The 558418-nt window shown below is 49.5% G+C and overlaps 27 protein-coding genes and 1 long non-coding RNA gene across 47 annotated transcripts; 12 read left to right on the top strand and 16 right to left on the bottom strand.

Moving 5' to 3' along the window:
* Window positions 1-5064: 5064 nt before the first annotated feature.
* EEF1AKMT2 (EEF1A lysine methyltransferase 2) lies at window positions 5065-13075 on the bottom strand. Its single transcript, XM_069863670.1, has 6 exons — window positions 12976-13075; window positions 11635-11700; window positions 10987-11101; window positions 7207-7314; window positions 6101-6317; window positions 5065-5318 (listed from the first exon to the last, which is right to left on the bottom strand). The coding sequence occupies exons 1-6, from the start codon at window positions 13026-13028 to the stop codon at window positions 5200-5202; spliced, it is 678 nt and encodes a 225-aa protein (XP_069719771.1). The 5' UTR covers window positions 13029-13075; the 3' UTR covers window positions 5065-5199.
* Window positions 13076-13193: 118 nt separating this feature from the next.
* Window positions 13194-31008, top strand: ABRAXAS2 (abraxas 2, BRISC complex subunit). The gene is made up of 9 exons (XM_069863555.1): window positions 13194-13332; window positions 14634-14724; window positions 17663-17699; window positions 20235-20301; window positions 23125-23315; window positions 23906-24025; window positions 24658-24742; window positions 26682-26796; window positions 28783-31008. Exons 1-9 carry the CDS (start codon window positions 13261-13263, stop codon window positions 29247-29249), a joined length of 1245 nt encoding a protein of 414 aa, XP_069719656.1. The 5' UTR covers window positions 13194-13260; the 3' UTR covers window positions 29250-31008.
* Window positions 31009-35187: 4179 nt separating this feature from the next.
* PI4K2A (phosphatidylinositol 4-kinase type 2 alpha) lies at window positions 35188-42316 on the top strand. Its single transcript, XM_069863553.1, has 9 exons — window positions 35188-35611; window positions 37990-38190; window positions 38443-38574; window positions 38651-38804; window positions 39369-39430; window positions 39857-39956; window positions 40159-40292; window positions 40581-40640; window positions 40771-42316. The coding sequence occupies exons 1-9, from the start codon at window positions 35216-35218 to the stop codon at window positions 40930-40932; spliced, it is 1401 nt and encodes a 466-aa protein (XP_069719654.1). The 5' UTR covers window positions 35188-35215; the 3' UTR covers window positions 40933-42316.
* A 17-nt stretch (window positions 42317-42333) lies between these two features.
* AVPI1 (arginine vasopressin induced 1) lies at window positions 42334-43108 on the bottom strand. The gene is made up of 2 exons (XM_069863566.1): window positions 42667-43108; window positions 42334-42591 (listed from the first exon to the last, which is right to left on the bottom strand). Exons 1-2 carry the CDS (start codon window positions 42948-42950, stop codon window positions 42486-42488), a joined length of 390 nt encoding a protein of 129 aa, XP_069719667.1. The 5' UTR covers window positions 42951-43108; the 3' UTR covers window positions 42334-42485.
* Window positions 43109-43533: 425 nt separating this feature from the next.
* MARVELD1 (MARVEL domain containing 1) lies at window positions 43534-46070 on the top strand. Of its 2 annotated transcripts, XM_069864031.1 has the most exons (3): window positions 43568-44578; window positions 44767-44853; window positions 44934-46070. In XM_069864031.1, the coding sequence occupies exon 1, from the start codon at window positions 43691-43693 to the stop codon at window positions 44216-44218; it is 528 nt and encodes a 175-aa protein (XP_069720132.1). In that variant the 5' UTR covers window positions 43568-43690; the 3' UTR covers window positions 44219-44578; window positions 44767-44853; window positions 44934-46070. The 2 variants fall into 2 exon arrangements, with proteins under 2 accessions (XP_069720133.1, XP_069720132.1); XM_069864032.1 differs by having other exon boundaries at window positions 43534-44853.
* Window positions 46071-46757: 687 nt separating this feature from the next.
* Window positions 46758-52410, top strand: ZFYVE27 (zinc finger FYVE-type containing 27). Its single transcript, XM_069863838.1, has 11 exons — window positions 46758-47002; window positions 47076-47146; window positions 47747-47933; window positions 48103-48198; window positions 48362-48474; window positions 49199-49332; window positions 49669-49740; window positions 50105-50249; window positions 50532-50578; window positions 51290-51371; window positions 51580-52410. Exons 1-11 carry the CDS (start codon window positions 46758-46760, stop codon window positions 51642-51644), a joined length of 1257 nt encoding a protein of 418 aa, XP_069719939.1. The 3' UTR covers window positions 51645-52410.
* Window positions 52411-53989: 1579 nt separating this feature from the next.
* Window positions 53990-57554, bottom strand: SFRP5 (secreted frizzled related protein 5). Its single transcript, XM_069863224.1, has 3 exons — window positions 57000-57554; window positions 56160-56237; window positions 53990-55778 (listed from the first exon to the last, which is right to left on the bottom strand). Exons 1-3 carry the CDS (start codon window positions 57511-57513, stop codon window positions 55438-55440), a joined length of 933 nt encoding a protein of 310 aa, XP_069719325.1. The 5' UTR covers window positions 57514-57554; the 3' UTR covers window positions 53990-55437.
* Window positions 57555-64597: 7043 nt separating this feature from the next.
* On the top strand, window positions 64598-67221 carry GOLGA7B (golgin A7 family member B). Its single transcript, XM_069863565.1, has 5 exons — window positions 64598-64611; window positions 65409-65534; window positions 65911-66063; window positions 66174-66275; window positions 66402-67221. The coding sequence occupies exons 1-5, from the start codon at window positions 64600-64602 to the stop codon at window positions 66504-66506; spliced, it is 498 nt and encodes a 165-aa protein (XP_069719666.1). The 5' UTR covers window positions 64598-64599; the 3' UTR covers window positions 66507-67221.
* An 850-nt stretch (window positions 67222-68071) lies between these two features.
* On the bottom strand, window positions 68072-81928 carry CRTAC1 (cartilage acidic protein 1). Of its 4 annotated transcripts, XM_069863547.1 has the most exons (16): window positions 81866-81928; window positions 77775-77971; window positions 76312-76508; window positions 75231-75361; window positions 74473-74629; window positions 73747-73881; window positions 73314-73459; window positions 72987-73123; window positions 72230-72312; window positions 71664-71764; window positions 71419-71587; window positions 70787-70932; window positions 70612-70654; window positions 69984-70127; window positions 68657-68782; window positions 68072-68273 (listed from the first exon to the last, which is right to left on the bottom strand). In XM_069863547.1, the coding sequence occupies exons 1-16, from the start codon at window positions 81908-81910 to the stop codon at window positions 68146-68148; spliced, it is 2085 nt and encodes a 694-aa protein (XP_069719648.1). In that variant the 5' UTR covers window positions 81911-81928; the 3' UTR covers window positions 68072-68145. The 4 variants fall into 4 exon arrangements, with proteins under 4 accessions (XP_069719648.1, XP_069719650.1, XP_069719649.1 ...); XM_069863549.1 differs by lacking the exon at window positions 70612-70654 and having other exon boundaries at window positions 68141-68273; XM_069863548.1 differs by lacking the exons at window positions 68072-68273; window positions 68657-68782 and adding an exon at window positions 69271-69701.
* A 168-nt stretch (window positions 81929-82096) lies between these two features.
* Window positions 82097-104324, top strand: R3HCC1L (R3H domain and coiled-coil containing 1 like). Its single transcript, XM_069864139.1, has 8 exons — window positions 82097-82254; window positions 92104-92258; window positions 97583-99030; window positions 102898-103073; window positions 103187-103257; window positions 103360-103455; window positions 103602-103742; window positions 103919-104324. Exons 1-8 carry the CDS (start codon window positions 82097-82099, stop codon window positions 103972-103974), a joined length of 2301 nt encoding a protein of 766 aa, XP_069720240.1. The 3' UTR covers window positions 103975-104324.
* Window positions 104325-105550: 1226 nt separating this feature from the next.
* LOXL4 (lysyl oxidase like 4) lies at window positions 105551-112210 on the bottom strand. Its single transcript, XM_069863223.1, has 15 exons — window positions 112130-112210; window positions 111300-111595; window positions 110614-110792; window positions 110245-110456; window positions 109667-109705; window positions 109338-109554; window positions 109000-109183; window positions 108576-108730; window positions 108106-108273; window positions 107742-107904; window positions 107391-107634; window positions 107023-107138; window positions 106796-106932; window positions 106512-106623; window positions 105551-106406 (listed from the first exon to the last, which is right to left on the bottom strand). Exons 2-15 carry the CDS (start codon window positions 111571-111573, stop codon window positions 106336-106338), a joined length of 2271 nt encoding a protein of 756 aa, XP_069719324.1. The 5' UTR covers window positions 111574-111595; window positions 112130-112210; the 3' UTR covers window positions 105551-106335.
* Window positions 112211-114847: 2637 nt separating this feature from the next.
* On the bottom strand, window positions 114848-119766 carry PYROXD2 (pyridine nucleotide-disulphide oxidoreductase domain 2). Of its 3 annotated transcripts, none has more exons than XM_069863246.1 (16): window positions 119543-119766; window positions 118709-118728; window positions 118375-118468; window positions 118221-118294; window positions 117963-118109; window positions 117666-117819; window positions 117402-117463; window positions 117192-117289; window positions 116647-116788; window positions 116430-116456; window positions 116264-116336; window positions 116010-116166; window positions 115723-115877; window positions 115470-115576; window positions 115248-115368; window positions 114848-115060 (listed from the first exon to the last, which is right to left on the bottom strand). In XM_069863246.1, the coding sequence occupies exons 1-16, from the start codon at window positions 119697-119699 to the stop codon at window positions 114987-114989; spliced, it is 1662 nt and encodes a 553-aa protein (XP_069719347.1). In that variant the 5' UTR covers window positions 119700-119766; the 3' UTR covers window positions 114848-114986. The 3 variants fall into 3 exon arrangements, with proteins under 3 accessions (XP_069719347.1, XP_069719346.1, XP_069719348.1); XM_069863245.1 differs by having other exon boundaries at window positions 114849-115060; window positions 116430-116564; window positions 119543-119764; XM_069863247.1 differs by lacking the exons at window positions 118221-118294; window positions 118375-118468 and having other exon boundaries at window positions 114849-115060; window positions 116430-116564; window positions 119543-119764.
* Window positions 119767-120619: 853 nt separating this feature from the next.
* HPS1 (HPS1 biogenesis of lysosomal organelles complex 3 subunit 1) lies at window positions 120620-126688 on the bottom strand. Of its 2 annotated transcripts, none has more exons than XM_069863976.1 (18): window positions 126568-126688; window positions 125149-125286; window positions 124940-125082; window positions 124603-124711; window positions 124281-124441; window positions 124102-124204; window positions 123897-124001; window positions 123734-123806; window positions 123558-123625; window positions 122807-122974; window positions 122556-122732; window positions 122418-122485; window positions 122171-122293; window positions 122000-122068; window positions 121656-121797; window positions 121445-121558; window positions 121225-121307; window positions 120620-120967 (listed from the first exon to the last, which is right to left on the bottom strand). In XM_069863976.1, the coding sequence occupies exons 1-18, from the start codon at window positions 126664-126666 to the stop codon at window positions 120805-120807; spliced, it is 2106 nt and encodes a 701-aa protein (XP_069720077.1). In that variant the 5' UTR covers window positions 126667-126688; the 3' UTR covers window positions 120620-120804. The 2 variants fall into 2 exon arrangements, with proteins under 2 accessions (XP_069720077.1, XP_069720078.1); XM_069863977.1 differs by having other exon boundaries at window positions 120622-120967; window positions 121656-121800; window positions 122003-122068; window positions 123734-123803.
* Window positions 126689-127398: 710 nt separating this feature from the next.
* Window positions 127399-239679, bottom strand: HPSE2 (heparanase 2 (inactive)). Of its 2 annotated transcripts, XM_069863551.1 has the most exons (12): window positions 238986-239679; window positions 238050-238207; window positions 225246-225407; window positions 166112-166285; window positions 165367-165538; window positions 154997-155044; window positions 145958-146051; window positions 143350-143456; window positions 142153-142267; window positions 129353-129498; window positions 127712-127858; window positions 127399-127635 (listed from the first exon to the last, which is right to left on the bottom strand). In XM_069863551.1, exons 1-12 carry the CDS (start codon window positions 239243-239245, stop codon window positions 127470-127472), a joined length of 1749 nt encoding a protein of 582 aa, XP_069719652.1. In that variant the 5' UTR covers window positions 239246-239679; the 3' UTR covers window positions 127399-127469. The 2 variants fall into 2 exon arrangements, with proteins under 2 accessions (XP_069719652.1, XP_069719653.1); XM_069863552.1 differs by lacking the exon at window positions 225246-225407.
* Window positions 239680-250419: 10740 nt separating this feature from the next.
* Window positions 250420-270307, top strand: CNNM1 (cyclin and CBS domain divalent metal cation transport mediator 1). Of its 6 annotated transcripts, none has more exons than XM_069863539.1 (13): window positions 250420-251974; window positions 261924-262067; window positions 262631-262771; window positions 263058-263227; window positions 263421-263520; window positions 263676-263723; window positions 266599-266661; window positions 267611-267774; window positions 267941-268118; window positions 268453-268566; window positions 268664-268780; window positions 269053-269180; window positions 269545-270307. In XM_069863539.1, exons 1-12 carry the CDS (start codon window positions 250468-250470, stop codon window positions 269130-269132), a joined length of 2826 nt encoding a protein of 941 aa, XP_069719640.1. In that variant the 5' UTR covers window positions 250420-250467; the 3' UTR covers window positions 269133-269180; window positions 269545-270307. The 6 variants fall into 6 exon arrangements, 5 of the variants coding, with proteins under 5 accessions (XP_069719640.1, XP_069719641.1, XP_069719643.1 ...); XM_069863540.1 differs by having other exon boundaries at window positions 262634-262771; XR_011337961.1 differs by lacking the exon at window positions 268664-268780 and having other exon boundaries at window positions 268457-268566.
* Window positions 270308-271968: 1661 nt separating this feature from the next.
* On the bottom strand, window positions 271969-276541 carry GOT1 (glutamic-oxaloacetic transaminase 1). Its single transcript, XM_069864024.1, has 9 exons — window positions 276356-276541; window positions 275754-275935; window positions 274836-274959; window positions 274478-274590; window positions 274205-274309; window positions 273521-273671; window positions 273220-273385; window positions 272945-273087; window positions 271969-272653 (listed from the first exon to the last, which is right to left on the bottom strand). Exons 1-9 carry the CDS (start codon window positions 276468-276470, stop codon window positions 272514-272516), a joined length of 1239 nt encoding a protein of 412 aa, XP_069720125.1. The 5' UTR covers window positions 276471-276541; the 3' UTR covers window positions 271969-272513.
* A 9016-nt stretch (window positions 276542-285557) lies between these two features.
* Window positions 285558-299843, bottom strand: LOC138723913 (uncharacterized). The gene is made up of 3 exons (XR_011337945.1): window positions 299686-299843; window positions 298809-298864; window positions 285558-286197 (listed from the first exon to the last, which is right to left on the bottom strand). It is a non-coding gene; the product is annotated as an uncharacterized lncRNA (long non-coding RNA).
* A 134-nt stretch (window positions 299844-299977) lies between these two features.
* NKX2-3 (NK2 homeobox 3) lies at window positions 299978-301781 on the top strand. The gene is made up of 2 exons (XM_069863411.1): window positions 299978-300516; window positions 301093-301781. The coding sequence occupies exons 1-2, from the start codon at window positions 300174-300176 to the stop codon at window positions 301731-301733; spliced, it is 984 nt and encodes a 327-aa protein (XP_069719512.1). The 5' UTR covers window positions 299978-300173; the 3' UTR covers window positions 301734-301781.
* Window positions 301782-310670: 8889 nt separating this feature from the next.
* Window positions 310671-314628, bottom strand: SLC25A28 (solute carrier family 25 member 28). The gene is made up of 4 exons (XM_069863810.1): window positions 314305-314628; window positions 313880-314108; window positions 313123-313179; window positions 310671-311759 (listed from the first exon to the last, which is right to left on the bottom strand). The coding sequence occupies exons 1-4, from the start codon at window positions 314611-314613 to the stop codon at window positions 311242-311244; spliced, it is 1113 nt and encodes a 370-aa protein (XP_069719911.1). The 5' UTR covers window positions 314614-314628; the 3' UTR covers window positions 310671-311241.
* Window positions 314629-315604: 976 nt separating this feature from the next.
* On the top strand, window positions 315605-320328 carry ENTPD7 (ectonucleoside triphosphate diphosphohydrolase 7). Its single transcript, XM_069864023.1, has 12 exons — window positions 315605-315689; window positions 315760-315924; window positions 316000-316205; window positions 316310-316460; window positions 317406-317509; window positions 317583-317639; window positions 318001-318149; window positions 318233-318399; window positions 319126-319450; window positions 319538-319623; window positions 319703-319864; window positions 320030-320328. The coding sequence occupies exons 1-12, from the start codon at window positions 315682-315684 to the stop codon at window positions 320247-320249; spliced, it is 1800 nt and encodes a 599-aa protein (XP_069720124.1). The 5' UTR covers window positions 315605-315681; the 3' UTR covers window positions 320250-320328.
* A 1489-nt stretch (window positions 320329-321817) lies between these two features.
* ATP6V0E2 (ATPase H+ transporting V0 subunit e2) lies at window positions 321818-323372 on the bottom strand. Its single transcript, XM_069864028.1, has 4 exons — window positions 323210-323372; window positions 323071-323118; window positions 322865-322994; window positions 321818-322643 (listed from the first exon to the last, which is right to left on the bottom strand). Exons 1-3 carry the CDS (start codon window positions 323311-323313, stop codon window positions 322901-322903), a joined length of 246 nt encoding a protein of 81 aa, XP_069720129.1. The 5' UTR covers window positions 323314-323372; the 3' UTR covers window positions 321818-322643; window positions 322865-322900.
* Window positions 323373-323593: 221 nt separating this feature from the next.
* COX15 (cytochrome c oxidase assembly homolog COX15) lies at window positions 323594-328852 on the bottom strand. Its single transcript, XM_069864025.1, has 8 exons — window positions 328575-328852; window positions 327242-327364; window positions 326460-326646; window positions 326016-326183; window positions 325449-325530; window positions 325040-325194; window positions 324085-324198; window positions 323594-323816 (listed from the first exon to the last, which is right to left on the bottom strand). Exons 1-8 carry the CDS (start codon window positions 328850-328852, stop codon window positions 323685-323687), a joined length of 1239 nt encoding a protein of 412 aa, XP_069720126.1. The 3' UTR covers window positions 323594-323684.
* CUTC (cutC copper transporter) lies at window positions 328839-333932 on the top strand. 2 transcript variants are annotated; one of them, XM_069864027.1, is made up of 9 exons: window positions 328839-328910; window positions 329227-329298; window positions 329366-329425; window positions 330037-330246; window positions 331356-331391; window positions 331792-331925; window positions 332510-332537; window positions 332932-333037; window positions 333613-333932. In XM_069864027.1, exons 2-9 carry the CDS (start codon window positions 329229-329231, stop codon window positions 333722-333724), a joined length of 756 nt encoding a protein of 251 aa, XP_069720128.1. In that variant the 5' UTR covers window positions 328839-328910; window positions 329227-329228; the 3' UTR covers window positions 333725-333932. The 2 variants fall into 2 exon arrangements, with proteins under 2 accessions (XP_069720128.1, XP_069720127.1); XM_069864026.1 differs by lacking the exons at window positions 328839-328910; window positions 329366-329425 and having other exon boundaries at window positions 329149-329298.
* Window positions 333933-337118: 3186 nt separating this feature from the next.
* Window positions 337119-354088, top strand: ABCC2 (ATP binding cassette subfamily C member 2). The gene is made up of 32 exons (XM_069864018.1): window positions 337119-337275; window positions 337826-337999; window positions 338478-338603; window positions 339666-339800; window positions 340185-340307; window positions 340640-340695; window positions 340945-341176; window positions 341803-341984; window positions 342569-342746; window positions 343213-343467; window positions 343932-343997; window positions 344511-344648; window positions 344975-345121; window positions 345409-345493; window positions 345579-345645; window positions 345839-345965; window positions 346112-346288; window positions 346391-346558; window positions 346851-347037; window positions 347479-347611; window positions 348047-348152; window positions 348384-348603; window positions 349064-349218; window positions 350163-350318; window positions 350421-350620; window positions 351310-351436; window positions 351814-351915; window positions 352010-352153; window positions 352429-352587; window positions 352796-352962; window positions 353295-353489; window positions 353921-354088. The coding sequence occupies exons 1-32, from the start codon at window positions 337234-337236 to the stop codon at window positions 354048-354050; spliced, it is 4659 nt and encodes a 1552-aa protein (XP_069720119.1). The 5' UTR covers window positions 337119-337233; the 3' UTR covers window positions 354051-354088.
* Window positions 354089-355004: 916 nt separating this feature from the next.
* DNMBP (dynamin binding protein) lies at window positions 355005-388538 on the bottom strand. 4 transcript variants are annotated; one of them, XM_069864019.1, is made up of 17 exons: window positions 388500-388538; window positions 379910-380073; window positions 377447-377569; window positions 374958-376877; window positions 363309-363496; window positions 362623-362722; window positions 361941-362088; window positions 361389-361406; window positions 360631-360830; window positions 359521-359651; window positions 359176-359280; window positions 358840-358968; window positions 358032-358364; window positions 357420-357602; window positions 357142-357340; window positions 356599-357053; window positions 355005-356232 (listed from the first exon to the last, which is right to left on the bottom strand). In XM_069864019.1, the coding sequence occupies exons 2-17, from the start codon at window positions 380052-380054 to the stop codon at window positions 356047-356049; spliced, it is 4563 nt and encodes a 1520-aa protein (XP_069720120.1). In that variant the 5' UTR covers window positions 380055-380073; window positions 388500-388538; the 3' UTR covers window positions 355005-356046. The 4 variants fall into 4 exon arrangements, with proteins under 4 accessions (XP_069720120.1, XP_069720121.1, XP_069720122.1 ...); XM_069864020.1 differs by lacking the exon at window positions 361389-361406; XM_069864021.1 differs by lacking the exons at window positions 374958-376877; window positions 377447-377569; window positions 379910-380073; window positions 388500-388538 and adding an exon at window positions 370728-371374 and having other exon boundaries at window positions 355006-356232.
* Window positions 388539-393316: 4778 nt separating this feature from the next.
* On the bottom strand, window positions 393317-405987 carry CPN1 (carboxypeptidase N subunit 1). Its single transcript, XM_069863952.1, has 9 exons — window positions 405625-405987; window positions 402182-402378; window positions 401344-401499; window positions 400900-401082; window positions 399281-399392; window positions 397892-398031; window positions 397483-397582; window positions 395491-395609; window positions 393317-393598 (listed from the first exon to the last, which is right to left on the bottom strand). The coding sequence occupies exons 1-9, from the start codon at window positions 405845-405847 to the stop codon at window positions 393467-393469; spliced, it is 1362 nt and encodes a 453-aa protein (XP_069720053.1). The 5' UTR covers window positions 405848-405987; the 3' UTR covers window positions 393317-393466.
* Window positions 405988-409579: 3592 nt separating this feature from the next.
* On the bottom strand, window positions 409580-442339 carry ENTPD1 (ectonucleoside triphosphate diphosphohydrolase 1). Its single transcript, XM_069863236.1, has 10 exons — window positions 442272-442339; window positions 420636-420773; window positions 420122-420239; window positions 418744-418894; window positions 417697-417856; window positions 416847-417083; window positions 416066-416326; window positions 414889-415008; window positions 414554-414691; window positions 409580-414403 (listed from the first exon to the last, which is right to left on the bottom strand). The coding sequence occupies exons 2-10, from the start codon at window positions 420747-420749 to the stop codon at window positions 414197-414199; spliced, it is 1506 nt and encodes a 501-aa protein (XP_069719337.1). The 5' UTR covers window positions 420750-420773; window positions 442272-442339; the 3' UTR covers window positions 409580-414196.
* Window positions 442340-466823: 24484 nt separating this feature from the next.
* LOC138724208 (gamma-aminobutyric acid receptor subunit pi-like) lies at window positions 466824-511124 on the top strand. 3 transcript variants are annotated; one of them, XM_069864063.1, is made up of 10 exons: window positions 466824-466864; window positions 473957-474045; window positions 479852-479955; window positions 485440-485507; window positions 486853-487070; window positions 487721-487803; window positions 492224-492361; window positions 503033-503185; window positions 504054-504247; window positions 510473-511124. In XM_069864063.1, exons 2-10 carry the CDS (start codon window positions 473990-473992, stop codon window positions 510782-510784), a joined length of 1326 nt encoding a protein of 441 aa, XP_069720164.1. In that variant the 5' UTR covers window positions 466824-466864; window positions 473957-473989; the 3' UTR covers window positions 510785-511124. The 3 variants fall into 3 exon arrangements, with proteins under 3 accessions (XP_069720164.1, XP_069720166.1, XP_069720165.1); XM_069864064.1 differs by lacking the exons at window positions 466824-466864; window positions 473957-474045 and adding an exon at window positions 484625-484779 and having other exon boundaries at window positions 479937-479955; XM_069864065.1 differs by lacking the exons at window positions 466824-466864; window positions 479852-479955 and having other exon boundaries at window positions 474023-474045.
* Window positions 511125-558418: the final 47294 nt, after the last annotated feature.

Raw genomic sequence — 558418 nt, forward strand, 5'->3', positions numbered from 1 at the left:
GAGCAGACACAGTTTCATTCACTTCCAGTGCACAGGATTTGTTTGCTCAGCTACAATCTGCTTTCTGTGTAGACCTCCTAGTGCTTCAGTATCTACTCCAGTTTGTTGCTATTCGTGTCATGTGCACCATGGTTGCTAACAATTTCAGAAGCGTCCTTTTCATGATGACCTACAACTCTGTGCTGTTCTGAGCACCTGGGCAATCCCAGTTATTCATTATTTTATCCTTGTTTCTCCTACCAGGCAAGGAGCACCAGTAAGGGTGCTCGCCTCACCCAAGGCCACGCAGAGACTCCAAGCATCCCAGTCAGAGGCTGATGTCCCAGCCAGCTGTGCTGTGTACCACGTACTCACAGGGACATCTCAGCTCCACTGAAGGTCTCCAACAGCACAAAATGGAGACTGGTTTCAGAATCCATACTCCCATTTCAGGGGAATCACGAAATTCACAGTATCTAAATAACAATGAGAAGTATTTTTAACAAATATTTCATGCCCAGAGAACTGTGTCGCTGTAATATGATCAAGGTGTTCTAGGTCAGAGAGTATCTGAATCAAGGAGACCAGATACCCTAAACAAGTGAAGGGTTGCAATGCGGAGAGGATTGTAATGAGGACTGTGTACATTTGGCATACAATGGGATTTGCACCAAATCTAAGAATCCTCCTGTTTCATGGATAATTTGCTGTGCACATGCAACAGCTTTGTATTTCAGCTCCCTGCTTCACTCGCTGCCCCCATGCCTGCCTTGGGCTACACACAACTGCTGAGCTATGGGCTGCCCGAGACTAGATGAAATGGAAACAGTAAATGGATAAAATAAATAGACCATGAAATACATACGTGAGCCCTCCTCCACTTTGTCAGCCACGCTTGTGCCTGAATCGTCTGAAGATAAGCCAGGAGTTACTTGTCCAAAAGCCAGGAGTTACTTGTCCAAGGCCAAGTGCCGGGTCCTGCACTTGGGGCACAACAACCCTATGCAGTGCTACAGACTAGGAGAAGTCTGGCTAGAAAGCTGCCTGGAGGAGAGGGACCTGGGGGTGTTGGCTGACAGCCGACTGAACATGAGCCAGCAGTGTGCCCAGGTGGCCAAGAAGGCCAATGGCATCTTGGCTTGTATCAGAAACGGCATGACCAGCAGGTCCAGGGAGGTTATTCTCCCTCTGTACTCGGCACTGGTGAGACTGCTCCTCAAATACTGTGTTCAGTTCTGGGCCCCTCACCACAAGAAGGATGTCGAGGCTCTGGAGCGAGTCCAGAGAAGAGCAACAAAGCTGGTGAGGGGGCTGGAGAACAGGCCTTATGAGGAACGGCTGAGAGAGCTGGGGTTGTTTAGCCTGGAGAAGAGGAGGCTGAGGGGAGACCTCATTGCTCTCTATAACTACCTGAAAGGAGGTTGTGGAGAGGAGGGTGCTGGCCTCTTCTCCCAAGTGACAGGGGACAGGACAAGAGGGAATGGCCTCAAGCTCCACCAGGGGAGGTTTAGGCTGGACATTAGGAAAAATATTTTCACAGAAAGGGTCATTGGGCACTGGAACAGGCTGCCCAGGGAGGTGGTTGATTCACCTTCCCTGGAGGTGTTTAAGGCACGGGTGGACAAGGTGCTAAAGGGCATGGTTTATTGTTTGATAGGAATGGTTGGACTCGATGATCCAGTGGGTCTCTTCCAACCTGGTTATTCTATGATTCTATGATTCACAAAGCCCAAGGCAGCCTTGGACATGCACAGAAGCAGCACACTACTCTAGATAAACAGAAATGCAGTATCCATGGAGTTCAAACGCCTCAGGGTTGGGCAGCAGTCAATGAGGATAATTACTGCTGCAAACTGGGGCAAAAGAGCCTAGATACTTCTGTTTGAAACACCAACTCATTTTTTAGGGAAGATCTACTTGACAAACCTTCAGCCTGCCTTTTCTCAGTCAGTGTTTCAGGCTCAATGCAAGCTTATCACACCACATATGCACGTCTCTGTGCTGCTAATGAGAGGTTTCACAACCCTATCAACATTTCAAATTACCCAATAAATGCACATTGCCTCCACCTCTGCTTGACATGTGACAGTCCACAAATACTTGGCCACAGGAGTGACTGTGCTGAGGTTTGTTTCTGTTCCCCTACTAGTGTTTATTAGCTCTAGCTCTCCAGCACAGGCTTATGCACTTGCAGTTATCGAGAATTTACATGCTACCTTGCAGCTACGTAATTTGTTTGCCTGACAGCACTCAGTTTAATTTCCAGTAACCTAGAAATGGGCTCATTTCAAGCTACACTGTTACCTAACACATTGGCTTTTCCCTTATTTGTGTGAAATAAAACGTGCCAGTGTTCCTTTCAGTCCTGGGTCTTGAGGCTATAACACCTCATCCCCTTTCACTGGAAGCCTTAGGTATCCCTTAACTGTTCCTCACTTTAGCTGCTACCCACAAGGGTGAGGTCACGCTCAATGTCTTCCAGCCAGGCATAGAACAGCCATCCCCTCCACAGGCATCCATACACCCGTTCTGCCAAGGTGCAGGCAACACTGTGCAGCACAGCGTTCATCTTCTCTTACCACAGGAAAGGCAGTGAGCAACGGGAATGCAGAGGCAGGTCTCCTTATAGCCACACAAAGCCCTGGTCCATTTATTTTCTATGTGCTTTCTACATATTTTACAGAAGATGCTTTGATATGTTAAAATGCTTAGAGGGCCTATAAAATAAAGCAGTTATTGTTGTAGCAAGTCATGTTCTTTACCTTTCAGCATGCCAAGACTGGGAAAGCATTCCGAGTGCCAAAACACTGAAAATTTTGCTGTGTGTTGCTAAATACCATACTTCAAGATTTTGTCTGGTATGAAATAACATAAATTTTGGCAGTCTTCTACCAGGCACCCTGGAACACAGTAGAATGGACATAGCAGAGTATATATACACAGATTTTCCTTACAATGGCTACAGTGGTGCCAGTGCATTCCTGGAACATGGAAATACATGGAAACCAGTGTCAGCAATGAAGAAAAGCTCGCTGTGCCTAACATACCAGAAAAGCTATTCAAGAACTCGACCTTACGTAAAAATAACTCCAAAAAAGCTGCCAAGATCAGCATTGGCCCAGCTTTGTAGCTTCACAGGTACCATTTAACTTGCACACATGGCTTCACCTTGTATGCCCATACATAAAGTCCAGTTGCTCTAAGTGAACAGTTTCAGTTCATTACCTCATTTGCCCACTCAGGCCTTTGGTCCTACAGATGTCACAGCCTGCACCAGAAACCTATGCAGAACTGGAGTAATTTGGATACAAAACACATGAGAAAGCATCTCCATTTCTAGCCACAGGCATGTCCCCTCAGACAGGAATCTTTTTTATTGCCTAAAGACCAGGACAATGCAAGCCCTCTGAAGATGTCAGCCCAACCTCTGAAAACACTCTGGTTCTGGACAGCAATCCTGAGCCACAGGTACAGCTTCCATATTGGTATCCTCTGGTCAGTCTTTGAAATACCTTATTATTGCACGGAAGGTGCAGGGCAGACTCCTCACAGCACTGTTATTACACACTTTATTTGCTCTCCTGAGACTTGCACCAGAGACCAGTGCGGTGGGGGACGCACTTCTTAGTTCAGATATAACCAGCTGTCCTGTAGATAGCAATGGCAGGATTAAAAACTCAACATTCGAAAGCTCCTTTTAAAAACTGTTTTGAAAAATAAATAAAAAAGAAAGCAGAGACTCTCCTTTTGCTATAGCCATCAAATACCCCAAATGCTATGATACAAGCAAGGCAGTCTGCCATTCCTGGTTTTCAGAAATGGTGCTGCAACACTGGTTTTGAAATAGAGAGGGTAGGCCCATAATGCAGTTATTTCCACCTGATGCTTTCGATAATGATTTGAAGAAATATTCTCCTGATGGGACAGAAAACTTGTAATTACACATTTCATCATTGCCGGCCCTGTCTAAAAGAGCAGCTGCCATAATTCTGTTAGTGTTTCTGATGTAACCCAACAGCTTTTCAAAATAAACCCTGTAGCTCCCAGAAATTCTTCATTTTAGACCACTGAATTATATAGAATTTCAAGAATAGAATATTAATTCCGTATCTTCTAAGCCTTCCATAAAAACTAACATTTAAAAAAGAGCGTACAGACAGCACTGCAGTGGATTATTCCTCCTCCTTAATGAAAATACTTTCTTATAAATAACAAGCTGATCACCAAAAGGGAAGCCAAGGAGTAAAGGAACATTGTTCTTCCCTCTGAGTTTTCTCTTTTCAGTCAGTTGTGTCATGATTTTCGTGTCTGGCATTTCTCAGTTTTTCATTTATATAAACATGATTACAGAATTATTTACTTCAAGAAAGTACTGTGATGCTGAAAGCAGAAAGACCTTTTGTCTTGAGAGCCTATTTACTCTACACTCTAGCAAAGTGCCATGTGTAGAAACTCCTCTAGATCTGACATCTCAAAGCTATACTTATTCCACTGATTTCAATTGGTCTCCTCATTCAGATATTTCATCCTGACAGGTCACTTCCCTAATACAGCCCATAAAAATCCAGGGTAAAATGCTCCAAGCCCTTTCAGTAGTACAAGCCCCACAATAAATACAATGGACTCTACCAGTAAATACCTCATAAAAGAATCCCTAAACGCAGTTTGCTTGGCAATAGCCAGAGTCAGGTATCGGATGTCTGAGCTGCACAGAACACAGATGTTGGTGGAGGTGCTGCTTGTTAGGGCTTATGTACTAAAAGCCATCCTCCATGTACATTCATGTATCTAAGGAAAAAATAAAAGATCCAGCACTTGAATTGCAAAAGCTTGTTCTCAATCGCACTGCACAACTAAGAAATTAAATGTTTGCTCTGTAGAATACCTTTACCTCTACTGGTCACCAATTATCAATTACAGAAATTACATACCAGGTAATTTTTATGTTCCAAACACAACTATTATTCAGTTATATTAGTCTCCGTATTTGGAATGCCTTATTTCTCTCTCCCTTACAAACCTGCAGCTTCTCTAAAACAAGCGAGGTTGTAGCAAGGACAACATTTACAGGCAAGTTATGCGAAGTTGGAATGTTTCTATCGTGATATTTTATAGTCCCTTAGAGTTCCATACATAGTATTTTACTGTGTACTCAAAGAGCATTTATTTACACACGTGTCTGAGGTTTTCTGTCAGGTTTAAAGTTCAGACTTTCTTCAGCTAATCTAATTTGGATGGCCTGGTTTTTTTCCTTTGGAAAACCAATGTTGTTACAGTGTTGCCAATTCTTCCTCCAAAGCAAAACTTGGGTGTTGGCAGCTCCTCCAGAATCTCAAATCCTGCCAGACAGAAATTGAAATACTTTTATTAGAAGGAAGTAATTTTATTTTCCTTTTGGATAACCCTTTGCAAACCATTCTTTATTCTTCTGGAAAATTTGCAAGTCAGTTACTCTGTAAGTTTATAGGACTGGATCATTACACCACGTCGCTGCTTTACAGCTGAAATTCTTCCACGGATAATAAAAATCTCAGCCGGCTGACTCACACAAATTAACGGCAGAAAAGATGCTAACTTGCCAATATTTTCAGTTCCCCAGAAGGGAAAATTGGTTTAGAGCCACACCAAGTTTCAAGCCCCAGGCATGAGATTCAAGAGCTAACCGGCACATAAAAACATTCCACCAAGTGGATCAGAAATGTCACCGAGGAGGTGACAAGAGGTCACATCCACAGATTTGCCAGTTCCCCTGAATACAGGTAACAACGTTACCCCAGTTTCAAAGCAATCAGATAGCGGAACTGGATCTGATAATAAAGGGCTCAAAGAAGAAAAAGTAACCCAAGTACAAAACTTCTTCCTTTCCCAGTGTAACCAGACTGAAGTCCTCATCCTCCAAAGCATAACAAAACCTTTTCTCCCTGCCATGCTGGCACTGGCAAATGCAGAAGCTGCAATTCCTGAGGGAAACAGAAGGAAGACAGACTGCAGCATTCACTAGTTGCTTTACCTTGTCTAATCATGATCTGAGAAAGCCAATACACTAACATGGACATTAAAATTTACTCATTGCATCTTTGAACAACTCTAAGTTGGCAGATGGTTCTGTCCAACTGCTTACCTTCTCTGAACTCATCCAACAGCTCCTCCTTGGTCCAGTTGCAAGATGTTATGAGGAAAAAGCCCTCTGGTTTCAATACACTCCAGAGGGATTCCACATACTGCTTCCTCTTCCCCACCGCGTTATCAGGATTAAGGCTTATGGCATCAAAAGTCCCCTTGTCAATACAGATCTCAAATCCTGACAGCTCAGCTGATGGAGCCAGGAAGTCTTCTACCTAAACCAGAAATCTACAACTGTGAAATCAATCTTCTACTCAGGAGCTCCCAAATCTTTAATGCAAACTAATACTTTAAAATAAAAAGCCTCAAACCCAACAATAGGTCTGATCAGAAAGGGTAACTCGCAGGCTTTTCACTTTCATAAAGCCAAGTCAGCATCTTTCTTCTCTATGCATTATGTGATGATCTATTCGATGTAAAGCCTGTGTATATATCTACCCGTGTAAAGCTCAAGTTAACATACCTTAAGTTCATTCTTTAAATCATTGTTTGTACTTTGATCCCTGCATCCCAGCAGCTGTGTGCTAGGCACTGTACAAATACAGCATAGACAGTGCCTGCCACAAAAAGATGACAACTGACATACAAGAACAGAGACATCATACAGGTACAGGGATGGAAGATAAAAGAGCGTGGAAGAGAATGAGCTCAGAATGAAAGGCAGTCACAAAATCACAGGATGGCTGAAGGACCCTCTGGAAGTAATCTGGTCCTAACCCCTGCTCTAGCAGGTCCTCTCAAACTTCTTGCTGCACAGCTACTGGTAAGGATTCTATCACTTAAGGATTTCATCCTCTATCTCAAATCTGAAATTCAAAATATAGCAGTGAAAATACAGAACTCCTCAAACAGCGAAACTCTATTCTGCTCCCTGCGAGAAGCAGGAAAATCTTTTTAGCTGTTATGACTGTTACAATCAGAAAAAAAAGTAGACCAAAAATCTTCTTGTAAATACAGATTTATTTGGTTAGAATTCTCTCACAAATGAATGTCAAAACACATCATTAATATAGAACACTGAGCACATCTGAATATCTATCGGTTCATTTAATCTTGTGTTTAATTGTTTACTATTCCCTCAGTAAACTTTCTCTCAAAACTTACCTTCAATTTAATGTTAGGCATGCCTTCTTTCTCTCTTACTTTTTCTGAAAGTTGTATTGCAGAAGGAGAGTAATCAATCCCTGTGAGATCAGTGTAGCCAGACTTTGCCTAGACAGAAGCAGAGAATCTTAATCAGTGTGCCAGCAAGTTTTAGTCCAACAAATATATTCTGTATGTATAAGTCATCTCATCTCTCTTCCTATTAATGACAGAAAAAAACCCAACCTTTTACTCATTTTTTTATTCCTGTTGGCATTACAAGAGCTAAATAGCTAGGGGAATTAGCTAAAATAATTCCATTCTGCCCAATATCTCACCAAAAGAATTGTTGACTGAAAGCTGGTTTATGTCAACAAGTGGAAAACTGAGCAGAACTGGGAAAAGCAATACCCTGGAGGGGAACAGGCTCTATTATCTGCACCAAAAGTAACCTAGAAAACCTAGGAATTTTCAGTGATGAGAACACGTGCTAATGCCAGATGCTTCACAGTAAGAAAAACTCTCTGACATAGAACATTTGAGATTGAGCAATTATTTGGTTTATAACCCAAACTGTAAGAGCCAAAATACGTAATACATTTTATTAGTACAGAAATCCACTGCAAAAACTTGCATTTTTCTAATTATTCATGCTAATGTCTATTTGAACGCAACTGTTTGCATGCTACAAGGTCTTTGTATCAGCAATTTTCAGTCAGGTTATGCATCACATAAGAACACACAGAGACTTTCTGTTAATCTAAGTTTCGAGTAGATAACAATAACCCAGTTTAGCTGACTCGGGCAGCGAGACCCTAGCAACCCTTCTGCAAAGCAGGTGGGCACCTTGTATCGGCTGGAGCTGGGCACATGCAAGGGGGGCAATGACACATTTTCACTCCAAGATAGAAGCTGAAGCGACCAGACCTGGGTACCACATGTGTCAGTTGGTCTGGCTAAACCCAAACCTAACAGAAAGAGCTATGATTTTATGGCCAGCTGCAGGTAACACCAGCAGAGAGAGGGAGGAGGCTTGGGTTTGTTTTGTTCTTGAACAATACATGGACTTGCTGTAGGCACAGTGATGTTGGGCTAATGGTTGGACCTGATGATCTTAGAGGTTTTTCCAACCTTAATGATTCTGTGACTTTAACTAGCCTTACGCAATCAGTTGTGTATCTGCTTGTTCCAAAGACTGATACCACGACATGGAGAAATAACAATTTTTTAAAATGGCCTCTCCTCCTTCCAGCAGCCCTTCAGCCCATGTGAGCTCAGGGGTAGCCAGCTGTTCTTAATTGAGGACTAATTTCAGCTAAACACAAAGACTGTGTTGTTTTCATTTTATGAAGAACAGCATATTGCTCAGGCTTCTGCCCACATCCCTCCCCAGAGCAAACTGAGCTTCCCAACATGCCTGTGCTGAAAACTTGGGGGTGGAAGAGTAGTTCCCACAACAACTCCTCTGTTTGAAAAGAAAGAGCTTGAGTCACTTCAGGGAGCTCCCATTCACTCCTATAGTCTCTGGGACAGAGATGGAAAGTTTAAGGATAAACAACATTAAATGCTGCTAAACCTGTACAGCCTGACTGCATTGGGACAGGAAGGGATCGTTCACTCAAGTGCCAAACATCATCAAGCTGCATCCTGCAACTGGACTCTAGTTCTGGACGTGGTATTTATAAGCAGTCTCCAGCCGCTTCTTGAAAAGCAAATTAAAGAGCAGAAGGCAGCTGGCAATGCTATCCATACTGTCCTATATGTCACCTCTGGTGCTGCAAGGCAGACACCCTCATCTAGGTGGTGAAGACCCCTCACTTCAGAGACAGTTGGCTCTCACAATACTTGCAGGGGGGTGGGGGTGGGAGGAAAGAGAAGGTCAAAGCTCTATGTGGCAGCAACATTTCCATAGAAGAGCTAGAAGTTTTGGAGGGCAAAACAATTCAGTCACCAATGCCACCTACCAGAAAAGGGTCTCACTTGCGTATCCAAGACCCTCAAAACAAGCAGAAAGAGAAGAGGCTCCAGACACATTTCTCTTGGAGCTTACAGATGGGCAGATCCCTGCAGCGTGTGTCTAGCTTACATTTCGCAGCACGCTGAATGTTTTGCCATCCAGCTGGGTAGTTGGGCCAGTTTACGCAGGATACAGTAGTCTCCCCTGGTTTCACTTTATTCCCTGCTTCTCAGGTGGCTATTCCACCTCCTTTTTGTGCCCTATTCCCTGCTGGAACTAATAACGTCTCACTTAGACCTAGCTGCATTTAAGAGCAATTTTCTCACTCCACTTCCATTTTCTATTCTTGACTGCTAATGGCATGGCCAGGGCCCAGTATTCCCCAAGGAAATGTGCTCTGTGGCACCTCTTCCTGTTCTGACAGTGGTACGATACGTACCCTCAGCAGCTGCCTTTCACAGAGGTGCTGCTAATGTCCCAGATGATGGAAGTCTGACTACCTTTTCCAATACTGCCATTTCCGTCACATAATCAAGTTCAGCTCCAACAGCAGAACTGTTCCACAGTAGCTGACGTGCTTGTTAAAAGAATCCTGACTTGGTTTTCAAAGCCTGGCAGCTAACACATACAAAAAATCCTTTTGCATTAACTAAGCAAGCGAGATCCTGAATTATTTAGAAACAAGAAACAATGTCATTTTTGAAGTCACTTTTTAAATGGAAACCAGACTGAAAATCTCCTATTAAAGAAACCACAGTACTTTGAGGAGTTTGATGTAAGGGGAGGGTGCTCTTATTGCAATTTATTAGTTTTTAAAAGCTAACAGGCTGTCATTTGCCCATCAGAGAATGAAAATTGATTTCAGATTTGTAAGTGGTGCCAGTATAAAACTGAAGTCATACAAATAAGGCTTTTCTGCTGGGTGCTTCAGCAGCAACGGAGCTAGGTAACAGTATATTTCACAAACATTATCAGGCTTCAAAATTAATTTCTTTTAATGAGATGAGCAATCTCTACCATTCATCATAAGACTTCTCCTGCATTGAGGCATGGCGGCCAGTCCCCATAAAGACTTAGTAACACTAAGGACAGATGTGGTAAGGGTTTTCCACCCTAACGGAAATGGACACTTCCTGGAAAGAAGCCTTAACAACTTCTTAAGATCTTTCATAGACAAATCAGGTTTAATCAAATTTTTACATCAAAAATGAGTATTATTATCAGAACTGAGCATGGAGAAACGGCCTGGTTTTGCACATGCAAGTACTTTGTGTATTACTCAATTTCCTTACCTGCGGGTGTTTTACACAACGATGGGAAGAAAAGTGTTTTTAAGTACAGCAAAATATAAAGGTAAAGTCAAAACAAGGGCCATTCAGGCTGACTGCTTTAAAGAAATACTGTGAAGTTCAAAAGCTGAAGCACTGACAATGTGGGCAGCACCAAGAAACCAGAAGTTTCAGCATGCCTAGCAAAACAATAGATGTTTCCATTTGGCAGAACAACAGTTCTATGCTGACGGCATTACTGGATCAAGGAGTTAGGCTGCCAAGCAGCCCATGGCAATTACACCTTGTCTTTCTGACAGCATGGTCTTTAAGGCATATCAACAGCACTGAGCTAACTTCACTTATATTCTTAAATCAAATGAAAAAAACCTGTAGCACAGCAACCAGCATGCTGTTGACAGGAAAAAAAACACAATGTAGGTTGCTTGCTTTTTGTCTTTCACCTAAGTTACAGCTTGCCATGGTTATGACTGTCACCTCTGAGAAGCGTATTTAAATTACTGCACACAAAATATTTGTTCTGCACCAAAAGCACAAACTTCACAATATACCAACCAATTCGATCAGTAAAACACCATTTCCAGTCCCAATATCAAGCACACAGCTGTCAAGGGGAACCTTTTGTTTTTCCAACCATCTGATTATGCGAACCATGCTTTCTTCTCCAAACCTGTGAAAAACAAGAGCTCGGGTAATGAAGACAGTGAAAAAGTACAAAAGGCACAGCAAATTTATTTCATCACTCCCTCCAGCTTTTGCAAAATACTTCTTAGTGAAACACATGGGTAACAACTGACATAGTTCATATTCCATGTTTGTTTTGTTTAAACTTAAATGACTCAAATGACCTTAAAATTCACTAGAACAGCAGCTCTGGGAGATGAAGCCCTGCATATATTAAAAAAAGATGTCAGCAGCGGCAACTTGTGTAGCTAAACCTGAGCTCAGGGAGGATAAAATGGTTATTAATAATATGCCTTACAACTCACTTTCTGTGTAAAGACAGTTGCCCAAGTGCGACTTAGAAATCCGCACTGCAATACTGGGCAAGAGAGGAAATGGTGACTTCAGGATTAAAATTTCCCATCATTTTGCCAACATCCAGAACCATTCAGTAACCCGCAAAGCTGCTGGCTGCGCTCTTGCAATGCCCACTTTAAAAACAAAATAACACAAACGCTCCAGTGGAGAGATTTTATTTACCAAATTTCCCCAGCATCTCCAATGTCTTGAAAAGTTTGTAGTTCTCTCTCATATGCAGAGTCCCAGCTAGAGGAAAGGAGAGAACATTGCAATTAACATTGGAAAAGACTTAAAGAGTGAGGGGAAGAAAGGGTGGGGAGGCTGTTTCTGTTGGGTTGGTGTAAAAATAATTGTCATTGTTGTCATCATAAACCTTGATGCTTATTTTAGATTAACTGTGTTCATGCAGTATAACACTGCAAAACATTTAATTCACTCTATTTATTTATGCTAATGGCTTTGGTTTCACAGTTTGTTCTTTTTTTATTTTATGCTGTAAAATCAAAGGTGGTCAAAAAAGCAAATTCAAGAAGCAGAAACTGCCAGGAATATCAGCTAAGCATTTTGCTGGGGGACTGGTAATGAACATCCAGCTCGTCATTGGTGTCAAAAATTTTATAATGGAATTGCAAGCCTTCAAGACAAGGAGGGTCATGGGAGTCTGTCTGTGAGATGACAACCAGCTGAGGGCCAGTATTAAAGCAGCACTTCTTTTGCACCACAAAAATGATCCATTGCATTGCGACACGTGACAAAATCCCATAAGACAACCCAATGGCATTCCACACATTGCCTTGGTCTCAGTGATGCACCAAACCACTTCACCAGACCAAAGCTACATCAAAAGAAGGTCATGGTCACTGTTTGTAGGTCAGCAGCCAAGTAGAATCATTCCACTATTTCTTGAGTCCTGGTGAAACCTTCCCATCAGAGAGGGATTGCCAGGAAACACCCAAAACACACCAAGAACTGCAGCATTTACATCTAACACTGGTCAATCCAAAAGGGCTAGTCCTCCACAGTAACGCCGCACCACGTCTTGCAAACGTCTCTGCAGAAATTGCACGAACCGGTCTACAGAACTCTCCTTCACTCCACTCCCTCTCAGCCCTCTCTACCACCCATTTCCACATTTTCAAGCGACCGGATAACTTTTTGCAAGAGGCTTTCTGCAACCAAGCAGCAGCTCAAAACACAATCAGAATTCTATAGTAAGGGAATAAACGGACTTGTGTCTTGTTGCAAACAAACGTGTAGATTCTAACGGTTCTTATTCCGATTAATTAGCTCTATTCTAGACTGAAACAGCTCCAGGATGGGGAAAGGCCGATGGTGCTAGCACCGACCTAACGAGCTGCAGCGCCACTTCGTGCCTTCCGCTGCCTCCGCTGATTGACTGCAGGCAGCACCCTGTCCCCCAGGCACCGACTGCCGAGGCCCAGGGAGGCGGCAGACGGGGTCACCGAGGCCCAGCACGGGCCACCCGCCCCAAGGCCCCCCGCCTGCCCCCGCCACACTCACTGCGCCCGCGTGCCCAGCGCCGAGGGGCCGAAGAGCCGCTCCCCCGCCGCCATGCCCGGCCGGAAGCGCCCGCCACCACAGAGCGCGGCGGCCAGAGCGCCTACGGCGTTGCCGCTCTAGGTGCTCGGAGGACTCGCGCTCGCTGCTCAGACCGAAACACCCGGCTGGTGCCAGGTGCCGAGCGGGACGGAACTACAGCTCCCAGCGGCCCCCGCGCGGCGCCAGAAGCGGGGCCAGGGCCTGGCGCGGTGCATTGTGGGCGCGGCGGCGGCGGTGGTGTCCGTCATGGCGGCGTCCATCTCGGGATACACGTTCAGTTCCGTCTGCTACTACAGCGCCAACAGCAGCACCGACCACGTAGGTGCCCAGAGGGGCGCGGCGCGGCGTGGCGTCTCCTGAGCTGCGGGACTCGCGTCGCTCCCTGAGCGATGCCGCTGTTGGGCCGGCCGGGGCGGTGCCGCTCGGCGGCTGCCGGTGATGCGGCCCCTCCCACCGCTGAGGGGGCGCGGGCCAGGCCTCCGCCGAGGGGGCGGCTAGCGGTACCGGCCCCGTGGCCTGGGGGGGCTCTGGCTGCGGCAGCGACCGCCTCTGCCCGCTCACGGGCATCCATCGCTCTCCCCCGCCGGCAGCGGACCCTGGTGACAGTGTGGAAGGCGGCTGCTCCTGCTCCCTCTCCTCCGTCGGTGGGCTCTGGCTCTGAGCCTGTGCCCTTATTACTGCACCTGCCGCTTCAGTGCTCGCGCCCAAACCACCCGCTTTCTGCATATTCTCCTTTCTCGTTTTCATAGAATCCTAGAACGGTTTGAGTTGGAAGGGGCCTCAAAGCCCATCCTGTTCCAGCCCTCTGCCGTGGGCAGGGAGACTTCCCACTGGATCAAAGCCCCATGCAGCCTGGCCTTGAACACCTCCAGGGAGTGGGCATTGGCAACTTCCCTGGGCAACATGGGCCAGGGCCTCCCCACCCTCATCGTGAAGAATTTCTTCCTTATGTGTCATGTAAACCTCCACCTTCCAATGTAGTGCTATTCCCCTTTGTCCTATTGCTACATGCCCTTGTAAAAAGCCACTCCTCAGCCTTCTTGTAAGTCCCCTTCTGGTACTGGAAGGTTGCTATAAGGTCTTCCCAGAGCCTTCTCCAGGCTGAACAACTCCAACTCTCTCAGCTTATCATTATAGTGGAGGTGCTCTAACCCTCTGAGAATCAAAGACTTTAAGTTGCCTTGTGAGTTCAGAGTCCAGCCCAGTCCCCACATGTCAGTTTGAGTGTGCCTCTGCAGGTGTAAACTCCACTATCCATTGGCTTTGAAGCACTCTGATGGCGCCTTCTCCTCATCCACCTACTGTAGCTGGGACTGGAGGCACTCCTTTAACGTGGTCTCTGTTTGCCTCATGTGTGTTGTGTAGTACTTATGGAAGCTTTCAATAGGATGTTATTTTTGGACAGGCCGTTCCTATGGTGGTGTGAAAGAATGCTGGTAAATCAGAAAATCAATCTCAGTAAACCTAAGGATGCATTATACCCTACTGCAGCTCAGATATGTATTTAAAACTAAATCTTTGTTTTAATTCTTCTGTCTAATGCTAAGAAAGTTACAGTAAATGACTATGTAGTGGGTTTTTTTCTATTTTTAGTCTTTTTTTTGCCTTTGAAATTTTAGGAAGGCTTTCTGCTGGGAGAGGTGAGACAAGAAGAGACCTTCAGCATTAGCGATTCACAGATCAGCAACACTGAATTTCTACAAGTGATTGGTGAGTAATAGAACTTTGAGTCTTTCTGACTGAAGCACTGTTGGGTTTTTCAATTTTCAGTACAGCAATTCTGTAATAATTACTTCACTTGTGAGACTAGCAGACAGTGTTACAGTGTTTCAGAATCACATTTGCTACTGTATTTGTGTGTTCATGGTTGAAATGTGAGAAAAAGAAACAGACCTTTGCTAGATATGGAGACTTCATGCATCTCCTTTTATGGAGAAAAGATCACTCATTGAAGACGTCTATCTGCGTTTCATGATGGAGAAATTTTGTATTTGGCATTTGGTCCTGTAAGGAGTTTCCACACTTCACATGGTTGCCTAAATACAACCACGTGCTCAAAATAAAATAAATAAATTGCTTGATTTACTAATGCTAAAAGGGGGGGAATTTCCAGTAGAGGATTTGGATAGTTGACATTATAGGCTGTCACAGCAAGCTTTGCCAAGGAATATTTGTCAGACAACTTGCTTTATTGATAAGTGCAAAGACTGTACAGCTGACTTGTTGGTATAAAGTGAAAGAAGACCCAATGTCTTGTTGTTAAGCTTTGTTGGTTGAAGCAGATATTTTTATACATGAGTGGGAAGGTTTTACATGTTTTTAGCTCTATGGTTTATAGAAAACAGGAATCCCCTGAAAGAAAATGCCTCTTTTGTTTACACTTGTGTAATGTGATGTTAAAATACACCTAAACCTTCTTCAAAAACCTGGATATGTACATACCTGGTTTTGTGGATCTGATTCCAGATAATATAGTGGGGTCTGCTTAAAGCCTTGCTAATACGCAAGCATCTGTAATTGCCTTTCCAGCGTATTTCTGACACAGAACTAAAGTCTGTGAAAGTGTGTACTATGTCATGTTGTATCTCACAAAACCTGCCACCTTGAAGTAGTGATGGTGGCATATACAACAATCCAGAAAGTTAAGTAGTTTCTTCTTCCAGTTATTCTGAAGGGCACATGGGTGATAAATGGACTGTGTGAAAGGTCAGTTAATTACAATAAATTAATGAGTTAAGTAACAAAAATAAAGGTGTAGGATTTTTTGTTTGTGTCTGTGATTGCTGTCAAAGTATTGCGGAAAGGCAGCAGCTGTTAGCTGTGTCTGCTCAGGCAAAACTATTTGAGGTAACTGATCTTAGGCTCTCAGTGTAACACGGCCATGTCAACAAGGGCAGCCTCTGCGTGGTTCCATAAACCAAGTGCTTGTGGTGTTACAAGTTATTCCCCTTTTAGACATTGTTTTGTAACATTCCTGGTTACAGTTATGTTTTGAAAAGGGAAGCTAGGTACAATCATAGGCCTCCAACTACACATACACACACTCCCACTTGGGTATTTTTTGTTTACCAAATTTTGACTTAAGTATTTATTCATCAATATTAACTCCTGAATTCCCAGTTCACACCATGAACTGAGAGTGACGTTTTTGTGGCACTGTTGTTACAGATGAGCTTTAGCATTCTTGGGTGTCTGCTGTCCCAAAGCTTAAGTGGTATTATCTGAGTGTGTATATATATATGTGTGTGTGTGTGTATATATATATATATTATGTGTGCTCTCTGTATGTAAAAAAATAAGTCAATGTGCAAAACGTATTCAGAATAATGGCTGCTTTCTGCATTCTGAGCTTGTTGCTTCCTGGTTTTCAGAAGGTGAGGCCTCTGTAGCAACATACTCAGCAGAGAATCAAGTGTGTATTCTCGGTAGTTGTAATCAGGGTATCTGCTGGAAGGAATTGGTCCAGTGTGGAATAATTAAACTTACGAAATTGCTTCCACAGATTCCAGTATGCCTTGAGAATACAAGGATTTTACACTTTCAAGCAATTCCACATAAAGAAAGTCAGTAACTGTCGGAGCAGCACTACGAGGGGATCTTGCCAGTGACAAGGCACAGTTTTTTGGGCAGTACTCCTGCTGTGGGCATCCAGGTGGCTGAACATGCTGAGATGCCAATATGTGTCTATTGTTCTTGAGAACTGTGATCCAATTCTGAACTGATCGCAGCCTATGGCTGTCAGAATGGCAGGTGGTGAGTCACTCCACAAGAAGTAAGATGCCAAAGCTGTTGCTAAACACTCCAGCAGGGTTCTAATACAGAAGCTGGAAGTACTATTGCTACACAAGTTCTGTTCAGTCTGTGCAAGTAGTTTAAGATTAAAGCTGTGGATCAAATTATAATAATATGAATAAACGTTAATCTCTATTTGGTGAAAGGTCAGAGTAGATGAGAACTTTAAAAAAGTACTAAAAGCCGCAAAAAAATAAGTTATGCTCGGTGTTAGATAATGTAACATGTTACAACTTTGCTGCTTAAATAGTATTTAGTATTTGTTACAACTCTTTACTGGAATAAAAATGCTGCTGTGATTTCTTAATACTTCATGTAACAGAATTATAAATTGCAGCTAACTGTTTTGGCATGGTGTTTAATCCCTTTTCTCATCATAAATTGTTTGCCTTGCCTGATTAAATACTCCAATGTGTAGTATTTCAGTGATTCCCTTCACTGCCCCCTTTTATATTCATTGCTGCTGTAATAAACGGTGTATGTGGATGCCAGTAAACTGTTGTGCCAAGGTGTATAAAAAATTTTAAAATTCATAAATGCCTTTGTGAGGAGGATGCAACCATAAAATAGTATGAGAAGTCATCTGAGGCTCAGAGATATGTGTGTATCCAAGCAAATGTATGTCTTACTTATTGGTAAAATAATTTCCTTTGTGAAATGGCAGATGAGAAAGAGAAGCTGGTTTCCTGGGTGTGGTGCTGTGTCATCAAATGTTGTTGAAATATTAAGGGCACTGTGCAGTCTGACACAAATGTTTATTTGCTCAGTAGCTGAGATGTGGGAAGTTCATGCTGCTGTAATTTCTCTTTGCCTTGAGGAGTTGAACATACGTCTTTTTTTTTGTTTGTTGTTGCAGAAATCCATAACCATGAGCCTTGTTCAAAACTTTTTAGGTAAGCGTTTTATGTTGTCTTCCTGTGTTGGCTGCAGAATGTAGAAATAGGAAGCCCACTGAAATGTATTAGTATTTCAGATGTACCTACCAATGTCTGCATTGCTCACTCATCTGATGGTTTTAAGGGAACGTGTGTAAATGGCACCAGCCCTGACAATGCAAGTGTGAATGTACAGTTTTAATAGCCTTACTGTAAAATGTTAGGTTAGAAAGTGTGCTGAGGGAGCTAGTACAGGCTTATTTTTCTGTCTCTCTGAATTTCCACCTCATATAGTTAGTGGAGGTAGGAGACCAGTCAGATCAAGTCATATCACCGATAACTGGGATGTTGTCAAAAGCAATGTGAATGTTTGTAGTCTTAGGTCAGCTCTGCTTGGGCCTGGTTGGCTCACAGGACACCTTGTGTGCCCGAACCTCGGGAACTTGCTGTGTTAACAAGCTGTTTTGTAGTTAGTTGTACTGACTTGCACCGACTAATTATTCTGAAACTTTTAGCTTACTGGACTTTTTTGCCTTCTGGTCTCCTGTACTTCAGAATTTAAATTAAATACAAGTCAAATATATTTTGTTTAGTGGCATCCATCTCTTTATATGTAGCTTTTCTTTATAGTCTTCACTTGTTATGCAGTGATGGCTTCTAAATTACTGTCTACAAATTCTTCTTGGAAGGAATTCCCAGCTGATCTCCTCTTGTCTTTATTTAGAGATTTCCAGACCATTAAGAACACACAGTGCCTTAGGTATTATGATTGACATTAGTTACATTAAAGAGAAAAGCTGCGGTCTATCATTTGCTGTCTGGTAATCACAGAGAGGGTACTCAGCGCAGGGATTTAAATGCTAGTGACTCCACACATCAAGATAATATCCCAGTGTCTAGTAGGCTCTTCCTGATTCCTGGTGGTGCGTTGTACAGCACATATCAAAACCAATCGCATTTAATTCTTCTCCCCAGTGAAGAAATGAGTTGTTAGTAATTGAGCTGATGGAAGGAAGGGAAGAAGGCTGTATTTCACTACATGCTTTCTGTGCAAGCAAACTGCTGCATTTATTTACGTCAGAGCACCAGGGAAACTCTCACAGCTTGTGTAGCCTTTATCGGTACTGGAGCAGGCTGTTGCAGACACTGATTTTGGGACATTCTCCCTTATCTTATGACTGAAGTGCTGCCCGCCTGAGGAGGCCTAACCCTCATCCTCGGTTCTTGTCAGCTGGCACTGCTGGTGTTTAGTGTAACAGGCTTGGTCCCAGGGCTTTTACTGACATGGAGGAAGTGAATAAGAAGCAAAGATTTTAAAAGGACTAATTTCTCTGTGCAGTTTTCAAATGGAGCTGTTTCACTACATACTGGTTGCTCATCTCATAAGAAAATTATTCTTACAAAGTGTACAAAGAGAAATAATTGGATATCCACTATTTACAAGAATATATAAATACTGTGAACATGAATTGAATAAATTATGCAAATATTATGTGTATATATCTCAAATTAGTAGTTAGTTGTGGTCTTAATATTCAAAATAACTTAAATCTGAAAACAAATTTTACTCCCACCCTTATTTACCAGCCAAGTACTGAGCACAGGACTGTCTGTTTCTTTTACCCCGCACACAAAAGCTGAGATCATAGAACTCTAAAACAGAGTGTTTCCGTGCACTGCTTTAGGTTTTAGTGATATCAGCTCTTGAAAGAGACTGAGGACTTGGCAGGTAGGTCAAGGAGGAATCTGTTTTCAACTGTTTTTTCTTTTTATCATGACGCATGATCTACTTGAATTTATAAACCTGTGTAGACAGATTTATAAATTCTTAAATCTGTCGTGTCCTCACGATAACAACTTGTCAGGGCTTGGGCCTCAGTTCTGTAAGCAGAGCCATATGGAGAGACATAATAATTGAGATCGTTACTGACCTCAGTAAAACTGTTCTGGCTTCAAGTGTCCAATCATGTGAGTCTGGTTGCAGGACTGGGGCTCAAGGAACTAATTTGTAGTTGCACGTCCTGCTTTCCTTTCCTATTTGGCAGGTAGGGCTCTTCTAATCAAAGCAGGGTTTCAGAGCATGCTGGTCAAAATGAAATTACACAGTCCCTTTATGTACAGACTCCTTGTTGTAGGGGCTGGCAGTGAAATACTGGGCACCAGACTAATGTGTGCAATGAAAGCATTTTACAGCTCATCATTACAGGCATGTTGTATTTCATTACTAGTGGCTTAAAGGGGGATAGAGTTTTCATGGCAGCTACTCTTATGCGCTCTGCCTCTTCCTCTGTGAGCAGCTGCCCCTCTCTGTCAGCTATGCAGGCTGCTGAGGCTTCTGACTCTGCTCCTAAGTAGTTATCTTTTCCATGTTCTATAGGTAGGTGGTGCAGATACTGACCTGTGTTGATTAAGGAGAAACTGCAGAAGTTGCTTTGTAATGTGCAGAATACCGTATATTTGAAGAATACTCAATGTATAAATTATTTATTTTGTGTATAGTGCGCGTGTGTACACTGTGTACCTACTTTTCTCTCTTCCTTTTTTTGGTTCCAGCTTTTACGACTATGCAGGCAAGGTTAATGAGGAGAGTTTGGACAGGATTCTTAAAGACCGAAGAAAAGTAAGTTTTCTATCTTTTCCTCCTCTCTCATTAGAGCCTATAGTTAGAAAGAGCAGTTTTTGAAAATAAATGAAAGAAGTAGTTAACCAAAAGAAAATATTTCTTCCACAGATCTGATGGTTTGTTTTGACCCAAGGCTTATTCTGTACAGAAAATTTGTGATTCTTAGGTTAAACTGGGAGCAATGTCTAAATTAAGGATTTAACTTCAGGCCTCCAAGAAGGAAGGGCCTATATTAACCCACTCAAATTTCTAAGCTAAAGATATAGCGTAACAATTGTGATGTTGAAACCAAGAAAAATGTAGCTGATATGAAAATCTATTCTGAAGAGCTCATTTAGAAGAGTTGTCAAGATATAGCCTCATAATTGCAATTTTTGCATGGTCAGTTTTAAACTGGTAAAGCTGTTCTATCAGTTACGTCAGATGTTGTCATCGCTTTATCACACATTGTTAGCAGCGCAGCTAGCATTAAGCAGCTTAAATTTCAGCAGTTACTTGGAGACGAGCCAAACCTTTTTTCAATGTTTCGTCTCATTCCATACTTGCAGTGCACTGTCTTTCTAATTATTGAATAATTGCTTCAAAGTTCTCATGGACTGATGCCTCGACAAGCAGACCTGAAAGTGTGGTCCCTGCCTGTAGAGTTGCCAGAGCATTTCACCAATAGCAATGCTAATGGTTGAGGCATGAGCGACCTCTTGGGCTTTTGGGATTTCTGTCCTCTGCAAGGAACTGGGGTGTAACTTCCTACTCTAGTCTGAGTAGGAATGCCTGCTGTGTGAACTGATCATCGCTACACAGAGTGTGATGACAGTTGCCTAATTGCCAATTGAATTTGCAGTCTTGACTTTCTGTTCAGCTTACCCACCTGAACTGTAGACTTTTGCCTACAGGCAAAGCTTAAGTTGGGGAGGGATCTTTAGGGAAGCAAATCCTAAATCTGTGCAACTTCTGCAATACTCATCATTGTAATGTTTTTTTATTGTCTGTTTTTTCCAGCAAATGCTCTCAGAATAAACTCCTCTGTGTATGCTAATGTATTTGTGCCTAGTGTATACGTGCTTTATGTGCATATTTATATATACAGACATGCACATCTTTATGTTGCTGATGGAGTGATGATGTGATGATGCAGATCCTGAATTCTGTAACCCTGTACCTCTACTCTTGAACACTGCAGAGTGTGTGACATTCCCCTTCAGGAGACAAAGCTAAAAATGTGATTTAGAAATGCTTCTCTCCTGCTAGGTTTCAGTCGGATTTTATTTTGTATGGGCCTGTCTTGCAGGGGAGCTCTGGCAGGATGATTATCTGTGCTGGGAAAGCAGGCAGAACTGGAGAAATTAAAGCTTACAAGTGTCATATGATTAAATCACTTCATATCTAATGATGTTAAGTGTCATAATGACAAAAAAGAAATAAATACTGCTGTCTGGGAAGCAAGACAGTCTTGTATTCTCTTTTGTTACCAAATAAGCACATTTTATTACATTCAGCCTAAGTAATTGTGGAAATTTACCATAAAAAGTTAACAACAATGCTTCCTTGTTTAGTATGTAGAATCTGCTCTATTCCGCTAAATATATACATGCATCGCTACATAATGGTGCCTGTTCCTGGGACTCGGCACTGGTGAGACTGCTCCTCGAATACTGTGTTCAGTTCTGGGCCCCTCACCACAAGAAGGATGTTGAGGCTCTGGAGTGAGTCCGGAGAAGAGCAACCAAGCTGGTGAGGGGGCTGGAGAGCAGGTCTTACGAGAAGCGGCTGAGAGAGCTGGGGTTGTTTAGCCTGGAGAAGAGGAGGCTGAGGGGAGACCTCATTGCTCTCTATAACTACCTGAAGGGAGGTTGTGGAGAGGAGGGTGCTGGCCTCTTCTCCCAAGTGACAGGGGACAGGACAAGAGGGAATGGCCTCAAGCTCCACCAGGGGAGGTTTAGGCTGGACATTAGGAAAAAATTCTTCACAGAAAGGGTCATTGGGCATTGGAACAGGCTGCCCAGGGAGGTGGTTGATTCACCTTCCCTGGAGGTGTTTAAGGCATGGGTGGACGAGGTGCTAAGGGGCATGGTTTATTGTTTGATAGGAATGGTTGGACTCGATGATCCGGTGGGTCTCTTCCAACCTGGTTATTCTGTGATTCTGCGACTCTTCCTACACCAAATCATTAATGATGTAGCCTTTTACATTAACCTCTTCAATTAAATGTCAGTTTACATGAAGTAAAGCTGTTTAATGCATGCTGTATTCAAAATCATTCTTGAGCTGGAATGAGTCTTATCTGATGTGCATGCACATCTTTCACCGTTAAATACACACCGAGATGATTTTATCGCTGTACACAGCATGTTGGTCCCATGTGTCTTGTAAACAGATGTGAATCTGCAAAATGTTTGTGAAGCGCTGGAAATCTCTTACAAATCAATGCAAGTGAATAGGCAGTTTTAGTATTTAGGCTAAAGAAACGCCACATCTGCTATGTTTGAAAACAGCTCAAGTCTTGTCATTGGAAGATCCTCCAGCATTTGTTGCGGAGATTAAACAGTAGAAGTATATTGGAAGTGGGATCTTGCGTGCCATTTAAGGACACAGGAGTGTTTGTAACACGATAAGGCTGAGTAATCAGTTGTCATGTTGTATGAGGATGTCCTTGTTTCAGGTTATTTAATAGATGAGAGCCTCTAGTAATTCAGTCTGCTTTTGTTGTAATAAAGCTATTGGATAATCCGCACAATACCACAGTGTTAGCAACTTTATTGTCAGTAGGAAAATCGGTATCTCAGTTTATACCTTGTTTTTTTTGATGTACTTTGATTACAGAATGTTATTGGATGGTACAGATTTAGGAGAAACACGCAGCAGCAAATGTCATATAGAGAACACATCATTCATAAACAGCTGACACACATTCTTGGAGTGCCTGATCTTGTCTTCCTTCTCTTCAGCTTCATTTCCACTGCAAACAACTCAACGCATGCTTTAGAATACGTGCTTTTTAGACCAAACCGAAGGTAAACAATCTCTGTATATGAACCAATATTCATTTTTTGTTCTGCTTCTTATTGCTGTTCTTTATACTCTAATCTGTTTTGAAGCTTATACAGTGACACTTAAAGAAGGCTTTGTATTTGGCAAATGATGCCTTGGTGTACAACTGTTACTGATGACTGCTTTTTTTTTTTTTTTCCGTGCAAGTATTTTATGAATTAAAGTTTTGGTGTCAGCAAAAGTTTTTTTCCAGTCTTTAAATCTTCAGACAACAAAAAAAAAAATATCTTTTAAGAGAAATCAGGTGTCAGTGCCATCTTTCTTGTAAAAGGCCTGAATGTAGTGTAGCTTCACTCTTCTTGTGTCTGTCGTAGTTTGAATGCGCTACTGTCATGTTCTAAGCAGTACAGAGGTAGATCCATCTCAGAGGAACTTTTGATTAGGTGTTTATTTTGAACACAACTTCTAATATCTAGCAGCTCTATAATAAACCTAATGCAGAAGCTTTAAAATTAGATGAGTCGTGGTCATCAGAGAGGTGAGATAATATCAAGGATATTATAAATAATCTTTTGAATATGAATTAAGAACTCTTTCTAAACTTTCTCTGCAGGTATAATCAAAGAGTGTCACTTACTATTCCTAATCTAGGCAACACTAGTCAACAGGAATACAAAGTTTCTTCAGTGCCAAATACTTCGCAGAATTATGCCAAAGTTATTAAGGAACACGGGTAAGGATTTTTTCCTTTGCAGATGAAGTACAGTCATCAAGCTCTGCCTTCTTTACCTTCCAAAGCATAGTATAAATATACAATTCAAGCTGTGAAACCTAGTTCTGGAGGAGAATGAGTTGTTCCTAGTGCACTTTTTCTGCTTAGAATGAAATCTTTCAGAAACAGAAAGGGAACTCAATGTGCTAATGAGAAGAGCAGAGTTACTATGTCCAGTTGGTGCTGTGGGCATTCTGGATGAAGGATTCTTACTTGATTTCCCACCCATCCTGGGAAATTTTGTGTGCAAGCTTGATTTAAAACTTGAACTCTGATTTGGAAGTCTCATTGTTTCTTTTAAGTAATTTTAATTAAATGCTGCAAATGCAAAGTAGCTCTTCTGACTGTTAACTGTGAAATTATGCGAGGTAAGGATTTCTGCACAAATTTCATATCATTTGTTGTTCCAGAGGGAATTTGGGTATTGAATATGCTGCTGTCCAAATTCTAGATCTTGGAGTATAATATATCTTTAGCTGGATAAAATAAAATAGATTTCAGAAACATAGTAATTAACTGCTTAGCAGCAAGTCAAAGAGAGAATGAGATAGAAACTTGTCTTTTCTAACTAATTATTTCTACTTTTTTTTTAGTACTGATTTTTTTGACAAAGATGGAGTGATGAAGGACATCAGGGCTATATATCAGGTTTATAATGCACTTCAGGAAAAAGTGCAGGTAACTTCCTTTATTTAATACTGGTCAGTATGTACGTGGCATCTTTTGTTCATCCTTTGGATAAACTGTAAGTGGAGAAGTTGGAGATTTTTGGAGGTCATGAACTGCAGGGAATTAAGTCTGACTTTAATAATGAAATGTGTCAGTTTCTATTTAACATGCATTTGCAGTGGCTGCTGTAAATGTGGTTGATACAAGTACCATCAATTCTTTCTCTTTTGCAAGTAATTGTGACTTAATTCTTTGTGATTTCTGAGAGACTTCAGCTATTTCCAAGAGTGTGCAGAAAAGCCTTGCAGTGGGCTGTAGGGTTTTGCACAGGTTTAAAGGCTTGCCTGTGTGAGTTCAAGCATGACTGCTGGCTCTCAGTGTGTAGCATGCAGGAAAGAGCTCCATCTGTTAGGTGAATGTTTTGTGTAGAGCATGAGTGAGTTCTGCTCCAAATGTGGGAAAACATCCAAAAGTGCCTTGTGTGTCAAATCTGCTAAATGTAAGCTTGTTGATTCACTAGCTTGTCCCATGTGAAGAGCCAGTAAGTTCGCTAATTGTGCTGTAATCACAGCTGATTTCCAGGCTTTCCCCTTACATCTGCCCTGGAGGGATTTGTGTCTCCGCTCCAGCTTAGCTTGGCTGGTTGGTGCATGCAAGGCAGTAGTTGCTCCAGCCATACCCTTACTTTGCCTGCACAGGAGAACTTCTGTTTTGCTGTGGAAGCTGCCACTTTCTAACCTGCCTTGTAAGATGGGAACCTGGCGTTGGGAAGGCAGAGAGCTTTCATGCCAGCTTCAGGAGACATGAAAATGTGTTTTCAGAACTCTATCCCGTTAGCTAATGCTGTTATTCTGTGATACTGGTTTTTCCAAGAGCCTATATATCCTTTGGTGCTCCTGATTTGTTTGAATTAGTGGCTGGAAAACTGGATAATGTGACATCATCAGGGAGTTGTCTTCCTACCTATCAGAAGTATGGCCCTGATGATTTTCACCATGTAAATCGTGCTGCTGTACATTGTTTACAGCACTTAAAAGTAATTTAGTTGTTAGCCAACTTGAGAAACTTTTACCTTTAAAGTGACTGCTTTACAGGGAATGTTGCAGTTTTCCAGTAAGGCAGCCAAGACGTATATTTGCATGGGGAGGGTTTAAACTTTGATGACTTCTAAATAATGTTTTTCAGCTCTGTAGGTGTGATCGCTAATAGTAACCTTTTGGAGCAGGAACAGTAAGTGGCTTCTGACTTACTGTCTAAGACTTACCAGTGCCTTTAGAAAGTTCTGTACTCTTCAGAACTGATTGTGTTTAATGATAGTGACAAGTACTTAATTTCTGAAGAAGTAAACAATATCCACTGTAACATGTTTAGATTTAAAAAGAAATCAATGTTATCCAGAACCAGATTTAAACTTGGATCCTTCTATGAAAATGTCACCTTAATTTCCTAATATAGGGAAATCTTAGGTCTTGTTTATTTAATAGAGGTATCGGTTAGGAGATCAACTTGGGACAGTTGTCTCTCTAGTCAACTGTTTCATACCCCAATTCAAATTTGGTCTAGCACAGAAGTATGTACCTTTATGCTAGATTTTAAAACCATGCTACTGTAGTATCATTATTGTGCTAACAACAGTGTATATAAAAAAAAATAAATGGTCATGTCTCTTTCACCAAATGGAAGAACTCGCTTTGGATATATTACAAATCTTCCTGCAATGATGAATTATTTGGAGATCCTTTTACTGTAGTACAGCCATTGAGAACTGGCAACAGCCAGTAAAGAAAATGATCTTCAGGTTGAATATTATGCTCTGATATAGTTAAATCTTGCTCTTAGTTTTGTGCTTTTAATGGCTTCTTGTCTGGTAGTAGCTTTATTAAAGTTGTCATGGAAGTCTTTCCTGTATTTTTGCAAAATCTTAGCATGTCTTACGTTTTTCTCCTAGGCAGTATGTATAGATGTAGAAAAAAGTGAACGTGTTGTTGAATCTTTTCAAGCTGATGTAAACAAGTTAAAAAGGCAAATCGCACAAAAGAAGAATGAAAAAGAGCAAGAAATAAGTAAGTTGCCTTTTAATTTTTTTTTTGTTTCAGAAGCAGATGTTGTAAGAAGAGAATACTTTGTGGCATTATTTTGAGTTTTATTTGCTCATAGAAAAAGAAAAAAACCCCATCACATTGGGAAGGATATCTGGTGGATTTACATTGAATGATACCTGAACTGTGAAAGCATGTGTGCTGCAGGTATTTCCATAGGAGTCATCCATTGTGAGCGAATTTAAAACATAGGTGAGAGACGAAGCTGTAGAGCAAAACCAAGAAACTCAGTTCTGGAAATAACAAAGGAAAAGATCAGTTGTAGGAAAGAAAAAGTGGAGCCAAGTCAGGAATGGAAAAAGCAAAACTAAGCAGTGGAGGGATTCCTTTTGGAGTATTACATAGAAACAGGGCACTGTGTTTACAGTAGCAATCAGTAGTGTTACCTAAAGCTGTGTCGTTTGGATGGGTTAACACCCTAAGCTGTGCGATAGGGCCCTCTGCTGCTGTGACTGGGTATTTTATTTTCTCCAGGCAGCCAGGTACTGTTACCACAAGAGCATTTTAGTGCAAAGTTTGAACTGTCAGCGCATTTCTCTAAGGTTCTTCCTTCTCTGAACCTCAAAGATAAGGTAAAGAGCCAGTATCAGCCACAGACCATTTCAAAGATGGAAATGGCATGAGTCACTGCTGTTTCCTGCTTGGCTGTAGATGAGACAGCTACTAGATGAGCTAGCAAGAAGTAGAGATGGGTATTTAGAGTGACTGGAGCTGATCCCAGTCCATACAGCAAAAGATGGAGAAGGAGAAGGAAGGGCAGTTGGTGCTAGCCTCTAGGTACTGCCAGTGAGGTGCAAATGCTGGGCTGGAAGTTTATGCCAGAGCAAATAATCATGTGAGAAGGCTGAAACAGGAAAACACGCGGCTTGTATCTCTGTAATATTTTTAGATATGAGTAGCTAAATACTGAAGCTGGCCTTCTGTTCTCTGGGTTTCTCCACATTGGGAGCATTTTCTTGGTTTTAGTGAGTTAAATGTTCCAATTAATCATTCTCTGAGCGGGTGGAAAAGGAGGCATTTGATTCAAATCCCTGCAGTAGTGTTGTGTGAGAGCTTGTCATCTGACAAGCTTTTGGTTAACAAGTTATGACTTTAACGCTATAGCATAAAAGTCAGTTGAGACTTTACTTACCACATTGCTGCAATGATTTGTACATGTAGCAGCATGTTCGAGGGAACAGCAAGTGCCGGGTACCAGGAATCTCCCACCACAGTTCTTAATTTATGGGTTGATAATGAAGTGCCATTATGTAGCCACTTGAGAGGAATACTCTTTTTATTACTAAAGAGATGTCTAATTTGCTTGATTGAAGGAACTTTTTAGCCTTGATTTTTTGCTTTTGCTAGAAGGATGGTGTTACAGTAAGTAGAGCTGATGGCATTTTGTCTGTCCCCTAGCTGATGGGTGTTTGAAGGTTAAGAACCAGTTAGAAACCAGTCAAAAACTTTAGTCTCTCCCAGTGCTTAACAGACCTGTGTTTTTAGGGTACTTAAACGAGAGGAAATGACCTGTACAGGATGACTACTTGCACAAATACGTACTTAGATAGTTCATTTGCATTCTAACACATTTTGGGTTTTAAATGAGATCATTAGGATAATCAACTTTTGCTAATTCTAATGAGTTTCATGGATGTACTGCTAAATTTAGGGAGATATTGTTTGTCAGGCTCAAAGAGTAAGGTGTAGTAATAAGCAAGACTCGAAACAATGGCGAGGGCTAGCATCTTACATAGTCATCAATACAAAAATTGCTGAAAGTGAGTAGTGGAGACTGAGGGGAAAAGTTCTAGCGCTGGAGTTTGAAAGCAGTGCCCAGAATGGGCATTTAATAATAATGACAAGAGGTAAAAAGAAGAGCGAAGGTCTGGGTGGGTGTGGTATGTTATCACTAGATAAACTACATTGCAAAGTAAGTATTCAGTACAGCGATGTTCTCTGCTTTTGTAGGAATGCAGCAAGCAATTTTAAGCAGGCAAATGACAACAGATAACTTGGAACCTATGTTTGTTCCACGAATGTCCTACACTGGATTTGCTGTGGAAGGCTGCCCACTTGACGATTCAGATGTCTCTGATCCTCCCCCTCCATATTCTGATTTCAATGCAACCAATCAAGAAAGTACTGTCGGTCATGGTCTTCTAGAAAGCAATGTTTTCATGCCTCGACCTCAAGCAGTAGGTTCTTCCAGTTATGTTTCCACAAATGCAGGATTGAAATATTCTGGCAATGGAGCATCCACGCCATCTTCCCAAAGAGCGGTTGGTGACAATGTTGATGAATCAGAAGACAGTGATTATGAAAATTTGCTTGAACCTACAGAGTCATCTGACAGTGAATACTCGCAGACAAGGGATTCACGACCTTCAGCACATCCTGATGGCGATTCCAGGAACACTCAAACTTCTCAGATTTGACGGGGGGTGAAAATCCACATGACGCTGTTTTTTCATAGTTGTTACACAGACATTTTGGGGATTTAACCTGGAGGAAATGAACTACACAGGATTACTGTGCACACAAAATGTAGAAGACTTGCACTAGATGGTTTATTCACCTTGTGATACATTTTGCAAGTTTTATAATGGAATCATTAGGATAATCAAGTTGTACTAATACTGATGAGGTTCATGGATGTACTGGTAAATTTAGGCAAGATGAAATTTTTAGAGGTCTTGTAGCTTTTGTTGCCGTATTTTCTTTAAAACAATAAATTGGGATGTAGTAACTAAGCACAGTTAGTCTACAAGTAATGTTCTCAAATCAAAACTTACCTCTTGCACTATCATGCCTTGAATTATGATTTTTGAAAGGGAAAGATATATCAGCCGCCTTGGAAACAGCTTTCTGTGGCAAGCCAAAGTGGCCTCTGCAAGCAAAGAAATTTTGATAATTCTGAGAAGCCCGATTGGAACACATGGGGTCTACCTTCTATTGGCATGCTCTTTTAACAGAGAAGGGGGTTGTTTCAACTTTTTTTACTAGCAGAATGTGTGTATCACTTAAAACGATGGTTGCCTTTTTTTCTGTAAAGTCGGGGGGGGTTTGGAATGACTGGTAAATGATCCAAATGAATGTCATAAATGTAATTAATCTGGTTTCACTGGGTTTACAATGACTTTATGCCACACTAGCCTCATTTATTGTCTCTTTTGTTATTTTAGCATAAATATGAAGTGCACATACAGGAGTAGATGACTGACAGAAGTAGTAAATTCCATCATGATTGGACTTTGGAGTCTGCAAATTACAAACATCAGAGACTGCTTCTTGCATTTTATTTGTATCTGAATACTGGATTTACACTTCTAGATGAATTATTTTATGTAATGAATGGGGGATAGAGTAGGAGGAGATTGTTTGGAGAGTCCCCTGGATTTATTACCTCTTTTCCTCTGAGTGAAATGTGTAAATGATAATGATCATTTGAATTACTGCTCACATTAGAAAATTGCCATTTGGGATAAATGAAGTGTGGTATATTTAGAGAATGTCATGTTTGGATGCACTTATTTTCACTTAAATTCTGCTTGTATGCTAACATTGCCCAAAATATGTGGAATCGTGCCACTAAGAATTTTGTATTATTGGACTTTATCCCTGATCTGTAAATGAGAAAAAAATCTTCCTCTTAAAATGTGTAATCTTAAGCATTGTTGTTTGAGGTGTCAATAACCACTTCTCTGGTTTACGCTCAGAATAACAAAGCAGTTGCTTCAAAGTTTAAATATATCAGATTTAGAAAGGCCCAAATGTCAGTATGTATTGTATGCCTAGGCAAGAGTCTGTTCATTAGCCTGTCCTTACCTGTACTAAATGAAGAAAAATTACTTTGGAAAATATGAGATGTTACAATTGCCACTCTTCTATCATGTGTTTCCACCCCTAGATGCCTAGTGGTCTGTTTTAACTATTTTACATTATTCTCATTAGCCTTAACTTGATGCATTTTTGTCTGTGAGTGTTGCGATCCATTTAACAGCAAACTCGCTCGTGTGTTATCGCTGGCACTCCACAAGCACCCGTGGTTCGGGTGGTGTAGCTGTGTGTATGCCGACATCAGAATTGACAAGACGGTAACTCCTGTTTTTATTTTTATTCCACATAGAAACCTGCAAAATGTACATCTCTGACAAAGCAGTTAATGTGACAATAAAATCTTATTTAATCCTGTAACTTATATTCTAATATTTGTCAGGTTCTACATCAGTAAAATAACTCGCCGTGATACAGAAACGCAGCCGATTTGTTGGAGCAGGTCTGAAGAGTGGGTTTGGCAGCAAGGGGAGGAGGTAGCGCTATGCTGTATGTATTGCAGACCAGCCACGCATTCCTACCATTATGTTGAGACTTAGATACTTCACTTCTAAAATCTTTTAATAACCAAAAATATCTTAAATTCTTCTTGATTTTACGTGTGACCTGTAGTTGGTTGGAGGTGGAGTAGGTATGTGGTCATGCCCTCTAGACAGTGCCTATTCCAGATACTTTCATTAACTGTAACAGCTTACTGAAAGGAAGAAAGGGTGGGAGTTTTTTGCTGTGGTTGGTTGTTTTTTTAAATCGGATAATATTCTGGAAAAATACCTGTGCACAGACTTTGCACGCTTTTCATCACAGTCCTGTTAAAAATAATGGTGTTGGGTTGTGATCTGTATGAAGACAATAAGGAACAGGCGTAATCCTAAAGAAAGCCAGAGCTTTGTACCCATGAAGCACTGGGTTTCCATGTCTGACTCATGAAGAGTTTCTTCTGGTGACCCTCAGGCACACAAAACCCAGCAGCAAGGTGGGTGGTGTTGAAGAAAAGCCAGTAAGAACTGGGTTCTGTGCCTTTTAGTTCAAAATCCTGTAGTTTCTCTGGTACAATTAAATATTTTCTTCTGCTTATTGTTGTAAGAAACCTAGAATTGCTGTTTCCTTTATTTCCAAATTTACTTCAACACCCACCGCCCCCTCATTGTTTACAGGCATGTACTATATGGAATGTCTTGATAAGTTAGCATCACCAAGTCTTTCTGAGATTGGCTGTGGCTGAAACTATGGGATTCTCCAAGTCCTGTATTTGCTTATGGAATGGTGCATGTTGGCAGAAAGAAGCGTGAGCATCTTTAATTTTGACATATTCACTATTTTGCAGATTTCTAGCATCTCCTCAGGGACTTTGCACTGGCTCTAACCTGTCCCAGGTTAAAATGTAAACGGTATCTCTTACAGTTATATGTAGCAGCAAAGAAGACAAGCAAGCAAAGCAGATTTCCTGCTAAGTGGGAAGTTGCTTCGGACCATCCTTAAGACAACCGGTATCAGATCAGTGCACGTCATAGTCTGTTGTTTAGCTCCTTTTATTTAGACTTAGTACCTTTGTTTATAGCAGGCTTTCTCTTGGTGTGTAAAATTACTGTGCGTGTAAAATTACTGTGATTCCACATGCACATTTCTCTATCATATGGACTTGTGTGTGTATTTGCATATACATATGCCTTTATACTGCTCACTCTTAGAGCTTACAGTTAGGAAGAAAACAGAAGCTTAATTACAGATGTTCATGAGTAAATTGCTAAATACTTGGACACCTATCCCAGACTGCAGTTAGAAAAGACGGTGACCCTGATATCACATTGCTCAAATTAGCATTTGTCACCTTCCAGAACTTCAAAGCTCTCACCTCCCTCATGTTTCACACCTCATCTAGCGAGGTGTCAGAATGTTAATTCAAATTGTTCACTCCTGTGCTTTACTTTTCACTCTTGCTTACCTGTAAACAACCTTCTATTGCATAGTAGGAAAAAGAAGAGATTCCCTTGTGAACAAAAATACCTGTGGATTCCTCACTGGGAATGGCTTGTGTTATTCTCAACAGTGGAATCTGAGAGTGCTATCTCCTGTGCCCACTAGCTTCAAACAGAATTGAGGAGAGTGGACCTGATCACTGTTAATGAGGGACAGAGGCGCTAGGAAAGGTGAAAAATCTCAGTCCTATTAGGAAACCAGGCTGCAGTTCTCAGATGTGGCTGCAAGTTCTCCAGCTTCTTCTGCCTCAGTGTAGAGTGCATTAGGAGCTCAACCTTGTCCTTATTTTGAGAGACTTTGCAGGTTCAAGTCCTGCAAATGGAGATGAATGTTAAGGTGCGTCAGCTGAATCACTAAGAGTTACGTTCATGGAAGAGGGGAGCGTAATCTCCAGCACATCAGCATTTCTTGGCACCTACCATCAGAATCAGGTGGGGTTGGGATTAAATCCTGCTGTGTGCCAGCGGTAAACACAGCAGGCAGGTTTTTCCTCTTCCTGACCTTTTGACAAGTAGTTAACTCGCAGGTCCTTGCCTTTTCCCTAGACGTTTTCCAATGAGAAGAAAATACCTTACTGTCTTTTCTAGGCTCATTGGGGAAGGATGCTTGCTGAGCTCTGAGATCAAGGCCAGGAAAACTGCGGCTTCTGCAGCACGTGCAGACCTGCAGGGGTTTGGGTTAATTATCTCCAGCCCTCCTGAGGCCTCATGGTGTACAAGGGATGCTGGGTGGCAACCTGTATTCCCATGATACGGAAGAGAATCATCTCCCTCATGGATTTGTGTGGCTTATTTATTTCCTCTGGCTTTCCTGGAGAGGGTGTTAGGAAGGAAAATCTGAAAATCCTCAAGAGACAAGTCAGTAATAGAATAAATTTACAGGTGCCTAAAGATTCTTCCATTAAAAGCAAATTTAAAAAAACCCCAAACACACAAACCTTTATCATAGTTATTTTCCCACTTGGCGCATTTTTTTCAGGCAAAAGTTTTTTTCCCAAAAGAGAGAAAATAGTACTGCTAATGCTTTTCCCTACAGGGATTGTTCCAACAATTTCTTTCTTGCTGGTTTGAGATTTCTAGCACATTTTTCAAGAGGAGAAGCCGCTATCGTTTCCAACTCAAAGCTGTGAGCAGAGATGATTGGTGTGGAACATCCCTTGTGTAGCGGTCACCGCAATGAAATAATAAAAAGGTTTGGTGTGCAGGAATACTAATGCCTTGCTGACTGTGAGTGTATTAAACTAACTCTCACTTTCTAATAATAACTCTTAACGTAGTGACGTCGAGATGAATACAGTCTGCGCCCTGCAAAGACAGAGCCGAACTCCCAAACACGACAACGCTCTTTGTGGATCTCCCTGGCAGCCAATCAGCGGGGGCGGGCCCTGCAGCGAGCGCTCCCATTGGCTGGGACCCCTTCCCTCGGGATGAATGGGGCGGGCGCTCAGTGCTGCCGCGCCGTGGCCGCGGGGCGGTACTGCAGCCGGGGCGGGGGGTGCACGGGGCCGGGCGGCTCCGCTCGGCTTCTCTCGGCTCTGCTCTTCGCTGCCTTTCCGCCCGCCTCCAGCCGTGGCCAACGCGCTGCAGGCTGGGGCCGGGAGAGGGACAGCGCCCCGTCCTCCCCGAGCCCCCCTGGCCCTGCCTGGGGTGCCTGCGTCCCCGGTGTCCCCTGACAGCCCCGTGTGTCCCGGCTCGGCTCCGCTCGGCTGTGCGGGGCTCGGGTGAGTCAGAGGCGCCCAGCGAGGCTCCTCCGGCCAGCAGCCCGGACCTGCGAATCCATCAGGGAGCGGGCAGCGCTCCTCCCATGAGCAACCCGGCCTGCCCAGCGCCTGCCAGTCCCCCGCCTGGCACCCGCACACCCAGAGCCAGCTCTGAGCCCACGACCTGCTCCAGCCACGCACGGGGACGAGGGGTGCGCGACCCAGCTGGGCCCCACGCGCCTGGGCAATGCACCCACGGGGGACACGCGGACACCGCACCTGGGTAGTGAGCCCAGAGGCGGTGCTTGCACCGTGGCTGCTGTACCTCCGGCTGATGCCCCCACACCTCACTGTGTCCCCACACCGCGTTGTGCCCCTGCACCCACGGCTGATGCCCCCACGTCCCCCGGGCCGGGCGCCCACCGGGTCCTACCGAGGGGCGATGGCTCCGCCCCGCCCCGCCCGGCCCCCGCCCCCCGGCCCCGCGGCTGCTCATTGGCCGCACCTCCCTTCACGCTCTCGCCGGCCGCCATCTTGGTGCGGGGCACGTGGGCGTGCACACTGCCCCGCCCCGCCGCCATCTTTGCGAAGGGCAGCGGCGGGCGCTGACGCTCCCTGGCCGCCATCTTTGTGTGAGGCACGGCGGGGACTGCGGACCCTCCACCGCCCCCAGAGGTGAGCGAGCAGGGTGGAACAGCCAACGGGGCTGGGTGGGGGCGGGGCCTAGCAGCGGCAGCCAATGGGGCAGGTTGAGGGGCGGGGCCGTGCCGCGGCAGCCAATGGGGCGGGGCTGGGGGCGGGGCCGTGCCGCGGTAGCCAATGGGGCGGGGCAGCGCGGTGACGCGGACGGAAGTGGCGGCGCGGGCGGCGCGGCGGGTCCGGGCGGGCGCGATGGACGAGACGAGCCCGCTGGTGTCGCCGGAGCGGGCGCAGGCCCCGGACTACGGGCTGCCGGGGGGCGCCGTGCGCGCGGCCCCGCCTGCCGCGCCTCCGCCTCCTCCTCCTCCCACCCCCCCGGGCTCCCCCGGCGGCCGCGACCGCGAGCGGCAGCCGCTGCTGGAGCGCGGGGCGCGGGGCCCGGCGGCGGCGCAGGCCCAGGCGCAGGCCCAGGCGGCGGCTCAGGCTCAGGCGGCGGCGGCGGCGCAGCGGGAGCGGAACGAGTTCCCCGAGGACCCCGAGTTCGCCGAGGTGGTGCGGCGCGCCGAGCTGGCCAGCGAGCGCGGCATCTTCCCCGAGCGCATCTCGCAGGGCTCCAGCGGCAGCTACTTCGTCAAGGACCCGCAGGGGGTGAGCCCGGCCCGCCCCGGGGAGCTCCTGGCGCTGGCCCCGGCGTGAGCCGTCGCGGGGGGGCCGGTGGGAGCGGCTGGAGCCGCCCCGGGCTTCCCTGGGGAGAAGCGCGGTGGGACGCCGGTGTCCGAGTGCTGCTTCGGGCTCTTGGCCAGGAGACGAAGGGTCGCTCTCTCCCCCAGGCCTGCGCGTCAGCATCTCCTGGTCGCGGTGGCTTCAGCCCCAGGCAGAGCTGAGCTGGGTTTTAGCCTGTGAGACGCCTCCTCTGTGGCTGCGCGGTTGATAGAACCGGGGCCAAGTTCTTGACACGTAGCTGCTCCCCTATAGATGTGGTTTGCTGCGTGACGACCATTTCCACGCTGCTGAGAAGATGCGTGCCTGTCTTGTGACCTGCACTGCCCTGCCCAATTACCCGAGCTGTTGCTGTTTCCTGTGACTCCCTCACCCAGAGTGTGCTGGGAAGCAGCTCTAGGCTTGCTGGTCTCTGCTGTGCCCTAATTTTCCTGCTCCGGGTGGGTCTGGCTCCTGGGGGCTGTGGTAGGCAGGTCCCAGGTGAGCTGGTGGGCTGTGGGGCAATAAGTGTTTCCTCTGGCCACCTTCCTCCCCCCTGCAGTTGCCCAATACAAGATACGGTGTTGCTGGGGCGAGTAGCTGAGTGAGATCCTTGGGGGTGGAAAGGCAAAGGCTACCTGGCTGTAGGAGACCCGACCTTTGTGAGGGCTGGTGGAGAATACACATGAGGAGCCATATTATGAAGTCTACGCTCTCCTGGCCATGCCACCTGGCAGTTCCTCTGGCTGGCCTTGCCATCAGTGAATGTTGTGTGATTTCTGTGGCTTCCTGCCCAGGGTCACCAAAACCTCCCTGCTGCCAGCACAGGAGGGAGCGCAGCACGCTGCTCTGCAAGGGCATCAGAGAAAACTCTTCTCTTTTGTCTGCTTCCTTCTGGGCTGTTAGGGGCTCAGCTGTCCCAGCTGGGGTGTCCTTCCCCAGCCTCTGTGGCTGTGATTACCCCAAGTGCCGACTGCGCCTCCGGTCTGGCCTGGCTCCTGCTGCCCTGCTGCTGGCACCAAGCAGACCTGTTTTCCTGCCAGCGCTGCTCCCAGCACAAGTCTGTCTGGAAGCGGACGCGGTGCTGCTGGGCTTCTGGCCTCTGCACCTGCGCTGTCCTTGCCTGGCTGGGCATTGCTTTATTAGATTGAGTCTGTGGAACACAGGGCTCAATGCCGCCAGAGCTCCCGTCAAGCCTCTTGCAGGCTCAAATCTAAAGACCTGTTAGCAGCCGCGTGCCTTCGTGTGGGGCTTCAAATGGCTCCTCTGTGTGATCTAGGGATGTCTGAAGTGTTCCTATTCCCTCAAACCTTTCTTCTCCTTCTTTCTGGTGGACAAAAGCTTTCTCCTGCCTGCCCTAGGGTGGTGTCTGGCCCCTGACAGACTGGGATTGCACTGGGGTTCCCCACTGAGGTACTGGACATGTGTCCCACTTCCCCATTGTGGCAAGAGCTTGGCTTGGGGAAGTGCCACCCACTCGGACTGGGGCTGGTAGCAGCCATGGGGAGGAGGGCTGGTCGCTTGTGCTGCTGAGTCACCCCAGAGCAGGGGCTGCGGGTGGCCCTGCTCCTGCCTCAGCCCTTGCTCAGCTCTGTGGTTGGCAATGCTGCCGCTGATGCAGTGCCCGGTGAAGGCATCCACATTCTTAGCAGCAGTGGATGCCTGTGCTGCTGTCCCTGCTGATGGGTCAGTGTGCGTGAGGCTGGATCAGAGGGGCTGGGGGTGCTGCTGGTACCAGCTGGTGGTCAGTTTGGAGCTGCCTGTGCCCTCTTGCTCACAGTGTATCCAGAGAGTCTCTGCTGTCTCTAGCTGGACCCCCAGCACAGAGCCCTGGGCTCCTCAGGGATCCTCCAGCTGCTCGGCTGCTTTGACCCCTTTTCCTCTGGGCAGTTTGGAATCTGCTCCACCCAATGGATTTTGGATCCAGGGTAGGGATTGCTCTCCCCCTCCCCCTTCTGCATGGAGGTAATGAGGGACTGTCAGCAGTTCCAAAGGTCTCTGGGATGTTTACTTGGGGACAGCATCATTGCTGCTGTCTTTTGGGACAAAGAGAGTGGTTTCCAGGTGTGTGAGCTGCATATGAAGGTCATTGGGCAGCATCCTTTTCTCATGGAATGGGGTGCTGGTTGGGGAAAGGTCCTTTGCAGACCTTGCCTGCCTTTCTTCCTGGGAGCTGTGGGTCTGCCTGGTCCAAGGGTCTGGTTATTGCCCCAGTGAGGAGCTGTTCTGGGCCCATTCCCCAATGTCCCCACCACGGGCTGGCTTGAGGTAGAGTGTCCTGACTCTGCCAACTGCCTTGAGTCAGCCCTCCTCTCTCCTGCACACAGAAAATCATTGGTGTATTCAAGCCCAAGAATGAGGAGCCATACGGGCATCTGAACCCCAAATGGACCAAGTGGCTGCAGAAGCTGTGCTGCCCATGCTGCTTCGGGAGAGACTGCCTCGTCCTCAACCAGGGCTATTTGTCAGAGGCAGGCGCCAGCCTGGTGGACCAGAAACTGGAACTCAACATTGTTCCCCGTACAAAGGTGAGGGGACAGCTGCTGATCCTGGGGAGGCTTTTATGTAGTCCTGCCTGGTTCCACTTGCTCCCTGTCTTGTGGCACTGCTGACTTTGGAGATGTTGAGTTGAGAGCTCTTGACCAGGACTGCTCCTGCCCAAGCTGTGGGGATCCTTGTGTTGGGCAGAGCTGTGGGAAACGCAGTATCTTGGCTTTATCAGTCAGTCCTGTGACAGCTGCCAGGTGCTCCTGCTGACTTCTGTGCTCCTGTCCCCCTAGGTGGTGTATTTGGCCAGTGAGACCTTCAACTACAGCGCTATTGACAGGGTGAAGTCCCGAGGAAAGAGGCTGGCCCTGGAGAAGGTGCCGAAAGTCGGCCAGCGCTTCAACCGCATTGGTCTGCCGCCCAAGGTAGGGCTCCTGACCTGCCCGGTGCTGCTTCACCGTCCTCTGCAGCCCTCTGTAACACAGCCTCTCCTTGCTTCAGGTGGGCTCCTTCCAGCTCTTTGTGGAAGGCTACAAGGATGCTGACTACTGGTTGCGACGGTTTGAAGCTGAGCCGCTCCCAGAGAACACCAACCGGCAGCTGCTGCTGCAGTTCGAGCGGCTGGTGGTGCTGGACTACATCATCAGGAACACAGGTAAGGCCGGCTGCCCGGCTTGGGATGCTGTCTGCTCCTTCATGTCCTGCCAGCTGGAGAGAAGGATGACAACAAGGGTTTGGCATCTCTTCCGAGCACCCAAAATTTCTCTTGACACCGACTGGTTGCTGTCAGGCTGCAACTGCTGTGGCTGCCCACTGCCTTGGCTATGCTGGGGCTTCTGGCCTGTCTTCTTGGAGACCTGGATCTGCCAGCTGCAAGGAACCAGGGGTGTCTGCAGACCCAGCACCTGACTCTGCTGCTATATCCCATCTCGTGCTGGGCTTCTGGATTCCTGCCAGGCTGGAAGGGATCAGAGTAGCACTCTGGGGCTTGCAGGCTGACTGGTCTCTTGCGAGCTGGGAATATGTGGACCTTTACAGTCTCTAGGGCTGGCTGTGTGTGGGTTGATGTGGCTTCCCAGGCCTGCAGCAAGCTCGAGGACTCCAGGGTAGAGTTTGGGGCTAAAATGGGTCTGTCTCACCTATGGGTCAGAGGAGGACTCTGCCTGGTGTGGTGCAGGTAGGCCCTGGTGCTGACACTGCTGGTTTTATCTCCCCGCAGATCGTGGCAATGACAACTGGCTCATCAAGTACGACTGTCCCCTGGACAGCGCGGGTGTGCGGGTGAGTGGCTCTTCCCAGGCAAGGGCTCTGTGGGGGGCTCTGCTCCTGCAAGCTGGCCGCCTGGCAGGCAGGCCAGGGATTTCCCAGCCAGCTTGGTTTTCCGAGCGTGCGGAGGCCTGATCTTATGTGCTGTGCCTTTCATTGTCCTCTGTGTTGGTGATCTTTGGCCTAGTGGGACTTTTGAGGATGCAGCTGGGCACTGTGAGGGAAACCGATGTGGCTAGTCTCATGTGTCCTCGGGGTGAGGGCTGATGGGGGGCAGCTTTGTCCCCTTCCCACCTGAAGCAGATGGTGCTCTCTGCGGGCAAGGGTCCACACTACAGGCCTCTATGGTAGCCAGGGCAAAGATCCTGGGCTACAGGGAGCGGGAGAGGGCCTGTTGCTGCTGGGCAGGGCCTCCTTGTGACATCTTCCACTTCCTTCCAGGACAGTGACTGGGTGGTGGTGAAGGAGCCCATCATCAAGCTGGCTGCTATAGACAATGGTTTGGCCTTTCCTTTGAAACACCCGGACTCCTGGAGAGCATGTGAGTCCCTCAAGGGCTGGCAAGGCAAGGGCTAGGGCTGTCTCTTTGCAAGCCCTGGTGTGTGGTCCGCTCTGTCCCAGCAGGGGCTCTAGGAAGTGAGTGCTGGACCCTGTATCCCAGCTACCGATGATCTGGCACATGGGGGCATGTGGCACCGTCCTTTGCTTTCTGCGGCTCTAATGTCTCGTGCTTCCTCCCACAGATCCCTTCTACTGGGCTTGGCTGCCCCAGGCCAAAGTACCCTTTTCGCAGGAGATCAAGGACCTGATTCTTCCCAAAATCTCAGACCCCAACTTTGTCAAGGACCTGGAGGAAGATCTATATGAGCTCTTCAAGGTGAGTGGGTGGGTGTGGGTGAGGATGGCTTGGGAGGAGTTAAAAAAGGGCTTGTGTTGGGGAGTTCCTTGTCTGTGCTGCAGGGGACAGAAAGGTGGCCAAGCTCCTGGCAGTGTTTCTCAGCTGAGGCAAAGCAGGGTTATCCCTCTGCCAGGAGCTGAAAATTCAGTGTGGGGAGAAGCAGGAAATCTGTGGGACAGAAAGAGAGGCTTGCTTGGGAAATAGGTATCTCTTAAATGGTGGGGGAGAAAGGGTAGATCACATCGTGTTCTCTGCTTTCTCTTGCAGAAAGACCCTGGCTTTGACAGGGGACAGTTTCACAAGCAGATTGCTGTCATGAGAGGCCAGGTAAACTGTGTAAGGAGGGCAGATGGGTGAGGCATGGAGCCTCATCCTGCCTGGGAGGCTGGAAGGTGCCGGGGTGGACACTCTCTGCTCTGGTGGGATAGCTCAGCCATTGCTCTGTTGTGCCATACAGATCCTGAACCTGACTCAGGCGCTGAAAGATGGGAAGAGTCCCCTGCACCTGGTTCAGATGCCACCTGTGATTGTGGAAACGGCACGTTCCCACCAGCGCACCTCCAGCGAGTCCTACACGCAGAGCTTCCAGAGCCGGAAGCCTTTCTTCTCATGGTGGTAGCTGTTGGAGCTGCAGGCAGGTCTTGGCCGTCTTGGACTAGCACTGCGAGAGGAGCCAGGCCACCACCGGCTCCTGTGGCCAGGACTCTACCTTCTGGATAGAGCGAGTAGGTGTGGAAGGAGGAACCTGCAGCTGAGCTGGAGGAGCCAGGCAGGTCAGGCACAGTCCTTCCCCAGCTTTGTGTGAGCTCAGTGCTCTGCCTGGGGCAGAGCTCAGGGGGAAGTGTGGGAATCTGCCAGGAGCTGTGGTGTGGCTGGGACCCTGCCTCTGCCTCCTCTCCTTGGCCCACATGCAGTTCTGAGCACCCCTGCTTGAGGCTGAGGTGAGCAGGCTGCCCAGACCAGGATCCGTCCAGCCCTTAACACCAGCCACTGGCCCGTTTCTTGCCTGCCATGCTGGCGGGGAAGGCCTGTAGTGGGTTATACCCCCTTCTTTTCCCTGAGGGTGTGCCGTACTCCTCCACTGTCCCTCCTTTGCCTCTCCCCATGCACGCTGCTTTCCTCAGGGGGAGTTCCTGCTGCTCGCTGGTGCAGCGGGGACCACAATGAACGGCTGTTCTCTGGCTGGTGGCTGGAGGAGGGGGCATACGAGGGACAACTCACGGGCCTGGCTTGGGTGCAGGTAGACACAAAGGGGAAAGAGGTGCTGCCTTGTCTTTGTGAAGATCAGGTGGCTCTGGGATGGGCTGTAGCTTAGAGCCCCCTCTCAGGCAGAGAGGGCTGAGGGGTGAGTACAAGCACCCTCTCCCCCCCTGCTGCCTCAGTCCACCCTTCCTGCCCAGTCTCCACAGCTGCTCTTGCTTGGCTTTTGCTCCCAGCAAGCTCCCTGGCTGCTATGCAGCCAGCCTAGTCAGCCTTGTCTGTGCCCCGGGCCCCCGTGAGGGGCAGGGGCTGCCAGGGAAGGGCTGGAGGGGCTCTCCTGCTGCATGGCTGGGAGGTGTGATGGGAGCGTGGGTCCCAGTGTGGGCCCCTGGCTGCCCCAGTGCCGACAATCTTGCAGGCTTGCGGTGGGAGGTGGAGGCGGCGAGCCCCTCTCCCCAGAAGCTGCTCAGCTTGTGTTGTCTAAAACGGTTCCGGGGCTGCTGCCTGCATCTGCTTGCCTTGAGCTGCAGCTTCTCCTGCTGCTGGGGTAAACCAGTATTGGGTCTCGCTGTCCCGTTAGCCCATCTTTGGGGGGGTAGGAGGGAAGGAAGGCAAGGTGGGGGCTCTGTTGCTGGAGCCTGGGAGGGAAGAGCGCCTGCCTCAACCCCTGTGTGGGAAGGGGGCTCTGCACAGGGTGGGCGGCAAGTGAGACCCCAGCTCCCCAGCCAGGTCCAGCTGCATCTTTGACTGACCCGAAATGTATTGTTCTAATGCACTGTAGAAATGTATGTAATGTATTTAAACACGCAGCCGTCTCAATAACAGAGCTAGCTGCCGTTCAGCCGGTCACCTCCACCTCTCCGCAGCCCCCGGGAGCCGGTGGGGTCCGTTCGCTCTGCGCAGGGACGGCGGGGACCGGTAGGACACAGCCGGAGCCTCCCGCAGCCACCGCCGTCCAGCTTTTATTCACCATTACACCCCGCCCGGTAAACTCGGTGTCCTCGGAGAGCCCGGCCTCCCCGCGGCAGGCCCGCTCCTCCACGTCCCGGGGCCGCCCTCCGCTTCGTCCTCCGTGATCCTGCCGGGAAGAGGCGCCAGCGTTACCGGCCCGGCCGCGCCGCCCCCGCCCCGCGCCGGCCCCGCCCGCACCTACCGGAGGCGGCCGAAGCTCCGCAGCGCTGCCAGCGCGGGGCCGGGCCGGGCCGGGCGCCGCCGCCGGAGCCGCCGCAGCGCCCTCTCCATGCGCCGCTGCCCCCCGTACCGCCAGACCAGGCGGGCGCGCTCCTCGGGCCGCTCGGCGCCGCCGCTCCGGAACAGGCTCCGCAGCTCGGGCAGCCCCACGCCGTGGAAGATGTTGGCCGAGGCCCGTTTGCGGCCGCGGGAGGCCGGCGCCGCCCGCCCCGGAGGGTCGCTCACTACCGAGGCCGGCGTGCCCATGGGTTCCCCCCGCCCCGCACTCCTTCTCCCTTCCCCCGCCGCGGCCACCGGAGAGACGCCGGCGTCGGGCTCGGCTCCCGCGGATGCGCGGCGAGGAAGGGCGGGCCGGGGCGCCGTGCGGGCGGGGAACGCGGGAGGCGCCCGGCTGGGGCCGCGCACGCAGGTCCGGGCCCGCCCCGCCGTGACCCGTTTTCCCCTCCACGCGCCGCCGGGGCCACCCCCTCGCTCAGACGTGGCTGGGGCGGGCCCGCCCGGGGCCCTCTGCCCGCCGGGGCCCCGCGCCCCGTTCATTCAACCCGCGCCGCCAATCCGCGCCCTCCCCGCCGCGGGGACCAATCAGCGCCGAGGGGCGCGCCCGCCCCGCCCCTCGCGGGTGGGGGACACGTGGCGCCACTGACGTCACCGGGCGGGGGGGCGCGCGTCAGAGCGCGAGGGAATCCCGCGTGACGTAGGGGGAGCCCTGGCGCGCGGGGTCCTGGTGCGGTTCGCGGCCCCCCCAGCCCCCACACCGGCCGCCCCGCCGCCAACACCCTACCCCCCCCCCAGTCCCAGCGGTAGCGGGACGGGAGGAGCCCGGCGGGGCGCGGAGGCGGGGCGGGGAGGAGGGGAGAGGGGCCCCGCGCGGGGCGGGAGGGAGGAAGGACCGCGAGGCTCCAGATGTTTGGCAGCGGCCGCCGAGGGGGCGGCTGCCGGGGCCCCGAGTCCCGCCCGAGCCGCGCCGCCGCAGGCACGGCCCCGCCATGGCCCGCACGGCTCCCCCGGCAGCGCCGCCGCCCCCGGGGCCGCCGGCCCGCGGCTCCCTCGGCATCCACCGCGCCTTCCTGCGGAGCCCGCTGGGGCCGCTGCGGCTCGGGCAGCTGGCGCTGGGCGCTGCCTGCTGGGTGACGGTGGCCGCTCACCGGTACGAGGGGGCGGCCCACTTCGCCCTCTTTGCCGCCGTGCTGGTGTGGCTCCTCACCCTGGCCCTCTTCGGGCTGAGCGTGCTGGGCCGCTGGGCGCTGGTGCCCTGGCTGGGCTCCCGGTGGCTCCTCGCCAACCTGCTGCACGACCTGGCGCTGGGCGTGGGGCTGTACGCGGCCGCCACCGGCATCATGGGCTACAAGGCCAGGCAGAAAAGCTATTGCAACCTGCCGGGGTACAGCCAGCACTGCCCCTACAGCGCCTACCTGAGCGCCTCCGTCTGCGGGGGCATCACCGCCTGCCTGTACCTCTTGTCCGGGCTCTACTGCCTGTCGCGGCGCTGCCGGGACCAGCGCGACATCATCTGAGACCCCTCGGCTCGCCTTCTCCTCGCCCGTGGCCGGAGCGCAGTCCCCTCTTTAGGATGAAGTGACCCTGCCACCCCATCCCCTCCCAGCTCGCTGCGTCGCTCTTGCTCCAGAGATTTCTGCGCAGACAGATGGACAGACAGAAGCCTTCCCCGAGCACGGCTTCCCCTGCACCCCGCCGAGACAGCGTGGACACCCAGCTGCTGCACAGGCCCCTCTCCCACTCCTGGACAGATGTAGGCTATGGCAAGTGGAAGGACCCAAGCGGAGAGTCCCTAAGAGGGACCCCAGTTTCTTGGAGGCCCCCAAAACCCCTGGCCAATGCTCCTGCCCCTGGCCTTGCAGATGCTGCGTGTGCAGGTGGGTGCCAACCTTTCCCTAGGGCAGAGGGGGGCTGACCCGGGGGAGCTGAGCAGGGGCAGTGGTGCCTAGTGGGGTCGCGTGGGCATACTGCCCCCCCCAGCCCACTGGCAGCCACCTCCTGCCATTCCCAACTACAAGGCGCTTCCGCAATTTCCTAACGGAGGCTCTGATCTCAACTTCCCCAGCCTGGGCCCCTCCTGTCTGCTCTGAACACATCCACTGTCTTGCCGGAGCGCCATGGGGCTCAGCCCCTCCCTGCCCTGTGCTGCGGGGTGTGTGGAAACCCCAGTCTTGTGCACCCTGTGTTTTGGGGTGAGTGGAAACCCCAGTCTTGTGCACCCTGTGTTTTGAGGTGTGTGGAAACCCCATGCAGCCCAGCCTGGTGTCACCCTGGACCTCCAATCATGCTGTCCTACTTGGGATCCAAGCCTGTGCAGAGCAGCAAGGCCTCCATCGCCACAGAGTGAGGGGAAGAGCAAGTGGGGACCATAGCATGGTCCTGTGACCCTGGGCCTGGGGTGAATTCCTTCAGCTTTGGGGTTCATCTTGCCCTGGGATGGGGCCAGGTGCCCCGGAGCCCAACTGCTGTGGGAGGGACAGGCGTGACCTCACCAACAGTGATGGAGACTAGCCCTGCGGCGCTTGGTTTATTATCCCAGAAAACTCTCGTCTTTAGACTCTCCAGCTCCATCTTGGGGCCCTGTGCTCTCTGAAGACGGCGGTGAGGCGGAGGGGAAGGGGAAGCACATGGCAGTGCGGGGCTGCTGCCAGCACCCTGGCTGCAGAGGAGCTGGGGCCAGGCATCGCGGGGATACAGCCCGTCTCGGGAACAGAAGAAGGGGACGCTGGCAGCGCAGCCAGACTGGCCCTGGATCAGCCCCCACTGCCCGCTGGGTGCCGAGCCCTAACGGGGCCATGCAAGGCAGATGGGAGCAACGGGCAGCCAGAGACTGGGAATTTTTGGAGGAGCATCACGCTGGGGCTGCCCTGCCGGGAGCTCTCCCTGCCCTGCCTGGGGGCAGGTCCTCTCCACGGCTCGTAGCATGAGGGAAAAGCCTCCCCCAGTCTCTGGGCTCAGATTGGTGGAACGAGTGACCCCAGCAGCTGGCCGCAGCTGGCTATCACCTGGGGTTCCCTAGTGCCTTTTTTTGGGGTGGAGAGACGCAGCCGGAGCACAGAGGGGTCCAAAGATGGCACTTGGGTCACCACTTCCATCAAGAGGTGCTGTCCCAGCCGATGTTCCCTCATGCCTGGGGCTGTGTCAGCTTCCTGGTCATCTACTTGTCGCTGGGCAGGATGTGCTGTCCCTACCCTGTGTCAGGGCCGGTCCCTGACAGCACCTGCCCCCGCCTGCTCAGGCTGCCCCAGGTGCCCAGCGGGGCTTCTGCCACAAGTGCCTTTCCCCACGTACCCACAGCCCTGTTTGTCGTGCCGGCTCTGTCCCACTCTCTAGTGCCTATGGATTCACCTTCCAAATAAAGCAATGTTGGCGCACACCGGGTGTCTGGAGCTTTCTGTCGCGGCTGAGACCCGCTGGGGACTGTGTCTGAGCTGAGCTCACAGCTCGCTCTGCACCCCTGGAGCTTTGTCTACGGTCACAACTCCCTGCTGTGCTCTGGGGTCCCGGGCAGGCCCCCGGTCCCGGCAGAGAGGCTTAAACCCCAGCCCACGGGGACGTCCCCGCCTTGGGACACCCGCATCGTCGGGGTCCCCAGAGCATCCCCGGGAGCCAGCAGCTCCACACGGCGCCTGGCGGGGGCGGGGAGGGCGGCAGGTCGCGGTGCCGGGGGCTCGGGGAGCACCGGGAGCAGCGGGGGAGCTGCCAGCACCGCTCACGGGACCGGGGGACCCCTGACCCTCCGCAGCAATGGAGCCCACGGGGCCAAGCCCGCAGTGCCCCGCCGCAACCGGGTCGGCACCGAGCCCTAGATCTGGAATGGATCCACACCGGGACCGCGCCCAGGGCCGGGAGCAGAGCGGTCCCCGTGCCCCGCCTCGCCCCGGGGCTCCCCCGGACCCCCCACCCCCCCGCCCTCTCCCGCGGGGCGAGGCCCTGCGCGCGCGGCACCCTCCGGCGCCGCTGATTGGCTGCGCGGCGCGCGCGGTGACGTCACGCACGCGACGCCCCCCGGAAGCGGCGCGCCGGGCCCTCGGGGCGGCTGCGGCCCCGGCCGCGATGCAGGCGGCGGAGCGGGACGCGGTGGCCGGCGGCCCCGAGGCGGCGGCGGCGGCTGGGGGAGCGGAGGCCCCACCGGAGCTGCCGTCGCCGCCGCTTCCTCCACCTCCTCCTCCTCCGTCTCCCCCCCACACCAAGGCCGCCGCGGCGTTCGATCTGCTGGAGCTGGTGCTGAGCTACCGGCGGCTGGAACTGTACCTGGCGCCGCTGCGCGACGCCGCCGGGGCCGTCCGAGCACTCCTCCGGTAGGGGCGGGCCGGGCCGGGACTGTCCCCGTCCCCGCGGCCCGGCGCGCCTCACCGTCGCTCCCCTCCGCAGGTGGCAACGGCCGCTGTGCTCCCTCCTCACCTGTCTCGGCCTCAACGTCCTCCTGCTCACCCTCGGGCGAGGTGCGTGGGGCCCCGGGGTCACGGAGTCATGGGCCGGTCTGGGTTGGGAGGGACCTTAAAGATCATCCGGTTCCAACCCCCTGTGATGGGCAGGGACACCTCCCACCAGACCCGGCTGCTCAAGTCTCCATGCAGCCTGGCCTTGAACACTTCCAGGGATGGAGAAGCCACAGTTTCCCTGGGCAACCTGTTTCAGAGCCTCACCACCCTCATAGTGAATAAATTCTTCTTTATGTCTAGTCTAAATCTGTCCCTCTCCAGTTTATAGCTGTTGCCCGTAGTCCTATCACTACGAGTCTTTGTAAACGGTGCCTCCCTAGCTTTCTTGTAGCCCCTTCAGGTACTGGAAGGTCGCTATAAGATCTCCTTGGAGCCTTCTCTTCTCCAGCCAGAACAAGCCCAACTCTCTCAGCTTGTCCTTGTATGGGTGGAGCTCCAGCCCTCTGATCATCCTTGTAGCCTCTTCTGGACCTCTTCCAACAGTTCCATATCCTTCTTATGTTGAGGATTCCAGAACTGGACACAATACTCCAGATGAGGTCTCACAAGAAGTCCCGCCCCTCCTGTGCCCCCATCCTGATGCTGTCCCATCCCTTCCAGCTGCCTGGTATTCGATGCTTGCCCTCTTGGTCCTGGTGCCAGCCCTGCTGGGCTACATGCAGGAGACGTGCCGGACTCGGCCCTCGGAGTCTGAGCTGCTGCGCAGGAGGCACTACAGTGTCCGCCGGGAGGACCTGCGCAAGGTGCAGCTCTCGCGGCAGGAGGCCATTGCCCAGGTCAAGAGCTTGTGAGTCTCAGGACCCCTCCCTGCCGTGGGGTTCCTGCAGCTGCAAAGCATTCTCCATGGTCTTGGAAGGCTGGGGTTCACACCAGCCTGGCCGGTGTGAAGTGTATGGGTGTGGGAGAGCCAGGGGGTGTTTGTGGGGCTTTTTGCGACTATAAGATCTCATTCGCAGCCTGATCCAGCTGGAGGGCTTCCTGAGTGGGATGTGCTACAGCTGTGAAGCAGTATACCGTGTGCTGTACTGGGAGAACCCTGCTGTCTCTTCCCAGTGAGTAGTACCGGGTGAGGTATCCTGTGTCAGGGAGAGGGGCCTGGCTTCTGGAGCTGCATTTGATGTGTTTGGTGCCTGCAGAGTGCAGGTGGAGGAATGGGGCTCGTGCTTGTGGCGTGAGTTGCTGTCTTGACCACACTGTCCTGCTGCTCTTTCCCAGGTTTTATGGGGTGCTGCTGGGCTCTGTCTGCATGCTTTATCTGCTGCCACTCTGCTGGGTCCTGGCCATCCTCAACAGCACCCTCTTCCTGGGCAACTCCCAGTTCTACCATGGTAAGAGACTTCCCTGGAAGTGGCCTGTGTGGGATGGGTTGGGGAAAGACCCTCTGAAGCCAGGGATTCTGCATCTGTCCTCTCCTAGCACCCGTCATGTGAGCCCAGTGTCCCACGTCAGGCTCTGCTGTGGAAACTGGACCCCCAGAGGACAATGATATCCTGGGGTTGGTGGTTGGCACCTCATATTGGGTGGTGGACTTCAGATGTGCGAGGCAAGCTCTCTCCTGATGTGTGTTCTGGCCTGGTGCTCTTTCCTGCTCTCCTCTGCACTGTGGCAAACCAGGACCTGACAACACACCCTGTGCATGAGCACTACAATGCTGCTCAGTCCCTGAGCCTATAGGACTGCAATACTTTTGGTGCTTCTGGCAGTGTATGACACAGGCTCAAAAACATGTTGTCAAAGGGGAGGAGAAGGGCTCGAGGCACTCTCTGTTCTGTGGCATGTGCTGGAGAAGAGTTGGACTGTTGGACTGGAGAAGAAGTGTGACTGAGCTGTGACTGAGGCCTCTGTTGTTCCCTAGCCTGAGCAGGGGCAGATGGTGGTTTCCTGCTGCCCTGACTTTGCATGAGCAGAGGAGGGCTCAGAGTGCCTGATGGGTGAAGTTTATATGTGCCCATGTCTGAGCCCTGAAGATTGGCTCTTGCAGCTGTTTTTTGTGTGGCAGGTGTGGGGGAAGGTAAGTGCCACCCCGCTCTGGCCATGTTCCCTTTTTACCAGTGATAATGGAGCTCAAGTCCTCGATCGAGCAGTGTGTGGGCACCAAAACGGTTGAGAGTGTTCCAGAGCCCACTGAACCCCTGCCAGCTGCTGCTGCCCCCCCGGATCGAACACCCACCCCCACCAGCACCGAGGTGAGAGTGAGGCAGGGCTGGCAGTTGTGGGTGGGATGCAGGTCTTGTGCCTGTGTCCCTCTATCCCTAAGATTTTCCCAGCTGCTAGCTTTGCTGGAAGCTTGTGAGCTGCTTCTGAGTTACTGGGGGACTGCCCTGCTGTGCTGGGGTCTTGGCTCAGTCTTTTTGCTGCTGCATGTGATGCTGCAATCTGGGGAGGCAGGGGCTCACCTCACCTTCTGGGACTCATGTCTTCTCATGGGGCTGCCAGAATCCTGTAAACTGTCACAGAAGTGCAGGCCCCACTTTGGACAGAGGTGAGGGTACAGAAGGACTTGCTGTGTGAATCTCTTGCAGGACCTTACCCCTGGCAGTGTGGAGGAGGCAGAGGAAGCAGAGCCTGATGAAGAGTTCAAAGATGCTATCGAGGTTTGAGGCTGGTGGGGGCAGGCTACGCCTGCAGGTTGGCTGAGGTGGGAAGGGGCAAGGGCCTTGGTGGGCAAGCTGGGTGCTCAGGGAGGGCGGCTGTGGGGCTGGGCACCTCTGACTCCATCTGTACTGCCTCTCCTCTCTGTCTCATGCCGCGGGAGAAGGAGAACCAGCTGCTCGTCCTGGTGAGTACTGCTGTGCCAAGGTGTATGAGAGGAGTATTTCCTCCTAGCTAGAGCTGGCAGCCTTTGCTGGATATGCTGCTAGTTTGTGGAGCATCCTGTTCATTGGATGCCCCTCTCTGGGGTGCCCTGGGTATGCTGCCAGCCACTCCTCTGTGCTCAGCTGGCTCTGCTCTCTGCAGGAGGATGATGAGAGCTCTCAGTGCTCATCAGAATTAGACCTCAACCTCCCAGACAATGGTTTTATGAGCAAAAACGAGGTGATCCGCAGCAAGGTGTCACGCCTGACTGAGCGCCTGCGCAAGCGCTACCCTAGCAACAACTTTGGTAAGGCTGGGAGTGGGTACTGCCTGGGGGAGCTCAGCAGGGTGGGCCATGGCACTGGGAATGGGCAGAATGGTGTGGTGCCTGCTAAGGCTGTGCCGACACCTCCAGCGACCCCCTTCCTCCATGGAATGGACGTTCCCAGCTGTCCTGGGAAGGGCAGGAATGAGATGGTGGAGCAGTGTGGTCGCCAAGCTGAGCCTTTGCAACAGGCGTGAATGCCTCTGTGCCTCTCACAATCCCAGGCAGCAGAGTCCTGCCTGACCTCCACTCTCTTTCTTCCAGGAACCTGCACGGGCTGCTCAGCTACTTTCTCTGTGCTCAAGAAGAGGGTGAGTGGTTTCTGCCCCAGCTTGCTACCTGCACTGGGGCAGAGATGTTGCATCGATCTGACTTGCTCTGGGTTTCTCTGGCAGCTCAAGTGATGCCTCAGTCACAGCCCAGAAGCAAATGACCTCAGCTGGGTGTTGTCACATGCCTAATGGTGCCAGGAATCCCTTGTTCTGTGGAGCCTTTGTGACTTTTGCTCCCTTGGAAGCTGCCTGCAGCCAAACCTGCAGGTGCTCACATACAAGACACCTGCTCTGTGCCCTCATTTAACCTATTTATTATGGCCCGAGAGCTTCCTGGTGAAGCAGAGCATGGCCCTGCTTGTGGGAATTAGGGGAGCAACAGCTGCCCCTGTTGTCTTGTATGAGCCCCTGTGTGTGATGCCCGATGGTCCTGTCAAGGCTGTGTATCCTACCCACTCCTGGATTAGTCTGATACACGTCTGGGACTCTGGAGTTTACTTCCCTCCAGAGTGAGTGTCCCTGAACCTCCTGGAGCCTGTGCTCCTGTGCTTTCTTAGGCTGGACATGGGCTGCCTGTGATGTTAGAGCATATTCACTTACAGATCCAGATGGCCCATCTGCCATCACAGTGGGGGCTTAGGGCTTGTGCCCACTCCCCCTCAGCAGGGAATGCTGTTAGCAGTGCTCCAGCACTGGAGTTTGCTGGGAAGGGTTGGGAGCGTAATATCTCACTTCCATCTCTCTCTACAGCGGAGCTGCAGTAACTGTGGGAACAGCTTCTGCTCCAGGTGTTGCTCCTTCAAAGTCCCCAAGGCTGTGATGGGAGCCACGGGTAAGTGGAAGGTGGAGGAGGGCAGGGCTCCTGGGATTTGCCCTGGCCCTGGGAGGGGTTGACAGGACCTGCCCAGCACAGCCTGGCTCGGGACAGAGTGGTGATGGGCTCGCAGCTTTTGGAGCAGCTCTGTGGCTGGGGTCCATAGCCTGTGGTGGGTGATGTGATGGGGAAGGGGAGCATCTCTGACATCTGCTTTCCTTTCTAGCCCCGGAGGCTCAGAGGGAGACGGTGTTTGTGTGTGCTCTGTGCAACCAGGTGCTCATCAAGTGATGGAAACAGGCCCAGCCAGCTCCTGGATGTCCTGCACCGCCTGACACTTACAACAGCGGGAGCCCTGCCCTGGCTCTCTAGGAGCCTGGGCTGCTTGGTTCTCAGCATGGTGTCACCCTGCCAGAGGGTGCTTGTGCTCCCCACAGCTGTCAGCAGCAGGCTGGGGGCAGACCAGCCCTCCATGCCCTGTAGCATCTGCCACACCAGCTCTGTCCCTGAGGTGCAGCATTGCCCACAGCCATGTCCCCATCCCTGCGGCTGCGTCCTGGCAGCTGCTCCAAACTCTGGGCGCTCCTTGGCACTCGCTGTGCCCTGCCACATACTTGCTCAGGCCCTGTGGCCTGGCTTAGTGATAGAGGAGCCATCCTTCCCACCTGTGGTCCTGGGTGGGGCAGAACAACCTCAGGGCTCTGTCCCTACTTTTGCCAGCACTGTGCTAAGTGACTGTATTTTTGGCGTCAGGTCGGAGCTCTACCTGCATACCTGGGAGATGTGGTCTTTTCTTCTGTCTCAGCTAAGACCCTGCTAGTCATTCCTATGCTCCTCAGTCTTGCTACCTGCAAGTTTAGTCTTTCCCCCTATGCCTGGCTGTAGCGCGGAGGAGGCACCGAGGGCAAGTTTGGGCTGGGCTGTGTGCTCCTGTCTTTGTCTGCAGTGTGAGAAGAGGCAGGAGTTGGTGCTGCTATGTGCACTTAGTGACTGCTGCTTTCTACTACAGATTAATATATAAGTGTATAGAGAATGATCAATAAATCTCTTGCCCTCAGTTGGCTCTTGTCTTACCCTGGCAAAAGCTGTCCCAGTCCTGGGTCACCCTGGCACCTCTGTGGCCTTGGACCTGCTCTCCTGCAGGTGATTAGGGAGAAATGGCGTGTTTCTTGCATCTTGGCTTGTATCAGAAACGGCGTGACCAGCAGGTCCAGGGAGGTTATTCTCCCTCTGTACTCAGCACTGGTGAGACCGCACATTGAATCCTGTGTTCAGTTCTGGGCCCCTCACCACAAGAAGGATGTTGAGGCTCTGGAGTGAGTCCAGAGAAGAGCAACAAAGCTGGTGAAGGGGCTGGAGAACAGGCCTTATGAGGAACAGCTGAGAGAGCTGGGGTTGTTTAGCCTGGAGAAGAGGAGGCTGAGGGGAGACCTCATTGCTCTCTACAACTGCCTAAAAGGAGGTTGTGGAGAGGAGGGTGCTGGCCTCTTCTCCCAAGTGACAGGGGACAGGACAAGAGGGAATGGCCTTAAGCTCCGCCAGGGGAGATTTAGGCTGATCATTAGGAAAAAATTTTTCACAGAAAGGGTCATTGGGCACTGGCAGAGGCTGCCCAGGGAGGTGGTTGAGTCACCTTCCCTGGAGGTGTTTAAGGGACAGGTGGATGAGGCGCTGAGGGGCATGGTTTAGTATTTGATAGGAATGGTTGGACTCGATGATCTGGTGGGTCTTTTCCAACCTGGTGATTCTATGATTTTATCCTCAGCTTCCCTTGCTTATTGAGGTTTCCATCTTCTGCCATCCTGTGGCCTTGTTTGTCCCTGCTTGGGGCTGTGAGCAGCTGCCTGTCCTTGTCTGTGCCAGGGCTGGATCCTGCTAGGCTGGAGCCAGGGAGAAGCTCAGTTCTGGCAGGAGCTGGAGCTGCTCCTTCCCCTTGCTTGCCCCGGCGGTGGTCCCGGCAGCTGCAGGCGCACACAAGAGTGACCTTTCCCTGTGTGAACAGCAAAGCTCCCAGCTATCCTAGGAATGTGACCCTGGCTGCCGCGCAGCTGGGAATGGCTATGACCTGGTTCTCTGCCAGCCAGCTGCAGCTCTCTCCCGGCCAGGGGGACTCTGGGCTGGCAGTGCCCACTGCTGTGACACCCACCAGCCTGAGAAGGTGCGGGAGGCTCCCAGCGGAGAGCCTGAGCCCTCCTCTTGGCCATTGGCTCACAGACCCTTCCCTTAAGCTGTGCCCTATGGAAATGTGGGGAAAAGCTGGGCTCGGTGACAATGAGGGTGCCCGAGTTGTACTGGGTGTTCTCCAAGGCCAGGGTGGGTGGTGGGCTCGCTGTGCAGTTACTGGCTGTGGTGGAGCAGCCACAGCATTGAGGTGGCACCCCAAGAGCTGGGAGATTGTGTTTGTGGGTGGGGAATGTCTGGAGTGGGGTGAGCGCTGGTTGGGGGGTGGAATTGCTGTCTGCGGGGGGTGGGGGGAGTTACAGAGCTCAGACAGCCGGTGGGAGGCAGAGAGAAGTTACTTGTCTTTCTAGAGAAAACAGTCGGAGCAATGAGTGCTGTGGCCATGTATGTCCAAATGCTCCATGGAAAGATGCTAATGACGCAAAATACAGAGAGCTACAGATAAACTTGGGCTGAAGGAGATGGGGGTTTTATTTGCACACTTTAAGTTTCGCAGTAAAATGACTTAATTGGCGATGTTTATTCCTATGGCAGCGTGCTCAGCAGCCTCACTCTAAACATGCCTTCTGACAGGATTTGATTCTTTTTCCCCTATTTTTTTTCCGATATTGGCCAGGGTGGGGGCAGTAACCACCTGTCCCCGGTGTGAGGCTGTGGCAGGGGCATGCAGCCCCGTGTCCCTGCCCAGCTGTGGGTAAGGGATGCCCCTCTGGGAGCTGTGGGGCAGCCAGTGGGGCTAAGGTCATGCCCAAGGCAGGCAGAGGGAGAGGGAATCTCTGTGGTGCAGGGCAGGTGCCTGGTGGCCTCATCAGCTGGGGAGGAGGTTGGGCTTAGGCATCCTGCAGCCTCAATTCCCCTCTTGTCCTGGGAGGGTCCCCTGTGACTGGGCCAGCTCCGGTGAGAAGCCACAGTGTCAGGCAGCCAGGTGCTGAGTAAACATCCCAGCAGCTGCCTTCGTGCCCCCCTCGCCCGGAGAGATGGGCGAAGGCAAGAATGTGCTGGATAAACAGGGCTGAAGTGGGACAGAAGTGGGCAGGCTGCCCACCTCGCCAGCTGGAACTGGGGGGCTGCTGGGACAGGGGCAGCTCCTGCTCCAGGACTGAAGGAGCTGAGCGGAGGGGCAACACCCCGGGGCCATCGGAGGGGCCAGGCTGAGGGCTGCCCCTGTCCTGGTGCTGCTGCGGTGTCCTGGATGGTGCATGTGGGTGGCCCTGGGGAGGCTCTGTGGAGGAGGCTGGAGGTTCTGGGATGGGAAGTCTGGCAGCCAGGAAGGACTGTCTGGGAGGTGCAGACAGGGCTCTCGGGTGGTGTGGACGTGGGGTGCCGAGGGATCCTGGGTCAGTGCCACCCTCCCAACACGTGCTGCCAACTCCCAGCCTGCAAACCTGTGTCCCAGGGGCGATAGAGGGAGAAGCCTGTCTGGAAAACACCTTCAGACACAGCTGTGGGGCTCCAGCAGCAGCGATGTCCCTGTCCCCTCATCCTCCCCATCTTACCATCCTCCCTGGCTGGAGTCTTGCAGAGGTGGCAGGGATGCCTGAGTCTCCAGCGATGCCTGTGACCACTGGGAACTTTGTCCCTTGGCCATTCGCATCCTTCCTGGGATCTCTGAGGGGTGGTGTAAGCATGCAGAGTAGGGGTCCTGGGTGCCGCCCAAGCTCCTGAGCATGGGCGAGGGTCCTGGGAGGAGGACAGGAGTCCTGGGGGTGCAGAGCACGCTTCTGCAGAAGGGACAGGGGTTCTGGCTGTGGATAAAAGCTCCCATGAATGCAGCTGGGAATCCTGTGTGTGCAGGGCAGGATCATGGGGCGCAGCTAAAGGCTGAGGGGAGCAACCAGGGATGCCAGCAGTGCAGCGTTGGGCCAGCGCAGGAGTCCTGAGACAGGGCAGGGTGGGCAGAGCCCTAGTGCTGCCCGGCCCCATAGAGCAAGGGGTGGTAGAGGGGGCAGGGGTAGGAGAACATGAACTTGACAGCAAACTTCATCTCCTTGTTGTGCTTCTGCCAGGGGTAGATGGCGAGGAGGAGCAGGCGGCCTCCCACCTTGCGGCCCATCACCAGGAAGCTGCCGCTGAGGCTGTCGAGCTGGGGGCAGGGGCAGGCGCCTGCGTTCCTCATATGCAGCACCATCTTCTTGGTGTCCTTGCGCTTGAGCGGGCCCAGCTTCAGCACCTTCTTCTTCTGGGCAGCCACCAGCCGCCTCTCCCCATTCTCCTCTGTCACCTCCTTGATGCGCATCTTCACCACTGTGTGGGGCAGCCGTGGGGCATGGTTGCAGGGGGAGTGCCCTGGGGCACTGCTTGGGGGGGTCTGGGCTAGGCACCTGTGCAGGACAGGGCGCAGCCTGTCCCTGGGTGGGACCCAGAGGAAGGGTCCCTGGGGATGTTACTGTATGGGGAGAAGAAGGGGCTGTTGCGGGAGGTTCAGCAGAGCCCTCCGGTGACCCTCCCAGATGTCCTGGTCTGCCTGTCCCATCCACAACATCTTTTTCTGTGGTACACCCGCCCAAGGGAATGGCTTGAGGGATCTCCCATGGGGCTTTCCCAACCCCCAACCTGGGCTGTCAGAGCTGGGGGAGGGCATGTCATTGTCTGGGGAGGGGCAAGGAAAAGGACTGCAGCACTCACCAAAGTCGCTGGAGCACATCTGCTCCATCATGCCATCTGCCTTGTGCTCCATCTCGCACTGGGTGCAGATCTTGGACACTGCAGTGAGAGACCCCCTGCTGTCACAGCTCTCTGCTGGTGACACCTGTCACCCATGCCAGCTCCGCTGGGATGTGGTGGGAGAGCCCCAGCAGACCCTCTGCTTCCTGGGCAACTGTGCTGGGGTGATGCCAGGAGCACTGAGCACCCTGCGGTCCAGTGTCCCAGTGCTCCCAGGATGGATGGGATATGGAGACACCTCCTCCTCCAGCTGCCGATGCTTTGGGCATAGCAGCAACCGTGAGGGTGGCCCCAGCCAAAGGGTGTCAAAGCCCCGTTCCTGACCCTGGTCTGCCTGTGAGTGATGTCCCCACCCCTGCCCGAGAGGTCACCCACCCCACAGCAGGGACATGATAACACGCAGGTGCAGGATGCTGGATGCTCTTTGCTGCTGGGATGGGACTCAGAGGAAGGAGAGGGACACAGCTCTGCCGTGGGTTCCCTAGCGGCTCCCACCTCATCCCATGTCCATCACCAGTGCTGCTGGCACGGCTGCTCCACTCTGCACTGCCCCGGGGCAGCTCTGTGCAGGCAGCTGGGTGCCTGGCTCCCCCACCAGCAAAGGGTGTCCAGCAGAGCAGATGCTGCTGCTAGTGCTGCGCCCGCTCGTGCTCTGCTGCAGACGGAGAGTCCTCAACAGGCACCAGCACCCCATGCCCCGCATGAAGGGGCTCACAGCTGAGTGCGTGGGGGTCCGTGGGTTCCCGAAGGAAGGTGTCCTGCGAGCGCGTCCCATCCCACCACAGAACTCTTCCCGCTTACCTGGCGGCGGTGTGGCCTTGCTGTTCCCGAACTGGACGGCAATGCAGAGCTCATGGTCGGAGGGGAACTTGCCGCAGTGGAGCATCTCGGGCCAGGGGAAGCCGTAGGACTCCATGACGGGGGCGCAGGAGTCACGCACCACCTCGCAGAGAGAGCGGCACGGGTAGACGGGTCGGTCGAGGCAGACGGGGGCGAAGAGGGAGCAGAGGAAGAGCTGGGTGTCGGTGTGGCATTGCTTGGCTAGCAGGGGCACCCAGCTGCTGGCCTGCTGCTTGGCCTCGGCCATGCTCTCGTGCTCCAGCAGGTTGGGCAGCCGCATGCGCTTGTAGCCCACGTCGCGGCAGAGCTGCATGTCGGGAGGGATGTCGAGGCACTGCGGCTCCCGCCCGTAGAAGCGCCCGTGGGCCGGGCCCTCGGGCTGCCACCCGTAGTACTCGTAGTGCTGCCCGCGGCTCGGGGCCGGCAGCAGCAGCGCCAGGGCGAGCAGCCACGGGGCTCCGCTCGCCGCCGGCATCGCCGCTGTCCGTGCCGAGCGGGACGGGGCTGCCGCTCCCTTAGCGCCTCCCACGCCCGCAGCGCTGCCTAAGGAGCCCGGGGACGCCTCGCCGGCAGCCAATCTTCTCCGCCTGCCGCCCCCCCGGGGCTGCCCCCCCCCCGGGGCTGCCCCCCGGCCCCTCGCCAGCCTGCCCCGACGGCCGCCACCATGCCCCTTTCCTCCCCCTGCCCACCTGCCCCACGGCCCCTGCCCTCCTGATGCCCTCCTGCATCGCAGTCCCTACCCTCCTGCTGTCCCTGCCCTCCCCCAGCCCTCCTGCCCCGACGGCCACCATGATGCCCCTGCCCTCCCGCTGCCCTCCTGCATAGTTGCCCTCCTGCTCCGCTTGCCCCTTTCCTCCCCCTGCCCTTCTGCCCTGCTGCCCCGAAAACTGCCCCGCTGCCCCGACAACTGCCCCGCTGCCCCGACAACTGCCCCGCTGCCCCTGCCCTCCTGCCCCACTGCCCCTGCCCTTCTGTCCTGCTGCCCCAATGACTGACCCGCTGCCCCTCCCCTGGCCCCCCTGCCCCTGTCCTCTTCCTCCTGCCCTTCTGTCCTTCTGCACTACTGGCCGCTCCACTGCCCCTGCCCTACTCCTGCCCCACTGCCCCTGCCCTCCTGCCCTGACAACCATCCAGCTGCCCCTGCCCTCCCACCCTGCTGCCCCTCCAGTCCCGCTGCCCCAGCCCCTGGACCCCACTCCCCCTGCCCTCCTTTTCTGCTGCCACATGCCCCGCTCCCCCAGCCCTCCCAACCCAGGCAACCAGGGTGTGCAGGGCTCTGCACACCCCTTGCCCTCCCAGGGAGCCCACTGCGCACAGCCCCCAGCCCGCACTGGCCCGCGGGATGGTGTACTCTGCTACTGTGGGTGCAAGGCATCCCCGTTATCCACCACGCTCTCTGCCCCAGTCCCACACTCTGCTCTCAGACAGGGGACCCTGGGTCCTGCCCTGTGCCTTCCCTCCAGTCTCCTGTGCCTTATGGGTTTGGGGGTGCAGGAGGTGGAGAAGCAGGACACCCCCAAGGCTTCACGGGTGGACAAGGTGCTGAGGGGCATGGTTTAGTGAGTGATAGGAATGGTTGGACTCGATGATCCAGTGGGTCTTTTCCAGCCTGGTGGTTCTATGATTCACACTGCAGCACTGGGGGCAGCAAGGGAAAGAAGGTGCCATGGGATCTTTATTCCTTGTGGACAGCCCTGCCAGCATCCCCCCAGGCACCCCATCATCTGCTGGGCACGGGTGGAACTGGGGTGACACCTCCCAGCAAAGAGCTCGCATGCAGGCGCTGCCAGTGCCCAGGGCACCCGAAGAGCCTGATCCTGAGTGGGGTGAGGGAGAACTGCAGGTCCTGCCAGGACCACATTCCCCCATCCCCTTGGAGATGGGCTGGGCTGGGGGGCACAAGGCTCAAGAACCCATCAGAAACCCATTTGTCTGCAGGGGTTATCTGGGGCAACCCCTCCCCTTCCCACGATCGATTCCCCTGCCTGGCCAACAGGCTCTGGGCCACCCCTGGCCCCTGCCCGCTGGATAAGTGGCTCTGTTAATGGGCCACAGAGCAAACAGCCCAGTGCAGGCTGGTGATAGCAGCTGCCCTTTGCCTGGGCTGGGGGCAGGGACTGTTCCTTCAGCCCCAGCGGGATCTCTCTGCTTTGGGCCATGCTGGAAACCTGCATGATCTGCACCTGCCTGCAGCCTGCCTGCCCTCCCCATGCCCTCCACACGGGGCATTGCTCGGGGATGCTTCGTGCCAGACCAAGGGTGGGCTGAGCTCATCCCACCTTGGCCAAGCCCTAGAGATGGCACCATTAATGTATAACTGCTGGGGAGCACGATAAGATAGAGGGGCCCTTTATCAGGGCTGCCCAGTAGCAGGAGGGAAGGTGCTGGAGGCACCAGGCTGTCACAGCAGAAGTGAGATTGCCTGGAGATAGACGCTAATAGAAAATAGCTAATCCGTGATGGATGGGCTGGGGCAGGGCAGTCGGAGATCTCTGCTAATTGCCATGGGAGCTGGGCTGGGAAGGGGCTGGCAGGGCCTGGGAACGGGAGTGGGGAGGTGGAGGCAGAGGGAGCCTATGTGTACAGGATGGAGCTGCCAGTGTGCAGGATGCTGAGCACACCTTGCCCCACAGGTGTGCAGCATCCCTGGGCTGTCCCCATGGCCCTGCCAGCATTGGTGCTGCCCTGCTCTTGCTACAGACCAGCTCTCAGCTCACATTGTCTCCCAGCCTGGTGCAGCCCCCTGCACCCATAGTCCCTCCCAGGATGGTGCTGGGAATGCTGAGCACCCTGCACCATCTGGAACCCTACCGTGAGGGCACTGGTGGGAGAGGAAGGAGCTCCCTGCCAGCTGGTCTGGTGTCCCCTTCTGTCACTATGCCCTCATTACAGCCACTGAGTCACCTCCTGGCAGTGGGGACCATGCTGTGGGGAGCAGGGCTGTGCCCAGGAGAAGGGTATCCGGCCCCTGCTCCTGCCCTGCCAGTTGTCCTGAGATGAGACCCTGTCTCTGCTCTGCAGGGTCTTTGCTGCACCCCATTGCTTCCTTAACCCTTCCCCACCCGGATTGTTACAGTGGTTGGGGGGTGACAGCCTGGGGGAGGCAGATCTGGGCTGTACCCTGCAGAGGGGGATGGTCCCAGGGCAGCTGGAGCTGGCACCCTCCCCTGTCTCCAGTCTGCACGGGCTGCTCCCGTGCCTGCATCCTTGTCCTGCGCCCACGCAGCTGGCTGGGGGCTGACATATGTGCCTGTCACTCTGGGGAGCTGGCAGTGCCACCATCTGTGTCACCTGTCACGGCAGCAAGAGCAGAAGCGAGGCCATGGGGGCTGCCACCTCCACTGTGGGGACCGCAGAGCCAGCCAGCCAGGGTAACACGGTAAGAGGACATCCCCTACTTGTGTCCCCTGCCACTCTGACTCCTCCCAGGGCACCTGTGCACCGGTGTAGCACAGAGTGAATCTGAGCCAGGGGAGCAGGAGGCTCCTGGAAAATGAGGTCTGGGTCACCTCTTCCTGTCCTCTCCCACTGTGTCCCCAGTCCATCTCCTATCACAGCTTTGGGTCACCCCCCAGGCCTGGGTAAGCTCCTTCCCATCCTCCCGCCTGCCCCGTGTGTTTGTCCTGTCCCAGCCCCATCCCAGGCATCTGGGACTCCTGGCTTTTGGGCGGCATCAGTGCTGGTAGTGAGGACTCCACACAGGGAGTGGCTGTGCTGGGCTGAGAGTTCCAAGGTGCCTGGCAGCTCCTGGGGGAGAGAGCACCCCAGCACAAGGGCAATGTGGGGGTGCAGCGTGGCTCTGCAGGGGTTGCCCTGCCTGGGGGCATCTGAGGGAGGCTGGGGCATAGCTGAGGGTACCCTGGGGCCAGGATGGCCCTGGGGAAGCAGGACTGGCAGGCTGGGCAGAAGGCAGCGGCAGCAGTAGCCATACACTTGCCCTACGCCTCCCACTTTCCTGCATCCCCAGGAATGCTGCTGGCAGCACTCCCGGTCCAGCTGCAGGGCCGAGTCTGCCCTGGCACCCTTCCAGCCCTTTGGCAGCTCCTGGCCCTGCCCAGCACCCTCCCGCCCGCACACAGACCCCCTGTTTGCCGCTGGCCCCTGGCCCTGGCCTCCAGCCCCCCTCTGCAGGGCAGGGAGGGGGAATGTCCTGCACGGTGACACCCTGGGGAAGAGTCTCTTTGCCTTGCAACATAGCACTGTGCATGGGGACATGGGGGACCCTCTCTTTAGTGCTGCTACCTCCATGTGCTGCTGGGGAGCTAGGGAAATCCACCCATGTCTGCGATGGACACAGCCAGACCTGGCGGTGCTGCGGGCACCGTGGAGGGGAGCCCATCCTCAGGGGGTGCCCAAGCTGTAGGACAGGTGGGCCTGGTTTGGAGCACTCTCCTCATCCTTTGCAAAGGCGCAAACTGGAGTGCTTGGAACTGTTTTCCAGCAGCTCCCAGTGTGGGGGACCTGTCCCCCCCCATATTGGTGCACACACCTGGCGTCTCTCAGGAAAGGTTATCAGCTAATCACCCTGCCCCACTGTCTCTCCGTGCCTCCCAAATGTCACTGTTATCCTCGCTGGGGTGGTGAGCTCATGCTCCCCTCCCATTATTGAAAGCCCCCCCAGCCCCGTGTGAAGCAGCTGCCAGGCGCAGCTCCTTTGAAGCGGAGCCAGAGCTGCTGACAGCCCTGATGGGCTGGGGAGGGGGCTTGGCAAGCAGTGGGTGCAGGATAGGGCCCTGGGTGCTGGTCCTGGGCTAGAGGCAGAACTTTTGCCAGGAGGACAGGGGTGCAGGGAGGAGGTGCGGCAGCACCCACCTGGGGACACGCTGGGAATACCCCCATGATGGGAGTCAAAGGCAGGGGCTGGACAAGAGGCATTGCTGAGGCATGGTTGCCGTGGTGCGATGGGCACGCTGGCTGCACGGGGCTGTCTGTAGGGCTCCAAGCGTGCCCCATGCATGACCTTTGGGGCCAGGGGTGGGGGTCTGGGTGGTCAGCCAGAGCCAGGGGCAAGGGGAGGTCTGTGGAGCCTGTTTGCAGGACAGCTCAGAGCCCCCTCACTATGGGCACAGGGGAGGACCCAGGCAGGGGAGTAAAGGCAGCTCTGACAGCAGACGTGCACGGTGCTCACCCCTGCTGCCAGACAGCCTAAAAATAGCCCCTTGGGGCTCAGCAGATGGAGCAGAAGGGCCAGAGCCTTGTTGCTGCAGGCACCTTGCCAGCCCCTTGCACAGGGCTGGAGTCTGGGGGGCTGTCAGGGCCGTGCAGCACTTTGGGGTGGCCCAACCACCCACTGGCTCTGCTCCTACTGCCTAGGATCTCATCAGCTATGCCATCCCCGCTCCATCTCTGCCCTGCCTTGCTGGGAGCCATGGAATGGTGAGGTGTAGAGTGGCATGGCATGGCACGGCACGGCATGGCACAGCCTGTTCCCTCTGCACGGGAGCAGCAGGGTCTGTCCCTGCTCTGGTTAGAACTGGGAAGTCCACGATGGTGTATCCTGCATGGAAGAGGTTACCTCCAGTGGATTCTGGAGGTGTTGGGGGCTGCGGGCACCACAAGCAGGTCCAGGGGATCTATGGGGATGGGGAACACTGTGGGGCAGGTCCAGGCTCTCCGTGTCCTGTCTGCCACCGGGCAAGGTTTGCTCTTGAGTAGTGTGGCTGGCAGAAGGTGGATCCCCATGATGGCGTGAAGACGTCCCACCAAAGGACACTCCTTGACACGTGCCCTGGTCTTGCAGGCAGCAGGTCCGTGGCTTGTGAAGCAGCTGGAGCCCAGAATCAAGGGTCCAGTGCCTGGGCTCCGTTGGTGCAGCCAGAGAAAGAATATCCTTGGTGCAGCACCATAGGGTGCAGGCAGGTGGGCAGACCCCCGGGGTGGCAGGGACAGTTGGGCCTCTCCAGCCCCATGCTGCAGCGTGGGAGAGCAAACTTTATCTCCTGGCAGGCACAGCATTGCCATGGCAACCAGCAGGGCACTGCCAGGCAGGCGGTGAGCCCTGACGTGGTGGCAACACACAGCGCGGGAAGAGCTGGGATGCAGTGCCCGGGCTTGGGGGCATCCAGGGACGCACTTGGGTTTGGGAATGTGTGCATGGAGGTGCTTGAGGGGTGCAGGCAGGTGTGGGCATCCGAGTGCATGCATGAATGGCTGTGTCTGTGTGCAGCATGTGTGTACATGGGAGAGTTGACATCCTCCACAAGGGTGTCCTTTGGCTCCACGGCACTGTTTGAGCAGCCTGTACCCCATTCCTCTGGGGAGTGGGTTGTCACGGCTGCTTAGCAAGTTCCCCTGAAAGCTATGAGATCTGTATCCTTGTGTTTGTGGGGGATATAAGCCCTCTGACTCCTGTCCCTGCCTGCACACGTCCTTTGGTCCCTTGCTCATAAACCCTGCACACTCCAGAGCATAGGAGCTTCCTGCATTTGCTCTGCCCAAAGCCTCGGATGCTCCTCAGGGTAGGGAGTGGGAAGTCAGATAAAGGTGCCCCTGTTTTCTCAGCGCTCCTGTGCCACAGGCAGCTGGCCGTGCTGTGTTAGCAGCCTGAGCAGAAGAGCTGGCAGGGCCCCAGCTCCTTCTGCTTCTCTCAGGTGTTGAGGGAAGGGCCGGCTGCTCTCCCGCCCACGGAGGGCCCTGTGCCCAGCAGCCCCAGCTGTGAGCATCCCCTCCTCTGCCTCTCGGGAGAGCCTCTGTTCTCCCCGTATGGCATTTCTCCGGCTCTAATTGAGCTGTCAGTGGGCAGAGATAACAGGGAATTCGTTAGCTCTCCTCTTTGATGCCTGCCAGCTGCAAATCCTTTGCACACAAACACCTCCAGACGCGGTCCCTCGGCACGGCAGGCTGTCAGCCGCACGGCCGACCCCACAGATCCCCCCGGTTCCCCCGGCCCCGCACCCCGTGCCAGCTCCTCCGCTTCGGCTGCCAGTGCTGCACAGCGCCGCTGCCAGCGCCGCTTTTCCCACAGTGCTGCACAGCGGACCCGCATGGGTCCCCCCCGGCACTCAGGGGGCTCCGACCCGTCCTGCACAGAGACCTCACACACGCCCCCTCGCCCCCGGCCCCGGCTGAGTGCCCGGAGCCCCCGCATCGCCCCCGAGCATCCTTAGCCTGGAAAAGAGCCTTGAGCTCACCGAGCCCAACCGTAAGGTGCATCCCCTCGGCAGCCGGGGCCCTGCCAGCCCCTCCGCTCGCGCTGCTCAGGCACAGGGCCGGCTGCCCGCGGCACCGGGGCGTGAGGAAACCGGGGGGCAGCTTCCCCTGACTCCCGCTCCCCCGCCCCGAGCAGCGGCGGCAAACGCCCCGTGCTCTGAATGGCAGTACGGCCCGGTACCGCCGTCCGCAGCGGAGAGGAGGCGAGGGGTGCCGCACACCGGTGCCGGCGGGCGCCCATCCCCGGCGCCTCGGGGCGGGCCGGGCGGCTGCGCACATGGGGGCGGGCGGCCCCGCCTCCGCCGCGGTTCGGCAGCACCGCGGACAGCGCCGCTCCCGCGGGCCCCGCGCACCCCGGCCCCGCCCCGCTCCCCGGTAACGGCGGCACCGGCGGCACCGGCACAGCCCCGCCATGGCCACGGAGGTGGGTGGGTGCGCGGCGGGGGCACCAGAGGCGCGGTCGTTGGAGGGAGCAGCGAGGGGCTGGGGTGCCCCGGGAGGAGGGGGATGTGGGTCTCTCTGCCGGGTGCTGTGAGCGGGGTCCGGGACAGGGGGTCTGTGTGGCCACAGCGGGTGGTGGCCCCGTGTCACTCAAGGGGGGCCGCAGGGAGGGGTCTGACACCTGCCCTTGGCACAACCTGGTCCCTCCTTCCCTCCCCGCTGCAGCGCGGATCCTAGGGGCCGGCGTGGGCCCGTGTACCCTGGGGGTGTCAGGGCTGGCGGTGCCGGGCTGAGTGCCTGCTGCCGGGGCTGCTGATCCCTTTTCTGCAGCCGCTCTGCTGCATCCTGCCTGCCCGCTGCAGACCTGCTGCCTGGTCCCCTGCTCCTGCTCTAGCTGGCTTCCCTCCTCCTGCCTGGGAGCTGCTGGGGATAGGGGTCTGTGTCCTCCCCAGCAGGGACACACGCATGCAGGAGCCAGTGCAGGTGAGGCCAGGCACCAGCGAGGAGAACACACACGAGACCGCACTGAGCAGAGGGTTGTTGTGGCATCCTCTCCTTGCCACCATCCCCCCCTCACCCCTGGCCTCGCACCTCCTGTGCCAATCAGTGCTCCTGGCATGACACAGCCTGTGCCAGGACCTTCCTGCCCTGGGATGTGCCAGCCTGCAGCACCCATGCCCCGATGCTGGGGGAACAGCTCTGCTCCCCGCACCCCCTGCCCCCCAGGAGTGATGCCCAGCACCCGACGGCTGCAGCTTCCTGGCTCCTGCTGCCCCCCAGGTGCACAGCCTGCAGGAGCTCCGGCGCAGCGCATCCCTGGCCACCAAGGTCTTTGTGCAGCGGGATTACAGCGACGGGACCACGTGCCAGTTCCAAACAAAATTCCCTCCTGAGCTGGAGAGCCGGGTAGGCAGCCCAGTAGGCCCACGGTGGGGGGAAAGGCGTACCCTATGTCAGTGCCCTGTTGGGCCTCAGGTGGGAAAGGTGGGTGGGAAGGTGTGGGGTGTTATATGGCTCTAGGCCAGCCAGTGCTTCTAGGTGCATGCAATCACAACCACCTTGCCCAGTGTGCCAGTGCCTGGGTGCTCCTGGGGACCAGGAAGCTCTGGTGACGGTCTCTGCAGATCTTGACATGGGTGGGCAGTGGGCAGGGATCAGGGAGCTGAGGTACCATCTGGGCAGGGAGGAGGGGCTTGAGTGCTCCCCAGGTTGCCCCGGGGATGGGGCAGTGCAGGGGGTCAGCCTCTGCCCAGACTCCTCTTCACCCTGGTTTCTGCTCTAGATTGAGCGGCAGCTCTTCGAGGAAACTGTGAAAACTCTTAATGGCTTCTATGCTGAGGCAGAGAAGATCGGGGGCAGCTCATACCTGGAGGGGTGCCTGGCCTGTGCCACTGCCTATTTCATCTTCCTCTGCATGGAGACACACTATGAGAAGGTGCTGAGGTCCAGAGGAGGCCTTGGGGGTGGGCACGGGGCGGGGGCATTGGAGCTGGAGGCCAGAGCAGTGCTGGCAGCCCCGCCGAGTGTCCCTCTGTGTGCTGGCAGGTCCTGAAGAAGATCTCCAAGTACATCCAGGAGCAGAACGAGAAGATCTATGCACCGCGGGGGCTGCTGCTCACCGACCCCCTGGAGCGTGGCATGAGGGTCGTATCCTCTGGGCAGTGGGGTGCTGCGAGGATGACAAGGGTGAGGGGGGTGTGACACTGGGAGTGGGTGCCAGGAAACTGGATTTGTGGCTGGCAGATGCTACTAATGATCCTTAGCAGGGCCCAGATTGAGATCTCCATCTACGAGGACCGGTGCAGCAGCGGCAGCTCCAGCAGCGGCAGCTCCAGCAGCAGCAGCAGTGGCGGGGGTGGTGGGGTTGGGAGCCGGTGACTGGCAGGGAGTCCCTGCAGGGACTCGTACTGCCGGGACAGTGGCCTCTCCGAGCTCCGCAGGCTGCACTACCAGAGCACCCGATTCTGAGCACGGGGCGGGTGGGAGGGGAAGGCTGAGGGCTGCCCACCCCCCTCTGCCCTGTGCCCCCCACTGTGGCTCTGCCCCTGCTCAGACCCGCTGCGGGCAGGGGCTGGGTCAGCCCAGGTGCTTCCCACTGAGCCAAACTGGTGCCAAGGGGCACCCGCAGCCCGCTGTGTGCCTCTGCTTGCCCCTGCCCCAAGCGAAGGAACTTGCCCTGACGCAGGCAACCCCAACTGGCAGTGCCCTGTGTCCCATGTGTAGGGAGGCAGTGGGACCGGCAAAGCCCAAGTAGTGGTAAGGGGAGGGGGGCTTAGCCCCATGCTGGTGGGCACAGCCAGCCCTTGCTGGCTCTCCTCTCTGGGGCGATGCCACTCTTGGTGCTGTAGGGTGGGCTCAGCCACTGCGTGCCTGCTGCCCAGGGTGCCTGGCAGAGCCCTGGTGCTGCTTCATCTGCATGATGGTGCCATGCAATCACTGCTGCTGTGTCCCACGTGCTACCTTTTCCTGCTCCTCAGCCCTCGCCAGATGCCCTGACCCATGTGGCAGCAGTGTCCTTTCCTGCAGCATCCTTCAGCACTGCCCTCATCACTGAGTGCTTGCTTCTGCTCCCTGTCCAAGCCAGTGCCATCCCCAGCAAGCTCCCCAGTCCCAAGCCCCAGTGCCCAGATGGGGTGCTGGGTAGGCTCCTGCCCCTCTGCTGCTTGCCTCAGGCTCGTGCATGGCCCAATGTGATAGCCTGAGCTGTGGCGTCAGTGAGCCAGGCTCCCTGCTGAGTCCAAGCAGATCCTGCCTGCACCCGGCTGCTGGCAGCCCCTTGACTGTTCTGCCCCACGACCTCCCCCTGTGCATGGAGGATGCCCAGTAGAGCAGCTCCACCAGAATCCTCTCCCTGCTGCTGAGCCCTCCCCTGCCCTCATGTCCTGCATGCATCTGCCACCAGCACCCCAATACTCAACCTGGCCTGCAGTGGAGACCCCAAGGGGCACCTGGGTCCAGCTGCAAGCTGTGTGGGTCCATAGGCCAGGGTCAGATGAGGGGGGGAACAGGAAGGTCCCTGTGACATCCAGCATCCTGCAGAGATAAGTCCCTGCCTGGGTGCAGGGCTATATGGAGCCAGTGTTGCTTTTCTAGGGTCCTGGAGGGAGGAACCTGTCCCCTGGGACTCCCTTTGGCTCAGTCTTGGTCTGTGTGCCGGGTGGCCTTGGCCCTGCTGTTCCCACAAGGGGGCCCCTGCCTGGAGACCTTTCTCAATAAATCCCATGCTTCATCCACTGCTGCCTGTCCTGCATCCTCCTGCATCAGAGGGAGAGGGGTGAGGGACATCCCCCAGCACACCAGGGTGCACAGAGCCCCCTCAAGGAGGGTAAGAATGGGCAAAAATAAGAAGGAAGGATGGGGGAATGCATGAGGGTTCAGAGACAGCCCTGTGTGGCAGCCACATGGCCCCAGTGACAGGGACCCACAGGGAAATCAGTGCAGGAAAGGGTTTATTCAGTTTGCACTAGGCTCAAGGGGCTGGGGAGGAGCAGGGGGCACCTGGCTGTGCCAGAGCAGGCTAGCTGCGTCTGCAACGCCCACCTGTGCCCAGGGAGAAGCCGTGGTGGCAGTGGCAGTGGAAGGAGCCATGGCTGTTGTGGCAGATGTGATCACAGGGTCTGGGATGTGCCTGGCACTCATCTATGTCTGGAAAAGAAGGGGAGAGGGTCAGAGCCATAACAAGGGTAGGGGGCTGGTCTGGCGTGGGCAGACAGGGGGTAGAGAGGGCATAGGGGGTAGTTCTGGGGCTGGGTGAAGCTGGGACATGAAGGCATCTCGAATGCCTGCAGGTACACAACTATGGTCCTGCCGCTGCTTGTCCCCAAGGCTGTCAGGTGGCAGATGCCTCCTCACCCCATCGAGTCCTGCACAGCCAGTCTGTCCATCCTGCCCTCCTGTGTTTTGAGTTGACAGGGACCAGGGCTGTGAGCACAACAAGGCACCCCAGGAAACAGTATCCCTTGCTGCCCGGGCAGCATGGCCGTGCCGGGCAGCAGCGGGAGGCTGGGCACCTGCCTGCAGGTACTCACCCAGGCACTGGCTGGCAGCGGGATCAAGGGGGCGGAAGCCCAGGCGGCAGTGGCAGGCGTGTGCCCCAGGGGTGTTGGTGCAGAGCTGGCTGCAGTTGTGCAAGCCCTGGGCACACTCGTTGATGTCTGGCGGTGAGGAAGAGAGCAGCGTGGTTTTACATCAGGCAGTGGGAAGGTGGCACAGCCCTGTTGTTGCTGCAAGGGTAGGGGAGCCTGCTATACCCCAGCTCCTCTGGTACTGCAGGTATGGCCACGCTCCCAGGGCTGGGAGAAGGCGTGGGGAGAGCCAAAGCTCTCCAGGACCACAGTGCACCCTCCAGTTATCTCCTGGCCCAGGGGCAGGGAGAGCTGGGGTATACTGGGGGTGTTCCCTAACCGTAAGCCCTCTCCCTGTACAGCCCCAGGGCAAGATGGGCAGAAGCAAGAGCACAGCCCTGCCACACAGCTCAGCAGGCTGGGCTAGTAGGATACAGTTTATTGGGGGCGAGAGGGTTCTCTGGGAGAAGGGCTGGAAGACTGAGCAGGGTCCAGCTCCAAACAGTAGGGTCAATACATTAAAAAACAGACCAGGAGGGTCCTATTCCCCACAGGGCTTTCCTCCTGCTGAGGAGGGGGCAGACGAAGCACACACGTCGCAGGCCAAACCAGCAGGCACATGGTACGGTATCGAGGAGAAAGAGCAAGCAACCGGGCAGGGAGGTGCCGGCAAAGGGGCGCTGCCCCGGGGCTGCTTTTCCAGACATGGTGCCAGGAGTGAGCCCACCGCGGCCAGGCAGCTGGGCTCCGTGCCCATCTCACCGTGGGCCGCCCCAGGAGGGCACCGGCGGCACTTCCAGGGCAGTTCAACATGAGGAGAGAGAGAAAAAAAGAGAGACAGGCAGAGGCTGGCCAGTCCTTCCACCAAGGCTGCTCTGGCGTGCTACGGGCAGGGGTTAAAGTGCATAGAGGCAAAGGCAGAGTGCGAGGACTAGAGGGAGGAGGGCACCATGGGGGGGCCCAGGCCAACTCCCAGTGGAAGGATATCCCCCAAAAAATGCCACTTGAGCTGCACAGAGAAAGAGAGAATAAGCAAGAGAGAAAAAGAGAGAGAAAGAGAGAGAAAGAGAGAAGGCAAGTCAGTGGAACCTCAGCAAAAGATGCAGGATGAACAGATATGGAGCTGGGGGGGCAAAGGGTGGGGTAGCTGTGTGGCAGGTGGCAGGATGTGGCCAGGCCTTTGTCAGGGGTGCAACAGCATCCCAAGGTTTGGAGCAGCTTTGGAGCTGCTGCCCACCAGCCTGGTCAGGCTGCGTTGGCCAAGGGTCAGAGCATCCCTGCCATCACTCACCCACACAAGCTGTGCCGTCCTCATTGGGCTCGAAGCCCCGGCTGCAGCGCTTGTTGCTGCGGCAGCGGTACCCGCCATAGGTGTTGATGCATATGGGCTTGTCCCGCGGGCAGACAAAGGGGAACTTGGTACACTCGTCTGTGTCTGCAAGCAGGAGGGCCTTGGGGTGAGATGGTTGGTCTTGGAGCTTCGGGCTGCAGACCTTCCACCTCCCCAAGCACGTGCTGCTCTGGGGCCCAGAGTGACTCCACACACAAGCCATGCGACTGCCTGGGAGGCTCCCAACACAGCCACGGCCACCCTGCTGCACCTCTGTTGCTTGTAGCTCAAGCACAAAGTCTGCCACACGCCAGCCATGCCTCCTGCCCTGGCACAGCACTCTGCCCCCTCCCCAGGACACTGCGGTTCCCTTCCAGGGCTGTCCTGCCCCTCTCATTCCCAGGGCACAGGCAGACAGCTGTAGCCCACACTGAGCCATACAGCAGCCCTGCCTGCGTGCCCAGCTGCCTCCCCGGCTGCCACCTCGCTGTACAGCAGGGTGCTGCCCTCGTGTCCCTTGAGGCGCCCTCGAGGCCATGCTGCAGCATCCCGGGTGCAGGCAAAACCTGTGCCCCCAGCAGCCACTCACCTACGCAGCGTCCGTTCTCGTGCTGGGAGAATCCCTGCCCACACTGCATTTGGGGAGAAGCAGAGACCGCCGGGATAGGGAGGAATCAGCCCTGAGCAGCCACTGAGCCAGCAGAGCTCAGCCCCTCATTCCTGCCCACAAAGCATCCCGCCCTGTTCCCACACTTAGCTCTTACCTCCAGGAGGGCAGGAATAAGTGGCTCCTCCACATCCAGAGGGTAGGGGACCTCCAGGACGGAATTGATCTCACTGCTGGCCACGGCTCGTGCTATGAGGCGGCCGTCTGGCCAGGTCACCTCCAGGCTGCTGGCTTCATCATGCCCTGCAGGCGGGCAGTCTGTCAGAGGGAGGGTTTCTGGGGGTACGTGGGGGCTGAAAGGAGGCTACGGGGTGGTAGGAATGGAGGGGAAAACCCTCCCTTTGCTCCCTAAACCAGGTCCTAGGTGCCCGTGCTGACAGCCTGCGCTTAGGGGTGCAGCCTGAGGGTGATGACGGACTACCCTGTCAGCAGGCAGGGATGCTCCTGCAGCCTTGCTGCCAGCTGTTCTGATCCAGGGGAGGGTTAATGGGCAGGTAAAGCCCTGATACCTGGGCAAAGCAGCAGGGAAGGTGTGGAGAAGGGGGCAGAAACCCCCCACAGCAGGGCTGCAGGGGCTGGGCACCCTGCCTGCATCCCTTGGATGACTGCTGCAGGGCACTGAGGGAGCAGAGGTGACTCCTGCCCAGGAAGGATGCGGGACTCAGGACTCCATCAAAAGGGTACTAGGAGGGCTGAGGGTAGAGGCAGCGTCTTTGGCCCCTGGCTCACCCAGTCCGAAGTGTGCCACGGGCTCCATCTCACAGAGGTACCCTGAGCCACCGTCGATGATGCGCAGGTGAGCCCCGCTGTGCCGTGTGAACAGCACCACTTTGGCCCCCCGTGCAAAGGCGCCGAAGCGGGTGCGGGGGATGACACGCAGCCAGTTGTTGCTGGTGCCCTGTGAAGGAGCAGAGAGGTTGAATGGGGAGAAGCAGAAGGGATGGGGACAACAGGAAGCCCCCTGCTTGACTCACCTGGATGCCTTTGAAGATGGAGATGGGCTGTGCCATGGACTCGCCGTGGGACAGGATCAGGTCCAGCAACCCATCACCATCGAAATCTGTCACTGCACCCCCTACAAGAACAGGATCAGGTCATGGGGTCTGGCCTCGTGTCTTTAAGCACTACCACAGCTGGCAGCAGTGGTAGCAGTGATGCAGGGGCATTAGGGAAGATGAGGTGGCTGCAAGCACAGGTTTTGGGGTCCAGTCTGGGTGGCACCCTGCAGTCAGGTGGGTCAGCTCTCTCAGCAGAGTGGGGACAGGAACAGGCAATGCCTGGGGTCTATGGGACACAGGAGACTGCTTGCCCCCATCCCCCCAAGCACAGATGTTTGCTTTGAACAGTGGGTGCACAGGAAGAAGCTCCCTGAGAGCTGGGAACAACTGGAGATACACCCTTAGTCGGGTATGGGTGGAGAGAGGTTGGGGCTTCTCCTGGGCCATGGGGGCTCCAGTGAGCTGGTGGGGAGTGGGCAGGTGACCAGGCTAGGCACGCAGCATCCCCAGGCACAGAGGGTACCAAGCGGTGCTGGACTCACCTGTCCCCCGTCCCTCTGGCTCCAGTGCATCCCCTGGATTCAGCTCTTCCACTATGGGGTCCGAATGCTCTCTGCGGATGAGCCTGCTCGGCACAGATGGGGTGTCAGTGCAGACCCTGTGGCCCCTGGCAATTCCCAGAAGTGTCTGTCCTGCCCTAAGCAGCCTGGCAGAGGGGTGACAGTCCCAGGGGCACCCACGGGTGATGCTGGTGGCTTTACAGGGTGCATGGTGGACTGGACTGTCCCCTGCCTGTTGTCCCTGGCACCTCATGTCCCTGCTTTATGGAGAGGTGACAGGGGTGTCATGAGAGCCTGGCTCATACTGGTATGAACTGCACAGCAGCAGCACCATCTCCAAACACTGCTGCATCCCTCTGAGACCAGAGCCCCCCTGAGGGGCTCCCCACCATGCCACCACCTCTACCAACCTATGAGTGAAGGAACCAGGCCAGAGAACCTGCTCCCACCATCCTGCATGCCAGGAAAGGAGGTGCTGCACAGCGGTAATGAGGAATTGACCCCCACGATTAACAGGAGTCACAAACAAGCTTCCATGTGGCTGCTAATCAGCAGTGCTGGGGATCCTAGGGGCTGCTGCAAGCACGATCGCTGCAGTTGGTAATGATTCCAGGAAAGGCTCAGTCACGGTGCCTTTTTATTAGCTGAGCCTGAGCAGTGGCACTGCTGGAGAGGAGTCCCGTGAGCCTGGCTGTGCCGTGAGGGCTGCTCAGCCTCCCTGGTACCCGCAGGCTCCTACCGGAAGAGGCGGTTGGCAGAAGAGCCACGGTAGGCGATATTGTTGAAGAAAACCTCCAGCTCCTGGTCATTGTCGAAGTCAGCTGCGATGACAGTGCGGACAGGGGATGGCATGGAGAACTTGGGGGTGGCGATGTCCTGCGTGAGGGATGGGCATGGTGTGACAAGGGCACATAAAATGGGACATGGGGTTCCGCTTTGGTGCTTTGCATCCCCTCCCTGCTGGAAACTGGGACTCAAAGCCAAATTGGAGCGAAGCCAGGTCCCCCAGCCCAGGAGGCTCAGCGGCAAAGCTGGTAGCAGAGGAGGTCTCAGCCTCAGCCCTCACCCGGAATCGGACATGGCCAGGGGTGCCACTCTGCAGGTAGAGGCGGTGAGGCCCATTCCAGTTGCCGTAGACGATGTCCACCCGACCATCACGGTTGAAGTCAGCCAGTGCCACACCACGTCCATGCTGGTAGGGGTCATCCAGCCCTGGGGAGCCGCAAGGGGACGGGGGGAAACCGGGACCCCCTCCCTGCGCCCATCTCCTCGGGATGCGCCCCGCGGTCCCTAGATGGGTCCTCCCCGTGCAGGGCTGCATCCCTGCCCTGACAGATGCCCCGGTGCACCTCAGCCACCCCCGGCTGTCAGCGGGGCTCTGAGCCCCAGGGCTGTCCTTCCACCCTGTGCTCAGCCTGCCCTGAGCAGGCAGGGATGGGCAGAGCCAGCCCTGACCCTGGGGTCCCCGATGCCTGCGATGCCCTGCTCCCTCTACTCACCCACAGCAGCTGCCACATCCCGGTACGTCCCATCCCCACGGTTGTGGAAGAGGAAATTGGGGCTGTTCTCATTACCGCAGAATATGTCAGAGGCGCTGTCGCTCAGGATGGGTCCTACGGCCACCCCACGTCCCCCTGGGAACAGCAGCCTGGCATGAGGGCGCAGCTGGCACCCTGCCCCAGGGGGTTGTGCCCCCCCGTCCCCTTTAGTTCTTGCCCACCTAGTGCTCCCAGGACCCCTGGACTCTCCTCCTCACCCACCTCCTTCCTTCAGTCCCTCTCATCAGGAGCTAATTGGGTTCGGCAGCAGCTTGTGTCACTCCCGCCCATAATCACTGTCATCGCCATGGTGACAGTACTCCTAATTAGTGACAATTTACTGCTGGGGAGCTGGGGCACCGCAGCGGTCCCTGCAGTGATGGGGCAGCATGGGGCAAAGGCTGGCATGCTCCCTGCTGCCCTGCTCGTGTGCCCATGTCTCCGTGCTCCACTGCCAGCCCCGCGGATGCTGCGGGCTAACGGTGTGGCTGCAGGCAGGGTGACAGTGGGCATGGGGGTCCTGGTGAGCATCGTGGCTCTGGCCCCTTCCCCTCGCCGTGGGGTTGCCACTAGGTGGGGCAGTCAGGCAGCCTAACGCATGGCACGGGCACTGCCCACAGCACGGTGCCGGCTCATCGTGCTCAGCAGTGCCCTGTCCCCTCCGTGGGGTCGCGGCAGCCTGGGTACCTGTGTACTTGCTGACACCAGCCTGGGCAGCCACGTCCACCAACACCACGACACCACGAGCAGGGTCACTGGCAGCCACATCCATCTCAAGCAGGGCATGGGGGCCCACATTGCCGCTGGCGTAGTTGGCGATGTAGATGGAGTACCTGCCGGAGCCCTGTGGCCGGCAGCACCTCCTCAGCACCCACCCACCCAAAACCCAGCTCCACAGGGACCATGGGATCCTTGCCATAGGGCTGGATGCTCTCATGGCTCCATGGGACCAGGAACGGCTGCCGTGTGCTGAGCAAGTGCTCTGAAAAACCCATGGTGAAAAGCACCCTGTGCCCCATTGCCTCCAGGACCTCTGTGGTCCCCAGGCTTACAATACAAGCACAGAGCACCCTGCCCCCCAGAACATCCCCAGCGTGCCAAGTCCCCCTCATCCCCACCACCCCTCTTGTCCCATGCAGCAGCTGGACCCTGATTTAGCAATAATCGTTTGGAAACAAACCGCTGGGGGAGGAGGAAGAAGAAAGCACAGGTGACAGGAACATAAATCACCTCGACAGGCACGTTTATCAGCTGGCAGCAACCATGTGGACAGGTGCCCGCGGTCCCCGTGGCTGGGGGGCTGCCAGCTCTTACAGCCATGGGCTGCTGGAGGGCACTCCCGGCAAAGGAAGAGGAACCCTGGGACCCCACAGAGGAGGGCTGGGGGGTATGTGGGGTGAGAAGGTTGGAGAGGTGCCCCCGCTCGCCGTGCCCTGCCTGCTCACCATCCGGTCCACACAGGCCACAGAGCGCCCAGCGAAGCGGCTGGCCACCTCTCGGTTCACCTCATCGCTCAACAGGTCCTCCCAGCGCCCGTTGCGGAGCTTGAAGAGCTTGTCTGTGTAGGTGGCCATGCCTGGGGGAAGGACGGGTCAGGAGGGTCAGGGTCAGGAGGCTGCAGCACCTCCTCCTGAGACAAATGCCCTGCTGCAAGAAGGAAGGGGTAACCTTCTCCTGGAGCATCCCAAACCCCTGCTCTTTTCTTCCACCCAAGCCCGCAGCAGTGCCACAGGGCCAGGCTGCTGCTGCAAGAACCCCTGTGACCTGTAAAAGCTGCCAGAAGACATGCAGAAGGATCAACTTATTAATGTAAAATGTGTCCCAATGGGGCACAGTCCCATAGATCATCCCAGGGAAGGTAAAAAATCGATGCGCTGCCAGGCACAGGCAGCAAACTGTGCTACCCGTGACAGCACCGATAGCAGCACCTGATTTAGGGACAGATGTGCCAGCGGCCACTGCTGGCCTGGGTAATTAGGAGCATCAGGAAGACAGATCCATTGCGTGGAGGTCAGGGCGGTGGGACAGGGACACAGAGTGGAGCTGGGCTAGAGCTGGTCAGCTGGGCTGACCCAGGGAGCTGTGGGGATGCTTGGTGCCAGGCTGGGGCACACTAGTCCCCTCCCCAGGAAAGGCATCCCAGGAACTGGGACTGCACCACCAGGGCAGGACCTGGCTTGGTCTAGGTGGCACAGAGGAACCACAGCACTGAGGGACATGCCTGCTGCAGGGCACAGCTGGGATTTGCAGCACAGGGTCCCCGTGGCGGGGCAGCCTTGGGGGTGTCAGGGAAGCTTCTGTCCTGCTTGGGGTGTTGCAGGGAGGTCGTTGGGCAGCTGGAAGTGCTGACTTGGCGGCTGGCTGGGCTTGGCGTCCCACCCGTGCTGCCATCAATCAATGGAGCCACTCAACTGAGAAATTAACTCCAGCCCGCACACATCCCTCAAGCGCCGAAGGTCGCAGGCAACCATGCTGGGAGCTCCCCCTGCATCCAGGGCTCGGGGCACAGCTGCCAACAGGGCTCACCAGAGAAGGCGTTGTTGGTGTTGAGGAAGTAGATCTCCTCACGGCCGTCCCCGTCGATGTCGCAGGCTGTTACACCAATGGCGTTGCCTTGCCGGTCCCGCAGTGCGTAGTACGGGGAGCCCCGCTCATCCTCTGCCACGTTCACTAGCCGCCTCCGTGCCTTGTCGTACTTGAGCACCAGGTTGGGGCCATTGTACCTATGTGTGTGAGCAGGGTGTGATGGCTCCCTGAGGCTCGGGGACAGGAGGAAAGCTCCTGTCTCATCCTTGGGCAGACACTGGATGTGACACCAGGCTTGCCCCATGGTGGGCACATCAGAGATCCACATGGTGCATAGAAGCCAGGGACCCCAGGCTGCCCTCAGAACCTGAATGTGGGGCTGGGTCCTGGCTGCAACAGGGGAAGGCTCAGCCTGGACCTGTTCAAGCCCATGTCAGGCATCCCCCAGGGCAATGCCAGGGCAGGGGCTGGGTTTGGGTCTGGGCAGCTAGCAGGGCAGGATGAGGCACAGGTCCCTGCTTGCAGCCCTTTCCCAGGGCACGGAAACCAGCACGGAACACAAATCCTCTTGACATGCTGCTCCCTACAACCTCCCCACCCACTCTTGCCCCATGTACCAGTAAACAAGTTATACAACGGGAACTGCGGGTGCTTACAAAACCCCTTGCTGGCTGCCTGGCTCAGCCCTGCTGGGAGTGGTGGCTCCCCCAGTGCTGCCCGTGTTTTGCTGCCCCATGATGGTGCTCAGAGCAGTGGTGGAGCTGTATTCTGCCCGCCACCGTGGTGCTCTGGCTGCTGCAGACCCCCAGGTAAGCTCGGTGAGGGGTCTCCTCCAGGAGAGCACTCCTGCGAGCATAAGCCTCCCTCAGGGGTGAGCATAGTGATGCATGCACGGCCACGCAGTGCTGGCAGCTCACAGCCGTGCCAGCACACACATGCAGACCTTGTGCCGTGGTCCCTGCTGTCCCCAGCCAGGGTCAGACCTGCTGGCAGCAGCTGCTCTGTGTCCAGCCCTGCTTGGGCAGTGCAGCACACGGCTCCCTGCCTCCCTGGCTCCTGCCAGCCCTTCCAAGCCATCACTCCAAAAAAAGGCTACAAAAAACCCTCCAGCCAATTAACCAAATCTCTGGAGAGCGCTGAGTCCTGTCAGCGGAGCTGAGCTGGCTTGGGGACACACTGGCTCTGCACTGCAGGGTGGACCCTGACCACAGGGCAGCTGCCACTGCCCCGCAGAGGGGTCCCTGGCACAGGGATGAAGGTACTCACATGGCCTCATGCAGGTGCCCCGCTGACATCAACACCCTCTGTGGGTGCACACACACACACACACGAGTGGGTACATGCACCCTCCAACCTCATCACTCTTGTGCACAACCCCACATGTCCATGGAGACGCAAAGAGCTCTTGGCCCTGCAAGACTAGCAGGTCCCACTGTCACCGAGGCACTGGGTGCACCACTCACCCTGCCACCACGATCTCAAAGTCACCATCATCGTCCAGGTCAGTGACTGCCACACCATAGTTGAGCTGCGTCGGGTTGCTGTCATAGTCAGGTGGGAGGAGGTGGTGGGTGACGGCTGCGAACATGGGCTCACTGCGCTGGGAGCCCTCGCTGAGGCAGGCCAGGGACAGCAGGCACAGCACCAGCATCCTGGGCACCTGGGAGAGACCTGCAGCCCATCAGTGCCAGGAAGAGACCCTGCTCTACAGTGCTCAAGCATCCTCATCACCCTTGCATGGAAGATGCTCTTTTTCCATCCCTTTTTACACATCTTAGTTTGTGCCACCCCACCAGCCCCAAGACCCCTGGGCACTGCCACAGCTCCAGCATCCCCAGACAGGGACCCTCCTGGATGCAGCTCAACTTTGGGGATTCCCTGGGACGGGACCATACTCCAGTGACCCGGGAGCCAAGGCTGAGTATGAACAGGACCTTGGGAGCCTGTCCCTTGGGAGGCACCCAGGAGGCAGCAGGAGGGCTGCAGGGTGCTGACAAAGCTGGGCTCAGCCCCAGCTTGCCCTGCCCCAAGGGGCCACAGGCATGCAAGATCCTGCCAAGTCACAATGCCAATCACTGCTCCCTTGGCAGGGCCAGAGGAAGCAGGCAGTCACTTGGCTGGGGAGCTTGTTCAGTGCTCAGCTGGTCCTCTGGTACTGGGGAAGGCCATGGGGAGAACATGGGGATACTCTGCTGGGTGATTCTAGTGTTCCTCAGTTTCTCCATCCTGCTGGTGCTGTTCCTGCCAGGGCCTCTGCAGGGTGAGCTCCTCCCTGGCTGGCTGGAGAAGGTGTCTGCACAGGGATGTGGTCACGGGAAGGAGATGCTGGGAAGAGCAGGAGACTGGGAGGAGAGGCTCAATTAACCTAGACTGCGGAGGATAGTGTCTGCCAACACTGCTAGCAAGGCTGTGGCGATTTTGGAGCTGGCTCTGACCTGGCTGTAGCACGGGTGGTGAGCAAGGTGGCACGCGGAACGGCCACCCTTTGCCCCAGGTCTGGCAGTCACCTCTAGAAGGGAAAAGCCCAGCACAGAGCTGTGCGACCCCAGGCTGTGGGCATGAACCCACTTGCCAGTGCTCCAGCTGAGAGCAAAAGCAACCTATGCCAAGCTCTCAGACTGCAGGGATAGCACAGCCACGTGGAACAGTGTCCCCCACCTTGCTGTCTGGGTGTCCCCAAGCAGCAGCTTCCGAGGGCTCCAAGAACAACACTGGAAGGGCAACAGGGGTGAACGGCCCCTCTGCTACCACATCCCCATGCCATGCACCCTGCCAGTGAGCAAAGGAAGCAGTGGCAGCTGCATGGTGACACGCTTGCCCATCTTGGAGAGGGGGAAGGTGCCTGATGATTTAGATCCTGTCCAGCCCACCAGGCTGCAGGAGCAGAATGCTGATTCCTCCCCTGGCAATAGGAATGGTCCCAACAGCCTTCAGGGATGGGTGCGTGGGTGAGGTGGGGTAGAATTCTCCCACCACAAGTAAATATCTTTCTTGCCCACCTTGCTAGGCAGGAAGGGGCTGTCCTCCAGCTGCAGAGGAGACCTTGAGCTGCCACTGCCCAGCACACCCAGAGCCCCGAATCTCTTTGCATAAGCCATGCTCTCCTTTCCTCTCCAATGCCGTTCATTCCCTAACCCCAGCTGCAAGGGTGGATGTGTGCGCGTCCTCAGCTCTGCTTTGCGCTGCTCCCATTCTCTCCCTGGCCTGACTCACATCCAGGTGCCCAGGTGCAGCTGGAGACCCCCAGTACCTTCTCCCCACCACCCAGCCAGACTTGGAGCACTCTGCCCTTTACGCTGCTGTCCTGTCTGGAGTTCCAGGGGCAGGAGACTGGGTATTTCCTGATGCACGTGGCTCATGCAAGGCACTGGGGATGGGGATGCACTGGGTTGCGCAGGGATGGGACAGTCCCTGTGTGTCACTCTGCAGTGCCAGGCAGTGAAGGAGGGGGAGCCTTTGCCAAAGCTGCACGCTGGGCTCACCAAAGAAAGGGTGGGCAAGAGCCATGTAGACATACGGTTGCAGGGCTGCCATGTGAGCCCCTGCTGATGCAGAGCGGTGCCTCTTCAGCCACAGCCAGGTGATGGGTGACTGTTGCTGGGCCGCTGGCATGGCTCTCTCTGCTCTGCTCTTCCTCCAGCTCCCGATCCCTGCAGCTTGGCCTGTTCCCCAGGTGCCCCCCCATCCTATCCAGCTGCAGCCAAAAATCCCTCCAGGCTGGATGGAGCCTTTCCAGGAGGAAACAATGTTCCTGATTGGACACAAAGGGCTTTTCCCAGCAGATCCGGTGTTTGGTGCCATGGGGAAGGGATGCATAGCCCGGAGCCAAGCCATTTTGGGAAAGGGGAAGGAAGGAGGCTCAGGCACTGCCTGGCACATGGAAAAGGCCTTGTTTTCCCCAGCATGCAGCTGATGGCACTGAGGCCACAGTGTGAAGCTCCACGTGAGGTGTGAAGCTATGGCATCCTGCTTGTACACAAGGCAGAGCTCAGCCTGTCTTTTCCCAGCAGAGCCACATCTTGGCTTGCATTGTGGCATCTGGTGGCAAGGTCACCGCAGGACCTGCGGTCACCACAGAGTGCCTGCTCAGCATGGCTAAGCCTGGTGACACGAAGCCAATGTGCCAGGCAGGGGTAAAGGCAGTGAGAAGAGAAAAAGGCAGCTGATGCCATGGGCCAAGCGGTGCAAGGACAGGGTACTGGCCCCATGGTAGGGAAGCAGTGTGTAGAGCTCATCTGTCCTCATGCACGGCTGTGGCTGGCAATGTCCTGTGGGGAGGGTGGGATGGGACTGAGAAGGGAGCCATGGGGCAGGCAGGCAGTTGTGCCACAGAACCCTTACCACGGGTGGGGAGATAATGTCCACAAAGCTTCTCATGTGTCAACATGCACATCCCCAGCCTTTGCCCCACATCATGGGGAAGGTGGGAGCTGCCAGTCTGGGTGGCTGCCCCATCCTGCATACCACTGTGACATTGCCACCCACTGCGCCATGTACACCAGCGATGTCACATTTCGCCACTGCAGTGGCATCTCATCCCATGGCGCAGCCACCTCCACCACTGCTATGACATTGCGCAACATCGTGCAGCAGGGGCCTCATCACACCCCGAAGGTACCCCAGAGCAGTGACAACATGGTGACATCACAGCACCCCTTGATATCATGCTACATATGCCCCAGTAGCACCATATTCCTGTTCCTGCTGTTCCCAGGCTGCCACGGCTGTACTTGCTAGAGCAGAGGACAGGCAGGAGATGTCCCGCAAACACAGCAGCCCCTTTCCTGAAGCAGCTGAGCTGCCCAGGGCTGCCAGCAGTGCCCCTCCACAGCACCTCAGCCTTAAGCAGCCCAGGCCCTGCAGTGCCTCTACTGTGGTCAAAGCCTATAAGCCCCAGTCCAGCTGCCCCAGCTGCGCAGTTGCTGCCATGGGCTCTGAACCACTCGCACCCACATTGCTCTGGCAAAGCCTCCCATGCCTGCGCATCCCATCTCAGATGCTTCTGATGGGCCCAAAGCCCCCTGCTACCGGCTGGCTGGTCCCTGTCCCTCCCATGCAGGACTCCCAGCGCCGGACCCGACAGGCTAGGGCTCAGCCAGCAGCAGCTAACGCAGTGTGGAGATGAGCAGTCACCTTAGTCACGAAGGGACACCGGGTCCTTGGGGAGCTCAGACCCACCAGCTCGCAGCCAGCCCTTTCCCTCTCAGGCAGAAGCGCTGCTGGACCCCTCTCCCCGCAGCCCCCAGCCCCTCCCCGGGCTCCGGAACAGCCGAGCGCAGGTGAACCTGCAAACAGGAGCCGTCCCTTGCTCCTCACCACCCGGACACTCCTCTCAGCGCTCCCTCAGTCCCCACTCGCACGCCCATCCCCGCCTCATCCTCCCGAGCCCGGTTCCCCCCATCCCGGCATCCTCCCTCCCGCATCCCCTTCGCGCTGCGGGACCCGCTGCCTGCCCGCTCCCCCCGCCAACTTCTCTCCGGGCCGGTGCCGGACTTGTAACCCGCCCCGGAGCCCCCGGGAAACTCGAAGGAGCAGCGAAGCGTCCCGTACTCACGGGCCAGGGGGGCTGCCCGCCGCCCCCGCGGCTGCGGGACCGCATCCCGCACCGCCCGCCGCTCCCGGGCTGCCGACGGGGCCAGCCCCGCCGAACGGCGCGTTATGTAGGGCCGGGGGCGGCGGCGGCAGCGCCAATGAGCGGGGCGAGGGGCGCCGCTGCCAATGGGGAGCGGGGAGGTGGGGCCGCGCCGCGCTGATTTACTGTCCCCATCACCGGAGGCGGGGGGGGATGCTGCGGGGGGAGGACCCGCCGGGGGGCATCGCCCCGGGCCCCGAGCCCGCCGGGGCTGGAACCGGCAGAGAGGGCTCCGCGATGGGCGAGGTGTCGCTCGCCGGGAGCTGCGGGGCCGGCAGGAGGGGAGCTGCGCCCCCCGAGCGCACCCCTGGGTGCGAGGGTGTGGGTGGCACTGGGGACACGGCCGGGAGCGGGTCCTCACCGCCTGCAAGGGCAGCTGGAGCGATGGGACGAGCAGAGTCGAGGATTTGCCCCGGGGCGGCAGGGGTTTGTCCCGCAGAGCAGTGGCAACTGCGGGGGCGGGAGGGGAAAAGGGAGCGAAGCTGGACAGCCCCCACAGTACGACACCCAGACACCCCCCGAGGGCGCAGCGCCCTCCCCTGTGCCATCGCCCCATGAGGTCACATCGCTCTGCGGGGACTCGGGGTGGGGTTGTGCCCCGGCAGCCTGTCCAAACCGTGAGAAAACCCCCATCTCAGGCCACACGAGGCACTGACTTGCTCAGAACCTGGTAGCCAGTGGGTGCCGGAGACAGGATCTCACTCAGCCCACAAGCCTGCATTCCCTGACATGGTTTTCTCCTTCGTGGTCACTGCAGGGTTGGACACAAAGCTCTTCGTGCATCTTTGGATGCAGAAAGTGGCTGTGGCAGGGAGTAGGACACCACTGGCAAGGCTACCAGGTCATCCCAGTGGAGTGTGTTTGCAGACACCCCAGCAGAGAGCCTTGGGCTGTGGCCACCAGGAGAGACCACAGGAGATGCCAGGAGGTACGTACAGGATCCATAGGAGCCAATGCTATTTGGGCTCTTCTGAGCTGCAAATCACCTGTCCTGCTATCCTCCTTATTTCTCTTCTAAAAGAGAGGCTACAGCTTTTGCCTGTTGCTCCTGGTTCTTATCTGCTTGCTGAATTTGAGAGCTCTTCAGTCCCAGTGATTGTCTTCCATGAAGGTGCTTCCACATGGCCATCAAGGACCCCTCAACTTAATATCCGCTGACCCCTTCTCACAGGTTGCCTGGCTGAGAACCGAGCTTGCTGCATGCTGCCTTCTGCAAGGTCCTCACAGAGAGCACAATGGTGTCTGGATAGGGAGGACCTGCTTGGGGCAGCAACCACCCCTGCTCTCTAAATTTGCCATGGGGAAGCCCGGATGCTGAGCAAACCCACAGGGCTGGGAGGCTGGTGTGACTGTCATATATATACAGTGCTACACTCGTGTGTCCTTGTGCACATTAGAGCCATATATGCACTCTGCCTCGCGATGGCCCATGGCCCCAGTGACTGGCTGCAGCCTTGCACATGTGTGTGCGCTCAGCACCTCCTCTGCTGAGTCGTGAGCTCATCCCTGACTTAGTAACCATCTGGGTAATTATTAGCACAAACTGCAAGCCGGCTTCCAGAGCCTTCTCTTGTGTCCAGCAGGTACAGAACACGAACAGCACCAGGAAGCCAGCTCGAGCATGCCGAGACTGCGAATGGTTCTGGGCACACCAGCTCCCTGGGCCTGCAAACCTGGCATGCCAGCACACTGGGGCTTGGCCCCGGCCCCAAGGACATGCACACCCACTGGCAGACACAGGCAGGCCTGCCGGCACACACCACACTGCACACACGCACCTGTACACGCCTGTGCCTGCATAGGTGCGCATGCATTGTGCACAGGTAGATGTGCAGCGGGGTGCACACTCACGCAGCTTCACAGGTGCACGCGCTGTGTCAGCAGGGATGTGGTCACACCACGATGCCCCATGTGTACACGCACTCTGCACACATGCAGGGCACACGTGCCGAGAGGACCTCGTGTGCTGCAGCCCCCAGCCCACGGTATTGGAACCCAGCAGGGTGATTTTCCGCTAGTGGGGCTGCAAATAGCTCCACAATATCCATAGTAGGAGACCCTCAGTGTCTTTCCCATGGATGCTGCCACCCTGATGGGCTGGGAAGTTTCCCTGGGGAATGAGAGCAGCCAGCAGGCACTTTACTATAACAATTACCATGATGTAAACCAGAGTCCTGCAGCCACCCCTTTGCCCTGTACTGGCCCAGCCATCTCCATCCCACACCTCTGCTTGTACCCACGTGTGGGGCACAGTGGGGTGAGCACTGTGAGCCAGGGCACGGATCTTGGGAAGAAGCTATGGAGGGGAGTGCAGAGCTTCAGTGAAATGAGCTGGGGTGTACATGGGGATGTCCATGGGGCAGTGAGGCAGGGTGCAGGTGCCAGGCATGGGAAGCCTGGCTGTACAGCACACGTTGCGAGGGATGTGCAGGGGACGGTGGCGGCGGCAGTGGGGACACAATGCACAGGAAATTAGAGCGAGCAGCAGCCAGACATGCTGCAGGGGGAAGGGAGCCACTGCGCACCATGGAGGGCTGCACGCAGGCAGCAGGAGGCTGTTCTGCTGAGCTGGGGCCAACGTGAGCACCTCCTCAGCCAGCTAGGGCCTTCCTTTCCTATCGCCAGGGCAGAGGTTCCCTGGCTTTCCCTGGCCCTGGTTCCTGAGGTGCTTGTCCCATCCATGCCAACTCAGACCCTGGGGATAGGGGACCCCCTTGCATCCAGCAGCCCTGACCGTCTGTGTCCCCATGCCTGGGTAGAACGGAGCAGGATGCTAAGGACCAGCCTGCCCCTTACTTGCACTTCAGTGGGCAGAGGGATGGCACAGGGCTGTGAGCTGACAGCACCAAGTACTCTGGCCAGACAGGGTGAGCCTGTGGGGTGACAGTGCAAGGAGCCCCCATGGCCCTCACAGGCACAGCAGTGTTCTGGGAGCTGGGGGAGCCTCAGCAGGATAGGAATCTGCCCAGGATCAGCTGGATTCATGGAGCCCCCACTCTGTCCCCTCCAGCAAATTCCAGATGATGCAACACAAACTGGGTGCAGGTGAGCAGAGCAGTGCTGACACAAGGCACTAACCTCCAGGATACATCACCAGGGCTTTTGTTTTTCTTTCTAGGGCATCATGAAGGCTGAGGCACCTGCACATAACCTGGTGGGTATGCAGCACACACACACACGTGCGCACACACACACACACACACACACTGGCAGTACACTCACACGCACTTACATGCCCACATGCAACAGTCTGTGTGCAGCTGCTCTGTCTGCACACACTCTCTGTGCACACACATGGGCTACAAGCACTCAAAGTGCTGCCCAAACATGCGCACAGCCCATGAACACATAAACATCTGCACTCACATGCGCATGCAGTTATGTGTGTGCACTGCACCACACACACTGCCCTGCACACCGCTGCTTGCTACACCCACCAGCACTGCCGAGTGGGCACCCTTTGCTGTTTTTCAACGCTAGAAGAGGATACATGCTGTTGCTGCAGCACGCTGTGGGATCCCTCAGCTGCTGAGCTGACCCTGGCTCCCGCCTGGCACTGCTTCCTTCTCTTGAGGGGCTGTGCTGGGACTTCCCTGCTCTGAGGGTCTAATTTCCACTATAAATGTATTCATGGATAATTTATCCTCAGTCATTCCTGTGCTAACATTGTCTTTTAGCTGAAATAGCTCTTCTCCTCCCTGATGTTTATCCAGTTGATGTATTTATAGTGAGCGCTCCATTCCCCCACAGCCTGTCCTGTGCTGGGCAGGAGCTGCTGTCCTCCCATCAAGCATCTCCTGAGCTCTGTCTCCCCTGGCAATCTCTGCTCCTCCCCCAGGCTGGCTCCAGCAAAAGCAGGTCCCCTGGGGCCCATGCAGGGTCTCAAGCAAGATCCCAGCCCTGCCAGAAATGCCTCTCCTGGTTCCTCCTAGGATTGTTTTTGCCTTTCCCATGACTGCACGCCTGTCGTGCGCTGGCTCATAGTGATGGACTCCCATGCTCAGCTGGCTGCTTGCTCAGTCCTTCTTCTTCCTGCTGTCCCCTCCCTGTCACTGTTCTGCAGTCACTAACCCCTGCCCACTCCGGTTCTGCACCCTGGGCCAGCTCACTGCTCCCTGTGCCTGGACACCTCCCAGCTCAGGGGGTTCTTTGTGCCAGGGCAAACAGTGACCTGGAAACTGCCAACTACTCTGGCAGCTCCCCGTGAGCTTCTGCTTTCCAGCACCCCTCTCCAGCTCCCACTGCCTGCCAGGTCCATTTCAGGTACTTGCTGGGCACAGGAACTCCTGGCAAGATGTTATCACAGAGGCGAGGTCAGACCTGAGGTGTGTTTATCTCAGTCTTTATCACAGGTTTATCACACCCCGGCAGCAGCAGGGTGTGAAGGCTGGGCCCAAGGCGCTGCCCACCCAGGGATGCCCAGTGCCTGCCTTGGTAGCCGCAGTCCCATGGTTCTCTCCCATGCCTGTCCCTGCCTCTGCAGAGCCTCCCCAGTCCCCATGGTCCCCAGCCATTCCTGTCGCTGTGCACAGTGCCCCTGGGTCCCTGCTTGGACTCTTCCTGTCGCCGGGACATCATTAGAAATGTTAATTATTAATTATCACTAAAAGCCCTTTTTGCTGCATTGCTGTTCTCTGCCTATCTCTCTGCCCTGTGCTGCCTGTAACCGGATCTGCCCACGCTTGCCTCCTGCCTCGCTGTCCCCATCCATGCTTTCCCTTCCTGGGGCGCAGGATGCGGGAGTGAGTTCCCCATCCCCCTGCAGGACATGGTCCCATGGGACAAGCTCAGCTTGTTCCCCTGGGATCTCAGAGTTGTGACTGGAATGTAAATGCACCAGTGCCAGCACTCAGTCTGGGGACTGCCCTGTCCCATGTGAAGAGAGGGGACAGGCAGCCAGAGAAGGCACCTGGCTTGCGCTGCGATGGAGCCAGGGACCATCAGCTCTTCTTGGCGAGGGACGATGGGGTCCCTGGTGAAAGGAGCACTGGAACAGGACTCCCTTGCTGGGAGGTCTGGCAGGACCCGTGGGGCTGGTATGCACCCAGGGTAGCCGGCTGCTTCAAAGGAGCTTTGCAGCTGCAGGGAGGCAGGGGGATGCCCAGCCTGCCTGGCTCAGCCTCCTCTGGCAGGGGTCCTGAAAGGTTTATCAGTTCCAAGCGGATCGCACTGATGAATCAATTCAAATCACAGTGTATCAAAAGCAGCTGGATTCCTTCCCATGGGGCAGTGGCTGTCACCTGACACAGCAGCACTGGGAGAGACTGGGAGTTGCTTCCCGTCTCAGCACGCCTGAGTGCTGTGTGCTGGGCAGAAACTGCCTCCTGGCAGCATCCCTGCCCTCCAGCGCCAGACACGGCACCCTGGTACCTCTTAGGGTCTGCAGCAGGATGGGCCACGATGGAGCAGGCTGCAACACGGTGCCAGTGCGTGGTACCTTGAGTCAGGATAAAACCCAGATCCCCTCCAAGAGGTCTCTCCTGCTTATTCCCCGATCATCCAGGTCAGCAAGCTTCTCAGCCCCGGGGCTGTCACTGGCCAGCCCCTGCTGCTGCTCGGTCCTGCTGAGAGTGCTGGAAAGAGAGACAATTGCGGATGAGAGACATCGGCGATAGCTCAGGGAGAAGCGTTCCAGGGGGCAGGCTCCTGAGGGAGCGCAGGGAGGAGCACCCAGGCAGCTCCTGGAGTAGTATTGATTCCTGCAGCACAAACGCTGCCTTCTGTGCCTATTAATTGTAGATATGCAGGAAGACAGAGAGAAAGAGACCCCGGTACCCCCCTCCACAGCCAGCCTATGCTCACAGGGACACAGTCCCATTGCCTCCCTGCCCGGGAGCCTCTGGCAGCGTTGGCGCTTGCCGGCACCGCAGGCTGCTTCCTCACTTTATACATCATGTCACGAACCGATGACTCCCCAGGTGTTTGGTGCAATAATGCAAAGCAGATATAATCCACACCAGCCCTGGGCTCTCCACAGTCCCCTCCCTGCAGGCTGACTGTGTCCCCAGGCTGGTTGTAGGGGAGAGACCCAGGGCAGTGGGTGCTCTGGGTGCCCTGGCACACTGCAGCTGATGGGTGATTCCCCCGTTGTCTCTGTGTGCCAATTACAGCTCCCCAGGGCCTTTCTCTGCCAAAAGCACCCCATAAGCATTTGCTCCATGGCAATAAATCAGAGGGATGCTCACACGGGCATGGGCTGGTGCTGGGATCCCCAGGACTGGGGCGCAGCAAGACGTCTGATGTGATGCTCGGCCTCAGAAGGCGACTAATTTATTCCCTGGCATTTCAGTGGCATTTCAGTGCCCACTGCCCACTGCTTGGGGCATCCTGGGCTAAGCTGGCAGTTCTCTGAGATCCCAGAGATGTCTGGTTCCTTCAGAGTCAGAGCAGAGCAAGCAGGGACTCCTTTGCACACTGTGTGCATTCCCAGAGGGTCCCCCAGGGCTGGCTAGGGGATGACATGGCTGCAGCAGCCTCAGTATCCCAGGATGAGGTGGTTCCCTGTCCCTGGACTGTGCCTGGCTGTTGGTGCTCCTCCTGCTAGTGGCCTGGCAGGGAGGTGGGGGGGCAGCCAAACTCCCCTGCCCCCTTTGACACCCACATGTGTGCATTGAGCCAGCAAGTTCTCAGCTCCCTGAGACCCCTGGGAACCACACAGTGTGACAGCCTCTCTGGAGGCTCCGAGGCAGGGCTGGGGGAAACAAGGCTGCTGGCAGAGCCAGAGCGGAGCTGAGTTTACCCCATGCTTACTCTCCTTCCCATCCCAAGGGCCAGGGCTCAGTCTTGTGCAGGATGCTGCACAAGCAGGAGATGGACATGTGGTTCGCCTGTGATCAGACTCAGATCTGGGGCTGCTGACAGCTCCTTTCTCTTACACACTGCTCCTTTCAGGCTGTGCTTCCCCGTGGCACTGGCTGACGCAGCTGCAGATGAAGTGACAAGGAGTCAGGCAGCACTCCCGTCCCACTCTGCTGTCCTCTGGGAGGCACAGACATTCAAGCTTTAGATCAAGACTCAAAAGCAGCCCCAGCTATCAGCAGAAAGCAGCCAGCCTGCTCCCAGCACTCACTCCAGCTGGTTGCACAGCATGGGCAGCAGGTTTTAGGGTGCCAAGACAGGCAGAACTGGGGTGCTAGACCCTCTGACGTTTAGCCATGGAGAGCTGCATCTCCCACCAGCACTAAGCTGAGTGCCTGGGGAACGGCTGGGCTGGGGCAGACCTGCTAGCAACAACCAACCTCCCTGCCCCAGCACTGGAAGCAGTGAGAGACCAGTGCCACCCTGCTCTGCACAGAATATCAGTCACCCCTTGGAGAATGGGATGTCCAGGCCTGGGAAGACCCCTAGGACCCTTGAGACTCCCCCTAACCCAGGAGAAGATAGGCCACAGCTATGCAAAGTCCTGCAGCCCCACTCTGGGCTGGTGCAAGCAGGATGCCTTTACACTGCGCTCTTGCCCACATCCTCTTTCCTGGGGAGCATGGGGATGACAGCATTGTGACAGGTCCCTGTCCCTTGTGGTGGCAGTCTGGAGGGTATCACGGTGTCCCTTGTGGGAGGCAGGAGCACAGACATGGCTAATGGGGCTGAAAGGGACATGTGAAGTTTTCTCCAGTGGAGGAAAGTGAGCGTGTCCTTCTGTAGCCCGCACCTCTCAGCGCTCGGATTATGCTGCCGCTGCCATGGAAACTGCTGTGGAGCATCATCCTGCTGCACTGGCCAGAACAACCAGACCACAGTGGTCCCCAGCCTTCCTCAGGCTCTGCCCACAGGCACCTGGGTTGACAGAGTGGAAGAGGCTGGGTGCTCCCTGCCAGCCACCATCCCAGGGTCACTCCGAGGCTGTGACTGGATGGAGGTACCCCTGGGTGGGACACCCAGAGCGTGCCAAGGTTGAAGAAGCTGGGGTAGAGCTGGCAGGGGGTGTCTGGTGCCATTCCCAGACAAATCCAGCTCCCATGTGGCCAGGGGCTCCACGCTGCTTGGCCTCCCACAAACATAAATCATTTTCTAATTTATAACATGAATAATTGATTTTGCCTCCATAGCTGGCGATAAATCTCCTGTGCACACATGCATAAGAAAATAATAATAATGAAAGTGATCAGGATCTGCTGCCATTGATTACCTGTGAGAGGGACCATGGTACCCTCTGTGCCCTGGTGGGCTGGGTCAGGGGCTGCCCACCCCCGCGGGGTGACAGGTGGCCCTTCCCAGTGTGAGCCTTCCTTGTCCCACAGAGGGCACATAGCCCTCCGTTCTCGGTCCACAGGACTGCAGTGATGGAGTGCAGCTTCCTTCCCAGGGTCCTGCCTTGTTCACACTTGCACCCAAATAAAGGCAAAACACATTGCTAGGAGCCACCACTCAGCACAGAAGAACCAGGTCTCTGGGACTGATGTTCCCTCTGTGATGAGCCTCTTTGGCTGTACTGGGACCCACACTGGGCAGTCAGGAATGTCTGAGTACTTCACAGCATCCCAGACTGCAGGCATCAGCAGTCCCAGCCTTGTAGCTGCACCTGAGGAGGGATAAGATGCTTGGCACAGCCCCACGCACTGATGCCCCATGCAGTGCTCAGTGACACCTTGGCAGGGTCACGACAGCTCTGAGGAGCTGCAGAAGCTGCAGTGGCTGTTGGCTGCTGGGGCATCAGCCTCCAGTCCCACACAGAGGTGATGTGCATGCTCTGGGGCAGCGCTCCTCCCTCACCCGCACTGTGAGGATGCTTGGGAAGCAGCTGCTTGGGAATTACACGGCTTTAGTTCATTAGGAAGCTAGTTTGGAGGAGGGAGGAGGGCTTTAGAGACCCGTTATCCACCGGCCAGACAAACCAGGGTGGCTGCAGCAGCCTGCCCAAACCCTTCACAGCCCTGTGTCCCAGTGAGCCGGGTCACGACCTACAGTGATAGCTGGCACCTGCACGCCTGTCTGCATCCCCTGGGCCACCCCCTTTCCCCACCAGCCCTCACCCTGTCTGTGGGAGAATCCAGCCCTCTTCCCCAAGGTGCTACATCCTTTCTTGCAGGCTCTGGCTCAGGAGTGCTGCTCAGCATCAGTGCTCCATTAGCAGCTGGTGGTCCTGCCCGTGCTGTCCCGTTCATCAGCTGCTGGGCACAGGCAGCCCCCTCCTCACCAGACACCAGGAAAGAAGAGGAGCCAACCTGCCAGGCACAGGCACCTTCCCCTGATGTGGGGTCTGCACAGGATGCAGCCTGGGGATGCCTGAGCCCCTGGTGCCCCTGAGCCTCTGGTGCCCCTGAGTGCCCGGTGCCCCCTGATATCCCTGAGTCCCTGGTGCCCCTTGATGTCCCTGAGCTTCCGGTGCCCCCAGTGCCCCACGATGTCCCTGACCTCCAGGTGCCCCCAGTGTCCCCCGGTGCCCCCAGCCCCAGGTCCCTCCAGCTGCCCCCGAGCCCCCAGTGCTGCTGAGCCTCGGGTGCCCCAGGTACCCCCAAGCCCCTGGCACCCCTCTGTGCCCCTGAGTCCCTGGTGCCCCCTGGCGTCATAGAATCATAAAATCATCAGGTTGGAAAAGACCGCCTGGATCAAGTCCAACCAGTCCTATGTGCCACTAAACCATGTCCCTAAGCATCTTATCTACTGGTCTTCTAAACGCTTGCAGGGATGGTGACTCAACCACCTCCCTGGGCAGCCTCTGCCAGTGCCCAATGACCCTTTCTGTGAAGAATTTTTTCCTAATATCCAGTCTGAACCTCTCCTGGCAGAGCTTGAGGCCATTCCCTCTTATCCTGTCCCCTGGGAGAAGAGGCCAGCACCCTCCTCTCCACAACCTCCTTTCAGGTAGTTGGAGAGAGCAATGAGGTCTCCCCTCAGCCTCCTCTTCTCCAGGCTAAACACCCCCAGCTCTCTCAGCCGTTCCTCATAAGGCCTGTTCTCCAGCCCCCTCACCAGCTTTGTTGCTCTTCTCTTCTCCGGAGCCTCAACATCCTTCTTGTGGTGAGGGGCCCAGAACTGAACACAGGATTCGAGGAGCGGTCTCACCAGTGCTGAGTACAGAGGGAGAATAACCTCCCTGGACCTGCTGGTCACGCCGTTTCTGATACAAGCCAAGATGCCACTGCCCTCCTTGCCCCCGGACACACTGCTGGCTCACGTTCAGCCGCTGCCAACCAGCTCCCCAGCTCCTTCTCCCCCAGGTGTCCCCGAGCCCCGTGTCCCCGCTGTCCCCGAGCCCCCAGCCCGGCTCTGGCGGGGGCGGTGCCGCCCTGGCACTACAGGGCCCGGCGCTCCCCGCGGCGGGGCGGGACCGGCAGGCGGAAGCGGCGGCGCCGAGCGGAGCGGCGGGACCGGGGTACGGTAACGGCGGGGCCTGCGCTGTGCCCCCCGCTCCCCTCCCGACCCCCCGACCCAGTCCTGCCCCTGGTCTCAGCCCTGACCCCCAGCCCCGCCCCCTTCCCCGTATCCCAGCCCCGTCCCTCACCCCCTATCCCAGCCCCGTCCCCTTCCCCCTATTCCAGCCCTGTCCCTCAACCCCATTCCAGCCCTGTCCCCTTCCCTCTATCCAAGCCCCGTCCCTCACCCCCTATCCCAGCCCTGTCCCTCACCCCCTATTCCAGCCCTGTCTCCGCCCCCCCCATTCCAGCCCTGTCCCCTATCCCCTATTCTAACCCTGTCCCCCACTTCATGTCCCAGCCCTGTCCCCCACCCCGCGTCCCAGCCCAGACCCCCCGCCCCCCCATCCCATTCCGGACCCCCACCCCACGTCCCAGCCCTGTACCCTCCCCACTGTCCCAGCCCTGACCCCTATTCCATGTCCCAGTGCTGATCCTGACTCCCTGTCCCAGCCCTGACCCCTAGTCTGCTGGCACAAATGTCCTGGGGCACCCTGGTAACATGGCACATTGCACCCCATAACTCTCTGCAGCTTATTGAGTCACGGGGCAATGCCACTGGTGACAACACTCAAGGGCAGGGGAGTTATGTGGCGTTCCCAGGTGCTCGGTGTGCTGGGCTCCCATGCCTAGTAAAACATGTGCCCTGTGCTCCCAGGCGATGGACACTGTTTTTCGTGGTTGCCCGCCTGCCCTCCGTGTCTCCTCCATCCTTCACGCTGCATGCTGTGGGCCTAGCGTGGCCCCCGGGTGGCCTGTGGCACGATGCCGGTGTCCAGCTTTTGCCCCTTGCACTTTTTGGAGTCGTCACCCCAGCACCTGCTTTGTGGTTTGAGCACATCTAGGCCGTGCTTTCTAGGCTGCTCCTGCCCTCTGAGTGGCTGCTTTGGGTTATTTTACCTTCATTTTCCCAGGCTGGGTCTCATTTTGATGTTTCCTGCCTATGTTTCTGAGGTCCTTTGAATGATTTGTTTGCTTTTTGCAACACTTCTCTGCTCAGTAACATCTACAAATATGAGTAATTACATTTGTAATTCACTTTTCAAGTGAAAATTTGAGAGTAGGTGTAAAACTGAAGTTCAACTGAATTGCATCTAATTTACTTTATTAAAAAAATTTGCCCCGCAATTCTTTGGAAATAACTCCCACTGGGAAGCCAGCATCCTTCATCCCCCGCACTGCCCCTCGTGGGACAGGAGCTGTTTGGTTCTTCTTCCTCTGGCCATCATGTGCTGCTCTAAGGATGTACACTAGGTTTGTCCTGCACCCAGGTCCAGTTTTGTTGTCCTTTCTTGTAAAGAAATTCAGCATCTAGTTTGCTCTGCCTGTCACCAATACCCTAGTTTCTTCCTGGCACTGCTTATGTGTCGGTGGATTAATCAGTTCATCTCAGTGCTGGTCACGCTGGTCAGTTGTCCATGTCTCTGTGGAGATGCTGTTTTTGCTTTCTCCGCAGCTGTGTTTTGTGAGTCCTCTGCCTCATTTGCATTTTTTTCTGGTTAAAAACAGTAATTTTGCTCTTTTGAGTCATCTTTATTTTTGAGCCATCATTAATTTTCTCTCCTTGTTTATTAATAGACCTTTTCACTTCCGTGCTGATTCTGCTTAGGTATATTTGTAAAGTCCTTTGTATTCTCTTTAGCCCTCCAGCTGTTAACTCCTGCTGATCTCTTGTCCCTTTCCATTCCTTTTTCCCAGTACAGCTGCAAGGGGACCTTCTCAACTAACAAATCTCCCTCCTGTCTGAAACACTCCCCTTTTCTTTTTCCAGGTATCTCCTGAGAGCATCGCATGTGAAAGGCATGTTTGAAATCTCTCTCTTTCCTCAACGCCTTTGCTGTCTGTTTGTGTAGCCAGTGTTTGCTCCGGCTGCTGGAGAGCATCTTTCTCCTGGCAGCAGGGGACACGGATGCCCTACAGCCTGTGGGGCTGCAGGCAGGTGTTGGACAGGACGCAGCTCTCTGGTCCTTGAAGCACTTTGCTTTGCCTTGTGCCAGTGGCTCTCTGTTCTTTCCTTTGCTCTGCCTCTCTGTACCAGGTATCTCGGTCCTTCTCTGGCCCTGTCACCTGCTGTGTGAGCTTGGCGGGCTGGGCTGGAGCTCTGCTGAGAGCAGGAGAGGAGCAGGGTAGCCCAAACCTCTGACAATCCTTACCCAGGCTGCGGGGTGCTGGCATTGTGCAGTCGGTGAGCGTGCATGGCACGTGCCTGGCATGGGATGAGTTCTGCAAGCAGCAAGTTCCCCAGTGGGGCTGTTTAGAATCTCCTTGTACCTGCCTTTTTATTAGTCTTGTTATTATATTTACTTTTTTTTTGCCTTCAAAGAGCTCAGTCTGTGGCAGGCTGTAAAGAGTGACATTGCGGGTGTGCGAGCTGCATGCTGAGGTTTTGTGTGGTCCCTCAATGCTCCTGGTCCCCTGGTGCTGCTGTCCCTGTTCACCATCAAGGCTCTAAGGTTATCTGCTCTATCGACGGCAGTATGGATTGAGTGGAATTAGAAACCTCGAAAGCTAAAAATACAGCTCCCTGCCAGGAAATGCGGCAGCCTGCTGGGAGGGCGCTGGGTGGCATCAAAACTTTTCCGGGAACTGGCACACTCCATATGAGCCCCACAGCCCAGCATCTGTGCCCGTTCTTGGGCTCCTCTCACAGGGCTCTGGCTGACATCTTTGCCCACGGTGGGAGAAGGTGACAGGGGCCCTAACTTTGCTATCGGAGCCACATCATAGGTGTCCTCTCTTGCTGGGTAGGGCAGATGATGGAGGAATTTGACAATGCAAGGGGGAAAAGAAAGTAGGGAGAAAACATCCGTCTATGCTGCAGGTGGTTGCTACAGGAGAGATGCAGGCTGACCCATTGCTCTGAGACCTCACAAACTCACGAGCTCAAGCTCCTCATGAGCTTCCTGGGGACAGTGCGAGGGGAGTCTGTGTTGGTGGGGAGCTCTTGCTGCCTCCCAGCTGATGCTCCAGCATCCACCTTGGCCACACCATGGTGTGTTCTGCCGGTCCCCACTGCCACTTTTACCATGGCATACCCAGTCCAGGGCTGCCTTTTCTTACTTGGTGCCGCAATGCTGAGCTGTTTTGCTAGTTGGCTCCAAAAAGCGGGGCAGCACAGGCCCTTTTGGGGATGCACTGCCCCTCACCGCTTGGCTTTGTGAAGTTGGTTCTGAAGTCCTGAAGCAGCAGGGTTGCCCTGCCCAGCATAGTGTGAATGAGACCCCAAAGCCAGGGCTGTTGCTTTGCCTCCCAGAGCGTGAAATCAGTTGGTGCTGATGCGTGGCTGTGGCATCGATGAAGTGTGTAATAGGCTGGGGGCAGGAGCTGTGCTGCCTTGTGGGGAAAAAACAAAGTGCTGCAGCATCCTTGACAGCGTGGGCCAGCCACCACCTTGCTGTGCTTCTCTCCAGCTTTCAGAAAGTGTCTCTTTCCTGGCAGTGCACAGCAGGCAGAGGCGAAGCGGTGCAGGGAGAGGATGCTCCCAGCACCAGCCGTCTAGCTAATGCTGCACCATCTGCTTTGGAGGGTGAGGCAAGGTGAACAGCAAGCTTTCGAGGAGCCCATAAATCCTGTGTGTGAAAGCTCTTGGAGGTGACTCTGGATGTGTGTGGAGCAAGGCTGCTTCTGGCTGCTCCAGGTGCTGGAAATTCTTGGGAAGCAGAGCCTGGGGGGGAGATCAGTGACATCCCCTCCCCCAAGGATGTCCCATGGGCTGAGACTCAGGGCTTGGCTGGAAAAGTCCTTTAGGACAGTGTGCTTCGGTGCTCTGCGTGGTTGGAAATAGTGGTGCTGGGTGGGGGGGCTCCCTGTGCCCCCTCCACTCCAGCAGCGAGGCTGCTGCTCAGTGAGAAAATATATAATGCCTCGGTGTTGAAAAATGACTAATCCAGACCTCTGAGGGTTTGTAGGATACGTTCTTTTCTTGTGGTCGATAAAGATAAAGGGGATCGTTCTGCCAGCAAAATTAGCGTATCATAGAGGGAGAAAAAATGACAAGAGCTGCGGAGACAGAAAAATGGTTGGGGCAGCCCCAGGACAGTGCCCGGCATTACCTTGGTGCCTGTGTCTGTGCCTCGTGCCACGGAGGTGGGCAGGCGTGCACTGCGCTCTGCAGCACAGGTACAGGCACCATGGTGATGCTGGGGAGCACTACCCTGCCCAGGCTTGCCGGCAGTTTCCAGAGAGCCGTGAGAGACCCATCCATCACACTGAGGTAGCCATCTGTCCATCAGGAGGAGGGGATGATGCCATGCAGCACGGGCAGCCCCAGCCACTTTCCAGCCAGTGGTTGGCCTCCCTTTGCCTTCCCGGCACCGCTGCCGGCTGTTGGTGAGGGGCCGCGGGGACCGTTCGCGCCTCGGTTGGGGGCTGCGTGGAGGGGAGGCTAATGTACCGGAGGTGCCTCGGAAATGAGAGCCTTGGATGGGTTCCTGGCCCTATTGATCTGCCGGCAGTTTATGCATCCTGACATTCATAATCTCGGTCGGCGCTGATGGTCCAGATTAATGGGCCCGGGGCTGTCCATCCGTCACTTCACATTAATTACTGAAGAGGTGTTTTTCCAGTGATTTACCTGACAGTGGCCCGTGATGAATCCCCCTAAACGGAGTGGGCAGTGATTAATCACGGGGCCCCAGCCCGGCCCTGCTCTGCCTTCCCCTCAACCACAGCACAGCCCCCTGCACCATCCGTCTCCATAAACCCTGCCTGATGCATATTTATAGGGGCAGGGGGCCTGGCAGCTTGCGGCATGCCTGTTGCTGCCAAAGATGATGAAAAATAAATCTCTGCCAGGATGGGGCAGCAGGTGAGCAGGGCTGTGCCATGCTGGGTTGGCAGCCGTGGTCCTGTGCTGGGTGTCTCTGTGCTGGGGTTTGGTTTCTGGTGCTACATTGCTGCTGCGGGCCACTTTGCGGTTTTTGATGTGTGAATGGTGCAAGGACGCTCTGTTCTGCTTCAGCTGTGGCTGAGGGGTCCCAGGCAGCAGCTGCTGGAGCAGTGAATGCACCTTGGTGATGCTGGCAGGGTTTCCCTGCTTCCCCCATAGCCTGGTACATCCCACTGAAGGCTCTAGGGGTGCTCCGGGCGCCAAACCCCATCTGCAGAGCTGCTACTGCTGGGACAAAATTGGGGCTCTGCTGTCCTTTGCTGTGTGCCAGCTGCCATGGGAGCAAGAATGGGTGCCAGGCTGGGACCCCAACCCACCAACCGGGGCAGGGGCCGCCCACCATGTGCGGGCTTGTTGGGATGTGGGCAGGGCACTGACGCTGTCTCTTCTCAGCAGGTGGTGGTGGCACCATGCAGCAGGAGGCAGAGGGTTGCCGGTCCCGACGAAGGAAGCCTGACATGGCCTTATATGTGCCCAGAGCTCGGCGGGAGAGAGCAGCACAAGCAGCGGCCGACACGCCAGCTGTGCACCACCGGGAGCCTGAGAACCACCATCTCCTGCAGGACACTTGCCGGGGTAGTGGTGACGGGCAGAGGCAGAGCCCTCGTGCCAGAACGAAGGCAGGCAGATTGTTGAGGAGGGAGAACAAGGTGGATACTACCCCGAAGGAGACACGGGCAGCCTCTGCTGGGCACTGCCAGAGGCTGGAAGGCAGCTGCTCCGTAGCATTGGAGAGCCTGGGGGCATCACACAGCATGTTTGAGCCGTGCCTGGATCCAACTGTTGCCCAGCCCTTGGATGGGCAGGACAAAACATCCCGTGATGAAGGACTCGGGGAACTCAGCTGTGGCTGCCAGATGCTGAGGACCGAGCATGAACCTCCATCCCTACCAAGTGCCCAGCCTGGAGCCAGGGAGGCTGCCTCTGAGGCCAACCCTGCTAGCCCAATACTCCCCACTAGTTCAGTGCTGGCATATCGGACAGGACCAAGTGGCGTGTCAGAGCATTTGGGGGACAGCACCCTGGATCCAGCCAGGGACCTCTCCCAGTGCCCAGGAGAGGGTGTCCTGCAACTGGCAGGGGAACATGAGTGGAACAGCATGCCCGGACTGATGTGGGAGGCTGCAGGTTCAAAAATTGAGGAGGAGGAGGGGGAGCCTGGGGGGTTTCTCCTGGCAGGGCAGAGTGAGGGCTGTGCTGCTGGAGTGCTGTCAGAGGATGAGGAAGAGGAGAAGCAGGGAGGCATAGCTGAGCTTGTCCAGGAGAGCACCTTGGATGTATCAGGCGCTGGCTGCAAACCTGGGTGCTCGACGGGTGGTTTGAGTGATGCACTGGTGCTCCCTGAGGAGAATACCTTGAATCAGGATGTGGGCAGCCCATCCCAGCTCCCACCTGGCAAGGAGGAGAGTGCTTCTGGGGCTGGGCATCCTGGTGAGGAGGTCATCTCCGTGCCAGCTGCAGAGGGAGCAGATAGCAACACCAGGGTTGGGAGCAGCCTGCTGGGTGCTGACGAGGAGCTGTCGAGCAGTGCATGGGAGGGGGCACCCCTGGGGAGCCACGAGCCCCCGCCACCCCTGGATCTGCTGTGCAGTGGGGTAGAGGGTCTCTTGCCCACTGTCTGGGCTGAGGAGTCAGTGGGGGCAGACAGGGATTCGGGCCCACTGCAGCATCACTGCTGCAACCAGGAGGTCAAGGAAGAAGAGGGAGGTCTCTGCCACAGCTCCGCAAAGACAGAGCAAGCCAGTGCTGGGACGCCAGGCCATGCCAGCCCTGCTGCTGAGGAGAGCTGGGACACGCTGTTCAATGACGACGGGGACTGCCTGGACCCACGCCTGCTGGAGGAGGTACGTCCTTGTGAACCTGCGCCTGCGGGAACTTGCAGGAACAGTGGCTGTCACCTGCTGGGATTTGGGGGTCTGTGGGGGTCAGCTGTCCCCATGTCCACTAGGGTGGGCTGGGCTGCACCCAGGGCACATGGACCGGCCTGGCTGTGCTGCCTGCTGTCACCGCCATTCGTCCACAGGGACACGAGCTGCCTGTGGTGCAAAAACACCTGGGATCTCCCTCTTCCACCCTGGCTGGTTCCCATCCCGTCTCACAGTGGTGGTGAAGGCTGGGGGAGATCTTCCCTCTATAGTACATAAAATGCACCCAGTAAATCCTGCTCGAGCGTCATAAACCGCAACTGCACCCTTGTGAAATGAGGGCTGGTGATAAAGAAATGGGCTGAGACGTATGAGCTGTCATTGAAATAGCAATGGGATGTTTCCTTGAAACTACAGCTTCTTAATCAGCTGTGGCTCATTACTGTCCCCTCCTGCACGCGTGTAGCTGAATTTACTACAAATAGCTGCTTAACACCCAGACCCACACTGTTTTCCTGCCGTTCGCCGGCTTCTGCGGCGAGGCTGGATATCCCTTATTGCATTTTAAATCAGTAACACCAAAATGGTAATTTTCCAAATGGCATTAATGAGCCCAAAGTAACAAACAGCACTAATATTGTTACAGCCAGTGTCTGTCCACCCTGGGCTGGAAACAGGGTGTGAAGTGGTGAGTGGTGCCTGTTTACAGCTTCTGGGAAGGGAACAAGATTAACTCGAGAGCATTGTTACTGAGGAGCACTGGGACCCACCTCATCCATGGGACTGTGCTTGGGCTGGTGTGCCCTTGTCAGGCCTGGTGTGGGGCTGGGACAGGGTATGAGGGATGGAGGGCTCGCCTTTGGGGGTGCTCGGAGGGAGATGTGGAAGGGCTTTGGGGACCCCCATCCTTGCCTTGCTGTGCTCCATGCAGCGGCAGTCCCCCACCCTCCAGGCGGGAGGTTGCTGATAGCACTGGTGCGAGAGGGTTGAGAGTCCTGCTCCGGTGGCAGGTGGTGCATGTGGTGCTGGCGCTGGCTTTCTGTGGGCTGGCACGGGGGCACGGCTTCGTCCTTGGGTAGAGTGGGGAGGCTGCCGGGCCCCATCAAGGAGGCAGGTCAGAGAGAGCCTGTGTTGTGGTGCAGCCATAGGCTGTCAAAGGCTTTGCAGAAGTCCAGATAGATCACATCCATTGGTTTACCTGTGTCCACTGCTGTGGTCACCTCTTCATAGAGAGACGTCTAGTTGGTCATACAGGACTTGCCCCTGGTGAAGCCATGCTGGCTGTCATTAATCACCTCCATGCCTTCTAGGAGGATCTGTTCCATGATCTTCCCAGGCACGGAGGTGAGGCTGACAGCTCGGTGGTTCCCAGGGTCGCCTTTTCTACCCTTTTAAAAAATGGGCACAACGTTACCCTTCTTCCAGTCACCAGGGGCTTCTCCCGATTGCCATGACTTTTCAGATATCTTGGAGAGTGGCTTGGCAACCACATTGGCCAGTTCCCTCAGAACTCTGGGATGCATCTCATGAGGTCCCATAGACTTATTTGTTTTCAGGTTCCTCAGGTGGTCATGAACTTGATTCTCCTCTACAGTGGGAGGGGATTTACCCCCCTGGCCCTCATCTTGCTGTCCCATGACCCAGGACAGGTGATGAGAGTGGTTGTCAGTGAAAAGTGAGGCAAAAATATTGTTAAGTACCTCAGCCTTGATTAGTAACATTCTTCCTTGTAACTGAATCCTTATGCACTGTGGATAGCTGACAGAGAGCAAGGTTTGTGATGTTCTGTGTGGAGGAGAGATTTCTGATAGGGGATAGCTCTTTAATCTAGCAGGAAAAAAAACACCATAGGGAGATCAACTGGCTGAAACCTGAAACTAGACAGGTTCAGAGTAGGAATCAGTTTGAACGCAGTGGGTAATTAAGCACTGCAACCATTTCCTTGCAGGCTTGGTGGACTCCCTGTCAGCCAGTGTGGCGGGGCAGGGGCTGCAGTGCATGCATGCTGGCACATGCTTCCCCTCCAGCTCTGGAGGTGCACTCTTATCAAGTGAGCAAGAGCATCCTGTGGACCCCTCTAACATGCTCAGGCAAGGCTACATTGTTATAGAGCAGTGAGGTGTGATGGATAGGCTTTGTCTCCTGCCTCTGCCATCTGTCTGTACGACCCTTGGCAGACCCTTCCCAGTGCCAGGTGCCTGCCAGGGCGGGGATCTGTCCCCAGCTCCCTGCCCTGCCCCACGGATAGGGGTCTGCGAGCATCCAGCATGCCCCAGCTGGCAGTGTAGGGGCACCTGTTGAGCTGTGCCTGCCGTGTGGCTGAGCCTGGCTGCCAGGCGGCTCCCGTCCTTGCCGCCCCGCCACACTCCGTGATTTGTGAAGGTCAAGGACCGCTCCAGCACTCTGTGCTCCTGCTCTGTAATCATCTTCCTGGCGCCTGGCACTACCTGAGCGCTTTGCTCCCTCAAGCGGCACCAGAGGGCTTCATTCTGCCTGGAGATAGCTCCTACGCCTCCCCTGAGCAGGTAAGGGGTGCTGGAGGAGCTCGCTGCTCCTCATGGGGTGTGCTCCATTAATGGTTGATAGTGGCAGGGCAGACAACTCTGCCGGCAGCGCTAGCCTGTCCTGTGAGCTCCATAACTCAGCTCTCCCCTCCACCAGCATCCAGCCACCCTGGCAGCACCCCCTCACCTGCTGTGAATCCATCTTCCCCATAAAATTGTCAGAATGTGCACTTTTTATTGACTGAGCTGGCTGGGATTTATGGACTCTAACCTTCCAGCCATGGTAAACTCTGCTACAGTCACTTGGGGGATCGGGCTGAGAACCTAGCTAAGTTATGTACCTGCTCCCCAGCACCCCACACTCTGGCAAGGATGGGGGAGCTGCTACCAGCTTGGGGCTGCTCCTGGGCTTGTGTCACAGCTGAAGTGGTGCCAGGGGTCCCCACAGCACAGTTTGGAAGGCAGAGGTGCAGCAAGTGGTGGCAACCGGCGCTGATGCTGCGGGGCAGAGGGGAGCAGACGGTGGCTGCGCCCCCACGTTGTGGCTGGCAGTCTTTTAGAATGAAGGCTGCAAAATGGGAGAGCTGGAAAAGCGCTACAAAAGTCATCTTTTAGGGCTGGAGAAAGTGCCCTGCTGTGAGATACTAAACACGCACAACCCGTTTAGCTTATCAAGAAGAAGATTGAGAAGGGACTTGATTAGCATAAGTGCCATCATGGGGAGGGGACCAGGGTCTGAGTGCTCTTTAATCCAGCAGAGAGGCAGAACAAGAACCGCCGTGTGGAAATCAAAGCCAGACAAATTCAAATGAGAAAGAAGGCATAAATTTTTAGCTGCACGGGTGATTAAACACCAGAACCTATTCCTCAGGGGAACACTGACTTTTCCATCTCAGCATCTGGGGTGCCAACAGGCTGCTCTGGTGCATGTGCTGCAGCTGGACATGCCGAGCCCAGTGGTCCTGCACAGCAGGCAGACATCAGTCTTTCCTCTTGGCTTTGCTGTCCTGCTCCATGTTCCTCAAACATATTTTGGGTGCACCTCACTGTGGAAGGACGGGTGCTCTTGGGGCTGCACCTGCTGCCTCGCTGGTGCTGTTCTTATTGTGTCCCCGATGGGACTGCAGAACGCGACAAGTGAAGGAATGCTGGTAATGGGAAAAGCAAGTGTGTGGTGTGAGAGCCCTGGTCGATAACTCCTAATATCTCAACACCATGAATCCATCTGCAGTGCTGGGGCGGGGCTGGACCGCTTCCCTGGGAGCGCTTGCAATGGAGCAGAAGCTGGTGTGGGGCAGGTGGGCATGGGTTGTTCAGTGCTGTCTCTCTTCCACCCCTGCAGCTCTCAGGGGGTGAGAAGTGCCGGGAGAGCCAGCAGTCACCCTGCTTCAACTACTACAGGGCTGAGCCTGCTGCACCAGACCTCAGTGATGATGAGCTGCCCCACGTCATTGAGATCTATGATTTCCCCTCAGATTTCCGCACTGAGGACCTGATGCGTGTCTTCTGCAGCTATCAGTGAGTCTGCCAGCAATGCCTCGTCCCTGGCACTGGGGTCCTCTGCCTGGGCTCTGCTCTGGACCCCTGCCCACCCAGTGCCGATCTTTGTTGAGCTTTTCTTTCTCTGGCAGGAAAAAAGGCTTTGATATTAAGTGGGTGGACAATACACACGCCCTAGGCATCTTCTGCAGCCCCATAACAGGTACTGCTCCTAGTTCAGCTGGGGATGAGCAGAGGGATCTGCGGCCAGATTCTGAGCATGGGGCTTGCCTTGTACACGCATGCCACTGCTTTCTCCCCGCAGCACGTGACGCCCTTAGCACCAAGCACCTGATGGTGAAGACACGTCCGCTTTCCCAAGCCACCCGTGCCTCTAAAGCCAAAGCCAGGGCGTATGCTGGTGAGTGATACTGCCCTGTGCTGTGATGCAGCATCTTCATCGTGGTAAGTGGAGACGGACGAGGCAGCTGGCAGAGCTCTGCAATGCTAGCTGCCCCGTCCCTCCCAGGATACTCCTACTGATATCCCGCATCTCCACTTACCTAGACTACCTACAGCCTGCCAAGGAGCGCCCTGAAACATCAGCTGCCCTGGCCCGGCGGCTGGTGATCGGTGCCCTAGGGGTACGCAGCAATCAGACACCAGCCCAGCGAAATGCAGAGCGGAGGAAGCTGCAAGAAGCCCGGGGTGAGGTTTGGATTGCTGGGGGGCTGCATCACGGGGGGACCATCCCTATGGATGCCCCTTCTTACAAGGTGCTGGGAAGGAAGATGCACCAGGGCGGGCTCTGGCCACATCCATGGGGAAATAGGTGGCTGTGGGGTGTTGAGGATGTAGGGTTGACCTTCTTCTTGTCTCTGCAGAGAGGAAACGCCTGGAGAACAAGCAGCGGGAAGATGCCTGGGAGGGCCGGGAGTGAGCTGGGAGGCTGCACCTTACCCTGGCTGGGAACCCCCTTGGGGATCCTGGGTCCATCTCTGTGGGCAGGCAGAGCACCCTGCATCTTGGAGTGGGGATGGATCCTGCACCACATCCCAAAGCACTGGGCTGCTGCTCTGAAAGCACTGAGCAGTGTACAGGCTGGTTGGTACCATGTGGATGCTGTCACCACCAGCCAGTCCTGCCTATCCTGCCCAGTGCAGGACCCCGGTGCTGCCTGCTGCGGCGGAAGCAACAGTGGGATGGGGGGAGCTCGGCAGTGAGCAAGTGGGGCTGTATGGGGACACCCTGGCAGTGCCTTGCGAGTGAGAATTTGTCCTTTATTTTGCTAATAAATATCATTTATTTTATTTCCTTGGCCAGGCTGTGGCTCTCCGTGCCCCCGCGTGCCAGGGGAGTGGGGTGCGTGCTGGGGGTTGCTGCTCATGGTTCCCCCTGCATGGCAATGCCCACCCCTCCCAGGTGGTCGGTGTCCCCAGTGGTTGGGTGGGGGGCACAGGCAGGAGAGGGGGTCGGGTGGGGCAGCAAGCAGGAATGTGCTGACAGGAATCCTGTTTACTTCCGCGGAGCAGCTGTGGCCCCGAACAGTGAGGCCCTTGTTGGTGTGCGGGCAGGGCCATGTTCTCGGCTCTGTGCGGGGCTGTGATGTGGCTGCGCTGCCAGCCCCAGTGGGCTGTGGGCTTCCTGCCCTGCCCCGGGGCGGGGGAGCAAGTGGATGGCTGGGATCTGCCTTTGGCCCCTCTGCTTTGCATCGTCTCAACAGCTGAAAACCAGCCCTCTGTGCCCTTGTACTTCAGCCCTGCAGCCCTCAGCCTCTCAAGGCTGTGGTTTGTGGGGCTTCTCTGCCCTTCGCAGCAGGTGAGGATGGTGACAGTGCGTTTATGTCGCCGCTGCCAGGGGTTTGTTTGTTTTCGGTAGTGGCTGCCTCACACCAGCCAGCACTAGAGGGTTTGTGTGGCTGCCCTGTGTCCCCTGGCTGTTCCCCAGCTTGGCGGCGGTGGAGCTGGTCACGACCCTGCATCGGCAGTGCTGCCAGCTGGGAGTCCTCTTGGCTGCCGCTCCCAGCCACTCGTGGCTTGGCCACTGGAAATTTTAGGGCATGAAGCTTCTCTCATGTGCAAAGCATCTTCCCCACTGTCCAGCACCAACTTTGACCACAGTCAAGTGAGCCTCTGCTGGCATGCACCTTACCATGGAGTCTGGCCTTGGGTGACCTCAGGGCATCATCACCATCCTTGGCAGCTCCTCCAGGTGTGGGGACTGTCACGTGTGGGTACAACTCTGCCTCACCCCAGCTGTGTGTGTGGGTACAAGGCAGCCCGTCCCAGCTGTGCGGGGCCAAGATGGGCGCTGGCAGGTGGGAATAGGCAGGGGTGTGCAAGGAGAAGGGTGGCACTGCCCTGAAGCTGACTTGCCAGGGGCCAGGGAGTCCAGAGTGGGGGTTGGTGGTGAATATTCCCATTTATTTCCTTTAAGAAAAAATTGCTAGAAACCACAGGAGGAAAGAAACACAGAGAGCAAGGGCACGGTGTTCCGTGTTCCCACCCTGTTCCCGGGAGCAAGGGTTTCAAGGGACAGAGTGGCCCCATCCCTGCTTTGAGGGCTGGGAAGCTGCCAGGGCAGCCTGGGAAAGCCCAGCACGGTGGCTGCAGCTGCGGCGGCCAGTGGGCTGGCTGCTGGCCGGCGACGTGACGGAGCTGCCTCGGTCTCTTTTGTCTCATGGGGTCAGCCAGTTCAGGGCCAGGCTGCCCTGGCCAGCGGACACCACCGGTGGCAAGCTGGAGCCACTTGGCATCAGCCAGAGTGAGCAGGTGGTCCTAAGTGGCAGCAGGGGGATGATACTGCCCAGCCAGGGGCATGATGCTGAGATCAGGGTTGTTCCTGGGCGGGGAGTGGCTTTGTGGGGAAAAGAGCAGGGGAAAGAGGCAGGGATGGCATTGATAAAGGGGTACCTCCTCTCCAATAGCACGACATCCCTCTCCTACAGCACCTTTATTGAGGACAGGACTGGTGCACAGGTGGCAGTGGCTGGGGTCTGCCCTGAGCCTGCTGGGGCGGAGAGGCAGGGTGGGCAGGCTGAGGTAGTCGTGCTGTGGTCACTGGAGCCACGGAGATGGGGGCTGCTGCTGTACTCGGGCCCCTCTTGCAAGTCCTACCAGCCATGTGAGGCTGGAGGCACCAGGCATTCCCCACAGGTCCTCGCACTCATCGTCATCCTGTGCAGCAGCATCAATAAATACAGAAGTCGTTGAGTCCCTGAGCTCAGTCTGGTGCTGCTGGGGTGCAGGTGCTGGGGTGCGGTAGCCGGGCTGCCTCGGAGGACTGTGCCAGTGCCGGGGGTTCACACGAGGTTGTTGGCCAGGCGCTCCCGTCGCTCCAGATCGTTCACCACATCAGCACCGTAGGCATCACCTGGGGAAGAGCGAGGTGTGGGTGGAGGGGCCGTGTGAGCTGCAGACCCCCTGGCACTTGCCCTGCCGTGCCCACTGTGTCCCCTCTACCACTGTCCCTTCATACTTGTGTGGCAGCCGTGCATCCAGACGCGCTGCCCATCGTACTTGCACTGGCACCGCATCACGTTGTTAGAGAAGTCTGACTCGGCCACCTCGTGTTTGGGGTTCACAACCACCTGGAGAGGGTGAGGGTCAGGGCTGGGGCCACAGCTTCCTTGCCCAGGCAGAGCCACGGGGTGCAGAGCAGCACACCAATGTGCAGGGTGAGGGGTGCTGGTGGTGCCCACCAAGGGTGGCCCCCAGCCCTGAGCTTGGTCGCTTGGTGCCCTCTCCCCTCCATTCCCATACCTGGAAGGTGTAGCTGCCCGGCGGCACATCGGTGATGTCGATCCACTGGCAATCGATGTCGTGGCGGTAGGTGTCCCAGCACCCCACACTTACGCCCTGCTCCCCAAAGTTGGCACAGGCAAAGCGTCGCTGCAGCCCTGTGGGAGGGAGGAGAGGGGAGGGCAGGCACAGCCACCCCTGGGGAGCAGGATGGGGGGGTCACTGGCCGCTCTGTGGCTCATACCTACCTTCTGGGCAGTTGGTGTCCTCCAGGCAAAAGCTGGCTTTGTGCCCTTCAGCCACCTTGGAGCCGTTGAGCGTCAGCAGGTCGTAGTGTGTGAAGACCTCGATGCTGTGGAAGTGCCTGTGGGAACAGGGGCTGAGCGCAGGGCCAGTGCCCAGCAGGGAGCACGTGGCCGATCCAGCTGGGAGCGGGCAGCACCCAGAGGCTCTGAGCAAATTACAGCCTTGAAGCCAAATAAAGCTGTAATGACAGTGCTGGCACAGCCACTAATTAACCAGGGCAGCCCAGCCTCTGCGGGGTGGGTGCCACTGTGCCCTGTCTGGTACAGGGAGAGGGCAGCCCCCTGCCAGCTCCTGCCCACGGGCCACTCACCGGTGGCACTGGTGCCAGGTCCAGGCGTGGCGCCCCATCCTGGGTCGGAAATCAGCTCTGCCTAGGTTGTGGATCTGGGAGGAGAAGCGGAGGAGGCGGCGGTGGCCGTAAGGCCACTGCATGTGGTCAGCAGAGCCGGAGAGGCAGCGCTCCTCGTGGGCACAATATAGCAACTCCAGTGGCCGATCCTCCAGGTAGGCTGTCTCCTGCACTAGCTGCGCATTCATCACCAGGTCCGGGGCATCTGGGAAGGAGGAGGATGGAGCAGGTGGTCCCCACCTTCCATAGCCCCTACTCCCCTAGTGCCAGAAGAAGGGGGGTACCCCTCTCCCTGCCCTCCCTGGTACTCACGGGCAGTGCAGGTGACCCCCGCCGAGAAGCGTCCCCCGCCGCTGGGGCAGTGGATGGGGCCGTGGCGCTGGCACTGCTGGAGGGCCAGCTCGGTGCCGGCACAGCGCACCCCGCTCATCACCACCCGGGTGGCATCAGGGCTGCCTGCCCAGTACCACGTCTCCTGGGCAGAGGAGGAGCACAGCGCTTGCACCAACCCTCACACCCACTGCCAGCCCTCAGCCAGCCTCCCCTGCCCCAGCACTGCCTCCAGGGCTTGTCCCCTTGTTCCATCCCACCCCAGAGCCCTTGGCTGTGCCATGCCTGTGTCAGACATCCCACAGAACCCCTCACAGCCCAGGCCCCAGGCTAGGGTTCTGCTTACCTGGAGGGCATGGCTGGCAAATCCCAGTCCCAGCTGCCTGCAGACGACCATGGCCTCATTCAGCCCCCACTGTGCGCCGCACACCGCGCCCCACTGCAGCCGCCCCTGCACGGGCACCAGCACCTCCACCACCCCCTCCTCGGGGCTGCGGCCCCCAGCCAGCCGCACCTGCGGGCAAAGAGGGGCTGAGCCAGGGCACAGGGCAGATCCCCAGCCCTACCACTCGGTGCTGCAGTGGAAAGGCAGCCTCATACATCCAGACTAACATCCCCACCTTGTTCTCCTTCCTGTCCTCTCCACAAGACCACTTTTGCCACCAGCTCATCCTGCACACCCCCACATCGGCGCGCTGCTCTGTGTCCTTCCCACGGGCTGTTCCAAGCACCCAGACTAGACACAGAGCTCGTGGGGCAGGGGCTGTGTGATGGAGCTGGTGCTCCACAGCATCTGGGGAGGAGGAAGGGGCTCACCTGGCTCTGGAAGTCCGTGTGCGGCATGTGGCAGCGGACAGCAGCATCATCCTCATGCCGGCACCCACTCTGCTTTGGATCCTGGAAGTGGCACTCGCCCAGGGAGCGCTCATGGCCCGTGCACCGCACCTCACTCATGTGGATGGGCCCCAGGCCTGAAGCAGAGGGAGGGTCAGTACTCTCTGCTCCATGCTTATCCTAAAGCAGGGAAGTCCTCAACTCTCCTTCCCCTGATCTGGGGCTTCCCTCTGGGCACAGTGATGCCCTTGGCAGTAGGAGTGTGGGAAGCCCCATCCCAGTACAGGCTGGAGCTGCCTGGATGCGCCATGATGCTCCAGCAGCACCCAGTAAAACAGGGGGTTTCCCCATTGTGCCACACCAAGCCCAGCAATGCCCCGAGCCCCTGCGGCACCACCTGCCTCACCTTGGCCCATCTGGGCTCCCAGCATGGCCTGCTTTGCTGTCCCGTAGCCCAGCTGCCGGCACACCACGCTGGCCGCAGCCAGGTCCCACTGCTTGTCACACACGGTGCCCCACTGCCCGTGGTGCAGCACCTCCACTCGGCCCTCACCAGCATGAGTGCCTGCTCGCAGCCGCACCGGGAGCACCTGAGCACAGGGAGCAGACAGTCAGTGGCCCTAGGGCAGAGCCACCTGCCTGCACCATGGGCTTGTGTGCAAACAGGGTGGCTGGATGCTCCTCAGCTCCAGGATCCTCCATTGGCAGGATGGGTTGTGGTGCCGTGCCATTCCCAGGACTCACCTTTCGTGGGGAGGTCTTGCTCCTGCCTTTGCCTGCGCCCTTCTGGAAGGCAGGACCAGGGAGGCAGCTGACGATGGCGTGCATGCCACGCGGGCAGGCGCGCCGGCGGGGGGACAGCGGGGCCACCTGTATGGGGCAGTGGGCTAGGTGGGGCTCCAGGCCCTGGCACTGCACCCTGTGCACCCAGAAGCTGTTCTTCTGGCTGAGGGTCTTCAGGCTATCAAGGGAAAAGAGCAGTGGCTGGCATCACATGCTGGAGACTCTCCCCAACCCAGTGCCAGCAGCGGGTGCCAACACAGGTTGCCCCTGCCCACCCTGCTGAGCCATACCTGGATTTGGGGTCCTTCAGTTTCATGTTCCAGAGCTTCCTGTGAGTGCACAGAGCCAAGAGGTTGGAGGGGGATGGCTGCATCAGCTCTACAAGGCTCTGGACCCCCACCCCATCATCCCTGCCCTCCCTGGAGGCATGGGGTCCTCTCATGACATGGCAGGGTGAGGAAAGGTCCTGTCCCCACTGGCAATTACTGTGCCAAGCCCGGCAGTGCCACGTGGCCCTACGGGACTGTGTGACTCCTGGCACTGGCAGGGTCTCATTATAGGCTGTATTTATAGCCCCAGTCTGAGGCGGATGGACGGGCCAAAGGCTGCTTGCCTCTCCTCTCCTTCCACCCACGCTTTGCTGGCCATGGCTGGTGACTATCCTCATAGCCCCTTGGCTGCTGCCAAGCCCTACTTTGCCCTCATTGAGGCCTCAAGGAGGGGATCTAGGCACGGCCAGGCCACACCAGCACCCCACAGGTCCATTCGTGTGCATCATTTCCCTGACACTCCCAGTATCTTGCCCCCATCGCGTGTCCAGCCAGGCACCCTTCCCCACAGCTGCAACATGGCTGTCCCACAGCCCTACCGGTAGAAGTTGGTGTTGATGTGCTTCTCCTGGGGGAAGCCCAGCATCCCGCAGACCACACGGCTGTTGTTTCTGGTCCAGCCAGCATCGCACACCTGCCTCCATCGCCCATTGTGTTTCACTTCCACAGCACCTTCCGTCACCGGCATGCTCAGCTTGGCCCGCGCAAGGATGGGCTTGAGTCGCACCTCCTCCAGGCTCAGCCCCGGCACCTGCCAAGCCATCAATCAGTCGAGTGGGCACAGGAGTGGGCAAGGGGGCTCCAGCACCAAGGGCAGGATGTGGAGAATAGGGACAGCGGGAAGGATCAGAATGAGCTGCTCCAGCCTCCTGCATCCATCCCACTCATCACAGGGGAGCACCACTCACCTCTCCTAGGTGACCAGAGGTTGTGGCTTGGGGGGAGCTGCCAGGGAGGCGCTGTCCTGAGCACACCACACCAGCATCCTCGCTGTGGTGGCAGTCGCTGATGCCCCAGCCGTTGTGGATGCATTCTGCCAGGGAGCCCTCGCTGCCCCCACACCGCACATTGTCCAGCCAGATGGGGCCTGGGGACACACACACAGAGCTGCCAGTCACCACTGCAAGGGTCCCCATCTCCCTCCCCAGCACCATGGACCCCATTCAGCCTGGAGAAGAGAAGGCTGAGGGGAGACCTCATTGCTCTCTACAACTACTTAAAAGGAAGTTGTGGAGAGGAGGGTGCTGGCCTCTTCTCCCAAGTGAGAGGGGACAGGACAAGAGGGAATGGCCTCAAGCTCTGCCAGGGGAGGTTCAGATGGAACATTAGGAAAAAATTTTTCACAGAAAGGGTCATTGGGCACTGGAACAGGCTGCCCAGGGAGGTGGTTGAGTCACCTTCCCTGGGGGTGTTTAAGGGATGGGTGGATGAGGTGCTGAGGGGCATGGTTAGTGATTGATAGGAATGGTTGGACTCGATGGTCTGATGGGTCTTTTCCAAGCTGGTGATTCTATGATTCTATGACCCAGTGTCCCCCTGGGGGCTGCCTGCACCCACAGCCCCCCGTGCCCCTCATTCCCCACCTGCTTCCTACCTTCCCCTTGGCCATAGGTCGCACTGTGTGTCCAAGTGACAGCGGCAGGATAGCCCAGTTGCCGGCAGGCGACGGTGGCCGTGTGGAAGTCGAAGCCATCATCGCAGACGGTGCCCCAGCGCCCCTGGTACAACACCTCGAGCCGACCCTCCCCAGCTGGTCCTCGGGGTCCCGCCAGCCGCAGCTGCACCAGGGCTGGCTCCTGCCCACTGGGGGCCACCCAGCACAGCAGCAGCACCAGCAGGATGGTGCTCACACCAGCTGGGATCACCATCGTGGTTCTGGGGGTGTGATGCCTACGGATAATGCAGCACGGAGCTTCTGGGGACCACGGCAGGGTGGCAGGTGCTGCTATAGCCGCCCTGTGCCCCAGCGGCTATGCGATGGTGGAGGGGCATCGTGCCCCCTTGCACAGCAATGACACCCCTTGTCCTTGTGCTGTGAGCGATGCAGGGGCTGGTCCCTGCCAGGCACAGCTCACAGCATACCCCACTCCAGGGCTCACCAAGCCCTGGCACAGCCCCCCAGGCGCCCACAGCCCCACGCTAAGGCTGTCAAAGAGCCACGGGCAGCCTCAGGAAAACTGCCCCGTCCCTGCTGCTTCCTGCCTGCTCCCTGCTTTGGGCCATGGGTGGGGGTCCCAGAGAGCCCCCCTGCTGTCCCCCACCTGAACCCTGTGCCGGACACCAGGGTCCCCTCCGCATCCTGCCCGCAGCCCCTGTCCCCCATCACCCCACCTCTCCCCCCGCACCCCCACTCAGAGCCCCACGGGGGTCGCTCTCCCGTATCATCCCAGACTCCCACCCCCCCGGGCTCCCCCTGGCACTCACCCTGGCACTGGGGACGGCGCGGGGCAGGCGGCGGCAGGGGACACGGCTCTGGCTCCAGCAGCTTCCCCTGCTGCCGAGCACCGCCTGCCGCAGCTTTTATGGTGCAGCGGGGGGGCCGCCCCGGGTGGGGGCTCACACTGCCCAGCCCAAACCCAGCCCCCTCACCGTGCCAGCAGCCCAGCCCTACATCCTGCCCCTCTTCCCTGCACTCTCCTTTAACACCCCGGGACAAACCTGCCCCGAACCCTGCCCCCCAGCTTAGGGATGCTGAGCACCCCTGACACTCCCTCCTGGCCCCAGAAGGAACCCACTGCCCTCCTAGTCAGGGACATTAGGAAAAAATTTTTCACGGAAGGGGTCATTGGGCACTGGCACAGGCTGCCCAGGGAGGTGGTTGAGTGACCTTCCCTGGAGGTGTTTAAGGGACGGGTGGACGAGGTGCTGAGGGGCATGGTTTAGTGTTTGACAGGAATGGTTGGACTCGATGATCGTGGGTCTTTTCCAACCTGATGATTCTATGCTTCTAGGGATGTCCCCCACCTTGGCACCACCACGCCGTGGGGCTGACCCCCAGCCAGCCAGAGTGCAGGCTTTCTGGTGGTGTCTGCCACACCAGGACACCCCAAAAGGATGCCCCTTGTCCCTTTCCACCCTACGCAAGAATTAAATTGGGTGTGCAGGCGTGGTGTGCTTGGGGCTGCTGCCATGGGGCCAGGACTCGGGGGGGACACAGAGACCGGGGCGGGGGGAGGGGGGTGCTGTCAGGTGGCACCGGGAGCCCTGAGCAGGGTCCTACCTGGGGTCCGAGCATCACCTGGGCCATCCCTCATCCAGGCTACCTGCGGGGGTCCCCAGGTACGGTCCCTGCTCCATGGCGTGCGGAGATGGGGGATAATCCCCCCCGACCTGCCCCGGGAGCATCCTCTGTCTTGGGGCGCTGCCAGTCCCCGGGGCACGCACTGCCCACCCGCCGCACCGAGCCGTGGGTCGCGGATAAACAGGAAACCCTCTGCCCTCTCCACGGCCAGGAATGTGCCGGTGGCCACCGGGCTGTTTGTTTGGAGGCCAAGCAGCTGGTTCCTGCCGGGAGGAGCCAGGATCAACACGGCCGGGAATAACCGGTGAGCTCATTGCCACGTCCTGCCAGAGCTTCCAGCGCACCTGGGCATGCAGGGGGGCACGACCCTAGGACCTCCTCACACCCAGGGCACCCCTGTCCCTGCCCCATGGCCCAGCGGGGCTTGGGGCACGCGCTGGAGCTTCTCCTGGGGTGGCAGTCCCCAGGCAGACCCTGTCATGGGCACCACGGAAAGCCCTGGGGAAGGGCAGGGCTGGGGCCAGCAGTGGAGCCCATGACTCACTTGTGTCTCAACGTTTTGGTGCTCAGTTACTCAAGTGTGAAGCTAAGAAGCCTCCTGCCTGCCCGCTCCGGTCACCCCCAAAGCAGATACCAGCAGGGGTGCTGGGTCCTGCTCTCAGCTCTGCTCCTGGAGGCAGCGAGCAGAGGTCAGCAGGGGGCCCAATGGCTTTTCCCACACCTGGGACCTGCCAGCCTCAAGCAGCAGCAGCGAGGCATCGTGTCCTCTCGCTCAGTGTGACCGTGGCAGGCTGCGGGTGTCCCTCCTCACTGTCATCCCCCTCCAGCCCAGCCCTCTGGTTTCCAGCCAGAAATTGCAGAGGCTTAAAAATCTTAAAAATCTAAAAATACACTGCCGGCAGCAGGGCAGCCCCGTGCGCGGGAAGCTGTGGGCAGCGGGGCAGGCGTGCGGGGCTATTCTCAGAGGACTGCGGGACTATTCCTGGCCAGTCAATATTGATTCAGCCAGCTCAGGTGCAACAGCTCAGCCTGGCAGCACCGTATTTAGGCCCCGTCGGGAGGCGAGGTGGGCGGCTGAATCGGGAGCATTGTCCTAGGGAGGAAGAGGGCAGGGAGAGGATGTGAGCTCTGTAATCTGCAGCGAGCAGCTCCCAGCAGCAGCCTGGGAGAAGGGCACACCCGGGGCCTGCTGCCCTTGGTTGAGGGGTGGCCAGCGAGAGCCGCTGGGCTGGACGGAGCATGTGCCTTGGGGATGGAGGGATGGGGCCAGGACACGTGCAGGCAGTTCCTGGAAGGAATTACGGGGTGTGTGGGACACGGAGGGCAGCTGCCAATCCTGACTCCTGCAGTGTCTGAGCTGCTGGGCGTGTGGCTGCTGTACACAGGCAGCAAGGGCTGGTGGGACAGAGAGCAGTTTGGGAGCCCCAGGTAGCAAAGTGGGTCTCAAGTAGTAACCTGTTTCCCTGCTTTTTCTAGGTACCTTGGGGTGGTCTGGGACAGCCTGGGTCTGGGTAGCTCCATCCAAATAGCCCTGCATACACCTGAGCCTGCATCAGTGAGTGGAGGAGAGGGCAAGGGGCAAGTTGTCCCCATGCGCTGCTCTGGGACACACCTGTGCCCTTTGAGAGCCCTTCAGGGGCTGCAGCACCAGGCACACTGCAGATGGCTTAGTGCAGACCCCGCATGCTGGCACTTCGGAAGCCACACAAAGTGCTGAAAAACAACAGTGCAAGTACACAAGGCAGAGCCCAGGACAGGATTTATAGCTACGGGTGCAGGCAAGGACTGAGAAAGGCTCGCCCTGTCTGCCCGGTGGCCAGGAGACACCTGGGCAAGGCTGGACTGTGGCAGGCTGGGAGCAGCCGCGTGTTCAAGATGACAGTGGCAGCTGGAAGCACAAGGGACCCTGCTTGCCTGTGCCCCTGGCTCTCTGTCCTGATGTGCCCACGAAGCAAGTTAGGGACGTGCAGAGCTCTTGATGGGGACAACATGGTTCACTGCAGCTGCAGCCCTGCACAGGTGGAGTTGATGTCACCAGTGTCATCGCAAGCGCCTGAAGTCCTCAAGGGCCACCCGGGCGGCATTGCGTCCTGCTGCTCCCATCACTCCTCCTCCTGCAAGAGAGCAGAAATGGGGAGGAGATGGGCCCCAGGGCTGACCCATCTCCCTGCCTATGTGAGGGCAGAGAGGAGAGTGGACACTCCCTCTGCCCTCCATCCTGTATTGCCCTTGCACGTCTTCCATGCACACTGCTCTCCTCTTGCAGCCCCCAGGAGGGTCATGATTCCCAGCCCTACTCACCAGGGTGGGCTCCACTTCCACAAAGGTACAAGCCAGGGATTGGGGAGCGGTACCCTGAGTAGGATGGTGCTGGCCGGGCAAAGTACAGCTGGTCCAGAGACATCCCTCCATGGAAGATATTCTGCAAGCAGGGCTCTGTGTGACCTGGCTGTGCCTGGACCAGGGCTGTGTGCGCACCAGTGCTGCCACTGGTGGAATGAGCTGAGCCCATGTGGTACCCACCCCACCAGGCAGCCCAAAGATCCTCTCCATGTCTGGTGGTGTCAGGATGTCCCTGCCAATGACGGATGCCTTGAATCCCGGGGCATAGGCTTCAATGCAGTCAAATACTAGAGAGGGATGGAGGGACCGATGGGCTGCTTGGGGGGGACATGGTAGCCAGCCCTGAGCTCCAGGGCATCTCAGCCCAACTCAGCACTCCTGGTGTAACCACCGGCCCATGTATTTATTACAAATCCACGTGCACATTCCATACCTGTGTCTGCATATGCATTCTTGGCCTGCTCATCCCAGGACCGACCACCCGCCAGCACGGAGGGGGTGTACTGGGTGAAGAGGGACACAACGTGGCAGCCCTCTGGGGCCAGCCCTGGGTCTAGAGCCGAGGGGATGCAGAGCTCGATCATGGGCCTGGGGGAGCAGCACATGAGCTGGTCAGGCAGAGGGGGACCCCGACACCCCAAATCTCTTCCGCCAGCACCACCGATCATGGCTGCCCTGCCACTTGCATGGGGCACTGAGCTATGCTGGCAAAGCTCCTACCTGCTGGAGGGGTGCCCATGGGTGGCCTCTGTGAAGGCTTGGTGCAGGAGATGGGTGCTTTCGCAGTTGAGATGGATGGAGCACTGGTGGTGAGGCAGGGGCCGGCCGTCGTGGGTGTTGGGAGCAGCCAGGAAGCTGGGCAGCTGATCCACGGCCACTGGGCATGGGAAAGGGGATGAGGGAGGCAGGGTGCAGCCTCTCACTGAGCCCTGCAGACTGGCACCTGTTCCTCCAGTGGTCCCGCCAGTACCTACCATTGATCTTGGTGACGGGGGAGACTGTGTCAACCTGCCGGATCCGCTGGACAAAATCCTTTGGCAGCTGCTCCTAGGGTGGGAGAGACCAGGGCAGAGCCCAGCAGTAATGAGGGCAGTGCGGCCAGGGGACATCAAGCTCCTGCTAGCCCCATGTGCCCCATACCTGGGGGGTGAGCTCCAGGAAGGTGATCTGGGGGGAGGCATTGGACAACACCAGTTTGCTCTTCACCTCTGTCCCATCCTGTAGCACAACACCCTGTGCCTGCCCATCCCTGCCCAGCAGCACGTGGCACACTGCCTGGGTGAGTGGAGCAGAGAGGACCTCACCGAGACTGTCCCCACTTCCTGGAGGCAGCTCCCCACGCCCTGATACCCCATACCTTCTCAGCAAAGATGTGGGCTCCTCGGGCAGCTGCTGAACGGGCGATGGCTTGGGACAGGGCCCCCATTCCACCAGCCACGTAGCCCCAGGCCCCCCGCTGTCCCTCCAGCTCACCCATCACATGGTGCAGCAGCACATACCTGCGGTGGCAGGACCCCAGATTAGCCACCAGCCCAAGGGACAAGCGTGTCCCCTGTGTGGGCATGGTCAGCATGGTGCCACGGCCCCCACGGAGGGGATCCTGCCAGCTTGTAGGACATTGAATCAGTATAGAGAGCATCCACTGGCCAGGACTTGACCTGACCTGGGGACAGAGGTATCCAAAGAGCAAAGGGACAGTGGGGGCTAAGGAGAGCCATGTGGCAGGGATAGAGGGCAGCCCCTTGCCCAGCCCCAACCCCTGAGCCACCCCAGCAAGGCAGAGCGGGTGGTGGGAGGGAAAAGCAGGGATGCCAGGGTGCAGCAGAGTCCAGGAGCTGCCAGCACAGAAGGTGACATGAGGGTAGAGTGCGGCAATGAGCCCTGGACATGAGTGACCCTCACCCGCTGCCGGGGGTGTGGGGGCTGGCCATGGCTCCAATCACTGCATCAGTAGCAAGAGTGGCCTTCAGGGGCTCCGACTCAAACCAATGATCGAGGATCTGTCCCAAGAGAAAAAGAGAGTGCCAGGTTGAGGGTGGGGGCTGCTGCAGCCCACTCGCCTGCAGCCAGTGAGGCACCTCGTGGCTCTGCACCACTGCTGCCAGCGCTTACCTTGGAGATGGGGGCTGTGAGCACCTCGTAGTAGCGGGGCAGCTGCCGCCCCAGAGCCCACCCTGGGGGCAGAGAGGTGGTGTGAGACCTGCCCTGCACCACAGCTAGCTGCCTGCAGCCACTTGGGTTTGGAAGCAGGCAGTGGGCAAGTATGCCAGAGCCTGCCAGGGTGCTGTGTTCTGGGAGGGAGCAGCTCTGTTTTGCCTGCCTCAGGTGCAGGGGAACACCTGTTGTCATCACAGTCCTCCCACATCTCTGACGCACCTGCCTGCAGGAGGGGACGCAGGGTTTGCAGAGCCCTGAGCCGCTGCAGCAGGGACCCCTGCCCTAGGGCAGCTGTATCCACTGGGGGGGCATCCAGCAGTGGATTGAGAGCTGATACCAAGCCCCCCATGAAAGCCTCGTACTCAGGGTAAGCCTGAAAGCAGACAGGGTAGGGGCAAGAGGAACTGCACCATGGTGGGTGCAGTGGATATCCCGCCCAGTAGCATCCCTGCCACTCTGCTGGGCCCAGCAGCTCCCTGGGGGCTTTGACATGCCAGGCGCTAGCCCCCACCATACCTGTGCATCCTTCTGGGAGAACTGAGCAATCTGCCACTGGGTCTGAGCCACATCACGCCCCAGCAGGAGGGAGCGAGGAGGGCTCCTGTCCTCCAGCAGTGGAGTGAAGGAGTAGGGATCCCTTGGGAACACCCTCAGACCATGCCGCTGCAAGACAGGAATGGCAGGATCCATCCTGCGCAGATGGTCCCACAGCGGGCTCACTGTGCCTGTGTGCCAGGAGGTGCCAGCAGCCCAGCGAGGGATGGGCACTGGTACCTGCAGATCCAACTCGGTGTAGATCTGTGGCCGCAGCAGGCTGAGCAGGTACGATGCCCGAGAGAACTTGAAGCCTGTAAGGTGTAGGGCGGTGGGAGGGTGCTCACACCCATGGCTGGCAAGGGACAGGGGGACATGGGATGCACAGGGGTACCTGGCACAATCTCCTCTGTGACAGCCGCACCACCCAGCACGTGGCGTTTCTCCAGCACAGCTGTGCGAATCCCTGCCTGCTGCAGGTAGGCAGCCTGGGGGAAATGAGGCATCACACTGCCCATCCCTCCGGGTGGGATGTGTCCTCCCCACCCCAAGCACCCTCTTGCACACGGATTCCCCCTGACCAAGGAAGGCTCCACTCCCCCGGGGGAGCCCCTAGTGCCATGGTGGCCCTGCCACCAACACCCACCCTTGCCCACAGAGCAGACCTTCCCAGGTCCCCCAGCATCCCCCAGAAATGGAGGTGACAGCACCCCACTCTTGGTACTCACTGCCACCAGCCCGTTGTGTCCTGCAAGGAGAGAGGGAGGTAAGCCAAGCCTGGTAGTGGGGTGGTCCCACAGTGCAGGTCACGCTGCCATGCCTGGGACCTGGGACTGCCACAACCACCCACATAACTGAGTTCTGGACATGGGAATGTGAGGAATGTTCCTTATGAGGAGCGGCTGAGAGAGCTGGGGTTGTTTAGCCTGGAGAACAGGAGGCTGAGGGGAGACCTCATTGCTCTCTACAACTGCCTAAAAGGAGGTTCTGAAGAGGAGGGAGCTGGCCTCTTCTCCCAAGTGACAGGGGACAGGGTGAGAGGGAATAGCCTCAAGCTCTGCCAGGGGAGATTTAGGCTGGACATTAGGAAAAAATTCTTCACAGAAAGGGTCATTGGGCACTGACACAGGCTGCCCAGGGAGGTGGTTGAGTCACCTTCCCTGGAGGTGTTTAAGGGACGGGTGGACAAGGTGCTGAGGGGCATGGTTTAGTATTTGATAGGAATGGTTGGACTCGATGATCCATTAGGTCTTTTCCAACCTGGTGATTCTATGAATACAGGTGACAAGGAGCATCCTCCCCCTGTCCCTATAGCTCTGGTCTAACGTGCAGGGCAGGGGAACAGAGCTGGTCAAAGCAGATGCTCCATCTGTGCCCTCATAAGCAGCATGTTGGGGGGGCTGCAATGTGTGGCCAGCTGCACAAGACCCTTGTACCCTCCCTGGCATGTCAGGGGGCTGCAACACTGTGGTCCCACCCGGCCACCCCCCACCTGCCCTGGGGGAAGAGCAGCTGGATGTCCCCGCTGGTGCCCTCACACTGCCGCCCTCACACTGCGTTACCTGCCCCGATTACCACTGCGTCGTATTCCCTCTGCAGCTGCTCCGCAGCCCCGGCGTGGGCCAGCCGCACTCCTGGCAGCCACGGGGAGCGATGCCAGCCCCACAGCCTGTGGGAAGGGCAGCCCATGCCCAGCTTTGCCTGGAGCCTGCCTGCCATTATGCTGCAGTTCCTGCCCACAGCTGCCCCCGTGTCCCGGACTTTGCTTTCCTGGTGGAGCTTTTCCCAGACATTCCAGGCACAGGGAGAGGATGAGGGGGCCAGGGCAGGGTACGCCTCGGCACAGGGCTTGGCTGCATACCAGGGATCACAGTGAGGCTGGGCAGAATAGGGGCTCTCCCCGCCCCCCTCACTGCACTGACTCTAGCAGTTTGTATGCCAGGCAGGCGGGAGCCCAAGAGCTCCCTCAGCCCCTGCTCTGCTCCAAGAACGACCCACAGGCACGTGGTTGGGGTGATGGGACAAGCACTGTGGAATGGAAACTCAACCCCCTGAGGAGACTAGCCCCAAGCACAGCACTGGGAGCAGTGGGAAAAGTGCAGCTTGGGTGTGAGCTTGGTCCTGAAGCCAGCACTGTTGCTCAACAGAGCAATTTCTCACCCAGCAGGACGGAGCAAAGGCCCTGCCACGGTCCAGTGCTCCCTGAACTGCTGTCCCCTGCCCCAGAAAGTAGCACAGAGTGACATGCAGCTGCTGGAGCTGGCCCCATCCCTAGCTGTGCCACCCATGGGGGTCTGCACATGCACCAAGTCCAAACAGGCCTAGGAAACACATGAAATGCCTTGGTTTTACCCCATGTTCACAGCTGAGCTCAGCCCAAACAGCTGACTGGCGTCTGGGAGCCTGGGGACAGTGAACTGGGGAGGAGCTCGATTGAGCGAGGGGAAAGGGGGATGCACTTGGGGTCACTCCTCCATGCAGGTTTGGCTACACCATTCTGTTCTCCAGCCAAAGCCTGGCAGCCACGCCAAGCCAACGTTGTAAATCTTGCTTTGGAAATGTACTTTTCAGCAAAATGGTGATTTGCCAGCAACCTCCCAGCTCTATTCGCCACCTGTTCCTGGAGGCTGCTGGGTGCCAATGAAGTCAGTGGGGAGTGGGGAGGCGAGCAGCACAAGCCCCAACCAGGCTGTAGGGCGCGAAGGCTGCCCGTGGCTGCCTGCAGGCACAGTCGATGGCACGCAGACACCAAGAAAGCAGCCCAGGCACCAGGAACACCCCATACACCTGCTTTAATCCCAGCCCCAAGGTGGCTGGAAGCAGCTCAGAGCAGGGGAATGCGGGAGGGCTCCCAGAGACGCCGGGCTAGGTCACAGGCCTGCTGGACCACAAGCTCAGAAGGGATGATGCCTAGGTGCACGGTCAGCAGCTCGTAGCACTTCACCACCTCTGCCTGGTGGTTCTTGCTGTAGTAACGCAGAAGCTTTCTAGGAAGGAGAAGACAGGGGCTCAGTAGGTACTGCACAGACTGGCACCCTGTTTCTAACCACCTCGCCCCTCAAAAGTCTCTGGCAAGGACACATCACCTATCCACCAGCAGGACCATGGCACCAGGCTGGGGAGATGGGCTGGTGCAAACCCAGTAACCGGCACCACCCTGGGACGACTGACTCACTCACAGGGACTCCCACACCAGCACAGTCCCAGGTCCTGCTGCCAGACGTCAAGGCTGGGGACTGCTTACCTGTAGTAGTCTCCTGCCAGCATCCCAATGGGAGCAGAATCATCAGAGAGAACTGGTACCTCCATCACCTCCAGCTTGTAGCCCTGGGGAAGAGATGACAGCAGAGGGCAGGAGCAGGGAAGTGACCACCAAGGAGCAAGGGCTGGCTGTGCCTACACCCCTGCTCCCAGAAGGTGCAAAGGGAGAAGATGAGCTCAGACCCTTCCCTCGCCCCATATACCAGCTCGTTCTCAAACCACAGGAAGTAGGAGCAACAGTAATCGCCATCCTGCAGCACAAGGGTTGTGTAGCCCTTCTGCAGGTATCGCCGGGCCAATGTGATCAGTGACCAGACCTGGGGAACAAGGGCGACCTGAAGCCTGAGCAGAAAACCCCCTAGCTGCCCCGCCATCCTCTGTTCTCCATCCCATCCCTTGCCCCACAAGCAGTACCTTCCTCTTGATGAAGGTGGCCAGGGGGCCCTTGCCCAGCTCCGAGCTGGATTTGTCTGTCACGCTGAGTGATGGTGCCATCATCTGCCCAGCTGTGCGATCCACATAGATGAAGTGCACCAGGCCAGGAAAGTCCTCCAGGTATGTGGGGTGGGTTAAGGGTGTCCCAACAATTTTTGGTGCCCTTCCAGAACAGTCTCTGAGCCTTGAGGAAACCTCTTTTGCCCACCACACTTGTCCTCTTGAACATGGTGCTGGAAGGAACAGGATCCACCCCCCTCCCACCTCTGCTGTCCCCCCAGGGACCTCTGCTTGCCAGGCTGGGCTCCCCGTTCAGGGATGGATATGACACCATGGTGATATTACGCCTGCTCTTCACCAGCAGAAAGTCTCGCCAGTCCAGCAGCTTCTCCCTGTCGATAAGAACCACGGTGAAAGGCCAGGACCCCCCAAGCCCCAGCACAGCTGGGTGTGGAGGAGTCCCCTGTGGATGCTGGCCACCTCCATGCACTCACCTCATCAGCTTCTGGGCACGGTCCCGCAGCCCCTGGGACAGGCTGTGGCCAGTGGAGGCCAGGAAGAGCTGGCGGTACATGGAGCAGAGCTGCCGCTTCACGTTGGCCACTGCCTGCAGCAGCCTGAGCCAGAAGACACCAACCGCATGGAGTTTGGTCCCTTGGTCTCCAGTGCCACAGGGCACCCCCAGGGCTGGGAAAGGCCCCCACCTGTCCCCAAGACTTTCCCTGGCTACCCCATACTCACTCCAAGGAGCTCACAGGCTCACTCCGGGAAAATATCTTGTTCTTGAAGTCCATCCAGGCGTTCTGCAACTAAAGAGACAGGGCTCAATGTCAGGCTGTGGCGACAACAGGACAGGGGTCCTTGTGTCTCCGCTCCCACCTGGATGTCCTGCCCACTCAGCTTCTTCACAAACTTGTCCATGCGTTGCCGCAATTCGGCGAGGAATGGGTAGGAACGTGGGGCTCCCACCTCTGGTCCCTCTTCCAGCTTCTTCTCCAGCACCAAGAAACCATCAAGCAGCTGGTACAAGGTGACAGCCACCTGGGTCGTGGGGCCCTGCCAGGGAGGGGAGAGATGAGTCAGCCCGGGCCCAGTCCACCATCACTTCCCACACCTCAGAGGAAGCTCACCTTGGTCAGAAGAACAAGGGAGATGCCCGGCCAGAGCGGGAGGCAGTGCATGGTGTGTGGCAGCAAGGGGCAGTAACCTTCCCGCAGGTTGGCATCCAGGAAGATCCTTCTGGGGTTTGAAGCTTCAGGGACCAGAGGCCCCAAGGTCTGGAGCAAGTCTTCTGCCATCTGGGGAGAAAGGGGAGATGCTTAGTCCTCTGCGGGGCCAAGACAGCCTGCATTGATCGCAGACACTCTGGAAGAACACAACGCCTTGAAAGCTGCAGTCAGGCACACCTGAAACAATGGAGCTGGAGGGGCCATGTGACAAAAGATCAGCAGCAAGAGAAGTGCCCAGGGATGCCAAAAGAGCAGCAGATAGAGGGGAAGCTGCTTGCAAAGACACAGGCTGCAAACACCTTGCACCAAGACCAGCACTTGCTTGCAGACAGTGTGTGAGGTTCTTTAGCAGCTGGCAGCCCAGAAAGCCCAGAGGCAGCAGAGGGAGACACCAGACTGCTCTAAGGCAGCCCTGGACCCTCTGACAGCTCCGGACAGAGAAACTGTAGGCAGAGCCCTAGAGAGGGGGTGCAGAGCTATCACAGTTATGCACAGCACGGGGGACACAGGGCACACTCCCAGCCCTAGAGCGCAGAGCACTCACAGCCACAGCACAGCAAGGGACAAGTGACAGGGACCAGTGACTGCAAAGAACACCAGCACAGGGCGAGGAGGTGTGGAGTCAGGAGGGACTACTGAACCCCTTGCTCACCTGGACATCAGCAGCGTCTGCCTCCTCGGTGCCCAGCGTCTCAGTGCCCTCCGACCAGCTCTCGCTGCCTGCAGGGAGCACGGCAGGTCGCCCTCCCCGCCAGGCCCCCAGGCAGCCCCAGAGCCTCTGCAGGGCTGGGGGGCGTGGGCAAGGCTGCTACCCAGCCGGGCACTCACCCGTGCTGTGTGTGCCCGGTGAGGGCTCGGGCGTGTAGTAGACCTCGGGCACGGAGAGATCGTCTGTGTCCTGCTGGCAAGAATGGCTGTGTCAACAATGGAAGTGGTGCGGACAGCCCAGCCAGCACCCCATTCCACAGTTCCTGACCCCAGGGACTCTCACCTGGTCATCCGAGTCTTTCCCTAAAGTTCCATGCGAGCTAGGGCTGCTCACGGGGATGCTCTCGCTTCTGTTGGGCCCCTGGGGAACCACCTTCCCTGCTGCGGGCTTCCAAAAAGAGGGAAAAGAAATTAAGCCCTGGCTCCCAAGACATCACCCTGTGGGGGAACCGTGACCCACTGCCACCCCACACCCTGCACTGGACCACCTGGGTGCCGAGCTCCTCCTCGGCACTCTGGCTGGGGTACAGGTCCTGCACCAGGAGGATGAGGATGAGCAGGTCAGCGGGGCGGATGGAGCTGGCGTTGCGGCTGTGAGCCAGAGAAGGGAAGTGTCAGCCAGGAAGGTGAGCAGCTGCCCCGGGGAGGGCGGCGGGGCCAGGCGCACCTGGAGTAGAAGGCCAGCAGCTTGGTATGCACCAGGAGGAAGGCATGGCCCACCTCATCCCCACCACGCTCAGGGCTGGCATTGATGTATTGCACCACCTGCCGCTCCAGGAACTCGATGCACTGCTCACATAGCTGAGGATGGATTAACCGCTCCACTGCCTGAAAGGCAGACAGAGGGACAGCTGCTGAGCTCCCACAGACCCAGCCACAGCCCCTGAGCTGCCCCGAAGTTCCCATCACAGAGCCCATCCCACATCCCAGGGCTCCATGCAGTCTCACACCTCTGGGACGCCCTGAAAGGACCCTCCAGAGTACAGTACCTCCACTGCAAAGCTTTGGTCCTCCTCCTGCAGGCGGCTGTAGGTCTCCAGCAGGCCACGCAGCAAGCTCCAGACACGCTCCCGCTGCTCCGAATCAGCTGGCCGCAACCTGCAACAGCCACAGAGCAGACAGCAGAGAGCCAGCTGTCACCTCCCAGAGTGGGACCAGCACCGAAACCCCAGCTGCAGCCCAGCAGGCACGGGTCCCACTGCAAAGGGAGAGTTCCAGCTTGAAGACACCCACGCCCACAGCCCAGGGTCTGCACGAAGGTGTCACCTGGCAGCTGCCCCAGTGCCCCTGCGTGCCAGCCCACGCCGGCCAGCCGTGCCCACTTACTCCTTGCGGATGAGATGAGAGTCAAGTGTGACAAGGCCACAGTGAGCCTCCACCAAGCGCCGCAGCACGAACAGCGTCCGGCGCAGATCATCCTCGCTCTCTGTCCCGTCGCCGTTCACCGCGATGTAGAGGCAGTCCCCGAACTGTAATGGGCAGCAGGGTCAGGCGGGAGCCGGCCAGGGTGCCCCAGTGCCCGGTGCCTGTCTTACCATGTGCAGGACATGCAGGTGCTGTCCGTGTTCGGTGGCGAAGCAGGTGTAGGTGTCGCCGAGCTTCTCCAGCAGCGCCGTGCAGGAGATGATGAGGGGGGCAAAGAGGGTGTTGAGGCTGTCCTCCAGCGCCGGGCCCTGGGGTACACACACGCTGGGTCAGCACCCACGTGTGACCACGCACCTATGTGACCGCACATCACACACCATGTGCCCACACATGACCGTGTACCAACGCGTGGGGGTGTGATTGCATACCACTTGTGACTGTGCACCCACACATGATGTGCACCACGAGTGGCCGTGAACACACGCGTGGCTGCGCACCGTGCACCCTAGGTGACCACACATCGTGCGTGACAGCACACCCAGGTGTGACCGCACAGCCCGCACCTGGCGTGACTGTGCTTTGTGTGTGACCTCGCACCCACGTGTGACCTCGCACCCACGTGTGACCGTGCATCGTGCATGACCCTGCACTCATGTGTGACCACGCACCGTGCTTGGCCATGCACCCACTCGTGACTGTGCACCCTTGTGTAACCATGCACTGTGAGTGGCCATGAACCCACTTGTGACCGCACACCACTTGTGACTGTGTGTGATGTGCACTGTGCACCCCCGTGTAACCATACACCACAGTGGCTGTGAACCCACGGGTGGCTGCACACCGTGCACCCCGGGTGACCGTGCAGTGTGCACAACTGCACACCCACGTGTGACCACACAGCCTGCATCTGGCGTGACTGTGCATTGTGCATGACCATGCACCCACCTGTGATTGCGCACCCCCCGTGACCAGGAATCGTGCGTGACTGCATCCCACGTGTGACTGCATCCCATACATTGGCTGTGCACCCACTCGTGACCACACACCACTCGCGACTGTACACCTGTGCATGATGTGCACTATGCACCTTGCCTAACAATGCACCGCGAGTGGCCATGAACCCACGGGTGGCTGCACCCCGCGTGCCCCAGGTGACCATGCATCATGCGTGACAGCACATCCACGTGTGACCCCACAGCCCGCAGCTGGTGTTACCTTGCACCCAAGTGTGACTGCACACCGTGCTTGGCCGTGCACTCACTCATGACCGCACACCACTCGTGACCGTGCACCCGCGCACGATGTGCGCTGTGCACCCCCGTGTAACCATGCACGAGTGGCCCTTAACCCACGCAGGGCTGCACACCGTGCACCCCGGGTGACCACACATCATGTGTGACGGCACACCCACGTGGGACCGCACAGCCCGCACCTGGCGTTACCGTGCACCGTGCGTGGCCGTGCACCCACCTGTGATCGCGCACGCTGTGTGACCACGAATCATGTGTGACCGCGCACCCACTCGTGACCGCGCACTGTGCTTGGCCGCCCCCCCCGCGTGCCCGCGCCCCCCCGCCCCCGCGCCCTACCTGCCCGCCCTGGGGGACCCGCAGCCGGCGGAGGAAGGCGGCATCGGCGCGGTAGAAGAGCAGCTCCGCCGCGGCGCTGGCGATCAGGACGCAGCGCATCGCCCCGCCGGGCACCGGCACCGCGCGGCTCCGCCCCCCCCGCCCCGCGCCGCTTCCTGCCCCGCCGCGCGTGACCGCCGCGCCCCAGCAGCGCCCCCGGCGGCCCGGGGCGGTACTGCTGCCCCGTTCCCCGCCCCGGTGCCGCTCCCACCCTACCCGCTTCCAGTCCCGGTGCCGCTCCCACCCTGCCCGCCCCGCCCCCAGTCCCACTCCCGGTCCCGGTTCCACTCCATCCCCAGTCCCACTCCCACGCCCGGTCCCGGTGCCAGTGCCGCTCCCACCCTGCTCGCCCCGCTCCCGGTTCCGCTCCCGGTTCCGCTCCCGTCCCGCTCCCGCAGCAGACAGCACCGCCGGCCCGGTCGACAGCCCAGCTTTATTACAGCTCCGGTGGCGCCGCCGCCGCCCCACGCCGCTCCGCTCCCCGCGATTGAGTTACGAGCGTGTCCACCCCCCGAGCCCCCGGTCCCGGTCCCGGCGGCAGCAGAGGGAGCTGCTTCCATGCGCTTCCCGCACCGGCCACGGGAGGAGAGGAGTCCGGGCGGTGGAGAGGTCACCCCGCGGGGCAGAGGGACCGGGGGGGCTCCCCGCACCGGGGCTCGGCTCCCGGCCCACCCCGGGGGCGGCGGGCACCGCACCCCGGGCACTTCCCGCAGCTCGTGGGTCGCTCCGGCGGGACGGTGGAGCTCGGCGGTGGCCGCTGGTGGCAATCTGGGGTGCGAGGCCGAGGACACGGCCCGGCCGTGCCACCCGCCGAGGAGGCAGCGTGTCCTGGGCACGACGGTGGGTCCGTTCTGTGCCGCGGGCTACCGGTACCGGCAGGCCAACGCGTTCACGTTCTTCACCACGTAGAAACTCATGGTCAATGGAGGGATGACCAGGGTGCGGCCGGCCCGCAGCGGACGAGGCTTCAGCTCGGGGAGGGTCCCGTCATCCACCATGGCCAGTGGCTGCCCGTTGAGTTGGACTGACCTGTGGGACCGGGAGAGGGTCAGGGTGATGGCATTGGGGACCCGGTGGCAGCCCCAGCCAGCGGCATCGCACTTACTTGGAGTGGAGCCCATCTTTGCCGTAGGGCTGCAGCAGGTACTGGTGGACAATCTTATCCCGCAGTGTCCCCGCCAACTTGATTTTCTTCCGGGAGCGATGCAGGTTGATGATGTAAAGGGTGATGGACCCCCGGACGTAGTTGTGGCTGCAGAGGAAGGAGGGGAGCTTAGGGGTGTGTGGGAGTGTCACCTCCAAGAAAGGGCACTGGTGGTCTCTGCAAGAACTAGCCTTCTCCCTCTGTACTCGGCACTGGTGAGACTGCTTCTCAAATCCTGTGTTCAGTTCTGGGTCCCTCACCACAAGAAGGATGTTGAGGCTCTGGAGCGAGTCCAGAGAAGAGCAACGAAGCTGGTGAAGGGGCTGGAGAACAGGCCTTATGAGGAACGGCTGAGAGAGCTGGGGTTGTTTAGCCTGAAGGAGGCTAAGGGGAGACCTCATTGCTCTCTCTAACTACCTGAAAGGAGGTTGTGGAGAGGAGGGAGCTGGCCTCTTCTCCTAAGTGAGAGGGGACAGGACAAGAGGGAATGGCCTCAAGCTCTGCCAGGGGAGGTTTAGGCTGGACATTAGGAAAAAGTTTTTCATGGAAAGGGTCATTGGGCACTGGCACAGGCTGCCCAGGGAGGTGGTTGAGTCACCTTCCCTGGAGGTGTTTAAGGCACGGGTGGATGAGGCACTGAGGGGCATGGTTTAGTGTTTGATAGGAATGGTTGGACTCGATGATCCGATGGGTCTTTTTCAACCTAGTGATTCTATGATTCATGCAGCCATCTGGAAGGGACTTCACTGTCCCGGCTGCCCCTCCACAGGAAGATGTCACCTCCCCATCACAAAGCCTGGCTCTGCGATGACACCTTCCCAATCTCCCCCTTCCTTTATTGGCCAGGGCTGGCATGGCTCGAGGGGGTTCTGTGCCAGTCCAGAGCCAGGGTAGGTGTTCCAGCTTAGCCCCCAGGGCCTCACAAGGAGGCGGCTCAGAACTGAGAGGAGCTCTGTGCATGAGTGGTGTCTATCCCCACCACCCTGGGCACCTAACTGACAGGCCCAGACACTGATACTCTGTCCTTGCCTAATCAGACAGCCCCAAACAAAGGCTATAAAGCACTTTGCACCTGTCAGTTACTGGACAAGGTTTCCTACCAAGCTGGAGGCGTGTTGAAAGCATCTGGACTGTGTAAAGAAACAGCCTCTCCTCCTCCACAATAGGAACTTGTGTCTGCAGAGAAGGTGGCTGCCCCCCCCACCCCGGAATGCTGGGGCGCTTTCAAAGACCTTATCAGCGAAACAATAACCAGGCCGGGCTCCCCGGCAGCGCAGCCCGGCGGGTAACCCGACCGACCAGGGGCCCCTTGTGTGAAATCCACTCCCTTGATCTCTGCTGCTGGGGCTGCCCGCCGACCACCACACCAGCCTCGTCCGGCCCCGTTCCCAGGCACGGGCTTGCCACGACTTTCATCGGCGGCATCACCATTCCTGTGTGCTCCCTTCACCACCACAGCAATCAGAGCAGCACCCAAGTGTGCACCTGGGAAGCCAACCTGCCTTGCTAGAGTCAAACCTCCTCCTCCTGCCCCAGCATGTCCTTGGTGGCCTCCATCTCCTGTGGGACCACTTATCCCCCAGCCTCCTTCACTCCACTTACTTGTGGTAGCTGGTGCAGTGGGCGTAAATGCGGAGCTTGTCACGAATTACCCTGCCGGGCCGGTGTTTCCTCTGGAGACCGGCCATGTGGATTGCCAGGACCTTGGGACCGATGAGGCGCTTGTAGAGCAGGGACAGCCAGTAGTCCTGAGGAGCAGAGGGGACAGTCAGCAGCACAACGGTCCCCCAACTCACAGCAGGAGTGGGCAGGAGAGACTGGCTTCCCTGCAAACACCCTAGTGAAAGTCTGGCTGTTGGGGTGAAAATGTTTTGTGCCAGAGGTCTGCCTTGGTGTGAGCTCTGTTTTTGCAGCCCAAGCTGAAATGGCATAGCTGCTTCCAGGAAAGGGTTTAAGGGAAGAATACATTGCTCTGCCCATGCTGAGAGACACCAATACCCTCTAAAGGAGCTTGGATTTTGGCTGGGCTGTGGAGCACGAGGAGCAGCATCAATACCCTTGCACCTTCCCACAGACTCACATGTAATCACGCCGTGGACCTGTGCACCAGGTCCAACTCATGCACATGGGATGGTGGTGTCTCTGGAGCAGGTAGGTCACCCACCAGTCCACTCTCTACACAGGGCTGGAGCACACTAAAGCTCTTCTGGCCTCTCAAGCTCTGTTCATGGCTTTGATGACCAAGGTGCTCCACTTCCCAGAGGAAGTTTCTCCTGTTTTAAAGCCTCCTGTGGAGTTAAGCACCCATGAACATAGTGCGAGGAAGCTAAGCACTCCAGAAGTAGGAAATGTTCAGCCGCAGCACACATGCGTTAATGATGCAGCCTTTAATTACGTCAGCAGATACTACTTTTTCCCACAGGGCATAGCCTCGCTCGGCACACAGGATGGGCCCCGAGCCCTGGGGAGGGAGGCTAGGCTGTGTGGTGATGGAGGTTGCTGCCGGCAGGGCCCCCCCTCATCCGCTGCAGAAGCCGGGAGGTGTGCTGTAAATGAAGCAGGGTTGTGGGAAGGGAAAGGGCAGGCTCAGGCGCTCATCTACTATTCTGCAGGATGACGATCTAGCCCTGCCACTGCTCTGAGTACCCTGGGCGACACTGGGAAGATGGAGCCTCTCGTGCCATTTCTCTGGGTGCTGCCTGTGCGCACGGGGCACCTTCGTGTACGCAAGCACCCTGGATAACCCCCTCTGTGCAGCCTGAACTGGCTGCCCTAGAGGGACTACATGCCCCAGGGCAATTGGGATGATCCCCCCAACCCACTGGCAATGTCCCAGCAGTGATGGTCACGCTGGCATCATGGGCTGCTCTGCCTGGCAGCATCTGACGTACACAGTGAGGAATATCTGCTGCTGATGTGGAAAGGAGCGTGGATCAAACACCCCGTGACTCTGCACACTGCCTGGGGAGGCATGAAGAAAGCCTTGTGTGGTCAAGATAGTGCCAGGAAGCTATCTGCCACCCCAGAGGGGCCTGGGAGGGTCTTCAGGACCCAGGCCACAGGGCAGGATGGGCAAGTGGAAGCATAGACCTTTCACATAGCTATAGGTATCCATCCTGTGGTTGGGAAGACCTCACACAGCTCCCAGTTAACCTACATTTTGGATGAAGGAGCCAGCAGATGAAACACAGCAGTGCTGCAGCAATGACCAACGCAAGGTAAATACCGACCAGCCAGACTGGACTGCCAGCCCCATCCTGTCTCCAGCTCAGCTCAGCAGAAGCTGACCAGTTCCAGCAGCACTGAGTTGGACTGGCAAAGGGAGATCCAAATCCACTTCCCACTTTCTGTGTAAGCTTTCGCCACAGTGCTGGAGGAAAACCTGCCTCCTTCCCTCCTCTCACTGCTCCCAGCCAAAACCACGGGGCTTTGTGCCACACCAGCCTGGTAAATGTTTCCCCTGCAAACCCTGTTCCCCAGCAGAGATGCAAGGCTGAAAAGAGGCACTTGTGCACCCCAAGCAGGCTCAGCCCGCAAGGCGAAAACTCCCAGGGAGGATGAGCTGTAGTTGCTCAACACTGCAGACATGTGCCGTCCCTACAGTGCATGCCATCATTCCCATCGTTGCTGGCTGGCAGTGCTGCCCCACACCCTGGGGACACCCTGCTGGCACTGTGCTGCAGGGGCTGTGCCAGCCTTCCCCCACAGTGGGAAGCTGTGCCAGCCCACCCTGCTTGGGCTCATGGCAGGTGGGGAAACAGTGCCCAGCACGCTGCCAGCTCCCCAGTGAGCCACACCGATTAGCAAGTGTCATTAGAAGAGTAATTACTCGAGTTTACAGTGTGGCCAAACATGAGCACAGATTGCAGCGAGTTAAAAATAAATGAGTTCAGTGCCCCAAGCTACCTGTCAGCTCAGGCTCTTAAGTCTTTCTACCCCTCCGGGTTCCTGGTCTCCTCTCTGTATTTCCACTGACAAGATGTTGCTTTTGCCCCAAAATAACAGGAAGGATAGAGGACAGAGACTTGGTCACCACCCCTGAAATTGCCGTATGGATTTCAAGAGCTGATTTGCAGAGGACTCGCAATGGCTCTTTTTGTGATGGGGAGCTGGCATCAGCACCCCATCATCTGACTGAGCACCCACCTCTCCAGGCATGATGGTCCTGGTGGGTTTGCTGCTTCGATGTTGATGCCCCTCTGGTCTCAAGGCTCAGCAGCAGCAAGGTTTGCAGTGTGGGGATGCAGGGAGCTGCTCAGCTCTGCAACCTGTCCCAGCTGCTGCCAAATCTCAAGTCTTGGCATACATTCTTCCCATGGATGGTCTGGCAAACCCTGCTCCTCTGCCTGGTCTCCAGCCATGGTGGGTCACTGGCAGAGCTGTGCCATTCAGCATCTTCTGCGCTGTACGCGAGGAGAGATGCTTATCTCTCTGGGAAGCAGTGGCCACATTTTGTGAGTTTCTGATCCACTCAAAAGAGTCCACAGCTTTTCTTGAGATAAACTGTGGAGATGCCATCAAGACAGGTAAGGCAGTCAGCAGTGATGCAACGTGAGCCGTTTCGCAAAGCATGAGATGACCACGACTGAGCATAAAGTGCTTTGGTGCAAACAGTTTCCCCCAGGGCACCATCTGCAGGAGGTGAGGGGAGAGCAGTGATTTTGCCTTGCCTTTGCTGGTAAGGCTAGCTCCAAAGTCTCTGTTTCAAGAAGAATGTGGATATACCAGAAAGAGTTCAAAGGAGGGCCAGGAAAATGACCCACGGCTGCAAAAGGAGCCATTTAGCACCATCCTCAAAGCACTCAAGCTCTTGGGTTTACTGCAGGGAAGCTCTGAAGGCAGCTGCAGCTTTTCGCATCATTGCAAGCCCACTTGTGGCAGGGGCAATATAGCACCAGGAGCTGGTGACACTGAACATTTGGATGATGAATTTACGCACCCAGCACGATGGAAACAAACGTGCTGGGTATGGACACTTCCACTAGCTGGGTTAGTGCTCTAGGGCTGCTCCGACTACTGCCATGAATGGACCCCAGTTAAAATCACCCCGGGGCTTCTGGGCACCTGGAGCTACTGGCTTCTCTTCAAATGGTGACCAGCTTGGGAAACAGTTGCTCTTGAAATCCAGCTTGGCTGCAACTGGGGCAGCTTTTCCATTGACCAGTGACCTCTCTCCAGACATGTGGCAGCATCTGGCACCCTGTCCCCTATGGCAAACCCTGTGCAAGCGTGGCCCAGGCTATTAGAGCCCACATTTCCCTTGCAAAGACAAATGTCTGCTTTGCAGCACGGTGCCAGGCATTCCAGAGGAGGCAGCCCCAGTGATCCTGAGGAAGATGCATGGCTTCCACCAGCACAACCTCAGAAAGGATTTGGCTTTTGGAGTCATGGAGGGCTCCTGTTGTGAGGTCTCAGCCAGCAGTACAGCTGTAGTGGTAGAGGAGAAATAACAGACAGGAATCTGGTCCGCTATTAGTCCCCTGAGAATCAAGGGAGCTTTCTTGCTTTAATTGCTTTGCAAATCCATTAAGCAGTGCCACCACTGCAGCCCTCAGAGCTGCAGGCAAGGAGCACCTGAAGGCAGAGCCATCCTGCACCTCAGGAGGTCTCCTGGTCAGGACCCTTGATTTACGGGCAGAGAGGGCGCTTGTCTCAAGTGAGCTGATGTGCAGAGCTCAGGCCAACCACATCTTCTGAGCACCAAGGGGCTAGTGAAGATCCATGAGCTTTCCACTAGACAGGGAAAGCCCAAAAGGTCCCACTTGACCTCTTTGCACATTTTAATTCATTGCAGGAGCTTTTAGAGGCTTCAGCTTTTGGAAACAAGGCTGATTAGGCAGACCTTCTGACAGACCTATTAACCAGATGCTCTTGTCTCCAGAGCCATTAGAAAAAGTACAGGAACGTATCCCCATGCTCTTTCCTGGAGGCAGCAAAGCAGCTTTGCAGTCTCCCTGAGTTTGTTCAATTCCATATTTACCATGTGTGGGAAGACGTTGCCATAACCAGAAAACCAGAGTAACAAAGCTGTGGCCCTTCACTGCCCTGGGGTCTGTAACCAGCAAAACCAGTCGTATTTCAAATGAACAGGCTGCCAGCCCTGCGGTGCACATCCTCCTCCGGCTGGGGCTGCCAAGGCATGGCTCTGTGTCACTGGCACCATGAGCTCGCTGCTGCCCACTCTCCTCCTCTTCCTCTTGCTCCCTCCCTCTTCTGAAGCTCCCCAAGCTCTTTCTCCACTGCTCAGGGACACCTGAGTTTCAACAATCTGTTATGGGTTGCTCCGTTCCTGCACCTTCATCTGCATTTTTCCATAGTCCAGGCAACCCGTATGGATGCAAGGGCTGGCTGGTATGCCTTCCCATACACCATGGGACAGAGAGCTTCACTCTTTTATCTCTCTGTTGTGCCTGATGGCTCAGTTTTGGCAAAAACATTTTCCAGAAAAGTAGTGACTGTGGTTGTGATGGCTTAGAGGGTTGGAGAAGTTGCCACTTCCCAGGGAGTCTGTTCCAGCAGTTAAACATCCGCATTCTTAATAATTCCACTCCTTCTTTTCAGCTTGAATTTGTCTGGCTTCAGCTTCCAACCAGTGGTTCTTCTTTCTTTTTCCACTACATTAAAGAGATCTTCAGCATCCAAAGCTTTTTCCCTGCAGAGGTCCTTACATCCTGTTCAAGCCACGGCTGGTTGTTCCTCCGGCAAGGCTGGACTGATGCCGCTTTTAACATTATCCCTGAGTTTTATGTTCTTCTTGGACTGTGAGAGTTCAATGCTTTCTTGCCCAAATCCTGTGCAAGGTCCTGCAACAAGCAGAGCAGGGCAGAGCCTCTCCCCAAAGGGAACATTTGCTAATGTCAAAATGATCAGCTCTGGGAGTGGGCTGTGATGCTGTCCTCACGAGCTACACGCACATATCCTCAGGGACATGAGCTGTTTGCCATTTCGCACGTGCACCCTCCTTGCATGGAGATCCTGAAGAGCTGAGGACTTGTGTGAGCTGTCTGCTACAGCATTTGCTGTCCTTCTGCTGTACTGAAGAAATTTGTGGGTGTGCCCTGAGCACCACAGATGGACATTGCAGAGAGGGTCTACGAACACACAAAGGGCCAGGGAGAAGCACGCAGGGAACAAAGTTCCTCTGAGTCCCAAACAGGGAGGGGTTCAGGTGATCCAGGTTGCCAGGAGCCAGAATCATCATCAGGAGAGGATAGATCTTTGCTTTGATCCAGGCACCTGCACCTATCAAAGAACTAGCTGTTGCTGCCCAATTCCTTTCTTGCTTTCGGTCTTTCTTGTCTCGGTCTTCGCAGTTGCCCACCAGCAGTCCCTTGAAGATGATGATATTTCTACCAGGGCATCCATTGCTTTCATCATACCGATCCTCTTCCTTCCTGCTCTAATGGCTGCAAATGCCTCATCTCCCATCACTCTTTCCTGCATCGCCTTCTGCCCTCACATCTTCCCAGCAGATTTCTCTGCCAGTAATTGGTTTACATGACGAGACAGACTTCCAGCCCTGCACCTCAGTGGTTTTTGGCTAAGGAGGGAGAGGAGGCAGCCATGGTGAGGGAGGACAATGATACCTTAGCCAGTGCAGGAGCAGCTCAGTAGAGCAGATCAGTTGCTGCTGTGGCCACATTGTGCACTTTGTGCACTTAGGGGGGCTTATGGCAGGCTGGGCCTTGTCTGGCCCTGTAGACTGAATATCTACTCATGGTTAAGGAAAGGAAACTAGATCACATTTTGCAACAGCTCTGCAATTAGTTCCAAAGTGCACCATGTGGGGACAGCCAGGGGAGTCGCTCTCATCCCAAATAACCAATTAATGTGTGTGCACCCAGAAGCTTGGAGAGCAGCATCCTCATTCACTGGTGCCGGCAGCACAGCACCTGCACTGAGCACCAGCCATTCGCCCTGCAGCCCAGGGTCTCCCCAGTCATACCAGCTGCACAACCCCTCAAGCCTCAAATGAGCATCACATCCTCCAGCCTTCGAGCCACTGCACCCTTTGCTCAACCCCTCTCCCTTGTCTCTGCCTCTTCTGCGCTTTTTCTCCATGCTGGAGAAAGGCCAAAAACAGACATTAAGGCAAAATTCTTGCTGTGGGAGCAGCAGCCACAGGAATCACTGCCAGACACTGGTGGCACAAATGGGACAGCCTGCCTGGGCACCAGGAAAGTGGCGTGTGGGAAGTGGCTCCTGCCTACTGCTGCCCTTTGCAAGCTGGTCCCCAGCCAGCAGCCTCCACCTTCCCACAAAGCTGAGCAGATGGAGGAAGAGCCAAACTTCTCTTTTGTCATCACCTCTCCCTAACAGGGTCCAGGCGATGGAGGCCACAGGAAGGGAGCAGAGCTGCTGGATCAGAGGGCTTGGAAACCAAATGCAATTTCTTTGCTGTTTTCCATTCTTCTGCTGCTTTTCACCATGATGCTACTTCCCTCTGCTCTCCTGGCAAGCATCAACCCACCCTGGGAAGGATTTTGCTGTCCCACCTCCTCCACAGCCCCAGCATAGTTCTGTCAGCAAGGTGGGCAGGTCTGTCGCTAGCACGGTGCCTCTGGGAGATGTGGGCAGTAGCTGTGTTCATCCTTCCAAGTACCAGCCACCACTGCCAATCCCCATCAGTGCATGTCTCTGCCCCAGTCTCCGGTGCAGGAGGAGCATCCTGGCTCCAGATTTGCATGTCTTGCAGCTCCAGCAGGTGGGTGCCAGAGCTGCTGGCTGCAGGACAGCTTTGATGTGTTTGAGAAGCCAAGCACACACAATTCTGATATGTTTTTTATGGTGCAGTAAGAGGGAAAGGCCCCTTAACCTGTTGTGACAGCAAGTAGAGTTTAGGCACTTTAAATCTAGTTCCTTATTCACAAACAAGTTTCAGAGCAGACTTACATCTCCTGCAAGGCTGAACTCAGTGAGAGTGGAGTATGCCACAGTCCTCAGGACATGGTACAACCATGGCTGAAAGGACAAGGCAGCAGAGGGGATGCCCCACTTAGACCTGCTTCAGCCGGTCATGCTGAGGCTGGCTGGGAGGATACCTGCAGGGTACCATTTCCACTCTGCCCTTCAGTGGGCCATGCTCGTGACTTCTCCTAGGAGAGCTTTTCCCCTTCACACATCTGAACTGCCTGGAATTTCATCCCTCTCTTCCATGGCCAGAGCAAACAGCTCCTGCCTGTCCCGGCCTCTGCTGCCCCTTCTCCGTCTGCAGGCGTCGCTCCCACCAGAGCCAGTGCTCCAGCGTGCAGGGCAGATGGAGGTGCCAGAAGCCTGCGTGGCAGATTTATGGTCATCAGGAACAGTTTCCATGTGTGTGCAAACTCCACTGGACCTGCTCCCTTTCCCCACCCTTTGTTGCTCCCAGGCTTGGGATTGTGGCTTTGCCAGCGGCAGGGCATGGCACGCTGCAGCCCAATCCAGCCGCCCTCGCCCTGACAGCGATCCCAAAGCTGAGGGTCCCCGCTGTGGGGAAGAGCAGCCTCAGTCCTACCCCTGGCAGCTTGGCCAGCTGCGTGTGTGCAGCACGGTGACTCAGTGCTGGGCGTGCAGATGGGCCGGCGCAGCAGTGGGCTGAATTCCCCTGGCCCCACAGCCAGCTGGCCGGGCTCTGCAGTGGGAGCGTGAGGGCTTGTGGGAAAGACCCCTCTGTATAGTTCCACCTATGGATGCCAGGTCTCATCTTCACCTCTGGACAGGGCAAGCAGCAAGGTGGGGACGGGCGCAGGTGGGCAAGGACCCAGCCTACGCAGCCTCGGCTTGGGGAGAGCCACCTCCCGCCCAGTGCAGGGGTGGAAGAAACACTGTCGAGGGAGACGGCTGGGACCTCCAGCTGCAATTAGCAGCGCATCCAGCCAAGCCAGCTCAGCTAATGAGTGCACTGGGGACTGCATACGTGCAGCAGGTGGGAGCATGGCTGGGGCACCTGCTCTTGGCCCTGGCACCCGGTGCAGCACCTTGCCAGTTGGCCCCTTGCCTCACCTGGCGCGCAGGGACCCGGCCCATGCCCCACTGGAGCAGGAGCCATTCGTACGGAGTCCCCAGGTGCAGCCCAAGGGCACAGCTCACACCACAGCTCTGCCAGCCACAGCCTGGCACTGAACTTGTTCACAACAGGGCTTTTATGAAAGCCCATGTAGGAAGGGGACAGATGACTAAGAACAGACCTGAAATGAGCCCAGGCTCCTCCCTCCTCCAGGGCTAAGAGTAACTTTCCCATCGAGTTCCTCATTGTCTTTGGGCTAAGCAAAAGAGGTGAAAAATCACTCACAGCATCTAAGCATCCAACCACAGCACTGTCAGGCAAAGACCTCTGCTCTGCTGTGATGCTTTCTCAAGGACGCCATCAATTCACAGGCAATATCATACTGTCTTCTACTACCACAGCTGAGCAGGCAGACCCTGCCATTGTTTCGCCCTGTGATCTCCCGGGGTCCTTCTCATGCTGCATATGAAGGAGAGTTTTATAATAGCATCTACCTAACCCAGGAGAATCAAGTATCTTGCCATCTACAGTCTTTAGGAGAAGATAGAAGAGGAACCAGGATAGCCAGGAAATGGAAGCGTGGATTTCACCTTTGTTTTTTTCCACGGGGTTTGCATTGCTCTGGCCCTACCTATGAACATGCCCAATTTTTTCCATGCATAGGCATAACCTTACAGCACCGTGCATTAAGAGAGCAGAAATCACTACAAAAAGACAAAAATAGACAAGTACAACATGTAAGAGCATGCAGAAAGGTCTTTAACATACTCTAACAATCTGAAGAGAAAGCTCACTTTGACCTGGGGGGCCTCTCCAATGAAATAAATGTATTGCATCCCTCTAGACTGTTTCAGAGCGATATTAATGAAGAAGAGATGGAGTGTGTACACTGCACACCTGAAATAAGCCTAGAACTACTACATGCCAGAGCAACATTTCAAAGGCACTGCCTTGTGAAGGATGAATATCAGTGCTGCTCCTGCCCTCCTTTCCTCTTCTCCTCGCAAATGTACAGAGGAGTTGAGATGCAGGCAGACAGACTGTCATATTGTGGGGATACCTTTGAGATGCTTCGTTTGAAAGGCTTCTCAAGCACCAGCCATGCAGTCAAGCCCTGATTATTATATAGCCGGCTGCCCCAGTCGCTCAGGAAGAAAAAGCACTCTGGTGATACATGGAAAACTTATCTCAAAAATAACAGGGCAAAAAATAACAGTTGAGATAAGTTGCATTAAGGTTGGCAGGGGAACATTTCTATTCTCCAGCATGACTGCACCTATGCCCAAGTCAGGGAGCTGCACATTGCCTAGTTTCTCCTGCTTTGCTCCCCATTAGTCCAGCAAGAGAAACCTCTTCCCTTGGATCTGCACTTGGAAGGAGGCTCAGAGACATGGCCTTGCTTCCCCCTCTGCAGCACCCGTCTCTTACATGGGACATTGATGCCACCACCTCTGAGGAGAGGTGGGATGGGCTGTTCTGGCAGCCAGGACAGGTGCCCAGAGCTGCTCTCTAGCATGGATGAAGGACCTGGATGGGGGTGCACAGGCCATACCCTTTGTAAGGTGTGCCAGAAGCCACAGGATGCTGCTTAGGTCATGAGCCAGTTGTGTGCGGGAAGCCCAGCAGAGACACAAGCATCTCCCTAATTTCTCCATGAAGCTGCAGTGCCCCTTGGCTGTGCAGCTGCCACCTGAGACCATTTCTGGGGAACCATGCTGTACACACCACAGCACAAAGCTGGGGATAGACCAGCTTCAATCCCAACTTTCAAGGTTTCATTGCATCTCTGCCTGCAAGCAGCTACTCCCATGTGCTCTTGTGTTTCCCATCGAAACGGCCAGAGTTCCTGAATTTATTTTCAAGCCAAAGGTAACCCCCCAAAACCATGAAGCAAGCTGCACCAGGCTGCCTGGCTTTGCTGCCCAGCACCTGTGTCCATAGAGCAGCTGTGCTCTCTTCTCACCGGATATACCAGTACCCCTCGCTAGCTCCTTCTCCTGTACGTAACAAATCCCCCCAGTGCTGCAGTCATAGGGGAGAGGCAGAAAGAAATGTGATGATTTAGAAGCTGACTCCCATGGTGGTGCCCACCAAGTGACTCCCATTACCTGCATTCTCTGATCCCCACATGTGGCGCACACACCGTATTTCATGAGCTTCCTCAAGCCACTTGCTGCCACATGCCCTAACAGAGAGAGTACTAACATAAACAAGATCAGCAGCACCTGAGGGGACCAGCTGAAGGACAGGGAGGAGGGCTCGCATGACAGCAGCACAGTGTTCATACAGTGATGGACTACAAATCACTTGTTTTTTTATGGGAAGCTCTTCAGCACAAGGATGGAGAGCTGTACTTGCACTGCTGCACCATCCCAGGACCATGCAGGAAACTCTCGCTGGATCATGCAGCTCCTTGGCACCCAAGGACACTGCTGGAAAAGGCTCAGATTCAGCTCAGCATCCTTAAACATGCTGTCCTCTTATCTGGTAAGCAGGGATCAGTAGTGGCAGGGGAGGAGAAGGAGGTGCAAAGGCTGCTCTGGGGAGCCCACCCCTGGCTCCCAGCACCCCAAGAAGCTGCCAGCTGGAGCTGCTATTGATTCAGCAAGCAGCTGCCTCACACCCAGCCCGTGTGCAGAAACCTCTTTGTCATGGTAGCTAATGAGCAGATTGTATTTCACAGCCCTGTGCAGGTACAGCCAGCAGCTTTCATCTCCCTGATAGCTCCCACGGGAAAAGAGCAGCCGCCGCCCCACCGAGTAGGTCATGATCTGGTCTCACTGGGCTTTTTGGTGTTTGCAGTTTTTAACCCCTCTATCGGTTTGCACCTGCCCATGGCTCTTCTACAGCAAAGGAATGAGGGAAAGTGGTTGGGGAAGCACCCACTGGAGTTTCTGCAGGAACACAGTGGTGGGAAACAGATCAGCTCAGAAGCACGTGGGAGAACAAGGCAACAATCATGAGCAGGGTGGCATCTAGCTTATTGGGAGAGTTATCTTTGAAACACCAGCAACATCTATTTTTAAAGACTTCCATTTTTAACAGTCCAGGGTTTATTCCTCAAACTCCTCCCCTGGCTTTAATCCTGCTCGTAACAATATGCCTCCTCCAGGGCTACTGCCATCGCTGTGCTGGGAGAGCTGCCTGTGGGTCACCCGCTGCCCCTGCGTGCCTGGTGGGCAGGAGCTGGCCGGTACCCATCCAGCCAGCAGCAATCCTGGGGGCCCCCCGAGGCCCCGGGGAGGGAGGGGATGTGGCTTGGCCAGGGGAACTGGCTCTTCAGAAGAAATCCATCAAGTGCTTGCTGTAGGCTCAGATTCGTCTCAGATAAGGTTCAAAACCCCCCAGCCCCTCCCAGCCTGGGCCCCCAGAGCTGGCAGGTACTCTTGCAGGAGGGGTGCGTACTGAGGCAGCCTGGGGTGCTCTGGGAGACACCTGGAGCAGCACAGGCAGGGAACTGTGCTCTCCTACTCACTGCTTTGCTTTCTGGAGCCACTCACCAGGCCTTGCTGGGGGGAACAACACAGACCTTGTGTGACCAGCAACTCCTGTGTCCTGCTCCGATGCTCAGGGATGCTGTTGTGAGGATGCTGTTTTCACTGGCTGAGTAGGTAGAGCTGACTGAGATGCGGCTCCCTCAGCCTCTGCCCCACTACAGCTGCCCTCTGAGATCCCAGCACAGCATCAAAGGCAGGTTTGCAGGGGCAGGGTTGTGCACCTCCCTGACGCAGATCCCTGGCCTGCCGGCAGTGTCTGCTGGATCACAGCCCTGTAAATCCCCTCCTGGGGTGATGCAGAGCATCCAACTGCTCTGCCAAGCTCTCCACTTACAAGGCAGGGTAGTTAGTAGCCCCCTCCAAAAAAGATGAAAAGGAAACCTGCTACTTTTAACAGGTTTTTTCATACAGTTTCTTTATCAGCACCATGTGTGTTGGGAGTCTGTCCAGGCGTTTTTGAAGAGCAAGGGATGCTGTGGGGCACCAGTGAGGACCGCTGCTCCCTATGAAGCCGGGAATGCCTTTCAAATGTCCTTCACCTCAGTTTCTAGGATCTGAAGTCAGGTGCTGAGGTACCAGCCCGGGTTCTCCTGGGCCAGCTCACCACTAGTGATCCAGCTGCCCGCTCCAAGCTGTGTGTGGTGGTCCTGCCATGTACCTCCCTCCCTCCAACTCTGCCACACTGGCACCCCTTGGTGGCACCATCCTCCCCTCCATACTACCAGCCCTGGGCACTACATGAAATTTCAGCTACAGTGGTATTGCTCTCCTATCTGCCTCTAACATGTTGTGTTTGACATGAACTAACGAATCCTATTAATACTACAAGAGACAGATCTGGAAAAACTCATTTTCAAGCAGAGCTGGGACAGGCCACAAGGAAAGAAACCTCCCCGCAAATAAGCAGGGAGAAGTCCTACCGGCAAGGGGTTGAAGTTCTGGTCCACCAGGTGGTTGTGGCCATGGTCGAGGAAGGAATGCCGCACCACCACATCAATGCCCTGGCTGGCCAGCAAGCCCAGGGTGTTCAGCCACCTGGGGATGGAGAAAGCAGAGTCAGGCTGTTGCAAAGGGACCACCTTTGCAACTGCCTCAGTGGCACAGCTGTGCTCTGGCACACAGCATCGCTCTTGTGCACCTGATATGGAGCCTGTTCCCAGCACTGGAGCCAAAGCCTCCAGATTGTTTCACATTGTGGGTGTTAACCAGCTCACACCACCCCTGCCCTGGCAAACCTGCATGCCTCTCTCCCTGCTGCAGCCAGCTGTGCCCCAGCTGTGCCCGCCTTGCATGTCCCTATAGCACCCCAGCGTCGCAGCACTGCACCCAAAACCTAGGGTGCCCCCCATCCTCCCAGCACTCTGCACCTACCATCTCAGCAGTGGGGACTGGAGCATCGCAGCAGCCTGTTTCCTTACACCCCACTGGGCAAAATCTTCAACTCTCACAGCCTGCCACAACCCAGGTATCCCAGGGATGTCCCCATGCCTCCCAACAAAGCCCAGATATCATGATCACGGCCAGCTCTGAAGATGTGAACTGGTTTTTTTTGTGAACTGGATGCTTATTTCACTGGGCTGTGACAATAGTCAAGCCCCGGGAACCAGGAATGGTTGTGACTTTGAAGGAGAGAAAATGGTTCCCAGAGCAGAGTCCTGCTGAGCACTTCCCTGGGCAGGTGCCCTGGGGGTGAATGCATCCAAGGATGCATGACTGCAGCCTGAATCAAAAACACAGAGCAAGAGGAGAGCCAGGTGATCCCAAGCTGCAGAGAGAGGCAAGCCTGTTGGCACGCCAGACTGGGATCCCAGAGCTGGTGTGGTTGGATCACACCTCCCCTTCCATGCCCATGTCCTGTGGACACACCATGGGTACTTGTGCAGGATCCCAAGTGGTCCCTTCCTTGCTCTACGCCAGAGACTGGGTCACCTACAGGAAAGGACAGCTGAGGAGGGGTGATAGGGATGCCATGGGGAAAATAACATTGCCTAGACTGCCAGAGGAGTACTGAGGAGGTTCAGATGGGGCCGCTGGGCACAGAGCTGACTTTACAGCACCCAACCCCACAGAACCCATGGGTATCAGTGCCCTGGCACCAGGGAGCTGGGGTAACTCACAGGAAGCCAGCTGCATAGGAATCGGAGAGGTTGTTCATGCCTCCGGATGAGGTCGCACCAATGCCTTCTAGCCAGATCTTCTTCCCTGGCGTGTACATGCTCACTACCTGCATAGGAGACAAAAGCAACCAAAATGACTCTTGTGAATCTATGATTTAAAGCCAAGGCAGACATCTCCTGTGCTATGCCCTGGGAAAGCATATAGAGACTTTTGGTAATGGTGCTGCTGGGCAGTCACTGCCTGCCTCACTCTGTCATGGTCACTAGGTATCTTCACCACGACCAGGTGGTGGGAGACAGTTTCTCAACCTCTCCTGGCACTGCCACATGTCCACTACCCACCTTCTGGAGCTGCTCCAAACACATCCCTCCAAATGTGCTCATACGTTCCCAAACCCAGACCCTGCTCTTTCCCTGTGATCTCCTCACCTGCAGGCTGTCCTGCCACATCCCTCCAGCTCTCCATGTCCCCATGCGGGGTGCCTGCCAGCCTGAGCCCTGATGGCTCTGCAGTGTGGGAGCCCTGGAGAAACAGTGGGCACCTGAGAAGAAAGCAGTGGATGTCCCATGCCTTGGGCAGAGCCAACCCCATGGCTGAGCAGGGGATTCAATATCTCTGTGCTTCAATATCCACAGGGTCCCAGGCACAGGCAGGATCTGCAGGTCTGAACACACAGGCCTCCCCTTACAAGGCTCCAGATGGCACCACAGACACCTGTGAGATGCGAGGTGGGATGGGAGGGCTCGGATGGCCAGAGCAGCAATCTCCCAGCACAAGTGACCTCCAGCACTGTGCAATGCCCTATCCTCCCTTCTGCAATTGCACTTCTCCAGGCTGGGTGATGAGCTCCCATGACCAGATGTCTGCAAACCCAGCAGTCCGAGGAGTGCTCTGTGCAGCCTGATGAATCCTGCCCCATTAGTGAGGAGCACTGGAATGTGCTGGATGGACTGGGATCCCTCAAAGATGTTAAATACGCCAGCTCTGGGCTGCCTCCCACTCACAGCCTGTGAGAGTCGACATCTCTGACTGAAGCCCCAGAGGTGTTGGCATCCTGCCTGTAATTATCTAAGCCCACCACCTTCCCCCCGTCAGAGAGGAAGCAATAAAACAGGGAAGTGGACAAGCCCAGCTGCTCTAATCAGCCCCGGCAGGATGCACAGACTCAAAGCCAAGCTGGAGGCTATTAGCACCCAGCGCTGTGCTTTTGCTCAGCCACACTGGCATTCCCGGGAGAGACCTTCCCCGGCCCTGCCTCATGCAGACCAAATCCTGCCCCGTGGGTGCGAGGGTTCTCCCAAATGCATCTTCTTTCTGCCTCTGGTCTGGGGACGGATGGGATCCTGCTCCCTTTCCAGCAGATTCTCAACCTGCAGCACTGGTGCTGCCACTTTTTGTGGGTTATTGTACCCATAGTGGGAGCGGGTTCAGCCAGTGCCTCTTGCTTGCCCCTGCACTATCCCACCAGCCACCCTATAGCAGAAGGATCATCCTCACACACGGATGATTCCCAGCTTATGCCAGAGGACTCAGCAAGTGGCTCCTCTCCTCCAGTTTTGCTGTGCCGACCCTCACATCCCCTTTCTCAGGGCCTCTTTCAGCTGTTTATTCATCCTACGGTTTCTCCCTGCAGGAATTACAACAGTAAGGCATTGTGGTGACTGGTATGGTGTGAAAACCTGGACAAGACAGATGGATGGACATCTCATCTAGTCCCTAAAGCCTCCCCTGCTCACTAGGTGTTTCTTATTTCTTCTGGGATTGACAGCTGAGCAGGCCGGTCACAGCCCTGGCCCTTGTATCAGCCAAAGCAGAAGTACTCTGAAATTCCTGTTCCATACCCAGTTGCTAGAGATGCGAGCTGGGTCCCTCCGACTGCTGGGGAGAGGAGCACTCACTGCAGGCTGTGCTAGCTAGGCAGAACCATGGGCTCTGACACAGCACGCCAGCAATAGCTGGGTTTTATAACACAGTCAAAACATGATAATCGGGGGAAAAACCAGTTATTCATAATGATTATGATTCTCCACTAGTGAAAATCACCCTGGAAAAGAAATTATCACAACTTTGCAAGCAACATTTTTAGGCACTGTGAACAAGTGAGGCAAGATATTGCAGCAGGAGTCCCCTCCTGAGCAGGCACAGCACCAGCTGTGCTCTGGACAGTTTGGTATTGCCTGGCTGCTCCTGCCTCTCCTAGTCCTCAAGAACCAGTTTCAGAGAATATCCATGTTACATGCTGCTCCCTTCGGGAATGGATAGATGCAAAACTCAAGCCAGCTGTCTGCTTTCAAAAGGCTCTGCATGGCAGTGTCTGCATCCAGCCTGCATTCTGGCACACCTGTGCAGCCCATGACCGCTTCCCTCCCATCCCACTGCACATCGCACCCTGAGGTCAGCTGCTGTGCTCTCTGGACTTCCCTGCCACCCCCTGGGTGAGGGCTGGCTGCATTGGGAGCACACCCGTGTCCAGCAGCAACTCTCCATCCCTGCCCCACGACAGCTTCCCTGGGAGAGCGTCAGTGAGGCCAGAGCCCCAGCCATGAGCTGTCTCAAGGCTGGGCACGGTGTCCCCTCGCCCCTTGCAGACCCCTTGCACTCACGCACTTTCTGGATTTTCCTGATCTGGTCAGAGAGTGTGTCTAACAGGCGTGTTTTCAGGAAGTCTGTCACTTTGGACACTCGGCCATCAATGTAGTAACTAAAAGGAAAATAAGAAGACAAAGATCAGACAGCTAGTAGTTGCTCTGCCCCAACCCATGTCCTCCCATCCTGCTGCTTCCCCCTCTGCTCTGGGGGAGCCCCTGCCTCCACCTTGCCCTGCCCTGGCCCTCTGGCCCTGCCTGTGTCTGGCAGATGCTTTCAGTCTCCAGAACAGGGTGTGGGGTGGATACAGCCTGAACATTGAGCATCCTGCACTGAAGAAACCACAGGAAGTTTTGCCCTTTCTTAACCATTGCTGGTGAAATGCTGGGAGCAAAATGCCATCTGCAAAACTTTTGCAGCACCATCTGTGCTGCTCTCAGGGGAACCCCATGGAAAGAGACCCTCTGACACAATGTCTGCGATAGCAGCTACTGGACTCCACAACCATGTTGATCCTGAGAGACCTTATGCTCACCTGGCTCATCCTGCCTGCACCTGTCCCCTGGTTTAGGGACTCATAGCTTCCAAAATGCAGATAAGCCAAGTCAGTTCTGGGCCTAGTATCATTGCTACTGGAAAGACTGTTTTTATGGGATGGCAAAACAGAGTTTCCAAATGAAATGAAGGGGCCCTTAGCCACAGGAAGACATTACACACACACCAGGGACAAGAAAGGGCCCAAGCAGCAAATACCCTTTGAGACACACTGGACATTGCTGCAGCAAACACCCAGAAAGGGGCTGGGGGAGGCTGTTTGTGCTCCCAGCCATAGGAGTAACTGCATTGTTCCAACCGGGTTGTGAGTCACTCGCCATTCAATGACTGGTCTTCGAGGGGGAACTGTACAGAGCCTCTCCCGGTCTGAGAACCAGAATTGCTCATGGGCATCCTGCTGCAATAAGAAGCCCCCAGGCTAAGCCCTGATGGTGTTCCTGAGCAGCCACGGGATGCACAGGCTGAAGACCTGTGGCACCAGGGCGAGCTGTGCTCCCAACACCCTGACACAACCTGCCCCTTCCTTGCTCGTTCTTCCAGCAAAGTCCACAGCCAAATGCCCCACCTGAGAAACACCTTATGCATTACCTGTAGGGGAAGTCCTACTTTCACAGAAATCCCTTCCGCCCTGGGAATGCCAAGGAGTGTTTGCCATGCAGAGGGCTGGTTTCAGCTCTCTCTGTGCCTGCTTGTGTAAAACACAGCTATAGTGCTGACAATCGTGATGTGAATCATCTGCCTCTGAGTGTGGGAAGAAGGCTCTGAAATGCCTCAATACTGTCTCCCGGCTCCAAGAGATAAGGGAAACAGTCTGTCCTGCAGAACAAATACCATGTGGCCAGAGACAATCCCAACTGGCTCCTCCTAAGGAAGTGTCTGGGGCTGGCGCCTCTGTCCCCATGCAAGGAGCAGTGAGAGCGCTTGCACAGCTCCCAGGGCCTCCTCACAGCCTTGCAGGACACCAGGACATCTATGGCATATCACTGAGACAGCTGTTTGGTTGATAAATAGGTTTTGCAAGAGAAACTTTCTGAACATCCTGTGACATGTGTCAGAGCTGTGCTGGGGGGATGGAGTTGCACAGAAATAACAGCAGCTATTGCTGTGGCTGGCAGGCCCAGCCACTGCCTCCCGTCCCTTTCTATAGCCACATCCACTGGAATTACACAGACCCTCCTGCCTCTCCATAGGCTTCAGTGCAGCTATGGGTGCCAGGATGCGTAACGGGCTGAAGAAAAGTGGATTCAGCTTTCCAGGGCTGATTTCTCCATAACATGCAGCTGTTGCGGCTGCTTCACTTCGGTGCTGGAATGCAGGAGCATCCCCAAAGGATGCTGCCAGCTACCTCAGCCTTAGCCAGAGCACCAAGAACATATGCAACATGCATGAGTGCTCAGAGAGGATTTTTACGTCTTACTGCTACAAGTCACTGTCCAGGTAACAGTAAATGCACTTGGAGCTGTGCAGGTCTGCAGTGAAGGAGGAACAATGCCAGCACTAACTGCCCCAGAACAGAAATGCATCACAGGCTCAACTTACAAACACATTAAACAAGAAGAATCTCCTCTGTCAACCCTTCCCTAGGTGTGCGGGCCCAGCTGTGTCTCCAGTGAAGCATGGGATCATGCCACTCACACCCTGTATCACCCCTGCTGTGTAACCCAGGGAAGGAGGCCAGACCCATTTCTGTATGTCCATGGCAACTGGAAATGCTAAGGGCAGAGATTATCTCTGGGGGGGGCTCATGAAGTGTTCAAAATTATTCCAATCACTTATACTCTATCGAATGACTGGCTGCCGGGAGGAGAGCAGATCTGTAAGCAGCAAGCAGCGGTGGGGTTTATGGAGATTACTTTTTAAGACAAAATTACAAAGCAATGGACTCTAGGGATGGCAGATGTTTGGATTTTAGCACAGCACTTAAGAACTGAACAGAAATGATTTTTTCAGACTGTTGTGGACTAAAAACCCCATCACCTGGGTTGAAAACTGGCTGAGAGACCATAAAAAGAAGGCTGCATTGACTGGGAAAAGATCGAGTTAAGGAGACCTCAGTTCGCATATGGCCCCTCCAACATAGCAGGCTTTCTGCTGGGTTCAGCTTGTCTGTACAAGCTGATACGGACCCAGAAAAAAAACTCAGAAAGCCAAGGAAGGCTTGTATCTCCTCATTGTCTCCTCCAAGCACAAGGTGTGCTCAGAATGCCAATGGAGAGGAACATCTCTCCAGCAGCAGCCCCAGAGGCTCTACCCTCCCAGGGACCATATGGAAGAGGCCGTCTGTGGAAGAGATGTGAAGGTGCTGTTGTGCTGAGCACAGCTGAGACCTTGGAGGGAAGAGAAATGTCCCAGGACAGTGCCACAGTCATATTTTTTGACATTTTAATTAATAGCACAGAGAAATGTGGACTGGCAGATGAATGAAAGCCAAATATAAACCTGCTTCAGTATCAGGAAATCTTGTTGGTTGCATGTTTACCAGGGGCGTGAGGAGGGGAGCACCTTGGCTTTGAGCATTTAAGTAGAGCATGAAGACAATTATAAACTTCTGTAAGATGGGCAAGGATCTATTACAGATCTGCCTGGAAAGTTCTTGGACACTAACAGGTACTCTTAACCTCCTCAAAATAGGAAAGAGGGAAAATAGCACCAGTCGCACAAAGCTTGTGAGGAGAAGAGAGGCACTGAGGTCTTCACTGATACCAGGCTGCTCAGGAAAGGGTGAGCTGTTTCCAGCTGTAGGCTTCACCACCGAGATTTGGGCACTTCCTTTTGAGAACTTTAACTGTCAGTAAAGGCAGCACAGCAATCCACAAAATGAAAACAACTGACAGGCCCTTAAAGCAGGAGAAGCTCTCATTAGGCGTGGATTACTCCCAGGGGCAAAGGCTGCAGCTTTGCTGATATTTACAATGACTCAGTGCACTTGACTTTTAAAAAAAACAACAACCCAAATAGTAACATCTTTCCAATCTCCAAAAAAGCCAGCAGCAGCTGCAGAGAGCTCCACTGCTGACAAGTCCCTCCCCAGGTGCACAGGCAGCCAGGCTGAGCCAGCCCTGGGAGCTGCAGCATCCACATCCTCCTCTCCCCATGCTGGTGACGTCTGAGTTCCAGAGAAGACGAATGGACAGACTCTCCTCCACATGGGCAGGGGTCTCTGGCAGCCACAACTTTGCAGAGGCAGAGGACATGTAGTTCATGGACAAGCTATTTGTTTCTAGCACAGGCAGACAGATTTTCCGGTGGGCTCTGGATATGATGCAGCACCAGAACTGGCCCCAAAGCCTAGGAGATACCACCATGCTTACTGTGGGCACAGACCATGCCATTTGTCATACTACAGGAGAGAACAGATATGGGCAGTTACATGCAGAACTGACTCACTGTGTCCCCCAGTTTGATGCCACTATCTCTGCAGACAGACAATCTGCAGGAACTAAAGAAGAGCCAGCCAAAGCAACTAAATTCTGGATGAGAGATATGTCTCAGAGGAGAGGCCACGTACAGACACTTTGGGTACCCTATTATACCATACAAAGCTAAGGCCAGTTCTTCCTCTTCCATTTACATTACCTCATTTCTTAACATCCCCCCTCCCCCTCCATTTGAATAAGCCCTAAAACGCTACAATGGGATCAGTGCACTTTGCAAAGTGAGTTGTGACTGTATCATTCCAGATGTGGCCAGACCAGAGCATGGCACAGGGGAGGACTCCACCGAAGACTGGGCAGGGATTAGTGCCAGTGTGAGGAAATGCACCACCCCAGTTCCTGGCCCCCATTCCTGGTTGGAACTGCAGCATCAGACTTGAGACACAAATGCAAGACCTGGGGACAGTATACCAGAAAGCTGCTACCAAAGGGTCTTCTGAGACAGGGCTGAGCACAGCTGCCAGATACAAATGCCCCTGTTCTACAAGAAAGCTGGGGAGGGCCATTTTACAAAGGCATATAGTGATGGGACAGGGGGAATGATTTTAAATTGGAAGGGGGAAGATTTGGATTAGACATTAGGAAGAAATTCTTCACTATGAGGGTGGTGAGGCACTGGAACAGGTTGCTCTGGGAAGTTGTGGCTGTTCCCTCCCTGGAGGTGTTCCAGACCAGGTTGGATGGGGTTTGAGCAGCCTGATCTAGTGGGAGGTGCCCCTGCCCATGGCAGGGGCAGTGGAACTGGATAATCTTTAAGATTCCTTCCAACCCAACCCATTCTATGATTCTATGATTCTATGATTCTATGATTCTATGATTCTATGATTCTATGATTCTATGATTCTATGATTCTTGGGCAGGCTGCAAGGCCAGGGCACGCACAGCCCTCCCAGAGAAAGGCAGTGTCTGGCACCCAGGCGCTTGGGCGAACCTGGGGCTACACATCTCTATCCTGTCACCGTCGGGACTTGTGCTACCTTTAAAATGGTTTTCTGGAAAGATCCACAATCTGCTGTGCAGGACTGTGAGCATCATCCTATATTTAATGAAGGCAGTGGCTCCCAGGCAGCTGTTTTCATTTACTTCCCCTTTCATTTTAAAGAGTAAACCTTTGCCCCTATTATCTGACCTCTTCTTCTGTTGCAGTTAATTATATTAAAGCCTACTTCCCAAATCTCAGGAATTTCCGGATCTACTTTGTTGCCTGCTGCTACAGAGAGAGTCTGCTAGGAATTAGGGCACCCGCCTGCTGGGGACGCCAAGTGGGGCAGACCCCTGCCATCAGCATGACACCCTGCTGCCACCACAGCTGTGAAACCCAGATACGTCTTCCGACAGAGGTAACCTCATCCCTGAGCATCTTCCTGAGGAGAAAGCAGAGTCCCCATCTGCAGCACAGGACACACGTAGCCTCACGGCTCCCCTTGGAGAGGAGAGGCGGGATGCAATGTGCTTCCACCAAGTAAAGACTAATAAGTGCGCTGATAAAGAATGACCAAGGGCTACTCCCTGGCCCTAAAGGCACAACTTATACTGGTGTCTTCCTTTGCCCCTCTGTCTGTTCCACTGGTGGGAGCTGTCTCTGGCCCATGCCATCTCCCCGGCTATGCCCTGGCATTGCCTGGGACTGGTGCTGGTGGCCAGGGTCATGATGCTGACAATGACTGTGCCCTCCATCAGATAGTGCAGAGCATGGTAAGCCAGTGGGAGAAGCTGTGTCTTGGCCAGGTTTATTTACAGGTGGACATGGACCAACTATTCCTTCATACAGCCTCAAGAGACACCACACTGAGCACTCGCAGCAGGCTCAGGCAAGCCCAAATATATTCCCTTTGTATACACATTGGAGGGCTGGTGGTGGTGTGCCTGCTGGGCAACACCATGCCAACATCTTTGGGAACTCTGCCTCCTGCAATTACTGCCTCATGAGCAACTCTGCCTGCACACTCAACATGTCTAAGCCAGAAGAGATGTCACCCAAACCAAGCCCAGCAAAAGCATTTTAATCAGCATTCCCTACATGCCCATGTGCCTGGCTTCTCTGGTTTGCCACATAGGGCAGATGACTTTCTATCTTGGAAGATAATCTGGCTTTTTCCAAGGAACCAAAAGGATAGATGCTCACTGGCTTTGAAGTTGCAAGCATTTACTTTCCCTTTAATTAATAGGGATTTGTGACTCAGAGGCAGCATTGCATAAAGATTTATCCATTAAATATGCAAATCTTGAAGTTTTGCACAACATTTTGGATGGAAAACCAGCCGTACAGCCTGAGAGAGCACACCTGAGGACAGTTCTGGGCATGGCTGTAAGTTTAAGTGGGCAATGAATCTTCACTGTGTGCAAGGATGCCAGTGCTGAGATGGCTGTGGGGAGGTTTCTGAGCACTGGAAATCCATATCTAAAGATAAATCCATCCACAATAAAATGATCATTTACTCATAACCAAACATAACAAACAAAGTAAACAGTAAGGGAGATGCCAAAACTCTGGGAGCCACTGTCAGTCCCACCTGCCACACCCTCGTTTAGTGGAAATTCCCTGAGCATTTTGAAGCTATTCACACATCCCTCTCCAGCAACACATTACTTTTGAAGAGGGAGGCACACATGCTGAGTTACATATGTAAGTGAAACCATACTGAGAAAGGCTGGCAAGGTTGCTTAGTTCCACCCAGTGTCACTTTTCTGTCAGCTATATTTCAGTGATGTTCTGTTTTCACACAGAGACTAGGGTTCCCTGCAATATATTCCCTTTCAATTCCCCTTCTGGATTGAGCACAGCCTTTTCAAAGGTATAACAGATTTGACAAATTTATAACAGATATCCCAGGAGAAGGCTAGGGTTTGGAACAGAAATGTTCATACTTCAAGTCAGACAACAATTTAGTTTCCTGCTAATAATTTTCTTCTTGGATACAAAGGAACTTGTTTTGTTTTGTTTTGCTGTTTGGAGCAGAGGCATGAGACACTGTTTTGACATTTATTCATAAACAGTACAGAAGCTCAGCTCAGAACTGCGGCCATTGCCAGTCCTTGCAAACGGATATGGGTGCAATCTCCAGAGCAGCAAACCTGGGCTGGGGAAGAAGTGGCGCCTGTGCTGCAGTGTAAATGGGTCAGCAAGCAGTGTCTCAGCTCTGTCAACCCTTTTGGGGAGCTGCAACAGCCCTTCTGCTCACAGGATGCTGCTTCAGCACGGCTGCCAAGCACCAGAGCTGCCAAGCGCTTTGCCCTGGTTCTGTAAGAAAAGGTTTCAAAGCAGCCATGTGGGCAAGGTCCCTGCACACCAGGATGAAACTTCACTATCTGAACCCTGAAGTTTGTTCCTTCAACACCTCCAAGTGCTTGGCCCAGTGACTAAGCCCCGTTGCAGAAAGTAAATTCCTGACCTAAGTAAATGTGATCAGCACATCATGTAATCATGAAAAGCAAGCTCCCAGCTGAGATGTAGATCATCATTGCACAGCGTGAGCCTGTAAGTAACACAAACCCTACTCCAAATGCTCTTCTACCCCACTGCTCCAAGTTGCAACCACTGCTCCCCACTGCAACCAAGTTGCTGCTGCCTGGCAAGGAAGCTGCAGGAGACAAACACCCAAGCAAGCAACACTGCAGCACAGTGTGGCTATCTAAGCTCCTCGAGGATAACGATTTTCTGGATGCTGGTGCTATAAACCACTCTGAGAAGTCAACAGTTGCTTCTGAAGGAACCTCCAAGGTTAACACACCTATGCAGAGACCCTAGGAACACCTGCAGGAAAATCTCATGTCTTAAAACCGACTAAGCTCTTCCTAAGAGCAGATCTCCAGGTGGGCTTTAAAAGAGATAGGATTTATAAACTATGCTGCTACACTTCAGCAAAGGAACCAGAGCATGCCACGAAGGGTTGCTCCAGAGGATCGGTTTGGGGAACAAGCCTTGTGGGCAGCACACACAAGTCCACCTTGGACCTGAGATCCTGGCTGCCTTGCTCAAGGCCAGTGCACCGTGGGAAGTTTAACCCAGCATCAGAGCAAATCCACTTTTTCTGGGAACAGAGGGGTGTCACCATACCTTTTGCTCCAGCGAATGCCTGTCTCTGAAATGTTCTTTATATGGCAAGAGAGAGTCCTGCCTGCCCCACAAATCCTTTTTCTATCAGTTTGAGCTTGCATGCTGCCTCACCTTTGCACTGGCATTTGTACTCCCACTGCAGAGACACATAGCCTGCCTCTCGCCACAGTGTGCAAGAGGAGGCAGCTGGAAATAAGAGCAGGAAAAAGATGTTTACAGATTTCCCCCCAAATAAGAAAACCTTTCTCATAATTGGTGCTTGTAACAGTCAATGCTACAGCTTGAGCTTGCTCTGCCTCTTCTGAACGGCAGCACGTGTAGGAACCAGGGGAAATCAGGTATCAGCATCTCTCTGGCAGCCCCAGCTGGACTTGGATCTTGGATATTCACCCCCTTTCCATTCACATCTGCTCCTGGGGCTCCATCTGCAGTGTAGGACAGTAGTGTGTCTACAGACATCTGAGTTCCTTACAAAACAAGGTGGAGTCTGAGGCATTACACATCTACCATTGGACTAAGCTGCCTCTGCCTCCTCTAAGCCAAACCAGCTTAGCTTCAGACCAGCAGTCAAAGAAAGACAGTGATTGGGGTGAAAGGAAAAGAGCTTTCAGGTGGTCCCTTACATCTGTCACATGTGGCTTTTACTTCCCTGTCATCTCCACTCAGGTCACCCCTGGAGCTGCTTGTGCTCCCACCTGTCTCTGGGGTCTCGGTGGTCCAGTGCAGGCTTTGTTTCCAGCAATCAAGCAGGCCAGGCATGCAGGCAGTGGTATTTTTAGCCTCTGTCTCAGCTGCAGTGGTAAAGGTTAATGCATTCTCTCCTCTATTTGTTCAAGAGGCTCCAGAAGGAGGGACAGAGCCTCTTTCACCTATTTAAATGCAGCAGGAGGACAGAGGAGGTGGCTATGACACATCTGCCCCCCTTCACACCCAGACAGCACATCAACTCCGCTCCCAGCATCATCTGATCACTGCGATTAGTGTTGGAAAGTAGAAGTAATGGCGAATACCTACTGTTGCCAGGTAACAGCATCCACCGTGCTGCCAGCCACTTTCATGAACCTATAGAAAACAGAGGAAGAAACCATATAAGCCTAATGTTGTCACAGGGAAAGTTCTAAAACAACCCATGCCCATCCTACATCACAGGATACCAAAGACGGCCACCACTCTCATAAACCCTTTCTAATGAAACCTTTGCATCCTTAAATAGGAGGAATAAATGATACTTAATTTAAATGCTTGTGGCAAGCAGAGCTGAGAATAATGGAGTAAAATCCAGCTGGCAGCAGAGCTCTGAGCATCATTTTGGGGCAGGCAGAGACAGCTTTCAGAGCACAACAGCATTTCAGCAACAAGGTCCTGTGGTATGTACTTAGTTCTATGACTGCAACAACTCTCAATAGTGATTAAAGGAAAAGTTTTAAATGCCTATCTTAAAAGGAGACGCTTATTCACCCAACATGTTTAAGCTGAGGAACCCTTTGCCAGTATTCAAGCAAGGGCTGGGAAAGTAGAAGAAAATGGAAATAAAAACCAGCAAAACTATTAGATGCAAAGATACCATCTCCAGCTCAGGAAGCCCCTAGGAAAGGCTAGACAACTACTGCAACGTTCTTCCCTCTTTCTGATTATCTTCAGTATTGTCTGCTAGCAAACTGATGGGATTCTGACCTGGGTGCTCTTTTGGTTTGACCCATTCCTATGACTAACTACAGCACTTCCATGCACAAGGTTACAGCAAGTTATATACATGTATTAGTCTCCTGAGGGCTTGTGACCCGAGAAAATACGCCTCTTCCAGAGAGTTCCTGTTTGAGTCAGACTTGAGTCTATGCAGGTGTATCTGCTTATGCTGCCAATGCCAATATCAAAGCAACACCTAATCATGGGGACCAAAGGCAATCACTGCAGCAGCAGCCTCTAGCACAAGCTTGTTGCCCTCCAAGATGCCCCCTCCCTGGCTCCCTGATCTGTCAATCCAAACTGCACCTTGGAAAATCACAGCTCCCATGAGGAAGCCCAAGCAGTTACTATATTCTGATACTTAAGGGCACTGATATGAAAACACAGAAAGGCACACACCAACTGGAAAAGGCCGCTTTTCTATTCAATAGTATAACATGCACTGTGTAGCTGATGCATTTTGGAAGTGATAATGCATGCGCATGACAGGATCAGGCAAGGGAATGTGATGAGAAAGAAAACAATGCTGTATTGTCTCAGGCTGCTCTTTGATGATACATAGGGATCCTGGGAACACAATAGGCATGACACAGCTGTCCTGACTCCATTGGGACATAGGGATGACTGGTTCTGGGTCTTGCGACCCCCAGCTCCCCCAGGACAGCCTGGGATTCAGGGTGGGGACGGAAAAGGTTTTTGAGGAGAGTTGAGACCTTTTATCAGGCAGGGAAGAGCAGCAAGCTTTCTGTCACACGAGCCTCTAATCAGGTCTGAAATAAAAGCAGCAAACTTCAGGCTAAATATAGCTCAGAAACAATCATTCTGACTTTAAATTAACGACGATGGTCAATTATAGACTGGGACAAAAGGGCAGCTGGACTCTGTGAAGCATAAGAGGACACTGGCAAAGGCAGCAGTAATAAATCCCTGCAGACAGAGAGGGAAGAGATACAATTAGAAATGGAAAAACAATAACATGCTGTAAAAACCCATAGCACTGATGCATGCCTGATTCTGTTGCCTAGCAGTGCTGTGAGCTTCAGTTTCCAGGCTTACCTTTCCCAAATGCTTTTATATTTCTCTTGAGGGACAGGCCGGTGCCAGGGCCATGGTTTGAGACTGGTTTCTCCTCAGCTGAGAAGGGTGAGGAGACCAGCTGGACCAGCCTCAGTGAGGTGCAAATTCCACAGAACTTACACAGCTCATCTGGCTCAAAGGGAATTTTGCCAATATTGCTATGGAGAGGCTGCCATTCTACAAAAGAGAAATACGCCAAAGGGATCAAAACCCCCAAATCCTAGGTTTTAAATGCTTGATATAGGGACTACTGCCTAAAGTGTAATGCATGGGAGCATGCAGGAGTGAACTAATGAACTCTTAGCTGAAATTATGAACACAATCTATACTGAGTTTGATGATCAATATATTGCAATTGAGTTTGAAGATTTGCCCAGTTTGCTTTCTAACCTCAAATACTTCATGTTCTGGCCACAAAAGAAACCATCCTGGATTTTAATAAATCACCTTTTCAGGCTCAGCCTGGCACTCCTCACTCACAGTCCAAAACCATGAGCAGACTGAGCTCAGAGGAAGAAGCTCTCTGGTTTTCCTCGCTGCTTCCACAGTGCCAACACCCCTGCTGCAAATGCACCCTCTACAGCAGTCTTTGTGCAGGGGCTGAAAAGCAAAGCAAACCCTTAGTATAGTTTCTAATATCCCTGGAGCAGCAGAAGCAGGACATCCAAGTGTCCCATCTCCCATGACTTTAGGAATTTAATTGACCTGTTAAAAAGTTCTTAAGAAAATGTTGTTCTAGGACCCATGCATCACCCAGGCAGTGTAGTGCAGACCAAAAGCAGGATGAAAAGCCCCTGGCTTGTTTAGTGTTCCTCTTCTGTCTTCATAAGAGTGAAATAAATCAGTTCTGGTAATTCTCAATTTTTCCTATAAAAGATGCATATCTAGCTCAAATTTTGCTTTGCTTTCCCTCCTTCCTTCCTTCCTTCCTTCCTCCCTTCCTTGCTCCTTTCCTCCCTTCCTTCCTATTTTTGCAGGATGAAGTTCAGAAGCTCCTGGTAAATCTTCCAAGTCCTGCCTTAATGGCGTAGTTGTGCCTGGAGCACCTCAGATGACTTCAGCAACAGTCTCTACCCTCCCAAAAGAACCTAGAGCAGCTCAGCAGCCAACAAGTGGTACTGCATGAGCAAGAGATGAAAGCCCAGGACAGGTGGAGATGCAGCAATGCAGAGGTATCCAAATATCCTCATTCTAGCAATACAGATGTTACTAATTCCTTTGTTCCTGTAGCACCTGTGCTGCTCAGACCACAGATTTTGAGGCCAGTGAAGATCCATATGGTCCAAATGACCAGCAGTGGCACATTTTTGTCTGGGATTTCCTGGACTGCATGATGTCCATGTGTGCAGCATGGTGTAGGCAGAGCAAACCAGATGCTTCCGGAAGGGTTCAGATCCCTGCACATGTGCGGCACAGATGGGCTGGGCTGGTGCAGTAAATCTGCCATTTTCCTGCAGATTGGCCTTTCTTTGTGAGCATCAATCGACCGTGCAGCGCATGTGCAGTAAATCGCTCCCCAGAAGCAGTTAAGATAAGCTCAGCCCTCGCTGTGTGGGCAATGTGGGCAACTGCTGTAGTGATGTCTTGTAATTCAGATGGGTGCCAGCCCCAGGGCACACCTGTGCGGTAAAAGTCCTCCAAAACTGCTGGGGCAGCACCTATAGGTGGGAAAACAACTCATCAGAGGGACACAGAGGAATAGGAACCGCAGGCAAGGAGGTTGTGATACTGAGGATGAGATAACACCACTGAGCTGGGATATGTTCTCCTCCTTACCCTTGCAGCTGCCTGTATGCCAGTATTCCATGCCAACATTACTACTTGTGGGGCCTTCCATTGATCTAGAAGTGAGGCTTGAGCTTGCTTTTAAACAAGCACTGAGAAAAACGTTATTTAACATTGATCAGTCACCCAAACCAGTTCACAGCGCTGTCCTAGAAATGGTAATACTGGAACAATATGGGACAGCACCTCAAAGGTCAGGAACGCACTGTGGAAGAGTAGGGCAGGAGGGCTGCATGACCATGAGATGGTATTGACAACTCTATAATGTGAAACCATGGCTCAAACCTGACCTCTCCCATAGCCACATCTCCCACGCCTGTAACTTCCACATGAGTGTGGGCACACCTCTGAAGAAGATCTCCTGTCCTGAGTGATACTTGCCAGTCACAGAGCACCTACTGCAACCTTAAGCAAATTGCTCCCATGGTTAATTAGCCTCCAAGTATGCTATTTCTCATCTGAATGTTTCTGGCTTCAGCTTCCAGCCACTGGAACTTCCTAGGCTTATTCCTGATACATTTAAGAGCCATCTGCATTTGGAAATCTCTTCTCCGTGCAGGTAATTGCAGATTGTCATCCTTTAAATAATAAAAAAAGTAATCCTGTAACAAAGAATGCAGCTGCAGAAAGAGGGAAGTTACCATCGCACAGGCTGGTTTAGCATCATTGTCTGGCTCCTGAGTGCTGGATTTCACATACATGTTTTTTTTAATCTGTTACTCCTTGGTGTACTATGAAAGTAAACGGCTCCCCTCTTAGTCCCAAATGTAGGAGCAATGCTGGCCTGCCTGTGGTCCTGTGATGGATCCCTAGAGCTGGGTTGCAGAACTCTGCCCTCAGAGCCAACAGTGATGAGCAGAAATAGCCTTATCTTGGGTCAGAACTGGTTGGTGAAGGGGGGACTAAGGCACAAGGTTCACTTACTAATGTTTTCAGGCTCCAGAAGCACAAATACCTGCAGCAGCAGAGACAGGTTCTGGACGCAACTCATGACACCTGCTGTAAAAACTTTGACCTGTAGATTTTAGACAAGGATTTCATGCCAGAGCAAAGACTGATGGCGACTTCCTTTCTGAACACAAACCTCTGGCCACCACAATATCTTGTGACAGTGACTTCTTCAATGCAATTCCATCCCATGTGAAAAAGCTTCATTCTTCTTCCCAAAGCTTCCTCCAAAACTGCCTTTTGCACAGTGGGAAAAACACCCCATTCATAGGCTCATGCACCTCAATAACACTGCCTCTGAGCTGTCTGTTTTCTGAGCTGAAGAGGTATAGCCTATTTAATCTCTTCTCATGTAGAAGACATTACATACATCCGCACATTCTCAGCTCCTCTCCCTGGAACTGTCCTGGTTCTATTACTCTTTTGAGACCAAATAACTAAGACTGTAGATAGCAATCAGGATGAAGGTACATTAGGTACTTATACAGTGGCACAATCTCATCTATGTCTTTTCTTACCCATTTTGTTCTTCCAATACCGGTGACTGTGATTTTGTCATTCCAGCCATCCAGATTTGCTGCAACAAGAACTATTTTAACCCTTTCCTCCTGAAAGAGCAATGGCTAAATCCTTTGCTTACATCTCAGATCCTTGACCCTACTATGTAACTAACCACAAAATGCTCCATCGCATCCTTCACGCTGCATTTCAATGTATTTATGAATGGATTCACTCATAAATTAAATTCTACCAGAGCATACTGCAATGACCTCCTCCTTTTGTATCATTAGTTTACTGTTGCTTGTCCCATGGCTTGATTTTTTTTGCACAAAATTCTTGCTCTGGACCTATTCAATGTCCCTGTACAGCTTGTGTCACAAAACTTGCAGTAGCTTGCATAAGGGTGAACCTTCTGGCTGTGCCGACTGAGACACACTTGCCTTTGCAGCAGCACTAAAAAGCCTTAGGCCAATAGAGTAAAGATTTACTTTTTAAAGCAAGTCAGTCAAAACAGAGCTTCCAAAAAAACAAAGGGTTTTATGATTCTTCCTCAAACCCACCCAAGAGTGCTTCTCTCTGCTGGATACTGAGTATTCCATGCTCACCCCAGAGCTGTCGCTTCTCTTCCCTACTTGAATTTAAACAAACAAGCTCTTTCCCCGCACTGCCTCTGGCTGCTACTCCAGCAGAGGTTGCAGATAAAAAGCAACGCTTGAACCCACTGACATGTGCTGACCTGCCCAAACAGCCACAGCTATCTTTGTCCTCATGGAGGCATGGATGCAAGCCATAGGCAGTCATCATAAAAACACTGCCACAGACTCTCCCATTTTTATCACCTTGATTTCGCTTTGGCCTCTGGCCGTGTTCGACCTGAAGCATACAGCCTATGACATTTCATGAGCTATAAGCTAACGTTGTTCTCTACCACGTAAGTACCAATACAGGGACCTAGGCTTGGAAAATTTTATGAGATGCACAGATCATCAGCCTAACCACCAAGCTGCCTAGGGTTGATTTGTGGATGCATGAAGCAGGGCTGGGGACTGAGACAGGTTTTAGCTTGTCCCCTACCTGGGCTGCCCACAGATAATCAAGACATCACCTCTGTCACCCCTCCCAACCCTGCCATGTCCACAGCTGGCAGGGAGGAAGGGCTTCATAGCCACACAAATGAGCTTCCTCACCTTTATAGGCTCCTTTCAGAGCACTGTAGAATGACATCAACACTAAAACGAGCCAAAGTCACCCAGATGGGTGGCTAACTCTCCACAGGCACAAAAAAAACAGGAGTAGGAGGAAGCAAAATCATGAAGAATGAGCAACTCTTGTGTCTTGCAAAATGAGGATTGATATGTGGGAGCTTCCTTGCCTTCTGCTGCTGGAGGTGCCTGGCTCTATGACATGCAACGGTGAAAGCAGCAGCCAAGGAGACTGGGAGACAGGCAGACAGAAAGCCGAGGAGGCAGCAGGTTTGATAGCTCAGAGCTGGGCGATGAGGCGGTAGAGAAAGGCTATAGCTCCAGACAAGATTGTCACCGCTCTGGTGACTTCAGCAGGCTCAGGAAACAAAGTGGCCACAGAGCACCCACAGCAGCTAGCCCAGCACAATGCAAGGTCCTGCCAGCTTCTATCCTCCTGGCACTGGGGCTCCCACTGTGGTGGAGGTAGCAACCAGCTGCTTGTGAGTGTCCTGTGGCTACACCAGCTGAGGAACAACAGGTCATGAGACTCCCTAGCCAAATCTGCCAAGACATGCTGGCCTAAGTCTTGTACCACATGTTCTGAGCTTTAACACGTGTTAGCATCTCCTCTTCCTAATAGTTTTCCCTTGTGTTTCTTCTCTTCCAGCACTGAATGTGTGATTCAGGCATACATTAATCTTTGTGTCTGATTCCTGATCTGCTGTTTAAATCTATGTTAATTCCTTAGAATCCCACATTTTTTCCCCAAACAAATTCTGAGCAGTTTTGGGATTCCTGTATCCAAAGACACAGTAGGTAGCTAACATGGTCTGCTCTCCAACAGCTCAGGCTGCATGAATGGTCTAATTAACACCTCATGAAACTCAACTGTTAGTTGTGTCTGGAGAAATTCCCTCTTGCACCTGTGCATTCACAAGACATCATTTCTAGCCTCCTGCACCGCAGGCCCCAGAGCAATGCTCCATCACTGCAGAACCTGTCCTTAGTTGAGCAGTAGTGGTCCAGCCTCCAGGACTAGCCAGCCCAGAGTGACTCTGAAATGCTCCCTGGTTGTTCTGAGCCATTGAGCCAGACAGGGTGGTGCACAACATCAGGAGCCATAACTCAGCAGTGATGGGTGTGTAAAGCCCGTGCTGACGTGTTTCAGGATGGGCTCTCTCCTCTCCTCACCATATCCTACTTCCATCATCAGGAATTGCATAGGTTTCACCTAGCACAGCTCAGCGTCACCTGCCATAGGGCAGCCTTGGCATTGGGACAGCATGCACACACCCCTACAGGCTGCAAACCTGTTGTTATCATCTAGCCTCTCCAGCAGGCCCCAGAGAAAGGTGGGCACCACAAGAGGGGTTCAGTCTCACCCTGTCCTGGAGGTAAAGGCCCCAGGATTGGGTCAGAATGGCTCTGGAGGAATCCACCTCTGACCAGTGAGATGGACAGAGACTGCTACACAGCAGAGAGCAATACTCAATTCATGTTCACACTACCATTGCAGCAGGACAAAGTTTAAACATAATGAATAAGTTTAGCTTGGTTGCTTGAGATAATGGTTAAACAATAGACTACAATGTTTGGAACACAGAGAATATAATAGGAAAAAGTAATTTTAGGTAAGACTTCACCATAAGACTTTTCTCTGAGTGTTTCAGGATCTCGAGTAACTAGAGACTTCCCTTGTAAAATATCTAACTCCAGCTTCTACTTTTGGAGATCATTATCTAGGTCGCTTGAAGCTCTCCTTCTCCACTTCATCTCATAACTCTCATTTCCCCCACCAAAACCTGCTTCCTCGCATTGTGTAACAGGACACTGCTTGCCTGGCAGACTAATCCACCCATACCATCCTCTGCTCTGGGCTGTCTCTTCCCTGCCATCCAGCCTTACTTAGCATCTGAGTCATAATATTCAGTTTGGCATACCTCTTCCTACCCATTTGACTTCTACTGTTCATCACATTTTTTAAAATAAGAGAAAAATTTTGCAGATTTCACATCATTGGGACTATTCACTACACATAATTTATTCACTCCGGAGCCTTCATCCTGCTGTGAGCACTATGTAGACCACTGATGGTTGTCCAGCAAGGCAGACAGCTGGCATACCATTGAGAACACCTTCCTAAATACCTTCTCCTCTCTCCTGCTTGCTGCCTGTGTGGGGCTTTCAGGATCCTGAGAGGCATGTCCTGGCTGTGACAGCCCCAGGCACATGCTGAGTCACATCCCACTGACCACTTCTGCGATGCTCCTGCAGAAGTCAGAGCTCTTGGTAGCACTGAGGGAGCTGCTAGGAATAAAGATCATGCTGTCAAGCAGCTTAGGCACCGGGGTTTATTTGTTCGTCCTTTTGCAACTCCACTGCCAAATACTGCAAAGGAGTGTTTAGCCCTTTGTCTTTGTGTAATCAGACTTGTTCCTCCTCCTTATGCCCTGTCTGGTAATAATGGGGTCTTTATGTGGGACGACAAGCAGCTCTTGTGTCACAGGACCCCATGGGCTGTAAGGCCATGCAGGCACGTGCCACCCACCAGGAGCTGCAGACACCAGGGAGTGTAGGACACAAGAGTTGGAGTGCAGGACACAAGACTTCTCCATGGGAGTGAGAGATGACTTTGACAGCCTGTGGACCGGCATCACCCTCACAGGCAGGATGGCAGCAGAGAAACAGCATATTGCTTGGAGAGCAGGCATGCTTGATACAGCTCTTCCAGACCACTGTGGGGGTCTGGAGAGCCCCACCACTCTGTCACCAGGGCTATTCAAACCCTAGCTCTTACCTGCCTTCCCTTTTATTAGAGATGATGCTTCTGCCACCCTCTCTATAAAACTGTATGTGACAGCCTCACTCCCGGAGTCATCGTCAGGCAGAGCACAGCTCCAGCAATGCAGAGCCTCTAGACCACCCTGGCCGTGCAACTTAGCTCTTCCAAACTGTCTTCCCTGGGACCCGGCTGCAGCACACGACGGGCAAACATAGCAGTAGAACTTCCTTTTCTCTAAGAGATTCTTGGCTTTCATCCCTGTTGTTTTCCTTACTCAGCCCGCTCCTCCTGGTGCTAATAGATTTCCCGCTGATCAAGGCTACTAAAACATTTTGTAAAACCCTTCCTCTTGCCGCTTTCACCGCACTGTACTGAACATGGGGGCTCCAGCTAATGATGTGCTCGTGTGGCATCAATGGCAGTCGTGGTGTGGATGCAGGGGCTGCTCCCCAACTTTCAGTGCCAGGAGGGATGCTGGCGTCACAGCTGGTTCAACCAGCTTTATGGTTTCTTTGTGCTGTTTCTGTGCTGCAACAGAGCTGAGAATCTGGCCTCGGCTCCCTCCCCACCTCGCCGGGGACTGCATCAGTGTGCTGTTTATTGTTTCTGCCAGATCATTCATGCAGATGTTAATGAATGCTAGACCCAGCTTTGCTCCCAGCAGAATCCCTTCCACACCTCCCCCTGCCCAGCCCTCTGCACTGGAGTTTCTGTTTACAGTCCTGCAGGGAATTTCCCCTCTGCTGCACAGCCTTCGAGCTGCACAGTCCCAATTCCTGCTGCCAGCAGGCTCCCACACCTCCCTGGTTCCTGTAGCTGTCCAATGTCACCTCCAGGTGTCTGCATCCCTCACTGTCACCATTGCTCCTCCCCCTCTGGCGTCCCCAAACTAGAGACATGGCAATTCTCTTAGGAGGGAGCAGAGGGCTCAGCCAGTGAAGAAAGTTGCTACAAGTTCTTCCTCTGCACAGATTGAGAAAGCACAGGGAGAAGTCACCAAATAGAAAGAGCAAAGCAACTTGTCCAGGAGGACTCTTGAGATGATACCTACACTGGTAAGTGGTGTTAGGACCCAGTTCCTGTCCCTTCAGACCTCAAGCATGCAGAAGCCAGCATCTACATCACTATCTTCATATCTCAATAAAGTGGACACCTCAGGCTGCCTATAGTTGGGAAACGCTGGGAATACTTGGGGGGAGTGTTAATCAACCCAATCCAAAAATCTCATCAAGGTCCTCTGCATAAGTTTAGCAGCATGGATGACCACGTCCCAAAGCTTCTGGTACTGTGCTGACACAGAGCCTTGCTGTCCTGGCACCTGTTGGACATTGGGAACCCAAAGAGCAAGTCTACCTGCTGCAAAGGGCATCAGTCTCAGGAAGGATTTCTGATCTCTTTTTGATCAAAGCAACACCACTTACCCTTCCAGGAGAGCAATGACGTTCTTTCTGGGCCTCCCAATGTTTGGCCCGTAGAGGTTTGCTTTGGAATAAGTGCGGATAAGCTGCAGAAGGCTTCTCAGCTGGATGTAGTCCTTCCCCAGCTGGCTGCCATTCACTGAGCGGCCAATCAGGGTCCGATAGTTATTGGGCTCTGGGAAAATAAAAATAGACAAGCAAGGCTTGCCAGCTCTGCTCCTTCATCTGCACTTCCGGAGAGAGACACACAGCTTACACGCTGTCGCACAGCTTGAGATCTGCAGAGCTGCCTGCTTGCTCTGTGGAGCAGCCTCTGAGGAGTGGATGAGGGCAATTGCTTGCCCTGTTGTGCCAGCACCTCCTCTTGTGCCCCTTTTGCTGTGTGAAAGACCCACACCTTGGTCTCATGCTCCTCTGCCCACGGAGCCCCTCACTTCTGGAACTGCTGCCACCACACAAGTCCATGTAGCTGCTCATCTAGCCACCCTGAGATCAGCTGTGCCCAGCAGCCAGGACAGAAACATTTCATGTGTTTAATATCAGCTGATGGAAACGTGCAACTAACATACACATGCCAGGTCTGCCAGGTGTGTGTTAGGGATGATGCTGCCTTGTAGCAGGGGACTTAAAATCTCTCTGAAGCTACACTGGCAAAGCATCCTGTGATCTGAAAATATCCTCTTCCAAAAGGGAAAACCTTTCTGCTATAGCAGCTCCATTCCTGTGTCTCTCCTGTTCCCACACTCACCGTTGCCCAGCTCCCAGGAGATGTTGTACTTCTTGCTGGCACTGTACTTCAGCAGGCTGAGGGCATTGGAGCTGTTCCAAGAGTTGTTGGGATTTCGGCGCAAAGCATTCAGTGCAAAGATCAGGTGAAGGCCAGAGCAGTCAGCAAAGTTATAGAGTTTGTCTAGAGACCTGGCTGGGAAGAAACAAAAAACACTTTGTAATTCAAATGAAAGCTAGTTCCAGGGAGGTTCAAAGGATCCTGCTGTCCATCAGACCTTGCCTTCTGTGTAGGATGAGCCAGGGTCAAATGCCACCCCTGTGACATCTGTAACTGCAGAAATGCACCTGACCTTTGAAACCAGGATAGTATTCCAGGTGTGGGTTCATCTCCTTCCAGCATGAAACTTGGATGCCCTCCACCACTGTGTCAGAGCTAGGGGCCATGTTACCAGAGACAGGTGACTTTATAACATTTCTTTTCATCTGTTCTTGGCAAGTAAAGGTCATCCTTTCCTGTTCTTACCCTGCCTTGCCCCTTTTTTCAGAGCAGATCCCAACAGTGCCTGAGGAGCAGAGGAGGAGATCACCACCCCAGGGCTGCCAGTTCATCACCCACCTCTCCTGCACATCACCACAGGCTGCTTTTTGATCCCATAGCCCCTTGTGCAGCAACCAAACCCCAGCAATAATCAATTAGAACCTCCAAGTTGTGCACCACACACACCCAGCTGTCCTCTGCTCTGCACACAAAGAGAGAAGCTTTGTGACATCCATTTTGCTCAGAGAGAGTGCGGGGTTCCTTGCCTGGTGACAGTCTGGCCAAGCCCTGCTGCTGGGGTCGCCCTTCTGGGGTGCTGTGGTCTTTGCAGGATTCTCATCCTACCTGCTGTCCCCACTGTTCCCCAGCTGGCATCTCCCCTGCCATGCTGAGGCCTTGATGAGCAGTGGACCACCACCCAGCAGCAAAAGTAGATATCAAAGAAAGATCTCACTATTCAGGGAGCAGTGACACTAGCATTGGACACTGCTGGGAGAGCCACAATGCTTAATGCATTTTTTTCTTGCTTCAGGCTTCCCTAAAAACTCAAACGCAGTCAAATGCCTGATGAAGGTAATGCCAGTGTTAATAGGATGCCGGCACTAACAGGATATAAACTCAAGCAACGGCAAGAGGAGATTTGGTTAGAGAGTAATTAGATAACTGTGATTTTTTTTTTTTTTAAATCATCCCTGCCTGTTGAACTGCATCCCAGGACACTCGGCGAGCTTCCTGAAGCAGCCTCGGAGAGGCAACCACTTAACTGTGAGTGGCCACCAGGGACGGGGAGGTTCCAGGAGGTTGGAAAGGGCAGAGCGAGGGCTCTGCTTTCAGAAAAGGGAAGGAGGTGCTGAGAAATTACAGAGTAAGCAGACTGGCTTCAGGTCCCAGAAAAATAGTTGGACAAATAATCAAGCTGCTTGTCAGCACTTACAAAATATAAAGAGATGATCAACAGCCACAGGAATGTGTCAAGAACAAACCACACTGAAGAAATCTACTGACAGGAGAGCAGGGCTTGCAGGCAGCAAGGAAGCCATTTAGGTCTTATACCTTGATGGTTTTTAAGGCTTTTGACATGAGTGCACATGATATTCTCTCCAGAAGGTGATCTAACCCTGATCTAGGCTGAGCCGCAGTGAGAAATACACTCACCAAGAGCAGCTACAAGTAATTTGCTATTAAACTGAAGGGTCTAGGCAGCCAGCTCTGGGTTTCTTTACACATTTCCAGTGAAGAGGTGTATAAAGTACTGGAGAATACATACATCACGTTTGCTATGGCACTAAGGTTATAGTATGCTCCACTATAGCCAAGGGAATGGCTTTAAGTCCAGGGGCAATGCTTCAAAAATCCCTGTGTCTACACTGCTAGACGAAGAGGGAAATGAGATGGTGACAGCCAGGAGCTGCTCACTCCAGTCAGGATAAGCTGCTCACAGTCTGATGTCTGCTTTATTCTGTCACCTATCCTGGCCACTGAAAGCCTCAGGGAATACAGAGCCAGATCCAAGGCCTGAGAAGAATAAACTTATTTTAAAAGCAGTGTTTTCAGGAGGGTCAAGAAAATAAGCTAACTGAATAGCTAACATTTAATAGACTGCAGCAAAGTCATGGAAAGGAGAAGAAAGGAAAAATGCGGAAAAGAAATTCCTAATCCTTTTCATGACCTTTTTCCAAATGCTACTGGTTGTTTGAGTGAAAAGTAGCTGAATTAGATTAATCTAATGTACTCATTCCATTGTTTCAGGCACATTAGCTGTTTTTCTGGATGTTTAGTGAATTAGAGACAGATACAGTTACTTAATACTCGTTTACTTCAGACCTCCAGGCAAAAAGCTGCACTTGAAATGAGACTTCTATAAAGAGGATAAGGTAGACACCAAATGACAAGATGAAGATAGAAAAAGGTGTTACCTGCAGTTCCCCTCCTAGAAATGAAACCTGTTCACAACAGTTGTAGTTCTTAAGTACTACAGGAGGGGATTCCATTCATGTTTAGGAGCCTCTGCAGAGGACTGGCAACTGATTTTCCATGCATCCACTAAAGGAAACAAGCCGCCTGTTTATCCCAGTGCAGGGCTTGCCACTGCGAAATTATATTTTCCCTGTGACACTTACTTTGTTTCTGTGTGCCTGGACACAGAGATGTCATGTATTTCATGTTATGCCATGACTTTCTGAGCTGGAAACCTTAGTGATCAGAGGAGTGAGCTAGGAGAAACACAAGAGATGTCTAGGCATTGCTCCTGTAGGTTTCCAGTGGTCTCCCAGCAAACAAACCAACCTGCAGACAGCAAGGAGGCTGCAAAGACCAGAAAACTACTTATAAACCTATCTCTGCATCAAACCATATTGTTAATATGGGCATTCTTGGTATCAAGAGCATCAGGTATCAAGCCCATTTATGTCCTTTAGCCTTGGCAACTCTCTAAGGATGGTGAGAATCTGGAATACCAGCCTCTCCGTTGACTCTAGCAGTGCCTTCACGACCACTTTGCACAAGATGTCCAACTGTTTGTGGTTAAAGGCCATGTCTGATCCCTCCTGAGGCGACCGCCTTAAACTGGACATCTCTGTTGCAGACAACTGTGGTTAGATGAGAAGAGTACTGTCATGGGTGGCTAAAGCACAAAAAGAAGCATATTTAGAAGACCTCAAGTAATGTCCAGCCCTCCATAAGTACAAACAGGGCCAAAAGAGAATGCTATAAATATTTTACTGCCATGACTAGGGATAGCCACATTACTACTCAGTAATGAGAACATGAAGAATTGCAGTATTATTAACAGCTGGGTAAAATTCACTTTGAATTCTGGATAATTGCACTGTTTTTTCTTCATCAAACACAGAAAATCTTCCAGGAATTTAACCTTTCCCCAAGCTAACAGATCATTAGGCAAGGCTTTCACAAAGCATTTCAATAGAAAAAGCCATTGTCATACCAGAATGAATCTTAATAGAGCAGAACTGGATTTATAAGATGTTCTCCCTGCCCCTCTGCCCTGTGCAGAGATGCACACACTCAGTGCTTATATGCCACTGAGCTCATGGAGAAGGAATAAAGGAAAATTTTAAAAAGGGACAAAAAAGAAGGAAGAAAAAGTTCAAGGATGCTGAGAGTCAGCTTCTACCACTTACTAATGGTCATGTAGCTGGAGCAGGGCTAACCAAGGTAGCAAAGCTATGCTCTCTGTTCCCTCACTCCCAGTGCTTGCTGGCAGGTTTCAGCAGAGATGGGCAGCTGCCTTGGTGGTTTTGGAACTAAGCAGCCAGCAGGCAGAGACAGAGGCTCCATGGCCCTGGCACAAAAAAAAAAAAAAAAAAAAAAAAGAAAATCAGAAGATATTTGTGCTTTCTCAACCTTTTGCATCCTCAGTTGAAGAAGCTTGAACACATCTGGAGAGCGAATACCGCCCAACGATGCATAGCTGGGTGCCCGCCAGTGAAGATCTGCTTGCAATCCTGCCCTCTGCACAAGAGTTAAAGATTTTGGCTGTTTGCATGGATCTCTCACAAAGGGAGACAACCAATTTCAAAATGGAGAAGGTGTCTGCAAGGCCACAAATGGTGGTGGCATTCATGGGACAAGTACATTCTTTGGGATTCTTTCTCATTTTTCTCCTTTTTATACAAGGCTAAAATTTTAAGTTATTTGAAAAATGAATGGTACTTAACTGTGTGTCATCCCAACATAAAATCTGAGGTACATTAAAAGGTCTCTGGCAGTTTAAAATAATTGGAAAGACTTTCCAGTTGCAGTTACTGTATTAAACATTATACTAGAGACTTTACAAAGAATGTAGTATTGCATGCCATTCGGTAAGAGGGACAGTTCAATAATATCTGGGTTTGAAAGTCTTCCGTATCTTTTATTCTGCCTCAGGAATTTTGCTTTGGCAGGGTTTAGCACGAAGAGTAGAAATTCACATGCATGCTGAGATCAGCGAGAGGGCTGAGGGGTAGCAGGGATGCCACAGTGTGCTGGGGGCTTTTGTAAGTCTGAGAAGTCAACCAGGAGGACAGGAAAGAAGAGCCTGTTCTCCTATCCCCACCATCCGCATCTGCCTTTTGCACGTACATCACATGCCAGCAGCAAGGAGGACAGGCTGAGAGCTGAGCATGGAGTGAGCAGCACACACTGCACTCCCCAAATTCGTAGGTTAGCTGAAAGACCAAGAAAATGCACAATGGATGAACCCTTCTGTTGATAAAGCAAAGAAATGCAGTTCTAGAGATAATGATTTCAACTAATCATGGGTTTTGTTTGACTCTGCATTCCCAATAAATTCTGAGCAATGCCCACAGCACCCTGCAAATAGCTCCTCGTACCAGCACCAAAGCTAGCAGCATCTCCTGCCCCTCAAGGATCCCGCAATGGACAGTGGAAGGAAGGAGCTGGGAAAGATCTGGCAAAGAGAAGCCCAGAGAGAGCTTTACAGGGAGGGAGCAGAAAAGGTGGTACAGAGTGTTCAGGCAGGAGATGAGTAAGATGGCTGGCGAGAGCAATGGATTGGAAAAGAAAGGAATTCCCACTTACAGAAGAACAGGTGGGTACGTGGAAAATTTATTTACGAACACATTGCCACCACAGTCAGCTGAATCCCATTTCCACTAGCTCTCTTGTGCTGAAAATCCTCATAAAACCACATGTGTGTGGCAAGGACTTAATGTTTTCTTAGCAAATAAATGTGAATCAGAAGATATGCAACAGGCAGTCAGAGTAACTCCAGGCCCATGGGACAGGTCTGCAAAACTGGCTTAAAACTTTCCCATTGATTCCACACCCAGTCACAGCAGGGTTTCAGACGTGGAAACCAGAACCCCTTCATCCACAATTTGCACAACTAGAGCACCAAAGAGTAGCCTTCACTATTACTACAAGTTCAGAGGAAAAGCAACATCCCACACCATTCAGATGCACTATAACATCCAGCTTGTTCCACTGGATCATGGGAAGATTTTCCTATTCTAGCTGCATTCTAAGCTATTCCTTCAAAGTTGCTGCTCCAAGGGAGTTTTAAAGATGTTGAAGCTACCAAGAAACCCACACAGTTGCTGGAAATTGCATTCTAATGATGACCATCCCAGCTGGGAAGGACTTTGGTTTTAATTCAGTCTTCTGAAGCATTCTGCTATGTAGTAAAACCACAGTGTGTAAAGATGCTGCAGAATTTCCAGGCAAAATTACTGGCAGGAGTGAAATGATTGCTTGCCTCAGATGCATGCTTCACCTGAAATGCTCCCTCTACCTGGTCAGGCTCCTGATTTCCCCCAAAGAGTTGTGCAGAGTCATTCCTTGCTCTCATTTACCTCCCAGGATTCCTTTTTGCTGGGGGCGTGCTGCATGTGGGAAGCACTTCCCAGGGCAAGGTGCAGTGTTGGAGGTCTGCTCTGAGTGACAAGGAGTACTTTGGCAGAGTCTAACGGTGCTATAGGAAAGGGATCTAGTCTAATCCCATCTGAAGAATACCTGAAAGTTGGAGGAATCGGCTTTAATACTGCCAGCCAGTAAAGAAATGCTGTGCACTGTGTGTTAATGAGAACCTGGATTTTTATATCCAGCTGGATGACAGATGCGGGATCTGGGGCTATTCCCCCTGAAGCATTGAGGGGGCCTTGTTCCAAGGGAATTGTTGTCATCATCCCTGGTCTTTGAGCACCTGAACATTGACCCTCAATATTCATTCAAGTCTTTAACTAGATTTTTCATTTCACTGCCAATGCAGAGGTGATTATGCTGACCACGTGAACGAGGTTTAGTCCTTAACAACGCTGTACAGAAATAGCAGTCTGGGGGCTTGCTGTCAATCTCTCGCCAATAAGGAGCTTGGCTGGCAGCCATGGATTGTGGGCTGAGTTCCCAGCTGGCATATAACTTGGAAGACAACCACGAGGCCTGGGTTCAATATCCAATTGCTAAGGAGTCTGGCTGACAGCCTCATTTTGTGGAATGAATCCCAAATTAATATAATACTTTTGATACCAGACAAGGGGCATGGCCCACTTCCAAATGCTGTAAGGGCTCAGATAAAAGCCATAGGCATTGAGTTCAGTGTGTAAATGGTATTGAGGTCGGATAACAAGTCGGGATTGGGCTTAATCCTCAGATGGTGAGAAAAAGGAATGAGCCCTGAGCCCTGCCTTCATGCAAAAAATAAAAATAAAAAAAAATAAAAGAGCTCAAATGAGCGGAATAGCTCTGTTTTCAATCCTCGCATGGTAAACAGCTCACAGGATAGTAATGGTTTCTAGGAACAAGTGTAAATTGACATGGAGCTTCAGAGGAGATGTGGGATCTGGGTTCAATTGCCAAATGCTGTAAAGCTCAGATAACGGTCAGAGGGGCAATTTCCAAACCTTCTGTTACAGCTTGGTGCTGGGGAAGGAACCAAGATCACATTACTGCTAAGAAAGCTGCTTTCTCCTGCTGCATAACTTAAGACATTGTCCTTTTCAGATTGGGATGAAACCAGCATCTTCTAAAGTTTCAGAGGGAAATGGAGGTAAATGGGAAGAGGACCACGGTTTCAGCAGAGCAGAACAGAGCAAAATCAAACAAGACTTTGAGCACCACCCACTCTTGTGCACCTTATTGGCCACCCCAGATCATTAGGCTTGAGCCTCTGAAACGGCTCCAGAGAAAACATGGGTACAGCTCATCAGCATCCTCACTGCTCTGCAGTGCCTGCACTGCTGAGTGTCCCTGGGGCCTTTGCGGGAGGCAGTTCATCACACCAAGAGATGGCAATAGCCTGTGTTGCAGCTACTTCTTACTTCCACCACTTGCACAAGGGATCGGTGTGAAACAGCGTGCATAGCAATAAATCACTCACACCCTCACAGCTCACTCATGGAGTAACCTCCTGATACAGCCAAGCTAGTTTGCGTGAAGTCATTCCACCTTCTGTAAAGGAATGTAAATAAAATGTGTATGAAAGAGTTAAATACTACTTGAAGTGAGCATTTAAAGTTCGTCTGCTGTGTAGAAAACCTACCTGGACATGGTTTTATTTAAAGTGATATTGTTCCTCTAAGAAGTTTCCAGTTTGATAAATCAGCACTATCTCCCTTCCCTTGAGGAAATCCGTTACAATCTAATTGCGGTCCTTGAGGCTCTCAGCTTTAGCTCCAAAGCCCAAACAGGATGGACCAGAGAGGACAGGGCCTGATCTGTGAGCGTTGCTGTAACAAACTGCAGTTTGTAAATCAGCCAGACTCTTGAGCAGCAAAGGCAGACTTGGGGTGACACCCCCTAAGACATCCTCTCAGGGCAGAAACTACCCACTCCTAAAGACCAGGGGTACTGAAGACAAGCCCTGTCAGCATCATTCTCTGCATGGGCAGTAGGCACAGCCCAGCATTTCGCTCTTTACGCTGTGCAAAGCTCCAATGTTGGGTACAGGTTGCAGCCCGTGCTACAAAGCTGCCTTCCTCCGCGCTTTACCTTTGCACATGGAAGGAGCGAACACGGCTGCAGATATAACCCAGCTCCGCTGCCAGACCGTTTGCTGACAGAATGACTGTTTTATATGGCTATAAGAGGAGCTATAAGCGCAGCTGTCTGAAAAGCAACAAAATCTATGATGTGTGTCTCTAAATACAATGACAGCTGGCAGTGCTGCTCTGCAATTCATTCCTTCTTTTACACAGTTTAGCTAAAACACTTCTCTGCGATCACCCCAATTTATCAACAAACAGCAGTTTCTGGAACAATTTAAAAGCATTCCGAAATAGGCAAGAAGTGGTCAGCTCTTCAAACACTCAGTGATCTGCGAGATCCCAGACAGGCAGCTGGAGCTGGATGGGAAGGACTGGTGGGAGGACTGAATGCCCTCCTTGGTCACCTCACAGGGAGGATGGGACTGTGGGATGGGACATTGAGATGGGGTGTTTTGAGGCAGGGCTACCTGGGAAGCTGCAGAGCACCACCCACAGGTGGGGGGCACAGTGATTTATCTTGTTTAAATCTGGCTTGAGGCTGAGCGATTTCTGCACTGCCAAGGAGGTGAGGTGACTTGGTACAAGCACAGTGCTGCACCCCAGCTGGAGAAGCCACGTGGAGGGACATCTCCTTATGCAATTGATTCTCACCTCCCAGGTTTGGGAAACCCCCTGTGCAGCCCAAACCCACACAGGTGTGCACAAGATAAAGCCATAGCTGCTATACAGTTGTAGAGTGGAATACGAGGCAGAGCAAGAAGATACAAGGGCAGGTGTCATGCTCAGCTTCTCCTGTCACAGGGACTGACTGCTCTGTGCATCACTTGCTGCTCAGCCAGGCTGCATCCACATAATTCTACCAAGCTGCCACTGTTGCAAGGCAGAGGTTTTCTTTAGAAATGATTTTTCCTCAACAATTCCTAAAGTGCTAATATTGCAGCAAGAAGACTGAAGTTTTCAGTGCTTTCTGCAACAAGAGAGTTGGGCAGCATGGGCTGACCGACACTGTGTGCACATGCTGCATAGCTACACTGGAATGAAAGATTTACAGGTATGAAGCATGTTTATAACATGTTCATTGAATCACAGCAAAGAGCTTAACACAGGTAAGCTGTGCACCCAGTTCACCCATTTCCTTCAGCCCAGCCAGTAGCTCCCATACTCCCATTTTTGCTGCCTGAAGTGCTGTCGTGTGGCAAACACACAGCTTGATTCAGAAGAGCCTCACACAAGGATGTGAGCCAGACCCACTCAACAGCATCCCCAGAGCCGCAGAAGTGCACACCTTGTACCAGACCTCTCTGCCTACTGCCCTCCGAGTCTTTTGCTGCTCTGAGGGAGAGTGACACTGGTCAGTCCTGCTAGAAAGCTGGAAGAGCACATCAGGACCAAATCCAGACTGAGGACTTCAACATTGCCAAGCCCCAACATTCAAAAATCGTGAGTCAAGCTCCCAAAAATCATGGGATTAGCTCAAGAAACCTGTTTTTAACAAAATTTTCATTGCCTGCTGTTTTCAAAAATTGGGGGGGTCTTTATAGGACAATTTTAAAGCTCTTCTACAAGCAGGAGAAATAAAATCTGGCTTGATTTTATTTTTCCTTTTAATGGCAGTTGATGTGCAGCAAAACTACCACTGTATTTTACAAGTTGTTAAATTGTTTGGGTTGGCCTCACTTCCCCATGGGTGGGGGCTGTGGCCAATGTCCAGGGATGACAAGGACATGCCTGATGCCCCTCACCGGCAGGTTCTGCAATGAAGATGCTCTGCCCCTAGGCAAGGATCTGCCCATCTCCTCTCACGATCTCTAGTTATTTGGGGGGCAAACCCAGAATCCACAAAAATCAGGTGCTTCATTTTATGGGTCTGAGTCAACATTTCCTGTCGTGCAAGGAGCCGCAGCCACGGTGCGTGGCTGAAAACAGCCAATTCCAGTCCCAGCCCATCATCTCCTGCCTGCTAATCCCACTCTTGCCATCGGCCGCCCTTGGCTGTTCCCGCCCTGTGGAGCAGCTTATTTCCCCGGGAGAAAGAGGGAGTGACTAGGGCTCTTTGCACACTTTGTGAGCTGGGCATCTGGTATTTTTCAAAACTCTAAGACATTTTAACTGAAAACTGTCTTAAAGAAAAAAAATCCCAACCAAAAAACAACGCATAAAACCGGAAATGTTTCAATCTGAAATCCTTAATTAAAACCACACTCTTTTAGTATATAAAGAAGGAAGTTAAAAAAAGAAATGTACTTTTGCACATTACAGACAGCATTATAACAAACACAAAGCGCTGCCAAGAAAGAGGCATTTTCAAGGCTAAAGTAGATGCCTCCAGCTGCACTCAAATAATGTCAGAGGGCTTGTCCACATTGCCGAGTGTCATTGCGTTTAAACATGATAGCGAACAACCAAGCTGGGCGGATGAGGAAGACGGCAATTGTTGGCGCAGACTGCTAGCGCTGCAGCAAGGACCATAACCCACTGGGGTCTGTGAACTCCTCTGACTTCCCACAGATCCCAGGCCCTGGTCTTAATCTGTAAAATATTTGAAAGAACCGGCCCTGGCTCTTCCTGCTCCTCTGGGCTTGCAGATACGGCTCAGCTGGAGGGACCCGGTTTGGCAGAAGCTCTCCTCCGCTAATCTTTGGGGGAATCTTCTACCAAAGCACACAGGGTGGAGTCTGAACCTGATTTTGGAGGCACAGACAAATGGCCGGAAGGCTGGCGTCATTAGCCTGATGTCCCACATTGCGCAGCCCAGGACACACACAAGGAATGCAGGAGTCAAACTCAGTCCCTCAGCAGGACAGATCAGATCTTTTGTAAAGGCACCCACCACAGGCTTAAAATTTACTGCAAGTATGGAAATCAGCCTGTCCCCATGTAGAATGTTGCAGTTATTTAATACCCACGGTCAAAACAGGCACCTGGCTTCTAGTATAAAATCACCTATTTTGTTCTGCTGGTGACTGGACCTTGCCCTGCCTACTAGGTTTTGTGTTTTTCCTGAATAGCTCAAGAGTAAGATCCAGCCTCCTCTAACTAAACTTCCAGGTCTTCAGCATCTTCACGGTAAAGCAAGTTCTTCCAGACTTCCAACCAATTCTGTATCTCTGCTGTCTTACAAGACTCACCAAGCTATGTCAACAAACGGCTGCTATGCACACCATTTAGGATCTCACAAAGTGATATTGGTGTGCTGAGGAAGGATAGGTTTGCTCAGACTCCTGCTCCTTTGCAGCAGCCACAGAGTTGTGCTTGAGTGCTCATTGTTGCCCAGGCAAGATGGTCTTCGGCAGAGAGGAGGCTGGAAAGAGTAGTATCTAGGTGAAAATTGTTGGTATCTCTCCAACCTAGTAAGAGGACTGGAAACTTGGTCTGCAGGGAACCAGTCATGAAAGCTAGTGGGTGTTCCAAAGCCAACCAAAGGCTTGGGATATGGCTGAGGGAAAGGGAAACTGCAGTAGGCTCAGAGAAAATCTTTAAGTGAGAACAACAGGGCAGCCTTCTTATCTTATTATGTCTGCGTATCATTGGCAGGAGAACAGGGAATAATCAAGATGACATTAAAGCCTTCATATACAACTACAGCATTTAGCCTCACATATACTTCATGGAAAGACATCATTGGAGGGGAATACTCAGCTTTAACTTGTTTTGGATCAGAAGAAGAAAATAAGAAGGGTTTGCTGTTCTTTCTCTGCAAGAAGAATACTTTGGGGTTCAAGAAGAGGCGAGAAACAGACTGTGTGCATGTCCCCAGGAACAGAGAAAGAGACAAGAAGCACAGATGTCCCATGGAGCTCCGTTAACTATAAAGAGGACACAGATGAGGCATTTTTGAGCATCTGACTAAAGTAGCCAAATAACTGGAGTTGGTAGGAACAGGTAATTTTAACTACCCTGGCATCTGCTAAAGGTCCCAGATGCACTAAGCTGCTAGAATGCAGAAGTTGCTCTGAAGAAGGGAAAGTAGTAAGGGAGGGGATGTTTATTACTTGGATACTATTGATATAGAAGGTTGATTAATAGTCCAAAACTGGAAGTAAACTCAAGAGCAAGTGGTTACAAAACCATGAAGTTCAGCAACTTAAAGCAGTGAAGGAACAACAAATTAAAGATAATGTATTAAAAAAAAAAAAAGCAAATTTGAACAAATTCAGGGCACAGGTCAAGAGGATCTCTGGGGAGGGAGCTTAAGACAGCATTTCCCAACCAGTGATACATAGAGAGGCCACAGCTGTGCTGTGGGTCCAGGGGAGAGAACAGCAGAAAGACCAGCAGGAAAATACCCTGCAGATACAAAAAAATAAGAAGAAGAAACAGGAAAATATCAATCCATAACTCAGTGCAAGAGAGTAAACAACATATTGACGTAAAGACAGCTCTTTCCTTTGCTTTTGACAGAAAAAAATTAACTGTGACATGCCTGTTAATTACATTAATTTTAAGTGTGAAACAAGCAGACCTGAAGAAGGAAAGAACATATGAAAGACCATTTGGGAAACCTAAACCACAAAAATGCTCAGTTCTCACTATGTAATCTGTGTCAGACTGTTTCGTCAAATACAGAAGATTAATAGGTACTCAATAAATATTTCTTCTGCATTTTCTCTCTGAATTTTGCCATTATCAGCATGCCCCCTTGCAATAATGCTGCACTTGGCTGAAACGATTTTACTTCTGGTACACTAGAAGTGTATTTATTGCTTTACTCTCCTGGACACAGATGCATCCCTGATACTCTCGGCTTCCTTTTACTGCTTGCCAGCTTTTCAGGGTACGACATCTCCAGATTTACTGCAATGGAGATATCATCATCTGAACTACGGCTCTTTATCCTTTCAAAGAGAGCAGGGAAGAACACGCGTGACTCCTTGCAAAGCAAGCACGTAAAGAGGCTCAGGTGGCCTCCATAGGAGCTCTATACCTCTTTATCTTCCCTGAGAACAGCTCAAAGCCAGCCCAGCCCTGGAGATCAACACTGCAGATATACGGACTTGGATGGGATGGATGTTAAATTTCACAACAGTTATTCTGCAGCAACTGCTGCCAGCACAACTCCTCCGCATTAGTTAGCACATCCTCGGTCACAGTGGAGATGGAGAGGGGTGCTCGTGTAGCCTGCCAGGACAGTAGCTCCAAATATCGTCCATTAATTGTATTGTGCCTAGAGGTGGCTGTCAAAAATGCAGGCAGCCACGTAGGCAGAAGAGGCAGATGAGAGCACGGCTCACTCGTGGTATGTAGGACTCAGCTAAACATGCAGCAAAAGGCTCTGCTATAAGTTACTCCAATCAATGAATGGATTTTGATGTCAGATGTTAGCTCTTTTCCAAAGAGACCCTCTGTATGTTTTTTAATACACCTGTGTACCCAACTGCTGAGTGACCTACAGCACTGCCCTCTTTTCTTCTCCGCTCTCACTACCAGAACACAAATCCTTCAACTGAAAATACATCATACTCTGAAGCTAAAGAGTCACATTAAAATCGAGTATATGAGGTGCTAGATTAAGCTAATGGTGTCATTGGCTTCCTTTGGGGAGAGGGATCTGAGATTTTTGCTATGTATTCATCAGATTTTTAAACTTACTCAGCTAAATAAATAACCACTGTTAAACCCCTGGAAGGGATTCTGCCCCTAGTCAGAGGAGACAGCCTTCCAAGTCAGTTTTGGGGGATAAAGGTTCATCTAAAGAAGAACAGTTTCTCAGGGTTTATCTGAATGTATCTCACTGGTTAAGTGAACCTTTATCTTTCCGGATATGGCATCATCTTCACTAAAAAATAAACGCTAAAAATAAATGTTAAAATCAACTTCTTAAAATAAATTCCCTCCCAAACTGCAGAGCAGTCTCTAAATAATTACACCTAAGAACCTTATCCCCTCAGATCGCATGTGGGATATGCCCACTGTCTCCCACCTTCATTAATTAGGAACCACGTGGGCAGCATTAGAAGAGAGAAGTGCAAAAAAGATGAGCTCAGCAAAAGGCAGATGAACACCTTACAGCATGTTGGGGAATATTAAAGGGAGATCAAAAATCAGGGCTGAAAATTTTCAACAGTGGAGAACAGGAAAGCCACCATATCTGAGAAAAGTTACAGGCTTGTTTTGAGGGGGAAGGAAGGTGCTAGCGGTTGGAAGAAAAGACTAGTTTTTATCCTGGGAGGAAATGCTTCAAAAGGCTTTACTTTCCAGCTTAGCAATGACTTTGCTCCATTTATTTTTGAGGGCTGTGAATGCTGGAAGCCTGATTCCACAAAATGAGGCTGGTTGTGCATTATTGTACAGCTAATAAATGTGACACGTTCAGATTTGGAAAACATATTTATGCTCACAGTACTCAGAAATGACTCAACAGATTCTCAGTCAGATTTTGGGTCATCTCCTCAAGCCCTCAGTCTGAAACTTTTGCATAAGGAGTTCTTATTTAAAGAGAGATGATTGGATAAAGTTATAAACATCCAAAGCAGATTAACAACCACCAGCCTGGGTTTCCACATGCTATATCAGCATCAATGGGACAGAGTGAGTGCTTGGACACCAGGAGGTCAAGTCAGGCACCAAGAAAACCTTGTGGAGAGAAAACACAGGCAGATGGAGGGTGCCCAGGATGAAGGGAGTAGCAGCAGCAAACTTGGGTAGCCCCAGCCTCTTCCCAGCAACCCCAAAGCTAAAGCGCACGCACTGACCAAAGCTGGTGGTGGTGTGCTGCTGAACATCACAACACCTTTAATCATTAAGACTGACAGCAATGAAGAAATAGATATCTACGGTGATTTAGGGAGGAATGTGAAACATTTTGTGTGCATATCTGCATAGAAACAGATGACTACATCTTTCTAGAGCGCTTATGGTCATCCAATCAGTACGTCACATATGCAGCACTTGTGCTAGAAGAGGAAACAGTGACGGGAAGAAATTTATCAATCTGATGCTTCAGGCCCTAGTTAATCATGATTTCTTTCTGGTGAACTTTACTGGCACCCCAGCACGTGCAAGTCCTGGCACAGCGAATGCAACATAAGTCTGTAACTATCAGAGCAGCCCAGAAAAATCTCATTAGCTTGCTGATGGATCTTTACCCAAGTGCAATCTAATCACCACAAGGCCTGAGCAGAAGGGAAACCCAGCCTCAGTGGGGCTCTGGAGGAGTTTTGGCAGTGCTGTTGATAACCACACTCCAGGACGGCATTGGCTGGGGCATTACACTGAGGGATGTGTTCTAATCAGTGTGTTTCCTTCATATCTCCTTCTTCGACACAAGAGGTGCTGCAAGTCCTATTAGTGATGATTTCCCACTTCTTGAAGGATGGAGATCTGCAAAATTGCCTTAGCCTGTAATGGCTTCTTCCCAAGAACAGACTCATTAGGAGGTGCAAGCAATTGGCAGCTCGAGGGCCCAGAGGAGCTGTTGACTGTGTTTAGGCCACAATCCAGAAGATTTGATTTCATCCAGCTTAAGTGGAGCTGGTTTATTTATTCTAACAGTCTGATGGCAAGGGAGGAGTGCTCCCTGGCTGTCTGTGACAGTCACAGCCCTGTTCCAGAAAATGCGACTCATGGGGACAAGGTGCCCATCCTCACATGCCGCTTGGAGGCAAGGTATCAGCAAACCCACACTGCTTCCACAGAGACATTTATTCTTCTCTTAGACCTTTTGTCTGGCCCTGTGCATCTTCCCCAAGCAGGTGAGCTGATGTGGTTGCTCCAAATCATGCTGGAGGACCATTTGAGCCTCTCATCTCCAGCAATAACTGAGAGGACATGCCCAGAGAAAAGCAAGAGAAGGGTAACCGTGCTGTGACACCTCCCACTCTTGGCCTGCAGGAATTGGTGGCACATGGCATCAAGCATTACAAAACATCAGGGGTCTTACATCCCAAACAAAAGCAATAGCAAAAGCTAATAAATAAAGAGCCCCAGCACTTCACATGCACCATGAGTATGATAAAACTCAACTCAGAGTAACCTGCTGCCCCATCTAAAGGTCCCAGAGCAAGATGTCCTAGTTCGCACAAAACAGCAAGAGTCTGCAGAGACCTCTGAACAAATGCTAGCCAAAGTATAAATAAAGATCCAAGAAAACTTGACACAAATACTGAGGCAATGACTAGAGAAATGACTTATGAAGTGCACAGCGAATGCCTGCAGGGCTGACTAAACAGAGGAGAAGCTTTTAAGAACTGCAGGAGCTTTCCAGAGGAACAGAATCTAAGGAGTGCCAATTTGTGTCAAAGATTTTCCATCTGCACATAAATAAGTAAATAAATAAATAAATAAATAAATAAGGAAGATGGAAGCAGACAGGGAGAAATCTGTATTGTCCATCACAGAGCCTATGTGGGTGTAGCTTCTCCAATGCAATGCTTGGATTCCAGAAAGACTGAAGCATTGCAGATGGCTGGTGACAGTCATCTGCACGAGGCCAAATTATACTTTATAGGTCCAATTCTGCCTCCAAAACCAATTGTGTCTTTTACACGTCCAAGGCGCTCTCTGGACCTGCACAGCATTCACCTGCTGGAGAAGTAACATCATCCCTGAGGCAGAGCATGTGCTAGGAGGACAACAAGAACAAAGGAGCAAGAAAAGAACATGCAGAACTATACACAGAAGGGGAAACGAAAAAAATTATTGGTCAAGCCATGACTTCCCAGGTCCCATTAATTCCCACTGCTGCTCACCACAGCATCTCAGCATAACTACACCAGTCTTGCCACTCACTGACACATTGATGGAGGGAGCAGAGAGGGAGGGATGGCAGGCAAAAAGGGGATGAAGGCAAGCCAAAGAGTGTGGGAGGGGAAAAAAAATTTGGGGGTTTATTTTTCACACAGGATTCACAACATTCCTCAGAAAACTTAATTTTGCCGTCCTGTTCTTGTTTGCTAACCAGAACCAATTTAATTTTAAAACAACACGCAGAGCCAACAGGGGGAAAAACATTTTGCAATGGCTCTTCGCTCCCACTTGGAACAATGAGTACAACTTAACTCATTCGGCTGCCACAGCCGCAACATCAGTTCACAAGGAGCTGGCCCACCAGCACGGGAAGCCTCTGGCCTGGAGGGAATAGGGGACTTCCTGGTGCCAGTAAACAAGATGCAAATGGTATTTTTTAGTAACTTGACAAATCTCACCCATGCATCTGCTGAGGCTGGTGGTGGTGGGCGAGGAGAGCAATTTGTCCATGGAACATCTTCTTGCCTCAGCTCCCCACTTGATGGCTCACTCCACAGTTTGTAGAAAAAAAAAAATCCTGTTACTGCATTTAACAGAGAGCAGAAAGCTCCTATTCCTCTTCTGCTACCAAGAACACGCACATTTCCCATATCAGCATGTGAGTCTTCTGTGGTTTTATGCCTTGTTGTGACAGTTTGGTAAACAAGCTGATAAAATCAAGCTTTTTTCAAATGCAAGATTAACACACTTATGTGCAACCTGGCTTGTCAGGGAACACCAGAAACTCCAAACACGTTGCTTCTGCTTACCATCTGCATGAGCTTATTCAGACTAAAATAACAAAGTGTGTTTCCTGATCTCTGTCAACATAAATAGAGCCATTAAGCTGCAAGGCTGTTTACATTTTGGAAAATAGTCATTGCATTCATCCTGATTGCTCCTCGTCCTGCAGCCGCGGCATCCCCATGCCGTGCTAGCAGCAGCTCTGCTGCAGACCACAGCCTCACCACCCACTGGTTAACACCAGGCACCAGGACCCACCACGTCTGTGCCACAAAGCCAACATAAAACCCTTCACAAATATTATACGTTGCTGTCCAAATTTGGTTTTTTAACTAGAAACAAGGACACACTTGAAGGATCCAACTCTCCCAGTTGTAATATCTGGCAGGCAAAAATAGGAACATTCATATTTTTTAAAAGGAGCTCTTTCGGTAGGTAGAATCATAAATATTAGAGCAGAAAAGACCTGGAGCTTGCTGGTGATTCGCTTACCACAGCTCCACCTTTTGCGTCACACAAGGACCAACACTCCAACATAAGCACGTAGAGATGGCACAGGCTCCGTCCCAGAGGATTTATGTCCTGGAAGAGGAGGGAACAGTACCATCTGTAAACTGTTGCATCCCAGAACATTGGAGCCAAATGCTGTACTCTTTTAACCTCTTTGCTCACAGAGAAGGGCTGAAAGTGAATGACCCCCAGCTCCACAGAGGTCCTGTCGCTCCGGCCAGTGCCTCTTTATGCACGTGGGAACCAGGCTCCCAGGTGCAGGCGAGGATATTTCCACTACCTGCCGGGAACATGTGCCACTCTGGATGCTGTCTGCGTTGCCAGGCTCTCTACAGCCCTAATAGGTGCTCCCTGTAATTGCTGGAGATCGTTGTTTTTTCTTGGCCTAGCTTCACCTGCAGAATTTTAAAGGAATGAGAATTCCACATTTGGAAATAATAACTAAAGGATAAAATCGGGCAAATAATGGTGCAGGCCAGGTCACACATTCCCATTTTATTAGACTCAAACCCTCCTGAAAGAATTTCCTTGACTCTGCGTGTACTACTAGCTCAGCGCAAATATTTTCTAGAGGACATTCTGTTTCACAAAATGGAAGCACTCTGTTTCTGTGAGGGTTGCATCATAAATTATCCATTATAAGTTGAGCAAGTTTTGCCTTTACACTATCTAACATAACAGTGCTGGATCTGCCCCCTTTGCTTGGCTTGGCGAGCTGGCCCTCCAGTTTCTTGGTCCCGCCAGAAAGGTTCCCCGCTGCAAGGCCAGAAAGTTGCACCTCTGTACGGCCGCTCTTCACAACTTTTGTCTTCATCTGAGTCCCAGTCCCCTTCCTGTTATGCATATAGCTCTTCCCTTCCCCTCTGCTAGCAATTAACTCACTGAAGCATTCAGGAACGAGAATAACAGACAACATGGAAGACAAAACCATGGTCCATTCTCCACAAGCTTGTGTTGAAAGGCAAAAGGCCCACACAATATGAACAAGGATGAGAAAGAATTGAGTATGAGTGTGTTTGCTTTAGCTGCTGATGTTCTGCCAACCACGTCATACGTAACCGTTTAACAATGGGGCTCATGAAATCCAGCACACTAATATTTGCTTTTACCTTGAATTTTAAGGCATTCGAGCTATGCAAGTGCTATTTTTAAGAGTGTAAAGCAAGTAGAGTTTTGCACTTGTACAGGAGCAACAGGAAGGCTGGATACACCACAGGAATGCCATTGCCCTTGGCAGAGCTGGCATGTCCAAGGGAACTGTCCTGCCTTGATTCAGAGCTGTTAACCATGTGCCAGGAACCATCGCTGGTTCCAGAGCTACGCACCCGCTGGGAGAAAGTCTTTCATCACAGCCCTGTAATTAAGGGGCAATGTTAATTTTACATGTTAATAGCTTGGAACGTCAGTTATCCTGGGAGTTTGGAGAATTTAAAAAATGTAAGTATTTTGATAAAGCTAATCAGTTTACATACCAACTTTAATTTAACTCCAAATAAATAAGGAAGGTCTGAGTGGTTTTATGCTAAGACATTCCTGCAGAAATAGAAAGTGCCTTGGTGCAAGCATAGCAGGTCTCCTCTGTGATATTGGTAGGCATAGCATGCCAGCACGCAGTACCTTACATCTGTCCCTCTGCATCAAAAACAGTTAAAGAATTATTCAATACTTTGCACAATAAACTCTAAATACCCTTACAATCCCTCAGGTTTGCTGAAGTGGGGCATTGAGTGAATAAAAAGGATGCCTGTGGCTGGACTGCATGTTTTAATTACGTCCAACCCTTCCAATTTGAGGTGTATGTATCAAGTATCTGTCCAAACAGGAAGGACACACACACGAGACAGTCAGAACGGCTGAAGCTCATGCACTCAAGAAGGAAAACATCTCCCAGTTGTGCGTGGGTTGGCTCTGAGGATCAGGAAACACACAGGAGAGGGTGCCCAGGGATGAGAGCGGAGGTCTTAGCCACAGGATGCGCTTGGACACGTTGTGGTAGGGTCACTGGGGGAAATGGGCTGTTCTGGGTTGGGGCTAGAGAGGATGCCACCCCTCCCCCAGGTTGGGTCCTGCTCAGAAGCCTCCGAACCGAGATAGGAGAGGTGAAAGCTGCAGCCACAGTCTTTTTTCAAGCGTGTGGCAATGTTTCATTGTCAAAAAGACTGTGCTGGCCAGAAATGTTACTACATTATTCAGCATTAAGAAACATTTTCCACTTAAGAACAGACACAAGATTGAAGCCAGCGTAAAAGCACCCTTTCAATCAGTAGTAACAATAGTATCATTCAGTTCTCCTGATGCTTCAGTCGAGATCAGTACTTCTGCCTGTCTGGTTTTAATAAAAGCAGCCAAATAATCCAGGGATGGGCTCTCCAGAAAGCCCTACAGAGGGTTTATGTACTTGAAAATGGATCATGGGATTCATGGCCGTTAAGGTGGGACTCATATGAACACAGCCTCCCCAGGATAAAGATGTTCCCAGCACAAGCTAAAACAGTACAGAGCTGTACGCAGACAAGCCCCTGGAGAGGCAGAAGAGAATTATGGAGTGCTGAGCTAATTAAGTTCACAGTCTTAATTATTGGAGCACTACAGCTGATAATGCAAAACCAGCCTTGTAAACAAGCTTCTATTTTCAGCCACTCATGCCAACAACTTTCCTCTGAAAGCATCTGCTACAGAACTCAGACTTGTCCCATCCCAAGGGCATGTTCTGGAGAGTGTAAAAAGGCATTCTGAAGCCCTGTAGTGTCAGGTAATTAAAGCAAAAAAGATCTTGACAATTCCCATTTTTAAACAAATAATGAAAACATGATGGAACATTTCGAACTCATCTGTGGACTGGATCATGCATGGCTTAACTGCTGGTTACAAAAGAGAAAAAAAAAGAAAATAAAACATGGGAATTCAGTTATAATATATGACTTCCAAACTCATAACCTTTAGCTTCTCTTCAGAGCATCCTCTCCTGAGATCGGAGGAACAAGAGGCAGGGCCACATGCAGACCCTGTGCAAGTCCCAGATGTGCACAGATGGAGTCGCAGCCTCACACCTTAGCTGGCCCCATCCTTCCAGCCATGCTCAAACTTCTGAGAGGCTCTAAAGCCAGAGGAATCATCCTATCACCTTGTCTGACCTCCTGTACATCACACACTATAGTATTTCACTCACTTATCCATGTGCTGAGCCAAATAACTAAAATTTGGCTGAAGTATATTTTCTATAAAGGCATCCAGACTGAATGCAAAGCATTGCAAGATGAAGAAGAGAAGCCACTTTTTTTTTACTCTATTTTCTTTCCTTAGGTAGTTTATGCAGCCGGCTAAATATTTGTGTCCCATTTCTAATTGGAATTCTTTGGTTTTGGCTTCCAGTTCCTGATTCTTGTTCTGCCTCTAGCTGTTACATTATGTTGGAGATAATACTTTTTTTCCCAAGAACACAAAAATTGAGTAACTTTTTGGTCTTCTCCTTGATGCACTAAACTGACTAAATTTGTGAAGGCTCCTGCTGGAAGAAATGGACCATCCTGAGCTATCAACATGTGAACAAAGGCATCAAGTATGAGATGGGATCCTTGGACATTAAAACCTTCACAATTCCCACAGCAGACAGTGATTTATAACTCACCCAGTTATCCCTGTTTCATGATGGTGTAGAACAGAAACGTTAATGAGAGAACCAGAGCCAAGAGGAGACAAACATGCACAGATCTCCATAAGCGTGCATGATATAATGATATGACACACATTACAATATTCTAGTGCCCACCGGAGGGAACTGAGGCTGGACAAATGGAGGGAAGAAGTTAGAAGAGGACTAGATCACCTATTTCTGCTGCAAGTAGCAGTTTGAGGAACAGGAGAAGCTAAGATGCCGCACTCTGGTCCTTGGAGAGTGGCAGTGACTGATGAGCCAGCCTCAGACTTCCCAGACACTGTGACTTCAAGGACAAAATGTCATACCTTTGTCCTGCTGTTGTAAATCCATAACGTCAGGCAGGTTAATGACATACGGCATCACTTAATCCCTACCTAGGGACAAACCTTACCCCAAGGCTCCAACACTAACCACACCTGCCCTGCAGCCCCAGGAGAAGTTGTGTTGGGTGGACTACAAGCATGCTCGTCTGTCCATGCTGCACAGAAACTGTGGAGCCCCTGTCTGCCCAGGCTATACCACAGACGGAAATTGAGGGTTATTTTCATTTCTGTGCATCTTTTACTCCATAGTACTTTCCAACTTAACTCAGGCCAGTCTGCCACTTAATTGCATGAGCTTAGTCATTAAGCAAATAACATGAATTGGCAAGTTACGAGAAACATTTTCTGGGAAAGGTTAGCCTGAACTGATTAATAAATAACATGATAGCAGAGTGTCTAAGATTCAGGGGTCACCAGGCACTCATTGACAACACAAGAAGTTCTACAGGTGCTCTTGGACCTCCTAAAGAAGCCACTCAAGAAAGGTGCAAAATCAGTCACAGAGTAAGAGTGCTGCGTACCTTTCTCGCTTCAAAGCAGAGGCTATGCACCGTGCAATAAAAGAAAATAAAGAGATACAGGGCTGGTTTTATGTGCATCTTTTATACAGAGCAGGTATAAGGGCCAGGGATGGAGCAGACCCTGGGGTCCTCGATACAGCTCATCCTCAGCAGTACAGGGAGGCACCTGGAACAGGGCAGCATTTTTAATTTCCAGCATGACTTTTAACTAAAGGAAGCAAACAGACTACAATGAGATGCCCAAACAGCCAAAACATACAGTGTCTTCCTCTACAATGCATTTACAGAAACTTCCTTCAGACACCAGGAGGCACCAGCATCCTGAGAGGGATGGAATTCTTGTGGGTGATGCTCACAGCTAACTCCTAGGTATCCATATACACGCTCTTTCCAGTGGGGCAAACATCACCTTTCCCTACCCTAAGCGTAAGATTTGTATGTGCAAGTAGCCTCTGCTATCCCTTAATTTTCTCCCAGGCTTTCTAGTGTGACCTTCACTAGCTGTCATCTTTTTGCCCTCCAAATTCTTTTCGAAGACATGCACCCGTCTGTCACTTGTTGAGTTACTTTAAGTAAAATCTTGGTTTTAGTCATCAAAATATGATACTCCTCCTGCATATGCATCATAGTCCAGTGGAACTGCAGCAGCACCCACATGCCCAAGAAGCCACTAACTATTAGAAACACCAGCCCCAAGTTTCCTCTTCCCATTATCATTGTCCCCAGTACTGCCATGCCTGAACCGCCACTGGAAGGAACGTTCCTTTGCATATAACAGTTTATTTCTGAGCATATAAAATTTCATGTCTATCTCTGGTTAGTCACACATGAGGCACTCAAATGCTGAGCAAGCCAAAGCCTGCATGTCTGCGTGATGAGAGATGCACCATGGCAGCCAAATCCCCAGGGTGCAAGCAGCTCATTAGTCTTTACTTGCAAAAACCCAAAATGAGGACACACCATAAAATCTAGTGTTATTGTCCTCATCATCTCCTCCATCACCCTGCTCATCCAGGTAGATAAGCCCCTCTCAAGGACAGAAACCCACAGGAGCTCACATCCCAGCAGTAACATGGGCTGTATTTAACTTTCTGTTCAGAGTCTCCATTAGAGAGAATTGAGCCCAAGGAGGTCCTGCCAGAGGACTGTGCACCTGTGTTGAGAGCTGACAATCCAAACAGCACACAACCAAACAAAACTGAAGCTGCTGGCACTGAAATTCAGTGTTGGAGGCACTCTTCCCTCACGAAGCCACTTTGAGGAATGTGTGCCATGCAGGAGTCCGCATGCCTGGGTACCCCCGAGGCTCGCAGCCGCGCAGGAGGCAGCACTGATGCTATGATGTGCCAAAGCACACGGTGCTGCTCTGAGCCTACAGAAAGCCACCAGCATGGATCTGCCCCACAAGGTCGCAGTCAGGGTTTCTGCAAAGCATAACCCCCTTAAACCTCGTATTTCTGGAACTTAAATCTGCCATTATAAAGCAGCTTAAACGTGATGCAAGCACTAATAAAAACACCATCCACCAGCTCTGCTGCTGCAAAGCAGCTGGCTTTGAAGTTGGATAATTCACTTAGCAGGAGCTCAGCCTTGCAGTGCTCTTAAACAAGGACAGAGGGACTACAGGAGCATCGCTAACAGCAAAATCTAACTGGAAGAACTACCAGATTGTTTCTATTTACTGCTTAGGGTACTAACAAATCCAACAAGGAGAAAAGCACATGTACTTTCCTGTTACAAAGGCAATGCAGGCAGCCCAAATGCATGAGGTAACTCACACATGAGCTTTTTAAAGCAACGGCTGTAACCAGTTCTGGGCTTTGGGATGATTGCCCCAGGGGAACACATTGCTATGTGACACACAGACCCTCGCTGGGATTCACACTCTCAGGAGTTCACCGAAGCTAAAGCTTTTATTGCATATTTACTTTGTTTCAGGGCTGGCTAATTTTATGGCCATTAATAACACTTACAGTTAAGTAAGATATGCCTGTGATAAGGTAATCAAATGTCATGCATGAATCCAGAAACCAGCAGTGGTTCATTTAGAGGACTGAAAAAATGGCAAAGTAATTATCTTTGAAAGGAAAGAGGAGATGCACTTATTTATTAGCAGTTAGCAATATGTACTTACATATTAGTAACTATACACCAGTAAATTAAACAAGGGCTGGTGCTTGCAGTGGTGGGTGCATGGGCACAGCCGCTCTGAAGTGGGTTTCTGTCAGGGGCAAGATGCCCAGATGCCTAGATTACAGGCTGGAAGCACAGGACAGGATGGTTCTGAACTAAATCAGGTATCACCACGCTGCTGATGGAGGCTTCCCTATGGTGATACGGCAGAGGATTAAACTCCAGAAGTAGACAGTCCTGGGCCAAGAGGAGATAACTCGGAGCAAGGAGGCTGGAGGCCAGGAGAGGGAAAGACCCGCAGAAAGCTGGTTGTACCATGCTCACAAGCAAGAGATCCTGCTGAGCTGCCACAGCTGCCCCAGGAAGCACCTTGATGGGGATGGATAGAGGTGGTGGCAGCAGCACTGCTTGCTCTCAGCCAGGAGCATTTCTGCTCTTGTCCTACAACAGGGGTACACAGGCTGCGGTGGGGTAGCACATCCATAGCCACAGCAGCCAAGGATCACAGTATCAGTGTAACTGGTGCCCATTACATGTTTTTTTCTGAAAAGGTTTCCTGAAAGGTTAATGTGCCTCCAACAGCATCAGAGGAACATGCAGCCAATCTGTTCAGTTCAACAGAAATAATGACTGAGGGCTTGTTTGTGGAGTGACCTCCACATCCTGGTTCTGCACTAAATCACCCTCCTGATTGGTGTGTTCAGTGTGGAGAAAGCAGGCTAAGGCTGTGGCTACAGCAAGGTGTGTTACTATAGTCAGGATGCATTTCTGCACCCAGCACAGTGATGGTAGGGTGTTTTTAACTGCACATTTTCCTGCACTGGACTGGGCTATTGGGGTCCTGGGCTGAGGATGGAAAGGAAAAAGATGCCACAGTACTTGTCAGAAAAAAATTCTGGATACATGATCTTCAATCATGGAGAAGAAAGCACAGGCTGGGACAATTATATGGGAAAAAAAGCCCCAAGAACCACCTTACTGCTGGGTGAAGAACAATCTTTTTTTTGTCCAAGTTGCACACAGACTATCTTAAAAAAAAAACAACCAAAACACCACAGAAAAAGCATCGACAAGTTAAATGTAAAAAAAAAAAAAAAAAAGCAAAAGCAAATTAAATGAAAGAGCATAATAAAGCAAGTCAAAAAGATTTTAAGAAACAACTTATGAAAGCCTTAAAAACTAATAAAAAGTTTTTTCAAACACATCAAAGGGGGGAAGCCTGCCAGAGAGTCTGCGCAGCCAGTAGATGGCTGAGGCAAAAAGATAAGGCTATAGCAGAAAAGCTAAATTAATTCTTGGCATGTGTATGAAGGAGTTTAAGAAGATTCTCACAGCAGAGCTTTGCGCTACATGGGACAAGTCAGAGGAATGTGTCCAGCCACAGCATCAGAGGTGCAACAGCAGGGACTTCTAGAGGGACAGGGGAGCTTTGGTCACTGGTTCTCATTGCAAAGGGAACACCAGCACCAGGAAATCACGCGATGGAAATATTAACTCACACAAACAGTGCCAGCCGTGTAATTAAGCAGAAGAGCTTGTTACCAGAAGGGCACTGTGGGTGCCACAAGGCTGAACGGATTCCCTGAGCTCTGAGATGAATGAGCAGGAAGAAATGCACCATCAGCAATGAGCACCAAGCTGCAGGTGATGCACTGACAGTTTTTCAAGTCTCCTGTCCAGGTTCTCCATGAAAACCAAGAGATGCAGGAGATCCCTCCAAGGGAGGGAGAAGCAGTCCCCAGAGGGATGGAAGGCTGAAGGTGAACACTCAGATGAGACTTCGCCATCACCCCGATTATCACTTTAAGGCTGTTCTTTGCGAAAAGTCCCAGTAATGACGACTTATGCTTAAAGGATGACAGCAGAGAAAAGGTGAATGGTACTATGAAACAGGCCAGTCTTTTGGGGGTTCAGTAGAATTTTGCTGTGGATGCTGGACAGGTTGAGGACTGTGCCTATAACCATACTGAGAATCCTTGGTCATCATCAAACGTGAACCATCAGTAACTGGGAAATGCATTGGTTCAAGTCCCTGGCTGTTTCCAGCATAAATTAATGTGATTTGGTAGCAAACATATTCTGTCATCATCATTCATATGGCTATGAAGACTAATCACGGTACCACAAATGATGAAATTAGGACCAGGGTACTTATCCTGAGCAACGCTTTCTTGGCTTCACAGCATGCCTCCCAGGAGAAGCTGCTGCAATGCTGTCTGTAATAGGGCTCTATTATTAAGATTAATATTATTTTTACAGCAAAAAAAAAAATCACAAATATGAGAGTGGTGGAAAATTTTGGGTTGGAGATGGGAATACACTAAAGGCTATGGAAAGGTGTAATTTTATAATTGGGGATTTTTTTTTAAGGTGTAGGCTGCCCCCAGGCACTGCACAAGCCCCTTCCCCTCCCTACCCACTTGCCTCTGTGCATTTTCCAGCCTCAGGATTTCCCCCCTAAACCTTCCCAAAGGATCAGGCTACTAATCAGAGGCAAGTTCCAATCCACTTCTTAAACTAACAAAAATGAACTCAGCTTCCCAGGGCACATGGAGCCTTGTGCACAGCCCCTGCAGGTCCCTGATGCCCAGGGGAATGCAGCACCTGAGGGGGCTCTGTGGAAGCCCAGCACCTAGAGATTGAAGTTTTCTATTAACGAGCCTAATTCTCAGCCACAACCCCCTGGAAAATGTCAAGGTTCCACCAAAAAAAATAGCTTACAGATTATATATTCATATATTTAGTTCAGAAGAAAAAAGTCTCACTTTCTGTTATTCACTTAGACCGCCTTGGGGCAGGAAATGAGGGCTTTCAATCTGGCTATAACAAGGGGAAATTTGCAGATGAATGAACGATGGCTTTGCTCCTAGAAATGCTGGCATTATAACTCCACAGCGAGATACCAAAGAACTTCAAGCCATTCAATTTATTCTAGTGATAGATAGCATGTCAATCACCTCTTAAGCCCCAGAATACGTTAAAAAGATTTTTTTTTTAATTATAAGTTACACTTTAATTTATCAAAGCCAGGACAATTTTTAGAGACAGAATGAAGCAAGACAAATGCATATACTATAAATAAGCCTCCTTTCTATACATACATACAGAGAAGGCAGTTAATCATTGGAATAATTTATCTACATTCTGGAGGATTCTCCATCACATGTTATCTTTTTAAGGCAAGAATAGAAAATTTTATTAAAACTTGCTCTGGTTCAACCAGAAGTTGCAAATTGTAAGTAGGAATTTCTGAATAAGAATTTTTGTTCAATGTTATTACACAAGACAGACAAGATTTCTTTATTAGTGCCTACTGACCTTAAAATCCAAGAATGATTGTAATGAGAGTTGTTTCCCATTAAAGGAGATGATATTAAGGAAGCTAAATTGTATTTCTTTGAACTATTCTGAAAATTTTTGCTTTGATATAGATAGTCTTATTTAGTCAGTGTTTATTTTGATATCAAAAGGTACTAAAACTAATGATGGGAGTTTTCTTTAACATGTATTTAACATAGCACAACAGACTCACTGAAGCACGTCAAATATCTGAAGTATATTAGGAGTTTAAAACCTTGTAAAACTATGGATTACTAACCCAGTACTATGAATGTATTTGGGGATTTGCTGGGATGTCACAGGATATTAATTTCCACCCCCATACACCTTGTGGCAGCAGGGTGAAGAGAAAGCCCTTCCAGTCCCTCTAGCAACAGAGACAAAAATATTAGAGACCAGTAATGAATTTCTGCTGGACTCGCAGAAGTTTGGGTGCATGAAGGTCCTCCTTCTCTAGTTGTACACATGTCCTTTGCTAATACAAACAACTGCTGATGAGAAAGAATGCTCAGCTTCAAGTCAGAACTAAAATAGGTAGAATAGTCAAGTATTAAATTAACCAGAGCTCTGGATCAAACTTTTCCACATTAGATTAAGCTCCGGCTCTTGCACACCACACAACCTCTTTTAGTCAACACAGACACAATCAGATCTGATTCATATTCCAGCTAAGGATCAGCTCTTAATTCCCTCAAACAAAATCCAGACGCAAGGTACCCCACGTTCCTACACTGTGCAAATTCTTGAATAGTTTCCTCTTTCATATACACACTTGGGACACATGAGTACTCACCACCTTGGAGCAGGCAGATACACAAAAGTGGCTTTTTGCCAGGTGTTCTTCTCTACCACAAGACGTAGCAAGCATCCTCTGTACATTCCTTGCTTTGCTAAAAACAATTTGTATTTGAATTTGTCATGAAGACCTCAAAACGACAATGAAAATATCAGAAATTGCCTACAAAAGCTCTCCCAGGCAAGTTTCTGCACTGATCATGTTGTAACATCTTACATTGTGCCACCACGTTGGTAATATAAAACTGCCCTACATCTAAGAGAAATACATTTTTTTTTTTTAACAAAACTACAGCCAGATTTTCTAGTAATTCAGTCCAGCAACCTTAAATTCAAAGCTTTTATACTACCTGTAATGCAATTTGAGCTGGCTTGTCAAGACCTCTCAGTTTACGCTGGTTTTCTATGGTGCCTTGAGCAACCTGGTCTAGTGGGAAGTGCACCTGCCCATGGCAGGGAGTTGGAACTAGATGATCTTTGAAGTCCCTTCCAACCCAAACCATTCTATAATTCTTCATCTCTAAGCCCCTTCCATAGGTTACACCTATGGGGAGGGCTGCATGCACTCATCCACTGATCTCCCTTCTTCACAGCTGCCTTCATTAACAAACACACGCCTCCAGGAATCAACAATGGAAATGTGCTTGTTTGAAACCCTTCTAAACTGAATCTGAATGGAAGGAATGAAATTCAGTTAATGAAACAGCTGGATAATACTGGACTTGGCTTTTAAGGCTTCCTACATGATTTCTCTTCCCAGTCTAACAGAGAACTAGCCATAATTATTCTTGGGATTTTTTTTTAACCTATTTTGTAAGGATTTCATCCAAACCAAGTGTCCTTGGTTCGCTTTCGAGACAAATACTGCCTCATAGTCAAATGTATCACAGCTACTATTACCTTCCCAGATCAATGGATGTCAAAAAGAAAACAGATTTGTTCTTGACTGGTTTAAATTAGACCAATGTTTCTTGTCATCTTATTATCCTAGAAGCGTTTTTAAACTGGTTCATAATTTGCTCTAGCATCCTTCTCGTTATCAAAGTCAAAAGGACCAGTTTATAATTACTCAGGTCTCCTGTCTTAAAGAAGGATCATGCTTGTTTTGCCAGGACACAACCCGTCTCTAGGGACTGCTGAAGATGGTTGTTTTGGTGCAGAGACTGGATTATCCACATACTCTACAAAACCCTTTCCTAAACTTTTTAACTATCCCAGCTACATGCAAGTCCCGGATTCACAGAAGCTTTTGGAATTGCATGGCATAAATGGGGTACTCATAAATAGGGCCCAGCAGGGAAGAAGTGGACAGGCTCTGGAAGACTCATGGAAGAAAAGAGGACGAGACATGGCTGATTGTAGGTGAGGAATAAGCTGGAAAGTTATGACAGGCATCCTTATTCTGCCTTTGAAACCACCCCTCTAAGACTTGCTAGCCATTAAAAAATGCCCAGAGTCTTAAGCTCTACCCAGTGCTACTTCAACACCACAGAGGACTGGTCCTTATAACAACTACAAGTCACACTTCAACACCAGTGTCAGAAGAGACCTGCAGAAGCACCAATCCTGGACAAATAATTTCACTCTGCTGCCACTGGGTGCCACGGGCAGAGCCAACCCCAGTGCCAGCACCAGCCTGTGCTTCAGGCTAAGGGGTTTGCCAGCACACGCTCACCAGCAGTTGTTTACATGTGTTTGTCTGAAGTTAGTGGAAAGAAAAAAAAAAAAAAAAAAAAAAAAAAGGAAAGAATAAGAGAAAATGAGCGTTTTAATTTCCCAATAAAATCTATGCCACAGTATGAGTCATTGTTTGCTTTTTTACACTAGTTGGGAAAGGCCTTCTGGTTTTAATAACTAATACTGCTGAGTTCAATAAAAAGCACTTAATTTAATTTAATCCAAACCCTGATTAATGCCAGCTTCCCCTGGAATTTTATCTTTGTTTTAATTTGAGTCACTATGTTAAGGAAAAAAAGACAGAAGGGGATAGAAGTCAATTAGTTCCTGTGCTTGTTTCTGGGCAAAACACTGCAAAATGGAAGATTGACAGGTATGGTCTGAGAGTCTATTTTTCCCCATTCCTTGTGCTGACTTTCCCCTATGAATGTAATGTTTGCTTAGTCTTAAAAAAAGGAAGCTTAACGGCTCACAGCTCAGTTTGGAAAATGAAATATTCCAAGGCCAATTAGGATCAGATTTCTTTGTTGGAACTATATTGCTTTTAATGTGTTAATATTCAAGAGATATGCTACTGTTTAATTGGACACAGAGAACTTCTAAAGCTCAAGAGCTCTCACATGAAAACAGCCAGTTTCATTCATGGGCTCTGGAGTGGCTACAGAAGGAAATAATCTGGGATAAAACCTCTGATAAGAGGTTTTCATCCTTCCCCTACAATTGTCTGCACATACATTTATTCAGATTCGCATCTTATACAAATAACCAGTGCTAATGGAAAGCTGAATATTTGAAAAGCAAGAGCAGGCGAGCTCCTGATAAAGGGGTTCAACACCCTCTGTGGCTGCAGGGGGACCGGCTCTGCCCAGCATCATACAGGAATCCTGTGACAGCACCTGGGTTAGGATCCAGTTCTCCCACATCCCTCACCAGTGCTTCAGCTACAAGTAAACATTCAGGCTCTTCTTGTAGTTCTCTATCTTATTTCATGCAAGGAGCATGCCAAGGTCCTGCCAAGCCAATAGTTTTTAATTACATGATTGCATACTCTTGTAACACATATATGCAAAGAAACTGAATTAAGATTGCATGGGCCTGGGTATTTTCTAACTTTTGTATGACTGTTTTCTGCAGCTTTACAGAGGAGGCTTTGGATACATCGTCTAGGATAATCTTTCATTACAGAAATGAGAGAAATCTAAAGGAAATTAGGCAAATGTACAGGACTACTTGCAAAACATCTGTAGCAGAAACTTAACTCAAGACCTTAAAGGAGCAATGTACATATTGGTCTCTACAGCAAAGACAGCAACTGCTGGGAGCAGACGGCTGGAGCAGTAATTACATAACAGGCACTTCACCACATAGGGAGTTTAGGTCTTTTTTCTTCTTCCCCTTTAAGCAGTCAGGGACACTGGAAATGAGCAAACCTGAGCTCTTTGCTGTGCTAAAGGCATTTGGCAACACCCTGGTGTAGGCAGGCACTGCATGCTCCTTCTCATAGTCACAAGTCTGCTTGAACAAGACTTTATTTTTAGTGTGTGTTAGAGACCTGTAAATCAATGAGCAAATGGTGCACAGAAAGCAGGGAAAACATTGCTCTATTTGTTTGCTCATCCCTAGGCAGAGGGGATTCAGGCAACACCCACAACTTTGTTGGACCACAGCAGCAGGGCAGCGCCCTTGGGCATCAGTGGCATGAACCATTCCTACCAACCCCCTGCACTAATGCCTTTCCCAAGGAAACAAACTGAATAGTTAAGCATCATCTCTCTTAGGGCAGAGCCAGCCCTGTCAGGGCTTTCAGAGACTGGACCTAAGGATGGGGGACCACAGCCAGCCAGATAGCTACTTCCAAGATGCAGCAGAAGGAGTAAGATCCATCCTCCAGTGCTTCCTCCTGCCCCAGCTACACACATTGTCACCAGCCCTGGGTCAAGCACCCCCAGGACCTCTGCCCCAGCACCAGGAGAGCTGGGGTGGCTGGTGCTTGAGGGGCTCTTCTCTTCTCTGGCCCATGAAAAGCAGAGTCCTAGGATCAATTCCCTCCCTGGGAGCAAACTGCCACTCCAGGGAGCATGAGAGGTGCTGAGGCCAAGAAAGGGGCACAGACACGATCCCCCCCACTGCCCTTCACAGCCCTGGTTCCAGCACTCATCCTCCCCCTGCTAACACAGATGCAAGCAGAGAAAGGCAAAATCAGAGAAGCTACACTGGCAAAGAAAAGAGTGAACAAAATGGATGAAAGAATTAAAATGTCAATAACTATCTTCAGTGAAAAAGAAGTTGCAAAGGCAAAATGTCAATGGGGAAAGTATATACAGGACTTTGAATCCTCAGTTGTGCACAGATAAGGTAACAAAGCCCATTACTCAGAGGTACAGAGAGGGACTCATGAGAAGATGCTACCACCACCACCAGCCTGACTACCCAAGCCCATTTGCACCCTGCAGATCCCAACAGTAACATAGGCTTTCCTGCTCACACCAGCAATTAAGGGAAAGGGCTTTCAGGCACTGCCTCTGCACGTCCTAGGAAATTCATTCCCTGTGGTTGTTGGGCAACCATTCTCTAATAAAAATTAAACAAACAAACGTAATAAAGAGTTTTATTCAGAATAGAGGCCAATTTGCTCCTAATGGCAGCATTAAGGTCCTAAAAGCGTATTGAATTACAGAGCAGTAAAGCCTCAGAAAACAGCCTGTAGTTCTAAAATAACTACAGGTGCCAAAATTAAGGAGGACCAAATTACCAGTCTGTTTCCAGTGTTGGCCTGCAAACACTCAACACAAAAAATGAATGGCAACTGATTATTTTTATATCAAGAAAAAGTTGTTTGAATATATTAAATGTGCTTCATTGTGCAGTTCTTATATTTGCTCTGTTCCCAAAACAGAATTATTCACCTAATAGATTAATGAGATGACACTAAGCAGAAGGGGAAGGTCATGTATAATCAGAGCACTTTCAGACAATGTTTATAAAAGCTATTTAACAACAGCAAGGATGAGTATGTTGTACTTATGGTTAAGTGCTTCTAGGATGTGCTGAGCACCTGTGCCAATCAGAACGCACAGGGGCTTTAAGTGAAACCAAACCCACCTTTGTGTGAAGGATAGCAATTCTCCTGGATGACAGAGAATGAGATTTCCTGTCAACTGACCTCCCAGATGATAGGAAATGGAGCCAGCCATTGGCAGTATCACCAGACAATTTGATAGAGCACCTGTTCCTTGCCTGAAAACTTAAAATTTGGATTCAATGTGTTAGCTGCCTGTGCAGCCGCGTGAGGCAGTATAATGGTACATGAAAGAAGAGGTCAAATTTACTAAGTGTTGAGGAGGTGTCATCAAGAGCCGCATATTACTTCAAGATGTGTCTTCAGCAGCAGAACCCATTCAAACCCCTCTCTCATGCAGGAATCTCTTCTACCAACTGGGAGTTAGAAAATTCCTCCCCAGCTTCAGTGCTGCACAGGCTTGCATAAGATCTGGATTTTAATTCTTCTCCGTCCTACCTTAAAGAGCCACAAAATAAAACCAGGCTGATGGGAACAAGCCTCTGACAAACCTCTATGCTTCTTTCCCATTTGCAGAACTATGCACATTACCTGCAGGCAATTAGGCTTTTGCAGAGCAGTGATCATGTCACGCATCATCCAAAGAATTGCTTTCACCTTTCTCAGTTTTCACTTTGCTTCAACTTGAGTTATCGGGTTTCTCTCACACGTGGTAGTACTTCCAGAGATGGAGAAGGAAGGTTTTTGTTAAAGTCAGGGTCTCCAGCCCCTGCAGAAACACTCCAAACACCTCCAACCTGTTTGGTTCCTGACCTATTAACACAGTTCCCTGTTTCCCATAGAACAGTGCAGGTGGGAATTGCCTGCCCACAGTCAGGAAGCCCAGCTGGCAGCATTGGCTCTTTGCAGAACACCACCTCTTCTTCGCCCCTGTCTTCCTCACCCCCCTGCTACTCTCCAGATAAAACCACCATCAGCACAACTGTCAGCAGCAAGAACAATGTGCTATGGCAAGCACCAAGACAAACAGAGAAGCCATCAGGCTCTCCGTAGAGTAAACATGAGTTAAAATCTGGAGTCACATAAATCACATGGATACATGAGGTTCTGGGGGAAAAGGAGAAAAATTAAGGACTCATTTGTCTTGCACCAGCCCTAGAAGCTCCTTCCTGAGACCAGAGAACTCATCCAGAGGCACTTAAGATGCACTGCCTGCTTTGGTCAGGGCCACAGAGTTAGCTATGAAGGCAACCTTGGCAGGTATGAAGGTAACATCTGTGCAGGTATCTGGTCCTGGGCTCCTCCAGGATGGTTTTCAGCCTCACAACCAACTAATACCACCCTTCTACAGTGGGAGAGCTGCAGAGAGCATGCAGAGGCCCTCTGTCCAGTCCCTTACTTACAGTAACAGACTTTTATTCTCATCAGACAGCACATTGCAGGCCACTTCTGAGGGCAGATCTGCAGCTCCAGAACATGGTGCTGACTCCATTGGGAGGTTGACCTGGGGTAATCCCAGAGATCTGTTTGAGTATTCATGGGACAAAACTCCCCTAAGGATTACTTATATGTGCTGAATATCACAATGTATAAAGTTACTTCTGTAGGAATTCTAGTTCCCTGACAGTGCTTGGGCTAGAGGCACCAAGCAGATGGATTTCCTCATTGTCTCTTTTGCAACTTCCTTCTGAAATACAGGAGAAAAGCCACACAGGAACAAAGCAGGGGAAAGTATCTAAACTCTCTTGAGCTTCAAACAGCCTCAGACATGCCAAGGAGCCGTGGAGGGTGCAGGAGGAAGAGAAGGTGTCTTATTGCACCAACCCTTGGCCCAAGCCCAGTACAGATCACTGCGTTTGGGAGTAGAGCTGTGACTCTCCAGCTCTTCTCAGCAATACTCCAGTTACGAGCACCCAGAACACCTAGTTTATATCCTATCTGTTCATTTGAGGCAGAAACAGGATTCGCCGCAGTCTGCTGAAGATACCCTGAACTGCAGTAGCAGCCAAGAGAGCTTATCAAGATCTCTGTTCCTGATGGCACTTATTCCCCTCGAGGACAATCACTCCATCTACTAACTGCAGTCTTGCAAGATGCACTTGATGTAACATCTCAGGCTCTTCACCCAGCAATTTAGCAGCATCTCTTGCCATAAATTGTAGGACGTGGAAGCAGGAGACTTGCTATATTAGAAAATGAAAGGGCTGCCACTGAGCCTAGGACAAGAAGTCCCTTCATTCTCCAGATTATTTCTCCTTCTTCTGTACTGCACAAGCCTCACCCTGGACTGCAGTCCCAATCTGCTCAGAACTAACAATTTACTTTAAGAAATCTGCTCTACACTCCCGCTGTAAGATGAATGCATTTTTATTTCATAATATTATAATTTATTTAAATGTTAATTACATTAAATATAAATATATAATAGAAATATCTCCTTGAATATTTTGACCAATACTTCTTGGATGCATTGCAGCTGCAGCACCAAGGCACACAGGGTGGCACCTCAGCCATGGGCAAAGCACGGCAGCGCCACAGGATTAATTTTTCAGAGTCCCTAAATGAGCACGGCACAGGGCTTGAAAAATTTGATGTAGAATATTAGTGTCAAGTTTTAAACCACAAGCATTTTCATGTATTGAAGTGTCTGGTAAAGCTGGCATTTTCAGAGGACTTCAAATTCATTAGTCATACCAGACTAAATGTTTGCTTGTTCCAAATGCTAACTGAGAGCAGTGGAAATGAGTTGGCTGTGTGTACCAAAGAACAAATCTTGTGCCCAAGTTTCCAAGAAGCTAATATGCTTTGTGCTATGTATTTTTAAGTTCAGCTCTCCATTCACATTATTTAGCTGTTGAAGAGACTTTGGGCTTGCATAAACAGTAACACAGATATTTCAATACTAAACTAATTCTCAATTTTCTGATAATCTCTCCCTGGCAAAAATCACAGAGCAAATAAAGAGATAATTACAATAAGCTGCTGAAACAGTGAACAGCAGTTATTTCTTAATTCAGTAGTTTCACATTTTATGTGCGTGTCTGAGTTTATAACATCCATAAGTACTGTGTGTTGGTTTAACCCATTTTGCAAAGCTCAGGAGGAGAAATTAATTTAGCTCTCTTACAAGGCACGCCAGTGGCTGACTACGCATTGCTTCAACAAAGACATTGCAGGCAATCCAGGAAATTGAAAAAAAAAAAAAAAAAAAAAAGACATTAAGGCAATGCCACATGTGACATTTCTGATACCAGCAGAGATAAGGGGAGTTACAAACTTTCCCATCAGGAAACAGAAACAGAGGAAGGCTATTTCTTTTGTTATATAGGAAGGAAACAACTGAAAGTATTGTTCCTAAACACTCCCAAATATTAATGGTGAAATATTTGTTTTAAATTAGTAATATATTTGCACAATTTCTTCCTTCAATTTTCTCATCATTTACAATGTTAGAGTAAAATCAGGGAAGTTCTGAAAATCTTTTAAAATAGCAGTTAACAGTGGTTTTGTTCAAACCCAGTAATGTATCCTTCAAATGCAAGAAACAAGAAATGTCAAATCTGTGCACATCGCATCCCAATATAAAAAATAAAAGTTGTCTTTACCTGGTGTCACCTCCCTGCAAGAATGCTTCCAGACAGAACTGCTGACCAAACTAGCCCTGGTACTCTTGCATCCAAGCTGTGCTGCTTCCAGAGTCTTCCCAGAGCTACGTTGTCTCCTCTCAGCTTTCATATCTCTGCTTGTAAGCTTAGAAAATTATTTTCTTTTCCTGTATTTATTCAAACCCAAACTGTGTTAATTTACAGGCATGATTACTTTGCATCAGACAATGCACAAATGAAATGCCTTATTTCTTTAACAGGCACCTAAGACCCAAGGACCAGCTTAGTCAGATACCTGCTGCTCACCCCCAGACCTAGTGAGCTAAGCCTCCTCCTGCTTCTGCCCACAGTGGCCTTGGGAGGCTGCTCCTCTCCCCGTACCAGGGCAACACACGCTTGGCAACAACACAACTGCTAGTGGCAAGTACTGAAAGATCAAGAGTTGCCCTCTCACCGAGGCTGGGGATGTTAACGCACCCAGTGCACTTTGAGAAGTATTGTCTGTCCGTGCACACAGGACAGTATAAAACCCCAAAAGTGCTGCAAATAGGTGACCACATGTACAAGAAGCCATAGTCATCACCCTGTACAGTCAGACATAGTTGAAAAGGGAGTATCCCACATACCACTTTTCTTCCCACCCTAAGAAGTCAAGAGGCTCCAAAGCAGAGAAGAGGGATGGAAGGTGCTCAAAGCGCATTTGCACAGCACATTTTGAAGAATTTCATGCCAGTATGTAACCTTGTTTTTTTGCCCTTACATTGTTCACACACACATTGATAGAGTGGGCAACCCGCAAATCCCTCTCCCGGGGTACTGTCACGTTCCAGGAATAACTCTGGAGTCTTTACAAGGGCAGAGCCTGGAGGGCTGCCATGCCCAGTGCTGTATCATGCCTGGAAAAAATGAAACACCAGATCAGCACTTGGCAAAGTCATGAAAGGCCCCCCAGGCTACGCAGCAAAACATACTGACAAACATTTCTCAGAGACACCACTGGATACCAGAGTGTTGGACAACACAGGGGCAACACAACCAGTTATTATTCAACCTTGAAACACTCGCACCAAGTCCTGACACAGCCCATCCTTCAGTACAACCACCCTGCTGCTCGCGCTGCTGAACATGTGAAGCCTCATCAGGGAGGCAAAGAAAGGAAAATGCTTCCCAGAAGTTATTTTATGTAAAGATTATAAAAGTTCCCCCCAAGAATACAGAAAGGGTAGAAAGCGTTTCATTGCACACACAATACAGGGATGCTCCAAATGGGCTCCCTTTCCTCAGCTGCATGTGTGACTCAAGTACACACCCCAGAATAGCCCCCAAATCGTGACATCCCCAATGTGCACTTGGGTAGCACACACTGAGGGACTGCCAGCAATTGACCGCTGTAGCAATTCAATCCTCCCATGGAGCAGAGTATCCTTCTGCTGGCGTGCACAGGCGTCATAGTTGTCACTGGGCAGCATTTAAGGGTAAGAGTCCTTCTGCTTTATCTTACCAAGGTCAAAGCCAAAAGCACTGAACTACAATATGGAGAGTTATAAAGAAGGTGGTGTAGCAGATGCAATCAACAACTACCTGAAATTTAGATCCATGATTTGCTGTTAGCCAATTTCTTCCCTGTGGTATCACTGAGTCATTCAGGTCGAGGATGGGGCTATAGCCAAAAATCCTTTGCCAGGACATGCTCTGATAAAATAACCTCAGCTTGAAATAGAGGCTGTGAATATCCACTTGCTCAGTTTCAGTAAAATACTGAAGGGAAGTGAATCCTCAAATAATTACTGGTCTCTCCTGCTCTTTTTCTGGTTGCTCAGTTTGGAGATGGTAATATTTGAATTCCACTGCTTTTCTCCTCTTCCATCATCTGCTCAGGAGCCCCCTCTCTGCTAGCTCACACTAACACTGACGTTCACATTCTGTCCAAAAAGCCTGATGTTCACTTCTCCACACAGAAGGGGAAGGTTTGCTTGCTTCAGCACAAACATTTTTGCTGTCTGGTTTTGTGGTTTTGTTGGGGGTTTTTTTGTTTGTTTTTCCTTATTTATCTTTCCATTTTGGACAACTCCACTGATGCATTAAGCTTCCCATAAATTCACAGAAGAATCAAGAAATAATTACACTTCAGCAATCAATACACCTTTAGCTTGTTCTAAAGTTACATAACACGCAGGCAGAATAAGCAATTTCATTGGGAAGGGTTGCCTGGACCGTGCTCGTATCAGCAAGTACCCCAGCAGGGTTTTGGGCTGCCATCCCATGCTCAGGCCAGCTGAGAGGTGATGCCACCAACACACCAGGGAGAAAAGAATGAAAAGCCAGCTGGGTTACATGAGGTATTCACTCATTTTGTTCCTTATACCAGTACTCATCGCCTGGCAGGAGCTGAAGGGCTTTTCTTATTTGTGTAAGTGCAATGTCAGAATGACTCGGGTAAAGCAGGAGAAAAGAGGATGCAGGAGTGAAGACCATTCCTGCTTGTCCTGTCGTCTGCCAAAAGTTCATACAAAGCAAATAGTCTGTGATGAGCCACCAGCCATGATTTGCACCAAGTTACGCTCACAAAATGTTCCTGATGCTAGAAATGTCAGCATCAGGTCTCTTGTGGTAAGTTAATCCCACCGCATAGATCTGACTAGCATATAAACACCCTCATCTTCATGACTGCTTGGCACATCGTAAATACAACTGCCTGAAACTGCCCATTGGTCACTTGTCCAAGGGATGGTGCTGTAAATTCAGAGAGCAGAAGAGTCTGCACAGGAACAGCTCAGGATAGAGCAGGAGACAGCTGTTTCTTTTCTACATCTTACAGGAAAATATTTCCATGAAGTGTAATGTTTGGAAAATGTCTAACAACCCAGTTCATGCTTTCTACAGATTATGTGGACTTAGCATTTCTGTTTTCTATACTGGGATAGATGAACAGAGAGATAAAAGGAGGCATGAAAATACAAGACACTTGGAATGCAGGAGAATCTACAGAATGTGCGAAAAATGTAGGAAAAGCTAAATAAAAGAAGAAAAGACAAATGAGATATTGTCAAGGCAGCCAGTGAAACAGCAGAGTCCCAGTTCAGAGGTGGAATCATTACACAACAAGCAAGGCAGCTCTTACAGAAAGCCTACATGATTTTTTAACCCTGAAATTCACTAGAGGGAGTGTGTGGACAAGGCCAAATGTCAAAACAAATCTATTTTCCAGAAGAAAAAGGTAAAATCCCTGAGTTCGGTCACCCTAGAACAGGGCTTCAGGGAATGAGGCAGCTTCTGCGCTGGCCACGCTCAGGGCACATTGCCTGCCAGCACTCAGGAAGGTAAAAGGTATCCACCGCCCATCACATGTGACAGCAGCTACAAGAAAGCAGGTTCGCTCGCTTGCAGAGCAAGAACCTCATATCATGACCCTATAAAATGGGAAGTGAAAAAGTGCCACAGAGAATACCTGGTGAATTTGCTTGCAGTCTACCTGGATCTAGAAGAGAAAGGTATTACTACTTCCCTACTTCATTTTCTAGCTGGTCACACAAATCTGTGATCTTGGTCTGGAAAAGCCACAGTGCAAACAAGCAACCCATGCTCCAGTTACAGTTCTTCCACATCCCAGACGCAAGCAAGCAGCATGACTTTAAGTCAGAGTCACCGTGTCCTGCGTCCTCTGCTCCTCTCTACTGCAAGAGGAATGGGAAGATACAGATCCCTCCAGGAACGTGTGCAGAAAAAGGATGGAGCCAAGCAAGGAAGGATGAAGCTCAGGTAGAAAAAGGAATTTCAGGCATGTGACAAATACAAAGTCTTGCTTTCCTACTGATTCTGATGGAAGATACTCTCATCTAGAAAGGGAACATAAAAGACTAGCACAGTCTGGCAGGGATTTCCAAAGTATGCATGCTTGTATGGAACAACCTGTGCACGTGCAAGAAACCTCATCCTAAACCTTTAGAGAAGTACTAGGCTCGGTCACACTCAGACCAACTCCTTTTCAAGATCTTGTAATTCCTTCAAGTGCCCTAAAAGCAATTGTATAACACATGTACATTTGGCCCATTCAAAACTCCCCAAAAGTGTCCAATTTCTTGCATATGAGTGTATTAGTGATTTCCAGACAAGCAGCAGCTGAAAGCTCCTATGCATGTGGGCATATCCTACATTTCCAGGCGTTTGGCAGCCCATCAGGATTCCTACATCTGTGGACACATCTGGGCTTCCCAGACATGGGGCAGTGCATAAGAGTCTCTGCGCATGCACAGCAGCGCACAAGGCCAGCAGACACTCGAATCCCCTGAATCTGGCTGGACAGTGACAGACAAGAGGACATATCTGGGGAAATCTTGACAGATGGTCATGTGAAGAGCAGACTAACTCAGGAGATGCAGCCAGCAGAGCAAGGTGGTGGTATTGGAGGTGAAAGTCAGGCACAGCAGCCTGGCTCCCTTTCCTCAGACCTTCTACCTGGGGACAAATTAGCACTGCATCTCCCGAGGACTGGAACACAAATCTTATGCTGCTTCTGGACTATCCTGTTCTTGCAAAGAGAAACAAGAAGGATGGAGTTATTCCCAGTCCCCGTGGGGCTGCCAGAAATAACACAAACCTAACATCTCACATCAGCTGGCAAAGAGGACTAATCCAGCTTCAGAAACTGCTTGAAAAAGAGCCAAACCTCCCATCCAGTTCTCATGGCCCCCTCCACCTCTCCCCAGACCCAGTTCCTTTTCTGGCACAACAGTATCCTCAGCTCTCAGCTGATGGCAAGCTGCTCCATGCAAACTGCTCTGCCGACCCACCCTGTGGCACTGTGCTTGCCTGGGACTCCTCAGTGCTTTTGCCATCCCACACCATGGCCAGACAACAGGGCTTGGCTCTGCAGTGACCAGACCAGGGAAGATGGGACAGTAGACACAACAGGGAGCTCCACTCCTTCCTCCATCCCTGCACTCCAGACACTGGCATTGCAGCTGCAACTCTTCCCTTCAACTAGGCACCTCAAGAGTTTCCCCTGCCTGCGAACCTGTATTTCTCTCCCTCTTCCAACAGCCTGTGCCTCTTTTGAACTCCCATCTCCAAAGCCTCTCTAGAAGAGGAACTTGGTCATGTAATTGCTTCCCACTTATCAAACATTTCCATTAGATCCATGTTCCTTTCAAAGTGTGAGGGGGCTTTATTTATACTGCATTTAAAAATAGTTATTATGACTACAGCAGAAGCACCAGCATCACAGTAAGAGGATCCATCTCTATTTCTACTACCAGCTTGCAAGATAAGGGGAAAGAGTAATTTTGACAGTCACACAACTAATTCCAACATATCTGATACTTTGTTTGACGACGCTGTACAGCCCAAACCAATAGCTGTAAAATGCAGTTTGTTTGTGCTGGAAACACAAGGGTTTATTTTCATGGCTGCCATCACGTACACATCAACTCTGCTTCTGCCACCACATCCCTCCTTATAGTCCTGTCTCACTGTGGCTCCTGCATTAGAAAAGCTGCGTAAAAAATATTATATGTGAGAAAGCATTTTTCCTTGAGTGAGTGCAAAGGAAGGAGGCTGGCACACTCAGCAGCCTTCAGGCTACGTGTGAATGAGCCAAAAGATAGTTTTCAGAAAGAAAAGTCAAGTCCAAAAATGAATTTTAGAAAGTCAAGTCCCTTATGAAAAAGATACCCTACATAACAAGCGGACAGAGCTGGGCAGAGCTAAATTCAAAACATTCCTAGCCTGATTCGGTCTGCAAAGTTCCTATCTTCTTCTGTCACACATTATTAAATGTAGATCAGAAACAGCATCTGGGATTACAGAACAGACTGAACTCAGGACATCAGAAGACACCTGTCCTATAAATAGGAATCATTTACCAATTCAGAACAACACACACATGTTTTGGCAACCTCTCAGCCAATAAAAGCAGAAGCCTCAACATCAGAATTATCCAAGTGCTATTATTTTAAATGTGGAACAACGATTTACATCATAATGCCTTAACTCCTCATTTCCCAAATTCTCATCATGCACGTCTGCACTGAATTTCACCAGAAATTAATCCTTCCTGAAAGAAGCCCATTACCCAAATCCATCCCAATCCTGGAACTGGAAAATTGCCTCCTTTCAACAAAAGAGCAGCAGCAGCAACAACAACAAAAAGCAGAACTTTGGACTTGGAACTGTTAATTCCTTCAATAGATTTTTGCCTGCATCCCCATGTTCCAGGATTTCAGCTTCAAAATTCCAAAGTTGGTTCAGTCACTCAGACCACAGACTTTTCACAGCAAAGTGCTGAGAAATACACCAGTCTAGGATTTTGCAGAGTTGCAATGCAGGGGCTTCAATTTGTTGACACTTGTGTTTCTAGGAAAAATTAACAGAAACACATGCAAAGGTCTGTATAAGGGACAACGTGAAGTGCCGCTTCCAAACAGGTGCAGCCGATTATCTGAGGCAACGCTGTGCTGGAAAAAAAAAAATGCTGTTTTCTTCGCAAATTTTAAGAGCACTAAAAACTTCCAGATAATGGGAAGTCCCTGAAGCTTTTAGAAAGTGTTTTCTCATACTCTGTACCTGGTATGACAGCTGCTTCTTTGCAGCTATGGGGAGTTGTGGTTTTCCATTTGTGAAAATTCAAGTGAAATCTATCATTTTTTGGAAAGAGCCTAAGTCCAGGGGTTCTCAAATATCTTTACAGGTTGAACATTTGGAAAAGATCCAAGGCTCCAATCAGAGACTGGATATGTGGAAATATTTAACTCTCTAAGAAACAGTATATAAAATAAGCTGTTTCTCTGCTTGATGACTATTTCAGGATTGACTAATGACTTGTCGTGGTGCCAAACACCATGGGGATGACTCAAGAGGATAATTTCTGAAACTCAAATTTGTAACATTCTGTCAAATGAAGACTATTTCTGTGTCAAAATCCTAGAATCCTAGATCTGGGAATTTATATACAGCAAGGTCATAAATGAACTTTTGGGCACCAAAGTTCAGAAGTAGCTGTACTACATTTATTTAATTAAATATCTGCTAAAATTTTTTTGGGGAGGTGGTGGGGGGGAATGAACAAGCTTTAAAATACAGAAGGAAAATAAGGACTACTATATCAAAGATGGGTTCCTTCTGGGGAAGCTCTTGCATTTCAGCTGCTTGGTCTCTGGATCTCATTCCAGGGAACGTTTTGGTGGCAAGGACTGAAGACTGTCCCACTGTCCTGGTTATTGCATCTGATCCTCCTTGGAGTGGTTATAGCAAGGAGAAGCAGCTAAGCTTACCTAAAAACAACCACCTCTGGCCAAAACCCCCTGACCTAAAGATAATCATTCTTCTAGTGCCAATACACATAACACCATGAGCAGACAGGTTATGGCCTGGGCAGAGGCTAAGTTCAAGTCCTCTCTCAAGCAGGACAGAACTGGAGCCTATAGTCCAAGCTCAGCTTTGCTCCCAGCAGAGTGAAAGGTCTATTCGGCCAAGTAACTAACACAGGCTAACAAATTCAGTTTGGTTTCAGAAAGCAAGTAATTGTTGCAATCACCCCTTTTCTAGAAGGGACAACTCTCCTGCTACGTGTTTACTGAGATTGTAAAGATGGAACGGAACCATTAATATAGCATCATTTTGCTTTCTGCTTGATAGAGGTTAGAGGTTCTAACCTAGTAATTACTACTCAAAATCTGTAACTTCTGTCTGAAGCAGGTTCAGCAGGAGTCTGGCTTTCAGGCTGACAGCGGCTGTTAATCCATCTCATACCTAGGTAGAAACATTCTGGCATTTGTTCTCAGCATTATAAATCTGTGCATTATTAGCCCAAGGTTGTTCTGCGTTAGGCTTTAAATCATAGCTTCTCTTTGTACTTTTCTTTCTAACATTTTGAGTTATTTGCTCTGAACTCTTTCTTCTCCTTGTCGGTGCTTGTACATTATGATTAAGCTGGTTTTGTGGGGGTTTTTTATCCCCCTCCTTCCTCAATCAGATAAATCCTATTAAAACAGTGTCCATAGTTCTCATTACCAGGATTTGGTCACATTTATTGCTCTTTTCTGAATCTTTTCCAATCATATAGCATATTTTCTCTGTTAAAACCTACAAGAGAACCAGATATGGTCCTCAGCACCATCTCATTAATACCATTTCCAACATTAGAGATCCCCATCGACCCTTAAGAGGGCTCTGGCTGTGCCTGACCTCCCAGCTGTTGTTCTGCTCCTGTGGCTCATGCCCACCCAGCTATTTACAACATCTCCAACTCCTTTTCCATTACCTCCTTCCACCCCACAAATTTAGCCCGTGCTCTTTGACCCTGTAAAATCCAAATTTACATTTGGTATCAGAACGCATGAATGCGTGTTTACCTGCGAAATCATCAGATGCCACTTCCAAGCTCAGAGCTGCACAGGGCTTGGTGCTGCAGGAGCTTGCCAAAGCCAAGCAGCAGATTTTATACCCACCCCCTGACACACCATGCAAGATAACCATGCAAGGTAACTTTGGCACAGAGAAGATAAAGATACAGCAGGTGTTGGAGCAGTGATGTCCATTTAATATCTTACTATTCAAAAACAATCTTTCACTTGTCACCAGTATTACAGGGGAGCTCCACCAGGGTGGGTGTCATGTGGGACTTTGGGAGCTTTTACCATTGCCTGAGTGGGCTGAAACAGACCTTGACACTGGCTGGGCAGCGGACCAGGTGGAGGGAAGAAGAGAGGGCTTAGGGTCTGATTACCAAGAGTGGCTGCCATAGCACCACAGGAGGGAGAATAAGAGGGAGCTTGGAAAACAAAAATCTGCAAAAGCCTAGCAGAAGGGCCGCAAGGCTACACTGAGGATAGATAACTATCGGAACAGGCTGAGCTCCTGCACGGCAGGAGGGGACAGCAGCACAGCAGTTAGTGTGTGGGAGAAGGGGAGAGGGAGCAATGCAAGTGCGTTATGAGGCCATGGGGAGGACGCAGCTGTCAACCACAGCCCTGCAGAAAGGCATGATCGGGCTCAGCAGGGGAGACACACATGGAGTTTGGTTTTGGCCAGGCTAAGAAGAGCAGGCAGCCGTCCACTGTGGAGGCTACACACGACATGCAAATCTGGCTGGCAGAGGGAGGGAAGAGGCCCCTGTTGGGACACTCCCTACCTCAAACTGGTGAGCTGGACCCAAATCAATACAGAAACCTATAAACTTGAGGAGAGGAGAATCGGCAGCAGGATCTCATGTTTGTGCAAAGGGGCAGGCTGAGGACACCAAACCCATCCAGGAAAGGAGAAAAGCTGCATGGAAAAACATCCATGGGCGCTTCGTTCCTATATACCAGCCATGCAGGGCACTGAAAAGAGTTATGCCATGGACCACCTGGAACTGGGCCACTACCTCCAAGTGAGTACTGACATTTCCTTTTCCTTCTCCCATGTTCACCTGCTGAGGGGCTCAGAGACCTGCAGGGCAGCTGCTTGGCATGTGAGGTACCCAGAGCTGCAAACTTCCCTGCCCACATATCTCACTCCCAAGCAACATTTTCCCCTGTTTTCTTCAAAGCACCCTTCTCAAATTAACCAATTTGTTCCTTGCAACCTCAGCATGGCTAACAGAGTATCTCAGTCCATGGCTCACAGCAGCAGCATGAACAAAGTGTCCCAAGCCTGACTGACCGGCTCCTTGGGACAGTCCTCCCGCACCAACCCCTGAGGCTTTGTATCCCCCCCACACTCTCACATCACGCTCCACAGCAGACATGATACACCCCCGGAATCCTGCTCTCACGCCACCACTACCTTGGGGCACCCAGAGCACATGCTCACAGACACCAACACCCCAAGGGGACAGAAGCAAAGGTTAAATGCCATATGCGTGTGCAAAAGCAGGCGATTCTGCAAGGCATTGGTGCTGAGCAGGTCAGGCGAGAGGCAGTTCATGCCAGCAGGCTCAGACATCATGCCCTGCTGTACCCACCTGAACGCAGAGCCTCCACAGGTACACAGTTTTGCTGCCGTGCATGTACACTCCATGCTTATAAGGCTATTCCTGACCTAGGAACAGGAACCCGGGAACAGTGCCAGTCCTACGTATTACATTATAAAGGTTTAGACCCACAGCTTCCCTGGGTATGTGTGCTAGGGAAAACCTTTGAATAAGTTATGTGAGATCAAAAGGCTTCCTGAAGGACATTCTGCCAGGGGTACAACTGTTACTTTGTCAGATATCTAAGTGATTTCTTGGATTACAACCCCCTTTTTTTTCTTCCCTGACCCCACACCTTAGCCTCTAAAACTCGAGGGCTGAATCAGTTTCCCCCACTTAAAGGCTCCACTCAAATTATTTCTAGGATTCCCATCTTTCTTCCTTTTTACTTTACAAATATATAAATAGTCACACTGTCATAAGAGAAGTAGAGACTGACTCTTATGGGTAAATACCAGATGTTTCCCAATCTTCCCTAACAAAGTAATATTTTATATATGGCTCTTCAATGGATTTATAGCCAATGAAGGGATGTTACTACATTAGTTCATGGAGGGGGTGGGTGATAAAAACTGGAAAGGAAGAGCCAGACAAGGAAAAAAGAAGCTATCCAGAGCGCTGCAATTGGAGAAGCATGACAAATGGGCAGCACAGTTTTAGAGGGCTTCAACAGCAAGGCAGATTGCCTGGCTGGGAGTGATTGTCCACAGCTGGAGCATCGCAGAGACCATCTGGTATTTCTTAAACATGCTTTCCCCAGGTGATCTGATTCTTGGAGTGCCCCAGCAAAAAGAAGAAAAAAGGCTTGCAAGTCTCAGCCCCATTTCCAGGGTTCCCCTGATTACTTAATAGAATTATATTTGAACTGGTTTCAGTTTTTCCTATAAAATCTTTTCTTTTGCCACTTTTTCAATAGGATTAAAAAAAAAAGGAATTTAAATTCATGGAGTTTTTAATTTCTTTAAGAAAGATTGTGTCTCTTGGCATAGCAACCAGATATAAAAATTAATGAAGTAAAAAGAGATCCAAAATTTCTTTTGAACACCTTGTAATCTTGCTGTTCCCCACACCACTTTCAGCTGCACAAAGCATGCACTTCTACAGGCTCTCACGTGCCTCTCCCACTCCACTGTATCCCTCCCCAGCATAAGCCTCTGAAGAAGCAGAGCATAGACCACATGTGGGACTCCAAGAACCTCGTTTCCAGAATTCTGACCCTTTTGTCAACTTGGAAAAAGGTAAAAGAATATAATTAGCTGTGCATGGCACATGCTCCTGTCCCTGCAACAAGGAGACTTGGCTGAGGAACTGTACAGTGACATTCACTGTTGTCCTCATGTTCCCCATAGACAGCCCCTTCCTGAGCCAGGAGGGAGCATCAGGGACCAGCTAACGAAGAAAAGAGCAAAAGCAAGCTGTAAATAATAAATGAATGGACAGATGGAAAAGGGGTTAGAGTGAGCAAGTGGATAACAAACCTTGGGAACCAAACTGTGTTCCCACCAGCAGGCAGTGCCCCCACCGAGAAATACGGTGCATGCAGGAGCCAGAGTCCAGCCACAGAGATTATCGCCGTTGCTCCCCACAACCCAGGCTTACCGACCACATCTCTCCCTTCTCTCTGTTTTCTCCATGAGTTAGCCCAGCCACAAAGTGTGGGTCTGTACAAGATGCATCCTGTACACCACAGAGGAGGCAGCAGCCCCCCGGACACACCTCCATTCCTGGCTGCAAGCTTCCTAGCAGCATGTAAATCACGTAAATACCATTCCTGTTCTTTTTCACAGGGAGAAAATACATAGGCAGAGCAGCCAGAATTCTGAAGCTAGCAATGTTCCTCTGACTGCAGTAAAATTGAGCTATGCCACAATTTGATGGGATTTTTTTTTTTAACTGCAGGGAACTCACCAGCCACAGCGTTCTTTCTCCGTCCACATCAGCAGCTGCCTTCTCAAAGCCTGCATTTGAGAAAAACTAGTGGGATTGTAATTTGAGTGAGAAACACATACACAAGGTGCTTCAACTTCTCCAGGCTGAGAAAAGTTATCTAATTAATTTATTGGGAAGAAAATACTGGACAAAAGAGTGCAAAGGAATATTTAAAGATTGTTGGTTTGGTTTTTTTTTTTTGCTTTGTTTTTAGGTGGTTTATTCTGCCAAAATTGGCATATTTCATCACCATGCTGGAAGGGAGCTTTGGCTGGAAACTCATCCGTATGCAGCAGTATAGACAGTAATAACAAAAAACAATACAAGCCATGGTTGTAAAGCTGAAAAAATAGCAACCAATTGCAAATTACAGAGTGTAAAATATTTTTAAAAGTTTAAAAAAAAAGGATGGAAAAATTCATGCCTTGCTGAGTTAATAGTGGGAATTTAAATATTGAGAAAAGAAAGGAAATGCGAACAGTGACAGATCCATTATTGGTGCCCACAGTAAAATTACCAATGTAATTACAAAAATATAAATGTATGCACTCCGCATTTGGGAAAAAAGATATGATGATGAACTCATCATGAGATGGTCATATACTTCACAATTTATTAATGACCAAGAGATGTATTAGATAACATCTGCTTTAGATAAACACTGTTAAATTACCCGCTCTGGATAATTTGCACCTCTGAGTGCAGTAAGAAAATCTTTGACCCACTAATGCTAATTTTTAATAAATCTTGGAATGCCAAGTAATTCTAGAAGGATAAAGAAGTCCTAACCCTGTACCGGTGCTTAGGCAGGACTAGGTGATCTGGGAAACAACAGCCATTCAGCCTAACAGCAGACCTAGACAAAGTAATTAAATGCTAATATGAGAATCTACCAATAATTCATTATGTTCATGTCTCAACTAATTACCAGCCAACATATGTTGTACAGAAAAAAAGTCCTGTCTAACTGATGTCAAGGCTTGATTTAAGAACTTGCATTAATAGAAATAATTTGGCATAACTAGATGGACAGAAGTGGCTGACATAAGAATGTATCCATTGCCTGCTTCCCTTCCCACAGGATGTAGTGTTTTTACCAATCATTTAGATAAATATAAACATAAATTTAAACATAAACTTAAACATAAATATAAGACTCTTATAGGCAGCTTGCAGACAGCACAAATGTAGGTTAGTAAATAATGAACAGAACAGCCCTCATTTACCCTGTGATCCAATTTGTATGGCTAAATGGCCACCATCCAACCAAGAATGCTTTAATTCAGCCAAGCACAAGATAATATACATACGGAAAAACAATATAGAGTTCATATCTCCAGGATGGAAAAAAGTCTGTCCTACATGGCCACAGGATAAAGGAGGAGCTATGAGGGGACTCAGGCAAAGTGACACTTAAGGAGCCAAGTCTATTCAGCTTAAAAAAGAGGAAAATCCACAAGATTTGACTGCTGCTCACAAGCATTACATTAGCACGGGGGGAAAGGAAGTTTCTAAGCTCATGGTGGGAGGTAAAACAAGCTCCAGGGCTCGAGAGTTAAAGTTAAGCATGATGCTGACAAGGAGGAAAATAACCATCAGCAAAGCAGAGGATGAGAAATACCACATAAGAAGGTTTGGGTGATCTTGGGGCCCGACACAAAAGCAGGGGGTGAAATTCAGTAGTACAAAGGGCAGGTATAAAAACCTCTGCATAACGTAAGAATGGAACGAGCCCAGACACTAGCATGCTGGCAGTCTGCTTTAGGCTACAAAATCAGGGAGATCAGAAGCACGAGCTTATTGGGAGCATCTGAAACACAGAACCCACTGGTAATTAGGGACCTTTAACTGCCCACACATTTGCTGGGAAAGGAAGGCATCAGACACAGCCTTGCATCAGGTTCCTGGAATGCACCAAGAAAAAAAAATGTGAAAGAAAAGACAGGAACAAAACTAGGGAATAAAACCTAGAGGAGCCTTCTTGCATCAGCAGAGAAGAAACAGGAAAAACCACAAAGGTGGAAAATCTCATGGGCAAGGGAGCCTGAAATGAGTGGTTTTATTTGTTAGGAATAGAAGGGAAAATAGCAGCAGGGTAAAAATAGTGCTTTGTAAGGACAGAGGCTTTAGAGAACTCGGAGGGCCAGCAGGTACAATTTCAGGCAGAATTAAAAGGGAGTTCAGGAAAGATGGTATTTCATAAACACATAGCAAGATAAGGGAACAAGTGCAACTTATCTTAGCGTCAGTGTACGATATGGGTAAACCACAGACTCCTCCACAGCTTGCAGCACACAATGGAGAAATGGAAATGCCATCATGTTGATGCAGATGCACCCAGACTAACAGCACTGGGAGAGAAGGACAAACCAAAAAAATCCAAGTATTCAACAGAAACTGTTCACAGCAGGGATCACCAGCAGTAACTAGGACACATTTGATAACTACATTGGTGGGAAAAGGCAGAACAAAGAGTTCATCACCTTCCAAGCAGGTAGAAAAGGTTAATAGCTCGGTTTGTGCCACTGAACAAGCTCAAGTCCTTCCAAAGCTGTTAGTGTGTGTCAGCCCTCCCCCCTCCCACTGAAGTCTGTTTTCTGTTAGGTTTATACGTTTTCTTTATTCTCCACACAGCACCTAGAACTGGCTGGTTCTGGTAATGACATTACATATTATAACATGTGTATAATTGCTCATTTTCAGATGCACAATTTATAAAATGTCTTCTCTTGTGAGGCTAGTTAAATTGGATAGTAAATTGAATTTAATAAATACCAAACACGTCATAAGAAGCCACATTCCCCACAGTTACAAAAGTGATAACCAAACAGGATAATGAGAAAGCCAAAGTGTTGCTTAACAGACTAGGGAGTGTCACCTGAGAAAAAGATTCACCTTCATGACCTCTCTCTTGCACACACATGCTGTCAGCACACAACAAGTTGTAAAACTACTAATTAGGGTAAGAGGAGGCAGTGGATCCCAAGGGGTTGGCTCACAGCTGTCTCAGGAAACAAAGAAGTATAAATTGGGACACAGTTTCACAATAGCAAACAGCTCAGAGTTAAAGCTGGAATATTTAATGCTTTTGTTGGTTCAGGCTTCATGAAAAGGGGATAACCAAGACCACAAAGTTAATGCAATTAAAAGCAGTAGAGTAGAAGCATGCAGTACAGTAGCACATGAGCAGCATGAAGATTACTGAAGTTTGACATTTTCTAATAGCTGAGGTCCATCAGCAACTATCTCTGGGAATTTCTGGAAGACAAATGAGGTTTCAAAAGACAGGAAAAGGGCAAATATAGTAGCTATATTCAACAGGTTGAAAACTCAAGGAAATTGCAGGCCAGTTCACATAACTCCAGTTCCTGGAAAAACGTTGAAAAATCATCAAACAATCCATCTGCAAGGAAGGGCTGGAAGCAACAGCCCTGCCACATGAAGGCAACCTGCCTTCTCTTGGACAGAGCAAAAGGTCTTATATGTAGGATAGAGGCAACAGATGTTCCATACCTTTACTTTCACAAGGCTTTACCTCCAGTTTCATATCATATTTTAATAAACAAATTAAGAAAATAAAGTCTAGGTGAAATTCCACAGGGAGAATGCACAGCTGGTTGGGAAATGGTACACAAAAGTGCAGCCATGAACAAGCGATATTGTATCAAAAAATCCATGATTATATAGGAGCATACAGACAGGAGGGTCACGCAGAAGATATATGAAATAACCCTTTCAGCCAAGAAAGGCCTTGGCTACAATACTCGTCTCGTTTCAAAGCAACACACTTCAAAAACAGGCCAGACAAAGTGAAGAGAACCCAAGGGACCTCAACAAAACACAGAACCACAAAAAAACGTTAAAGAAGGTTGAAAGGGACCTCAAGAGGCAGAATCAGCCACACATGTGTCATTCAACTTGAAAATAACATGGCCATGAGGAAAGAGCAAAAGCAAGGCAGTTGTTCTGCACAGAGAACAAAAGTCTTCAGGGAAACATGATAACAAACCTCAAATATGTAAAAGATTTCTGCAAAGAGGAAAGGAGTGCTTTAAGCCGCTCTCCACTTCCACAAGGAGAGGATGTGCCATAATGGGCTTAAACCAAAGCAAGAGATTTTTGAGACACCAAATCCATCATGATATGGATAATTATGCCCTAGAGCTAATTGCTGAGAAAGGGTACATCTCTCCCATCACAGCAGGTTTAAGAACAAGGATTAAGCCACATCATTTGAATCAGTTAACAGTGTTATCCCCACAGCGTGGGCATTGCCAGTGCCCGGCTTCTAAGCCCAACAACCTGCTGGCTTTACACAGACATGGCCAGGAGCACAATATATTTCAGCCAGTATATATATATAAACACACAAAACGCCCTCAGAAAGCCACGAAGTAAATCCAAACAGGCCATATGCTTCAGCATGAGCTCATATAAACAACTGATAATGGCACAAAAATACTCTGTTACATGACATTGTTTTCTATGGTTTGATTTTCCCAGCACCATTCCTGCAGTTCTGATCCCAAGGTCTCAGAAGACACTTGCAAATCATCCCCAAAAGGGACCGGGACCAGGCTACTCCGCTGGTCATTAACTACAGGCTCGGTACAGATATTGTTTTAACAACAAATTACACATTTTCTTGTCCCTTCCCCCCTTGGAATGCTACCCCCATTCCCCCCATCCCGGCTCCTGCTAGTGCTTCACAGCAGTTCTCTCTCCCTCTCTCTCTCTCTTTCCCATTGGAGTTGATGACATTATTGTCTTCTCCTTGCTGACATGAGATTTCCACCAGTACCCTAGTTGTGCTACTCAAGGAGACAAACTCTGGGATATTATTTTCCCTGTATATTTAGCTTTCAATGCTGTTTCATCTTCTTCAACTCCAACAAAGAGTTTGGGGCCCTCAAAGTTTGTTTTTCCAACTGTATCAGCTCATCACATAAAAGATATTGTCTGTCCTTATATACCTCTCCCATGCAGAGACCAGGTATAGCTGATTTGTCACGGAAAAGGCTAGAAGATGCCCTCTTGAGGTCCTTTTCATATCTATTCATATGATGCCGTGAATACTGTGAATAATGCAAGGGATTGTAGCGGAGATGAGGGCAGACAGCCTGATCCAAAAGCCACTCACAGGCCTGTTACACAGCCCCAGAGAGCACTCTCCCTGGAGAAAAGCTAGAGAGAAAGTGCAGTGCAGATCACCCTGGTGCAGCACCCAGTAAAACAGATATACCTATCACTATTGTGCAGGCTACAAGATGTTTAGACTGCTGATTCCAAACATGCTGCCAAAAAAAGGTGAGGAAGCTGCACTTACCTCTGCAATAAATCCTCCCAGGTCCCGTCTCACAAGGTGGCCCCTGCTTCAGCCCCCTAGAGTTAGCTGTAACTGGGTATAAAGCCATATATCTGGGGAAAATTGCAGTAAAAACAAGCAGAGCGGCCTTTCTGCCCAGCAGCACAGGCACCAAAAGCACAATCACCTCATTACCCTGCTCTCTGCACAGACCCACTTGCGAGGGCAGCCTCTGAGTCACAGTTCCTTGCAAAAGCCATGGGACAGATCCCAGGCCCTATGGACTTGTCCTGCTCCAGGACTACCACCTTTCAGAGCCACAGCTTTTGGCAGGAATTGCAAAACCATTGTGGGAGGTTCACAAGTGCAGGAAACACAAATGTCACAGGTGCTCAACCTGAGCCTTGTGAATCCCTGCCAAGGAACAAGCACAACTGCAGCTCTGACAGTCTTCAGGGGACAGGAGAAAAACATTTCTGTAGGGCAGCTGCTCGCTTACAAGCTCTTCACACATACATTACCCTCATCCCTGCTCTGTGCCAACCCACACATGGTTGCTCTACAGTAGACACAGACACGCTCTGCTCTCCCATGCTCTGCATTGCTTCACTCATCCCACTATCATGCAGCACCACTTAGGAAAAGCTGGTGCGTGCCCTTCATCACCGCCACGTCACACACCCATGCCACTTACCCTGGAAGAAGATGGCCTCTGCTTGGCTGCTAACATCTCCAGGTGGGGTCTTTTCCAAGTAAAGCCTCACAGAGAGCTCACAATTGCTGTTATGGCAGAGTTTAAATTATCTAACAATCTTAACAGGGGTAATGTGATGCCAATGTAAAACACTTGATTGCAATGCTGGACACAGACAGTGAAATACATGCTTCAGCAGCTCTCAACTCTGTTCCTAGCAGCTCCCACCTGATTTTAATCTCCCCCCGCCCAAGTCTCTCCTAATGCAACTGGATGAGTCCCTCTACTAACACCTTCAGCAGGGTGGGACAAAAAGGGTCAGCTGGGGGCATTATGTACCCTGTGGGGAGGATCTCCTGCCTCAGCTGCTGCTTTTAGAGGCTGTTTCACAATTTGACAGGATGGAGGGCGTCTACTACACACTCTGTAGCCTCCTTGCTGGTTTTTCAGTGCAGGTGTGGTGGGGTAGAACAGGACAGAGAGACATCATCTGCAGTCTCTTGATGCTGTGAAGTAATCTCCATTGTAACTTCAAGCAGAAGGTGGAGTAGAAAGAAAAGATGGGTTTTCACTCTTCAGAATGAGAAGTGGGGCAGTATTCTGTTTCCTCAGGATGGGAACTCCTAGAGGCATATTTATGGTTTGTCTGTGTATCTTGGGAAGCTCAGTTACACTTAACACTTCATGTAAATACATGACGGGACAGTTTTATGCATATGTCTATTGACCTCAGCAATTCCTTCTTCTATTCAGCTTAACAGGCTTTCCTTAATAACACTGCAAAAACCTGGATATTCAGTCTCTTAAAGCATAAATGCAGTACATGAATCCAGCCCTAACTGGCACCACAAATGGAAGGCTTCAGTTTTATCTGTCAAAGCTCTGCCTCCTGCTGCCCCACTCTCACTCCCTAAAACCTGCACACACGTTGTGTCTTCATTGCACAGGCAGTTCCTTACGCCTCACCCCCTGCCAGCCCAATGCAGTACATTCACCCATCCACTCCAAGGCTCCAAAATCATCTTACTGTCACCTGGACATTTCTCCTGAGGGCTGCAAGGGACGGGAGCCTGCTGTGACAACTGCAACTTCAACTCCTGCTGATACAAGCCATAAAATTATTTTGAACCTCCTAACCCATTCAGAAAGGAGCAGAAACAAGTTTCTAGTGAAAGATTCTTCCTTCTCCTCCCCTATCCCACTGCAGGCTGAGCTGAGAGAGACAGTTCCCAGAGGAGTGTGGGGGATGCTGTGCACTCTCCTCCTGCTCTGCTATGGGCTCACCTGAGAGCATCAGAGATGCTGATACGTGAAGCAAAATACCTATCTCTGAGCACCAAGAGGGCAGCAGCAAAGATTAATAAGCCTCAAAATGTTATACAGCATTTAAATAGTACTGCCACAGATCAAAGACTATCACTCATCTCAGAGAGGAAGGCTTGGTAAGCCTAGAAAGATCATGTACAGAAAACAAACACAGGATGCAAGAGAAAGCCTGCAGACAGGAGCTGAGGAAAGCTCACACTTGTCCAGAGAAACTGAAGTGGCCTATAAGCCAGAGTCTAACGTGTTCCTGGAGGAATGAGAGCCAGAAACACTGCCTGGTTTCACTCAGTCTCAGTTCTATCTTAGCACAAAAAAAATACATTTAATTTTAAGACACCCTCTTACCTTGCAGTTACCTGCTGCTGGGAGCAGCTTAAATCCCAAAGCAAAACCACAACTCTGCCTGATTGCTGGTGTAAGGAGCACACTGGGAACCATGTGCAACTGGTGAATAGATTTTAAAAAGCCACCATTTACATTGATGCCACAGGGACAGCAGAATCACACTCCCTGTGCTCAAAAAGCTTTCATTCTTAAAGCCATGAGGATAGCGGATAGAAGTTTGACGGCAATATCACTTGCCCACACTTGTAGACAGTGTGGGAGGCCTGATCTATAGTCTTCCAAGTTGTTCATGTAACTATGTCATCTGGGAGGAGGAGGAAGGGGCTTTTTATCCAAATCACTACAGTGGTAGCAGTAGTAGCAAGAGAATAAAGGTGCCTCACGTATTCTACTCCCAAGAGTATTTCTGGTATTTCTACTCCCAAGCTCGGTTAGAGAAGCCATTCCACCACAAAGCATCTTTACTCTCACAACATTGGGCGAGATTTGCCACTTACATTTCTTTGTTACAATTAAAGTGCTGCAGGAACTTGCAACAGGAGAAGCCCCTCTCTCTTACACAGAGGTGTGGGGTTGAATATTCCTTCTGCTGGACACTGAGTACTGAGGGTCATCCACAACACATGCACTGCATGAGGCCAAAGGACTCCTTGATACAGACCTCCAGGAGGAAACTTTGTTCTCAAGGATCACTCAGCTACTCCATCCCTGTGAACTCAGTCCTTCCCTGTCCTTCCCAAAACCAGGTCTGGATCCTTGCTCCTGCACCTCGCCTCATGACCTGGGGACTCCCTGCAGCACTGTACAAAAACAGTGTGCAGAACAAAATTAGTCCTCAAGCAAACTCTGGCTGACTGAATTTTGAAGGTAAGGAATGCCCTTCTGCAGTAGATGTACAACCCCTTCTGCCCACCCCAAACACCAGATCCATCACGGAGAAGGGAAATATTTACACAAGTTAGTAGAGTTCCAGTTAAATATTATGCTTAGCTGTCTAGAGTCCATGTTCTCAGATTATGTCTATGAAATAAAAGATTAAACTTCATAACAATTATGAAGTTGCTCTGCTCACATTCAAAGGGAGTTAAAGGACATTAAAATAGTTCTTTGCGTAATACACCAGTAAAATTGCTCTCTTTTCCTCAAAGAGTTGGAGCTAAAACCTTCTGAACTATCCTATAAATACACTTGGAAAGGCTAAGAGCTGAGCTGATAACCAGGTAGCACCTCTGCTCTGTAGGTTCTGTAAAAAATGTGAGCAATGCTGGAGAACTTTTGAAGCAGCAAGGAAAGGAGGATAGGGGAGAGCAGCTTCTCTTCTCGAGGGAAGTTTGTTTAGTGGAAAGTAAGCAAGATGTCAGGGGAAAAACTGACAATGTTGATTCCAGCAGTTGTACTGGGAATAAACAGCCAAGTGGATTACATTACAGAGAATGAGAAACAGTTCTGAGGATCCCATTTAAATGCTGGGCTTTCAGGAATGATGTGATTCAGCCACATTCATGGCCCTGATGCCCACCGGCCCTGGGTTGTGCCCTCTGCCAGTCCTGGTATCACCATCTATGGGATCCCCAAGAGGCCCAGCACAGCCAATGTCCCAGGGTAGCTAGAGCTCACTGCTGCACTGGCAAGGACACAGACCTCTGCAGGCTTCAAGGCAGGGGCTGGACATCGAATTAGGGATGACAGCAGAGGAGCGGGAGGTTGCACAGGACCCACTTGCCTCTCCCAGCCCAGCAGAATGGGAAGGCCACCCTGGGGCTTGCCATCTCCTCCCCAGACAGAGCACAAGGCCCTCTCTCATAAAAATCAGATGCCTCCCTGCCTTTCACAAGAAAGGAGCCCAGAAAGAAGAGATGGGGGTCTTGCTTGATTTATTTGTCTCCTCCTCCATCCCATCGTCTGTGGCTCATCCAGCTGTAGTGATAAGGAGAACAGCTATGAAAGGACACTGCTGGCTGCTGGGATCCTGTCCTTCTGCCCACTCACTGTCTGAAGACATCAGTCCTTTACAAGCACCATTAAGTGTGTATCCAAAATGTGGCAGTCTCCTCCATCCTTTGAGATTCTGTTCCCTGGATAATACAAACAGTTGCCAGAAAAAGAGTATCCTCTCATCTCTGTCTGGGCCATTATCCCTTTATATTTGCTCTCTAATATTTACTGGGTTCACACAAAGTGCATGCTCTGGAAAGGAAAAAAAAATCAGCTGCAGCTTAAAGGACTCCAAATTTAGTAATTGCTGCAGCCCCATCAGCGTGAACAGTTAGCAGGGAGAATTCTCCAGCACTTCACGTGCTGTGGTATTCTGCTTAGGTCAGACTGTAAAAAACGTTCTGTCCAGGGACACCAAATCTGGACTGTCAGCGTAGGTGCCAGCTGCAGAGGCCTTCTGAGTCCACCATGGTTTCCTGCAGGTCCTTCCCTCCCAGCACCCAGTAATCTTTGTAAGAAACACAGGCAGCCAGGGAGATGCTGGTTCATACAGAGATGAAGCACCTGAGGGTTTTAACACACCTGTGAGTTAGCAAGAACTAGCCCCAGCTCCTGGATCCAGAGCTGGTCTTGCAGCCTTACCTGTTAATGTGAGGTTGCTGTATGTGTTTGAAAACTGCTCCTTTAACAAAACCAAGTGCATCTGAGCTGCCTTTTCCCTCTGTAGCTCCAACATTATGTCAGGATGCTGGGCGATCTTACAGCCTTTCTGCTTATCCAGGGCAATGTCACTGCGAACAATGTCTACAGCAAAAGGGAAAGAAAAAAGGGAGATGGCCAAACCTCAGCTTTCATTTTCACCAGATGCTTGGATCAGCACCAGCCAACATGACAACCACACAACCATCACTCACCATGAGCAACCCAAAAAAAGGGTCCAAACCCCTTGGATCCATCTATCCAATGAAATTCCTCTGTTTAGGCCTCCTTTCCTCCCACAGAAATCTCCAGTCATTGACTTTAATATGCAAACACCATCTACCATCCCTTGTATCCTTCACCTGCCTAGTAGTTGTTCTCTTTACAATGATGACCCCTCCCTTGCAGGGAAGTGCAAAAGTCTTCCCAACATTTATATGCTACTGTGTGTTTGATGCTAAATAATGAGATAAATAAAAAGACTAAATCCCACTCTGGTGACCCCTGGCTTCCATTTACCCTTGCCTGTCAAAGAAAATAAGAAGGCGGCTTGTTCTTGCCTTGTTTATCCTCACTGCAGCTATCACAGCTAGAGTTAGGTCAGCACAGCTTCTGACTCTCCATATCCTTCTAGCTCCTGACATTCAATTCAATTGCTATTTAACAATTGTTTTCTCTTCTTATGAGCATTTGAGAATTCATATTGTGAAATAAGAATATGGTATTCCCTGTCCTAAAACTACTCACCTGCTGGGGAAATGGAAAGGTAGGGGTAGCAGGGCAGAATAAGAATCAAGTAGGATGTGTCCAGTCTCTAAACAGAAGTGGAATGGTGCAAACTGGTCCTTGCAAGGTCACTTTCTGAATTTAATAGACTCTGTAACATGCTCAGATCCACAGGCACCAACCATATGCTGTGTCTAATTCTTAAAAAACCTTAAGCAGCCAGCACTGATAAGGAAGGACAGAAGTTGGAGTTCTTCCATCACATTGCATGAGGTCTCTCTCTGCATCACGAGGCTGCACTTTGCCTGGTTTAATTCTCATGTAGTTAGAAGTTTCTGAAGGAGCTTATTGTCAGAAGAGAGTCACGTCTTGCTCCACACACTCTCTCCAGCTCCATGATCACTATGCACATCAAGGAACACCAAAGTTGTTTCTAGTAGATGTGCTACTGTCTTTCAAGGTGTCAAACTTGAGGTTCAGCAAACCTAGATTCAAAGCTACACTATATCTTGGGCTGGTAGGGAACTCCCTCCAAAGGTGGGGAGGAAAACTGGAAGGTAGATTATCTTCCAGTCTCTAAGTCTCATCCTAAAGACACAACACTTGTCTTATCTGGGCTGTGCTCTGCCTGTCTCTTCACTGCATTGCTTGGGATTAACAAAGTTTCTCTCAATCCTGGCTAGAAAAGACTTCTCAGAACAGTAATGTCATTAAATCCCTTGTGTTCTGTAGTCAGGGACATGAGTTCTCTCCTTCACCCACAGTTAGCATGCTCAGGAGTGGAGACAGGGGCAGCATCCAGTTAGGATAAAAATATGACTCGGTATTTCCACATCCAGCATGAGGACTTCAGTGTGGAGATTTGAGATGGAGGAAGAGGAAGGAATAACGTTCCTCTGCAGACAATGAGCAGACACACCCCAACCATGTGCTTTTGGTGTGCAACCTCTTAGGTAGACACTGAGTAAGATAAGAGTGTACACAAATTGTACTCAGTGCCTGGTCACCTAGACCCCACCAGACCATACTTGGTGCAAGGGAGGAGGTGAGGGTGTCTCTGCATTGCTCTTCTGAAACTGGAACACTGAGGGAAGAGAGGTGGCAGGCCACAGCTGCTGGAGTCTCAGAGGAAATCTCAGCAAGAGCAAGGAAACAGCAAGCAGAGTTCACAGCCCTCAAATATTAAAGGATTCAACAGAAAAGAGAAAGACAGCATTGTTTATGTTGGAAAAGGCCTTTCAGATCATCAAGTCCAACTGTAAACCTAACACTGTCAAGCTGATAGGTGATATCAAATGATAGGTAATTGGATGAGAGGGATTGGCTTCAAGTTGTGCCAGAGGAGTTCAGATCAGACAACAGGAAAAATTTCTTCACTGAAATGATCATCAGACACTGGAACAGGCTGCCCAGGGAGGTAGTTGAGTCCCCATCCCTGGAGGTATTTAAAAGATGGGTAGATGAGGTGCTTGATATGATATGCTTGAGGATATGACTTAGTAGTGGACAGGTATGGTTGGGCTTAATGATCTCAAAAGTCTTTTCCAACCTAGTGACTCTGGGATTCTGTTCTATGATTCTAAGTTCACCACTATACTGTGTCCCTAAGCACCACATCTATGCATCTTTTAAACAGCTCCAGGGATGGTGACTGGGCAAGGAGCGCAAGGAGGAGAATACCCCAGGAGGCACTGTGCAGAGCAGCCCCCAAGCAGGAGCTCCAGGAGGACATTGCCTTCCCCAAAGTTGTTTGGAAATAAATAAATCACAGAATCACTAGGTTGGAAAAGACCCACTGGATCATCAAGTCCAACCATTCCTATCAAACACTAAACCATGCTCCTTAGCACCTCACCCACCCGTCTTTTAAACACCTCCAGGGAAGGTGACTCAATCCCCTCCCTGGGCAGCCTCTGCCAGTGCCCAATAACCCTTTCTGTGAAAAATTTTTTCCTGATGTCCAGCCTGAACCTCCCCCGGTGGAGCTTGAGGCCATTCCCTCTTGTGCTGTCCCCTGTCACTTGGGAGAAGAGGCCAGCACCCTCCTCTTCACAACCTCCTTTCAGGTAATTGTAGAGAGCAACGAGGTCCCCCCTCAGCCTCCTCTTCTCCAGGCTAAACAACCCCACCTCTCTCAGCCACTCCTTGCAAGACTTGTTCTCCAGCCCCTTCCCCAGCTCTGTTAGACCAGGCTGCCCAAGGCCCATCCAGCCTGGCCTTGAACACCTCCAGGGATGGGGCAGCCACAATTTCCCTGGGCAACCTGTTCCAGGGCCTCACCACTCTCACAGTGAAGGAATTCTTCCTTATGTCAAGCCTAAATCTGCCCCTCTCTGGTTTATACCCGTTGCCCCTGGTCCTATAACTACAAGCCTTTGTGAACAGCCCCTCCCCAGCTTTCTTGTAGCCCCTCCAGGTACTGGCAGGTCGCTACAAGGTCTCCTCGGAGCCTTCTCTTCTCCAGCCTGTCCTGAAACAGAACACGGCCCCGAGAGAGGCCCGAGGCGGGCCGGGGCGGGCCGGGTCAGGACCCTGGCCAGCTCAGCGCCCGCCCGGCCCGGACCCCCCGGCGGCGCTGGGAGCGGCGCGGGCCCCGCCGCGCCCGCCGTGCCGCATGGCGGGAGCACACCCGTGTGGCGGTCAGGTGAGCTGCGGCTGACGGGCACTCCGCCCAGCGGAGGGAGACACCGGCACGGGCACGGCCTTCCCCGCGCCCGGAGCGCCGGGCTCCCGCAGGAGCCATCCTCGCGGCGCGGGACGCGACCCCTGCAGCCACAGAACGGGCTGGGTTCGAAGGGACGTTAAAGATCATCTGGTTCCAACCTCCCCGCCGAGGGCAGGGACTCCTCCCACTGGATCAGGTTGCTCAGCGCCCCATCCAGCCTGGCCTTGAACACCTCCAGGGAGGAACTATCCACAACTTCTCCGGGCAGCCTGTGTCAGAGCCTCATCACCCTCACAGTCAAAAGTTTCTTCCTAATATCTATCCTAAACCTCCTCTCTTTCAGCTTACAACCATTACCCCTCGTCCTATCCCTGCACTCCCTGACAAAGAGCCCCCCTCCCCAGCTCTCCCGCAGCCCCTTCAAGTACTGTAAGGCTGCTAGAAGGTCACCCCAAAGCTTTCTCTTCTCCCAGCTCTTTCTGCCTGTCTCATATGGCAGGTGTTCCAGCCCTCTGTTGAGGCTCTGTAGCGAGTCCAGAGAAGAGCAACGAAGCTGGTGAAGAGGCTGGAGAACAGGCCTTATGAGGAACGGCTGAGAGAGCTGGGGTTGTTTAGCCTGGAGAAGAGGAGGCTGAGGGGAGACCTCATTGCTCTCTACAACTGCCTGAAGGGAGGTTGTGGAGAGGAGGGAGCTGGCCTCTTCTCCCAGTCATAGAATCATAGAATAACCAGGTTGGAAGAGACCCACCGGATCATCGAGTCCAACCATTCCTATCAAACACTAAACCATGCCCCTTAGCACCTCATCCACCCGTGCCTTAAACACCTCCAGGGAAGATGACTCAACCACCTCCCTGGGCAGCCTCTGCCAGTGCCCAATGCCCCTTTTCGTGAAAAACTTTTTCCTAATGTCCAGCCTAAACCTCCCCTGGTGGAGCTTGAGGCCATTCCCTCTTGTCCTGTCCCCTGTCACTTGGGAGAAGAGGCCAGCTCCCTCCTCTCCACAACCTCCTTTCAGGTAGCTGTAGAGAGCAACGAGGTCTCCCCTCAGCCTCCTCTTCTCCAGGCTAAACAACCCCAGCTCTCTCAGCCATTCCTCATAAGGCCTGTTCTCCAGCCCCTTCACCAGCTTTGTTGCTCTTCTCTGGACTCGCTCCAGAGCCTCAACATCCTTCTTGTGGTGAGGGGCCCAGAACTGAACACAAGATTCGAGGAGCGGTCTCACCAGGGCCGAGTACAGAGGGAGAATAACCTCCCTGGACCTGCTGGTCACACCATTTCTGATACAAGCCAAGATGCCATTGGCCTTCTTGGCCACCTGGGCACACTGCTGGCTCATGTTCAGTCAGCTGTCAACCAACACCCCCAGGTCCCTCTCCTCCAGGCAGCAAAGTGAGAGGGGACAGGACAAGAGGGAATGGCCTCAAGCTCTGCCAGAGGAGGTTCAGACTGGACATTAGGAAAAAGTTTTTCACAGAAAGGGTCATTGGGCACTGGCAGAGGCTGCCCAGGGAGGGGGTTGAGTCACCTTCCCTGGAGGTATTTAAGGGACGGGTGAACGAGGCTCTGAGGGGCATGGTTTAGTGTTTGACAGGAATGGTTGAACTCGATGATCCAATGGGTCTTTTCCAACCTAGTGATTCTATGATTCGTGGCCTCCTCTGGACTCTCTCTAACAGATCCATGTCCTTCATGCACTGTCCTGCTTTGAGATCTGTAAATCCCCAAAACTTATATGAATGCTGCCTATGGGGATCACCAAATCTACCAACAGAAATTTAAGAAGAACAAGTTAGAAAACATCTCTCTAGAGCAACACAAGCACACCAATCCCATCCCAGAGCAAGATGCCCATCCCAGGGCTAGCTGAACTCCAGCAGACCCTTTCTGCATATCACCTGCACCAGCGGGTTGCCCTAAGAATTTCCCACTATAGCAGTACAAGGTCAAAGAGCTCCTAAGCTATGAAAACTCCCGGAGGGCACACAGCAAATGGAGATGGATTCAGCTGCCTGGAGGTGAGGCTTTCCTTGACCCACAGAGCGAGATTCTGCACAGAGGAATTTAAACAGCATCAGTGTGGACTGCGTGCAAGTGCCTGACCCACGGCTCATGCCACCATCTGCCCACAGGCAGACACAGACGGGGAAGAGGGATTCAGTTACAGTCAAAGAGATGCACAAAAGAAATGCAAGGAGAAAAAGTAACTCAGCTTTCTCTGTGTGTCCGAAAGAGAACGCTGCCCAGAGGCCTTGCCACTCCAGCAAAAGCTGCAGCCACCACTGCCATGGCACCAGAACAAGCTGAGTTTGCCCATCCTCCTGATGGGACTTTTTGCTTTAGCTTTCCAGTCTTAGAAAGTGAACTTAAACGGATAATGCTAAACTATTTTATGCTAACGAAACCTGAATATTAGAAAATGGTGTTAGTGCAGAAGTTAAACAGATGTCTAATGGGTCATCAGGCAAAACTCTCATGAATTGCAGGCTGCCCAGCTTGCAAAATACCTACTTTTTAAGTCAAAGCCTTTTTAAATGTTTTTTAAACCCAGGTTCAGCTGCTAAAATTACTGCAAAATGCCCAGTGACTGTGAAATTGGGAACACAAGTTCTATTTAGAAAGCCTGAAGATTTTTCAAGCCACAAACTGCATCCTCATCATGTCTGTCTTCAATAGTCAAATTTCTGACAAATTAGTACCATTCCTTTCTTTTAGCTGGGAAAAATTCCCTGACAATGAGTTGCACAAGTTGTTTCCCACTATATACATTTTTTTTAAAAATCATTTGTTTGCTTTTCATGTAATAATTCCACTGGATGCTCCCTATTTCTTGTGTAACGAAAACAAGGAAATAATCTTTCCCAAATTGTCTTCTCCTTGTGCCACTGAGTTCACAGCATTTATCATATTCTCAGTCATTTTTTCCAAGCTGAAAAAAAACCCTAATGTCTATGATTGAAAGCTGTGACTTCGATCATTTCCATCACCCCATCTAACACATATGCTTTCTTCGCACTGATTAGCAGTCATCACCCAGTCTGCTTATAGCATAACAATGCTCACAATGAGTTTCTCCAATTTTTTTCTAGTACTCCTTAACATTGGATTGTCCATTTTTTACTTCCCTAAATTTGTTCAGAGAACAATCCAAAATAAATTCAAAACATTTTCATTGAGTGATAACTGCTAATTTAGAACCTATAGTTGTGCATAAAAAAGTCACATATATTTCCCCATGCATGAAACTCGCGGGAATCACATTTAATTAATAAGAAGGTGTAGAATAGAAAGAAGTGTGGAACTTGCAAAAAAAAAAAAAGTAATTTATTTTAGATAATTGAGAATGCTTATTATAAAAAATCAAACATGACAGAAAACTTTCACCTCACTCACATACCAGCAAATAGCTAACAAATCAACATCTAATTGCTTGATTGCACCATTTCCTTCCATTATTAAAGCAATTTTCATGCATAATTCTAGCAAAATAGTTTAAAAAGAAAAACTGAGATAGGCAGGCAATCTTTTGAAGTATCTCCTGTATAGGCAGCATCTCCCTTACCTTGTGTAAGGCGCCTTTTACAGCCTTTTTTTATTTCTGAGGAAACAACTAAGCACTGCAACTCCTTACACAGAAATCCCTGCCAGGCAGAGCAGGTTGCAGCTCCTTGCCTGCAGTCATGGTCCCTGGAAACTAGAGAGCAGGAGGCTGCCTCGGAGCTCATGCTAAGGCACAGAGCTTCCCTACCAGTAGCCACAGGTCTAGTAAGTCCCAGAAGATTTGAGAGACATCAGCAGATCTATCTGTCTTGGGGATTGAGTGCTTGCAATGTCTGAAATGCTGCAGCCATCCTAAAGGAGCTGTGTCTTAAATACTCGGAAGATGAAAAATCAACTACTTCCCTTGAAGTTCTGACAGAACAGATGCCTAAACTTAGATAGACAGAAAAAAAAAAAAATAAAGAGGTTCTGGGGGACTAGAAACAGAAGGTGATTCCTTGAACAAAAGATAACTTGTTTGTTCAATTTTACCAGAACAACTGGATGGCTCTGAATTCAGAAACACCTGCTGCAAAGTTTTATGAGCTGGCAGAGCCAAAGGAGCAGTCCCAGCAACGTGTTAGTGACTCTCCCTGGCTCTGGTATCCTCATACTCTATGATGAACCTCATGATACTGCTCACTAAATTCACAGAAAAACAGTTGCCCTTATTTTTTTCCCCCTCCTGAATTATGTTTTCTGCTGGCTTAGCAGAGGATCAGAAATATTCCCAACACAAGGGAAGCAGCAGAGCAAAATGAAGGCTTGGGTATCAGCCCTTTTGGTGGCAGAAAATCAACAGATAAGCTTCATCACCTTCAGGACAAAGTTTTGTAGGAACTAATCTGACTAAAGCTGAGGCTGCTGCAATCCCACCTTTCACTGCAGGTTTTCCTTTCCCAACACTCTGTGCTGTGGGCCAGACACAATTAATTGGTTCAGGCAGCTGAACGAGCTGAAGCACAATGACCTTTCCACCACCAGGTTTTGGCCAGCTGAGTTCCCTGAACTGACTCACGGTGCAAACTCAGGGTCCAGGCATAGGAGAGGGCAGGAACATGCCAGGAGGGTCAGAAGAGTGGGAGCATCAGCCCTGGCTGAGCTCAGCTCCAGCCCCTGTGCAACCATACACACATATAAGTACAGAACCATAGAAGCCAACTGTGCAACACAGGCAGAGCAAGGGTGAAGTGCTGTTTCCACCATTGCACAAATCTCGAGGTTCAGATATTATGCCAGGTACTTGAAGATGTCTGAAGGAATGGATCCCAAACTGAAAGGATGCCCAGAAAATCTACGCCAGGATTACACAGCATAATGTGAAGCTTCCCACACTATATGGCAAAACCTACTGACTAGTATTGAAGGCATAAAAAAAGTATTTTTCTAGGTTTTTTGTCATAATTGGCCATTTTTCTAGTTTCCCAGTATCCTCTCCGAAAAAGGAAATAAATTAGAAGGAAGTAACTTACCAGCAACGAAGAGAGTACTTTTGAAATGTGCTGCCCATATGCACTTATGCTCAGAAACTTTTCTGACGCACTACCTACAGCACACACACATGTGCTCCCTTTCCCCTCTCCCTTCCATGGCCCACACAGGGCCATGCTGTGGGGTAAATGTCCTTGGGTCCCTTCTCAGCCACACAATCCCAATAGGCCACCAAAGCTTGAGGGACAGGACAGAGAAGCTGTGCACTTGCGCAAATACATCCTGGGCCAGAAGCTCCAGCTAGAAGCAACTTCTCTTTTTCCCTTGAGCTTTCCTTCACAGCACATATGCACAGCAGGAAACTAAACAATGTTTATGCCACCACTGGTTGTCCAAAGCTGGAGTCTGTGTGCCTTCAAGATGGGAGGCAGTCACGGTGGTTCCAAATAAGCCCAAACTTGTGCTGTAGCACCAGCCAGGAGCTTCCAAAAAAGGGCTTTAGGTTCAGACACTGAAGTGGCTCTTGCAGCACCCTTTGCTGAATCAAGGTCTCCACACCACACGTAACACTCCAACACCAACCTCCAGGGCAGCATGCGAGTCAGGTTTTAGCAAACCAGACTTCAGAGGATGTTTTGTAGTTAAGATTATCAGCAATTATAACCTGAGAAAGCAGGTATCCCTGTGTGTTTGCTCCAAAAATGAGCTGCTCAAGCCTGTTTTCCTGGAGACCACTGTTTCTTATTGTCCCACTCCTCAGAGACAACTGGTCCTTGGCAACATGTGAGGCAGTTGAAAGGACAGGCCAAACAGATTGCTTGGTAGACACTGCAGTAGCAAAAGGAGAAGCAGGTCTGCTACAGAGACTGAGCATGAGACCTTACAGCTCTACGTTCTGGTACCATAGAGCTTGACATATGTTAGAAAACAACTGGTTTTCTAACAGACCTAAGCTGTCCAATGCCATATCCAAATTGTGTGGACTCCAGGACTGACCATGCACATGGGCTGCACAGAATAGAAGTCACTACACATGGGGTTTAACAAAACAGAGTAGTTTGATGACCTTCTAAAAGTTCAAGGGGTACATATAGCCACACTACCATCAACAGGAACCACACACCCTACAGCTCACCTAAACCATTCACCACAGGCAATCATTTTTACAAGTTGCTCTGTGAGGTACAGACAAATCTGACACCAGGTGATGAAGCTTCTGCACTAGCTTTATATGCAGTGCTGAAACAAGCTGACCCTCCTTGTGGGCATCACAGGCTGCCACCACAGATCTCACCACTTCGTTACCTTTACTGTCCAAGCACAACTGGTCTGGTTTGGGGTGAGGCAGAGGGAGTTACAAACTGGGGAGAGTTACAAAGGAAAGATGCAGTATGCACTGGTATTACTTTCAGATCTGTGCTTCCAGTATGAATTTGAACCAGAAAAGAATGACCCTGAAGCCTAAAGGAAACACCATATATCAGGAAAATTAAGTATATTTTAGATACAAGTCAAAAGCAACTACTATAACCCTCTGAGAGCACCCATGATCTCCATGGAGGAAAGAAGAGGAAAAAGATGGGCTGGTGAACCCAAAGGCGGGATTAGGCAAAGGCAATTTTCAGAAAGAGAAGGTACACATGGCTGTAGCAGCTTGAAAGGGAAATAAATATAATTTCAAATGGAGGGGAAAGAATCTCTGAGATTAGATTGTCATGAAGGTGGAGTGCTAGAGAGATACAAAGACTATTAAAAGCAGAAGTGAAGAATACCGGGTCTGGAGGGCAGTGGGGTGGCAGAGGGGGATTTACGGAGCGAAAATCCCTGCACGAGGATTCATTCAAACTCCAGCAAGCACGGCCACAGCACAGAGCATACATGAAGGATGCTGCGAAGCAATCTGCTGCTGCTGCTGCCTGTCCAAACGCAGCAGTTCAGAACAGAGTGCAGCCTCCTCTGATGTGAACACCACTCACAGAGTTAGTCACTAGTAACCGCAGTTCTCTGAGCAGTCTCATACATGTGCCCGTCACTTCTCAGTACTGCACCCTACTGAGTTGCTGCAGCTGAGAAGAATATAAGATGGGCCCTTCCCTCCCCATCTATGCACAGACCACATGGGAACATGAAACATGGGAACACCCATGGGGACTGCAGAGAGAGCCCAGGCACTGGGGTCACAGGCTGAAGTCTGTGTGGACCCACAGGGTGAACAGCAAAAGCACAAACACCTGAAGAAGAAGGAAAAAATGAGGTATTCCTCATCATGATGCTAAAAATCACAAGGCTTACAAATTCACAGATTTCTCTTTCACTGTTTTTGACTTTAACTGAACAAGCTCCCCAGCTTCTTCCCCACTCCCATGCCAATAAAGCTCAGACAAGAAATTTCAGAAAATAGATGCTGGCCATACAGAAGCCCAGACATGGGAAACAACCCAAGCACTGATTGCCATCTTTTTTTCTGTGCTGTCTGTTCAGGCTCTAAGGTTTTGTAGCAAGGGCATCTGCTTGCACTTCTGTGCATGCTCTGATCCCAAGCAGGTCCTGGACGAGCCCAGATGAGGGAACAAAAACCAGACCAGCGTTCCAAAAGGAGAAGATGGCTGCTCCAACCCAGTAGAGCGGGGCAAAGAGTTGCAATGGCATCAGGATTTCATTTTAGAGAACTGGATCCCTCTGCTGAAGCACTCTGTGTAGCCTCAGCACAAAAAGATGGGAGCTACTAGCAACTCTAGCCCCAGAGTTTGCACACAGATCTTAAGAATAAATACGAAAGCTTTGCTTCCAGGCAGGAAATCCCTTTTAGCACACCTTTCTGATTTACACTGATGCTTGATAAACACCACATGTGTCCCCTCCTTCCCTCACTCAAATTCGCAAAGGTTCTGTTCCATATTTAAGTGATGAAAAGTTAAGACCTGTGGTTACAACTTCTATGAGAAGCTTCATTTTGAAGGGCTGCTACATTTCAACTTTATTGCCACGAGGAAAACTGAAAAAACCCAAAAGCTTTCAGTCCTCTCCTAACATGAAAGCTGTTGTGAAGACATTTAATAAGTGCAAGTTCTCTTCAGCAAGTTGTTGAAATATTAAAAGTGGGAAAATTCATTCCTACAAATGTTTTGCATGAGTCCCATTTACAATTTTATGCACTACACTTCATTTCTTCTGTTCAAGGTGGCTGCAGAAGGTTTGGTCAGCACTTTCCCCTGAAGTGCATCTCAGCAGGCAGAGCTTACAACAAACTTTTTGCCTGAGATTTCTTGCGAGGAGAAGAAAAACAAGGGATAGCATCATATTTACTCCAGCTAGAAAACCTAGAGAAAGATGGAGCACACAAACTTACCCACCTGCCTGCGTGTGGGAATAGAGGGACATTCATCTCGGTGAGATCAGATGTTAAGTGGGGAAACAGCGGGAGCGAGAGCCATCAGAAAACTGGCAAATGCATCTGCTTTTTCCATCCAGCACTGCGCTGACTAGATCTCTGCAAAACTTCCTCTGTTCCACAGACCTGCCCACTGGGATCTGTCTGGCATTAATTGGCCTTCAAAATTAAACTGCTTATGAAAATATCTTCAGCTAATTTTTGTAAGTAATTTGAGAAAGAAAAAAGAAAGGTGGGGTGTTTGTTTTTTTTTTAAAAAAAGGTGGTGTTTGGGATTTTTTTTTTAAAAAAAGGAGAAAAATCAATACATTCTTGTGGATGTGGTATTCTGCTTCTTAAAATAAACGCCTAAGGATGGAGACTTGCCCTCCTGACTCTTCTACGAAGTTTCTTTGTGAGAATTAAGGGCCACAAAAGGTGAAAGAAAGGCTTTAGTGCAGCCGCGGGCGGAGGCGGGGAGCAGAGGGGAGCAGAGGGGAGCAGAGGGGAGCAGAGGGGAGCAGAGGGGAGCAGAGGGGAGCAGAGGGGAGCAGAGGGGAGCAGAGGGGAGCAGAGGGGAGCAGAGGGGAGCGGCCCCGAGCCGGGCGCCGGGCACTGCGCTTGGGGAAGATCCGCGATTGCAAAGCGCCCCGGGGGAGCAGCCCCGCACGGGCTCCGGCAGACAAAGCGAACCGGGGAGAGCCCCGGGGCTGCGGCGGGCGGAGAAAGGCGGAACGGCGCCGGGGTCCGCGGGGAAGGGCAGAGCCCCCCGAGAGCCGCGGGAAGGGCGCAGCCTCGCCGCTCCCCGCAGCGGCCGGGCCGAAGCCGGAGGATGCGGAGGAGAGAAGGGGCACGGGAGAAGCCCCGCTCCCCAGGGCCAGCCTGTTGTTCCCGGGGACCGGCTCCGCGCTGCCCGGCTCCCCCCGCGCTGGAAGGAGCGGAGCCTGGCGGCATCGCGGCTCCGCCCGGGCGCAGGGAGCGGAGTCGCCCGCAGCCCCCGGCCCCCGGCACTCACCGTCCTCGTAGTTCTTGAGGTAGTAGTCGGGGCCGGGCCCGCCGCGGCTCTTGGCCGGGTTCTTCACGTTATGGAACTGCAGAAAGTCCGTCCTCTTGCCCGCGAAGCGCAGGAAGGCGGGGGCGAGGCCCCGCGCCAGGGTCACCAGCCGCCGGGAGCTGCGGAGAACAGGGAGCGGGGCTGAGGGCGCCGCGGGACGCTCCGCTCCCCGGTACCGGCGACGACCGGGGGGACTGCGGGGCCGAGCGGCGCGGGACGGGAGCGGGGAGCCGGGGCTGCGGGGCGGCGGAGCGGGACGGGAGCGGGGAGCCGCCCCGCCGCGGCCCCAGGCTGCCCGGTCCCCCCGGACAAGTGCAGAGGCGGCGGGAGCGCGCGGAGCCGAGGACCGTCGCCCTCCCGCCTCCTCGCCCCGCTCCCTCCCGGGGGCGACGGCCGAGGGGACCCCCGGAGCGGGAGCCCCGCTCCCCGCCCCGACTTACCCGGCAGGGAGAGGCGTCCGGCCGCCGCGGGGCTGGGGGTGCGGGGAGCTCGTCGGGACCCGGGGGAGGCTCCGCTCGGCAGGCAGCCCCGTTCTTCCTGCTGCATTATATTTTTTTCCACGGCCCCGTGTTGTGCTTTTTTCTGTTTGGGTTTTTTTTTCTTTTTTTTCTTTTTTTTTCTTTTTTTTCTTTTTTTTCTTTTTTTTTCTTTTTTTTCTTTTTTTTTATGCAGAGGAGCGGTTGTTGGAGGGTGGGGAGCGGGACATTTTTGCAGTCATAACTGATAAGTCTCCGAAACGCTTTCTTCCTTGCAAACATGTGCATCTTAATGGAAACCATGGCCCCGCTCCCTCCGTCACAACAAGCGGCGGCGGCAGCGCGGAGCCCGGCGGGGCTGGGCCGGGGGGAGCCCCGCGGGCGGCGTGGGGAGGGAGGCCACGGGGGGCTCCTGCCTTACCTTAAGAAATCGAGCCAACCATCATGAATGATGGAGGGGTCCAGCTGGAGGGAGAGGAAATTCTCACTGATTATCCTGACAGGGCTCTTGGTGTTGACATCAAGGAGAATGAGAGTTCTTCCCTTCACACCTGAAGGTTTCTCCACCGGCAGCGTTCTCCTGTCCCCGGCCTGGGAGGGCAGCGAGAAGGTGGCCAGGAGAGCCAGCCCAGGTGCCATCAGGGCTAAGAGCCCGGGGGGGCAGGAGCTGGGACAGGGCATGCCGGAGAGCAGGAAACCCGTAATTAACTCGCTGTCTGCAGGGGCTCGCTGGTGGCTAATTGTCCTTATCTAAAGTGTGGGGCGCCCTGCCTTTTTTTGCAATGTTTTGGTGCTGGTGGAGGGGAACTCACGCCCCTGACCAGCCTTTCTCGCAGCCGGTGCCAAGACTCCTTTGCAGCCGGCACCGCCCCTTTAAGAGATGCAGGCTCCAGACATTTTTAACTTTTTGAAGGTAAGGGGAGGCTCCTGGTTTAACCCCCTCGGCTCGGGGCCCGCCGCAGCACCGCCAGCACCGAGTTTTCGCTTTGCGACGGCTCTGCCGCGGGACGCCGTGAAACCAGCCCGGACCGGGGACATGACACACCGGGGAGCTCGGGACCGGAGCTCGGGGCCGCCCGGCACGGCCCTAGCTCGTCTCCGGCTGCAGGGACAGCGAGGCGGTGAGGCAGCGGGGCCGCCCGGGCTGGAGAGGGGAAAGGGGGAGTAGTTGCTCTAAAAAAACAAAGCCCTACCTAGAGAGCTCGCCAAGCCGGGCCCCGCTGTGCTGGGGCGAGAGCCCGAGGCTGAGCGCTGATGGCTCCGAGGGACCCGACGGGAGCCCGGAGCTCCGGCACGGAACGCTCGGCTCGCCCCGAACCGGCGCAACCGGTCCGGTCGGGGACACGGGGAACCGGGGACACGGGGAACGGGGCCGCCCCGACCCGCGGGGGGCAGCAGAAGTCGGGGGGGGGCGCGTCGGGGGTGCGGGTTGCGGTGCGACCGGCGATGTCCCCCGCGCCGCTGCCTGCGGGCCGGCCCGGGCTCAGCAGCTGCGGGGAGGCGAGCGCCCGCCGTTCTCGTAGCTGGGCTCAGGCTGGGGACACCCGTTCCGGGCTCGGCGGGGGCTGCCGAGCATCCCGGGAGCGATGACCCCACCGCACATCATCCCCCGCCCGCAGCCGGCGCCCGGGCTCCGGGACACGGAACGCCTCCTGCCCGGCCCCGGTTCCCCCGCTTCGCCCGGGGCAGGCGGCGCACAGCGTCCCGGTGAGACGGGGAGGCTGACAGCGCCCGGGCCCGGTGCGGTCCGTCGGGGCCCCGCAGCCCCGGGACGGGGCGCCCGCAGCACCATCTGCTGGTGAGGAGCCTGGCACCCCGGGACATTGGCACCCACCTGCGGACACCCCCGAGCCGGGGCCGGGAGGTGCGGGGAGCAGCGGCTCCGGGAACGCAAGAGCCAGGCGGGTGGCGGGGATCCCGGCTGGGTCCGGCACGGCGGCCGGGAACCCCTATTCCGCTCCTCCCGGGGCCGTGAGGAGCCACCTACGCTCCTCGTTCGTTCCAGCCAGCGCCCGGGAGACGGAGGGAGCGGACCCGGTGCCTCCCGCGACGGCGAGTCCCGGAGCCCGGTGCGCTCGGCGAAGCCCGGCGCGAATTTTTTCACGGAAAGGGTCATCGGGCACTGGCAGAGGCTGCCCAGGAACGTGGGGAGTCCCCTTCCCTGGAGGTGTTTAAAAGACGGGGGGATGAGGTGCTGAGGGGCATGAGTTAGTGATTGATGGGAATGGTTGGACTCGATGATCCAGTGGGTCCTTTCCAACCTAGTGATTCTGTGAAAAGTGGAGGCACTCGGGACATGGGGAAGCCCGCGGGCAGCGCCGGTTCCCGTGGAAATCTTCTCTCTGCCCCCCGAAACGCTTCGAGCCCATCGCCCTGGTTACCGAGGCGGGGGCGGCGGGGCCACGGAGCCTCTGTGCGATGAATGGTAACGGGAGGGAAGGATGAAACCTGCCTCTTGGATCTGCTAGGGGTGAGCAGGGAATGCACAAACCAGTATTTGTCGTGAAATTATCCCGCTAAGGCGGAGGAGGAGAACGGGGCTCAAAACGCGCTTGCGACGAGGCTGCAGAGGGCACAGAGTAGCAAAGGGGTGTCCGGAGCAGCAGGGCTCGGGGCACTGGAAGAAGTAAGAGGATCGGCTGGAAAAGGCTGTGCAGCTTCAGCCGTGCGAAACCCTGGCATCCCGGGACAGGAAGGGGGCAATTTAAGGCTGGAAATTCGTGTTCGGCTGCAAACGCTTCAGCTGCAGTTCACGATAGCGCTTAAACCTATCCCGGGACCTGAAGCCTCCACTTCAGAAGCTGCTTGGGGTTTGGGTCACCTCCGAGGTACTGAATCGCCTTCTTATTTTGTATCTACACTCCCTCTCCCCCCGTATTATCAGAAGATGTCAGCAAAGCTTCAGGAGCATTTGTTGCTCAAATCAGTGTTGAGGTTGCAGGCCGAAACTTTGTACGATGCCTCCTGCTAAGGATGCCTCTATTTTAAAACGAAATGCTAGTGCTATGTAGTAAAGGACAGGAAAGGACACGAATTATCCATTTTAAAATCTTTTTTATATATATATATACACACACAGGTATATACATATATATACATATATATACCTGTATATATATACATTCCGCCCCCCCAAACAAACTGCTTTGAAAGAGAAATGTGTTTATTCTGAAACGTTTCTCACAATTAGTCTCTGCTTTGAATGCAAATTCCGGATGCAGCCAAGTCACTTATCTGCTGAGATCTCACCAACAACATAAGCAGCAGAGAAAGGGGCAAAAAGCGTCCCAGCTGCCAGGTTCTGGAAAGACGCCTCCAAAGGAAATATTCACTTACCTGTGTCAGCTTTCCAGATCAACACCTGGAGCCTGCCCTGATCCAGTGGCTTTGGAAAAGCAATTGCACCCCATTTTGCATCTGGCTGCAGAAGTGGCAACTCAGACCTAAAAGTAAAGCAATTTTTTGTTTGGTTTGATGAGGAGGTTATGGGAGTTTTTATTTTTTGGGGTGGTGGTGTATTTTTTGTTTGTTTGTTTGTTTGTTTGTTTGTTTGTTTGAAATCCACTGTGGTTCGCTGTAGCAGCCCTTTAAAGACTAAAAAGCTGTGGTTACCTGGGAGTGCTGGGGCAGAGCGGAGGTGCGGGGAGCCCCGGGAGCCCCGGGAGCCGCCGGCGCAGCTCGGGGAGGGGGGGAGCTGGGAACCTGCCCGGGGGGCCCGCGGCGCCCCGCTTCCCAGCAATGCACCCCAGATAGGAGGTATCTCAATTTACAGCAGCTGCGACCCTGGCTCGCCGTCCACAGGGGCGGTTCAGCGCTGGTCCTTTCTTATATTACGATAATTACTTTAGAAAGCCTGACTCACATAAAAAGTATCTATAAAGATTTACTCGCGGTTTTGTCGATTTGGAAATGCGTTTCTCCATTTTCCATCTACTCTAAACTTGCTGGTTTTAATCTCCAAAACATTCATTGGGAAAGAGAACTGAGGGACGACAAGCATTTCTATAAAGAGTTTAACCAAAGCACATTAAATATTTTCCCAACATCACCAAATAAACAACAATCCTCCAGCTCCCTATAAACTATTTAAAGCATGTCATATCATCTCTTCTGCTCTTGCCAATGCACTTTCCTTTTAATTTATAAGCTGATTAGAGCAGGGGCCTGTCTTTTTGTGTATATTTGCAAAATGTCTGGCACCCTTTCACTCAGTCGTAGTTCACAAACACTTAAACCCGCATTTAACTTCTTTATTATAGGTAGTAACTTAGATTTTTTTTCCTCATTTTTTTAGAGCTACTGCTTGTGAAAGTGCTTGTTATAAATGATCCGAGCCGTTGTTGAAGGGTTTCAGCAAAGGAAACTTCTTCAGATTGTAGAGCTGATAAAAAAGAAATTAAAAAAGAAAGGAGAAGAAAAAGTACAAGGTAAATTTAAACGGAGATCTCAGGCTGTATAAATCGGCCCGAAAATGGGGAAAACCTCCTTAGGAGGAACATTTTAGTTCACCAGAAAATAAACTTCTGTTCATGAATGATGAAAGGTATTATCATCAGAGGATGTGCCATACCAAACAAACCTCCATTAAGCTGGGAAGGATAAAACAGGCTAGACAGTGTTTTTTCTAAAAAAAAAATCATCATGTCTTTGATTCCCAAGATATCAACCATGTCTGTTTCTGTAGTGCTGTCAAGTAAACCTGAGTTATGGATGCTCTAAAAGAAGCCAGCGAGGAGAAAATTCAGTGAGTGAAAATTAAGAGTGCTATCCATAGATACTTTACCAAAATCTACTTTCTTTTCAGACACTTAAATTCCTTCCCTGTACCATGGCATGACAAATCTCTGAGAAGAAGAGCAAGACCAATGAATGTGGTAAAGCTGTGGTCATGGCAGATTCTTTTTACTGAGATTTTTTGCCCTTTCTGCACTGCAGTGTCCATAATTTTCACCAACAGAGACTTAATGTCTGGAATGTGACCTCCTAAAACAGCCAGTGCCTCAAGGTGTGTGTTGCACAGTCTGAACTCCACTGCTGAAACCATTACCCAGCATGTTTATGCATCACGTCTACCCTGAACAAGCAGGCAGAAGACAACTGCTTGATTTACTACAGTTTCCGTGCATTGCTCTTTAATGTAGGTGACCTGGGAAGTTCTGTAACAAGGAAATACATCTGTCTGTGCTAGGAGGACTGGCTGGCTAGGGAGCTCAGCAACAGCAGGAGGAAAGTAAGCCTACTGAGAGCGCTTCCTCCCTCCATATGTGCAAGAGGCAAGTCATCGATCAAAACCAACTGCCTGGTCAGGAAAAGCACACTTGACAATGCTGTCTTTGCATTTTTGCCAGCATGAAAAGAACACAAACTGGTATCTCCAAATCTAACCGCAGGAAAAGAGAGCACAGTGGTGCCAGGCTTTCCTTTGAGAGTCAGGCTACTCGCTAGCTGCCTAATTAAGAAACCTACTAAAATAAGGCACAGGAACAAAAAGAAGACACCAGTCCCACAAAGGCTGTGAGCATGAGCTCTCCCTAGCTGACACACTATGGGAAGATACATGAGAAATCAGGGGATGAAGTTGAGTTTTCGGCAGTTTCTGATCAATGATCTTTTTTTTTCCTTCTTTTTATCATTTTCCTTCTCGTAACCTAATTCTTAGTTCTGTGAGCAGTTAGCTACAATGTACTCTGCTAGAATAAAACAAATTCATTATTTTCCTTAATCTGTTTAATTTGGTCTCAAAAGTACTTTGAGAAATCCAGGGTACCCTAGTCCTGCAGATTCATCTATGGAGAGAACTAGTGAGTTCCCAAAGTGTCCGTCTACCAGCAGGTGTTTTGAGGTTCTCAAAAAAGTGAGATGCACAGATTCCATAAAGCTATAAGAATAGCTCTGGAGGCTGGTCAAACCAGGTGCTGTCCCAGCAGACAGATCCCCTTTGCCCAGTATCTCTTCAGCAAGCAGAAGAAAAAAGCAAATAATGACTGAGAATACCTCTGTGCGTAACAACACTCTTTGACAGCAAATGCTCTTTAGATCCATGAACTCATCAATGTCTGGGTCCGATTTAGATCTTTGTCTTTCATACTTTGAATAGAAGCAAATGTGGCAGCGATTTGTCATAGTCAAAGAGATACAGAGGACAAACACAACACTGCGCCCAAGCTCTGCGGCATTCCAAAGACCACAATACCCTCCAAAACATTTTCTTTAAACTGAGCACAGCCCTGAGGAGCAGAGAAATGTGTAGAATTATCCTTGTCTCACATCATCACATGAAAAAGAAAGAGAAGGGAATACACCAATTTTACAAGCCTGAGAACGAATGTGAGCAAGTAGTTGTCCCACCATCTGGGAGGAGATGATAGAGGTGAAGGAAGAGGGAATTCATGGGGGATGGTAGAAGTTTGCAGAGACCTTCTATTTTTCCGGAGAGATGCTTCACATTCCAGCAGCAAAAAATTAAGGAAGCGGACATGAGGAGTAGATCAGAGAGGGGAAATAAGAAGACGAATGAAGTGCAAGGCTGGAGGAGCAAACGCAACAATTGTGAGTAAGAGGAAGGGGCTGTGTACAGAGACCAAGGAGGAGATGGAGCTCAGGGGAAGAAACAGCAGCCAAAATGCTCACAGTCGGAGACACTGCTGGGATGAGGAAGGCACAAAAAACATCCAGAATCTTTCAGGTAATGATAAAATTGTAAACCTCTGGCCTCTGTACCTATTTGATTATGGCATCTCTGTCAGCAGCACTGTAAGCACAAACAAGCATGGCCCTGCTATAGACAGAGAGAGGAGAAATCAGCACTGTCAAACTGTTGGTTTAGCAGAAAAATCAGAAGCAAACTATGCAATTTATAGCTAAAGAGCAAGAGCAGGAACCATGGAGAACTATGGGTCATGGTTGGGAAGCAGACAAGTAGATGAAGGAGAAAGAAAGTGAAATGCCAGCAATGTAGAAGTGGAGGCCCAGGATGAACCCAGGAGATGAGGAGGATCAGAACTGAGCACCACTAAATGAGGGGGAAAGGCCAGGAGCACCTCAATGAGCTGTACTAGAGGAAGGAGGAGGAGATGGGCTCATGCTGGATTAAAACAATACTCTCTTTCCATCATCCAGCCAAAGGTCTCAAATAAATTGAAAAAAGCAGGTTTCCTGCACAAGTTCCAGTAACAACAGTTAAGTTCCTGATCTGTTCCTCTTTAAAGAGGTGGTAGAGCGATGAAGGTCTGCAAGCATCACTTGCAAGGCTGAAAGTACAGAATCTGGGAATCTCTTTGGGATTCTCTAACCATGCAAAAATACGGTCTGCCTGCAGCTTCACACAGATCTGATACAAACCCCATCCTTCCTTCTGACAAGGGACAAGTAAATAGTTCCTTGCCCTGTCTTAAGAGGAATGAGGCAGGAGAAAAATGATCACAACAACAAAGAACTCTGAGAAGCATTTCCACAGCCCTTACAGCAACGCAGCCTCACCTGAGCTCTGCTTTGGTGCTGGCGGGGCTGCAGAAGTGAGGAGGAAGGCACAGGGTCCCCAGCCCAGGCACAGAAGGATATCGCCCAGTAACAATCACAGGGAAAGAGCAAAGTTTCATAGCACAGGCATCTCCTTTGTCCATTATATGAAGAACTGGGTGTTGTCTTGTTTCTTCTCCCTCAACAGCTTCCCTTCTCTTAGCCATTTAGCAACAGCAACATGGAGAAGCTAAAAATAAAGCTGTGTAAGCAATGTAACAGGCATGCAATTGCATGTCTATTTTCTTTGAAAACATGATGCTTTATTTCCTGTACAATGGAAACTACAGTTTGATGTTACAACTATTGGGTTTTGACTGAATGCAGAAATTTGACTTAAACAATGACAAATCCCCCTGTATTTAGTATTACCATATGTCACTGATTATATATTTAAGTTGCAGAAGTGAATTGAATTTCATGGCTTCCTCAAGTTAGATTCTCTTGGAGTGGACTGTCTGTTGTTATTAACCAAAATGCTTGGAAAACAGTTTAAATCAAAACAGAAGACTTTTGGTATCATTTCAGGAGAAAATTGATTATCACAATCATCCAGAAAGCTGGGTAAAGCTTTGTGAACCTGCAGCAGCCATGGCCAGGCCAGAGAAAAGGGGTTAATTGAGCACCACAGGCTCAGAGATGGGGAAAAAAAGAAAAAAAAAAAAAAAAAAAAGGAAAAAGAAAGACACAGCCTCTACTTGGATTTCCCTTGCCTGAGGTCTTATTCCTTCTGCCTCAGAAGTTATCATATATCCCACATCTCACTACTTTGTTCACTTACTTGGGGAAAGTATCTTCTCTTGGCTGGCTACAGACCATTGGTGATAATCATGTTGCACACATGTTCCAGGAGAAGCCAGCCTTGTGCTTGCTAGATTTCTTCCTCCTCTATTGGGGAAATAAAAAAAAAAAAATTCCAGATTTTCTTTACTCCTTCTGTTTCTCATCATGATTTGGATTGCTCACATTTCCATCCACATTTCTATCCCCACCAGCAGTCCCCCAGCGGCTTCTGGCCCTTTTCTAGAGGACCAGGAGACAGCAGACCCCCTCGGCTCACATCAACCAGGAAGGAAATGAATTGCAACCTACAGCCTCTGGGAATCCGGTTTCAGACCTTAAAGTCATGGTGATGTGAAGGGACTTCACAAAACTCCCCATGCCATAGTTCCTGCCTGGACCTGCACAGTCAGAGATAGAAGGTGACAGCCATGATCAGAGAAGTCCTCACTGGCAGGGGACACGAATATTGGAGGCTGTGACACAGAAGCTGCAGAGGGAGCTCAGAGGCAGCAGACACGGTGTGAAGCAGAACCTGAGCAGTCCTGGTGAGCAGGAAGCAGGTCATTATTCCTAACTGGAGAGCAATGTTGAAAAGGGCGAACAGGTAAAAGAAGGAGACTTCAGCATATGAAGAAAACAAGGGCAACTTTTCCGTGCTTGCTGAAGTACGCACCAGGCAGGATATAGCCGGGACAGACCTCAGGGAGAGCCTTGCAAATTCACATCATACTTTGCCAAAGACTCAATCAATTAAGCATGGGCTAAAGCTCAGTTCTTTTGTCTTAGTTGGAGCTTTGGAAGATATTTCCTATCTTGACTCATTGAGCGTGCTCTAGCCACACACCTGCAATTTCTGGAGTGCATCCTCGCAGCAAGAGGCTGGCTAGCACATCGTCACTTATGCAGGGCAAATCCTACCGAAAGCACATCAGACCACAGCTTTCACACCAGTTTACTTTTACGTGTAGCACATGTAAGCTAACATCTGGCAAGAACAGAACTATGTTCTGATCGCGATGGAGCTCACTGCAACAGGCGGTGTTTGGTTCTGCAGGACCAGGGCAGCTCCATCCCAAACTGAGCATTATTTGTCCTCTGTGTCTTTACACGAGTGGAGCTATTGTCACTAAGGCTTTGCAGTCTCTTCAAGACCATACATTACAATCAACCTACAGGTCACTGTGTAGTCCTCTTATCCAGGTTATTTTACTCCTGTTGAAGCATCTCGGCGCGTGAAGCAGGATCTTGATGAAACTATTGTACTGTACATTAATATAACATGAGGTTATCAATACGCTCAACTGCCTGCTACAGACAGTGGCTCCAGCGAAGGAGGAAATTTTTTCTCCAAGCAAACATTAGCTCCACCAGCACATACAAAAGAAGTACACGCACTATAACAAACAACATCTGGTGCCTATTTGGGGGCATAGATGGAAAAACTAGCAAAGAGCAGCCTCCGGTGCCACCTCTGCAAGCCTGAGAGTTTAATCCCAAAGAAAAAGAGTTCAGAAGAGAAAACCCATTATTGAAATGAATGCTGTTGTGACGCTGGGAGATACAAGACATGACCAAGCGTCTCTGCAGCTTCACACCGTTACCGTCCGAGACTATTTTGCCAGAGATTTATTTTGCCAGCAGAAGTACGGAGAGAGATTGCCACCTTGTGGTTCCTCCCCCTGCAGTGCCATGTGGTTTTTTTTTTTTTTAAATTGTGCTTGCCTAGACCAGTGGGTGGTTCCCAAACTGCTGTCCGAGGAGTCCTAGTGACAAGGGTACTATGGACAAGAATATTTCCCAAGTACTTGCTTAACTGAAAAAAGCACAGCCTTCAGTTCCTATACTGAGAAACTCATCTCTTGAAAATCTTCCAGGAATCTAATCTGCGAGTTAATAAAGATGATTAACTACCGGCACGGGTGCAGCTTCCAAACAGTGATGCAAAATCCTGTGGCAGTAATACACAAAATTAGATCGTTTTTACAGTATCCTCAGCATCAGGAAATCTGTGAGGAATTCAGTGCTGATGGCAGACTACAGTTTCAAAAACGTGGGATGGTCTCAGGCAGAAGTTCGCACAGGGAGGAACAACCCTGTGCTTGTCCCCACCACGTACAGATGGAAAGGCAGGAGGGGACTGAACTTGTCCCTAGTCACTCCGGGAACTGCTTAGAACAGTTTGTGGGATCTGTTCCTCAGGTGATAGAAGTTGAGGTAAGGTCTGCAAAAGGTTACCAGCTGCCCCCTCTGTAAATCATACACGAGCTGTTATTTCCCCACTGATGCCAGGAGGGAGTTAGAGAGGGGAAGATCAGCAAGAGCTTGTGAGGTAGCACGTGGCCCCTGTGAAATCCCAGGGAATTCATCAAATTTGGAAAAAAAAAATTAGCTGCTTCTCCCAGAGAGGGGGAAGAGTCTCTCCTAAGACAGCAGGGACACAGATTCCCTGGCAGCTTTTCATGTCTCCCTGCCTGCTGACATACTGACACAGAACGTGGCCCATTTGCATGTGTGCAATAATGAGTGGATAATCAGAATTTCTGAAGCACTGCCTGTTCCTCCAATGACACTTTCTGACTAGCTTTCTGCTCTGCCACTAGTGAGCCTGTTATAGTTGTAAGCAACTGACTCTTTTTTCCAGTTCCCCAGCCTCCTCTGAAAGTTGTTGGGGATGCTGGTCCAGAGAAGAACCAAAAGTTTCAACAGTCCCTAAGTGCTTTCTTCAGCACATACTTCTGAAACTGATAAATCACATTCCCCGCTAGATCTAGACATGAGAATAAATGTTAGTTACAGCGTGGTACATTTGTTTCCTAGCAAGACTGCTAACGGAACGACTACCTCTGCCCCACCAGAAAATAAAATGAAATAATACCTCTCCCATGGGGAGGAGAAAGATTTTGAACTGAAAAGCCGGAGTGATGGGCCTCGGCAGGTAAGAACGAGGACGACGGCAAATCCCAGCTCCGGGGAGCGCCGGGAAGGGCTTCGCAGCAACCCCCCATCGCACAGGGCACGGGTAAGTGCAGCCCCGCACAACCCCGCAAGCCTCCCGGGATGGAACCCGGTCGGGTGGCCGGGGCAGAGCTCGGAGCCGGCAGCCCCTCTGGCTGCCGGGGCTGGGGACCGCCCCGCACCCCGGGGATGGGCTCCGGGGCAGCCCCGCATCTCCGGGAACGGGCTCTCGGGCAGCCCTGCTGGGGTCGCACCAGACTCGGGGAGCGCGTCCGGTGCCGTGCGGGTCAGCGGGAGGAAGAAGCCCTTCTCGGCAGCCCCACGTCCTCGGGCTGGGCACCCGGGCGGCCCCGACAGCGTCGCACCGGACCCGGGGAGCGGTGCCACTCGGGGCAGCGAACCTCTCCTCGGCCGCCCCGCAGCCCCGGGGACGGGCTCCCCGACATCCCGCCAGGGTCGCACCGGACACGAGGAGCGGTCACGGCGCCGGGCGGGGGGAGGGGGTGCGACATCTCCCCCCCGGGCAGCCCCGCTCCGCCGGCCGCTCCCGCCCCCACCCCGGACGCGCTGCCCGCCCCCCGGCCCACGTGCGCCGCCGCGCCGGCTCCCCGCCGCAGTCCCGGTGCGGCGGCCGCTGCGGAGCCGGCATGGCGGCGGGCCCGGGCAGCGCCGAGAGCGGCTGGGGCCGGAGCCGGGGCGCCGTGCTGCTGCTCTTCTTCTCGCTGTCGCCGCGGCCGCCGGCCGGGGCCGCGTGGCTGCTGGGGCTGCGGCCCGAGGACACGGCGCCGGGCCGGGTGTCGCTGGAGGGCGGCGCGGTGCAGGCGGCCGAGGGCAGCCGCTTCCTCCTGCGCCTCTACTTCCAGCCGCCGCCCGAGGGCAACGGGAGCCGCGGGCCGGCGGGGGAGCGGGAGCCGCGGCTCGTCTTTATCGAGGAGGCGGCGGGGACGGGGGGCACGGGCAAGGCGGCGCGGGGCCCGGCGGAGCGGTGCCGGGAGCGCAGCGCCTGGGCCTCGGACGTGGAGGTGGTGGGGCCGCTGCGGTCGGGCGGCGCGGCGGGGTCGGCGCTGGCCGAGGTGCGGGTGCGGGAGCCGCGCAAGGGCGAGGCGGCGGCGGCGCCGGGCGGGCGGCTGTTCTCGCTGTGCGCCTGGGACGGGCGCGCCTGGGCGCACCACGGCGCGGCGGGCGGGTTCCTGCTGCGGGTGCGGCCCGCGGCGCCGGCGCTGGGGGCCTGGCTGCTGCCGCTGCCCGAGGCCGGCTGGCTGCGGGCGCTGGGCGCGCTGCTGCTGCTCGGGCTGTCGGCGATGTTCAGCGGGCTGCGCCTCTCGCTGCTCTCGCTCGACCCGTTGGAGCTCCGCGTGCTGCGCAACAGCGGCTCGGCCGCCGAGCGGGAGCAGGCGCGGCGGGTGCAGGCGGTGCGCGGCGGCGGCGGCACCTACCTGCTGTGCACGCTGCTGCTGGGGCAGGCGGGGGCCAACGCGGCGCTGGCCGGCTGGCTCTGCGCCTCCCTGCCCGGCGGGGGAGCGGCGGCGGCCGGCGGGGCGCGGGGAGCGCCGTGGCTGCCGGTGCTGCTCTGCGCCGCCGCCGTGTTCCTGGGCGGAGAGGTGCTGCCCTACTCGGTGTGCTCGCGGCACGGGTTGGCCATCGCCTCCCGCACGCTCTGCCTCACCCGGCTGCTCATGCTGGCCGCCTTCCCCCTCTGCTACCCGCTCAGCCGCCTGCTGGACTGGGCGCTGCGGCAGGAGCTCAGCGTCTTCTCCACGCGGGAGCGGCTGCTGGAGACGCTGCGGGCGGCCGGGCCCCACGGGGACCTGGTGCGGGAGGAGTTGGCGATGGTGCAGGGCGCGCTGGAGCTGCGCACCAAGGTGGTGGAGGACGTGCTGACCCCGCTGGCCGACTGCTTCATGCTGCGGGCGGACGCCGTGCTGGACTTCGCCACCGTCTCCGAGATCCTGCGCTCCGGCTACACCCGCATCCCCGTCTACGAGGGCGACCGGCGCGACAACATCGTCGACCTGCTCTTCGTCAAGGACCTGGCCTTCGTCGACCCCGACGACTGCACCCCGCTGCAGACTGTCACGCGCTTCTACCGCCGCCCGCTCCACTGCGTCTTCAACGACACGCGCCTCGACACACTGCTCGAGGAGTTCAAGAAGGGTGAGGCCGCTGGGCCACCACTGCCTGGGCTCCCCTCGTGCCCCCTCTCCGCCCCCCCAAAAGTTCCCTGGTGAGCAGCACCCACCCCGCGTTGCCTTCTGGCCAGACCCGGCAGGTACCAGGGGTGCTGGGGGAGTCGGGCCTTGCGTGTCCCAGTTAGGTGGTGACCCTGGTGTCACCCGTTGGAACAGCCCCTGGGTGGGTGGAGGACTTGCATTGCTGGTCCTGCCTGTGATGTTATGGGGGCTGTAGGAGGTTGGTGGCCGAGCAGGTGAGCCTGTCCCGCAGGGCTGGTGTCTCTGCGGGAGCCTGGCAGCGCAGGCGCGGTGCCTGTGTTGTGCCCCTGCCTGGGCACGGCAGCGTTCGCCAGTCTGGTCTGTGCACAGCAGCTTGTGGCAGGAGACCATGTCTCATAGAATCACCAGGTTGGAAAAGACCTACCGGATCATCGAGTCCAACCATTCTCGTTACTTAGTTCTCGCATTCTCAGCTTGGCTGCGAGAAGCAGATCTAGAAAGTGTTTCTGTGCAGATGCTCTAAAGGAAGGAAAAAAAGCCTAAACCTTTAGAAAACGCTGTACTTTTTTTGCAGCTGTGGCACTACTCATAATGCAGCAGCTGCCAGCAGCCCCAGTGATACTGAGGTCTGTACTTCATTAGCCGTACCTTGAGAATACACACAGCATGTGTTCCCCCCCCCGCTGGGAATTGTATTTTGCTGCATGTTACTCAGTACGTCATACCATGGTGAGTGAGTCTTTAAGAAATGGCTGCAACGGTGACATCCTGCGTTATGTAATGCAGGAGGACAGCGCTCAGCTCCCGGGCTGTCTGGGGCCACTCTGCTGCAAGCAGAGCTGATCATGTGAGAAAGGCCAACCTGGTCCATCCCAGAAAAAGCCTCTCTCGTAGTTGTCTCCGTGCTGGTTCTTAGAGCCGGGAGGAGGGGAGGATAGGACATTTCTTGTGTGTCGGGAAAGTGATGAGCAGATACATGTAGGTCATTATCCTCTCTGGAGAAGCCGTGTCCCCATCGCCTCCTGGGATCACAAGGATCACCTGCCCCTCTCTGATGCTGCCAGCAAAAGCATTAAGGTTGTTCTCTGGGTTCAGCCTTGATGAGCTGCAGTAGTTCCCCCTTCTCCTTCTAGCATAACCAGTTGTTTCTTCTCTTCCTAATTCCTTATGTGCTTCATAGTTCCTTCTTAACTGTGGCTTCCTGCATGATCCTGCATCACTGAAGTTCACCTTAGGTCTCTGCTACCTTTCCTTCGTCTACAGAGTTGGGTGTTACCAAAGATGTTGGATGACTTTGGTGCAATCTCCCTGGGTCAGCCTCCCCTGCACCTTACCCAGTTTACACTGATACATTTAACTACTTCTCCCTCCAAATCTGATCTACAGCCTGATACCCTATGGATCAGTAGACCTACAGGAATAGACTTGCGGTTGCTTAGCTCACTGTCCTTGCTTGCCTTCCTTTCTGCCCTGCTTAAACAGTGATGGTTTGTGTGTGTTGCTCCCTGAGCTCCTAAGGTGCCTTAACAAGCCTTGCTACCTGCCCTGCACTTTCACATGCTGTTTCTCATCTTGAAGATTATTCAGCCTTTTTCAGCTTTGCTCTGTTAAAGTCTCAGCACTTTGCTTGAGGCTCTTCCTCTCTTACGTCTGTTTGCCATCATGGCCTTCTGGGGCATTTTGCTACAGCCCCTGTGCAGAGCTCTCCCTAAATCTTATTTCTATTTCCACCTCATTCCTTGTGTTTTTTTAAACTACATGGCTGAAAAGCCTTGCTTTTGGTCTTAATATCTAACTCAGCTTAGTGATTAGCTCTTCCCACGAGTGTTCTTTTCCTCAAGTGTTGCTGTTCTCTCAGTCCTTAATGCTGTTCTCTCTTAATCCTTCCTCTAATTGTAGGCATTTGGTCACTCACAGGACCCTGTGACTGTGCCCTCAACCCAGCCCTGAACCCCTCCTAAACTCTCTTTTCCCAGTTTCAAATACAGGTTCCTGTGCCAGCTTCTGTACTGCAATAGACATTCGCTCCTAGCTGCCTTCAGTCCCATCCGCTGCTGTTTCATCCCCGTTCTCTTGACTATTTAATTTCTAAAATAAAGATTTGCCATTTGTAATTAAGAATCTTCATCACTGTCTCCTTTTCTGTGTCTGTTTGAATTATGGTGAGGTATCTTGTTTGATCCAATCAAGGTTGCTTTCCATGGCTGGGTCTTCTGTGACACCTCCACTAATTAGAGAGTAGGCAGATTGCTTATTGGTTCAGCGAGTGCTTGATGAAGGCATTCATCACTTCACACATCCAGGGTGCCTGCAGGACAACAAATTCTCTCAGTGATAAGGCCCAGGCACTCTCTAAGAAATGAAAGTCTCAGGTGAGGATGGGCATTGATAACCACCTCTGTCTCCTTAGATCCCTGACAAACCTCCAGAGTGACCTTGCTAGCTTTCATTTCTTTCTCCCATGATTAACTCAAACAGGTTTTTTTTTATCCTTTATTTCTTCTGGTTATTACAGTGTTTCTACAAAAATACCCATTGGGTTTTATAGCTTTCTTTCCTGCATAGCAATGTACGCTTCTGATGTGTTTCACTAATGATTGATGTTCTGCCACATTCACTATACCCATAGTGTCATGATTTTTTTGTATGATTTGTAAGTAACACAATTTCACTGCCAGAGCTTCTTGCCATAATACACAAACATTTGTTCTTTCTTACTGAAAATGTCAGAGGATGATTAAATGCAGCGCTCTGGGGCTCTTGCTCACACCTCCAGCAGCACTTTCCCTTTTCTGTCTCCCCTCCTACTCACCACTATCACATTGGATTACACTTATTTACCTTTTCTCTCATTGTGCTATCCTAGCTCTGAAGATTATCAACTTTTCTTCCTCTCTGGTCTTGCACATCAAGGTTTGAAGGGAAGTTTTCTAGGTATGCTCACACCTAACCTTGTTCAAGCTCAGTTCCATTAAGCTACATTGATCTTTGCCTTCAGTTTAATCCAGATGAGAGTCAGAAATCCTCACTCCCCCAGCAAGGACTCTGCGTAGATGGGATTCCCATTCCATGGACTTGGGTGAGGGCAGTTCTGTAGCATCAGCTTGCCAAAACATTTAAATTGTATGAACATCGTAGAATACAGTTCAGTGATGCCTACAGAGCCAATGGCCTGGAGTGGTTGGAGCACCCAAGAGCTGCTCTGAGCTCCTGGCTGACAAAACCCGGCCCCTGCCCCATCGCTGCAGAACTGGTTGAACTCTTCGCATCTGCTCTTCACAAGCTGCCTGCAGCTGGTGTTGATTGATGTCTCTTCTGGTACTGATTCCTGGAGAAGGGTGGTTAAATTGTGGCACAAATGGGAACTGGGTAAACCCAAGAAGGCCGTGGAAAACAGTGGGGCAGGGGGGCGCTGGCCTCCAAGCCGATACCTTGGACTTCAACCTGCAGCTGTAAAAGAGGAGGGCAGCTGCTAAAGCTGTATGGAAAAACAACATTACAGCAGAGGGAGGGAGGTCCAGCTGAAGGCAGGAACTGCTTGTGCTGGAAGATGGTTTTAACTTGATTTCCTCATCAAAAGTCAGTGAAATAAATAATGAAGCCTAGACACTGTTTGCTGTGTTTTCAGGCAAGCTAGACAAGGTCATTGTAGAAGGCGTGCACAGTTGTGCAGCATTTACACAGAAGTGTTAAGTGAAGGACGCTACACAAAATGTGTGTCCTTTCTTCTCTTGAAATAAGGAGATGCACCCAAGTATGGTGACTTTGCCACCTGCAGCCTGAAAGAAGCTGAAACTACTGAAGGAGTGGAAAAATTTGGAGGCAAATTCTTGGCAATTTGTACTGGTGCATCTCAGAATACACAGCTCTATTGTAGGCTCCCAGGAGGAATTCTGTGATACGCCAGAGAAATAGCTGCACTGTATTTATCAAGTTAAAACAATGTAGAGGGCTAGATGAGGTCGCAGTAGGATAAACTTCACCTTGGGAATATGGAGCTAAGAGGAAAGGTTTATGCGTTCGTTCAGTGTGAAATGCTGTGGGTGGTACAGTCAGTTTCTCTTCCATCCCTGGAAGGTAACCAGAGCAATGCATGTTGCAGCTTCAGTCCTGTGATCTAACTCCTCTTGGGGAGCTCTTCTGTGAGGTCCATCTCCTTCTTCTTTAGGTACCTTTGGGAAGTCATGGTCTTATCCCATTGCTCAAGTAATTAATGAATTTTGTTGACTCATTTCCGGGGGAATTCTATACACAGCAGTGGCTCCTTTCAGTAAGTGATAATCCTCTGTCAGAGTAACAGTATGAATTTGCTGTTTTGTTAGTTTTCCTGCAGCTGGGCAGAGGTACAACTCAAATTAGTCTTCTGTGGTTTGGCATCTTTTAAGAGTTACTAAAAGTAAATTCTCCAAACCCAAACTTCCTGGCTTAGCCAGGAAAACAACCTGCCCTGTGGAGGACAGCTCTGCCCTAGGGTCTGTCTTTGCTTTTCAAAATACTCCACAGCCTCTATTAGACTTCTGCAAATTGGCGTAGCTGGAGAAAGCGTTTACTCTTGCCAGGAACTGTGGTCAGTACCATTTCACTTGCTTTTCTTACTGTCCTTCTGAGCCTGCAGTCATTGCAAGCACAAAGCACAGCTTGACATTTAAGTCAGCCTTCAGGAGATTTGATAGCTGCTATCTTTGGCACCTTGATGGGCTGAAGCGGTGACCTCCCTAGCCAGTTGTATGGGTTAAGGAGCCATTTGTTACCCAGAACCATCCCAGGGCTATTGTCAGGCTGAGAGTGGGTGAGGTGTTGATACACAAAAGATATTTTCAGTGACTCATGCTGCAACTCTGCCTGAAACATTGCTTTGCTTTCCACCCAAAACCATGCTAAATCTTCCTGGATGAACTCTGGGCTGCTTCACCCGGCCCCAGCAAGCGCAGGAGTTGGCCTGCTCCTGGGAGGTGTTCAGCAAAGTGAGAGAGGAGTCCTGTCCTTGGGTTAGAGGGCACCCAGCCTACCATCTCCCTCCTGGGAGCTGTGAAAGGCACCTTCAGACTGAGCTGTGCAAATGGATTAAGTGGTCCATGCTACAGATGCCAATGCAAATTGTTTTGCATTGACTCTTTAGAAGTTTTTCAGCTTTGGAAAGCCTCAGCATCCTGGTAGGCTTCCTTAGGCTCCAAGTAACATGCAAAGGGACCCACCATTTGTGGACAAGCAGGGTCATAGCCAGGAGGTCAGAACTCTGTTGTACAGATGATGGAAGATGAGACTCCGTGTCCCCTCTAATCCGTGTCCCCTTACCCTCCTGATCTGTTTTGTCAATGGTAATACATCAGCTATTCCAAATATTCCATCTTTTCCCCAATTTTCCTCAGGATGAGGAAAAACACCAAAACAGAGTATAAGAAAGGCTTCTGTATTCTGCTGGAGACAGATGTACGATGAAGTTCTCATCTCTGAGGAAGGTCTGGATTGGATGAGGTTTTACAGTTTTCCCTTCGCATAGCTCTGATTCCCCACAGAGCTGTGTGCCCCCACAGCCCTCCTGATTATTTCCCCTTCTGTTCAGGTGTAGCTGTGCATTACCTTTAGGTGCAGCTCTGCAAGTGTGTGGTTTCACCCTTGGTACGCAGTCATGGTAACACACAAGCGCACTCATGCACACTCAAGAAGTTCAGATCAGGGTCCCCACTTATTTCAGATGCTGCTCTGCAAGAGGGCACAGAGGTGCTGGCAGCCCCCTGTCCCACAGAAGAGCTCTGATGAAAAGCACACAGAAAATAGTTTTCAGTTACATCATAGTTGTTTTGCAAACCAACCGTATTTACCAATTACTCTCTTTTTTGCCTTCCATTTTGTTGCTGTAAATGGTTCATCGCTTGTGGCTGTACCTTTGATCTCGTACTAACAGCTTTAGATCTTACCGTAAAAATTCATGAAAATAAATTTCATGCTCAGAATGCTCATCCTGTGGAATGAGAAACAAGGTAAAAGCATCTTTAACATTCCTCTGGCAGAGCACCTACATTAAAAAAAAATGATAAGGAAGTAGTCTGGGCTGTATTTGCAGCCAAGAGCACTGCCTTTCCCACAAGTAAAGCCGTTTTCATATGTTCAGACCCTGTTCTCCCATTGCGGAGGACGCTTTGAGGTGGATCTATGAGCCCAAGGTCATTTATGTACCTATGAAAAACAAGACTCCTAAAAATGGGCATAAAAGCTTTAGATATCTGTTCAGACGCTTGCTCCATCCGGAAGCTTTCAGCTGTTTATATTAGCTCTGTAATTTAGCATTTTGAGGCATTAACTTTCCACTGAAGCCGTTGTTTGAAATGAGCAGATTTCATGCAGCTCATAAAGAATTTAGTATAGTTGTATCCCATGCTGAGCAGACACTTAATCACCTATAGAACTTCCTGTGCGAGCGCAGTCCTGCCGAGGCCGCTGCAGCTATTCACACAAGGAAAGTTAATTGCCCATTTGTTCTAGCATTTGCCAAACCAAGGCTTTGATTCTCAAGTGTTTCGCTGTGCTTTCCTGCATCGGTGATAGCCCTGTAAAATTCACATGTGACAGCTTGCTGGTGGGGAAGCAGCTTGCCCTTATAATTCATGTCATTTGAGCTATCAAGCAACGGTTACAATAGCGTGGGTTTTGGAATCAGTTTTGCAGATCTTAAAGCTGGTTTAGATCAACTTTGGGGTTCTGTTTAAATGATTTACCTCCCTCTATTGTACTCCCACTGAGGAAGACCTGCAGGGTAATGGCTGAAGGGGAGAATGTGATGCCTCTGATGTCCCTGGTTCTGTCCCTGTGTCACCCTCCCTTGGTCATTGCTTCCATCTCATAAAATTGCCCAGGTGCCCTCATACCTGCTCCAAAAGCCACTGCTTTTCCTCGGGGCGTGTGTGGCAGCTCCCAGGGCTGGATCGGGAGATGCAGCTGGGATGGGCAGCATCCCCAGCCCACAAGAGAACAAGCCACAGGCACGTATCCAGGGCACCTGCAAACCCCACCCCCAACCCCTGCTGCTGCATTTATAGCATCTCTTTAAAAAGTGATGGAGGAGACCCAGGACCCAGACAGGTTGGGGGTAGGGCTTTGCAAGCCATCTTCTGTCCCTCAGGTGGGAGATGAAGGCGAGCCAGTCCCTTCCCAGCAGGCACCGGCTGGGAGTAAAAGTCATTTGCAAGTGCTGGGACTAGGGTAGAGGGCAGGATCGGTGTGTGTGGTACAGGTATTGGCAAGCCAGGCAGGGGCTAAGATCAGCTCAGATGGAGGCAGGAAGGAACCGCATGAACTGCAACAGTTGTCCATCGCTGGGTACCTGCTCTGTCTCTAATGTGGGTGTTAGCCTGGTAACGTAAACCTGGAGGTTTTATAGCGTGGCTGGGAGTGTTTATTTTCTGTGAAAATAAAGAACTTCTGAGCACTCTAACAGCCCTCCTGGCTCTGCCCCCAGCGCAGAGAAACCGTGGGCTTCCTCCCAGACTAACAGTTCTGGGTTATTTCTAAATAATCTCATTTGCTGCTACGTGAATGTGGAGCTGGAATCACATTTCTCTGTGGCTGCTCTAGAGTAAATTACAGCTTCGATGTAGGTGTTTGGCCAAAAAAAGAATTGCCTCCATTACTCTCTGACTGCCTTTAAGTAGCACCTAAGCTTTTTGTAAGGGCTTGGTGGTTTTGAGTTTCATGTAAATGTCATTAGCAACAAGCTTTCAGCCAAAAGAAATAACTTCTCCCCTCTCCTTGTACACCCGAGGACTTGTAGGAGACCAGATGGCCCCAGTGTTTGGGAGCAGGGTTTGGCAAAGGAAACATTTTCAAAAGCTGGACTTAGCTAAGATGAAACGTAGCTGTTGCTGCTGTCTTGTGGCCAACTCCGCTGTTGTTTTTTTTCTTTTTAACTCTCAAGTTGTGCTGCTTTATTACCCACTGAACAGACAAGATACACAAACTTGTGCATGAAAAGGATTGGAATAGCCTGGTCCAAAGAACATACTGAATTTTCAGTGGCCCAAGGCTATTGATTTGGGTTTTTAAAGTGCATCTCAGTGCTACTTGCTGCAATGTTGTGTTCTCATTTCTAATTCTGTAGGCGTGGGAGGCAGTGAGCTGCTCTCTGAAATCTTGCAATAATTTATGCCCAAGCTTTGCTGTGAGAAATGTATAGTGCTGATCTGCAGCTGAGAAATATCATTTGCTCGTCTCAGATCCAGGACAGGGTTATTTGAAGGTCGCATGTTCCCCAGCAAGATGTCTTTGGTGGGACTGCTGGGCTGCCTTGGAAGTGCTTGTCCTTGTCCCACTGTGGGGACAAGCCAGAAGGAACCAGTGGGCAAGGAAAGGAGCTGTGCAGTGGCCGGGAGCCTACCCGTATTGCACCTAAATACATAAATACTGTTCACATCCTCTTGCCTAGAGCAGCAGGTGATTTTGTTGGGGAAAGCTTTATGAGAGAAGCAGATGCAGAGGCAGCTGCACAGCAGAAGGGACCTGCCCTCCTTTTCGGTGACCACTGCTGCTCAAGGAGCTCAGCTCCAGGGCCGTGGGGAAAATAAAGGGTTTTTTTGCAGATGTCTGGAGGTCCCTACAGTACCCATGGTATGGTTGGGTTTGTGCAGGCATTTCAAAGGGAGACCCCAGAGAAACAGAGCAGAGGGAGGTGAAGTTGTTGGCCATGGTGCCCAGGAAGGATGTTCTTAACATTTTAAGTAAAAGTAGAGGTTCAGAAGCTGTGGGTGCTGCTGAGCAGTGTCGGAGCCACAGGGGCAGTAAGAAAATTGGTGATGTTCATCGGCAGGTCCATTAATGCATTGGAGCTAGAAATCCAGAAATTGTTTGTGGCTTAGGAATTGGACTCTGGTTAAGCTGCTGAGCAGAAACATAAATCAGAACAGACAATAAAGGAAAGGAGAAGTTGAAGAAGTCAAAACAGCTTACAGAGAGCTGGACATGCAAAAACAAATAGTAATGTTTCAAGTATGTCAAAAGCAAGAAGCCTGAGAATGTGTCAGCAGAGCTGCCAGCTTGCTGGGGACAAAGGAGGAGGCTGAAACTGTGGTTGAGAAACGCTGCCACTTCCAAGCAGGAGTCACCATCATTGCAGCTGAAGGTCCTGGCCCCAGTCTGGTTGTTTAAGGTAACAGAGAGTAGGTGCTGTCAGGGGCAGGGTTTGGAGGAGACATTCAGGTGCAAGCCACTGGCTTGAAAAACATTCAGTCTCTGCGTCCAGATGGTTCACGCAAGGGTTCTGCAGGAGCTGGGCTGAAAGCTGCAAACAAATGTACACATTTCTGCATTTAAACCAGCTGCTGTTCCGAGGAGCTGGAGGATTTGCCCATATTTTAAAATATCTTTAAGATCGTTCTAGACAGTGAGGGATAGAAAGATGTGGTGGAGCTGTTCCTGGCAACTTGATAGGAAAGATTATTAACAACAGAATGAGAAAACACTAGGAGGATGAGTGAAACCAGTAGATCCAAAGGACATGCTCACATTTCTGTGTTGGAGGACGCTGTCTCATTGCTCTGTTAGACTTGTCTTATGCAAATGAAACCAAGGGTAAGCAAGAAGCAGCTGGTATAATTTGCACTTCATTCCTGCACAGGAGGCTGTCAAAGTGCTAAACAGAGTGACTCACGGCAGATTGCCTGGGCAATGAAAGCAAGCAGAACCTAAAAAGAGCCAGGCAGAGTCCTGTGACACCTAGAAATCATCCTGGGGAGTAGCAGCCCTGTTAGGTTGGTCTGTGTGTCCAGACTTTTTCTTTGGGTTAGCACGGTTGGGGTGAGTTTGAGCAATAGCAGCTGCTTCTGGGGTTCGTTGTGATCTGTGTCCCCCACCAAATCTTGTCCACCTGCCAGTCCGCCGTGCTGGGGACCCTTCTCGCCAAGGATGGGGGTCTCACTACTGTTTTGTTCTTCCCCCCACAGGAAAGTCCCACCTGGCCATCGTGCAGCGGGTGAACAACGAAGGGGAAGGAGACCCGTTCTACGAGGTGATGGGCATTGTCACCCTGGAGGATGTCATTGAGGAGATCATCAAGTCCGAGATCCTGGATGAGACGGATCTGTACAGTTAGTGTCCCAGAGCAGCTACTGCGGTTTCAGGAGCCAGGGTGGGAGCCTACACAGACAGACAGACGTATGGGTAGGAAACAGGCCAGAGCAAATTATGATCCTTCCCCAGAGCAATTCACAGTCATGGTGGGAAAGACAAGAATGATGGAGAGATGCTGTTCAGATGTCAGGGAGTCTTGAATGCTTGAGGCAGAGAAACACCAGCATCAACAGCTGATGGCTGGGCAGCGCCTGGCCCAGGGACACATGTATTGGGCATGAAATGCCCCAGGGTGGTTCCCATGCTCCTTTCCGACTCTGGGTGATGCATCCAGCCACAGCAACTTAGGACCTGATCCTGAGAAGGAAGTGTGTTTTGCCACCCTGCTCCCTCCCCAGGGAGCTGCTCCTAAGGCTGTGATGCATGGCACACTTAATGCACTCCACTGCTCCAGCAGCCCTGCCACAGTATGCAGAAAGACATGCCTCTCAGTGTGTGTGTGCATGTAGTGCAGGGCCCTGCAGCCGCAGGGCTTTCTGGATGCTGCAAGTGGGCAACCGCTCTGCTCTCTGCCCTGCAGCAGACAATCGGAAGAAGGAGCGGGTGCACCACCAGGGACTCAAGCCCCAGGACTTCTCCATCTTCAGGCTCTCAGACAGTGAGATGAAGGTGAAGATCTCCCCACAGCTCCTCCTGGCTACCCACCGGTTCATGGCAACAGGTACCCTTGCCCTTGTGCAAGCCCTGCATCTCCCTGCAGCAGCACCAGCCCTGCAGGCCGTGCCTGAGCCATTCCGGGGTCAGGTTCCACCTCAGAGGGCAGTTTCCATCTGCCTGGACCCCCACCCTGGGCATCTCACTGCTCTGTCGATGTGGGTGTGCGTTTGGCTCCCCTGGGTGCAGCAGGGTGCTGAGGCTGCAGGGAGGGAGGGCTGTGCGGCTCAGAGGACAAGGGCTTCCTGGCAGCCCCAGACCGGCTGAGCGTACATGTATTGCCTCCCCTCTAGAAGTGGAGCCTTTCAAGTCCCCCTACCTCTCTGAGAAGATCCTGCTGCGGCTCCTGAAACACCCCAACGTCATCCAGGAGCTCAAATATGACAGAAAGAACAAGAAGGCGGCAGAGCATTACCTCTACCAGCGCAACCGCCCTGTTGACTACTTTGTCCTCATCCTGCAGGTGCCTGGGGCAACAGCGAGTGAAGGGTAGCAGGAGGTGGCCCATTTCTCCTCTCTGCTTTGCTCTGGGCTGCTTCTGCGAGTAGAAATGCCCATTTTCTCATATAGGGTGGTGGAGGTCCCAGCAGCCCTGGGTGGGTCAGTGGCCAGGAGTGCAGGGTGTCTCTCTGAGTTGGGTTTCCTTCTTCTTCCAGGGGAAAGTGGAGGTGGAGGTGGGCAAGGAAGAGCTGCGGTTTGAAAATGGGGCTTTCACCTACTACGGTGTCCCTGCCATTATGGCTGTCATCTCCTCAGGTGAGGGTTCTGCTGATTCCCTACAGCCCTGCCTTTGCTTCAGCAGACTCCACTGGGGCTAAGTTGAGTGGTGGCCAGGAGAATGGGCTAGTTGTAGGGTGGGGTGGGCAGGAGCCCTTCCTCTGCAATTCCCGCACCTCTAACTGTCATTTCAGATAACGATGTGAGAAAAGCGGGCAGCCTGGCTGGATCCTCCTTCCTATGTAAGTATTTTAGGACAGGCTGAGACTCTAAAACCTATCTGTGACAGCAGACGGCTGGAGGAGGGATGGGTTTGTTCACCATGCACAGCAGCTCAAACTCTGAGCCAAGGTCACCCCCTTTAAAAAACTCGATGGAGAAGCAGTGTGCTGAGGGGATGGTGCAGCAAAGTTCCCACAGAAGGACTATGAGGTCTTTTGAAATTTCAGCCACGTGCTGGATCCCTGCAGGTGGCTCCCAGCACAGCTGGCACTGCAAGAAGTGCCCTTTCTGGCACTTCTGCATCTTCTGGCATGGTGCATCTAGGTCTCAGTGTATCATCTCTGGACCCATTTGCATTCCTGAGGCTCGGAGCATGAGCTGAATCTGGATCCCATGCCAGGGGAATGGAAACTGCTTGGAAATTGCATAGATGGGTCGATTCACCTGTGAGTTATTCACATGTGGTTGTGGGGAAGATTAGCTGAGTTGAAAGAAGACACCCCAGTCCTGGTAAATTCCCTGCCTGCAGAGCTGATGAGTTAATGAGCAGATCAGATCCCCTGCTTGCAGGAGTTAGGCGGGAGCTCTGGTTAGGAGAGACTGATCTCCTTCTTTGATCTCCTCCTTCTTTGCTGATCATCCCTGCAAATGTTTAGTCCCTGGTGGCTTGGGAGCAGGTGAAGGTGCTGCCCACCGCAAGTCCAGCACAGCCCTCATCCCAAACCCCAGATGCTGCAGTCAGATCTGCAGCGCTGATGGGGAACCAAGGCTACTCTGAGTGCCTAATCAAAACAAGTTTAACTTTTAGGGAGCTGTAGGGAGGAATGTCATTGAAAGAACAGGGGGAGTCCTTTAGGACAGGTGACTTAGTCCCAGGGGTCCCAGTGCAGCTCTAGGGTTCACCTATTTCTTGCTGCTTGCTTTGCTTCCATTTGAAGGGCTGGCTTGTGGACTGATGGATTAACCCCTCAGCAGTGCACTCAGTTTGGAAAACAGAAATAAGTGATGCGGCCAGTTTTCCCGCAGATGTTGCTGCATGGCCCGATGCTCCATGCCCTTGGTGACATCCCCAGGGCCCCACTGGGGCTCAGGCTGCACAAGCCCCAGGGACAGGCAGGGCACGAGCCGCAGTGGGAGCTGGGGCTTTGCGGCCACACGTGCCCTCAGTGCCACCTGCCAGGATGCTGCTGCTCGGGGCTCCCTGTGCTGACATATGATGCTGTGTCACGAGATCTTTCCTGCCAGCTCTGTCACCTCTGCCTGCCGCAGGAGATGTGCATGTTGCACACACGGTGCTGCATCCATGGCCAGCGAAGAGGCAAGGGGGGCTCCCTTGTCGGGCTGGCGTCCTCCTTCCCCCTGGAAACAAAGTCCAAGAGAAATGAGCGCGAGTAGCATGTCATGGTGGAGAATTCAGGTGTTAACACTTGAGCGATTAACAATTTGTTATTAATTAACTGTTGTTATGCAACTTTTTTATTGCCAGGCAATCTTTGGTGTTGGTGGCCAGGGCGCGGGGCTGTGGCAGCAGAGACCCGGCATGGGCAGCCACGCTGGGGGAGGGTCGGGCAGTGTGACCAGAGAGCGAGTGCTAGTGGTTATCCACCTGTCCTTTGCTCCCGGCTGGATGAGCTTTATCTGGGCAGCACTTTGTGCTGGTGCTTTTGCTTGGACTTGTGTAAAGTTTTGATGCAGAACAGGAGTTTCTTGGGGAGGAATGGGGAGATGAGAAGGAAGGGGCTGCAGGGCAAATTTCCTGGGGGTTTTACCTTTGAATCAATTTAAAAACATTAATCGCATAGGCAGCAGGTGATTCCTAGAGCACTGCAGCTGTGCTGCAGGTACAGTGGCTGGAGGAGGGTGCTGGCAGCCAGCAGGCTCACATTTTCTGATTTTGAGGTGGGCACTGCCAGTGGTGAGAGCAAAGATGAGGCATCGGGAGATGTTGAGTGCATCGCTCACACTGCGTGTTGGTCTCTCCATGCTCCTCTGTGGAGCCCTGCATCCCTGGGACATGTCCCGGGGTGCTGTGAGGGCAGAAGGGCAGCTCCCTGCAGGCAGTGAGTCACAGGGAGGGGGAATGCCTGCCCTTTAAATTGTCACTGCTGTTGTAACCCAGGGCAATAAAACGTGGAAGGTGAACAGCCTGTGATTTGCCCTCTCTGTGGCAATGGGTCAGGCAGCGCCAAGCACGGGGTCCTGGCTCCTTGCGGTTCCCACATGGAGCAGCCCCCAGTGGGTGGCTGTTCTTGGTATCACCCCACGTCTGTGGAGACTTAGGGCCTTGGAGGGAGCAGCAGACAGCCCAGCACAAATGCCTTGGCTTTGCATGCCGCTGAGGGGTTTCTGCCAGCCTCTGCCTGCAGTCGTGGGGCTGTATGGAGGCAGAGGCTGTTGCAGAGCACATTCCCACTCTGCCTCCTGCCTGAACACACAGAAGCATCCCAGATGCTGAGCCTGGTCATGCTGGTTAGCTTCTGCCCATCTCCTTGGTGGCACAAGCTGACCACAAAGTCACCTCTCCTGGCAGAAGCAGGGTGACAGCACACATCCAGTGGGAGGAAGATGCTTTCCAGGGAGATGTGTGGCTGTGCAGACAGGCCTGGCAGCCTCACCTCCTCTTACCACAACACAGAGCAGCTTGTGGATTTACAGCATTCAAGTCTGTGTCCCTGTTGATGTCCCTGTCCCCAGGGCTGGTGAGCACCTCCCTGGAGCAGAAGCAGGGTTTAAGAGGGATGGGAAGGGATTCTGGAGACAGCAATGGGAGCTCGGCCCTGGGGCTGCTGGCCCATGATTCTTTTTCTCATCCTTCCTCTTGGTCTGTCCCCGACCCTCACCTCCAACCCTTGCCTTCCCCTGTCCCCTCCTTCTTCCTCCTTCCTTTCTCTGCAGTGCCTGTCTCAGTGTCCCGTACCTTCGGCTTCAGCAGAGGGGACTCCCTGGCTGGATCTCCAGGTAACAGGGTGTGGCTTCGGGCAGGGATCTCTGTGTGTGCCAGGCTTTTTCCGGCTCCCTGGGCACAGTGCACCAAGCCCCCTCCACTCTGCATGCCAGGCAGCGCTGGGAAAGGAGTTCCCGTGGCACCTCACGCTAGGCAGCCCCTCACTCGTTGGAGCACAGGTGGCAGACCTGGGATGGCAACCCTGCTGCAGCCTCCCCAGTACGATGCAATTCCCAGGAAGAAAGGGATGGTGATGAGGGGGAGCCATGGATGGCTTGGGCTTTCTTTGATGTGTTTCTGTAATAGCCTGCACTCAGTACTTGGGTTTTCTTGCTGCTTCTAATGATGATTACCTGCAGCCCTGTACCACTTCCCTTGCTTTCTGGCAAACCAGGTGATAAAAGGAGATTTTAGCAGAGCAAAGTCAGCAAGATGTTGGCGTCACCCATGGAAGGAACAAGCTGCCTTTGTTCCCTGATAAATCACTGATCACACCGCATGTCAGAGGCCATCAGTCCATGTGAGTGACGGGCCAGCTCGCTATGGCAGCCTCTGCTCCCGTTCTATTGGAGCCAGGGTGGACAGGAGCGTGTCCTCGAGGCAGGTGAAGTGAAACCCCATGGGGTGCCAGCTGCAACCGGGGGAATTTGTGCTGAATGCTGTGCGGAAGGCAGGAGAGCTGTCAGTCGGGCGGTGTGACAGGTCTGCTGACTGCCCCAGGTCCGATACCTGCCCGCGCACTCCCTGTGGCTTTCACGGGGCTGGCACGGCATGGTCTCTACTGCCAGCATGCACCAAGGAGGACCTCACCGCCAGTCCTTTGTAGGGCCTCTGCAAGCCCCTGTGTCACTGGGCTGTAGCAGCTGGAGGTGACTGGTCCACCCTGGCTCTATTCCGGCACTGGTGACACAAGCAGCACCATGAATGAGAGTGTGTTTGCCTCTGTGCCGTCCCCTCCCGCAGTGAACAGGTCACCGTCACGGTGCAGTGGGCTCAACCGCTCCGAGTCCCCCAATCGGGAGCACAACGACTATGGGGGGAGCACCACGCCGCTCCACAGTGGCAGCAACAACATCTACACGCCCGACTACTCCGTGCACATCCTCTGCGACGTGCAGTTTGTCAAGGTACTGGCTGGAGGGACTGTCCCACTCCAGGCACTGCTGTGCCCCAGCAGCTTGTGGGGTGCCCAGCAGGTCTGGGGGGTCACACACTCCAGCTGACCGGGGTCCCCAGGAGGTCCCAGTGCAGCTCGGTGCCCGCTGAGCTGGGCTTGCGTGTCTGTGTGCCCAGGTCACCCGGCAGCAGTACCACAACGCGCTGGTTGCCAGCCGCATGGACAGCTCGCCCCAGTCCCCCGACGTGGAGGCCTTTGACAGGGATTCAACCAAGGCCTCGACTGCACGAGGAACCCCACAGACACCCAAGGAGGAACCCACCGCCCTCTTGAATGAGAGGAGCAGCGTCATGTGTGAGTCACCCTGTGGCCTTTCTTCCCTGCCACAGGCTGGTGCTGCCGTGTCCCCTGGGGTTGGCTGTGCTGGGACACGCTGGCGCGATGGGCATGTCACAGCTGAGATGCACACGGACCAGGGCACGCGGGCATCTGCACGCACACACCTCTGCATGCTGTTCTGTGCCTGCATGTGCACACGGGTGCGAATGTGCAGAACTGTAAATCCTCTTCCCACACGTGCTCCTGTTCCTGGGGTGTCCCTGGTGCTGGGACCTGCTGCCAGAGCAGGTGTCCCCCAACCACGTCAGGGCAAGGGACTGTCCAACATGAGTGTCCGGTGTCCTCATAGGCAGCCGCTCCGAGGTGCAGCGCAGTCCCAGCGACTCCGTGTTCCTGCGCATGGAGGGAATCCCCTTCATCCAGGAGGAGCTGGCTGACAATGAGGAGAACAGCAAGCGGCAGAGTGAGTCTGGATGAGGGACACACATACACGTGTGTGACCGTGGGTGTGGTGAGGGTTGCGGTGCCCCACAGCACTGCAGCCCAGCTGGTATTTGCAGACAGTGAGTGCTGCAGCACCGTCCTGGAGGCAGAGTCCCCAGTTAGAGAGGCTGGGACCAGCTCATCGCCAAGTAGCTCTGAGGAGACGTTGGGCAGGAGGCTGCTGAGATCCCTCAGTAAGTGACTCACATGGGGAGGAAGCATCTAGGGGAGAGCTCTGCCCTGCTACCCTGCTGCTTGGGTCAGCTCCTTCCCATCCCTGTCCTGGGAATGTGCTGCATGGGGCAGGGTGGCAGACCAGTTCCCTGGCAGCAGGCAAAACTGCACGTAGGGCTAGCTCAGGCAGAGCCAGCTGACTAGTCCTGGCCCTGGGCTGACCCTGCGCACCTCCCTGCCCTGAGCACCCTTGGCTCCCAGCACCCAGCCCTCGGCATCCTTGCTGCTGCAGGTGGGCACAAGTGGCAGCCGTCGCTGGAGGGTGAGAAGACACCAGAGGAGAGCTCCAATCTTGTCCCATTAATCACCTGAGCAGCAGCGTGGCCAGAGTGCAATGCTGGAGGCCCATGCAGACAGGAGGTAGGAACCTGCCTCTCGGTGCAATATTCCTTCTTCACTAAAAGAGAAGCTGCCCAGTTCTAATAGCGTAAAATCAGGTAGCAGGCAGCAAAGCTAAATGATGTCATTTGGAGCCCATGCAGGCATGCATGTTGCTGCGGGCTGGAGCAGGGTAAAGGGATGCAGCAGCAGACTGCAACCATCCTTTGAGAAGGAATGGATGTCAGACACAGAATGGGACCCTAACTCGTGTTTTCACAGCTAGAAATATGTCTGCACCAGTACCCCCAAGCCTGGCTAGGAAAGGTGCTGCAGGCTTGAGCAGCAGCAAGTCAGGGACAGTAAGCTCTGGCCACCGGCAGCAGGCTTTGCTTCTGTCTTCCAGGTCTGCAGCATGGGGGTCTCCTGCTGTGAGGCTCGTGTCCAACAGCAGCAGGTCTGCACTCACTCGCTACCTGCCCACCCGCCTGCCCGCTCGTGCCGCCCCTCCCTGCAGGACTTGAGCAGAGCCCCATCCCCAGGCGAGAAAGGATGTGCCCCTGGCAGGGCTGAACCACCCAGGCGACCTGGACCAGCTACCTGGAGTCTGAGGGCCCTTGCCCAGCTGCTCCCTGGTAGCATCTGGTCTCAAGGAAGAAGTGGAAAAAGGAAAGGTGGAGAAGTATCTGGCATGGTGTCCCTGTAAGCAGAGCAGGGAGGGGCGGCCCAACCCAGAACTGCCCTTAGCATCATTTACCATCCCCAACCCAGCCACGCCCGAAGCCCCTCGGTGCTGGGTGCTGCACAGACGTGGTCTCCGTCGCAAGGAGAACGTGCTCTTTGGGGGTGTCACATGCAGCTCAGGGCCCCAGCACACGTTTGTGTCGTGCCTAGTGCCACACACACAGAGGACCTTGCGCACACTGACCATCGACACAGCCCAGCTCTCCCAAATCCCTGCTAGGCACAGGGCAGGGACCCCAGCTCGCTGCTGAGTGCAACCCCTCTCCCTGGGGAGAGCTGCTCCACGCTGCATTGAACCATCCTCTCTGCACATGGCTGCCTGCACCAAGGGAGGCTCGCGCCAAGCCTTCGGGTTGGTACAGACCAGTCAGTAGTTTTTGTAGAGGCTGAACGCAACGGGGATATTAAAAGTGATTTCTCCCTGAGCAATGCCCTGTCTGTGTCAAGGGGTGTAGGGAAGAATGTGCTGACCTCTCCCTCAGACCTGCAGCCAGAGGTGGCTGGAATAACAGGGCTCAGCATCGCTGAAGGGAGCAGGTAGACAACCAGGTCAGCAATTACTTCCCAGTTTCTCCCTGTGAACCTGGGCTCTCTGTCACTCTTTCTGCCAGGAAAGCACTCGGCAGTGCAAGGAGTTACACCATAGCAGTGCAGACAAGGACTGGGGAAGAACAGGAATTAATATCGTACCGTTGCAAACACAATGGTGGGATACCCATGCTGGAGTACAGCCTGACAGATAACAACATAAATCTCATAGTCCACCAATGCTGATAAAACTTCAGCTGGAACAACTGCATTGCTGTCTGGGCACTGCCTCTCTACGGAAACACAAGGCAATTGAAAGGAGGCCAGAGGAAAGCAAGGGCTGGAAAACAACCTACCCCAAAGGCTGAAGGAAACCAGGTCACTTAATCTTAACTGGTGAAAGATGTGAAAGGGAGAGAGGAAGTTTTCAAATATATAAAAAGCTTTTGCAAAGAGGAAGGGAATTATCTGTTCTCTGTTGCCATGGTAAATAGGATAATGGGTAATGAGCTTACCCTGCAGAAAAAGAGAAATTTAGGTCACTTGTTAGGAAAAACAAGGATTGTAAGGCTGGTACAGATCACATGGGCAGTGGGCCAGGCTCCACACCTAGAGGTCTGTAAGGACAGAAGTGTAGGCAGATGTCAGAAATTACAATAGAAGAGTTGGTTCTTCCAACTCCCTCCCCTCAGATCAGCCCTATTAGTCATCCATTAACCACTACCCCATCACCCTGGCTGCGGATGGACACCTAGAGGAGAAAAAGCTCCCCACCTCCACAAACCGTCTCTGGCTTACTCTCTTATGTAACACAAATGGAAAAGGACAAATAAGACCCCATGCATTGCCTGCAAACACAGCAAGGGAACAAGGCACCATTTTTGCCTTCACTGTCTTAGCTGCAGCACAAGCAAAATCCACCAAGGCTACACTATCACTAACTGACCTAAGGAAAGGGGCTGTTCCCCCTTCTTCACAAGATCTTGGCAGGAGGCTGCTCTATCAAGGCAGTAATATCAGCTCACAAATAAACCTGCTAAGAGTGACTGCAGAGAGCAGAAGCAGATGGTCCCAGCTCTTTTTCAGTGCCAGAAACACAGACTGTTGCTGGCAGGCCTGCTGAAACCAGGGAGGGTAGGTGGTGGTTCAGCAGGGGCCTGCTGAGAAGGAAGAATGGGGAAGATCTGCTTTTCAACACATTCACAACAGGACAGCGGCTCTGGGCCAGGGAGAGATGGCCAGATGGATGGGTGACACACAGTCATCCAGAAAGCAAGCACACATAGATGCACACAATGGGCTGGACAAGAGGGCAGGGGTGTGAAAGTGGACCACAAGATGGACATGGGAGGAACAAGTCAGCTTCAAGGAGCTCTCCCACGAGGACTGTGCCCCATTAGCAGCAACCAAGGTCATCAGAGATGCAACACACCATGAGAGAAAGGGAAAGCCAAACCAACAAACCAAGGCCCAGTGGACAAACCATAATGCCAAGGCTTTAATCTCAGGCTGGGAAGAGGTTATCGCGCTAAAGGCACAATAGCACAGAAGGCAGGAGTAGTGTTCAGAGATGGAGGTTTAATTTTCTGTCAGCAACACGAAGAAGCAATTATCACAATTACGAATGTTTGCTCGCATAAGGCTCAGAACTGAATGGGAAAAAGCCAGCAACAGCTTCGCCCTCCCTAAAATACTATTGAGTGACTGTAGTTCACAAGCCATATGAGATCCCAGCCAACTGGGCTGTTATCCCACAGCACATTGCCCTGGCACCATACTTCACCTAGATCAAAGTGATCAGTTACATGGAGTTGATTTGGATGCGCTGAAGATGCAGCTCTTAGTGCCTGAAGACCAGGCTGCTGTCAATCAAACAAGAGCTGAGGCGGCTTATGCTGCCCCTACCCTCCTGGGGGCACTAGCTTACTGTACGGCAAGGGGTATTTCAGAAAGGTCAAAAGATGTTTATCCCTGATTGAGCTACTGCTCCCATCTTTATTAAACCCCAAGAGGTGTGGGACAAGGCAAGCCATGAGCAGATAAAGACGCAGACTACACACTACAGCTTTGGTGACTTCATGTAAGTTTGGTTGTTCATGTGCTTCACTGGATTTTTGTGACAGCTTCATGGATGGACTTGGCCACATAGTCCAGGTTCTTGGTAGTCAGGCCACACATGTTGATGCGCCCACTAGCCATCAGGTAGATGTGTTTTTCCTTGATCATGTACTCCACCTGCTTAGCTGGGGAAACAATTGGATATCAGGTCAGAGCAGTGATCCGAGAAGCTCAGAAAAGCCCAAAGAACCAATCAAAGCTGCTTGAATCTTACACAAGAAGCAGAATGCTTCCAGCACTGGCCACTAAAACGCTGCCTGGTGTTTCATTCCTGCCTAGCCACAGAGGCAGCAATACCAGGACTCCAGTGAAGTCTCAGAAAGATTCCTGCCCTGGACTGCTTCAGTCCAGTTCACCCCCAGCAAAACTGTCCTCACCCAGTCAGTCCTCCATTTGCCAGGCCAGTTGGTACTTACGGTTCAACCCCGTGAAGCTAAACATGCCAATCTGCTCTGTGATGTGGTTCCAGGTGCCCGGGGTCCCAAGGGACTCCAGGCGAGACCGGAGCTCTGACCGCATCAGCAAGACCCGATCTGCCATCGTCTTCACATTATCCTTCCTGCAGCAAGTGGGAAGCAAAGCATGAGGACAGGCACCTGTCCAGTTGGAAGCCGTTTAGCCAAAGCCGGCCCTCAGGCAGACAGCTCCCCCACAACAACTTCCCTCTCCCACCACTCCTGGTGACACATACCACTCGGCGAAGAGCTGTGGGGAAGAAAGTGTAGTTGCCACAATGCGCGCTCCCTGGGACGGAGGGTTGGACCAAGTGGTGCGCACAATCTTCTCCATCTGGGAAAGCACACGCTGCACGTTGTCTGCATCCTTCCCCACCACAGTCAGGTTCCCCACACGTTCATCTGTGGGCAAGGCAAAAGACGTGACCCATTGGTCCCACACATCAGGGCAAAGCAGAGCTCTCCCACCCCCCCAGCATGCCAGCCCCATCTGTCTGGGTATGATGCTACTGGGCCAGCTTACTGCCAGACACTCACTGTAGAGCCCAAAGTTCTTGGAAAACGACTGTGCACAGAAGAGCTCAAAGCCCTCGGAGACAAAGTATCGCACAGCCCAGGCATCCTTGTCCAGGCTGCCAGAGGCAAAACCTTGGTAGGCTGAGTCGAAGAACGGAAACAGGAACCGGCGCTGCAAGGAGGAACAGTGTTAGAGGGAAACCCCTTCCCCACAACCTTCAGTCTACCCCCCACTGTCCCGTAGGAGGGAAAATTACCATTGGGCTTCCTGGTGAATACAAAAGAAATATGGGCCAGTAACACCAGACTGGGATATTTTCTTTCTACTGGGGTCAAGAAAATATCAAATGCAGGAGAAAACTGCATTTGAGGATACAGATACAAGAGATGCACCATCTTATGATCTACTATCCAGTACTTGTGAAAAGCAGGGGCCTGTGGATAATCTTTCAAGCGTAAGAAATCTCACTGCAGCCCATGCCACAGAGTGTGAAAGCAAGAATTTGGAGGCACAAACAGAACTGGGATGCTTCTATTCTCTGACTGCAGATGACCAGCATCTGCCAGCCTCTCCCTTCAACACCTGCCCTGTAAGACTCTTCCAGCTCCACCACATTTCATGTCATTCTCTACAAGCCCATCTCTAGTTTACTCAAGAGCTATCTGTCTCTCTAGCCCTACTTCAGCCCTAGCACCAGTCCATACCTTCATAACAGCAGCAATCTGCTTCCACTGGTCTGGAGTAGGGTCTGTGCCCGTTGGGTTGTGTGCACAGGCATGGAGGATGAAGATAGAGAACTCCGGGGCTTTCTGAGGAGAGAGTAGGTCTTGGTCATACACACAGACAAGACTGGGCACCCACAGCTGCACCAGGAGCTTCTTTTGCAGAGATCCACTTCCAGGCACAGCACACAACAGCCCAGACAGCTGCTGACAGCACAGCACCAAGCACGCCTCTCCCATGCTAGTTTTACTCACCTCCATATCATCCAGCAGCCCCTTGAGATCCAAACCCCTTTTGGTAGCATCCCAGTAGTGGTAGGTTCTAATGTCTTTAAAGCCAGCATCCACAAACACAGAATTGTGGTTCTCTGAGGAAAAAAATCACTTTTCAGAAAAGCAGGTCCCACCTCCAGCAAGCCACCTTCTCTAGTCCCAGTATTCCCTTAAATCTCACCAAAATACATGACAGATATACTATATGATATAATATATATGCCTTTACCCGCAAGAGGAAGGCCCCTCTCCTGCTGCCCATGCCCTTCCCATTCCTCTCTTGCCTACTGGCCCACAGGGCTCCCTGCAAGGAGGTGGCAGCACTGATGATGGCACTCACCCCAGGATGGAGCAGAGATGTAGACTGGGGTTGCTGTGTTGTTGTTTCCGTTGTACCACCGCCTCAGAAACTCTGCGCCAATACGCAGAGCGCCTGTCCCACCCAAGGACTGAACGCTTCCAATCTGCAACAGAGAGAGCTTGGCAGCAGGGTCCATCCAGGTCAATTGGTACACACAGGCACTTGCAAGGGCAAGACAGGATCCCAGATACACTCTCTGGGGTCACCCCAGCCAGGACACCATTCCCTTCCAGTGGTGTTCAACCTCCCTCAGTGCTCAGGCTTATTCTGAAACCTTATAGAACCATAGAATCATTAAGGCTGGAAAAGACATCCAAGATCACCAAGTCCAACCATCAGCCCAACACCACCTTGCCTACTAACCCATGTCCCCAAGTGCCACATCTATGTGTTATTTGAACCCCTCAGGGGATGGTGACTCTACCACTGCCCTGGGCAGCCTACTCCCATGCTTCACTACTCTTTCATTTAAGCAATTTCTCCTAATATCCAATAGACTCCAGTTATTCCTGTGACTTTTTGGCACAGAGCAGATGTGTGGCTAGTAGCTTGTGTAAGGAAAGGTGGCCTGTTATGCAACTTCAGTTTCCTGTGGTGCAACTGTTAAAAGATGAAGGAAAAACAATTTCCAATCATAGCCTATGTTCAGTCTTGATACAACATTTTCAGAATCAGTCTTTCCCAGAAACTATGACTACTTGTACTCACGGCTTCAAGTACATGGGCTCATCAGGTAACCTACAACCAGTAAGGTCCACGTCAGAGAAAATCACCGAATCCTGCCCCCGTGCAGTTACTCCACGGACTCACGCTCTTCTGCTCAGTCTGCTAGAGACACCTAGGGATCCCAGCAGCTCTCCCAGCACAGAGCAGTCTCCCTCCCTGCCCATCACCTACCCGGTTCTCCTTGATGGCGGGACTGTCATCACCCAGGGCGATGCGGGAGGCGTTGGCCCGGAACTCGGGCAGGCCCAGGATGGGCAGGTACTCATGGTTCAGGCTGTTGTCGTTGGCGATCATCTGCTCCACCTTCTTCACCACCGGCAGCACCCATGGCTGCCCCTCATCCGTGCGGTACGCTGCCAGGAGAGACACACAGTTTTTCCACAGCTGGTGGGGGGACACTGGGTCTGGTGACTAGGACACCTGACACTCCAACGACCTTGGTGCCCAGTGGTGACCCCCCTGCCCCGCTTCCACTGCGCATCCCCGGCCCTGGTGACACCACTGCCCCCTCCCACCGTGCTGCCCAGTGACCTCAGCCCTGGTGACCTCCGATGTCCCAGTGACCTCAGCCCCATTGACCTCGGCCCTGGTGACCCCCGATGTCCTGGTGGCCTCGGCCCCGGTGACCCCTCCCACTGCCCTACCCGGTGACCTCAGCCCCGGTGACCGCCGGCTGTCCCGGTGACCTCGGCCCCGGTGACTCCCGCAGTCCCGGGGACACCGCGCCGCTCGGGACACCGGCCGCCGCCGCCCCGGGAAGGCCGCGAACTCACCGCCCACGCCCAGGTTGACCTTCCGCGCGTCCCCATCCTCCCGAAAATCCGCCGTGAGCTTGAAGACGGCGACCGGCGGTGCGCGTGGGACGGCGGTGAAGAGGGAGGCGGCCATGGCGGCGCGGCCCCTCCGCTCCTACCGGCACGCGCAGCGCCTGGAGGAGACGCTCACCTTCAGCGCCGGGGGCGGGGCCTGGGCGCGCCGCGACCAATCAGCGCGCCGCACGCGGCCCCGCCCCTGCCCCCAGCCAATGGCCGCCCCGCTGCCTGCCGGGCGCAGCCAATCGCGATGAGGTTGCCCGGAGCCACCACCCCCCTCGGGGTGTGCGACGCCCGGGACGCGCAGGTTGCCCCCTTGTGGCCGCGGGGCGCGAGGCCGCGGGGCTGCCTGGAGGACAAGAACCGCTGGTTGGCAGCGGCTGAACGTGATCCAGCAGTGACCCGGGGGCAAGGGGACCAGTGACACCTTAGCTTGTGTCAGAAACGGCGTGGCCAGCAGGTCCAGGGAGGTTATTCTCCCTCTGGACTCGGCACTGGTGAGACCGCTCCTCGAATCCTGTGTTCAGTTCTGGGCCCCTCACCACAAGAAGGATGTTGAGGCTCTGGAGTGAGTCCAGAGAAGAGCAACAAAGCTGGTGAGGGGGCTGAGGAACAGGCCTTATGAGGAATGGCTGAGAGAGCTGGGGTTGTTTAGCCTGGAGAAGAGGAGGCTGAGGGGAGACCTCATTGCTCTCTACAACTACCTGAAAGGAGGTTGTAGAGAGGAGGGAGCTGGGCTCTTCTCCCAAGTGACAGGGGACAGGGTGAGAGGGAATGGCCTCAAGCTCCACCAGTTAAGATTCAGACTGGATATCAGGAAAAAATTTTTCATGGAAAGGGTCATTGGGCACTGGCAGAGGCTGCCTAGGAAGGTGGGGGAGTCGCCGTCCCTGGAGGTGTTTAGAAGACAGGTAAACAAGGTGCTGAGGGACATGGTTTAGTGGCAGATAGGAATGGTTGGACTCGATGATCCCAGAGATCTTTTCCAGCCCGGTGATTCTGCGGTTCTCCCCGGGGCGCTGCGGGGGTTCGGTGTCAGCGCTCGGGGCTGCGGTGCCCGGGGCGGCATCAGCCGCGCTGCCCGGCGGCCCCGGGATGGAGCCAACGGGCTCGGGATCGCTCGGGACCCTCCTCCGAGCGCACGGCGCTGCCCTTCTCCGCAGGGGAATCCCTCCCGGCGCCTTCCTGCCGCTGCCGCCGAGCCGCTGCCTCCCCGCAGCCGCCCCGGAGGTGTCGGCAGAGGGCAGAGCCGGCCCGCGCACCGGCACCGGGGGCTGCCCGAGCGAACCCGGGGAGCGGGCTGGCTCCGTTAGGAACCGCACACACACACACACACCCGGCCCCGCCGCCCCAAGAGGCTTTTGAAGTTCGTGGGAATCCGCCCGCGATCCTGCAGCATCTAGGAAAGGCTTCGAGGGACATGGGAAGGAACAAGAGCCCCGGCAGGGCGACCCCACTGCCCCTCGTGACATAAAACGCAGGGATACGGGGCAGGAGCCGCCACGCTGTCCCCAAAAGCTTTTGCAGACAACCGATATCATGCACTCCCTTTGTTAACCCAGCCAAGATCCCTCTGAAAACCTGTTTGGCTCCTCGCCCCCATCCCGTGCCCAAGGTGGTTCTGCAGCCCGGCTACCCAGGAGGGGAGCCTGGGGGGGTAGCCATCGCCACCCCCAGCTCCGGGCAGCACCTGGAAGAACTGCCTGGCACACTTTCTGCTTGGCATGAGAGCGGGGAAGAGGCAGAGCTGCCCGGCAGCACGGCAGCGTGACAAGGCTTCTGCCTTCAGAGGAAACAGGGTAGTGCGAAAGGCAGAGAAGCAAGACAGCAGCGTTAGACCAAAGCCTTGGTTCTTAGCCCAACTCCGATAAAGCCTCAATCAGGGCTTGAGAAAAGGCTGCATGGAAACCCAGAAAGGGATTTAGGTCTGCTCTCTGAAATAGCTGTGAACCCCTGCAAATCATAGAATCATAGAATCACTATGTTGGAAAAGACCCACCAGATCATCAAGTCCAACCATTCCCATCAATCACTAAACCATGCCCCTCAGCACCTCCTCCACTTGTCCCTTAAACACCTCCAGGGAAGGTGACTCAACCCCCTGCCTGGGAAGCCTCTGCCAGTGCCCAATTACCCTTTCTGTGAAAAATATTTCCCTAATGTCCAGCCTGAACCTCCCCTGGTGGAGCTTGAGGTCATACCCTCTTGTCCTGTCCCCTGTCACTTGGGAGAAGAGGCCAGCTCCCGCCTCTCCACAACCTCCTTTCAGGTAGTTGTAGAGAGCAATGAGCCTGACCTTGTCAAGGTGCTGTGAGGGCATCTCTAAACCCTACCCTCAACTTTAACCCTACCCTTATTTCTAACCTTAACTCTAATCTAACCCTACCCTTAACTCCAACTGTAAGCATAACTCTAACCCCAAACTTAACTCTAACCCCAGCCAGATGAAGAGCATTTGGATTTCCTGAGGTCTGTGGATGCTGCTAAATTAGAGACACTGGAGTGCTTAGTGGGGAAGCAGCTGATGAGAACAAGGGCATCAGAAGTAAATGAGAGTAGCCACCACAGTGTGAGTGGTGTTTTCTCTCACAAGGAGTAAAGCATTGTGCAAGTGGGATACTGCAATGCAAAAGGCTGACCAAGGCTGCTTAGAGCATCCCATTTCTGGAGCAGACAGAAGTGCTGGGGAGTCCCCAGACTGACAGGCTCTTGCTGCACTTACTGGTTTCTAATCCTACCACTCTCCAAAAAAAGTACTGGGATATTTGGGGACATGGCCAAACCCTTTCCCAGTGCAAAGCAGGAAAGTCATGAGAGCACAGGGATTCTGCCTGCCAAGCCTGGACCGCCAGAGCAGGCTGAGCAGTGCCAGTTGTAGGAAAAAAAAAAAAAGCAATTCCCTAAATCAGCACTGTCTAGCTCCTCTTCCTCAGGGGCTCTTGGGCAGCATAAGTCCAGAGCTGCTGGTCTGGTGGACTCTGTCTGTGCTGCTGCCTGTGCCTATGAAGCCAGGGTCACTGATCCAGCAGCAGTTACCTGCTGGTGCTCCCAGCCCAGCCAGTGTCCCATACCCTTGGTGGCACTGAGTGGGGCTCCACTGGGAACAGATATAGGAACGAGACAGACAGGCACGAAGCATCAGGCCGCCAGGCCCCTGAGACGGGTGACTGTGTGTTAACAAGATCCCTCTGGCCCTGAGCTTTCATCTCCTCAGCCTACACAAAGGGTGCTACCAAAATGTATGTAAAAGCAGAAGAAACATGGGAGCTGGCCCTGAGGCATCCCTCTGTTCATCTCCTGCCTCTGACTGACAGCCAGCAATGACCTGCCACTCAACGGGAAGGCTTGTACACCTTACCCAGAGCGAAGGAGCCCTCCGGGCACGCACTGCCCTGCCCCACACAGGCACGGCCCCCCGCACTCTGGCTCCTGCAGAGCTTCGGCTGCTGCGGAGATATGGGGATCTCTGGGGAGATATGGGGGTCTCTGGGAGCCAGGTGCTGCTCTCCCCGTGCCATCGAGCCTCACGTGAGCTTGGAGAAAAAAATGTTTCTGGGAGGGCGCAGAGATGCTCCATTCAGTCCATCCCCTTCACTCTGCCTTGGAAGATCCATTCTTGCACCCCTCTGGACAGGGAGCCCAGCACAGGGGGCACCTTCGATCCCAGCATCACAGCAGCATTTTGGCTGCCCTGTCCCAGGCGCTGCCCATCTGCGGCTGATGCTGGGCGCAGGCAGCATGAGGGTAGGAGCAGAGCTGTGCCTGTTCCCAGCGGGTGCTGCGCGGGGGCTCTTTTCCCAGCCGTCCTCTGAATACAGATGTTTTCTCAGTGCAGGATCCAGACAGAGGAGGGTAAAATGTTTTCATTCCAAGCTCCCGAGGTCAGGTCATGGTTTGTCTAAATGGCTTTTGTTGCTGTAATTATCAGATTAGCTGATCTCTGGCAGTGGGTTTAGGGGCAGCTACATTAATGCGGATACTGACCCCTCCGCTGCCACTCTGCCCAGCTGGAGCAGTGGGTTTGCAATGGAGCGATGGGGATCGGGGATGCCAGGAGAGGCAAGTGAAAGGCTTGTGACAGTTTCTCAGCTGGTACGCAGGTGGACCTTAGTCCAGGAGCAGGCAGCACATTTGAACAGCAGCAAACCTCCTTGACCTCTTCAGTGCACATGATGATGCTGAGCTGGGCCTGATCCTTTCCTCCCACTTGAACCTGCAATACACCACAGCTGTGGAGCCCAGTTCCAGGCACCTGCAAGCCACTGTGACTGATGCTCAGCATGCAGATATAGGATGGGGGCACCTGAGGTGCCTCCCCTCACTCAGAACTGGTGCTTCCTGCAGGCAGTGAGCCCAGCAGATCCCTGGGGTGTGTGTGGAGGGGGTACAGAACCCTGTGCTGAGGTTGGAATGGAGAGCTGGGGGCTGATGCCTGGCCATGGGGTGCTGCAAAAGGGTGGGCAGTCCTCCAGCAGCTGGAAAGACACAGGAATAGGAGCATCAGATACCAGGCGAGACAGAGAGCGTGACGGGTAGATGAGAGAGCAGGGCGAGGGGCAGATAAAGAGGGATCAGGAGTTTCCGGCCCCAACCAGCCCTTCCACGCATCCATCTGTCAGCACCTACAAGTGCTGATGGCACCAAATCCTAGTGGCAGCTGGGGCCTCAAGTCCTGCTGAGGGGCACCATCAAGGGCTGGAAGGGGACCCCTGCCTCTGCCTTCCTGCTGCAGGGGGGCGCCAGCAGCAGCTCAGACCACAGCATGGCTGGGGATAGGCAGTGTCTAAACACAGCCCCACAGATGCCCCCAAAGCTAAAGACCTGGCCATGCTGCCCAGAAGCACCCACCTCCCACTGCCCTGTCCCACCAGCCCCACTGTACGCACGCATAGGGAGTACCAGGGATGTCACCCACCAGCACCAAAAATTCAGTTCTTGCTTGGGCAGCATACCCCTAGCAGCAGGCTGCCCCCTGCCACGTCCCATCTTCTATCTCACCTATTGTAGATGGGAAAAACAGGAATTTCCCGTGAGCAAGGCATGTGCTCAAACAAAATGAAATCACTCCAAATCAGAAAAGACTTTATGTTATCTTCATAAATTAATCAAAATGTGGTTTCACTGCATTTCAGTTTCTGAAGTCTTATCATGCTGACGCATAACATTTCTGGCACATAACATTTCTGAAGCAGAAAATCTACACCTCCTCTTTCAAAGAAGATTTTAACCTTTTTAAATACTTTAGAAAATTTCAGCAGCAAAAATTTGCCTTTAAACACCCGGTTCCCACAGGAAGTTTTGGCTTTGGCAAAACATAATTTAAAAAAAAAATAGTGGAAGATATATGCCTCATATTTTCCCTAATTGTCACCATGACAGAGCTTGCTTAGCTCTAGATACGTCTTCTTTGCTTCCAGCTGAAAGCCAGAGACAACCCAGAGCAGTGAGGACAAAACCTCTGCACATCTGAGAAAGATCATATCCACTGACCCAATCAGGCTCAAACCTCTCCTGCTGTTTCTGCTGCCTGGGCACAGCCAGAGGTTCACCATTTCTCTATTTAAACCCATTTTGTACATTGCTACTGGTGTTCCTGGAATCCCAGCTCGGCCCATGGATCACTCAGGACCTACCCCGTAGCCAAGCTCACCTCCTCTGCATCCGCTCATTCCCAGGAACCCAGGAGGAGCACAGACACCCCACAGGAGCACTGGCCCTGAAAGGGGCAAGGGATGTGCTGGTTCCGGTTGTCACCATAGGATGAGCCACTGAAGCCGGGAAAGTATGTTTTGGAGACTTGCCTTCCCCTAATTTCTCCTTTTCTACCACCACCCACTGGCAGATATCAGGGGACCGGCCCAGGTGCTGATGTCTGGCACCCTGATGTAGTAAAGATGTTTTCCCAAGGGCTTGGAGGACCAATGGAGAAAAGTCCAGGCTGTCAGTCCTGAAGCATCTCCAGCCTCGGAGCAGGATAGGCACTGTTAGGTCAAGACATGGACTTCTGCACAGCCAAGGAAGCTGGTTTTGGGAGGCCTGATATTGGGAGATAGATGCCTCTCCCAGGGCCTGGAATGCTTCAGGGAGCCCCATGCCCAAGGCTCTGTCCGCTCACCAGTGAGCCTGGGTCGTGCCTCAGGACAGAGATACGCGACGTGTCACAGCAAGCTGCTCCGCTGCAGTATGCCCAGGCTGCCGGGCAGCTGCAGGAGCACAGCTGCACCCAGGGGTGAGCAGAACAGAGGCATCTGTAGCACAGCTGGCCCCAACTGGACACCTCTGGGCAGGGTACGTGCCCTGGCATGGCCGCGACAAGGCCAGCAAAGAGAATTCTGGCTCCCTTGCAGGGAGCCCGGTGCTGCGGGTAGCTTCTGGACCTTCTTGTAGGAGCAGATTTACTGAAAACAATTTATTTAATATAAAAAATAATTTCTTACAGCGTTTTGGCTGGCGTCAGCCGAGCGCTTACTCACCCGGGAATTCAAACAAAGGCAGGGCTGGCGCCCAGCCAGGGGGTCGGGCGCTGGGTGGTCGTGTCCATCCTGGCCTCGGACCCGCCTCTGGGTCACTTGCGGGCTTGTGGCATGATGTCTCCATTTATTTATTGGAAATGTTTGAACAGGAAATGCTAATGGTTTGGGTTTGTGGAGACAGCTGGAGGGGTCCGGCTGGAGCTGCTGGGAAAGGGAGGGTGCGCTGGGATGGGGCAGCCCATCAGGGAAGGGGGAATAGGTGCCGCCGGTGCTGCCGGGTGAGGATCTGCCCTTTCTGTCTTTGGGGTGAAGGACCCAAAGGGAGATGAGGCTGGGGAGGGCCCCGACGCCTCTGCCGCTTCCATCTTTGCTGCCAACTGCAGCCGCCGCTGCAAAATGCACGGCTGTGCGGTGAGCGTGGGGCTGCTGCGGGCGCCCCACTGTGCCCACTGCCTGCATCCTGTGCTGCTAGGGTGCACGAGAATGGTGCTGCCAAAATGGAGCAATGGGAACGATGGCCACAGGACTGGGCACATCCCGTCTCTAGCCCTTGGGCCCTGGCCCTGCTGCTGCCCTTTAGTGTGGGAGCGATGTGAGAGCGATGTGAGAGCGCTGCCTCTCCCTGCAAGGGGGTCGAGAGGTTCCTATGCAGTCCGGCTCTGGACCGGGCTGTTCCTGCGTTTGCTGATAACAGCGGAGGTGAAGCCTGACCCAGGAAAGCAGGCAAGATCTGCAGAGATAAACTCCTCGCAGCAAGACAAAAGCACTGACCTCCGTGCAGCTGGAGCCGCTGCATTCCCACAAGCACAGCAACAATTGCCTAGGAGCAGCAGCAGGGAGACCTGCACCAAACCTCGCCGGCAAGCGCCGGCAAGCGCTTGTGCAGCAGCCGCCGACACCTCTGCCAGGACCACTGTGCAGAAACCACAGCTTGGGGATTTTAACCAGATCTACTGTAGGTAACAACTGCCCAAGCAGCAGAGAGCCTGCTGTTATTGCTCGCTCCTCTTTTAGCGGTGCGGCGAGGTCAGTGCTGCCTGCTTTGCACAGCCAGAGAGATGCTGCACAAGCACCCCTTCATATTCCCTACTTTTCACTTTCATGCACACACCTGCAGCCCAAATAGGCTTTAAGTTTCATCCCTAAATGCAGCTGAGGATCTAATGCACTTGTGAAATTCAGGTTTTAGCACCTGCTTTGAGCAGAGGCTTCTGTATCAACACACCCCCCCCAGCACACCTAGGGAAACTACATGGCAAATGTGGGCTCAGCTGTCTCCCTGTGCCCAACCCTTGCCCGGCTCATGGGCTGGAAGGCTGGAGCCTGCTTGGCACCTCTGCAGGTCCCTGCACAAGTTCTGTCCCAAAACAGCAGCAGCTGAATAAGGCAGAGGCACTTAATGGGATTTGCAGAAACTCCCAGCTCAGTTACATTCTGTACGGTGTTTTGGGCGTGTTTTTAAAATCTTTATCTCTGCATCATTAAACACTGATCTACATTTGAAAAGAATCCCTTCAGTTCCCTACCTCTGAAATGAGGATAAATATCCCTCACCTCAGAGTGGGGTTAGGAGGATAAACAGATTAAAGACTGCAAGATATTGTGGCAAAGAAAGTTAAACAAGCCCCTGCGACAGACAGCCCAGGGGCAGGGACCAGCATCAGAGCCATGGACAGCATAAGGCACTGACCCACGTCTGCACCATACTAATGACCCCAAAATCACAGTGCTGGCCTTGCCACTGTCTGCCTTCCCAGGACACAGTCCCCAGCCAGCTGGAAGCCCACTGAGGGTCTACGCCCCCAGCCAGGGATGCATACCTGTACCCTGAGCCCAGGAGCAGTGAGCGTGGGGGCACGAGGAGAAAGGGGGACAGGAGATGTTCACCAAGAGCTCAAGACTACAGGATGTTGTTGACCCAGGTGTGGCAACATGGGGTTGCAGGGTGTACACGCAATGCGGGCAGTGGGACACAGCAGGGCAGAGGCTCTCGTTGCACATCCCATTCCACATCTTTGGAGCAGGACACTCCTCTGCTGCTGCCCACGGTTCTGCCCATCCCTGTCCCACTGGGCATCCTGGGCAGGCAGGGGCAGCAGGGAGATGTGCACTTCTGTACAAAGAGCTGGTGGGGGAGAGGATGAGCCAGACAATTACTGTCTGGAAAGACTCACACGGGTCCCTAGTAAAATAATGGCACAAATATTAAGAAATGGAGCTTTGTAAACATCTAGAGGATAAAGAAATCATGAGCTATAAGCAGGATGGGATTTGTAAATAAAGGTCTGTGCCAAAACCAACAAGCCCTCCATAATTGTTTTGGATAGAAGGACAAGATTAGTACAGGAATGGGACTTGGTGGATATCATGAGAGGAGACCTGGAAGCACTGGATCTGTCCTCCTGCCTGGTCATTAGAGAGCCCGTGGCATGTCTGGGCAGCTTTGAGGAGGTTGTTCGGCACAAAAAGTTGACCCTGATGGCACAGCTGGCACCTGGGGATGGACCTGCCCTTCAGAGCTGAACACCTGCACTCCCCTAACCTGGCATGTGTCACACTGGCACTGGTGCAGATGCTCGTGCCTTGGCCACCTCTGAGTCGCCAGCAGACAGCAAAGCTAAACCTGATCCCCCTATCCCAGCTGAGGCACATCCCGCCACTGTCCCTCACAAGGCTGGGATGCACACAAGGCTGGGATGCACACAATGCAGGAACAAGCCAGCCATATGGTCACAGAGTGAGAATTAAAACTGAGCAAATCCAAGGAGCAGGAAAATAATGCTGGCACCTTCCCCACTGTTCCCTAGGTTTTGGCAACACTTTGTCTTTTGTGAACATCAAAATGGCAAGTTCTGCAAAACTGTAGGGCTCCTTGGCACTCTCAAGTATTGAATTTTTGGCCAGGCATACAGGAAATGTGCATGCACCTCCTTGCAACCAGCCCTTTGAAATGCTACACTATAAAAGCACGTGTAAGTGTTAGCAGTCATCTGCGCTGCACAGGCCAAACTCGTCCAGGGTTGACATTGCATGGAAGGAAAAGCAGGGCCCTGGCCAAAATGTACCTGGTTTTGTAGCTGAGCCTTGGATGCCCGCAGCGTGCAGCCGTGCTGGGCTGTGTAACACGCGCTCGCTGGCGAGGAGCTGGCTGCATGCTGCACAGAGAGTAACGCATGCTCACAGCTGCACACAAACCGAGGAGAAATGCACCATATATGGAGAAGATGTTATTAGTCCATAGCTGTCTTCATAGGATCTTCTAGGAGATCTCGCTTGAAAATGAGAAACACAGAGATTGGTCTGTGAGACTCACGCAGGGACTCGAACTGCCTGAAGGATCGAAAGCGATGGCTTCAGAGAAACAGGGAGCAGTGAGGCTGTGGGTACAAGACACTTGGGTACACGAGGCATTTAATATTTCAGTTAAGCATTTGTCCTAATTAATGCTGATTGCCCACCCATTACATACATCATGACCAGTCCCCAGAAGTTGCTCTCAACAGGGAGATGTTGCTGAAACAGTGTTAAGAAAGGTAATTTCTGGACTTTGGGTACCCAGCACAGGCACTGGCGAGCCGATAGTCAGTACCAACTCGCTGCTGCCAACCTCGGCTGCGGTCCAGCACATGATAGAGGGCATGGAGTCACCCCATCATGGGTTTTGAGTGAGCCAAACGCCAACTGTGTCAGCAAAGAAAGTGGGTTATCTTTCCGTGTAGCAGGGGCTAAGGCAGGGCTCTGGTGCTGAGTTAGTTTGGGGTCCTGAGGGTGAGCAGTGAGATGTGAGCTCCATGCTAGGGCCACATGGTGAATGCAGCCCTAGGCATCAGAGCTGGGAGCACGGCAAATAGAAGCTACAAGGCAGTGCCTTATGCAGCAGGGGATGGGATACCAGCTCTGAGGTACTCTGACTAGCCTGGTGCCTCATTTTAAAAAGATGCAAGTGAAAGGGACACCACAGATGTGATTTCCCCCCTCCTCCCCATTTCACCATCTCCCATAGCATTCTTGCTGCCAGACTGGGGAGCTGTGGGACACTAGGAGGGTTAACAGCTGAGCACTGGCACAGGAACCCAGCAAGGCAGTGAGATCTGCATCTTCAGACGTTTCCAAAATTCAGTGGATCAAGGCCCAACCAGCGGGCTGTGCTGCCAGAGCTCCTGAGGCCAAAATTATCCTGTGAAATGAGAGAGGGTGCAGAAAGCAGCAACAGAAAAGGCAGAAGGACAGGAGAATGCACCCCACAGTGACAGAATCAAGCTCAACCTGTTTTCTTCTTAAAAAAGCTTAAGAAATTTGACTGCTATGCACAGGAACTCATGTAGTAAGAAAATACTGTGTGCTAAAGTGTTTTTATTCCAGTCAAAAAAAGGAAGAACAAGAATCAATGGTTGGAAATTAAAAGCCAGAGAAACCTGCATAAGGAATACAACACACATTTTCTGAGCAATGCTGATTAGCCAGTGGATTAACCATCAGTGATTAAGTAAGACTAAACCATGAACTCCCTCGCTCCTCCAGACAAGATGCTTTTGTGCATTAGTGAATCCCCGAGTTATTTGGATTTAGAAAGAGTAACAAGACAAGGCAGCCGGGGAAATCAGCATAGGTGATCTAATGACTAACTCTGATCTTAAACATCATGAGTAAAAATACAGTGTGTTAGTAATATGCGTAGAAAAATTCCCATCACATGACCTCAGCGTAAACACCGAACAGTCGATGTCTGCAAACCCACAGATGGAGGGGGACAACAGTTGCTAGTCCTGTTTTAGAAAGAGAAAAACACGCAGCCCACGGACGACCCGCAGGGGCCTCACGATGGGGTTGAAGCCAGGAGTGAGACATGAGCTTGCAACACCAGGAGTCTGTCACCAGGCAGATGATGACCGAGATGGGGTCTGCCACGGGGTGCTCTTGGATCCCAAGTATAGGCATATAGTCCATTGGATGGGGAAGGGAAGGAGGTGTCCTTGTGACTACCTGGGGGGGACCACACAAGGCATATGACTATTCCAGGAAAAGAAGGATGACAAGGATGCGCTGAAATGAGCAAAAAAAAAAAAAATCAAATGTAAAAATAAAATGCTTAGGATTGAATAACAAAACCAGCTGATGGAGATAATGGAAACCTGGACGACATTCACAGCTGAAGAAAAACACACCTGGCAAGGACCAGTCTTGAATAGATTGTCTAGAGGCAAAAAGATCTTCTCTGTCTTAAAAGTATCCATAGTCACGGAATTATAAAAAATAAGCCTGGAAGGCCCTTGAAAGGTCACTTATCCTGTCTGCCTGCCCCCAGTCGAGGCAAACTCTTCCTGGTGGAGCTTTTGTCTAAACCCTTCCTAAAATAAGCCTCTAGTGGTGAAGACAGCTTCCAGGAAAAACGAGTTTTAATCTCCTTTACCGCAGTCATTGCATGGTGAGCCTATGGCTCCTTCTTCTACCCACCCTGAAAACAAAGAACAGCCCATTATTTCACTCTTTGTAGCAGGCTTTATGTATGTAAAGACTTTTATCTCATTCCCCTGCAGTCTTTTTGTCTTGATACCAAGCTACCCTGGTCCTTCAGCCTTCTCCAGTATGTCATGTTTTCTGAATTTCTGATCTCGTTCTTCCCTGGACTTTCTCCAAGAACCACAACTTGAAACGCTGAGCCCCAAGTGGGATTCAGTGCTCAGAATAACACTTTCTAAGTGGGGCAGGATCACATCAGGTGTCTTGCAAACACCTTGTTTGTGTGTCCTGGTCTGATTTTGCTCTTCTCACTCAGGCTGCTGCTGGCTCATGTTCCCTGCAAGACCAACCATCACCTCCAGCTACATTCCCACAGAGCAACCTTGCTCATTCCCCAGGTAGTGCTTGTGCTGTTGATTTTGCCTAACTCATAGAAAAGATCTGTACTTGTTCATATCAACAGGTTTATTTCAGATTTCTCCAATTTCTCAGGAAAAGCACCCTTGCAGGCCCTAACAGACTAGTGCTGCAAGTAAAAAACACTGGTGAAAGCACTGACTAGCCCTAGACCCAGACCAGACACTGTCTGAGGGTTGGGCACTGGTAGCTGCCCCTTCCATACAGTTTTTCAGACAGCTGTGCTCTCACGTAGCTGCACATTCACCTAGGGCACATTTCTCCATTGCTCATGAGAATTTCATGTGGAAATGGGACTGAACTCCCATAAAAGTCAAGATTTAGCACGTCTTGTTTTTCCTGTGTCAGCCAACACAGATATCCTCACGGAGAAGAAAATTCAGTTGATTCAGCTCTTAGGTGATGGCCAAAGCTGTCACCTACCACTTCATTATCTCTATTCGCATGTTGAGTCCCTTAATGATGTATTTGCCTCTCTTCAATCTGTTTACACCAATGGCCCAGCTTTCCTTTAGTTCTGCACCCGTGGTCTTGTGTAAAGCTCAGGAACTTGGAAAGCCACGGAGGTTCATTTGGGAAAAAAAAAAAAAGGGAGAAAAAATCTGCTCATCAACAACTAAATCCTCGGAACTCACATGTTTATCCGAATTCATCTGAACCTTCTGGGGACAGTGACTTTTTAGGGTAAAATAAAAACAAGTTCAAGTGAGTTTTCCATCCCTGCGACAGTACGGTGATTCCAGCCAATCTGAAACAATTTTCCAAGAAGATTTCCTGCAACCTCACAGTGATTAAAGGAAATAACATTGTGAATAAAGGGACATTCTTCAAAGTCAATGAAGGAGCCACAAAATGTACATTCTCACAGAGGGCCGGAAAGTGCCGGCATGAGGTGGATTTTGCGGCGTGTGGCCCCCTAGAAGGAAGAGGGTAGGATGCTGGGTCCGTCCCTCTTCCCCAGGCAGGGGTTGTGACCGAGCTTCTCCTGGAGCAGGCGGTGAGGGAAGAGGCCGACAGGCTCCCTATGTTGGGGATGAAAAGCTTGGCCCCAAGGGCTGTGACCCCCTGGCTCCGGGTGAGCATGCACCGGGTTCGGTGTGAGGGACTTGGTGTCTCTCTGCAAACAAGATGCAAGATCCCACCACCCTTCTCAAACCCTGCAAAGAGCTGCATCCCACCAAGGCGGCCTCCTTCCTGGGAAACTCCCCGTGTGTTGCTTTGTCTGAATCAAACCTTAAGCACGTTTGCCTGGCTGGGCTCCGAGATTGACAGAGAAATGTGAACGTGCCCGAAAAGCCACTTTGGCAGAGGTGGAAGCACCCGGCTGCGCTGCTGGGCAAGCAGGGTCCTGCCCACTGCAGCCCCAGCCCCTCGCTGGGGTATCCCAGGACTGGGACCAGCAAGGGAGGGATGAGCATGCGCCCCAAACGTCTGGGCCACAAGGACTTTTTAAAACCCATTTTCTCAGCTAAAACAAAGAAAAGGGAGAAATGAGGAGGCGAGCTGGAGGGAAAGGTGAGAAGGGGCTGCCTGGAAGCCCAAACATACATGCTTCAGTTGATGCCGTGTAATAAGGGAATTAGCTAATGAGCTTACTGTGGCACAGAGACAAGTCCTTTAGAAATATCACGGCCACCTGGGGAGGCTCAGAGAGGAGCCGGGCAGCCAAGTCTGCAGAGCTGGAAAGACAAGCCCCTCCATCCCGAGACAGCCCTGCTTCTCCCCGGGGCAGCACGTGTCCAGGGTGCCACAGGCTTGACGCAAATCCAGCAAGAACTGGTTGTGGAAACGGTAAGATATAATTTTTGGGAAAAAAAATAGCCTGTGCTCATGGCTGATCTCAGGGGGCTGCAGTTCGGCACCCGTGTCATGGGGCTGAGGCTTCTAGGGGACCAGTACAGTCCAGCTCCCCCAGCACAGGCTTCCAGAAGTAGGAATTGCCTTCCCCTGCACCAGCAGCTGTGATGGATATGTCAGACAAACACAAATAACTCCAAAATATGCATTGTTTTTTTTGAAAGCTGTTAAAAAACAGCTGTACAAAATCCAAGCTGAACACAAATTCAAATATTGGTGCATGTTAACGTGCTAATTTGAACCGAAAGTGGGTGAGAGAACCTAATGTTAAAAGTCACTTAGAACAATGCAAACATTAAATATACAAATGCTCATCAAATACTTATTTAGAAAGTGGCTTTTAGACAGTGGTCAGGCTGGGCTGCAAAATAATTATTTGCTGATTAATATTGAACTCTGAGGAATTTGTGCATGCGGCAGAATTTGCATGAATTAGAGCAGGGGAAGGATGAACAACGCTGAAGATAGATCCCTCTTCCAAAGGAAAAAGAGAAAAGCGAAAACCTGTGCCAAAAATGAGGCTCCACTTAAAAAATTACTCCCGCGCTAGTGAGGACAGAACTGAACCCAGATATTTGCCGGTGAGGTGGAAATTGAGGGTTTTTACTATTTTGTCAAGGTAAAATTATTATTATTAACATTGTGAAAAATTACTTTTAAAACTTATTCAGTATAAAAATCGCTGAAAATTTTCCTGCCAAAAAATAATTAGGTTAAAAACTTTTACAAAAACAATTTTCATTTAACTTTTCAATGGTATATTCTGAAACATTTTTTTCTGTTTCCTAATCTAGAAAGCTGTTCAAAATTTGGAAGTGCTGTGTTTTCATGTTTTCCTTGCCTTCTTTTTCTTCCCTACCCTGAATCTGCTTGAAGACCCTAGGCATTCACTCTAGATTTCCTCCTCTCTTTTCTTCCCTTTGCTGACAGTTTTAAAAGCTTTGGCATTCTTGTAAAAGAAAACAAAAAAACCAAAACCTAAATGTAATGTAACTAACGTTATTGAAAGGATGTAAGGATAAAAGTTGTAGAATAAAGAATAAAATATTTTCAACATTTCAATAATTTTTCAGTTGTGGTACAAGCAAATTGTGCCTGTGTAGAAAATGGTGGGAATTACAGCTGGGTGAGCCTGGATTGTTTTCCCTTTTTTTTTTTTTTGTAGGGTTCTTTTCTGAAATGCTTTAATTTCTTTTTTTTTTTTTTGGTAGGGAAAACCTGGGGGCTATTTTCTGGGGCGCTGCTCTCCACTTTGCAAGGATGACAAAGTCCCAGAGGACACAAGGGCTGAGTAGAGCAGCAGGAGCAACAGCAAAGGGAAGGCAGCAATGGTGCCCCAGCCCACCTGGGGGGGTCAGCTCCCATCCTGCTGGGGAGAGAGGGAAAACCCCATCAGCAGCACCAGCAGCCACCACTTCTACCATGGCCAGACCTTTCTGCAGAGGGGGTGACACGAGGGGGAGCGTGGCTGAGGAGCTCAGAGGTGACACGAGGGGTGGGAATGACCTCACGGTGGTCACAGCGGTGGGTGTGTGGGGTTACAGAGCCCCTAGCCTCGCAGCGGGGGAGATGCTGGCATCAGGCATGAGGACCTTGCACACTTGTGGTGCAAATAAAGGAAGGAAAACCACCGTGGCTGGCACTTGGGAAAGAGCCTTTCCAGCTGGTCACTTCCGTCCAGCTCTTAGCCTGGGCACCACAAGTGCTGAGCGGTGCCCTCGGTCCCCACCCTGTGCAGGGACCGTGATTATGAGCATCGCTGCTTCCTGGGCCCTTTTCTCCCTCCGCACTAGGGTCTTTCCCCAGCTCCCCACGCCTTCGAGCGTCCACCACAGGAGAAGGCACCAACCCATGCTGGGGAAGGAGGGGGCTGTCACTCTGTGCAATGAAACAATAGTCAGCGAGTATTTATTTCCAAATAAATCAGTGGGTCCTGCAAGTGAAGGGCTGGAAAGTGGCAAGTTTAGATTAGACCCTCCCCAAACCCTGGCTGGGCCTTGAGCTGCTGTCAGGGCTGCAGAGAAACAGCAGCGAACTCTCACGCAAATGGCCTATAAAAAAGGCCCCTGTCAAAGGCACCTTGACCTGCAGACTCGCTTTGGTGCTGGGCTCCCCAGCGGCCCTCCCCTCCCAGGGCTGCGCTCTCCTCGCATGATGTATTTCCCCTGCCTTTTTTAGAGCTGCATTATGTTAGCTCCAGGAAACAGCCTCTTCCTTCTTATAAACACAGCCCTGGGTTACTGACCAGTGGCCCTGCCACTCCACAGCCACTCTCTGTCCATCCATCACACCTCGCTGTCACCCTGGCAACATATCTCTTGGACCGGTCCGGCTCCAGAGATGGGAGAGGCAGGGGGGGCGGGGGGGTCACATACACAGAGCACAATTCCAGCCTGCTGACTAATTCCCTGGAAACCCTGGGGCTGCACAATGAGAAAGCCTTTCCGAGGGTTTCTCGAGCGTTACTGGAAGGTCAGGCGAAGGTCAGAACAAGGACACGGCTCCGACTTTCCCCACCGTCAGCAAGGGCGGGTGCATGGGGTGGACATGGGTGAGCCACGGGGGTACCACGGATGTGCGGAGGGAGGGATGTTTGGAGAAGGGTGCCTGTGTCTGGACGGCCCCACGATGCGGCACAGTGCCCACTCGCTGCTGCTGGGCGTGGGGGACGTGCTCAGGACAGGGCCGGCGGGGTGTCCCAGGAGCCAGACAGGCGTCGGCGCTTCCAGTGGGACGGGGCATGGCCGGCAGCACGGCCTCTTGCCTGCCTGCCAAAGCGGGGTATGAGGAAGGGAAGACATGTCTTGGCCTCATGCTAGCTCCTGGCCAACTTCGCAATGGCCTGAGCGCCATGCAATTGTTGGCCTGACCCGGTATCGCTGCACGGGTCGTTGCCAGTGGAGGACATGCCCTGGGGGAGAGCACCAGGTTGGGTTGTAGGGAGAGCATCCCAGTTCTCCTTGGTGATGATGACCCAGTGCGGCTACTCAAGGCTTCTGGTGCACTGGGACAATTAATGGCAATGGGACAGCCCAGGAGCTGCATCAAGACACCCAGGCAGTACTGTCACAGCTATGCGTTTTGGATGAGCTTTGGGGTCCATCCAGCCTTTTCCCAAAGCACAGCAACCAATGCAGGAGGAGTTCAGCCATGCCCTGCTCCCAAAAAACCCCTCGCACCCGTCTCCACCTTCTTGTCCTTCACATGAAGCCATTCTCTCCAAGAGGAAATGCCATTTAAAGGCAGGTATGTCAAAAGAAATGGGAAATCTTTGCTCTACAAACCACGCAGTGCCTCACTTCTGTCCATTCCCAGTGTAAAGCCAGGAATCAGGTTTACATGGGGATAAAAAAAAAAAGAAGGCGAAGCTTTTAAGGACAGATCTTCACAAACCCAAACTAAAGCCCCATGAGGGCAAATCCTTTCTAATCCATGGTCTTCCTTAGAGGTGTAAGTGGAGTGGAAGGGTGGAGGGGGGATTTAAAACTGGAAAACTGAATTCCCCATCCCTTCAGTCTGGCAGACAGCCCACCGATAGACTAAAAACAAGTCTGCAGAGAAGCCTGTGTGGGATAATCCGGCTCTGGCCCCCGAGGGGATGAGAACAATTAGGAATCCTCTCTCAAGTCTCCACTCCAAGATAGAAAAACAGTTTATAATTTAGTTCAGAGTTGTTGTTAGAAAGTTCTGAATCATCAGGATACACTAACAATTTCTGCGCAGTAATTATGAGGAGAATTCATTAGGCGGACTCAGAGATAAATTATTAACAGAAGCTTTCAAATAGCCCACCTGCCCACCTGCGTGTGGGACCCAAGGGCTGCTCTATTTATACAGCAGTCATCGGTGAGGAGCTGCTGTGGGAGGGAGCAACACGAGCAGCCCTGGCCAGATACGAAAACTGTTTTAAAGGAAAATGAAAGAATGAGTGTTTATTCGATGTGTACAGGCTGAGCACATGCTTTACCATTAACTTTTCCAGGCATGGTAGTCAGCCAGGGAGCTGGTTTGCCTTCGCGGACGCTCAACACACCACAGTCACCACCCGCAGCAACTATTCTGCTTCCAGAGAAAAACCTGCCGTGGAGTCAGACACTGGCCTGCTGTGGCCTCTGGAAGCAGCATGCAAAATGCCTTTTGGTGGAGCCTGCCAGGACCTTATCCTGTATTTACCCAGCAGAGACAGAAAGGACAAGATTTCCTAGCTCCTGTCTTTCTCCTTCATCCCTAGCTGCAGGTAGGTGCTGAAGTTTGTTGCAAGGCAGGGAGATATTTGTGCACAACCCTGCTGAGGCAGCCAGTGGTGAGTTATGGCTGAGAAGATGAAGCCGTGCAACAGTCCCTGGCTGTGGGTGCCCCTTGGAGCCCGTGGCACCCCCTGTACACGAGCAGAGCCAGGTGAGTGCCACCACAGATAGGCGTCTGCCTGTGTGCAGCCTCATGCATGCGCTCAGCCAAGGTTGCAGCACAGTTCCTGCCAAAGCTAGTTCCTGCATCCTTTCTCAGCCCCGAACCACCCCAGCAAATCCAGAGCTGTGTACCATTTTTGGCCCTGCTTAGCCAGCTCCAGGGGTAACCATTCCCGGGATGGCCTCATCCACATGGGAACAAGCTCTGCTTGCAGCCAGAGGAATCTTGATTAAGCAGGGACAGAAGTGGGGACTGGCTGCTGGGCAGATACCCTAAACAAGAGGAACTTATCAGCTCTGTTTCCAAGACGAGACGTGTCAGCACCTCACACAGATACAGCCCGGGTGCTTGCTCCTCACCAGCATGCCTGACAGAAGCACGAGCGCTTCCCTCTCCCTGAAGGACGCCCATAGAAGTAGCCACCGAACAACTTGCAAAATTCCTTCTAGAAAAGGCTTCGCTCAGGCTAAGACAAGCGTTGCACCCAGAATGCTTCAGGGGAAGGCGCTGGATGGGAACAGGAGCCAGCGTGCAGCTGTGCTCCCAGCCCCGTGTGTTGTCAGCGGGCCGGCCCCAGCGGCAGCTCAGGGAGGTCCCCAGCCCTGAGGAACACCAAGTGCTGTGGACAGCGAGGAACCGCTCCGCCAGCGCACATACAGCAAAGCCCGACACGGCTAATCCCTCCTGTTTATTATGTAATAAAACGCTTTCCAGACCTGTTAAAATTTAATTGGTTTAATCTTAATTGTTCCATTTTCTACAGTGTATGCAAACACAGTGCCTGACCCTGCCACTCTCGTGTGAACCGTCCCGCAAGCTGCAGTGGGAGCAGGATGAAACCCGCTGACCTCAGCGGGATTACGTGCATGAATCAGAGCTGCAGGCCTGGGCTCGGAGCTGAAATCCAGCTCTGGGCAGGCCGCCAGCGCAAGGCCCAGAGTCCACTTAGGCTCCACTTAAGCCCTATGGGATGCAAGTACTACACAGGCCTGTGGATGCGAGCAGTGAGCAATCCTCGTGCTGGTCCTCTGCTCAAGGATGAATTTCAGCCCCGCTTCTTGACCTCTTTGGTGGAAACATGCAGCAATGGCTTTTGAAGCACGGAGCAAAGGTGCTCACAGAAATGCTGTGAGGTTTGCACTAGCGAGGGGTTGGTGTAGTTGTGTCTGTGGCGGTGTCTCCCAGCAGGAGCCTCAACATGAGACCTTCTCATCACACGAGCAGTAAACTGTGATTTATGACAGCTTCTCCACCAGAGGAAGAGATGTTTTGCTACTCTCGGCACGTCCGCAGTTGTGGAGCTGTGCTCTGTGGCAGGGTGGCTTTGCAAAAGCCTAGATAGGCCAAATAATGTGCACAAGAAATGCCAAATAAAAGCGGGCAGGTGGGGATCCTTGGCACTAACATTTCCTACCCTTCAGATATAGGATGACCTCTACCTGCTCCTGCGATTTGGCTCTCATCGAGCTCAATGCATGAGCTGCAGTTCCTGAGGTCCACCAACCTCTGTCCCCCAAAATGCTGAGCACTGGATGTTGTACACAGCTTTGGCACCCCTCAAATGAAGCTCCCACCTTGGGAACATACGCATCTTTCAGAACACTAAAGTCTGAGTGTGACCCTCAGATAACACATTTATCATCAAGGCTTTGTTCTAGGACTTATCTCCAGATGGCGCATCCCTGTCCTGGGAAGGAACGGTGAAGCAAAAGCAAACCAGCCAATACCAGTGGAGCAAGAAAATATCGAAGAAAAGCAAATATTTGCAGTGATGCATTTGTGAAGAAAATGGATGTTGCACCGTTGGTTCTTGTCAAAGCCTCCAAGACGGGGGGTGGTCCCGAGACCCCGAGGGGTGGAGTGAGGAGCCACCTGGAAGATCGGAGTGGGCAGGGTGGTGGGAGATGGGGACAGCTGGGCGGGCGCTCAGCATCCTTCGCCTGGCCCTGGCTGCCCTGCGCTGCGGGAGCCCTCTGCTCTCCTGGGGAACATTTCTTTTCAAAAAGTTACTGAACAGAGCCACTCCTGGGCAAGAGGCGGGGCTGGGATATAAGCCGTTTCCTACCCCGGGAGCTGCCGTCGAGGCTCGGTGCGGGGCTCTGTGCGGGGCGGCGGGCGGCGGCGCTGCCGGCAGGTGTCGGCCGGTGCGGGGGGAACCCCCGCGGGTCGCTGCCCCTCGCCCCGCCGCCTCCCCGCGCAGCCGGCCCCGCCGTGCGGGGGCGTCCCCGCCGCGCTGCGGTTCTCACATAAATCAGGGGCCGAGCCCCTGGGAAAGGACCATCCTTCAGCGGGCACTGCTGACAGAGAACGAGAAACAGACGGGCCCTGAGATAAACCACGGCGCGCAGCGTTTACACAAGGGCAGGCTCAGTGTAAATAGAGCCCGGCGCGGGGGGCAGCTCCCGGCGGCGCTGGCCGCACCGGCACCGGCACCGGGCAGGTGGGCGCCCCCCGCAGCCGCGTCCCCGCCAGCACCGGGGCCGGAGACGGGGTCGGATTAGCGGGTTTGTTTGTTTACGGCCATTAGGGCGGGGTAGGGCTAATGGAGCGATTAGCAGCCCCGGGGCTGAGAGCGGCGCCCCGAGCCGCGCTCCCGGCCGCCGGCTGCTGCGCCCGGGGCCGCTGCGAGAGCCGCTCCCCCCGCCCCGGGCCCGGGAGGGGGCTCCTGGCTCCGCTGCAGCATCCGCGAGGAGAGCTCCATCCATTACAATAATCCCTTGTCTAAACAGAGCGCAGCAACGGCCGGGACAACAAGGCCCCGCTGTAAACAGAGCTCAGGGGACGCCGCTAATGATATAAATAAAATAACCATTAATAGCCCGCTGACCCCAGCCCAGCCGGCTCGGGAAAGCCCCGGAGCCTCAACCCGGGGCTGACACCCGCCGGCAGGTACCGGGGCTACGCCTTCCCCTGGCTCCTGCACCCCCCGCGCCGCTAACACCGGCCCCGGTCGCGTCCCCCGGTACCGGGGCGCCCGGTGCGGGAACCGGGCCCGCGCCGAGAGCACCGGCGGGGGACGCGGCGGCCGCAGCCGGTCCCAGGGTGGCACAGGGATGCTCCCCCGCGTGTCCGGGACCGGCTGTGGCTCCCTCCCTCCGCGGGGTGCGGGTTCCCCGGGCACTTTCAGTTGCCGGCGGCGGCACGATCGAGCGGCTCCCGGCGGGACAGCCGCCCCCACGGCCGGGAAAGGCAGACCGAGGCTCCGGGTCCGCCCGGTCCGGGCCTCCCCGTGCCCGCGGCCCCTCCCGGATCCTGCCCCGCAGCTCCCGCTGCCGCCGCCACCGAGGGCACCGTCCCCGCCGCGCGGCTCCCGAGGAGCGCGGCCGCCCGACCCCGCGGCGGACGATGTGTAACCCCGCTCAGGAGCTAATTGTTACTAATTGTTATTGCTTCTCCGGGGCAGAGCCGGGCCCCGATCGGGCCTGGGCGCCTTTTCTCGTCCACCGCCCGGACCGGGAGGGAGGGAGGCGGCCGGGAGCGGGCGGGGAGCGGCGAGGAGGGACCGATCCGCCGAGGCTTATGGCGAGGGGTTCGAAGCGGCGCGGTGGGAACGATCCGGCGCGCCGGGGGAACGGGAACCGGCCCCGCCGCGGGACCGGGAGCGCCCGAGCTGCGGCCGGCTCCCGTCCCGGGCTGCGCCGCCCGTTCGTGGGTTTCTCCGGGGCTTGAGGAATGGAGGGAGCTGGGGAAACGAGGGCACCGACAGAGCCGGTGAACGGCGGAGCCGCCGGACCGTAACGACCCCCGAGAGAAGAGCCTGGGAAGGCCGCGCGAAGCCCCGGCCCCGGGACACTCACCTGCCCGGCGTGCGCGCCCGGCTCCCGGTGGCTTCGTCTCGGCGCCGATTCGAGCCCTGCGGGGCAGCAGGATTTTAGTCACAACGAAATATCTCGCCCGGGACCCCCCGCCCCGCCTTCGGTGCGCCCGCTCCCCGCGCCGCAGCAGCGCTGAGCCCTCCGAGGGGCCCGGGGACCGCGGGGCTCCGTTGCGGGGCCGCGGTTCCCCCCGCTGCGCCGCACCAGGGGGCTCTGCCGATCCTCGGCGCAGCCCCGGGAACGAACGATTCGCAGTGCGGCCGGGGCTCGATAGGCTCGGTCAGCGCGTTAAACGCCGGTACGGCGGCGTGGAGGCTCCGTGCGGCCGCTCGCCTCCCGTTACCGGAGGGAGAAACGAAACGAAACGAAACAAAACGAAAGAAAACGAAAGAAACTGAAAGAAAACAAGGAAAAGCGCAGGATAGCGCTCTCCACCCCGGGCCTGCACCTCCGGGGCTCTAGGATGCCCGTTCGACTCGGCCTGGCCCGGCCCGGTAGGGCATGGCCGTCGCGGGACTGCGGGGCCCGATCCGGCAGCGGCGGCGGGAGCCGGGGGCGCGGCAGACCGGGCGGTGTCGGGGACATCTGCGGGGACAGCGGCGGGGGCGCCGGGGAAAGCGGGGCTGCGTGTACGTCGCGCGGGACGGTTCGACCGGGACGGCGGGGCCGCCGTCGGCTGCGGGAGGAGCGCGGGGCGGCGGAGGCGAAGCTTCTCTCCGCGCCGCGTCCCGGGAGGCAGGAGGCACTGGCGGGGTCAGGCGGCCGTGCCGGGGGGTAGGCCGGGCTGGCGGGGCCGCACGTGTTCGCCCGTCCCGGGGCCCGTGCCGGCGGGGCGCGGCGGGCGGGGGTCCCTACCTACCTACACGTGCTTTGCACTGGGGGGCGCGGCGGCGGCGGCCGCGGCTCTCTGCGGGGACCCCGACCCCGGCGCACCGACCCCGCACCCGCCGGTGGGTGCCGGGCCAGCGGGGCGCTCTGCGGGGAGGCGGCCTGCCCCAGCGGAGCCTTAATACATTGCTATTTCTGTCCGGGCGGTCGGAGCCGGGCAGGGGGCCGGCTCTGCCTCCCCCTCCCTCCAATGGCGAGGCCGCCCCCGGCCCCTCCTCGCCGTGACGTGCCGGCCCGGGGCAGAGGAGGCTCCCGAGCCCTCGGCTGTCCCTGCAGAAGCTGTAACAAAACGCAGACCCCCAGCGCCGGGCTAATGGAGGCGACTTAGACAGGAGCAGGCGCGGCCCCTCGTCTATCGGCGCTGCCCGCTCCCCCCGCAGCGGGCGCGCCGCTCCCCGCAGAGCTGCCGCCCCGGAGCCGCCGGGACCGCGGGACCGCCTGGCTTCTCGCGCTGCCCCGATGATGTTACCGAGCCCCGTCACCTCCACCCCCTTCTCTGTCAAAGACATCCTCAACCTGGAGCAGCAGCAGGACCCGCACTATGGGGCCCAGCTCCCGCACCACCTGGAGCACCACTTCCACCCCGCCGCCTGCCTGCTGGCCGCCGCCGACGGCGCCCGCTTCTCCGACGGCGACGACGAAGAGGAGGAGGAGAAGCTGTCCTACCTGAGTCCCGTGGCAGCGCCCGGCGGCCCGGCGGACGCGCGGATCTCGGCCGACAGCTACGTGCACGCCGTGCTGCGCGGCTCCTGCGGGGCGCCCGGCCCAGGAGAGGAGCTGGACCCCGCGGCCCGCGACCCGAGTGAGTACCGGCCCCGCCGCGCCGCCCCGCACCGCGGGGATGGGCCCGCGATCGCTCCCCGCCGCGCCTTCCCAGCCCGCCGGGCATCGCCCCGCGGAGCTCCGGTCCCCGCGTCCCCGGGGCGTCCCGAGCCCGGACAGGCGCTGCCGCCGCCGCCCGCTGCCTGCCCAGAGAGCCCCGCCGCAGGGCCGCCACCCGGGGCTGCCGGATCAGGCCCGCGCTTCGCAATTTCGGTGAGGAACGGGGAGGGTGAGGCCTGGCGGGGCGCTCCGGGAGCGCGGCGGCGGAGCAGGTGCCCGGCGGCCCCCGGTGCCCGGCGGCGCGGGGCTCGGATCCTCGATGCCTCAGCCGGCCCGGAGGCGCGGGAAAGCGCCCGGCCCCGCCGCCCTAACCGGCCCCTCGCGAGCCCGGGCGATGCCGGCGTCGGCGGGTGCCGGCGCTGCCTCCCCGGCCGCTCCGCCGTTCCCCGACGGGCGCGCAGCGGCGAGCGGGGCGCGGCGCGGGGCTCTCGGCCGTCGGGAGCGGCGAGCGCCGGGCGTCGGCGAGGCTCAGCCGTGACCTGTGTCCCCCGTGCAGAGAGCTGCGTCCTGAAGAAACCGCTGGATGCGGCGGAGAAGGCGGAGGAGGCGGAGAGGCCGAAGCAGCGGAGCCGGAGGAAGCCGCGCGTCCTCTTCTCGCAGGCGCAGGTCTTCGAGCTGGAGCGGCGGTTCAAGCAGCAGCGTTACCTGTCGGCGCCCGAGCGGGAGCACCTGGCCAGCAGCCTCAAGCTCACCTCCACGCAGGTGAAGATCTGGTTCCAGAACCGGCGCTACAAGTGCAAGCGGCAGCGGCAGGACAAGTCGCTGGAGCTGGGCGGCCCCGCGGCCCCGCCGCCGCCGCGCCGGGTGGCCGTGCCGGTGCTGGTCCGCGACGGCAAACCGTGCCTCGGCGGCTCGCAGGGCTACGGCTCGGCGTACAACGGGCCCTACTCCTACAACGGCTTCCCCGCCTACGGCTACGGCAACGCCGCCTCCTACAACCCCGGCTACGGCTGCACGTACCCGGCGGGCACCGGCGGTGCCTCCGTGCAAGCCGCCTGCAGCCCGGCGGCGGCCGCCGGCCCCTTCGTGAACGTGGGCGGCCTGGGGGGCTTCGGCGGCGGCGGGCAGGCGCTGCACCAGGCGGCGGCGGGGCCGTCCTGCGGGCAGGGCGCGCTGCAGGGCATCCGGGCCTGGTAGCCCGCACGCACTGAGGGCCGGGGCGGACCGGCGGGGCGGCCCCGGGACCGCGGCGGCCCCCGGCCCCGGAGGAGCGGCGGCGGGACCACGGCGCTCCCGCGGGGAGGAGCGGAGCGGAGCGACAGGACGGGAGCCGAGCACCGCCGAGCCGGGCGGACCGGAGCCGGTCGCGCCGCGCCCGCGGAGCTGCTTTTGCTTGTAAAAAGCCGACGGCGGAGCGCGGGGGCGCCGCGGCCCCTCTATCTATTCTGTATCGGTTACTGCCAGCGCCAGCTCGCCGAGTCAGTCAATAAACCAGGTGCAATATCCGCCGCCCGCTCCTCCTTCGCCCAGCGGCCGGTGCCCGGTGCCGGTGCCCGCGGGGCAGGGCGGCCCGGCCGGGCTGTGACCGTGCCAAGGGCGCTGAATGGGGCCGCGCGGCTCAGAGCCGGGGCCCATTGTGGCCGCCGGGCCGGCGCTGAAAGGAGCCGCCGAGGAAGGTAGCGGGAATAGGCGCTTATTGGATTCGGGAACAAAAGGTGTGGCAGGGAGGCGAGGGACAAAGGGGCCCCGGCGCCGAGATTGACGGGCCGCTTTGCCCCCCACTGAGGCCCCGGCCCGGCGCTTTATGCGCGGGGGCTGCAGAAACGTGCTGGGTTTTGTTCCCCTTTCTGGGAGCGCGGAGGGAGAGGAGGGGGGTCCGCGGGCCGCTGATTAGGGCCGGCCGGGCCGGGCAGCCTGAATGCCGGGGCATTATTGGTACACGTTCAGCCATTTCGCTCGGCTGCAAGGGGGAGGGGGCGACCGAGGCCCCCGAGCGCCGCGGAACCGGCCGCGAGGTCGCTCCCGCCCGCCCCGTCGCGGCTCAGCCTCGTCCCGCCGGGCGCTCGGGAGCGGGGCTGCGCTCGGGGAGCGCCGGGCGCCCGAGGAGCCCGTCTGGCTCTCCCGGGGCGGCAGCGGAGCCCGCGGGCCCGGGGAGCTCCCCGGCGCCGTCCCTCGCGTCTCTCCTCCCGCGGAGGTTCCCGACGCAGCCTTCCCGGGAGCGGCGCCTCCCGCCTCGCCCGCCGATGCCCGCCGTGCCCTCCCGTGCCGGTCCCTCCGCCGCGAGGGGGGCTTCGTAGGTGGCAGGAGCGGCAGGGAACGACCGTTAGTGCCACTAAGCCTTGTTTTTACACCGCGCATTCCCACCACGCCAGCCAAGCGCGTGCCCACAGAGTTGGCTTTGTGAAAGGAACCGGAGAATTTCTTTGGGCCGTGATGTCGTGGGAAGGGAGCGGGCAAGGGGCAAGGCGAGGGTCGCTGCCCTGGCTCGGCATAGCACCCACTGTCCCCCAGCCACCCCGAAGGCAGCAGGCTTTGCGAGCCCGGCGCTGGGAGAGGATGCGGCACGCCCAGGCGATTGTTTGCTGGGTGGCAGCAAGGTGTCACGGGAGAGGAAGCCCAGGCCCTGCTCTTGGCTTTCAGAGATGAGTGGTTAAGGCTCCATGGTCTCGTGGGTAGAAACAGGATAGCCAAGAACAAAGATAGGTAACGCTCTCTCTTCGCAGCGGCCGTCGGGCTGGGGAGATTTGTTTCTGCCATAGGAAGGAGTTGCGTTTTCCTCCATGTTCTGCCAGAGTGTTGTCTGCATAAACAGGGAACCTGTGTGAGTTCAAGCCTTGGTCAAGCCAGAGGAATCGTAACCACGACACAAGCTTCTCCGAAATTAGGGTGTGTGAGAGGACCTCCCATGTCCCCTCCAAGTACATGGCAGCTGGTTAGAAATCCACCGCTTCCCCTGCAGCACCCAGAGGCTCCGGGTGAGACCAGAGCCCTGGCCTGGAACATGTTGCTTGTGTCTGTAGCCATGGACTTGGGAGCATGGACAATTAAGTAAAACAAAGGGGCTCACGGGAATCCCACAGCTGCATTGCAAGAGGCACTGCTGGGCAGTGCCAGCATTATCCAGCGTCAACGGTACCCAGCGTTGCTGTAGGTGCGAGGTCAGTGCGCTCACCCCACTGGTGCCTGGTGACGTGTGTGTGTGTGCTCCCAGCCTCTCTCTCTGCACACAGAGCTGGAGCAGCACCCAGCCAGGGGACACCGAGAGGCTGGCCGCAGACTGATGTGGCACAGTGGTGGAAGTTTCTAGATGTCTACCGTAGCGAGCTCCATTCCTGGGACAGATCCCAGCTGTCTCATCAGCTTGGAATGGGGGGAGGGCAGGGGGTTAGTGGGAGGGACCCCTCTGCAAACTCTTGCCCGAAGTTCCTGAGCTGGTGGAGAGAACGGAGCAGCACAAAGAGCGGGCGATGCTGGAGGGCCCAGAGCAGGGCGGCGGAAGTGAAGCGCTCCAAAGAGGAGGAACAGCCAGTGGGGGCCAGTGGGAGGGAGATGGTGGGAGACTGCAGATTGGACGGGCTGCTCAGGGAGGGGAGACACAATGGAGGGAAGTCGCTGTGTGGCCGCACTGAAGGCAGCGCCGGCCTGTGACGTACCCCGTCTCCTGCACCCCAGGGTGAAGTGGGATGCTGCCAGTGGGGCGAGAGGTGGGAGGCACAAGACACTGAGAGAAATCCCTTTGGCACGGTCCCGCGGTGATGGTGGAATGGCTGGTGGGACATCAGGGAGGAAGGGATGGGGAGGACCATGGTCAAGGGGCAAAGGGCATATGTTGTTTCTTCCTGGTTGATCAGGGGATTTACTGCTGTTTAGGAGTCAAGGAGAGAAGGTGCTGATTGATTTCGGACAGGGATGGGTTTCTCTAAAACAACACGCTGACTTAAGGCAATGGAGGAACTGTTGGGACAGCCAGGATTTAACTACCAGGCCTCAGACCTGCCCTGTGCATGGGCTCCAGTTCTGTTTTTCCTTCAGGTTTCTGGGCCAAAGTGGAGCCCATGGGAAGAACTTTCCTCTGTCCAGTGGTTCCCAGGAAGGCTCTATCCAAACCCCAGTGCTAACTGGGTTTCCCTGGCCTCTTGATCATGCTCAGGATTATGTAGGAGCATCGCTGCTCCCTCTGAAGCACCGTAGATGTGCTCTGGTTTCCTCTCATTCCCAACATCTTTTCCTGTTTTTTCTCTCATGCTGCTGTGGTCATCCCTCCTCCTCACTCTCTTAATACTTTTCTCTTCACCACCCACTTGCTGCCATCAGCAAGGAGCTCGCCTGGGCACGGAGCGAGGCACCTGCTCCCAACAAGGCTGGCCAGGCTGCACATGGCCCTGGGCAAACCTCACTGAGTTCTGGTCACGTTTACTTCATCATGGACACAGCCACCTCCCACTGCCCTGGGGCCAGGAGTCCGGGGACGCAGCTCGCATGCTGGAGATGTGCCTGGCTCCTGCCCATCTGTGTTGGAGCCGAGCTGGAGCGGTAGCTCCTGCTTTGCAGCACTTCTCACTGTGCCAATAGCTGCTGAGGCTGCCTGCACACTGGGGCTCTGTGGAGCCACCTGTATTTGGTGGGCAGCTGGCATGAGAAATGCTAGAAGCTTCTCCTGGAGGTATCGATGCAGGGTTGTAGCACAAGCACTCTCCAGTGCCAAGGGAGCTGTGGCCAGCCATGGATCAGGTAAGTAAGTTAAAGTACTGGCTGTGAAGCCTCCATTGAGGGTTTCTCCCAGTACTCGTGTGTCAGCATGAGGTCCAGAAACTGGTTTCCCTTTCTTGGATGAGTCGCTGATGGCCACAGGCCCTCCCCAGTGCTCCAGCCTGTCCCGTGAATCACACGATGACTACACCTGACTAAGCGGGCTGGGGAGACTCACAGGGATTCAGGTGACCCCTCCAGAGAAGGGGACTGCATCTTTATCCCCTCCAGAGCCCTTCCCTCTGTGCCCTGCCTGGGCGATGAAACCCTGGGGACAGCCCAGGGGCTGCTGCAGGTGGGTGCTGCCTTGGAACCCCAGGTCCCTTGGGCCACCGGCTGGGACACCGCTGGGACCTGTCCCCAAGCGAGATACTGCACCGCCACCTATCGGCCAGCCCGCGGGGACAAGCAGCGACACGTGACCCCTCTGTCCCCACCGCCCCACACCGCAGGGGCTCCGCGGCTGGGGCTGGCTGGGGCTGGGGGGCTGGCAAGGCTTAGAATCACAGAATCACTAGGTTGGAAAGGACCCACTGGATCATGGAGTCCAACCATTCCCATCGGGGCTTGGAGGGCTGCGGAGGACGGGCTGCCTCCCCGCGTCGGCATCGTGTCCCCAACGCATGGTGACAGGGTGGGCTGCTCGTGCTGGCTCTGGGCAGGCTGGGGTCTCCCCACCTGCTGGCGCTGGGGTCTCCTGACACACACTTTGCTGTGCTGGGCAGCATCCATGCGGCTTTGCACACACAGCAGAAGGAAAGCACCTGCACATGCCCCCTCTGCGGTGGGAGAGCTGGGGACGGGGCCAGCGTCCCCTCCTGTCCCCAAACCACCAGGTGCTTTTTTAGTCAGCAAAGATTTACTGTCTGCGTTTCTTAACTGAGCACATGTATTTTTGTGAGCAACCCAGCAGGTTTTTAGCGCTAATTACCTTCTCCATCCCGAAGTGGTGCAAATCACCCAGTGCTGGGAGCCCAGTCCCCCATGCCCCTCCACCTCCTGCAAGCTCCTGACGCCCCCGCACTGCCCAGAACCTCCAACTACCACACTCAGCCCTGGCAAGTCCTTGCCAAAGGATATTTCTGATGGTTGTGGTGTCCAGTGCCCGGTGCCCATTACAGCTACATCCTCACCAGAGGGGGCTGTGTCCCTGCCGGAGGTGCAGCCCAATTTTGGCCCAGTTCCCTACTCAATTATAGCCCTTGGAAATGCCCTGGGTGACATGCTGCCCAGGTCTAATGGGCACCCAGAGGTGCCAGGAATAGAGGAGAAGGCTGCTTGGTTTGCATTTCTCGTGGCACCTACATTGTCTGTGCCCTGCCAAGAGACTCTTGTGTCAGCCCTCATGCAATAGATGTCCTGGGGGGATTGCAGGGTTTTTCCAGGATTTCTCTTGTAGGTGTGCTGGGCTGCAGAGATTCGGGCTGGAGACCACCCATCTCCTGGAACAGCTCTTGCTTCAGTTGCTTTCAAGACTGATCCCAGAACAGGCTTTATTGTCACAACACACTTGAGCTGTCCCTGTTGTCCTTACCTGTGTGCCCTAGGGACAGTTACCCCTGCTACCACCCCTCTGCCAGCTCCATCCATTACAGGAGTGTCTCTTCTCCCACCTCTGCCCCCTCGCCAATGTGACACGCCAGCTGCTCACACCTCAGCTCCAGCCAGGAAGCATCTTCCCAGGGCTGCTTTGTGATCCGTTGTAACAGAACTTTGACACATAACACTGCCCTAAGTACAGGTATTACCAATATCGCCCCATCAAACCAGCCCAGCCCTGGGAATTAGAGAATCACACCAAAGTGTGTCCTCATTTCTTGCAAAGAAGTTCGCATCAGATTCTGAGCTGATGATATTATCCAAATCATTCACAAAGCATTCTTAACAATCGTAGGGTTGACACTTCTGTTCTATAATTACTTCCTCTGGTGTCTATTTACAGCCAATGAAGAAGGTTTTCAGCTTCAGCTTTACCTTTCAGGCTACGTTTCACGATGCTCAACTGGAGCCAGGCAGGCTGGGACCAGCCCAGCCAGGAGTTGTCTCTCAGTAGTATAACCCAGGCAGCAACATGGGTCAGAAGAAGGTTTCCCGGGGCCCACCAGTGGCAATGTCTGCTCTGTGTCCAGGCAGCCCCAGCTCCTGTGTTTACCAGCACTGTCAGGCCGTAGGGTCATGAGAACTTGTACAACTTTATTGGGGTCTGACAGAGCCCTGAGGAATCCCAGAGCTGGAGTGGGTTAGGGCTGGAGGGAGGCCGGGAGCCCACCTCTGCGCTCCCTCTTGGCTCTGAACAATCTCCTCCCACCAAGCAGGGCTGTCTGGCACCCGCTGCAGAGGGGCTGCGTGGGGGCAGGCAAGCTTTGGGTAGCCCAGGGTGCTGGCAAGGATGTGGTTTGGCAGGACAATGCTCTCGCCCCACTGTCTCCCACGGAGCAGGGCTAGCAAAGGCCCCTGTAGGCTGGGACCCATTAATCTGTGTGGGGTCTCTGAGATAGGAGCTCAGGAGGACACCAGCCCCCAGCTGAAGGTACAGGGCAGACATGCTGGAGGGATCTCCTGCTCTTCCTCTGGGGGAGATGAACCCTCCTCAGCCCCCTCCAGCAGAAACAAGCAACTTGGCCCCAGACCTGCCCTTAACCCACAGGAGTGCAGGCATCTCCATTTACCCCAGGAGGGTGGCCAGAGGCTCCTGAGCTGTTCCTGGCATGCCCGAAATATCTTGGGCTTGTGCCATGGCAGAGGTGCGGCAGCCCTGGGTCGATCTCCTGGAGCAGCACAAGGCCAGCAGCACTGCCCAGCTCCTCCTGCTCGAGGGGCTGCAGGTCTCACCCCCACCTGGGACCCCCCAGCACCAGAGCACAGGGCTCGAGGGACAGCTGGACATGGGAAAGCAAGGCAGCAAATCCTTGTCCATGCTGGATGCGGCCAGGGATCCGTCGGGGAGGCGAAAGGAAAAGGGGTTGTCTCCAAAACTCTGCCAGGCTGAGCATAGCTTCCTTGTTTGAAAGACAAAAATAGTCTCTTTACTCTGAATAGGCTGTAGGAGGGATCTCACCCAAAGTGCAGCCAAATGCCTAGGAGGCCATAGGACGGACCCAGAGCAGTGTGGCTCCACCAAGGCGTTAGCAGACCTTGGAGAGGCAGCAGCTGTAGCTGCTGAACCGGCCAATAACTGCTACCTCTGGGCATCTCATCACACCAAAGGTGCCAGAGGAACTGGGCTGGCTGGTGAGGGGACAGTCACCCCAGCAGAGCTGGGGAGAAGCTGCATGCTGCCATGGTCAGTCTGTGGCAGAGGTTCAGCTCGGGGGATGGAGACTGCAGCAGGAGGGGATTTTTCCAGCTGCTCATGGCCTGGCCCATGGGATATCTGGAAACCTGGATGATGTTCTGCCATTCCTGCAGTCAGACCCCTCACAGAGCACCACCCTCTGCAGAGCTGCTGCTGCCAGCACCAGGCAACACGGCTGCTGCTGAGTTAGTTAACAAAGCACTGGGACAGCCAAATGGCTGTGTCCTTGCTGAGAGCCAATCGCCTGCAGGGCAGTAACTCTGTGCTGAAGTATCATCTCCCCACTCCCAAGGGTCTCATTCCCTCCCCCACCACTTCCGTGGGAGGTCATTCCTGGAAACATCCTGGAGTCATCTTCAATCATGCCTGCGCCCACTGACATTTATAGACCTTCTTCCAGCAGCTGATGGATTTAATAGTGTGAATCTACCCCAGAACCAGCCCGTGTTTATACCTTTCCCTCCACGGGGTCTCTCATTCCTTCAGCACATGGCAAAGCTGCAGCTCTGCCGCCAACTGCTTTCAGCTTCTGGGCAGGGACACCCGTCTTGGCAGAACCCAGTTGTACGTCTTCTGTCTAATGCCCTGCCCACCAAGCTAATCCTCCCTTGGTCTCTCCCAGCCATTTCTGCTTCTCGGATTTCTCTCTCTTGGGTGGAGGAGCCGCAGGGCTGCCAAATCTTGCAATACTCAGGCTATTTCTTAAAGCCCCAGCTCCTGAAATGGTGGGAAAACTGGAGGCTCCTACCTTCCTGTGGCTTTTGTTCCTTTAAGAATTTTCTCGTGCTCCTATTTGTGCATAAAAAGCAGGGACCAGGAGACTGCAGCCCATGCCAGGAGGTAGAGATGGGCACCTAACCCAGGTGACCCTAGCTGTAGAGCAGTGGCTGTGCCCACTCTGTCCCCAGGGACACCCAGCCCTGCCAGGCAGCCATCAAAAATCCCACTGGGGGTCTCTCGGTGTCTGTCACCCACACACAGGAAAGAGGGACAAGAAAGGTGCTAAAGGGAAAGGTGCAGTCAGAGCAGCAATGGGGCTTGGGCAGAGTATTCAGAGTCCCTGCCCTCTGGTGCTCCTGGCAGTGCTAGGGCCCGACGTCCCCAAGGGCTGTGCAGCCCCTCTGCTCATCCAGCAGCATTTCCAGCCGCAGGAAAGCCCCTCTTCCCCCTCACCAAGCCTTCTGTGCAGGCCAGGCCAGACTGGCAAAGTCTCTGGAGCCACCCCAAGCCGCCCCAGATGCTCACGGCAGCACATACCACGGCTGTGAATACACTTCCTCCAGGGAGTTATTTTGGGCATGGGACGGATGCCCCTCCTGCAAGCACCATGGGAGCATCCTGCAAGAGCCAAGAGTCACCCACGGGCACCCAGCTCGAGGGACCCAGAGCTCTGGGAAGGTCAGTTCAGCTACACCGTACTTGTGCCCAGCACGCAACCCATGGAGCCTGGCTCACAGGTTCAAAGCTAGGTGGGACCCTAAAAGAATTCAGTATTGAGACAGCTAATAAAACAGTAAAAAAATAACCTGTTCTATTAATTATCATTAGACAAAATATTAGCATTTTAAGCGAGTTGATAGAGATTGAAGGTGCCAAACAAGGCACAAACTAGTTTAATTACTCAAAATGAGGAGGCAAAAGCCCTGCTGAGCCCCAGATCTCTTACACGAGGTGCACAAACCCTTCCAGCCTCACCCAGTGCCACAATCCATGTCATCCCCGATACCCATGACCCAGTACCCTCACGCCATTGCCTCCATTGGGAGAGGTCTGGAAGCATCCTGAGGATCCTTGTTCAGCCCTGAGTGTGTGGGGCTGCCTGGTCAAAGAACATAAACTTCATCTTCTCCAGTGGGATCTCAGCTCGCAGCAGTGGTAGGCAATGGTCTGGGCCATGAGCCAAAGGGGACGGGGACCACACTCCCTGTACGCTGCCAGGGTGGTAGGGCGAGGTAGGCCCCCTCCTCCCACTGTCACCCCTAGACTGAATTTCCCTTCCCCCTCCAACATCCACCAAAATCTCAGCACCACGTGGACAGAAAGGCACAGAGCTGGGAGTTGGACCGTGCAGGAATAAGGGGGCATGAGGATCGAGCAGAACTGTTTTTATTGGAGGTGTCAAGAGCAGGAACAGTAACCAACCTACGGGCTCCCCTCCTCAAGTGCCATCCTCCCCCCTGCCCCAGCGGGGCAGCCAACATGACGTGTGCGTGCTATAAGACAACGGCAAGGCTTACACTTTGCTTCAGCCAAAAGCCAGACAAAGCCCCCAGCATCCCAGGCAGCACTGCCCCCCTCCTCAGTGACTGCAAGCTCAGCTTGGCCCTGCCAGGGGCAGGGCAACAACCACCTTCCCCTCCGAGTAGGGGCAAACTTGGCGTGAGAGGAGGTTTTGTTGAAAGGGCAGGAGCACAACTCCACTTAAGTGCCAGGGGCATGACCTGGGCTGCCGCTCCCAGCAAGACATCTTGGAGGATCCTGGGAGAGAACAAGCCATGCAGCCTGAGCAGAGCCGCAGCAACCAGGGGCAATGGCATCGCTAAGCCCCAAAGGGCTTTGCTGCCCTCTCTCTTCAACACAAACCAAACCGAAAGGCAGGGGGGTCAGAAGACAAACCAGGAGGGGAGATGAAGCAGGTCTGGAACGGCATTTGGCTCTGGCTCACTTCCCAGCTCGCCGTTCCTCCTGGCGCTTGGTGAGGATGTATTTGAAGAACTCGTACACTGACCAGGCAATCGCCGTTGAGGGCATCTGATAAATGACTCTCGCCTGGACCCCTCTGAAATAGGCGGTCACACCGCCCACTTGGTACACCGTCCTGAAGGCATTTGCCATGCCTGTGATGTGTCCGCTGATGTTGGAGCTCAAGGCCAGGGACTCCTGGGTGTTGAGCAGCGTTTTGCAAACGTCCAAAGGTGTAGTGGCAGCAGCAGCGACAGCCCCCGCGCAGGCTCCGGAGACCACGTGGGAGCCTGGGTTGTACTGTCTGTGGGGGTTGAGCTGCTCTTGCAAGAACTCATAAGTCATGAAGTGAATGGCTTGGAAGGGGATGTTCATGGTGAGCTGGGTGGTGTAGCTGCGGTAGAAAGCTCCGGCCCCTTCGTTGCGCCACACAGCTCTAACACAGTCCGTCACGCGCTGGTAAGGCGAGTTGTACATCTGCATCCTCTGTTTGACCACTTGGGACAGATGGCAGCAGCAGCAGCACCCAGGACCCAGACATGGAGGGGAGAAAAAAAAAGGGTAAGCACGAGGTCAGCCTTCCTACAGCCCGGAGCCCAGAGCTTGGTAACGTTGGCTTAAGAGCTAATGATGGTCAACTCGGACCAGCAGCACCCTGGTGTGCCCAGGCAGAATTGCAACCATTTAGTTCTGCTGAGGCATCCCCGTCAGACATCACTGTCTGCAAATCCCACAGCTGCTGCAGCCCCAGGAAAAATCGCAATACCCAGGTGCTTACAGTCCAGATCCAACCTTGCTCCCAAGTGACTGACAACTCCCCACCTTCCACTGCAGAGCTGCTGCACAGTCATGAAAAGCCCCTCTGCTTCTATTCTCTCAGTTCCCAGACAGCTCTCGATCTGGATGAGCCTGCACCTCCCCAGCCACCCCCACTGCAGCCCAGAATAACCACAGCACAGAGCAGAGCCTACCAGCCAGGAGCTGTTAGCAGCCACTGCTGGAATGCAGATGCTCCAGGGCAAGAACCAAGTGCCAGCCTCCCATTCCAACGTGCCCTGGAGAGGGGTAGGGGAACCCGGAGCGCAGCTAGCCCCTGTTCTGCCTCCCACTATCTCAACATGACCACAAGGAGGTAAAAATGATGTGGCTCCAGAATACTACAGCCGTGGTAAGAAGATGAGCTCCAGGGAAGGAATGACTGTGCTCCAGCCAGGCAGCTGCCTGCTCCTCAGAGTCCCAGCCTGGCAGCAGGCAACAGGAGCCACACTGGGCATGGATCAGCTGGGGCCTGCACCGACATGGGCCCCCCAGTTGTAAGAGGGAAAAACACATTCACGACTGCTCTTTCCTCATTATCCTTCCTACTCTCACCAAGTTTACAGACTTTAATTATAAACTCCGTCTGCCCATCAGGCCCAACAAAATCACTCTTCCAGACATTCCACAACACAAGATCTCCTTTCTCCCACATGCCTTTCATATCTCATTCTTTTCATTTTCTTCATGAACACAGACCCAGAATCGCACATCCTCCTGAGTTCTCACCACAGCAATGCCCAACTTCAACACACTCAGAATGACTTCAGCAAATCACACCTCTCCTGCTTTCTTCTCCTGCTCCAGGGAACTGTCCCCAGCCGGCTCCTTCTGTACTGGGATTTGCTACTCTCCACGGAATTAATACCTTCTACCTACCCCTCCGTAGTAGGCTCCCTAACTGGAGCTGCAGCTCCTGGCTCCCAAAGGATCCTTGTGGTCGGGGGAGCAATGAGGACAGCACTCTCTGTGCTGCGGAGGGGACCTGACTGGCCCGGGCAGCCCCCGATCCTCCCCTCCCCAGCAGGCCAGGACCATCGTTACCTTCGGCAGGGTTCATGGCTGCATCATGGAGCAACGTTGCTACACACCCGGCTGCACCTGCAAAACAAGAACTGCCACACGTGAGGGGGGAGGCAAGGGACCCCGGGGCTCCGCTGCAGCCCCAAGTCCCCACCAAGGCACAGGAGAAGGCCCCTGGAAGAGGGTGAGATCCAAAGGCGGCCTCTATCTCCCAAGAAGCAGGCTGGTCCTCAGCAGTTCCCACCCGGAAGGAGTGTAAGAAATAGGGAGAAGATTGTGACAGGCTGTCAAGTCCCATGGGCCGACCAGGGGGGACTTGCACGTGGACAGGCTGATGGCACTGCGCGACAGAGGTCAGCGAGCATCCCCACATCCTATGAAGAAGGAGAAACCCGGTGGCACTCTGCCCTGCGTGGGATGTGCCCTGCTCTCCCCTCAGCCCCACACCTGCCCCACCGCAGCGGCTCCTCGAGTCGAGTGACAGGCACCGTGACCGACGGGGCTCCGAAACCACGCGAGTTCCGTCACCGACCCGTGGGGCTGCAGCCGCTCCCGTCCACCGGCATCTTCCCGAGCTGGGGCCACCGCCAGCCACTAACCTGCTTCCGACCGGAACCCAGCAGCGTCCCTCCACCCAGCACCTCGCAGCGGGAGAGAGCACAGGGGCTTTAGGGCCCCCCTGCCCCCCGACCCGCCTGGCCAGGCCTCCCTACCGCCGTGCTCGCCTCTCCCGTCCCGCTCCCCAGCACCCCGCGGCCCCGGGGGGGGACACCAGTACCGTTGGCCACATGGCTATTGCCCCCCGCGTGGATGACGTCGCTCAGCGTCTTTTTTAACTTTTCGTAGCAAGCGAAGTAGAGGGCGTGGGCGGGCCCGGCGCCGGTGGCCGTGATGTTCATGCCCCGCATGGGCCGCCAGACGCCCTCGGTGCGGGCGATGCGCCACAGCGCCTCCAGCACGTTCCGGTACCGGGCAGCGGGCTCCGGTCGCAGGCTCTGCATCCGCGTCTGCAACACGAGGACCCGGCGGGAAGGCCGGTCAACCCCTCCCTCTGTCGCCGGTTCCCCGCCCCCAGACCCGGTTCTCCCCCCGGCCCCGGTTCTAACCTCTGACCCCGGTTCCCCGCCCCCTTGGCCCGGTTCCCCGCCCCCTCGGCCCCGGTTCGCCCCTCCTCAGCCCCGGTTCCCTGCCCGGCGCCGGCACCTTGACGCAGTCGACGGGGTACATCACGCAGTGCTCCATGACGCCCGCCACGGCGCCCGCCAGCATGTGCGTGGAGACGGCGGCGCCCTGCGGCAGCGCCTCGTAGTCCGGGGCGGGCTGGGAGCGCGGCTCGGGCCCCCCCGGGCCGGCCCCGGCCCCGGGCCCCGGCCCCGCCTCCGCCTCCGCACCGCCCCGCCGCGCGCGGCCCGCGCCGCCGCCGCCCATCAGCAGCAGCAGGACGCGGCCCGACTCCGCGCCGCCCCGCGCGCCGGGGCCCGCGCCCGCCCCCGCGCCCGCCCCCAGCTCCATGGCGCCGCCGCCGCCGCCGCCGCCACCGCCCCGGCCCCGCGCCGCGCCGAGGCCCCGCCCCGCCGATTGGACACCGCCACCCGAGGCCCGCCCTCACAGCGCTCCTATTGGTCGATGCTGCATGAGACCCCCCCCTCCCGCCGTGCTTCCATTGGTCAATGCCACCAGAGACCCGCCCTTGACGCGCTTCCATTGGTTACCGCTACCCGAGGCCCGCCTTCTCCGCGCTCCCATTGGCTCAGCCCGCCTCCGCCGGGCTCCTATTGCCTCAGGACTCAACCTGAGGCTCGCCCTCTCCGCGCTCCCATTGGTTTAGCCCGCAGACAAGGCCCGCCCACACCGCCCTCCCATTGGCTCATCCCGTCCCGCCGCCCTCCCATTGGCTCATCCCGCCCCGCCGCTCTCCCTCTAGCTTGTCCCGCCCTCGCCGCGCTCTCATTGGCTCATCCCACTGCCCGAGGCTCGCCCTCGCCGCGTTCCCATTGGCTTGGCGCACCGCCCTCCGTCCCCGCGCGCCGCGCTCATTGGCCGCCGACCCCGCGGCTGGGGCGCCGCCACTGGCCGGCCGCTCCCTCCGGCGCGCTGCCCATTGGCCGGTGAGCCCGCGACCTCTGGCCCGCTCGCTGCGCCTTGCCGCGGGGCCAGAGAGCCGCCACCGGGGGCCTCGCCCGCCGCTCCGCCGCGGGTTGGCCGGGCGGGCCCCGCATTGGCCAGGCGGGAGCCCGAGGTCGGACGAGGCTCCTCGGCCGCCTAGGGGCGCCGCCCCGTCCCGCTCCGTGGGCGGCGGCGCTGATTGGTCGCCGGGGAGTGTGGGCGTGGCTTAGGGGCGGGGAAACGGCGCTGATTGGTCGCTGAAATGTGTGGGCGGAGTTCCGCGGCGGAATCGGCGGCGCAGATCGGTCGCGGGGCCTCATGGGCGGGGCTTATCGTCCGGGAGACGGCGCTGATTGGTCGTCGCGGTCGCGGGGCTTGTCGGGGGGCGCCTATTGGCCGCGGCGGGGGCGGGCGGTGACGTGGCCGCCGGTGCCGGTGCCGGTGCCGGTGAGATGCGCGGGCGGGTGGGCGCACATGGCCAGGTGAGCGGAGTTGGGGCCGGGGGCTGGGACCGAGTTGCCCTCGGCGCTGAGCCGTGCCTTCCGTCCGCAGGATCGGCGTTCCGTGCCCATCGTGGCGCTCGGCGGGGCCGTGCCCGGGGCCGCGGCATCGCCCGGCGGCGCTGGCGCTCGCTCTCGCCGCGGGGCTGCTACTGCTGCTGCTGGCGGCCGCCGCCCCCTGGGCCGAGCCGCCCCGCGCCGCCCGGCGCGACGAGAGGTGAGCGGGGCCGGGGCCGGGGCCGGGGGCCGCGGGGCTCGGCGGCGCCGCCGGTGCTGAGAGGCCCGTCCCCAGGTACCTGGCGCGGGCGGAGGAGCTGGCGGCCACCGACACCGAGGACGTGACCCTCAACTACGGGGTGGTGGTGGACTGCGGGAGCAGCGGGTCCCGGGTCTTCGTCTATTTCTGGCCCCCGCACAACGGGAACCCCCATGACCTGCTGGACATCAAGCAAATGCGGGACCGAAGCAGCCGCCCCGTCGTCAAGAAAATTAAACCAGGTCGGTGCCATCCCTCTCCGCTCGTGGCCTCGAGGCCTCGCTACACGGGCCAGGTCCACCCGGAGCCCACGGCTGGGCTGGGTCACAGCCCCCTTTCCCAGCAGGTATCTCCGTAGCAGCAGCAGCCCCCGAGCAAGCTACCCCCTACCTGCGCCCGCTGCTTCGCTTCGCGGCAGCCCACATCCCGGCTGCGAAGCACAAAGAGACTCCGCTGTACATCCTGTGCACGGCAGGCATGCGGCTGCTGCCCGAGCGGTGAGTTCGTCAGCCCTGGCTGCAGGGAGCCAGGGACCTGCTGGAATCCCTCAGCTGTGAGAAAGGGGAAGAGAACTGCCTTCTTTTGAGACTCTTGGGAGAACGGGGAGTCCTGGGAGAGAATTGGAGAAAGGAGCAAGCAGCAAGGGGTGGAAAAGAAAAGTCTGAGCACGCTGGGAGAGAGCTAAGAGCAGACACGTGGAACTGAAATCTCAAACAAACAGATCTAGTTTCTCATCTCCGAAGCGTGCACCAGAAACTGCATGGCCAGCAGGTCCAGGGAGGTTATTCTCCCTCTGTTCTCGGCACTGGTGAGACCGCTACTCGAATCCTGTGTTCAGTTCTGGGCCCCTCACCACCAGAAGGATGTTGAGGCTCTGGAGTGAGTCCAGAGAAGAGCAACGAAGCTGGTGAAGGGGCTGGAGAACAGGCCTTATGAGAGAGCTGAGAGAGCTGGGGGTGTTTAGCCTGGAGAAGAGGAGGCTGAGGGCAGGCCTCATTGCTTTCTATAACTACCTGAAAGGAGGTTGTGGAGAGAAGGGACCTGGCCTCTTCTCCCAAGTGACAGGGGACAGGACGAGAGGGAATGGCCTCAAGCTCCACCAGGGGAGGTTCAGGCTGAACATCAGGAAAAAAATTTTCACAGAAAGGGTCATTGGGCACTGGCAGAGGCTGCCCAGGGAGGTGGTTGAGTCACCTTCCCTGGAGGTGTTTAAGGGATGTGTGGATGAGGCGCTGAGGGGCATGGTTTAGTGATTGATAGGAATGGTTGGACTCAATCATCCGGTGGGTCTTTTCCAACCTCGTGATTCTATGATTCTATGGCTGGTTGGGTTGAATATGGGCTGTATTGCAGTGGGGTTGCTGCTGTCTTTTGTGCTCCCACAAAGAAGCATTGCTGGTAGAGGTCTCTTAGCATCTGTCCCTCTTCTGTTCCCTTTGCAGGCAACAAGCTGCAATCCTGGAGGACTTAGTGAGAAATGTGCCCCTGGAGTTTGATTTCCTTTTCTCCAAATCACATGCAGAAGTGATCTCAGGGAAACAGGAAGGTAGGAGCTGCTGCGGAATATTGCTTGGTTCCCTTTAGCGTGTTGCTCTAATGATCCTTTCTGTCTTGTACAGGTGTCTACTCTTGGATGGGCATCAACTTTGTCCTGGGACGATTTGATCATGAGGATGGTGAGTGTGACTGCAATGCCTGACCCCAGTCGTGTGTGTGAAACTCCTGGACCTGGAGGGGCACTTGCCCCAGTTGCAGGAATGAGTGTCTGCATGCAGGAGGGGTACGCATGCGGCATTTTGGGAGAACCAGGGAGAGAGGCTTGGTAGTAGTTCCTGTAGTGGTTTCCTACAGTGATGTTTTGTGGGAGCTGGGAAGTGGCCAGCCCTAAATGCCAGGAACCACCACCTCCCAGGTGATCCCCTAGGGCTGCTTGCAGGGGTGGAGGAGCCCCATGGACCTGCTTTGGGGAGTAACAGTGGAAGGTCGGAAATGCCCCTCAAGGCCGGCCCCTTGCTGACACGATGCTTTAAGTTCCAGAGGAGGATGCAGTGGTCACTGTAGCCCTGGGGAAGCAGGGAAAGCCCCTGGTTCGGAAACGAACAGTTGGGATCCTAGACATGGGTGGAGCCTCCCTGCAGATCGCCTACGAGGTGCCCGACTCTGGAGTTTTCTCCTCCCCGCAGCAGGTGCGTATCTGGCTGGCTGTTCCCAAGAGCAGTCCTTGCCTTCTCTCGCTTTCTGGTAATCATGGACCTTCTTATGTCCCCAGGAGGAGGCTGCCAAGAGCCTGCTGGCAGAATTCAACCTGGGCTGTGATGTGCAGCACACCGGCCACGTGTACCGTGTCTACGTCAACACCTTCCTGGGCTTTGGGGGCAATTTTGCCCGGCAGCGCTACGAGGAGCTTGTGCTGAATCAGACCTATGCGCAGAACCGGTATTGCTGCCTTACCCTAGCAGTGCCACTCCTGGGGCATTGTGAAATGGGGCGCCGATTCCTTCATGCCACCCTCTCTCCCTGTTGGATCTGCCCCAAGAACCGCCCGTGGCGATAACAGTTCCTGCAGCCACGCTGGCAGCGATAACCTGGCTGGCACAGGGTGCAGGGGCACTGCCTTTCTCTGAGCCCGGCAGGTGTTATCAGTGCTAAAGGTCCCTTGCCTTCCTTCTCCTCCCCTTGTGGCAGCCTGCAGGGAGGCTTTTGGCTTTTCTTGCTCCGACTTTCCCTCCTCCTCCAGCACTGATTCACTCAGCACAGCTTTCCATCACATCCCCCACCTTGAGCTCTGCCTCCTGTCGCTCCTTCCCTCCCCAGAATGCTACACGAAGCTGTCATGAAAGGCGGAGAGGCTCCTGTGCCAGGAGCAAACCCTGCCTCCAGGTCCTGAGAGGCTGTGCAGGGCTGTGGATCCCTGTGAGCAGGATGGGGTGGGGAGGGACACATCTCGTTGCACCCCATGGGTGCTCAGGGCACGTGGCTGTAGGCCAGCGTGACAGATCCAGCACGTTCAGGAGGTGGCAGGGCCGGCAGCAGCACTGCAGGGTACAAAGCCTGGTGTGATGTGGAGGGTGTCTGAATGCAGAGCAGTGCTAGACTAGGCTTTTAGGAGGTGGTACAGGACCCTGTTGTGCATTTACCTTTCCTTCCTGGCCTGTTTTCCAGCCTGCACGACCAGCAGACAGGGCTGAGCCCCAAGACGCCCTTCCTGGACCCCTGTCTGCCTGTAGGGCTGGAGGACACGGTGGCCAGGGGTGGCCAGACCCTGTATGTGCGGGGGCAAGGGGACTGGCTGGCCTGTACCAAGCTGCTGCAGCCCCTCCTGTCTGAGCCCAACAGCAGCCAGGTCTCCCTTGTGGGGGCCTACAAAGCACCCATTGACTTTGGCAACAGTGAGTTTTATGGTTTCTCTGAATTCTTCTACTGCACTGAGGATGTGTTGCGCCTGGGGGGGCAGTACAATGCCCTCACCTTCACCTCTGCTGCCCAGGTGAGTGCTGCCCCAGCCCAGGGGCCAGGGAGGGAGCAGGGGCAGGTTGTTTTTTCTGCTCGGAGCCCCAAAGTCTCCCTTCCTCAGGAGTACTGCAGCCAGCGATGGGAGGTGCTGACCCAACGCTTCCGTGGTGGCCTCTACTCAGCGCATGCTGATGAGCACCGGCTGAAGTAAGCGGCTTTGTCTGGGCGGGGGACTGTGGTGCAGGGGACAGTGCCAGCATGATGTTCCCTTGTGCTGTGCCTGCAGGTATCAGTGCTTCAAATCAGCCTGGATGTACCAAGTCCTTCACCAGGGCTTCCGCTTCCCCCTGGAATACCCCAGCCTGCGCACGGCCCAGCTGGTGTATGACCGTGAGGTGCAGTGGACGCTGGGGGCCATCCTCTACAAGACGCGGTTTCTCCCACTCAGGTACCATTGGCTCATTGATGGGATCACTGGGGGAAGGGTGGCTGGGAGGGAGGAGGAGTTGCAGCACTGGGCCAGGGCTCTTCTGCCTCAGCAAGGGGAGCAGCAGTACAGGACCCTGGTAATATCCCACAGCATCTCACAGCCAGTACCAACTCCTCCCTGCAGGGATCTCCGGCAGGAGAGCATCCGGCAAGCACACATCTCCTGGCTGCGCCTCTCTTTTGTCTACAACCACTATCTCTTCTTTGCCTGCATCCTCGTCGTAGTGCTGGCCATAGTCCTCTACCTCCTGCGGCTGCGCCGCATCCACCGCCGGCAGCTGCGCTTGGCCCAGCTCTGGCTGGACAAGGTGGTGGTGCCACCAGCCCAGGGAATGGGGCCATGACATGGTGGCATCTGCTATCCAACTGCACCAGCAGAACCAGGACTGGCTGACAGCCTGGGCTCCAAGGGCTTGGACTCTTTCTGAAAGACCATCTCAACTCTCCACTGTCAGCTTCACATCAGGACCAGTCTGTGGGCCAAGGCACCTACGGACACCAGAACGTTCCTCTCTGCCTTGCCTCAGTTCTAATCTTTGCGTTCCTTGGCCTCCAGCCTTTGCCTTTGCCTTGCTACACCGAGCAAAGTCCTCTTCTGCCAGCAGGCTGAAGGCTGTATCCCTGGTAGGTCCCTTAGATTAGCAGGACCCTACCACCATGGTGGTCGACTCACGGCTGTGGCCTGAAGAGCTGGGATACCCCATAACTCAGCCACCAGATTGCAGAGCAAACTGGTGAGGTGCTGCAGCTCATCAGCAGGGGTGGCCTGTAGGCCCTTACAAGTTCACAGGCTGGAGAACAGTGATCACCAGCAGTTACTGCAGGAACCAGGTGAGCCTGGAGCTCTACCATGCTGCTCTTCCCAACCCTGCCCCTCTCAAAGCATTCCTTTGCTATGTTTTCTCTCCTAGGACAGTTCTCCCACAGTCCTAGCCAATGGCAGAGGCTCAGCACCAAGGGCTCAGGGATTGTTTCCTAAGGGGCCACCAACATGGGCTGTGTTTCCTTTCATACGTTCCCTCCTAGGCATGTCTGCCCCGTGGAGTTCCACGCGTTAATCAGGCACTAGAGCCAGGATGTGTGGTTCTTTTCCCCATGAGCGCAGGCTGGGCCTGCCCAGGGGACAACCACCTCCCTCCATCCCAGCTCACTGCTCTGGGCAGGTCTGCGGCTGCGCCCACAGGCACAAGCCTTCCTTCCCTGGGGCTGGAGCCCCTGATCCAATGAAGTTCATCACTTTTTACTTGAACTCATCCGTTCCTATTCTCATAACAATAAACAACCCTCTTTGAGCCATCCAGCACTTGTCTTGTTCTAGTGAGCACCTCCCCATCAGCGATGACTAGGGGCTGGTGCACATCTGCACAGCAGTGCTTCATGCAGCTGCAGTGGGACAATGAAGCTGCATCCTTGCCAGGAGAAGGACATATGCTCTCAACCCCATAGCTGGTAGTCACAAGAGAGGCTCTGATCCAACCTGAACTGTTGTGATCCTTGGAGACAGAATTCTTTGCTGCCTCACTCCTCAGAGCCCCAGGAAAATGTTGCGCCCTGCTTTTTACCTTATTCCCCACTTCAGATTTGTAGAGCTGCCCTGGAAAGAGGCCATGAAGCTTCTGCAGCTGCTGCACAGCTATGGCCCAGCACATGTGTACCACAGGAGAGGCTGGACAGGTACCCAGTTCTCTCTCTAGCATATGCTGTTGCCTACCTGTGACCTTGGGTCACACAGGATGTGTGCACAGGTGGCAGCAAGGACACAGCTTCCCATGCATGGAAAGTGCTGCCAGCCATAACAGCTGGGATCCCAGACTTGTTCTCATGGTGTAAAAGCAGGGTTATGGGGAAGGGAAGAAGCCTGGATCAAGCCAAGCCTGTTCCTCAGCCTCAAAGCAGCAACTCTGCCTCCAGCATCACTTACTAGAAAAAGGATTTATTTCCACAACACCAATTTAATACACAGACAAATAAATAAATACAGATAAATTATCTGATAAATAAGGGGAAACCTACACTGCAACATCCTACTTGGCTTTTCTCAGAACTTGGACAGAGGTTGGGAGGGGTGGTGCCAGGACATGACTGCAGCACCCTCATTGCTGAGAGGGGAGAAGATGCAGCACCCTCCATCAGGCAGCTGAGCAACAGAACCTGCCCTGCATGCCAGCACCTCCCTCATCACACCCACAAGGGGGTCTGCATGCTCCTCCAGGGTCAGCCCTCTCTTCTCACCCTCACAGCCGGAATCTGTCTGAGCAACTGCAGGGAACCGACCACACAGCAGAGGATGCTGCACGCTCCTGACTTCTCAGGCAGGGGGGCAGATGGTGCCTGAAATGACCAGGTACATGGCAAGTAGCTGGGCAGCTAGGGCTACAAGCAGGGGTTTCACCTGGGGGGCAAGGGCTGAGGGCACTGAAGGGAGCAGGCCAAGTGCTGCAGGGACAGAACCTGCTGGCATCACACACAGATCTCTCTGAGGATGGTGCTAGGTGTCAGTGACTGCAGCACAGGGCCAGCTGAGGGGATTCTCTCCCTAGCAGCACAGCTGCTCCTAGGGCCAGGATTACCAGGCCCTCATCCCAGGCAGGGGTGTTGCCTGTCATCTTCAGGGGCCCAGCCATCAGTGGTCCAGGTTGCAGTGTGGAGGGTGCGCTGGGGCAGCAGGTCCAGCCTCTGTCCCAGCAACTCTAGGGCTGCCTGGTATAGGAGGGCAGAGGCTGGAACAGCAGCAAGAACTGGGGAAGGGACAAAGGAGGAGAAGTTAGCACAAAACCGCACCCACGAGGGAGTCCCCACAAACCTAGAGAACCACAGGCTTGGTGGGGAGCGCTCAGCTTGTTCAATCCCAGTGCAAAGCCAGGAGGTTTGCAGCTCACAGCCACAGGAGCCAAAGCCTCTCCAGCACAGCAAAGGAGGCCCGGGCTGCAGCTCCCTCCCCAGCCTCTGCCCCACTCACGGGGATGATGCCGGGGGTTCTCTGTGCAGGCGCCGCTCATTCCCAGAGGAACCGCACGTACCAGATGGTCTCGTTCTTCAGCTGCGGCCCGAACAGGGGGTTGGCCTGGGCCAGGATGGCGATGAGCCAGCTGCAAAGGGACCCGACCCGCCGTCAGCCGCGGGGGCCGGCGGAGGGGCAGCCCCGGGGGGGTTCGCGGTACTCACAAGAGGTAGCAGCACACGGCGGCGGTGATCAGCATCGTGATGATCACCCTGCAGGGAGGACACCGGCGTCAGCGCGGCCCGAGGCCCTACCGCGCCCCGCCTCCCCCCCCCCCCAACCCTTCCCGAGGTCCCCACTCACCCGCGGTTCGGTCCCTTGGGCACGAACCAGGGGGCGGCGATGCCCACGAGGCCCCAGAAGGCGGAGAAGAGGACGAGCGGCAGCGCGAAACTGTGTGCCGTCATGGCTGCTGCAGCCTGCACCGCCCCCCGTGGGCGGGGACACCGGGGCAGCGCCGCTCCCCGCCCCTCCCCGCCCCGATGGGGCGGCCCCCGCCGCCCTGTCCGCTGCCCACCCTCTTCCCTGCCTCATCCCCTCGCTCGGTGCCACTGGTGCTCCCCGCCGCCCCTCCCGGCCCGGTGCCACCTGGGCTCCCCTACTCCACCCATCATCACCCCGCACCGCCCGGTGCCGTCGAGGCTCCCGCCGCGCCCCTCGGAAAGCGGGTACCCAGCAGACCCCAACTCGGTAGAAAAGCCTTTATGTTACAATTCACTCGCGCTCCCCGGTGCAGCGGGGGTCTCTGCCGCCTCCGGGCCCAGCTTCCCCCGGAGCATCACTTGGGAACCCGGCGGAGCTCGCTCATGAGCCAGAGCGCCACGCTGAGCAGAGCCAGTGAGCCCGACTGGTGCGTGGCAGCCAGCGGCATGGGGACGTAGAGCAGCAGGGTGCTAATGCCCAGGCCCACCTGCGAGAAGGGAGAAGAGCAGCTGCGGATGCATATCCATGGCACAGAATACGATGGGAAAGGCTCACACCCATCGCCAGCTTCCCCACCCTCAAATTTTGAGCGTGTGGTGAGGCCCCCGGGGTCGAGGCAGCTCCACTGCTCGGCTCTGGGCTCTTGGCACCAGCATAGATCCAACCTGGGAACAGCTCTGTCTCACAAACGTGATACAGAGGACTAGAGGGAGAAAAAAAAAAGTAAAAGGGAAAAAACCCCACCCAGACAGTACCTGCACACAAGCCACAGCCAATAAGGAAGTCACTGCCATCTTGGTCCTGCGAGGGAGTGGGATCTTCCGCGAGAAGAGGTACAGCGCTGTGACAGTGGTGACAGAGGTGATGCCCTGTGGAAGGGAAATCACCACCTTTCAAAATAAGTTCAAAGGAAAGAGTGCAGCAGCGTTTGGCTGCACCTTCCACGCACTAAAAAATCCTGTGAGGAATATATAACTGCAGAAATGTGTTAATGGCTGTGACCAAATCCTGGAGCTCCCCTGCCACCAGGTTAAGAACTGTAAAATTTAACTTTACTTTCTAACAACTTTTCCTCTTTTCTTCCAATCATTAAGGATTATTTCTGCCCTGTCCCTCTCTGTCACCTTGACAACCGTCACCCGGAAAGCTGATCCCATTTTCACCACTCAGCAGTAGCTTGCCAGCACAATCCTGCTGTGCCAGTCACCCCCGGCGATTCCTCTTGAGTCGCTTAACCTTTCTTTTAGTCTTAGTGCTTGCTTACTCCATAGCAGTGCCCGCAGTGGTATTTAACACCTGGATTGCCCTAACCAGCAATTTTCACAGGATGCTACTGGTGTAAAGCAAGTTCAGAAATGCTGGAGGAAGCACTCAGCACCACGGACTTCCAAGTTTTATTTCACAAAGATTTCCCAGCCACTTCAGCAGCGAGGGCTATGCCAGCCTGCAGCTCATGTTACAGCAAAGGAGACAAAAACAAACCAAGTCTGTAACGTGCAGGAGGAAGACGTCCTTAAGGCAGGAGACTGCGTTGAAAACAAATGAGTGCTAGACTTCCTCCTTCTGCTGAAGGAAATTGGTAACACACACTCAGGACCTTCAGATACTTGGATATTACTCAAGTTGAACGAACCACATGCTAGAGAGGACAGCATGGCTGCAGGACGTAACCAAGAAGCAGCATAGACACAGCAGGAAGACGGCACTTACCAGGATCCTGTGATCAAACTGTACAGTTGTAGGATTCTCAAAGATATTTCTCAGCACGGGGGAGAAGGCAAAGAGATCATCTGGGATCCAGCGCTCCCCCATTTTGGGGAAGGAATTGTACACAAGGCCAGCATCCAGCCCTGCCACAAAGGCACCTGCAATTCCAAAGCAGAGGATGAGACTACCAGAGCAGGCACAGGTGATGCTCCAGGCTGCACAGCTGACTCAAGAGCTCTGCTTAAATCTGAATTTCTATTAGAAACATATACAGAGATCGCACAGCAGCAGGCAGGCTGGAAGTTGCATCTCCACCTGCTCAGGAAAGATCAGGAAAGGAGATTCTCAACTGTCAGCTCCCTGACAGCAATGAAGTTTCCCCAGAGGAAACAGCAGTCAGAAACACTCTCACCTGAAAGAGCGGTAAGAAAAATAAGAGCTGTAGTGCCATGAGCAAATTGTCTCAGGCGAAGCAGCTGACGGGTCTCGGGTAACTGTAAAACAAAAACAAAAAAATAAAATAATCACAGCAAAGCATTTCCAGGCAGGAAAAGCCTTCACTGCACATACAGACCAAGGTGCTGGCCTGCATTGTATAAGAGGAATCTAAAGACCACTACACAGCACAGTTATACTTCCGTGGTTCCTCTAAACCACAACTAATCAAGTCCAGCCCTGTGCAGAAACAGAAGTGGCCACTGGACAGTTACTGGCACAAATCATTTAGCTCTGTCTCAGCTTGTACAAATGCTGAAGCTAATCACTTTTCAGTGGAACAGCAGGCGTCAAAGGAAGCATTCCCACAACAGAGAAGTTTACAGAAAGGGTATTTTGTAATGTAGTGTTAGCAGAGTCAGGAACAGAGACTAAAGCGGAAGCACCACCACCCTTCACATCCTTTCCTCACCATTCCCACCACACCCCAACACTCTGAATCAATGCTGCCCTGCACTTTGACTCCTGACAGATGACTCCATACCTTGTGTCGCGGAAGCAGCAAAGACAGCCCTGTCCACAGGCTAGCAGAGTACAGAACCAGTGCGGAGCCAAGATGTGCTGCGAGACGGTACTGACTGACCCGAGGAATGTCGTAAGAGTCTGGCTTCTCTTCCAGCCCACTCTTCACCATGTACCATCCCAGCAGTCCCTGTCAAAAGAAGAGAGGGGTCAGAGCCAGCTCCTCTATGCTGCCCTTCATCAGTGAATAGCCCTTCACGTCTGTCTCAGCACAGACACAGCAGCAGCGACTGCAAAGACGAGATGAACATAAGGGGCAAAGCAGCTTGTTTCCCCCACCTTCAGCCAGCCACCAGCACTGACACCACCTCAAGCTGTCACAAACCCCACTGTCTCAACCACATTTGATCAGAAATATTCATGGCTGATGCTGCCACTAATCCCTGGGGCTACAGAGCTGGCTCACCTGGAAGCAGACAAGCCCGCAGAGTGCCAGAACGCAGCCCTTCATGGGGCGGCTAAGCCAGCCCTTTCGCCAGAAGTAAGCAGCAGGCAGAATGTAGGCCAAACCCACAACACGACCCCACATACGGTGCGAATACTCCATGTACCAGATGAACTTGAACTCTGTCAGTGTCATGTCATGATTCAGGCTGTTAAAGACAGTAAAACAAAGAATGCTCAATGTGATGCAGCAGTCCTATGCTGCATTTCCCACACAGAATCACAGAATGGTAGGTGCTGGAAGAGACCTCTGGAGATAATCCAGTCCAAGCCCCCTACTAAAGCAGGTTCACCCAGAGCAGGCTGCACAGAAACGCATCCAGGCGGGGTTGAATACCTCCAGAGAAGGACACTCCACAGCCGCCCCGGGGCAGCCTGTTCCAATGCTCCATCATGCTCACAGTAAACAAGTTTTTCCTCAGGTTGAAGTGGCACTTCTTGTGTTCCAGTTTGCACCCACTGCCCCTTGTCCTGTCACAAGGCACCAGTGAGAAGAGTCTGGCCCCATCCTCTTGACACCTGCCCCTTAGGTATTGATAAGGATTGATAAGATCCCCTCTCTGTTTTCTGTTCTCCAGATTAAACAGACTAGGCTCACTCAGCTCAGAGAAAGAAAATGGCAGCGAAGGAGTCACCGTCAGACAGACTTTGTGTGCCTTGCTAGTGATGTTAGAAAAGATTTCCATTCTCATAAGAGTACCCTGAGCAGCTCTGTCCCCGCTCCTTCCACTTTTACACACTCACATTTTAAATTCCGGGAACTGCTGGTACTTCTGGAACTCAGCTTCCCACTCCTGCTGCGTCCTCGGGGGTTTCATCTCTTTCACCAAGTGCCAGTCGACCATAGAGAGGCCCGATTCTGTCAGCCTGGGAGCAGGCAGAGACACAAGCAGGCACAGGTCACTCCCTAATGGTTTGTAAACCTATCAAACTGAAGCAAGAGCTGTTGGCTGCACTGGACAACTCCTAAACTTACAATTAGAAAAAGGATGGAAATCAAGGAGTCTGTGAGTGACCAACAGACCTAAAACTATCAGAAATATGTGACACGAACTTATCCCCTGCTGGCACCAACACACTGCAGGGAGCATTTCTCTGCTATTCCCAGCCCTGTCCATGGTGTCCCTTTGCAGCCAACGGAGAAGACAGATGCGAGTGTAGCTCCTGCAGGTGCACTTGGGGCAACAATAGTGATACTGAAAATGCCAGCAAATAAAACCGTTTTTTGGAGTTCTAAAAAGCAAGCATCCTTTATGAGGCCTGGGCAATGTGTGCGAGTGATCTCCATTAATCACATGCAATGTGATAAAAGCTGGTTACAGAATATATTTTCCACTCACGTGTATATGTATAAATTCCCCAGAAATCTTATTCTGTTACTTTCCAAGGTCTAATTTTAACACTATTATGAAGCTTTGCAACAGTCAAATCTCTTGTTAATCTGTACCTGGCTCCATCTCTCTGCTTGACCTTGCTTTTAAGATCGGAAATACTGCAGAGATGGTTATGGAAGAAGCCACATCTGTTCAGCGCAGATCACACTGAACACAAGACATGATCACCTCCAAAGAATCATACAAAAATTTGGCTTGGAAGGGACCTTAAAGACCATCTAGTTCCAACAGCCCTGCCATGGGCAGGGTCATCTCCCACTGGATCAGGCTGCCCAAGGCCCATCCAATCTGGCCTTGAGCACCTCCAGGGACGGGGCAGCCACAGCTTCCCTGGGCAACCTGGGCCAGCACCTCACCACCGCTGTCATGAAAAAGTTCTTACTTATGTCTAGCTTAAAACTGCCCCTCTCCAGTTTATACCCAGAGGATGAACAGTGCCTGGAAAAACACCATCTTAAAGAAAACTTAACACCAGAGGGACGTGCCATCTAATTTCTGAAGAACACAATTACTTAGACGAAACTTTACTTTAGCTTAAATAAAACATATTCCATCTTTTGTAACACCAGCCGCTTCTTGTATCAGCGGGCGCAGCCTAAGCAGGCAGCGGCGGGGCCTGCAGCCGGCCCCAGCTCCGAGCCCCTCCAGCAACCCCAGAGCGGGCCCGGGGGCGCCGCGCTCACCTGGTGACGCCGCCCAGCACCACGGCCCCGGCCACGGCGCCGCTACAGGCCAGGAGCCAGCGCCCCACGGCGGGCGGGGCGGCGGCGGGGGCGCGGGGCGCCTGCTGCAGGAGCCGCCACTGCAGAGGGGGGCCGAGGGGCCCCGGTCCGGGTCCGGCCGTCCCGGACCCCGCCCGCCCCCGGGCGACGCGCGGCACGAACGAGGCGCCGCCGCGCGCCACGCGCAGCATCGCGAGCGACCCCGGAAGTGGCGCGCGCCGGAAGCGGGGCGTCACCATGACAATCCCCGGCACGTGACCCAGAGCCAGCAGCGACCCCCGCGCGCCGCCAGCGCAGGTGAGAGCGCGTGCGAGGCGGGGGCGGGGCCCGGGCGGGGGCGGGGCCGAGGCCGGGAGGGTGGGGGGAGAGGGCGGGGCCAGCGGCGCGCGAGCGGGGCGCGCCCGCTCTCCTCCCGCCCCCCCCAGCCTCCCCAACCCCAGTCCGCGCCCGCCTCTGCGCCCGCGGGCGGTGCGAGCCCGGGCCGCGAGGGGGCGAGTCCGGAAGTGGGGAGCGAGGGGGCGGGGCCTAGGGCGGAAGCGGGGCGGGCAGTGCCGGCGAGGAGCTGGGCGGTCGACATGGGCCGTGTCGGGCTGATGGTGCCGCTTGTCCCTAGGCATGGACGATGGCTTCCTCATGGAGGTGTGCGTGGACTCGGTGGAGTCTGCCGTCAACGCGGAGCGCGGAGGTAAGGCCGGGCCGCACGGGAGAGGGGGCGGCGGCGGCGGGGCCGGTGCTGACGTGCCTCTCCTCAGGTGCTGGCCGGATCGAGCTGTGCGCGGGCCTCGTGGAAGGAGGGACCACCCCGAGCATGGGTGAGCACCGGCCCTGCCCCGGGTCAGCCTTCCCCTCTCTCCCTCTACAGGCCAAGAACTCCCCCTCCCCATTCCCTTCTAGTACAGAACGGGTGGCTATAAGAAAGCTGGGGAGAGGGTTTTTAAAAGGGCATGGAGTGATAGGACGAGGAAGAACTGCTTTAAATTGGAAGGTAGAAGGTTGAGATTAGAAAGAAATTCTTAACAATGAGGGTGGTGAGGCTCTGGCACAAGTTGCCTGGGGGATTTGTGGCTGCCCCCTCCTTGGAGCTGTATAAAGCCAGGCCAGGGCTTTGAGCAGCCTGATCCAGTGGGAGGTGTCCCTGCCCACGGCAGGGGGCTTGGAATTGTATGGGCTTTAAGGTCCCTTCCAACCCAAACCATTTCGTGATTCCTCAGGCCAGCTCCTCTCTTCCCCACTCTTTCCCCGGGCCAGCTCTCCCTCCTGGCTAAGTCAGGTTGTCCAGCACACCCTCCTAAGCCCTTTCTCCTCATTCCTACACCCTCTCCCACCAGCCTTGTTCCCCTCCCGTGTGCCCCTGCCCACTGTCCCACCTCCCTGGCGTCACTGTCATACCGGGTGCTGAGGTGCATCTTTCCTCCCCACCTAGGGCTCCTGCAGGTGGTGAAGCAGTGTGTGAGAGTCCCTGTCTTCGTGATGATCCGGCCCCGTGGCGGAGATTTCCTCTACTCAGACCGAGAGGTGGAAGTGATGAAAGCTGATATCCGCCTTGCCAAGCTGCATGGGGCTGATGGGCTGGTATTCGGCGCCCTCACTGAGGACGGACGCATTGATACAGAGCTCTGCACAGCATTGCTGGGTAAGAGAGTCTCCAGTCAGAAATACTGTGCTGAGCTCCGTGTGATGTCTGTGCTGTGAGTCGGAGTTGAGTGCTGCTCTGTCCGATGCTGTAGGGAGAACGGCAGGGTGCTTTGGTCTGCAGGTCTTGTTTGTGGCCTTGCCTCCAACTGCAGCGCATTAAATAGGTAAGAAGCTTTGCTTACTGCCCCAAGCAGCTCACACAGGGTTTGAGGCCACCTGGGACAGAATAGCAGGGTCTAAGAGGAAGAGAGGCGTAGGAGAGCTGCTTTTGGGGTACCAGAGGACTGAATTGTTTGATTCTTTCCTTTCTCCATTTTCTTTACCTTTTTTTCCTTCCCTTACATCTTTGCTACAGATGTCTAGGTTATGTCTCTCCTGGACTTTAGCCTTGTGGGTAGCTGGCTATTTTTTCCTGTAATACATTCAGTGACAAACGTTAATAGAAGGAGTTGGAAATGTATAAAAGACTACTGAAGCTGCAGTGGAAAATTGTTAGTTAGAGAATCTGCTTCTACATGTTTTGTGAGCTACAGCGAAAGGTAAAGTGGACTGAGCCTTTGTGGTGATGTAGTGCTGAGGTTCTCACGTGAATTTATTGTAGCATGTACAGCTAGCAAGGGCGATATTGCCAGGATTTGCCTCCACTAGAGTAATGAGATGCTCTACTGGAATCAGTGCTTATAGGGCAGGAGGCAGTTGGATTTCTTTTCGTAGAAATAAATAAGCTTTGCCCAGTCATTGGAGTGCCACTGGTGGATTTTGCTTTGGTCTGAGAGTGGAAATTGTGGGTAGTGAAAGAAACCACAGAAATCAGGTCTCCTGCTTTCAAAGAACACTGGTACTGTCCTAGATAGAGGAGACAACTTCTTTGCTTCCTTTCTGAAGATAAAGAGGTTTCTGGTAGGAATGAGGGTTCTGCATGATCCCAGTGAGATGGGGGATATTGGTGTAGCAGAAACAAAGGTGTCTTCCTTCCTAAAAGGACTGAAGAACTCCCTGCGAAAAAGCAGCAGCTGCATTGTTCCTAGTATCTTGTGTGCTTTTCTGGTTTGGGTGCAAGGAACTCTCTGTGCCAGCCCTGACTGACAGTATGTCTTCTTATTACAGCGGTTTGCCGTCCCCTTCCAGTCACGTTTCACCGAGGTGAGTCACTGGAGACAGTGGCCCTGGCAGGGACCCTGCTACCAGGGGAAGGTGGGGCTGGGAGGGAGCTGAGCTTAGTGTACTTTGGTTGCTCTTTGGAGAGGGGAAAGCTCTGTGCATTGTGCGAGAGCAGGCTGTGGCTGCGCTGTTCCTCCAGGAGGGGAAGGGCCCAGACCTGGGAACTGTGTCGCTGCCTTGTGTGGGGAGGAGGCGTCTGATGAGCTGAGCATGGTGGCCCTGCCCCTGCTGCAGGGAGGATCTTATAGTCTCAATCTGTGGCTCTGTGTGGGGATGGGAAGGGAGAAGGATCCATCCTTTCATCATCTCCTGAGCTGTGTGGGGGACAGGGCTTGAACATGATGAACTGAGTGATTCCTGAGCTGTTCTGTTAATCTTTCAGCCTTTGACATGGTGCACGACCCTGTGGTGGCGTTGGAGACCCTCATTTCTCTGGGATTTGAGCGGGTGTTGACAAGTGGCTGTGATAGCTCAGCACTGGAAGGATTGTCCTTAATAAAGAGGCTTGCGGAACAGGTAAGTGCTTCCACTCAGTTACCGAGGCTGCTTCTTAGGCATTGCCTGGAGGCAGCTCATTTATGGTAGACCTTATATCTGTAAGGGGACTTCTCTCCAGGAGCGCTTGCCCTGCTTGTCTCACTTTGCCTTTACTCTGTTTTCGAGTCCACATGGGCTGGACCCCAAAGTCCCTGAAAGGAAAGACTGATTGGGTTGTTCTTGCTCACAGCCCACGAGGAGTGTGATGGGAGTTGCTTTCAGCAACTGACGTAATTAGCCAGTGTGAAGTGCAGTCCCTGCTGGGATTTTGCGGTTCCTGCTAGGAAAGTGCAACGGATGTACCTGAGAAATAGCCGGGTGGGATAGGGAGGTAGTAGGAGAGGATGACATGTTGTCTTAGCTATAACTGCAAAGTCTTTTCCGTTTTTCCCTGTAAAACATGGATAGGACAAAAAGGGTGGGTGAGTGTATGCCAATCGTAAACCATGGTGGCATCCACGAGCTTGCTGAGGGTGCTGCCTGTGAAGGTTCTTCGCTGCCTCACGAGTGCACATGCAGTTGTAGTGCTGAGCAATGTCACTGACACATTATTCTTCTTTCAGGCAAAGGGCAGAATCGTGGTGGTGCCAGGTAATGCTTTCTTATGTAATCTGTAACAGGTGCTGTCGTCCCTAGCCCCTGCTTCCTAGCCTGTGTCTCCGGGATGCACTATTGGATCTGGCTTTCTGAGCCAGGTCCCAGGAGGAGAAACTCCTGCCCAAGTGTCTGTAAAGGCCACGCAGCCAGCTAGGGGTGGCAGAGCCCTGCAGCTGCTGCTCCCCTGGGGGTAGCTCTAGATCTGTGTGAGAACATGAGCCAAGGCTTCTGCCATCTCTTTTCATGTGCCTCGCTCTGTTATCCTAAGGGTTGTCTTGTCCTCTTTGTGCAGATAGCCCTTGTCCCTTAGGGAGCAGGTCTCGGGGAGCGGTGTAGGGCCTGGTACAGTGCCACCTGTGCGATATGTGACACGGGTTCTTCCCACCAGGGGGTGGCATCACAGAGCGCAACCTGCAGAGAATTCTGGAAGGCTCCACTGCTTCTGAATTTCACTGCTCTGCTCGCTCAGCCCGGGATTCAGGAATGAAGTTCAGGTGACTGCGGTTTTTTGGGGTTTTTTTTTGGTTTTTTTTTTTTTTTTTAGGAAAACTGGTACAAGAGAAAATCTGGATTAATGTGAGCATGAGTTTGTAGAACCGGCATCAATTTCAAACAGTGCTGATTTTGCTCATGGTTGGGATCATGATGCCTGGCTCTGTATTCTGCAGTGTGCTAATCCAGTTGGTGCCCATCATCTAGACACAAGCTCCATGAATTAACTGGATCCCTGGGGCATTTGCTCGCTATTGCTGCCCTAGGGCTTGTGAATTCACTTGTGTGGCACCTGGGGTGGTTGTCTTAGACCTTTAACACCAGAGCATATAGGATGTGGGAGGCTGGTGGCATGTGCCTCTGAGGCATGAGTGAGGAATGGCTTACATTTCTCTGCAGCTCTGCATGTTTCTGACCTTTGTGTTATTCTTCTTTCTGTTACTGTCTCACCATTGACTTGGGTGGCATCAGCAGGTTCTCGGGCTGCTGCTGAGACTGGGGGAGATGGTGGGTTTTCCTTAGTGTGTCTTATTCATCTATAACGCCTGCAGATAGTAACCTTTGTTTTTCCTGACAGAAATCCAAACGTTGCCATGGGAGCGTCCTTCTCTGCCCCTGAATACTCCATAAAGGTGGCAGATGTGGCCAAAGTGAGGACCCTGAATGCAATCGCAAAGAACATTCTCTAGTGGAAGGCACCATGCTGGGACAAGAGCGCTGGGACTCTGGGGTCTTCCCTGCCACATGGACAGATGGGTACCACTTCTACCCTCCAGCTGCAGAGGATGTGAACTAGGTGATGAAGCCTGATGTCTCTTCCCTTGGCTTCCCCTGAATCACCAGTCCCTGGCCTGGAAACTTAGGTTGGCCATTTTAATAAAAGGACTCATTCCCAGATGTTGCGGTAACAAGCTGTTTGGCATTATTTGGGAGAAAGGGAGCTGAGAAAGTAGGAGGACTGAATTGTGTAGCACTGCATGTGATTGTAAAATAAACACTGCAGCTGCCCCCATCTTGCTGTGCTTTTGTAAAATTTATTTTACTGGTAAGACTGATCCGTGTTGCAAAGCCTGTCAGGCCCCTGCTGCACCAAAGGAGAAAGCAGTCGCATCCAGAACGCCAGGGAGGGAAACTTCATAGCCACAGCTGCAAAGCAAGGTCTGCTGTGGTCAGCCAGTAGGAGAGCTGGGGATTAGAAATGCAGCAGCTGTTGGGTAGGGAGAAGCACATAAAAGCTGCTTATTGACGCACAGAGGTGATAAACACATTAAGTTCTAATGGGAAGAAGCTTCTGACTACCTGACTGATTATGTGAGATAGTTGTGAGGCATCCCGGGCCTGTGAGTCCTTGAGGTGGAATGGACATATGGCGAGATCCGTGGGAAGACAAGGTGCTTTTTCTCAGGGAGTTTCCAGGTCCTTTTCCTAACATGAAGCCATCTGCTTGTTCTCCTGATAGTGTTCAGCCAAGTGTGCCTGTTAGGTTATTGCTGCCTGGTCAGAGTCAAAGCCTTGAACTGATTTCAGTTACCCTGCAAAATACCCAACAGAAGATCAGAACAATGTCAGAGTGGTCTGTTGAGAGAGCAGAAACCCAGAGATAAAGCACCTTCGTTCTCGCTGCCTGCTCTTCTTTAAAAGACTTGCAAAGCTGAAGAGAATCCCTCTGACCACAGAGACAGTGAAATACAAGGTTCAGATTTGTCTGCCCATCCTGGCAATGGCACGCAGCCTGTGAGGATGTGCAGGAAAATGCAGTATTTGACAGGGTGGCAGCAGTATTTGTCACCTTAAACAGAATCGGGTCATTGAAAACCTATAACCTAGACTAATTATTTATCTTCAGCTCGGAGTGTGCATCCACCTTTTCACGTGGCTCCATCAGCAGTATCATTGTCTGCTCCTCAGGACCCGACACGAGCTGGGAAGGGAATGGTTGTGTAGAGCTGGAGTCAAGAGCACTGGCGGATGTGCGGGCAGTAGGAAAGATCCAAACTCAGGTGAAGAAATGACTAGATTTGTATTTGGAGTCAATGTAGTTCAGGACACATGAGTCAAGAGTTCATGGCTTATGTTGTGAGATTTGATGAGTCATAGTAATGGGTAAGATACTGGTAGCTCAATTAACATAAATAATCTGCTGACACGGTTCCCCCCCACTATTGTAAACATGGTGTTTGATTATTTCTCTTTGTGTAAAGTTTAAGAATTAAAAAAGCAGTTAAAAAAAGGCTTTTGAACTCATGAGGGGGTTACAACATAACAACATTAGAGAAACAAACCCTTCAGAAACATGAGCAGGAAGGGCTGGACTACTTCCTAGACTGCCTTGTAGAAGCCTCTGTCCTGGACCAGACCCTGTGTGTGATGGGCAGGGAGCACAGCCTAATGGTGAGAACTTCTGTTTTAAGGTGGTGGGCAACAGATGGGCAATGGCTGAGATGGGGAAATGGGAGGTGGGGGTGATTAGCTTGGTCCCAGTGAGTGCCGTCTTGAGTATTGTACTGAGGGAAGCTTTATGAGAGGAACTGGAGGACAGGGAGGTTGCTTTCTGGGTTTGCAGGAGTGTGTCCCAGGTATGAGGGTAGAGAAAGTGGGGGGATGCTTGTTTTGAACATTAAAGCTGACTGGTATTCTGTGCTGAGCAATGCACTTCGGCTCTGAATTAAAGACCAAAAATTGGGTGAGGATGGGCTGTGACACATACTGAAAACCAAGAAGAGTGATGAGACAGAGCATTGAGTAGGAAGGTGTCAGGAGCAAGCACTCCCCTTGGCAGCAGCACTCCAGGTGGGTACAAGCAAGGCCAGAGGACATGTGCCAGTGAGCAGAAAGAATCATCATGTCGGCGTGGATGGAGGAGCTGAGGGTGTGACTATTCCATTCACTTGCTTCTTATCCATTGCATCAGGTTGCTGCTCTCATCAGCGTTGTGTTGGTTCCGGCCAGGAGGACCTAGTACTAGGGGTAACTTTATTTACAGAAAAAACAAGTGAATTTAATCAGAAAAGCCAGTAATAATTAACCAATGTATTGGACATTGAACCTTCCTCTGCTATTGATGGTAGAGGAGGGTCGATCCTGAGCAATTACTCATTGTTACCCTTGACTTATGTGCTATCTACTAACTCCATGAACAATGAGACAGCAGGATCCTATCCATCACCCTACCTTCCCCTTTCACCTGCTGCTCCCCGAGAGCACACATGGTAAAGCAAATTCAGTTCCAGACTTAGAGTAGCACCATGCCTACCTGCCCCTACACTTTCACCTTTCTAAGCAGCGGGGTGATGATTTAGTGGCAGTTCTCCTCAAGAATGCTCTCTTCCATGCTGGGGTTTGCCTTAGAAGGAAGGTTCAAAGTCTCTTGAGTTTTGTGGTCAGCTGGGTGCCATAACATGCAGATGACACAGAGATGTGGGAAAGGGAGAAGTGAAAGGGTGAAACAAAAGAAAGAACTGGGAATCTCTCAAGGCTGTGCAGGGTAGAAGTTAGTAATAGGAATCTGGATCCCAGGTTCTTGGAAAGAACACTGCGGTACAGTACGTGGTCAGCACAGCTAGCAGATGCTGCAAGTTTGCAGGCCGGGAGCATTGGTGTCCTAGGCCTCCTTGCTGGCTGGCACATCAGGAAACAGCTGTGGTCATCATTGTCTCCTGAGGGACCAGCCTCTGCCAGACTTACTGGGAGCATTCAGCAGGCTTGCTCTGGCAGGAAACAACTGTTGCACCACAGTGAGGTTGTCTTTAGTAGGCCCAAACAATCTTGTCTTGGTGTACACCGCAGTGATGTTGTCTTTACTAGGTCCAAATGATCTTATCTCAGTTTGCACCACAGTGAGGTTGTCTTTAGTTGGTCCAAATGATCTTGTCTTGGTGTGCACTAGTGAAGCTGTGGTTTCTCAGCAATGGCTGTGGTGTCCTACATTGACTGTGATCACGGCTTCCCTGCATCTCCCCTTTCATCTCTTTCCTGGGCCTTCCTCTTCTCCCTTCTCCAGAGTCCACCAGGTTTCCAAAGCCCTTTTGGTCTCTGGTGTTGTGCAACAACACCAAGTTAACAATTAACTTCGTGTCATCAGGGGTTTTGGCCCAACACCACTGGAGGGTGTGTGGGGACTTTTATTCTGAGCATCCACCCAGGACTCTCACAGCCAGGCAGAGTGAGGGAAGAAACAGCGTCTCTTCTTGCTTGAGCCATGTCAGCAGCCTTGGAAGATTTCTGTGGCTCTGTCTTTTGGGTGAGTGGCTGTATCATGCCCTCTGCCTGTTCTTGGGGTAGGATGCTCAGGGGAAGTGGGGAGCAGTAGATTCCAAGGCTCACAGGATGTTCAGGCAGTGTGATCCAACCACCAGCAGCTGGCTGGGTTCTGATATTTATGCAAGGCTGTCATGGCACTGAGCTCTGTGCTCTGCCTGGGTGGTATCCGTGAGAGAGCAATGCGAATAGTAGTTCCCTGAGTGAGTCCTGTCTTGGCTTAACCCCACAGGACACCCTCCATGGAACTCTTGGGGAATGATTTGGATCCAGCTGCTGCAGCTGGCTTGGCTCCTCCAGGCCGTTGGGGAGGTCCTCCTGGGTTCTGGCAGGTAGATGGGTAGGGGGACATCACCAGGGACCTTGGCTGAGCTCAGCAGTGCCTGGCCAGAAAGGTGGGTGTTGAGAAGGAGGGTGTGATGGGGTTGAGCAGATGGGGCAGGAGCTGTAGCAGTGCTGACTCTTGTGCTGTGAGCGCACATAAGATTAGAGCCATCACAAGTGACTTGGCTGCCTGTCCTTGCTGCCCCCAGAATGACTCCTTCCTCGCTCGTCAAGATGCCGACTTGCCAGTGTGCTTCCAGCAGACCGTGCTGGTCTGGATCCCCCTTGGCTTCCTCTGGATTTTGGCTCCATGGCAACTCCTGCCCATGTGCAAATCCAGAGCCAAGAGACCATCTGTGACTGTACTCTACATCATCAAACAGGTAGAGTGGGGCTGATGTGACACAGAGGGCAGGCTGGAGCAGCTTCAGATGGAGAGATGAGATGTTGTAGGAGGGAAGGAACAATGGGCCAGGGCAACATAGAATCATAGAGTCACCAGGTTGGAAAAGACCCATCGAATCATGGAGTCCAACCATGTAGGATAGAGATGTAAAGGGGAACCCAGGATGAGACATACCTGGGACAGAGGGGATAACAGGGCTGTGATGCACTGGGAGGGAGGGCTGAGGAGTTTACTGGAGCTTTTCATCTTCTGAGCTGTTATTCTCCAAGCTTAAAATGATGGCAATGCTTCTGTGGAAGTGCTGCGGCTTCACAGGACCCTGGAAATCTCTCCTAGGCCAGGTTTGGGTTGGAACAGTGTATGGGGTGCAGTGCTTTTCCACCTGACTGCATTGTCTCCCAGCAGTTCCCGCAGTGGGCTGGGCCTCCCCTCACAGCTGTCCCCTCTCCCCGCAGGTCCTGGCCACCTTGTTGATGATGACAGCGGTGGCGGAATTGGCCCTGGCATTTGTAGAAGACACAGAGCAGGACCCTCTGCCAGCTGTCCAGTACACAAACCCCAGCCTGTACATTGCCACCTGGGTAAGGAATCAGTCATAAATGTGCTATGTGTCACCAAAGAGACGGGATGTGGGATCGCGAGGCCACGAAGCAGAGAACTTCCCATAGCAGAGATCAACTGGAAGCTGTGGCCACGAGGGAAAAGTAGCCTGTAAGATAGGAGGGGACTAGCCCTGAATGCATGTGGGTCGTGCACAAAGGCAGTAGGTTGGGGGCAAGTGTCTGGGTGTACAGTGCTCCCTCCTTTTACTGTTAAAACTGGGATCGGTACTGCACCTGTTAGTGTCTCTCAGCTTTCTGGCAGAAGCCTTGGGAGCAGCAGTGTGGGTTTCACAGGACTGATTGCACAGTGTGAATGTCAGACCATGGCTTGCTGCTATGATGTCTCACAGCTTCCCATGGGTTGCTGCTCAGTTTTGTGTGAAGAGCTGAAAAGTGCCACGGGACACCCAGGCAGAGGAGGAAGCTGAAGACATAAGGGCCGTTAGCTTAATGGAACTTGCAAATATCTTGTGTGAGACATGGGATGTTTTAACAGTCTTAAGAAAGCCATAACACTCAGGCGCTATGCTTAAAAGTAACACCCCTGTTTGCTATTCTTCATATTTTGTTATGTCATTTAGTTTCACGTGCAGCTTTGTGTGAGATTACAGGGCAAGAGGACTGCCCAGAGAGGCTACACTGCTGGGTCTCTGGCTTTAATTTCAGGTCTGGATGCAGTATGTAGGAGACAGGCTGTGACTCCTCACAGCTGGGTGTATCTGAGAATCTGGGGTGAGAACAGCTAAGAAGAAAAACAATGCCCTGCTGTACTGTCAGGGTGTCTTTGGACCTTGCTTTTTCTATCAGGAGCCTGATTTTATATCTTCCTGAAACTGACCTTTGCCCTGTGCAATGAACTCCAAATCTTATGTAGGGTTGGCAGCGACCTCAGGCACAGGAGAGCTCAGTGTCTTCAAGGCAGTGAATTCCATCAGACCACGTGAGCTGGTGTCCCAGGACACATGCTTCAAAGGCACGTTTAAAGCACGTAATGAGTCCTGCAGCTTTACCTGAACCTCTGACTGATTTTCTTTCCCGCAGCTCCTAGTCCTGTTGATCCATGACGCGAGACGCTTCTGCTTGCACAGAGACTCAGGGATACTTTTCTGCTTCTGGATACTGTCCCTGCTCTGCGGGGTACTGCCATTCCAGTCACTCCTCCGGAAAGCACTGCAGGTTTGCTTTGGCAGGAAGCTTTGTCTTGTTCTGTCCCTAAACAAAGTCCCTTCGCGCTTCATCTCTTGGCAAGCTCTTAGTGGTATCATTAAGGTCCCAGCTGCCCTAGGGACCTTGGGCAACCAGAAATGACTTGAGAAGGAATTGCTTTTTGAATTCCTCCTGTCTCTTTGGGGAGGCATAAGCTCTCTGGGACCACCTTGTGGACTTACTGGAGGAGGTCAGGGAGAAGCAGGGAGGGGTGAGCCAGGACCAAGAGCAAGTTTTACACTGCTTCATGGGGCCCAGCCTTGTTCACTGTCCTGGGGATGGATGTTGTCTCTGAGTGTCAGGTGGTCTTGAGACAAGATCCCAACAATCCCCCTGACCTCTCTATTCCTTCAGGCACCAATCTCCGACGTGCCACGGTTTGCCCTTTTCTTCATCTCCTACGGACTCCAACTGCTGCTCTTCCTTGTCTCAGGCTTCTCAGACATCGCCCCAGAAACAAAGGAGATTGCGAAGAAGGTGCGAGGCCCATGCAGGAGTGGGCTCAGGGTACCACATACCAGCTGGCATTGCACAGGGCAGGGCTGGATCCATGCAGACACTCCTCCTGATCCCTGTGGGCGGGAAGACCTGTGGGTTTCAGTGAGGGGCACAGCGAGAGCTGGAGCCTACAGCCTAGGGCATCCACCTGTATGTTGAAGGGGAGGCTGCTCCTGGCTGTGAAATGGGGCTCCTAGGGCTGGAGCTGCCACAGCTGGAAATTTAGGTTCCTTAGTAACTGAGTCAGCTCTTGTCAACAACACACCTCAGTGTGCACAATATCTTTGTATTCATTTTGCTTTGTACCCTAGAACCCGGAGGTGACAGCCTCGTTCCTGAGCTCCATCACCTTTGAGTGGTACACCAGGTAAGCAGGGCTCCATGGGAGGCTGGGCTGGTGAAATGCAGGGGAGCTTTCAAACTGGCTCATCCCTGTTTGGGAAAGTCTTCAGCGCAGGCTGCTTCGAGTCAGCCATGAGAGGCACCACGTTGGATGCAGTCTGTGCGGACTGAGTTCAGGGCCAGGCTGGGGGTGAAATCTCTGCATCTGCAGCAAGGACTCTCCAACAGGTGTCGTGCGGGAAACTTGCTGAGGGGAGACTTCTCTGCCCCACAGCACAGTTTTCAAGGGCTACCACAAGCCCTTGGAGATAGAGGATATCTGGGAATTGAAAGATAAAGACAAGACACAGGCTATTTATACTGTTTTGGAGAAGAACATGAAGATGGCGGTGAGGAAGGCCCAAGAAGAACTGGAAAAACGGAAATACAAGAAAAGACGCTGGGAAGGTGACCCAGATCATAGGAACAACATGAACAAGGCCCAGAGCCAAGACATCCTGGTGCTGGTAAATCCCTTCCCACTCCTGGCTTTGCATGGGACCAAAATATCCAAGTCCAGCCCTGGGGAGCAGAGCCACCTCACCTCCCTGCAACCCCCTTTGCTGGGTTTTACCCTATTTGAGTATGCAGGGCCATGGGATGGGGGAACCCTTGACACAGTCTTCCCAGTCCTCAGCAGATCCTCATATTTTGACTTTGAGAGACCAAGAAAGTCTCCACCCTTCTGTCCTATAGGACAGGAACCACCCTCAAGTCTGCAGTACAAGCAGCTCCCTTATCTTCGTATTTACATATCTCAGATACCTCCTAGCAGCAAGGTCAGAGTGAACATCACTCTGTGATCCCCCCGATCTCAAATTATTTCTTGTGTGCCTGATTTTTGGCCTGAGAGGTTCAGGCTAGTCTGAGGTTCAAAACAATCATCTTTGGTGCACAAAAGATGTATTGGTACCGTGTGTGTATGACAGGAACAGAGACCAATGAAAGGGAATGCAACAGCAACAGGCCTGGTAAAGCTAAGACTTCATTCAGGATACCTGCAGGGGGCTGTAGCACTGCCTTGGAAGCATCATTCCAGGTGTGAGGAGCCTGCACAACCAGCTTCTTTACTTCTGTATGGCTTCCCCTCCAGGAGGTGAAGCAGCCAAAGAAGAAGAAGAAGAAGGATAAGGGGGACTCTGGCTCTTGTAAGGATTACCCCAGGGGCTGGTTGGTGAAAACCCTGTGCAAGACCTTCTGGCAGAACCTCCTGCTGTCGGTGGCTTTCAAGCTGGTGCATGATGGACTTGTGTTTGTCAGCCCCCAGCTGCTGAAGTGAGTTCTTTCTCCCTGTCCCTGTCCCTGGCCTGGCCTGGCTTTACACCACCTCCCTGTGTGCTCTGCATCCAGTCCCACCATCTCCATCTGTGTGCCTCTCCCAGCCTCACATCCTGGGGGTCTTTTGTGTGCCCTCACCAAAGGTTCAAGAATGTGTTCGGTTACAGTTTAATGAAGAACTGATCTGAGCTGGTTGCCAGCTCTTCAGTGTGATATCTTGCTCCTTGGTCCCTACGTACTTTCTTATGCAGTCCTGCTCCTCCCCTGGAGACAGTCCTGGCTCTTCTTTGAGACCCTTCACGAGTCAGTGAGTCATGCGTCAGCCCCCCAGGACCTGTCCCATTTGTTTTGCAGAGCTGCACAGTCTCTGTGGATGATGTAACACAAGTGACCCGCTTGCTTTATGTGAAATACAGTGCCCCTGGGGTCAGGGACCCCAGGCTGCTGAATGTCGAGCTAGCTGCCTGTGCAGAGGCTCTGTCACTACTGTTGTGAAGTTGATCTCCTTGCACTGGTTTGGAGCATCCTACTTGGTTCTGTCTCAGTAGTGTGTGATTCTCATGGGCCACTCTGCTCTCCAGGCTGCTGATCGCCTTTGTGTCAGATGAAGATGCGTTTGCCTGGCAAGGCTACCTGTATACCATCTTGCTCTTCCTGGCAGCGCTGATCCAGTCCGTCTGCCTGCAGCAGTACTTCAGCTTGTGCTTCCAGCTTGGCATAAATGTGCGTGCTGGTCTCATCGCTGCCATCTACAAGAAGGTTGGTACGGCCCTGTGATCACCCCTGTTGCTTTTCTCCAAGATGGGCTGGGGATACCATCATCCATTGCCTGCCTTTTCAGCTTGGGGTGATAGGGTTGTATGCCCCTTACTTCTCAGGAAAACACAGGGACAGCTTGGCCTGTGGGACACCCAGTGCTGGGGACACTGTGGGTGCTAGTTCTGCCTGGGACCTGAGTGTGTGTTTGGCAGCTGCCAGGGGCTAAGAGGGGTTCCTCTTCAGAGCAGTGCAACACCCAGGGCAGTGGCCACCGGGATTCTTTGTTTGCCCAAGCATACAGTGGCTCCTGGTGTGCAGGCAACGATGACAGAAAACATGGCCAGCAGACAGGAGCAAACCCAGGAGCAGTTTCAGCCTAGCCTGCTAATTCCCTGCTCTATTCCATGCTGCTGGCAGCTAGGCTGCTCCCAGACTGGCTTGCGGTGACTTTGCTTTCTCTCTCCAGGCACTCACCATGTCCAGTGCCACCCGCAAGGAGTCCACAGTGGGAGAGACTGTGAATCTGATGTCAGCTGATGCCCAGAGGTTCATGGACATGGCCAACTTCGTTCACCAGCTGTGGTCATCCCCCCTGCAAATTATTGTGTCCATCCTCTTTCTCTGGAAAGAGCTGGGCCCCTCTGTCCTGGCTGGCATTGCAGTCATGGTGCTGCTCATCCCCATAAATGCGTTCCTGGTTGCCAAGTCCAAAACCATCCAGGTCAGTGGTGGGTGCAAGATCATCTTTGGCTTCTCACTCCTGAGGCTCTCTGTTGCTCCCTCATTAATTTTCCACACTCCCCTGCCCTTCCTTGTTATGCTCTTGATCTTTCCCAGCCTAGGAAGTTATCTGACTTGGGTTGGGAGTATCTCTAGCCTGAGCCAAGGGGTGATCAGCTGAGAAAAGCAGGAGGCAGGGGTGACCTGTTCTACCATCACAGCTGAACCCAAACAGGGCTCAGTAGAAAGCAAGATATTACCAACCATAAAATAAAGCTGTAGCTCCTACCTGACAACATGGTGCTGTTTTTTCCCAGGTTGTCCATAGCTCCAGGGTACCAAGGTCCATCGTTGTGTGAAGGCTTCTCTGGGTTCTGGACCTTTCCCTTCTCTGTGGCAGCCCAGATGTATTTCCAAAGGTGAGCTGCTGTCTGATTAAATGACCTCTGGCTTTTCTGTTTGTAGGTGAGGAACATGAAGAACAAGGATGAACGCATGAAAATAATGGGGGAAATCCTCAATGGAATCAAGGTAAGCAGTGGAGTGGGAACCCTCTGGGCAGCTGCTGCATCCCTTTTCTTGGTGCACTGTACCTGGAGCCAGCAGACCTGTACAACCCTACAGCACCAGTGTTACAGCACAGCTTGGGGTCTCGGTGTCTGAGGTAGCCAAGCCTCAGTCTCTGCAATTCCCTTGGCTTCCTCACCTTTTGAAAGGTTGGCTGGGGAGGAGCTCTGGGTGCCTGGACCAAGACTTGGGAGCCAAGAAAGGGACTTCTGGGGCTTTCCTGGATGACTGTGGTTGTGATCAGGCTGCCACAGTAGCAGAGGGGCTGGGAAGTGACTTGTGAGCCAAGGGTGAGGGAAGTGGGAATGCTGTGGGGAGGTGTTCTGAGCTGTGGGGTGAGATGGGAGAGAGGAAATACCCAAGCAGGCTTCTGAGCAAGCCAGGAGCTGAAGATGGAGGTGCTGGCCACTGGAAAGCTGAGTGTGGAGGTGAGCATTCCCATGAAACCAACACCCTCTCACCCTGGTCATCCCGCAGATCCTGAAGCTTTTTGCCTGGGAGCCCTCATTTGAGAAGCGAGTCAATGAGATCCGGGCACGTGAGCTCAAGGACTTGGTGAACTTCAGTTACCTGCAGTCAATCTCTGTCTTTGTGTTCACATGTGCCCCCTTCCTGGTGAGTACCAGCAGGTCTGGGGAGGGCTGGACCTCCTGAGAGCTGGAGTTGGGCTGTGCCTAAGGGGATGGGAAATATTGGGAAGGTCAGCTAGAGTGCTCCTGCAGCGAGGAAGGGCATGACTAACAGACGCCTTGGATGCAGAGTATGGTCCTGGCTTCTAGCAGGAGAGCTGTGGTGGAAAGATGTTCTTATCAGAGTGGTGAGAAGGGAAAGAGGAGGGAAGCAGGTGCCCAGCAGGAAGGCATTACTGAGGCCTTAGGGGAGCATGAAGGACAGGGCTGCTCACAACCACACTGATGATGACTTTCCCTGCTATCTCTTAGGTCTCCTTGGCCAGCTTTGCCGTCTTTGTGCTGGTGGATGAGAACAACATACTTGATGCACAGAAGGCCTTCACTTCCATCTCCCTTTTCAATGTGCTGCGCTTCCCCATGGCCATGCTGCCCATGGTCCTCTCTTCCCTGGTGCAGGTCAGCCCTCATATAAGGAGTGCGGGGGTATCACGATTCCTCTGCCCAAACCAGCATGTGGGGCTCAGGTGTGTGGTGGACCCGGGTCTTGGGCACCCAGGTGACAGTGCACAGGACTCAGCTGGCAGCGGGCTGGGACAGGACTCGCCTATGTGACTCAGTCCTGGGGCTCAGAGGCTGGTGCTTGGGTGGGGGCTGTGGGTATGGGGTGCTCTGAATACAGGGTTCCTGCCAGCCCTCCCAGCAGCGCCCCGTGCCCACGTACCATCCTCTTCCTGTCATGACAGACCAACGTGTCAACTGCAAGGCTGGAGCGCTATCTGGGCGGAGAAGACTTGGACACCTCAGCTATCCACCACAACCCCATTGCAGGTAGGTGAACCTCCAGGTTAAGTGGGTCACAGGCTGACCCAGCCCTGGGCGTTCCTAGCCCTGAGGGATGGTTCTCTGCTGACAGGCAGTGCCGTGAGGTTCTCTGAGGCCACATTTGCTTGGGAGCAGGATGGCAACGCTGCAATAAAAGAGTGAGTACTCCATGTTAGGGGTGGATGGGTGCAGAGAGGGAGTATTTCTGTGTTGGGAGTTGAGGATGGCAGTCAACTCTCACAATGCTGCTAGAGATGATGAGGTGCTAGAGATGCTGCTCCATTCTAGTGCCATGCAGAGGCTGGTGGGTGACCGGGCAGTGCTGCTTCCTCAGCCCTCATGTCATTGCAGTGTCACCCTCGACATAGCGCCTGGGAGCCTGGTGGCCGTGGTGGGGGCTGTAGGCTCAGGGAAGTCTTCGCTGGTGTCTGCCATGCTTGGGGAGATGGAGCATATCAAAGGACACATAAATATTCAGGTAAGAGGAACCGGCCGGCACAGGGAAATCTAGGGCTGCCTCAAAGCTCAGTGGGAAGGCAGCAGGACAGGACTGGTCCTGGAGTCATAGACGGGGGCAAGGACAAGCTGCAGGAGATGACAGTGTGCTTGTGTCTCTCTTTCCAGGGCTCGCTGGCCTATGTCCCTCAGCAGGCCTGGATCCAGAATGCCACACTGAAAGACAACATCCTTTTTGGGTCAGAACTGGATGAAGCCAGGTATCAGCAGGTCATCAAAGCCTGTGCCCTCCTTCCAGACCTGGAACTGCTGCCTGCGGGTGACCAGACAGAAATTGGAGAGAAGGTATCAGCCCTGGGCACTTTGGGTTTCCTGTAGCACCTGCAGCAGAGGACAGAGCTGTTGCCCTGTGCCAGCCCAGGGCTCAGAGAGGTCCCTTTTTTCCAGGGCATTAACCTGAGCGGAGGCCAGAAGCAGCGGGTCAGCCTGGCCCGGGCAGTGTACAGCAACGCTGACATCTATGTCCTGGATGACCCATTGTCTGCTGTGGATGCTCACGTCGGCAAGTACCTCTTTGATCACGTGCTGGGGCCAAAAGGGCTGCTGCAAAAGAAGGTGAGTACCTGTGCCCTCTTCCACACCACCCACCCAGGCAGAAGTCATGGGTTTGGACAACCAGGGAGGGCTGAGTTTGCTTGCCAACGACAGAGAGGGGTTCCGTGGCTTTCACATGGGGCTGCAGCAAGCAGGACAGACTTCATGGGTCACCAGAGGGGTGTCCTATGTCCCCATAGCCAGCGCTGATAAGCAGAGTGATCCCCTAGTAAGGGATGGAGAGACTGCAGGCCCATGGCTGGGGGGCATGGGGGGCTTTGATGCTCACTGCCGTGCAACCACTTTGTTGCAGACACGGATCTTGGTGACGCACAGTATCAGTTTCCTGCCCCAGGTCAATAACATCGTGGTGCTGGTGGCAGGAGCAGTGTCTGAGCATGGCTCCTACAGCACCCTGCTTGCAAACAGGGGGGCCTTTGCCCAGTTCCTGAACTTGTATGGCAGCCAGGAGGAGGACGCTTCAGAGAAAAATACCTCAGGTACTGGGAACACAACAGGACTGTGGCAATTAGAGGGGCAATGTGTGTGTGTCTTGGGGTTCTGAAAACCTCAAGACCTGGTCTGTCATTCTGACCTGTGCTCCTGAACTGGAGTGACATGACCTACCAAGCCCTGCAACTACAAAATTAGCACAAGTTTCTTCTTGAAGTTGCAGTGGTGGAGCTGGGAGAAGCCAGCAGCGGGGACTGCTGCCATGCAGGGCTTTAGCCCCATGTCCCCTGTCAGTTATCCTCCAGCACAATGGATTTCTTCATTCTTCTGCTGTACTAAGCTTGCAATAGAGCTGGAGCAGGTGTGACGTGTGGTGGTAGGGCACAGCCTGGGTCTAGGGCAGAGCTGAATGCAGCAGAGGTGTGGTGCACGGGATCAGCTCTCTCTTCAGTGCCTGATTCTGCCTTCCCTCATCCCTGTGCTTGTAGCTGTTGCTTTAGCTGAAGATGAAGAACAGGCTGATGATGGCATCGAGCCTTGTGTGGAGGAGGGCCCTGATGATGTGGTGACCATGACCCTGAAGCGAGAGGCCAGTATCCACCGGAGAGAGTTCAGTCGCAGGTGGGGACTTGATCTGAGGTTTCAGGTCTCTCCCCTGGCTCCTGGGCTGCTCCCTCAGAGCTGGGGGTCTGGGGGCTTTCATGGGAGGGTTTCCTTTGGAGAAGGGGCTGCAGAGTTCCCTACCTGCTCCTACCACCAGCTGAGCTGTGTTAGGAGCATCTGACCTTTCCTCGCAGCAATGTGTCATAGCCTTACTCTATGGTCTTCCATGAAACTCTTGCCACCGGCTGGTTCTGTTTCAGGGACAATGGCTATGATTTCATGGCTGCAGACACCTAGGGCTTCCACTCAACTCATTCAAAGCTGCCCCAGTTAGGACATTAATTCTGAGAAGGCTCCAGGCCTGGAGTCCCAATGCAGCATGGGGATGGACCCCCAGGAGAAAAGTTCCCATCCAGTACCCTGTGACTAACAGTGCCCATCACCTCTCTGCAGTGTCAGTAAATGCAGCACCAGTTCCTGGAAGAAGACTCAGGAGGAGCCCCCCAAGAAGCTGAAGGGACAGCAACTGATTGAGAAAGAAACTGTGGAAACTGGCAAGGTGAGGAGAATGGATGGAGTGGGTGCTGTTGCTGCCCTGGCTCAGTACTACAAGACCCTGACTTTGGCTCAGAGAAGCCGTTGCTGACTTTCTGAGACTCCGTTGCAGCCAAATTGAAGGAGACGGAGCTGCCTGGGGCTCATGGGGGAGGGGAGCACTGTGAGAAGCGAGAGTGGGAGTTCCAAGGCTGGATGTCATTGGACAGCAGTGATGGGCTGAATTGATCCACAGGTGAAGTTCTCCATGTACCTGCGGTACCTGCATGCTGTTGGCTTGTGGTGTTCTTTCTTCATTGCCATGGGCTACGTCGGACAGTATGCTGCCTATGTGGGGACCAACCTGTGGCTCAGCGCCTGGACTGATGATGCACAGCACTATCTGAACCAGACCTACCCTCCAGAGCAGCGAGACCTGCGGATCGGTGTCTTTGGGGCACTGGGGGTGTCACAAGGTGAGCGTGGGAGCACAGGGGTCCTGCTGACCTTGGCTGTAGGGTCCAGAAGGGATATGGCTCACAAAACCTGCAGACAGCTGTATGGTGAGAAGCAAGGGGCCCAGCATTGTGTTCATTTGTGTGCTGCTGCCTTCTTTTTGGCTCCTGGCTGAACTGGGACAGATATCAGTATGAAGCCAGCATAAATTGCCCCAAGAAGTTTGTGTTGCCCCCTTAGGTTGAAGATCATTGTCCTTAATCAATTCGGAGACATTGATAAGTCTTTCCAAAAGTGTTAGCATTCTTCTGCAGTGGTGGAACACAGTTACCAAGAACCTCCCTGGGCTGCAGGATTAATAATGTGGCTTGCTGCAGAGCTGCTGGTTTGCTGCTGCTTGATGTGTCCCTTGAGCCAAGGGGGGCCTGGGGCCAGCGCCTCATATGAGCTGGTGATGACTGTCCTGTGCTCTCCTTGCAGCAATCTTCCTGCTCTTTGCAACTCTTCTGTCTGCTCGTGGTTCCAAGCGGGCCTCTCGGGTGATGCATCAGCAACTTCTCAGCAACATCCTGCGTGTGCCCATGAGCTTTTTTGACACAACCCCGACCGGCCGCATTGTGAATAGGTTTGCCAAGGTAAGAGAAGAGCCCCAGTGTGGAGAAGGTGTTAGTTCTGACAGGTCTGGAGAACGCTGGGGGACAGCATAACCCTGTTGGTGTTCAGCACTACACAGATGAACCCTGATCACGGTCTGGAAGGCACCAGAAGGACACGATGGATGTGAGGTTGACTGTAAGGCAAACAACACCCTGCTCTATGCTAGGAGGAAAGTGGTCAGATTGCAGCAAAGTTGTGTCCTCTGCTCAGTGCTAGGAAGGCCACGCTTGGATGCTATGTCTTGTTTTGGGACCACCTGGTCAAGAGGGATGTGGAGAAACTGAAAAGAGTCCAGAGTAGATTACCAAGAGAGGCAGAAGCCTGGAGTTCATGTCCTGTAATGAGTTGTCACTCTGGCTATGGACTCTCAGCAAAGTACATAGTCTTCGCTATGTAGGGGACTCATAAAACAAAGAGAAAACGAGAAAGGAGGGAGAATACAGACAGGTATTTTCAAGCGTGCAGCAACTCCACATCTTTTTCAGTTACATATGTTGATTTTTGGATATGAAAATCTCTCTTGAGATCAAGCCTATGGACCTGCTGGGTTTACTCTGAGATGAAGCAGTATGTGTTGGGTGCACCTGCATGGACCTGGGGTCAACCCTGTTCTTCTTTCTGCCTCATTTCCTGCTCTTGCATCCCGGGTCCAGATGAAGATGCAGTTCCCAAAGCTGGTCTGTGCTGCAGGAGAATATTACAGAAAGCTTCTTTGTTAAATCAAGTGTTCCCAAGCTCAGAGCTGTGGCCCTAAATGCAGTTGTGACCTTAACACTAATTCAGTGCTATCCAGTATTTTTGCAAGTGTCTGGCACTGTGTTACCACACAAGTTTGTAGGAACCCTGTATTTGCCGAGCCTTTGGGCTTCTCTCTCTCCTCGGGGTCACTGACTACTTGTCCCCACTACTCTGTTTGCTCCAGGACATCTTCACGATAGACGAGACTATTCCCATGTCCTTCCGCAGCTGGCTCTCCTGTTTCATGGGCATCATTAGCACATTGATCATGATCTGCCTGGCCACCCCATTCTTTGCTCTCATTATCATTCCCCTGGGCATCTTCTACTATTTTGTGCTGGTGAGTAACTGGGGTTTGAGAGAATCTTCTGCTCTGCTTAGAGCAGTATCTTTGTTGCTGTTGGGCTTTGTGTTGGTAATCCAGCCGTGTCCCTCATTTCAGCGCTTCTACATCTCCACATCACGCCAGCTACGGCGTCTGGACTCTGTAACTAGGTCTCCCATCTACTCCCACTTTGGTGAGACAGTGTCAGGCCTTTCTGTGATCCGGGCCTACGGACACCAAGAACGGTTCCTGCAGCAGAATGAGAGCACCATGGACATCAATCAGAAAAGTGTTTACTCCTGGATAATCTCAAATAGGTGGATTTTACTCCTTATGCCACAATGGGAATGGTTGGACTCGATAATCCAGTGGGTCCTTTCCAACCTAGTGATTCTATGATTCTATGAATATATCCTGCAGCACCTCTGCCCTGGGGTCCTGAGGGAGGCCCATGAGATGCTGCCATTGTCTCTCTTGATCTCAGGACCAAGGGTCTGTGTAGGAACTGGGAGAGCTTGCAATAGGGGCATCATCTGTGGGAAGGAGATGTTTTAGGGAGATTTTTAAAAGCCAGATTCTGGTCCCCTAGAAGTGTCCAGAGCCTGGGCAGGGTGAGCTGTGCTGTCAAGGGCTGAGATGCTCTTGGTGTGTTCTGGGAAGAGGCTGATGCCCCAGAACAGATGGGAGTGCGATGGGGGCAGTATCTGGCGTTGATGTGTTACTGGGTGGGTACTTTGGGTGTGTGAGGATTGTACAGTTGGGGCTTCTCAGATACATGGCATTACCAGCACCAGGGCTTTGTGTGTGAGACACAGGGGCTGACAGATAAAATGAACCTGCTTGCAGAATTGGCTACAAATTTGTTTTGTAGGTGCAGGTACTGTGTGTAGAGTTCTGGGCTCAGGGCTGGGGATGCAAGGATGCTGGTGAGGTGCTGGTCTCACTGGTGGGCCCTGCACTGGTCATAGGCAGATGCCTCTCCCTCAGTCATCTTCTCCTGATGCAGGTGGCTGGCCATCCGTCTGGAGTTTGTTGGGAGCCTGGTGGTCTTCTTCTCTGCACTTCTAGCTGTGATTTCAAAGGGCACTTTGGAGGGTGGCATCGTGGGTCTTTCTGTCTCCTCTGCCCTCAATGTGAGTCAATGAAAGCTTTTTCTTTTTCCAAGGCAAGGCTGTTTCTAGGAGCTCTGGGCTGGCTGCAGGGTGCTACCCAGTCTCCAGCTCTGATCCACAGAGAAGGGATTAGCTGGGGTGTCCCATCAGCTGGGGAGCACACGTCCCAGTGTGAGGGGGATACTTGCTGCTGTGGGGAAGAGCATGTTCCCACTATGGATCACAGATGCTACAGCAAAACTTTTGAAGGGCTGGGGAGAGTTGGGCTGTGGTTGAGAAGTGGAGAATTAGGGGCCAGGCCAGGCATGTTCAAGCCTGGGTTGAGTCCTTGTGCTGAGGTGGGAGGTGGTTGTCCTGGATGTCACCAAGTTCTGCATCCTCTGGCCTCTGCCATGCAGGTAACCCAGACTCTGAACTGGCTGGTGCGGACGTCTTCAGAGCTGGAGACGAACATTGTGGCCGTGGAGCGGGTACATGAATACACAAAGGTGAAGAATGAGGTGAGGAGACCAGGGTCCAGGCAACTCCCTACTGCACAGCTTGGTGGTAGCCAGCACTGCAGGGTGCAGCCCCCTAATGCTCCTGTGTCTCCAGGCTCCGTGGGTCACAGAAAAGCGTCCACCCCGTGGCTGGCCCAGCAAAGGCGAGATACGGTTTGTTGACTACAAAGTTCGTTACCGACCTGAACTGGAGCTGGTTCTTCAGGGGATCACCTGCGATATTGAGAGCACTGAGAAGGTGAGGACCTCTCTGCCTCTGCCCTGACTGCACTCTTTCCATAGTGACATGGTGTTAAAGTTGTCTGTCCTTTTTAGCTTCATTCTGTGGGCTGGGGAGGGATGGCGATGGGATGTGGCTCCTGGGGAGTCCGGCTGCAGGACAGGCACCAGACGAGACAGTCTTGGAGATGGTGATTGTAGATGCAGAGTAGAAAGGCCCACTGGACCAAGATGGAGACCACTGGCCTTGTTTTTTTAGACCATGTCAGCTGGTCTTAATAGCTGCTTCCACAGGTTGGGGTTGTGGGCCGGACCGGAGCTGGGAAATCCTCCCTCACCAACTGCCTGTTCCGGGTGCTGGAGGCTGCTGAGGGGATGATCATCATTGACGAGGTGGATATAGCAACAATTGGCCTCCATGACCTGCGCCAGAACCTCACCATCATCCCCCAGGTGAGATGATCCCCAGCTTTCCCTGTGTGACTGCTGCTGGCCTCCCCAGGCTCTTTTCCCTGAGTGCCACATCACTCTTAGTGCATTCCTGGGTGCTGCGGGGAGCCCAAGGGCCTGAGACCATGGCACCGCCACCTCCCCTGGCCAGCTGCAGGCAGTAGGGTGAGCAGGATGTGGTCACAGCTGAACATGGTGCTGTGCCTGGCAGGATCCCGTGCTCTTCACTGGCACTCTGCGGATGAACCTGGACCCCTTCAACCAGTACACAGATGAAGAGGTCTGGAAGGCCCTCGAGCTGGCCCACCTGAAGACATACATACAAGAACTTCCCGAGGGGCTGCTGCATCTTGTGAGCGAGGGAGGGGAGAACCTGAGGTGAGCAGAGACATCCTATCCCTTCTCTTACCCTGGGCCCAGGGAACAGCCTGGAATAGCAGCCTCTGACAGAGAGGTTGTCCAGGGACAAGGGCACATAAGCTTCTGGGAGTGGAAGCAGGGGAAAATGATCCAGGAGTCAGGGCTACCAGGGAGCCAGTGTGAGCCAGCCCTTCCACGGTGGCTTGGATAGCAATATGCTGCAGGATGTGGTGTATGGGGTGGCAGATGCCATGTTGGGCACGGTGTTGGGGTCAAGGCAGCGTATGGCACTAGTTGTGTGGAAGCCTTGGCAGTGTCTGCCTAGTGACTTGTTCCCCTCTGCATCCCAGTGTTGGGCAGCGGCAGCTCGTGTGCCTGGCCCGGGCCCTTCTCCGCAAAGCCAAGATCCTCATCCTTGATGAAGCAACTGCAGCCGTAGATCTGGAAACTGATCATTTAATCCAGACAACGATCCGGAGTGAGTTTGCTGCCTGCACTGTCCTTACCATCGCCCACCGCCTCCACACCATCATGGACAGCAGCAGGTACCCGTGGGGCACAGGGAATGGGCTCTGGGCTCCTAGGGTGGGCAAGAGATGGCCAGCAGCAGAAACAAGGATGCAGCCAGAGGGGAGGGGTGGATGTAGCGTCTTGGACAGCACTATTCAGAGCTTCCAGGAGAGCAGAATTGAGGGATGGGAGGGTGGCCATGTAGTAGTTATGCCTTTGTGGAGAAACTTTTTTTTGGGTCTGTCTTTACAGCAAGAGGCCAAAAGGAGTTGTTGACACCTTATGTGTGTCACCCACCAGCACCGGTTGGGGTGGGGGGGTAGAGCTGTGTCTTCACCTCTTCACTGAGAGGTGAACTGCAAAATGTGGCTGTAGGAGTGAGGGGCAGTGGGGCTGTGGTGCTGGTGCCAGCAGTGCCATCAGCTGGGATCCTGGGAGCTCAGGCATACTTGTTCCCTGCTGCCAGGGTGATGGTGCTGCAAGCCGGGAGGATTGTGGAATATGACAGCCCCGAGGAGCTGCTCAAGAAGGAGGGTGTCTTCTCCGCCATGGCAAAGGATGCTGGCATCACAAGTACAGAAACCACGATAATGTAGGTGGATTGGAGCAGCGTGCAGGTATGTGTGGGCAGCTCCCTCCTGCTGGCACTCCCCAAGCAGGTGCCCACATCTCGCTGCAGCCAGGCTGTCCAGGAATTTGCCTCTGCAGCTGAGAAGGGGAGAGAGTGGCTTCTCTGGCTGTCAGGGAAAGAGGATCTAGACTTGAGTGAGCTGTTAGCTTTGCTACCACACCCTGCCGGCTGGGCATATGAGGGTCTGGAGCTGCATAATTTATTCCAGTATAGAGGGGAAAATTTGTCTGCCAGGCACGGAGACCATGGCCCCCCAGGGGTCTTGGTGTTTATACTTCTCATTAGGGAAACCTAGCTGAGACGCTGTAGCACTACGGAATGAAATTTAGTTTGATCTAAAACTGAATGTTATAATTTATTACTTTTTGTAACTCTTTATGTCTTCCAAATAGAAGTTTGACTTTAAAGCGTGCTCAATAAGCCTCAGTTTACCTTTAAACCTGGCTAGCATGTGGGGGAAGTGGTAATATGGGTTAAGCAGGCACACATGGGTGAAGAATTCAAAGAGTGGCACAGCTATGCCCAGGCATCAACACTACTCACTGGCAGTGGAGGTGGAGAAGCCAGGGCCTGCCTTCCCTCTGGCTACAGCTCCCTGTGATTGCAGTGCAAATAAATGAGGTGATCCCTGGCGCTATAGTAACCACTGGTGGGGCAGACTTCAGGCTGCAGCTCCAGACTACAAACCCCACTGTGGTGGAGAGAAGCTGGAGAGGTGAAGACATGCGTGCCTGCTACACTGATGGAGATATGTGTAACACACACAAAACATAGGTGGGGTTCATCAGTAACCACTAAGGGTCCATGTTATTCCTGGCCCTGCAGGGTCTGGATGAAGACTATGAGCTTTGCTCTGCAGCCCAGCACTGGCCAGAGTTCCACCCAGCACACCCAACACTTCCACAGGCATCTCCTATACACAAGGACAAATCTTTATTTACAGAGCAGCATACAGGGGATATAAACATTGCCCCAAGAAAAGGGAGCTTCCCTTCTTCAGGGCATGGCAGCAACGGGTAAAACACCACCCCAAAGGGCACCACATCCCTCCCAGGGCAGGCCTTGCTCTCCCAGAATGTCAGCACTGGCTCTGGTGGCCCGCAGGAAAATGCAGGTGACACAATCTTGGTCACAGCCTACTTCGGCATTGCCCCCTGCCAAAAACCAAACAGGCTCGAGGACGGCCTGTGCTTCACCTTCTGCCCTATCCCAGACCAAAAGGTGAGGATGTCAGTGAAGAGATGGGTCTTGGGCACTGGGGACACTGTGCTGACAAGGGAAGAAGGCATTCTAGGCCTCCGGCTCACATGGAAGATGAGAACCTGATGGCTAGTAGTAGCATAGCTTGGAGAAGCCCAAGCCTGTGGGAGATAAAGCACAGGGATGAGGCACCCACTAGGGGCCCAGCTGCAGGGACTTTCAGAGGCTGGGCCCATCCCAGCCCTGGAACTCGACTACTCCCAGTAAAGCTTATAGCTGCTTCCCCAGGTAGCGTGTAGATATCCCATCCTGGTGAGACCAGGCTTCTGCTGCTGAGAAGGCACAGGGAACGATTTCACAGGGCCTGCGTTGCTTTTAACACTACTCAGCTAAAGATAGATGCCAGAAACTTAGCATTAGCCTTCCACTATTTAAACCCACAGCAGCTCCTCAGCTTTGGTCAAGCCTTATGCTCCCAGGCCATGGCCCCAGGCTTTGCTCCCCTGCTCCTGGCTGGACACAGAGGGCTCAAACAGCACAGGTGAACTCGCCTGTGCCCTCACACAAGCTGCCTGTTCCTGCATCCTGCCAGTCCACCCATCCTCCTCCCAGTGGCAGTCAGCATAGTGGGGCCCAGGAGCGCTGCACGACTGTGAAGAATGTAGCCTCAGGGTGAGCAGTGGAGGCTGCAGAGCTGGCCAGCCCCTCGAGGGCCCCTGGCAGTCCCCGCAGGAATAAGGCACGCGGTGCAGACTCCTGCCTCACGTGTACTCTGTCTTCCGGATGTAACTGGAGGGCACATAGCCCTGCTTTCCATGTGCCTCAGCCAGCCACCACTCCTGATTGCCTGTGATGTCCTCAAACTGCAAGATCCTGAGTCTTTGGTTAGCTGACACACTCAGCTCGTTGGTGTTTCGGCCTTTGAAGGTGTACAGAGCGTAATAGACCTGCCAGGTAGAGAAAGAAGGAGAACAACAGTTGGATGGTCACAACCCCACACAGCCTCGCTGTCATGTTGCACAGTGCTTTGCAGAAAACCAAGGCACAAAGCTGGGCTTTAGCTCCTCTCCTCAGTGAGTCCCAGCCCCGTGCAGGCCTATCAGAGCTGCCCCCCACCCGTTTGCAGCCTGGTTCTCTGCATTTGCACCTCCATTGCTGGGAGGAAAGGTCTCATCCTCCACCTCAGCCCTTTAGGACAGAGCAGCCTCCACCTCCCACCTCTTCCTGGTTGCTGCTAGGGGAGAGGATGATTCAGGCCACACTTCAGCGAGGGGGTGAGCTTCCCTAGCCCCCCAGGGTGGTTGAGGGCTCACCTGGTTGCCCTCCGACTCGCTGCTCTCCAGCCCAGAGTCTCTGTCCTCCATGGAGGGTTTGGGCCTGAGATGTGCTTTGGCCGGGTGCCCGTTGCGAGAGCCGGGGCTGCAGCCCAGCTCAGGGCGGCTGTAGCGACGCTGAGATGTCACTGTCCCAGCCTCCAGCGGGGCTGTCCTGTCACCAGACCCAAGCTGGGGCAGAGAGGGGGACTCTGTCTCCGAGGGGGCCTGTGGGGACTGGTACAGGTCTGCCGGGGAGCCTGAGTCCTGCAGGGGTTTCTGAGTGAAGGTGACAGCCACCCCACTGGGGCTGAATGTCAACATGGTGGTGCTGTGGGGAGAGGAGCTGCTGTGCTCTGACTCATTGGAAGAGTGGCTGGCCATGGAGACATCCGACTGGCTGCGGCGTGGGTTGTAGGGCTTCAGAAAGGAGCTGTACACAAAGCCCTTGGTCACTGCAGAGAGGAGAGGAAAGGAGTCAGATTGGGGTGCAGGAGGACCAAAGGAGGGGAGTCGCAGCGAGGGCAGAGAGCAGCGACCTACCCCCATTGTCTATGAGCCAGCGATTCTGGCTGCCCATGGGGTCCTTCTTCTTGATGACACCCACGATGTCTCCTTCCAGCAGCGAGACATCCAGGTCTTGGGCAGCATTGAAATTGCGATCTGCTTGGAAGAGACTGTCAGGTGGATAGCGGGCCAGGAGGGCAGCTCGGATGTCATCTGATTGCAGGAGGTAGCTTGGCTGCAAAGGAACAAGATGTGTGTGAGCAGTCGTCCTGGGTTCTCCTACAAGTACTGAGATAAGGGCAGAGGGAACTCACCAAGCCTATAACGGGCTGCCGCCGGGCAGACTGTCGCTCCACACTCTTCCTTTCAAAAGGCTTTTTGGGAACTGCCTGGGACTCGGGGAAGAAGGTGAAGGCCTGGAGCTGCTGGAGGACTCGACTATGCTCATCCTGGAAGATGGCAATGAGATTCCCTTCCCTGCTGGACACCTTCAGCAACTGGAACCAGAGCAGGATTGGGTGTTATGGTTAGGTGACAGCTGCTGAGAAAAGTGGCAAAGAGCTACCGGCAAAGCCCACATGGGCTCTCAGGCCAAGCCAGGCTCTCAGCTGCATCTGTGACTTGCATCAGGCCCAGATCTGTAGCCCTGTCTGGACCCAGGTCTGAGTGGTCCCCCACCGTGTGACCCAAGATTCTCAGAGGCAAATGCTCTTCTGCATCCTGCCAATGCACAACTGCATCATGACCCCACAATCCCTGTCCTGACAGCATCCCACAGGAGCCCTCCCTAAGGCACTTGGGACCTGAAACTGAAGCAGCAGGTTCCCCCACAACAGGGTAAGTCCCAGAGAGGCTTGTGGACAAGCCTTGTGCAGAGATTAGCGCTGCACAGAGCCCAGAGCATTGGTTGTACTCCAGGAACCCACCAACAACAGGGGTCTCAGCTCCTCCAGGGCCAGGCGCACAAAGTCACAGTGCACCTCGGCATAGCCCCGCACGCAGCTGGCAAACAGCTCCTTGGCAAAGCGCAGGAACTTGGGCAGCTCGTCCAGCAGCTGGGCATTGAGGGCCTCATAGTTGTTGCGGGCTGACTGCAGTTCCTCCAGGGTTCGCTTGTCCTTCAGCTTCTCTGCTCGCTCCGTGCAGTTGTGGAAGTCAAGGAGTTTGTCAAAGCGTTTCTGCACCAGCTTATGGGGCCCCGTGAACATGCTCAGCAGCTGGTTCAGAGGCGAGATCACCAGCCGCTCCGTCCGCTCTTTCTGGAGGGCAGAGATGCAGAGAGCAGTGAGACGAGGTGCTCCCTGTCACTGTGCGGTGAACATCAGCAGCTCATACTCCAGCACAGGACCTCCCCAGGACAGCACAGGTTCCATCTTCCCGATGGCACCCACCAAAGCTCCAGAGGTCCTTTTTGACAGGAATTACTCTATAATCTCACATAAATGTGCCAGAGTGAGTAATGCTATAGGAAGTACCTGAACCACTCATACAGAGTGTATGTAACATTGCAGGTAAGGCTGAAAAAATGTGTATCTAACAGGTGTGCTCAATACACATCATAAACACACAGGCATCAAAGTTCTTAGGAGGGAAGAGCCAAACAGGAGTGCTTACGCCTCTCTCAGGCTGTGTTACCCCACCTCACAGCCTCACAGGGGCTGCCCATCTGCAGCAAGCCTGCAGGGAGGGCCCCAGAGGGATGCCCTCTGCACACAAGAGCACAGCCTCACTCACGAAGTTAGAGAAGAGCTGGTCGCTGATGAGCCGATTCACTTTCTGGAACTGCTCCAAGTCCCCACCGCCCTTCTCTGTGCACAGGTCCCACATGCTCACGGCTGCAAGTGCTTTCATGCAGGCTGACTCCTGCACCAGGAGGACACAGTCAGTACAGCCTGCTTGCTGCCCAGAAGAAAAGGCCTCCCAGGGCAGCCCAGACCCACAAAGACCACCCCGTGGTAAGGCTGAAGGCAGGAGCACTGTCCCGGGGCACTGCAGGTATGCACCATGCAGGCGGGAGGGACGGTGCATGCTGAGCCCCCTGGGTTAGGCATCACACCCAGACTGACTCACCCGGACATGCTGCAGGTACAGGGAAAGGTCTCGGATGAAGGATTTGATCAGCCGCTCTTGCAGCCGGAAATTTTTCTCTGTCTCCTCAAAGGCTTCATCTTTCAGCTGTGAGAGAAAAAAGTCTCAAGTGAGGCAATGCAGGATTCCAGCACCTGCCAGAAAGCAAAATGTGGTGCCTCCTACCCACAAGCTGGGCAGCAGAGATGGGTGGCTCAGATCCTAAGCTCACTCTGCCTGCTGGCCTGGATCAGAGGTACTCATTAGGGAAGGGGTAGGGGGGGACAGCAGGTACCACTGTGGAAGCATCACAGGGTATAAGGGTACCTGGCAGCTGATGCACGTTACCTGGGGTGCAAAGCCTGTGAGGTGCTTGAGGTGGCTGCTCACACGGTTGGATTTCTTGATGATAGAGTGGAAGTTAAGCTTAGAGATCTTCTCCATGAGGCTATCCTCATCCCCTTTCCGGTACTTTAGAACTAAAGAGATTGATGTAGAAATCAGAACCCCTGACAGCACAATGCCCTTGTCTTAATGTCTCTTCAACAATTGCCTTGCTGGCTCTCCCCTTCTCCAAGCCTCTGCAGCCCCAAATGCCCCACATTATCATCCCACCTCATCCATCATCCAGTTTTTGTCCAGTTTTGGTGCCCCCAGGTCAGAAGAGGTGTGGGAGAACCAGAGCACCTAACCCACAGGGAGACCTCAGGCCCCACAAGGAGACCTGGGCAGGCTCAGCCTGGCTGGGAGGATGTGGAGGGAGATCTGCTTGCACCTGGAAGCTACTTGAAGGGCAGCTAAAAAGATGATGGAGCCAAACTCCTCTCAGCAGTGCCAGGCAATAGAACAGGGGGCAGCAACCACTTGACATGGCAGCTTGGGAGCTTGAGGGTGGATGAGGGAGCACAGCTTCACCATGAAGGTGGTGCAACCCTGGGACAGGACATCAGAGAGGCTGTGAAATCTCCATCCTTGGGGGTCAGTGAGAATCAGCTGGAGGGAATGATGGCTGATCAGAACCAATGTTTGGGACAATCCTGCTCTGAGCAGGAGGTCAGACAGGAGATCTTAGATGGCTTTTGCAACCAGCACCTCTGCAATTCTGTCCTGTCTACAGATTTACTTTCAAGCTTACTCTCCAAATCTTGGTAAGACAGAGTCTGCTCTAGCAGATTAATTCCCTGCTGATTTAATTCAATAGCCATGTGGTCAGCAACTGTGTACATTTCATATATCTGTATAAAAGAAATACCTAAAGCCAGATGCGTACTGTGTACATTGTATCTCATGGTCAGATTTTTAAGCGCAGCTCTTCCACTGCCCTGCTGCGAGGGTACAGCCTATTGGGGACAGATTCCCTTCAGGATTGTGGTTGCCAGCTAACGCTCAGGAACTGACAGACACCACCCCAACACATCCACTCCTGTCCCTTGCTCTCAGCTCTATCCAGCTACTCACCCAGGTCCTTCCGGCGCTTGTATTCATTGATGTTGACATTGATTTCTTTGACTGCGAGGAGAGCAGCTGTAAGTGGTGCCTTGTCAGGGTGAGCCTCAGGGGTGGCGCTCAGCAGCTCCATCAGCAGCAGTGGGTACCGCATCACCCTTTGCACTGGCTTGATGAGGAAGGAGCCCAGGTTAATGTAGTTTGTGCAGCCCCTGGGAAGTTGGGACAAAGGAGATGCAGCAGGTTTAAGTCCAGCCCAGCCACATAAATCCTGTTCCCTCAAACCAACCCCAACCAGACCCAGAACACCAACAACTCCAAATCTACTGTTTTCCACAGGTCACGCCACCCCTATCTCTAAATTCACTGCATTCCTGAACCCCAGGTTTACAGACCTCATTCATAACAGGTGACCCTTTCCAGGCAGGATCCTCTCTGTCACCAGACCCACCACGAAATCCCACATACACACAGTCTCACACCTAGCACAGTACCACTTGCTTCACTCTGGCCCACCACCCAACTGCCCAGGTCTGCTCTCCCAAATCTGCTTCCTGCCCGAGACCTCTCCTCCCCTCATCACCTGTGCTGCCTACCATTGCCTCTGCTGCAACCGCGCCACAGATACCCTGCTCCTCCCAGACATGCCCCTACAAGGCACCATTAGGCCACCCCGACATGCACCCTGCAGTGGCAGGAGGTTAGTTACAAGTGAGCAGCCAGGCCAAGACAGACAGACAAGCAGGGACTAACAGGAAGGATGCACTTACCACTCACTGTACAGGCTCCTGCCGGCCCATAGAGTGCCAAAAAGCAAAGAAAAGCAACCGGTTAATGGGGCGGCAGGCGTACAGTTCTGCAGCCAGCACCTTTGCCCCATCCCACAGTGATGCTTCCAGGACAGTGGGCATCCCTGTTTGCCCCGAGCAGCAGTTGGCACTGGCAGCTCCCGAGGCATAAACCTCCATGAGTTGGAGCCTTGGCAGTCACTGAGCCTGGCAAAGCAGCTCCTTCCTCACCAGCCACATCGAGGCAGGGCTTGAGGAACAGGAGTCCTCAGCCACCTTCTTTCATGCCATCTTCTTTCATGCCATCTCAGTGGTTTGTGCCCAGAGTTTAAGAGGGCCTACAGGTGTCCCAGCACCTGTGCATTGGGGCAGGGGGCTATCTTAAGCCAGAGCTAGGTCAACTATGCAGTGACACAGTCAGCCCCTCTCCAGTCACCACCTGAACTGTGTAACTACTGCTGGCCGACAGGCAGGGATGTTGGAGACTGAACCCCCTACCCCAGCCTGGTGGCCAGCACTCTCAAAGGCTCCCACCTGAGGCTATCCAGCAGGTCCAGGAGTAGTTTCTGTATCTTCTCATCCTTCTCATAGGTTTCCAGCAGTGTGATGGCCTCATCGTGGTTCTGGCAATACACCTTGTAGACACTCTCCAACTCTGCACGCTGTGTCAGGAACACTGGCCCTGTACACAGCAGCAAAGCAGGGCTTCAGTGTCTCCTGGTCCCCAGCTACCTCCAACACTGGTGTGTCTCACAGTGAGACACCCAGTGTCCCCTTCCACACACACAGCTTGAGAAGATAGTGTCACTAGAGCAATCAGGACAGCCCCTCATCACCCACGAGTACAGAGAGCTCAGTCAATCCGTCTCTCCCAGGGATGATGAGTGAGGACACTGGTCACTAGAGCCACAAAAAGAGCAAAGGCACAGGCTGCCAAGGGCCTGAGCGGCAAAAGCTGGCAGCACAGGAGCAAGGACTGGGGCTCCCTTTGGTGAAAGTCGCCACAGAGGGCCACAGACACCATGTTTCTCAGCACAGAGACCCATGAGGCAATGCAGATCTCATTGGCTTGGCTGCTGGACTGATGAGCAGTGACAGGGACCAGCAGGGAGGAAGTCCAGCCCCAGTGTCCTCTCCCAGCATTTAAACTAGCCTGCCCCACCACTAGCAAAGCCCAGCCTAGCCTTCTGAGCAAAGGTAACACCAGAATTCATACCAATAGCATCTGAAGTCTCCAAGGTGGATAGCAGCTGCTTGGAGAAGGTAATTATCACGTGGATGTTTCCAAAAAGACCTTCAAAGTCTATGTTCTGCATCTGGGGAATAAGAAAAGAGATGTCTTGGATGGGGAAACATGTCCCAGTCAGACTCAACAGCCCCCACTGCCTTCCTGCAACCCTTTAGTATCTTCAGATTCACAGCAGTCACTCAGTGCCACCTCCTCCCATCACAGTGACTTCTGTACTCACTCCCTCATCCCCCAATGCCCTGGAACTGTCACCCCTTATGTGTTGTAACACAATGTCCTCCTCTTTCCCAGGAATTTAATTCCTGGCCCTGTTCACCTGTTATTCTCTCTCTCCTCCACTAACCCCACCCCACACCAAGACCCCATACTTTCTTTCTCCTGACAATGAATTTAACCTACAAACCAAACAAAGAGGAACATTTTCTGCCTCAGGAAATGAATCTGTGACACTTGCTGTCAGGTCCATTGCTCTCAGCAATGGTGAGAACTCAGCAGAATCCCAAACCAGATACAACCATCCTGCTCCCCTCAGCATAGCTAAATTTCCTCTGTGGGCTCCCGTGCTGCTGCTCAGCCACTTCCACAAACAAAGCGGATTCAATATCCTCACCCCATCTCACCAGTGTCATATGGCAGCTCACCCTCACTCCTACCTGTGCCCGCTGCAAGGGCACCATGATCCTCTCTACGCACATCTCCAAGTCTCTGATATAGTCCCGTTCTGTCTGGAGCAGTTCCTCAATAACCTTGGACCTCTTCTCCAGCATCCTTTGCTCTGGGCTCTCAGTAGCAGCCGAGGATGTCTCCAAGGACGGTGTCTGAGAGGACAGGAGAGTCATCTCTGCAAGACAGAAAGCAAGATCAGCATCCTCCAGCGAGGACACAAGGACAGGAGACACACAAGCACCCGCACAGCGCCACGTGCAACCTGTAAGGCCGCTCGACACGGTTGTTGGGGAGCAGGACTGTCCCCGGCAGGACCTCTCCGGAGAGGCCATCCCCGGCCAGGGTGGTTCGCTGCACCAAGCAGCACAAACGCAAGCAGCACAAACGCGGCCGGGCTCAGCCCCTCGTCCTGTCCCCGCAGCAGCAGGAGGGAGAGGAGCCCCGCTCCCCTCCCCTCAGGCTGGGAACAGGGTCTCCATTCTCCAGCCGCTGGGCATTTCCATCTGAATGGCCGAGCGCCTCGGCCGCCCACAATGGGGCTGCGGGAGGCAAAGCCCGGAGCGGGCAGCGCCGTGCAAGGGCCGGGGGGCACGGATGCTCCCGAGGGAACGATGCACCCCCGAGGCTGGATTCACCCCCGAGGGACCGATGCTTCCAGCGGGCTGGATGCTCCCCGAGGGACCGATGCACCTCCGAAGGCTGGATGCACCCTGCAGGATGGATGCACCCCCGAGGGATGGATGCTCCCTGGGGCTGGATGCACCCCGAGGGACGGATGCTCCTCCGAGGGACGGATGCTCCCAGCAAGCTAGATGCTCCCCGCGGGACGGATGCACCTCCGAAAGCTGGATGCTCCCCGAGAGATAGATGCGCCGGGGAGACCTCATGCGCCCAGCCCAGCCCGGGGTTCGGAGCGGGGCTGCCCTGCCCGCAGCTTCCCCCTCCCGGGCCCCCGGCAGCCGGCTTTCCTCCTGGTTTTCTGTCCCACCTGCGGTTCCCACGCTCGCCCAGCCCCCTCCGGTTTTCGTGGAGACACTTAAACCCCCAGAAGATTCCTGGGCTCTAGCCACTTTCAGCCACACCTGCCCGCCTAGAAAAGCGTGTGCCCTCTGGCCAAACCCCCGGCAGCAGCATACCTCACCCCAAATCCAGGAGAGCCCCGCTCCAGCACCTCCCTGGGACACCCCTCCGAGGCAGGGTCTGGCCCCGAAGAACAGGGCTCCGAAACAGAAATACTCCGGGCTCCCCAGCGTTATGGGTGCTTTGCAGAACCAAGGCCCCTGGGACACCCGAGCCCCTTGCAGCACCCCAGTCTGCTGCAGGTACCTGATTTAAGGCCAGACGCTGATTTGAAAATGCCACCTTGCACAGATCCCAGCTGCTCTCTCTCACTGGGATTTTTATTAGAGTCGTGGGCATGGCCCAGCTCAGACAGTTGTAAAAATATTTTTGCAGGACAGGCATTTCTACATCTCCACCTCCCTGACCTCTCTGGTTACAGCAGATCAGCCTGAGGGATTCCGGGACACCAGCAGGGTTTGGGACTTATCCTGCCACCCCGGCACCCACCGTACCCAGCCCAAGGGATCCCATGCTCCCAGCCAGGTGCTGGGCAGCCTCCAGCCTCACCCTGCCCAGCGATGGCAGTAACCGGCGGTGTGGGAAATCGCTGCCCCAGCCTAAGCATCCTGCCCGCTGCTCTGCCAGGCTGGGGTGTTTGCACTGAAACGACCCAGGAAAGAAAAGAAACCCCACTGAGATGAGACACCGACTCAGCCACAACTAGCTGAAACCCTTCCCATTCCAAAGCAGCAGCATCGGCATCAAACAGCAACTTTTCACAGCTATCTGGGCTGAACAGCTGTTCTTGCAGAAAAAGCAACTTCAAAATCATTCCAGACACCCCCTCAGCCATAGCAAATGGGAAACCTAGGTACAACCCTGCTCAGAGGATGTCCTCGACATGGGAGGGAAGATGCCCGTCTCTCTAAGGAAGCATCGCTGCTCCCTGCCTTGAAATCGAGCCTGGGGAGAGCCAAGAGGGCCAGCTCCATGGAGGAGGATTTAGTGGCACATCCAGCACTTCGGTTAACAAGCAATTATTGGGAAGAGCAGGCTTTGCTGATTCCTACTAGCAAATGTCCTTAAAACTACCCCCATCACAGCCACCTTGAGTAAGGGAAAAGGCTGGTTTCAGCTAAGTCAATGGCTGCCTTAGTCATCAGTAATGAACTTTATTAACTCAAATGCAGCAGGAGTCTGCAAGGAAGCCGTAGGAGCAGCCACTGTGGTTAACATTTGCTGTTTGCCTTTCCAAAGCATCTACAAAGCCTCAGTAGCAGACCAGGCCCTACTGTGCAAGATTCTCCACAAACACCCAACAGGCATCCTGCCTGACACACAGTGCTTGGAGCCTGAATAGGACACAAGGAAGAAAAATGGACAGGAAGCACAAAGAAACACCTAGATAACAGTGTCAGCAGGTATCTGCAGCCCAAGGGTTAAGAAAGTAGCAACAAATGAGTTCAAGAAGGATATATTTTTTTTTAAGGAATGGTATCTGTTTTGCAGGAGAGCAAGAGATGGGCTGGAAGAAGCAGGAAGGTGTTAATTTGAAATGCAAAGAGTTGTGTGAAACCGAGGTAAGGTGGGCGGGTGAGCTGATACCAGGCATGAGGTGGTCTGGGAGAAATCTTGAAAATTAAGACTGGCCAGAACAACAGCCAGAAGTGAACCATGCAGCAGCATTTGGGAAAACAAATGGAAAAGATTACATTTTCCTAGAGCAAAGGATAGAATTTTGCATTTATCCCAAGGCAAAATGCCACCAAATGAAGCTTTGTACAGGATATCTTGGGAGTTCACTGTGCCACCAAACAACCCTGCTGTGCTCTCAGCTTTAGGCATGGCTAAATTGCAGACACACAGTGTGTCTGGCTCGAGGTCACCAACACTGAGTCGGGGATACCCAGTGCTGACAGTGAACACAGTAGCTCCCCACGCTCCACCGAGCACACCCCAGGCAAGTAAATGTAGGTCAGGTCCTCTCAGAGAGTGCCCTGCTGCAAGGCTTCCACTGACACTTGTGAGATTGCCAGCTCCACAGCACCCTTTCCCTGCAAGCCTCAAATCTCTGTCTGCGTAAGGGAAATTAAAACCTTCCCTGCACAGGTTTTAAGCCCATAGTACTCAACAGCTCAGCTTGCTTGCCCTGGCACGATGCTGGCCGCCAGTTCTACTCATTTGCACCACATCAGTATCTGTATTATTTTGAAAACTTACACAAATTAATTCTCCTCTGGCCTTCTTTCTCCTTCTGAATATTTCAAGATTTGCATAATCTACTATGCTGCCAAGTTTCTTAGGACTTCTGCTGTTTATCACTAGTCTGGCAACCTCCTTCAGCAAGGACCTCAAAAGTTGTCCTGCCTCTTTTCAAACACTTGCAGCTCAAAAATTTCAAATACAGAATTTGTTTTAAATATTTGACTCTTCTATCTGACCAATATGTATAATTTAGGACATGTTTCTGGCAAATTTTAAAACCCTCACCTTTTGTATTCATACCATCTCTATGGATTGCCATCAATTTATTTTTTCTTGTCTGTCACACATTCTGTGTGTCTAATAGCAGCTTTCCCTAAATGAGGCTTATTAAGCATTTAAGTAAACCCACCCATTTCATAACTGTGGGGTTAGGTCATCTAGTAAATGCTTTTTAAACAGACCTTAATTTTATTTCACAGATTTTCTATTTAATTGTTACCTTTCAATCTGAGTCCTCATGCCCATGAACTTTGGAGGCACTAGGATGTACAGCACAGCTGGAATGGGCTCTGTTAGCCTGCAGGAATGACACTGGTATTTCTAACAAAGCAACCAAATTCCATCCCATTGACAAATTCATGCTAACCCATGACACTGATGCCAAGCAGGCGTTCAGAAATACATTTCCAAACATTACATTCTCAATCATAATTTTCAGACTCAAATTTTGTTCTCTTGTAGGTTGTGCAAGCTCCACAATCTGCACCTCTAAATTAAAACCTCCAACAACATAATTTTCTCCATTGCCTTTGGCAAATTTATGCCAAGTCCTTGGCTCTCTGGATTGGTTTGATGGTCTGTGACAGCCTCCCAGCAGTGCCTGCTTTTGAGCTTTGCTGGTTTCCCTGCAGACCCATGGGAGATTCAACACCAACTCACAGCCCAGCCCCTGGCAGTGAGGCACCAAGGTGGAGCACAGTCCCACATCTCTGTCCTTTACACAAAGGCTGTGATTTTACTGCTGCAGTCACAGGGCTCATGCTGCTTTTTTCAGAAATGCCACTGTCACTGACTTTCTTCCAATTAATTAAAACTTCTAAGTTTTATCGCTCAACCTCCTATTAGGAACATACACATAATTACAAGTTTACTCCCTGCCCCACTCTGGAAGCAGAGTTGACCCATGAAGACCAGATCCAGTGGGATGCGTGCCCATCGTGCACGGGCTGGCGGGTTCACCCAAAGGGTGAGCCTTGCCCCTCAAACTCCTCCTTGCCAGGGCTCACCTGCCAGCATCCCTCGCGGCACACCCTCGCAAGGCACACAGGCTGCTAACACAGTCTGAAGAGGGACGTGCTGCCCATCACCGCCAAGGACAACCCTTCGCACTGGCTTGGTCAGCGCAGATCTCCGATGTGGGAGCTGCACCCAGCCAGAGGCTAGCCCTACCCCAGGCTCACAGCTCAGCAGAGTCAAGCAGTGACTCAGGACAAAACAAACCAGCTGCAAATATTTGAAGAATGTGGACGCCAGGAGGGGAGGAGCCACTGCCTGCCATGGGAAGAAAGGGGGATGAAACTAGGGCAGGGAATAATTAATCTGAGCAAAAGGCTAAACTGGCTGCCAGAAGCAAGATCTGGTCAGGGTGAAAACTCTCACTCTGGACGCTGGTAATAAGACTGTAACAATATATCCACCAAAGCAACACACTGGATTCAGTGTCTCATTGCTCCTTAGGAGGAAGCAGGGGGTGCAGCAGAAAGGTGCCATGACAAAGAACTTTAGCCTATAGAAGTGAATTCAGCCTTGGCAGACTCCTGAGACCACGCAGCAGAAGCTAAATCCAGACAAACAATAAAAACGAGCACTGCAGCAGCAGACTGGGGGGTCCTCGAACAAGTACACAGGACTGCAGCAAGGTACATCTCTCTGCCAGCAAGTGCTGATACCCACTCAGAATGCCTCATGCAGCTCTCAAATCCACTATTTTAAAAGAGTCTGAGCTGAAAAGTGAGCGAGTATCAGGAAGAATAAACACTGAGAGGTCTGCCTGACAGTTTTTGCCATGAGTGTTCTGAGACTATTCACTACAAAGAACTGAAGACCGATAAATTACTTCATTACAGTACCTACCTGAGAAGAAAATCCTTCAACTAAAAAGCTCTAATTTAGTAGAAAAAGGTTAGGGTTCAGAGCTGAAATAAAATATGCTAGTATGTAAAAGCTTTAAGAGTGATGGTGACTAAGCAGCAAAGCTATGACAGGTGGGTTCTCCTTCTGTTGATGCAGCAGGCAGAAACATTTGAGTGTCATCCCACAAGAGATGCTATAACCAAGTAGCTGGCCCCAGGCTGCACTGCAGAGAAATCGGTAAGTAGAATTACCCCACTTAGGGAAAAGATCAGGCCATGGCATCTCCACTGGGGCTTTCTAGTCCTAAATTCTGTGTCTCTCTGGACAGGAGGAGGAACTTGTGACCAGCAGGGCAGGAGGAGGGACACAACAGTGAATTGCAGCCAGAAAAAGGCGACAGGATGGACAGTGTTTTGAAACACCTGCAGCCTCCCTCTTCCCCTTCCTGCTGCAGGACACTGGCCCTGATGGTCAGTGCCTCCTACTCTGCAACTTCCACAGACAAATCGGTGACTCTGAGATTGCCATAGCAGGGAAAAAAATCCAACAACCTCTCCCAGTGCAAGCCTGAGTGCACACAGCATCTCATATAGCATCAGAGTGAAGGCTCTCGCCCACCATCGCAGTCTATCCCCTGGATTCTTGCAAAAGCTGGCCAGGCACTCACCGCTCCAGCCTCCCAAGGCTTTGTGGGACGTTTCCCTCCCCACTGCTCCTGGCTCCTCCTCGCTTCCCTGCTGCCCTTTGGACGTCCTGGCACTGCAAAGCCTCTCCCCTCCCTCGCCCTGGGGACACAGCTGAGCAAAGTCCCACCCTACCAGGGCGGCTGAGAGTGCAGAAATGCAGCCGGCGGAGCCTGCTTAGTCAAATACCTCCCGAGGACAGATTTCACGCTAAGCCGACAGGCAGCCACAGCCTCCAGCTCTGCCATCTCTTTGGCTGCTGCACTGCAGTGCCGTTTTCCTCTGTGTTTCAACCCCCTTTCATGGACTGTTCACACACGTGCTAAGACAGACCCAGGTAGGAAGTGTGCAGAAGCAAACATGTTGTTAGACACACGCCTGCCCAATGGGGAGACCAGTCCAGCAAGAAGGGCTCCTTCATCCCCTCTGCCCCACCACTTTGCTGCCCGTCCCCCAACACACACAAATATCCTGGCAACAACAAGCCAAGCCCCACAAAGTTGTCTGCGGCTGACACTGTCCCAATGACAGTGTCAACGGAACAATTCTGCCCATGCCAAGACAGCCTCAGCCTTCCAGCTTTGGCAACTCTCCAGCTCCAGAGTGCCAGTGATGGGACTGGAGCCCCTGGGATGGCTCAGGCACCCAGGATCCAGCACACAGCTGCTGTAGAGCAGGCAAGGGACTACTGTGGTACCAAGGGGCTGGCAATGCAGGGGCTGCTGTGACAGCTCCCCAACTTGCAGGTGTCCCTGTTTCCTGCCCACGTGTAACCACACAACTACAAGTACCTGCCCTCTATTCATCTGAGTGCTACAACTGCCACTATTTCCTGCTTCATGCTGCCTGTAAACGGCTGCCACACTCGCCCTCCGCAGAGTCAGGGATTGGTTCCTACACATAGAATCCATCCAAGATGGGTTATCAAAGTAAAACAGGCAGTGTGAATAACCCCAGGGCCTCACTCTTTGCCCCATGAGGAACCTCTTCAAGGCCTTGATAGAGCAGACAAATCAGGGCCACAGTCTTTAGGGTGTACCCAAAATACTCAGGGCAGATAGAAGTGTGATTGAAAGGACAGCAGTGAGTCATGGGATGTGCCGCCTAAGCTTCCCTCCCACCTGGGCCTCATCAAAATGGAGGCAAGAGCCCTGGCAGAACACAGACAGCTGTACAAAGGGCTAACAATGGTCATGCCTATTTCAGCAAGCCCCAGGGTTTCCCGTGAGAGTCTGGCTGTGCTGGCCACATACCTGCTCCCAGAGTCCTGGTGCTGCCCCAAAAGGCATACCTAAGTCAACCGCCCAGCATTTTCCCACGTACCTTGCTTCTCTTTCCTGGTCTGCACAAACTCTGAGTGCCGCAGGGCACTGGGAGCCGTCCGTCTGTAGAAGCTGTTTCGCTGCAGTACAGGGCCCACCCTGTTCACTTCCTTGGCCTCCTGCTCCCAGATGTCGCTCCAGTCCATCCGGCCCGTGCGTATCCTTGAGCACTCTGCTCCACCGTTGCTCCTGGATGGCATCCTGGGCCCTGGGGCTGCTCCTACCAGCTCCCTGCATTCATTGTAGTCCATGTCCTGCATCTCAGACTGTGTACGGCAGGCGCCTGACCCCAGACTCACGCTACCATCTCCTGAGGACCAGATGGCAAGCGCAGGAGCTTCACAATTTCTGTCCAGACTGCTGTGGTCCACGACATGGCCTTTGGGCTGCTCAGAGTCTTCTTGGTCCCCGACACCTCCATACTGCCTTTCCTGCTCTCTATATGCCCCAGAGCCTCTATCCTCTCCATAATCCTTTTCCTCTTCCCTATATACAATATTGCCTCCATCCTCTCTATACAGCCTTCCTCCCTCCCTATACTCCCTAGAGCCTTCCTGCCGACACTGCCTTTCCCTTTCCCCATAATGTCCTTCACCCTCACTGTAGTCCCTAGGATTTCTGTCCTCCTTATACCACCTTCCCAACTCTCTATACCTCCCAGGTACTCCATCCTCTCTGTACCGACTTCCTCCTTCCCTATCCTGCCCAGGTACTCTGTCCTCTTTGTATCTCCTTTCTCCCACCCTATACTCCCCAGGTACTCGGTCATGTCTGCACTGCCTTTCCTGTTCCCTACATTCCCCAGACACTCTGTTCTCTCTGTACCGCCTTCCTCCCTCCCTGTATTGCCCAGGTACCCTGTCCCCTCTGTAGTGCCCTTCTCTTATCTCAGAATTGCATTCTCTGTACTGAACACCCTCCTTCTCATACACCCTAGAGTTTCTACCTTCTGTATCCTGGCTTTTGCCTTCCCAAGCACGGCCCGCTCTCCTGTAGTCCACATACTGAATATCCCCCTTCCAAAACCCTCCACAGTCTCCATTCATGCTCTGCTGATCCAGAGAGATACCTTCTCCTCTCCTGTAATCGTCCCAGCTACCATCTACTTCCTGGCAACCTGGGTACTGCCTCCGCACCCAGGGTCTGTCACCACGCATGGCCACCCCAGCCACATCCTCCCTCCACACAGCACAGTAGTCCTCATATCCCCAGCCAAAGAGCCGTGGCTCCTGCCTCGGATCCTCCTCACCATGTTTTGTCCCAGGGTAAGTGCACATAGTCCTGCCGAGGTGCAGTGCAGGTGCTGATTCCCCCTGCCACCCACTCTCAGAGCCCAAGCCTGGGCTGACGCTGATTCTCCGCTCTGCTCCAGCGCTCCTGTCCCAAGTGAAGCGCAGGCGCTGCTTCCTGAAACCAACCAGCAAGGGTACAAAGACTCACGGGCCCAATCGCTGCCAGCCCTGGCCTCCTCCACCTGCTACCCAAAGTAATCAGTAACCAGCGGGAGGGAGGCTGGGGCTGGGCAGGCTTTCACCGCCCAAACCGGCTCCACGGCTTTCCTAAAGCTTCTCCGCAGGCATCTTGGAGGCAGGGAAAAGAAGGGCACTGGAGCGTGTGGCGGCCTTAACCCAAGACCGACTTCCTCAGGGAAGGGAAACAGACTGTGTGTGACACCGCAGGAAGCCACAAACCAGAGATGGGATACCAGATCTCCTTCCACCACCTTCATGCTCCCACCAGCATGGAGGCTAAACAAAGTAGTCAAGTAGAGGCTGGGCTCTGTTCCACACCTCACTGCGGGAAATGGAGGCCTTCAGGCTGCCTCTGGCTTCAATTTGATGCTGAGCCCATCCTTGTCCCAGCCCCATCCACAGCAGGAGGGGAGCAGCTCCCTGTGTGACACAGCATCCCTGAGCGATGCCCACAGAGTGGGATGCAGACACAGCTACCCAGTTCCCTTCTCCAAGGTAAACTGCTGGTCCACCCATTGACAGGAATAGGCTTGAAGGAACTATCTGGGTTACGGAGTTCAGTGCCAACACACAACATAAATTTCCAGGAGGCTATAGAATCATGCGCCTCAGTAATGCCTCTCACTGCAGGGCACAACTTATTCCCAGTTTTCCATGCCAAATGCAGCAGAAGAAACCACGAGACAACCACAGCAGGCCCTAGACAGAAATGGGGAGAGTCCATGGATGTCATCCATGTCTCAGGTTCTTGAAACATTTGTTAGGTATGCTCAGCCAATGCTCCTGGCTGGTAGAAGACAAAATAAAACCAACAGACCCTCCTACTCCAACTGCAGCAGGGCAAGCACTAATCTTGCCCAAGCCTGGCGATCAGTGAAACCCCAGTGGGCACACAAGACACACCAAAGAAGCAACCTGCAGATTGTATGCGTTTTAGAAAATCATATAGTTTCTGCTCTTCCCTTGGCTTCCCAAAGGACACACCAAGCAGCTGGGTACCCCTAAGATTACATCAGCACTGGTTTTGTTGCTGGTTAATGCTCAGTGAAAGCTTTTCTCCCTCCAGCACCCCTCCCTGTTTTTCTAACGTGCAAACATGTTTTGCTGACCCAATGCAACACTGCATCACTAATCTGGGCTGCTGCACGACAGCTGGGCTAGCAAGCCTGAGACATGCTCTCTGGCCACACTTGGATGTGGCAGGAGGGACGTGACAAAGCTTGGGTAGGGCACATCTTTGTCACAGGACCAGAGAGGCTACTTATAAATCCTCAGGTCTCTTGAAGTGGTGAAAAATCCCCTAAGGGATAACTTGATGGGTAGGATGTCTCAGGATAGTGTATTAGTTCCTGCCAAAAACTTCCAGCTCCAGTAACCGACAGGCCAAAGGTTCTCCAGGATCTGTCCTCTGTCAGGGAGCACTGAGACAGTAGAAGACATTTTCCAGCAAAATCTATCCCATCAGAATTTTTCCCTTGAGATCCAGCCTAGACTTTTCCCTGCCTGCCTTCAAGTTATTTCATCTAGCCTCAAATCCTTTAAGCCTCCTTCCAAACATGCCTCTTGCACACCACTGACACGGAGGCTGTTTGTCACCCTGTTTTCCTGGTGCACCCACAGCAGCCTTCATTCCCATGTGCTCTGCATCAGACAAGATCCTGCAGCAAAGCAACTGGGCTCCCCAGGGCTGATTAAGCAGTGGGAGGATGGAGGCAATGAAGTCAGAGTGAGTAATCCCCAGGCAGGAGTTGGCATTTCATTCCACCTCCCGCGTAAAGTGCCCACATTTCCTGCACACTGTGGGTTTTGGTAACAGAACCACAGTGTCAGAACTCCCAGAAGAAGCTGGGGAAGGGACTGTGGGAAATGCACGTGGCCCTGTTTTTCCACTTTGTCTACTGTAATATCAAGTACAATGTAATCAACAGCACTGATCTTTATATGGCATCTTTGGGTTTCGGAACCCAAATGTGCTGATAAAATCATGGCAAATTTCTCCTCCCCATGCAATTTTTGTATGCTGCATGGACAAAAGTCACCTTTTAAGCTATAGCCGTGCCACAATTTAAAGCCCTTCGTTGCTGTAACTGCATTGCGCAGTGTCATTTTCCTGTCCTGGACTCCAGAGACAGCAGGAGCATATAGGCAGGCTTTACTTTTTGCCCACTAACCCATCCCACTGCCTTCTGTGCTTCCCCTCCAATTTGAGTGATAAGTCCCCAGAGCTCTGCATCACCACCAAAGCAGCCACCATAGGAAACCCAGCACCCTGACAAGCTGAGGGAAGTCATCCCACAGGCACCAACTCAAATCTCAACTGCAGGACCACCGGCAAAGCCACTCTGAAGCTAACGCACATTCCCCTACAGCTAAAGTGGGGGTGAGTCGAGGCAGAGAGGTTGAATCTGCAGCAGCTGTGTTTTTGCTTGAAAGCAAAGACACACTACGGATGGATCAGATGAGGGCTCTGGATTTACAGTGGGGCTGGAAGAAGAGATGGGAGAGTTGGAAGGAAAAGGGAGCGGGGAAGCTAGGGCTGAGGGATGTCCAGAGAATGACAATATGATTCTCTTGAGGCAAAATCATGATGTACTGCAGTTTGAACAGCAACAGTGCTTACAAAACAACCAAAATCAGAAATTGAAGTAAATAAAAAAAGAAACTGAAGGAAATAAAAGACTGGCTCCAACAGTGCCTGTATGCAGCAGGGGCCAGCTGCCCTTCTGAAGCACCCCTGTCCTTTGCCATTGCAGACTTACCTCGCAGCTCCTGCAGCTCCATGCTCAGACTCTCGATGTTGGAGTCACAGAAATCAAGATTTGCCAGGGCCTCTGCTCTCACCAGCTCATCCTGCTGCTCCTCCAACATCAGGCTCAGTTCAGCGCGGGTCTTGCCATAAGCCTCAAGGTCTCGCTCGACCTCTCCAATCCTCGTGAGCAGAATGGAGTGAGGGGAAGCTGATCCTGCCTGTGTCAAGTCCTCACGTCCCTCCTCCACCCGCTGCTCCTGGGTGCTGGGCTGAAGCTGTGGAGAGGCCATGTTTTTCCTCTGGTTGCTTGATGGAGGCCGGGGCGCAGGCCGGGAGGGCTTCACGGAGAAGGAGAGAGACCTACCTTTGGGCACTGGGCCACTTGCTGTGTGCACAGGGGTTGTTGCAAGGCTGCTGGGCCGAGGAGGGGGTGGCCTCAGGGCCTTCCTCCTTTCTGGCTGCCTGGCAGACCCTGGAGACCCACGGACAACGTCCCTCTCAGAGCTGTAGTTCAAGATAGATAAGTGTCGGGAGACCTTGTCCTGCTCAGTGCCAGTACTTGATAGACTCTTCTCAAACTGCACCAGCTGCTCTGTCAGTTTGGAGTCAAGGTCCGTGCAGCCATCCCCCTGCACTGTGAGCAGGCAGCATTCCCCCCAGCTCCCAGCCCATGTGTCCATGCCCACCTGGGCACCTCCCAGACTGGAGGAACAAGGTTTGGGCTTCTCCTGTTGACCGTCCACCCAGCCATCCAGGTCCTGGGCGCTGCTCTGGCTCTCCTGGGACTCAGGTGCTGCCCAGCTTTTAGGGGAAGAAATTGCCTGGCTCCCGCAAGGATCTTGGGTGGTGTGGAGAGCCTGTGGGGGAACAGTTGGACTGTCTCCACCATGCTCAGGCAGGGTGTGAGTTTCTGAGTTTCCTGGGGAGGCTGAAATGGTCCCTCCAGGCTCCATTTCACTTGCTTGCCCAGGCCCATTGCCCACCTGGAGAGGCACCTGAGCAAAGGGGAGGAGGCCATTGGCTGTCTTCATGGAGTCAAAGGGGAGGGAGTTTGCTGGGCCTTTAGGACATGATCCTTGGTGTCCAGTGCTGGGAAAGGACTGATGCTTTTTCAAGTCAGTGCCAAGAGAACCCTCTGACCTCCCTGATGTGTGAGACAAAACGGTGTCAGGCTCAGGGTGCGCAGGCAAGTCATCTTCCTTTTCCCTGCCATCTTTCCCTGGCAACGGAAGAGTTTCAAAGCAGGTGCTTTCTTGGTCATGATGGATACCTCCGCCCTTGGGGTCCCCAGTACCTGTGTTTTCCCTGCAAGGCTCAGAGGCTTCCAGCCTCACAAATCTATGTGGAAAGATGCCGCGTCTCCCCCTCAGCTCCCCCTCCAGCCATCCATCCTCCAGAATGCCTATGATCTGGATCCTGTCACCCACATCAAAATCCAGTTCCTTGGACTCCAGGGCTTGGAACTGATAGAGGGCAACACCATAGGTGCTCCCTGGCTCCTCCTTCTCCTTGGGGAGCATCTCCACTGTCCCATTGGTGTCACAGGTCCCTGGGGGCTCTGGATCCTCTGAGATTCCTGATACTCGCAGAGGAGTAAGGAGTTCCACAAAACCTTCTGGAAAGATACCCCTGCGGCCTCTGAGCTCCCCCTCAAACCAGCCAGGCTCTGGGACACCAACAATGTTGATCACATCCCCTTCTCTGAAGTCCAGTTCTTCCTCCAGCTGAGCAGACAGGTCCATCAGGGCCCGGGCTTGGCCCAATGAGTAGGCAGGTACCTCCAGAAGAGCACTCTGGGACAGCTGACGGCTCCGAACTGAAAGGCACAGCTCCCGCACACATGATGAAGGGAAAAAGCCCTTGGAACCCCAGCTGCTTCGGCCCTGGAGCCAGCTGGAGGCCAGGGACCCCGACAGGATCACCAGGTCTCCTGCAGAGAATGAGACACATCAGTTCTAAACTGCTTTCATAATTGCTTCTCACCTCTTATTTCTGCCTCCCCAGGCCTTTCCTGGCTGACTTTTCCTGGCACTCTGCACAGAGTGCAGTGCATGCTGGGGATGCACAAAAGCACAGAATGGAGGTAAGCGATGAAGCATTAGTGTCTCTTGCACGCAGATATCCAAGATACACAGTTTTGGGTCCATAACTTTCCAGCTGCTAAGTTGGAAAGGTGCCCCAAAGCTTTGGATTCTCTCCCAAATACAAGTCTAAGATTTAGGGCTTGGAGGGCAGTTAAAAAGCAGCTGTAAGTCTATTATGATCACAGGACTCCAATATTTGGAGCCTCAAGAGTAATGATAGATCATGAGAAACTGGTATTAAGGTGGCAGGAGCACAAAGGCCTATGGTGAATTTGACATGACCTATGTAACGAGGTATTAGGAAATTCCTCATCTCTCCTGCCAGTCTAGGCAGGATGCTGTGATTAGGTTCACGCTTCTGGAAGGACAGGTGAGGTCTATGAGGTTCAAAGCAAAGGAAGGGAATGGAGATTACCTCTCTGTAATGACAAGCTCCCTGGTTCTTGAGATGTGAAGTCACTGGTACAAACAAACAGTTTTTCTCCCTGCTTCAAAGGGGGAATATCCACAGGTTCCACAAAGCTGCTAGGAAACTGCCCTAAAGTGAGAAGCAGTGGTTAGCAATGAAACTTTCCTGTAGCCCACCACCACTCCCTCCACCCTCCTTCCAGACTTTGGGATCTATTAATCTCTTGCTAAAGGAAAATAACCAGCTACCCAGGGTGCTTCAATAGCATGGTGTATGAGGAATGAGTCTGGGAGTCAGGAATTCATGAGGTTTTAAACACTTAAAAGCTAAAAGAGAACAAAGCTTTGTGCCCTCAGTTCACTCCAGGCAATCAACAGGCTGTGTTCATTACTGGGACTATGCCATCAGCATGGAGATTCTGGGAACAAACATACTAGGTTTTATCTGTTTCTATTGCTTGTTTTCCAATTCAGAGCCATGATGAAGACTGAGGTCAGTAGTGCAGCACCATAAGACCAGTGTCTTGTGACTGGGCACATCCACCCGGTGCTCCTCACTCTGTAAGGCTCAACTCCAAAGCAGCCTCAACGCAGAAATCAGGCTACCACGCTCGGGATAGCCAGATCTGTGAGTCGCAGGCTCTGTCACAGCTTCAGCGCTGCTGAGGCTCCAGGGACCTGCCCCACTTTATCACCTCAAAGCACCTATTTCACCATGGCAACCATTGCTGCATGCCCAGCTATTCTGAACAGGTCACAGTCAGAAGGGCCATCACGAGATACCGCTCAGCTACTAATTTCAGAGCCCACTGCAAAGCCCACTAAAAATGTCATTCCTATCTTTTATAATTTGTGGCAAGGAGATACGGTGGAGTATTGACTAGTAGCACCTCCAGCATTTGCTCTTGATGACCCAATATGGCATCCGCATTCTCCAATAAAACCTGGAGACACCACACCCTAGACACCCAGAACTTTGCATTAGGTTTAGGCAGTTTGGCATCTGCTGGCATTAACCTGAGGTGCAACCACCAGCCCACAGGCTGCCAGCCTTCACAGTTTTAACCAACTCTACCTCTTTTTCCATGTCTTAGCTTCCTGCACTGTACATGGAAACAATCTAATGCTCTTAGAAAGGAAGTCAAGGAGCTACATTATTTCCCACAGAGTACTGAGTGTTATTATTGGTAGGCTGCAGCACCTCCTCAACTTCTATTCAAAAGCTTTTTTTCAATCCCAAAGCATTTTTATAATCCCTTACAACTTTAGCTTAGAAAACTAGACAGAAAACTACAAGGGAAAGCAGGAATGCTGGTTTTGAAGGTTTTGAGTTAAAGGTCATTAAAAACCATTAGGTTTCAACTCAGCATGTTTCTTCATCTTTGAGCTATGACCTACATCTGTGTATTATTCCTTAATAGCTTCATCTTCTTGAGAGAAAGTGCAGCAGTTATGCTGGGACACAAAACTGCAGTGAAGTAGCTATCGGTGATTTCTACAGAAGTAATTCATGCCCAGTGACTCCAGCAGCCACAGGATTAGGCACACACTCAACTAATGCCATTTATCAGCTACATGGAGCACTGGAGAGAAGTCCTCCTCTCCACTTCTGCTCCTGTCCGTCTTTGTTTTAGCTAGGAGACAGCTTGTGGCTGTTAGAAGAGCCCAGACTGCTCCTGCAATAGCAGCCCCATCTCCACAGCCAGGGATGAAACACGAGTCCCACCCTCACGCTGAAGACAGAGTCAGGCTTATGCTTTGAAGTGGCCTGGTTTTCATCTCCATGAGAGCTCACATATCTTCTCAATATCAGTATTAAGATGAGAAAGAGCTGCTTATAAAGGGACTATGAGACTCTAAGCGTTTCACTAAGAGCATTTTTGTACTTCAGGAGTTTCTCACACCCCTCCAAAAGTTTAAGAGGGTTGCATGCTGCTTCAGGCATGCAAATATTAATGGCAGCTTGTGCAGGAAAATGCTTTAAAGCAGAAAGGAGGAAGTGGGGCTGAGTCAGAGGGCTTGGAGGGATACAGAGACTCTGTAGCTATGTCTCCCACTGACTTGACCTGACGAGGTCACTTCTATGTGGATGCATTTCCAGTCTCAGTGCATCTGTTTCCTCTCTCCCCTTCCACTGCCACAGCGGGTCAGAGCATAAACTAGCCAGGAAATGGGCCATCCCACCACAGAGGATGAAGCACCTTGTACTGTGAAGCTCTCACCTCCTCAAGAACTGACACTCCACTGATCTGTCAAAAAACAATAGACAAGCTAGCTGAATAGTTGACACAAAGTTGGCAGGCAACCACTGGCAGGGAACCTGCACCCTCAGTCCCAAGCAAAGTCCAGTGAAAGACTTAGTAAAACAAATCTAGTCCTGCTCAGTGCTGGCCAAGCGACAGTGTGCTCATGGGGTGGATATTTAGCTGGCATGTCTATAGATCTAGGTGCAGGCATTTCCAGCTCTTACCTGTGACACTTTCCTTTTTGCCAAGGAGCCAGAACTCATCCACCACAGCCAGCACCTCGATGACATCTCCCACAAAGAGGGGCAGCTCTTCAGAGACGCTGGGACAGAAATCAAAGACTGCTCGTACCACGGAGCCAGCCTCCATGGTGGATCAGTACCTAAAGCTGAGACACAGTAGGAAGTTCATTAGCAGCCAGAAACACCTGAAATTATCACATATACACTCAGAAAGCAAAACCCTTCTCAAACATGAGAGGCAAGAACAGTGCAAGTGGGTCCTGTCCTGAGCTCCTGAAGCCCATTGCCATGTGAAGCACACCACAGGAGCCAGGGGTGCCCAGTAGTGCAGCCCACACAGTTCAATCTGCCTGCCTTCCTTTCTGGCTGTCTCTGTGGGGACATGTGTTTGTGCTGCCACAGGGGGAGAGGCGACAAGAAAATTGGAAATTAATTCTGGTCAGGAAGGAAGCAAGAGGAGGGGAGGAAGCTCAGCGCTTCCCTGATAGGTAGGGCAGGACCCTGAGCCTGCCAGGACTGGGCAGGCAGAGAGCACCACTCACATCCCACTGCACACACCACAGGCGTCCCCTTTCCCAAGCCACGACTTCGGACCACAGGAACTGTGTGCTGCAGCAGTGTCACGCTTCTGCTCAGTGAGAGAAGAGGCACAAAGTCCTCTCAGGCAAGCTCACCCCACCCCACTGGTGAACTCTTTCTGCCTCTGTCTGGGCTGACCCAGCCTGGGCATCTTCAGACCTGGCTGGAAATGCCCCTTCTGCCTTCCAGGTACCAGGCTCAGCCATCCCCTGAGAAGCTTCACCAAGGCTCTTGGCAGAAGCCAGGCTGAGATGAGGGTGCAGACCCTGTCCAGGGCTCCAGAAGTCAAGGTTGAAATCTCCTCTGGCAGGTGGCCTGAAAGCCAGCAAAGATGTCCTCATCCAGGCCTATGTCTTACACTTTCCTCTGGAAGTGGCTGCTGAGAAGAGACACTTCTCTTTGGTTTGTAACAAGCAGCCTCACCACCAAAGCACTTCAACACACTGAGGCAGCAGCAGCTGCTCCTTCTCCGCCTCTCAGATCCCTCAGAAGGGAACTGAAAGGTGCAGCTGTCCAAGGCAACCAGGAACCCTGAGATTATTCCTCAGCATCTGCACCTCAGACCAGTGAGTGCGTGCTTCCGTCTTCCTGTCACATTACAATTACAAGCAGAGCACAGCACTGCCAACACCTCTCCAAGGCACTCTCAAAGCCCTGTCCTTCATGACTCTGGGATATCAGCATCCTCCTCAGGGAGCCTCCCTGCCTCAATAGAAGCTGCTTTCTTCCCACATGACAAGGAGACTCCCTGCTTCCTCTGGTCAGACACAACTTTCCATGCAGTGGGACCCAATCTCCTCCTCCACCAAAGCATGCGTGTAGAGCAGTCACCCTTGCTCAGCTGGCAATACCTGTCCCATATTCAGCATGGACTGTCAAACCATCCCGCCTAGCTAAGAGCAGAAAGAGCAAGGTGACAACAGACACCACCACCCACAGCGAGCACACAGGGTCCCCAGAATCCCCATTTCTCCCTACAGCTGTGCGCTGCCCACCTGAGCCCTGGCAAGTCAGGAAGAGGGGATGCTAACGCAGAGAGGAGAAAAACCTCCCCACTGACGAGGTGCAGACAACTTCCAGCTAGAGTGCCAGCAGGGGAACTAGCCTGGTAAAGGCTTTCTGCTGACAGGACCGCTCTATTTATCCAGTCCGACTCACCTCCTGGAAACAAAGCGGGTTTGTACTCAGCAGGAACAGCTTCCTCAGCACGTCCTTCCCTACCCCTAGCTGTGCCCCCGCTGTGGCCAGCACGCTGCGCTCTGGTCCCCAGCCACCCTCACCTCTGCCGCCCTGCCCATCACTCCTATTGCTTTCCACTGCCTTCCCTGTAGCGTGTGGGCTCCTCAGGGCACAGTCTGTCGCTTTGTCACCAGTGTGGTGCTGGCTGTACAAACAAAGAGCCAAATACCCAGCAGCTGACAGCACTTTGCCACCAAAAAGAGATGAATGGTCTGGAGTGAATCAGGAGCACAAAGAGCTGCAATTTAGGGTAACAGGAACCTACTGATGCAGGAGTAACAGTATTAAAAACATGACCATGTGGAGCATGGAAAAAGATGGAAGAGCCATCAATTAGCTTGGAAATACTAAAGACAAGGAAGGAGCCTTGGACTGTTTGAGGTGAGGTGGCTGGGATGTGCTGCTGCATGCTCTGACAGGAATAGGAGAGCAGCAGTGACAGGCACAGCAGCAGCAGCCCCTTGCAGGCAGCTGGGACTGCCCCCACGCCGCACACAGGCTGCCAGCTGAGCTCAGGGTCCCACGAATCTTTGCCATATCCTGAATATGCAAACTTCACGACCACACTGGACAAAGGGGGATAAAATATTGCAGGCATACTTGCAGCTTAGGGGTAGTTTCTCAAGGAGTACACAATGGCACAGTGAGATTTCTTGTGTTTCTTCTGTCAAACCTGTAATGTAAGAGTGGGCTGAGGAGTGCAAGGATTATGGTATGTGTGCTGCAGACCCAAACCCTGACTTTGCTGCACTCACTGATGCTGAGGATACAGCCCCACCACTTGCCAGTGCGCAGATCCTGCCCGTGATAATGGCAGTGTCACTACCTTAACTTACTTGCAGCTCTGGGGACTCATTCATTAAAACGTACAAGCTTTTCCAATGAGACAGTAGTAGACTGAGAGAGGCAGGCAGTATTGCAATTGTTTTGCTGTGTATATGTCAGTTGCAGTTATAATAAAACACGAGCAATAACATATTCATTTCAAAAGCTTTCCCTCAGAGTCAGCACATAAGGTAAGAAAACGTGAAGTAACTTCTTAAACTGCCACAAAAAGAATCCCAACAAGCTCACGTTCCCTCAAGAGTATCAAGAGGAGCAGGATCACTCCCTGACTCCATAGGAGTCTAGACAGTATGCCTCTGTATTTAAAAGCAGTGAATCAGTCTTGTGGAGTTTGCTTGCTCCATAACATGAACTGAACACAAAACATTATGTTTTCCAGGATCTTGGACTTGCCTCACTCCACGGAGTGCTGCCTGCCAATATTTTCTCCAAACCCCCACCTAGAGAAAAAAGCCTCCTAGCATCTTCCAGACTGGAAACTTACTTACTCCAGTTCTTCAGGCTTAATGGTGGACCCGAGCTTCTCCCAGATCCATCCTAGATCTGGTGAAAACAAACATCCAGCTCACGCAGAGGCTACAGCAGGAAGAGCAGATTGCAGGGAGAGCTGAGCTCCTCCTGCGATTCCCAGTGAGTCATGGCTCCTGACAGCTGGCCAAGCACCATCCCCTCTCACCTCAAGGATGGGTGATTCCTGCCTGCCAGGGGGAGAGAGGGTGGGAGGACTCCTACACAACTGAGCAAACACTGGGACTCCAAGCTGGCAGAGGTCAGGACTGCAAATTGCAGGACTCCTGCCCCCGCCTAGCAGCAGACCTACATCCAAAGAGAGCTTCACTGTGCAAGTATGACACTGCAGTGCAGCAGTGAAGTCGCCCCACCAAGAACACGCTGTCTCTGTCTTACTGCCTGATCCTGTACAAACTAGGTAATGTGTTCCTGGCGCCCGACTGCAGCCTGTCCAGTGCCAGACTCCAAGCCTGACACAACAGCATTGTGCAGTGAGGCAGAGAGCGGATTCCCAGAGCATTAATCACTCCCTCCAGCCTGCCTGCATCCATGCTCAGCACACATTAACATTACCTCCATGGAAGACTGCCTATCCCATCTCGCCATTAGCTCTGGAGCGTGGCTGGTCAAACGTGGGCTGATGAAAGGGGAGACCAGAATGAAATGATGGCTATTAACTCTGTTACAATATTGTTTTGAGACCTTCAGCACAGACTGGAAAAAGCCACAGCAGCCAAGAGAAGGCATTTACACACTGACTCAGACAACTTCTTGCATCTCTCCTCTGTTTTTTTTGCAGCTGAAATTGGTCAGGGTAAGAAGTCTCAAATAATGGACTCACTGTCACCACAAATAATTGTCAGGCTCAAAGTACCATGACTTATAGGAAAGCAGACATGCTGAAGATGGTCATACAAATGCCCTTTTTTCATCTTTTTAATGGTCAGCAAATGAGTCTCTGATGAGTTTCTGTACCTTATGAATAAGAGGTTTTTCTTCCCTGTTTTTGCTGAAAGACGCTGGAAGAAGGAATTAAAGCACTTAAGAGATAAGGCAGCAACTGAAGAGACCATTTTGGGCTGATTACAAAAAGTATTAACAGCTTCAGTAAAAGGAGAGATGCAAAGGGTTTACAGACAGCTAATTCAGCGTGGATCAGATCAGTAACAATGGATGCCACAAATTTAGCAGCAAGAAAACCAAACTCCGCAGGTGCTATCACCACTTGTTTCCTGTAAATAATACTTCTCAGCTTCTCACTCAAGAAGCAGTGCTGTAAGAACTGGTCATGGTCAGCATTACAGCACTGTAACTGAGAATCTAATGTATCACCAAACACACCAAAAAAAATGCAACACAGGCTAACACAAGCATACTTGGCTTGCACAGTAGGGACAAGTGGATTCTTGTGAAGCAGATGTCTCGGTCTCTGCTAAAACCTCAGAGCCTGCCTGAGTGGTAGACCAGGAAGAAGTCAGATTCCCAGAAATGTACAAAAGCCAAGTCTTTCACAGAATGAATAAGGAAATTAATATTAAAAATATTAAACAAATAAAACCAGTAATATTTTTTTTTAATGGAAAAAAGGTCATGCATTTCAGCTAGGTGTTTTCGTACCTCCTTCCACTCATTACAGCTCTATGCCTGTCCACTGAAAACACAATCCACCCACAGAGGCAGAGATGCCCCTTGGCCCCATTCAGTTCACCCTCCAGCTGCTGGGTCTGGCTTCTACAAGAGATCTGCTGCAGCTCCCACTGCACTCCAGGCTGCAGGATCAGTGGGAGAAAACCAGGAGCAATGCTCGGTTTTGCGCGCCCTTGTGTCAAGGATAGAGCCTCACTAACCACAGGCTGAGACATTCCTGCCCTTTTCCTCTGTTCCTCCCCATGGTCTCCAAATCCGGTCAGCCCTCCTTCCCTTCTGCTTACCCCACTGCTTCTGCAAAGCCCCCATCCATGCTTCAAGGGTAGGAAATTGCCTGCACGCTAGCACACTCCGACCACCCACAGCAACCTTCAGTGCCGTGCCACCATCCGCAGTCACACCCCCTGCTCTGTAAGCAGCTCAGTATCCTCCATAACATGTTGCTCTGTAACCTCCCAAAGGTCCTCACTGCCTGCACATTCCTGGGTGGGACAAACAATACCCTGCTGAGCCAGGCTGCCTGGGCCCTGGCTGGAGATAGTGTCAATTCAGGGACTGTGGCTGCAGCAAACTGCAGAGCTCACCCTACAAACCCGAGAACAGACGAAGCAGCAAACAGAGCAAAAACCCAACTAACGGTTTGGAGAAGAGGAGCTTTTTCCCACTAGGAAAATGCTGATTGCTGCAGCCTCTCATTAGGATGTGCTGCTTGTTTCAGCAGATCCCAAAGAGCCTCCCTGCTGAGCTTCACACAGTGGTAAACATGAGATCTCCTCTCCTGCACTCCATCTCCTAACCCCATGTGGCTCCCAGGAGGAAGAGGCCTCTTCTCACTTTAAGAAGAAATAGCTTCTTTTTTTTTGTCTGTGACCTAATATACCAAAAACCATTGAAGTGAATATATTTAGGTTGGATCGCCAAGCGATCTGAATCCAGAACCAGGACCACCATGAACAAGGGTCGCTTAAGCAAGCTCTGGCCTTCCACCACACGTGCGACAGTTTGGGTATCTGCCCCAGGAGCTCAGCCATGTACCACACAACTCATTCAAACCACTACTTCTTTCCTCCAGCTGGGCCCTGGCTGCCACAGCGTTCTCACCAGCTCCGCTGTGGCTGAGAACAGGCTGGAGGCATTTATGGGAAGCAAGTGTAGCTTGGGGAGGAAGGAAGAGGAGCTCATGCTGGGCCAGATGGTGAGCAAATGAAATTCATCTGGAAACTAGAGCACAGCATCAATTTTTAATAAGGAGCAGAACACCTTGCCACAATGTGTGAGCAAAGAAACTGTGATGGATACTTAATCTCTGGCACTGAGGACCCAACCACACAAAGGCCAGAACACCAGCTTAGGAGTCAATTTTCCCAAATTCCTTATGGACTGGCCGCACGCACCTCACAGTCCCCCTGACCGAGTCTCATTTCCCGCTTTGAGACCCATGGTTGTCTCTCCTGCCATTTTTGCAGACAAACTATAAATATGAGAATTAGAATAAGCAACAGACAAAATCCTAAGAGCAGCACCATTTTTGCTGTGTGGTACCCATGGCTGGGCTCCTGGAGGTAGGAAGTATGCAATCAGTTTGAACTAAATGACCTTTAAGGTCCATCCCGACCCAAACCACTCTATGATTCTATGCTACATGTCCAAAAGAGGTTGAACTGAGGCTATAAGGACATTCCTCAGCACTGGAGCACCTGACTTTGCACCTCAAGCAACCTTCTATCCAAAGCTTTTGGATAGAAGCCCATTATGATGCTTGGGTCGCTGGGCAGAGAGTCCAGAAATCTAGAAATTACTGAAGTTTGACTTGAAAGCTCTGCTCTTTGCCTGCATTTGCTCCTGTTCTGCACTGCTTGTCTCCAAAGAACCTAAATCCCTTGGCATCACGTAGACTTCTTCCTTTCAGATCCTCTAGACGCTCCTGAGGAGGAAGCAATATTTTATTTCCTAACAGAAATATTCTAAAAATAAAACAAAGTAAAAGCTGCTGTCACTCAGAAGTGGGGTTGAGCAATCCTTACATGATTAGAAAAATACTTTTGCTGCAGGCTGAGTGGAAATTATCAGTAGTGAATTGCTAAGGTAAGCACAATTCAGACTATCCCACCCAAGCTCACATCATCACCATCACAAAGTCCACCTGAACAGTCACTCACTGCAGGGACACCTCAACTGCACACCAAACCCTGAGATGTCACACAGCCACACTTCCCATGACAGCTAGCAAAGCCGGCACTCTGCAAAGCTCTGAGTGTCGTCACTCCTTTCCTCTCCCCAGCTGCTCAGCTCCTCTCGTCCCATTGCCAAGTTAACATTTCTCTAAAATTGTTTTACGTTCATACTAGTTTTTAATGTCACTGCTAATCCTAAGCAGAGCAGCTGGAGAGAAAACTGAAACCTTTGGCCTTGGCAGAGCAAAGGATTTCAAGAACAGAAGAGCAGAAGGCGTCAGCTCAGAGATGTGGGCATTACCAGCACTCTAGAGAGCCTCATAAACAAGCAGGATGCATTTAGACACCATGCCTAGCATGACTTGCAGCCATAAGAGTGAGTCAAGATGAGGGGGATGATGGCGACGTTTCATAGCGTGGTACAGAGGCTGTGTTTGGCGATGCATCTGCAAAACTGCAAACCCTGTAACTACAAACTCTTTCAGACTTTTTGCGGAGGAAGAGACAGAATCGCAATGGAAGTGAAGGAGGAGGCAAGTGGAGAGAGAGACTTTTCAGAAGAAACATGACAAATGTCAAAAGAGACATTACTGACAATGCTTATGACACAGCTTGAGGATTCCTAGGTATTACGTGAAGGAGAATGATATGTGAAAGGACACAGGGGGCAGGAGTACTTCAAACGCTAGGAACTGCAGCAGCAATGTTTGAACTCAGAGGCCGAACTGTGTCAAGGACGGGATCAGCTGAGGCACCGTTCCAGGTCAGCAAAACAGCCAGCACAGGAACAGCAGACACCTGTGTGAAGATTAGCCACTTGTGTTATGAGCAGAAGGTGCTCAGGAAGAGCCAAGCCTCCATTCCCTGGCCAGGTCATGAACACTCACCTCCAGTTCATCTCTGTTAAAGTACAAGGCGACAAAGTTGGGCTGACGTTGACACGGAGTGACTTGTTTGCTGAAGCGAGAACAAATGGGGAACCCTTGTGAGTGTCGCTCCTCAGCCTGGTGCGAGCAGAGCGGATGCTCTCAGAGGTGCCGCTGAGCAAGGCGCAGGGCTACAGCCTGAAGCTTCTGCTTTCTGCGTGCAAACCACCTGCGCCACCGCCTCAGGCTGCTGCTGCCAAGAGCACTCGAGGACCGGGATGCCCTACAGGGGCAGGGACGGCCCTGCCACAGGCCGCCCAGGCAACGCCACTGCTGGGTGCCCACCCCGGCTTCACCGCCGGCCACACAGACGCAACTTAAGAGACCAAAATCTCAACGGAGGAGATGCGGGGAGCGGCCAGGCAGCTCCCGCCGCTGCTCCGCAGCGCTGCGGTGCCCCAGGCGCCGCCGGGATGGAGCCGGGGGGCCCACCCAAGCCAGGGCCCCCGCCAGCGCTGCACAGGCCCGGGGCGGCTCCCGGGGCAGTTTCGGAGCAGCCCAGGCCCGGGGCACCCCGGGCAGGCAGGGCGGCCCCGGCCCGGAGCGGTTCCAGTCCTGAGCCGCGCGGCCCCGGGCGCCCAGGCCTCTCGCTGTCGGGGCCGCAGGGGGAGGGGAGGGCAGGACCGTCCCGGCCGCTCGGCGCGTCCCTACCTTCTCCCGGGCCGCTCCGGCCGCCGCGGGTCCCGCTCCCGCTCCCGCTCCCGGCCCCGCCCGGCCCCGCCGCCCCCGCACGGGCGGTCCCGCAGCCTGGGGAGGCCGGGCCGGGGCCGGTTCCACGCCGGCGTCCCCCGGTGCCCCGCCCGCGGCGCCGGGAGCGGCCCGGGAGCCCCCGAGAGGAGCTGGGGGAGCAGGAGCGCGGCCGTGATCCGAGGGCTGGAGCGCCCGGGGCAGGGAAGGCTACGCGGGGACCTTGAAGCCTCCCAGCACCTGGAGAGAGAGCCGGGAGGAGCTTTTCACAAGGGCGTGGAGCGATAGGACGAGGGGAACGGCTTTAAACTGGAAGGGGGAAGATTTAAAGTAGATATTAGGAGGAAATTCTTCACGATGAGTGTGTCTGAGGCCCTGGGCAGCCTGGGCTGCTGGGAGGTGTCCCTGCCCCTGCAGGGGTTGGAATAGGATGGGCTTTAATGTCCCCAAACCATGCTGGGATTCCTCTTGGCAGCATTGTTCAGTCCCAGACTGCGGGGAGGTGGCCCTCTGGGTCCAGCGTGGGGTGATGGGTGCAGGTCATTGGGTCCTGCCTCCTGCGCGCCCTGTACACGCGCTGGGTGCTGGCAGAGCCCCCAGAGACTGGCGTGGAGCAGGACCAGCAGCCGCTCTTGTAAACTAGCTTCCATTTCTTCCCTTCAAAGCACTGCCACCTCGCAGACACGAGCAGCACCGGGGCTCCCCTTCCCTGCTGCTGCCTTCTCCGGGGAACCTCTTTCTGACTCATGGGTTTCAGCTTTGGCAGCCACTAACGAGTGGGTCTGCACTGTCCATCTGGAGCAGTCTCTCTTTCGCTGCTAGGAGCGGGCTTTGGCTGCTTAGATAATCCATAGGATCATGCCAGAGCACCAAGATGGAGAAAAAGCTTAACCCCCCTGACGTTTCAGGGAGGGCCAGTCTGTGCATTGCGCAGGGGTCAGGCACACCAAATACAGTAGGTCTTGAATTCGTTTTCCTGGCAGGCCAAAAAAATCCTCCATGCCCCAAGGGATGCCATCCGTCAGTAACATGCTGTAAATCCCCAAGTCTCTCCGCCCACGGTCTCTCAGCCCCCAGAACAGTTATTGCAGTTTGGCACTTGTTTGTGCATTTAGCTACACTTCTCCATAGCAACCACTCAGATCCCAGTTTGGCTTGCCACCAGCGAGGACTGGGATCCACGGAGTGCCTCGCATGCACTGCTGTCAGAGTCATGTTAGCACGTGCACAGCCTGGGTGCAGAGTCCCTGTCTGCTGCCCTGAGGCAGGGACCCACACTGCTGGTACGGCATGATGTTAGTGGCAGAGAGCCCGAAGCTGCACAGGGGGTCAGGTGCTCTCTTCCCTGCTGGTATGGTTGCTTCTATTTGGTTTGCTGGAGCTGAAGAATGGATGCCAGTCCCTGCCACAGGGTTTTAGGTGTCCTTTGAGCCAAAAAGTTCTTGTGTACTTGCTTGCTGAGACAGGTTTTGAGGGTTTTTTTTGTCATTCTGTTCCCTCCTGCAATCTTTCAGGTCACTGCCATGACCAACCCACCTCCGCTGATATCCTTAGCAAAGCTGTCTGACTCTCCTTTGAGTTCAGCTATTTGTATTTTCCATTTTACTGCCTCCTTTACGCCAGCCACAGAAACAAGCATGCACCACATGCACAGAGCCCCATCTGCCCTCCCCACCAGGGCTCCTGCTCATCCCAGGATCCTCACAGTCTTGCTGGTAAGAGTTTTGGTTCATTCTTCTGTGCCTGGCTTCATTGTGTTTACGTGTTTCTCCCAGTGTCTGCATACAGTTCTGGGCCTCTCATCTCAGGAAGTTAAATGAGATTGGAAGAAGGTTCAGAAGCAGGCAGTGAGGATGCTCAGAGGTATGGGAAGAGACTGCACAGTCAACAACCACGTAGGCTGGGACTCCTCAGCTTGGAAGAAGGACATAGGGTGGAGGAAGAGGTCTACAAAGTCATCAGGGTCCCAGAGAGGATGGGGAGGATTTAGTGTTCTCTGTGCCTTCTGACACAAACCTGTGAACTGCTTTTACCTTGACTTGGAGTCTCAAAAGGACATGAAAGCATTGTACTGCAGATGTTAGTTCCAAAGGTTTAGTGCAGTTTTTAGCCAATGCTTCTTGCAACACTGAGAGCTAAGTTCATGGCAAGCCTTTGTGAGGCATGCTTAAGGGAGTGCTGCCTCGGAAACATTTTGTAACCATGTTTTCACGTGGATGCTCAGCCACGGCCAAGTGGAGCTTTACCAAACTGTTTTAACACAAAAATAGTCAGAGCTGGGAGGAGAATTAATTGGACAAATCCCAGCCCAGAGGGAGTCCTCAAGAAGGCTGCTTCTAGTAGGAACCCTCTTGTAGCAGAAAATGCGTGCCACCAAGACTCTAACTTTGCTGCTGCTCTGCCAACCCCATAGCAGCCTGTGAGGGTGAGTGACGTGGCCTCCTGGACAGCTTATCCTGTTTCAAACAGAGAAAAAGTCCACCTCCTCTCACTCTGCCTTTCAAAGTAAGGGGAATTGGTCCTGCATTTTCTAGGACCACAAGAGGGCAACACGAGAGCACCTTGCAGCCATCAGGCTCACCAAGGCGACCAGTGACACTACTGGGATGGAGGTGGCACGGGCAGCTCAATGACCACCCAGCTGAATTAGGCAACTGAAAGCGGCTACCTGGGACCCCTTTCCTTGATCTCATGTACATACACATCCTCAGAGGTGAGGAATTAGCTCAGCCAGCTGGGCTAGTGCCATGGTTGGGGGGCAGCAATGTCTTCCCTTCAGCATACTGCATGGGGCCAGACTATGGGACACAGGGTGGCCTTCCTCATCCTGCCTGTATGTCCACCAGAGAATCTTTTGGGTGAAAGTGCACTGACATGTGGCTTCAAATAGGAGGGTTCCGCATCTGGAGTGATGCTCCTGGGCTTGGCCAAGGTGTTAAATCTCGTATGATTTTGAACACCTCAGCTTCACTGTCCTTTTTCATTTCTTTCCACCACCAAAAGATAAAAAAATAGTGAATTTGAATTCAGCTTTTGTTGTGAATGTGGAACTGGCCAGCGTCTCCAGCCCACACTGGCTTCTGCAGACCAAAATCAGTCAAAGCCATGGCTAAGTGCACTACCATTGCTGGCACTATTTTTTTGCAATAGCCTAAATAGATACCCAATGAGGGACAGTTTGCTCTGCATTTCCAAGAACAAGCCTAACAGAGAAACAGCTTCTGCTAGCAGGCAGAGCTATAAGAGTGCTCTAGGGCTGAAAATGACACTAGCATCTTGTAGCAGAGACAGAGGAGGTGATGGTGAGGGATGAAGTACAGAATATTGCCTATGCAGCAGGATGGTAGAGGTTGCTCACAAGAGATAAAGAGATGTTTGCAAGAGAGGAGGAGCAAGCAAATGTGTGTGGGATGCTTCTTGGAGAGGCTTGAGACATGGAGAAAGCTAGTGCAATGGAGGGCTCTGTGGGAGAAACTGGGATAACTAGCCCCACCACGTGCTGGGGCACATGGGTAGGACTGTTTATCCCTCTGGAGTTACTTATTTTCTATGAAGAATGCTAGAAAAGTTTTGCTTGCTTAAGATACTTTCCCCATGGAAATCACCAGCTTTGTTTCTACACTTGCTTTCACTCTAAACCTGCCCAGACAGCCTCAGCAGCACTTTTAAGGTCCAGCCTGCAGTACCTCCACTGGACTATGGGTCATGTCATCCCTAACACAATTACAACTCGCATGGCTTGCGCTGTACCTGCACAGCACACTGCTGGCATCAAGCACCCACCCTTCCCTGTTGCACATTGACCAGACCAAGGTTCAGGGAATTTTATCTCAAAGGATATCAAATCACCCGTTTTGCCACCAGTTGTCAGACCTCACCTAGTTGCTCCTGTGCTCAGACTAATTGTGTTGGCTAGAACAGACACTTCAGCGAGCCATCTGGTTTGGGTCTAAAGACATAAGGCAATGGGATAATCCTTGGCTTTCGCCAACGTGCACCGTTTCAGCTTGTCTGACTACAAGTAATCTTGACCAGCTACCACAAAGTCCCATCTGCACATCAAGATAAATGTGACATCAGCCAGGAGGTGACCTTGGACTGCCACCTCCTAGTGCTGCATTCCTCCTTGTGGTGCTGCTAACCGGTGATAGCTGTGCTACGTGTGGGACAAACTGTGTTCAGAGCTACTCACCTCACTGACTGCTTTACAACTGACCTCCCCTGACTTCAGGGTTACAGGCAACAATCACAGAATCACAGAATCACAGAATAACCAGGTTGGAAGAGACCCACCGGATCATCGAGTCCAACCATTCCTATCAAACACTAAACCATTCCCCTTAGCACCTCATCTACCCGTGCCTTAAACACCTCCAGGGAAGGAAACTCAACCACCTCCCTGGGCAGCCTGTTCCAGTGCCCAATGACCCTTTCTGTAAAGAATTTTTTCCTAACGTCTAGCCTAAACCTCCCCTGGCAGAGCTTGAGGCCATTCCCTCTTGTCCTTACCTGAGGGAGAACCATGGCACTTGCACCCAGAGGACCAGTGCCAGGATTTGTGTGCCCAGCTTGTGAGTGCAGCAGGCAAACACCAGGGCCTGGATGCATTCTCTCTGCTCTGCACCAGTACTTGGGCATCTCATATGAGGTGTAGCAACTGAGTATAGGACTAAAGGGAGCAGAGCTCTCCTGACTGAGGCAACTGCAGAAGAGCTCAGCAGCTACAGACATGCTGCCCAGGGAACCATGGCACAGACACAGTTTGTTGGGAATGACTTCATGATTTGCTCAGGGATTAAATACTTCCTTGTTTAATAACCTAATGATTTGGGCTAGTTTCATGCTGGACTGTTGGAAAGTTCACTGCCTGGAATCATTAGCCAGGCCTCGTATAAAGGGCTTCCCCCAGCTGTCAGCCAAGTGAGCTGTCCTCATGTTCGGGTCCCCCGGCGGGTGGCTCTTGGCACTACCTTCTTCTGAAGGGCTTTATTGTTCATGCGTGTGCCTGAGGCTTTACGCTCTGGGGGCTTCTTCACCACATCTTGTTTGAGCTGGAAATGCACCTGGAGAAAGAATAAAAATAGCTGTGTAACAGCACGTGTGCGCTCTGCTGGCTCAGGGCTCTGCAGGACCTGTCTCTGCCACTAGCCTTCGGAGCTGATTCTTGGGCCAAGACAAGCAACAAGGGGCCTCAGCCAGAGTTACGATACAATGGGAACTCAGTGCTTAAATTAGCTGGAAACTTTTTCTTTTCCTGTGGAAAACGTTGTACCAACAGTTACATTTCTTATTCAGAGAGTTGTTCCGGAGGCAATGCGATGTTCTCCTATTGTTTGGAAGATGAGCTGTGAAAGGTAAGGGACTGGGCTAAGCTCTTGCTTCATCTTTTCTCACCAGGGAGTAAAGAATTAAATATTTAATTCACAGAATATTTTAGGACAGACAGCCTCTTTTTAATTGTGTTTTGTTTGATGAATCCTGCTTACTCAGTCTTTCAGCAACCAGTGTTTCCAGTAGATCTGGGCAAAAAAACTCCAGGAAAGAAATTTCCATCCACTATAGCCATGCAAGCATGTACAGAGGAAGAAGGGGACAAGGAAGGTGCGGGACACAGCATCGTATAAAAGGGGAATAGGGAGGCCATACAGAAAGGTGAAACAGGAATGGGGCTGTGTGGGCCTCCTGGTGGAGGGATGGGGTGAGCAGTGGGTAGAGGAGGTGCTGCAGGGGCAGAGTGACATAGAGGCAAGAGGGCCGCTGCAAGGGGAGATCTGCACAGATCAGACCATCAGGGAACAAACCAGTCTTCTACAGTAGCATGGTAAGAGGAATATCTATTTTAAAAGGAAGGCAAAGTGCTGAGTGCTTAACCTAGCAAAACAAAGGCTAGGACTGGGCTTGACAGCTCTCTATAAATACATCAGAGAATAAATACCAGGGAAGAAGAGAGGCTATTTAAAGCACAACATTGGCATAAGAACAAATAGGGATAAACTAACCATAAATAAATTTAGGACGAAAATTAGAAGGTTTCTAATCCTGAGAAAAGGGCAGCTCTGGAAGAACTTCAGAGGTTGGGTGGGATGGGATGAAGAGATGGAGGGTGGGAGAACCACTGTAGTGTATTTACGACAGAGCCTGACCAGGGTACATGCACCGAAGCAAGTGATGTGCCAGGATGCCACAGCTGGGGGGTTCTTGTCAGCCCTCAGAGCAGGCTGCATCTGCAGTCCATCTATGTTCAACAAGGCAACAGCAGGGGCAGGGATCACCACCCACTGTTTTTATAACCAATTTCTAGTTGTCCGGTCTGCCCTCAGAATAGGGCTGTAGGGGACATGCTGTTCTCATGTCCCCTACATGTGGGTTTCACTTCATCTCTCAAAGGTGCTCAGCTGTTCTTTGTTGGCAACCAGTTCCCCTCTGGCTTGGGTGCTTGGCAGGAAGAAGGGCAGACCTCAGCCTCTTGCTATGAATTTGATAATGTGTTTGGTTCCAGGCAGGATGGAAATGATAGCAGAGCACTTGAAACCCACAGAGTCAGGGGGATAATAGAGACTTGGAACAGGTGCTGCCTCCATGTTATAGGGAGCGTTTACCTATATCTTGGAGAGTGGGGAGAATGGAGGGAGAACTAAACAGCAGCAGCCCCAGCCAGTCAGGGGCTACCCCCACAGCCAAGAGGCAGAAGGGACACAAGAGATGGCACGGCAGCCCAGTGCAGCTGTGAGCCTTCAGTAAGGAATCAAGGGACACGTGGCACTGCCTTCACCCTGTCCCTCTCTGTGAGCTGCAGTGAGTCCCATGACTGCCAAAGCAGATAAACGCAGCCATTGGCAATGCTCTACATCCCATCTCCTTTTTGTACTGCTCACTAGACATCCCCTGCTGTGTTTCTTTCTCCCTGGGGTGGTGACATTTGGAGTCACCCTGGTGAACGTGCAGCCTGACTCACCAATGAAGGTGCAGCTGGGCCCACTGTTGTTGTCACTGTCTGGGGCTGGTACCCCTCTGCAGAGGCTGTGACAGTGTAAGTGCCAGGCAGCAGCAGCCGGAAATAATCCCCCATATCACCTGGAACACAAGATGGGAAAAGAAAGCACTTAGGATGCACAGGGAGCAAAACAAATGGTATTTCAGTGGCTCTTGCTGATTGTACTTCCATTAGAACGTGTAGCCCTCAAAACCTAGGCAGTTTTTAGCCTTTCTTCCAGATCTGCTGGCTACTCTAAGGCTGGATCCACATTGGTAGACTGCATGTGACATCTCAGTGCCACTGAGCAGAGGTCACCCTGCACGTAAACACCAAATGAAAGGGGTGGGTACAGCAGTGTTGGCTGTGCCTGAGCAAGAGGCCGTGAATCTGAGCGCTTGCCAGTCAGATGACAGCAGACCTAAGGGCAATCACAGCTCCAGTCTGATTCCTTATGCATAACACAATTCTTATCATATACAATTTTGCCATGTTTGGGTTATTAGTGGGTTTTAATTACTCAGATGCTTCCCTGCTTGATTCTGTCTGCATAAAGAAGCCCCAGGAGCACTTTGGGGGACTGGGTGTTGTGCATTTAGGGACAGGGGATTGCCAACAATACAGCACATCATGGACTACTTAAGACAATTTGAGTATATTCCCATCTATGGAACTGAATGGGTATTGCAAATCTGAGAAATCATTACAGGCAGCCTGTGTCACTTTAGCTTAAGTGGGACTAATTGCTATGAGTGAGATGCATATGAGTCAGAGGCTCCCAGTGGAAAAGAGAGAGGGTGGCTGGCACATCAGAGGGGATAATTTTGTCCCTCTGTTCAGTCCTGGCAAGGCTGCATTTGGATACCATGTCCAGTTTTGGTGATCCTAGGTCAAAAGAGGTGTGGGGGAACCAGAGCACCTAACCCACAGGGAGACCTCAGGCCCCACAAGGAGACCTGGGCAGGCTCAGCCTGGCTGGGAGGATGTGGAGGGGGATCTGCTTGCACCTGGAAGCTACTTGAAGGGCAGCTAAAAAGATGATGGAGCCAAACTCCTCTCAGCAGTGCCAGGCAATAGAACAGGGGGCAGCAACCACTTGACATGGCAGCTTGGGAGCTTGAGGGTGGATGAGGGAGCACAGCTTCACCATGAAGGTGGTGCAACCCTGGGACAGGACATCAGAGAGGCTGTGAAATCTCCATCCTTGGGGGTCAGTGAGAATCAGCTGGAGGGAATGATGGCTGATCAGAACCAATGTTGGGGACAATCCTGCTCCAAGCAGGAGGTTGGACAGAATACCTCAGAGAGCTTTTGCAGCCAGCACCTCTGTGACTCTATGATCTCTTGCACACTCCCCTTTCCTATGTAGGCTAGTATGGTAAGCGCCAAATATTAGAGTGTTATTGGGTCTAGAAGTAATTTTGATGATTTCGTAGTCCAACCAGTCTAAACGGAGAAGGGTGTTTAGGAAAAGCAGGTTAAAAACAGCCAGCAAGGGAGAAACCACCACAAGCTGGATGAACTAAAGCAGCACTTCATTTTCAGTCTAAATTTGTCTGGCTTTAACTTTCAGCCTTTCATCTTGTTCTGCCACTGTGTCTTTGCTAGCAACTTTTTCAACTCCATGTAGATACTTAGATACTTCAGTAGATTACTTCCTCAGTCTTCTCTCTAGTTACATACAAACGCATTTTCTCCTTTCTTTTGGATAAAATCAGAGCTGACTTTCTGAAGTCTTTCACAATAAGGTTTGTATTCCAGTTCTCGCCTCTTTCTTTCCTAAGTTTTCTTAAGCCTTCCTTGGTCCAGCATGGACACTCAGTCATTGTGGACTGCTCAATCCTCACAGCCAGTGGTTTTTGGAAGCAAACCGCTCTGGCCACATATATTATAGCCTCGCCTGCTAACCCCCTCCCACATACCCTACAGGCTCTATCCAAAAAGGGGCAGCATGCAAGGGGACCAACAACCCACCAGAGGTGATGTCATGGCTGATTCCCTGGACAGAAATCACTGCTCCTGCAATGCCGTTGTTGTTCTCGTCTGACACCATGCCTTTGATGCCCTGGTGAACCTGCAGGGAGGGAGACAGACTGCTGGGCCAAGGACCCTCCTTTGCCCAAGTGGGTATTCCTGAGTACTGGAGGAGGGTGGAGTTTTGAGGACAACCTCATCTTTTTCCATATCCTTGGATCTCCTGTCCTCCCAGCAGAACCAATCTAGGACACAACAACCTTCCCAAAGCCCACCAGCATCCAACGAGCTCCATGACTGCCTCCTTTCCACCCCTGTGCTCCCAGGTCCTATTGGTCCCCTGCCACCAGGCGTGGGGTCCATGGAGGTCTGCGGGAGAAGAGTGTAGGTCCCAGGACTGCACCCTTACCTCTTCAATGAATGCAACAAGGGCCTCACGGTTGGCCATCCACTGTCTCTCCAGGTCCTCCTCGGGGGGAAACTTATTGCAGCTCAGCTCCAGAGTGATTTCAAAGCAGTTGGTGTAGAGGTAGTTGAAGTCCTGCATGCCTGGAAGAAAAGAAGAGTCCATGGCCAGGGGACTGCAAGGCTCCCTTCCCTCTAGCCAGTCAAGGGAGATGATTGTCCCACTCCACTCCGCACTAGTGTGGCCCCACCTTGAGTATGATGTGCAGTTTTGGGCACCACAATATAAGGGTATAAAGCTACTGGCGATTGTCCAGAGTAGGCTAAAAAGTTGGCGAAAGGTTTAGAGGGGAAGCTGTATGAGGAGTGGCTAAAGCCACTTGGCCTGTTCAGCATGGAGAAGAGAGGAGGAGGGGAGACCTCATTGCAGTCTACAGCTTCCTCACAAGGGAAGGAGGAGGAGCAGGCACTGATCACTCTCTGGTGTCCGATGATAGGACCTAAGGGAATGGCAGGAAGATGTGCCAGGGGTGGTTTAGGAAGAATATTAGGAAAAAAGGTTGGTGGAGCACCGAAACAGGCTCCCCAGGGAAGCAGTCACAGCACCAAGCCTGACAATATTCAAGAACCATTCAGACAACGCCCTCAGACACATGGTGTGAATTTTGGAGATGTCCTATGCAGGGTCAGGAGTTGTACTCAATGATCCTTGTGGGTCCCTCCCAACTCAGAACATTCTGTGTCCCAGACATCCTGGCCCATGCCTATCTTCTAACAGAACCGTCTTGCTCTCTCTCTTTGCTCCACAGGTGCTGCCTCCTCCCTCCATCACGGCACAATTAGAGCCGCCTTCTCCCATGCAGCCCCCTCCCCTGTGACTGCCCGACTCCCTCCTTCAGTCAGATCACTCACCGCTCTGCTTTCAGTGGGAGGTTTGCAACGACAGGGGCTATTATGTCCCTTTAGTTGCTCTCCAATCTTTTTTCTAGCCTAATTCACTGATTTTCAGTTTCTTTGTTACGCCTTTTTTAATCAGATTTTTCAGGAGCCAGCAGCTACAATAAATGTCTTCCCTTTGGTCACAGTTTTGGGTCTTGATGGAGTTATGCCGTGGCATTTTCAAATACGCTAACAGATTGCCTTCATTCAGCAGCACACAGCAGGTCTCTGTGGACCTCAGCTACTTTTATGGCTCTCTCCCAAGCCACTTCCAGTCTTTCAAGCCAGTTCTCAGTCTGAAATGCATACACCGGAATGGTGTCTAGCAATAGGCACAGCACTATTACCACAGCCCTGACCCAACCCATCCTGTCCTCAAGTTTCTTGTCTTTCTCTTCACCTCTCTTGAGCTCAACACCTTGCTGACAGTGGTGTGCACCAGCCCAGCCCTTACCTTTGCTGAGTGAGTACCAGGATGCCCCATTTGTGATGCCATCAGCAAAGTAGTCCCCACAGTTCCAGCCACGGTGCATCCAGCCATGGGCATACGAGTAGGTCTTGGCCAGCTAGAGAGAGAGCAGCCATTGGTCAGTGCTCCAGCAGTGGGTGGCTCTGGGCAAACACCCCCGCTCCTGCACAGACTTCACTGGGGAACATGGGAGGGAAGTCAGAGAAGAGAAATCTCATGCATTTTACTGCTCTGAAATACAACATGAGGTGTCCAGGACCTCTATAAAGTGTAGGCAGATGAAGGTGGAGGAGGAAGAGCAGAAATCTGTCACGTTGGAGGTTTGCTGATGGCACAGACGGCTCCAGCCCTGCTCCTGCTGAGATAAGGGGGAGCGGAGGGCAGTAGCCCCACACAGGGGCACCCAGCCCCATCAGTGCTGGTCCCCACACAGCAAATGGCACTAACAGGGAGAGCAGATGTGCAAGGAAAACTAACCAGTATCAGTCTTGAATCAAATACCATATATATCAGGGGAATTTGTATTAGGAAAGAGTTTGGGCAACTTCTGTTTCGGCAACTGCTTGTTTATTGCCCTTATTAAGATCACTGCTTATTTTTAGACAGGAAGGCAGAGCTGAAATCGGGACACTGCATGTAAAACTTGTCCTCTGCGTGAGACAGTTTAAGAGAGACCACTGTTTGCATTTTCTAATGAAAACTCTATACCCTTGTATTATGGTCCAGATGCCGGTGTAACCTCATTCTGCCAGCAGTAAAACAGCTATTTCCCTACATTTCTGACTCTTGAGGCTATGTAGGTATCATCAGCCAATGCCCCAGACTGCAGCCTCTCTACATCTGGGTCCAAGTGCAGCCCTGATCCCAGCAGGTCCTGGCAAGCCCCTGCACAGCCTCTGCTTCCAGAGGAGGCTGAACTCCAGCTCAGACTTATTTTTCTCATTAGCTGTTCTAGCACAGACTTGCTTTTTCTTGTGGTGGGTATTCCCTAATGGCAGCAGTGACTGAAGGCATGGATTTCTGGGACATTTTCACAATGGAGAAAAAACACAGGCGTCAGCTAGTGCCAGCAGGAACAGCAGCACATACTGATACAGTCCTTGATGTCTGTTTGTGCTCTTTTTGTTGCATTCCTTATTCTTCACTACCCAGAAGATCCTGCTGGGCATCCACCTCCCTTATCCTCCTCTCAGTAGATACCCCCAGACTGATTCTGCCACCTCTCTAGGAAAAAAAACCTTTATGCATCCTATGACAGTGAAGCAAAGCTGGGGACAGGCTCCAGCTCTTGACGAGTACAGTGGTACTGAGAACACTGGTGATACTGGGGTTATGGGTAACCCAAGCACAGCATCAATGAGGAAGGGTCTTCTGAGGGTGAAGTCTGGCCTGTGTGGTGGGACTGGCTGGCTGTGGGACTGCCCTGACCTAGCTCACAAGCCAGCGGCTGGCAGATATACCATAGTGTGCTGCTGGTTATTTCCAACAGGTTTCTTGGTTTGGCCTCTGCATGGGGCAGTGACCCAGAGACTCCCAGCGAGCTCTCACATGCTGCACCCTGGCAGAGCCGTGGGAATGCCACCACCCACCAGGACCCCACTCACCTTCTGAAACAACTTGTCATCAGGCGTAGGAGTGTTGACTGTACGTCGGTGGCTCCTGAACCGCTGGTCGTGAGACTTGTCATAGGGGTAATTTGCCACCACTGCTCCACCATGCAGATTGGCTGAGAGCACAAAGTTGTAGCTGCCAATCCACTGGATCACAGCCAAAGTCTCCGGCTCCACCTGTGAGAAGAGGGATGGGGACAGGCAAAATTGCTCAGCCACTTCTGGGCTGGCTGCTGCTCCAGGCCAGGCTGCAGCACAATCGGTCACCTCAGACCCTGCCCCACAACATGCCTGCTTCAGCCCTTGCAGCTGCCTCGGTCCCCACCGCCCACCCTTATGTGCATGGCTGGCTCCTCTGCTGCATACCCCGTGTCACAGTTACATTTACTGAGCCACCTTTGAAGATGCTGTAGCCCTCGCAACATCCCAGACTGCTACCTGGTTTTTCCAGTTGTCAGGCAGTGGGATGTGGTGATTTGGCCCATTGATTTCCCCGCTATAGTACATGAACGTGTTGAGGTCAGGGAAGTTGCGGTTCAAGTCCACTCCGTTGGCATTGTTCCTCCCTGTCAAATACCCATTGCTATCCGGGCCCTGTGGGTAAAAGATGCATCACAGGGGTGAGAACAAGGTGGGTCCAGGCAGGCTGGGTGTCACAGCAGCAGGGATCAACTGTTTGAATGGCTCTTTGGTGGCTTTTAAGTCACTACACATGTGTTATTGCTGGCAGGAGAATAAAGAGTATTGGTACTGACAAGGAAAGTCAATAACAATATCTTCATTTTCCAGGATCACAGAGAAAGGCACAAGCCAAATAAACAATTTGTCTCAACTGAAAGAGACAAAAATAAAATACCTCCCAAAGGTCTAGCGGTACAACAGAACGAGTGAGGTTTTGGAGGAGGACTAAAGAACTTCTCCCTGCCCCATCCCTTACGTCTCTGTCTGCTCATGACAGCGGCATTCAGCTGCCAATTCCCTAGCTTGAGGCAGGGGTTTTGCAGTGACCCTCCTGTGACAAGTAACTCCTGGGGAGAGTAAGGCAGGTGTAAAAAGCCTCCTCCATCACCTGCCAGGGCCACCTGGAACAGGATACACAGCATGAGCCCTTGGCATAGGAGCTGAACAGCAGCAGTGTCAGTTAGAGGAGACACATTTGGCAAGGCATAGAAAGGGAAGATGTCCCCTCCTCATAGGTCGGGTAAAAGGGATTCTGCAGGGATTTGAAGGGCTTTCTGCCCCTACCCGGCTGGAGGAGGTGATCGCTGCCCGGTACCTGCTTGGCAGCCACTTCGTACCCATCGGGGTTCATGGAGGGCATGATGTGGATGCGTGTGTCGTGGATGAGGTGGGTGATCCGCTGGTTGCCCCGGCGGTACTCCTCGCACAGGAACTCGGAGAGCTGCAGCAGCAGCTCACGACCCAGTACCTCATTGCCATGCATGTTCCCGACATACTTGAACTCTGGCTCCACTGGAGAGAACAACAGAGAATGAAACCATCAGACAGGACTGGGACATGAAGGAAGAGCCAATTCCTGCTGCAGGGAGCCTGGACAAACCCAAAGCCTCCCCAGTAAATGGGGAGAATAGATCTTACCCTTGGAAAATGCAAACCTCGGCAAGGGAGAGTGGCATGACTTCTATGGGGCCTCCCAGCTCTATGGTGGGTGGCAGGGGAGAGGACAGACCATTTCTCCCACCTCTGCCCTTTGTGGTTTGCTCTCAGTGCCTCTCACTAGCATGGCAAATTCCTGGCTCTGCATGCTTTAAGGAGCCTTTCATTACTCTGCAGGATAAAATCAGTCCCTGGCTTGCAGACATCATTCTTCAATGGAAGAGCCTGGTCACCTCTGGCTGCTGCCTGTCAGCTCCTGACTCTTGTGCTAGTGGGAGGCCTCGGCAATTTTTCCTCTCCCACCCCTTCACCTGCCTCCCACGAAAAGGTTTAGGGGCTTCCTCACCTTCAAGGGACAGGGACAAGACCCTGGAGAAACCCTCAGTTGCTGAGTTGAATACAGATCGAACTGCTCCTTGGGCAGCTTCCTTATGAGAAAACCAGCTCTTGCTACTGATTTTTCTAAAATAGGTCTTGACATACAGATTTAGAGACTGCAGGCAGACAGAGCCTAGAGCAGGACTCACTGCTTTGCTGAAGGAGAGGGCAGCACATGCGAGGAATGGGTTAGATTTTCCCAGAGGTGCTTTTAAAGCAGTTACTTGTGGGAAAACAGAATGTCCCATTGCAGGCTGAAGTCAGCAGCGGTAGAATGAGAGATACCAGGGGAATTTGGTTAAAAAGGGAGGCTGACTTTCACACGAAAGGGTCGGGGAAAACAGGGTGTTACAAATGTCAGCTTGCCAGAGCTCGAGACTGCCATTGCACCATGAGTCTTCCAGCCACCAGCAGTGGTCAGACTCACAGCCCCGCTCCTATGCATGGTGTCTGTCAGGATCCCTGCGGCAAAATCACCGCAGCTCCATGCATCAGACATTTGCTGCTTCCAAAATCCCCCATGCGCCTTTACTGTGTGGGGATGAGACACTGCTTCTGGATACACTGAAGACAGATTCTAAAAAAATATCATTTTTTTGTCAAAAGATGTTGCTTTTCCATATCTTTTGATCACAGCACCTCAGCAGAGGACACCACAGGTGGGCAACATGTTTTGACCTGGTTAGACCTCAGGAGGCACAAGAACTGATTTAATTAGGTAATCCAGTTATAAAAACTATAAAAATGTCCTGGGGATATGAGCAGCCTTTATTTTAAAAAAATAGGATCTCAGCAGGGATTCTCCTCTGCTTTGTTCAAGCCTGCGGCACCACTTGTTGGCCCTTTTCAATATGCAGACCCCTCAACATCATCCACGTGGCCACAAAAGCCCTAATTACTGCACATAAGCCCACTGACTCTAGGCTTACTTTTTTTGGAATTACTTTCTATGGCTGAGTGCAGAGATTCCCGAAGTCTTTATGCTACATGCTGAAAGTGCCAGCCTGAGGGTGGCCTGTGCTACAAAAGCAGGGTCACAGGTCCGTGCTGCCCTCCTGGGGCACGTTTGATCTTGATCACCTCCTATGACCCTTCCAGCTGCTCTCCAGCAGTTCTACAGGTATAAAATCTACCAGTGTGTTGCCAGTGGCCTTTGCTCACTCCTTGCTTTGAACCAGCTCCCGGTGTGCAGCGGAGGTGCCTGAGGTGTTCTCAGTGCCATGCAGGTTTCCCTGTACCAAATGGGACTGGAAGCCTCCATCCCACCTCCTGGCACCACTGAGGGCAATGCTCAGGGCTGCAGGAGGGGAACACAGGGTACAGGGGAGTTTAGGGGGGCTGCTGCACTGTGGGTGGTGCAGGTATGGGTCGTGCTCGCCCCTGCAGCACTACAGGCAGTGTTCCATGTGACTAGGCTGCCAAGACTCATCAGCCCCTGTGTTTAACTGCATCATCAAGTGAGCCAGGGTTTGAAAAGGCAAAAGATCCTGCAAAAAGTAGGCAGATCTCTGTCTGCACCTGTGGCCCAGGGCTATAAGGTGGGGAAGCAAGAGCGTGCACAGCCCAGGCCGGGAGAGCCGGATGGTCCTCTCGGTCCCCCACGGGCACCGTCTGCCAGCAAGGTCTGGCTCAGTGGCGTCTCTGCGCTGTACAGGCAGCAGCTCCGGGGCTGCTGCTGCCGCCGAGGCTCCACAGGCCACGTGGCAGCAGGTAGAGACACCCCAGACCTGCCTGGCTCAGGGGCTGCACAGCCCAGCAACCGCCCTGCCAGGGTCCCTCGCTCTCTCCCCGCCTTGCTTTGGGGTCTGGAGGAGAAAACGGCTTAACTCTTTCCTCCTGTCACCATCCAGCAGCAAAGGGTGGAGGTTGGGCTGAGCCTCTGCCTGCCTGCAAAAAGCTGTGTTTTAGGAGAGAGAGGGTGGCAGGGCAGCTGGGGTGCAGGTTCGGGTTCTTGTGTTAGCTTGTGCTGAAAAATTGGAGCTTCATCCAAAGTACGCGCCTGGGCCACGCTGCAGCCCACACAAGCACAATGCACCCATGTGGGCTTTGTGTGTGTGTCCCTGGGCTGGATATGGAGTCCGTAGGCTGGATATGGGGTCCCCTCCACAGCCGGGACTCCTGCCTGGAAAGGGAGATAACCCCCACTCTCTGCCCTGACAGTGCCGTATGGCAGGGAGTGCATCCACAAAGCCCTGTCTCTCCAAACTGCCATCCCCGTCCCCTCATCCTTGTGGGTCCCTGACCCTCCATTCTTATGGGCCCCCATACTTATGGGTTTCTGTCCCCCCATACTTAAGGGTCTCCAACCACCTTACTTATGGGCCCCTGTCCCCTCATTCTTATGGGTCACCGTCCCCCCACACCTACAGGTCTCTGTTCCCCCATACTTACGGGTCTTTAACTGCCTTACTTATGGGTCCCCGTCCTCCTATCCTTACAAGTCCCTGTCCCCCCATACTTAGGGGTCTCTGTCCCCCCAATCCTTATGGGTCCCTGTGCCCCTCATTCTTACAGGTCCCCGTCACCCCACGCTTACGGGTCTCCGTCCGCCCATACTTACGGGTCTCCAACCACATTACTTATGGGTCCCCGTGCCCCCATTCTTACTAGTCCCCGTCTTCCTATCCTTACAGGTCCCTGTCCCCCCACACTTACGGGTCTCCAACCCCCTTACTTATGGGTCTCTATCCCCCATCGTTACGGGTCCCCGACCCCCACACTTACAGGGCTCGTGGATGCCCGGGTAGTCGCTGAACTCCAGCACGTAGAGGTGCCGGCCCTCGACGCTGCGGCCGATGCTGTAGATGCGGGTGACGTAGGGGCACTGGCTCTGCACGCGGAACAGGGCCTGCACCATCTCCTCGTAGCGGTGGTGGAGGAAGCTGAGGGCGGCCGCCCCCTCGAGCAGGAGCAGCGCTCCCGCCAGGGACCGCAGCCACCGCGCCATCCTCTGCCGCGCCCCCCGCTCGCCCTCCCCGCCCGCGGCTTAAAGTGCAAACTCCAACCAGCTCTTTCCAGTTCCCGAGCGCCAGCCCCCCCTGCACCTGCGGGCGGCGGGGCGAACCGGGGCCCCGCGGCGAGAAGCGCTCTGTCCGCCGGCGGCACCGGCGGAGCCTCCCCCGCCCCTTCCCCCGCCGCCCCGGCTCACTTATTAACCGGACGGCAAACAGGCTGCTGCCGCCGCAGGAGCGATGGAAAACTGGCCGCCGAGGGCGTCGGGGCTGCCAAGCTGGCGGCGGAGCCCGAGCCGAGCCCTCGGTGGGGCAGGAGGCGAGGCGGGCGCTGGGGCCGGCGGCGGGGCAGCCCCGGTGCCCGCAGCCCCGCTCTCTCCCCGGGCCCCGCAGCCGCGCCGGCTCTCCGGCCCCATCTCCTGGGGAAGCGGAGGGAGGCAGCGCGGCTCCCGCGGCTCCCGGGATGCGCGCCCGCAGAGCTCGGCCGGGATCGGGGAACGAACGCTGCGGGGCCGGGGTCGTGTGCGGAGCGGGGTCCAGGCGGCAGAGAGAGCTCGGAGAGCTGGGGCTGCCCCGCTGCGCGCTGCGAGCTCTGGCAGGCACCGGGCGACTAGCAGCGGCGGAGAATGCTTTGCCGTCTGTTAATGAACAGAGCTGCAGACCGGCTCTGGATCTAGGGGAAGCTGGTTCCTCGCCACCCCTCTGCCACATCCAGCTTAGCCCCAGCAGGCAGCGGTCCCCCCAGACCCTCTGCTCTGCCCGCAAACAGGAGCAGCTCGGGGAGGCGGCTACGAGACTGTTGAGGCGCTGGGACAGGTTGCCCAGAGAAGTCGGGGATGTGCCATCCCTGGAAGTGTTCAGCGCTGGGTGAGGCTTTGAGCAACCTAGTCTAGTGGAAGGTGTCCCTGCTCCTGGGAGTGGGGTTGGAACTGGATGATCTTTAAGGTCTCTTCCAGCCCAAACCGTTCAATCATTCTGTGAAAACTCTAGCAGCTTAGCAGCTGTGATAGGGATCTTTATTAGTTCATCCCTGACCCAGAGCCCAAACGTGAGTACGAGCAGCTTAAAATTCTACAGTCATGCCTGGACACGTGAGGAGAAAGCCTCCCTTTGCTAGCATGAGCATGCTCGGCTACTCTGTCTAGGCCACCCTGGAAAGGAGCTGCTGCTGCCAGGAGCAATGGGCTTCTCGGGGTACTCAGAGCCATGCTAAACATCTGCCTTCCCTTCAGCCTCAAGGTAGATCCACGCTGCATTGTTGTAACCCCTGTGACAAGGGTTGCTCTAGCTGCCTCTTTCCCTAGCAAAACAACCTCCGCTGGTGCTGCCCAGCACCTCACTGCTTTCCCACCTGTCCTCCTCATCCATGTGGGCTGCTGACCACCTTTCTGCCTCAGTTTCCCAGGAAAAGCAGAGTTAAAAGCCAAGAACTCCCTGTTTATAGCCTCTAGCTTGAACAATGCAGGCTGGTGGGCAAAGCACACAGCTTGTCTGCTCCTGGCTTGGCTTACTCAGTCTTTCCCGCTTTCAACTTTCTTCTACCCCAGCCCCACCATACTGGTCCTCTCTCTCTTTGTCCCTGTGTCTTCTTGGACTCCTGCCCCAACTGCACAGCATCCTCTCAATTTTGGCCCCTTTAAAAAAAAAAAAAGTAGTAGAAGTCCTGGTTTTACACAAATATCTTTTGAAGACATGACCAGAACAACGACAACAAAAAAGAGTATCACACATATATAAAGACATCTTAATAATAGCTATCTTTAATTAATAGCTTAATTAATACCTTCTCCCAGTTAAGCTCCATCCCACCACAACCCTACTTGTAAGTCAGTCTTGGAGCAGCACACATTGAGGAGCAGGAATGGCATTGCATCCATCTTTGATCAGGAAACAAGAAATAGAAACAGTGTGGAGGTGCCAGCTACTCCCAGAAAGTTTTTTCCTTTAGAAAATTAAGGAAAAGTAGCTGAAGTGGTGGAGCATGGGTATGGCAAGCATGGGTAAGGCAGGGCAGCTTGTATCTCTTCAGCAAAACTTGTCTGGTGGTATTTTGTGGAGCTGGTGGCTCATGCAGTGGTGGGAAATGCCCTGCCTCCCTCACATCACGGCTCCCAGGGCTGCTGGATTCCCATGGAGCTGCTCTCTCTCCAGTTTTCAGCAACCAAGGCGATGCAAAAGAGGTGGGCATGTTTCCAGCGCTAGCCAGTGTTCCTTGGCAGTCAGGGAGCACTAGGCAGAGCTGTAGTAAAACAGCAAAACCCCGATGTTTGGTCTGTCTACCCCCTCCCCTTCCCTTCCCAGGCTGTTCTCAGTGGCCTGCGACAGCAGTGGCAGAATTGGAGCTGCAGAGCTGCCAAGGGACACATGAGAAAAGCACTCCCTTTCCTATGCAGACAAAGCAACACCGATGTGAAAAACAAGAAAAGGCGTACTGTTAGATCCTAAAAAGGAGCCAAAAGCAAAATCTGGGGTGGGCGGAGAATGCATCTCAGCCACTACTAAGTCTGGAGAATTAGTCAGTGTTATCCATAGCACAGGGATGGAGGCAGCCTGTTATCAGACAGCAGGTTTAAGTCAAACCAAAGGAAATAGTTTTGTTCATAAGGCACAATGAAATTACCTTGTTAAAGCTCAAAGTTAAATGAGTGCAAAAGAGGATAGGACTTATTAATAGAGAACTGGGACATGCACAGCTATTAATTACGCAGATCCAGAAGCAATTGCTTGATCACAAGTTTCTTATGCTGCTGAAGGCTGGAAGAGAAGGACTATGCCCTTTCCCTAAGTGTCCATCTAAATCCTCACCCATTGTGCAGCTGGAGACGAGTGCCAACGTGCTGTCTGTCTGATCTGACCTAGCCTGACTCTTACTGCATTTTAGGAAAACAACATGTTAATGAAGCTTTAAGCTAATAACAAGTTAATGTTAAAAAACACTGCTGAAAGCAGAAACAAACAGTATAGGACATTAGTTCTTAGAAACAGTGCAGGAAGTAAACAAAGACTTAACTTGGAAAATGCGGCTAATACATCTGGGATGGATCATCCACACCCCACCCCCAGACATTCAAAGATGGAGAGACTTAGAGGCAGTGGGAGAAAGAGGGTGAGCAGAAACACTCCATGCCAGAACAGCAAGAATAAGAGGGATGAGAATGTGACCTCTGTCCCCCCACCCCATCAGCTCTGTAGCTTAGGGTCACAGGCAGCAAGAAACGGGTCCCTTCGGAGCTGGCTGTGGAAAGACTCCACCCGATCTTTAATTCTAGCTGTATTGTTATCAGAAGAAGACTGGAAAAACTGATGAAAGTTCAAGCTAAGAGCCATAAGAATGAACTAAGGAGAGTGTGTGCTGAAAGAAAAATGATGAGCCGTGACAAATATGTTTGCCTTGGCAGAGCTGCAGCTGTGGCTGCACGCAGAGGCGCAGGGCTGCACGGCCCCACAAGTGAGAGGCACAGCCCCCTGTCCCTCGCCTCTTCTGGGGGGGCTGCAGGGTCAGCATGGTGCTGGTAGTGCTGCCTCGGGGAGGGAGAGGGAAAACGAGGACAGAGGACTGCAGCTGTCCCATAGGCAGCAGGGGAGAAAAGGGTGCTTTGGGGAGGTCAGGGTGAAGCTAAAGCAAGGAGGGATGGGGTTTGGGCACTAGCAGTCTTTCCAGGAGCGAGGCTATCCGTGTGAGGTGCCCAGAGCCTGGGAAAGGCCCATAGTACTCTTCCCTGCCAGGAGGGGATGCTGCTCATCCACCGGGAACTCCAGCTCTGACCCAGGGAACTGACAAGAGAGGAAATCCCATCCTGGGGCTTTTCCATGTTTAGTGCCAAAAGCTCCATCCCTCTATTGGTGGGTTCCCATCTTGGGGAAAACACTATGAAAACTTTTCTAGCATCATTTCAGAAGTCTTTATTGTGGTAAGGATACAGAGATTTGTCTGTACATCAAAACAAAGATCCATTTCATCAGAGCAGAGCCACAAGAAGAGAGCACGTGGCCTGGATGGCAGGGACTGTTGTCCTCAGCCTGTCCCCCCAGCCTCTCCTGAACAGGCTGTTGAGCCTGGTGACGCAGTTGGCAGCCCCACAGAGCCCACACGTTCCCCCCTGGCACACAGCATGGGAAGAATTGGGATGGATGAGGAGAGGGCACTTGTCCAGCTGAGAGCTGCTCTTGGAAAAGCTGGGGAGCCCCAGCCAGCAGCAACATTGAAAATCAGCCTCTCACCACAGAGGTGATGGCCTCACTTCCGAGAGCTTTCTTCCAAGTAGAAGCTCTACACTGCTTTGCTGTAGGGTCAGAGAAATCAGCTGTAGCCTGTGCACACATAAGAGCTGGCTCTGCCAGGGAGGAGAGTGGAGAGTAGGGCTTGTGGTGGGGACTGGTGGTTATTTGCAAGAAATGAGCAATGCTGCAGGCACTCAGGCTGCTCTTCTGACCCCTGAAAATCTCAGCCTCTCTAATAGCTTTGTCTCAGACCTGACACTTGTGTGAACACAAGAGAGCTTGTGGAAGTCACAGAATCACACAGAATCACTAGGTTGGAAAGGATCCACTGGATCAACATTTCCAACCATTCCTATCCAGTCTTTGGTCCCAGAGAGACCAGCTTGCTCCTGCACCCTGCAAAGCTATCAATTTTCCCTGCAAGGAACCTTCCCAAAGATGGACCATTCAACATTTGAACCCAAACCGGAGACACTCATCCCACCTTGCTGCAGCACATCTCCAGGCTTCCTGTGGCAAAATGGGACGACCAAGGTCTGGAGTCTTGACAGCCCAGCAAAGCTGATCAGTGAAAAATATGTGCAAGACAAGAACGTGTGATGTTTAAAGACACATTAACCCAGAAAAGCAAAACTGTACAGGATCTAGTAGCTGGATATTAATGCCAGAAGCTACCAAATTAGAAATAAGGCACAGACGATTATCAGTGAGGTGGATCAACTGCTTTAACAAGAGAAGTGATACCATGTTACTACTGGCATACTTAGAAATTACCCTGATTATTGTGAGTGATCTTCATGTATGCATCAGGTGGCTCTGGAACACACACTTGAGCTGAATACAGCTGAATCAGAAGCAGCAAAGAAATCAATGTTCATTGAAATTGAACTCTTTGAGTAGCATCCATGAATAAAGTCTGGAAATAGCAGAGGAAAGGGGGAGAAAAAAAATCATATTTTTCTCAAAATGTTCAAGTACAGCCAGGGATATGTGAGGGTCTTACTCTGCTAGTAAGCCTTCAGTCAACCAATTCCTGAAGCCTTAGCCTGCTCAAGTGATTTATAAATGGTGTATCTGGCATCACCTTAAAACTTCTAGTTCTAGAAAGATTGACTCATAAATGTGGTCTGAAAGTCATAAGGTTTAAAAATAATGTAACATATTTTGTATTTATTTTAGTTTAGGGCCTTTAAGTTGCACTCAAGTCACGTTTGCAGCTTTAAAAAAGCCCCAAAATTCAAAGAAAAAAAAATAATAGAAAGAGGGCAGGAGGGAGTAAACAAAGCTACCAGCTAATCACCTGACTCCAGAATCAAAGGCTAACAATATTAATGCCATGGGACTTGCAATAAAGATACAAAATATTGCTAAAGCTCTTCTCCTAGGTTCTGTATTTGACCTTTTCCTTTGGTATAAAATCTTAGCAGGGAGGGACCAGAATTGCAGATTGGCACAAGCTGTCTCTCCACATCAGCTTCCACGTGCATCAGCTTTCTGCATCAGTTTCTGAAACATCCCAATTAATCTGCCAGTTCCAGCATCACGGACACAACAGAGCAGCTAACAGATCCCCCAAGCCTCAAGAGAGAAATTACCATTCTGCAGGTTTCCACAGTGTTCATGGGGAGGAAGGATGTGTTAACTCATGCAGGGTCATTTTCCAGGGCACCTGCTCTGCTACAAAGACTCCATATGCAAGGAAGGTGAGACATGATGGGGAGTGTTGCAAATAGGGCTGACTAGGAAGCTGGAGCATCTCTGATCACACAGTCCTCCTACATGCTTTCCAGCATAACGAAAACCTACTGTTACTCTCTCATCTACATATCTTTGCTGAAAACAACAGAAGGAAGACTCCAGCTCTAGATGAATTCCAACATCTTAATGTATTTGCAGATTAAAAAAAATAATTGGTCAATGGAAAAACAGTGTAGGGAAGCATCACTTGTGGGTTGATCTGGATCACTTGCTTGGAAGAATATTCCTTGATAGTACATGTTTCAGTGGAGCCATGTGGAAGGCAAAGGAGCTTGCATTAAGAGGCAGTGATATATGGTGTGAGACAGCAGCTGTACTGGAATGCAATGGCTGGAAAAAAAGGCCAAGTTGCAATAGTTTGACTGGGCAAAACAGCCACAAAACTTTCTCTTAAGTGAGCAGGCCTGGACCTGAGATATATGAATGAGGAGTGTGGAGTATAGATCAGATTCAAAGGGTATTACTTTTTATATACACTGTTAGCAACTCTACTACCATCCCTTGCTGAAACCTTTGGTGTCCAAATTTCAGAAAGATGTAAAAATTTTCAAAGAAGTGGAGTCAAGAGCTACAAGTGAGGTTGGCACAGAGCGCTTTATAGACTGAAGATCAATCCATTTAATATGATACAAAGACGGCTCTCAAGCACCAAAGGGATTTTGATAGCAGAGTTACTCAGTCTTTCAAAAATGGGCAGAACAAGATCCAACAGAAGCTAATTCAGAGCAAAAATAAGATACAGATTTTTGGAAGAACAATGAACTGGCCAAAGATCTTACCACAAGACAGCGTAGATTTTTCCCTTACTTTTAGGTCTTCCAATATATTACAACTCCTACTTCCAGGAATGGTGTAGAAATAACTGGGGGACATTTTCCAGCCTTCACTGTCCAGAGAGATAGGCTGGGAAAGCATGGAAACACTGAGCTCTGTATCTGTGCTTGCCTACAGGAGGCCTTATTTAGGCTGCATATCAGGATCTTTTCCATGCCTTCTGCAGCTTTGCTTGGGGAAACAGATGAAGGTGTGTTTGCCATACCTTTCTCTCCGCAATATCTGCTTTCTTTTGGCCTTCAACACTTACAGTTCATTAGGAGAAGAGATTTCTGAGATTTCGTGGGAGGTAGACAGGCACCAGTGATTTCCAAGTGTTTTTATAAAAAAGGGTTTCTGACTTACCTCTTCTATTTTGGACCAAGGAACAGAAAGACGGAAGAAAGTGATTCACAAACCCGATTGGTGGCACTGCCCTAGTTGTGTGACAAAAGATGGGCTGCAGTAAGTGCACTCAAAAGCCCTGGGTCTTATGGCCATGCAATAAGCCTAAGCCATGACAGAAGGAAAGGCAAATTTTCACTGATTTTGATGGTGGAAAGAGTGGTTCAACCTATGCATGCTTATGCTGGTTAACTACTGTTGCCAGCTGTCTATTTATACAGGAACATGACCTAATAAACATTTTCCCTAGATCAGAGGCTGCTGTATGATCAGCACAGTGACACTGGATTGCTTTAGCGGGTGTATACCTGTGGGCATGCTGATCACACCACAGTCACTGTAGGCATAATCACCCACTACTAGTCAAGGATCCTCAGCTCGTATGAGCTGTTCCTACAGAAATCAGCAATGCCCAGCTTCCCTGGGAACATGGGAATGGCTCAGTGTAACAATGAGCCAGCTTTGGTCCAGCAACAACATCATTAAGACATGGGAAAGAGGCTTCTTGCCACCTGCAAAAGGAGAAGTCAGCCACCAGAGCCCAGCTAAGGGCTGATGACCACCAGCACACTCAATTTCTTCATTATCATCCCTTCTTTTCTCAGAGTGTTATTTGGGAGCCTGGCCAGCCTTCAGGGGCCAACCAGCCCCTGTGGTGGCCGTACCCGGCCGTAGGGCTGTAGGGCTCAGGGTGTGGGAGGCGAGCAGAGGTGTGCTGGTGTGGGAATTGCTCTCAGGCACGGTTTCATCAGAGGAGGACCAGGATCAGCCTGTGTATGATCACTCCCAAGAGCTCAGTGGGATGTGTAACCTGAGATTACCCTTGCAGGAGCATGGGCTCCCAAAGATTGCTGCTGTTTTTCTCTTTATAAAGCTGGGCAAAACCCAACAAACAGCAAAGTTTCACTGAATGAAAGTACGACCCATTTAAGGAGGAGACACCCACTTGTCTGTCCTTGGCAGAGAGAGGTGGTGAGCCTGATGTCCCAACGTCTGTCAGTGCAAGTGTAAGTCAAAAGAAATAAATGCCCTTGTTGTACATAGTACACAGTTCAGTGAGAGGGGCACTGAGAGCAGGGACTGCTCTGTCGGCGTCTCCAGCCCTGAGCGGCTGAGGTGACATGGCCCCTCTCCCCACAAGGCTCTTCCTAAACAATCCCCTTCTGCAGGCACTTGGGCTTGTGGAAGAGAAGCCAGGCAAACAGGATCACAGACATCAGCACAAGGGAGCACAGCACCATCAGTCCCACGTAGCTGCCATGGGAAAGAGGGGGCGCAGCGGGCTCCTCTGCGGGGATCATGTTGGTCAGATTCAGCATGTAGCCCAGGGTCCAGCCCGCATCACTGCTGCCGATCTGAAATGGGAGAGGAGCAGAATCAGCACTGGGAGGTGAAGGGGCTGCTTATGGTGTTGCCAGGGCAGTGGCAGCCTTGGGGGAAAAGGGCTGTATAGCAGCAGTTGCAGTTGGCAGCTGGGGTAGTGCCTTCCCCACCATGAAACAAACCTTTCCAAGGAAATGGATTCTTTGCCAGCTCTTTTCAGTGAATTCATAGCCATTTTCCAGGAGAGAGAGGATATAGGCTCCAGAGAAGCAATATTCACTCAGGTACTTTTCTTTTATTTGATGATACGTTGTCTTCACCTAGGGAAGGAAGAAGCCAACAGGCTGTTAAACACAGCTTCCTCCTGCTCCAGCTTGTGTCCAAGCATCCACTGCAAGTGCTGGGAGGATCTTTCCCCTCTTGCCTTGAAAGTTGCCCCCCACCCTTTATCCTACAGAAAAATATACGCAGCTCTTGCTACCCTGCAGCCCCAGCCCACTGCTGCACCACTGCTCACCTCATCCCAAGGCCGGGAACAGAAGCTCTCAATGGTGCTGGCCACTTTGTCCAGGGCAACGGGGCTTTGTTCGCTGGTCAGGTTCAAAAAGTTCATCACAAAGTAGAAAGCAGAAAAAGCCTGAAAGAGAAATAATATTTTAACCTAACAGGGCCTCAGCATGAGCAGGACAGCAGAAATCTCACAAAAGAAAATATTTTTACTTACAGATATAGAAATATAAGAAGAAACACTGTACACACAAAAGTAGTTATATTTTCAAGAGCAATGTTGTTTTGAGACACACTCCTCAAAGCTGATGAAAGCTAGAGATCCCAAAATGAAGATGGAGGTAGGAGCTTCAATGACCACAGAATCCTGAAGTACTTCAGTAAATCTATCTCTCTCCACACTGGTGGCACATGGTGAAAACTGCTTGCCCATAGCAATTGTGATCCCATTTTGGCAACTGAGTGAGCTGAGCGTGCAGCCAATATCACCACAAACAGCAGAGGTGATGATCTGAAAGGACTGTACACGCCCCCAGTATATAATCCAAAGTCCAGAAACCCCATCTCTGACCACGGTCAAGAGCTGATAAGTAGGGCACGGTTTATGAACAGTGCAAGGGAGTATTAATAGTCCCTCTAGAGAGCCTCACAGCCACTGAAGTTTTGTGGCTCTGGGACTGATGTTCAGTGTTGTGTCAGACATGATGTGTGTTCAGAGCATGCACTGCCTCCTCATCACACCTGGGAAGGAGATCAGTGAGCTAACTGACTGGTTTCAGTTTAGTGCTCGCACACTTCTGGATGAACTGCAGCTCTGGAACGACCACTGACCTCAGGAGACAAGATTTACAGGAGCAGCATGTCACACACAGCCTGCAACAGGCTCTCCTGTCTCTGGTGCTGGCGATCAGGAAGGACTGCTTAAAAATGAATCAGTAAATGGAGCTTGCCAAGGAGATGCCTAGAGGAGATGAGTTAGAATGGGAACGGTACAGTACTGGTAGTACTGGGGTAGGCCTTACATGTGCTATGCTCACAGCAAGTACAGCACTACTTTTTTAGTAACATGTCCAAAAAGACATCTTGTACATGACTTCCTGCTATGAAGAATACACTCTAGCATTGCTCTGTATTTTTGCTTTTCTGATATTCTGAGTTATAGAGGGATGCAGAAGACGAAGACTTACCCCAAAGTCCCCTTGTAATGGAGGTAGGTAGATCCCATTGAAGGAGCAACTGGAGTAAGGACAACTGGTTTTATTAAAGAGTTTCTGAATGTTTCTTCGGCACTTTTGATAATCCCCCTCTCCCTGTATGTACAGCTGGCTGAAAGGGAATTGCTTTTTCTTGACTGATGTACAAGGGTTTTTGAAGAAGTCGTTTATATTTATAGTCCTTTGATACCCCTGGTGAAAGCATGGATCAAGGAGGCTGCTGTTCTCCACATTCTGAAAGTAAAATCAACCCAAGTTGTTACACTTCACTCTAGAGTAATACCCTGGAAAAGAGCCACAGGGCACTTGTCACAGTATATCACACCAAGATACACACATTCAGTCAAAGTAATGAGGATGGTTTAAGGCATTGGTTGTGATCTGGGAGACATGGGTACTGCCACAGCCTCCCTGTAATACCCTATGCAAATTACTTTCAGCCATATTTTGTGAAGCTGTTGTTGATTTGGGATTCTCAGACGGTGAAACATCACCTCACCGAGTACTTCAGTTGAGCACTGTACTCCTGCTATCCTATGCCCAAGAATCAAGGCACCTCAAACTGGTACTACTTTTAAAAATGTTGACTGACATCCTTACAGGCATCTGCCCAGTCTTTATGGAGGATAATGACATTTCCCAAATCCAGATGAAGGGATGAGACATTTAGCTGGGACACAGTAACTTTTACAGCATCATAATGTCAAAGCGGGGAGGGTCCAGGATCTCCACCTGCAATTACAGATGTACTTGCCTGTAAGTCTCTGGCCAGTTTCTGTTGCAGAGCCTGATCCTTCCCATAGCAGAGGAAGCTGTGTGTGTACACTTGGTAATCCTTTCCATAGAGACGGAAGTAAAGCAGGTTCTCTGGGGACTCAGAAGAGAGTTCATTTGGTACAAAGGTAATCTGTGTTGAGGCTCCTCCAAGGTCTAAGGCTCCTGATGTCTCACTTAGGGATTTCAGGGAATATATAAGTTTTGTCCAGCCAGACTTTAAAAAAAAAAAGTAAACCAGACACATCAGGCATGGGGAAGATTTATTTGGGAGGGGAAAAAAAAATTAGAGAGAGAAAGACCTATGAGGAGAGAGAAAGACAGAACAGAAGCGCGGCAGGAAGACCTGGAAGGGGGCACAAGATGAGAGCTGCAACAAGACACAAGAAAAAGACACAGGCTCAGGAAAGCAGAAGATTGATTATGTATGAGTGTTTGCAGAAGAATTAAGAATATGAAATTCAATACAACTGTTATGTGAAAAAACCCAATCAATTTACTGTTTTACTTCCCAGGTGATTTATATGCTCAAAAGTAAATAACCATTATCAAACTCTGTAGGTAAAGAAATATTTTAAATCGGGAAGCAAGAAGGATACTGTACCCAAGTGAAGTTATTGAAGATCTTGGTGTTTTATTTCAGGCTTTAAGCCTGATTACAGTGGTACCTACTGGTATCAGGATGTACGTACAGTAATCGCTGAGGCAAGATGTGCAGCTTCCTGCTAAATGGTTCACAAGGGAAGACAGTGCCTACATCCCTCTCCTGCAAGGCATGATTTACAAAGCACTGCAAGCTGATGATTATGGACTTTTCACTGATACGGTACCTGCTTGAAATTGCCCAGCAGGTAGTTAATGGTGATCCACCCATAGGCTCCTTCTTCCTGACCGCTGATGATTCTGGCACCCTGGAAGTTGAAGGGAGCTGAGCGTAGCGTCTTCTCTACTGAGGACAAGACTTTGTCAGCTGCACTTTTATTCTCCAAGCTGGATGAATGGAAGAAAGGATGGAGTGACTCTGGCTGACAGCTCTCTGCAGCCCATGGGCTTTATTCTGAGCAAGCAGCTGCAAATCCTCACTAAGCATTAATTATAACAGAAGAGTCCTTCATACAGGTACATTTGGCTCTGACTAGCCACATCCCTCTCTGTCACACCTTGACAGCACAGTTGCCACCAGCTCTGATGTTTACAGATCCCACAGCTGAGAGCAGGACTTAGAGCAGAGGCCAGAATTCCCTTGCTGTCCTGGAGCACATGCCTTGGTAGGAACAGGATCAGGAAGATCCCTCTCATCACCAACATTACAGATGAAATCTGTGCCCTCTGGTACCCCCAAGGAGACTCCCCAGATAACAAACATATAATCAACTCCCTGTCCCAGCCAGGCAAGAGGTCCAGGGTGTCCCTGTGGAAGTCATACATTTGAATTAAAGGATATATGATTATAAAGTTACCTTAGCTCTGATGGTGTCAAGCTAGGTCAAGGTATGTGGGGAGATGCAACATGGTTAGGCACAAAATTCTCGGGTCAGGCCTAATACCAGACTGTGGGGCATGTCTGAGCATCACGTTCATGTGGGGAGATGTCTGAGCATCCGTTTGGGCACTGCTACCCTTCTGATGTTTCTGCACTGCATGTGGATGCTGGAGGTGATGGAAATTTTGGAGTGAGGGGAAACGGACCTTCTGGGTAAGGAGAGGAAGAGCCCAGGAAGACACAAGGCTCAGAGAGACCAGTGGCAGAAGAGTGTACCTGGGCAAAGGATGAGCTGGCAGCGTGTCCAAGGATTTTGCCCAAGAAGCCCCCACTGAGTGTCTGTGGTGGTCTCAGGAGCAGTGCTGCAAGGGAAAGGGAACAAGCCCTGCAGTACCTGAGAAGCCGCATGCCAGCAGTTGCTCCGAGGTAGACGGGTGTCTCTTGGTGCTGCTTTGAGGGAACCACCAATTCTGCTTGTCGTAGGCACTGTGCCAGAGAGGGACCTGCCTTCTCTGTGGCATGGGAGTAACCTGAGATCCCAGGGCCTGCAAGAAATAAGGACATTTCACTGCTCAAGCTCCAAGTGTAACCCCAGAGTGCTGTCATGAGTAGTCATGTTACACCATATCACTATTGCAGAGAGCAACATCAAATTCAACCACCCCATTTCTAGGGAGTTTTAGAAATGCCACAGCACCAAGTAAGCCCAATGCATGGAGGGATGGCCACAGGGCCCAGCATCTGCCACCTGCTCTCTATGAAGCAGGCTATGAACTAGTGACGAGGGCTGCAGCAAGACACATGGCTTGCTTAGTACGTCCTGGACATCTGCAGACTCATCTCTGCTTTTGCCTGGATGTACCCTGGATCTGTGCCTGAAAATCCCTGACCCTTCACTACTCTGGGTTTTTGGGCAGAGGATGCTGTCATTTGTTTGTGTATTGTACACATAGCACTAAGTGTTTTGCAGCTACCTCCTTTCATGCTAACCCAAAGAAGAATTAACTGCCCCTCCCTGCCAAATGCACCCTGGACAAGGGCCTGCGTGGGCAGCAGGGAAGCCTGCTCTGCACTTGTTCTGGGTTGCCAAGTGCTCAGCATGCTGCTTGTGGCAGGGAATGCTGCAGTGCTAAGTAGCTATCGTAGCAACTCACTAAGTGTGACTCTCCCCTGTGCTGCAGACAGGCCTGAAAAGACCCCAGACAGGCTCTGACAACACTTCTCCTCCCCTCAGTGTGCAGCAATCCACAATAGTCTACTCTGTTCCTTGTCATGTACATCCTTGGGCATCCTTAATTTATTCCTTTCTAAACTGTACAATATCTACGAGCAATTAAATAGAATACAAAAATAAACCATGACATGTGTAAGTTAAGCAACCTTGGACTACAAGCCCAGTGGCCAGCTGGCGCAGGGGCCTTGAAAAAGAACAAACCATGCCCTCCCCTCTCCACTGCCTGACATTCATTGGCAATTCGGCAAGGGTACGTGCAGATATTTTATTTATTTGAGCACATTCCTTAGTGTAGATCTTTCCAAGAAGCACTTCTAAGCATCCTAAAATCAAAAGTAAAAGCGGATCCAGCTTTCCTCTCAGGAAGGTCAGGCACATACAGATCCCCATGGGAAGTGGTGGGATATACATTAGCCCACAGATCTATAATCGTCTTAACGATTGACCTCTTCCTCCAAGTTTCTCCTCCCCCTCCCTTAGGCTGCTTTATCTCTTCTTCATTCCACACCACCTCCACAGCTCCCTTTTCTCCTCTTACCTTCGACTTTACACACCTCCACCTGCTGCACCACCCCAGTGTCGTTCTCCTTCTCTGCTGGCCACTCATACACATACAGGTTAGTGTGGGACGACCCCGCATCCAGCACAATCCCATACTGTGGGCAAAACAGAGCTGTCATTGCACCTGAGACACCAAACCAGACCCAGCATGCGCTGATCTCCACACATGAGTGGACCAGAAACGAACAGCCCGTCTGGCAGCTGTGGGAACATGCTGTATCATTCCCCTCCTCAGCTGTGCTTTCATGCAAAGTTTTCATCAAAGGATACAAGAACAGAGGAGCAGCAAAGTTGGGACTTATTATTTAGGAGATGATCCCCTGTGAAGCCGTATCTGTTTTTATTTTGAAGATGTAATAGGGGATGCTTGAGGTGCACAAAGTCAGAGATTATCCAGACCCAGCAAAGGCAGCAATGTGTCCTGGAGTACCATGGATGCCTTAACCTCCCACCCTGGCTTGTTTTCCTAGAAGAGCCTCAGCTTATCATACCTTAATATTCTTCGGAAGTGGCTTGTTTTGGGTCACTGCTACAGCAATTAAAGCAATTACAGCCAAAGCAGAGAGGAATCCCAGGAAGAGTAGAATCTTTCTTGTCCAGGACATCTTTGGTTTGGTACCTGTGACCAGAGCAGAAACAGGATGACAGTATCCCAGCAGCCCATCTTACCTCACCCCAGAGCTCTTCAGGCACACTCCTGCAGCCCCTTTCCACTATGAAGCACCTGCCTTGTGTGGGGATCTCTTAGAGGCAGAGATCCTCTGATTCTTGCTCTGGTTTCTCCTTCATATACCCGTGGTGGAAATCTCACCTCACAGATTAGGCTCAGTCATTTTGGTAACTGTTTAACAAAAAGACCATCCACAACACAAAGCTCTAGAAAATATATCAGTGAATATATTTTCCAGATTTATAATCTAGCTGTAAATTCAACACTTATAACTAACAAATAGCTTCAATATTCTAGAGGACATACCTACTCCCACTACAATATGAAGTCCATTTCTACCCATACTGATGCCCCATACTCAAACCCACTGATTGTTGGACTACTCATATGGATATTAATTTCTCTTCTTATACACAAATACTTCAGGAGGTGTTTAGGAGTACATTATGGGTCATCCAGGGTGATAACACCTCTGTGCAGACAAACACATCAATATCTTCATGCTTCAAGAAAGTAAGGTGACTGAACCTGCTTTGCACCTAAATGCCAGAACTGGAGTCCCAGAGGTCATTCTCCAGCCCTCAGGTGATACAGGGTCGATGCTCCAAATCCATCTTGGCACCCCACATCACACATGCAAACATGGAAAAGTATTCATGCTCGGAACAGGGTCATTTTCTAACCACTCTGGTTTCACATGAAAGTCAGTTCCAGGTGCCAGAACTATACAAAGTGTTACCCAAACTTATAGATGACCCCAAAAGCCCAGAGTTATTTTTAGAATTTAGCTCAAGTGAAAAGAAACAACACACCTCTGGAAATCTCTAACTGTAGACAAATAATATCTTCCCACCTACCTAGAGAAAATGGCACCTAAAATTCCAAGAGGACTTGTTTTGAAGATCTCCTTGTGGGAAGGTCCATGGGAAATCTAGGACTGACCTGGAGCTTTGTGCTTCCTCTCTTTGTGCTCATGTTTAAATCTGTTCAGGTTAACCGTGAAATGTGGAAGCTTGTTATGCTCGTGTTTTATGAGTGCCTGTTAGAGACACAGAGTGCTTGCCAATATCTCCAAGAACGCAGGTTAAAAAAATAGTCTACTGCGCATACCAGACAGCAGGAGGTAAGAATGTATTTCATACAGCTTTATTCAAAAAGGCCTGAGAACTCCTGGCTTGAAGTGACTAGAAACAGCAGAGCAGGATGGCTGGGAGACTTTTCTTCTTATTGGAGAGAGCAGTATGCTATAATGTATAATTAACTGCACAGTATAGATATGAAGATAGCATGCCTGAAAACTGAAACCGCTGCTGACAGTTGCACAGCACATCCACATAACTATTGCCACACTTACTCTAAGATCTTGTCTAGAGGCAGCTTCTAAAAACTTTTTTTGGTGTTTACTTTCACAGGATTGAAGGATGGGTGACTTTGTATCAATTTTAATATTTCTAAACTTTCTCTGTGATGGATATTATTTCAGCAGCCTCACTCTGGAAGTAGCAGCGTTAGCAGAAAGTAGGAATGATTTTCTTTCTGTAACAGACCAACTAAATAAACAACTGCAGAAATCCCTTGTCTGTAGGCAGAGGCATAATGATAATTGTCTGCATCCCACCTGCAACCTGAGATTAGTCATTTTTCCAAGGCACATTGTTTCCTTAACCCTGAACATGAAATTTTGCCTGCTGAATTTTAGATTAGTATCATGAGCACTTTTTAATCCTCTGCGTGTTGTAAATATGGGATTTCATTGCTGTATCTCATACCAGAGCATCTATCTGTGTGAACTCTAATAGAACCAAGCAGAATTTTGTTGAACTATTTCATACAAGAAAAGGTATAAAGCAATAATCATAATCCAGAAGGTAACCTAGCAAAGCAATAATCTTCCAAATAGCACTGAAAGTGTACAGACATGAATTTTTGATTATTAAAAAAACCCAAACCCACAACATTGTAAGTCCAGATAAGAATTAAATGTAATTAAAATAAGATCCACCCACCACTTGCTCAGAAAGGTGAAGTGTTTGGACAAGTTCCCTTTTTTGTACACTTGGTTACACCTTTATCAGCTCTACACGCAACTGCAAGTCCTGCAGTGGCTAAAGAATTAACTTATTCCCTAGATTCCTCCAGCTCCTTTGCACCCTGTGTTGATGCTGCTGAATGCCATGCAAACAGGCATCTCTGCCTGTTTCTTATTTTGGTGCCCGTGGGTTTTCTTTTGGTAGCGGGTACCACTGACTCCATCCAGTGATCAGTGCAGGTCTCAGAACATAAACAGATCTAATAGCCTTTCTGTCTCTGAGTTAGCTATCAACCGAGAATGTTAGCAAACACTTCAGCTAACAGCGGTTTGGCTGCAGAAAGCCTCTTGCTTTCAGTGAATAATCCAGGAAGGACCATACCAGCGTGTGAGGCAGACCTGTGGGAAGGCAAGGAAGCAGGATCATCCTCAGCTTCTTCCAGAGCCTCAAGGCAAACTGGAAACTGCTTCTCCAGCCAACATTAGCCAAGTCACTGGCAGCTCTGCACGCCAGGAGATGTCACTCACAGCCAAGGCTGCCCACCTCCCAACTCCCTTCTCACTAGCACGACTTAGCAACAAATGTTAAAAGCAATCAGGCAACCAGCTGCTTTTAGAGATGTAACAAGAAGAGGCTAAGGCTTGCTTAAGGACTGAAATTAAGATCGTCAAGCAGAAAAGGAGAGATGCTGCGCAAAGTTCAAACCCGTGCTCAGTTCATCTCTAATAATTACAAAGACTGTTGTAAGCTCTGATTCAGCACAACAGCTAATATTAATAGTTTGCTCTTCTCTTTGGATGCTCATGCTCAGCCTGTTACAGAGGGGATGACAGGAGGCTGTATTTCAAGGCCATCACTCTTCCACTGCACGTGTGCCACACCGATAGAGACAGGTCCCAACACCATCTTTATGCTCCCAGCACACTTCTGTATGGTCAGAAACATTCTCGTTTTCAGCCTTAATTTATTTATTGCCAGCCTACTCCCTCCTTGTTCCATCTCTGTCTCAAAATTTCTGTAGCTCTCAATCCTCTTGGAATTTATTCTCTTAACAAAATTATAAGCATTTCTGGATGTTTGCCTTTCCAGCCTTCTCCATCTGCCTGAACAGTCTAGTAGACCTTCTCTGCAGAGAATAACCTGCTTTTATTTGTAAGCATTCTGACCAGAGCTGCAAGGAGACTAGCCTTGCAGAGTAACGTACCCTTTACACTATGAGATGATACAGTTTCAGCCTGAACAGAGTGAGGTGGGGACCTATACTAACTCAGACACACGATCACCTACCATCATGACCAGTGCTAAGTCAGTCCAGTACCTCCTCCATGTAATCCCAGCAAACCCACATTTCATCACATTTAATTAAATTAGTCCTGCTACATGCTGTAAGCAAAGGGAGTTCCAAGACACACTGCCTGCTGCCCACAAGGCTTGGAGTGACGACAGAGAATAAGACGGCGTCTTATGAATCCTCTCCATCAGCTGGCAGCTACCCCTGCTGCTGATCACCCACGTTGCTGCTGCAGTCTGTTGGGAGTCTCTCCAATAACTGGTTTCCTAAGCACATGCTTGGCCTTTAGGGAAGAGCTGCTGTATGCCCATGCAATCACGTAGCCCAGCAGATAGGAATATAGCCTGCAGAGCTCCTGAACCTAAACATATGAGAAAGACATAGCACAGTGATGAGAAGCCACTGAATTATGACCTACCTCAAAGGGACACAGGCATACTTGAAGAATGAGAAATTAGGGAAAGCATGGATTGAAATTAGTCAGATGCTAGTGTATTTTTAAACCAAGGAGCAACAACTTGCCTGCCTGCCTGCCAGCTGAAAGAGCACAGAAGCCTGTGGCTGAAGGGTGCCTGGATCCTTCAGCAGTCTGAATGCATCCAGCACCCGTGTCTAGTTCTGTGGCACAGGGTGGACACTTTGGGCAGAAGGAGCATCTACCAGGGCAAGTGCTTGCAGACTAAAATAACTCAGGGCAGCAGAGTGCCCAGTAGACAGGGGCTCTGGCAATGCAGTCTGTGCACATTTACTAACTCCAGGAATTCATGTCTATGAAGCTCTGCCAGCAGTGATTACAGAGAAAGATGATGGGAGCAGTCAGTGCTGTTGTTCTTCAAGGCGGACAGGAGAGACACACATTATCCCCATGCTGAGGGAAAATGACATTTTGGTTGTCATGAAGCTTATCAGGCTGAATTGCACACTAAGCGAGGTTGCTGAATTGGCATCAGATTTTGAGGCACACTACCTAAAAGGCACTCCTGTCTTCAGACTCACTGCAACCAAACATCTGAGTTCACAAATACTCAGAAGAGTGAAAGCTTTCTTTGTTCCCATTTGACTTCTTACTCATTCTTCATCTGCCTTTTCAATTCAAACATGCTCTTGTACAAGTTACCTAGGAAAATTTTGCCGCAAAGCAATGTAAAACACCTGTTTCAGGCCAATATATTGGAAAAATCTTTTCTTAGGCTAATAAGAGGTTCAGGTTTGTCTTAGAATACGCATATGGGCAGAGTGATTAAAGTAGTCTCTGCCACGTGCACACACACATGTGTGTTCGTGAGCTGGCAGATGGAGTAAAGAATGTGTCTCTACCTGTGATAATACCAAGCTGGGAGCAAAAGCACACTGACACATAGGACTGGAATTCAAAATAAATCTGAGAAATAGGGGAAAGCCTGGGGAAAACATCCAGCTAACTTGAGTAATGACAAGAACAAATACAACATTTAGAAAATAGCCATAACTGAAAGACAGTATGGTGAGCAATCACTCAAGCAGCACTTCCAGAGAAAACGTTCTTGCAGCTATAGCGCTTTTCAGTAGTCCTTCCCTCCAACTAATGCTGGTAAAACCTCCTGTGAAGTTCTATGCCCAAGTTTGGACACTGCCTTTCAGGAAAGATGTCGACCACTTGGCGAAACTCCAGAAGAGAACAAGAAGAAAGATCAGAAGTCTATAAACTTGATGTATGAAGAAAGATTGAAGGAATGGGATTGTTTATTTTAGAAACAGAAGAGCAAGGGAGACACGTTTGCTGTCTTCAGACAAATGAAGTCTCTATCTGCAAGGGCTGTTGCAGCTGATCCTGCCTCAGGGCAGGGGTGGCTCCAGGACTTTTTCCTAGCTCTGTTTCCCTGATTCAGAAGGCAGGGAGTTAGCAAAAGAAGGGCACTGCACTCATAAGCCATGCTATTAGCAAAGACCAATACAATGCATATGCTTTCCTCATGGGATACACATGCATTTGAATAAACCGGTTCCCTTCTTCCCCCAGCAAAGCTCCAGGCTACATTCGGAGATAATTGAGCCACAGCAACCACTCTGCTATATGCTATCCATAAGTACAACATTGCTCGGGGTGGGATCACCTCATCCTTTTGCTGCTTTTAGAGTTGTGACTGGGATACAATCCTGGGAAATCACACAAGACATACTGGAGGAGCTCTGTTTTCCTGGAAAAGAGAAAAGCACGTGGCAATCCTGGAGAGCTGGAGGGTGCTAGAGGCTGCAAAAGCCAAGCAGCAGCAGCAAGAGACAAACACAAAGGAGCAGGCAGCACACGGGCCCATTCTCTCCCTTCTGCAGTTGCCTGCTCAGCCGGCAGTGCAGAGCGGCTTTGTGCTCAGGTCAGTCCCATTGCCCTGCTTATACCAACCCTGCAGTGCAGGTCTAATGCTGGAGGCATGATATCCAGGGTGTTCTGGGCAGCAACCCCCATGACCCAGGCTGCTCCACCAGCATATTTCCCATTCACCCTGTGCACAAACCAGATTCCCTGTCAGAGACCTTCCCATGGCACCCGGCAGTGCTGGGTGTGCTGCTCAGCTGTCCTGGCTGCATTACAGGGCATTCATACTGCCTCCCATCTCCGCATTATAACCCCTCACTCCTGATATTATACACCATCCCCATCCAAAGGCTTCCCAATGCCTGTTCATCAAGTAGTCTCTCTGTGGGAAGACATTCTTTCAGCTTACATCCTAGCAGTAAGACTGAGATACTCAATATTCTCAAATACAACCAGCAAATAGCAGGATACTGCTGACACAATACCCTTCAGACAGTTAATTTCACGTTTACATGATGTTTACTGGGCTTCTAAGCCTGTAGCCTATTTGTGCTCATTTCTTTAGGATTCACACATCAAAGGGGTTTTCAAATCAGAAGAAACAACTGTTATCAGTTACATCAGTCTCCTATAAGACAACTTCTGGTATTAATTTGCTACCAGCCCATCAAAGCTATAATTTAACTGGAGATTTATTGCCATTAGCCCCAAAGCTTGAAGTTTTATCAGAAAATATCCAGTGAATTCACAACAGCTTCCCCCCACTTCCCAGCTTATCACCCAAGTTATTACTTGTCTATACTTGGTTATCATATGATGTTATGACACTTGTTTTTCTTTTGGAGAAAAAAGAAGCATTAAGCATTGACACTTTTTCAGTTTTGTTATTACTGGTAGTTCCACTATGCTGACTTGCAACGGGCCAATGGTGCTGCTAGGCTTCCTATTGTACTCATTATCCTTAAATTCCTCTACGCTATTAAATCTCAGGCCATAATCTTTTCCTTATGCTTCTTTTGACCATCTTCTACTCTTTTCAACTTTAAATTTGTACTAATTGCAGCCTCCTTTTCCTCCCCTAAATATGTATCCTTCAGAGACGTCATTTTTCAAATTAGCATAACTTTCAACTGTTGGAATTAAGGATTTAGGGGAATCAAAAAAGAAGTGAATAGGTTGCTTCTGATTAGCATTCCTATTTGGCTATTTTAAATACTTCCCTGAATCAGTTCAAGAATTTTTAAATTTGGGAAATAATTTATTTTGAGAGCTCCTAGACATTATTTGTTGACATAGAATAAGTGCGCATTACTTGTATAATAATTCATTACTTTCACAGCAACATTTCTTTCTCTATTGAGATTGAGAGCAATATACATTTCCCTTATGCTAGAAGTAATGCATTGCAAACCATGAGATGGTCACCTTCAGTTTTAGGGAATTACTCTGCCATTCACCAAATTCCACCATTGTATCAACTTTCCTTACAGTCACGCCCTTGCCTGGTAAGGGCACTAACCTTCACTCATCACTTTGGCATGTTTCCAGTTCACCCCCCAGCAGCTATTGTGTAGAACTATTTATTTATTGCAGGGCCACTGCTTTAATAGGCAGAGTGGTGATGTGTGAGTCACATCAGCAAACCAGTACAGCCCGCCCTTCCCCGTGCCCCCTCAGCCACTTGCACCAGAGGGATGTAGAATTTGTCATAGTAAGACAGAGGAAACAGCCTCCAGAACAACTGTTTCCCCCCTTCAATACCCACATTGGGTCAGCAAGTTCAGAAACTTCCTGGAAAACAAAGTCCTGAGTGCTGTAAATACTGCTACGCCCAACAGGAGATTCTGGCAAGGGGGAAAAGCGCAGAGAAAACACATTCAAACCCCTTGCCACCAGCAGCAAGCTCTGCATCCAGCACTTACAGTGATGTCAAAATACACCCTCCAAGTAGCCACCAGTTTCCCTGTGTGCCGTCTCCACCGTCCACCTCTCCTGCCTCAAGGGGGCTGAGGCTGCCACACTCCTTATAACACTCAAGGGTGTTTTTCTCTGAATTTCGGATTCCTGGGATTGCCCTCTGCATTGAGCAACACTACCAGCTTCAGGGCATCACTTCCTCCAAAAAAACAAGGTGGCTGCATGCGAGCAAACAGAGCAGCCGCCTTTGCTGCTGCAGCTGGTGGGAACCTGAGCTACTCGAGGATTTCAGCACAGCAAAGCAATCAGCTTTTCTCCTGAAGTTTCAGTTCCCACTGAGGACTGAAAACCATTGGAGACTGACCGCAGAAGCATAAACACTGTTCCAGGCTGGTGCAGCATCAGCAGAGCCCCTGGTTGATGAGGCCAAGTATGACAGATGACGCCCGTTCCCCAGCAGCCCTGCATGAGAGCACAGATGCTGGGGACTGTTGTGGTGCTGACCCGTGCCTGGGATTCTGCCTACACCTGGATTGTGCCACCCCTTGCAATTGTGATTTCCATGGGGTTTGCTCTTTAAGAGAAGCGTATCTCAGGCCTGCAAGATTTCCAGCGAGTTCTTCCTCCCTGAACATACACAGTACCCGCTTAGAGCAGAGAATGATGAAGCAAAAGGCCCCTTGCTATCCCAGCAGGGCAGCAGCCCTGCTGCCTCCTTTCAGTCAGCTAGAGTTAATACTCCATGCATAAAAAAGATAGCTCTCCAGTTAAACACTTCCAGATTTGCCACTGTACCTCCAGCTGTCAGCACTGGTATCTCTGCTCCTCATTGCAGAGCAAAGACAGGAAACAGCTGGAATAGTTTCTGTCTCCTGCTGAGGAGCGCATCCACTGTCTAGGCTTTGCAGAAAAATATACTGATTTCTCAAAGATCAGCTTTAATAACTAGGATTCTTACAAACCATGAGGAGACTTCAGGTCATGATATTTGGCATGAATATCAGGCTCTGTTCCTCATGCTGCTACAATTTCCATTTCAAATAGCAGGAAACAAATTACTCTGTGGTATTTTTCGAGGCAACAAATGGGAAGGAAAATGGGACCAAAGCCTGTTGCGGGGCACAGCCCTTGACAAAGTTCCCAAGTGTAAGAAAAAGAATACTTCTTGAAGGTTACAAAGGTAATAAGTTAAACATGAATCTAAATTTTCAGGGTCAGAAGATCACCTTCAAGGGCTGGAGCCTCATGCAGACATGGAACAAAACAGTAAAGGCATTTTGCTGGATGAATGGGCTGGCACAGGATGTCATTAATCTCTAAAGTTCAGGTTACTTATTACTGCGACATGCAGTGAATCCTGGGGAGAATTAGGCTCAGGAAAGGAAAAGCATTTATAATCAAACTGTAGTTTGGCCTTCAATTTGTTTGTCTTCATTACTAACAGGTTTCCTCCCTAGCCCCCTATCCCAAGGAAAAAAAAGTCCTTGCCTCAAATATAATAGTCCAAAATACAGACATGAAATATTATGGATAAGGCAGCATGGGCACAGAGTGGTAACAAGGACAAGGGATGGTCACAGCAACCCATCATTCTGACATGAGCCTGAGCTGCCCTGTGTGTGGTGTGTACTGTATGGGCAGGGCTGCTGTGGAGGCATTAATCCACCGTCACCTCTGGGTGATCCAGCAGTTCCCAGGCATCTGCAGAGATTGCACCCAGGACTGGGCTCAGCAAACGGACTTACAGTTCTCACTTCTCACTGCATCTCCCACAGATGAGTAAGAGCATGAGCTGCTCTCAAGTTCCCAGCAAGGAGGTGCAGGCAGGGAAGTCCCGAGCTAGTCTGTTAACAGTTGTCTCCAGCTTTCTGCTCCATGCTTTAGCCTATGTTTCCAAAGATACTTAGCAGGTCAGAGAAATCGACACTCTGCACTGTCAAATGCCAACTAAATGGAGGTTATTTCAGCTGAAGAAGCAACAAGCTTGTGACACGGCCACGCCAGCAAAGAGAAGAGATTTATAGCATGGAAAAGAGCCATCAGCTGGCTCTGTTAAGGTAAGCACAGCCCCTCAGCAGCAGGAATGGCCAGCAAACCTGAGCCCACATGAAAAGCAGCTACAGGGCTGCTGCTTCCTTGCCACTGCTGCATTTCCCAGGCTCTCTGAGCATTATTCCTCCTCTGGCTACAGGAGGTACCAAGGTCAAGCAAATGCCTTCCAGCCACATGATCCCCAGCACAGCTGCAGTGCTTGCTCCAAGTTCATGAGCACAGGGTTCTCTCCTCATGTTTCCTGAAGGAGCAGGGGTGCTGAAAAGGCTGTTTATTAACTGGTCTGGGACAAAGGAGCAAGAAAGAAAACAAATCCATTTATAATCAGCTAAAGAGAAAACTTATGACTCTAATGGTTGCCTTCATAATTCCTTAAGTGTGGCCTGGAGCTGCCCTGGCATCACTTCTTGTGATGCTGAATCAGCAGAACAGCCCCACTTCTGCAGTAAATAGCCCGATAAGGGCAGAACACCACTGAAGAAGAAAGCACTAACTTATGTGCATCCAGATTTTTCTTGGCTTCTCCTAGGATTTGGGAAGACTGATAGTGGTCAACTTTCTCACCACTAAATAGTGCATAAATTTCTCACCACTAAATGCCAAGTAGTAACTCGTATTAGCATCTACCTCTGCAGTTCAGGACATATGACTTCCTCTGGAACGATATAGAAACAGGATAAAGAGACAAAACTCATGCGAGACACCTCAAGCAGCACCAGTCAGTGCTAGCTGAGCTCTCTGATAGGACCATGCCAATCCTGAATACTTGGCCAGACTTTTTCCTTTGATATCATTTCTCAAGAGGGGAAGGAGAACAAAAATAAAACACTGTTCTGTTTAACAGTTACTCATAGCAGAGAAAGCTGAGCTAAAGTTTCCAACAATTAGCAGTATAAAATGCTAAAAGAGACATGCAATGAACAGTTATTTTAATTTTAAACTGGCTGGGATAGGAACTATATAATGTGGATTGAAAGCCATAAAGGAATGCATGGCAACATATAAAGATGACAAGACACGTTAGAACAACATTAAAATGCTCAATATAGCACCGATACAGATGAAGGAGCAAACGCCTCAAGCAGAAGTGGCAAACTGCACTATCATTCATTGGGAGGAACTGCACATGCAGGGAGGATAGATAAACAATGTCCAATGTATCTATGGAAACCAGCATCCTACACAGGAAACAATAAAACTTTGAAAAAAACAATCATGCAAAAAATAACTCAAACTTCAGATACTCATAAGGACAATAACACTAACTGATAGCAAGATTTGATCCCAAAGAGATGGGGGGTTCATTTAAAGAGATGTAAAGTGTGGAAATAAGGGCTAACAGGCTACAGGAGAAAGACAAGCTGTATGGTTACTCTGCAAAGAAATCTGTAGATATGTCTCCTCAGAGCTACAGTCCTAGCTTTAAAATCCATTTATAAGTTGGCTGGGCTCTCACGCCACTCTTTGTTCAGATGCCGCTCAGCAGCTACTCTCCTCCGGGGCTATGACCTGCTCTCCCTTTACACAGACACACGAGAAGGTAACTTTTTTCAGGTGGGATTGGTGAAGGCAAGAGGCTAGCAGGTAGTTTCACCTTTGCATTTTCCGTCATCGAAAACATGTAACAACTTTCCTTGTCCTCCTATTTTCTTTTGTCCAATATTTTTGCCCAACAATTTTCAGCTCTCAGAGCCTTTCACAGCTCAGTCTGGACCATTTTTGTACCACGGCGCATGCCAAGAAAAAAAACTTAAACTGTGCTGACTTCGCCAGTTTTAAACAAAGGTTTCACATGTTTTTCTCGTTTAAGAATGGAGTGTTTTTTTGATGCAGCCATGATACAGGAAATTAATGTAGCAACAGTGCAAGACCTTATGGAGCAGGAAGATCATAAATGTTTCAAAAAATTGTTTCAGTCATTCATTTTCCCACCCTTGCTCACTGCCCCCACATTCACAGGCACTGAGCTCACCCAGGTGCTCTGCCAGGTTCCTTCCCATGACAGATGGGACCAAGGGAGCCAGATGCCAAGTCTCCACCACATTGCTTGGGTTCCTCTTCAGTGGCAAGCTACAAATTTTTGAGGTCTTTTGCCATTTTTAGGAGCTAATGGTTACTATGATGTGACCGATAAAAAAAATAACTCTTCACTCATCCCCCAAGAGTCATAGGACACATGGCTGCTCAGTGCTTTTTTTCTCACCTTAGCTCCCACAGTCTGCCTTCTTGTTGGGTGACGAGGAGGACTTGCACACAGGATGTGCTGTGACCTTGCTGTCATCCTTCTGTTATGAAGCACAGCTTTTTCCCCCAAAGGAGTCATCTGTACAGGGGCTTTATCAGCACTAATGCCTTCTTCTGACAAGTCATCCTCATGAGGCTTATCAGGATGCAGCCTGCCAGGCTTTTCACAAACATATGTGTTAGCATTTACTCAGTTTTAGTGCAGCTGGTCACATCCCTGGTTATCAATAGAGACCATTCTTTTTACCCTTGCTCTGTTGCTTCTTCTAGTCCGCTCTCGCGCACACACATACACACTTCCATCCGTGCTTCCTTCAGGACACTTCTAGTGTTTCTCCTTCTTCAGCTGCATGCTTTCCTTATATACAGTGTTTCAGACCTTTTTTTCACAGGCTATCATGGCTGTGAAAAGCCTCCTTGGCTTCGTTATGTTATGGGGAACCCTAATGGAAGCAAAGAAAGTAGATTTTAGTGCTGGTCTGGTTCTTGCACACAGCTCTGCTGCTCAGCTGCAGCTGGGTCTCCTGCACAGGGCTCATGGGACATAAGCACAGCACCAGCAGTGATCTGTTGGAAATTAGAGGATGCTGAAATCTAATTGAGGAACAATGCAGCCTGTCCCTGGGTGTCACTACCAGACTCACCACGAGGGATTTTAGATAGTTTACACCCGAGATCTCACTGACAATGTTAGAGCTATAGCTGTTTTCAGCCTGCCACGTGCCAAGCAGCTCCCTGTGACAGTACAGGGTAAGACCATTGTCACTAGTGTAGTGCAGACCTGGTGGTGTTCCTTGCAGGGCAAGGGTGGCATTAACCTCAGCTTCCCTAGCTCTCGGTGAGACAGGATAAGTACAATTAGCCCATAGCAGAGCCACAAGACTCACAAGGGAGCTTTTGTGTGCACACATTTTCTCATGCTCATGTCACAACCTTATGAGTCCAGCCTTCTCTCAGCACAGAAAGCAACCATGGCCAGGACTGCCTCACTTCTTTCTCACTATTCACAGGCTCCCATTGACTCTTTGGCTTTCACAGCTGACTCCAGCTCTCGGCAGTGCTGTCTGCCGAGAACACATGGGAGCTAATATGAAACAGGTAATGATGGAGCCAACCATCATACTTTTCTGTCCATTGAACCTCAGCCTTTCCCTATTAACAAATCGTAACATTTAAATTTGTCACAGTGCTTTCCATCCACGTAGTGCCAAGCAGTTTATAAAAGTCAGCACCATTAGCCTCATTTCCACAGATGATGAAAAACCACAAGAGAGCAGTAAAACCCCAGCCTAATGCTCCATCCCCTGGACCAGCTCAACTGCTTGTTTGGGAAGCTCTCATGTACCAGGGCTCACAGCACGCTCCCTCCTGCAGAGGCAGAATTCCCAGGGTCCAAGAGAAGCAACTTCAGCAACTTGGAGATTATTAGTCTAGAAAAAGTACACATACTGCTCGTACTACAAGATTTATCTAGTTATGCTACAACTTTAAAAATGTGGGAAAATAATGGAAAATGCCATTTAGATTAGGAGAAACAAGCTTAAAAAACCCCACAGGCAGCAAAGCCCCGTGACGGAAAAGAAGGCATTATTCCCTGTGTTTCCTTGCCACAGTCTAACTTCAGGGGTGGAGGTAGGAGAAACCAGTAGAGTAGAAAGTAGTAAACAACTCTTTTAAATGGCATTAGGGACTACCTAACAAGACTCCTTCTGCGTTATATATAATCTCTTTGAAATGCTAGTAAACCCAAAGACTAACCACTACAGCACACCAAATGTTCCCGAGATGTTGTTTGCAATATATTACTACGTAAATTTATGGTTACAGTCCCCTGAGAAGCAAATGGGCAGGAAAGGCTCTCCAAGATCCCTATTTACAGAAGGTACATCTATTCGCAGAAAGGCTTATGGGATCTAGTTAGCATTCTCGGAGACACTGAGTGGCCACAACACTAGAAAGTCCTTAAATTGGTAGAGAAATTACTGGTCTCTGGAGCTGAGACACGCTTTGTAACCTAAAAAGCAACTGTAAAATTACTGTCTTTAACACAGATTTCATAGCATGAGGCCAGGTTCTGTTGTAAAACACTATTTTTAAGATGAAGCACAAAGGCTTAGCTTCACAGTTTGCTTAACTCCTGTTTGCTCTGCCACAAAAAAGTACCTCTGTCTTTTGCCATATTTTTACCTTGCATTTATACAAGTGCAGATTCCTTTTTAAATTTTAATACTTACTATTTTTTTTTTAAATTTTTAACCAGGGTATTCCTCTGGTCAGGCTGGCAGAGTCTCAAGCACAGTGTGGGAAAGGAGCAGTGGTCTGACTGTCCTTTGCATCAAGCAGGGTAGACATAGCTCAAACCAACTTTACGTGTTAAAACCACTGGCCAAACTCATCTTTAAACTTGCAACTGATTCATTTTAAAATAAGATCTTAATTCTCTCTGGCTAGTGACAGAATGAATTCTAAACAACACTGCTAGAACATTCTTTTCTTTATGGCTTTCATACCTTTTTGTCACAACTGTATTTCTAAGACTTGTTAACAAGAACCTGACCACCAGCTTTACTAGAAAAAACGTTCTTTTCAGCTTCAGCTGCTTCATTTACTGCAGTTTCAGATGAAGTGACAAACAGTAAGGTTCTATATTATTTGAGGAAAGCAAGACTACATATATAAAAGCTGTAGATCAACTTATTTGGCACACTCAATTAAAGGCAAAATTGCAGATTTCCAGTATGTTTCCCACAAAGCAGCTGAAGCCAGCAGTTAAGGGCTGGTCTTGGCCAAGAGCAGGTATTCTCCCTGGCAGAAGCTGCCCCCTGCCATTCTAGCAAAGAGCAGGTAGGAGGGAGGGAGAATTTTCAGGAGAGGAACAAATCCCACCCTGTTACCTGTCCTCACCACCAAGCTCATGTTCCATGTAGGAGCTCCATCTTCCCTCCCATTGCACGGCTGCTCTCTAAGCTTTGCCAGGCACCTTGAATGTTTCCATCCCATCAGCTGTGCTTCAGGGGCTCCAAATTCCCTCCATTCCTCACTTCTGGAGGAGTCTCCCCCTTTTTGTCACAGGCCAAGGAGGAAGGTGCAGAGGCTGCTGCCTCCCCTGCCCCCAGCTGCAGTGTCACTATTAGTTAACATTAGAAACCACAGCAACTGTACCGGCAGTTCCTGCTATTCCACTGTCTCCACAGCCCTTTAAGTAAGACTGTCAAAGGGCTGTGAACTGACTGAGGGGCTGAAGCGGTTTCTACATCCTGAGCTGCTGATTACCTTCTCCAGGCAGCACACGGAGCTCAAAGGCCAGTTATGGTTTCAGCTTTGCCTGAGAGATTGCAGATAGTTAATGAAAAAACAAGCTAATTCTCATCCCTTTGTAAAAATAGTTTTCTTTCCATTCTCTTCTCCAGGAATGATATTGCATTCACCACCCTATGCAATAAGCACAAATATTCTCGGGAGGATCAGAAACAAAGGGGAGAATACAAACAAACCTACAAGCCTTTGACTTCTACTTATGCAAAATAAAAATGCTTGCTCAAAGATGCAAGTGCCACCCTGTAAGGGTTGCTCTTTGGTCAGAAGAGATGTCATGTACAGCTGGATGAAGGTCAAAAGGGAGCATGGGACAGTGCGGGTCAGACTGATGGGCATGTGCCTCCTCATACCAGAAGCTTAATCACTGCCTGCAAAGTATGTTGACATTAGAAGGGGAATTTGAAAGGCAGCATGAAGGCAGGCAGTAAAGTGGCTCTGTGAATCTTCATAGAAAGCTCTTCCCAAGTTGGGAAGAACCAAAACCAGTTCAGACAAGAACTATGACAGGTGGAGTTGTAGCATTGCTGGTGGTGGCTGAACACTGACAGAGTAGTGACAGTAGTGACTGCTACACTGCCTGCATCATCCTTGAATGTGAACAGACAGGACAGCACAAAGGACAGAGGGGAGAGGAGCCCAATAAGCAGGCTGGGAAAATGATCTTTCCAGCAGCATTTTGAGGGCACGAATTCATGCAAGGACGTGAGCAGATGAATTTATTCAGTGTGCACTTAGCCGACACTGTTCCCTTCCATCTGGTCTCTCACACTTTTTCCCTTAACTCATTTCTTAATTTGTACTACCAATGCCGCACTGTTTCAGAGCACAGGGCTGGTTTTGTGTCTCTCCTTGCCTTACAGTGAAACCCCCCTAATAACTTTAATCTGAGTGACTTTCACCCTTGCTTCCTTCTGTTCTCTCACTTGGGCTGGTGTTGGTTTTCAAGCCAGACAAGCCAAAAGTTACTGCAGGAAAAAAGAACAAGACTAGGAACAAGGACAGGCGCTTTTCGTCTTCTTTTTCAACAGCACAGATTTATGTCAAATTACGCTGCTGTAGAATTGCACCCTTAGGCTCTGCTGCTCCCCACGCAAGCATACAGGCAACAGCTCTTTGATTGGAAAACACTGGTGGAAGTGCCTGCAATAAAACTTCAGCTCTGCTCAGGGGTTTCTGCTGACCTGAGAGATAAAGCCAGTTCTCAAATCTAGCTGACAAAAACATATAAAAATACAATGCGAGAAATGGTTCCGGTCTAACTCATCTTTCAGAAAACCAGCAGGGGTGTTTCTCATAGAATGGTTTGGGTTGGAAGGGACCTTAAAGATCACCCAGTTACACCCACCCTGCCTTGGGCAGGGACACCTTCCAATGGATCAGGTTACTCAAAGCCTTAAACACTTCCAGGGATGGGACTTCCACAACTTTAACCTGTTCCAGTGCCTCACTACCCTCCGTAAAAAATTTCTTCCTAATATCTAACCTAAATCTCCTCTCTTTCAGCTTAAAACCATTACCCCTCATTCAGTCCCTACACTCCCTGACAAAGAGGCCCTCCCCAGCTTAGCTCCAGGCCCCCTTTCAGTACTGGAAGGCTACTAATAGGTCTCCCCAGAGCCTTCTCTTATTGAGGCTAAATAAGCCCCACTCTCCCAGCCTGCCCTTGTATGGGAGGTGCTTCAGCCCTCTGATCATCTTTGTGGTCCTCCTGTGGACCTGCTGTAACAGATCCATGTCCTTCCTGTGCTGAGGCTTCCAGAATTGAATATGGTACTCCAGGTGAGGTCTCACGAGAGCAGAGCAGAGGGGTAGAATCACCTCCTAAACACCTTCTCTTATAGACATAATCTAGAATTTATGATTTCAGTTTCATCAGTCTTAAACAATACTAATTCCTTTTGGGTTGGATCCCCATAGTCATCACCAGTATCATTCACTTCACCCTAAGTTTCAGCCTTCACTTCTGTCCTTAACCACACCTTAGCCACCTTGAACAGATCATTTCCAAGCTGAGAACCTGGTTCCTATCTCACACTTCAAACCAGATCCAGTGCCACGTAAAACTGCCATTGAACAGTGGGACAGTAAAAAGGTACAAAATACCTAGCCAAAAGGTTTTAACCCCACAGTGGTTTGCTAGTTGCTCCCAACCCCATGGGTGCCAAAGGCACAGAGATGTCTTAGGAAAAGAAGGAATGTGATCAAGCTTGATATTTTTGCACCATACTAAGCCAGTTATACAACTTCGGAAAGTCCAGAAGGATTATCAATTATTACAGCTTTTGTAACTCTTCCCTTTTCAGGTGCGTAGCCTCTTATTCTTTCTCTTCAAATAATTCCTTGAGGGTTTTCTACAGATTTCTGGTAATTACAAGTCAAGAGGCAAACACAGGTTGCAGTGGTCATAATAAGGTTGACTAGAGGACAACTTTCTTCTGAACAGACAAAAACATTGTTTTTTTAAAATAAATAAACTATGAATTATGGCTGTCACACACATACATACACACACCTCTGCATATTTTTTCCGGACAACATTTTCTGGAAATCTTTCTAGTCTATTCAGGATTTCAATGTCCAATTTTCCTCCCAAAGTTGCATTAGCTGTGCTTTTACAAGTTTGGCTTGAAGCCTATTATTTGCTCTTTATGTTTCCAAGCCACTCTTGGCTTCCTTAGACTTTTTCCTCTGACTTATTTGGTATTTGTACTGGTCCTCCTAGCACTGACAAACTCCATCTGTAAATCAGCAGTGATTTTATACGTTTTAGATCATTATTGAAACTGTCTAATACCATCAGGCCTCTTGCAGAATACCTCTGAAAACACAGCTGCTTAATGATGATTTCCTTTGACAACTATTTTTGAGGTTTGTAGAGATCCAGGTTTTAATCCATTAGTTCATTCTTTGGTGGAGAGTCATAGGCAGACTTTTGTAATCAGAACCATATCAAAAACACATCTATTGCTCTGGAGAATTTTAAACATATGAGAGATGAATATTTACTGTTTTCAACACATTCGTTATCTCTGAAAAATAAAACAAGTGCAAATAATTAGTTGGAAAACAGATCAAACAAACGACCAGTTGCCTTCCCAGTCCTGAACTCATAGTCCGCTCCTTGGCTATCAAACATCAACCAGAGATATAAGCTCTCCCAATTCCCCTCTTGTGACGTGGTTCATAAAACCATCAGAGAAATCAGGCTTTAGAAGTCCTTTAACTTGCAGCCCAGATTTATTTAATATTCACTCAGTTTATAAGAACGCCTTTTCCCTAGAACTCTCCTGAGACTCTAGCCTCATCGAAGAAACAGATCAATAAGAGAATGTTAATAGAGGACAGGCGTAAGACAATGCAGCCTGTTTTTCTCCAAATGAGAATCACTCAAGGCTTGTTTGACATCTATTTTGTTAAGTCATCTGACTTACATTGTAAACAAAAAAAGCCTTCAAGAAAGCAAAGACAGAAGAAAAGATCTATCAGTACTTGAAATAATTCACCTCCTACCCCACCTTCTAGTGCATTTTACTCTAGCTGAATTCCAAACCCAAAAGGAACATATTGTTTGAAGTTCTTGCTGCAGACCCTTGTAGGTGGGACTATCTCCTTTCTAGGATGCAGATTAATATGCTTGCTTGAGGCGACCACATGAACTCACATGTTTGCTTCCATCTGGGATGAGTAATTTTCTTTGCAATGCATTCATTCCTGTTACCCATTTTGACAGCGCTATCCATTTCTACAACAACGCAATTCTGAAAGCTACTTTGATAAGCCTCATTCTGTACAAAAACCCAAGAGAATATGATAAAACTGGCTATTAAAACTTGAGTAGTGGGGAGTTATGTTGAGTAATCTAGATAGAACTGATGTCAAACTAAACTGGCAATAGTTCTCTAGGCTACCCACCATCATACTGCTGGGATATTGGGCTGACAATAGCATCCTTCCCACTGACTGGGATATCCTTAGTGTTCCACTCCAGTTTGTTGAAAAAGAATATCATTGAGCATAGGTCTTCTGAGTATGTACTTGGCATTTAATTTAGAATTGTCACGAAACTTTATTGCACCCCAAAATGTTAATTGGCAAAACAGGCCAATTAATTATAACATTCCCATTAAATATTCCCTCATGTCAGAATTCATTCCCCCACTCCAAGTTTGGAAAACTATTTAACGAACACTTTTGTCAGCTTTTCCACATCATCACTAGGATCTCACCCTCTCCACCACCATAATGATTACGCAATTGCTACATATACATTATTTTGTTCCTAAGGCACACAGAAAGCCTCCTTTGAATCATGCTTAGTCCTGCTAACACTGTATTTTCCCTGACATCTTTATTTTCTCTAAATAATCTTCCACAATTCACAGTGTGTATTTTTTATCAGATGTTCTCCAGTTCCTCTTTCTTCACTTCCTTTCAATTAACGTATGTTAACTTCTATTTGCTGCCTTCACTTTCTGACCGAACTAGTCAAAGTATCCTCATTCTTGGTTTTGGGGTTATGGTCAGTATATATTCTTTAAATTCATAATCTTCCTTCATATTCCTTTTTTTAAATCAGATTTTGCTTTATTGCCATTCCATTCTGAAGCAATTGCTGTTCCATAGAAAGCGATTATTCAACAGCTCTGATTAATTCATCATATATAGCACTCCAAGATAAAGTCATTACCTCTTGTTCTGTCTAGTAACTTTTAAGTTAAAAATCTATATATTTCATGTTTACTGCTTTTTACTGCTGTCTGCATGAGACCAGTATCATGCTTTCCCCAGACTGAGGTCCTCCACAAATACTCTGAAAAACATATGTTACTTTAAAAATGTCACACTTGCTGCCCAAGAAGGATACTGATAACTGATATAATCAGTTGCTCTGTAGCATCCCAAGCAGAATTTCCTTCTTGGCTGTATCAGTGTATTGATCCAAATTTAAAGGCAGAGCTGATGGTATCAGTATTTAAAATATGGGCTTCCTGAAGCTGAAGAGTAGCATTTCAATCTGTTTTCTACAGTCCCTGTAGGCAAGACTCCCAGGAAACCAGTCTCTCTTTGAAAAACTGCCTAATAATTCCTTTCTAATGAAAGGACACGCCCTTGGTGTGCATTTGCGCCTCATTTCAAGGTGGAAACTTTCCTACTCACTGATAGATAATGCCTGTCCTGAACTCCCCCATGCTGAATCTATTGATTGTTGCCTCTGGAAGACACACTATGAGAGGCATTTTCCAAAACACTGCCTCATGCCTTCTGCTCCCATACACATGAAATCCGATTCTTGCTACCCATGGCACCAGTTTTCACTAGGCACTTGCAAGACGACTTGCATTTTCTGCAGGTTGGCCTGTTCCGACACCATCACCACCTCTTTGGTAATTAGCTCGAGCACTGTCAGGTTTCTGCAGTTTCCTTCTGTCTCTTTAAAATTCCACTTTCTAAAAGAAGGCTCCCTTGGCCCTCTTTGCTAAATTGGTTATGATCTAAGTTTCTTCCCCATGATTCCTCACCTCACTAGAAAAGGCATTGCCGTTCATGCACTGCATTTCATTTTTGGAATGAAACTTCCTAAAGACTGGGTTCAAAGCTATTCTTATCTCCCTCCTTGGCAGAGGCAAAGTATTTCTAAATTTCCAGCTTCACATATGACTGCAGAAACTAATGAGCTAACCTCCTCCTTCTGCCAGTCTTTAAATTTTGATGTACGTCAGACTGAGAAAATGCTTCTTCCACTCAAATACCATTTGTCACATTACATGAAGTTAAAAACTTGGGAGAGATCTGGCTTGTAATTTTATTTATTCCAAGGAAAAAAACCCCACCAAACAAATGACATTTTGATTCCCTGTCGTCATAACAATGATGACAGAGAGAATCCCACCTTGTACCAAACAAGAAACTGAAAACAGTGGAAATTGTTATCCCTAAGCTTCTCATGCAATTTAATGTCTAAGTTTACGGTCAGGTCTTTTTCCAGTTTACTGCTTCTTGCCTATTTGTTCGAATTCCTGTGTCGTGTTCAAGTCTCCCCAGAGCCTGTCAGCAGAGCAGAAAGATGCGGAGCAGAGGGCAAGACATCCAGATAGACAAAACCCGATACTAAACTAGGAAATGTTTCTGCCAAACCCTGAGTGGGACCAGTGCTGCTGCACGCCCCGTGCCAGCCGACAGAAAAGGCAAATCCTGCTACAAAGACGGATCTCGTAGAGAAATCACCGCGCAACAAGCATCCCCGGCCCCCAGCCCCGCAGCCGAGGGGGGCACCCCCTCTCAGCCCACGCACCCCGAACCCTCCGTACCCACAGCAGCAATTCCTCCAGCCTCGGGGCTAGCGCTTTCCACCGCCGTTTCCCAACAGCCAATGCTTCCACCGAGTTATATATATATTTTTTTTTTGCTCCTTTCCTTTGGGCGCCGGGCGGAGGCCCCGCGGGCTGCAGCCGGGACTCCCCCGGGCCGGCGCAGGGAATCCCTCGCACTGACGCGGCGAAACTTCTGCTAAATCCTTGTGCCTCACCCCCGCCCCGCTTCCCCTGAGCGGCCGCCAGCTGACATCGTCCCTCCGCCAACCGCCCGGGAATCCCGAGGCTCCGGAGACTCCTTCCCGGGGATGCTGCCCCTGGATCCGCGGATGCCGGGGATGCTGGCGGGGTGGGCGCTGCGCTCTCGTCCTTACCCTTTAGCTCGTCCATCGGTGCCGGGGCTCGCTCGCTGCCTCCTCCCTCCCTCCCTCTCTTCCTTTCTCAGCCTCTGCCGGCTCTGAGCCGCCTCAGCGAGAGGTGCTCATGAAAACCGTGGTCCATGGCTGTGGGAGGGGTTACTTTACGTGACTCGATCCGTCTAACTCGCGGGATGACCTCCCGCTTTCCCCAAAGCGCAGATTAACTCCTGGGCACGGTCCCGGCTACCCGAGGGAACGGCCGCTGCCGGTTCCAGCGTCTGCAGCGGGGCTGCATCGCTCGCTCCAGGGGAGAAAAGCCATAGAATCACCGGGTTGGAAGAGACCCACCGGATCATCGAGTCCAACCATTCCTATCAAACACTAAACCATGTCCCTCAGCGCCTCATCCACCCATCCCTTAAACACCTCCAGGGAAGGTGACTCAACAACCTCTCTGGGCAGCCTGTTCCAGTGCCCAATGACCCTTTCTGTGAAAAAAAGTCACTCTGGCCACAGAGAGAAAGGCTATTTTTTTTAAGTTGCATGAGAGTGAGCAGATACCCTTCACACAGGTGAAAAACAGTCCTGAGAAGATCATCTTTGCTTCCAGGGAAGAGGTCCAGCCCACATTAAAAAAAACCAACCCGGCTAACGGAGATATATTTGTAATAACTGCTGACACGTCACCTCCTCCACCTGCCCCGCACAACGAGCTTGCAAGCCTGGCTGCATCTCCTGGGGACCTTCAAAGAAGAGCCAATTTTTGACAACTGGTGGCCTGAAGGGACAACTCCTACCGAACTCTTCTCCACTCCCACTGCCTTTTCTCTCTGCCGAGCCTCCGCACACCTCCACACAAACACAAAATACAACATTCAGGGCCTTCCCAGGCATCACGCGTCCCTCCTCGGATCTGTCAGCCTCCCACTCCAAAGGAAGTTACAACCACACTGGCTCTTTCACTTCCTTCTCAGAGTGGTGGCCACCAGCTTCACAGCTCCTGGGACTCTTCTACCTCTCCACATGTCTTCCCCGCGGGTCACCCAGAGGGTGAAGTCACTGGAGCTAAGGCCGCCACCACCTGCAGCCACGCTCTGTCTGTGCCAGAGACTGCTGCCCTCTCAGAGGTGTCACTTGTACCAACTCATCCTGCTGCTCCTGGGGCTTCTCTTTGCAGCTGGACAAGTGGACACGCTGCCCTGCTTCTGGACACCATCCAGCTCTGCACCCACCACCAGCTTCCAGATCCTGCCTCAAGGAGAGGCAGGAAGAACAGAGTCCAGCAAGCTGATGCTGGGACCTGGAGAGCCTCATCCGGACAGTGGGTTTGCAAATCTCTTGCATTATTGCAGCCCATCACAAACAAAGACCAGTTCTTCCTCCTTCACAAACATTGATCTAGCCTGTATTACTGCAATCTGATAAGACACTGCTGCTATTTGTAATCTTTCCAGGGAGAGGAAAATACGAATCTACAAAATAAAACAATCTACCTAATTAAGGCTTTAGGAAGTTATTCTTTCCTGGATTATTGTCAGCTTCAGTTCAAAAGCCCAGGGAGCAGTGTTTTGCCAGACAAAGGTGAAGGTGGACATGAAGTGTTTGCCATCTTATTCAGAAAAATTTGTCTGGGCAGCCCAAGTAAGGAAGAACTGACCTTAACCTCCAGTGATAACAGGCAAACATTTTTAAAGGTCTTAATATGGCAGAGTAATTACATTGGTCAACTTGAAGACAGTTCTTGTAAAAATAACAGTGCAGTTGACATACTGCTTAGTTAATAAATACAATTTCAAAAGTCCTCAATGTAATTAATACCACCTGCACAGTTATCAATAATACTACTGCCCTTAAAAAAATAATAAAAGTACTAGTACTTCTGTACCCATCACACATTGACTTCTGCAAATAATATTTGCTAGCCGAGTATCATCACAGGAAATCAAACAGTTACATAAAAAAATGCCACGTTAATTAATTAAATCTCACTGAAATGTAGTTTCTGAAAACATATAGTTGGTAATTAGAACTGATTTTCACATGGCTGTGTTTCGACTCACTGTCTTTACAGCTAGAAACTCTAGAAGCTCAGTCAACTGGTCTTATTGAAGAGCTAACCCAAAGCCTAAGGAAAGCAAATTTAACAAGTGGAAGATACCTACAGGCTGCCCTCAAAGGAGGACAGACGTGACTCCAAGTCTCTTCTAACACTTCTTATGGATGATCAAAGTGATCTATTTAAGTCTTTTAAAATTGTGTATGTACCTGACAAACTACAATAAGCTCTCTTATATAAGCTGGCCAGTGACAAGGTTGTTTAGGTTTGTTTGGTTTGGGTTTTTTTCACCTGAGAAAATTCAGCTTCAAAGATAGACAGATGAAGCCTTTATAAGGAAGAATGGGCCATCATTAATCAGTGACCCTGAAAAAAGCAGCAGTGTTTTCACAGAAGAGAAAGTTGTCACCTGTAGCGTAAGCCCCCAGGGAAGAGTTGCTATGAACTTATGAACTATGTTAGTTATGGTCTGCTACACCTAAAACCATCCAAGTTCTTCACAGAGCTGCAGGGAACAGATTCCTGAGTTGAGGATGACCTACTTTCAGCTACAGACTGATAAACACATGGATAGTATTTCCACAACTACAAGAGCAGGGAACAATGTTGCTTGCATGCTATTTTGCAGCCAGTCTAGGTGTAAGAGACAGCGACGAAAATAAACTTTCCCCCTTTGTCTGTGACAGAGGATGGAAAGGGTGGACTGTGTAGTCTCATGTGACATGAGATGCAGACTTCCTCTTCCACAGATAGTCAAGTCTAGATTTGCCAGAGCAGTCTGGCTCTGCCTGCTAATCCTCCTGCCTTTGGGCAAACCTCTGACTGCAATCCACAGACCAGCAAAAGGCAACAGCTGATTCTGTGTCGCAGTCATTTCCATAAGAAAACAAAAGGAGGAAAAAAAAGCAGCCCCAGAGGCGAGCATTTGTACTCTGATAAGGCACCAGACAGTGTGAGGAGGAAGCTTGAAAACACAGGGATAAAAAAAAAAAAAGGAAACCAGAGAGCTCAGGATGTAGTTTCCATGCATCTTGAACAGGGGGCAAGAAGAGCAAAACAGGGGAGTGTCACTCTTGTACTCCTAGGACAAAACCAAGCATCCTGTGCAACTTTGGAGGCACAATAAATCTTAAATATCTTCCTAGCCATAATAAGAGCTTAGTCGCAATTATCTTTATCTAGGCAGCCTGATCTAGTGGGAGGCATCCCTGCCCATCACTGAGGGATTGGAACTGGATGATCTTTAAAGGTCCCTTCCAACCTAAACTATTCTATGGTTCTATGATCTTGCTTTTCTAAGTTTACACAAGTTGTGTGAGCATGTGTGTGTCTAAAAACATGAAACTTCACAGATGTCTACAATTTGCTTTTTTTTTCAGATATATTATGCTGCCTCTGGGACTCAGAAAACGAGCAAGAGTGAGCGAGCACTGGGACAGGGTAGCTCCATTTACAGCAAACAGGAGACAGAAGGGACCAAGGCAATAATGCTGGAAAGCGAGGCCAAAGACTCTCAGCTTTGGGATGGGGAAGGAAACAGCCATAGGAAAAGAATGGGAGCCTAAGAACGAACCTACAGGCTTTAGAAACAGAAGTAAATTGCTTCCATGGAAAGAACTGGTATGAAAACATCTAAAATATTTTAAACAGAAACAGGCCATCCCATCACCAATCTCAAGAACAGTATGTAAGTCATAATGTTTTCTTAGGGCATGACCTGGGGTTATGTATTTAGATGACAACTATCACTCTGTTTCAGCAACAGAGAAGAGCGGCAGCTTCAAGAAACTTTGTGTGTAAACATTTGCCTCAGCAGAGATAGTCTGAATATTCTTCAGGCTTTCCAAGACATTCAGTCCCAGTGTGCTGGTTCATGTCATGACCTACCTACCAGCCAGCAGCCCTGGGAAGAGGAGCAACAGGTACCCAGCCCTCCATGTCTCCAGAAAGACAGTGAACATGTTACATTGCTGGGACGACAGGGAGAAGAATTCCCTACAAAGGGAGGCTGATCCAAGCAATTAAGTACAGTTTCCTTCTGGAAAGGAAGGCAGAGGAGGGGCCAGACATTAGAAAAAAGACAAATAACCAAAAGTGCTAATGGCACCAAGATTTTTTATTTTTTTTTTTAACAGCTTTGGACTCCTTGTCCCACTCATCCAACATTGCAATCATCTCAAACTTGACAGTTCTCACAACACAGTAGGGTCAAGTCCTCCCCACATCTTCAGTTTCCTCTAGCTGAAGTTCAAATCCTTAGTTGCCCAAAATGCAACCCTTGTGAAAAGCAAACCTCTTGGATGACTCCTGAAGAAAGACAATTGAGTAAAAAGCTCTACAAGATTTATCCATGTGCAGTGAGCATTATTTTTAGAGAATACAATACTCAGAAAAATGAAAACTTTGTTTTGATATTTAGGTAAAAAGATTAGATTACCTTCAGCTTCATCTTTCTGCAAACAAGTATTGGTCCTTAGCCTTAAACTTATCTATAAAAATGACTTAAGTTCCTTTCTGTCATCTTAGTTCCTTGTGTTGGCTTAAATATCTGTAATATTTTCCTCAGAGCATGCCACTATGCTGTCCACATACTGATATTCACAGATCTTGTCACCGAAAACCTATCTTCTCTAAGATAACACCTACTTGACTGCATTTCTTCTCCACCATTTGTAGCTATTGGTAAACATAATCTCCTTTATTTTTCAGCCCCAGTACAAGTCCCTTTTGTTTATTTGTTGCTTCTTGCATCAGACTATGTCTGTATTTCTGGTTCCTGTTCCACTTTAATGTAATTTCCTCAAAGATTCTGATGCTATTTTTTTTTTGAAGTGCAACAGATACAACTGTCTAGCTTGCCTGTTACTCAGCCACTACTCTGTTGTCATCTCTGCTGGCTGTTTTCTTCACTATTCACGTTAAAGTTTCATAGCCTTTGCCCATCTCTCTTTTTGTGATATAGGGTTCATAGGTTACAGCCTCTGGCCTGGACAGGCGCACACTCTCCTGGGTGGAAAACTGGTTGGATGGCCGGGCCCAGAGAGTGGTGGTAAGTGGAGTTTACTCCAGCTGGAGGCCAGTGACAAGTGGGGTTCCCCAGGGCTCAGTGCTGGGTCCAGCCCTGTTCAATGTCTTCATCAATGACCTGGATGAAGGCATCGAGTGCACCCTGAGCAAGTTTGCAGACGACACTAAGCTGGGTGGAAGTGTTGATCTGCTGGAGGGTAGGGAGGCTCTGCAAAGGGATCTGAACAGGCTGGACCGCTGGGCAGAGACCAATGGCATGAGGTTTAACAAGGCCAAATGCCGGGTCCTGCACTTGGGGCACAACAACCCTATGCAGTGCTACAGACTAGGAGAAGTCTGGCTAGAAAGCTGCCTGGAGGAGAGGGACCTGGGGGTGTTGGTTGACAGCCGACTGAACATGAGCCAGCAGTGTGCCCAGGTGGCCAGGAAGGCCAATGGCATCTTGGCTTGTATCAGAAACAGCGTGACCAGCAGGTCCAGGGAGGTTATTCTCCCTCTGTACTCAGCACTGGTGAGACCACTCCTCAAATCCTGTGTTCAGTTCTGGGCCCCTCACCACAAGAAGGATGTTGAGGCTCTGGAGCGAGTCCAGAGAAGAGCAATGAAGCTGGTAAGGGGGCTGAAGAACAGGCCTTATGAGGAACTGCTGAGAGAGCTGGGGGTGTTTAGCCTGGAGAAGAGGAGGCTGAGGGGAGACCTCATTGCTCTCTACAACTGCCTGAAAGGAGGTTGTAGAGAGGAGGGTGCTGGCCTCTTCTCCCTAGTGACAGGACAAGAGGGAATGGCCTCAAGCTCCACCAGGGGAGGTTTAGGTTGGATATTAGGAAAAAATTCTTCACAGAAAGGGTCATTGGGCACTGGAACAGGCTGCCCAGGGAGGTGGTTGATTCACCTTCCCTGGAGGTGTTTAAGGCACGGGTGGACAAGGTGCTGAGGGGCATGGTTTAGTGTTTGATAGGAATGGTTGGACTCGATGATCCAGTGGGTCTCTTCCAACCTGGTTATTCTATGATTCTATAGTGCTCAGGTGACACATCTGCAGACTAACCTGTTAGTTATTTACTGGTTTTGTGTGATCAGTACTAATCCGATAATGAAGAGGTAATTACGTTCACTGAAACTGGCAAATAAACAACAAAACAAAAAATTCCTGGATTTGTTCGTAGAGATGAATCAGTTCTCTAGTTAATTTGCTAGGTTGGTTCCTCTCAAAAGTTGTGGCTATTGAAGACAAATTGCATTCTTATAAAAGAAGTCAACAGCCTTACTGTTAAAAACCCACAACATTTTCAGTTATTTCAGTGTTCTTCAGTATTATTTCAGTATATATGAAATAGTTATTTGATTATTTCCCCCAAGCATCCTTTGGAAAAATGAAGTTACCAATGGATGACTTTCTGTGGATAGGTATGGAAAAGAAAAGATTTAGGTCTCAAATATTCCCAACTGAAAAGATTCGTAAAAGGCTAAACAAATATGCTTGACTGTCTTTTTAAGGAATTCCAGCATGAGAATTCCAAGGAAACCATCACATTTCAAATGTTCCTGTGCAACCCATTTTCTGGCACTCACCAACTAGGTACCTTAATTAGCAGGGTCTGACATCAGTTTTCATTTGCAGATAAGACCCTATTTGTAGGGTGCTAGTCTTTCCAAGTGTGTTGGATACAATTGGAATAAGGAAATAACAACCTCCACGTGTGGCAGCTGGAGCCTGGCTGCATCCAGTGAGGCTCTGTGAGGGATTGCTTACTGCTTGAGTCAGAAGAGTCATTTGCTGGCAGGTATCAATTTAAAAACTCTGCAGAACAATTATTTGACAAGTGCCACATTCTTACTGTCATACTTCTAGGGTAGCAGTTCCATTACCTGAATCAGAGGTTTTTAATCAGGCCAAGCCCTTATGAAATTAAATTATTAAACATTAAAATACAACATGCAAAAAAAAAATCATATTTTTAGCCTTCTTTGAAAGTATCTGAAGTGAGAGGTATATCAATTCCATTGATTTTGTTGTTATCAGTCTACTACTTAAAACACTTTAAAGCAAGAGAGTAATAAAAAAACTTAATTCAAGGAATAATTCAAACCTGTTGGAGAACATCAAATTTCCAACTTCTAACTTAAATTTCAGATTTTTTATTTAAGCTTTACCTGGAGCTTCTTGCTCTAAATTGACTGCTGCTCTTTAAAGAGCCATGGGTCATTAAGCAAAATTTTTGGACCAACACTAAAAGCTGCAAAAGGAAGGAACCGCCTATAGAAGTTACTGATTTCACTTCTTCTGTTCACTTTCATATGGAGCAGACTTCCTCTGAACTCAGCAGTGTGTACTGGAACAAAATTACATCACAGAAAACCTAACACGCTAAAAATATACCCTGTAGGTATAATCTTAATTATGCCTAGATTTAAAAGATTTTGTAACCTTGGAGATAGAAAACAGTGTAGAAATGATTATTTTTAGCATCAAGGAACTTCTCCAAGCAACAATACCACACATTGTAAAAATATACCAGGTCAGTACACTTTGGAGATCTCAGATGTTTCATCCTCTTATGGCTAAACTACAGTACCATTGAATTCTAGCAACCTGGAACTATTTTTGTGTGTGTGTGTGTGTGTGTGTATTTATACTCCATATGACCAAAGAAATTACACAGACATGCAAAGATGTACAGGAACTTTAAGCATAACATCTTTACAAACTAAGCCTGACTCAAAAATGGAGTTTTGCTATCTGCTTTCCAGACAACCATCCACCGTTTCAATTTTAATTTGTAATATGCAAGCATAAGTTCCAAATGACAGTCTGAGCTTGAACTAAAGAAGGCAGTAATTTCTTTGGGGTCCCATGTTTGTTGGTATATTCCGTATAACTTGAAGTCCTCAGGCTGTAGTCACAGGCAAAGGTAGCCTCGGCAAGAGTGCAATGGCATCAAAAATCCACATTACTTAGTCCTGTTAAACAGTATTTGTGTACTGACAGCTGCGCCTCCCTCCCCCCACATCATGCTCCTCTCTTGGTTTCTTCTCTTATGAATATGCCAAACTGGTCTGCTGGAGCCAACACAGTAGCCTGCCAGCTCTCTCTATCTCCTCTCTGGGTAATAAGTGCAAGTGTGTGTGTGTGGCTGTAGGAGGAAATAATGGAAAGTACTGTGTGACTAGTTATCTGCTAATAACAGCTTGCTTATATTAATAGCAGCTTCACTTATGCTAAATAAAGGAGAAATTATTCTAATATTGGTAGAGAGAATCTCCCTGACACGATGCCCCACCAAGGAAATGCACTGCAGAGGGACACTTGTCTAACTTTTGTTAGCTTTGAAAAGAAACTGCTGTACACACAAATTTACTAAGTCAGAGCAAACAAAATTTTGGATTTCAATAGTTAGTAACAAATCCTATATGAAAGTGTATATTGAAGATTAATAATATTTACCAGTGGGACATATGTACATACCAGTCATCAATATCCAAAATTTCCCAGAAGGCACATATTTCTCATGGACTTGTTTCCCTCATTTAACGCCAGCTCTTTAGCACTGAACAGGTGGTGAGATCTCCCAACCACAAAGGGCAGGTTGCACTCTCCTCCACCAAAACCCAATGCAAGCAGACTGAGAAAAACTCAACAGCCCTGGAAAACGCAGAGGTCAGCTCCTCCCTGAAGCTGTGCCAGTGTACACTGCTGCAGTAACTGGCATGTGCTTTACCATCATAAGAAAACAGACTTGAAGACAGCTTGGTTGAAACACAGGCAAAATTAAATACTTAATGTGGGACAATAGGGTTCTTTGTGGCAGGGAAAAAATGTTTTTTTCTTCTGCGTGCTGGCAGATTAACCTGTCTGTTCTGCTTCCCTTTTGCTTTGACTGCTTTTCATTATTACAGTATTTTTTTATACCCTGTTTTGAAGAACAGTCTGGAATTTCAGGGAGAAACATTGCCTACCACTGTGAAACAAGTCTACCTACCAGTATGAAATAGGAAAATGTATTTTCCCAAAGCAACCTCTCGTTTAACCTTACAGAGCTCCTGGAACAACTGTCAGGGAGCTACATTAGCACCTACAAACACAAACACTGTCAACCTCAAGCTGTTAGACTTTTCTTACATAGTTCCCATCACCATCCTCCAGCTCCTGCCTCAGCATTCATTTTTGTTTCATTTTTTATTTCACTTTCCTTTATTCCCTTCCCTCAACTATTGGTTGCTCTTTTCCTTTTTACTATCTTCACTGGCTTTGTACTAGTCCTTCTTTTAATATTTTATCTTTTCATATTTTTACATAAGGATTTTTCATCATAGTTTGTAATCTGTTTCTTTGCTCTGGAGAGGATTTAGGCCATCTCACATTTATTACAATTGGTGTGCCTCTGTGTGTAACAAATTTGGAATGAAATGCTGCTAACTGAGCTAAAAGCAAAAATACTTGTTTTACTTTAGAAAAACAGTAATAACATTCATTTAAATTGTCCCTAGGTGTAGTCTGAGACTGTAAGTTAAAGATGACAGCATTTACAGTACACTAATCAAAGTATTGCATAATTTATGTAGCAGTGTATCATCACTGCTCTAAATGACTGCAAGTAATTGAGACCTGGCAAGCATTTTGCACATATTTAATATACTTATCTTCCAAAACACGACAATGATAGCAGCAATGGACAGATATGACAAGCTGAATACTGCATAATGCACTCATTTACGAAAAGTGTTGGTAGTCTCCATTTCTTATAGAGGAAGATTTATACAAAATACATTTAAAAGCTACTTTGATGAAGTGATATTCGCCCCGCTAGCCTTTACAGTCTTTATTTTGCTTTTAGAGTATTTGCTAAAGTTCCAATAACTGCAGTCGTTTAAAGTACAGAATATTGTTCTCATGCTAACTAGCAATTAATTATTTATTTGAAGGTGACAATTGCAGCTGTTGATTTTTGTATTTTTCACTTTTTTTCATCCTTTTTCATGCTAAGGTATGAAACTGAAAGTCCTCTTTCTAGCAGATTGTCTGGAAATTCATTGCACACAGGAATGGCAAAATGCAGGACCACCACTTACATTGAAATTATTTAAACATACATCTATACAGGTCTCCCAGTGAATGAGCATTCTATTAGAAGTTTCCCAGGTAATTTTTATTACATCTTTTTAATGGAAGTCATATTAATGATTCATCCTTTAAGTTTGATTTAATAAGGACAACTTCACCCCTAACATTAATTTATTGGAGGGAAGGACAGGTCCCCTCACTGATGATGACTATCACCTCTTGAGACTCACCCGATTCTGCTCATAATCCCCTTTTTACTGTTTTGTTCTTATTTCAGTATCCCTTTCCATGTAGTCCTCTGTACCTTTAGCATCCTTGTGAATCCGTTGGCAAAGCAACTCTTGAATAAACTATCTTCCTTTGAGTTCTTCTCTCAAATACCCTTTTAACAAGGAAAGATATAAACCTACCTTACCCTGTAAGGAACTGTTGACATGACTGTAAAAGGAAAAAAAAAAGGAGCAGACAAACAACAAAATAAATCCTGCAATGCAAATCCTAATACCAACCAGCCAAACACGATCCCTCAGGCACTCCTCTGTTTCCTGATCTTAGTCCCTCAACTGCAATTCAAAAAATCCAGGTTCAAGAGTAATTCATGAATTCAGCCAAAATCCAGCACAAGAGTAAAATAATACTGGTCATTCAGGCTGGAGTTGGCAACTCGAAACAAATGGCATCCAAGTCACCTCCTTGAGTGTCACTGAATGCATTAACTGTGTTGCTGCACAGCCACTGAGGATCAAGGGGCTGAACTCAAAATTACTGTTGAAACAAAATGTTTAAAAGCTGAGGGATTCATTAAGGTTCACGGATAGTATATGTAAAAAAATATTCCTGCTATCATGTTCAAGATTAACAGCAGCAGCAAAAAAAAAAAAAAAAAAAAAGATTAACCTGTTATTCTGCCTGTTGCTTTAGCCTAATTCAGGGTCTAATAATAGAGACCTAATTCAGGGTCTCTACAGGCCTTATTTCCTCTGCAGAGATAAACACAACAAAAAGCATTACACAGAGTGTAGTAGAATATTGAGATTTGTTGTAACATGACCCCATGCCTCCATCAGGCCTATCAGGCCTTTTTTCAAACTGAGAAGGAGGTGAGATGGTATTTGAGAAGCATCTCCAAAGCCTAGTGCTTTCCAGGATTACCTGTACCTTCCTCAGTTTTATACAACCTCACCATCACAAATACATTCATTTTTTATCTGAGGGGAATTTATGCAATTTCTTGGAAGGGAACAAACATTGCTTTAGATTTTAAATCACTTCTCAGAGAAACTCAGATACAGGGATTTGTCCAAGGCTGTGCAGAGGTCCACGCTAACAAGCTGCTATATAATACACCCATACAAGCTGTTCTGATGAGGGCATGCAAGTGTTGTACAGCTCACCTGCTGCAAGTACTATATCCCTCACTAAGCAAGGACTCTAACCAGACTTCATCTTTGGTCAATGAGCACCCATGGGTCAACAGACAGTTACAGCTCATCATTTTTCTGCAATGTGGGTACAGTCCCAGACTTGGCATAGCATAAGGCATCCTGGGAGAAGTTTGCTCTTGTCCTTGGGCAATTCTGTGCTGCAAAACTGTCCTGGACTGAGGGCTCCCCCGCAGGCTGCTCATGGCTGGCCAAGTGAGCAGTGCAAATAGTCAGAAATGCATGGGAGAGATCTCTCCAGACATTTTGCCTGTCTTAGTTTGCGCCATTGTCTGCTTCCAAAAGAACTGCCTTATATAAATATACTCTGCATGCTTTTATGTGTAAGCACCCTTTGATATACTCTTGTTCTAAGTGCCATGGCAAAGCATCAAGAGTCTCCTCTTTGCTGGCTACCACAGTAGGAACCAGCACATCAGCATCTGGGAGGACACATTACACTCTTGCCCGCTTGAATGCCTCTTTGGAGTTAGATTTAGCCCTGTGGGAGTTGTGGAAACACTGGGTCTGCCTCTGCTTCAGTCTAGTTCACTCCAATAACCTGCCCTGAAGTTAATTGCTTAAAGCTGATGTAGGTTAAAACTGGTCAACTGGAGGGGTGGTATCAGGTTTGGCATTTTCTAAATGTGGAAATGAGTGTAATAAAACTGAAACAAAACACAAACTTGCTTGAACTTACACCTGTAGAAAGCAACATGGATGGATTCCATGACATTTAATTTACTGTGTATAATCTTTCTATTTGTGATAGAATTTCGCACTATTATCATCAAATTTCAGAGCTGCATTTGATAGTTCCCCAAAAGTTTGTTGCTTTTATGTTGCAGCTTGGAAATTACTTATTTACTGTATTGCCCTCAAATATTTACTCTTATGCCCAAATACCTGAAAAATATAATTACTTCTCAAGCTTAGAAGCCTCCCTCTCTGATCTGAAAGGAAACTAAGTGGTAGATGTTTCCCCCCTTCTCCCCACAGCAAATGAATGGAAAGTAAAGAAAATATAGCTGCAGCTGCAAAAAATATTTCAAGAATTTTACTGCAAATTGATCCTATTTTCTTTAAGGACATGACAGTAAAAGTAAACAAAAAAGCTATTGCAGTTGAAACTACTTCCTGACCTGTCTAAACTTAAGTATTTGGGGTGACTTAAGGCTTACAGAGGTAGTTAGCAGAAACTTTTCCAAATTAAGCATTTCTAAATAGACCAAAATCAGTATTTTGAGGCATTTAAAAAACTTGTTGGTAGCTGAAAGCTAACTTACCACTCTGTGTGCTCCAGGATCTGTTTAGCTCATGTATTCAAAACTTCTTTGATGTAAACTACACTAAAATACTAATTCTCCAAGGAAAAGGTAGTAAAACTGAACTATGTGCATTTACATCACACTGCAGAAACACAAACATAAGTACTTCTCTTTTTCTTTCATATTATGAATAGGAATATTGCAGGTTGAACACAATGACAAAGATCACCTAAAGTAAGAGTCTCCAGAGTTGTTCACAGGAGACTGTCAGTACCGAGGCATTGATGCAGAATGCCATGATAAGCCTGAGCATATCAGTTAAATTCATAACTACTCCACACAAATGAGTTTTTCAGCCATATTTTTTTGGATTAAAAATTAAATTGTTTAGAAAAAGCTTTTATCACAGTAACAAATCTAGACCAGTTTGACAAAAGCCTTAATAAAAAAAAGTATGTACCTTAAAGCAAATCTATATTTAAGTTTTAACGGTAGTTGTTTAAAAGTCAATTAACATTTAGTTGACAGTATTTAAGCAAACAAATAGCTCCCCTGACTTTAATTAGGAAGTTTCCTTACAGGGGTTGTATTTCTTGGGGTATTTCCAGGCTGCAGTTCTGTTACTTCGAATTTTCACTTACATTAATTCACTGAAGAAAATGGCCTCTATAAGGCTGAATACTCAGAGTGTCCTATATTGCCTACTCGAGTTTATTACACTAATTTCCTATTTCTAATAGTAATCATTGTCTCAATTTCCCTTCAAAATAAACAAGTGCAAATGCACTGTTTCAATTCAACATGAATCTCAGAAGACTATATCAGAAAAAAACCCTATTTTATTATGTCATAGAGATGCTATCATGGAAAGAAATCATACTCTAAAAACCAAGTTTGGTGCTGGAGCCTCTGTGATTAGTAGTTTCATTTTAGGTGACATACACTAAAATCTAAATGATGGATTTTTTCCCCATAGGTTAGGCAGTATTTTCATCAATACAGGCAGAAAGTAATTTCTATTTTTTCATTCTAAGTTGAAGATAATTTTAAAAACACATTAACTGCTTGTGCTACGTAACTAAGCCAGTTTCCTACAGTGTTTACAAAGACAGAAATCCCACTCTGAACTACCCAAACACCCATCAACATCCAAACAAGCAGAATTATTCACTTGACAGAGAGCTGATTAAGGATATGTAAACACAGCTACAAAGAAATACTTCTATAATGCTGCTGACTGAAATAAGCCATTGTACCTGTAAATAATATTGGCTGCAACTTGAACTCATCAGCAGTCAATAGTGTAGGGAAAGAGTCAAATTTTGCATTACTTCACGTTTTCAACATAAATTTGTACTTAATTAAACAACTGTCAGTAGCTTGTCATCTGTCTTTCTCCCACAGGTATATCAATGATTTTAAACAAAAGTGTGGCAGTGTTTTTTTATAAACCATAGACATCATGTGAGCTGGTTACACGTGCCAGGACACTGACTTCAAACTCCTTATGGCTAACAAGTCAGGGAAACCCTAATATCCAGAGCTCTTCAGGAAAGGCATTTTCCTTAAAAGCTAAACCAAATGATCTTTTCTTCAAGCTGGAATTACCACCCCTAGCAATGATAATCCCCACACAATTTGCCTTGGTCAGTCTTTCTCACAAGTAACTTGTAAAGACTGTTATTTACAGATACTGCAGTATGCACCTCACCTGAATCAGGCCTTGTTCCACTGGTATGTGATCAGTGAGAGCCCACGTGTCCTACAAAAAATCATAAAGGCTACTGCTGCACAGGAGGGCTTCCCTAGTTTGAGGATAGTACGATACTGCCACCCTCAGCAGGAACAGCAAATCAACATTAATACAAACATGTTCCTCCCTTCAAAAGGGAAAGGATCAAATTATCTTGATTTTACTTTCAGCAAGGAATAAACCCATATCTCACCCACTGTGCGTGTCACTACCATAAGTAGCATTTAACTTTAAGGAAATAAAGAGATGAAGTACCTGCATCAGTAAAGTTTCCTGTGCTCTGCTTAGGCTCCTCTTAAACATTGGAAGACAAGGCAAGCTGATGAGCAACTACAGTGGTAAGCAGTGTGTCTAATCTAATAAACAGCTTTGATATGTCTTTTTCATAGATACCCAGGGACTGAAAGTAAGCCAGAACTGACTGGCTCTTCTTTTTTTCTACTGCATAAACATACGGAAACATACATCCAGAAAAACCAATATCATATCATATATATGATATCAAAATATTATGCTAGCTGTTTTGCTGACATAATGTACACTTTAGAAATTCTCCTCTGTGCTTTAAATACTATATATAATCTTACTTTTAAGATAACTCTTGAATCAGTTCAGCAGAGCACGTTATATTTAAATAATCATCCTGGAATCAACTGTGCTTTCTCATCTGTGCTAACATCTGTGAAGAAGCATAAAACCTGAAACTGGAAACATTAAGTAATGGCTTTCATTTATTTCAAGATCAGATCCTTTTTCCTCCCTGTGTATTTTTCTAATGAATTATTTCAGGACACAAAACAATGCCTGTACAGATAGCATAGTGCCTTGATTTCCTGTCCATGCTTACATCTGCTTTTCTCTGTAATGAACATTAAAAACTCCTCAGTAAGACATAAGCAGATAAGTAAAGGTATAATAATAATATTGAGCATGAAATTTTGTTTTGCTCTGAACTTACATTTTCTATTTATGTTCGTATTTGTCTTACAAATTGATCAGAAAAATAATAGCCAATAAGGAAATGGGCAGAACAGTTCTAACCAAAATTGTACCTTGTGCCAAGCCTCTCCAACTAGGAGAAGTCTGTCTAGAAAGCTGCCTGGAGGAGAGGGACCTGGGGGTGTTGGTTGACAGCCAACTGAACATGAGCCAGCAGTGTGCCCAGGTGGCCAAGAAGGCCAATGGCATCTTGGCTTGTATCAGAAACAGCGTGACCAGCAGGTCCAGGGAGGTTATTCTCCCTCTGTACTCGGCACTGGTGAGACCGCTCCTCGAATCCTGTGTTCAGTTCCGGGCCCCTCACCACAAGAAGGATGTTGAGGCTCAGGAGTGAGTCCAGAGAAGAGCAACGAAGCTGGTGAGAGGGCTGGAGAATAAGTCTTACAAGGAGCGGCTGAGAGAGCTGGGGTTGTTTAGCCTGGAGAAGAGGAGGCTGAGGGGAGACCTCATTGCTCTCTACAACTACCTGAAAGGAGGTTGTAGAGAGGAGGGTGCTGCCCTTTTCTCCCAAGTGACAGGGGACAGGACAAGAGGGAATGGCCTCAAGCTCCGCCAGGGGAGGTTTAGGTTGGATATTAGGAAAAAATTCTTCACAGAAAGGGTCATTGGGCACTGGAACAGGCTGCCCAGGGAGGTGGTTGATTCACCTTCCCTGGAGGTGTTTAAGGCACAGGTGGACGAGGTGCTAAGGGGCATGGTTTAGTGTTTGATAGGAATGGTTGGACTCGATGATCTGGTGGGTCTCTTCCAACCTGGTTATTCTGTGATTCATGTTTATATTATATTGTGAACCTAAAATATATTAATATACCATAAATTTGCTATTTTACACAATTGCAGTAGATGAACTCTCAGAAAGCAGATAGTATTCCATATTCAACATTTCAAATTTCTAGGTTCACAGCTACCAAAAATATTTCTATTCGATACATATATTGCAGTAACTAAGCTACTGAGGAGCATCTATTGCAGAACTGATTAACCAAAACTTAAAAAGTTACCCTTTTACATTTTAGCTATATAAAGTGTAATAAGTTTTCTACTTAGTCTTAATTTTTTTAAATTCCTGAAAAATTGCTTTTTTCAAAAGTCAGCACATTAGCTATTAAAGTCATCACACTTAATACTGCATTGTTGAGAAAGCTAGGCATTATGTAATTATGCCATCAGTACAGAGCTGATAAAACCGTAACTATTTAATTTCACTGTTAAAAATCACTAACTCTGCAGCTTTCAGTTCCTTTTCAATCTAGTTGCTTAGGGAAATCAAGTGTGCAGTATGTATACACGTGTAAGCTGATATATTATTCTTTAAGTTCCCAACTAATTACTTTTGAATGCATTTACTAGTTTGTCTCAAGTTTGATAGATAATCAGTCACTAATACATTAAATTACTTGAAGTTTCATGCAATATGGAAATCAGATAACATCCTTCAGTGCAGATCAGATCACCTACCTTCTCCCCAAAAGACAGGCAGAATCCTGAATTTAGCCTTATCTGGCCCTTAACCTAAGCTCCAGGGAAAAGCTGATGATACCTCAGTCACAAGAAAAAGCATCAGCCCAGACAACTTTTTAGACATCAGAGGTTGCAGCCACAGACCAAATACAAGACCTGGGTTTTAATAATCTTGCTCATAATAAATATTACAGAGAATTCATATCTTCCAGCTGTTTACTGTGAGCCCAGACCCAAAGGTAGAACATTTTGCCCAACTATGTTTGTTTTCTAGGTTCCCTCTTCAATGCAGAGCCATAGTATTCCTATGGCCTGGGAACTGGATTGCAAAATTGACCATATACAACTTAATTACTCTGCTTTATCATAAAGTAATATAAATCAGATCAGGAGATTAATAGTAATTGCATAACTTGAAGTATTAAAGAATGATTTGCAACCTAAATTCCAAGCCTTCAGTATAATACACTTAAAAAGCAGAAGAGAAAAAGAATGCAGGACAACAGCAGTGCTATAGAATAACAAAACCCAAAATAATAAAACCAGTTTTATTTTGAGGCTCTGGGCCTTAGCACTTTACATCACAAGGACTGTTCATTTAGTATGATTGGACCAAATTCCTTGTTGAGCTCATTAAAAGAGACATCAAATATAATTCAGTCCCATTTCATCCATTACTGTGTGATTTTAAATCAATGTGGCATTTAAAACCACTGTAGATGTGGACTTGCATTTACTTTCACTACAAAATTTTTGTATGTCATGTTTATAACTCTTCAAACTGCCTTTGCATTTTCTGGCCTTGGAATTATTTTTTCTTCTAGTTTAATAGGTCCGATAGACACTACATATTTTGAATTAAAATAACTCCCCATGTGCTCCTGAGGAAAATGGAAAGTGATTTGAGCATAACTGCACACTCCTCACATGGCCTTTTTGCAATTTAAAACTGTTTAGCCCCAAGAATTATGTAGACAACAGTTTTTCTGTGAAAATAAGGTCCATTGGTACCCAGATTAAAGTTTTACTCCTGATTTAAATAGGAACACAAGAAAATCCTCTTTCATGACCCAGCGTACAGCAATCCGTCAGCCTCTAGTGAAGATTTTAAAACACAGATATTTAGGTTCAGAACTGGAAACCTAGTCTGATATTCTGTATTTATTCCGTTCTCTTAGTAACTACCTCTATAACCTGCAATTTCAAAGTCACAGCTATAAAGGCACACAACCACCATCCTACTCAAGTGAGTCAACCTGAGGAAGGCCGTAACATCAGGATACCCATTTCTTTTTAGGAAACAGCAACTATAAATCTAAATACTTCCAGGAATGGAGGGATTTAAATATGTACCAGGATAAAAATGAAAAAAAGTCTTATGATATTTTGTCTTGTGGAAGACAGGTTTCTTGTGAGATTTTTCCACCATTGTGTTCCTCTGACTAACTGGATTCTATCACTCTGCTTACTGCAAACTACAGCAGCCATTTAATACCAAATGGGTTGTTTGTGTCCTCCAAAAGACTGAGGCAGCTGGTGAAAAACACCCATTACCACCTTTGTCTGGACACTTTTAACTTTCCTCTAGCAAATCTCCTAGAAAAAGCCAGGTGGTTTATTTGGAGTCCATAGTTACTCAAAGAAAAAAAACTAATCTAGAAATAGTGCTTTAAATCTGACAGCCTTTAAAAGATGTATTTCCAACCAAAAAATAAAGTTGTCATCATCTACCCAAAATAAGCTTGTGGGAAGTTCAACTTTGCTAGCTATTGGCCTGAATATTCCTTATGGGTTAGCATTTCTATGGAATGGGGATTCATACACAGTATATTCATAAGAAAGATTCAAGTGAACATTACATTTTAATTTGATAAATTTAAGACATGATAATTCAAGTGACACTTAAGAATTTATTATGCCTTGCTGTTATTCTCCTTTTGTAATTTTACAGTAAGTAAAAAAATCTTACAAGTGCTGTAAGAAACACTTTCTCTATATTCATAATAATTGTTTAAAAACAATACTGGTGAATCCTTTTTATGTTTACACATAGCTACTAAGCCTTAATAAATAGTACATTGAAGTCTAAATTTAATAGAAGTAGGAGTCAGACTGTAGGGTATTGCACAGTCAACTATAGACCAAAATGTCTTATTTTCTTCCATATGCTTTTAAAATTGTTAAGGATTCATTAATACTAGGAATTCCTTTGTGTAAAATAGTGCTGAAAATAAACAAAGAAGAAAAATAATTTATTTTCTTTTATGAGCAAAAGAATTTTTTTTGTCTCCCTGAGCTTTGTCTCTCCAATTACACATAATATACAGATTTAGCATCTAGTGGAATAAGCTAAACCATAAACAGATTAATCCATGCGGTACATGTTCACAGCACAGTGCAATCCTGTTTGGGCTGGAAACAAATATTTTCTGTCAAAGCAGAATTTCAGTATTATGTTATCAATTCTTTTAGTCTTGCTCATATCATATAGCAGGTGGGGCTTAAGAAATGAAACTTTGATGGATTCATTCTTACAGTTATAGTACAGATTCATGCAGAGTTAATGAAAGGATGATCATTACATTCACGGACATTGGTAGCATCTTTAGGTAGACTGGGCACGGACAGAAGGCAGCACTTTTCTTACTACCAGTTCTTTCATGAGGAAGTGCAGGATAAGTCCTGTAACAACTCCAGCTTCTCTTTGGGGAAGACAAATCAACCTTCTGCCAGCAATTTGGCTTTACCACTAAGATGACAAGAGCAACTCAAATCCATCTGGCTGGACAGAACTGTCCTGGTGCCTCACAGCTTTTCCTTATCCTGCTCGCAGTTAGGGCTTGCTAACCATACTCCACTGAATTTATCTTACTGCACTTAATAATCAGGCCAGAGATCTCGCAATGCATATAATTAATGCCTGTACAGCTCCATGGGGTAACAGGGATTGTGAGAACTGCTTCTTGATGTCTCAGCAGAACACTTGTTGGAGGATTTTTGTTATTGATAGCTGAACATGTACATTCTCCTCCTGACTAAAAGTGAGGATTTCAGGCCAGTAAAAGAAATCCAACCAAGTCTTTCAAAACAGCAGGAAGCATCCCAGCCAGTGACTTACATAATTCCACTGTCCTACTGATAATAAAATGGAAAATTGTATATGATATGAGACTAGAGCAAGCCTACCTGTTCCTGACAGAATCGGTTAATCCACCTGGCCTCTCAGGCACTGACAGCATCATAAAAAGGAAATCAATTACCAGAGATAATCAAATCCACTGCCTACAGCTCAGCTTTCTCTCATTTAATCTAATTCTCGAGTATTGACATTATACCAGGCATAACGGCAACATAAGTACTTCATTAAAGCCAGTACCTGGACATACTAAGTAGTGTAGCAAGAGCTAACAAAGCTATGACGAATGCAGTCTGTTACGAGTCAACTGACAAGTGATACAGCAAAAAATACATGTTTTTCAACACAACCTTTAAAGAAATAGTGTTTTCAGATGAAGGTGCCTTGCTCTTGGGAAGGTTTCACCCTAGAGTGTTTTGTCACTACATGGGGAGAGTAAAGGCTAGTGTAGTGCCTGAATGTCATGCTCCAAGCTGAAGTTGTTCAGGTGTGAGGTGCGTCCTCGCTGTCTACAACAACATCTCTCAAGGTAACAAAGCCATAGCACTCCAGCCTGAGCAGCAAGGTAGGGGGTCCAAATTTCAGTAAGAACTTGCTTTGATTTCAGCCTCTGAACAGTCCTACAAGAAGTCAGATGAATACTAAAATAACCCATTAACCCCTAGTGACTTCAGTGAAAAAAGCAGCAAGTAGGGAAATAAATTCACTTGACAAGTAAAGACTTACCAAGAGGAGAAAAATTCCCACCAACATAGAATCATAGAATGACCAGGTTGGAAGAGACCCACTGGATCATTGAGTCCAACCATTCCTATCAAACACTAAACCATGCCCCTTAGCACCTCGTCCACCTGTGCCTTAAACACCTCCAGGGAAGGTGAATCAACCACCTCCCTGGGCAGCCTGTTCCAGTGCCCAATGACCCCTTCCATGAAAAATTTTTTCCTAATGTCCAGCCTAAACCTCCCCTGGCGGAGCTTGAGGCCATTCCCTCTTGTCCTGTCCCCTGTCACTTGGGAGAAAAGGCCAGCATCCTCCTCTCTACAACCTCCTTTCAGGTAGTTGTAGAGAGCAATGAGGTCTCCCCTCAGCTTCCTCTTCTCCAGGCTAAACAACCCCAGCTCTCTTAGCCGCTCCTCATAAGGCCTGTTCTCCAGCCCCTTCACCAGCTTTGTCACTCTTCTCTGGACTCGCTCCAGAGCCTCAACATCCTTCTTGTGGTGAGGGGCCCAGAACTGAACACAGGATTCGAGGAGCGGTCTCACCAGTGCCGAGTACAGAGGGAGAATAACCTCCCTGGACCTGCTGGTCACACTGTTTCTGATACAAGCCAAGATGCCATTGGCCTTCTTGGCCACCTGGGCACACTGCTGGCTCATGTTCAGTCGGCTGTCAACCAACACCCCCAGGTCCCTCTCCTCCAGGCAGCTTTCTAGCCAGACTTCTCCTAGTCTGTAGCACTGCATAGGGTTGTTGTGCCCCAAGTGCAGGACCCGGCATTTGGCCTTGTTAAACCTCATGCCATTGGACTCAGCCCAGCGGTCCAGCCTGTTCAGATCCCTTTGCAGAGCCTCCCTACCCTCCAGCAGATCAACACTTCCACCCAGCTTAGTGTCGTCCGCAAACTTGCTAAGGGTGCACTCAATGGGTCTAAACCAAAATAAAGACATCTAATACTTAACAAACAATTATTGTGTTTTATGTAAGTGACTTTTGCTACATATAATGTTCTGATTTGTTGTGTGACTGGGTAGCAAGATACAAAAAAGGAGTATATGAACTTAAATTTAAACCATTTTGTATTTTCATTATTTTCCGCTCAGATTACCTGGGATGGATGCAGAGTATTACTGCTTATTATTATAATAACTTAAAATACAACTATTCATGCAGTCTGTAGTAGGTATTAGAATGCAGACATTCATGGACAAGCATTCCCACTTGAGAGTAGACTTTGCCAGGTATTAGAATACTAACTGACTCATCCTCAACTCACAACAATTTATAGTAATCTGAAAACTTTACCCCACTCTAAAGAACTCTAAATATGGTGCGTATTTTGTGGTTTGTTTGTTTTTTTTTTTCTCATCCTTTCCATTACTGAAGCACTGTATAATGACATAGAATTGTTCAAAGTAATTCCAAACAAATACTCTGCATTCAGTGGATTTTTAAAAACCTCAGCATTGGTATTGCCATTTACCTCATTAAAATGTAAAGAATGAGATCAAATCTATAGATTAATTGGTATTTTCTTACTTTTTGCTTTGCATTAGGTACAAAAATTGTATTTTCAATTTTCAGGTCCTCACTAAATACTGCATTTATTCAGAACTTATCTGCTTGGTATTCCAAGCATGTACATTTGTATTAATGTGCCTAAAATAATGCCCATTAAATGGTAATATAATCAAATTAAAAACTGGAGACATTTTGGTTTACAAGATATCACATCACTAAATATTTTACATATCAATATGATACTTACATGATTATATTTGCTGATTTGTAAGGTTTATGTGTTATCGGGCAAGCAGTTCAAACACCTAAAAACTCACAGCCAGCCTGCCAATAAGAATTTAACATACCTCCAGGAATCCCAAGGACAACACAAATTTCACTTTGTTTTCTACTATTCTTGGCATTACAGTAATTACAGATTTCAACACTGTTTAATCAGTTCTGCAGATGTTACAACAACTCTGAGATTACAAATTGTAAGGAAAATGTATAAAAAACCCCAGCCTACCCAACATGTGCTCCGGCATAGATGCAGAGGGCTAAATGCACAGTGGAGTTAAATGATTTCTTACCACAGGCATCCAGATTTTGTGTATTCAAGGAGTCTTTCCTGTAAGTTGTTCTCTGAAACAAATTCATCACTCTTTACTAGCCTGAGGATGGAATCAGCTGATTTTCCCAGTCAATGAATGGCTCCATTCAGAAACTTAAGCTTTGGGTTAATAACTGAGCCGTCCCCTTCTGGGTGTAGCTCAAGGACAGGGTTTGGTGCCTCAGAGGTCCCACTACTGCAGGGAGTGCAAAGGGGACAAGGGCTTGGCAGGAGCTGTCTCTAAGGGGGACAGGTCTGCTTCTGTGCACGGGCACAGTCTCACATTAAGCAGTTGCTGATAAACTACTACAGCCCTTACTATAAATGTATCAGCAGCAAAAGGAGGGCTAAGGAGAATCTCCAGCCTTTATTGGCTGTGGGAGGAAACAATGACAAAGGACAGGGAAAAGGCAGAGGTACTTAGAGACTGAGGCAAAGATGGCATTAATAGTAAGACCAACTGTTCTCTTGGTACTTAGCCCCGTGAGCTTAAAGACAGGGAGCAGCACAGAAGAGGAACAATCCAAGAGGAAATGGTTCATGATCTGCTACATCACCTAGACATGCACAAGATCTTAATCAGTCAGAAATTGCTTCCCCTAACACAGCCTGGGTTGGGAGTCACATTCCCCAAGGTGTTGCCTTCATCTTGTGTTGTGTGGAATGGTGTTTCCCCATCTACCTGCAAGTTTCAGGCAGCTACTGAAGTGAGAGGTCAGACAAGAAGGTAACATCCACAAACACAGCATTTTGCTTCCAGTCTTTCCTAGAAAGACTTGAACAGCATTAACTGCGTATACCAAGGACATTTCTGCATCAAATGAACAAGGTGGATGTCACTACTCAAGGTAGCTGGGATGCGAGGGAAAACAAGTCAACAGCCAGTAAGTTTTATGCAAGCTTTGTTATACGGGCACAGCAACAACAAGAAGCGGTGGGAAGTGCAGCCACAGATTTTTTTCTTGCAGGGATCTCTCACCACTTGTTTCTCTGGCAGAATTTCCCCCAGACGCACTATATATTGCAAAAGGGGTATGAACAAGAGTAAAGGAGGAGTGGCACCGAAGCGACAACCTACGGGGGCTTAAGCTGGTAGCAGCGGGGGCGCCTTCTCCCACCGCCGCCCACTCCCGGCGGGGGGCGGGCTCGAACCCGCGGCGCTCCCGCAGTTCCCGGCCGGCTGCCAGGCTGCGCGGAGCGGCCCGCGCTCCGTCCCCAGGTAAGACGCGCCGGCTCCTCCGCCCCGGGCCTTTCCTGGGGTCCTCTCGCCCCCCCCGCTCATTCCTCCCCTTCTACACGATTGCTTCCAAAGCACGGTCGGGTTTCCTCTCTGTGGTGTTACTAGAACGCGTTCCTCTGGATTAAAATATCACAAAATAACTCAAATTACTGATAATGAAATGAGCCAAATCAGAGATGTGCATTTCCTCCTAAAAGCCTACAAAAACTTGCTTTTAAAAACAGAGAATGGCATATGAATAAACTTCTCTAAGATAACTTATGAGCCAGCTTCTATTTCCTCCACCTTCTTACTGTTTCATCCTGTTGCACTGTTCAAAATGGTTAGTTGGTAAATTTCCTGGTTACTTAACACTTAATAATTAAGTAAGAAATTACAGACCTTGTCCAAGGTCTGCAGTTTGGTGACCAAGTGTCCCAAGGAAAATAACGCTTTCTCTATAAATTTACCGGCATGGATAAGAGTGGTCAAACCAGGAAAAATCTATAGTTCAAATGCATATTGCATGGAAAACAAAGCATCCATGGGGTATACTCCCCTCCCTTCTTCCCTGCAAACAAACAAGCCTTTGCAATTGCAAACATTTAATTGCAAACCAATTCATTCTCTGTTGTAAATCTCAGAGGCACATTGCAAAATACTGAACAAGGAGAGAAGATGGATATGATTAAGCCTAACCTGCGACTGCAGGGCTGATATTCCTCCCCCACAGCCTCAGGCATGTGTTCAGTGACATAAAGCAACATGTCCCTCATTCTCCCATGCTGGAGGCTGCGTGGAGGAAAGCCATAGGCAGATTAGTTGGCTTCCAGATAGTTTCTACAACATGAGAATGCTTGAGCAAAGCTCACAGACATCAGGGTCTGTGGGTTAAGAGAGAGAAGATTCTAGTTCTGTTAACTTTCATAATGAACAATAATTTAAGCTGGCACCAGAAAGATATGATTTCACTTGCCTTTCAAAAAGACTTGTTACTTCTTAATCTGAACCAGCATCCTCTCTCCAATTTTCTGGATTTTCAACTGTTTATATTAATCATACCTACTTTGATAGTGCTCAAACAAAACTATGGCTCCATTCTTCTACAGGCTACAGAAGCAAATTAACCTGGACTGTGTAACTAGTGTAGTATGGCATCAATGCTGCAGTAGCACCATATCTACTTTTGACCCACACTTGTGGGTGCTCTTTTGGAACCTTAGTGACCTGGAGTGCTTACCCAGGTAACTGCTCAGTCTCAGCTGGGAGATGGGAGACCACCCAGGCCATCAATGTTAACCATAAAGCTGTTTGCATCTTTCTGCAAAGTCGAAACCTTTGCTAAGGTGTGTTTGGGTCTTAATTTATCATTAGCAACCTCTGAAAGCTGCCTCCCTCTTTGACTTGACTCAGACACGTTCCTTCTTTAAACTGCACGAAAACTGAGCACCTCTCTGCTCTTTGCTGCTGTGATGTAGCCATACAGGTGGGCTGTGAGCTGCAACTGTCAAACACAGGCAAAACCTGGTGTGGCAGAAGGTGATTCCTGACTGGGGTGAGAGGACCTTGCAGTGTTGACATATACCTTTAAAAGCCATTGAAGGTCTCAGATTTTAGAAACTTGTAGTTTTAGACAAGAGATCCCTTAAACATTTACAGATGTATGTAGAGGTCCAGCTGCCTAGAGAGCCCAGCTGAGATGTACAGAGGAAAAGATTTCAGTAAAAAAGTCTACATACATACTTACAAACAACAACCCCACAAACTTCTGATTAATTTGGATAATTACAAAGGGGAGTAAGCGACAAACATGACTCAAATGCTACTGATCCGCTGGACTTCTAAATGTCAGCTATCTAAAAGCATATTTAAGAACGAGGTGGAGATGAGTTATTAAATCCATTGCTTTTTTTTACTAGACAATAGCCTATGTGGCACACTTTCTATAGATTTTTTAATAGGTAAGAGGAAAACTTGTAATGAGTGCTATATTTAAGCAGTCACATGAACACATTCACTCCTAGAATTGTATTGTCATCCTAAACACTCACTTGTTACAAATCACAACTTCATTTTCCTGGAGAACAATGTAACAGTAGCATATCTGTTTGTTAACCTATTTCCCAGCTAACCCAAGATACATACTAATCTACTTAAAATGCACAGAGTGAAAACAACAACAGACAAACATAGAAAATAATCCTACTATAAGGTTATGTAAGTTATTCTAAGGCTTTGTTATTTATAAAATTTATAATGCAGACAATTTGGTGAGAAATATAGACAACAACCTGGAACTGCAAATACCTCTTAACAATTAGACAGTATTCATATACTGCTATTCCTTAGTAGTTAGAAGTACTACTACTAAAAGAAATTTAAAATGACTGCAACAATGGATTGCTTTGACCTTCCAGCGTATTTTGAGGGCAGTGATTTTACATATTAACATGTATATTATTCAGGATATTGCAATACCTGCTAATTCAAATTAAAAAAATAAATGAGTGAACCTGTTTGTCATACAGATGTATTCACGATCACTTTAAAGGCTCATACAATGCCCTGTATGTATATAAGCAATGTTTAATTGTGAAGTTTCACTTACAGCTCATGTTGCTACACCAGAGAAACAGATCTTAATTTCTTGAATGAAATGAATCATAAATCCATTCTACTTATTTTAACAATATGACCTTCTACTGTTGAACAATACCTTTGGCAAAATCATCTCAAAGCACAAAACTTAAAGATACTATATAGATGGGAGCAACTCATTGAGCGTTTCAGTGAAAAAGTGGCATTTTGAGCTGTTATTGTCGCAGCTGTATTGATCAAAACATTGGAGTATAACTCGAATCCAGTATTTCACTTGGAACTATTACTAGATATATCAATAGTAGAAACATAACATCCATCTAGTTGCTAATGTAGCAGTGTCACCACAGGTGGCCCCTGTACTGTCTGTCTCTGCAAAGAGAACATGACAAGACAGCTACTTTCCCATAGATTAAGTAAATCTAACCTTGCTTACTTGCCCAAGGAGACTGCATGGTTTATGTCCATGCTAGGCAAGATCAGATGTGCCTAGGGTTTCAAAACAAGCTAGCTGGTACACCAAGAGCCAGCTTGTCAGCCAAATAAGAGAGTGCCCCTTTTAACAGGATGCAGGCACAGGCATTGGTCCACTTTAATCAGTCAATTCCCAGTTACTGCCCCTGAGGCTTGCTGCTTCTGGGTTTTATTCCTTCTTTCTCATTTGCCCCATAAGAACCCCACAACATCTTGCCGCTTTTCACTTAAGCAATGCTCTTTGCTGTTTTAATTGATTTTAACATGAAAAATAAACTTAGTGAGAAAATTCTGCTTTGTTCTTTTTCATAGTCTGTGTATTATAGGTCTGCATATCATAAAACTAGGACTACTATACAAAGACAAATAGCAAATCTTCCACAAAATACTGTCAATGACTACTGTCAGTCAGTTGTGTGCGGTTGGCTTTCAGCGATGAGCCAAAGTTATTCACTGTCTCTTTATTTTCTCTTGTAGTTTGTGCATAGCTGAAGCAAGATAAAAAAATAATACCTAGGCAACTTAGAAATAAGAGCAATAGACTGCCCAGAAAAACTGGACAGCCAAAGGTGGCAATATAGCATCAAATGCCAATTTGCTAAAAGCAACAGCAGGAGAGAAGAATGGATGAAGAATCTGGAAGTGACAGTGGCATTCTGGGCCATATCCTGGAGTAGTTTTTCCTTTTTATCTCTCTCCCCCTCTACTTCTCAATCTTATCTTGCAGTTACCTTCCATATATCCACACCCTTTCTCCCACTGAACCTTTAGTATTTTTGGCTTTCCATCATTTTCCCTCCAATTAGTTCATATTGATTTAAAAACTGGAGGGTGGAGTTAAGAACATATATTTTAGGCTCACTGGCTACTCTGCAGTCGTAGTGGACAATGCAAGTAGGATGATGCATAGCAGGGGAGATATATTTCTTTGGCACACTGGCTGAATCACTCCTGAATTTCTAGCTGTTTTTCAATCAAGCACTTAAAGACACTGTCATTCAACAGTTTGGATTCCAAATTCAAATGCAACTGCAATGCTAACTCAGCTTATACTATCTTTAAAAGCACTACTGATTTTAAGGTAATTCAACATGCAATTTTAGATACCTGCAATAACAACCATGGGAAATCAGGCATATGGTGACTACCGTATGACAAAGTGTCCTTATCTAATAATTTTTAGTCTTTTCCATGCATCCACTTGTGGATAAGATACTTCAGTAGGACAGGCATTTCATTCTTTGATTCATGCACTCAAAGTTTACTCCCAGTGAAATTTTAAGGTACTGCTACTACCTCTGCCAGCTCTCTATCTCATCCCATTTCAGTCTTAGAGATTTGTGACATTTAGATAATTCAGTTTTCCTCTCATGCTGAAGATAAATACTGAATTCCCAAGAGAAATGCCAATACATTAGATGCAGTTTTACAGTCCTAATCTGATCTGATTCAAAGTAGAAAGTGGTATTGTCTCATCTTATGGGAAACTGGGACAGGTATTTGTTACCTTCACCTTAATTACTAAGTGGTATATTTAGAACATGAAGGTGCACAATAATTTGGACAGCATGTCATCTGCCTGGTAAAACAAAATGGCTCAATATTCCATGCAAAGAACAGTTTATATATATATTTTTCCAGGTACTGGGAAAGGAAAATATTACAGGTCCTGCTGAAATAGCTTTATTATAAATACCAGTACTTAATAATGTCAGCATATGCAGGAGGGAATCCTGCTGTAAGTGTACAGCATTTGATAAATAGAAGCATGACAGAGGAAAGGTCCAGATGTGCAAACATGCCAAGAGGCAGGCTTGCCAGTGGAACAAACCAGCTCAGTAAGCTCCATTAAAAAAGGACAGCAAAGAAAGCGTGTGTGTGCACAGGCAAGCGTGTGTGCACATGCAGCAGTGATTTATATATCCTGCCTATGTGTTAAACTCCTTAAGACTTCAATAGCTACCCAGTTCAATTCCTTGGCTGGCATACGGCCTCCCTGTGTAGTCATGGGCTGCCAGCTGACATGGTAATTAGATCTCTGTTAGTAATTCTTATACAGAAATAAGAGATCCTCATCTTCCTGTTATTTCCATGCTCTCTCTTCCTGAGCATACAAAATTAATTCATGTACCGTAGAATGGATTTGATCTTCCATGTTTTAAGACTAAAATTCCCTCCCAACCTCCCTAAAATTGCTAAGTTGAATGTTGGTTAAGATCTGAAGGTGAACAAGTTGCTTTAGAAAGATTAGTAATCTACCCATTCATTTTGATCTTCAATGCTGTGAAAACTAAAACCAAACAAGTACAGAAATATCCATAGGTTTCCTTAATCTGCTTATAAAGGATCTTCAGACACATTAGGAGCTCATAGTAGCAATTCAAAAGCTAAATATAAAAGAAGCTTTATGAAGTACTTATAAAGTCAGTAAGAGCTTTTCTGGGAAGCTAGAAATATGATACTTATTTTTAGCATATTTTCCTATGAGATAAAGACAGTGAACGTAGAACGTATCCATCCAAACCCAAAATGATACGCAAAAGAGATCCCACAGTATGCATCGGGAGTGTTACAGAATCAGCATTTAGAGAGCAATGTTCTGACAACACCACCTGCTCATTTGTGCTGTATCTTCCTCTTACAGATTCTCTTAATGTCTCATGCATGATTTTCTGTGGAAGTAAGTAGGAGTGTATGATTTATTTTGACATTAATATTTACCGAGCTGGTGTATGCTTAAAGTATCCAAGATGCTGAGAATTTGTCCTTGTTTAAAAAGCCGTTGAAGTGGCTTTCATTTTTCCTTGCAAACATTAACAACTTATTTTTCACTTCATCACTGTAAAATACTAGTCAGATACCATTCACACTGCATTAATTTAAGTAAATACCACTAGCGTTGATCTTAGTAGGATTATAGGCTGAAACAAAAATTACTTTGGGGTAAAACGGTTCTATGCTGATCTCAGAAGGATAGTAAAACACAGCTTCAAGTTGTTATGCACCAGGTTCTTGACTGTTAACATATTGTGAAACTGCAGCGCAAGACTTGCAAATTTCATTCTGAACATTGAAAATAGTATTAATTGTCCCTTCCTAAAACCCAAGGGAGACATTCCATTTGTATTAATTGTTTAAGAGCTGTCTTGCAGCTCTGGGTAATGTTCTTGTCATATAGTTTTCTTTTAAACGTTTTGAAGCAAGTCTTAAAAATAAGATTTCAATGTTTTGATGAAATACAGAAGAAGTTTGCACAGTTTGTGAATTTCAGATTATTGCATGACTGTGGTTGAAGTATTGATTGATACTCTTTTCATCCAGAAATAGATTACAGAGCTGACAGATTACTTAAAATAACCATTATGGATGTGAATCATACTGACAAAAACAAAGAAACTGCATTCAGGAGAAAATGTCTTGCCTCGGCGAAACATTTTGATGAATGTGGGTGGGTATAAAGGATTATTTATATACAGTGAAAGGAACTTTTTTTAGTAGCTAGAGGTAGAAAGATATGATTTCAATTTTCCTTATTAATGGAAAGCTTACCAAATATACATGTATCACAGGTGGTGTTACTACCCACGTACCAGAGATTATGTTCTCAAACAGCTTTTCATTCTAAGATGGGGGTGATTATTTTCCATGCAGGCGGAGTGCAGTGATGTGCCATAGACAAGCCTGAATAGCAGAAGCAGCAAAGCTCAAAATATTTCTCCTGAGCACGTTTGAAATTATTTTGCAGAACAATTACTCTACCAAATACTTAAAGTAAGTCAAAACCGAAAGAGCTATAGTATACTGGAATGCAGCTTCTTTTGGCAAGTTAAATTATTGCTGAAACCATGTCTTTTCTGAATTGTTCAAGTTGTTTTGGTTTTGTAGATATTCACCAATACATATATGGTAGCAGCTCTTCAAGATATGGTATTTTTAGTGTTGAAAACCTTGTGAAATTTGTATATTTGAAATGCAAAAGCATTGCAAAACATTACTTCAGCATTTTTTTGTTTGTTTTAGGAGCTACAAGAACTTTCAAAACCACACCTGAGAATGTGTAGCCTTATATGCTGCAGTCTCAGAGCCCTTTTTCTATTGATGCTGTGTAGGTAAGAAATATTTGCTAAAAAGCTATTATTTCTTCAATGTGTAACATCAGTTGGTTTATAGTAATTTTACTTAGAAATGTAACTGCCCAGGTAATAAAGCCAAATCTACTTCACAGTTAAATCATGCCTCTTAAAGATTAAATAACCTAGGTATTTATAACAGAAATACAGGACTGAACTCCTTTATGAATCATCTCAGCTGCCTTGATCGGGTTAGATTTTTTCACCGAGAAGACTGATGGAGAGGAAAAAAAAGAAAGGAATTTAACTTAAGCAAATTATCCTTCAAATGAAGGATTACTGTGTAGAGAGTGTGAATATTGTATCAGACACTCAGCAAATTCATAAGGGCATGTGGTCCTTGCCAGGAGCATATTACCTTGCCCAAGGACAGAAGCACACAGCCCACCTAGATGTACTGTAAGCCTGAGGTAGTAAAGTAATTCTTGTACATTCATTACTAAAGGAGAGTGTCTTAAAAAGAATTACCTGGTCAAAACACTGTCATCTTATTATCTGTTGAAGAAATCCTGAAGTCTTTAGGGAAGCCGAGTTGCGTTAAGCTGGAAGGTGAAACCAGTCCCTTCTGTGTACAAGTAACCTTGCTAACAGTGCAGTTGCCGTGACAAAAACCTGAAGATGGAAATGAAGCCCTTGAAATATATGCCTCCTATGAAATGGGGGAAAAATATTCCTTATAAGTAATTCTAATAAGAAAATGCGAACATGGATGGGTTAAGTCTTGCCACTACCACCTTTAACTGAAATATTTAAAGTCTGCTAGCCAATTCTTTGTGTAAAATTGCCTAACCTGTTTGGTTTCCCAGTAAATTTGTCAAGATAAGATTCTGCCTGAGTTTTAGTTCAAATGGGTGTGCAAACACATGCTTAGATAAAGCCTCCTCTTGATTTTGAGGAACATGAAACAACCCCCTGAACAGGAATTTAAAACCTCCATCACCCCCACCTTTTCCAGTGCTATAAAGAGATCTTTGACCAGAACACAAGCTTGCTCTACTTCCATTTTTCTTCCTTGTCAGCGGTGACTTGCCACACACTGTAGATTATTCATGGCTTTGCAGTAATAAAGCACAGCTAGGAGACCAACACAATTTCAGAAGCATTTAAGTAACAAGGAAGCAAAATTCCCCAAATTCAGCCTGCAGTTTATAATAGCCTTCATTTTATGAGGTGAACTTTGTGAATCCTCTCTTACAGCTTCGTGTGATGAAAAGTATCCAGAAGCACAGACAGTTGATTTTTACCTATGGGAGTTACGTGCATGCACAGCACCTGTTTAGCTTTAACGCAAGTGCACAGCAATGAGCTGATGTAGTCGTGTTGTACCTAAATCTGAACATTTGCTGAGAAACTCTGCCCCTTGCTAGCTCACAGCCAGGACAATGCACTTAGGTACACGAATGTCTTTTTCCTGTGCACATATCAGGAAGGTTCAGTTAAAGTGCTGGTTAAAATGAAACTATCCTGCTTGGCAATGAAACAAATAGCTCTAAGCAGTACTTGAGGACCAAGGTGCAAAGAAACAGGGAACAGCATTGCTCCCCAAGCGGCCCCCTAGATAGCTCGATAGCTCATTTATATAAGCTCTGGCTAATGTTTGGTTGGGCTTTTTTGTGTTGGTATGTGGGATTTTTTGAGGGTTGTTTGTTTCTTTAAGTTTAGAGACCGCCAGAACCCAATCTTCCTTATCATATACAGAGGGCGCAATCTGTCACAATGCACATGCCAAGTGTCACATCAGGTTATCAGTCTGTACCTTATTTTCTACTTCTCCCTTCCTGAATGACATTTCTTAACTTCACTTTCAGCACTTGACATTAAATTACATTACAGTCAATCACAGAGATGCATATTAAAGTCTATATCCAAGGGGTTGCCTGAGTGGTCACTTTGCTGGAAACATTTTTATTAAGTAGAAATGAAAAAATTGAGGCAAATTTATCAGCATAATCAGTAATACTTACACTTAAAATCATTATCAGAAATCAGGTTAAGTAAATATGCTATTTGATTCCAAGGAGGACTCCCACTCACTTCAGAAAGGGTGTTTTCAAATTAAAGACTGCGAGCCTGACTTTCTAGGGTCAGACTCAGAAAAATCTGTGTGAGGTTGGCTTTTTTCTGCATTTAAGAGCTGTTATATTATTTAAGTATTTGTTCCTGTATCCAGCAAGTTGTAATGTAATTTTGTAATGTAATGCTGCTGTTGTAATGTACTGCAGCCTCACCAATGAAACAAAAAAACCCCGTGACAGGACAGGCTGTTCTGAAGCAGAGAATTAATCTGCAATGTGGGCAATTCTGCTCCAGTTTATCTACGAGGACTATAGAAAATCCTGTATCCTTGAGCATATTAAGTATGAAACAAGTGGTAACATGTTTGTTTGCATCTGTAACTCCTTCACCTGTAAGTGACTTGCCTGACAAAAAGCTTCCCCCACCCCGGCTTTTCCTGGGGGTTGTGTTTCAAAAGCTTGCTCGGTCTCTGGCATTTTGTTTCCCACTTCTCTCAGTTCTAATGTGTTTCTACATCTTTCATGACACAACTGTTGACAAACAATAGCCATGAAAAAAATATTCCTGTACATGTGTCTTTCACCCCTCCAGTTACCCTATTCTATTTAAACGCTAACTTGAAAGTATCTTAAATAACAAGCATTTGTTGTATCTTCCAAATTTGGCCTAGCCTGTAAAAATACTCTGGGTTTGAGTCATAAGATAGCTAAAGAAATGAAATAATTAGAATTCAGCCTTTATAAAGGCAAGCATGGGTCATTGAACCTGAAGAGTTTAAAACCTGTAGTATACCATTGCTAGCCCTGAAAAGAGAGATATTTCAGGCTGTCAAATGTATGTTCAGTTTTCTTCTGTAAAAGCCTGTTCTCTCCTCAGTGGCTGGAACAGCTGTTTCAAAGCAATTCCATACTTCGATGTTTGCCAAAGTATTTCAAATATATTAGGATAATATAGGAACAAAAAAAATAAGTAGTTTATTAAATTAAAAAGACAAATACTGAGTAAAACCAAAACATAGATGAATTGATAAAGTAGTACATACAAGAGAAGAAAGTTTCAGCTTTTGCTTTTATGCTCTGTGATCTGTGCATGAGGCTGTATGACAGATCATTTTTTTTTTTTAAAGAGAAAAGGATTCCTACAAGAACATAGACAGTTTGAGGGGACATGAATTGAAGAGCACTTTAAAGGAAACAGGACATCTTCCCTAAAATGTCAGGGCAAAACCACTTAAGATATGTAACATATTGGTTTGTTACTTCCAACACTGGCAATCTGCTTCTGAGAACTCCCAGAATCACCAGGATGCTAACACCACACACACCTTTAGGAGGCATCAGGCTCCTCTTGTATATTGGCTTACCATCATAGAGCATCTCAAAGATTATACAGCAAAAGGGCACACAAGGGACAGGCCCCATTAATTCACAGCCACAGTTACTGCACAACAGCTTTCCCATGCCAATGAGATCTTACTTAACCATAAAATGAAAGATACGAGATCACACATGATATTAATGAGGGAAGTCAAGATTTATCTCAAAGAGTACCATTGGGGATTTAAAGGGAGGATTTGCATACAATAGTGCTAAATATGTAAGATCTATTTTAGAAAACAGCTGTTAATGAAAACATATCTGGCTGTTCTACAACAGGCTACTCATCAGAAGAACGATGTTATACCCTTGCCATGGAAAAGGGACAAGTTTTTCTTTACTGTTTCACAGTATGTGGAAGTCATTCAAGAACAATCTGAACACAGCAAGATTAAATTTTTGAACCACACTGAGCACTTCATTAAAATTATATGTCAATTATAAAAGGAGAAAAATCTGTTGTTTTTACGGTATTTGAGAAATTAATTAATTTCAAGCACATCTTAAATTCCAACACTTTTGTCCAACATAAAACTAGCCTTTTTATTCATATTCCCATTTCCACCCAAACTCATTTTGCTTGTTTCTTTAGGGCACAAGATAGATGAAAAGCATTCCTGTTTCAATGCTGGCATTACTCAAGACTACATTTAACACTACGTAAAGTAATAAAGTAGTTCTCTAACAACAAAGAAATAAAAATCAGAGACAAAATAAGGGAAATAAGAATATTCCAGTATGTAAGCTTACGGTGGACACCACATACAAAACCAGTCCAACTTGGCCACATGTGCTAAGGGAGGTAATACCAGCATTTAGTTTTGGTGGTCTAAGATACTAGATTATTCATAGTGGATAAAACCCACGGTTTCCTGGCAGAGCAGCTTAAGCTCTCTCAGAAACGTAGTAAAACTCAAATCAAGGGAGCAAACTTTGGAAGGGTGCAGACAACACAGAAATATCATTAGGAAGAGCAGCTCTGGAGAAACTGTGAAGAAAAGATGGAGTGAGGATTCAGCAGGACTAGGAAAGAACACAAGACAGCAATGCTCACTTAGCTGTCAATCTATACATACCTCCTTCATAAGGAAGAGGTCATTGTTATTGTCATCATCTTTCTCTTCCTCCTCTTCTCCAGGATGGAGCCACCACAACCACTGCTCTTGTACCTTCTGCAGGAGAGCTAAGGAGTAGAGCTGGTCCCTCTTGGCAATGACTCTCTCTTAATAACCCATCTCTTTGACACAGTAGGGATAAGAAACACAGAGCCCCTCACCTGCTGACTATATAGGTGTCTGCTCCACAGATAATGCCTCTGCTTGCTGCCAGCTGGGCTTCCTTGATTCAATCAATTATTGGCTTATTTATAACCTTTGTAATTAATGAAAAGTCACTCCTCTGTTTGTCTGAAATCATTTGCAATGAGCAATCAGGACCACTAGTGCTTTAACGTATGAAGCGCACAGCCAGAAGCTGTGATGGAGAGCACACCTTGCTCGCACTCAGGCTGCTAACCTTAGGGGTTAAGCAGAAATTAAGAGCAAAGTTTTTTTTGCCATAAGTCAGTTACTTATAGTGGCCACAGCTGCCCCTTCCACAGCTGCTAACCATCAAGACCCATAAAATGTAAAGGAGGGGGACAAAGGAAAATAATATTGAAATTAGTCCTGACATAGTTTGAGTGAAGAATTGCCATTCAGGTGTGCATTTTCCTGGGTCCCTTGGCTCATCTTCCCTTGGAGCCTCCTAATAAAGTAAATGCAGGGCTCCCAGCATTCCAGCATTTACTTCTGTGAATTGTATTTGTAGCTGTTTCTGTACATAGGAGTAGTTTGCATTGTGTTTCACTGGTTTAACCCAACAGGACTATTTCTGCAACTTGTTTAAAAAGCAGGATTTTAAAAGTGTTTTTTAGTGCATTAATCTCTGAGGCTGGTTTTTCTGTCTCCAGGAGCTAAAATTGAATGTATTTCATTATGCAAAAAGAAGCTTAATTTTAAATGCTGAAATAAATGAATTGACACCCCTTCCACATTCCTAGGTTACAACAATAGTGTGCTATTTACAGAGAATGTGTTAAGGATATCTAAGCTACTTTCTCAGGTGAGATGTTAAGAAATGATAGACTTTAAAGAAAAAATAGATTTAAGGTATAGAGGTAGGATTTTTTCCAATAGAAGACTAATGCAGATTATGAAGTCTTATATTTTCTAGAATATGATTTTTCTACAGTGCTGTGAAATGCAAACATACAAATAATTCATGATAGGTTATCTGACAGAGAGCAAGTCATCAGTAACCTTGAAACTAATAGAGCATTTTTTTGGTATATCATTTCTGCTGTAACTGATGATGTTCTTTTAAAACATCTTCACTTTTTTCATTCCTTTTAGGTTAGTGCAAATTCTTGAAGCTGAAGGAAAAGGTGAAATTCTACCTCCAACTATACAAAAAATAGTAAAAGGATACAACAAATATCTGCGTCCATTTTTTGATAGTAAGTAGTAACACTGTTTTAATAAGGTGAGCCACGGCATAACGCAGTGTCTGAAACTCAGCAATGAGAGCAGTATTTTTCGCTGTAAGTTTTTTCTCCAGTATTTGACGGTGACTGATCTGATTATACATGATGTGCTGTGGTATGATAAGAAAGAGCGTAATAGTTTTTGTGGTTCAAGGTGAAACTGGCGTATTGCAGGCATTCACATGCAAAACTTTCAGACTCTGTTAGAAACTTGGCTATCCGTGTTCATGTGTCCTCAGTGAAATAAGTTGTATTACTTTACCTATTTAATAGCATAATTTCCCCTAATTTTCTACATAATGGCTATAAAAAACTTTCCTTAAAGATAAGAAAGTATGTATGTATCAACTTGTTTGTAAAAGCACAGGCAATGTATAAAGTGTTATGTGCATCTACTATAAGATTGCAAGATAATTATTTAATAAATGCTCTTGGCCTCGGGTCTTAAAGGTCACCAAACTGGTTCACTGCAGAACTGTGAGGGGAAAATAATACTGTCAGTTCCCTTTGTCAGAAGGCCGTGGTCACCAGGTTGGAAGACCTACATAGTATACTGCACCAGGGCTGATTTTACTGCGCTGGAGTGCAATTCATGTTAGGCACTTGAAATCTCATGACAAACATCTTCCTGACTTGAGTCAGGCTAATGCATGTATCTGAAATACTGAAAAATTACAAAGTGGGGTGAAGATCTCTGCCTGGATTAACTGTTGAACTCTGAAAGCACCATATGTCTGTCAGAAAATAAACTTACAGGATGAATGGTAGGCAGTAGTTCTTAAGTTAGATATTCAGGAACGTTAGAGTTTTCACACAAAGACTTTTATATCCCACTATAAAATGATTGACTAAAGAGATTTTCAGACCATGCTGTTACCTCTTGCCATCCAAATACCTGGTGAGACTATCAAACTGTTAAATAAGGGCACTCCATATCATGTACAATTTCTGAATCCATAAAGATGTAGAGATAAATCTATTTTTTAGGTTTAGGAGAAAGGGAAAGCTATTTAATCTGTTTGGTTTCATTGTAACTACCTCAGATACTGATAAAACTGCTGTAAGTATTTACATGGTATGAGAAGTTTTTCAGCAAATTAAAAGTAATGCTAATAAATTAACACCTTCTCACTGGAGATGATGAAAACTAACTGTATGTTCAGTGATTGTTAATATATTTCATTCATTACTTCATGCTGTTGCTAGGATTATGTTGGCATTGCCGTGACAGATGTGCTTTGGTAGACAGCAAACAATTTCATTACAAAATCCTGTGATAGTAGTTAAGACCAACTGTAAAGCACTTTTGAATTATGAATCTCCCTCTTCTATTGAGAGCTAGTTTTTTTCCTCAGGTGTTGTAATGCAGCAAGGCTGTAGCTCTTTTTCTGCCTGGGGATTTTATTCAGAGGGGTGCTAAGGACATCCTGTGTTTGCTTAGAAATCCCAGAGGAGCTTAAGCACAGATCAAGTCTGTCACATGCAGAGTGTGTGTTCCAATTTGTGTGGTCAGTTAGATATGCATTGATAAATATATGTGAAAATAAACTAGATGGTATTATTTGTTGGTATCTATTGTGTTTTGAGCTTAGTGTTAGCCAGTCATAATGGAACACTGAAATGTGATTTTTATCAAGGGTAGGAAGGCCAGAGTTTAGCTTGAATTTTAGAATAACAAAATTCAAAGTATTTTCAAAGTTATTTGTCCTTGAAATTTTTCTTCAAGTGAGTAATGAGGGATTTTTCAAATGCTTTGCAGACAAGTAAGACTGGTTGAGCACTCTGTGTTTGTACATGGTGGGTAGTACATAGCAAGTACCAAATTATGGGAATACTTTTATACAGTGTTTAGTACAGAGGAATCCCAGCTGAACTGGTTACTTGGTTTTGCCCTGATCTGAATTACTATTAAGAATGTCCGCTTTCCTGAACTATGGCATTTTAATGTCTCGCTTTGTGTTGGTTCATCAAGCAAGTCTTAATAAACTGAACAGATAGACTTGGAAAGTTGTAGTAACGAATTAAAAAAGTTACCTAATCTAGAATGATTTTAGCCATTCTTTATATGGGAATATGGAATACTCCTGTACTAGTGTTAGTAGATAGTACCTCTTAGTGTAATAATATCCACCCTAGACTTGTAGATAGATGTGAAAGGCTTCTATAGAAAAGCTGGCATAAGGAATTTACAAATGTGTGCTTATTTCACCCTTAAATGTGCTACATAACCCTGGCAGTTTAGCACGGCAATACGAGCTAGTTTTCTGCTGAAACTGTGCTGACTTATTTTATAACTTGAGATGCTGTGCCAAACCTCTCTGAATTAATGAGCAATTCCTGCTGACTTCAGTGAGCCTTGGATCGGGTTCATAGAGTTGTTAAGGGATGCATAAAATCTTGTAAATAATTTTATACAAATAGAATTTTTTCTGTGATTGAATGTGATAATTTAAGTGTTCTAATTAAAAAGAGAGAGACTATGAAAAGGTCACAGCTAAGTATATTTGAATATGGAACTGCTTTCAAGTGGTATTGAAAAGTGTCATGCTTAAATCAGTTATTCTAAACCACATTTAAAAGATTGTTTTCCTTAGCTTTGCAGCAAGTAATACATTTCATGGTTTTAAGGTTTAAGTTCAAGAAAGGGAATTAAATCTTCAAGTACAACTTTTGGTGTAAGACCAATCATATTTTTCCTCAAATGTTGGTAATATTAAGTTCTATGAGTTTAATTAGATGAAGGCATTTTAATCTTCAGAAGTTTACTGTTTACCTCAGAAAGATCAGGAGATACTGGGATGTCAGCAGTGTCTAAACCACTTTGATTTAGTGAGACAAGTTCGCAGGGGCCACAAAAAAAAAAACCCAAATAATTGTCATGTAAAGACTATTTTATGTACCTATTAGCCAGTGTCTGATCCTTCAGAGAAAGGCAAAAAGCTTAGAATATTTAGGTCCAATTGTATAGAGGAAAAAAAAAAATCTTTTGAATCCCTATTGAATCCTTAAACTTTCATTTATTAAATCACTGACTTGGTGCAGAACTGTAAACTTCGTAGATGTGCTAATACAGATTTTCCTTCCTTTCACATGGAAATAAGAGCCCCTGAGACTGTTACTGCGACCAAATCCAGCGTCCTGCATGCAGGACAGTTTGGGTTTTAATTTGAGGTTTTTTCACCTTTAAAATGCTGAGTTCTAGACACTTAAAATAATGAACAGTGATTAAGTTTGGTTAGACAAAAGTAAACTTATTTGAAGTTTCATGTTATCTCTAGCTTCCATAAACTGTGATCTTGCTGTGTTTGGTCAGAGAATGCGTAAAATTTACTACAGGATATGCTTTCTGTGCACTTACTAACATTAGGCAAATCACCTCTATGTATTCTCTTTGAGGAGCTGCATAAATGCTGTTTCATGATTTTCACGTTACAAGCTTTGACATTAAACTTCCAGAGTTCTTGTTTTCTGAAATATTTCTCCCCCTCAATTGAACTGTCTGCTGTTTGCACTTTTTTTTTTTGTTTTTAAGTGTGGAAAGCAAATCTTGTCACAGTAATTTTGCAACAGTCTTGCCAATACAGCGTAGATTGCACGATAGCTTAATTCTCAATACTCCGCAGTGTAATAGTTCTTCTGCCAAAGTATAACATGGAAAGATCATGTTGAAATGATTATCTGTGACAACCTCTGCATTCTTTTCAAAGGTACTGCTTGCCAAGATCGTTTCTTTATCTTGTACATCCTGCCTGCAGTATTTTTCCCCACATTAATTGCTGGCATTTTGCTGTATTAGAATATGGGGTTTTGTGACAAGTGATTTAACAAGCTGTTGTTATTACTATCCCCACCAATTTTTGTCTTGTCTACGAACTGTACTAGCAAAGTTTCATCACTGTCTAAAGATGACTGATGCAAACAAATAGAATTGAAGCTTATTCCTGCTAGAAGTGGATCTGTCTTTTGATGTCTTCATATCAACGGTTACGGTTGAGGTCTGCCAGAAGGCCTGTCTTAATCATAAATTTATACTTTATACTGAGAAGAATGGAAAGAAATAGAAGAACAAGCTGCCAACGGTCTGAGAACTTTTCAGTCAAATAAGTTTGTTCCAAAGGTTACTCCCAAGTTTTCTTCTAATAGATAAACAATTTATGGTATATAATAGACACATAGATTACCATAAGGGGAAGCTGCAGGTCTACAGTTCTGCTTTAAGCTGGAGATTTGTATTTGAACTTTCAATTTGTAGATTTTCAGGTGTGCCAGATGTTTAATAACTTTAACATATACGTTACAAATGGAAATTATTTTAGGAAAAAGAAACCAAAGCAACTGATACACTGACAGCACTTAGATTGACCCATTTTTTTCTTCAGTATTACTCATCGGGATAAAGTTTGATGCCAGCTTCCTCTAGGCGCCAACTGGGGGCATATAAGAACCATGTACATAATACATCACCAGGAGCCAAGCGGGTGTTTCAGTGATGTGCCTGTGGTACACGGGCCCCATCAGCTACATAGAGCTTATCTGAATTATTTCTGCATTTCTCAATTACTTGGAAAGATGCACATTTAATATGAATTTCCTTGTACATTGTACGTGTACTCTGTTAATTATTCTGCACATATTCAACTAGGAATAATGTCATGTTTCCATGAAAGTGCTGCACAAATTCTGCTTTTTAATATGCACAACTGATGATCTTCCTCCCGACACTGTGACAAGCACATTCACAAGAAAATGAGAGCCTGAGCTTACTAACATTACAATGACATCATGAGAACTCCTTACGTAAGGTGTTTAGTCATATTGAATAAAACTTCAGTTGATATCAATATCAAATGGAGAATTAAATTACTAGATTTTCTTTATAAGTGGAAATATTTAAATCACAAATTAGCTGCTGATAGTAAAAAGCAAGATGTTAAAACACAGTGACACAATGTAGACAATATATTCTTAAATAGGCAGTAAATAAAGTCACTCAGATATCCCATCTGGGTATTAACCATATGACATTGCCAGCAGCAACTCCTTAGTTCACTGACATCTGATGGACCAGATGTTGCAACTGGAGGAATTCTTTCCACTGCTCTGCACCTCAGAGCAGAAGGGTGTGAGGTATCATGGGGACTGTACCTTCCACACCTTGTTTTGCAACGTTTTCCACAGCACCCTTTTTTTCCAGGGGGGAAATAAAATCATACAAACCAGGAAATATTTAGGAAATAAAGTATGTTTATTAGAACCAAGATATTGTTAGTCTTAAAGTACTATATTTTGCTTATGAAATTATTAAAATTCTTAAGTTTGAGAAACATTTCCTTTTAAAAAAGCTGCTAAACGTTTAGGAAAAAGTGGGTCACTTGTGGTAGATTTTTGTAGTCAGTTTTGAACACTGAGTGTTCAAGAACTGTGTGTTAGATTCTGTCTTTCTCTTTTTTTTTGCAGATGGTCCTGTGTCAATTGGAATGAGTCTGGATATTGCAAGCATTGATACAATATCAGAAATAAATATGGTATTGTAGATTTGGAATATTTTTTTGTTTTACATGTTGATCAGCAGGTGTCTTGTGTTTACATCTGCTGGCAATGTGACTTTGAGGCTTTTTTTCCTTGTGCACTCTGTGTTAGGAGATGGAATTCTGTTTTTCATTACAGATAGTGCTTATAGCACTCCAGTAAGTATAGAAGTGCAGGTGCAAATCACACCTCTCATAGATACAAACAGAATTTACTATTGAGTATTAATCTTAGTGAAAGGTATGTCAAGCAGTGTTTATTTTCCAGATGAAATGTCTAAATATGCATTTCAGAAAATTAAAGATACTTTCATGTGACTTTGAAGCTACTCCCTTTCCTTGTGATTAGACGCAGCTGAACTCATATTGTTTTTCTCTTTTACTGCTACTGTCACACACTGATTTATTCCAGCTGTATTTTATTATATCTGTATCACTTATTTCTGAGCAAACTATGAAATGGAGTTTACTTCTCTAATTAAAAATCCTCCATTGATACATAGAAGCAAAAGGCAAAATTCATTAATCAGGTATTCAGTGTTAGTAAACGTATTAGATATACGCGTGTGTGTTTGTATATAAATGTACCTCTGTACTCAGTGTATTCACAGGTATTTTGCAAGGAGGAAGTAAGTTTAGAAATTAAGATGAGTGTATCATAATTATAAAAACACACCATAAATTCAAAAGTTGTTTAAAAAAGGTGCTTAGAAATAGCGTGATTTTAATATAAGGCTGCCAGGCATATCTGAATTGAAGGTGAATTGGGCTGAGAGCTGTATTCAAGGTCTCGGTAAATTTGGCACCCCTATTCCTTCCCTTGTGATGCTGAAAAGACAAATTGAGCTAAAAGATGATGATTCCCTTCCCATTTCACTGATTTATTTTGTTCTTTTTTCTGTCTGGATTTATACAAAATTTTTCAAAGGTTTCTTGAAAGATGCATTTTTCAGTAGTTTATGTGAACAAAATGACGTTTGCAGCCACTGAAATAAACCATTCTAAAATATAAAGTTTTACGGAGCCAGATTATCTGCTTAGAAAGCTCTGACTTCAGCTGAATTATAGCCCCAGACTTAGGCCATTAGCTCTTACTGTAAAACTCCACTGACTGTCAGAACAAAATCTACTTGAGATAATATTTCTTAATGATATCAACCTCACATCAAGTGCTGGAAAATTTGACAAAACAAGAGCCAGTGCAACTGCTATTGTAGTGCCAGCATTTAAGAAGGGGATGTGGAGAGTTATAGGCTGTTTGTACTCTGCAGCTGTTTCTGTATACTTTCATAAACCAGAATATCTGTGGCTTGTTGTGTATGATAATTTATTTCCCTTTCAGGATTACACAGCTACCATATTTCTAAGGCAGCGATGGACTGATGACAGACTTTGTTTTGATGGCAATAAGAGTTTAAGCTTAGATGGCCGACTTGTGGAAATGCTCTGGGTACCAGATACCTTCATAGTTGATTCAAAAAAGTCTTTTCTTCATGATATCACTGTTGAGAATCGTCTTATAAGAATATATCCTAATGGAACAGTCTTGTATGCTTTACGGTATGTGTGTACCATGTATCAGCCTTTATATTTGGTTTTTACTTACATTTTAAGCTTTCCAGGTTAGCATGATTTTGTGCTTAAGAAACTGATTTGTTTGTAAAAGTAGAATACTCATGGTCTTGTTGTTTTACAAATGTAATATGATTGACCGATATGATTAAATTCTTGTATTTAATAATGTCTTATTTTCTTCACTAAAAAGACCCTTTTGATTTCATGTAGACCAAATACAAAATCCATTCCAGTTGTTTTGCTATGAAGTCATCACAGAGGAAAGCAGGTCATGATGGTTGATTTGCATTTTTTATTGAAGATTATGCTTTGTATTAGATTTTGATAAGTATAACAAAATTGTAAAATGTATTGCAAAACAGCAACAAAGGTAATATGCACTTTGGAAGTGAGAAGGGAGCAAGGAGTGGCCTTTTTGGACTGCCACTAAACTCAGCTGCTCTGGAGTGTTTTCACATTTGGGATGCTTTTACTCTTCCATATTAAATAACAGGAAATATAGATTTTTTTTTTTCCTCACAATAGCTATTTGCCTGCAAATATTAGTTCAAGAAGGATATGTGGCTTATTTTATTTTTACTGATGAGCAATTTTCTCTCATCAATAATCAGCAATCCTTTTTTTTTTTTTCCAAGCATCACCACGACTGTTGCATGCAGCATGGATCTGACCAAATATCCAATGGATAAGCAGACGTGTACTTTGCAACTGGAAAGCTGTAAGGCACTTATTCCTTATTATTTTTATACAATTAGGAAAATATCTCTTAATCTTCAAGGACTGCTAGATATTATTATCAAAGAGGCTGGAATTTTCAAATCAGTCAAGGGGAAGTATGTGACCAGAACCTGTTGAAATTCAATAGTATCTGTATGCATAGATAAATACCTGAGGCTTCACTGAAAATAGCATTTCAATACTGAAAAGCTGCCATGTTACTTACTATTATTGATTAAACAAAATATCAGGGGATTATCATAGGCCTGGTTTTGCAGCGCATCCTGCAGTTATTCTGTTGGTCTTCAGAGGGAGTTATGTGAGCAGGTATTTTCCAGCACTGCTGAGAAAATTGTTTTTTTCCTTTCAGACAGAATGTATTTTCCTGCCTGTGCCCTGAAGCACAATTCCTTTAGGAAAGAGAGAAATTAGAATAAGGCCTATTCTTAAGGAATGGGGTTTATGTTTTATTAATTTGCTGTTTTCATGCTGAAAAAAAAGGTAATTTCATAGGCAGCTCAATTCTATGATTTACCAAGTTGTCTCTGTGCCAGTGTCCTGGGAAAAAATGTCATCAATTGATAGACCAAGACTGAATATACCTTTATAGGTTCTCATTTTATCAATCAATGTTCTCATAATTTTCATTAACATATACTCTCTAGTACTCTGTAGACATGGTCACTTTGTAAATACCCAAATGTGCATGTTTGTAGGTAACTTTTTGCTATTATTCATATGATAATACTCTATCAAGATATTTTTGCGGGGGATAATGGAAAAGGATATCCAGTCCTGTAAGGTGAAAATATGCATTCAAATATGTGTTGATATATATTCAAAATCTTTCAGAAGGTTTTCAGCACTTGGCAAGCTTTACTCTCTGCCATTGCAGTAAAGTGTAAAATGTTCCTTATCTCTTGTTGGTAATGACCAATAAGAAGATTGCTGCAAAAGGTTCATTTTAGTCAGAAACACAAAGAAAATCAACCTAAAAATCTTCCTCACACATAAGTCCCTCTAGAATCAGCAGTTTTATAAGATCTGTTTAACAGTGATTTGAATTAGAATTTGGATTTATCTCTTAAGTTATTTTCTTTTGGAAGAGCATACATAAATCAACATATATGGATTTACATCAGCAGCATTGCCTAATGAGTCATTTAGTGTTTTCTCTAGTTCTAGAATAAAATACATGTCCCACAGTAACTTAAAATTTATTTGACAGGATTAAACAAATAAGAATTCCCTATGTAATTAAAAATAAGCATTTTTCGGAATGATTCCATCTGCTTTTTCAACATCACACAAGTGCCTGCTCTCCAAGGGAAAAACATAGTAATGTCTTCACAAATGCTCCCATGACAGTGGTGTTAAGCTTTGAGGAAAGCAAACTGCTAGAAGCAATGAATGCAAAAGTAAAGAGCGTGCCTTTAGCTGTGGCCCTTTTTCTTTGGTGCACACTAGTACTTATTTTTTGGGTACTCTGGTAATGGTGATGGCTCCCTCATGAGATAAGTGGTGTGAATTTATAGATGAATAATAACATCATCTCGTAATACTTCTTGTAGATACCATTACTTGGAATTAAGAGTTGCGAATGTAAGCATGCATGCACATCCTTACAAATAGTGACATTTATAAATGGAATGTAAAACATATAGCAAATATTTGAGCTGAGACAAAGTGTTAAACCTTATATTACGTGATTACTAATGTAAAGGTAGACATGACATGATATTATCAAGTAATGGCTTTACACAATAAAGTGTCCATAGGGGCCTTTTCAACGTGCTATTCAACCATTGGTAGTTAATTTTTATAGACTTAAGCTTTCTACACAGCAAAATGCAGTGCAGCCAAACTGTCTATTGGGTTATCCAGAGATGCCGCTCTGGGTCTCTGTTGATATGTCAGATGTGACATCTGGGGACTTGGAGGGTTCCTGCAGCTCTGTTAGTGCTGCCAGGGGGTTCATGCTCTCTGCCATGTAGTAGTGAACACCACCATTCATTCATAGTGGGCTGAGGGATTTTTTCATATTCCCCCACCAGGCCTCTAGTCCAAATACATATTAATGCTTTAGGCCCATCTCTGAAATTTTACTTTCTATTTTGAATTTGTCCTTTAGCATTTATTCAGTGAAGAGCCACATGAAGGCACTTAACTTGTGCTTGACAATCAGGGGAAATTAAAATTAGCAACAGAAAGGTAAAGAAACTAATTTGTGTTAGGCAATTTGTGTTTAATCCCAAATCCACTATTCCTGTAGTTAACCCTGTAGACATTAGCTGCTCATACTGTATCAGCAAAGTATAGGAATGAGACATTTTAGGCTTGAGTAATTAGTTAGAATGAAAACTCAGTATCATGTGAAGAGAATAGACATTACTTGTAAAAGCCAAATAACATGGCTTAAGGATTTTGTCTATATAAACTTTTAACACATTTTATAATTAGTAAAATATAAATCCCCTGAATAAAGAATTATTTTTCACAGAGGGAGTACTGTGCTATTTCACTTTACTGACTATTGGAAAGACTCTCCTCATGAAATTTCATCACAAGTAGAGTTTTGGAATTAGTATTTTCAAAGATTTTTCATAGGCATAGTCACCAAAACCTATAAATCATTCAGATTATGAAAATACTTTGGAACAAAAATGGTTCTCCGTTTGGAGATGCGCTTGTTATCACCCATCTAGACATAGAGAATTTCTCCCATCTCCCACAGCTTGGAATATTCAGTGTCTTGTAAAAATAAATAAGAATTTACTGTGGTACTCTCAAGTTCCTTGAACCTTATTTAAATACCTGCAGTTCATTTATACTGAAGGAAAGGAAAATTAATTCATGCCTGGAGTCATGCATAGAAACTGCTTCTATAAACGTCTTTACTTTGTCTAAAGACAATGCAATCATTTGTTTGTAGGAAACATTACTTTTATTTTTCATCTTGCAAATCTGGGAAGTTTCCAAGCTTGTGGTTTTGGAGAATCAAGAATTTAGCTTAGACTCACATGCTTTTGGCCTAGTATTTTGACACAGTGGTATTTTGGCTTTAGTTTCTATAAAGGGGATAACATGAGCAGAGATCCCTGGTCACAGTACGTTTTCAGAAAACTGCCAGTGAAAGTGAAAACAAGATTTACATTTTAAGAATGTTCAGGGAAAGAATCTCCAGGTGGAGTTGTCATTATTATTGGTAACCAGCTCTGTGTTTTCTTGAAGTGAAATTTCTGAACTCCTGTTTTTCCTACGTTAAATTGCTGTAGGAAATTAGTTCATTTTGTCATTGCAAGAACCAACGCTATTAAATTAAGAATATTAAAATGCCCTTTATTATTTTAATGCATCTCTTTTTCTGTGATTCTAGAGCTTTGTTCTTTTTACAGCATATACCATTGTGCAATGCATTGCATTATTGTTTCACACTGTAATTTACTTACAATTGACTGGAGTCTAAAAATAATCATCAGCTTATGTTTCTGCCCCTAAGCTTAGCTATTAACTCACACAATATAAGTCTGTCAAATACAAGAATGATTGATCTAAGTAAGCTAAAGGAAAAGATGTTCAAATGCTCCCTGTTAACATGTAAATTACATTAACATAATCTTGAATTAATCATATACACTAGTCTGAAAATTGCCTGCCTTTTAATATAATGGGGAAAAGCTACAGAGGTATTTTAGCTATGATTGTGCGGCATATTGACAAGTGTGTGCAAAATACAGTTGCCTTCTGATGGATAATTTATGTCCCATCTCAGCTCCTAATTACTGCTTGAAGGTTAAGATGAAATCTCCTGGGGCCCCTGAAGCATGCCACGCTGTTGAGCCTGCAGAAACATCAGCATCTAAGCTGGTATCCTTGGGAAGCATCCAAGCTCCAAAGCCAAAATGTCATCCCAAGTGACGACCCAAGCCCAGCTCAAAGCACAGTGCCAGTGCGCAGCCACCCTGCTGCTCTTTTTACCCCTTCATTTCCACGGGAATGAAGGCCAAAGGCACTGTATTCAGAAAGAGCAGCCTGGGATGCAACAGAAGGCACACTTACTGTTTATTCCAAATGCTGGCAGTGCTTTAATTCATAAAAACTGTAGCTTTGTAGAGCTTAATAGCTTTTGCCTTTACAATACCATGTGGTACTAATCTCTTATTAGTTCATGTCATCTATACTAGAGTAAAACATGTAAAAAAGACCACCTCCAAAAAAATCAGCTTTTAAATTATAAGGCTTTGTGTGTTATTGGGAGTTTTGTTACGGACAGGCATTATGTTCTGCCAAAACCCATCATTGTTTACATCTAGTTGTACTTTGAGACAGACAAATAAGAAACAGCTGAACCATAAGTGTACTCAACACAAATTAGTTATTGTGTAAAATAAACACTTTTGTTGGCTTGTGTATCACTACAGGGGGGTATAACATCAATAATGTCATGTTTTACTGGACTAGAGGAAATGATTCAGTTCGAGGTTTGGACACACTCCGGCTGGCACAATACACAGTAGAAGATCACTTTACCTCGGTATCCGAAGCAGTGTATGAGACAGGTAAAACACTTCTAAAACCTTCTAGGTACAGTTTGGAATATGGCGCTGGAAACAGAGCAGCGTTAAGGAAATGAGCGTGTTGTTTTCTCTGAGGAAAATGGTTTTAATTTTCTGCTAGATTTCATTCTTGAAACTATACAAGCTTGACCAGATGTTACCAGCAGAGACCCAGATAATTACAAAGATTGAGGTTGCAGGGTATGCATTATCTGAAAAGTGGTAAACAAGAGATGTCCTACTCCTCCCATGTAATGTCACGGAGAGCTCTTGTGAAGGAAGAAGAGCCTGTAAATTGGGCATCTAAACTGGAGAGAAGCCAGGGACGTACGCAGCTCAGAACTGTTCCTTGTCCTCCTGGAAACAGCCACTCTGGTTTTATGAGGCAAGACAAAAGCCTCTAGTCAGTCATGAAAATTTCTGTGAAAATGCTGGGTGGTTTTACAACTGCAAAAAGTTGGGGTACATGGCTAGTGCTTGCCAGAGTTGTTCTTCATCTGCAGCAGGTTCTGTGCAGTCTGGTGGGTAGCAGAGCACAGATTGCCCAGCCTGAGTTTCCTCTGCAGAGGAAGGAGCAGAAGCATTTCTACAGACCTGCTTTTCTGCTGAGCTTGGCAAACTGCCTTAGAAAGTTTCCTCTAATGGCAGGATTTTCCCTCATGAAAGAGTCTGCTCCTTTTTATTTTCCAGAGATTTTGAAAGGGCTTTCAAAGAGTTCAAGATGTGCCAGACCTGCTTTATCCTCTTTGAGTTACTCTTTAGTCCTTCACTGCTGTGCTTCATGGCATACTCAGTTTCTCTTCTGCTCAAGTCAACATGCCAACAGAGAGAGAGGTCTCTAAATGATGGCACGCGCATCCTCCAAAGATGTAATTTAACCAGAGGATATGTTACTAATTCTGAATCACGGAGACATAGTTTCTCTATACCATTGTTGGGTATTTCTGCTTTAATAATTCAACAAACAGAAACTTTATGCTCTAATTTCAAGGTAAAAGTCAAAATTTTCTCAATAGATATAGAGGTAGAAATGAAGTATATACTAGCAGGCTCCAGGATCACAAAGTATCTTGCTGCTTATGTAAGAGACGTGCTTGCCTTCCTTCTCTTTACTGCTTCTGAGTAAGCAACATTAAGTTCAATCAGAGGGGAACAATCCTTTACTGCTGTTCTGTCCAGAAGCGTATTAGGACCTGTTCACTATACAGAAGAGAGGAAACCTGCTTAATTCTTACCACCTTCTGTCATAGAGTCTAGACTCTGAAGCCAAAAAAGTTCTATTATTTTTTACCAAATAGAATAAAACCAATTTCCAGTTGTTACCAAAGAGGCACGGTGAGATGAACTGTGCTCTTTTCCATAAATTATGCTGTTTTCCTCCCTTTGTGTCAGCAGTAATCTTATGTATGAAGTCAAAAGCTACTTTTTTAAATTATGCATTTTAACACATGCAACTTAATTAAATTAAAATTTGGCACACCTGCTTGCTTCAATTCTGTTGTTCAAGAAAGCCATGTTATCATGTTAAGCAGTACTTTTAAAATGGAATCTCATAATCCCCTTTATTTTCTGTTGAGTCATTATAAATTAAGTTCTGTTTTCTGCAGTGGAAAACAGTGTCTACTGTAGCCCGTATTAAAAGGAAAAAGTGACCATACTAAGTAATCAATTTAGATGTGAAAAATGATGCTTTGCATTTCCTTAGCACCATTAATAGATCTCTGAAATTATTTTATAAATTACAGTTATTCACTAGGCTAAAGCTAAACATACAAGAGAAGAGCCATGCATAGTATTTCCTAACACAGCAAAAAAAGCAGTCAGGACTTGATACCCTGTGAACCTGATCAGACAGTACAGCTGCTGTGCGAGTGAATTATTGTACAACAATGCAAACCTCAAGTTCACATACAGCCACTGACAGAGCCAAATTTAAAACATGGTCAGTGAAATTCTTGCGTAAGTAACCTCAATAAATTTCAGAAAAGGATGCTGTAGATTAATCTTTTTTATAGAACAGCATGTATCACATAATAATCACATTATTGTAATCACATAATAGTAAGTCACTTTGAATAATGTTAGCTAGACTGGTGGCTAGGGTTTGATATTGATTTTCTTTTTGGTACAGACCAATTTAATTTTGAACATAAGTAAATTAATTGCTAGAACTCCCTCCTAAATGTCTTTTAACTATGGTCCTTATTCTGTGTACACTGATGCACTCTTAGACCCCAAAACTATACATGAGCATCACTGGCTGCTGGGTTTTTATTTTAGCTGCATATCCAACACCACCTAAATTCTCAGAGTAATTAACAGTGATATAAAATGCTTGCTTTTCTTTTTGGAAAAAACGCAAAAGCAATGAAGGACTGCTACAGTTTAGCTTTTTATGTAAATAATCATAGAAATAAGGCTGAGGTACCCTTTAAGAATTCATTTAATCTATTCTCATGTCCCAAGGCAAGGTCATCTATATCTACAGCCTACTTCCTGACAGATGGTTCTAGGAATAAGTCAGATAAACCTCCAAAATGTCTGCTTCATCCTCCCTAGATGTTTTTTTCTGGTGATTATTACATGCGTATTTTCCTCATGTGTAATCTTGATCTCCCTTGCTGCATTTCAGACCCATTATGTGGATACAGATATTTCCTGCTATTTATCAGCAGCTCTTTCACTATTTCAGGACAGATACATCTTTTCTCAGACCAATGCTTTCTTTCTTTTTAATTCACGTAGTTTTCTAGATCTCTTGTCTTTGCTATTGTTTTCCCGTAAAATTTCTCATATCTTTACTGATGTGCAGTACCGAAAACTGGGTACACTATTCCCATCAGGTATCCTCCCTAGAGGGAAAGGGTTTACTTAAATGCATTTCTTGAACTGTGTTCCTCTTTATCCATTCTGGGTTGATACTTGCTTTTCTTGCAGAAAACTGTGCATTTTTGACCTTGTTCAGCTTGCAATACCTGCTAGTACTCCATCTCCTTCATCAGCCTTTGCCTACGTATTCCCTGTGGTCTGTCTATGGAGCTGGTAATTTCCATTTGAGTCTAGGACTTTGTACTTGCTTTTGTTGAATTGCATCTTGTTTTGCTCAGGCTGATAGTTGTTGAGATAATTTTGAACTCCAGTCCTATTTTCCTGTGTGTTAAAAGATACTTGGTATATCATCATGTTTGTTAGTGAGAAGTACTGGGCACAGGACAGAACCTATGTGTTCCCACTTGATAAATGCTTCTATTTTCATAGCAAGTGATAGCTAATTAATCTCAATTAACATTTTTAATTGGAGAAAGAAGCAAAAACGTCATTTAATACTTGAGACTAATTGGCTGTTGATAGCTTTTCTTCTAGCCAGCAACTTTCCTTAAATCTTGCTACTGCAGCTCTCCTGCCAAGTCTTCAGTAGAAGCAGGAATGAAGAGGGTCAGCTTGCTCAGGTCTAGTCTAACACTGAGTCTTCAGCCGGAGCCCAGAAGGCAGGGAGAGTTATGTCAGGAATCAGTGCTCTCAGTGCACTTCCCCACTTGGAAAACTGTGAAGTCAGCAAATGGGCATATTCAAATGGTATTATTTTGGCAGAACAGAGGGAAAAATGACACAAAACTTAAAGTCAGTCTCCTTTCCTTGATGCACAAAGACAAGACACTTGTCCTCTTGAAAAAGACTGCAAAGGAAGCTGGCTGCTGTTCCTTGCCTCCCAGTACCAGGGTTTTGATGTCTATCACCAATGCTGCTTTAGCCTCCTTGGGCCAGAGATCTGTCAGACCTTCTCTGGCTATACAGCGTTGCAACTATGCTGACCCCTGGCACTACACATTATTGGCTTCTCAGGTGGGAGGTCATAACTTATCTAGTAATGATTCCCTCATTTATAATTAGTTATCTGAAAATCAAGAAGTATATAAACTATAAGAGTATACAAATGTAACAGACTCCTACACAGGGTGTGCGTTCATCAGTCAGTCTTTGTCTCTCAAAGTAAAGGCATTACCTTGCTTTCTCCTCCAGGCCCATATGCACTTTCTCCAGTCTCTGGAGATTTCTTAGGTTTTTTTTTTCTAGAATTCTTCAATTCTTCACTTTTTGAGGCATGGTACAGTGAATAACTTCTCTCATTCTTTTTCAGTTCTTTTATAATCTGTAATTGCTCTTTCCATGTTATTTCTGAGAACATCTTTGCCATACAGGGATTACAAACAATCCCAGCATTTTATTCAGTATAATCTGACCTGGTGAGTCTTCTGTCTCCCTCACCTAAGATTCAAGGAGTTACATGTGCATTTATCTTTTACCATGTTATGTTCAACTTACCTATCTGAGCTCATATAATCACTCTTTGTAAGCAAGCTTTTTCACTTGAGTTGGTGTTGTAAAGTTTCTCATTACGAGTTGTTTTTGTGATATTTCTGAACTGTAAAACAGTTCAGAAAGAAAGAAAATGGTTTTGGAAAATGCATTGGAAAAATTGCAGTAACATGAAAGCATGTGGAAGTGTAATAAATGGAATGAATATCAAGGATATTAAGAGAAGGCTTTTTTAATTAACTTCTGTGAAGTTCTTTGTAGAATAGACAGAAATACACATAAACATTTGGAAGACTTTCTATGGCATAATTTTTTGTAAGCTTTTTTTTTGGTTTTTTGCAGGTAAGCTAAATGGATTAATATATCTGCACACAAACACTACATGAAAGGGTTTGTTTCATTCTTAGGGAGTTTGAATTTCAAACTTATTTTTTGTAAAGCATTTTCTTGAAGATGAAACGCATGTTGAGAAGCCTGGCCTGATCTTTAATTTCCTGTAGTTCACTTCTGAAGAACAAGTAGGAAAAGAGGTAATTTCTGATATCTTGACAGTGAAGAACAGAAGGCTGATTGTTCTCTGAGGAGGGGGCAAAGGATCTGTAATAACATAGACCACCTTAGCATCCTATATCACAGAATTGGTTTTTAGTGGCACACTTTATTTGTTGGGTAAAAGTGGGACCACTACCCATTCCTTAACATGTATTTTCATTGTAAACATGCTATAAAAATATATATACTGAAAACTACATTTTCAGCACGTATTTGAGGCAATAAAATTCTATTTAAAGATTTCCCACACTGTGCCCTTAAAAAGTACAAGAAGAGAAGAAAATGATGCGTTGCTAGAGTTATACTGACAAGCGTGTGAGATGTACATCACACATTTTAGGTGGCACCCAAGGGGTTAGCATACATATTTCATGATGGAGAAGAATGTGCTCTTTGTGCCTGACTGCACACCTCTGTGCAAGATGCCAAAGTGCTTCTTACATAAAGAGTGATGTGGAACAGTCTTTTACTGGAGTAGAGTTCATCAAAAAATCAACAGAAAGTAGCTGTTGGGAAGATCCTTTCACCCTGTAACACTACAGTGGAAGTTAGAAAGTGCTGTTAGCATTTGTGGAGCATCAGTCCTTCCTTCAGGTGCTTCTGCTGTGACCATCTGCTGGTTAGAGGGCAGCAGAAAAGAGCAGAGATGCTGTGTTCTGCCATGAGACAGGAACAGAAGCCATAGAAAAATGGAAAATCAAAAAATTGATGACCTAGGGTGATTAGGAAGCTTGTTTGTTTAGGTTTATTTGTATTTCTTAAGCAGTGCAGCAATAGTGTTGATAAAATGATCAGTAATATGGCAAGATCTATATGAAGTGGCAGATAGTGCTATAAATTAGAATACTGTTTTTAGAAACCAGAAGGCAAACTTCAAAGGCAAGTTGTAAAAAGGAATAAACTAGCTTTTCTTGCCTTCAGAAAGATCTGCCTTAGACCTGCATCTGCTCAGGTACTGGGAAAGAGTCTATGCTGGTACAATTTTTATGATACTGAAATAAAAGTGGAATCAACTGAAATTTGATACCTTTCACCTCTTTCTACTTTCTAGGGTACTTTTAATTTAATTTAATTTTTTTTAAGCAGTATTGAGAGTTAGACTATGTATGGAGAATGTAGTCTGGTATCTAGATTTGTTCTTCATGTATGAGTTAGAGCTACTGTGAAGTTTTGTATTTCTACCCTCTAGTAAATTCTATAAAGCCCAAGTAACTCAGTTTAATCTTATTTTGCTGTGGGGTGACTGAACTAGAGTATCTCACCTTCTGATGGGTTTAGAGTATGTATATTGACAGTCATTTAGATTCAGATTAATCTGAGAAACTGCTAACCACAGTAATTTGATACTTTGGTAAGCGCTAACACTATGCCTTTGCTGCAGAGTTAGCTGTATGCACAGAGTTTGTTTCTATTACATTACCAAATTTAAATCACTGAGGTCACGTCCATCTTGGGCCAGACACTTGAATAAAAAAGTATCTTCTTGTTTTAATGCAAATATTTTTTTAAGCAAGGGGCAAACTTTACTCTTTTGAGGAGTTAGCTTGAATTGTACTTGGCTTAACTCTAGAAAGCCAGGACTAGGATCACGTGAACCTGTTTCACTTTTGGTCTGACTAATGGCACTGTAGCCTCCAATGTGCAGGTCAAAGGCAACAAGATACATCATTACTGTCTCATCTGCAACTCACATAATATGAGTAGCAAATCTATTTCATTTGAAAGATGATAACTTTTGGTATAGGGGAGTGTAGATGAAAAAAGGACTGTAATATTTACCTGTCTTCATTTTGTCCCATTTCTCATTTCTTTAGCATGGTAAGTATGCATTGTTTACCGTTTCTTGACTACGTCTTCCTTCCCTTTATTATGGGAGAAACCCATATGAATTCTATATATAGGTTGCTTCAAATTTTCCATTATAAAAGCTCTTCTGAGCTCTTTAGAGAAATTCCGACACCATTATTATTATATCCATGATGTGTCTGGACTCTGGCAAGGAGAGAGTCTTAAGGTTAGAGAAATGCCTTTTCTTCGTTCCCCAAAAAGCCACTCAGCTATAAGCTGTTACGTCTCTGTTTCTCTTTGTTGTTTATGTTGCTTCAGAAATTTTTGGCATCAGGAAAAATAACACAAAACTACACAGGAACATTCAAAGGGCTTCTCTACACTTGGAAATTGCAGCAAAGTGGCAAAGTATGACTTTCAGGTTAGATATTTTAAACTAACTTCCTATGTAAATGCTTGACTTTTATACTAAGGTGAATGGAGATACAGTTGTAGAGTGCTAATGAGGAGAGATTTTTGCTGTATGCTGCTATGTATTGGCAATTTCTGAGTTTTTCTTCTTAAAGACAAGCTCTAAGGCTGAACCACAGGAACTCTGAAGTACCTGCGGTACCCTGCAGGAAGTGTAAAGGACAGAAACACAAGACAAATTCCTTTTGTGGAGGATTTGGTTTCCTTCTGATGGTGTGTAGCATCTGCACTCTCACACCAGCTCTAGGTTGACACACTTCCCTTGCTCACTGTGGCAGTGCCATCATCCGTCATGTGCTAGCTGCAACCATGCCACAGTGATGGCTGTTTGGGGTGCAAACACTGAACAGAAAATGTAGTATTTCTATTTAACAAAACCTGTTTTGAGTTCTAGTTAAGTAGCAGCCTAGAAAATTGTAAGCAAAATTATTAAAATCCTTAACAGTTTTATTAAGGTTTTAAATGCTTGCTCTTGCACACTAGGAAGCCATTGGATTATAATTGCCTGTACAAACCTAATTCTTCTGCCCTAAATATATGTTACGCTGTAGGCCTTTATTGTACATACTTAGTACTAGTGCGTGATTCAGTGCACGGATGAGTGCAGACAGAAGCAGAAGTAATGTTGCACAGTCAACTAAGTTTTGCGCTTCATAACTTTTGAGTACTTCAGTTTGGTCTGCTTACGCTAAAATCAGTTTTGGTTGGCAAAATGACTTTACTGAAACAACTGTATGGGTTAAAATCACAGTATCAATACAGGTACACTAATGTAATGTTCTTTTCACGCGAAAATGATGATAATGGTATAAATCATCTTTGTGTCTACTGCCTCTTGGAGAGAGTTAAAGCCTACTGTCTGTTTTTTTATCCTGTTTTAGTATCAGTCAGGAATTTGAAGAAGTCAATATGTTGAACTTATGAAGGAGGACCCTAAGTACAGTGTATTTGTAACTTTAGGAGGAGAAAGACCTGACTACCAAAGAACTATTTTCTCTACCTGTGAAAAGGCAGAGTGAACATGGCAGAAGGATTTAGTCAGATTAAGATTAGATATAAGGCATTCATTTTTAACAGATAGAATGATTTTAGTCATTGCAACAGACTACTGAGAGAAATGGTGGATGCTGCATGTCTGGATATCCTCAGATTAAGTCTAGATGTCCATGTGAAAGGTGAACTCCATTCCAATCAAGGTGATTGAGTTCAAAGCAAGAACTTACTGGGTAAATTTAGTGATTTGTGATTAGGGTCAGGCTAGCTAATCTAGCAATTCTTTCTGATTTTAACAGTTGTATGAAACCTTGTTCTCTGGATGCAATTTATACAATACTTCTAAAAATGGAAATTTAAACATCTGTTTTCTAGCCTGGGAGCAAGAAGACACTTCTTAGCATCCATTACGTGTACTTCAAGGTTTTAAAAGTACTCTTCTTTGACTCTGTATCTCACAGTGCACCTGAGGGATGCACAAATAGCCTTCCTATGCATATGTTTTTGTTGCTAAAGTGCATTCACCGATCTGTAGTTCTGTTCTGACTCACAGCACTCAGCACTGGAAAGAAACATAGGTCCTGGAGTTCATTGTTTGTTGGATTAAAATAGATGAAGCCAATGTTATCTGGCCACAGTATATTCAAGCATTAGTCTCTCATTGCTATTCTGGTTCAAGAATTTTGTTAAAATAATGTTTTAAAAAACTTAAATACTTCTGACACTTAATTTTGAACTTTGAATGTCAGAATAAAAAGTCTTATTTTGCATATTTAATTTAGTAAAAAACAAGCATTTGCTTTATTTTGATCTGCTGGACTGGTAACAATTTCAGATCCTTCACTTCTGTTGCCCACATATAGCCAAATTTTGCTCATTTAGTGAGCTGGATGTCAAATTCAGGCTCTGCTTACCAGTGTGCTGCTCCCTAATGAGACCCAGTTCTGTCTTTGACCAAGGGCCCAAACTTTCATCTCTTTATCAGTCATTTAGAAGCAAACCATTTCTGCCACAACAGTGACACCACTCAGAACAGCATAAACAGAGTAATGCCCTAATGTAAAGAAAAAATAGATGATGAAGCTGTGAAGCTGCTGTTTGTGTTTAAGTGGTAGGTCAGCAGTTTCAGAGAAGGTCCCTTTGATCCACATAATGAGCAACAGTAAATGAAAAAAAAAAGACAAAATATACCAGATATCTGAGGCAGTCAAAGATAAGGATCATGCTAACTTTATAAAATTACAGTTGTTACTATGCTAGTTTATATAGTCGCTCATTGTGGTAATTCTTATGAATAGCTACAGTTGAGTAATTATGTGATTCCTAATTTCCTTGCATTGTGTTATATCATAGAATCATAGAATAACCAGGTTGGAAGAGACCCACCGGATCATTGAGTCCAACCATTCCTATCAAACACTAAACCATGCCCCTTAGCACCTCGTCCACCCGTGCCTTAAACACCTCCAGGGAAGGTGAATCAACCATCTCCCTGGGCAGCCTGTTCCAGTGCCCAATGACCCTTTCTGTGAAGAATTTTTTCCTAATGTCCAGCCTAAATCTCCCCTGGTGAAGCTTGAGGCCATTCCCTCTTGTCCTGTCCCCCGTCACTTGGGAGAAGAGGCCAGCTCCCTCCTCTCTACAACCTCCTTTCAGGTAGTTGTAGAGAGCAATGAGGTCTCCCCTCAGCCTCCTCTTCTCCAGGCTAAACAACCCCAGCTCTCTTAGCCGCTCCTCATAAGGCCTGTTCTCCAGCCCCCTCACCAGCTTCGTTGCTCTTCTCTGGACTCACTCCTGAGCCTCAACATCCTTCTTGTGGTGAGGGGCCCAGAACTGAACACAGGATTCGAGGAGCAGTCTCACCAGTGCCGAGTACAGAGGGAGAATAACCTCCCAGGACCTGCTGGTCACGCTGTTTCTGATACAAGCCAAGATGCCATTGGCCTTCCTGGCCACCTGGGCACACTGCTGGCTCATGTTCAGTCGGCTGTCAACCAACACCCCCAGGTCCCTCTCCTCCAGGCAGCTTTCTAGACAGACTTCTAGTCTGTAGCACTGCATAGGGTTGTTGTGCCCCAAGTGCAGGACCTGGCATTTGGCCTTGTTAAACCTCATGCCATTGGACTCTGCCCAGCGGTCCAGCCTGTTCAGATCCCTTTGCAGAGCCTCCCGACCCTCCAGCAGATCGACACTTCCACCCTGCTTAGTGTCGTCCGCAAACTTGCTAAGGGTGCAATATAATGAACCATCCTTTGTACACATTTATGGATTTATTTTTTCCTTCTCTAATCCTCAGTGAATTTCCAGTTCAAGACCTCTTTAGTGAAATTTTGGACATGGTGACAGTGTTACATGTTTTGATATTTTCCTTCAGTTCAATTTAGAATCTTCATGATAGAATTTTTCAATAGTGTTTAATGTTTTTCAAACTTGTTTGTTAAGTTTTTACTGCATTTTAATGCAAAAAAAAAAAAGTAAACCAGACCGATAACTGAAAAAACATTTTATGAATTGCACCTTCACAATATTCCCCCCTCCCCGTTCTTTCCACAGGACGTTACCCAAAACTAGTGTTTCACTTTAAACTCAAGAGAAACATCTTGTATTTCATACTAGAGACATATGTACCATCAATCCTACTGGTTGTGCTCTCCTGGGTATCATTTTGGATAAGCCAGTCATCAGTTCCAGCCAGAATCTGCATAGGTGAGAAGCTGATAAAAGAAAACAAACCAAGAACTGGATCATTAAGATGCATTGTTTATTGCATGTTTTGGCATCCATTTCCAAAAGTCGCATATACTTCTGAGTTTTATGGAATTACTTTTCTGGTTTGCCATCTGCAGTACACCATACAGATTCCACTTAAAGCCTTTCTATTCTTTAACTAAGAAAACATCTTTGGGAGCTACAGGTGACTTGGAGGCAGGGGAGGCTCCTGAAAGCAATGAAGAATCAGTCATTTTGGAAATAATTTCAACATATTTAAACACGAGGCATGTACAGACAGAACTGTGAGGCTTTTGTAAGGTCTAATGATGCATACTAATTAACACGTGACTAAAAAGAGAATTATAAGAGATTAAATATAATTAATTGCAAATAAAGGATATTCTGAAAGGGAGAGAATGCAAATCAGTTCTGATCAGCCTGCAGGTGGGGTGGGAAAAACACTCCTACAGAACAGGGAATAAAGAAAGATTTCGCATCAAATGAGGCCAGTGGACAACTGCAATGAGCAAAATGATAACTGAATGTATTAAAGGGCCTGTTTGTGTAGTATTGCAGTAATAATGTATGAGTCATAAATATACATTCTATGACACCAAAATCTCTCTCGTTTTAATTTCAAGTCTTCTCAGCTTTACAAACACTTCTCATTTTAAGCATTTAACTTCAGATTCACAAGTTCATTTAAAAGCCTTCTTCCCAAAACATGACACATTAAATGCTGTGGCGTACTAGGAGTTCAAAGAGCCAGGAAAAACTGTCTTGTAGTAGGGCACTTGCAGTAGAGGCCCTCATTGCTATTCACATTTTATCAGAAGTTAACTAGTTTTTTTGCATTCCATAGGGGTTACCACAGTCCTTACTATGACAACGCTGATGATGGGAGCCAGGACTTCACTTCCAAATGCTAACTGCTTTATTAAAGCAATTGATGTGTACCTTGGGATCTGCTTCAGTTTCATCTTTGGAGCACTGTTAGAGTATGCTGTGGCTCATTTCTGCACTGTGCGTCAGCTCAGTTCGAAGGAACTTCGAAAGGTAGTTCAGTTCTTTGATTGTTGTCCTACACAACAGGCTTCAATTATACCTGCTGAGGAGAATGAATTATCTTGGCACTAATGGTACATATATTTAAAGATGTTTCTATTTTAGAATAAGGACAGTAAAAACAGAATAACCTTGAGAAAAAGAAAAATTGCTGATATACTTGGAACTTTTTGGGAGAGATTGAACAAATTGATACATCCTTCCATAATAATTCTCTCTTTTGGCATGGACTTTATTGTCATTAATCTAACAATGTGCTAAACTTATCACAAAAATCATAGGCACCTGTTGTCTCTCCAACAATGACATATGCTTACGGACAGTTCAAAAATTACACCAAGCTGACTTGATCTTTTTGCAGTACAGCAAAAAAGAAAAGATTTTATCACATTCTTTTTATGAAATCTGGACATACATGGTACATGAATCAGTTTACTAGCAGATAGCTTCAGGTATCAGGTGTATAGATCCCTGTAGCCTCCCACTTACACCTTCTTTTTCCATAGCTGCAACTGAAGGTCAGACTGAGATTCACTTTCTGTTCTGCATTTTTGCTGCCTTAATAAGTTTCTTGCAACTCTGAAATACTGCAAAATATGCTTAAAACAAAAAGGAATGAAATCAACATAGGCATTTTTGAGTCTGATGGTTGTCATCTTGCTGAAATAATCAGGACAGCTTCCTGAAGAAATTTTGTCGCATGTTCCATCTTCAGAGTTTAGCACTGCTTTCATTAGCAGTGAAAAAGAAATCACAAGGATGTTGGAAGCTGATTGTCTTACAGCTTTTAATTACAGAACTGAATCTAATATGCATGATAAAAGAGAAAATTCTAAGCAGCTTATGAAATTTCTAGACCAATAGAAAAGAGTAAAATGTGGAAAGTAAGAATAACAGAAAAAAAAAGCAGGAAAAGGTTTGGTTGAGTGCTGTAGAGATAAATGGCCACAAGAAGAAAGGTTTTTATTTAAGCCAAACTTGAACAGAGTTTCCTTCACAAATGCCTAAGCAAAGCTCCTCAGGAGGCTTAAGAAACAGGATATTGAGTTCAAGTGTAGAACCTCAGTAGTTCAACAATTAATATGGGGGTCTGGCTGTTTGGATGAGATACAGATGCTGTAAATGCACAAGAATTATGTTCAAAGCTGTTATTGGATCTAGGTGTGTGGAGTAAGTCTGATAAACAGATGCAAAGATGAGCCACCCAGTGGGTTTTAAAAAACAGCTTCTGGGAAGGGAGTGTCTGCAAATGGGCGAACATTTGTTTTGAATGAGGATTTGAGTGGAAAACCTGAAAGTAATTTTTCTTGGCAAGGTAGCATCAGTGACACTTTCCTCTGAATGTATCCATCTTGTGAAGTGGTTGTCATTTTGCTCATAGAGCAGAAAAAAAGCATCTACTGGACAGGCGCACACTCTCCTGGGTGGAAAACTGGTTGGATGGCCGGGCCCAGAGAGTGGTGGTAAATGGTGTGAAATCCAGCTGGAGGCCAGTGACAAGTGGGGTTCCCCAGGGCTCAGTGCTGGGTCCAGCCCTGTTCAATGTCTTCATCAATGATCTGGATGAAGGCATCGAGTGCACCCTGAGCAAGTTTGCCGACGACACTAAGCTGGGTGGAAGTGTCGATCTGCTGGAGGGTAGGGAGGCTCTGCAAAGGGATCTGAACAGGCTGGACCGCTGGGCAGAGTCCAATGGCATGAGGTTTAACAAGGCCAAATGCTGGGTCCTGCACTTGGGGCGCAACAACCCTATGCAGTGCTACAGACTAGGAGAAGTCTGTCTAGAAAGCTGCCTGGAGGAGAGGGACCTGGGGGTGTTGGTTGACAACCGACTGAACATGAGCCAGCAGTGTGCACAGGTGGCCAAGAAGGCCAATGGCATCTTGGCTTGTATCAGAAACGGTGTGACCAGCAGGTCCAGGGAGGTTATCCTCCCTCTGTACTCGGCACTGGTGAGACCGCTCCTCGAATCCTGTGTTCAGTTCTGGGCCCCTCACCATAAGAAGGATGTTGAGGCTCAGGAGTGAGTCCAGAGAAGAGCAACAAAGCTGGTGAAAGGGCTGGAGAACAGGCCTTATGAGGAGCGGCTGAGAGAGCTGGGGTTGTTTAGCCTGGAGAAGAGGAGGCTGAGGGGAGACCTCATTGCTCTCTACAACTACCTGAAAGGAGGTTGTAGAGAGGAGGGAGCTGGCCTCTTCTCCCAAGTGACAGGGGACAGGACAAGAGGGAATGGCCTCAAGCTCCGCCAGGGGAGGTTTAGGCTAGACGTTAGGAAAAAATTCTTTACAGAAAGGGTCATTGGGCACTGGAACAGGCTGCCCAGGGAGGTGGTTGATTCACCTTCCCTGGAGGTGTTTAAGGCACGGGTGGATGAGGTGCTGAGGGATATGGTTTAGTGTTTGATGGGAACGGTTGGACTCGATGATCCGGTGGGTCTCTTCCAACCTGGTTATTCTGTGATTCTGTGATTCTGTGAGTTTTGGATAAGAAAGTGAAGTGTTTTAGTGCTTGGATGATTAAGCATCTTTGGATCTGTGAAGGGCACTTATAAGTGCCCTTGCCTTCGCCTGCCTGTGTGTGAGATTCCCTTTCATCTGCGGCACGTGTGCTAGTGCTTGGAGATGTGGTAGACATGGGAACTCGTGGACTTGAAAGATGTGTGTGGAAGTAGATGGAGGTACAGCCCTAAAATGAGGAAGGAAGAAGGTCTTAAGGTACAGTTTTGTGGTGGACTTAATGGCTGACAGGGGTAGTCTTTCACTTCAGGCACATTTTCTGCCTTCTGCTGTGCACTGGAATGAGCAAGCCAGTCCAGTTCACTTCTTGCCCACACAAACACAAGCATATAAGGGAAGGGGCACTTGACTGGTCCTACTGTACTGTAAAGACTCCCTAGAGTAAGGAACATACCTGTCATGTCCTCTTCCTACTGTAGCACTGCTTACGGAGCAAGGTGCCGTGCAAAGCACACCCGACTTGTATTTCTCATTTCTCACTGTAAAAAAAACCCACATTGTGAGGACAGAAGTAGTAGCTAAAATCTCATGTAACTGTCTAGCAGGTGCTTAACAAATTTCTGTGGGAGTATTGTCACCATAAATGTGTTCTCGTTATCGTATTCTCTTGTGGACATAGGTTAATTAGAAATCTCACTTCCCAGTTTGTTATTCACATATGCAAGTTCATACAAAATTTGCACTCAGAATTATGTAAATAAATGTAGGAGGTGTATTGAAAATGTAACCTTTTGCCTTGCATAGTGATTAGTTGTACTGGTTTGTTTTCTGGTTTGCTTTTTAAAGCAGTTGGCCAATGGTATATCACATTCTTTTGAAGCCTTTGGGGTCTCCAGCTTAGAATATAAACTGATGAAATGGTTCATCATATCCACGCTCTTGCAGTGTTTCACATCATGTGAACCAGGACCCACAGAGACAGCTTCAGAGCTATGGCAAAAGCAGAGGAAATACCTACCTCAAGGACCGTCAGGCAAAATGCATGACAGACCAACTAAATGGCATTTTAGTTAGCGTAAACAGCTGCCACAGTAGCAGGTGCCATATACAGTGCTTTTCATATGATGTGCTGTACCTTCCCTGGATGCTACTGATTTTGTATCCAAACAGAGCCCTTCTTAGTGCCAGCTGCCATTTTCTTTCTTATTGACAGCTGGAATCCAGAGAAGATTTAGTGTGACATTTGAAATTAGAGCCACAGTTGAGCACTTGCAACATGATCTTTTTTTATATATAATGTAAACCACTTTTCATCACATATAGTTCTCCATAGCAAGCTGGAAAAGTACCTTGATAGTCCCAGTTTATAAAACTATTTTTTTTATGAAGTAGCAGTTGTGGTTCTCCTCTGGATTAGCTTTCTCCTTTACAGACAATGTGATGCAGCACTTCTGCTGTAAACTTGCCTCTATTCTGTGAGAGCCCAGCCTTGCAAAACTGCAAACAGAACATAGGCACCATATATGGTGTTTTCTACTTAAGCAATAATTGCCTCTTGGGGAGTAGAAAAAAGTTAAGAATAGCCTAATAAAGCATCAGCCTCCTGCGAATTGTACACACGTGGTTGTGTGAAAAGACAAATGGCACGTACGCAATGTCCTTCCATGCTCTGCAGTAGAACTAATTCTGTACAACTTTCAGCCTGCCCTACCTGAGAGACAGATAGACTCTTAGACTGAATAATGCCCAAATCCTGCCAGTTTTGAAGTATAGATGTTGTTTTGCTCTTTTTTCCCTTTCTAAAAAAATGAGCGCAGAGGAAAAAAGTCAGGACTCCTCTGACAGGTTTCTTTGTTTTATTAACTTTTGAAGCACCGAGTGCATTCATTAGGCTGTCACTCCAGTGCCTTGTTTCAGGTGCCAGGAGCTGCTGACAAAGGCTCCTCTGCCATCCCTAGTGCTTCCCTCAGTTGCCTGAACTTTTTGAAGCAGAAGAGCAGATCTAGGCCCTCAGGAAAACTCCAGGTTTGTATTCTAGTGCTATACTGGGGATTGTTTTAATTTCAGACAAGAATTTTCTGGATTGATCCTCTTAATACTTTATAGGCACATTTTTATCCTCGCCTTTGGTTTTAAAATTCTCACATAGCTGGGGGAGGGTAGGTGGTAGATGAGCAAGGTTTTGTAGTCAGTGTATTTTTAGGATGTCATGTTGTGTTGAACTACATTTGTCTCTCTCAAATAAAATGTACTGGATTTTTTTGCAAATTGAAAATGAAAAGCAGTAATAATCCCTTTTTCTAGCCTCATGTGCTCTGCTTCAGTGGTTCACAGCAATCTGAGGACATTGTCCAGGTTCCACTTTAATTTTCAAGGATGTTACTAATGTTAGATGAAGAAAGGCTCAAGAACTGTGACATCTACAAGTACTCTGTGCAGAAGTGTAATTCTGCACTGGCATGGAGAGAACTCAGGTGGCTTAATGAGCTTTCTTTGACTTTAATAGCTGGGATATTTCTAAATGAGCTTTTTGTGTGGCTAAACATAGGGCTGTGCAACTTAACTTTTCTGAAGTTTGTTCTTGTCTAATCCATTTCTTCTCATGATACAGAAGAGTAAATTCGTTAGAGGAAAGAGATTATGCATTCTACATTTCACAAATAAATTTTGAGCCATTTCTTGCTTGTATGCCACTCACTGATTTGGAAGATAATAAAATCATCATCAGAAAATGAAAATTATGTGTACACCTGCCTGAATTAAAATGACCCCTCCTCCAGCTATACCAATTTAAGTTTAATTTAGATACAAAGATGGAGCCAACTTTTGTAGCTTGGATCTCCTGGTATCTCTGCAATATCCCAAACAAACTAAATACCTTTCTTGAAAGTTTGAGTTTAGAGCTGAAGCTGCAGCTGATGTCTAGTCTGGTGTTCTCTGAGTCAGTAACAGAAAACCTGCTGACTTCAAAGGGTGAAGATGTCATACATGAACTTTATGGCTTGGAGCCATTTCTAATCAAAGAAACAAAAACCCACCAGAAGGCTTATACGACATTCTCCAAAGAGCTATCTTGATGCAGTGAAGCACATAAAAATGTGCTTAACCTTAGTATAACTTTGAACTTAAGTGTGGGTTTCAGGACTTGAAAGTACGTAGTATGAGATACTTAGTATTGAACTAGTTGTGGGGGCTTGCCCATCTTCATGATCCTCTTTTTTTTTGTACCTTTTGTTTTTTAAGAAGTGTTTTGATTTTCATCGCAAAGCACTATGAATAGAGTAGTCAGTTGCACTGAAGGAAAATGTCCTGTGCTCAATTTGGAACATGACCTTGACTAGCTGGTCTGGCAGCTCCTCAACCTTCTCCATCTCCATACTTGTGCTTTGCTCTACTTACTTTCTAGACACTGACCTTTGCTAGTTTCTCCCTGAACAGAATACAGGTTATTGTTGTGCATTTCATGGATTTGCTGCTGTCTTAAGTAAAGCTTAGTGGGCCATATTTGAACAAATCCAGCTTTGCTTGACAGTCCTATGAAATCTTATGTGGTAAGATGTTGTTAAAGTCAGTGTTTTTCCTCTAAATGTAGGCTTTGAAAGCTGAAAGGAGCTGTCTGCTGCATGTAGGTGCCTGCCCTTGAAGTCAAAGAGTGAGCTATGGGAGGAGTTGTAAGAAAAATCCTATTATTTGCTGTAGCTCTAAAGTAAATAGGTAATGAAGCATGCACTTAAGTACCTTCTGTTTTGTTTCTTATCAGCATGAGGATGAAGAGGCTGAAGAAGAAAGGAATGGAGTCCTGACAGCCATTGCTAACACTTACAATGCCCCTGACAATACAAACAAGATCCAGTCAAACAAGAGCAGCGAAACCAGCATCAATGGAAAAAGGGAGAGAAGTAAACACAGTGGGTGTGGTTCACTGATGTCAGTGATGAAAAGACTTTTTTGTATCTTTGATTGCCTCCATGTTAAAAATCCTTACCACATAGATAACTATGCCAGATTTTCTTTCCCATTATCATTCATCATAATTAATGTATTATATTGGGTATATTATTTGTATTTCTAAATTTTTCAATGTGTAAAATTGATTTAAAGTTTATAGAGTGGATATGAGACAGGCAGTTGCAGAATAATGAAGAAGTTGCCTTTGGATAAAAGGATATGAAAGGACATGCCATCTTTTCAAGCATTTCTACCAAGTTTCTTGTTAACTTTTCCATTGTTCAATGACTGTCATGCAAAACTGACTTTCCTGTTAGTATGTATGTCCCATATTAATCTGATAATCAAAGGCCAGTAAGTCCCTTTTTACTATTTTAATGGTTAACTTTGTAAAGTAGGAGTTGTATTACACTTGTTTCTGAACTGCATTGAATGCATTTAAAAATAAAACCAATGAAGTGTTGTTTTCCTGCTATGCTTTCAGTATTCAGTTCCTTCTAGCTTTGTCAGTAATGCATAGGTTTTCCAGATTGTACAAGAAAATGTGTAATTGCAGGTCAAAGTGGTTTTGCTTCATAGCAAGAAACAGCTTTGTAGTCATGGGCTACTGACACAAACCAAACATATATTCATCTTTGTAAGATCACCAAAAGGTTTAGATCCAGAGAGAGGTTTTTCCCTAGTGAGAACATACATAGGTGTTGACCAATCCTTAATGGAATATGGCCATTTATCCTGATGTCTATACTCTGTACTCTGCTTGTTCACAACTGCCTGGTTAACTATTATGCAGAGGAAAAAACTGATATGCTTAATTTTCAGCTTAGCAAATTCCTCAAGTCACTTGCCATTAAAAGTTTCACATAAAGATGAAAAAGCTTACTTCTTGAACTGAAAAGAAAGCTCTGGATGTGCAATAAATCTTGATGAATAAAAGGGAAGTTTCACATAGATGAAATTATGACCCATATGAAAGAGTGGTTACATCTGATGAAGAAATGTAGCAGTCTTTTCTGAGTGGTTACTTCACTGGTAGATATTACGAAAGTTATTGATGGGAAAATGTGTTTCTTACATGGCAGTCTGGAAGTTTACAAGCACTTATTATAGCTTTTCCTGACCATAATATGTGTGTGGGTTGCATATATATGTATAAATGTGTATAAGTGCTTTTATAGATTCTATACTTTGACATTTATGATGATCTGACACACTGCACACATACTCAAATGACCCCATAATATTGAGACTCTCCGATATATCTTTCAACTAGTGTGCTGCTTGTGAAGAACGCCATTACATGAGAAGAAGGTGCTAAATACCAGTGTGGGTTAGATTTGCCCCTGCTCACAACTAAATCCATAAGAATCATTGCACACTGATAAACAGGTGTTAGGTTAATAAAATTCCCTCAGTGTTTTTATTTTTTAAACAAATTGAGTATTGAAAGCTTGTTTCTCTACTGTTATCACTAATGCCTTTTGAAAGGCTTGTTGAGGCAACATAACCCCTAGAACTGTGTAGTGGCTTTTGGTACCTTGTGGCTCTTCTGGCATTCATATAAAAACAAATACATTTCTGAAATCAAACCAAGAGTGCCTGTGTTAAGGATAAATCAAAACATCTCCAACCCTGTAGTTTTTATTTAACATTCTGTTGTTATAGATTTGACCTGAAACCCTTTTTTCAGGAACAGATTCCAGAGGATTTGTTTCTTGGAAATGAGGTGCAGAACTGGACGCTCAGGTCTCTTTGCAGTTCTTACTCCCATAAAATCCACAGAAGACATATGGTAAACTCTGTATTTAGTTACTTAGATTTGGAGTTTACATTAATCCTGAATAATTTCAAGCAGTTACCTGCATGTTGCAAGTTACCTGTTGTGTTAACACTAAATTTGGGATTTACATTTACTACAAGCATAAAGCAAGCTTTTAGGGTGTTGTAGCTCCCAATTAACTTGGACATAAATCACCTTAAATATTCTTCTAGAAAGCTGTTGAAGGTCAGGACAAATTTATTTACAGTGCACTAATTGAAAACAGTGTCTGTTTTCCCACTAATGTGCTAATTGTAAGCAAAGTTAGGCACTGAAGTTCCTTACATTTTTATGAACTAATAGACTGCACAGCCAGATTATTTATTATTCTGCTTTGCATAATTCTGCTTTAATTACTGATTTGAAAAACAAAACTTGATTTGACATGAAGTTGTGTAAGTAAAAGATGTTCCCTCCAGGGGACAGGGGAAGAGATTTTCAGTGCAGCGTATGAAGAACAGCTTTATGTTATTCAAACATACAAAACTGTCCCCAGAAAATATAAAATTCCATGGGATTAGCTGGAAAGGCTCTTCTAAGTAAGTGGCATTCACGGACAATACATTGAAGGCTAAAGCTTACAGGTAACTTAGAGATGGAGAAACCTCTTAGAGCTAACATCAAGGGGCAAAGTTGAGGCTGAGGCAATAAAAGCATTGGCAATGAAAATTGCTTTGTTTTCAGAGCTGGTGAAAAGGTAAGAGGAAAACTTGGATTTTCTGCAATAATTTTCTTGTTGATAGTTACTTTTTTTTTTTTTTGGCTTACTTTGATTTTAATGTTTTCTGATCAGAGATCTTCTCAGACTCATAATTCAGAAATGACCTGTTCTGTTTTGAGGCCACTTGAAGCAGATGAACATCTAGGGACTGGAGGTAGGTGACTAGGGTAGCAACATGAACAGATAATGCACCTTCATTATTCTTCATGAAATTCTTCACTGAAAGGGTCATTAGGCAATGGAACGGTCTGCCCAGGGAGGTGGTTGACTCGCCTTCCCTGGAGGTGTTTAAGGTGCAGGTGGATGAGGTACTGAGGGGCATGGTTTAGAGATTGGTGGGAATGGTTGGGCTCGATGATCTGGTGGGTCTCTTCCAACCTGATGATTCTATGATTCTATGATTCATGCCATTTGCTTTTAGCAGGAGGAGCACTACTATCGGCGTATCTGAAGGCAGCAGCCAGCCCAAGGAATATGTTTCTTTCCTCTGGAATACCTGCAAACCTGGTCTTTTGATTTAGCAGCCATCTCACAGGTGTCTAAGCATTATGCAGACTTGAGAAACGTGTTTGACTTTAATAAGCTTTTTGGTATTATTTTATTTCTTAGTGTAAAAGTAAATCTATTAGGAAAATAAAATCCTTTGCTGAGCCATTTCTTTAAATATAATAAATTTTTTTTTGAGATTTTTAGGCACTTGAAGGCATAAATCCTTGCTACCTCTCCACTTTGGCAATTAATCTGATGTGTTTCTTTGATCCAGCTATGTCATGGGTAAGTAAGTACCTCGTGCAATCTGCTTACTGGTATTCAAGTTAGGCTGTTTTGAGAGTGTTTGAAATATTCCACCTACATCAAAAGGGAAAGACTAAGGGAGATAACATTTTAGAGCAGGCATTCATTAGGTCTCTCATAAACTAAGAAGGCATTTTAAATTAATATCACAATATTTATTTTAAAACATAAACAACTAAATACCCCATCTGAATACTCTGGTTGACACATATGGCAAGCATAAGATAAGGGCATGCATCTGTTGATCTGAGTTCTCATTTTCAGCATAGTGGCCTTCTTTTTTATTAGTGCAGCAGTAACCTAAATAGCTCTGTTTCCTTCCTTTGTGCCAATTATTTTGAGAACTGTTATGTCTTTTGGCATAGCACAATGTTTTTAAAAAAGGTGCCCCACATTTTCACCCTGTAATTCAAAAAGATGTTACAAAAAAAAGATTAGAGATTAAAGAAAACCTGTGTAACAGTAGAGCTGATGACAGAAGAAGAAACAAATATATACGCCTCCTACTTTCTGTTAGCAGCTCTTGCCAGTGGCGTGGTGCACCAGAGCGCCCAAACCACCACTGCCAGTAGAATCTGAAGAGGCTACTAGGGAACGGGCATTGCTGGTACAATTCACTGCATGCAGCAGTAGATGGAGCTAATTAACTACTCTTCATGATTGAATGAGCAAATGTAAATGGCAAATGCGAGTTAAGGAGGACTCTAGGGAAAAGCTATTACAAGCTGACATTTGTACTATGGTAACTAGGTCATGTTTGTAGTGACAGATTAATTAAAATCAGATGAAACAGCATTGTCAGGTGGACTGTTGAGGACTTCTGAGAGAAATGTACCCTGATGCAGCAAATGCTGTGTTACAATAGAAGGGAAGCTTTAAAATATTGCAAGTCACTATTGATCATTATTAATATCAAATAAGGTTTTCAAAATTATGATGATCATTATAATTATCAAGATTTGTGGTAATGATGTTCCCTCTAGCCTGTAAGAGGTGAACATCTCAGCTTAAGACTCATGGGCACTGAGCTCCATAAAGCGCCCTTCTTTCTTAAAGTTCATAGTAAAAGACGTATCTAAGCATGTTCTGTAATTTACTGCAGTAGCCTCTTTTCTCCCCTCAGTTATATGTTTGTCACCACAGACAGAACTTTCTTAATCTTTCTTCCTTCTTCATTATATTTGCAGCTTTGATAACTGCAGATACTGTGGAATATGGCCATGTTTTCCACCCTGCAGACTTGCATGGCAACAGCATCATACTTGTTCAGGCTTCTCAAATCTGGCCTGTTGTTTCCATAATATTAGCCACCTAATTGTTAACATATTATTCTGTCAGCCTGCAAAATGACATAATGTCCACAATACAACTTACAAGTTTTCTCCTGTAAGTTATAGTATTTCAAATCAAAGTATAGTATCTCAACATTTCAAGAGTGGCTGTAACAGCAGTTTTCCTATATGTATTTATGAATCCTAAGTAAATGTTCCCAGGTAACTGCTAACAGTTGACACAAGAATCAAATGTATTTTAAGAGGCAGTTCAAATAGTTCGAAAAAGTTTTCCTTGAAGACATGTTTTGTTGAAATGGTGGGAAACAGAGGCATGGGAGTCTTCTGAGGTGATGAACAGGTCACTGTAAGAACAAGCGAGCTCAGCCTGAGAGCAGAAGTCTAGAGTGGGTTCTGTTCACTGTAAAGAAAGGGCTGCTTGACAATGCTTAAAGTAGATAAGCTTGACGTGATTTTGAAGTCTGTAGTGGATTTGCCATTACTTGTTCTATAACTTCATGATTAAAACCAGGGGTCCACTTCAACAGTATTGCTGAAGTCAGCTTTTCATCAGTTTCCATATAGAGCCATCTTTCTTCCTCAGTTCCACCAAACAGTCGAACTTTCCATCCTCAGAAGGATAAGGGGGCATTTGAAGGCATTTCAATCTCTTGATTTGATTTTACTAAATTAATTTCAGTTCTGGTTTTCCTTCCAAACTGGAATGAACACTATTTTCCCATTGCAGATCAAACGCAGCCAAAATTTCAGAAGAGAAAACCCCCTTAAGATTTTAGCACCATCACATGTACACACAGACCATAACCTGATTCATTTTTAAACTCTGCTCTGAATTTAAATTACCAGATTTAACAACTGGGTAACTTCATCTGTATTAATGCACAAACAGATGCACTGCTGTTGCTTCCCTTGCTGTAGCAGGTGACTTTTGGAACTTAGGCAGTGAAAAGATTTGATACCAGGGTTATTTGATTTCTCAGAAAGGAGAGGAATGCCATTTTTTCTGCTTTAAAGGAATGGATCTGGAATAGCAGCTCTAACAGCACTGGTTGTAGCTGAGGCTTGGCTGCTTTGGAAGCAGAAGCTGGCAAAGTTAGAAAAAATAAACATGAGAGTATAAAATGGATTTTGAACCTGAATTACATATTATTCTCAGCTTGTATGCCCCTGCTTCTCATGCTGATGTTAATGATGTTGCTACAAACAACATGCATTGCATTTCAGAAACAAGCTTGTGGGATTTGCCAGCTTGGGAAAGCTAGCATTGTGCCCGCTATATGTCCTTGAAAGATGCAGAAGAAGGGTTTGTCTCCTCCTTTTCTATGTCCCAGACTCTTCTAACCGCCAGTTCATTTCAGTCCACTTCCTTTTTTCGTTTTTTGAGCACCCCTGCTTTGGATGAGTGCCATGACAAGGTGAACATGAGTCATGTAATAGCACATTAGTCTCTTCCAAGGGAACCATCTGCACAATTATATGCATTTAAATGCTAGTCCATTAGACTCACATGATGAGTTATGTTATGCATGTAGCTAATTTAGTCCTAATTAAAGTGCTTTCCATTCACAGCAATACATTTTTGATGATATCTAATAAATACAACTGTCCTTTTCTGTCATATTTTCCATCCTTCTGAATAAAGAATACCTATAGGAACAGCTTCTACACTACACTATCTGTCTATGTACTGGTTATTTGGATCTGGTCTAATCCTTGCTGTAGTTTTATAAGGCTAACCTTGATAGCCCTTGGTGCATTTCTGAGAACACAAGAATTTGTAGTCTTGACCTCTCAAAACGGCACAATCTTCAAAATAATAACGTAGCAGATTAAGGTCTGAGAAAATTTTATAAGTAGCTAAATATAAATCGAACCTTGTTCTCATCTTCTTTCCCAGAAAGATGAATAAGAAATTGAGCATCATTTTATCATCTTTCCACATCATTCTTCATCATCTTTGTATAAGCGTTGTGCTCAAGTGTCTTTCCTAGTACCTCAGAAGGTTCTTTCATAATGAAAGAGTCAGAAATCCTTGTCATTTTTTTTTCTTTGACATAAAAAACTGAAATAGGATGTGTAAATACCAAAAGATTTTGAAGTCTGAGGCTTCTTATGCCCCAGGGTAATTTTGATTCTACTGAACATCCTTACATGCACTGCTGGCACACATTTTGCAAAACTTCGTAATTAGAACTGAGATTTCCATATATTACCATAGAGCATCCTGTATGGATGCCAGTTAAATGGGTGACCCTGCACCATTTCAAACCACATAGGCTTACAGATGCTACAGCCTTATTTCAGGTGGAACAAATGACCAGACTCAAACATGCAAACTCCTTGTTCCGTCACTGTCATTTCCAGCACATTCCAGCTGTTGGGTAAAGCCTTGCTAAAATTTTGGAAAATGGGGTGATACAGCAGCTGTAATAGTAAAGATTTTTTGAGGTTGTTTGGTCTCACTATGCATCTCTAATCAAAGACACTATAAAAGCCCAAAAGGAAGAAGAGCCAATTCCTTTATTTCTACTCTAATATCCTAAACCCCTAATTTCTGAATTACCACTTCTGGACCAATAATTTCAAAGCTGCATTTGCCTTGAGTTGCCAAGCATTACCTTAAAAGTCTTTGGACAGTGTCTATACTTCCATTTCTATAAACAAACTGTAGGCTACCTTATCTGTAAGCAAGTGTATGGTAATGGCCTGAGCTGGGTTTCTCTCCTGTCATATAACTTGCATTACCACACAGCTCTTTACCAGAAAAATCAAAAACTGTTTCTGTACCTTCTGCATCTCTGCATATGCCTGTATTCTAGCACTAACATTTCCCTTCCCAGAAGTCTCTACATTGTTCTTTGATAATGTCAGATCTCCAGATGCACTGCCATGCTGTACTAAAGATGACAGAGGGACAAGCCAAAATAATCAATTTTAACGATATTTCAGCATCATTTTGTCCTGTGCCATTCCTGTGTACACTGAACCATCAATCTATGTTTGTCCAAAATGGTCCATGCCAGAACCTTAACTGCAGAGGGCTGAAGAGGCTAATTTGTTATATTTTGACATGGACAAGCCTCATCTGGCAATCCAGTGTGGCTGAAAGCATCCGGTGAATGGTGCATCCACTTTCTCAAATCCAAATTGCTTGGTTAGTTTTTGTAACTCTCTTATCTCTGTGCTGCCTCTATCCACCCTGGTTTCCTTATCACATAATAGGATTGTGACTGTATCTTCCAATTTTGCTTGTATTGGCTTTCAATGTGCGTGATGCTGAGAGCACAGCCTGGTACTTAAACCTCTTTCACTGAGAGGTGGGATCACTCACCCCAAAATGCAGTGCCTCATCTGCAGTGCAGGAAACTTTTGGCCATGGCTGCTGTTGCCTCTTGGCTCTTTGGGTTTCATTTCTGATTTGTTTCACCAAGGGGAACCTCTACACACACCTCTGCTTATCAAGGGCTCTCTAACAAAAAAAAAGTAATGAATCAATGCATCTGCCCATTAGCCCATATTACTTAGTTTTTTGAACCCATTGGTGTACTTCTACCAAATATGATAAAGGTACAGAAATCTCAGAGATAAGATGTTCCTACAAGTTTTATGAAAACAGATGTTCAAGTCAGAGACAGCTGAATGCTGCCCACTGGGAAAAACACTACAGTGTGAGTTTGAGTCTTTTTAAATCCCAGAGAATGCACAGTGAAGAAAGCACACCTGAGTGCCTCAAACTCAGAGCAAGTTTCAATCACAATTTAGATCATCCATAAATGAGAGTCAACCAATACTGAAACACAAATCTGGAGGAAATTAGGCTTCATTATCTGTAATATTCATGAGATGCTTCACTTCTCTGGTCCTCAGAGATGGAAAGTGAGGTAGAAAGGCAGAGGCTCTGCTCTTTTCACTTTTTTCCTGAATTAGAGTAAGAGTCAGAATTTATGTTTTTGATTTGGCCTCTGTGAGAACACTGTACAAATGATGCTGCTGTAGGTATAGAAAAAATATTTGTGTCCCTGATCTTCCTCTTGCTCTCATTCTCCCTCCACCCCCTTTCATCCTTCTTTCATCTTTGTAAACACACTCTGCTAGTATTAGACTAGAAATTTTTTTTCAGCTGAATTTGAATCTCTCTCTACATTACATGAGTTAAATAAAAAATCGGTGTGCCTCCTTCACCTCTAGCCTTTAATAGCCTCATGGAAATCAAACTAGAACATACAAAGGGAAGGAGTTACTGGAAGAAGTATCTTCAACTTTGTACTGTAAAAAAGAGAAACTAAAGTAAAAATGTTTACTGGTAGCTAAAAGAAATATATTGTATTAATCTCCTGAGCAGATTAGGTATTTGTAATCCTGATTAAAGAGCAGGTCACTGGAATTTTACAACATATGCAGAAGATATTTTATCTAGAACCTGAAAAATAAAATAATGATCAGAAGAGGGTGCTCTCAGCTCATGCTGTTTTGGTTTGGTGTTGAACATTTTGGTGGGAGTCTGCAGAATTTCCTTCTCTCTTTGTTGGCATTAATAAAATGTTTTTATGCAAAATATTTTCTGAAGTTTTTCATTAAATAGATTGCACCTTCGTGCTGCACCATGTGTACGATATATAGACTTAAGTCTTTGATTCTAGATTTTTCTATATGGTTTAAAATGCTTTTTGTAATGTTAACATGAGACATTCCACAATGAACTTGCTCTGTTTGGGCTCACACTATTTTCTATGTTATGTTTATTTTCTCATGCAGTCACACTCTGGTGACATAAATATTTACAGGAACGGAATTCCTCCCACCCGTGACTGAGCGCTAAGGAAAAATTTAAAAATTGCAAGAGTAGCAGATCATCGCAATAACACATTTTTATCCAGGTGTGAAAAAGAAAGAAAAGCATATAACTTCAGGGATCAATTTCCATTTATTGAACTATTCCACATATCTAAGTATTTGCAAACAATTAATTAATTGATCTTTAGAGAAGAATTTAATGGAAACTTTGTGCTGCCGGTAATGAGGTTTTTAGCAAAGCCTCTGACATACAGTTCACTTCAGGGTGTGTAATACATCAGAAAATAATTTTTGATGAGTTTAATTAAAACTGTGTTGATGTTATGGATAAAAAGTCTTTTAAAAATTATTTTATAGATACGTGCAATTTCTTCATTTTTTGGAGGGCTAGTCTTTTAAGGTGATGTAATATTGCTGTGCACATAGCACTAGAACACAGGAATAACTCATGGCCATAATCCTAGACATTTTCAGCATTATTTTTTTTGTCTGAAGTGGTGTAGCGAAGGGTAAATTGAGGTAGAAGGAAGGCACTCTCTTTCACTTGGTGCAATGCAGCATTTAGCTCTGGCCCGGTCTACTCATGGGTGAGACCTCCCTGACTCTGATTCCTCACTATTTCACCTTCTCTAGCAATATTTAACACTTGTACAAAGTACTATGTAGACCTCTTTTACAGGCACATACTGCCTGGAGGGGATGGCTTATGCCTCTTGTATTCAACAGCAGTGACTAAAATGGAATGCAAAAGAATTCTCACTCACTGTGAGAATCTCTCTATATGTCTATACATTTATATGTGCAAATGTTTCTTGAGAAAGCATTATTTTCTGGGTTGGTTTCTTCTGCACTTAAGAGACTCCTGTTCCATTATATGCATCAACGGTCGGATCAAAAATCAAACCAAGGAATAAACAGAGCAGGTCTAGGTGCAGAGAGGAGCTACTCATCAGAGTGGCTGTTTGGGAAAGAATTAAGAAAGCAAGTAGAATAAAAAGAGAGTCCCTGCCTTACTGAACCTATTTACCTCTGCGGGAAAATGGCTGATGCTTGCCAGAACTCTGACTAAAGAAATGCTACCTTCCACCATTTTAGATGTAGCTTTATGCTTTCATTGTTTTTCAGAAGAAAAGCAAGAAATGAAGGGGAAAAAACACAAAACCAAGACCAGTTTTCTCATGAAATTTTTTTTTCTGAAAACACCATATCAGAAGGAAGCAATGTATCACTGTGATTCTAATGATTTCTGTCCATGTTCTTGTTGCTCCTGCACTCCTCACCATGATAGGTTAAAAATGAAGGAGCCATGTAGCTGGGCAGCCCTAAGCCAGCTGTCAGGAGAGAAGCTAATTTCTGGTCTCACATGATTTAGTGTAAACTAGGACTTAAAGGCATATCAGAGAATAAAACATGAATTTTTAGATATCTGCAGTGCAGAGTCCTACGCTTGGGACACAACAACCCCATGCAGCTCTACAGGCTTGGGGAAAAGTGGCTTGAAAGCTGCCTGGCAGAGAAGGACCTGGGGGTGTTGGTTAATGGCAGCTGAACATGAGTCAGCAGTGGTTCAAGCAGCCAAGAAGGCCAGTGGCATCCTGGCTTGTATCAGAAACAATGTGGCCAGCAGGATCAGATCTAAATGTATCTTCTTTCCTGCTGGGGTTGAGCAGTCAGGGGAGCGGGCCAGCCCGCACTCAGGAGATGTAGCGTTGCAAGAGGCTGCAAAAAGTGACAAGAGGGAATGGCCTCAAGCTCCGCCAGGGGAGGTTCAGGCTGGACATTAGGAAAAAAATTTTCACAGAAAGGGTCATTGGGCACTGGCAGAGGCTGCCCAGGGAGGGGGTTGAGTCACCTTCCCTGGAGGTGTTTAAGGCACGGGTGGACGAGGTGCTGAGGGACATGGTTTAGTGTTTGATAGGAATGGTTGGACTCGATGATCTTGTGGGTCTCTTCCAACCTGGTGATTCTATGATTCTATGATTCTATGATCAGGGAAGTGATTCTGCCTCTGTACCCAGCACTGGTGAGGCTGCACCTTGGATACTGTGTTCAGTTTTGGGCCCTTCACTACAAGAAAGACATTGAGGCTCTGGAGTGAGTCCAGAGAAGAGCGACAAAGCTGGTGAAGGGGCTGGAGGACAAGTCTTATGAGGAGCAACTGAGGGAACTGGGATTGTTTAGCCTGGAGAAGAGGAGGCTGAGTGATAAGGCAGACCTTATCACTGTCTACTTACCTGAAAGTGGGTTGTGGAGATAGGATGAGAGGGAATGGCCTCAAATTGTGCCAGGTGAGGTTCAGATTGGATATTAGGAAAAATTTCTTCACCAAAAGGGTTGTCAAGCACTGGAACAGGCTGCCCAGGGGGGTGGTCGCATCACCATCCCTGGAGGCATTTAGAAGGTGGGTGGATGAAGTGCTTAGGGCTGTGATTTAGTAGTGGACAAGTATGGTTGAACTTGATGATCTTGAAGGTCTTTTGCAACCTAGTGATTGTATGATTCTATGACTATAACTGAGGCAAGTGCCGTCACAAAGACACGTCAAAGGTCATATGGTGAAAATACCTGTTCTGATTTGAAATATTCTTTAACAGAAAATAGTGCGAATAAAAAGCAGACAGACAGTTTGTCATTACAAGCTGTGAATCACAGCTTTTTGGATGTAAAAGGCCAACAAACTTGAGTATATAATGTAAAACAGTTAGCTGCAAACTATTTTGCAGTAAAACCTACCCTGTATTTAAGGTAAATTTAAACAAAATGTCTCAGATAACTCTATGTACATTTTCTACATGTGGAAAAATGTAATTGCTTTTCACAAGAAGCGATCTTAGTACTCAATGCCTACTTTGCTTCAGTCTTTAATAGTAAGGAAAGTTGTTCCCTCTGCGCACAACCCCAGGGGTTAGAGGAGAAGACCGAGGTTCCCACGATCCAAGAAGAGGTGGTTAGAGACTTGCTTGCCCGGCTAGACGTCTACAAGTCTATGGGGCTGGATGGAGTCCACCCAAGAGTTTTGAGGGAACTGGTGGATGTGCTTGCCAAACCCCTTTCCGTCATCTTCCAGCGGTCCTGGATTACTGGGGAGGTACCACTGGACTGGAGCCTGGCTGATGTTGTGCCCATCTATAAGAAGGGGCACAAGGCGGATCTGGGGAACTACAGGCCTGTCAGTCTGACATCAGTGCCAGGGAAAGTCATGGAGCAGGTGATCTTGAGTGCTATCATGAAGCACATGCAAGGGAGCCGGGTGATCAGGCCCAGTCAACATGGGTTCACAAAAGGCAGGTCTTGCTAAACTAACCTGATCTCCTTCTATGACCAAGTGACTAGACTCTTGGATGAGGGAAAGGCTGTGGGTGTGGTCTTCTTGGACTTCAGTAAAGCCTTTGATACAGTTTCTCATAGCATTCTGCTTGAGAAACTGTCAGCCGCTAGCCTGGACAGGCGCACACTCTCCTAGGTGGAAAACTGGTTGGATGGCCAGGCCCAGAGAGTGGTGGTAAGTGGAGTTTACTCCAGCTGGAGGCCAGTGACAAGTGGGGTTCCCCAGGGCTCGGTGCTGGGTCCAGCCCTGTTCAATGTCTTTATCAATGACCTGGATGAATGCATTGAGTGCTCCCTTAGCAGGTTTGCAGACAACACTAAGCTGAGTGGAAGTGTCGATCTGCTGGAGGGTAGGGAGGCTCTGCAAAGGGATCTGAACAGGCTGGACCGCTGGGCAGAGACCAATGGCATGAGGCTTAACAAGGCCAAATGCCGGGTCCTGCACTTGGGGCACAACAACCCTAAGCAGTGCTACAGGCTGGGAGAAGCCTGGCTGGAAAGCTGCCTGGAGGAGAGGGACCTGGGGGTGTTGGTTGACAGCCGACTGAACATGAGCCAGCAGTGTGCACAGGTGGCCAAGAAGGCCAATGGCATCTTGGCTTGTATCAGAAAAGGCGTGACCAGCAGGTCCAGGGAGGTTATTCTCCCTCTGTACACGGCACTGGTGAGACCGCTCCTCGAACCCTGTGTTCAGTTCTGGGCCCCTCACCACAAGAAGGATGTTGAGGCTCTGGAGCTAGTCCAGAGAAGAGCAACGAAGCTGGTGAGGGGGCTGGAGAACAAGTCTTATGAGGAGCGGCTGAGAGAGCTGGGGTTGTTTAGCCTGGAGAAGAGGAGGCTGAGGGGAGACCTCATTGCTCTCTACAACTACCTGAAGGGAGGTTGTGGAGAGGAGGCAGCTGGCCTCTTCTCCCAAGTTCCAGAGGACAGGACAAGAGGGAATGGCCTCAAGCTCCACCAGGGGAGGTTCAGGCTGGACATTAGGAAAAAATTCTTCACTGAAAGGGTCATCAGGCAATGGAACGGTTTGCCCAGGAAGGTGGTTTACTTGCCTTCCCTGGAGGCGTTTAAGGTGCCGGTGGATGAGGTACTGAGGGACATGGTTTAGGGATTGGTGGGAATGATTGGACTCAATGATCCAGGGGGTCTCTTCCAACCTGGTGATTCTATGATTCTATGATTCTATGATTAGCATTTTCTCTGTTTGATGCCTCAGCCTGCAGAAAATAAGCTGAATTATTTCACTACTGAAAATACTATGGGACAACGAGCTGTTTATTATAGGTCACAATAAAGAAGTTATATTCAATATTTCTGCCTTAGTTTGTCTCTGCCGCCACCAGAACTTTCAGTGCTAGCAAATGAGCTGTGAATGGCTGCTTTGCTGTTCCCAGTATCTGAGGTAGCAGCAAGCTGTAAATAGCCAGGGCTGTATGTATTCTTAAATATACACATTTATGGCTTGCATTCTTCTTTTGACTGCCCCTGAAATCCTGACCTGATTATATGCAGAAGTGTAGATCACTATTTATTACCTATTGCTATTAGCTAATTATTTAACCTCATGTATTTTTTGTGTAGCTTTTATAGTTCACTACTGAATATTTTACCATTTGTAAAGATGCACGATCTGAAAGATGTTACTAAGCTGACTTGCCTGTGTTGATTGGCAAGGATTTTACCTTAAAAAAAATCACCAGTATATTTATTTCATGGACCCACCTTTTGGATTTTGTACGTATATGGAAAATACAAACAAGAAAAGTGGATAAATCATTGAAAAGACTTCAGGATATACTATATATTTAAAAAATCAACATGGATTTCTGCCATGAAACTAAAGCAAAGAATATATGACTGATCCTGCACCCCTTGCCCTTTGTCAGTGAAGTCTTTGGGGATCCCTCTCAGAATCTTTAAATTGAAGAAAATGAAACTTTAAAAACAGCAGCAGTTGGGTTTTGATTTAAAACAGGCATTCGTACAAGTTGATATTCTTTTCTCCAACAACAACAAAACATACAACGAATATTTTGTAGTTAAAATTCATTTATGTAAAAGAACCACAAAGTTATTTCCTCATTGCAATGGCTATAATTGTATTGCTTCAGATAACCCACAGACATCTCTATAGGATAGAGAACTATTCAGTACCATATGAATTCAATCCTTTTCAGAATTATCACAGCTGGTGGATAGGGAATAAATGACTGAATGAAGGTTTGCAAATCTTGCCCTATACTGACACAGCAATTTCAGCTATTCATGGGCTTCTTTTGGAAATCTCTTCATCAAGTAAGAGATTTGATCTGCAAGGACTTTTTGATAGCCTGGCTTTTAACAATTCATTTATCCTTCTTTTTCACTTTTAAGTTCTGTTTGAGGTCTATGTCTAACAGTGACTTTCCAAACACTTAAAAACCTCTATTGTGCACTTCGGGATTTTTTTCTAAGTAGAGGATTGAAAGTTGATTCCTGTGCATAGACGCTTTGCTCAAAGATGAACAGTAATGTGAGTTTAAAATACACTTACTATCCATATGCAACTGTTTCTCCTGAAACCTTGCCAGTGAGAGAACTGGCTTCAAGTCTCTTGCCAGGTAAAAGAAGTAAAATGCTAACATGCCTGCCTACTTCAGCCTGAAAGATACAAAAACATTCTCTTTTTTGGATCTGCTCAGGCTGGTGGAAATATCATTAAGGTGACATTTCACATTTACTCCTTTGGTTTTGCCTTTGGGACTTTCAAAGTATGACTAATAATGCAGTGACATTTGCTGATGGATTGGGAAATTCAGGTAGCCTGCACCAAGAAGTGAAGGGATAGAAGTTAAAGACCGTCGTCCCAGAGTTTGCACATCTGTAGGATTAACACACTTTCTCTTGTGATTAGGTGTGAATATCTAATTACAGCATGTTTCACAGATGTGTGATCATCATGAAATAATTTAGAGACCCTCGAACTTTCATTTTTAGTATCTTTTCACAACCAGGAATAAAAATTCATGGAAGTTCGGTAGAATCACCCAATTTCTCATTTTCCTAAATGACCAATATTTTGACGGCTTCAGGTTGTTTGGATGTTAATCATGTTTGTTTTCATTTAACAGGAAATAATCCCACTAGTCTGTGGGTTTTTCACATGGCATCACCATGTAACTTTTCTGAGAAGGAGCCCACAATGGGTGCTCTCGTGAGGAGGACTAAGGGGCTCTGTCACTTCTTTTCTGCTTTAGGTGGAGTACTGCAGGGAAAAACAAGCTGCAGATTTAAAATGTTATTGACAATCCACTTCAATATTGGTTAGCCAGGAATGTACAACATTTAAAACCAGGTACAATTGGTTCATGCTGACAAGTGTGACTTCAGTATATGAGTATAATGCTCATGAATACTTAATTTCAGAGTAACTGCAAACTTGTTCTTTTCTTTTTGCATTAATGAATCCCTAGGATGCCTGCTCTGAAACTTTATTGAGAAGATGCCAGAATCTCCTGTAAGTTTTCCCATTTTCAAGAAAGTCTGTAATAGTGTATCACAGGATTTCTTTGGGTTCCAGTAAGTAAATTCAGAATTCCTAAAACGATTGCTTTTATTTCTGCTTTAAAGGGTAGAGTAAAAACAAGGAATGGAGTCTTTCTATTTGCATTAAAGACAGGTCATCAGGCATAGAAGTACTCTTGCCAGTACAGCCTAATCAATTAACAAAAATATTTTGTTTTTAAATATAGCACTGAGTATTTTTAAAGGTAAGGTTAATTTCAAGGACTTGTATAAAGTTTTTTTAATGCTGGTATGTGACTGCAAATCTGTAAGAACTGGAACAAACTTACACAGCACGTGGCAACCATAATTATCAACAAGTTACCTTGCACAGGAGCATCTTTTAAGTAGGTAGAAAGAAGACCTCTCACAGTTTATCTCTCCTTAACAGGTTTCAAACTATCTCTAATCACTGTATTTGTTATTGTGCAAGGACATACTTGAGTAGTCACTGCAGAGCTGCTGCTGTTTATCTGTGCCCTAAGTACCACAGAAAATGCACAATAAAGCTAAGAATAAAACAACATTTCTTCATGTTCAGTCCACCCTTTTATGTCGACTTTACCCCCAACTCAATCCTGTTCCCTTAACAAAAGAGACAAAGTAATAAATGTGATAAATCCATCAAAAGGCACCCCAAAAAAATCTACACTGCTCTGTTGTCTGTTAATACTATTTGAGGCTTAGCTGTGCATATACGTGCAGTGCCTACAGTGTGGAGAAAATACAGCAAATTTTTTCACATGGTGAGCTTCTTATACAGCATTAGAGTTTCATACTCTTTCTGTTTGACAGGATTAGTTCTGCGGGGCTGTTGTTTTCTTGGTATTGATTCTCAGATTCTTGTTAACTATTCAGATAGCTATCTGTTTAATTATGCTATTCCTCTTTCAAATACGAAAACATAAAATGTCCAACATGAGTTGTTTTGTCTTATTATTTTTCAAAAAACTACATTAAATCAAGTTAGAGTTGTCAAATACAGAGTATGTGCTTCAACTACTGGGAACTGTGGTTTAGATTACAGTGAACCAACTGAGTTAGTGTATCTTTATGTACTCTGAAATATGCTTATTAAGCATGGAAGAAGAGATAATAATTGCCATGAGGTCAGAAGGTCTGTAGAAGACTAATGGGCAACAGAGCTTTCAGTAAAAGGAAGAACAGTTTCAGTGTTTTGTGTTTAGGTAAACTACTTTCCATGGTATCTGTGTATTCTTGAAATGGAAAATGGAGTATCCAACTCTTCATTAGGGTTAGAAAATATCTAGCTTATTTCCAATGTTTTTAATCACGAGGTGGAGATATTATAAACGAAAAAACTTGGTATAAAGTGTTTTGTTTTGTTTTAATTAAGCTTACATCATGTTTCCAATAGCAGAATGTAGTATTTTCATGATGGAACCCTTGGTTTCTACTATTTCTTACTTAAGAAATTGTACAGATTGTGTTTCTGTGTAAGAAAACTTTACCTACAATATATAGTAATGTCAATTAATATAATTTCACATATATCAGTAGTTTATGTAATACTGACAAAACCATAATCCTCTTAATTTTAAGGAAAAATGTATTATGTTTGTATTTAATTACAACAGCCATATAAAAATATTTGTAGGAATTGTGAATAAAACTTGATGAGTGACATAAATACTTTGTCTTGGAACTGGGTCTTGTCACTTAATACCATTAGTAGTTTGAAACAGGTGCGCTATTCAGAGGTAGCAAACACATTCTGCTAAGTCCCTGTCCCAAAATTTTACAGACCAAAACCAGAGACCCACAGCCCTCTGTGGAGCAGGGTCTCCCACATCCCCTGGTGTGACCTATCTGCTCCTGCCTCCCTCCAGGCTGCTGGCTGTGCCATCAGCAGCCAGAATCACAGAACCAGGGAGATACTCTTATTCTATTTTTAATTGAGTTTACAAGCTGAAATACAAAAAGCCAAAACCAGGTGACCAAAATGACCTCCAGAAAGGACTTCTCAGCCATAACTGAGAATGCCTGGCGAAAGGCACCTAGCAGTCATCACCCTTCTGAATTGTTTCTTTGTGGCTTGATGGTGGTGTTTTGGTGGGCAATTTTTTCTGGTTTTGGGGTTTGGGGTTTTTTTTGTTTGTTTGTCTTTTTAACTCCCAATATATTTAGTAAAACTTTCTCTTTTTCTTGCACAATGCTGAGCCCAGGTATTCACAATAAGCTTTCATGGTCCTAACATCCTGTGCTCAATGTGCGTCACAGAAATAGTCCCTGTTGAGAAATGACTCATACTGTTTAGTTTAGCATCAGCAGAAATTATTACACTTTTACTCACCCTTTTCAATTATAATTACTTTTTCCCTGTGAATTACTATTATTATTCACAGTTTTATAGCTCAAGGCAGACTAGGTGCTTTGCATTATAGGTAGAAGGGCAAGTAGTAAAATCTTAGAGCCAAACTCTCTCTATAGTCAACATGTTTAGGATTTTCACACAAATTCCTATCCCTAAAGGATATATAGTCTATTTCTGGGCAAAGTGTAGCAACAAGAAACATTACTGCAGATCAAAAGTTAAAAGTTATTAATGGTCTAATTAAGATATATATTGTTCATTTGGTCATGTCAATTATGAGAAATCTTGCAAACCAAATCTGTAACAAATCCTTTTAGTGTATTTTGTTGATAAGGAAGCAGACCTTGAGGGGTGGGAAGAAGAGGGTAGAGGAAATGGTTATGTGCTGCATAGATGGAAGTTCAGAGAGAAAAAGAAGGCCCTTGCTGGATTAAGTTTCATATAGCTAACATTTCTATATCCGGCGCCAGATTATTGAGTGAGATCTCAGTCCTGGGAGAGTTTCTGACCGCAAAACCCACCCACTCACAAGAACCACTTCATATGTAAAAGTCAACTGAAATCTCTAATGGTTGCTGGTACACAAAGCAACCTGTAGGTCTTCCCATCACCTGTGATTTTAATCAGCAGCAAAACATCAACCCTTCAACTAAATTCCCGCAGTCAGAATATTGCTTTATCTGACACTGCTGTGCTATAGCAGTAACAGAAGTTAAGCAAGCCTATGGGTTATTCTACTACTTTATCCATCTAGAAATAACAAACCATTATTTTGCTTTAAGTACAGAAACAGTTCCCTGAACTTCTGTTCATATTTACAATAAAATCAGAAATACTTTTCTGGAAAAAGCTGGAAAAGAGTTTAAGAGATTATAAGACAGCTCTGGTCTTCTTCAAAAGAAGACAGAATTATAAACAGACATAAGTTCTTTCTCACAAACATACTTGCTAAGTATCATTTCTAAGCTCTGTTGCTGGAGCAATTCCTATTCTATTTCCAGTATCCCAAAGAGCAATGACACACAGCACTCGCTACAGTGCTCCTCACATCAGAAATAAAAGGAACAAGGGCAAAATAAAAGTGAACATAGACTTTCCATTACTCTTATTTTCTAAAGTAAATCATTTTTCTGTCTTATGATCTGCCCCTGCACATAGCTGATAGATGAATGCTTCTATTACTTTAGCTGAACCATCTGTGTTAGCAAGGTTTGCAAGAGAGAGCATTATTCAGGAACCAAGAACTAGGGTTGGCCAAAAAATACAAGTGGCTTTCACAAACCGTTTTTAAAATTTCTGTATTTTCATGGTCTTTTGAAGCATCACATCTTTTATTTCGTAAGCTGTATTAACTATTTGGGCTTTATCAGATCTAAAAATTATTGAAGATGAATAGTCAAGGACATAGTGTTGAACAAAGAGCTAGATTTTTGACATTTTTTAATTTCCTGTACTTCAGGAAGAACTAGGAAATTTCATGGTAAAATTCTAATTATTCTCGTTTGTCCCACGCTTTACTATTTGCATTCTTTGTCTTCATTGTATCCAGATTATTTGCTATGCATTAACGTGTGTTGGGTTTTTTTCTGAAAGTATTTAAGAGTTGAGCACTAAGCAGATAATCAGCATGTTCATTTTAGTGCACTATACACAACTTTGTCTGGCATGCTTTACAGTGAGTCCACTATGTATGACATTGTCTCAGTACAAGACTCGCCCTGTCTTGTCTTGCTGATTAATTAGAAACAGATTGTAGCCAGAGTTTTGACTGGTGGAAAGTGATTGTTGCACAGCCAGGGACAAATGATTTTCCCACAGAGCCACTCCAGTATTCTAAAGCCAAGTTTAAAAATATCACGGCATTTTAATATTTACATTCATCATTCAAAAAGATGAACACATGGAAGAATCTGTAAGATATGGTATTACAACACTCATTGTTCATTTTATGGCACTGTACAGAAGCTGATCTAATTCTTCAGTTGTTGCAGCTGGCAAACAACCAGTTTCAGGGCCAAATTCTTGCAGAATCTGTGTATAACCATCCAGTACAAAATTGGCAGTGAAATGCAATTATACAGGCAGGAAACCATTTATCCTCTGTTATTTTCTATATGGTTTCCTATATAATGCTTGGGATCATAACTTTAGAAACTCCTTTCAGAACCTCACAGTATCCCCACATCTGTCTTCTGTTGTTTGTACAGTCAGTGCATCCCCAGGGAAATAAAAGTTTGTAAGTGTGTTTCATTTTGGTTTTACTTCCTCTTGTTGTTATTTTCACTGTTTTGTTTATTTATGCTACAGAAGCAGACACAAAAGAAATGTTCCAACCTGCCTTCTGCACGTGAGGCCATCCTTGCTTCCTGGGAGCAGTTATTCTGCAGCTGAGTGGTTCCTCTTCTGGCTTTTCTTCCTTGGAGAACATTGAAGCCTGAGTTTCAATGTGCTGAGTTGCATGAAGACAGAGGAGAAAGTTTTCCATTACATCTTTCTTCCTCGATTTTTAGGGCAAACTTGTAGACAGCTGAGGTTGTTCAGCTTGGAGAAGAGACTGCTCCAGGGACACTTATTGTGGCCATTCTGTACTTAAAGGGAACCTAGAAGAAAGATGAGGATAAACTTTTTTTTTTTTTTGTCAGGGTCTGTAGCAATAGGAAAAGAGGTAATGGTTTTAAACTAAAAAATGGTAGATTTAGGTCAGATATAAGGCAGAAATTTTTTATTATGAGCGTGGTGAAATACTAGCACAGGTTGCCCATACGGGTAGCAGACAATCCCTGGAAACATTCAAGATCAAGCTGGACAGGGCTCTGAGCAACCTCATCCAGTTGATGATGACTCTGCTCATTGCAGAGGTTTTGGACTAGATGTCCTTTGAAGGTTCTTCCAACACAAACCGTTCCATGATGCTATGATATTCTGGGTATAGATAATGAAGGACCAAACTCTGAAACTTGCCAGGCTACCTATGTAATCATTATTGTGTCCTTAGGCTGCATCTAATCAGTGGAACAGACATATTCCATGTGTCCTGCTGTCTTTGTCTTGCCTGTCTATTAATAGGGACATATAACTACACCTCGACTTCTTTCCTCGCCTGTGCAGGGAAAGCAGGGCATGCAGAGAGCAACACGTGCCAGGGGTATCATAGCACAAAAGCAGGAGTCAAGCCAGCATCCAGAGTTTAAAAGTACTCTGGGACTGTATAGGTTACACATCTATAGAAGCCCTTTTTTTATTTTTTTCCTCACAAGAGAAAAGAAAGACAAATGTTCTAGCAACTTCCTCAAACTGCTCTCGAATAGATGCTCTGTGGGAATAGGCCTACAATATAGATGGTCAGCGAGCATTTCTCCTTGGTTGCTTTGACCAGATGGAATGTGTCTCTAACTTAAGTTAGGTAACACAATAATTAAGGAACGTTTATTTTAAAATTTAGTTTATACGCCGATCATGACTAAGATTCTGAATGTGAATCTGCACCATTTGTATTGAGGGTTTTTTTTTCTCATCACTTAGATCGCTATTTTTTCAGGACAAAAGCCTGTCACTAGGACTATATATTTTATAAAAAACAAACAAACATAGAACTCTTTGGAGTCTTATAAAAGTACAGTTTATTAAACAAATCTATAATTGTCTTATTTTTTTAACTCATTGTGTAACATCAATTTATCAGAAAGCTGACTTTATTTTTAAAGACTTCTAAAGGTGCAGATGCTTTCTTATTCTGTTGTTCAGTAGCACCTGACACCCTGACATCTTTAGATATTAGTGACTGTAAGAACTACATGACACATATCTTCTGTAGATCAGTTACAAAACGGGGAGCATACTACAAACAGAACACTAAAAATTTGTACATCACAGCATGAAAAAGATCTGTATTCCTGAATTTTCTTATACATGTCTAAAACATCAAGTGAAGCATTTCTGAGGTAGTACTTTTTTTGTGTGTGTTTTTATTTGGAATAACATTTTCTAGTGCAACAGAGATCTCTTCCTAAATATAAAAAAAAAAATTCAGAATGTGTGTATGAGACAGTTAACAGAGGTATGTTTTGTTCTCTGTAGTTTTAAAAATTGCTTTGTTTAAATATGTTGCAGTGCTCTAGAGTGGATTCTTGTCAGCTAAATGATAGTTATTTTGTAGCTTGCACTTGTGAGCTGCTGACAAGTAGCTACAAAGCATAGTGTTTGCACGGCAATTGCTTAAAGTATCTGGGAAAGACTGTGCCTTTCTCCATCAGGTAACAGAAATGTAAAGTGATCTTGGAAAAAAAAAGTCACGAAAGGAAGCTTATAAAGATATATTTCTATGGCTAACACTTTCATCAGGCTTTGAACCAAGTCCCTCAGCTGCACTCCTGGTGAAACACAGCATCCTGTTATGTGATTTCCAAATCATGAGTGCAGATGTGCCATTCCTCAGAAACATCACAAGTTATTTGCTCAGAGAAAGAATCAAATCCATGTGAATTCTTTAAATCAAACACAGGACTGTAAGTATGTGTGAGGAACTGTATATTTTATCTTAAAGAAGTGCTGAATCGAATGAATGTTTACACAAATAAATATATGTGTACACAAGTGACATATCACAGGTATCATCAACAGATATTACGCATCCCTTCTAGAATTGTGCTGGGTTTGGCTAGGATAGAGTTAATTTTATTCATAGTAGCTAATGTGGGGCTATGTTTTGGATTTGTGCTGAAGAGTGCTGGAAACACAGGGATGTTTTAGTTACTACTGATCCTACACAGAGTCAAGGCCCATTCTGCTTCTCACTCCACCCCACCAGTGAGTAGGCAGGGGACGAACAAGAAGCTGGGAGGAAACAGAGCTGGGAGAGTTGAACCCAGGTGACCCCATGGAAGAAGGAGGAAAGGGGGTATGTTTGGATCTATGGCCTTTGTCTCCCCAAGTAAGTGATACACATGATGCAGCCCTGCTGTCCTGGAGATGGCTGAACACCTGCCTGCCCATGGGAAGTAGTGAATTTCTTGTTTTACTTTACTTGCATGTGTGGCTTTTGCTTTACCTGTTAAACCATCTTTATCTCAACCTATGAGTTTTCTCATTTTTACCCATCCTGTTCTCTCCCCCATCCCACCAGAGGAGAGTGAGTGAGCAGCTGTGTGGTGCTTAGTTGCCAACTGGGTTTAAACCACGACAAGAATCCAATCCCTTTCTTTACCCATAAACTGGGGAACAAACTTAATTAAACTGTAGTAAGTTTCTTTCCTCTGTGAAAATTATTTTTGAATACTTCCTCCAGATACAGCCACAGGTTTCCACAAAATAAGCACTGAACTGTCACATAACCCTTCAGGTAGGAAAAGTAAATACACATACACATTGAAGCTAAAACAGACTTAGTTTTTTATAAGCTTTTATAAGCTCATCTGAAATACAGAAACAACAGCTGGGAGTTTTAACATACATCCTACCCATAGTGCAAGTCTTCCACCCATCTGTAGAAAGATATAATCATGTTCATCAGCTTTTGTGAGATCTGATTTATATTTATATAGCTCTTTGACATACCTAGTTATAAATCAGAAGTAAGGTAACACATTTTAATTGCTTTGCATTCTCTCATGGGCATCCTTCCACCTTATTAAGATATTTTCTCTCTATTCTGATGAGAATTTGAAATCTAAAAGGTAATGTGTTGCAGCACTCATCTTCAGGATATACTCTCCACTTTCAGCTGATATTACAAATGTATCACACTTATTGAGCTGAAAAATGTCCCAATTTTACTTTAAAAGAGCAGGTGTTTAAGAATCAGGATTTTTGAAGCCCCATGTGGCATTAGCCCAACAGTAAATCCTTTTTCTGCAGCTATGAAAGCATCATGTTCCTGGAAGAAGTGAGAAGACAATGGAAGTCTGTGGAACTAAGGCTGAGACAGAAAGATGCATAAAAATTATCAGATATCTGTAGGCAAATCATACGTATTTGCAAACATGAAGCAAATATAACTACCACTTAGAGTCATACAACACCACATGTGAAATTATACAAACTAATTGGGTTTGCTGTTGTATTTTATACAACTGTATGTGTTTTAGAGGCTGGTTGTGTTAATCTTCACGTTATCGTTAAATACAGGAACATGAGAGCAGCTGCATTAGGTCAGATTAAAGTTCCACATCTGTCTCGCACTGCCTAGAAAAAGCAGCTGTCCAGAAAATAACATCAGACAGGGTAAGCATATAGCATACTTCCTTCCGAGAACCTCTAGCCACTTGTGGTACAGGCCATTTCTGAATCAGACATTGTTTCTACCTGTTTACTAACTCTTGAAGGACTTCTCAGTTTTTTGGTTTTCCCATTCAACTAATTTAAAAGATACCTTTTCACATAGCCTGCAGAGGGCTAAGTAGTGTCCCACTCTACCAAGTGGAACCCTGTATTACCTTAGTAGTAGAAAGAAACTTTAAAATACTCTAAGAAAGCAATTACTCTGTTTCTGTATCAAAGGCCGTGAAATAATTACTCCTATGCATAATGTAGTGATATTAACAGGAAATATGCAAATAGATTAACAGTGTGTGTTCATCCTTAGAATAGATGTGTTATTTTCATTAGTAGGCTTCTGTATGATATACTGTTTGCACTGGAAGTTGATCACGTATTATGGTAAAAGCAATGGATAATGTCAATGATGTATATGTACTATATGAAGTAACAAAACTGTCATGGCTCTAAATGTTGTGCATCAGTTATGCACCAACCCCATGAACTGAAATTCCATACCAACATAGAAAAGGTATAGTAACAGTGCTATGTGACCCAGCTGGCGATGGTGATGTGGAAGCTAGAATGACAAGGCAGCACACCAGCTGGAGACATGAAGAGGGTGGCAAAAACTAATGAATGTAAAGACATCTCAAGAGGGCAAAGGAAAAAAAAAACAGATGAAAGCAAAAGAGCTAAATTAATCTTTTGGCACTGATGCTTCTGAAAAACAGAGCTTGAGGAAGTTTTGACAACATGGGGATATGTTTGAGGTGCTGTCAGATTGCAGGGTCCACAGAACTGCTTTGAGAGGAAAACAATGAGAGGAATAGTAATAAATCCTGATGATCAAGGAGGTCTAATAAAGTTGTCTGGCAGCATACCCAAAACAGACAAAAGGAACACTGTTTCTCACAACATGTAATTTAACTTTGGAACTCATTGTCACTCCACTCAGTAAATGCAAAATTAATGGTTTCGAAAGGTATTTAATACAGTGATCAAAGAACACCCACCAAAGCTATTAAGTAGAATTATACTGGTGCAACCTCAAACTCAAGGAGTCTCTAAATCACAGATACATGAAAGTTGAGAGCATGTACTGCAAGAATAATCACTCTACAGTTGCACAGTTTCCTAGGCACCTGTAGTGAACACCACTGAAGACAAGATTGCATATTAGGTGGGTCTTTAGTGTTATCTGTCTCAGTTGCTCTTGTGTTCCAGATACTCCAGAAAGTGGTAGACAGCAAGATCATTCTTGCAAATATGGGCATAGGTTCTTTATTATAAAGCAAGAGAGGTTTTTTATTTTTTTAACTGCAAGACAAATCAGTGCAAGTAAGTATCTTCATGTAACTAATAACAGAAGACGTAAATCTTCATTCTTGTGGGCTTTTGTAGTGTCATCACCTATTTTAAGAATAAAGAATGTATTGTACATATAGAAAGAAATAGACAATTAAGAGAGTGATTGTATCTGCTTGTACAGTAGTTAAAAATTGCTGTACAAATATTATTTGTAATCTTCGCTCATACTGTGCTAGAAAGATACAGCTGTTTCAACAAAGCAGATAAGCATGTAGTGAAATAGGAAATAGACATGCTGGGAAAAAAGTAAAAATCTATATTATGTAAACTGTATGCTCTGAGGAGACAAGCTTCTTTCTTCTTTCTCCACCTTGTTTCATATTATAAGATTTTTTTCTCTATCCGTAGTTAAAGGATGACTCTTCGTTTCATGCACTTAGTATGCGTTCTATTATGCAAGATGTACAAATATTGGGCTGGTGCACATGAATATAAAAGACATTTGTGAATTGGGTGTTAATATGCAAAATGTTGAATTGTTTCTACTTATAATTTGAAGGCAGAATTCAATTGATGACAGGGATTTTTCACCTGTAGTCTCTTAAATAAAACACTGATTTAATTTTAACTCCTGAAAAGCAAGCTAGTTCGATTGAATTCCAAGTTGACTTTTTGCTAAACAAAAATGAACTAGTAGTAGCGTATCATATGTGTAATTTCCTGGATTCTCCTTCTTGCCCACCTTGAACATGAGTGATAGTCACCAGAGATCTCCCTGACTGACAACCAGTCAAAGATGACAGAAAGTCACTCTGTGACGATGGCAGCCAGCTCCCTTATCCCTCCTGGATGTGTCCTACCCAGTCCTGCAGACTTGTGTTATGTTTGGTTTACTTAACAGGTCTGCAACTCAATTTTTATTTACTATGGGTAGTAACTCATCCTCCAGACTCTGCCACAAGCCAGTTAAAGCTTGAAGGTCTGAGAGAGAAGCTTGTCAGTAACAACAGAGACAAAGAAGGCACTGAGAAATTCAGACTTTTTTGTATCCTTTGTCAACAGGATACAGAAGCCTCATTTTCCTTAGCCTTGATCCTGCTCCAACGACTCCGTAGTAGTCTCCCTTGCTGCCCTTCATATTCTCATCAATTTAGTTCCCAGTGGATGTTTGGCATGCCTGGTTCTGGCCCTGCATGCCCAGGATATGCTTCTATACTCCTTTTGGGTATATGTCCCCATATTTACCTCCCGTATGCTTCCTTTTGTATTGGAGCCCAATGGGGAGTTCCTTGTCCCTCCTGCCAGGTGTCCTCAGCTTCCTGCCCATCAGGTCATTCTTTTCTGCTCTGAAAGGTTTGCCCTTAAAGATCAAACAGATCTGGGCAGCCTCAAGGCAGCCTCCAGAGAGATCTTGTATGTCAGTTCTCTTGCCAAATTGTAAACTAACCAACATTTAGGTGCTACCTAAAGAGCATGTGTCTTTCCATCATAGTGCTGTATCTCTCTGATCTCAGAAATACTGAGCTATGTAACTGTGCACAGATTTCTCACTCCTCTTTGTTTCCTACACCGTGGGCATGTGTGTACTGGCACTTGAAAATGGTTCCCATCCACAATTCTTTCTCAAGGGATGTATGACAGCCTCCTCAACTGGGTCATCCCCCGGTCACCCTTTCTTATTCCTTGTCTCTCCATATCTCTTCAGTCTTAGATCTCCACCCCCACCAAAAAAAAAAAAGTTTAAAGCCATCCTCATTAAGCCAGTAAGCCTATGGGAAAACAAGATCTTGCCCCACCTTGTCAGATGGGTCCCACTTAACGTAGTTTGTAGCTTCAAGGTCAGTAAATAAAAGATGTAGTAAGTAGTTTTCCATGCACCCCTAATCTTGACCTTCAACTTAATCATCTAAATGACAGTCTGTCCATTTTATTCTTGATCTTTGCAGCTAAGCTCTATATTTCATAAAAATTAACAAAATTACATCAATATGTGAACCTGTCCTATGTGTTTGCCCTCTCTTTTTCCACAGCTCTACATTTTTGTTGTCAAACAGCCAGCAGTGTATATTTATCTTTTGGATTTGCCATCCTAGCCTTCACTTTCCATAGTCTGCCTCAACCTGTTTTATTCTTCTGACATCTTTTCTCCTTTTCACACACAATCTGAATCCAAATAAATGGTTATTTTGTCTTATATGTTACCCTTCAACTTTCAAAATGTACGTTGTTGTTAATGACAGTCCTTATATTTTCTGCTGGGTTAAGATGTAAGTATATAGAATTATTATGATACTAATGCAGTGGTTTTCATTTAAAAATGGCCTTCCTTTTGTTTCTGATGTAGTTTATTTTCATGATATGTTATATATTTAAATATGGGTGAGGAAAAATTTCTCTCTCAAAATAACCATAACCTTTTTGTTTATTGTTAGAAACTGTCATTTACCATGTTATCACTTTTTCCATCCTCCTGGGCATACATTATGATACAAATAAATTGCTGCAGCACATTGATTGTAAACTGCTGAATTACTAGTGCCTATCACAGTATTCAAACGAGTTTGCTCCCAGAGAAACATTTTTTCTCCCATTCCTGACCACTCTGAATTGAAAGCAGATTAATAATTTACATTTCAGATCTGCTCCCAAGGTACTCAGTGGTGAAGCTCTCATTGCTTTAGCGATAGCACTGTTCTGTTTCCTACACGGGGTTTGGGGAGACTCTGATGTGGGCATAGCTGAATGAATTAAAAGTTCCCATCAATATACCAATCCATGTGTGACAGCACTGTGAAGAATGCACTCCTTTATTCTCTGAATGACAGTAACCACACTTATTCAGTTGAGAACATTTAACAAGAATGCAATTGGACAGATCTTCCGTCATTCTGATCAAGGCTAAATTTAAGCAGAAGCACCAGAAAATATAGGTCACTGATTAATTCACTGAGATTCTGCATTCTTGCTCTGCAATAATCACTTAATGACAAGTTACAGCAAATGCTTCAATGTGATAATTAATTCTTGTTACACATTATTAAGGTCAGAGGAACTAACAGGTTCACTAATGATTTCTATTTTAGAACATGGGACATTTCAATCAAGAGTATATAAAATAGTAAATGTAAGGGAATTTAACAGTAGTTACTGGCTTAGTACATGATTAAACACTGACTCCTGCTCAGCACATAGAGGCATTTAATGCTGCCATTCTATCAGGGGGGAGATCCAAAGTTTTTGCTGAAATAAGCACTTCCAAAAAAAATTTATTCAGTTAAATTATAATTTAGCGAAGAATCCACATAGTTAATATAATAACATACAGAAAAATAGTTCTGACCTCTCCTACATAGGAGTAACCTAGATATGTAAAGAGATAGAAGTGTTGTATGTCTAGACAAGAGAATAAAGCAGAGGAAAAGTCCAACCTTCATCATTCTGTCATCTGATGCCTGCTGAAACCTGGGCATGCATGAAGGCTCACGGTTCACTCACTTAGAAGAGTCCTCTTCTTTAACTCCTCACACCCACCAGAGCTGCTTGGCAATCTAGGTGGATAGGACCATAATGTTAAGGTTACCTGAGGTAGCGACCATACAAGAAAGCTCCAGAGAAACCTATATTCAGAGAGCCAAACCACTAGAGAACTATCAAGGCTTTATACATGATTAACATCTTTTTTTCCTCCCCAGGATTTATAGTGGACCTTTGTGCTTCTTTCCCGTTCTTGCTCTTCCCTTTCAAAACTGGCAGACATCTCAGAGAAGGGTTTTCAGAAATTTAGGAAACACAAGAACATGCTGGACTTCTTGAATATCCCTTCCCTAAAGATTGAGACATTCTCAACAAGTAGAAGAAGGAAAACTTAGTTCTCTTTGTGCTTATTCGGTTCTTCCTTTACACTGCCATTGAAGTTATTGGAGGTTTTCTAGGCCAGAAACTTTGAAGACAACCGAGAAAAATGACCATTTGCTATGAATGTGTTTGCACTACACCACCAGCAGGTTGTCTACTTAATTAATCATAATATAAACTGAAAAATAGTATTGGCCCCATCAACAACTGTCATACTTAGCTTTAAATGACAATATGAAATGATTATTAGTCTCATTGAACTGCTTATTCAATTCACAGACAACACTTCCAAATCTTATATGCTTATTTACCACTCTAATCCGAATGAGCTGAGCTCTCTCAGTTTGAAGATGCTAGTGGGAGGTGAGAGCACTCCAACCTTATTGTTCTCTCTCTCCTTCAGGTCCAGAATGAAGCACTGACCTAATGATGGATGGAACAATGAGTCTGCAAAGAAAACCCTTGGTTTTGACTGTATTCGACTCACCCCAGCATGGCTGCAACATCTTCATGTGTGCTCTGAAACCTCCTCCCTTACTTTGTAGCATAATAAACAATGTGGTAAAATACCAATAATAGGATTACATGGAAAGATTACAGTTCCATCCATGAAACAAACAAACAAAGAAAAAATTACTAAAAGTTTTTGGGAGGAGAAATCTGGATACTCTCTTTCTTTCTTTTCTGGATAGAATGATGTCCTGGATAGAATATGTTCCTCCTGTTCATTTCCTTAAATAACCCTACAATCTGTTGGCTGATTTCAAACAAGTTTAAGGGTAGGAAAAATGTTCATACATATATAATTTCTCTAGGTTTTGTGTAAATTGGATAGACACTGCATTGGAAGGACACTTGAGTTAGTATATCCACAAAGGCAAAGCATAGTATGAGGCTCAGCGCCATCCTGTTTTTTCTTGCACATACCAGTAAGGCAAAAAAGATCCTGATCACTCGGCCACAGCTCAGCATAAATTGCTTCTTGTGGAGACAGGAGTCAAGGAAGGAGCTGAGAGCTATGGTACTTCCAGAGAGATGCTGGGTATTGTGTATGGTGATACCATAGCAGAAATGAGAAGGTAAGCTGGAATTATTGGAAAGGCCAGGAAATGTAAGACTAAAAGGCATAAAATCCTAAAAAAGACAAGTTTCATTAAGTCCACTGCTTACAAAAAATCTTAGTAAGCTCAAGATACTTGTGTGAATGTACATGTTCTTTAACTTCGTTCTTATTCATGGTCTGAACTTCTGGGCTGTATTCAGATGTTTGCAGGTTACAAATGCCAAACAGCCTGTAGTACTGCTTGCTAAGTTCAAGAAGTGCTTAAATCACTTAGGCAATATAATTAATATAAATAAGGGTAGTTTGAACAATTTGACCTGTAGGGCACTTAAAAAATGTCCAAATCTTTTGTTATGGTCTGGTAGAACAGTTCATTAAAATTTTGCAAAGCTAAGGTCTGTCTTTGGCTTTTAAAATTTTTTATTAATCAGAAGTTTTTGAATCATATAGTCATACTGTTTTCTTCATTTGCATGCTGGGTGGTTTTGAATTAATAAAAAGCTAAACAAATAACCTGGTGTATCATCTGTTCTGATTCTTAATTAGAAGGTTAGTTATGACTTGTATGTCATTAATCAGCCTTTAGAAAAATATTACTTAAGGAGCTATTTGGAAGTGTCAGACATTAAAGGCACAGTGATCAGCCCTTGTAGGTGTCTTCGTAAGACCTGTCTTACTGTTGAACCTCTCATAAAGTGAAACTGAAGAAGGAGATTAAACCTCATGTTTTGCCACCTTCTCCCCTCTGACACCTCGTAGTGATATTCCATATACAATGATATATAAGTTGCCTATTTTTAACAGAAAGATGTTGACAGGATCCCTTTCTTGTGGCTCATTTTTTAAGCACCTGAATCTGCTACAGAATCTCCTGTATTGCCACTCTGCATGAAAAAATCTGCTTTTCTTTGCATCTGCGGCATTTTCTCCACTCATCTTGCTCTCTTTGCTATTGCTCTGATTCAAATTACCCATCTGGCACTCTTATGGAGATGACCATTAAAGGGGTTATCACCAGTTGTAAGAAAAGAATTAAATCATCCCTTCTGACTCCAGAATAAAATTAAATAGCAAATGCAGCAAGCCTCCAATGGGCATGCATGCACATAAATTTCAGTTTGTTTTTTTTTTTTATTTTAGTTTGTGGACAAGGCTGCAAGAATAAAATAATAAGTTCGTATTATTATAAAATATCTTGTTATATAGACTTACAAACTCTGTAGCAATTTTAACTGTGTTTGATCCTTGAAAGTTTCGACCTGTATCATCATCTAAAAACTATGGTCTCTTTTAACATGTTTTTTAAATAGATCTTACGATAAAATTCAATTTGCCTGTACTTACATATATCCACAATGAATCTTTTTCTCCTGAGTAGGAGAAATGCACATGTAAAACCTTTTCATGAAAACTCGAATATGTTATTCTTTGAAATGGATTCTGTGGACTTAATTTACAATGGCCAATCAAACGAGCAGTCAGAAATTAAATGTCCATGCAATAAACCTTAACAGTGCCTTCAAGAGTGCCTGGAGAAAGCTATAGGAAGGTGAAAACTTTTCTCCCTAGCTCTGCTCTGACTTTACCAGTCACAATATGGATGTGAACTGAAGCCATGACTTTCACTTTGTCCAATTACTCTTGTGACCTGTGACACCTCTACTGTACTCGTGATAAAGGATTATTCATCTCCCTCATGTTCAGGAAGGGCATGTAGATTAAGGCTAAGCTGATATCTCTGCTTACAAGAAATGGACAGAAGGTTATTTGAACCCATTTTCCTTCAGCCTGTTGCAACTTAATATAGTCATAAATATTTCTGTCATAGGCATCTGCTGTCTCAGTTAATAAACTATCTCTGCCATTCTCATTTAATGATTCATAAAATACTGTAATTTCCTATGAGTGCATTATGCTGTCTTTTTCTGCTGAAACATTGACTTTAAAGGAAAAAAATCTGAGAAAAGGTGACATCAACTAAAGTCTCATTAGGGAAATGGTGGCATCCTGAATACCCAGGCAGAAAGCTGCATTTCTATCCTAACAACTAAATTAGCCTTGTAACTTATTTTTAGGTGAAAAAAGGAACTGTGAAGTTCCCCAGTGAGGGATAAGTGCTAGAGACAGCATCTTGCTTGACAACTTACTTTTTCTCAATTCTTCCTGTTTCTGAGGAAGTGGCATTTTTGCATTACCATAGCTGTGTTGTAGTTCCCATAAAAATAAAAAGGAGGATGTTTAAAATGTAAAAGCAAGTTTCTTATATTACCATGCAAGCTCTCCAGAACAAGCAGAGTAGGTATCCTCTGAGATTTATTAAATGTTATCTCAGGAAAAGAAGTCTAATCTGTGTTGATTCATGGTAAAAGCTATATATTATGTTTATTTTTTAAACGGTATTGAAGATTGTAATAGGCAGAAGACCATTTCCTACATCTCAGTATCAGCTCTTATGTTCTTGATTCACTCAATCTATTAAGACATGAAGCAACCAGAACTGATTAAACTTGTGATTGTGATTTCATACAATAATAAAAAAGGAGTCTATGATTATGGTATTTTAACACACTTCAACATTTTGTTTTACGATTTCAGTACCTAATTCAGTTATATCTCAAAACTTTCGGTGTCCACATTTTCAAGCCTCACTCCTTTCAGATAAGGACAAGGCACTACTCTTAAAATGAAAGTTGAGACTCTCATTTATTCACAGGACACCCGGGACCAAGCTCTCAAACAAAATTACATACAATTTCACCACAGTTAAATCACAACTTGCAACTGTTGCAATAAAATTCTTTGATATGTGACTATCTCAGCTTTCTCCTGTAAGAGATCCACTCTTTTGATTTATTTTCATGCACAGAAGGACATCCATACCCTCTGATACTTGGAAGCCAGTTTCCTCAGTAAACACGAAGTCAATGTTTTGCCCTTCCTGACACATAGCCATTTATAACAACACATTGTAAGTATGGGATTGTAAGAACCCTGATATTTTGCAATGGGATGCATCAGTGATGATAGCATCATTTAGATGCCATTTACTTAGAATGAATTTTACCAGTTGCTGTATCTCATTGTATTGTTGATTTACGGAGATTGATTTTCTCTTAGAAACGGGCACAGGTTCCAAACATAAAAGTTAGGTATCCAGGATCTGTGTATATAAGGAAAACTCAACTGTATCTAATAGGATCCTTGAGGTACCAGGCTGTGTTTAAGGAAATCTTTGTTTTCATGCTCTGTGTTTTCCTTTGTCTTCCTGACAAGTAGCACCTAAGTTCATTTTCCAGCTGCTACTTGCACAGTAACATGAAAAGGGTTGTGGATAAATCATAACTGATAAGACAAATCAGTAAATTCTTCACTCTGTCAAGTATTCTAGCTATTTTTTGAGGATCCACATGTTATTGCTCAACTGACTAGAGTTAGGCCTGAAAATTTCTTATCTCTGTTGTGTGTTGTGCATAGACATTACTGCAAATGCTGAAATGGCTCCAGGAGCTGGTTTTATGCCGTTTGTCAGAGATCAGGAGACATAACAGGCCTCTGGAAACCTGTTTGCTATTGGCAACCCTCCAACCCCTCACTTGCTAACAGTGGGACTTTCCATAGAAGCTTCTCATTGAGTTTTTAAAAAATGCCAGCAAAGCACAGCATTAAATTGTACAGATGAGAGACAAGTGAGAAGCCATCTCCTACCTGTCATGCCACATATTCCTTGAGAATGTTGTTATAATTCAAATTCAGAAATTTTTCAAGAACCAGTGCTTCATACATTATTTAACTCTTCTTTTTTCTTCTTTTTCTTTCTCTCCATTACATTCAACTATGTTCAATCGTATTACATTCATCTGGAAAATGAGTGAGGAAATGCTCTCTCTCACTGACATAGTATTATACCAGATGTCACAGACACGTCAATCATTTAATAGGGTTTGTGCAAAGAAAGATGTATGAAAAGTGTAGGAGAAAAGCTGGCATCCTCTACAAAAACGCTGAAGTAATATATACTCAGAAACCAAAGATTTTTGATGGAAGGGGTTGAGCTATTCTCTTTGGCTTATTGCACCTAGTCAACAATCATATGCTGTGTCTTTTAAATCCAAAATTCAGAGGTTGGAAGATTCCTTTTGATGTTCAGTTAATATGCAATCTCTTACTCAGGCTGAACCATTCCCCCTGTCAAATAAATGTCCTTCTGAATTTCACTCTGAAAAATATTCTTCCAAGTGAAAAAGCTATTAATAAAAATCTACCCAGAAATAAAATACCTCTGTTAACGGAGAGCACCTACAGAGATGTATCTCAATGATGCTTTATTCAAAGTTTAATTTAAAGATTAGCTTCTGGACTTAATGAATGCACTCAGTCATAATCTGCAAATTGACCCAAAACATCTCAAAAATATCTAGTAAACTGGGGTTAAGGAGGGGAAAACAGTACTAAAAAAAAAATTTATAATGTTTTGGGGGACATCCCAGATAACTAAACCATTTTTTTTATTACATAAATCAGTCTGATAAAGGAACACATGGAGAAATTTCAGACATGAATCAACAGTAAAATAAGGAAAAATAAATAATCCTAAAAGGCAACTGGGTTTATCAATGCAAAAATCTACTCACAGAGGCCTTGTAACACACAAGGCAAGGGGAATAAGCTGTCAACTCTGATGTCATTTGGGTCATTGTGATTATGTGGAGTTGATAGTTCAGCACTAAAACATACTTTTTGAATGCCGTGGTGCCATAAATGTCAAACTAATGAAACCACTTAGATCAGTGAGTGATGTAGCTTCCATTTCAGAAATGAACATTGTCCAATGAACACCAACAACCGATCATAGGTGTTTTCTTAAAGATGTCCCCTTCCATTCCATGTATTTTTTTCTTACTATTTTTTCCTCTGTGGCCACTTTCTTTTTCTCCCACAGTCTTAAGAAAAACTCCTAGTTGCTTCAGTATAAACAAGTAAGGGATCTCAGTAAGTGAAGCATCTAAATGAGAAATTTACTGTCTCTAGCTGGGCATAAAACAAAATGCAGACTTAAATAAAAAGAAGAACAATATACAACAACCTCCTAGACACAAATAATTTATTTTGATCTGAATAATATCTCATATCTAAAGAATTATAATAGGTTTTTTAATCTCAGTCATTAATATTTTGATGGAATAATAATGGATTTTTAGTGAAAACCATATTCCAGTTGATTAGAAGGCAAAGGATTATTTCTGCATTGCTAGAAACTTGTGGACCACTACATTGCTATACGCCTGCTTTGTTTATTGTTACTCAGTCAATCACACAGAAACATATCTAAGCTGAACAAAAAGAAAAAAAAATCAGTTTATGTAACTAGCTTTAATTTTTATTTTAGGATTTGTTTAAAATAAAGGTATGCAATGTAGTTCCTGAAATGCCATTCTTACTCATGGTTTATAGGCTCCCAGAAAGTTAGGAGAAAGTGCAAAACATGTGGTATACAAATTTTACGGCAGAGAAAACAAACAAAGAAATGGACTAAAGGATGATCATTACAGCCTGGAGGGCATGGCTGAGTATTTATTCTTAAATTACTAAATCATTCTATCAAGCTGAAAAATTATCCCTTTCTAATTCATAGTTTTTTCAAGGTGGCAATAAAACTATATAAGCAAATGTATAGTAAAACTATGTAAGTAAAATGATTGATTTTGCTAGTCACAATCAGGCACATTCCTATGTACCAGACCTTATACAACATGCATCACAGGTCATCTGTAAGCTTCATTAATCATATACAACCCATTCATTCACAAGGAAAGATGATGAATTAGTGTCTGTGGACATCTAACGTTCACCTCACTAATTCCATGGAAGTGCAGGATATATTGTAAGCTTTCCCCTCCCCTGTTTTAATATGTCAGAGACTGTAATCTGCAATCCTGCATGACCTTTTAATCCATATAAGCAGATATTTACATCCCATGGGGCCCTACTGATTTTAGTGGCTGATGTCTGTTCATTTCTAGTTATAATATAGTTTTCCTAGTGCTGATGCTATGATAAAACTGTATATACAAAGGTGGGAGTAGGGACTTCATTTCACCAAATTTCAGCTGACTAAAATTTGGGCCAGTAATCAAACCACAGAAAGTGGATAAAAGAAGAACAAAAAGTCTCTACCATAACGTACTGTAGGTGGCAAGTCATTTGCTGCTTGTCTTAAAAAAAAAATAATAGGTACTTGAAGACAATTATGCTGTTGGTGTTCTGAAACAATCACTTTATACGGCTGAATTGACTTGGCATCCTTGTACTTCATGTCTTTCTGCTTTGCTGCCTTTAACTTTTTTGCAAGTCTCTCCTACTTAAGACTGTTTCACTTCAGTTAAAGATCTTTTGTGTGTGTTTTGTACAGTGATTAGCACAAAATACTTATGCCAACTTAGCCCTATGGTGATAGCTATGGTACTAATAACAGCAATTTGAACATGTGCATTTTCACCCTCTCAAGATAAGCCGTGATAGTGTCAACATTTTTTCTCTTCATCTAATGGCACTGTGGAGTTATTGCTAGCAATAGCTGTGAGTCATTACAATTACATGCTCCCCTAACTTCTGTGGTACTTAACCCTCACTTTAAAGGACATTTCATTTTCCGCAGATCCTAGATAACTAATCCACTCCTGTCTCTGTTTGCAATCAGAACATACTGCAAAAAATACCTGCATTCTGAAAGACAAGTAGTTCATTTGTTTCCCTGTGTAAATAAAAGGGAGATCTGTTTCCAGACCTACACGTGTAAGTATTAGCTTTATCTTATCATCACAACCATTTTTAGATGGATGGTGAAAGGCATTGCCTCCAGTGATGGCTCATGCAGTAGAATGCACATTATATTGCCAACTGACATTTAACAGCATCTGATATGCATTCAGCCACTACTGGAAAATTTTTATGTAACACTTTCTAGATTTTCCTTTGATGTACAGATTACAGAAGAGATACGCAGTGTACTAAGCAGTAATCTCCACAGCAGTTACATTCACTTTGCAGAGAAAACATTAATATTTGCTTACATTTCTTGAGCAGAAGAAATGATCAGAGCTAAGACAACAGCTGAACCTCCAATCCTGTCTTTTAACCTTTTATTTAGCTTGAATTGCAGACAATTAAAGAAAATGAATGATACTAAAATTAGAAGTAATTCAATACACCTTTAGTAACCATCATAGGGAATCACAGTGGGCATCTAAACTTATTTCAAGTTTACCGTTCTAGAAACTTTTGAGTGCCTGATTCACACAAAGGCCCAGTACCAAAATTAAAATGAAGAATCCCAGGGGGAAAAAGCTTAAGGAGGTATTTATTTGTAATAAACCAAATACTCCTCTCTTAAGCAAACAGACGAATCTAATTAATAGATTCACCTGAGACTCAGTGTGCTTGGATTTTGAGCTGAGACTATTCAAAACATTCTGGGGGATTTAGATGCATATCGGTTTTTGAAATTAAATCCCTTAGACACCACTGAAAACTCTCCACCTTGAATTCCTTCAGCCCACGTGGGAGGCTGACTAGTTTCAGTCACAAGAAGGCTCATGCATAGAGTGAAGGAGGTGAAAGGATGATTGGAGATGCCAAATAATCATTAATGATACTTGTGAATTAAGAGCTACTGGACCCATGGACCATATGATGAAACTGGACAGCTAGAAAGTGAATACATAGCTGGATATGTGATGTTTGATCCTCCTTTCAATGAAAAATATGTCATAGGATTTCTTTGTTATCTTGTGTTATCTCCTCAAGGCTTTTGCTTAGGAATTATTTAGAAATTCAGATGTTTTATCTACTTATGCATAATATTTGCTCCTTTTACTGTGGGATTTTTTTTTAATTAGCTCTTACAATGTATTACATAGAATTTTCTGTTGATATTAGCTTCTTTTCTGTATTTATTAATCCAGTAAGAAATATTTAATTGTCAAAACATATCAGGTCTAAGCAGTTTCAACTTCGTTTTCTCTTAACCAACTAAAATCTAGTATTACAATCAATTAAAGGCAGTTTTAGACTGAATAATTTACAATTAAATATTTTATAGCTATGATAGAAAATTATTTAAACAAAGACAAGGACTTTCAAAGAGAATGGACATAATCTGTAGAGGAATAAGGAGCATGCATGCATAAGGCTCCTACAATAAAGTATAAAACTACACACGTGATGGTAAGTTGTCACACAACCATAGTTCTGCACCACTGCAATAAAAATAATGTATTAAACAATTATCTTTCTACACTCTGCAAAGACTCAGCTAATGTTAACAATGACACCATATTTAGCTTCATTAGTATACTACTGCATGAACCTCCTAAAGTCATGTGCTGTAGAGAACTGTCAGGTATTCCTTATTTTAGGAAATGAACTCAGGTGCATTAGGTTGAAGTTTGATTTGGGGGCAGGCAAAAGAGATTTTAACAGGAAACAGCCAGACTGAAGGAATCTCTTGGGTTATTGACTGTATTTGTAATGGTGGTACAGATTTAAACAACTCAAACTGTAAGTTTATTTCCTGCTTTTCCCCCTTTAGTCTCTTTTATCTATTTTATTTTCTGATAATTGTTCTATTAATCCCATTAGTAGGAGAAAATGAATGACTCACCTATCCTCCCCCCTTTTTTATAGGCTTATGGAGGAAGGGTAGAATAACATTTCTGAATAATCTTTGAGGAAAAGAGTGGAACAACATACAGGAAATAGTAGCAAACCGAAATATTTTATTGAGAAAAACATTTCCTCTGTTGTCTCAGCATCATTTTGCTTCCTGTTGCTTCAGTTAGATGTTACTAGATTCCTGTTGTCTTATCTGGATATGTTTATTCTAAAGCTGATTATAAGAAATGGAAGTAGAAAAGTGAGCTTACTGTTGTCCCTACAATCTGAGAGTATAAACTCTGAGATTTGTATGTCTGATGTTTGATTCTTATCCTCTTAATCCTTTTTTTTCTTCATATGTGACTTGAATGGAGATTTTAGTATTATGGTGGCCAATTAAACATTGTATTTGTTTCTTTGCTGACAAGAGGAAGTTTGACATATATTCCAGGAGAGGAAAATAAGAAGTCTGTGTGAAAGAAACATTTTATAACCACCCATGAAGAGTTAAATAAGGCAACTCCTTCTGTCTTTTTGTTTTGTTTACTTTTTCCATAATTAGGAAAGTTTTGACTTCTCTAGAAACTTTTTTTTTGAAATATTTGTGTTACAGATTTGTGGGAAGGCAGATACAAAAACATCAAAAGCTGTGTAAAACTGCTTCAGATTCAAACCTGGTTGATGATAATCTTTAGCGATGGTATCTTTAGCGATACATTCTTCTAATTTATCAGTTTCTTGGCTTCATTTCTTTGCCTATGCTGCTCCTTGCAGACCTTTCTGCATCTTTTCTCCTGGCCTTTCTCTGAATCTACTGTAGACCAATTGGGGTCTTGTCTCTGGGATTCTTCCAGGAGTAGAGGAAAGGATGACTTAGGCTCTGAGAAGCAGTGGTAGAAAGTGAGATGTATTTTTGTCTGTCATCTGCAGAATTTCTAGAGAAGAAATTTATAGACTAAATACTCGTCAGACTAAGAAGCTAGTAACACTCTAGCTTTACTTCCTTTTCTCTCTTGACCCATGTTAAAGGTACGTAAGATTAAATGTAGCTAAGTTAGGCACCCTCACTTTTCTGACGTAGCTACTGTTAATCTATTACCAAGTGCAAAAATCCCTGGAATAGTTTTACGTTGGCAGTAGCATAAACCTTTGATCTCCGTCTTCAAACTGACTGGCTTATTTCTTAGTCTTTTATAATCTTATTGCCTTTGGGAGCCCATATTTGCTTAGTCTTCAGTTAAATGAATTCATCTATCAGTATCTCTTGAGGTATTACTTCATTCTTTTATTCAAGAATATTAACCATCTTTTGACCTGTAGATGGCCTACAGCTTATTTGAATTTACTTCATGTTTCTGGTATCTCAAAAGATGTTACACTGATCAAGTTAAAACAAAAACTTCAAAGTAAAAGGGTAAATGTCTATTCACCACTTATTTTTCTGAACATAAGGTACTGCAAACAAAAATAGTCTTGCACACTGCAACTGCTCAAGTGCACATCAGCTGCTTCTCAGTTTAGTCTTGTTTTCAATACTAAATTTGATTTCCTTCCTCTCCCCCCCCACCCATTCACATTCCTTTCTACTTCAGTTCTGGAATGTGTGGTCTGTGGCCAGCTGACAACTTTTTTTAAAAAAAATAAATTTGAGGATACTTAAACAAGGCATTTTAAAGTTCTACAGGTCATGTGCAGGGACAGCTGCTGGAATTAAAAGACAGTAGCTTGAATGTTCACATGAATTCTTTTCCTCACCTTGCATTTCCCATCTATGTCTTAGCTATGAAACTGGCTGGTTTTGACATTTCAAAGAGCTTTAACAACTTCAGATAATCTGTAGTGCTACCAATGAATGCCAGGAGATACATGCATATCCTAGGAGATGTACAGCTCCAATAACTTGTTTGCTTAATTGCCATCAAACCATATTAATTTTTCAGATATTTTACACCTGTGTATTGAAGTTTTATTCTTCAACTGCTTCACTAATGCAATCTGAACTCATAAGAAGGCTTTATGTCTCAAAAAGTTGTGGGTTTTGCCACTGTTTGATCAAATAGGACCAATTGTGCTATATCACAGAAGGACAATTGTGCTATATCTGTTCCATCAGAACATAAAGCCAGCACCAAAACTAAGTAATATGGTGCCATTTTTGCAGCATAGGATAAGTTGTAGTTTGTACAGTAGCTCTTGCAGTTACTGAATGATAGCTTAAAGCCTGAGAAAGTGAAGGAACAGCTAAAATAGATCACTATCACCTGCTTCTGAAATCACCTGATACACTTTAAAGTAAGCTTGGGTTAGCTGGCAGACAACATAGCAGTTTTCAGAAAACTAAAGAGCAGCAGTTTAAGTAGCTGTTACCCCTACAGGTGGTGGACGCTGAGTTGGTAGAAATAAAGACCTGTGAATCTGCCCATCTTCTACAGAAAGAGAGCAATGGGTTAAAAAAACCCCACAAAACCAAGCAAACTGAAAAACTGGACAACAAACTGAAAAAACAAATTCATACTCTACAGCTCATGTAGAAAGACCCACTGACAAATATCAACCTGACCTACCTCAACCCTGTTGGAGACTTTTAGCTCAGCATCAGAAAATTCCTAAGCTTCCCAAAGTTGTTGCCAGAAGTCTTGATCCTGCTTCTGCTGAGATCAATGAGAACTTTGACATGCACGCTAGAAGAAGGATTAGCATTAAAATTGCTAAGTATGTAATAGAAATAATAACTCTTTGATATCTTTTTCCTAGTAAATTGCAAAGCACTTAATAAAAACAATGATCTGTAGGGGAACTAAATCATAGATGTGGAAGCCTATGTGGCAAGATTTTCTGGTAAGCCAGGGATACATTGCAGCTCTTTCAAGTCCTGCTGTGGTGCTTTAAGACATTCAGCTGTAAAGTATCTCAATTTGTGTCCCTCAAAGCAATTTTCTGGAAAAGAATTAACAAAGCAAAGTGATTCTGTCTTTCATCCTAACTTTTCTTTTTCAAGTGTCTTAACTGATTTCAAGAAGGGTTTAATGTGGAAGCTCACACATCTAAATTAGCCATTTATTTCTTGGTGAAGTATTTCCATCATAATATCCCAGAGCAGAATATCATCTTTCTGAAGCTAGTGCGTTTACAGAAAGTTGTAATTCCTGGGTTTATGATATTTTTTGTGTTAGTGTTAATAGTCTGGATTGGAAAATAGACAGTGGTCTGGTACTATTCCAGATGCAACCTGTGAGTGGTATGGAAGGTAGCGGACAAACTGTAGAAAATGGCTTAGTCTGAAAATTTTGATTTCCCAGTTATTCTACAACTTTGCAAATGCCAGCTGATCAGCATTCCTAAATTTCTTTAGGAAAAAGATTTATTCTCTTACAAGAAGAGACAACTACTTGTAAATAGTACCACAAAGCTTTCCCATTTGACATCCTGCACAAATTCAAGGAAGTTTAATGTGAATAGATATAATAGGGAAAGGTAATGTAGATTGAAATTTCAATGGCTTGATTTTGATCTTGGTGTTCTTTTGGTAGAATTTTGATTTGACTTTCTTTAAAGGATTATTCTATATATATAAAAAAAAAGTTTCATCATCTAAAATAGGTGTTCTTAATGTAATCTACTCTAAGATGATGATCTATGTGTGACTAGTGGACTCAGGAAGCTACCTAGCAGTAGAGTAGAACAGGAGCAGGTTGTCTAATACTGTTTGCATGAGTAAATAAAGGGGTTGGAATCTGCTTTATCTGACCTGGCTCAGTACTGATGAAGTCTCTCAATATTAATATGGGAGGCCATGTGTGTGACAGTTTCAGTGCATATATGATTTACATATTTAAGTATTCAGTAGTCCTGTTTTATTACAAACACTACATACATTATAAATATCTGCTTTCTTCAGGCTAATTCAGATAATCAGAAATCATTCATTTTGGTGAGAAGGAGCAAATAAGCAAAAACATGGGCAAAGGACGAGCTTTTCTTGTTGATTTACTTCCAGAGTCTTATTCCTTGTTGTAAGTTGGAGTGACATGGACCATTTATTTTGATTTCCATTGAGGGCCCTGTGAGCATTTACTTCCATTTGTTTCTCTGTCTCTCCTGGAGTAGACATTTTTTCTTCCGTTCTCTAAAAGAAATTTCTGGTAACCAGCAGAACACATCAGACTGCCTTGGGACATTAGACAAACAGGAACTTAATAAGGTTGTTGACTGAATATTAAATGTGCTAGGGCTGTCTGGGCTTCTCTGAGTTAGCTCCTGGATAATCATGTGAAGAAAGTCTTACAAGAGTGAGCATCAGACATCTCCAGCTTCCATAACCATCCCACAGAATTTTGATACCTGAAACCAAAGCCTTCACTATATTGATGACTGTTGTGAATGTTTGTTTGGTACACAGGTGTTGTATACAAGGCTCTTATTTTTAAATAACACAAAATCAAATTTTATTCAAATCCCGTGTGACAAGGTAAAAAGAGCTAGTTATGCAGATGCAAGGGGGAAATCCTTTATTTTCCCTATGGGCCCTTTTGTCCAAATGATCACAGAAAACATAAAAGAGAGAAGTAATGCTTAATCACCACTCAATGGTTTTATGACTCGCTACTGTAACTGTACTTCAGGAGCATTCAGGAAATCTGTGCAAGTTTTAAAATGTATACCCATTTTATTTCATGGACTACTAAATGGAATACTGGATTAATTTTAAATTCTAATCTGTTCTGAAGTGATGTGGGGAAATAAATCTGTGACCTTCTGCTTAAGTGTAATAATTTCTGATCTTCCGTTTGTACACTTAAATGAAATTTTTAGTTATGTTGGATATTTTGGTTCATGTTGGGAAAAAAAGCTGAAAATGGACCAGGAGGAGAACTGCATGGTACTGTTGCACAGTGTGTGTTCCAGCGTAACTCTGGTGAAGCACAGGGTGCCCCACTGAGGTTGTGTTGTCTCTGCCTTGATCATTAAGCGGAAAAGAAAAGTGGTTGAGGAAAGAAGCACAGAAGGCGAACTTTCTTCTACTCCTAGAAATGACCAGATGACTCTCATATTCTGTGGGAAGGCACATCAGCCTCTCTCGTGCTCTCCCTGCAAAGATGTGTTCAGCTGATATTTGGCATTACCACAAAATATTGAAATGTTTGGCAGGAAAGTGGGATGACAGAAAGTGTCAGTGGTGGAGCTACTCAGACAGAAGTTTTAATTTAGATGGCAGTGGTTTGGTAAGGTTTCCAGTGCTTCATTAGGAATGTCCACGTGCAAAAGGAGAAATAACACATTGAAGTTGTACCCTTTAAAAGCAGTAGACTTCTGTTTCAGTATGAAAATAAAGACAAGAAAATTGGCTTCAGAACACATTCCTAATGTCTAAACCATTCTCTGGAATATACGAGTACTTACACTGAGGGGGAAATGGAGAGTGGATGAAGAGATTATTTTTAAAGTATTATTTTTAAGGTCGACTGTTATTATAACAGCCCAGCTATACAGTCATCTAGTAGTTTTATCTCCTATGATGATATCTGAACTTATTAATAATTAGTATTCACAGTCAACCATTAGTTTACATAGGAATCCAATAATTTCAACAAATGTATTCTTTATTTAGGATTGACTGATAAGAAAATATTGTTTACTTACTTCATTCAAAGCAGATTAGATCACTTGGCTTGTTTTAGAGCATACTTAACTGTATGATACTGAAAGCCTGGCCAGGAGAATCAACCCTTTCAATGAACTTGCATCCGAATATTGACAGCAGTAACTTCCCTTCAAATACCTGTTTGAAATGTGAAAGCTTAACATCTACACAGAGAAGGAACTGAAGACTGCAGCAAAGCTGTAAAATTGTGCTGAATCTCGGTCCAGCAGTTCCAATTGAGTTGAGCTTATCTGACGCTCTTGCAGTGGCAGTGTAGCTGTCTCTAAAATTGAAAATACGAGAAAACTGTCATCTGATTGTCATGTTTGTGTACAATGGCTTTTTCAAACTTTTGCTAAAGCTTCAAGATTAAACCTCAGCTAAGCAAAAAGCATTTTTTTTTCCTGGCACTTGATTTCTGAAAAAAAGGGGGGTATGGTGTGCTTCAGGTTTTTTGTTTGTGAGTTGTATTTGGTAGTGTTTTGGTTTGTGTTTATTTTTTTTTATTTTGTTGAGGGGCGTGGTGTTTGTGGTTTGTTAATGGATTTTTTTTTTTAGTTTGCTTCTTTTCTTTAATAATCTTTTGGTTTAGAAAACCACTTATCACGAGTTCACACAACTCATCATAAGAATTGTCTTCCTACTGCATATGGACCGAGTTCACCTACATCCAGGGTTACTTATACTGTGGTACCTTTCAGAATGACATCATGAAATGGCTTCTGAAAGCCATCTGATACCACATGCATGACCTACGCTGAAAAAAAGCAAGTGGGTAATCCTTCTAATGAGCCTTAATATAGCTGTGCATCTTCAGCAAAAGATAGTTAGGAGGTTTCTTTCCTATAATGGAAGACAACATTGAATACCACTACTATTTTTTTTTTATTAAAGTGGAATAAAGGATTAGATCAATTTGGCAGCTATGCTAAGGATTTGCTGTGTGTTGTGGTAACAACTTAAAAAATTCAGGCTGTAAAATATCATTAAAATTGAGATTAATCAGGATTAACACACATTGGGGGGTGGGGAATGCATGATTAAGTCTCCTTGTCACCTTCACAGATTTCAGGGCTGTGTTTTTCTGGAAAATAAATTCCTTATGGATTCCTGTAAGTTTCAATACATATATTTGTATTGATCCAATATAGACATCCTCTTTACAAGAAAAGCATTTAAAATAAGTTTATATTTACCAAAGCAGTACATCCTTGAGTTATTTTGAGTTTGTTTTTAATTTGCTTGTCCTCTGACCCTCTTGCTTATTTCCTCTGGCAATAGCTATTCCTAGCCTATAAACGTGCCCTGAACACAGAGGAACTCTGCTGTTAACTATGATTTCAGAAGTGCAAATCTATGATAATAAATATCCCAAGAAGGACTAGATGTTAAGCTTTTTTTCCATGGCCAGTAGTAATAGCAGTTTGATATAATTTGACATAATATATAAAAAATACAGGAATATTTTTTGGTAAATATTCTTTTTTGCTTTTCCTGTTTCCTAGTGACACAGTTGGAAGCAGGAAACTCTTTGAGTTTTGAGCTGTAGTATTCCAAAGGATATCCTTGTCTCTCTCCACCTCTATAAATAAAGTGGAAGAAATTTTACCCTGCCTCTAAAAATCAGTATGTGTAACTTCGAGGCTGTTTACAAGAAGAACCAGAGCTGTTCATAACTATTTGATTTCATTATAATTAATGAGAATGGAAGTACTGTACACCAAATGATACTCTCTGGGTGTCTGTCAAATACTGGACCCCTCCCAACTGCAACCATGCACACACAGACTCTGGACACCTGAATTTTTACTTCAGTTACATAATTCTACCTGCAAGGGAAGTATCACAGGAGGATCAGATTTTGATTAAAAAGGGAAAACTTATTTTATGTTACAGTTGAACAATTTTTGAGTCCCTGTCTTTCCTCTTTCATTTGGTAAATTTTCCAGGATGCATTATGTCTTAATGTAACCCAATATTCCTATTGGTAGGATGAGTTAACATAGTATTTGCCTGCCTTGGCCAGTAAAATACAACAAACTGCTTTTACAAGAGTCTAAATTTGGTTTAAGTGTTCAGACTCTTTTTCTAGAACATCTGTTAATCGTTCAAGCCAGTTTGCTACAAATCTGCACCAAAGTTAGTGGAAATGTGTGGTTTCAAGAAGGAGTGGTATCAGCTTGTGTGTAATTGCCTGAACATCAAGTCCCCAATTCCTACGGGAAAATGTTAGAATGGTCAGACAGGAATCACAAGAATGAGAAGAGGATGTCAAACTTCATATAAAAACTGGAGAAATTCAATCCATTTACTTTATCATGTGTAGGCTAAAAGTATTATTTTACAAAATAGAACAAA

The sequence above is a fragment of the Phaenicophaeus curvirostris genome, chromosome 9, assembly GCF_032191515.1.
Source record: "Phaenicophaeus curvirostris isolate KB17595 chromosome 9, BPBGC_Pcur_1.0, whole genome shotgun sequence".
Taxonomy (NCBI): Eukaryota; Metazoa; Chordata; class Aves; order Cuculiformes; family Cuculidae; genus Phaenicophaeus; species Phaenicophaeus curvirostris.

Bases quoted from the DNA above. Each gene is read 5' to 3' on its own strand.
- SFRP5 (XM_069863224.1), bottom strand. From the start codon at position 57,513: ATGCCGGCGGCGAGCGGAGCCCCGTGGCTGCTCGCCCTGGCGCTGCTG. The intron at 56,238-56,999 runs GTAAGCGGGAAG...CTCTCACTGCAG, and splicing joins CAAGGCCACACCGCCGCCAG to TGTCCAAGATCTGCACCCAG. The intron at 55,779-56,159 runs GTGAGTGCTGCA...TGCCCCACACAG, and splicing joins GATGTGCTCCAGCGACTTTG to TGGTGAAGATGCGCATCAAG.
- LOXL4 (XM_069863223.1), bottom strand. From the start codon at position 111,573: ATGGTGATCCCAGCTGGTGTGAGCACCATCCTGCTGGTGCTGCTGCTG. The intron at 109,555-109,666 runs GTATGGCTCAGC...TTCCCTTGATAG, and splicing joins CTGAAGGACCCCAAATCCAG to CCTGAAGACCCTCAGCCAGA. The intron at 106,933-107,022 runs GTAGGTATGAGC...TCCCTCCCACAG, and splicing joins GGACACCAACTGCCCAGAAG to GGCTGCAGCGACGCTTTGCC.
- ENTPD7 (XM_069864023.1), top strand. The intron at 316,461-317,405 runs GTGAGTTCGTCA...TTCCCTTTGCAG, and splicing joins ATGCGGCTGCTGCCCGAGCG to GCAACAAGCTGCAATCCTGG. The intron at 317,640-318,000 runs GTGAGTGTGACT...TTTAAGTTCCAG, and splicing joins ACGATTTGATCATGAGGATG to AGGAGGATGCAGTGGTCACT.
- HPSE2 (XM_069863551.1), bottom strand. From the start codon at position 239,245: ATGCCCTGTCCCAGCTCCTGCCCCCCCGGGCTCTTAGCCCTGATGGCA. The intron at 166,286-225,245 runs GTAAGGCTGCAA...GTTTCTTCCCAG, and splicing joins CAGCAACCTCACATTAACAG to CCAGGTCTCTAGACAAACTC. The intron at 155,045-165,366 runs GTAAGTGGTGTT...TGTTTTCTATAG, and splicing joins GTCATTGCTCTCCTGGAAGG to GTTCATGAAAGTGGCTGGCA.
- ZFYVE27 (XM_069863838.1), top strand. From the start codon at position 46,758: ATGCAGGCGGCGGAGCGGGACGCGGTGGCCGGCGGCCCCGAGGCGGCG. The intron at 47,934-48,102 runs GTGAGTCTCAGG...TCTCATTCGCAG, and splicing joins ATTGCCCAGGTCAAGAGCTT to CCTGATCCAGCTGGAGGGCT. The intron at 50,579-51,289 runs GTGAGTGGTTTC...CTCTCTCTACAG, and splicing joins TCTCTGTGCTCAAGAAGAGG to CGGAGCTGCAGTAACTGTGG.
- ATP6V0E2 (XM_069864028.1), bottom strand. From the start codon at position 323,313: ATGACGGCACACAGTTTCGCGCTGCCGCTCGTCCTCTTCTCCGCCTTC. The intron at 323,119-323,209 runs GTGAGTGGGGAC...TCCTCCCTGCAG, and splicing joins CCCAAGGGACCGAACCGCGG to GGTGATCATCACGATGCTGA. The intron at 322,995-323,070 runs GTGAGTACCGCG...GTCCCTTTGCAG, and splicing joins GCCGTGTGCTGCTACCTCTT to CTGGCTCATCGCCATCCTGG.
- COX15 (XM_069864025.1), bottom strand. From the start codon at position 328,852: ATGGTGACGCCCCGCTTCCGGCGCGCGCCACTTCCGGGGTCGCTCGCG. The intron at 325,531-326,015 runs GTATGGAGTCAT...TTTGTTTTACAG, and splicing joins TGCTGCTTCCGCGACACAAG to TTACCCGAGACCCGTCAGCT. The intron at 323,817-324,084 runs GTACTGTCTGGG...CCCTTCTCGCAG, and splicing joins TGGCTGTGGCTTGTGTGCAG to GTGGGCCTGGGCATTAGCAC.
- DNMBP (XM_069864019.1), bottom strand. From the start codon at position 380,054: ATGGAGGCTGGCTCCGTGGTACGAGCAGTCTTTGATTTCTGTCCCAGC. The intron at 359,652-360,630 runs GTGAGTAGCTGG...CAATCTCTTTAG, and splicing joins CAAGCGCCGGAAGGACCTGG to TTCTAAAGTACCGGAAAGGG. The intron at 357,603-358,031 runs GTGGGTTCCTGG...CTCTGGTTCCAG, and splicing joins AGCTGAGACCCCTGTTGTTG to TTGCTGAAGGTGTCCAGCAG.
- PYROXD2 (XM_069863245.1), bottom strand. From the start codon at position 119,699: ATGGCAGGCAGGCTCCAGGCAAAGCTGGGCATGGGCTGCCCTTCCCAC. The intron at 118,110-118,220 runs GTACCAGTGCCC...CCTGTCTTGCAG, and splicing joins ACACCGAGTTGGATCTGCAG to CGGCATGGTCTGAGGGTGTT. The intron at 117,464-117,665 runs GTGCGTCAGAGA...CTCTGCCCCCAG, and splicing joins GCGTCCCCTCCTGCAGGCAG to GGTGGGCTCTGGGGCGGCAG.
- ENTPD1 (XM_069863236.1), bottom strand. From the start codon at position 420,749: ATGTCCTGGACAAGAAAGATTCTACTCTTCCTGGGATTCCTCTCTGCT. The intron at 417,857-418,743 runs GTACTGCAGGGC...CCATTCATCCAG, and splicing joins GCTGGCATGCGGCTTCTCAG to CTTGGAGAATAAAAGTGCAG. The intron at 415,009-416,065 runs GTAAGTCTTCGT...TTTCTCTTTCAG, and splicing joins CATTACAAGGGGACTTTGGG to GCTTTTTCTGCTTTCTACTT.
- GOT1 (XM_069864024.1), bottom strand. From the start codon at position 276,470: ATGGCCGCCTCCCTCTTCACCGCCGTCCCACGCGCACCGCCGGTCGCC. The intron at 274,310-274,477 runs GTGAGTAAAACT...CTCTCTCCTCAG, and splicing joins GGCTGCTGGATGATATGGAG to AAAGCCCCGGAGTTCTCTAT. The intron at 273,088-273,219 runs GTATGTGTCACC...CACTTGCTGCAG, and splicing joins CCACAGCTCTTCGCCGAGTG to GAAGGATAATGTGAAGACGA.
- PI4K2A (XM_069863553.1), top strand. From the start codon at position 35,216: ATGGACGAGACGAGCCCGCTGGTGTCGCCGGAGCGGGCGCAGGCCCCG. The intron at 38,575-38,650 runs GTAGGGCTCCTG...TCCTTGCTTCAG, and splicing joins GCATTGGTCTGCCGCCCAAG to GTGGGCTCCTTCCAGCTCTT. The intron at 40,641-40,770 runs GTAAACTGTGTA...TGTGCCATACAG, and splicing joins TTGCTGTCATGAGAGGCCAG to ATCCTGAACCTGACTCAGGC.
- LOC138724208 (XM_069864063.1), top strand. From the start codon at position 473,990: ATGTGTAGCCTTATATGCTGCAGTCTCAGAGCCCTTTTTCTATTGATG. The intron at 479,956-485,439 runs GTAAGTAGTAAC...TTTTTTTTGCAG, and splicing joins TCTGCGTCCATTTTTTGATA to ATGGTCCTGTGTCAATTGGA. The intron at 503,186-504,053 runs GTGAGAAGCTGA...TGCATTCCATAG, and splicing joins TCCAGCCAGAATCTGCATAG to GGGTTACCACAGTCCTTACT.
- EEF1AKMT2 (XM_069863670.1), bottom strand. From the start codon at position 13,028: ATGGCGGCGGGGGAGCGGCTCTTCGGCCCCTCGGCGCTGGGCACGCGG. The intron at 7,315-10,986 runs GTTGGTATATTG...GCTTCTGTCTAG, and splicing joins GTGTTTTACTGATCGAATTG to GCAAAGTCTGGCTACACTGA. The intron at 6,318-7,206 runs GTAAGTTTTGAG...TTTCTGGTTTAG, and splicing joins TGCCTAACATTAAATTGAAG to GTAGAAGACTTCCTGGCTCC.
- R3HCC1L (XM_069864139.1), top strand. From the start codon at position 82,097: ATGCTGCGGGGGGAGGACCCGCCGGGGGGCATCGCCCCGGGCCCCGAG. The intron at 99,031-102,897 runs GTACGTCCTTGT...CCACCCCTGCAG, and splicing joins ACCCACGCCTGCTGGAGGAG to CTCTCAGGGGGTGAGAAGTG. The intron at 103,743-103,918 runs GTGAGGTTTGGA...TTGTCTCTGCAG, and splicing joins GAAGCTGCAAGAAGCCCGGG to AGAGGAAACGCCTGGAGAAC.
- NKX2-3 (XM_069863411.1), top strand. From the start codon at position 300,174: ATGATGTTACCGAGCCCCGTCACCTCCACCCCCTTCTCTGTCAAAGAC. The intron at 300,517-301,092 runs GTGAGTACCGGC...TCCCCCGTGCAG, and splicing joins CCCCGCGGCCCGCGACCCGA to AGAGCTGCGTCCTGAAGAAA.
- MARVELD1 (XM_069864032.1), top strand. From the start codon at position 43,691: ATGGCCCGCACGGCTCCCCCGGCAGCGCCGCCGCCCCCGGGGCCGCCG.
- CNNM1 (XM_069863539.1), top strand. From the start codon at position 250,468: ATGGCGGCGGGCCCGGGCAGCGCCGAGAGCGGCTGGGGCCGGAGCCGG. The intron at 263,724-266,598 runs GTAAGTATTTTA...CTTTCTCTGCAG, and splicing joins GGCTGGATCCTCCTTCCTAT to TGCCTGTCTCAGTGTCCCGT. The intron at 268,119-268,452 runs GTGAGTCACCCT...GTGTCCTCATAG, and splicing joins TGAGAGGAGCAGCGTCATGT to GCAGCCGCTCCGAGGTGCAG.
- AVPI1 (XM_069863566.1), bottom strand. From the start codon at position 42,950: ATGGGCACGCCGGCCTCGGTAGTGAGCGACCCTCCGGGGCGGGCGGCG. The intron at 42,592-42,666 runs GTAGGTGCGGGC...TCTTCCCGGCAG, and splicing joins CGGAGCTTCGGCCGCCTCCG to GATCACGGAGGACGAAGCGG.
- ABCC2 (XM_069864018.1), top strand. From the start codon at position 337,234: ATGTCAGCAGCCTTGGAAGATTTCTGTGGCTCTGTCTTTTGG. The intron at 341,177-341,802 runs GTAAATCCCTTC...CTTCCCCTCCAG, and splicing joins GCCAAGACATCCTGGTGCTG to GAGGTGAAGCAGCCAAAGAA. The intron at 352,588-352,795 runs GTGAGATGATCC...TGTGCCTGGCAG, and splicing joins ACCTCACCATCATCCCCCAG to GATCCCGTGCTCTTCACTGG.
- CRTAC1 (XM_069863547.1), bottom strand. From the start codon at position 81,910: ATGCGGTCCCGCAGCCGCGGGGGCGGCGGGCAGCCCCCCTGGCCC. The intron at 75,362-76,311 runs GTGAGCCCTGTT...TCCTTCCCCCAG, and splicing joins CACCAACAACGCCTTCTCTG to GCATGGCCACCTACACAGAC. The intron at 73,124-73,313 runs GTGAGGGCTGAG...TCCCTCACGCAG, and splicing joins CTGGCCATGTCCGATTCCGG to GACATCGCCACCCCCAAGTT.
- CUTC (XM_069864027.1), top strand. From the start codon at position 329,229: ATGGACGATGGCTTCCTCATGGAGGTGTGCGTGGACTCGGTGGAGTCT. The intron at 329,299-329,365 runs GTAAGGCCGGGC...GCCTCTCCTCAG, and splicing joins CGTCAACGCGGAGCGCGGAG to GTGCTGGCCGGATCGAGCTG. The intron at 329,426-330,036 runs GTGAGCACCGGC...CTCCCCACCTAG, and splicing joins AGGGACCACCCCGAGCATGG to GGCTCCTGCAGGTGGTGAAG.
- GOLGA7B (XM_069863565.1), top strand. The intron at 66,064-66,173 runs GTGCTGAGGTCC...GTGTGCTGGCAG, and splicing joins TGGAGACACACTATGAGAAG to GTCCTGAAGAAGATCTCCAA. The intron at 66,276-66,401 runs GTATCCTCTGGG...AGCAGGGCCCAG, and splicing joins TGGAGCGTGGCATGAGGGTC to ATTGAGATCTCCATCTACGA.
- HPS1 (XM_069863976.1), bottom strand. From the start codon at position 126,666: ATGCGCTGCGTCCTGATCGCCAGCGCCGCGGCGGAGCTGCTCTTCTAC. The intron at 125,083-125,148 runs GTAAGACAGGCA...TGCCCATTACAG, and splicing joins ACCTGCATGTCCTGCACATG to TTCGGGGACTGCCTCTACAT. The intron at 121,308-121,444 runs GTATATGGGGCG...TCTCTTCCCCAG, and splicing joins TGTGGTTTGAGAACGAGCTG to GGCTACAAGCTGGAGGTGAT.
- SLC25A28 (XM_069863810.1), bottom strand. From the start codon at position 314,613: ATGGAGCTGGGGGCGGGCGCGGGGGCGGGCGCGGGCCCCGGCGCGCGG. The intron at 314,109-314,304 runs GTGCCGGCGCCG...CTCGTGTTGCAG, and splicing joins ACCCCGTCGACTGCGTCAAG to ACGCGGATGCAGAGCCTGCG. The intron at 311,760-313,122 runs GTAACGATGGTC...ATCTGTCCCAAG, and splicing joins AGCCATGAACCCTGCCGAAG to TGGTCAAACAGAGGATGCAG.
- ABRAXAS2 (XM_069863555.1), top strand. From the start codon at position 13,261: ATGGCGGCGTCCATCTCGGGATACACGTTCAGTTCCGTCTGCTACTAC. The intron at 14,725-17,662 runs GTGAGTAATAGA...TTGTTGTTGCAG, and splicing joins TGAATTTCTACAAGTGATTG to AAATCCATAACCATGAGCCT. The intron at 23,316-23,905 runs GTAAACAATCTC...CTTTCTCTGCAG, and splicing joins CTTTTTAGACCAAACCGAAG to GTATAATCAAAGAGTGTCAC.
- CPN1 (XM_069863952.1), bottom strand. From the start codon at position 405,847: ATGGCGCGGTGGCTGCGGTCCCTGGCGGGAGCGCTGCTCCTGCTCGAG. The intron at 397,583-397,891 runs GTAAGGGTGCAG...CCCTCCCTGCAG, and splicing joins TTGTTGCATTCATTGAAGAG to GTTCACCAGGGCATCAAAGG. The intron at 393,599-395,490 runs GTGAGTCAGGCT...TTCTTTCTCCAG, and splicing joins GCCCAGCTGCACCTTCATTG to GTGCATTTCCAGCTCAAACA.